This window comes from Leguminivora glycinivorella, chromosome 21 (genome assembly GCF_023078275.1).
Source record: "Leguminivora glycinivorella isolate SPB_JAAS2020 chromosome 21, LegGlyc_1.1, whole genome shotgun sequence".
Classification (NCBI taxonomy): domain Eukaryota; kingdom Metazoa; phylum Arthropoda; class Insecta; order Lepidoptera; family Tortricidae; genus Leguminivora; species Leguminivora glycinivorella.
Window position 1 is genome coordinate 15,911,505 of NC_062991.1, and position 576,716 is coordinate 16,488,220.

A 576,716-nucleotide genomic window follows, 5' to 3' on the forward strand; every position below is an offset into this window, starting at 1 on the left:
ACAAACTAATCCTCAATAAAAGCTCCCGTAAGTTTTATCTATGAAGCTTTTTCTTACATCACGCCATCTGTTGTCGAATAGTCAAACTACAAGACTAAGATCAATGGCACACAAGCGCCATCTTGGCAAGAAGTGGAAAGCTCTTAAGGGTTCGTGCAGACTTCAGCTGAAAATTTCTTCAGACATAATATCCGCTGTGTTTATAACTTTAGAATATATTTATGTTCCCGCGGAACCAACGTGAACTTGGCTCGCCCGAAATAGTCTAGTTTGACATATCTACGGTCGAAACATGTAGTTTTTATTTTGAATATCGTTCGCGAATTATTTCATGAATAGATAAATCGACGATCGATATGGATCCACGGTAAATATTGCCTTGCTCGTTTGTGTTTCGGCTTGCGTGTTGCAAATGCGAACTTTTGGTATTGTTTTGGTTTGACATAACCTCTTTTGCGACGTTTCTGCGGGAGATTTCATTGTTTTGTGAATGACTTGGAGTTCAGTTGGCAAGCTTGGTTACTGTAAACAATGTATAATTTATTGTTCTGATTATTAAAACTATTTCTGTTACATTTTTCAACGAAAAATGTCCATTTTTGTCAAATTTACGTGTAAAATTTTAGTTTGAATAGCTGATTTTCCTTTATTTATATTTTTCTTTAAGCGAAGTTTTCTATACCGTATTATACCTAGTTTAACTGATCCACTGGACTTTGTAAACCCTATAATTACCATTATTATAATCATTTAAGTGCATGATATGATATCCATACTTGCAAGGCTTGATCTTACTATCTAAGCTACAAAATTGACGTAGAATGATTTATTACCTCGCTTATTTTATTTAAAAAAAATCGTATCACATAACGTAAAAACTTCTGTCAAAAAAGGGCTTTCAAAGTCAAAGGTCGGACGAATAAGTGGACAGATGATGGACTTAATAGCCTTAGGACTTAGAAATAGACTGTTACCACACGAGTAGTAGCTGATTGTGGGTCCAAAAATCTAAAATAATGTATTTTATACATGTATACGTGTGTACTTGGTACGTTAGACAAGGTCATGGTTCGATTCCCAGACGCGCGCATTTTTATGTTATTATTATCGTGCCCGACGCTGCTATCAACACCTTCCCAAGGTTCACGTTCACCGACGTTTTTATGAACTTTCTAAACTTTGAGTTATGTTTCCTTCATTCTTGTGATTCTTTGGACTGAAATAGCAATAGCAATGTCATAAGAGATAAGGATGTTGAATATCGGAAATAATCGTTAAAAAAAAAACATTTTTCGATTAGGTCACTTCCTGTATTCTATTTAGTGTCCATTTGTCTAGGTGGTCCCATCTCTTGAATCTCCACTTGGGATGTTACATTATAGAATAGAATATATGTGAGTGTGTTTAGTAAAACGTCCCACTTTGTCGGTTACCATTAAGGCGAGTGACTTGTATCGTTATGTGAATAAACTGACAAAGCGGCTTTATAGCAATCGACAAAGTGGGAAGTTTTCCCGTGCACACTCATATACTCGTATTTATTCGTTACCACAAACACACAGAAAACCATTTGTTACAAATAAGAATCATATTATTAAATTAAAATGGGACTTAATCGCGTAAAACTTACGTTCGCGCGTAAATTTTACGCGATTAAGTCTCGTTTTAATTTAATAATATGAGTGAAGATCGTGTTAGTTTATATCAATACATATAAATAAGAATCATATCCGTACTATTTCCGCCGGCCGTAATTTTTACCAGACGCTCTAAAGTCTCTCTAACTTACCCTGATTTCTCAAGCTACGGCCGAGGGAAGCGGTCAGGAAATGATGAAATAAAAATTTATCAATTCTTAACATTATTTTCTAGCACATATAAAAATCAGTATAGAGAAATGAAGGAAAGTTAGTGTTTAAAAAAAAAACTAGCTAATATGCAGACATTTAACGTCGATATATAAAGTTTCATCCTTGAGAATACGAGGAAGATTTGGCGGCTCTGGGTTTTTAGTCTATTCTATTACATATGAGAGCATTTTCAGAATTTGGGATCCCCCAATTAGCGTAAGTTGTTAACAAAAATTTACTCACTGCCAGTTTTGTGACGATAATTAAGCATGAAATTTCAATAAAAATATTGTTTTTGTGTTAGTTGTGTATACTTTAAGCGATAATCTACATTCAGAATATGAAAAAAGTAAATTTTTAGACATATTTTATGCTTAATTGTCGCCACAAAACTCACAGCGAGTTAATTTTTGTTAACAAGCTAATTGGGGAGACCCAAATGAAAATGCCCATGCCTCAAACATGTCATGTAGGTAACTAAGTACAATATTTTCCGTTACAGAGGCAGCGACGATAGGCTGGGTGAGCAGCGCGACCCGCGTTGGTACATCGACTCCGCCTACGCCTCCTCTCTGAAGGTTTCCCTTCGACTGCCTACCAGCCAGCTTCTTGAAGGTAATATAGTAAAGACACTATAAATAAGTCTAATCAGTCGTCAATACTCCTACTAGGGCCATAATCTTGACTGAGCCTCCGAAATAAGATGAAAAAACTTCACTTTACATTTTAGCTACAGAAGTGGTAAGAAAATAATATCGCAAAACAATTTTTTAATTTGTAGTTCTTGGTACTGTCACTCGAAAATCTGTTAAAAACTTCAAATGCAATCCATTACACTTAACATAGTGGGTTTGACCACTCGTTTTCAATCTCATTAGTAGACTAGAAATGCTTAGTAGTGGCGATATAGACATAGAACAAAATACTCGTAGGTACAATCAGCTGCAGAGAAAAGTAGTTGCACACGAATTGTTTGCAAGGAGGTCTACTTTTCTCTGTACACGAAATTGAGCGGTCGAAATCTAAACATTTTAAATAAAACGATGTCTAGATTTACAGCTTTAATTCCATCCAATGCAGAAACATCGTCACTACTTTGAAAAAATCTCGTATCTCGCACTGCTCCTCAAAGTTAAAACGCAGTAAGTCTATATGCATTGCATACATACTTATTACATTTTTCTTTTCATTGACAGAAGAAGATACAAGTTTTTTAGGGTTCCGTAGTCAACTAGGAACCCTTATAGTTTCGCCATGTCTGTCTGTCCGTCCGTCCGTCCGCGGATAATCTCAGTGACCGTTAGCACTAGAAAGCTGAAATTTGGTACAATATCAATCACGCCGACAAAGTGCAAAAATAAAAAGTGGGAAAAAATGTTTTATTAGGGCACCCCCCCTACACATAAAGAGGGTGTTTTTTTTTATTTAAATCCTAACGTGTGATATATTGTTGGATAGGTATTTAAAAATGTATAAGGGTTTACTAAAATCGTTTTTTGATAATATTCATATTTTCTGAAATAATCGCTCCTAAAGGAAAAAAAAGTGTGTCGCCCCCTTCTAACTTTTGAACCACATGTTTAAAAAATATGAAAAAAATCACAAAACTAGAACTTTATAAAGACTTTCTAGGAAAATTGTTTTGAACTTGATAGGTTCAGTAGTTTTTGAGAAAAATACGGAAAACTACGGAACCCTATACTGAGCGTGGCCCGACACGCTCTTGGCCGGTTTTTTCAAAGTAGTGACGACATTCTTCCTTTCACTAGCTACACATGTTACAGACTTTTTCCAACCAAGTTTTCGGCAGCCAGACCTCAGGCGGTTTATAATGGGTATGTCCGTGTGACCCAATATATCCAGGTGTCCATGTCTTGTCTTGTTTATGTACGTTTTTTGTCCACATACCGCGTGCAACACAGATTTGTTTGTACAGTGAGCTGCTAAATTACATGGACAAATTATGAGTGAATTCATTGTTAAATTCGCCATGCACTTTTACAACTCACTGTACCTTGTGTCTATTTGTCCCTTCCTCGTCCGTGTGATTCAGCTATGTTGAAACTATGATAATCATATTATATTTTTGGGTTTTATACACACTAATTGTAATCAAGATGATGAGACTTTTCTTGACACTTTAGTGTTGTCCGTTTAAGCCTGCTCATCTTTCAAGGTTTTATTGTTCTCGTCAGTTTGTCCGCACAACTCCTACACATGAATAGGATAATAATTATGTTAAATTGATCTTTGTCATTTTAATGTAGCTTTTAGAATAAACATTAGAACTATTCGGCCTAGTTCTTCTTTAAAGTAATGTAACATCTAAATTATGATAGCACAACAAAGATTACTAAAGGCTACAATTTGTGGTTTTCTATTTAATTTATGTTATGATCATTTTGTTTTCCAAAATAGCGCCATCTGCCAGCTAGCGCCCGAACTAGCACGTTTCGTTGCAAACGTTAAAGGTTTGAGATGCGACTGCTTGCTAAATGTGTTGAAGCTTTGGCTTTACACCGCTAGATGGAGTTGAGACTTACGAAATCAAAACAGAGATGCTGTAAAGTGCATGAATTATGAAAATAAACTTTCAGTTACTTTATTTAATATAGGCTACGATAAATATTGTAATTAATTCAATAATTTCACTAGATTGAAACTGGACAATTTAGAATCTTCATAACGAATGTAAGCAGTTCCTAATCAAAAATCAAAATCAAAATCAAAAATTGTTATATTTGTTCAAAAAAAGTACAATTGTTATTGTTATCCTTTCATCAGTATCATCAGTTCATCACCATTCGTGTAAAGCTGTACACATGATACGAGTAGATTTAAATGATAAAAATATAATTATGTTTAGTAACCGTCATTAAATTTCGCTGTTATTATATCTAACATAACAAGTAAATATTCTTCGAACGGGCAGTTCTTTCCACTTCCTTTCTTATTAGTAAAATATTTAATAATCGTTTTATTCCTCTTATTCTAAGTTATAAGTTCTAGTCAACGATAAATGGCCAATCAAACTTCTAATTTTAAGGGGTGTGCCACATTGGTTATTCAAACAATAACGTCTCTTATCACATTGACATAATTATACGATCAAAATCGTACCTAGAGGTAATTTTTCAAATATTAAATTCTTTGAATCGAACCGGTGTTTATTTTGACAATACCGCGAAAAACAAAAATCTATAAGTTCCGAACGCGCAAGAGTTAGGGGAATTTTACCAAATATGTCAATCTTCCGTATACAAAGATAAAAATACCAGAAAGTAAACACCTGTAAGATAAAATCAAGAATAAATCAATAAAATTCGCCCTAAAACCATAAAACTCAAGGGCACTGTCCAAAAAATAATCTCATTTCTTCTTTACACTAAACGTCTTAAAGACCTATGACGCTTAAGAATTATACGTCTTCATTATTCTGAGCGGATTCACATATGTATATACATTCTTACTTTTCGCTGTTAAAAGGCTGATATGTTATGAAATTTGATGGTAGTTATGTCATTTTAGTTCTGAATTGTTCGCTGGAGTATGACGCATATGTTTTATGCCAGCAGGTGCTGAGATTTTAAATATAAATGCTGGTAAACTTGATAGATCTGGCTATTTGGCGGTGTCCCCTCATTTCTGGTCGTTGGCAGTGTTGCGGTTATTAAGATGTGTTCTGATGGTCGCCACGTCGTTTGTTTTGTACTGTCAACAGGCTATGACAGGCGAGAGCATTCTATGACTCATAGTCGTCTTGGACCTAAGACTAGATTCTACTGGAGGTCTACTGACCCTAGAAACATGATTTAGTTAGCTTGGTATGAAGTTTAGGGCCCTCGTATCCAAATCATTAAAATCGAGTCAATTTTTTTCTCTTTAGTGGAAAACACGCTTGACCTTAACTATTGACCTACAAGAGAAAACCTTTAACAGAAAATAATTTGTATTTATTTCAAAATATTAGGCTTTATACTTTCTGAGAAATAGGTAAGGCATGCCTTTTTCTCAAATAACTTCAAAACTAAAAGCCCTAAAATTATTTAAAATAAAATTGTGACACTTAATAACCAAAAATGAGAAGGTGGAAAGACGTGAAGAGAGCACGCACAAAGCTGTGACGAGTGGCGGACAATAAGCCACTAGACTCCGAATTTGGCACGATAAATGCAAGCCTTCTTGAGCTTACCGTGGGCCTCAGTCAATCTGTGTAACAATGTCCTATAATAATTATTTATTTATTATTTTAAATGATTGTGTTCTGTAGTATTTGACATAAAAAAACAATATTTATAGATTTTGGCTATTAAAAGTGTATGATGACTACGTATTTTCGATTAAAAATGTGTGCAATTATTTATTTATTTTGGCCACCGAAAACGCTGTCAGCGATGTAGTGACGTCATCGAATTCGAACCTTACTGCATGTCAAAACAATCACTGACATATTGAACTTTATGCCTTCATACTTAAAAAGTCAGAAAATGTTGTTTTCGAATAGAATGACCTGATGCGCAGATAATCTACAGATTAACATGACTGTGTTGTTTTCACCTGGTTACGTAAAAGTATACTTTAAAAATATTTTTTGGTCATAATAAAATATGGTAATATTTTATTTCGGTTAATTGGACAGTACTTAATCATATAAGACAGACTTTAAAAAAGGGTCAAGTAGCCTATTTGGAAGGCCTATGCTCTGCAGTGGGACACAATATCAATACCTCCTAATTATAAGCTTTAAAAAAAAAACTAAATTTTAGTCGAATTAGGCCAGCGGTATTGGGGAAACTAGGCTGTGACGTGACAAACAGGCAGAGCGCACGAGTGATCCTATAAGTGTTCCGATTCTTTCATTCTTAGGTACTGAACCCTAAAATCAGTTACTTTCTTATAAATATGACACATTTCAAAATTTTATTGAACCCTTGTAAATTATCTTCACACGTCTCTTATTGCTGGCATTATTTCACTGTTTAGCCATTTTATAAAACAAAAAATGAAATTCCATTGAGCGTGTACGCCAAGAGTATGCACCATTTGCTACCACTTCCGCTTCTCATTAACACAGTAAAAAATACAGTTTATGTAACACTCAGACACACTCTGTCATTTCCTCTGGATTGTCTTGTCTAGATTTTTGTGAGCTTTATTTTAAAGCTCCGCCACACATCCGCGTTTTGAGAGCGTGGCGTTAGCGGAGCGCAATGATAGCAGGGCGCCGGACGTTGGCGCTGCGTGCACCGGACGCCGGTGGGAACTAACGAGCGCGCATTCCGCTCCGCTAACGCTACATTATCAAAAAGCTTTATGTGTGGCGGAGGCTTAAACTTCACATTATAATATAAGTGGTTCCGCACTTCACGGAGATGTTTGAATTTCTTCACGGATGTATGCAGGTTTCCTTACGATGTTTTTCTTCACAAAACCCTAGTGGTAGAATAAATGTCATATTGTCTCACGGGTCTCATGTTCGGAAAAGTTATTGATGTAAGTCAGGATTTGAACTTGCTATCTCCGTGTTAAATGTAGGACTTCAGATAGGCTCGGCCATCTCTGCCGTGTGAAATCCGCAAACTACCTATAGAATTATTTATTAAGAAGTCTATTTTTTGTCTATTTAATGAATTAAGCAATTATCTTAAATAGCAGCCCTGTCAAATTATGATCTTTATTAACGCAGATACAGGATAGGAGAAACTTCAAGCCTTACATTTTTAATTTCTCGGTAGGTATTTTTTACAGTTTTCATTTAATTAACAAACTAAATCAGTCTTTGGTTTAACATTGGACAAAAATCTACAATGGAGTCCTCATAATTATAAAGAAACTAGCAAGCAAATTAAGTTCAGCCGCATACGCCGTTAGGAGAATCAGGCAACTGACTAATGTTGAGACAGCTCGCCTAGTGTATCATAGTTATTTTCACAGTGTAATGTCATACGGTATTCTGGTTTGGGGCAAAGCAGCTGACATACAGACTATCTTTGTATTACAAAAGAAAGCCATTCGTTCTATTTACAACTTAGGAACACGTGAATCAGTAAGAGAACTCTTCAAAGAAATTAATATCTTAACTGTAGCTTCCCAATACATTTATGATAGTATAATTTATGTTGTTAAGAATTTAGACTGTTTCACTAAGAATTCTGATATCCATAATTATAACACTAGAAACAAAAATAAGCTTGCCATAAAGAAGTTTCGTGTCCGTAAAGTACAGAAGTCATTTGTTGGGCAATGCATTCATTTTTATAATAAGTTACCTGGCACTGCTTTGAGATTACCCCTCCCAGCTCTTAAGAACTACTTAAAAAAAACATTGATGTTAAAGGCTTATTACAGAGTCGAGGACTATTTGACAGACAAACATGCATGGCCCGAACCAGAAACTACAAAAAACGAATAGCAATTAAAATAATTGTATTATGTATAGAGGACACAGTTCAGATAAGAAAGCACATCAAATATTTTATGTTGTGTAGGTAAATTACATATTTAATGATATTGAGATTCATATTATCTTTTTCTTCTGTGACAATTTGATATGTTTTCTCTGAAGAAGAACGACGTATTATTAAGCAATAATATAATTTATTGAAATTAATTTCCATAGAGTACCTAGTCTGTTCATATTCTTTGATGAATACTTTTGCATGTTAAATTGTATCTTGTTATTTAATGCATGTTAATTATAAGATGTAATGTTTTGAAAAGAAGTTGCCCGCCGAGTTTCTTGCCGGTCCCATAGTGGATACCCCCACCCAACTGAGGGGTATTTCATTTTCATTTTCATTTCATTTTCATTTTCAATCAGTCTTTAGTGTTCTTTACATATCCCGCACCTTTTTTGGTCTTCTCTGTTTGGCCTAAAGGTTGACTGGTAGAGAATGCCATGTAGCATTAAGTCCGCCTTTTTGTAACTATATTTTTACTGTGCAATAAAGTTTAAATAAATAAATAAACAGATGAAATGAAATCGTAAACGATGAAATCATCTGTGGATCGATATTTGAATTTCGAACGCACGAATTCGCCGTTCGAAAGTCTGTGGAAAACGACGTCATGCTATTTTTGAAAAAGGACGGCTAGTAATTTTAAAACTAGTGGTAATGACCACTCGTTTTGGATTCTGTTAGTAGAATTTAAATCGCTAGTAGTGGAGATCTTATTGAACGAATTTCACGAAATCGAATGGCCGAGATTGAAAAATCGGCCCCCTTTTACCCTGGCGATCCAAATCATTGTTTACCAACAACGCTGTTTTCCATAGGATAGGTCATTTAAAGATCGAAAGAAAGGTCAGAGATGTGACGATTCGTGTAAACAAATCATCGGCAAAAAACTCGGGCAAAACATTTTAGTGACAGTCCATTTTTAGCTCCGCCCGCGCATTTTACTTCATTGTGAAAATATATTGTGATTCACTCTCGGATTGCATTCGGACGCCATTTGCTTTTATGTTTACTGAATACTGACACAGGTAAGTAGAGCATAAAAAAGTATATTCACGGAATTCAAATTGTGTCTTACTAAAGGCTTGTGGGGAAGTAGATTTCATTTGATAAATGTATTTCTATTTGAGATGGTTTCAGACCGGGGCATCCAAAAAGATCACCTGGAACGGTACACGAAATCAACAGGGTAAAAATAAATAATAAAAACTTCAGTTCTTCAGTTTTCCGTGATCATGATGCATGTAAATGCGTCGTAATATCGGGAGCTCGACAAAAATCAAAAAGGTAATCACGGTCTATATCTCGGTCAATATAAGTCTAAAATATCTTGAGATGTTGCAGAGTCCATAGCAGGCTTGAAAGGTCTTTTTAAAAGTACTTATCTTTAGACGAATAACATATAAATACGAATTTAAAAAAACCATGAATTATTTATGCTTATGAGTATGAGCAATAAGCATGGTAAAACTTTCTATTAATTTAATTTGTATTACGAAAGTCATAAAAAAATATTCTAATCTACAGAAAATACGCCCGTTTTTCCGAACATTTTTGCGTCAATACGCATTTTGACGCCGACAGACGTTTTTTAAATTTATTACAAATGAACACTAGCTCGTCTTAATAAATTCGTCGCCACGCCGGATAAATAACCCTTAACGCATGTAAATAAATTGACAGACCGATAAAATGCCTCGTAAAGTACTTGAAGTATTTCGTCCGAAATGTCGCATGTCTGTGTCATGTGGGTGGGCCTTATAATTATTACATAGCTTGATTTACAGTTCTTTTTTTAATGTAACAGTAGCTGTATAGAAATAGAGGGATGGCTGCAAAAGGTTATGTTCCTTTTAGATAACTTGTCCAAAAATAAAATAGGTACTACTTGTGGAACTGTAAAATGATAATTTAATTTTTATAGAGGTAGAATAACTTAGGTACAGTATTTTTAAGTTAGCATAGCTCAAATCCCCATGTCAGTGTCATAAATTACGTATTTGTTCGAATCGAATAATTTCGTATTCATATCGTATCACGATCTAATATTTCTCACGTCTCAAAGCCCGAATCGTGCCGTTTAAAAACTGTCGCTAACCCAAACACGCCGTGCGCGTATAAAAATTATGAAATGTTGTCGATGGCGTCGTAAATGTCGTGCGCGGACGCACCTCGCGCTTGCGCGCTGACTCACCAACATGGCTGCATTAGTTTTATTAATGAACTTATTTTTGGAATTTTTTGCGACATTTTTTTAAGGTGTGTCATACATTTTATTAAAATTTGTGTCTGAACGAAAATGTTAAATTAGGTATTGGAACGGAGCAGAGCGGAGAGAGAGAGAGCTGTTTTTACTTGTATTTCTTACAAACCTCAAAATTTCTATATTTGTCATACTCAAAATTAATATTTAGTTTATTAATATTAATAGAGACTCTAATTTACTGAATGGATATAAAACACAGTATTTTTTTTTTAAGTTCTGGGTAACACCTTATTAAAAGTTCAAATCTGACGTTCGTAACATACAGGCAAGATAATGTTTACAAGTCATTAAAAACTCTGAGTAAGGGTACAGCTGTTGTGCATATTGAGTTTCAATCGAGGTCTTAATGGTCAAAATAGCATTTGGTAACGCGTAGTACACCAGCCAGCTGATAGCAGCCACAAATATATATTCAATCAAATTCAAAACTAAATAAACACATTCTAAATAGCAACTAGGGTCAAAATATCAGGAGAAAAGGTCGCCGAGGTCACTGCCTCAAAACATGTTTATCCAACATTACAATTTAGGAAACTTCGCTCATAACTGACAGTTGACTGTCGAACGCTCAAATGAAATTAATATATTCCTGGATAAAAATATAATTTTATTAAACTGGCCCGAGTAGTGCGTAGTCGGTCGCAGAGCGCAACGGCGCACGGACTATTCGAAAATTCCAAATTCAAATTTTGAAAGTGGCCAGTGAGTGAGTGCGATTTTTTTTAAACGGTTGGTGGAAACATGGCGGCAGTACGAATTTTCTTTTTTTTTTCTTTTTTACATTTACACTGCACAGATTAGGTTTTTGAGTTTGTTTTGTATGAATCGTTCCGGTAAGTTCGTTGCTACGCCGTAGCGCTACGCTTTCGTAGAACGGATTGGATGTGATTTATTTCAATTGAAGCAGTTTTCATATTCAATAAGGATTAGCATTTACATTAGGTACGCAAAAAAGCAAGTCTGTTTTTTACACTAAGAACAAATTAAATTATTTTCATAGAAAATATTTTAATTTTTAAGTAGTCACACTACTAGTTACACTGTTTTTTTTTACTATAACATTTTAAATTAATTTAATACATAAGTTTTTATTTCATAATAAAGATACTGTTTATACATATAAACTAATTTTACAAACGTGTTTTGTAAAACCTTTTTTCTGAGATTATTAAAAAATATTAATTAAATATTTAATAATTTAAATACACATTCCGGATGGGTCAATCGTATGTATAATTATGCGCCAGGAGTAAAAAAACTTGAATTAATCAATTTTTCCCCTCACTAGCTCAGAAACACGTGTTTTGTCCTTTAATACCAGCGGGTAAAAACGCATTTTATCCACTAGTGGGTAAAGTAATTTGACCTTGAATAAAGTCAAATTAACTGCTTTAAAATTGATAAAAGTAGGTGAATCTACTAATAAAGATCATTTACCACCTGTGGAACTACTGGAAGCAGTGATAAACACATTTTTTGCGTTGTAGTTTCCTCGCTATAGTGAGGGGAAAAGTTTTGTGTTACACTCGGGTGCAAATGTATTTTACTTCTCGTGTGTTAAAAAACTCGCAAGTTCAGGATTCTATTCTCGAACCACTCGCTTCGCTCGTGGTTCAACTATAGAATCCTTTCACTTGCTCGTTTTTCAATTCCACACTCGGCGTTAAAATACAACTTTGCCCCCTTGTATAACAAATAACTATAAAATTTAGACGAGAGTATTTTGTAAAATAGAAACGTGGGTTCTATTTATGGAGAAGTTTATTTTTAATGACTATTTTAATTTTATATTTTTTTTAGGTACGTATTAAAAAAATATCTTACGTTATGACAGAACATACAATACAACACATATAATATTATGTTTTCTCTAGTTCAGTAATTACAGTCTCAAAATCTATACTTAGATTCGAATCTCTAACCTAGATGTCCTAGACTCGAATCTTTTTTTTTTGTTTAGGAGGGGAAAAATGCATTACGCATACCACTCGGGTGCGGGGAAGGACCCGAGTGGTTATGTGGGACTCCTTGTTAAGGGCTAATGAGACCCCAAATCTACCCGCTAAACAACCCCCCCATCTGCCGCTATTGTTCTGTAATAGTCTAACCTAACTCCACTATAAACTTAGTAACTTGTTTATTATAATAATATTTATTAACACTTTTTAAAACTCGCTATAAAAACACATTGAGTACGTCTGAAGCATTTTTATGACTATTTATTGCATATATCACGTCGCGATGTTTTCAAAAACGGCCGCGCTATTTCCGGCGCGTGCGCACGTGTTATTGCGGTTTATATCATACGGGTTTAATTAGCTATAATTTTTAATGCGAAGTTATGAATGTTTGTGGTAGTCCAGAAAGTGATCATCAAAATGGAAAATTGTAATGGTACGTTTTAAAAATAAAATATTTTTTTTTTTTTTTGTAAATAAATATGGGAGCTGTGAATACCATCTCACTTGGTGGCTCGGTAAGGCACACGATAGCAGATGTCATGTAAGATATTGCAGGCTTCCATAGACTACGGTTACTGCTTATCTACCAGCAGCCATTAGGTGGGCCATATGCTTGTTTGACATTAATATAGTAAACTAGCTTTCGCCCGCGGCTTCGTTCGCGTTAGAAAGAGACAAAAAGTAGCCTATGTCACTCTTTATCCCTTCAACTATCTCCATTTGAAAAATCACGACAATTTGTCGCTCCGTTTTGCCGTGAAGGACGGACAAACAAACAGACACACACACTTTCCCATTTATAATATTAGTATGGATAAAATAAAGTAATTAAATTCACAAGACATGACATATTTTCAGTCTCAACTATAGGGCTAATTGCCTTTTTAGTTATCGCCTGTCACCATTATGTCTGTCGCATTCTCATATACGAAAGCGCTGCATGACACGATAGGCGATAAAAATTATACCATATAGTCATCATCAAAACATGTCATGTATTCAAACTAACTAGTTATTGTAGGCTACGATTTTAGAAATTGCTGGATCGTATCATTGAAATGCAAATAATCAGTATAATTTCCTAGGGTCGTATCAGCTCTTGTCTCATGAATCAACCACACAAACAAACATTTCAGCATAAACCAGCAATTCGCATTAAACACCATTAAAATGATGGACCGACGGTACAAAGTAAACTCGATAATTTATCCACATCTTAATGAAGATGTTATTTCTCGCTGTGCTCTAGAATTCTGGATATTTAGGTCTAATGCTCATATTTGAGGTAGCATGCGGACAGATCTACTATAATTCATACTTTCATACTAATATTATAAATGGGAAAGTGTGTGTGTCTGTTTGTTTGTCCGTCTTTCACGGCAAAACGGAGTCACGAATTGACGTAATTTTTTAAGAGGAGATAGTTGAAGGGACGGAGAGTGCATAGGCTACTTTTTGTCCCTCTCTAACAAAAGCTAGACACAATAAATAGTGTGACGATGTTACACAAATCTAAGTACTTAGAACTTAAACTCATTAGTAATATCCGCAAAAATATGTGATACTACTGATAGTCGATAAGCTGATAACAAATGTCCTTACCTATCTTCACATAGGGACTAAAGAATATATATCACTGCGATATGGTAACAATCTGTCTGTGCCAAAAGTGACGTTTATTCAAACAAAAACTTTTTGACGCTGCAATATCCGATCTATATTGTATATACGTCTTATGTTTCATGTTCTAATCGAGCCCAAAAACTTAAAGTTATCTTAAACCACATCAGGGCCTAGCACATGATGGCCGCGGGAGATTGATGGTCTTCTTCTAACTGTATTAATGATATAAAATCTCGCGGCGACACGGTCTTGCGTACAGGGGAGATTGTGGTCTAAAGTTTCGAAAAAATTATGGTTTTCGTTGGTGTAGCAAAATTTAGTGCTAATGTTGTGCCTTGAAATTCTCCTAAGTATTTTTGCTTTTTACCTGATAAAAACTAATTTGTATGTGTATGAATGAAATAAAACTAAATCATGAGATCGTAGAATCAGTGTTCGCAGGTAAATTGAAGCGGAGATAGACGGGGTTATATCTTACATCTGTTCCAGTTTCCAGAATTATAACCGCCAAATATATTTACGTATTTCATAATGATAATACGGGGTGGTCTAGTTATTGCTACTAATTTGATTTAATTGTCTAAAAAATATCTTTTTACAAGCTTTTATTTAACTTGCCTTGTTAGTATGTTAGTTTGGGTCAAAACGTAGAAGCTAAATTTGACCCACTTCCCGGTTTCTCATTGATCTGGAAATTTGCACACATATGTAAATCACGTGACAATGCAATATTATGGTATCATGGAGCAGAAAGGTGGTCATAGGAACTTTATTATCTATTATGAAACGTCGTATCCCCATCGAGTAAGGGGTTTTTAGAAACGCCTCGGAAAGCAGCAGATGACTGTTGAAAGAAAGGTACAGACGGCGATAAAAGCTTGTTCCAAAAATGAAATTTTTGCAAAAAAACTTATTCATTACTCCAACTTGTAAAGACTCTCATGATTCTTCGAAAACGGAAAGCATAATTTTTAAGAAAAAAAAAACCGCCGCCTTTGGGGTTCTGGTGAAAGCTACTTGCGAATGTTGGATTATGTAGAAATGTGTAGGTATTTTTTTTTAAACTGATTTTAATGCTTTAATCATTTGATGGTAATACAAATGAATATACGTATATCGTTAAGGTTTGAGGAGTTTCCTCAATTCCTCATGAAATTCATGAATCCGATTATAAGAATTCGAAGCTTGATAAAATTTGACTTGAAAACTCAATATTCTTAACATAACTAAATAAATGTCACTATTCTGAACTTAAATGCATACTATTCTTATAAAAATACCAAAGTCACTATAAGTATGCCCTTCAGATTTAAGGAGTTCCGTTCTGATCTTCATCAGCAGTTCCACTGCACCAAATGTCACTGTTCTGGACGTAAGTGCATGCTGTTCTTATAAAAATATCAAAATCACTATAAGTGTGCCGTTTAGATTTGAGGAGTTCGGTTCTGACCATCATCAGCCAGTTCCACTGCACCAAATGTCACTATTCTGGACGTAACTGCATGCTGTTCTTATAAAAATACCAAAGTCACTATAAGCGTGCCGTTCAGATTTGAGGACTTCCGTTCTGATCATCATCAGCAGTTCCACTGCACCAAGTGTCACTGTTCCGTACGTAAATGCATGCTGTTCCTTAAAAACACAAAAATCACCATATGTGTGCCTTTCAGATTTGAAGAGTTCCCTCGATTTCTCCAGGCATCATCAGAACTGGGTTCTGAGAAAAATGGGACCAATCTGTATGCATATACATTCAATAATAACCTAACCACAAAATTAAAATTTTGAAAAAACCCCCGACCCCATAGTGGAGACAGAGTGGACCGATTTTCATGAAACATGGCTAAGAACACTCCCGACTAACTCAGCTTTCAGACAAAAAAAACTAAATCTAAATCGGTTCATCCGTTCGGGAGCTACGATGCCAGACAGACAAACAGACAGACAGACAGAAAGACAGACAGACACGTCGAACTTATAACACGTCCCTTCGTTTTTGCGTCGGGGGTTAAAAATAAAAATTTCAAAATCGGTCCAGTAACGACGGAGATATCGTAGAACAAACATTAAAAAAAAAAACGAATTGAGAACCACCTTCCCTGAGAGAATTGAGGCGGCGGTTAAAAATTGCACTTTATCCACAAGAATGCAAAGTAATTTAATTTTAACTTGATGTCTTACACTGGCTGTTAGAATTTACTTACAAATGATGATTTTGAACGATGAATCCATACTAATATTATAAATGGGAAAGTGTGTGTGTCTGTTTGTTTGTCCGTCTTTCACGGCAAAACGGAGCGACGAATTGACGTGATTTTTTTACGAGTAGTCGAAGGGATGGAGAGTGAAGGAGAAAAAGTTAGTATTTCATAAATTGATGGATTTGATTTAGTTTGATATTTTACAGTTAAGTATTTTATTCGTGTTGATGTAGTGAAAAAAATGTGTTTCACTCGGTGTAAAAGTTGTGTTTATAATCTTTGTGCCTTGAAACCCTCGCAACGCTCAAGATTCCATTTCTCAAGTTAGTAAGTAGTTAAAAGTTCGCAATTCCTTGAGATTCCATTTACCCAGGTCTTGGCATGAGCTGGCGGCAGCTGCTCCGGAATTATAATTAAATGCGCTTATTTATTTTAATACGCGTTTACCTACCCGCGTGTTTTTATAGCGGCTGCCAATCGCGTAGATATACGTGTTGCTTCACGAGCGAAGATGCTGCGTACTACCGTAGATACGTTGTTTTAATTTTATGGAGAAAAATACTGCGTACTGCCGTATTTGATGTTGATAAACACGTCCCTAAATATCCTGAGTTTTTTTCGTTTAATAGTTACAACCTGGGACGGTAGGTACCAAGTTGATATTGCTAACGAGAGTATAAGCACATCTCGGACACTGGCGATCAAATATATGAAAGAGGCGCGTTCCTAGCACACAGTCTAAGCTCGTGTAGGTGAACGCGTACCATGCTTTTATGAGTGAGATATGACAGGTTGACTGTTCGCGTTTTTGACAGGCGGTAACTGTGAGGTAACCGAGAGGGGGTGGGCGGAACTATCAGCGGGGAGCGGGAGTGGCCATACTGTACGATAGTACTCTTTATTATACTGTGGTATAAGTGCACTGCGCTTTCACATTATCCGATCCGATATCAGAAGTAGGAAGGATTTCAAAAGTTTTTTTAGTTAGAAGGTTTTCATAAATGCCCAGGGCCGCGGCTTAGCAGGCAGGGTCACTACCGACTGAACCAGACCCGTCGTCAATGCACAAACGTTTACGCCGTGGCTTGCGTGGGCGACGGTCGCGCGATGTTCGCGCGACGGCGATGCGACGCATACGAAATCAAACCTTATCGATATGGAAGTATGAGACGCGACGGCGACGGTCGCGCGACGGTCGCGCGACCGTCGCCCACGCAAGACACGGCGTTCCGATATTATCGTGTTTGTAGCTAGTTATCTCTATCGCTCTTATCGCGTCAGCGCCACACCGTTTCGATTTCATGTGTTGGCAAGCCCGGCTGTCCAGAAATTCCGCGAAACACTGAAGTGTTGGACTTTCTTTCTTCACATCAATAGCATCAATTAGCATGAGTCATCTAAGTAATATTTTATTTCTGACAAGCGTCATCATAATTTTCAATATGGATGCTTTTTCATCTCACATTTTCACACGTGAAAATAAAACGAGCTTTGAATCTAATCCATCACAATAAAACTAAAACGGAAAATGCGCTATAAAAATATATCTTTGTGTATCTTGCATATACTATACCTACTGTTTTATATAAAGTCAGCCGTGAACTTGAAGCGACCCATGTAAACAACTGACGTATCACATAACTTTATTATATTTTTTCTACGCCCGTAGTATTATTCCATTATATACAGTGTCGTGCATAGATCTTTAAAACCCTACATAAAAGATGCCAGCCCCGGCCGGCGCCCCGCGCACCCACGCATACGTTATAGCCTTTAAAGCATTGTTAGGAAGCCTTTAATGTATATAGTGGGGGCGCGGGGCGCCGGGGGCTGGCGGCGGCGCGGGGGAGTGCGAGCGCCAGGGTGAGTGCAGGAACAGAGGGGAAGCCGACGCGTCCAAATACAGGAAACAGTGCAAATTTCACGAAAGTTATTCTATAAAATTATTTAATTCATTCATAATTTCTCCATGCAATTTTGCAGCTCACCGTACATTAAGATCGTATTTATAGCTTAAATTCCCGTAAGTGACTTGCAACTCTGCCGGCCTAGCCTAGTCGAAATCACAGTATTTTAGGGAAGTGTGAGGTTAGTTAGAAAGAGACAAAAATAGCCTGTCACTCTCCATCCCTTCAATTATCTCCACTTAAAATATCACGTCAATTCGTCGCTCCGTTTTGCCCTGAAAGACGGACAAACGAACAGACACACACACTTTCCCGTTTATAATATTAGTATGGATAAAAAAGATTAACAACTAAAGACAGCCGTCAGTGAATTAAACACATTGTATTTAAAACGTGTAAAACATTAACATACTTTGAGCATTATGCAATACAGCATAATATTACTTAGTCACAGCTTTGATCTCGACAATTTGGAACCATGTCACAGCTAAATCCCAGTATTTATGCGAAGCGGTTTGGGTGGCGACGCGCTACAGTTAATTTGACATGGTCCTAAAATACAGCGAATGAATTATTGCCACAATCATATATAAGGACAGTTGGAATAAACTTTTTTAGTGTAATAAATTCGGTAATTTGTGGTTATGTTTTTGATTGATGATGAGATTTATGATTTGGTTAAATTGGATACAAATTAAGGACGTACCGACACCGACTATTGATTTGGCCGACTAGGCCGACTACCGACTAGTCGGCGCTTTTGGTTGATTAGTCGGCCGACTAATAAAAACATAATTTTCGACTAAATTCACATTTTGAATGTCATTTTTGGTCTTTCGAACGCGCTTTTCATGATTTTTTACAAGCTCAAAGGTTCATGACAATATTTATGTACATTTTCCATTTTTGACAACCGGCTTAGTGATGATCCTGCCTATGAAGTTGATAATCCTAGGTAGGATATTTATTTCTGTGATAAATACAGATATTTGATATTTTGACAAAAAAAAGGAATTACGAATACATAGTTACATAATACAACCATAATTTTCACATTGGTAATTTAATTTTGTACTGTTTTTCTATCACTAATGAAGTGCCGACTAAGCGGCCCTTTTTGCCGACTAGTCGCCGACTAATCGCCGACTAAAAATGTGGCCGGATAGTCGGCTTTCCCAACTAGTCGGCGACTAGTCGGTACATCCCTAGTACAAATACATAAGTCAACATGACAGTAAAGGACATATCCTAACCACAAAATTAATTTATAATTTTGAAAAAAACCCACGACATAGTGGACCGATTTTCATGAAACATGGCTAAAAACACTCTCGAGTAATTCAGCTTTGAAACAAAAAAAATCTAAATCTAAATCGGTCCATACGATGCCACAGACAAACACACACGCAGATAGACAGACAGACACGTCAAACGTATAACACCCCGTCGTTTTTGCGTCGGGCCGCCGGGGGTTAAAAAGACTTTTTAACTAATCACTGCAGTGACTTTTTTAAGAAAAAGGGGGTAAATCTTTAATAAAAGAGTGTGTTTTCAATTCTGTCTTGGACGTCGACAATGCACTTACAACTTCTCTGGTGTTGAGAGTGTCTATGGGTGATAGTAATAGCTTACCATTCGACGACTAGTCTGTCCGTTTATTGCGTTAAACATTTGTTTTTGACCAGCGTTTATTTTCAAAACGACTATTTAGTAAGAATTATAATTATTACTAAATAGTCGTTTAAAAATAAACAGAACTTTTCATAAACCTATAGATCTCTACACCGCAGCTGTCCGCATTCTTTCTGTCAGTCTGCCCCGCTGTTCGTCATAATGTTAGCAACTAATATAACGTGGTTAATCGCCCATTCTGTTTGTGAGAAATAGTGATTGTTTCGTTTGATAAAGTGATAAATAAGTTAAAAAGCGTTTTATTTTTGGTAAGAATTTTGAAACAACACATTAAATATCAGCGAGCGCGTAGACAAGGTGACAATTAAATAAATAATAAATAAATAAATATTATAGGACATTCATTACACAGATTGACTGAGGTCTATGGTAAGCTCAAGAAGGCTTGTGTTGTGGGTAGTTGGGTACTCAGACAACGATATATATAATATATAAATACTTATATACATAGAAAACATCCATGACTCAGTAACAAATATCTGTGCTCATCTCATCACACAAATAAATGCCCTTACCGGGATTAGAACCTGGGACCGTGGCGTAAAGGCAGGGTCACTACCGACTGCGCCAGATCGGTCGTCAAATTAAACAATTCTCGCTAGACAATGCCAAACAAGTTTAAAGGGCAGAGTTAAGTACCATTGACCATCCTTCTGCATCTGACCCTTGATCCAACCACCTAGCGAGAGTCTTTCGAGATGTTGGTCGAGACTCTTCGATATGAGACCGTTCGCTGAAACGACTATCGGGACAATTGATCGTCGAATCAACATCCCACATGGCGGTTATCTCGTAAGCCAAGTCTAGGTACTTACTGGACTTGTCCTTCTCGGTTTTCACGAGATTCTCATCATGGGGGATGGTGATGTCGACGAGCACGGCCCGGCGTTGCGATCGATCTATTATGACAGTATCAGGCTTATTGGCTATAATAGTCCTGTCAGTGATAATAGATCGATCCCAATAGAGCGTAGCACGACCATTTTCGAGAACTGGCGCAGGTAAGTACTTGTAGTACGGTACTTCGCGGTCCACAAGGCCGTATTGAAGAGCAAGCTGCTGGTGAATGATCCTGATTATTATTATTATTATTATTTGGAGCCCATCGTGTCCCACTGCTGGACAAAGGCCTCCCCCCAATTTCTTCACTGACCATTGACCATACTAAATAATAAATATGGAATCCGAAAAGGTGTCCTTTAGCTACTATATCGCCACTCTGGAGAGATTTGGGACTATTGTAGACAATGTTCAACTTACGAAAACCTACTAAATGAAAAGAAACAATATATGTGAGGTTTTCGCGGTCAAGAAGAGAAATATTAGGGCTTGTAGAGAATAGTAATTAAGATACAGGTGCGGAAAAGAGGAAATTCGAGACCAGTGATGATAAAATAGATGATCTAAATCGTGGCAAATATGTACCTACCTACTTAATGTTTTTTTTTTTATAATTTGTAAATAATATTCTGTTGTTCTTTTCTGTACGTGTAACTTTATTTCTTTTGTCAATGTTATGCCATGAATAAAAATATTTCTATTTATATAAATTGCTAAATCGACCCGAGTTACGAATTCATTCTTCGCACGTATGTCGTACGATGTTTTGAAGTAAAATGTACTATTTTGCGAACTATTGAACTAGTGCGGAAAAAGCCCCATATGTAGGTACTGTAAATGCTCAATCCTATATCTCTTAATCGCTTTTTCGTAAGTACTAGTGCTATAAAAAGTATGTATTTCCATATACTACGAACCACGATTGGCTTCTCTACATATCCAGTTTTATTGTGGCTTTAAGTCTTATTTCACATTTAGTTTCTTCCAGTCGGGTTGCTCGTGAATTCCAGAGAATGATCTGACACTGGTGATGTTTAAAATAGTCGTTCATTTTGCATATAAAACCCGTGAACAAGTAGGCTGGTCGTAATCCTTAGATTTATGTTTATATTACTTCAGTAGTTATGTCTCATTCAACAAAGTGGACTAATGATTTTGGTCCGTGGTAGCTTAAAATAATTAATTTTTAAGCTGAAAAGACTAATTTATCCGGGCGTGATCTTGGGAGTGAATTAATATATGTACTAAAGTTACTAAATGTAATACAGTTTATTGTAATGTGTGTGTTCCTACCATCGATCTAAACTATGGAAGTTTAAATCGATGGTTCCTACATATACAATTCTGAGGTTGTGCAATAAAGTGAATTTGTATTGTATTAAAGTGTATCGTGGATTCTCGATTATGGGCATATATTTAATTTTCAAAAAAACCCGACATAGTGGACATTTCTAGGATGGCTAAGAACACTCCCGACTAATTCAGCCTTTCAAACAAAAAAAACAAGAAACCTAAATCGGTTCTTCCATTCGAAAGCTACGATGCCACAGGCAGACAGGCACGTCAAACTTATAACACCCCGTCGTTTTTACGTCTTTAAATTAGTTCCATACTTGAATTAATTTTAATATTGTAGATACAGGGTTCTATTTCTACTACACTACACTAGTATATTTTTTCACCAACCTTACTCAACCAGTGGCGTCAATCCAGTAGGATTTATAGGTTCTACATTCGTTCGATAATAACCTAACCACAAAATTAAAATTTTGAAAAACCCCTTGACTTAGTAGAACGATTCTCATTAAACATGGCTAAGGCTTCATTACCCCCGAGTAATTCAGCTTCCAAACAAAAAAAAACTAAATCTAAATCAGTTCATCCGTTCGCCGGCAGCAACGATGCAACAGACAGACACACATAGAGACAAACAGACAGACACGTCAAACTTAAAGCACCCGGTCGTTTTGCGTCGGGGGTTAAAAAGCTGCTCAGCATGACCTGTGGCCTATTTCACCAAAGTGACATTGACAATTCTGAGCCTACTTCTGGGTTGATAATGATATCTTATCTTATAATTATTTTTTCCCATCACTAGCTCGAAAACACGTGTTTTGTCCTTTAATACCAGCGGGTAAAAACGCATTTTATCCACTAGTGGGTAAAGTAATTTGACCTTGAATAAAGTCAAATTAACTGCTTTAAAATTGATAAAAGTAGGTGAATCTAGTAATCCACCTGCACTAAGCAGTGATAAACGCGTTTTTTGCGCGTATTTCCTCGCTATAGTGAGGGGAAAAGTTTTGTGTTACACTACTGTAAAAAACTTAAACTGACCACTCCTTCGCTTGTGGTTCAACGAATCCTTTTACAAATTCCACACTCGGCGTTAAAATACAACCCCGTGCCCCCTTGTATAACAAATAACTATTAAAATCGGGACTTAATCCTCGGATTAAGACCTCCAAAGCTTCAGGGACAGCGTTGTTCCCGTGGCCTCGGAGAAGACTGGCTTGAAATGACATCAACACCTTCTGACAGCCGCGCGAGTTTTTCGAACTTGATTCGATTTTAAAAATAATTATGTGTAATAATCGTGAAAGTTTAAATCAGTATCTTATCTTATCTTAAATCTGCGGGGGCCCTTACGGATACACTTCGCCCCATCGGGATCTTTTGTGCAATTACAATGGTTGGTATAAAGGTTGATATTAATGATAATTGATAAGTAACATTGTTCCTCAGCGTCAATAAATTTCCTTGTTGAACAGGCAATGTACAGCGATGTGTCACTGTTGGGCGACAATTGTCTCTGTGAAATGGACCACTGTATTTACGTCAAAACTTCAGAGCATGTCATAACAAATACCTAACATGACGCGCAATCGATTAATTAGAAATAAATTACATTTCGATCTAATTTCGACTTGATCTGCAGTTAATCTTTCTGTCAAAATGTCTATACGATCGAGTAATTTACGATAGAGTTCAGTTTGGGTTTGACTGGCGTCTGAAATCGTGTTATTGGATGCTGTTATAGAAATGGTGATTATGATGAAGATTATAGGTTTTGTAGCACAGACAATATTTATTATTATAATTTTCTTGCAATATTTCATATATCATTCCTACGTAACCTACTCATAGGCTCTAAGTTTATCCACCTCCACAACACAATATATTAAAAACTAGCTTTTGTCCGCGGCTTCGCTCGCGTTAGAAAGAGACAAAAAGTAGCCTATGTCACTCTCCATCCCTTCAACTATCTCCACTTAAAAAGGGCACTTATTTGTGTGATGAGCAAAGATATTTATTCATGAGTCATGGATGTTTTCTATGTATATAAGTATTTATATATTATATATATCGTTGTCTGAGTACTCACAACACAAGCCTTCTTGAGCTTACCGTGGGCCTCAGACCTATATTAATCGCTCCGTTTTGCCGTGAAAGACGGACAAACAAACAGACACACACACACTTTCCCATTTATAATATTAGTATGGATAAACAAAGTTGTTAAATTTATTAGGTCAAAAAAAATACATGTACAAAAATTACACTTCCAACCAATTAAACAAAGTTCATCCTCACTTCCTCGACACGTGGAAAACCAAGAACAAACGGGCCTCTCGCTCGTTTTTGACCAGAATGTTGAAGTTGTGGAATGAGCTACATTCTGAGGTGTTCCCCTTGCGCTATAATACGGGGTTCTTCAAGAAGCAGGTGTTTAGGGCTCTCAAAGGTCAGCAACGCATAAGTGGCTCCCCTGATGTTGCTTATGTCCATAGGCGGCGATGACTGCTTATCATCTACCGTCTCGTCTGCTCGTTTGTCGCGTCTATCATAAATAAAAAACAAGAAATCACTCCCTGCTGAGCATACAAAGCATATACCAACGATTAGATTCAAATAAAATATTACATTATCCCAAAAAGATTAATGTGTTAAAACAACTGACATTTGATTTATTACACCTATCTTTCTATCAAATATTTTCTCCATTTTTCTTTCCGAACAAGAATTAATATCCACGTCTTGTTATAATAGTTGGACATTTAGATTTGACATTTGTAAATCTTTTAATGTCTTCCAGTAATTTTCCTGATATTTTAATCGGGAACACGGCACGGGATTTTGTGCGTCAGAATCTGAAATGTCCAGTTTTTTAAATGCCGACTTGATATAGAAGACATGTTTTAAAAATACGACCTTATATGTAGCCAATGAAAAATATGTGGCATAATTACGATACAAGTGCGGAAAAAAGGAAGTTCGAAACGAGTGGCGATAAATTAAATCACTACCGAAGGGTTAGGTAGATAGATACGAGTCACGAATTTCCTTTTCGCACGTGTATCGTACGACGTTTTACAGTAGGTCCTGTACAGATGTTCCTCTGAAGTTTCAATTTGACAATAAATGAAACACTATGCTCACTAGTGCGGGAAAAAAGCACCATCTATACTGAAACGAGAATAGAATCCTGAACTTGCGAGTTTTTTAACACACGAGAAGTAAAATACATTTGCACCCGAGTGTAACACAAAACTTTTCCCCTCACTACAGCGAGAAAACTACAACGCAAAAAATGCGTTTATCGCTGCTTCCAGTAGTTACACAGGTGGTAAATCATCTTTATTACTAGATTCACCTACTTTTATCAATTTTAAAGCAGTTAATTTGACTTTATTCAAGGTCAAATTACTTTACCCACTAGTGGATAAAATGCGTTTTTACCCGCTGGTATTAAAGGACAAAACACGTGTTTCCGAGCTAGTGAGGGGAAAAAACTTAAACGGGCTTTTTTATACTAGGTAGGTACATTGACTTTCTTAACACTTGGATTGATGTAAGTTATTTTAGATCTTACATAAATCCAATTTTTTCTCAAAAGTTACATGATAAAATCAAATTTAAATTTTATCATCATTGTTTTAATCCCAAACACTACACGATACCTATCTCTCAACACGCATCGCATTCCATACAAATAAATCATACATCGAACAATTTTCAGCGGCCAAATACCCCACTAAAAATAATCTTTGTTTTGATCGAATCCAAATATTCTGTTGTCAAAACAAAATCGTTTGACGATCGAATTATAGCCGAATCGATTATCGCGTCGATATGAGTCATGATTGATATAGGCCAATACGTTGTTAATGAAAAATGTTTTGATAAAAGTTTTAATAGTCGGATTAGGATTTTACGCGTTTGAAATGTTGTTGCTCAATTAGACAACTATGTATATAATGAACACAAGTTTTTTTTACTAATTCGGTGGTTAGGCATACCGTCTGTCGATTATAAGCATTCACAGCGTAGCATGTGGTTGCCTACGACTCCAGAGGTGTCACATGCGCGTTGTCGACCACACACCGCACCTTCGTTGAGGTTGACCCTGACGGCTCAATGAGGCCGGCAGGAACACAACACTGATGCTACTGTTATTTGACTGCTGTTTTATGTAAGGAACTGCTTACATGTTTGGGCTCTGCTGTAGGTATCTGGTAAAACATCCGATGTGACTGCTCGTCCTCTTTTTGGACGGATATTATAAGGACATACCTACGTCCATTTGTACTAGTATTTTTACCTTAACCGCTTAAAATGTAAGAACTAAAGCGGAAAATAGTCTTAGACATTAGAAGATCTTTAAATGAATATCACTCCTCAGTTGAATCTACTACTTTAGCAAAAATGATGTATCAAATGCTCAAGCATCTCAAGATAACCTATATCTGTATTACAAAATCCGTCTCCAGAATATCCAGCCAACATCCGATGCAAGCGACCTTGATGTCTCTAATTAACTCTAAAACTATGTAATTAGTTCGTATTTTTGGCACAATCTCCAACCAAGGAATGAAGATTATTCATTGAAACTGCAGGAACTTGCAACGCGCAAAACACTTGAAATTAAATCACCTGTATGAAGATGTACTGTGACATTAAAGTGTTTAGAAGGATATATTATAGTAATTATGTATCTGATAAACGGGGATTGTTTTATGACAGTGGTAATTAGGCACTCGCTACTTTGTAACTGAATTTAAGGCAATGTCCGTACACAAATCATGATAGTGATTAATGTAATAAACTAAATGATTACAATGTAAATGTATAAAGTTTTGGAGATAGGGTTAGTAATAGCAATGATGAGGAATGAAATAATCGTTGTGAATGATGTGTCAAAACTGGGAACGGAGGGTAAAGGGAACACTCACAAAGGAGTAAAGCCAGTAGTTCAATATATAGAATTAAAGAAAAAATGTTCTATAAATTCCAGCCAAACTGATAAAAAAATCTTCCGGAAACATATTAATATTGACTGATATAATTGCAGAAGCAGGTCCGTACGTTAACTATAATAAAGAGCATGTTCTCCATTAAATTAACAAGCTCGTCCATATGTTCTGCAAAGACATCATGAAAGCAGAAAATAATCCGACGACGTAAACTATAAACTTCTCTTCGATGCAGAGGTCGCGATAAATATGTCGGCGGTGTGACGTAGTAATACCGCTAGCCAACTAATTATAAATATTATATTTAAAAATGTATTTCGATAATATTTTTATAAGCTGGAATGCGGCTTCAGTATGACTCGTAGTTTTCTGATCAAAGTGGATTGACCCATCTACAGCATTATATATATTTCCAAGATTGTCTTTATATTTAGTTGATTAATAATAATATGAATACGTGTCATTTCTATCTTAAATAAGCATTATTGACAACATAATTATGATAAGCAAGTGAATTACATTATAGTTTTCTCTTAACATTAAACATAAGATTATCTGTTTTTATTTTCACAATGACGGAACGATTTATACTATAGATTTAATAGCTGAGTACATATAACATAGTATCATTGATACCTTTTGAAAAACTCTTGATACTATTCTATAAGTACTTGTAACTGACGTAGCTTAGCTTTTGACTGATGACATAAAAGATAACGATGAAGAAATCGATAAACCTTTAACCGAACTAGTAAATTCAGATGTCAAACTCAACAATGAAGTAAACACACACACACTACACACACAAACACAAATTAATAAACCAAGTGCAGCTGAAAGCGTGATCAATGGCCTTTATGAGCGGGTTGTGGAACTCGATCGTCGGCGGGAACGATAAAGAGGTGACTTGGGAGGAGGTGTCTCAGTTCTACTTCGATAAAGGGAAGAAGTACTTCTCTGTGTCCGAGTGGGATAAGCAGGAGACGCCGGTGGTGTATGCAGAGGCGCATAAAATCACGTTCAATAAGGAGAGGCTTGGGTTCACGCCGTTGAACTTTGTGTCTATCTACAATATTGATACTAGGAAAGGTTTGTATCGATTTGACCCTACATTTTCACAGAACTTATGATGGGAGTATTTGGTGACTGCAGTTAATGTTCGTGACATTTACGAATCACGACACAGTATAAGGATGAATCTCTGGTCTGGTCTAAGGTGTCCATGAAATTTTATAACGATCGGTGAACAGGATCACTTGATCACGTTCAATAAAAAATGAAGTGTTGCCTCGGCCCGGACCCTTAAACAAGATTTAACTTTGATACCGAATGGCAGATGGCGTATTATTTGACATAGTAAAATCAACCGAAATCCCAGCAGATATTGTTAACACAAAATGCCCCAAAAGTACATATGTAGTACGAAAAGCTTTTCCTTCATATTTTTACCGGAAACGTGAGTATTTGTCGTGCTAGTTCAGACAGTGTCATTACGTTTTGTATGCTACTGGCTAAAATAATTCCTATTCATTTCCGTATAAATACGAAGCAAATTATTTTTGAACTACATCGGACCATTCTGTAGTATCATGGTTATGCACGAAAAATTTGCACAAATGAGTTTCAAAATATATCCTCTAAGGGCCAGTTGCATCAACCACATTTGACAGACACCTCATCGTCACACAGCAAACGTCTATGGAACTTCCCATACAATAAAATTTAACAAACGCTGACAGACGGTTTGATGCAGCCGGCCCTAAAAAGGCATGGGACAATACACCAGTTCATTAAACTTTGAGACTAATAGTAACATTGTTAATTTCAGCGGAAGTAAAGATGCCGAGTGGCCACGTGGACAAGCCAGCGATAGAGGACAACCGCGATGGCACCGTCAGCATCAAGTACGAGCCGAGAGAAGAGGGCGTACATGAATTGTTCGTCAAATACAACGGGGAGAATGTGCAAGGTATGTATTAAGATTGGCCAGATATTGCTCCAAACATTGACGGCTAGAAAAAGAGGGGGAGGCTTTTGCCCAGCAATGGGACACATTGGGCTCTAAATAATATTAATAAGTGCAACACCACCTCTCGACACCCATAAACCACTCACGCCGGTGTTGCGCCTGGCCGTCTTTACGATGGCAAATCAGGTGCCCATCTACCGAGTGGCGAGTCACCATCTGCCTCAAAAACTAGTGCCAACAGTGGCAGGTGTCTAATTTCTTTGCAATAGCCCAGTCTTTTTTTCACACAAACTTAAACCATAGACCAATACTCTATCCATATTATCTACAATAGCTTCCAATGCCTGTGGAAACCGATTCACGGGTATTTATGTACCTGTGAATGGGTTTTAGCAGGCGTTCTACATGACATCAGATATCTCCAAACGTGCGTCTTCGGCCTCTGCGTGTAGGATCTATATCCCCACGCACGCCTTATAAATAACCGGGCTCAAAAGATCCGAGAGTTTTAAAACGGAGAAACAAATAATAATAATAATTATGTATGTCTGTATGACTATCTGATGGCTGTGATGGTACAGTCAGTATTAAATACGAGCCAAGAGACGAAGTTAAGCTGGATGGCATGGCATGGTCGACATCAAATATGAATTTCGAGAAAGATGCGTACACGATCTGTATGTCAAATACAATGGGGAGAATTTAGTAAATTTAGCTTTTCACTCATTGGAAAACATGAAGAGAACAAGTACATAAAATTACTAGATTGGTTTTTTATCAAACATAACTAAGAATCAATGGAAGAAAACTTTATTTTATGTTAAAGCAACTGCATTGAAGTCAATAAGTATTTTGGAAAGCTAACATACAAGAGCATCAGCAATACAACACCTATTTTTTGCGTGCTTACAAGACGTTATCATTAACTTGATTATTTCAGAATAGTAAGATTAGTAAGTAAGGACCTTTGACCGTCTCTGTCGAATCTTACTGATGAACATACTGATCGTATTTCTCTAAATGAAATGAGAAAACTTAGGGCAAGGTGGCCTTGTTAACAATCACCTATAATAACATCAACACCATATCATAGATTTCTTTCAACTCTAACATGCTTTATTTCCGCTTCAGGTTCTCCCTACAAATTCCACGTGGACTCCATACCCTCGGGCTACGTCACAGCCTACGGTCAGGGTCTGGTGAGCGGCGTCAGCGGAGAGCCCAGCCAGTTCACAATCAGCACCAAGGGAGCTGGTGCTGGAGGGTTGTCTATGGCTGTGGAGGGTCCTAGCAAGGCTGAGGTATGTTTGATGATCCCGTCAGGGTCTGCTTAGCGGAGTCAGTAAAAGCTTAGCTAATTCACCATTAGCACCAATGGAGCTGGCGCTGGAGGGCTTTCCATGGCTGTGGAGGAACCTAGTAAGGCTGGGGTATGATTAGTCCACGTAGAATCTATACAATAAATACGACAAGGTTCTGATTAGCGGCGAGCCGAGCCAGTTCACCATCAGCACTAAAGGAGCTGGCTCTGGCGGGCTTTCCATGGCTGTGGAGGAACCTAGTAAGGCTGGGGTATGTTTGATAGTCCCCTTGGGCTACAGTTAGGGTCTGTACGTACGGGTACGGGTAGCATCAATAGAAGCCAGATCATTATCTGCACCAAGAGTGCTGGAGGACTATCCATGATTAAGAGGGACCTAGCAAGGTTGAGGTATGTTTGATAATTCTTTCTGTCTATAGCCAGGGTCCGGTGAGAGAATATCCACCAAGGGTGTTGGTGCCCGAGGGCTGTTCATCGCTAGCAAGACAGTGGTATGTTTGCTACATAGGGTAGAATCAGAATGCAATCAGGTTTTGGTGCGCGCCTCAGTAGAGGGTCCTGGTAAGTCCGAGATTTAAATAATCACTGTTGTCTTAGATGAACTTTTGATTAGTTATGCATTTCCTGCTTTTGGACTGTTTTTGTATGCCCAAAAAACTGCGGATAATCGACTATTTAAACAAGTCTGTACTGTTGTCTTATTAACAGCATCTTTGTGTTCTTTGATTATGTTATTTAGAATCTTTGTGTTTTCCAGATCACATGCCACGACAACAAAGACGGAACAGTTTCCGTCTCGTTCCTGCCCACCGCCCCCGGCGAGTACAAGGTCTCTGTCAGGTTCGGGGACAAGCATATCAAGGGTTCCCCCTTCACTGCCAAGGTAAGCCAAATACGATACGACAAAAGGTTTTAGAACTTCAGTAACATTGGTCCTCCTAAATATCTTTTCCCGATGCCTTCATGCCACGAGGTAAATATTATTCTAGGTTACCTGTCGTGTATTTTTACTTTTATTCATGCACAATGTGCAGTGTGCACCCTCGATGAGTTCTTACCGTGCGCAATACAACACTGAGAACTTCCCAAGTTGGGCTCTTTTCTAGTTAGATCTAGAGTGACAGTCTACATTGCAAAAAAATACGCCCCTTTCAAGCCAAGAGAAGAACGTTATAATATCAAAAGCAGCGCTATCCTCTAAACGTTGGTTTTGCATTAGAAAACTTATACTTGCATTTATTAGTGTGATGAGCACAGATATTTGTTCCTGAATCATGGATGTTTTCTATGTATATAAGTATTTATATATTATAGATATCGTTGTCTGAGTACCCACAACACAGGCCTTCTTGATCTTACCGTGGGCCTCAGTCAATCTGTGTAAGAATGTCCTATAATATTTATTTATTTATTTATACTTACGGATAATTTTATGTATTTTTCAGGTGACTGGGGAAGGTCGTAAAAGGAACCAGATCTCTGTGGGCAGCTGCAGCGAGGTCACGCTGCCAGGAAAGATCACTGACAACGACATCCGTAGTTTGAATGCTTCTATCCAGGTACCTATGGAAAAGATATTACAAATGTGGTAGATTTTTCTGAGAATAATATTATTTAATTCAATTCTTTTCTTGTTCATGCCTATGCATTTTTGGAATCTAACCATTTTAAATGTAAGTAAATTATTTAGTACTAATCCACATTACATTAGTATACGATCTTAGGCTGAGGCTTATGCTATTTTTCTGTTCGACGGAGCCGGAGACTTCGTTTATAGCGGGGGCCTGAAATGGGACTCTTTCCGACCGGATGACAGAAGGATCAATAAAAAATTGTCATATGAAACAAATGGTAGTGTCACTTTTCCATGAAAATGTCAACTCTCTATAACAATAGACGGTCAGTGTTTAATGAACATTTTCTTTTCCAGGCCCCATCAGGCTTAGAAGAGCCCTGCTTCCTCAAGCGCCTGCCATCTGGCAACATTGGCATCAGTTTCACTCCCCGTGAGTCTGGCCAGCACATCGTCTCCGTGAAGAAGATGGGAGTTCACATCCAGAACTCTCCTTTCAATATCACTGTACAGGATCAGGAGGTTGGAGATGCTAAGAAAGTCAAGGTAAGTTAGAAAAAAAATCTTTTCAAGCCCAATCAGGTCTTGCAGAACCATGTCTGCCATCGGAAAGCTTTGGCATCAGCTTCACTCCGCGAGTTTGGCCAGCACATTGTCTCCGTGAAGAAGATGATGGGTGTCCACATCCAAAAGTCGCCTTTTAACATCACTGTGCAGGATCAGGAGGTTGGAGATGCTAAGAAAGTCAAGGTACGGTAGCCACTCAATTGCTTTTGGTAGCTCTAGTTACCTGACAATAGAGGCCATTGAAAATATTAGAGCATTTGAGTGGTTAGAAAAAAATCTTTTTCAAGCTCCATCAGGCCAAAAAGAGCCAAAGAGTGATTTGTAACCTGTAGCAAACTTCTGGCTTTGAGAAATGAGTCACGGGAAGTTTGTTACAAGGTAAATCAAGTCATGCGTAAAATTTGAATGAATGAATGAATTAATGACTTTTATTGGGATAAAGATGCTACACATCAGGTGGTACATTACATCAGGCGTTGACGATTGGATTTGATGAGGATGGCTCAGTACCGTTTGAACGCTGACTTCCATCTAATCGTATAGTTTGAGGGGAACATGCTACTCTTCAACATCCAACACGTATTAAAACAATGCGTTAATATTAATACAATATTGTTTTACTGTTTTTCTTTTCTTTCAAGGTTTCTGGCACCGCTCTGAAAGAAGGCAAGACCCACGCTGAGAACACTTTCTCTGTGGACACAAAGAATGCTGGATACGGTGGTCTTTCACTCTCTATTGAGGGTTAGTAATCACATATTAAGAATAATCCAACATCTAAAATAGATTTAACTAACTATCTTACTATTTTGACTCAATAACCTGTCCCACTCCTCCGCAGCCTTTTACCGGTCACAATATATTTAAGAGAATATAATTTTACTGTTACCATCTTAGGGATACAATCTTGATCCTCATCGTCAATTTATTTATTCGTCGATTGCATATCATTTTAATTCTATATCTCTTCTACAAAATTATGTCGGCATTTTGGAAAGTCGAGTTTTGGTTGGACTGTTAGGACGTCTTCACTTTTTCCGATCCAATATGACATCCTTCCTATATCCGAAATCGGATCGGATAGTGTGAAAATGCACTTAGGGTTCATAGGTTTATTTATTTGATTACCTTCCTTTTTCAGGCCCCAGCAAAGCTGAGATTCAGTGCGCGGACAGCAAAGATGGCGTCCTCAACATCAGCTACAAACCCACTGAACCCGGTTACTATATCGTCAACCTGAAGTTCGCTGATCACCACGTGGAGGGTTCTCCTTTCACTGTCAAGGTCAGTTCACTAACTTATTGAATAACTCTTGACACATCAAGGCGGATACAAGAAAAATGGCGTGGCGTCCTGAACATCAGTTACAATCCCACTGAACCCGGTTGCTATATCGTCAACCTGAAGGTCGCTGATCATTATGTGGAGGGTTCACCTTTCACAGTCAAGGTTAGTTCACTAACTTATTGAATTACTCTTGACACAGCATGAAGGATACAACAAGATTGCATTCTGAACATTAACTACATTAATCTTAAGTTACTAATGTTTAGTGCTAGCCTTTCACTGTAATAAGTTAGCTAATCTGTTGAAGATTGGTTCGTTTAAGATCCCGAATAGGTCCGAAGCTCAAATCAGTGTCACACCTTCGCTGTCAAGGTATGTTACTGATGCTTGGTATTCTCAAAAGGTAGTTGAGAAGGTATGAATATGTATGCTTATCTGGCAACTTAACATTGTGGGATGAGACCCTGTAGCGTTTGTTACGGCTGGTCTGGTGCAGTCGGTAGTGACCCTGCTTGCTACGCCGCGGTCCCGGGTTCGAATCCCGCTAAGGGCATTTATTTGTGTGATGAGCACAGATATTTGTTCCTGAGTCATGGATGTTTTCTATGTATATAAGTATTTATATATTATATATATCGTTGTCTGAGTACCCACAACACAAGCCTTCTTGAGCTTACCGTGGGCCTTAGTCAATCTGTGTAAGAACATCCTATAATATTTATTATTATTTATTATTTATATATACGTAGCTGGCGCAATATTTATGACTTATTTACTGTTTTACTTACACAGGTTACCGGTGAGGGCAGCAACAGGCAGCGAGAGAAGATCCAGAGGCAGCGCGACCAGGCGCCGCTCACTGAAGTCGGCACAAACTGCAAACTTACCTTCAAGATGCCTGGTAAGAGGTCTTTTATTTCGTTGTCTATACATACCTTCTTGAATTTGTAAGACCCTAAATACATCATCACGTGACCCATGGTCATAAGTCTACAGTTTGGTAATTAGATAAAGGAAAGGAAAAGGAAAGAAAAACCAACATGTCAGCCTGTTACACAAGGTATAACGATGTTTCACATCAGTAAAAAAATGTTCTTCACATGTATAAAGAACCTTAAAAAACATTGCCATTTCGTTGCACTTTATTTCTTCTATGTTTTTGTTATTATAATATGCAAATTGTTGACAAATCTTACATAATACTTTCTCTTTCAGGCATCACTTCCTTCGACCTGGCTGCAACAGTCACTAGCCCTGGTGGCGTCTCCGAAGACGCTGAGATCCAGGAGGTAGAAGATGGATTGTATTCCGTCCTCTTCGTGCCCAAGGAGCTGGGAGTCCACACCGTCTCTGTCAAGTACAGGAGATCCATATCCCTGGTAAGTAACCTCATGGTGTCACCTTTGTCATTGATTGGCTGCCACTATCTAGCGTGCCAGTAGCTCCATTGGATGAAGTGTCTGAAAATGATGAGTTTCAGAAGTAGAAGATGGACTGTATTCCGTCCTCTTCGTGCCGAAAGAACTGGGAGTCCACACCGTTTCTGTCAAGTATAGGGAGATCCCTGCTAAGTAACTGTCTAATTTTTAGGGCCAGTTGCATCAAACCGTCTGTCACCGTCAAAGCATTCGTTAAATTTTATTGTATGGGAAGTTCCATAGACGACTGCTGCGTGACGATGATGTGTCTGTCAAATGTGGTTGATGCAACTGGCCCTAAGTCACTGTTTGACGTGTCACTAGCTCCACAGGACTGGTGGAGTGTCTGAATGTAATGAGATCCAGGAGGTGCCCAAGCATCTGGCCGTCCACATTGTCTCGGTCAAGTACAGGGACTATTCCTGGTGGGTAACTGAATTATCTCTCTTCTTCTTTGTCGTATCCTCATGGCTGAGGGACGTGACTAATGTGGACTCTTCATCAGTTGTCTCCACGCCACTCGATCCTGGGCCCGGTGCATGCTAGCCTCCAAAGTGGTCTTTGTTACAGACGTTATTCTGTCTGCCTATGCTTCCACTTCTTCGCTTCCTTGCCATGCGTCCCGTGATTGTGAGCTTCTCTAGACTACCTGGTGTGGTCTTGCTCAGATGGCCAAAGAAACCCAGCACACGTTGACTGAACTGAATTATACTTGTACACCCTGACATTCTGTGATCTTCTTCTGGAGACTTTGAGACTACCATGGAACGGCTATATTGCCCTGCTAATCCGAGTGGCGTTATCTCAAAACCAATTTTTGAAAATGGAACTGTCAGTTATAAATACTTAAGTACAAGTTAGCTACGGATTTTCGTTTGAGATAGCGCTTTTCGGTTTAGGAGGGCAGTATAACTGAGATAAGAAGCGTGCAGGAAGAAAGGATACCGGTCAGCAATGGGTGACACCGGTGACAGGGGGATACAATGATGATGACGACACTTCACTATGTACTATTCTTTGATTTTTTGGGGCGCATTCGCTTGTAATTTTTAAGTTATCTATTCCATAGATTAAGGGCCGGTTGCATCAAACCGTATGTCACCGTTAAAGCGTTCGTTAAATTTTATTGTATTGGAAGTTCCATAGTGGTCTGTTGCGTGACGATGATGTGTCTGTCAAATGTGGTTAATGCAACTGGCCCTAAATATAAGAAGATCATACCATCCCATACATTAAAATGCGACCGCCTAAGAACGCGCATACACTTCACCACACATAGATGGCGCCACAAAAAAATGCCTTGTGGCCATCGATTATTTGTAGATTGGCGTTGTGTCACTTTCGAGCCATAAATCTTCACGCCATCTACAAATATAATCAAAAGCTACAAGACATGTTTTTTTGTGGCACCATGTGGTGTAGTGTATGCGCGTTACAAATACAAATACAAATACAAATATTCTTTATTGTTCACCAATATAACAAGATTACATCGTGTTCTTAGGCGGTCGCATTTTAATGTATGGGATGGTATGATTTTCTTATATTTAATCTATGGTTATTCTCAATACCTAATTAGATATTGAATAATAAAATTAACCTTAAATCAACAGGCTCTCCCTTCCAATTCACCGTGGGCCCCCTCCGCGACTCCGGAGCCCACTTGGTCAAGGCCGGCGGCGTGGGCCTCGAGCGGGGCGAGGCCGGCCGCTTCAACGAGTTCAACGTGTGGACCCGCGAGGCGGGTGCTGGTCAACTAGCCATCTCACTCGAGGGACCCAGCAAGGCTGAGATCGACTTTAAGGACAGGAAGGATGGCTCGTGCGATGTGTCTTACAAAATTGATGAACCAGGTTAGTAAAATAAGTTCAACGTGTAAACCCGCGAGGCGGGTGATGGCCAACTGGCCATCTCACTAGAGGGGCCAAGCAAGGCCGAGATCGACTTCAAGGACAGGAAGGATGGGTCGTGCGATGTGTCTTACAAAGTTGATGAGCCTGATAAATAAAATAATTTCAACGTGTAAACCTGCGAGGCGGGTGATGGCCAACTGGCTATCTCCCTAGAGGGACCTAGCAAAGCTGAAGTCGACTTTAAGGACAGGAAGGATGGGTCGTGCGATGTGTCTTACAAAGTTGATGAGCCAGGTAATTGAAATGAGTTTAACGTGAGTTCAACGTTCACAGCACAGCGGATATCATCTTGCTCGAATCTAGTCACAGCACAGCGGATATCATCTCGCTCGAAGCTAGAGCAGAGCCCAACTGGGGTAGTACCTCCGCCTTACAGAAGACCGCAGCTAAATAGCACTAGACCCTACTCATAGTGTTGTGTTCCTGCCGGTGAGGGTGCGGTGTGCTGATGACGGGAGGACTTACGGAACTGACTTATTCCGTCTATTGTCCTTTGAGCCGTCGGCAACCCGAACCCTCCTTGGAACTTGTACACTCCTTTTTACTGTGTATTTAACACAGCAAAAGGTAATGTACAAGTTTCTAATGGGTTGGCAACTTGGCAACGCGCATGTGACATTCTTTGAGTTGCAGGCGTCCATAGGTTACGGTGACCGCTTTCCATCAGGCGGCCGTACGCTTGTTTGCCACCGACGTAGAATAAAAAAAAACGTGTGGACCCGCGAGGCGGGTGCTGGTTAACTGGCCATCGCCCTAGAGGGACTAAAGTTTAAATGATAATTTTAAGAGCTGTAAGATAAATTATCACTTGATCATTATACCGTAAGTTATAGTCAAGTCGTCGAGAATCAAGTTATTTAGATGTTCCACTCTACTACTTTTATAAGTTTGAATAAATTACAAAACAACTTATTACAATAAAAGTGTTTAGATATAAAAATTAAAAAAGGCAAGGTGCAAAGAATAAAATGTAGTACATTACATCAGAGGCAAAATGAGTTTCCGCAAATATATAGGGATACTCCGTTTTCACGCCGAAATATAAACTTTAAATAAAAAATGCTCTAAAGGACAATATTTTATAAATCCTTTACAGTCCTCTCGAGTTGTTGCGCCCAAAAAGCGATTATTTTAAGGAACGTAAAGACAATATTTCATTGCATGTTTGAGAAAAAATACTTTTGCACAAATAATTATGTGCATATCCGTTAATTATGTTCAATATAAATAAATAAATATATTATAGGACATTTTTTTTTACACAGATTGACTGAGCCCCACAGTAAGCTCAAGAAGGCTTGTATTGTGGGTACTCAGACAACGATATATATAATATACAAATACATATATACATAGGAAACATCCATGACTCAGGAACAAATATATCTGTGCTCATCACACAAATAAATGCCCTTACCGGGATTCGAACCCGGAACCGCGGCTTAGCGGGCAGGGTTACTACCCGCTAGGCCAGACCGGTCGTCAATATGGCCTTATTAAGCTACTTTAACAGTAAAAATAACGACAATTATTGTGAATAACCCTCTCAAATAAAAAGTATTCACAGAAAATACTTGATAAGTTATTTGGTACTTTATGGTTGAAGTCAAAAAATATTAGTACAAAAATATACCGACTGCTGCAGCTGCAGGCATGTAACAACAAGTGGCTTTCGAGAGCGATTTGTTGCATCACGTGACCCCCCCCTGGGGCCTGGGCCTTTACCACGTGACCCCCCCCTGGGCACGAAGCTGGATCCGCGCTTGGCGATTTGTTTCAAGATTTGTGGACTGAGTTAGGACGGACTGTACGATATAAAACTAGACGAGGCAAAGGTTTACATGTTTCAGCCGGACATATCACCACGGTAGTTCACTCAAATAACTCACAGTGTTTTATCGCCCACGCATCGCCATCACCAAGTCAAATGACCCCCTCCCCCGAGGTGCCATACGGGAGCGTGCACCAAAAAACACTCAAAATGCACTTCATAAATAAATCGATGTTCCTTATTCGAATCACAACCACGCCCCCGCCGCAAACGGCCAATCGCGACGCTTCGCGCCAACGCGGGAAAATTTACGGCGAACCGTTTTGACAGTTTGATTTTTTAAACTTTGTTTTCTTTTTTTTTCCAACCGGCCAGTACGTTTTTATACGTAATGGATGTCGCGATCTTGATGACCAGTGCCGGCCGGTATTTACGATATTTGTTTTTGCTAATGAAAGTCATAATTTCGAGCGTGCGTACATCTGGATTCTTGCGTTTTTGCCGCGTTGTGGTAATATTGCTCGGATATAAATTGGTTTTTAAAGTTTCCTTTGGTTTATACAAGAATTTGATACGCATTTATTATTTATAAGACAATATTTGAAGAAGCGGAGTTGACTACGTTTCTTACTCGTTTGTTTTCTTAAATAAATAAATGCCCCATAGAATTCATTTCGTAGCGGCGGCGGCTTTGACGTGCTTTTGATAGCATCCGAATTTTAAACATCTTTTTTCTTGTTTACGCAATAAAAAGAAGACAAGAAGGTTAAATAGCTGACTTTCTTTATAATTCCTTTGTAGTGAAGAAAAAACCGACGCACCGGTGGTTTAGAAATAACTGGAATTTGCGATTGTTTCGACTTTTGATTTCGTCAAAACTGAGCGACGAGGAAAAAATATGTGAAAAGTATTCTTTATTTATTTACCTTTTTTTCGGTTTTTTTAAATAATCCCGTTCTAAATTTTATCTTAATTACGTTTTCAATTGTGACAAGACAATAGACAGGTACTTAGAGTTACTTTTGCATTTAAAATGCCAATACCTAGGGATAAATATATTACTAACATTTGGATTTCAAAGTATGTACCCGTCTAAATATTAGTAATATGTTTTTTTCAAAATAGGTACCCAAATTGAATGTTTTTCCTACTCAGAATCACGAACCATCCAATCCTACTAGTTAAAAAAGCGTCCCAAATTTAATTTTTCCACTTCTTTACCTTTTTTCAAACACTTTGTACAGCGATTACAAGGAAAGTATGCAAAATAATAGAAATTTTGGGACCATTCTTTTGTCTCTTTATTTTTTTCCTGGATCGAAAGGGCTCGTGATTCTGAGTAGGAAAAACATTATAGCCATACTAATATTATAAATGGGAAAGTGTGTGAGTCTGTTTGTTTGTCCGTCTTTCACGGCAAAATGGAGCGTCTAATTGTCGTTATTTTTTAATGGAGATAGTTGAAGGGATGGAGAGTGACATAGGGTACTTTTTGTCTCTTTCTAACGCGAGCGACGCCGCGGGCAAAAGCTAGTGAGCCTAACTAAACCAAAATGCAGACTTGTTTACCTATAAAGTAAAAGTTTTCGTATCATTTCTCGTGAAAATGCCCATTATTGATTCATTACTTATCTGCTAAAATAACCAATCAACTACCAATTCGGCTAGCTGTTCCAAAACGCATCCATTTATGCAATCAAACTTCATTCGTCGTCCAAAAACCCGGTCCCGCATTCCGTCATAGCGCTTCGTCTGTCCCTTGAAGAATTTAAAAAACCTTTTTTACCAACGATTATTTTCAAGGCGGTCAATTAAAATGACTCCTAAACACCACGGGCCCAGGAATGCCCTGCTCCTGAATTTGTCTTCAACCATTGTATTCCGATTCGCAAAAAAGATGGCCGACAAAGGACGTTTTTCTGAATAAATGCTTCATAATGTTTGGGATTAGATGACGAATAATGACTTAAGTTTTGTATTAATTTGGAGGTGAGATTTCGTGATTGCTCGGTTTTTCGGTGCGTTATGGTTGTGGCGTAATCTGGGGGATAAAATTTAAGGAATCTATGGTTGGTGAAAGTTAGATTGTAGTTTGTTTTCCACTTTGTTCCTTTTTTTTCCTGTTGTGAAATTTTCGACGTTTTCTGGGCTGAAGTTATAAACATTGACACCTAGTATAGAAATAGAAATCGTTTATTTGATTTCAACCTATAAACTTTTGCCAAAATGGATATTATTCAGCATAATTGATGATTCATTTCATTCATTCATTCATTCATTTCTTTATTTCTTGAACAATATAAATTGTGTTAGAAAAACTTACGAGCTAAGAACATGCTTATGATGTAAGTAAAACTAATCAATGAGTGGACATGTCAGAAAATAAATATAGACTTACCATAACATAATACAATTAGCAATAAAATAGCAAGTAAAAAAAAATGCATATAAACTAACCAATGTCAAATATAACAGAAAAAAAAACTAGAAATATTTAATCACATGTCCATCCAAAAAAACAATACTTAACTAAAAAACAACAATTAACTACGATATTCCATAATGCTAATAAGTCATAATAATAGTCATAATAAATACATGTCAAATTAAATTGGTTCATTATTATACTGGAAGAACTCCTCAACTGAATAAAATCGAAAAATCGATTAACAGCAATTCCCGTTTAGTTTGTACATTTGGATCACGTCTCCGATTTGGATAAAAATTGGTAGGCTGATAGAGTCCATGATGCTGAGCAAGATCCACTAGGTTTCCCAAAATGTCCTAGGTTGATTGTATGAAACTTTCCTTTTTTGTTACCGAAAATGTATAGAAATCTGGTAACAAAAAAGGAAGGTTTCATACAAACTACATAGGACATTTTGGGAAACCTAGTGGATCTTGCTCATCATCACGGACTCTATCAGCATACCAATTTTTTAAGATACTTCATGCTCTCTAGAACAAGTAGAGAAAAAATATATTAAAATTATATATAATAATTATTATAAACAGAACTAAGTTGACTCATGGATTCTCCCACATATTTACTTTCTATTAAAAAAAAATCCAAAAATGACCTCCTCCCTACTATTTTTTTTTTATTTTGGTCTCAGAAATGCCTGGTTAACATTTCGGGGGTTTACTGGTGAAACCCGATAAATCGAGATAATTTGTCCTTGAAATAACAACATTGTGGAAATTGCACATAGTTCGAATTTCAGAAACCAGTTTGCCCAACTTTCACCAGTAAACCCTCGAATTGTGTCGGATTTCTCATATTATACATACATACATACAATCACGCCTGTATCCCATGAAGGGGTAGGCAGAGCACATGAAACTACTCAAGTTTCAGTGCCACTCTTGGCAAAAAAGCCAAAAAAATAATAATTTTCAAGCCAAAAAAGCTTGGTTTTTTCTCATATTATACCGTGTTTATTTTCAATACTCGGGGAATTATAAACAAATAATCACCCCATTAAACCGCCATTCTCATTACTCTGATTAGAAACAGTTCGTCAGCTGTCCGTAAGTGCGTTTTGAGTGCGCATTTGCATCATGCAGCGAGTCCCGTATTCATTAAGTAACGCTTGCTAATTCGACTTTGATGTCATAAAACTTTGGTTAATTTTTGAACGGTGTTACTGGGCATTTGGCATTAGAATATTGTATTTTTTGATACAACTTCTCTGCTTTGTCGTGGTTGACTGGCAGATAATGCTTTTTCTCATTAAGTTTGCCTATTGTACATTGTGTTTCTTTGTCTAAATTGAACAAAGATTAAATAAATAAATACGCCCCTATCTTAATGTATCTAGTTAATTTAACCCCTGACGAATACTTTCTTATAAAATAATTAAAAATCAATATAATGATACTAGTGCATTTTGTTGCAAACAGTTCGAATCGTAATGCTTATATGTCAACGCTCAAGCGAGGAAGCTGCCAGCTCTTTTGTCCCCCGTAGCATCAGTCAGCCGCTTTGTCTTTGTACAAAATCGAGTTAGGCCGGCAACAGATAGTTTTAAAATTCAGAATCTGAAAAAATAATTATTTTACAAAAATCAGATCGAGTGCATGGGGTTCCATACAATTTCGCGACTGTCCACACACACACACTCTTATTTTTTAAGATTATGAATTTTCAGATTGATCTGACAGATTGCGTACAAGTCTTTTTTTTAAGATTATGAATTTTAAGACTGTCTGTTGCCGGCCTTCAGATTTGCCTTATATGAGTTATATCAGCCAACAGAAGGAAACAACACAAATATGAATTCGATTAATTTGCTATGGCTCCGTACGCTTACCTGTTAAACAATCTAGACAAACTTTATCAGCTGGTGAGGTAAAAAAAGATTCCAACTTTCTGTAAACATCCAATAAACCACAATTTTTACCAAACAAAAACCGTAAATTTCACACTGACAACAAAGCTTTCCCACAAAAACCGGTACACCTGTTTTTATTATTAAAATCAGTTTTTTATTATCAAAAAACCTTAATAAGGAGCAGGAAAGGGGCACCGACCTGATGTCAATACTACTGTTTTGCATAGCCTACATCATTATTTGGACCATTGGGGAGGCCTGGTTGTACTGTAACTAACTGTGGGATTTAAGCCGTGCCTGCAGACTGTCGACTGCAGTGAAAAGCGGTAAACTTTCTTACTGAAATTGCAAGGAAAAAGCATGTGTATCCGTTCTAACTCCGTGCGTGATGACCAGTGATCGGGGAGTAAAACTTTAACAAAACTTACTAAGTGGACATTTTAGAGTACTTACAGCCATGAAAATATTAATATCCTTTTAGAAATCTTGGATTCAGGTATTAATCAAATTTAACACTGATTTGAAAATAATAATCTTGGTTTTATTTTAAATTTATGTCAGCTCTTAAGGTTTTGATAAGGTTTTACTCCCATAGTTCCGATCACTGGTGATGCACACTAGTGGATAAAATCTGTTCGCTGAATACGTTCAGTACTACAATACAACACTATGAATAAAACAATCGTTATTTAGATTATGGCAGGTTGTTTATATGTTGTTTGTTTTATCAACTGTCCATTGCTAAAAATCTAAAATACATATTTCAATATTTTTACCGACGTTATAATAGTATTAGCCGTATAATAGTAGCTAATATGGATTTGGAGCCGGATTCCTGCTGTGTTGTCGCTGAGGCGAAGATAGCAACAGACACGCATGAATCAACCAGCGTTGAATGGTTAGAATTTAGCGCTATAGCGGAGAAAATTTCAGCTGTATCTAATACCTGTTGACTGACTCACCAATCTCGTCCCATGTCGTCATTCACATTCACTCCATTTATAAACTGCAGTTATTGTACCCCAGTAAACCCACTATGTCACCAGCCCTGTCTAATTTGCTGAAACAAAACCAAATCCAAAAGAAACCCACTAAAAATAAGACATTTTTGTACAATCAGCAAAAACGTGGCCAAAAAACCAGCATTCGGATAAATAAATCTGCAAAACTGTATGACCACCAGCGCGAGCGTCGTTCCTACGAAAAAAAAAAACTTTCATATGTAAAAATTCAAATTCAGAGCTTGGGAAGACGTATAGTGTATCGTTATCCGTTATTCAGATTGACTGACGTTTTCTGGAGTTTTTAGACCAATTTAAATGTTTTTTGTGCAATTTCTCGGGTTTTTAGAGCGTGGTGGATTTATTAGTGTATTTGTCGGGGAGGGATTAGAATTTCAAAGTGCCGCTTAATTGAAGACAGGTGGTTAGATGCAGATGGGTGGAATGCTAACAGATTCAATGCACTATTCTATTGGAACTGACTTGTGTCAGACTAAAAAATATTCTAATTTCAATTTGAAAACTAAATGGGCCATTTTTTTTCAAAGTTGTCCACCCCACTTTTTTTGTAACATGGGTATTTTTTACGCGATTCATACTCAGAATGTCGAGGTCTTTCGATCCTAATAGAAGAAAAAAATGTCCCAAGATTTCCATATATTTTTTCAAACCTTCCATTCCGTTACCGCCATACAAATTGTATGAAAAAATGGTAACGGAATGGGAAAAAAAATCTTGGGACACTTTTTTTCTCCTATTAGGATTGAAAGAGCTCGCGATTCTGAGGTCTGAGTGGCCCTGTATAATAGGCTAGTTTCCTACTAGTCAAATCAGCTTCTTTTTATGGACTGTCAAAACGATTTGTTAGTATGGAATTACTATGAAATACTGAGGAGTGACGTCACGGTCAATTCTGTACTTTATATATTTCTCTTTGACTCATTAAATAGACATTATGTTTAAAAATAACTACTGTCCATATTTTTCTCCCAATTATGTGGTGCTTTATTTCGTGCACTACATTAAATATTTTATTTTAAGTGTAGGAAACTAGCTTATTATAATTAATTAATTGTAGATTATGTTAGAGTAAATGTATGTGTGTAGAGTAGATGTAGGTGTAGTTGTTTGTCAGGATGGTAGCAAATGGAAATCAGTGATCTCTGTCTACTTCTTTGGGATACAGGCGTGATTGTATGTATCGTCACTACTTTGAAAAAATCTCGTATCTGACGCTGCTCCTCAAAGTTAAAACGCAGTAAGTCTATATGCATTCCATACATACTTACTGCAATTTTCTTTTCATTGACAGAGGAAGATACAAGTTTTTTTAAAAGTAGTGACGGTATGTATGTAGATGTAGGTACGTTGTACGGCGTACAAGACAACCGCAAGTTCGTGTGATAATGACTTGACGAACTATTATAAACTTTGATACAAAACGCCAATGGGCATTTTCGCGAGAACAATCACCAGAAATATTTTTTCTAAGGTAGTTAAATTTTATGTTTTTCCTACTCAGAATCACGAGCCCTTTCGATCTAGGACAAAAAACAAGAGACAAAAAAATGCTCCCAAAATTTTCTATTATTTTGCATACCTATATGTACTTTCCACTTTGTAACCGGTGTACAAAGTGTTTGAAAATTGGTAACCAAATGGAAAAATTAAATTTGGTACGCTTTTTTTACCTAGTAGGATCGAAAGAGTTCGTGATTCTGAGTAGGAAAAACATTAAATTTACCTATTTTAGAAAAAAATGTTTTTGAATCTTTTTTCCGATAATGCCCCAATCGAAACGAATGCTTCCGGGGATGTTGATGATCATCCATAAATAATATTCGAAACTGATGCTTCAGATGATGATGATATTGATTATATTATAATATAATATTGTTTTCCCCTCACTAGCTCGGAAACACGTGTTTTGCCCTTTAATACCAGCGGGTAAAAACGCATTTTATCCACTAGTGGGTAAAGTAATTTGACCTTGAATGAAGTCAAATTAACTGATTTAAAATTGATAATAAAAGTAGGTGAATCTAGTAATAAAGATGATACCACCTGTGGAACTACTAGAAGTAGTGATAAACGCATTTTTTGCGTTGTAGTTTCCTCGCTATAGTGAGGGGAAAAGTTTTGTGTTACACTCGGGTGCAAATGTATTTTACTTCTCGTGTATTAAAAAACTCGCAAGTTCAGGATTTATTCTAGAAGCACTCGCTTCGCTCATGGTTCAACTATAGAATCCTTTCACTTGCTCGTTTTTCAATTCCACACTCGGCGTTAAAATACAACTTTGCCCCCTTGTATAACAAATAACTATTATCTCCAACAACACTCGTGTGTTGATGCCTCTCATTTAGCACAAGTCACATAAATAACTACATATTTTTTGTCTGGCGTATTGTATATTACTACTAGCTTTTGTTCGCGGCTTCGCTCGCGTTAAATTCGAAAATTGCGGAATTCTCTATACCAACTTCCACCCCCAATAAAAGGGAAGTGGGGGGTTGGAAAGAGACTAAAAGTAGCCTATGTCACTCTCCATCCCTTCAACTATTTCCACTTAAAAAATCACGACAATTCGTAGCTCCGTTTCGCTGTGAAAGGCGGACAAAAAAACAGACACACACACTTTCCCATTTATAATATTAGTATGGATTATAAGCTCAGCGGACAAAACCTTCAAGCCTTCTTTACCAACCACTTATCATCTCTAACCAACATAGATCTTAAATTTTTATTTTAGTTTTTTGTACTAACATCTTATGGATCAATGATGGATCTGAAATAAACGAATTTTATTTATTATTTATTATTTCCCCAGCCGAATACCGCATCGGCCTCAAGTTCAACGAGCAACACATCCCCGACTCCCCCTTCAAAGTGTACATCTCTCCCGCCATCGGCGACGCGCATCTTCTAGAAGTAGCCCAGTTCCCCGACGCAGCGCAAGTGGATAAACCAGCGCAGTTCTACATCAGGCTTAATGGGGCCAAGGGAGACTTGGACGCTAGGGTAAGTATCAACTGCTTTAAGTTCATCTTCTAGAATAGGCTAGTTTTTTGACTCAGCACAAGTGGATAAACCAGCTCGGACATTCAACTTAATGGAGCCAAGGGTGACCTGGTTGCTAGGGTAAGGACATTCCGTCATATTTGTTATAGATAGGTAATGTTCTAGAAGAAAACCAGTTTACTGACTCAGCACAAGCGCAGCGAGTTCTGGACACTAGGGTAAAATAAGTCTATAACCATCTTCTATAAGGATCCTCACGATAAATAATACATAAGATAAACGGGCAGCATATCCTTAAATATAAATACCTCTTCAAAGTGTAAATCTCTCCCGCTATCGGCGACGCGCATTTTCTAGAAGTAGCCCAGTTCCCCGACGCAGCGCAAGTGGATAAACCAGCGCAATTCTACATCAGGCTTAATGGGGCCAAGGGTGACCTGGACGCTAGGGTAAGAACCAACTGCTTTAAGTTCGTCTTCTAGAAGTAGCCCAGTTCCCCGACGCAGCGCAAGTGGATAAACCAGCGCAATTCTACATCAGGCTTAATGGGGCCAAGGGTGACCTGGACGCTAGGGTAAGAACCAACTGCTTTAAGTTCGTCTTCTAGAAGTAGCCCAGTTCCCCGACGCAGCGCAAGTGGATAAACCAGCGCAATTCTACATCAGGCTTAATGGGGCCAAGGGTGACCTGGACGCTAGGGTAAGAACCAACTGCTTTAAGTTCGTCTTCTAGAAGTAGCACAGTTCCCCGACGCAGCGCAAGTGGATAAACCAGCGCAGTTCTACATCAGGCTTAATGGGGCTAAATGAGACCTTGATGCTAGGGTAAGATCCTCAAGTTGTTACCATCTTCTTGAAGTAGCCCATTTCTCAGACTCAGTTTTACATCAGAATTAATGGAGCCAAGGGTGACCTGGACGCTAGCGTAAGTATCAACTGCTTTAACTTCATCTTCTAGAAGTAGGCTAGTTCTTTGACTAAGCAAAAGTGGATAAACCAGCTCAGGTCTACATCAGAATTAACGGAGCCAAGGGTGATCTGGACGCTAGGGTACGAACCTCAAGTTGTTACCATCTTCTAGAAGTAGCCCAAATCCCTGCAATTGAACAAGCTAGTGCAGTTCTAAGAAGACGATGATGATGATTACTCTTGAATGATTATAGAAGCCATAGTTTTTCATTAAAAAAAAACATACCTTGAAATATTGTTTTGCTCATTGCAAACAAGTAGATTTTTTTATAATTGATCGAATAGATCTAAAAATTATAATTAATGATAAATTATACTTATACAACGTGTTTCCGGTATCACTCAAAACCTCAGACACCCCAACAGATTTTTATTGCAAATTTCAACCCAACATTCAAAATGACAAGGTTGTAATTAGGTACGAGTTCAATTTGTTATGACTTATGATAAACATTAAGATTAAACTGACAAACAACGTCAAACTCGTAGCGGAAAAAGTATCGTCCAAGTAACCAGCCAGTATTAATACCCCTAAATACTGAAAAAGGTAAGCAACCTCTAGCAATGCGATATACACAATGTCGCATTACGAATACAATAGAATGGGCACGTAAAAAATAGCTAATAATACCAATTAAACAAAAAAATATTACCCCCATCAAGATATAGCTCAATCGATTCTACTCTCGATTCTGAACAAACTGTTTTCAGGTTTTTAGTGTTAAGTGAAACACGGTGTATAACCATTTGGACACTTGTAATTTCTATCCTATTATCGTATTTGGTAACTTAGCCCTAGTTTAAAACAAAATAGATCCGTTACAATACACCGTAAAACTACCCTAGAATATCAAATAAACTATCAATAATTGAGTGAACCCATGGACCGCCATATGCAAACCCCGGTTAAAGATTTACAACCGTTTGTGGATCATTGCGAGATTCGGCAGACAATATGTCTTCCAATAAAGGATGTACAGTCAGGCTGAATTTTTTTCCATGCTATTTATACTTTAATATTAAGAGCTTCAGGTGGTGGCCGGAATGGAAACACGTTTTACAGCTGGATTCGGTTTATTTTTAGCAATAAATTAGGTAAAACGTTGTTTGTCATTCTCCATTTTAAAAATCAAGAGCGTTTGACATAAGCGTTTTGTTGTTAACTACTTTCAAGAAGCGTTTTGCTGTAGGCTTTAATATAAATAATATATTATATTTAATAACAATGTTTAAAATAATAGAAAGTCATTAACATTAATAACAATATGATAAACTATAGGCACATTGCCGATCTACTCAAATGACAGAGAGCTATTATAATGTTTCTGTCTCACTCTACGACTTCGGACTGTAGGCTGTCAAACCTGCAACTACACCAATGTATAATACTAGTCCTATAACTTAGCAAATATCTAACAATATGTAATAGAATCGATGTTTAGAAGTATTTATGACACTTGATGACTCGTGCCTGCCAGAAGGACATATTTTTATAGGCAATAAAGTTGTACATATTATGTCTAAGTCTTAATTACTACTTACATTCAAATTGGTAAATAGTCATATTCAAATAATTAATGAATCTATGTACGGTTGTACTCACGTTATTATAATTATCGCTATTGCTGCGACATGTTTCGGGCTAATTCGGAGGCCCCTCTTCAGGCATATAGGAGTTCACGCGGTGATTCATTAATTATTTGAATATGTCTCACGAAAGTTTAACGGGTAGTCATATTTTTAAAAATAACTATTCTTAGAACTTTTTATCGCATACCGTGGTTCTAAAATACGTGGAGTCGCCATATGAAAAATTTTCGAAGTCAAGTTATTAGTTAAAATTAACTACATTTCATTTACCACCTAACCTAAACCTACTCTGTAAGCTGGTCGTATTTGTGTGTGGTCACAGTTCTAACCTAACCAAACCTACTTTAAAAGACGTTCATCGTTTTAGCATCGCAGTTCTAACCTAACCTAAACCTACTAATACAGGATTTAAGCCAAATGGTCATAGTTTAATTATGGACGTATGTGATGTGCCACGATAAAACCGACAATTTGAAGTAGTACGACAAATGAGAAAGTTTTGTAATAATACGTCAAATAAAGGAATTGCTATGTTTTGTAGTTCTGCTATTTGAAGTACTTTGAAACGAATCAGCGATGAAGAAATATTAGTTGAATAGTATTTATAATAACTAAGAAAAAATCAAATAAATAATAGTTGAAACAATATTACTCGAAACAATTTTACTCGAACTAAACTTCCGATGATTTGTTGTCGATGAAATGATATTCGATGAAAAGTTAAACCCCCCCAAGATACTATGCGTAGCTGAGTGTACGTCCTAGGGGTCAATATGATTTATCGTGTGAACATGACGGCCGACTGTACAGTACGCCGTGACGCGGATTTATGAGGGATGGCGGCGCCGGACGGTTCAAGGAGATAAAAGAAATTGAGGGAAACACGTCGCTTATAAAGGTTATGATTTGCTAGGTTAACTGGCAGCAAAATAAATCTAAGATTATACTGAAACATACATATTTAACAGTAAAAAAATGCATTATTAATTGTTACCTATGAAAACATTACGCCTACATTTATTTAAATTGCTGCCCATTTCGGTGAAGGAAAACATAGTGAGGAAACCGGACTAATTCCAATAAGGTCTAGTTACCCTTCGGGTTGGAAGGTCAGATGGCAGTCGCCTACGCCAACTCTTAGGATTAGTTGTCAAAGCGGACCCAGGCTCCCATGAGCCGTGGCAACTGCCGGGATAACGCAAGGAGGATGATGCTGCCCATTTCAACTGACCGATCTCTGTGCGTAAGTTTTTTTTTTTTATTCATAATAATTAACACAGCATGACAGATAAACCAAAGCACTGTGAAAATACATATATGATCCCTATATATACATAACGGGAAAAAGTTAATATACAATAAACACTAATATGGCACAGAAGAAGGACGTACATCCATCATCTCGCTGAACCTGAAGTTGTTATGCTTATGATTTTTTTTTAAAACCACGATTTACTTTTTATAGTTTGACAAGGAAAAAAAAATTAAAATGTTTATGACATAATTGTACTTAAGACAACTTTTTTCTAAATACAGGTTTCCGAAAAATAGGTAGGTATAATAAATTATGAGAAACTATGCAAATTCACAATGTGTCTCCATACTCCATAAATAAAAGGTGTGTTTATCAGTTTCAAAAACTTTTAAATTCCTAAAATTCTGCAAGTAAACTGACTAAAAAAACTTGAGTATAATGTTGATTCCACCTAATCACTTTTTATTCCAACTTTGTCCCAAAACTAAAGTTCGCGCCTGTTAGCCCACTCCCCCCCACTATCCCCCAACAGTAGCCACGTCGGAAAAAATGTAATAAAACCTACTGACCGCGCGTGAGGCGCCACACGAATAAATCTCGCCGCCTTTCATATTTTATAACCACGTAGACTTAGGAATACTGAAAGAATAGATAGAGATAATTTAGCATAAAATTATATAAAATACTAACTTTTGCTCGCTCCACCTCCAATGTCCACCCCCCATTTTAGGTAAAATGGGGCGTTAGAAACAGACAAAAAGTAGCCTACGTCACTGTCCATCCCTTCAACTATCTGCACATAAAAAAATACGTCAAATCGTCGCTCCGTCTTGCCCTGAAAGACGGACAAACAGAGATACACACACTTTCCCATTTATAATATTAGTATGGATAGTATCTATTTGATAAAAATAGTTTAGTATAGGTTAGCCCAAGACCGCTGTCCACAATCCCATGTATCATAATCCCATGTATGACACCTTTTTAACTCGTTCTAAGTAGAGTCCTCCATCGTCTACATTCGACGATGCGATCCTGGCCCGGGCGTAGTCAAGTGGCCAATCGCTATCGCTCCTTAGCGACCGAAACTGTCTTGGTTGTATCAATACGGAGAGAGAGAGAGAGAGAGAGATACATAACTACGATACGTATGATCGATTGGTCTCTTGTCTGAGTTCTGAGTCCAAATTTCTGCAAAAAATTTCTTTCTGCTATATTCCTAGCTCTGTGGCCCAACAACGGGATGAATACGGGAAGTTTGCACGATGCGATATAAAAATTAATATGGGACTACCCACAAAAGAAAAGTTGGGATTAAACTGCAGTACGGGAATAAATGTATGTTGGCTAATATGAAACTGATGTTATTGTGTAGCCTGTGGATCGCCACTTTGGCAGTTTGTTTTCGTAGATTAAAAAACGTTTTGCACACTTGCCCGGAACTTTTTTGCCTAAAAACAACTGCTTAAAAAGTGTATTTTTGGAGGACGCAATTTTTGGATGTCATTGTTATTGATACTTGTAAAATAGACTAAAAGTTATATAATTTCTTTGGAAATAATATTTAAGTAATACTCATAAGGGTAACTTTATAATGGAAAATTATTATCTGTTTTGTTGTATCTCCATATTCTGCATTAGGTAGGTACTTACCTGGAATCTCCGCGTAATCATTATCACTAAACGCATCAGTCTAGACATATGTTCTGCAAATTGTAGATTATTATTATTGGGAGCCTATTATGTCCCACTGCTGGGCAAAGGCCTCCCCCCGCTTTTTCCACTCTTCCCTGTGTTAAGCAGTCCTCGGCCATTCTTCCAAAAAGGAGTCTAGCTCGTTCCGCCATCGCATACGTGGTCTGCCGGGTCCCCGTTTTGGCCTGGGCTGCCACTCTGTGGTGATCTTGGCCCATATCTCATTCGGAAATTGGCAGACATGACCAGCCGAGTCCCACTTCAGCTTAGCCGCTTTCTGAACTACGTCGACTATTTTTGTTTTGGAGCGCAGCGTTATTAGAGCAGATACTAACTGAGAATTTGACGAATTAAATATATAATAAATAGAGAAACTAAATACAAATATAGAAAAGAGACACTTAAAAAAGCCATGTACCATGTCTTGATCTTAGTTTAAATTTTACAGCTTTTGTGACAAAATTTGTAATCTCCCCTTTCTTCCAGGTGATGTCCCCCTCAGGCAAAACCGACGACTGTTTCATCCAGAACATCGACGGAGACCAGTACAGCATCAGATTCATGCCGCGAGAGAACGGCGTTCACAACATCAATGTCAAGTTCAATGGAGTTCACATCCCCGCGTCTCCGCTGAGGATCAAAGTTGGAAAGGATGATGCTGATCCTGCGGCGGTTCATGCGCATGGACCTGGTCTAGGACAGGTTAAAACTGGTACGTAGGTATTATTAGACCAAGAAGCCACTAGAGAGAGTAGAGAACTATACAAACTTGGAACTGATCTTAAGCTAAAAATCCGATACCCAAAGGTAGGTAAGTACATCGTCAGATTGATGCCGCGATAGAATGGAGTTTATTACATCAATGTCAAGTTCAATGAAGTTTCCCGCATCTCCGCTGAGGATCAAAGTTGGAAAGGATGATGCTGGCAGGATGCTCATGGACCTGGTCTAGGACAGGTTAAAACTGGTAAGCATTTAAAATAACAGGTGCTGAATGATGAGAGAGAATGGCCGAATTGTTTTGCGTTTTTGCCAGAGTTTAGGGACTGTACTGAGTCGGAGAGCTTGAACATTAACGGGGTCTACATCCTCGTATATTTTCTCGGGATTAAAGTGGGGCAACATCACGTCGAATAAGCAGCTCATAGTTCTGGCTTAGAGAAACTGAAAACCGGTGCAGAAAAAAGCCTGAGTAACTGGACAGGATCATCTCCTTTCTAATTCTGTAACGATTTTATTCTCGTTAGCGTAAAAATCCTTGCGTTGTATGATATTATCTTCCTGCCAATATTGTCATCCTTGAACTCATCATCATCATCGTCATCATCATCAGTCCTTGATTGCCTACTGCTGAGCATTAAGCCTCTTCTAACACGCCACTTCTCCCGGTCTTAAGCTAGTCTTATCCAGTCCCATCCATGAACAGTTTAATAAGTTTTAGTCAGCTGATCTTGTTTTGTTTGTCTGAAGGAGTGAAGACCGACCTTATCATCGACACCTGCAATGCTGGCGCGGGCAACCTCGCCGTCAATATGGACGGGCCATCCAGAGTCGCCATGGACTGCACGGAAGTCGAGGAAGGCTACAAGGTTCGTATACATTGTAATAGTCTACCTACGTTTTTATCGTTCAGGTCAACCTGCAGGGCAATCATGGTCGCACGATAAATGATAGAACATCGGGCCGTCCATGTCGCACTTACAAATAGTACGATAGGGACGGCCTGATGTTTTATCATTTATCACGCGACCATAATTGCCTGCCTGGGCACAGTATAACAAAGAGTACTATCGTACAGTATGGCCACTCCCACTCCGCGCTGAAAGTGCCGCCCACCCCCTCTCGGTTACCTCACAGTTACCGCCTGTCAAAAACGCGAACAGTCGGGCTGTAGTAGTAGTAGTAGTAGTAGTAGTAATCACTTTATTGTGTACAACAGTTTATATACAATTTGTAGGAATAGAGATACAAAGGCGAACTTATCCCTATAAGGGATCTCTTCCAGCTGTCATATGTCACTCATACAAGCATAGTACGCGTTCAACCTACACGAGCTTAAACTGTGTGCTAGGAACGTGCCTCTTTCATATATTTGATCGCCAGTGTCCGAGGTGTGGCCTGGGCACCTTGCAATGTTAAAAATGGATCAGTAGGGCTTATCTCGAATACCACTTTCCATCAAGTGTGATCGTTGTCAAACGTCTAGCTATTCATCTGCTACAGAAACGTCTCCTAATGACTTGCTCCGGGATCCGACCGAAAGTCATGCTGCCAAAATTGGTGACCAATTCTAGGGTACACTAAAAAGTTTTAAATATCTACTACAGATCTAGGTTGTGTAGTATTTTCAATATACACTGGTTTTAGGTGCGTTACACTCCCCTGGCTCCTGGTTTCTACTACATGAGCATCAAGTATAACGGCCACCACATCGTCGGTTCCCCCTTCAAGATTGAAGCTACTGGTAAGTGGATTTCCTAGAAATTAAACTATTCATGCTCTGTAAAATTAAATATGTCTGTATAATCTTGAAAAAGAGTGTACCTCATGAGAATCCAGCTGAAGAGCATCATGCTATTAGAGTATAACAGGATAGGCACAATGTCGGCAATTATTTGAACGAATAAACGGACACATCTTTTCTCCTATATTATTTTTCATATCATTATTTTTAGCTCCTTAGTTAGCAGCTGCTTTAACTTACTCGTATACTAACAGGTGGAAACCTAGCCGAAGTCGGTGCCCAAGAAACGTCGTCCGTCTCCGTGGAAACCGTGCAGAAGGTAGCCAAGGTTGGTCAGAAGCAGGGTCCAGTGCTGCCACACTTCAAGTCAGATGCTTCCAAGGTCACCAGCAAGGGCATGGGCCTGAAGAAGGCGTATATGAACAAGCACAACCAGTTCACTGTCACGTGCACGGATGCTGGTAAGGATACTCGTATTTAGGTTTTCTTGCTTTCGTACGGCAAATTTTGTTATTGTTTTCATTACGGCTTTAAATTGAAACTGTGAACAGCATCAATAAATAACGAAATCTTGAATGTACAATACCGCAGAGACTGTAAAGATTTCCAAACGAATTCATAAACTCATTAGATAATCGAACCTGATGAAACACTTATTAGAAATGAAAAAATGTGAGTTTAATAAAAATGCATTTTTAACTCCCGACGCAAAAACGACGGGGTGTTATAAGTTCGACGTGTCTGTCTGTCTGTCTTTGGCATCGTAGCTCCCGAACGGATAAACCGATTTAGATTTAGTTTTTTTGTCTGAAAGCTGAGTTAGTCGGGAGTATTCTTAGCTATGTTTCATGAAAATCGGTCTGCTATGTCGCTGTCGGGGGTTTTTTCAAAATTTTAATTATGTGGTTAGGTTATAATAATTAAAGAAATGACTAGTCCTTACACCCTGGCGGGTGTTGCCTCTACGTGTGTCCCATGATACGGGCAAGGGCAACATCCGCTCGGTGTACCCCTTACATTTCATTAAAGTGTCGAAAGGGCCTCTACGCGTTGGCTTTGGCCCCGCGCACGCCTCCCAAAGGTCCGGAATACCATTGTTCCGTGATGGGAAAGACATACTAAGAAATGATTTTTTTTTTCAATTAAGAAATGAACATAGTAAATTCAAGGGTCTAAAAGGTTAAATTGTTCTACAAACAGTTTTCCTCATTCTCTTGGAACAATAAACTGCTAACTAACTAAATAACAGTTGTTTAGGTATAAAAGATACAGAAATTAAGCGCGATGCGACGCTTTTTAGTATCTGAAGCTTTTAAAAACACAAGGTTCCGAAAATTTACTTGGTTGCGTCTAGTTTTACTTCCTGTCAGCTTGCTATTAGGTCTAAGTCCAGTCTGGATCTAAGTTTTATGCTATTATTAGAATTTGTAAAGGCTGATCAGAAATATATGATTACTAGCTTCTGCCCGCGGCTTCGCTCGCGTTAAATCCAAAAAATCGGCAGGCTCTATACAAAATTCCACCCCCCGTGTTAGGGAAGTGGGGTGTTAGAAAGAGACAAAAAGTAGCCTATGTCACTCTCCATCCCTTCAACTATCTCCACTTAAAAAATCACGTGAATTCGTCGCTCCGTTTTGCCGTGAAAAACGGACAAACAAACAGACACACACACTTTCCCATTTATAATATTAGTATCGATTAGTACCTATCGATTGTCAGGAGGGCGCTGTTATTCTGATGTATGGACTGACAGTTCGGTTTAGCATGAAAAAAATTCCGCAACATTGCACGTAGTCATATATTTCTGGTCGGGCTTTATTACTCAGTCAGTCAGGTCAGGCTATTTACAGGCTTCGTATACTTACTCTTACTCCACAATATGTACATTCCTTAATACTTACCCTTCAGGCAACAACATCCTCTACGTCGGCATCTACGGCCCCAAGGGCCCGTGCGACGAAGTCCAGCTGAAGCACAAGGGCCGCCACAACTACGAGTGCTCGTACGTCGTCCGTGACCGCGGCGAGTACATCGTCATCGTCAAGTGGGGGGACGACCACATCCCTGGCTCCCCGTACAAGGTTGATGTTTAGGTTGTGAGGTTGGGGAGTGGGGGATTTATAGATGTATTCTGGAATCTGGATTTGAAGTCTAAATATCGACGATTTTTGTCATTCCGTCTGTATGATATTTAATGACGACTAGTTACGCTGTGGCTTGAGGGGACGACGGGCATGCGACGGCGATGCGGCACGATGAAATATTGATAATAGGCATTGCGATGCGACGGTCGCGCGATCGTCGTTCACGCAAGCCACGACGTTAGTGAGACTATTGAAAAATACTTTCTGCACCATGGTTCTCTTGAAATAATTCTTTAAGTGTTGTAAATTAAATGTGTCTCTTTAAAGCAGCTGTTTGGATACTTTCTGGAAAACCATATGCTGAGAGAGATGCGAAAAAATGTCATATGATTCAAGGTCATGTCGTTAATTGATTTTAGTAGTAGTCAGTAACAGTGCAAAAAAGACCTTAGAGAAGAGTTCTTGAATTTGAAAGTTTTCTAAGACACTATTCTATAAATCATGGAAAAGTATTAAAAAATGTTAGTGTTATGTATTCATTTATAAATCCCCCACCAACTTTATTTAAGTAACTTACGATAAGGAAAATATATAAAGGACGTTGTATTTTGCTCATGTTTTGGATTTCTACGCTCGGTTTAAAAAATCGATATCGGAAAGGTTTGAAAAACAGAAAAACGATCTCTTGAGTGTATCACAAAAAAATAGGAAACCTTTTCGGTATCTAGTTTTTGTACTTATTTATTTATAATTATTATAAAGTTTTCTCGTTCCTTCTTTGTTATCTTATTTTATATCATTTCCTGTATTTATAATATTGTGAAGTTCTAATCTAACATGTTCAAGCTTGAACAAATTATTTGTAAGTTTGTGTCAACCAGTGCTTTTGAGAAATTTTATATGTTTCTCGTTTAGTATATAGGGCGACTAAATGACAATACATATAAAGTATTACTTGAAGTATTCCCTACATATCTTAAGTCCTTTGAGGATTATTTAATTCTGGAATTCATATGCAAATTCGTTTTGTCTAGTCTTAAATGTTTCGTAAGCTTTTTTGTTTTAAAAAAGTTTTCTGAATGTTAATCTTCTTTACTTTTATCAACATAAAGATCAAAATACATATTATGTCATCAGATGAAAAGATTTGTAATGATTAGTCGTCGTAACACTCGTTACTTTCAAAATTATTATTCCTAGAAGTACTTAGTGCAAAAATTTGAATATAAGCTTTTGTGTTCTTTTTCTTTATATTGACTGAAGTATTTTGGAATTTGCATACGTATCTTAGATTAGACTTTTAAACAGATGACAGATTTTTTCGATCTCAACTCTCAAGTCACTAACAATATTGAGAAATCTGTCCTTTGCTTTCAGCCTTTTGATCTTCATTGGACCTTTTTTATTTTAAGTGATCATGTGGGCCGTCTTTTTTAAAGTTGTATATTACACTTTTTTTAATTAGAATATTTTATGCTATTTACCACTCGAAATCATGAGGACTTTCAGTCATAATAGGAGAATAAGTGTCAAAATTTTAAAATTTTACTGATTTACTCAATGGCATGAGGGCATCCGATAATGTATAGATTTTGAACTACCTGACCCGAAGTTCTCGCGATTTCGACTAGGTTGAGATTCGAGCTAGGTTTTATGAAAATTCTACATTTGAAATAAAGTGTAGTATATAATTTTAAATAAAATGGTCCATATGCTGCTTTGTAATACCGTATGATTTGTGCTGAATGAACTGTTTACCTACGTAGGTAGAATTACCCTGTACGTTGTAAATACCTATTTTAAGTATTTTAATATTTGCGACTGTTAACTAAATAAACGGTAAATCTCTAAAAGATGTTTAATTTAAAGGATTTTTTTATTACCTACGTTATTATTGGTTTCATGAAACTTGGTAGAAATTGACAAGTTTTTAATACTAAAAGTCAATTACAGATTCGATTTCGAAGGGCCCAGAAAAAAAGTATTGTCTGACCATTTCCACCAAATTTAAAAAAAGGGGTAATGAGGGTATAGGTTGAGATAAAAACAGTCAGTTGATCTTGGCATAGTTGTAATTTTAATCGATTTTAAGTAACAAAAAAGATTTCGTTCACTTTCATCTATGATCTGAACCTAAAACGCTAGACAAAGCGAAACTAACGTAAAACGAAATTACTTACAAAAATATTTATTTAATCTAAATAATAAGTGTACACTTAACTAAAAAAATCAAATACAATATCACATTTCTACTTACAATAGAGAGATATTGGCGATCTTTAACTTCTTCTATACCAAAGTAATTTGGATAAACTCTTGGCTTGTCATGATGAATATTATACATTTAATTCACGCACTAATATTGACATATAACACAACGATTGGGAAGATTCAAGTATTGCCGTACATGATATTCTAAAGAAACAAGAACCATTTGTACAAGAACTTAGACATTAGCAACTGTACAGGCGGCGACAGCGGCCTTGAGCGCTGATTTAGGGTTTCCTTGTGCAGGAAGGAATAGAGGCTAAATTCGAGGATCTAAAGCAGCCATCAACACTTGTGTCGCCGCGTGTATGTGCGCGGGCAGACCAACGCCCGCGCTAACCTAACCCGTGAAGAACAAAGTATTCCTCCAAAAATATTTCCTCGTCTTTCCCGATTTCTCCTATCACATATACTCTTTAACCGCACAAACGTGCAGAAAGACCAAATCAACAATTTTCGTATACTCCAAAACTTAGTCTAAATTAAGTTTCCAAATCAACAGAGTGAAATGTAATTTCGTAAGTACTGGACCCGCCGGCGCCGGCCGAGACCACGGCTAATATAATTGAGCACGAGCGTTAGACTAAAATAATAAAAAAACATGTCAATAAATTTCATGGTTTCAAAAAATTGGATTCGTATATACAAAATATGTACAAAAAGTGTCAATACCGAATCGTAAGCAAATTTGGCCACTCGAAAATTTCTATACAAAATGGAAATGCTTAAGTTATATTTAGAAAATATATTCGACCTTGAACGCTTCGGACACAAGGAAGACGACATTTTCCACAAGGATAATACTTAACAAATCGTGCCAACAGTAGACGATAAACTAAATGAATATGAACTAAGTAGGAACTGAGTGCGAAAGTGATGTGTACAGAGATCTGCGAGATACAACTAAAGTATACAAAATGCAATACAAACCGAACATAGTGATTTCAAGACCGTATACTGTCTCTAAGTATAATTTATCTGTCAGGAACTTTCATCTTTGTGTGTAACGCATACTGGGATATTGATAATTTAAAAGAATTAAATAAATACATTGTCCTATCTTTTGCTTTCATACCGAATATATTAACACCGAGTTTTAACTGGGATCGGAAGTTCGAAGATATATGTACAGAAAATAATATTATTGCTAAACTTATAGACGATTAGTTTTCTTTAAAGCAGTTTTAATTATATCTAGTTTTTGATTCGCAGTTGCAATGAGAGAATCAACCAAGCTTGCTCTATATTCCACCAGACATGGTTCCACTAACTCAGCTACGGACAAAAGAGGACCCGCTTCCAGAAAACTAATCAAAATCTCTATCAATGAATTCAAATCCTTGAAATCACATTTCATACCCAGTACATTTGTAATCTACTCACAAAAATTCAGAGTATTCAATACACGATATCAATTTTAGTCTAAAAACATGAATTTTTCATAAACGACAAAAACGTTCGTATTTCATACATTCATAATACCACTGTCTTCGAGAGCGAGATTCTAAATATTATATATTTCGTTAATTATACTAATAATACCATCGTAAGTACTAGAAGTTAGCTGCGAGTTACTGTTTGTCTTTGTGCGAGAGCGCATGCGGGAGGATGTGTTCGGCGGGCAGGAGGGCGGCCGAGGGCTGGTGCGCGTAGTTGCGGATCTGGTGCAGCGAGATCAGCTGGTTGGGGAAGCTGTTGGGCTGCTGCTTGCCCTGCTGGAAGTGCAGCGGGTCGTACAGGTACGGCCGCGCCGGCAGCGCGCTGTGGTGCGACAGCCCGTTCAGGTGCGGCGCCATCGAGTTGATCGGCGTGAACGCCGAGTTCGCCGCTGAAGACACCGGCGGCTGCAACGACCGCTCTTCTTGAGCTTCGTGTTGCGCGAACAGCGCTCGGTGCTGCTGCAGCTGCTGCTCGTGGTGCTCCTCCTCTCTCTGCTGATGATAACCACCGTCATCAGACATATGCGCCGCTGAATCCGGACTGACTTTAGGCCAGTACGGATGGTCGCCGAACGGAGTCGCCGTCGGCGCTGCCGCAGCCAAAGACCTATTCAAACCGCTCAGTCCTAAAGCGGATATCGGAGGCCGCTTATCAGCTCGCTCGGCATGCTTGTTCATGTGCTTACTTAGATAAGTTTCTTGGGTGTAGCTCTTGCCGCAATACTGGCAGATGTGAGTCTTCAAATGCTTGGACTCTTTGTGTTTGGGAATGTGTTCGAGCAGGTCTTTCTCGTGGGTGAAGCATTTGTAGCAGGAGTTGCACTTGAAGGGTTTGTCGGTCTGGTGGCAGCGGCTGTGGCTCTGGAGGTTGGAGAGTTGGGAGAAGGCCTTGGTGCAGCCTATTTGGGTGCACCGGTAGGGCTTGTCACCGGTGTGGGTGCGTATGTGCTGCTGGAGATGGGAGAGCTGGGTGAACTTGCGCTGGCAGATCTCGCAGCGGTAGGGTTTGATGCCGAGGTGGATGCGCGAGTGCTGCGCGAGGTAGGAGGAGTTGGCGAAGGCCTTGGGGCACTGCGTGCAGCGGTAGGGCTTGGCCTCGCGCAGGTGGATCTGCGTGTGCAGCTGCAGGTCCGCCTTCGAACCGAACACCTGGAAGAAAGAGAGATGGAACATTAATTTGGTTAAATTTCAGCTAATCTATTATTGGGGGAGTGTAAAAAAATTAATCGATGTTATTTTCTTTATACAGGTTTGTTACTGCAGTATTAAAAAAAAGTAAGTCCAATTGGTAATATTTCTGTCACTTTTATTTAATAATGAACTCCTTTATAAAAATAATCTCTTACTAGAAAGGTGTCCTTGTAAAATCAATGTCAATGATAGGCCTTTTTCATAGTCATGATACAATAGATAACTTGAAAAAATAGATATGATGGATTTTTTTGATTTAAAAAAGACAAGTGGGCCTGATAACATCTTGAAAGAGGTCGTCAGAGAATACATTATCATTTTGACATTTAGGTGTTAATAATACATGAGCAATTACACATGTACACTTATTGACATGCAACACAAATCACATTGAGACATACACAAATGAGGGACAAAGTAACAACAACAGTTTTTATATATGAAGGTAATTTAGCTACAAATGTAAATAAAAAAAACTTGTAATATATTATGGAAAAAGATGTTAATAACAATTATCCTTTGTGATTTTAAACATTTAAAAATGCACTTAATTATTTAATGTACCTACAGCGTTGTGGCCAAAGAACCTATTGACCTAGAAACTTGTTTAAAAAAAAATTGTAGTTAGTTTAGTAAAAATGGTTTTTCGGGCTTCATAAGTCCGAAGTTTTTACGTAATGATTCCAAACTGTTGCTATTTTTCAAATTATTGCGAATATTCATAACTTCTTAACCTATTTAATATTTCCTAATGTAAATTTACTTCAAATCGCAATCAACGGACCCATTATCGAGTCTTTTTCCTATTTTTATATTTTACAGACAACTGTTTGCTATTCTATCCCTTCCCTCTTCAACTTAAGGTTCAGACAGAAACGTAGCTGTTTAAAATTCATCATCAGAATCAGCAGAAAGTGAGTTTTGTCCTTGGACGACATCCGCAGCGGAACGAATGGCTGTTAGGCAAATAACTTCGCTTTTAGGGATCTTTAGGGGAACTTTGTGGAAACCTTTAGTTTTATTTTTATTTTTTATGAAATAGGCAGCAAACGAGCAGACGAGCCGCCTGATGGAAAGCAGTCATCGCCGCCCATGGACATAAGCAACATCAGGGGAGTCACCTATGCGTTGCCGACCTTTAAGAACCCTAAATACCTGCTTCTTGAAGAACCCCATGTCATAGCGCAAGGGGAACACCCCAGAAGGCAGTTTAACTGAGGTTTCATCAGTAGATAAACCGTTTTAAGAAGTTTCGATTTTAACCTGACTTTTCTAAAATGTAGAAAAATGTACGTGTCTTTGGCTTTATAAAAACCTTTTATTTAAATGTTTTAGTGTAATAATAGCAAAAAAGATTGTTCCTACAGTGCGTAGTTAAACAACACATACAGTCAATGCATTTACATCAACCGTCATTGCATGTACATACATATATACAATCACGCCTGTATCCCGTAAAGGGGTAGGCAGAGCACATGAAACTACTAAAGCTTCAGTGCCTCTCTTGGCAAAATAAGGGGTTGAAAGAAAACGAAACTCATTGCATGTAAGGTAACTTTAAATTGTATTTCTTAAGAAAAATAACACGTAGGTAGAAAAAGGACCGTAAAATAACGTAAAATCTCTAAATAATAATTTTATTTAGAACTATCTCAAATACGAGATTAAATTATTAGAATTTGAAAATTCTAAGTCTCACATTTTTAGAAATAAAAAAGAGATCGGACTAAAAAAAATAAACAATACTGGCTACAATGTTGAACTTCTGGATTTATCCAACTTTAGTTGGGTGTTGTAAGGCTGGTATGAAAAGTAATTTGTCCCTCCTTGCATGACTGCCCGTCACACTTAAACACCCAAAGGAGCAGGACGCAGCATCATCGCTGTGGTCATGACATTTTTCACGCCTCGAATCACTTCCTCCGATTACCCACATAATGATGATGAACTTAGAAACTGAGCAAGGTGAACCCAAGGTTTTGGGTACCTTAATAAAAGTAATTTTGTTGAATTGCAAGATAAGTAAGATACTAAATTACTTTTGGGAGACACTGAGAATAAAGTTACTGAACTTTATGATAAGTTATGATCATTACTTAAACTTAAACATTTGAAATAATGAAGTTTAAAGTTGCCTGAGTCATCGTTAATGTATTTGAGGAAACCTTTTAAAGCATATCGTTAGATTGATGCAAGATAGCTTTGTCATTTAAATATTTATACCTAATAGTAAATCTAAACACGAATCAAGTACACGTGCCGCAAGCGCCTTCACACATTCAAAAGACTGTTTCGGTATAGCATTGGTCTTTGTTACATCCCAAATTAGTTTCATGAAACCCGCCAGTCATCCCGCGCTGCCTCCACAATGCCGCCGACTATGCGAGCCACGACTCAATTTTAACGCAACAATCAAACCCTACCATCCCAACCTCAATTATAACCCAAATTACACAGGTAATAAAGCTCAAATCAACGCAATCGATGATGATGTAGCTAGAACCATTCTGGTTAACAATGAACGCGTTTTCAAAACTAAAATAAACGAAGTCAAACTTTAAATTAGAAGCGATAAAGCCGACGTTGGAGTAGAGGGAAGGAATCTGGATGTAGGATTCGGTAGCACGTCGGATGACTTGTCAGAAAATCTGAGACACGAACGCGATTGGTCACAGCCCAGAGATAATTAAAGTTTGGAGCTAATGGTATGAGGCTGCAATTCGAAGTGGTGGCTGACTTTTAATAGGCAAGGACCGATTCAGGAATCTACACGATAAATAACTTAACGTACCTAATTATAACAAAATCGAGACACGTATAGATGCAACAAAAACACGGATACTTGAGAGTGCGATAAGCGAGAAGACAATATAAATACAAATATTGCGGTGTCTAAACAAAAACTAAGGTATCTAGAACATGGCGACGACGATGAAGACAGTCTTGAAGGACGCTAGAACTATTTTTGGAAGCTAAAACTAGTTCCGACGAGTTATATAATATGCCGTAAAATTTTTCGATAATTCGAAACGTGTTTTCTGGCATAGTGAATGCGAGAGTGGTGTGAAGGACTATTCTTTATATTTTAATGAAAAAAAAAACTACACTCAAAACCACATTTACCGAACTTAGCGTCAGACCAGCAAGAAAAAAGCAATATAACTTAGCATGTAAATCGAATATATTGAAACTAGATTGATTATCGCGCATTCACTTACGATACAACAAAAAGAGCATGACAAACTAATAGTCGTATTGAATTCGAATTACATTCTATTCGAATCACCTAAAGTAAGATCCAAATTAAGTACTTCTTGTCCACTAAGGTCTTACTTTTCAAACATCAGATAAAATTACCTATCTGCCAGGTAAAGATGACACGCTCTCTTTTTTTCTTATCCAAGAAGGAAGGAGTATCTATAAAGTCTATCAGATAGTTCAAAAATCGGTCCCTAACATTAGTAGGTCTTCAAAACTGTCTCCAAGGTCCAATACCTCGTGATCCGAGGCCTCCAAAAGGCCCCAATGCGTGGGGTCGCCGGCGCCCCGAGGGGCCCCAAACTCGTCTGAAATGGTCTTTTTCCGCCCCCTTCTATCTCCACTGCTGGCCACCTGGTCAATTTGGGGCAATTTTGAATCATGTGTGCCAATTATGTAGCGGAATTGAAATTAGGAAAAATTACCGTGATAGAGAAATTGTAAGAAATAGATTTGAAGGAAGTAGGAGGAAGTCATAAAAGTCAGAATAACAAGAAAGATTGTAAAAATAGCAGTTAGACAGGAGAGGACACAAATATTAAATAAAACACATTACTATTTTTTACATTTTGAAATTGTTATTGTGAAAACATATCATTTTGGTGGTAGATTAAGGTGGACAAATAGAGTTAAACTAAATTGAATGTTAATGCTGACATGATTTTAAAATACTATGAGTATTCACGATTTTAATATTTCGATAAAATGTAGCTGTCTAATAAAAATCTTATGTAAGGTAGACGGTAGACGAAACACTTAAAGGGTCAAATAAATGTAACTAAATCATGTCAACCTGTTTAAGAACATACGCTTGTCAAATAGACACACAGGATTACTCAACCCTTGCCCTGCGGCGGAAAAATGCGGCAAATCTCCGAGAGGGTTAATCACCGCGTAATCTCAGGTCGACATCTGAGAGCCACGGGCAGTGGAGGGTTAAGTGGTGACCATTTTGCTTGTCAAGATATGCTGTCGCGAAAATCTCTTAAAAAATTACTTGGTCACACTTAAATGGGCAGTAGGCGTTATGTTTATGGAAATAAAGTTTAGGTTTATCTCAATAAGGGATATTGGGGTACATTGCAAAAAAAGGTTATTTTTCATATTCAATGTTTTGGATATATTAAATCATCTGCGCATGTCAAAACTGTAACACGAAAATGGGAAAAAATCTGTTTTAATATATTTTTATTTGATTCATAATAGATTAAACAGGCCACATCATAATAACGTAAAAATCAAGGAAAATCGATTATAATATCAACCTACTTATTAATCGAAACATAAATTACTGTATGTAGATTTAGTCTAAACTAATTTTGCATCGAATCGAATAAAACAGTGAGACACTGTTAAACTCCGCGCTTCTGTTAAAGTCGGTGTAAACTTAAGACTTGTAAAAACTATTCAATTCGTTTCAATTGTCACTTAATTGTTTACAATCCAAGAATCGGAAGTAAATTCTTCAATTCCTGATTGCTTTGTCCATCAAATGATAGGCAAACAAATCGATTTGCGACTCGATTGAGCATTATTCACGAATTATCCGTCAAATGGATTGTTAACCTTTCGTATGCGTCTGTCAAAAAATTGTCATTAATATATTAGTCATAATAACTACATGTTAAAGTTGAAACAATATGGAGCAGATCTGCTCCTAAGCATACGAGAGGTTAATTAATCGATGATTGATTGTTTATCGATTTTAGAGAATTAATCATAAAGTAATATCTTAATTTACGCTTGTCATTCATGATAAAATGATGGTATTAACTTCGCCTTCTGTACATTATGTTTGTCTTTTGTGGAATAAAATTTAAATAAATAAATATGAATCTTTTTGTAGCGCGAAAAATAATTTCACCAAGTAAATATCAATAAAATGAGTTATTTCTTATAAGCAGCAGGTTCCACTGCTAGGCAAAGGCCTCCTCCCTAGACTTCCAATCCTCACTAATAAATGGTCAGGAGGATTTGTTTTAAAACATTTTTTTTCTATCCATTGCGCACAAAAAAAAATGAAATTTTTTAATAAAAAATTCACAATATTTACTGAATTATTACTGTATTTTTTATATGAAATAAGCGCGAGTGGTGTAATAGAGTAGATACAATGACTTAAAAGGCAATTGTTTTTTTTATGTCAAATCGAAGCACCTTAATACTTGAATAATGTTAATAATCCACTTCACCCCTCTTTCCCCTTTAAACCTTTAATCTAAGTATCAGAAAATCCTTAAGCACACGATCTTAACATGTCAGATGCTGCCACGGTCAAATCTAGTCAGACTGACATGACAGGGTGATGTGGGTACATTTCAATGTGTTGGCCTTTTAATTACTAAATGAGTTAGGTTCAGTATGAGAAACATTAAATATATTAAGTCTTATAAATCTTGTAATAACATATCGGTTAAAACTATCGAGAAAACTTTATCAGTACCTATGAATATTTTTTTTTGTTTTCGTATGTTTTTCACCAAAATGTTAATAACTAGGTAATGTATAAACGTAGCAGCTTTTGAAGGATAAACTATAAAATGTAATATCTAGGTATAGAAATATTGTGTACTAATACTAAACTATAAGAAGATGTCTGAGTACCCACAACCCAAATCTTCTCGAGCTTACCGTTGACTCCGTCAATTTGAGTAAGAATGTCCTAATGTCCTATGATATTTATTTATTTATAACAAACTAAAAAAAATGTTAACTAAACTCAAGAGTACTTGAATATTGAAAACAATTATTTAACAATGTCAATGATACTTCAAAAAATTTATATGAAAAAAAAACAACTCAGCATCAATAACAAAGTTAAACATGCATAATTTCAAAACTAAACAAAACAATCGCGGGCGTGACAGTCCCTGCCCACCGAAATGACAGGACTTATTACCATAATCTACCCAATGTCAAAGCATTTGACATTTAAACAAAAATACCAAACGAGTGGAAAAAACTACGGGTCTTATTAAACCTTTAAACGACGCAAGTGCGGCTTTTCCTAATAAAACGTGGCCTTATAAAAGAAAACTTGCGAAAAGGGTCATAAGGGGAGTTCCTTTAGCCTTTGACATAAGACCTTATTAAGAAAACAGCCTAAAGTCAGCCCCTAGATAACTCGGGATGTATGGGAGCGATTAATAATAATTTTCGGGCAAAAACTGGCCGGTCCGTTTTTGCCGCGCCTCCCCTTTTTGCGACGGATTTTAAGAAAATTAGTTTACGCGGTGACGAATAAATCTTGGGGAGGCCGGGGACGGCAAACATGGCTTTGTTTGTGTATTATTTGTTTTATTTAGGTGTTCAATATTTATTGTCAACATTTATCTGAGCTAGCTTCTTTGCAGTAGTTTAATCTACAAATTTACTCCTTAGGCAATTGAACATAAATGCTGACTTTTTGAATGTGTTTATTTTATTTTTAACCGACTTCAAAAAAAAGGAGGAGGTTTTCAATTCGACTGAATTTTTATTTTTTATTCTATTTTGAATAGTGGAATCAAGCCTGTGTTAAAAATATATATAGCTAAATGAAAATGTCAGTTTTAATTTTAATAATATGTTAACATCAAAAGGTTTTTTAATTAGGTACAAAATATACGAAAATACTGTCACTGTCACCCATTACCAGTATGTTTATTTAATAATTAACCACTTATAAATAATGTATCATTACGCCCACAGAATAATAATCTTGCCTTACATATTTATACACACCTATAATTTATTTCAAATGTTACTTGATAGACTGAATGACAGTTCTTCCAAGTTACTTTTGAGAATTATGTCTTTTCAGTTCTTTTCTAAGTAAAAGTACCTACATATAAATAAATGGTCAACCAAATCTTGGTACTAAAAAAATGCGGCAAATTTGTAAAAATATGTAGGGCCCACCGGCCTATTGCCTTCACAAAGCGCGTGCCTTCCTAAACCTTGAAGATGGTGGAATCATCGACGAGACAATTAAAAATTGACAGAAAATGTAGGGGCGAATGTTTAATATACTATAGAAAATATGAATTTCTTGACATTTTTGCCAAGATTTAATTCGCCGTCTTCTTTAATATAAATATCAATGGATACGCAAGATGTCTATGTAACAAATCATCTTACAATCATCGCAATCTAGTAAAAACCAATCAACCTCATTGAAACGTCACAGTTTTTCTTTTTTTTTATGAACGTCACAGTTTTTTCTCAGCGACCTCTCAAAGATGGCGGCAAAAACCGTCACCGGACCAATGTCACCCGCGACCATGCGTTAAAGTTTGGCGCAACCGCGTAAACAGCGAGAAATCGTTGCCACATAGACAATTTCAATTGTAATCGGAATAATTAGAATGGACAGATGGATTATTGGTAAAATTAAATGAAGCACAAAATTGGCAGGTAGATTTTATGACGGCTAAAACTGAGACGAATTTAGTAAAACACGAATTTAGAAAGGTTTCATTTATTTACGAGTAAATAAGATTATCTAATTTGTTATTTAAGTATAAACACTTGGGTAGGTCATATCAAATCAACCTACCGATATCTATGTACACCGTGTTTTTTTTTGTTTTCCGTTAAATTCGACACGTAGCTAGGTTCATTATCAGGAAACATCCTGTATATTACTTTTAGTTAATTTTTTCATCATTTTCATACATAATAAATGAATTTATTAGACCCTTAAGAATAACATTCAAGTTAGTGTCAAGTGATTGACGGCACATGTCAAAACAAATAACATTAGGAATTGGTAAAGGCTGTCATATACGTGTTCAGTAATTATTTTTATTTTGAGAGGGATGATGTCAATAACTTCCGGCCCATTTCTATACTTCCAGCTATTTCAAAAATAATCGAAAAATTAATAAACACGCGACTTACTAATTATTTTAACAAATTTGAAATTTTATCTAAAAATCAGTTTGGGTTTCGACAAGGCAAATCTACGGAGGATGCGGTTATGACGTTAACGACGATGATAACGGAAACTGTTGATAAAAATCGTAAATGCTTAACTATTTTCCTTGATTTAAAAAAGGCATTTGACACCGTCTCTCTCCCCACTCTCGTTCGCAAGCTTGAGCTCATGGGAATCAGAGGAAAACCACTTGACCTATTAAATAGCTATCTCAATGGTCGTACCCAGAAAGTCAAGATTAGTCCTTACCTTAGTGATGAGAAGTCTATTTGTGACAATCCATCACAGAAAGGCCCTTATGGCAGGTATTGAGTTAGGCACAGATCCTAAATCTGCATTAAATAAGCTATCTAATACAAAAAAAATCATGGCCCTAGGCCACGTACTTTTTTTTTTAAAAATCATCAAGCATACACATGCTAAGTATTGCACTTTTGAGAAAACGTGAAAAGAAGTTTGAAACTCACTTTAAGGGTGTTCCCATTGGAAGTTACATAGATGACGATTGATTGTGTATCTCAAGGTACATTTCTTTGAGAATCAGTTGTGATTGTGTTTCATCGACTTCCAGATCATGAAAAATCGAGCTTTGATTAGGGCAAGTCGCTTATAAGAAAAAAATTAGGAAAACATATTTTTTTGGCTTTTCTTCTAATATGTTGCTATCTGAACTATAGTACATAGTTATATATGTTTCAACTTACATTTAAGGATAGAAATAAAATCCCATGGTTCATTAAATATGTATATTTTAATCAGAATATCATAATTAGAATATTTAACATCTGCTCCTATAATAATAATAATTTTCGTATAGAGACTTCTAAATTATATTTAATCAGTCTACACATTTATAACTAAAGTGTCAGAATTATTCTGCCTGTCTTATTTTTTTATTTATAAATTTTTAAAGTTACATAAAAATCACAAATTATTGACTCCCATACATTTGGGAAAAGGGCCCTTATGACCATCACAGATAAAAATTACTCATTGCTAATGTATTTTATTATTTTAGTTACTTATCTTGTATTATAACAGAATACCAAAGAAAAAATGTTATATGAAGTAAACTTAAAATCTTGATCATTAATCAGTAATTCTCATAAAACGTTTATTATAATTATTAATTCACACAGTACCTACCAGATCGATTTGTAATTCTTAATATTTGTTTTTTAATTATTTAAGACACTTAGTATATCGGAAGAAAACACATCTTACCACCGATAATGTCACCAATAAGGGACCATTCATAAACTACGTACCGTCAACTGCTGCAACATTGCCACGTGGCATCAACTGTGCCTATAATTGCATTTATAAATAAAGTGTTTGTTTCCTTAAGTTGAAGCCACGAGGCAATGTTGCAGCAGTTTACGGTAAGAATAAACTTTTTTATTTTAAAGTGACGACTAGGTACCTAAATCGGGTAATTTTTAAATTAGGTATCAAAGTACTTCATTGAATCGTACCTATATAACATAAACTAACTTATAAACAAAAGTTGTAAGTAATTACAACATTTTTTAACAACAGTTTTCATATTTTCGAACGCGCTCTGGCATAAGGGCCCTTTTCTACTAAACTTTGAGCTGAATTTTAATATAGAAATACTTAACGTACACTACTGAAACCAAGCTACAATTGCACGTCTATTCGTATGTTTTACTATTTTGCATAAATTCAAAAATCGATAATTTCGAACGATTTTACAAAAACGTCGATATCTCCGTAACTAGAAACCGCCATAAGGGCCCTTTTCTTATGGATTGTCACATTTCGTATGGAGTTCCTCAGGGAAGTGTTCTTGGTCCCACATTATTTTTGGCATACATCAATGACTTAACCAATCTTGAAATTGATGGAGGTAGCATAATCTCATATGCAGATGACACTGTTGTTGTTTTTAGTGGAGTCACTTGGGACACAGTGTATGCAAAGGCAGAAAAAGGACTACATAAGATAAATACTTGGCTAAGATCTAATTTACTTACACTAAATGAATCTAAAACGAAATATATGTGCTTCACTAAATACAATAACACGCAACCATCTAACAACTTAGTACTAAGAGTTCACGAATGTAACCTAACAGATACTCAACCTTGTCACTGTAATAGCATTGAAAAGGTTGAATCCATTAAATATCTTGGAGTTATTCTAGATCAGCGTCTCTCATGGTATGGCCACGTGGAATATGTTAACGGTAGAATAAGAAAATTAACCTGGTTATTTAAGAAATTAAAACAAATCGCGTCTCATAAATTATTAAAACAAATATATATTACTTTAGCAGAATCTATTATGACATACTGTATTACTACCTGGGGAGGTTCATGTAAAACTAAATTCATTAACGTCGAACGAGGACAAAGGTGTTTACTTAAAGTCATGTACTCAAAACCATACAGATTTCCCACTTCTGAGCTTTATCAAATATCAAATCTTCTTTCTATGCGCAAATTGTATATATTAAATACCATATTGAAATTACACAAATCTCTCAAATTCAAACCACCTAAAACAACACGTAGGAGAAAACCCAAAGTTGCCCCCATTCCTAAACTAAACTCGGTGTTCGCAAAGCGGCAATATATTGCACAAGCAGCTCACTTGTATAACGTAGTTGATGCCAAACTTTCTATCCATCCACTTACAACAGTGAAATGTAAAAAAATTGTTCGGGATTGGATACATAATTTAGACTATGAGCAAACAGAGTCATTATTAAATTGCTGTACTAGGTAATCATCATATATTTTGCTCTAAACTCAATCTGTATCGCATGAATGCACAAACACACATACATACAAACACACTCAAACACACTCAAACACACACACACACACACACACACACACACACACACACACACACACACACACACACACACACACACACACACACACACACACACACGCACACGCACACACACACACACACACACACACACACACACACACACACACACACACAAGCGCGCGCGCGCGCGCACGCACACATACACACACACATAATATATCTAATACACACTACTTATACACTTCTAATTTGTTCCTAATATTATATACACATGTAAATAGCCATTTTTGTTTTTCCTATGTTAAGTATTAGTTATTACCAACATGTAGTAAGAAAGTTATTTCGCCTAGACTTTAGACTGTCTCACTATTGAGAAATATTATACTTTTAACTTAATTTTTCTGTACCTAACGTAATTTAACGAGTTTTGTATTGGTTTGTAGACCCCTACCTTGCCGCTGGAAGAGCGGGGTCTCCTGCTACAAGTATTGATATACTTAATAGGAGGTCCCAACCCTTTCTTACCTTGTAACACAATATCTGTGACCAATAAACGATTTTTCATTTTTTTTTTTTTTTCATTTTTTTTAATGACTCGATAACGATTAAGACGCTAGATTTTTAGAGAAATTAACTGTATTTTACCTAAAAAAATCTTCCCTTGAAGTTAACGGAATTCAATAAAAACAGGTTGTATACGGAAAAATCTATTTTCAGTAGAAAAGGTACACGAATTCAAATAGGACCGTAAAGAAATACAATCCCTTGCCCCTAATATACATATTCTAAAGCCGACATTTTTCAGTGACTGAAGTACCTTGCCAAAATATTTTATGACATATTTACCATTTCATTGCATAATAGTTTTGAATTTCAAGATTACGGGCTGAAAAAAAAATACTGTTAATAAACAAATATCGTGTAACGAAACGCAAAAGCATTCAAATTTGGAACCAGCAGGGGGCAGGCGCGTGCCTAGCGAAAAGCGTTCAGTTATTGCTAAGCACCGTTCCTAAGACCAAGATTCCAAGTTTAAAATTCAAATGCCGAATTAAACTCTTTTCCATAGACATAAAAACCGGAAAGACGTATTTTTTGCCGTTTTTTGGTCTTTTGTCACCCATAGCGGCGGAAAAGATCGAAATCGTGCTCCTGAATATAAAATGTATGGCGCGAGCGGAGTTGATACAGATGGGTTCTGTATGCAGATTAGAAGAAGTTTGCAGTTAGCAATTAGGTGCAGATGCAGATATGTTCAGACAAAGTTAGGAGTTTACAATTGTATAATGGTACAAATTAGGTTAGTGTATTTATTTCTAAGTTTAAAAAGTTGATAGTTATTTAGCTATTTTACATATTAAGCATTATAATACCTATCCAATTAAATAATACTGTATTGATAAAGGAGCTTACGAGGTTCATACAAAATAATTTTCGTATAAAATGTAAAACAATATTTTTTGTGAAATAATAAAAGATTTTCAAACGTTATGTATGACGAGACGTTATAATTCGTTCAGTAGCAGATACGTAAGTTTAGTAACAATCCAAAGACTCTAAGATTGTGTCAGTGTATGTCACAACCTCAAGAAAAAGGTTCCCATAAAAAATCAAACCCTAAAATCAGTTAATATTGTCATTGAACGGTTGTCGCGGATTTGCCGTGAAAATTCGAAATTCGAATGATTCGGCGCGAGCCAACGCATTCCTATTGATCGATCAAACTGACTGTTCGAATTTTAAAAATGCCAGTTTAAGAAGACCTCGAGACTATAGTCTATGCTTAATCGGGAATCGTTCTTAAATACTGGTTGTAAGATTTCTTTCCGCTTGTACTTTATAAGTTGTTGGAATAATACTGGCATAGAATAAACGTCACGATCTGACGAAAAAAAATATATAAAACCGTCTTTTGTTGTGTTGATAGGTTGATACATTTCACGGTCTTGAATTAGGTGCTTGGATTTTCCAGATCTTTGCAGGACTGAAAATTAATAATTAAGAAGATAGAGTAGGTAACTTATTATCTACGTAGGAAACCTTTCCTGATGAACAACACTGACTTAATATTCAATCAATAAGATGAGAATAATTCCATAACATGCATCGTTGTGTTAGATTATATATCTTTATTGAAAAATCGTGGCATTTTTCTAACTTGATTCAGAATTTTTAATTATTAAGACACTATGAAATTACAGAAAGCTTGAAATGAAATGAAATGAATACTTGTAGAAAAATATCTTAGGACAAAAACTTGTTATAATAATCATTAAAATTGATTTTGCAAGAAGAAAAATCTATCAAATAGTCGATAAAAGCTTTATGTTTTAGTTAGAATTCATATTATTTATTATAATCTCAAAAAATTGCCCCTGTTACCTATTTGCTGAATAAATGTTTTCAGTTTTTTTTATGTTTATATTTTAGTTTACGCTTTAATTTTCAAGTAAAACTGGCAGCTACACATGTATGCTGTGTTTGACGTGCACCTGGCCGCTACCGTGCGACCCGCAGGCTTCGCAAATATGGCCGCGTAATGACATGCAGACGCACGAACCTACAGAACTGACGGAAATATACTCTTTATTGCACATTGGGGATACAGGAAATGAACACACACATATTCATACACAGTAATTTAAAATATAGAGGGGTTCTAACATTATCCACATAATTTCTATCAATATGGAAGGCAAATAGCAAAATATATTAAAAAAAAAAAAAAAATAGTGGTGAAATTCCACGTCACGTTAACCTCCTCAGTCTTCGTTACAATTTTTTGTACATATTCGAAATTTTATTTTGAATTATTATTGAGTAACAAAAGGTTCTAAATTCAAAAACAAAACGGCTTCCATGACTCGGAAGGTTGTGTTTAGTGTGTAATATTAATAACATAATATCTATTGATGACCGTATCAAAACCGTAGTAAATTTCAATTTAAAGATATGTACAAGTATTTGCTCCAAAATACATATTATTATTGACCAGGTTTTGTAAGTATTTTTTGGACAGACTTTTTCAGTAGTTCGAGACTTTTTACAGTGGTTGCAGTTATATGGTTTTGCCGCAGTATGATTTTAATTATAATTTCAAATCGTTTTCGCTTCACATGCTAAGAAAGCTTTAAATAAAAATTATATTCAAATATATTCTATGTAAAATATACACATATAACCTTTTGATTGACTAAGTACCTTTAAGGTTTTTAAGCCTGATTTAGACGGCGTGCGAACTCGCATGCGATTTTAGTTACATTGCGGGCTGTTGAGGTTACATACAATTTTGCACAGCCATCAAATACCGCAATGTAATAAAACTCGTATGCGAGTTCTCGTACCATCTAAATGGGCCTTTATTGTAATTATTTATACTAATTCCAAGAACGGAATAATAATTGATAATTAACTGTGAAGTACGTAGTTAATACGTATTACGTAACTAATGAGCACTAAAAATAAACCATTCTTAATTATTATGTTTTCGTCTTTTTTGTAATTATTGTATATTTAAACGTTAAATAATATTTGTGAGAAAATGCTTGGATAATTAACAAAATTTAAACATGTACTTACTTTGAGCAAAAAATGTCTTTTTAAATGATAAAATAATCGAAGACCAAAATACCCCACAAACATTTACATCTACACATTTAGGTACAGTCACCGGCATAAAAAAGTGATGATTTCTGTAGCTTGTCGCTTTTAATCGTTTGACAATTTCGTATGACATTTCGATACCTTTGGGTTCAATTGGCGTAAAGGACAAAATACTTTTTTGTTTTTTGACCTATATTTGTGACGTATATAGAAAAATATGTAAATTTTTAGTATCCTTAACCTAGTGTAGCATTTTATATATTAGATGGTTGTAAAGGACATGTCAAAATCCGTCCTTTACATTTTTTTGAAGAAATAATGTTTTTAAGTATCAAAACGTAGTTAATATGGCATAGAATAGCCACAATAGTGTTACAGTATTATTTTATATCCAGTTTTGCAATTTTGCTTAAAAACTATCTAGAATAAGTTACGCATTCAGTATTTAATTCGCAGGGAAACGCTTTCGTAGTTTAAAAATATAAAAACACTAATGTGAACTGACAAACAGTAGACTTCAGTTAAGTACCTATTTATAAACGCAAGTTAGGACGCGTATACAAACTGTGACCAACTAATAAATAATAAGATAAGATAAGAAAAATATTATCCCAACTATCGCATTTTTATTATTCGTTCCACATTTTTTTAAATGATAAAATAATCGAATACCAAAATACCCCACAGACATTTACATCTTCTACACATTTAGGTACAGTCACCGGCATAAAAAAGTGATGATTTCTGTAGCTTGTCGCTTTTAATCGTTTGACAATTTCGTATGACATTTCAAACAAGACGTTCATGCGACAAGGTATAGAAATCATCACTTATTGATGCCGGTGACTGTACGTGAACCCAAATACCTAAACATCACACCAATATTTATATGAGGATAAAAACTTGATCATGTTCAGAAATTATTGTTCACATAAATTTTACATTTAAATGAACTCAACTGTACACCCAATTCTAAAACTATCAAATATAAAAAAAAAGATGGTGACATTGATATTTAACTCTCCAATAACTTTGACAATTACAATCATCATGGCATTAACAAGCAATGAAATCAGCTATAAAAATCCTAATGATCTATAAAGCTCGAATGTAATCATTATTAACACTATGGATCGGATCGATGGATCCCATCGTTAGTAAGCCGAGGGATCCATTAAGATTTCCGCCCGCCGAGATGCGCGGGCGCAAGTTGAAGCTACAGACCAAAACGTCCTAAGTCACATACTTGAGACAGACTAAAAACTACCTTACGTATGTAAGCTGAGAGTTGATTTTTGATTAATATGAGTAATATTTACAGATATTGATTGTTGAATGTTTTTATGTTTAAAAACAAAGAAACTTAAGGTTCATTTTCAATTGAACCAGCTTAAAAATGCAGCGTAAATCGAGTGTGCTTTCATTCAATGCAATTTAAGTTGTGTTAGTATAGTTTTAGGGGATGTTTTTGGATGTATTTTGTAGATCGATTTGCGAAAAGTGATGTTGTTTGGTATCAGTCATTTTTATAGTGGTTTTAAGGTAATGGTATTGATTTACCACTGTACAAGGGTTGTGTGTAGCTTGTAGGTAACTGGTACAGTCGGATTTATTACTTGCCGGATACTAAATACTTGTACAGTGAGCTGCAAAATGAACGATGAACTACAGTATGGGGCTCTTCAAACAATGAGTGTACAAGTTTCTAATGGTTCGGCAACGCTCATGTGACACCCCTTGAGTTGCAGGCGTCCATAGGTTACGGTGACCGCTTTCCATCTGGCGGACCGTATACCTCTGTTTGCCACCGACGTGGTGCAAAAAATTGAATGAAGAAATTATGAATCAATACATTGATAAATTTGCCATTCACTTTTGCAGCTCACTGTCAATAAAACAACTCACGCATAGTATGTGTTAAAATGGGTAGGAGGAGCACATGAAACTGCTTTTTAGTGCAACTCCAAGCAATTAAAGGGTTGATAGAAAACAAAATCTTGGTATTGCAGTGACAGGTTGCCAATGCCAGCCCATTGCCCACACAATTGAATCCATATTCACAGTCGACTTCTACGACATGCACGGAATATGGATTCGACACCCACGGGAGGAAAAGGGGGTGGTGAAATTCTTAACCCGTCATCACACGGGTGACTAAATAATACTCTGTATGTCCGTTTTTTTGGTTTAGTTTATTGATGTTGAATATAATTGGTTTCTCTGAATTTTTCGGGATACGGAAACCTTCGAATACTTGAAAGATGACTAACACACAGAAAATGAATGGGTATAATTAAAATTTATGTTTTACTAGCTTTTGCCCGCGGCTTTTATACCCTATGTCACTTCCATCCCTTCAACTATCGCCACTTAAAAAATCACGTCAATTAGTCGCTCCGTTTGGCCGTGAAAGACGGACAAACAAACAGACACACACACTTTCCCATTTATAATATTATTTAGTATGGATTGGTATAGATTGTCTTAAAATGTGTGTTAAAAATATTCAATGAGTTGAGATATAAATTATATAATATAATTAACTAATTTTAAAAACTATGTTATAGCAATTTCTTTCTTCGTTTATTACTTAAATATGGAGCACCGTCATAAAAAAAGCCTTATGATCAATTTTTTTTGTTAATTTATTGAATCGAAATTCCAAAATATCTGATAGCGACCGTACTAAAGTCCAAAATTTAAGCTTTTTGCCTGACTGTACCATATTTATTGACAGCAACGCATTGACAACACCATTCTGTCAATTACTGTCAAATAAATCGACAATAATCTAGAATAGTCAGTCTAGACGTCTTTTGAATAGAAATAAGAACGCTACGTGCTCGGTCGAGAGGAAGTGTTGCGTCTCGTTCTAACGCGTAGATATAATATTGTTGTCTCTTTCTGCGGAACGTTTTGGCGATACATGTTTACAATTGTAAAACTACATGTAAAGTTTTACAATTTATTTTTTATTTTTATTTTTATTTTTATGAATAAAACTTGGGTTGTAAATTATTCCTTATATTAGACGCTTGTTGATATTTTGTAAATAGTTTTTAAAACAAAAAATTATAATATTGTTACTTATCCATCGACTTATATCAATGTTAAAGTCATTGTACAGTTCAACCTTGTTATCAAGAAAAACTATTTGTTTTGTTCTATGACATAATCCATGGGTTACTGTCTATTACCTATCCCGTCGGGAGGCTAGGGATTGTATATTATAAGCTGAAAATTCAGTTAAAAAAGTCTATGCCACTTTTGTGTCTTATATGGTTTCCAAACTGATTTCAAGCGTAGTTCTCAAAAGTTATAATAAATTGCAAACATTTATTTATAAAGCGTCAAAATTAAGTTTAAAACGTTGAATGAAGAAGTTACCTTGTCCAATAGATTCCATAATATAATAAACGTATAAAATAAAATATACAAGTAAGTAAACGGTCACACTAGTAGCTTTATTTGACGTTCATATGCGCATTGTAATATGCCTACTTGAAAAATAAATATTTCATTTTCATTTTCATTTCATTTTCATTTTCACTCCCCATTTAAAACCATGTTTACTAAAGTCCCTAACAAACACTATCAACCAATAATATATCTCAATATTCAGAATCTACCCGCTTTTCTCACACTCTTAAGATTATCCCCTAAATAGATGCACATATTCAAAATCACAATAAAATCTGAATGCCAATAAATCTAATATGTCACTGGCACAATACTTGCGCAACGGAAATCGCGATGTTTAGAAAAAAAAAAGTTTCCACAAATGCGTAAACTTTCGTTCCCACGGGGTCTATTAACTAAAAGTACACAAAACTATCTTTCAAAAACCAACCCTATTCGAAAAAGGAATACAGTCGGTTTTTAATACGGAGGGGAGAGGAGTAAACACCATATGTGACGTCACCTGCAGGGTCTTAAGATCGCAACATCCCTCTCAAATCGGGCATCCTGTTTGAAATTCGAATTTCAAACCTGTGCGTCCTGCTTTTAAACATAGAACGATTTGTGTCAACACGTTTCGATTTTGAAAACAATCATAGACAATATTCTTAATTTTTTTAAACGACTATCAACGTTGATTGTATCAGCCAGTTTTATTTTTACGTATTAAATAAATTATCCGTATGTTTTAATAGCTTGCTCGTAAAACCAGTATTTTTATAATACGAACACATGGCTAAATATTAACGCAGCGAAACATCTTTGGTGATTAAGATCCATATTGCCAAAAAGAAATGTCAAGTGTCTATAATAATTGGAAGTCATTAATATTTGATATTAGAAGTTTTTTTACTGTCATGCATGATCAACGGTTTATAATGAATTCAATCAATCACAATTAAATTAAATTATGCATCCGCAAAAATAATTTGTCTTTATCAAATCCAGAAAATGTTATGTATTATTCAGTGATTTTTGAATCTAAAGGCTATTGGTAATACGTACATAAGACTATATCTTTTCTAAGCGCTACTTTTAAGGCATAATGGTATAGTTAATCTGCAACCCAAGCACACTGGACACTCACAGACTTCCTTAACGAAACCAGATCCACCGAACTTATAGGACTTCCTAAATCAGGTCATATGGTCAGTGGGACCACCATAACTGCACAATTACATGGGAGAGTGCGTTAGGTTGGCACCAGTTGTGTACACAACACGGTTAGGTTGGCAGCAGTTGGCTGTCACCTGTAGCAGACTGGTTTGACAGTTGCTACGGTAATTATATGCATACTTATTTGTAAGGAGCTGGTTAAGAATAATGTAGGAACACGAATTTATGCACTCGACTTTTAAATAATCTTTGAAATACAGAAGGAAGTAACGCTTATAAACTAATTAATGATGTGGTTATTAGGATTTGATATGATTAGGTATCAACCTAATTAATAACATAATTGTAAACACATATTCAATTCATTAATAATCTAGGTATCAAATATCAATACATTTTAAATTGAACTTCAGTCGTTAAATCTAAAACCATGCTCATAAAATAATAATTGGTTTGCAACTTTGTTGTAATAATTGACTAAGTTGATTAAATACCAGTAACAACGAAAAACTTTAAAATAAACTATAATTTCACTTTTTGTAATAGAAAATAATTCATTTTTAGAATGGCTAACCAAAAAAATAAACAATCTAGAGAGGAGGTCCTTGAAAAGAAGAAACTTGCTGAGCGGAAACGAAAAAGGAGAATTATGAGTGATCCTGAGAAAGCAGCAGATTTGCGAAGAAAAGAAAGGGAACGGTATCATCGTTAAAAAGCCCAAGGTAAGATTTTACCTCTAAGCAGCATGCAGCCTCGTGAAAGACGAAGAAAAAGGAATAGACAGAATTTCAGAGCATATTATAAAAGAAAAAAAAGGAAGGCTTCGTAATGAGCACAAGTATTAGCACCAGCAAGTGGGATTCCCACTTCGCCCCTGCCTGGTCCTTCTACGCCACAAACTCCCTGTCTCAGTCGCTCTCGATCTCCGAGTCCTGAGCTTGACACAAACATCTCACGTCGGCTACACTCCCAAGCTGTCCATCGCAATGTGTCCAATAACCCATAGTTTCTGTGTTGTCAAATTCTTTATAGTCCATAATTTTATTTTTGCAGTTCAAACATTTTCGTTGCAAGTTACAGTAATGACCTCACAACACAAACTTTTCGTAATGTGACTAGTAGGTACTGCTTTTATTGATGATAATTTTCATTTTTAATGCGGATTCTAACAACTCCATGTTCGCATGTATTTGACATAGACAGGTGTAAAGATTAGTCAGTTCTGCTTTTACAACCCAAAAGGGTTTTATTCTAGCGAAAGTTACGTACCTAACTGACTGGAGGATAGCCTGATTTTAAATAACTTTGGTGTAATTTTTTTATTGACGCATTCAGATATCTTTTTTGTTTTTTTGAGTCTCTTTTTCTTTAGTCAAAGTCTTCTTCTTTCTCGCAGTGTATACATTTGTGATGCTTTAGTTCTTTGATACCTTCGAATTTTTTTTTATACTACGTTATAAAATGAAAAATATCATCAATAAAAGCAGTACCTACTATTCACATTACGAAAAGTTTGTGTTGTGAGGTCATTACTGTAACTTGCAACGAAAATGTTTGAACTGCAAAAATAAAATTATGGACTATAAAGAATTTGACAACACAGAAACTATGGGTTATTGGACACATTGCGATGGACAGCTTGGGAGTGTAGCCGACGTGAGATGTTTGTGTAAAGCTCAGGACTCGGAGAACGAGAGCGACTGAGACAAGGATTTTGTGGCGTAGAAGGACCAGGCAGGGGCGAAGTGGGAATCCCACTTGCTGGTGGTAATACTTGTGCTCATTACGAAGCCTTCCTTTTTTTTCTTTTATAATATGCTCTGAAATTCTGTCTATTCCTTTTTCTTCGTCTTTCACGAGGCTGCATGCTGCTTAGAGGTAAAATCTTACCTTGGGCTTTTTAACGATGTGATCGTTTTTCGATCGATGTAACGCTTTTCTTCGCAAATCTGCTGCTTTCTCGGGATTTAGCCATTCTAAAAGTGAGAGATCAATAAAACTAAATCATGTAGTTTGAATCATTTGTTTGGTTTAAGAACGAGATATTTAAAAAATATATATGTACAATCGCTTTTTTAACGTTGTCGTTAAAAAATCGACCAATAAAAAGTAGGCCCAAAGAAGTCTGTCCTTCTTATAGAAAATTTGAATATCGCACCAAATTTGACTGATGTGTTTCAGTACTTTCAGTCTTGAATAAGGTTTGGAGTTGGACTAAGATATTAGTTTAACCAAGCCATGTTTATAGTTACTACTAAATCCCTATTAAAAGCCATATAATGCAGGACAGGTACCACAATAAATTAGCAGTAAAATGCAAGATAAGCGTCTTGGCCGCCCAAATCTGTTATCTATGCTAATCAGCGGCTAATTTATCTGTGGCCGGTTTTGGCGGGAACTAATCGTTACTATTTTGTCTATGACGTGGGGTGCGGAGGTTGGCAGCAGTGGGAGAAATGGCGGCAGGAGTAATTGAGCGGACATGCGGTATATTTATTGTATTATGCTAGTTTATGTTAAATGTTATGAAGACTTCTATTTGTTCGGACCCACTTTATAATACTTAGGTACCTTAGAAATAAATGAAGTCAAATGTTTTAAATATTGAAATTAAAAATAAGTAAAATTTATAGAATAATTTAGATTTAGAACTACGAGTATTCCTCTATGTTCGATGTACATAATCACCAGAATGATTGTGACCAAACTTTTAATGTAGGCGTCCAAAATTTTTGTTGCGTTGAATTTCAAAAATATCTAAAAATAAAAAAATTACCCGTTTGACCTAAATTTTTTGCTACTAAATATTTATAATTATATTATTAATATGATTACCAATTAATAATATCCGTATGACACTTTGCATGACTAGCATGACTGGCGTTGCCATAACGACCACTTGACGCCTGTTCTTGTAGTTTCGTATTATTAATTACTTTGGGTTTAATGAGTAAGGGAACTATTGAGGTTAAAAATATGTAAAGGGTCGAAGGGCTACAATTTTGGTTAAATTTAAGGGCGTGATAAGCGGAATTGATATGTGTGGAGAAGGTTTAAATGACCTATGTAAAGGATGATTCATATAATCTGGCACGAATAAAATGGACGAAATTTTTATTGTGTAACACCAGTGGGCTATATCACCACAGTGACATTGACACTTGACACTGACAACTCTGTGCCTATGTCTGGGTTGGTAAGTAACATTGTTACTCAGCGTCAATATTTCCTTGTTGAACAGGCAATGAACGGCGAAGTGTCACTGTCGGGAGACAATTTTAATAATTTTATTGTCACTATTGTGAAATAGCCCACTGAGGTATACAGTCGCAAATGCTATTGTCCCGGAGCTGTAAGTTCACATTTATGACACATGACAGCGTCCACAAAACGTAAATTCGCGCGATCTAATGCAATTTTAAATAAAATCCTGTAATCATATTTAAAAAAAAAATCAAGTACTTTTAAACAATATATCGCTTACTTTAAACATAATCTAACACATGTTAAATTTTTGCGGATCTTCGTTAATGAGTATTTTACGATATAATTTTTATCACGCAGGATTTACTTATTATGTCACTTATCATTCATTTTTATTTTTAAACTGGTGCTGTGGCAGAGTCTGTCATTTCGATTCAAATGACATTTCAGTAAGTTGATAGAAATCGTATATTTGTTTAAGCGCTTCCTTGTAGTCCTTGTACATAGGGCTTAATCAATTCAACCAATTCGTAAATAATAGCTAGATTTGGCAAACGATACGTCTTAGTCACATCGCAACATACTTCAAAACAAATGTGTCAAAAATGTGAATCTACAGCTCAGGCACAATAAGAGCTACTATTTTATTAGTTAACGTGTCACACAAGTATTTTCATTCATTCATTCGTTCCAGCTCGTGTGACTTGACCTGTACAATATTAATCCTCCGGAGCATTTGTGAGTCCGAAAGGCATAAACTCGAACTCGTAGTGTCCTGTTTTTATAACACGTTGGTAGCAAACAAGTGTACATAAGTAGTATAAGATAAATACATATTAATACATAAATTTTGTATAAGATTTTGCATGCCATATTGTGGTAGACCATACATGCATGTATTAATAGCTACAATTATGTATCTATAATACCCCAATAACATGTGCCCATGACAACTGTGTATGTTCAGGCAAAATAAATGAATTGAATTGACATAAGAGTTTAAGTGAATCTTCACTAAAATCAAAAATTAATGATCTGTAAAACAACATTTAGGCAAGTAATTCGGCAAGTTATGATACCGGTTCAGTATCAAATCAAGAAGAGATAGGAAAGCTTAGACCCAGCCCCTGCCGGCCTAGTTGAAATTACAATCGTCGACGCCAGACGCCGCGCCGATCGAAACGGCTGTGTTGCGCCAATACGGGAGAGTGATAGAGATAGGTACCTACGAAACAGATATTATTGTGAGCGTTTGTGCATTTGGCTACGTACCCTGCGCGGACGCAGCCTCAAGGCCGCCTAAATGCGCGCGTGACGTCACCGGAGCTCATTACAGAGACGTCACAGAGCTTGTGGTCATTTTATTAGTGAGTTTTACCAAAGATGCAACCACGAAGTAAGTAAACACATTGATGTACAAAAGAAAAAAATGGCTACGATTGGCAAGGAACAAAATTAATTAGCACAAAGGAAAACTATTATTCCTTAGATTTGAGATCTTGACACACCTACAAAACGCTGTTACATGACAGAAGGGTTTCAATAAGCGACTCTCATTTCATTCATTAAATAATTTTGTTATGATGTCTTAGGGTCATGTTAAGTCAACATAATTATTTGTTTTGAACACTTTTTGATCCTAAAATCCTAATAAAAACTAATATCCCATGTGGTCTGATCAAGAAACCTTGTGAAAGTTGTGAACATCTTGTGAATCTATGAAAAGTTTATTAGTCGCTTTTAACAATTAAACATGATTTCTTGGATTTGATTGATCACTCAATCAATCAATCAAAAAATAACAAAAAGTATCAAGAAAATAATAACTTTAAATTCTAAACGGTAGAAAGAATAAAGCTATAAAAAAGGGATACAGTCTAATTTTAAAATGGAATTAACATTAATAGAATGCTTATTTACATTTTTATATTCAAGCAATATAATTAAATCAGAACTGATTTTAATGAAAACGTGTTTAAAGATAAAGTGTGAAATGTAGACAGAAGTATAACAGAAACAACCAAGATGATAATCAATTAATGAAAATGTTGATAAACAAATAAATGAAAAACGAATAGAAAAATGAATAGTGATGAATGATAATACTAAAATTGATCTGGCAATATTCATTCTGATTGATTTCTATGTTTCATTGAATGATAGATTGAAAATACCTATAATTACTTCACACCAGTTATTTTCATAAAAGAGGGTACTTAAGTAAAATATTGACGTTAAACTAGTTACGTTAGCAATGTGTAAAGTCATATAAAAAAATCAAAATTAATACGGATAATACTTATAAATAATTATGAAGTCAAGTAGGTATTATAGATATGAATAATATTGATATTCATCAAAGTTGTTTGAAGGCCCCTAATTGGCTCTTAGACAGGAACATTAATCTTATGCTTTAGATGTTTAAAGGTAATGTGACCTTTCTGTTACTTAAGTTTTTGGTTTATGACATCTATAGGTACTATGAGCTGCAAAAGTGCATGGAGAAATTATGAATGGATTCTTTGATAAATTCGCCATGCACTTTTGCAGCTGATAGTACATACAGATGTAGTGCATAATAGTTTACCTTTGTACATCTTCGTGAAACGAAAAAGCCTCAAATAAAGAATGAAAAAAAAAAAAAGTTTACCTTTGTATGATGTTTTCCGGATACGTTCGTATTTGTTATGATACTTCAGTCAACGTCTGTACTTTTTGAACTGTGACTGGTGAAATAATATGACACGTTCGTGCGTTTCCGTAAAAATACGATGGACAAACATTTTGCACTACACTTGTGAAAATATTTATTAGTAAATATAAAGTTACCGTAGATATAGTAGAATATTTTGCAAATATTTTGAATTAAAACTGTACCTACATTTATAGTTTTAGGTTTGAGGTCAGATTTACTAATTTTATTAAAAAGTGGGATTTTATAAATCGGGATTCGCTTATGTACCTATTCGCATCATGTTACAAAGGGTACCTACCTATATCTATTGACATTCAAATTGTAAGTGCCCACGATCATCTTTATTTTTGTTCTCCCTCGATAAAGAAATTCAATTTTAATCTGTCATGTCATATATTACTTTCTAGTATAATACTTGTTACAATGTGTATGATATCCAAACAATGCAGACCCTCCGACCACAACGTGTAATTCAATATAACATGTGACATTTCGGTTACCAACTCCACCCGATATACAACAACAACATAACATACAACATACAATCACGCCTGTATCCCATAAAGGGGTAGGCAGAGCACATGTAACTACTAAAGCTTCAGTGCCACTCTTGGCAAATAAGGGTTTGAAAGAAAACGAAACTGTGACATTGCAGTGACAGGTTGCCAGCCTCTCGCCTACGCCGCAATTTAACCCATATCCCACAGTCGCCTTCTACGACACCCACGGGAAGAAAGGGGGTGGTGAAATTCTTAACCCGTCACCACACAGGTTACCACCCGATATACTTGACAAGATATTCTGTATTCGAGTTATGTTGGGAATTTTGTTGTCTATGCTTTTTTTTTTAATTAAGTGTTGTATTGGGTGTGGATTCATAGCATAGTTTACAGACGACTTTGCTTAATTAAAAAAGTTCTACTTAGAATCAATTGATCCCAATAAGATTTTTCTAATTACTTATTTAAGTGCCCCAAATTTTCCAATGGTCCATCATTTCATTTCGTCCCCGTCGTAAAAAATGCCTTCAAAAATTTCAAAGCAATAATACACAATTTTTGAAATTCCATTTGCGATGTTTATCATAGCAACAGTTTTATTAACCTAGTGAAGTAAGTTGATTTAATGTATTATGTATTAGCAACAAAGTTGTTAATACCAGTATCAGTGGCAAATTAAAGCATCATGTTTCACATTCAATCGAGATATTATTGCTACTATCGCTTACGAATTACTTCCATAAAATCTCACACTAACTTAAACTTTATATCAATAGGCTTTCTAGTTCTGTTCTTTTAATACATGTTATAATACATCGATTATATTGTAACAAAGAACTCATCAATGTGGTATTAATATTGCTTTGTTTTAATTGTTTTGATCCCTTTCAAATGGACCTTCTGTTCCTATTGTTTTTATGTATAGTATTAATAATGTTTAAAAATAAATATAATTATATCGCTTGGTATTAAGAATCTACCTGTTCTTTTAAAGACAAATTTTCTGTTTTAGTTTAAATCCGATTAGTTACCCAAATAAAGCTTAGTATCAGGAAATAATAATATTTATCTAAAACTTCTAAACTACTAAACTAAGGAAGTTAAGTAGTAATCTTTTGGGGATTATAGATTCTTTAAAATATTCAAAGATTTAATTTATTATTTTATACATTTTTTTGATAACCAATTATGAAAACTAAATCTAAAAAATACACTCTAAAATAATAATATTACGGAAAACTTTAACACCACCAAAACTCAGCAACACAAAGTGAATCTTAACTCAAGGTTATAGAATAAATAATGGTGAACTCTAGAATAATGCAGTTAAGAAATCGTTACTGCTATTGTTTTAGAGTTCAATTTACTTTGATCTGAGAGTTAACTGGTTGGTTAAAGGTTTGAAGGAAGTAATACAAGATATGTGCTTATTATAAGTAACCAAGAGCTGAGAACGTGCTAGTGTAGGGTGACCATATTTTTGGTCACTACATAATAAAAAAACATTTATTACAAAGTAATTCACTGAAAAAATGTTCTAAAGTTTTCTTTTTAGTGTTTTTATTACAAGTAAAGTAGATACATATTTCGAGAGTTTACTAGTGAAACTCGATAAGTTGAGCGAACTGGTTTTTAAAATTTGAACTATGTGCAATTTCCACAATGTTCTTATTTCAAAGAAAAAAATATATTTCGATTTATCGGGTTTCACCAGTAAACCCTCGATTTATCTCTTAATAGTATAGTCCGTGGTACACAGCAGAAAACATTACAAAAAACATTAAAAAAATCTGTGAAAATTGTATAATATGTTTGAAAAACAAAACAAGAGGACAAACCAAATATGGATTAATGTCCCACTTGGGTCCTGCCACGAAACCGTTCGAAATCTGCTCAATTGATACAATTGGAGGATTTGGTGGATCAAGATCGACCAAAAAATATTTACACCTGTTGACAGACCATTTCACTAGGTATGCTTACATTATGACTTCAAGTACACAGAATGCAAATGATTTCATTAAGCTAGTGAAAAACTGTGCGGAGACTAACGGCAGCGACATTGGCATGATCCTGTCAGATCAATACCCCGGTATCAACTCTAGAGACTTCAAGGCATTTCTGGATGAAAAAAATATTCCAATTATTTTTACTGCTGTGGACTCAGCTTTCTCAAATGGTCTGAATGAGAGATTAAACCAAACATTAGTCAATAAAATCAGATGCAAAATAAACGAAAGTGACGCTAAAATAGCGTGGACAACCATAGCACAGAATTGTGTAAAAAGCTACAATGAAACAGAGCATACGGTCACCGGATTTGCTCCAAAGTATCTTCTAAATGGCACCGATGCTACAATTTTACCAAATGAGCTGAAACATCAAAAGACCAATTATGATTTGACTCAAGACAGAAAAAAAGCTTTGGAGAATACATTAAAATCACACAATTACAACAAGATGATTTATGATAAAAATCGAAGACATATAGATTTTCAAGTCGGTGATACTGTTTTCGTGGACAATGGAAATAAACTTAATAGGAAAAAGCTTGACGAATTGAGAATCGGACCCTATAATATCATTGGGAAAATATCAAACTCAATCTACGAGATAAACACGGACCATAGGAAATCAGAATCAAACTTTTTCCACGTCTCGAAACTAACTCCAGCCCCTAAGCTTGATATACCTGATGACTAAGCTTCTCTGGGAGGGGGAGATGTAAAGAAAAATATAATTTTCTTTCATTTTAATTATCCCGCGCGTCGGGAGTCATTGGCAGGTCGCAGCATACACAGATTGCATAGTCTGTGGTAGATTAAAAACCATAAAAGCTGTCATGTCATGTTGATGTCATAGCTCATAAGAAAGCAATAAATAATTAATACTTTATTAGCTGAAATAGCTGAATAGTGATTTGAGAATCGATATCGTGATTAATAACATTAAATGTCGTTTCTTTTCTTACAGGTAAAGTTTACTTTTGTTACTGTTCAACTCGTACTGTTGTGAATAACCTAAATACTTGTATAATGATACAATAAATCTTTTCTTACAGAGAAACTCAGTTGTGTTTGATTGATCGTGTCGTCCAAATCACGAATAGAAATAATATGTTATATATATATAAGTATTTATATATTATATATATCGTTGTCTGAGTACCCGCAACACAAGCCTTCTTGAGCTTACCGTGGGCCTCAGTCAATCTGTGTAAGAATATCCTATAATATTTATTTATTTATTTTATTTATAGTACGAGGGTTTTCAGTAATGTTGCGCTACATAAAACTTATTTTTGGAGATCTAAATAGTCTAAGACAACAAAAGAGATAAAAAGGTTGTTTTTGTAACACTTCGAGAAAGTAATGATACTTGCTCATGATAAATGTAGGTATAGATTTTTTTGAAGAACGTAAAAAACGAAGACAAGCTCTTAATAGTAACTTGACAGAATGAATCTTTGCATAAGATTCTCTGAGATTCTAGATAAATTCCACTAATACCTGGTACTATGGTCACCCTATGGAATGCCCATAGCCTCCGGCCAAATTATATCACCCGAGATAAAGATAGCCGAATCGCGTGTCGGCGCGAGCGCAGCTATTACGGCAATTTCGGTACTGACTTATACCATCACTCCCAAAACGACCTATTCATCATTAAATCCCTTCAGACTTAAGCCCTTTTAAAACTGAGAGGATACTTATATACATTTTTAATAAAAGGTCTTAAGTATCGTTTAAAGTGCACAGATACATGCCGTTTTAAAATTAATTGAATATACCTTAGCCTATTAACTTTGTACTAGTACATAAACAAAAGAGTGAAATAAGTGTTCCGGAGCGTTTGTGAGTCCGAAGGGCATAAACTCGAACTCGTAGTGTCCTGGTCACGCGATTGAAAGCACGTTTTTTTCCGTATAACACGTTATAGTTTCGCCATGTTCGTCTGTCCGTCCGTCCGTCCGTCCGTCCGCGGATAATCTCAGTAACCGTTAGCACTAGAGCAAACAAGCGTACATAGCGCATGAAACGCAGTCGTTACAGCCTATGGACACTTGCAAAAGCTTTACATGCCATTGTCGATTTTCGGTACATTTAGAAAGAAGATACAGTTTTCATTCAAATGGAACTGGTAGGTACTGTGGAAAATAAGTTCTTGTTTATATCTTTTCATATAAGGTACAGCGGGGCAATTCTCGACTGGGGGGGGCAAATGTAACTGGTCCATTTTTTTATGTTTTACATTGTTTGCATTATTAAATTAGAGTGTGCACCGGTTATACACGGTGTTTCCGGTATCACTCAAAACCTCAGACACCCCAACTGATTTTTATTTTGTTAAATTCATCTAGAGTATTCATCTTTTAATCTGATTGTTACTTTTTTTTAATTGAATTTTTAATTTTCTGTACAGCTCTACTTGACTTTTAGCTCTACACTCAATAAAATAATTGCTAACTACCATAATAAACCATAACACTATTTATTTGTGTACGTTACTGCAACGACATAAGGTTTACCAATAGACAGCTAAGATGTCACTGTAAAACACTTTAAAGCTTTGTCACAGTAAACTTCAAATTGGACAGGTAATCGCAGTAAGCAAATAAACTCAATATTCAAAATGACAAGGTTGTAATTAGGTACGAGTTCAATTTGTTATGACTTATGATAAACATTAAGATTAAACTGACAAACAACATCAAACTAGTAGCAGAAAAAATAATCGTCCAAGTAACCGGCCAGTATTAATACCCGTAAATACTGAAAAAAGGTAAACAACCTCTAGCAATTAGAGCTCCTGGTCGTGACCGTGTCGTAGCTACGTGTACACGGAGATACGTATCTTATTTATACGTAGATCGGATCCAGTCGTGACCGTGACGTTTAGTTAAGTGTAGATTTTATGCGTGTCACTAAGACCCCCGAATGTAATGAATGCAAGGGGCGAGTTTTTAATTTCAGTTTCCATATTTTTGCATTTTAAATAAAGTTTTAAGAGTGATCAAAAATAATAAGATGCAAATATTATCATCATCATCATCATCATATCAGCCGAAAGACGTCCACTGCTGGACATAGGCCTCCCCCAAAGATTGCCACAATGACCTGTCCTGCGCCACCCGCATCCAGCGGACTCCTGCGACCTTCACCAGGTCATCAGTCCACCTTGTTGGGGGCCTACCCACGCTTCGCCTTCCGGTACGCGGTCGCCACTCGAGAACCTTTCCGCCCCAACGGCCATCGGTTCTACGTGCAAATATTATTTTGGAGGCAAAAATAATAGACCAGTACAAATTGTAAAAGATGTGTATCAAAAGAATTCGCGTATAATCAACATATAAAAAAATAGGTAAAATTCTAATTTTCATTCACATGACACAGACTATAATTAATCAACTTTTTTTTAAATAATCTAACATGTACAGTCAGCGTCTTATAGTTGGTAGTATCCGAAGTAGTCAAATAGTTTGTTATTTTTGCTTTCACTTAACTTCACAAACAATAGGAACACATGGTACTTAATAACAGGTAAATCCCAAAGCCTTGAAGGTAATTATTATCAATGGCCCGCAAACTATTGTTTGTTATCTTTATCTGCACGTGCAACTATTTCTTAGTATTTTCACCGACGAAAGACGGTTGTCCAGCCAGTAATAATATTTATGAACAGTGTATATTATTATTTCACTTAAAATACTTTTAAATTGTTGCATTTGTCTACCTGTAGCATTTCTTACTAGGGAGTAAATATTAATTAGAGATATTAATATATTTATTTGGATGGACTTTCATATTCATCGACATCCCCAAGTAGGTACCTAGTACCTACCTGAGGTGCGATTTTTGATTCTCATCGGGTGGCTTATTTCGTACTAAATAGTCATCGGCTGCATACAAAGCAAGGCACCGGTGAGATTCAAAAATCCCACCAATACCACCTCTGGTTTTTTTTGTACAAACTCATAATGTCTGGTTATCAGAGAACAGAATAATACCAATATGTAATTACTTAAAAAAACATCTGGAATCAAATCAATGCAAAGACCACGAGTATAACACATAATGCGAAGGGTCCGTTCGACACTTACAAGCTCTCTTTCAACAACCGAGCGGAGCGGAGCCGAAGCCGAGATTCGCGGGAACGTAGCCGAATCCAGAAACGGATACGTATCTTTGACGTGACCGTGTAGTACGGGATCTTAGCACCGCCGGTACTAAGGCTACGTAGCTACGGTTCCGCGTGTAACACGTATATCACAAGCCCTACTAGCAATGCGATATACACAATGTTGTATTACGAGTACAATAGAATGGTAAATATATTACCCCCATCAAGATATAGTCAGGCGTGTTCAGTGGATACATGTAGAACTCAACATCATAGTGTAATAATGGAAAAAATTGATTAGTTACAATTGCCCCCCAGTCGAGATTAGTCCCGCTGTACCTTAGTATAAAGATGGTAGTTAGTAATTAAGCACTACACTATACAAGTGATAAAATCAAACTTAACTAGTTTTAAATTGATTATTGAAAATAGTATTCTTTATAAATTAATACATTTAAAAATACGATATATTTCGCCTCTCATTGTATTACTGAGCCTAAGCCACGCTGACATAGAACACAAAAAACGTAATAGCAACACCATGCCATTACCAACTTAACGAAAACGGTGGCAAGAGTAGCATGATCTATATCATAGTCGTGCTACCGTTTGCTAAGCCGGTTATGGTAAAAAATAAGTACTTCCAGCATGGAAATAAACTAATATTATTAACAAAAAAATATTTACTTAGTCATTTTGTTTGTCAGTCAGTTTGTAGTAGAATAAAAGCAGTGTGAAGTTTTACTGTCTTTAATTTAATTGTTACAATTTTTAAATAATTATGAAACGTATACGAGACACATTTTTAATGATATAACCTATATTTTATTCTTATTTAGTTTTTTTTTCATTATAAGTTTTTTTGTAACATACTTTCTTGTATATTATTTACGATTACCAGTTCAAACTAAAGTTACAGATAGTTGCTGCTTACTTGGCCCTTTGAATTTTCTCTTTCAACCAATGATATTGTTCTTGACATTCAAGGCGTATAGTATTCGTCTGCCTAAATCTTTGACATTGACTTTGAACGGCAACATGAAATTAACGTCAACGGGATGCATAGACTATCATTTTTATGTATCTATCTATGCTCATGCTAGCCACACGTATGTAGTTATAATCATGACGCAATACATACTCGTAATGGCCGGTGTCAATCAAAATTACACGCTAACAAAATTCAACCGCTCTTCCTAAAACCGCCGCAAGCGAAAACAGACTCTAAACGAAATTAAAATAAGAACCGCAATTATTTCACGTATTTCATTAGTCCTTGGGGGTTCTGAGAAGTCTAGCCGCTATAAATACATTTTCGTTAACGTTTTCGTAATTCAAATTTAAAGTTTTAATACGATAAACGTTGTTAATGGTTTTCGAATAAGGATGCGAAGTTGAAAGATTGGCGGAGATAACGATAATGTTTTTAAAAAGACCAGAGGCGAATTTGAGTCCGATATGCTTTATGAAAAATATGATAAAATATATGTTGTTAAAAAAGCGCCTATTGAATTGAACATGTCGGATTCATTCGAAATTTGTATAACTCACGATACAAGTTTGGAGGTTTGAAAACCAACACCCTATTTATTAAGGATTACCATGATAGTTCCACATAAAAGTAAGATAAATTTTAAATTTCTAAGTCAACACAATATAAATCACAAAGCAGATAATAAGAAACGTGATGAAAATAGACTGCCAATGACAGTTAAAATTAGTTAAAAACAGAACACTGCAAATGTTTAATAAATAGAAAGAAGAAACTATATCGTCAGGCAAACTAAAAAAAAATCGCAAAGAAACGAGGAACCAAAGAAAATACATCAGTCATCGCGCGTTCGCGCGACATTGACAATGGTAGCCGGAATGTGGCCTTGAATCGATTCGGACGCGTTTGCGCGGGATACTATCGATATTTCTAATCGATTATACGCACACGATTATGTTGGTAGCATTGTAATTGATAATTTTTATATGACCACCTCACAACCTATTTTAAAAATAAACCTTGCTTAAGGAAAGTTAAGGTTTCGTTTCCAGGAATTGGTCTCTTCAGTTTGTTGTCTTCGAAAATATACTGTATTTCAATTTCTATAAGGCTTGTTTTTAGGAATTTGAAGGAAGAGGAAGCTTTTGTGTTGTGAGCTTTTTGGTGCGAGTTGAAAATGAAATTTAGTTTCGTTTACTGAATAAGTTCTGGGTTGGATGAGTTTTGACTTATTATATGTAGTAGCTGTAAGTTATCGTAAATCAATCGCATGTCTTTTTCGACTATCTCATCATTTTTAAGTTTTTCGTATTTTTGTCAGTTTAAAGCTCGAATTGTGAACGTTGTTACGAGTAGATGTGCTGGTGTCTGGCCATTGTATTAAAGTTTGTATGCAGTGTGATTCTGAGCTGACTGTACCTACATTCAGACGGTTTTATAAGTGTCGATAAATATTTAAGATATTGTTGAGGCGACCCAATAAATCGGAAATTTAAATTCGGGAATTTTTTCGTGGCAAACTCGTCAGATTCAAATTTGTGATAATCCCATACGAAGATTTGAAGGTTAATGGTTTTGAAATTCAGATTTGGGGATAAAAGAAGCTGTTTTGGGTCAGACAGGGTGAGCAAACAGGCACGTAAAGTGACACTTTACATATGACCTTGATATTGGAACGCAAAAATCTTGGAACAACATGGAATAATTGAACGTATCGAATTGAAAAACTTTAAAGAAATCTTACGTAATGGTCTAAAGCATGTAGAAAACCTAAAATGTGAATTTAAATATTTTGGTATCACTTGGTGTGATACATATTTTATTAAGCTTTCTTCTATATAAAGACAAACGTAGACTGTTTGAGAAAATAATAAGTAGCGTACAATAGAGTAGTAAAGTAGCTAAAGAAAGAGGTTGTATTACATTGTACACCCTCATAGTTTACGCACACACATACACCCAGGTGTGAACGTTTGATTATAAAGTGTAGATACAAAGGGACTGAAATTAAAAATTATTGAGTCAATTAAAGAAATAGTAAGAACACTATTTATAAAAATTGAACAGTTAAGTGGTTTTCCTCACGTTGGATGACGTTAATATTCTTTCCGAACCACCAAATGTGGTTGAGACAGTTTCTAAAAATATCGATGTTACACTTAAAATACCTACTAAAAAGCTCCCATTTACATTAATATATGCGACCTTGGTAATCATTTCCTCGCTTCTGTAGATAGTGGATCGAATCAAGCGAATCGTATGTATTTTGTGTAAACATAGATATGTGATGCAATTGATAAGGCAATGGACGCACTCAGACATTGATAACACTTTTTACACTGTATTCGAGTTATCGAAAATGTAGGGAATGTTGGAAACGAAAAATTTAAAAACGCTGAAAAATCGAGAACTAAAGATGTACCTCTAAATAAATACGATACGGAAATGACTACTGTATACAATGAGTTAGGTCAGTACCTACGAATTATACTTGTGTATCATTATAAGAATGCAAAAAGCTAATAAGATATTACGGAAAATCCCAATAAGGCCATAGGTATCTAATGCAGACCACAAGTTTGAGCTCAGTTGATTAACTTGTATTGTATATTAAATAATGCGTATCGGTCTGTATATGTAGGTATGCTTGGACGGGCTTCTTTTGACGTACGAGAACAGGGAACAGATGTTGTACGCCTTTATGTTCGTGATAAAGCATCTGTCTACACTCTTACGCATTTGTGGACTTGTTAAGAGGGCATTTGCTTATCTATGATGCTATTGTCGCCACAGGTAGCTTTAAAAGCTTTAATCTGACTAATGTGTCATGAAGATTATCGAGGTGGTTATGCTCCTACTTTTAGTGTGACGATATTTCATGTGGTTTTGCATAGAAAACTTTGGTCTCTGACCAAAAATGAGCTTTTTGGTATTTTGGTCCGCGATTAAACAATGTTGAAAGAATAGGACATGATTAATAAGACGACGTTTGAAACTTAATGATCTTATCATTTCATATTCGACGATTTAGTAACATTGGTAAATGTCCATTTGATTTAAGATCCCTAAAATTTGCCGGTACAATCATTTTCTAAGTTCAATAGAGTCCTTGAAAAAAAAAACGCACGTGGAGACATGGCATTATATTCGCATATCAAAATACCCACCACCCGAGTTTATCGTAACACGAGGGGTCCTTATCAAGACCTTCGAATTCTACCGGGTCACGCTTATCAACTGTGTCGATTTCTTGGATATAAGTAGTAAGAAAGAAAAATTGAAAAGAGCAATGACTTATTATTACTACTAACATTATTTTCATGTTTGATATTGTGATCGGAAGTGCGTATGTGGTTACAATCACTTAAAGTTTAATTTGAATATTTTCTGTAGAACAGAATTTTATAAGTTAGTACCTAGTAAAACTCTGTACATACATAGGTACAATGAAATATTATCTCAACTCGTTGTTGTATAATTCACGCGTAATAACTATACATACGATTTAAAGACGCGTGAACGATAAAGTCAAGGTCATACTCCACAAGCGCATCAACTAGCCCCAAAACCCGAAATTAAATCAAAGATCCCTATCTCCCGGAACAAAATTCAAACAAAATTCATTAGCACTCGTTATCTATGTAATTGAATTTGTTAAAAAAACCCACAGACAATAGGTATATCGTCCTATACAACCTCTGCGCGACCCGGAGACCTTGGCTCGCTCAAGGCACATCCGTACTCATCAGACACTAATGACTGCCGTCACTCTAAGGCTTTCATTCCGACAATTGTCGAATTAAACAATTAGGGTGATTTGCTTTGTGGCGACGATGATTTTGGAGCTAATGAAGAAGCTTTAAAAGAAACATGTTTAGTCAACACAACTGAAGATAAATCATATCAGTCCAAACAGGTAGAAATTACCAAGTCCAGTGTGGTGAGTACACTAGTAGATAATACACAAGGAAAACATGGTATTAATTGCCTTAATGACAATTGTAGGCGTGGCCTTATTGTTACATAAGAGGATAAGGAAATTGATAAAATCAATGAAATAACAGAAATCGATGTGCTTGTGTGACGCAATAAAAAAATCCACTTCAATCGAAGCATTTATGAATAATGTATTAAACATAATTAAGCAGTACTTAGCAATACATCATTTGGTACATGAACGACTAATGTAAAACTTTGATTTATAATTAAAAGGAAGTCTTATAACCTTTAATAAGACTTATAAGAAACATCGGATAGTAAGAAAAAAGGACGTATCGTAATTTCCAACTGGACACTTAAATCTACTTTTAAGGGAAATAATTTTTTTTATCTACTTATGCTGATAAGATTCGCGTCACGGCTTTTTGAAGTTGAGAGGAAATAAATCTATGTAAAATGGTACTCGAATGAGAGACGCTTTTAAAAATTTACCGCATGAACAGGGAAGTGTCAAGAATTGCTACGCAAACATCTTATTGAATAGGCGTACTTAGAAACCCAAATACGTATTGAAGAATTTATTTATTTAAGAGCTCTCCAACCAGAATACGTTAAACTGCCCCTGCGCATGTTTAAGGCACTCTTGTCAGAATAAATAATTATATACAATTAAGATACAGAGCTACAGATAATACGCATGTTGATTTAGTTGAAAATCCGTATACGACTTAGCGTGGAAACAAAATTAGTGAGATAAAGTCGAGAGATCAAACCGCCAACGGCACGATAACTCAAATTAAAACTTAATTTGATGAGCGTAAGAATCATCTCGAGATTAATCACTACGCGGAACAACTCGTGCATCGTGATTCTTTATAATGATCCCCGAACAATGTGTTAAACCACCGAATATTACCAGGCGCCATGACGTCAGGTAGCGTTGAAGACTTCCGAAGCCTTCAAGGATGCTGATCCAATCGTTATAAAAGCAAAAACTCTGACCTTTTCCTCCTGGATACTATGTCCACCGTTTTCGGAGAGGGGGGTGGAGGGCGCGCTGTACCCCTTGGGCCCGTCGTCGTGCGGCGTCATCTGTCGCTGTACCTCGTTCTCCTGGTCGTTGTGTATCCTTATGTCTTGCAAACCACTTTTAAATTCGGATAGTCTTAATACGGACGGCTTGATTTCAGGCATTTCGTCGGGGTGTTCGTACCGCCTCAAGTCTGTGAGGTTGGTGGCGAGGTGGCGGTGCGGGTCCAAGGGCGGAGGGACCCCTATGGACCTGAGGTGTTCTATACTCCTGTGTATGTGGGAGTAGTTGTCTATGGGTATCTCGGCCATGAGCGGCGAGTTGTGGTAGTCCAGTCCGCCCCCGTCCGGCCTGTAGTCGATAGTCCTTCCTTCCATCATCTTGGCAATTAAAAATGTCTATCTAAATATACAGTATAATATCGTTCCGATCGTTCGATCGAGTGGTTATTTGGCACTATCTTACAAAAATATACGGTTTCTGTCTTCGTATTCTACGCTTTGTTTTGGGTGTCATGGAATATTTCGAGATCCTCCGTTGAGATTTGGCTGGAAGAACAATAAATCGAGATTTAAAAGAATGCTAATTGCTTGGTCTGAAATGTTGTCTTTTTGAATAAACGTACAATCGGGTATGAATTTATCAATTGGTTTAAGCTCGGTCATTTAAAACTAGATTTGACGAGTGAAAAAGCGGTTGTTTTTTTGTGTGGCAAGCAGGTGACGAGAGCCGGCGTGTAGGCTGTGTCAATGATCTAGCCCCTAGCCCACATGCCGCATCGAATAAGGCTTCGATAATCATGCGGCGTACAGGCGCGCTTACAATCTACAACGATTTATATCTCATCTGCTTTTAAAACCACCAACGCGTCTGAAATTTTAATTAATTCTGTCTCCGTGTTCAACTTTTTATTTTTATTGCAAAATGGATTATACTAATTGATATAAAATTAGCAGCACCTAACGAGATTTGTCAAGCTTTTTGTAACATAGAAGCTAAATCAGAAATTCTTAATGACCAAAAGTGAACAAAAGTTAAAACAGATAAAGACCACTTAGACGATTCAGTAGTAGTACATCTAATTACACTTGTGCCGGCAAGTGTACGTGTAGAGACCGGCATACACGGCTGTCAAAGATATAATTGCGCGTACAAAGAACAAGATCCATTTGCCGTTGTAGCTACCAATCTCCAAGCGAATGTCGTTCTTTTGGTTGAAGGTATAGAGTCTGATGGTGATGTTGGTGAAGTTAAATTTGTATAGGGCCCCACGGTTGATCGACTTCAAGATTCGTAATCATAATACTCGTTCGGGGCGCGGAAGTGGTTCGGGCAGTAATTAGGTTTTTGTTAACTATCCGAACTTGCCTGTCTAAGTCGCTTTAGAGTTTGGAGATGACAGTTTTGATGATGATGATTTTATTGATTTTTTTATGGGTTTAATTACAAGTGATATAGTTAGTCACGTCTTTAAAGACATTTCATTAGAAGAATAAATATTTTTTTAGTTTTTTTTTTGTCAATAAAAGTACAGTATTCAGATGTAATCAGCCAAGTAAAAAGTCCAACTTTTTAATGTCAATCATATAAAAATTACTTACGAAATATTTTATTTATAATTTAAATTAATAAAAATATAAATTGAGTTTTTGAGTGATATTTCAAACATTGACAGATCAATGCAACAGGTAATAATTCTTTGAATGGGGGCATTTTTTCAAATATTCTTGGTCGTGTCAAGAGCATTTTTTGTTTAAAAACTGTGTTCTACGCACTTTTTGTGCCGGTTGGTGACACTTCATAACTGGCTTACGATATTTCATCGCTAGTGGACCGTGCAATACAAGGTTAGGTGGCAAAAACTTTTGCCATGGTTCGATTAAGTTGCGTAAAAAAACTAATTCTCTATGGTCACTTTAAGATAAATTTGTAGAAGACAACATTTCAGACAAAAAATAAATATTTATAACATTTTTTTATGGGAGTGGATTCCTTGGTATTTTTCTTACAAAATAATAAAAAGTAAACGAAACATAAACAAAACAATCTTTCTCGCGATCATTAAGCTTCATACTGCAATAAAAGTTAATTTAAAAATAACATCTCGGCACACTGTCCAAAAATATTTCCGTATTTATAGTCGGGCATCCAAGGTCGTCTGCGAGCGAGGGATCTTACGTAAAGTTACCCTCTTACCCTCCCAGGGGGAGCGCAAGGAGTCCACCCCCGTTTAATTAAAAAAGAAAAAATCCATACCTGTCACTGTCCAAGTCTTCATACACCAATTATCACCATTTTAAAATCACAGTTTGTTCTTATCTAAATGTCACTTATTTTATATCACATAATAAAGGTAAACACTATGTCACAACACGGCAAGGCAGTCCCAGGTTTCGTCGCCAAAAATTCTCAAAAACACGAAAAACATTAAAATAAAAATTCGGAAAAAAATGCCGGCCGAAAAAACGCACCGTGCTCTTGACCCTGCGGCACAATTATGAATGCGGCGTCGTTACTAGGATCAAAATTACCAGATTTTTTGTGCTCAATATTTTAGTGTGCTATAGGTGTATAGTTGTCGACCACATGTGGTGAGGGCGTCCCTCTCGCACTCAGGGCTCGCGTGCGCCTCGGACATGTGCTTCGAGCTTGCTGTGCTGCAGGCCAGCGCTGACGAATGCAACTCGCCGCCTCAGACCAGCGCGGCAAAAACGAGACTGAAATTCAGATCTATAGTAGAAAAAGTGAACTACCGCGCGAGGGGTACACTAACACATAAAATGAAAAAAATCACACGGACGCTAACAACGAAAGACGCGAGCTTTAAAAAAATGGAGTGGGGATCGGCGGCGCCGCTCGGCGCGCTAGCGCCGTCCCGGTCGCGCGCGAGCCGCACGCACACAGCCGCGCCGCGGTTTAAGCGAAAAAAATGTGTACACATTTTTTTATTATTCACCATTTTTATGTGTGTAAGTGGGCCCAGAGTAAGAAGGACGGCGCGAGGCTCGCGGGGCGCGAGGCGTGAGTCGGAGCGAGACGGGGCGCACGCCACGTGCTCGTCCCCCGGTATTAAATAATAATTAAAATGGCTACAAGATACGAGATGCGTGGTAGACGATTTTTTGACCGAGCTTTTGGGGTTTTTTGCGGGTGTTTTTGCGAAATCGTAAATTGTTGAATAAACGATTGACACATATCGAAGTGCGCGAAGAGTTTCGCGCCGGGAAAAAAGGCGAAGGCCGCGAAAAAGAAGTTATTGATTAAAGTGGGGTGTCCGGCGCAAATGAGGGAGTCTAATTGTATGCAAGGGAACCGGTGCCGGGAATTTGCAAGTGAAATCGTCGTCTTTGGAGATCGAACCAATATCGACGACGAGTCACAAAAATACCGTTGGTTTTTATTTACTAGTTTTTTTTTATTAAAAAAAACTGAATGCATTTGAAAACGTTACCAATTTAGGTGCCACTCCTTCAAAATTTAGAACATTATTTTAAATACAATCAATAAGTACTCAGTATCCATAATTACTTAATAATTAAATAACAAAACCAATGAATATTACATGAAAATATTACCTCTCACTTAAAATGAATACATTTTTTTTGCCTCAATGTTTACATAATGAACAAAACGTCTGCATAAAATAATAACAAAAACTTTAAATACCTAATCAACCCATCAAAATCTCAGAACATGGGTACATTGTAACTCACTTAAATACTTATTTTAATTTAAAATTTTCTACGCTTACTTATTTCACAAATCACTTTTGAATTCTAATATTACTTTATTTATCAAACAAGCCCATACCGCATACTAAAAAAAATCTGGTAAAAAAAAACACGGTAATTTTAATACCATCACAAATAAACCAATTTAAATATTCATAGATATCATTAAACCCGCAATAGACGCTAATAAGGGCAGTGACACACGATCGATGTATTGTATGAATGTTTGTATGTATGTATGTATGAGGGAGCCGGCAGATGTTCACCCAGTGACCGTGGTCAGGGATCGCGCGGACATCGGAGATTATAGCCCTAAAAAGGGGATTTCGTATCGGCATATTTTATTTTGTTATTCATTTTTGTTGCATAATAAAATTATATACAAAAAAATACGAACCATTAACACATTTTTTAGTTCAAATCAAAATAAAAAAGGGAAAAATTCCTGTAAGATCCCAAAATAATAATCAGAGAAATAATATTAGACACTTATTTAAAATGCCTTTCTTAGAAAATACTACGAGCTGAGGATTAAAAAAACGCTTTTAATATAAGTTTATTTAATTCTAATTTATTTAATTAAAAACGTGTATAAGTAATAGGTAATTTTCATTTACTAAATTACCACGACTTACAAGACCATACGATAATAAGGATTTATATCGTTTCACTCCACATTTGAAACAATATCCCATTCAAACAATACTGGCAAGGAGTAATAAAATGAACTTCTAAAACACCGCCGTTCGTAGTCCCATACAAATCGGTTAATCAGTAAAGACAAAATACAAAAGAGGATAGCAACTTTTTATTGCACTTAGTAATAAAGTTTTATTATAAACTTTCGATTTTCGAAGCACAATGTGATAAAAAGATGCCTCCCAATTTTTTTTTTTTTTTTGTTATAACTACCTAATTTTATTTCTTCGTTTCTTTTAAAAACAAGAAGCTAATACAAACACTTGTTTGCAATATGTTTTTTGCTGTACGTTTTTAGACACTTTTGTTTTCTAAAATTGGGGTTGCGTCAAAATTGAATAAGAAATGGCCTTGAAGCTATGATTTTTTACTCTTTCAACATGTTAATGTTTTTTAGTCTGTGCAAGGGTTTGACAACAATTGAATGAAAAGGTTTTTTTGGTGGCAATTCACCTGCCTGGGGACGGAAGTCGGATGCTCGATAAGAATGTTTTATCAAATATAATTCATTATTTTTATTCAAATTGTACATCAAGTGTCCCCACAGGTGCTGTAGTATGACTTGATTTTATCTGATTTAAAAAAGAAATAAAAAATATTAAAAATGACAATTTTTTTTTAATTTTGTCGTTACAAATCTGCATTGAAGGTCTTAAAATCAGAAAGAATGTATATAGTCCTAATTTAAAGATACTTGTTCTTAATCTACATCTCATCTCGACTTAAAATATAAAACCAAAGCTACAAATCGTTATAACATGAGCTAGCAACTGACGTGTGCAACTAATTTCCTACGTGTTCCATCATCACAAAACCTGTATTTTGGGAGTCCGCCATTTTGATCTACACGATCTATAGCTCGTCACTATAATCATAATTTAAAATTTCCTTCAACGGTAAGAATCCCAACACCCGCAACCGTTGCTGGTTTTGAGAGTGAGGTGGTTAAGTTTGGTCTTGCAAAAGCATCAATGGGTAATGTGCATGGTAATATTGCTGGTTAAGTTATTTAGAGGGGGTGAAGTGGTAAGGGGGGAGGAGCGTGCGAGTAGCCGGTGATCCATCACGCAAATGTTCTGAACCGGATTCGGGACGGGTTCTACGGAGTAAGACGATTTTTCAAATTGTCTCTTGAGTTTAAGTTTTTCGCCGGTGAAGTCATGTTTGTTACCGTTTGTAATTAGTTTGCTGGTTTATTTTTAGGTTAAGACTGGTAGTCATGACAAGAAACCGGTGCATGATATGTGTATTTACTTATTCTAGCAGTTACGTAGTAAAAATATTACTTAAATTGTGGACATACATAGATAGCCTCTTTATTGAATGGTAGGTCCACTTGTTTTTTTCCAAGTAAGCCTGTAAGTAGAGATGGGTAGGGGTGAGTAAATACTGAGTATTTACCCGTAATTTACTCAAAGCACCGAGTAAATACTCGTATTTACTCATTTGGGTGAGTAGAAACTGTTACCTAAAAATAATTTAAAAAATGAGATTTAAGTACTTAGTCGTGTTTATTTTAACTGTGTGGACATGTATAAATGAGATTTATATTATTAGAAGCTTATGGGAGTCTTAGTTTGTCGAAAAAGAGGTAATCATTGTGAGAAAAAAATAGTGATAATGTTTAGTTAGCAGTTTTGTTTTAAAAAAGCAGGTATTTACAGTAAAAGTATGTGACTTGAATTAAATTGATGTTCTAGATAACGGCATGACGTTCGGAAGTGATTGTTAATGTGGCACTTACGACCTTTTATTAAGGGTTTTCTAAAGAAAACTCAAAAATGGCTCAGCTGATGACGTTTAAAGTACTAGTTTTGTGTTTTGTATTATATGGGCAATAATTTGACGGTTTCTGGATATTTTTCCAACAACGAATTCGAAAGTTATAAAGGTATAAACATTATTTCGGCCTTAATTATCGTTTTATTCCAAAACTGTTCATATTATTAAAAAACTTTTTTAGAAACATTCAATTAATTTTTAAAGACCTATCAGATGATGTATATATAATACACTGGTAATTTCTGAATTTTATTTTTGTGAAAAATAGTTACATGTATGGAGAGCACGTCCTTAAAATAAAATTCATATAAATTTGATTACTTAACTTAGTAGCCGATAACAAAATACACCAATATTTCTAATTTGTATTTCCATTTCAGCACGCTAAATAGTTTATACCCACCAATTTGAGTAAAAACGAGTAAATACGGGTATTTTGAGTAAATACTGAGTATTTACTCGATATTTACTCTTGAGTATTTACTCGATATTTACTCTTGAGTATTTACTCACTACCCATCTCTACCTGTAAGTATGTTTGACGTTATGAGTATCTTAACTTAATGTAGGTTGGGGACTTCCCCAGACCTTGGAAATTGTGTTTGCAATATTTATCGAAAAAAAAAGAACATATTGACATTTTGTACATAGTTAAGTATTTAAGGTCTAAACTAAAAATGTCCTTTAGCTCGAAACAAGAAGCTCATTGAGCCTAGCGGGAGTTCGAATTACTCCCGATAACTACCAGTCACCACCAAAACACTGATTCATAATAGTTTGGTGAAAGGTTGAAAATGTGGTGTAACATACATAGAATGTTGCCATATTTTTGGACCAATTTCACTTTAAAATATCTTGGAAGTCGCAAGATGCCTTGTTTTCTGTTTCATAAATACATTACGTTTTTTTTTAAATAATGATGTTACTTGTACAATTTTACAGGGTCTATAATATTTTATTAATAAAATAGCTACCCCTAATAAAACTTAAAACATAGCATAAGGAAGCCGAAATAATTTTATAACTCCTTTCTTAGCAAACAAAACAACAAACTTTCACTTTTAAAATTACACTTTTTTACAAAACTACAAAAAAGTCTTTTAGCTACCGACCAAAAAACATGGGTGGTCAAAAAACTCATTTTTTGCACTCAAAAGGGGTTTTCATACAACTTTTATTACTAGCCAAACAATAGTATGGCTAAAAAACAAAGCTTCTTGTCTATGCACCTGGTTTATTTTTTATTTTGAATCAACCTAATGTTTATTATAATCAAATAAGTTCCTTTTCCTGTCGGAAGATGTGGGCGCCTGTTTTTTTCTTAATTCTCATTTTATACACACTCAAAACTATACTTTATTATTAACTAGATATAAAGTTGAAAGTGTTGTTAGTATTTTTTAGGCTTTATTGTGGCAATGTGTTCCGATGAAGATCTTTTCGGCCAGTGTTTATTCAGAATAGATTGTTTTATGCAGATGTTTTTATTAAAATTTGACTGATTTCTTTTTAAAAAAATATGACAGGTTACAAAAACTGTACAATAAATACAGTTTTCATAGATTTCCTCATTTTCTGTTCACTTGATAGAAAAACAAATATTTATGTTAGAAATTTTGAAATAAATAGAGGTTGTGAAAATAGGTTGCCTATTTTTGTTCTCTTTTCTAGACACCTCAGTCTACTGCCAGTAATTAAGTTCCATCTTTATGAGTCACTGTTAAAACCTCCAGATATCTTCCCAAAAATCAATGCAACTGGTCATATCTAATTAACTGTCTCGTCATTTCTGAAATCTCGAGTAGAATCTAAAACTGCATCCGCCGCATCGGTTCCCAGCATGACGCCAACACCATCTTTTGTATCATAGACCCTTATTTTTTTTCAAAATGTTCAAATTTCTCTACCTGCCAACATCCCTTATCATCATCCTGTCCTATATCACTTTATACAAACAATTCATCTTCATCCTTATTGTTAAGTTCTTGAGTTTATTTTTCATTGTCGATAAAGCGACTTAGTTCGTTTTTCTCTGTATTCTCTAGAGCAACATCTTGACAAGCATCCCTTAAATCTTTATACTTAAAGTGCCATAATTGGTTAAACCATTTAAATTCCTTTGCCTTTCTGTTAAGATTGTCTTTTCCTTGACGTCTTCGGAGTTTATAGCAATCATTTTGTGATTAGGGACTCAAGAGAATTTTGCTATGGCGTATACGAAAAATGTGCGTTTCCCGTAGTTTTGGAATTTATTAGAATTAGTGATCCCGCGGCGCCGACCATAGTTTTAAAGATTTTAAGTTTAACAAAGGATGGTTAATGCAGTGCAGATGTTCGGAGATCAGGTTAAAATTTATGTCTTTGCACTGACTTTAATTTAAGTCTGTGTTTATTATTCGAAACATTACTACTATTACTAGTGCTGCACTTGCAAAATTGACTTAATACACAACTATTTTAAAGATATTTTTTTTATTTTAATAAGTTATGTCTTATTTAAAAACGTAGTTCTTTGAGTCCAGTATTAAAATTTTGGTGAAGATTTTCTAAGTGGCAAAAGCCTTTATTTACACATGTACATAAACTAACGCCTGTATTCGTACGGGACAGGACATAAAAAAAATTGCTTGACTTTCAGTCCCACTCTTGGTAATTAAGGGGTTTAAAGGAAACTAAATTTTGATATTGCTTTATTTAGTAAAATTTCAACATTTCAGTTTTATTGAATCAAAGCTCATTTTTACTGAGAATTAAATTAAACCAAACCGGACTTTGCCCTAATCAATTTAATGATTGCCACAAAAAATCATATAAATCATAAAGAACAAGTCATGGCAATTTCCTCCAACCATAATCATTTCAAGTGACGCAATTCCAAAAAATTGTATAGATTCATCCCGTGCCATATTTTATGGGCAAAATCTGAGCTATTCATGCGAGCCACCTGAGCCAGCACAAAGAAAAAACCTCCCCTTTTGGAGTAAAAAGAGAAGTTTTACAAAAAAAAGTCTCCCACGATGTAGTAATGCAGTTTTTTAGGGTTCGTTTTGGAACGGAAATATTGACAGTTGTAGATTATAAAGTGGCGAAATATGTAGTAGCAAAGATAAAACTACCACGTAGTACTCTGTTACAGTTTTGGAGACAAATTATAGCCATATCGGGATTTCATATATTTTGGCGTCCTAGATAACTATAGTAGGAGTTATATTGACCGGGATATAGACCGTGATTACCTTTTTGATTTTTGTCGAGCTCCCGATATTTCGACGCAGTTTGCATGCATCATGATCACGGTAAACTGACGAAGGCGGGTAGATGTCAAAGTTGCGTAGACAGCGCGCGATCTACCCTTCTTCACGCGCGTTGGCTGCGTTCAAAAATCATAAATCGGTCTATATCCCGGTCAATATGTCTAATGAAAATAACCGTGAATCGTTCAAAACTCTGATAGTAGGAGTTTCAATGCTTTTGAATTTTTATCAAAATCATTAAATGTACTCAAGTTTTTATTATGTAAGTACGGTATACAATTAATTAAAATGTAAAGTAATTTACTTACCAAGAACACTGGAAAGCGTTTATAAAAAAATATCTGTAATCTATACAGCGATTTTGTGCAAAAACGAAGAATAAAAATATGTACCTGCGGAATATAGTATTTTTTTTACATGTACTTACTTTAATTGCTAAAGCCAAAATTAATACAGAATTACATTCTGTACTTGTGACTAAAATTCCCGTTTTTTCATAAAATGAAGATAAAAGTCACCTGAAAACATCTTGGGCACATGCCCCTTGTTACAAAATTAGGGTACTTTTTCATACAAAAACTTTAAAAAACGTAGTACGCCCCTCATTGTCACGGAACCCCAGAGCCCACCTTGTTTCTTCAACATATCACCGATTGTCCGTCTGTCTGCAGTTTTATTGCACTGATCTACTTCATTGTGTGTTGCATTGTGCTAAGCTTTCAGATTTACCTTTTTGTCCAATTTTTTAACATTTTTACTAGGTTAAAGAATTTTGGAATCAATCGAATTGTCCTTTTTAAAATGTTTGATATGACGTATTTTTGTGATACAATAGCGTTTTGCTTTATTTCTAATCAATGCAATTTTATTGTTATTATCTACAGTGACATAATAGAAGTAAATCATCTTAAATCGTGGTGAATAAAATCAAAAAATATAATATAATAAATTGTATAAAATTAGGTAGTTTATTTTCTTGGAACATCTGTTGATATTTCTGAAGATGCATGCATTCTTTAACTTAACAATCTGAATTTGATTTGAAGTTACATGTTACAATAGCTACAGTACGTCAGGCCATGAGTTTGAGTATGTACCTAATATGTAATCACAAATGTTAAGAATAAATATATCTAAATAATGCTGTTAAATAGTTTGTTAACAATATCGATCAAATTTTGAAAAAATTTTCATAATGTAATTCATAATGTAAGATTATGTTCCACATATTGAATAATTTACATCAATTCCTCATACGTCTTAAAACCATAATTAGCCTTCAATCCTCCAATAAATTCAACCGTTCTTTGTCTTCACAAATTGCTTTATCAATCTCAAAAATGACAAATGGTCAAATTTTATCATTGCCACTCGTAATTACTTTAATTACGCCCTTAAAATAACACCTTACCATGGCCACTGATTTGACCAGTATAACCTCAAAATCAACCTTATTTATAAACGAAATACGGACTAGGAACAGTCAAGTGCGTCAGTACTTGTTGGCCTTGGTAGTATGATTCACTTTGTACTTAGTTTTTGCTTCCCATACATTATCAGTCGGCCTAGCCGAACTGACAATCGACGGAAAGTGACGATCGAAACAGTCTGTCTCTGTCGCACCATTACTGTCAGCCTAGCGAATGACAAATATGACGCTAGACCAAGACACCGATAGAAACAGTCTGGCTCCATCGCGTCAATACGGAAGAGCAGAGATATCTAGCTACTACAATATATTATCGCAAGCGTTTATTTATGCTTTTGGATACTTACCCAAAGAAGTAAAGAAAGCTAGCAACGAAGCTAAGTGATTGTTAAGTTGGCTAGGTACTTTGGCCGTCTGTTATTAGACGATACGATCTATTTGAAGCTTCCTTAAAAGGTTGGAATATTGGGCTAAATTGGGATGTATTGTTGTGCCAAAAAACTTAGATCTTATTCGCTAGAAGATGGTTGAAGAAACTTGTCTTCCGCTTGGATTACTTTGTGTCACTGTATTGGATCATTCCAAAAGAATAGTAGCCTATGAACCCTATGGTCCTGTAGGTACATCATGTTTTGGACAGTTGACTTAAATTTGTTTGTGGTTTGTGGATTTGGACGGGGCCTATTTTGTGACGCCTAAACTAAGTCGCCAGTGCCTGCCGAAAACACTTCAGACCGTTTAGACGACGACGATTTTTAAGGCCAGTTGCATCAACCACATTTGACAGGCACATCATCGTCACGCAGCAGACTTCTATGGAACTTCTCATACAATGAAATTTAACGAACGCTTTAACGATGACAGACGGTTAGATGCAACCGGCCCTTAGCCGCTTAAATCTCGCCAGCAAATTGACTTTTTCACTCCTAAATGGTGACTACTTACTCCTTCTACCTACTAAGATCCTGAGATATCGGTTGTGACTATGTATTTTAGATAAGCCCATGGGTCTAGTCTCGACTGCTGATTATTGAGAGTATTCAGGGCATAACCGCAAGATGATCTTTAGTTGTGACATTTAAAGTCATTTGCACCTCTAAAGTAATTTTAGATTTTTTTTTGTATTTGTACTTTTATATTTAGTGTAGTTCTTGGTTGTAATTCGACATTTAGAGACCTTCTACATCTCTAATTAATTGTATAATAGAGGTAACTTTAGTTAGAACTTAGAATTAGTATAACATAATAGTATCAATTGTAATTTCAATTCAATTTTAAATACATACATACATACAACATACATACATACAATCACGCCTGTATCCCATAAAGGGGTAGGCAGAAAACATGAAACTACTAAAGCTTCAGTGCCACTCTTGGCAAATAAGGGGTTGAAAGAAAACGAAACTGTGACATTGCAGTGACAGGTTGCCAGCCTCTCGCCTACGCTACAATTTAACCCATATCCCATAGTCGCCTTCTACGACACCCACGGGAAGAAAGGGGGTCAATTTTAAATATTTTGTAAATATGTACATGTGACGTGTAAAAGTGCCCCTGTGGCCTATTTGCTGAATAAATTATTTTGATTTTGATGTAAAGCTAGGCCCTCGTCAGCGATGGCAGTCCAATCTGGGCATATTAGCCAATATTACACTTGTCAACGTTCTGTATTGTAGTTCTCTCCGCTCTTCCGTATTGGTGGGAGGTTACGTCTTGTACCATTTGCCACGGAGTGTCAGCGATTGTGCCCTTGGCTAGCAACTCTGGACCATTGCATTGAAGGCTCAGATGGTTCCTTAGACGATTCCCGAGATATTTATAGTATTTTAAGGGAATACAAGTACCTTAAGTGGGTTAAATTGTGGCGTAGGCGAGAGGCTGGCAACCTGTCACTGCAATGTCACAGTTTCGTTTTCTTTCAACCCCTTATTTGCCAAGAGTGGCACTGAAGCTTTAGTAGTTTCATGTGTTCTGCCTACCCCTTTATGGGATACAGGCGTGATTGTATGTATGTATGTATATATGTACAAGTACCTTCCTGAGACATAGCAGTGTTATTAGCTCTCATGAGAGTCATGAGCCGTGGCTAACGGCCGGGATAACGCAAGGAGGATGAGTATTTTTACTGGTATGGAAATAATATTCTTCGAGTCCCAAGAAAGGTGTAGGATAGTTCTAACTAACATCATTCCTTAAGGAAGAGAAAGAGGGGGGGTTTAGTGTTAATATAACCCGGCAACCTTCAAATCAAGGGTGAACAGGCATCTTCTGGGCGAGCTCACTCCATAGTAGGCCATGTCTTTGCCTTTGGCTAGTCTGTGGTCAGGGGCCCGTTTTTTCGAAAGGTGTCTGTCAAATCGTATGGGTTATCATGGAAACACACTTGTAGAGGTAATACAAGGCTTGTACCTTTCGAGAAACGGGCCTCAGGAGTAAGCCCATTTATAATTTAAAAAAAATATATGAAAACGGGACGCGAACAAAATTCAACTATTTTAACAAAGTCAAGAGCAAACATGGAATCCAGGAGTTTATATATAATAAAAGAAGGATGTAGTATGCGCCGGAGCATTAGTCGGCCGCTAATACGCATGCGCGCTATTAGGCAATGACCGTGACTTTCGTGTGGCCGCGAAACGAGTTTGTCTGTGCCTCTCGATTGATATAATCTGTTCACAAGTTGGGGATACTGTGGTTATTCGTATTATCATGGCATCATTTCAGTTTCAGTTTCAGTTTCTTTATTGGTAAAAGTAAAACATTTTACAGGTCAAGGCAGGTTATCACAGAAATTATAGGTACTACATGTTAAAGGTACATGGTAAGATACTAAAATTACATTATCCATTAACTAATTATAAGAAAAATATTTAGGTCAAATTTACTTTTGTTCAACTCATAATTTTGCAAGCTATAATTACAATTACAATACATTCAAATACATTACTTCATAAATACATTATATATTATTCAATTACATTATTTCATAAAGTCCTCGACAGTGTAACATGCTTGATTTAGGAGTAGACATTTAAGTTTTTTTACAAATAATGAATCCTTACTTAAAGCTGTAATATCATGAGGAATTTTATTATATATTTTGGGCCCGATTACACTGAGAGACTTTCGAACTTTCGCGAGTTTTTGGATAGGAGCAACTAGCATGGGCAACCTACGGCTATTTTCGGAGCGAGTGCAAGTCTTTGTGTAGTTTACAAGGTTTGCTCTAACATATTTGCATGCTTCCAATATATAAACCGCGGGTAGTGTTAGTATCTTTTGGGAGATGAATAGTCCCTTGGCGGGGTGATCAAAAGGTTTGTGGGAGATTATCCGTAACGCTCGTTTTTGTATTTTGAACACCCTGTCATTATTATAACTACTTATGTACTTACTTGTATTATTTATATGGTACAGATGTAGTGCAAAAAGATTTGCTTTCGTATTGTTACGGAAACGTACGAACGTGTCATGCTATTTCAGTCAGTTTCAGTACAAGATGTACTGACATTGCCTGAACTAGCATGAAAATTACGAATGTTTCCGTAAAAATACGAAGGAAACCCTTTTCCTATTAGATATTATTCTCTGGCCTTGAGAGAAGTTTGTCTGCAGACTCCCTGTTATCTCCCCACCGAGGTTTGGAAAACTTGTTATCATCATCAACATCATATCAGCCCTTTATCGCCACTGCTGAGTATAGGCCTCCCTTCTAGTACCCCCCTTCTCCCGGTCCTGGGCTAATCTAAAACTTGTTATACAGAACCAGAAGTCTGCAGGTCGAACGTGAGGCTAAATGTTTAATGGCTTATCCGCATTTCTATCGCTATTGCAAATTCTAGCAATAAGTAGTAAGGCAAAAAGGCACAGCAGCTTCAATCAAGAACCTTTTGCGCGCCTAGCACCAACGAGTAATGCCGTGGCTTGCGTGAAAAGCGATGCGATGCGACGCAGCGCGACGAAATCAAACCTATGGAAGTGTTTTAAATGGGCACCGTCGATGAACTATGAGAGTATATATTAATTCGCATAATTTAATACTCCTAGTATGATTTGGCATAACGTATATTACGCATAACTGTAAAAACGCATATCATTATTTCTCATAACTGGATTCGCATATAACATGATAGGCGACGCGAGGCGACGCGAGACGGTCGCGCGATTGTCGTTCACGTAAGCCACGGCGTAATAGTTGCTCAATTCTTGTACCGCGTCACTCAAATCGCTTCGTACGACTCGTTACAGACATTACATTATATATAATGTTAATGTAACACTCGCCACCGCACTGGGTGTTATTCAAGTTATACAACGCCGCGATATGATAAGTCGTGTTTGTATGGGAGGCGTTGTACACATACGTGTTTATTTATGGTAACGCGGAAGATGGAGAATACAAAAGGTTACTAAGCAGTTGATTATTTGAAAACCTGTCAATATTTCATTTTTTTCGGACTATAAAGGGTGATACTTTTGATTTTCTGTCCGTTTTCTCCTTTACTGCATGCATACAAATTCTCATTAAAATTTGAGAGAAGGTTCATTAGTTGAATAGGTTTATTCTTTAGTTTCGTTTTAAGCGGCGACAGCTTGTTTAAATAGCCTTGCGGTAAATACGTGCCATCGCATGATTTGCATGGAAGTACTGGGTTCGAATCCAGGACTTTTTCTCTTTTTTTTTTTTAATACTACGTCGGTGGCAAACAAGCATACGGTCCGCCTGATGGAAAACGGTCACCGTAACCTATGGACGCCTGAAACTCGAAGAGTGTCGCTTGCGCGTTGCCGCCCCATTAGAAACTTGTACACTCCCCTTTGCTGCGTATGCACAGCAAAAAGGAGTGTACAAGTTCAAAGGAGCGTTTGGGTTGCCGACGACTCAAAGGACAATAGACGGAACAAATTAGTTCCGTAAGTCCTCCCGTCGTCAGCACCCCGCACCCTCGTTGAGCTCTGGCAGCCTTACTCACCGGCAGGAACACAACACTATGTGACACTATTTTTTGTTCGTCGAACTCAGAATTTCTAACATAATTATCCTAATCTGATATTTAAAAAAAAATCCAAAAAGTATAGATAAATTTTAGTTTCTAAACTACGATCCGAATGATTTTTTTTTCTAATTGTTTATTTTTGATGGAGCAAGGGTATTCAAATCGCTTTTGAAATCTTAAATTAGTAAATGAAAATGCAATAGTTAACTGAGTAACGTAATGCTTTAAAAACTCAAGTGGACTTTTTTTATCTAAGGAGTGATTTCGATAAAATATTATATTTAGCGAGGGTATTAAAAGTTGTGTTTTATATCTCAACTTAATAAATAGAAAATCATAATGACAATAAAAAAATCAATATGTTCTCTAAGACAAAATTGATACCTTCGGCTCTCCATTCTTGCTCAGTCAATAAAAAAAAACGAAATTTATATCCAAAAAAATACAAAAAGTTTATATAATCCTGGGAATCGAACACACCTTCACGGCGTGACAGACGATTGTTCCCCAACGACGCCATTACATAACACGCTGTTACCGACGAAATTGGGCTATACATATATAATTATTTAAATATAAATAATAATGTCAAATCCATACTAATATTACAAATGGGAAAGGGTGTGTGTCTGTTTGTTTGTCCGTCTTTCACGGCAAAACCGGAGCGACGAATTGACGTGATTATTTAAGGGGATTTAGTTGAAGGGATGGAGAGTGACATAGGCTACTTTTTGTCTCTTTCTTACGCAAGCGAAGCCGCGGTCAAAAGCTAGTTTATTATAAATGGGAAAAGCTGGTTACTCTATAATCTGAAGTGGAAGAATTCGTTGTTTCACCAAAGATAATTTGTGTTTGTTTGTTTGTCCGTCTTTCACGGCCAAACGGAGCGACGGATTGACATGTTTTTTAAGTGGAGATAGTTGAAGGGATGGAGAGTGACATATGCTACTTTTGTCTCTTTCTAACGCAAGCGAAGCCGCGGGCTAAAGCTAGTACAGCACGGGTAGCATGGTCGCGCGATAGACGATAAAATATCAGGCCGTCCCTGTCGCACTATTAGTAAGTGCGATTATAGGGACGGCCAGATGTTTTATCATTTATCGCGCGACCATAATTGCCTGCCTGGACCAGATTATATTGATGATAATTATTATTTGTAACCATTTAGTTAATATTGTCTTCAGTTACCGCGATAGTTACTAATGAAATAAAAACTATGAAAACGGATTAAATCGTGTATAATGAATTTACAATTTATCCCGACGTTTCGAACACTACAGCGTTCGTGGTCTCTGAGCTCAGCGGGTGACTGAGGAAAAATTACAATGTGCAAAAGCTACCCACATACCTACATACATATTCATATAGTGTAAACTCCATGTAACGTCACTCGATTTAACGGCACACTCTCTAAAGCGTCGAAACCAATTGACTTTGGTTGGTTTAGCTTGTCTACCATACAATGATACACTCTACATAGCATCACACCCACTCTCAATAACGGCAATAACGGCAACAATTAAGTAATAAAAAGTACCTTTAAAGTTGCTAAAATTAGTAAAAACTGCGCAGCTGTGTACGTTCTTTTGTCGCTTTGTTATCCTAGCCGGCAATAAACTCGACGTCGGCATCAAGCGTCCCGAACTTTCTAAAAAATTGGTTCTTTTGTTTACAAATTGGGATTGCTTCCATGTGTAGGCCGTTTTTGACCATGACTAACGTATATTACTACTAACACTATTCTGAAATAAACTTTTTCTTTTTCTAATTCCGATTTTTCTTCTCTCCACTTAACGGCAACTCTCTATAACGCCATAATATGCACAGTCCCTTCAGTGCCGTTATATAGCCTCCTAAGGCCCAAGGCGAAATTCGGCTACTAGTCATTGCGAACCACGGTCCTACCAGTAGTACTATTGTTTTATACTCATTCAGGCCCAAACATTAGGAATACATTTTTTAAATGTTATTGTACTTGTATGCCACCAACAGCTTTGGGGCATATTTATTATCAGTTTACGATGCCTTTTAGGATAATTTGATTTTAATTAAAAAAAGTCCTACAGGAAGGTCCATGGGCTTATAAAGAAACGTTATTTATATTACGAAATGAAAAAACTCACTTAAGATTTGTTTATTTTTTAGTTTTATAGAAAGAATGAGATAAAATAATAGTCTTATTAAAATAATACAATGCACCAATCACTTTTAAATCACTTAAAAATTAAGATTTTACGCTCTTCTTCGACGAATGTTATTCCACTGCGAGCGTGAGATCATCCTCTTGTAGGCGCTCCACGACGTCCTTCTGCAGAAGCTGCAAGGTGAAATATCGGGTCCTGCCGTGGATAGGCTTTGGAATTAGTTCTGACAGAGAAATATCGACATAGGAACTAGAGGAAGCATACCGGGATCTGGTTTGAACAAAATTTGTTTCTATAAGTTTTATGTGGCAAAAGTCTGTTTTTTCATCTTCAGTTTCTATTTCTGATTCCCTAAGAGCGAATTATGTTTCTTTGTCATTTAATCCTACAACAATAAAAGCAATATGTGTCAGTTTTTGCAACCACCACAAACATTATTATTACATTATGTAGTTGTATAAAACCGAGGTACTACTCATAGGACTTAATATTTTTCATCCCGTATTTCGTAAAATATAAGCAAAATCAATGAAATTATTACTTAACTTCGTAAAATAACTAATAAAAAAGAAGATTATTTACAAATTAGTAAGAAAGTACTCAAAATTACATGAATAAAATTGGATTTACTAACCTCTCCTTCACGGAATACCCATGTCGCCGTCTGTAACCTGTCAGTTTGACACTTTGTTTTTATTTTTCAAGCTTATGAGTGTGTTCACATTCAACCTGAAACACCCCTCTAGAAAATCGGATACGTCAGTTTAGATTGGCGCGAAATTTGAAATCAAAATGTCGGCTTTTATAATAAGTCCTACTGGTAGGACCGTGGTACGCTATGACTATATAGTCGTTGAAGAAGCTGGGCCTGAATGACCAACTTAATTATTACTATAGGAAGGACCTTGGGCCTTAGGAGGATAGAGTTTACACTGTATAACTATTTAGTTGTTGAAGAAAAACATTCACACAACAATAACATAGGTCAACTAGCTCAGTAAATGTAAGGAAGTCAGCACATTACTAAATTACTAATACTATGCCACACTATGACCTATGTACCTGACCTGACGTGTAATATTTTATTTTATCAACAAAGGCATAATAAAGATTGTAATGTATTTTTGTATGAAAATAAAAAATAGGAAAGAAATATAGTAAGAGTCTTTTTTAATAGAATATTTATTCTATTAAAAAATAAAAATAAAACTTAATAAATCCAAAAAAAGTTCAAATTATTAAAAAAGAGCCCGGAATCGAACTCGAGATCTCCTGTTTCATAGTCAATGCATTTGACCGAGACGCCATTTCGATTTACACTAGCAGTGTCGAAATACACGATATGTATCTTTATTGACAAAATGCGTCATTATTTCCGAGTCTGCTTGAGTTAAGTAAACCAATATCTTTAAATAATTACTTGTCAAGAGCCAAGTGTCACTGATGACAATGTCAACTAAAAATGCGCGAAATATGACGGCTCTGTGTCTGTACACAAAATTTGGCACACACATTTTCGTAAAATTAATAAAAAATTCACATGGATTTGTCCATGATTTCTGTATGAAACAATGTATTTCGTTCAATACTGCGACGATGGATAATGTATAGTAGATGTATGCGCATATTTTTATTTAGTTGTAGTGTGCGGTGACTAAATAAATGGTAGATGTTTTTTGTATGGAAAGCGAGCCACCTTAAGAAAAATTAAATATTCCAAATCTCGGATCGGAATAATAAGTCAGGAGTCAGATAAACCTGAACAAAATTTCCTATTAAGGCAAGAGAGTTACGGACTTCACAACATAAGGCTTTTACAGCTATTTTTGAGGCAACAGCGTTACATACCTCACATCATAACTAAAGGTCCAATGGGAAGGGTTTAAATTTAAGATCTCGGCTGTGGTTTGGAAGAAGTAACTACACCTAAACTTTATCTAAATCCATACTAATATTACCTCTATAAAGGGGAAAGTGCGTGTGTCTGTTTGTTTGTCCGTCTTTCACGGCGAAACGGAGCGACGAATTGACGTGATTTTTGAAGTGGAGATAGTTGAAGGGATGGAGAGTGACAAAGGCTACTTTTTGTCTCTTTCTAACTCCCCATTACCCTTTAGGGGAGGGGGGGTTTGTATGGAGTATTCCCTAATTATTGAATTTAACGCGAGCGAAGCCGTGGGCAAAGCTAGTAATTATATAATAGTTATTTGTTATACAAGGGGGCAAAGTTGTATTTTAACGCCGAGTGTGGAATTGAAAAACGAGCAAGTGAAAGGATTCTATAGTTGAACCACGAGCGAAGCGAGTGGTTCGAAAATAGAATCCTGAACTTGCGAGTGTTTTGACACACGAGAAGTAAAATACATTTGCACCCGAGTGTAACACAAAACTTTTCCCCTCACTACAGCGAGGAAACTACAACGCAAAAAATGCGTTTTTCACTGCTTCCAGTAGTTTCACAGGTGGTAAATCATCTTTATTACTAGATTCACCTACTTTTATCAATTTTAAAGCAGTTAATTTGACTTTATTCAAGGTCAAATTAATTTACCCACTAGTGGATAAAATGCGTTTTTACCCGCTGGTATTAAAGGACAAAACACGTGTTTCCGAGCTAGTGAGGGGAAAAAGAAGAAACTGACTGACTGACTGCCATGTATTGACATGGCAGTCAGTCAGTCAGTTTCTTCTTACAGACGCACAGACGAAACCGCTGATTCTAGAGATTCCATATTTGGCACGTAGGTTCCTTACAAGGTTTTTCAAAATTCACCTGCTAAGGGTCCAAAGTTGGAATTATTTTAGTACGCGGGCGAAGCCGCGGGAAATAGCTGGTTACATATACATTTCGAATTATCCATTACCTACGACAACAGTGGAGATCAGTTGGTAGTGTTCCAAACATCACATCATAAGGACACAAATAGAGACGGTCAAACAAATCTTGGCACTAAAAAGTTGTTCGAAATTCTTTATGGGAATTAAACCTTCGCCCCTAATTTTTCAATCAATGTGTGAAAATCGAAATAAAGCATATATTAAAGAAAATATGATGGACACCACCAGTGGCGAAGGCCGGATTCGAGCCAGCGTCTTTAGAAATCCGGGCTAACGCCATAAACCCCTAGGCCACCCCATAACAGTGCATGGAAGCCGTCAAAATTTCTCTTCTATATGCAATACCGTCGTTCTTGCGTCTTTTGACCGACTATAAGGGCAAGCCACAGACCAACCCCTATAGACATCTATTACAAGACGACTCGCGGTGGCCAGCCTTCCTAGTATTTGCACTGATATAAGCGCGGGCGCTCGCCGTGCCCGATCAGTATCGACCAAGTAACAGACCCGAAAGCAGCGCGTGTTTTTCGCACAAAAAAATTGGAAAACGGTATTTTGATGCCTTAAAGATGTCCACCTGTAGTGTGAAATGGTGTGGAAAGGTAACAAGAAGCTCAAATTTAAAAACAGACGGCATTACATTCCACAATTAAGTCATATTTATAATTTATTCAGAGCCGGCATAGGTCAACTTACATTGGCCACTTACGCGTCAGTAGAGGGACAGTCATACTTCTGTCCCTTTTCATCTGGCGCGACTGCCCGCCGTCCTTGAAACGGCCAATCACAGCGCGCTTAACACATTCCCCGCCCGCTCCTCGCACCCCAAACACTGGTGACTCGTATCGCGAACCAAATATACAAGACTGCCACTCTATAGGAGGTTCTCTGTGGGGCAAGCAGTACGTACTTGTACTTCCTATATGAAACATTTACAGGTTACAATACTCGTATAGCTATAGAGACTGGTGCTGCCATGGATGGCTCGTCGATGATTTCGCCAACGTCAATGTTTAGGAAGGCACGCGTTATATGAAGACAATTGGACAAGCCGTACATTTTTATAATTTGTCGCCTTTTTAGGGTTCCGTAGTCAACTAGGAACCCTTATAGTTTCGCCATGTCTGTCTGTCCGTCCGTCCGTCCGTCCGTCCGTCCGTCCGTCCGTCCGTCCGTCCGTCCGTCCGCGGATAATCTCAGTAACTGTAAGCACTAGAAAGCTGAAATTTGGTACGAATATGTATATCAATCACGCCGACAAAGTGCAAAAATAAAAAATGGAAAAAAATGTTTTATTAGGGTACCCCCCCTACATGTAAAGTGGGGGCTGATATTTTTTTTTATTCCAACCTCAACGTGTGATATATTGTTGGATAGGTATTTGAAAATGAATAAGGGTTTACTAAGATCATTTTTTGATAATATTAATATTTTCGGAAATAATCGCTCCTAAAGGAAAAAAAAGTGCGTCCCCCCCCCTCTAGCTTTTGAACCATATGGTTAAAAAATATGAAAAAAATCACAAAAGTAGAACTTTATAAAGACTTTCTAGGAAAATTGTTTTGAACTTGATAGGTTCAGTAGTTTTTGAGAAAAATACGGAAAACTACGGAACCCTACACTGAGCGTGGCCCGACACGCTCTTGGCCGGTTTTTATTTTAGTGGAGAAGATCGTTAACCCCCGACGCAGAAACGACGGGGTGTTATAAGTTTGACGTGTCTGTCTGTTTTGTCTGTCTGTCTCTGTGTGTGTCTGTCTGTGTCATCGTAGCTCCTGAATGGATGGACCGATTTAGATTTAGTTTTTTTTGTTTGAAAGCTTATTTAGTCGTGAGTATTCTTAGCCATGTTTCATGGAAATCGGTCCACTATGTCGGGGGTTTTTTCAAAATTTTAATTTTTACATACACCTAAACTTCTTTACCCACGAGGTAACAGTGTTTCGAAAATGAGTCGGTGCGGGCCCAGCACAGCTATGCGAAGGGTCTAAAATCTCGCAAGTCGCCACATTGTTGGCGATAAATCTCGCGCGCGTGTGTGCGTGCGCGGGAGTGCGGGCGGGCGCACCCTCGCGCGCTGCAACGGACTTGATACTTTCTGAAATCTGATTTTTAGTGTCCCACTGCTGGCCAAAGGCCTTCCTCGATTTTTCCGTTTGATTCTGTCGTCGGCGTTTTCCCACCATTTTGGGTAGGTAGTAGTTATTCCACCATCTCCATTTTAATTCAAAATATTCTTTGCTGAAGTAGGTGTATCAATAACAACTTTTGAAACTTGCTAAAAACTAAATCATAATCCAGATTACAAAATATTATTTATTTTAGTAGGTTTAGCATAACATTACTTTTTAATGGTTATGAAAACATCATTTTGGCGTTTGTTACCAAACTGACAATAATGTCGGAACATTGCTACGTATACATTGATCATTGTTTTACAGATAGAATAAAGTAATTATCTTCTTCTAAGTTTTTATTTTTATTTTATTTTTTATTTTATTTATTTGGGGCATCAACAGCAATACAAGAAAAACAAATGCTTATGTTAAAATTCAATACAGTAAGCCAATAAAAGATGTCCACAAGAATACAATTAATACTTAATACTAGGTGGAAGGAAAAGTGAATATAACAATATACAAGAGAAGCTAAAACCAGAAACTAACAACTAGCACGCGTAAAACGGTGAGAGTGTATTGAATGTGTGAGAGGTATTCGTGTGTCATGTGTTTAAAGTCGCCGTCAATGGAACTTCCAAACAATGTAAACAAACGGCATCACATGGTTTTATCACTGTTTCTCCTTGAATTCTCACACTACCTCATTAAACACCACTGAAACCATACATTACTGAAACGGTCCTATTATCGTAACATGCAAAACCTTATATTAATAACTTAATCTGGAGATTTCATTAAAAACTTGAAATGGTTAAAAGTTAGGTTATTATGACGAAATAATAATGACGTTATTGTTTCTTTTAAGTTCTACAACTGTCTATGATGGATAGGGCTGGGACTAAAGTTGCCGATATTGTAAAGCCAGCTACACGCTACCCAACTCACGCTCTATACCAAAACCACGTAGTGATTCAATACCCTTAGTACCAACTATCATTGTTTAGGTAGGTAAAAAAATAAAAAAATGACGGTACTGATGGTTTCAATATTATTTTACTCGTTAACTGCTTTTCTTGGCATGTACACATGCCGATGCCGCGAACGCGAGTGTGGACTCTTTCTGCATATCGAATATCGCGCGAGTGTGGAGAGCGCTTAATTGACGTTTGGACATTATTTGACAAAGTATTTTCGCATCACTCAGAAATTCATCATTCAGAGACAATTTCAAAATGGCGGTTTGTTTACATTGTTTAGAAGTTCCATTGACGGCGACTTTATGTGTGAGTGAGTGGATGAAGGGTGGGTAGATAAATGTGTAATACTGCATACATATATTAGTTCTTCCAGTTAAAGTATAATACTGTAGTAAATAAAAATACATATTGTCTTTTTAATTTAAGATTAGCAGTTAAGTTCATAAATGTATGTATGTTTCTTAGAAATGAACAGAAACCTCGTTGGGTATTTTAACTTAACCTCTATTTAAAATTGGGTAACTTTTTTCATAAATAAAAAAAAAAAAATCTGTATAACCAACCTAATCATCGTACCTGTTCTAAAATCACCAATTATATCCCTAACATTTAAAATACTCCAAGTATCAAAACCATAAATCCTAGACAAGCGTAGGCGCAAGGGTCGCCCGCCGCCATTTTTTCACCATCTCCAAACATTTTTTCTACCTGCGCCGTTTTTACCTGCCCTGAGCTGTGCGTCTGCGCACGATTTTAGAAAAAAGTCGAATCGCAAGTGAATGTTGCACTAGGGGTGGTTTTTCTGAGATTTTTTTGAATTTCACTTGCTTTTGGAAAGTTTTTTGGTGTTTACAGTTTTTACAGAGGTGCCAATTTGGTTTGGGGTTGACTTGTAAAGGGTTGTAGTCGTTTTGGTTTAGGACAAAAAAATGCATATGCATACGCAAATAACTATAAATAAATACAAAGGAAATCATATTATATATAGGTACATTACCTATTCTATTTTGCATAATAAACAAAACAGAATATTAAATTACAAAAATGTTACATTCACGACAGCAAAAAAAAAAAGAAGAAGGACGTTTTGTTTAAACAATTAATATAAATTGTTTATTATAAGAGCAGCAAGATCATAAAGGTCTAATTTGTATATGTATATACACATTTACGTATGCATTCATATTGGTTCAATATAACTTAATTATAGTTTTTGTACTTAGATGTCTAGATTTTGTCTTAGATGCCTGTGTGGTGACGGGTTAAGAATTTCACCATCCCCTTTCTTCCCGTGGGTGTCGTAGAAGGCGACTATGGGATATGGGTTAAATTGTGGTGTAGGCGAGAGGCTGGCAACCTGTCACTGCAATGCCACAGTTTCGTTTTCTTTTAACCCCTTATTTGCCAAGAGTGGCCCTGAAGCTTTATTAGTTTCATGTGCTCTGCCTACCCGTTTATGGGATACAGGCGTGATTGTATGTATGTATGTATGTACTTAGACGTGATGATTATTGATTAATGTCCTGTACAATTAATTAAGCAAAACACTAACCTAATGGTATGCTGAGAAACAAAAAAAAATCTACTGTTTAATATAAAACCACAAAACTAAAAATATAAATTCTTAAAGACTCATCTCGATCCTTGTAGAAAGAGCAAAAACGCCTAACGGGGTAACTTTCCGTTAAGGGTCAGAAATTCCTGGACAAGAAATCAAATAAAAACGTGAGCCTTGAGATAACACGAAAGCTACAGGTGATGTAAGTATGTATGGATAACTGTTTCTATTATGTAGGCGTATAGAATAACCTTTAGATAATTTAAATTATAATATGGCATACCATTATAAATATACCTACAAAAAATAAAGGTCTCGTCTCCAAAATTATATCTTTAAAAGTAATGTGAAGCATCTAGTTGTGCTTAAATATGTATATCGATTCTATTAGTTCTAAAGAAGTTCACATTACATCATCTGTAGACGGTCAACTAACTCTTGGCATTAATAAAAGGCAAATTTTCGATGGGGATTATACCTTCCCCCCTATATTTTCAATCAATTTTGAAGTGTTAAGCTCGTTGATGATTCCACCAACGTCAAGGTTTAGGAAAGGCACGCGCTTTATGAATACAATTGGTCGGTGAACCCTTAATTTTTCGCCGGCTTGTTTTAGGCACTGGTCCCACCGTGAGCTAGTAAGCTATGAGCTATCGTCTATAAAAACGAGCAAAAATAAGCACTCGCGTGCAAATAAAACATACACGGTGATTTTCATAGCTCACCGCTGGGCGAATAACTTTAACATCGCCGTGTCTCTTTTATTTACACGGGGGTGCTTATCTTTTGTACGTTTTTATAGCCGATAGCTCATAGCTTACTAGCACGCGGTGGTTACCAGTGCCTAAGTGCCAAGATTTTGTTAACCGTCTACGTATATTAAGCAATGTCAGCAGATTAAGATCTCTACTAAACACTAGTGTATTCATTTCTATAGTTGAACCAACATGAAATGTCGACGTTATTTCCAGAAATCCAGATCTACAAAAATACTGTAATGGATGTCTTAAAGGCAGGCCATAAACTGAACAGCTGAAACACTTCTGGTGCTACAGGAAGTAATTTATTTATTTATTTAAAAATTTATGCACAATTAAAAAAAAAAAAAATCGCTGACTTAATGCCTTAAGGCATTCTTTACCATAGAGTAAAACAGAAATTCGTTGTCTACCTATAGACGATGCTTGCTGAGCATCAGGCAATTCGTCTGCTCTTCGCTTACTATAGCATGAAACTGAGCTGGAAAGCATTTTTAAGCATGATACTTGAGTATGAGTTTGCCTTTAGTTGTAGTAATCGACCATTAATAGTATCATAGGGAGTATAGTAGGTCAATGCGTCCTGGGTCGTCGAACAAGAAAACTTATGAATGAACCTATGATTTACAAGATCTTCACCCCCAATAAAAACTCAATCAGACCTAAAAACAAACCAAATAAAAACCCCTCAATGACTCCACATTCCCCACAAAAACTAACGGGTTCCGTTATAAGGCCGAAAATTCTTTTTTTAAGGGGCAAAAAGACGAACAAAAAGTACAAAGTGTTGTTTTTGCAAATACTTTTTCTCACCGTTAGCACGCGTTACATTTTTTGTTTTCGTTGGGTTAGGTCGTCGATCGGATTTGCATTTTTCTAAAAATGGCCACCGTTTTTGTAGAACAATAAAATTGTGTGTCGTCATAAGTATGACCATGTGTTGATGATACTTGTGGCCTATATAATTGTTTTGATATTACTGTCTGATTCGACTAGATATGTTAAAATATTGGAAACGCTTTAATTTTTTTTTACAATGAGCAAATACAAATAGGAATGTAAGTACTCACATGTGCTAGACAAGAATTTTGATTGAAACTGATACCTTCACAATAAATTTAAAAAACTGCGTGAATTTATAATATATGAATGCACACAAATATTGAATCATCCATTATTTTGATTTATTTGTATTTAAAAAAATTACATTTAGAAAAAAATATCAATTTTTTTCAATAGAATATAGATACGACGCGACGCAGTGAGACTCTGTAACTATTGGTTAATGTATAAATTATTTCAATAACTAGCCGCCTTTTAACAAGTAATAATTATTTAAATATGGCGCAATAAAGCAATATTATTACTGTAATTATAAACTATCATATATAATTCAAATTGAGTTTTACCATTACGTTATTTCAATATAAGAAACATGTATGTATAGCTGTGAGTAAAAATAACCTCGCAGTTAATTTAAATTTTTCTAAATTATACAATTTAGACAGATACAGTATGTATGAAGTTTTTCTAGACTTACCAGTTCTGTTCTTTTTTTTTCTTCAGATTATTTATTATATCATTCCATTTCCATCGCACTTTATTCACATGAGTACACTATATTAAATAATGTATTTATTTTGTAACGACGTCTCAAATTATTAAAAACATCTGAAAGTTTAAAAAATCTTATCAAATTTTCTTAAAATCTCGCAATTATTGGCTCGTTTTGAACTTTAAGACACGCCAAATATAAACGCAGATACGATATGAATCGGACATGTTAGTATCAAAATTATAATTTTTTCAGACAAATTCCAAATGAATCGTGTTTTAAGTGTCTATAATAGTGCCTTACAATCAAAACGGTCTTACACTTGTTTTCCACCTTCATAGTACAAAAAATGCGCACACTAACTGCGCAATAGCACATAACATACCTACCTTAATCATAATTAAAACATACCCGCATGTATAATTAACGTGAAATGTAAATTTTGACAGATGGGCCGCCATCTTGCGCCCAAAATGGCGGTTGCCTAGCAACGGGTGCGTAGGCGCAATGTTCCTCATTCAAAAAAGGAACTATCTGACGGTTATTTGAACTAGGAAACGCCATTTTGTAAAATGGGGGCGTTAGGGAACAGGTGTTGCGAGATTTTTTTAATCTGAGGGGACGGCGATACGCTTTGAGGATCGATGGGAAGATTTTGAAAGATTAAGTTTTTTTTTGTGTATAATGTTGAGAAAATTTATGGGATCACGCTAATGTGGAAAAGGTAATTTTATAGCCATATCCCATCCGTGATTTTTAGTTTATAATTTCTATGGGGTCTATAATTTTATGCACGAATAGAACTGAACATATCTGTAATAGAACCACAGAATATAAATATTAGTGGCAGAACATACTACATATAATTATAATCTTAATAGTTGTACACTGTGTGGTATATTAATTTGAATGTTAATAAAGTTAGATGTTCAATTCGTCACGGCTCATGGGAGCCAGGAGTCCGCTTTGACAACTAGGGAAGCAGACACTAGTTTTATGAAGCATAAAGAAAATTCAAAAAGTGAATTCCTCTGACATGAAACGTGACCATTCAGCTCCCAAGGACACCAAAATAAACTATCCTGACATGTGCAAGATCAGTTACATCACAATGCTGATTAGTCATAGTCTCGTAGTAGTGCGGCTTAAGTTTGGTCCACATGTGCGCAACACTTGCTTGACATCCGTCCCTCGGTAATTCATTTATCGATCTGACGACACTAATGTGGACATAGCTTAGATTTAATTTTTAATTTTTTTTATACTACGTCGGTGGCAAACAAGCATACGGCCCTCCTGATAGAAAGCGGTCACCGTCACCTATGGACGCCTGCAACTCAAACAAAATGTCACATGCGCGTTGCCACCCCATTAGAAACTTGTACACTCCTTTTTGCTGTGTACACAGCAAAAAGGAGTGTACAAGTTCCAAGAAGGGTTCGGGTCGCCGATGACTCAAAGGACAATAGACGGAACAAGTTAGTTCCGTAAGTCCTTCCGTCATCAGCACACCGCACCCTCGTTGAGCTCTGGCAGCCTTACTCACCGGCAGGAACACAACACTATGAGTAGGGTCTAGTATTATTTGGCTGCGGTCTACTGTAAGGCGGTTAATATGAAAATATTAAGATTATTGGCGATCTCTTGTGTCGGAGGGGGAGATCCTTTTTGGGTCACTGAGCCAATGAAGTGGTAGTGTAGTAATACGTTATTATTTTTTCAGTAATCTGTGTGTTAGAATATGAACAGACGAAATAGAACAGAGATCACTAATTTTTGCAGTACAGTACACACGTATTAAGGTCGTCAACGCTCAAGAGTTCAACGATACTAGTAACATATATCTGGCGTCCATAGGCTAAGGTGACCGGTTACTGTACAACATTATGTTTAGTTGTTAGACACCAATACATGCTTATAAAATGATTTTTATGTAATTATATTACTAACAAATCCTTTCTTTAGGGTTAAAAAAATACAATAAAAAAAAAGTCAAGGTCATAACCAAACCCAAAAACCATACCAACAAAAATAGTTCGTGATCAGCAGCACAGGCTTCGTCAAGCGTCATTATATTACTACATATTAACATAGGAAACCTCTCATATTTTATTAGTGTTCGACGAGATATTATAATTTTTATTATTTTTAAAATCGGGACTTAATCGCGTATAACTACATATTAAACTGACCTCCAACGTTTCAAGGACGGCGTTGTCCCCGTGGTCTCGGAGAAGACTGGCTTGAAATGACATCAACACCTTCTGACAGCCGCGCGAGTTTTTCGAACTACCCGCACTTGGTTTTGATTATCAACTTGAACTGTTTGCGCACTAGGGATGTTACTCTGTCTGTTGACATACAACACTGACGATATTTGATTTAACGACTGTCGATATTATTTTCGGCTTACACTTATTAATGACAGGATTCCATGTGGATGAGATCCTAAAACCTTCGTCCCGATTGAAATTGCGATGTTTTTTTTATTTCAATGGCTTCACGCACTTTTCTACTGTAGAAATGGCGTTCCGATTTTAAAAATAATGATGTGTAATAATCGTGAAAGTTTAAATCATTATAATTTTTGTTACTTTTGTAAATAAACTGACCGAGAAAACCTCTTCATTCTTGGTTTTCTCTTGTGCCAGAAAAGTCAAAAGCTGAAGTTTTTCAGGTAGGTACTTACATTTGAAATTGAAGTGACATGAAATTGCTATAAGGCGTATCCTTAATATGATTTCTCTACGAGAATATGGCAGTGGTAAGTCAACACTCGAAATTGGTGGGTGTTAGAATCGCATGCCTTTACTTTTATTTGTTTTCTATAAAACTTCAAAGCATAATGATTTTTTTACTTCTGTTCTCTTTTACGAGTAGTGTCGCTTGATAAACTAGCAATAGATTTTATTTATATCCGTGAAATGATAGTAACTATCGAGCGTTATCGAAACAAAGTCAGACCAAGAGATCCGACTTGCTTTTGTCATAAGGATGAAGAACTACTGTCACCGTTGGACAGGAGTATTACCTGCACCATTCCTTAACCGAAAAGATAGTGGAAATACTAAACTATATTTCGTACATACATATTAAATAAGGTACAGCGGGGCAAATCTCGACTGGGGGGCAATTATAACTAATCCATTTTTTCCATTATTACACTATGATGTTGAGTTCTACATGTATCCACTGAACACGCCTACCATATATAACCGGTGGACACTTTTTAATAATGCAAGCATTGTAAAACATGGAAAAAATGGACCAGTTACATTTTGTACCTTACCGTAAAAGTCATTACGAGCCAAGATTCTGAACCCGCGACCTCCGGAATGGAAAGTCCAGTGTCATATCTCTCCCACCTGACTGCTTAACATAAAAAAATCTAGAGAAAGATTATCGATTGGCGCATTGACGTCCGTTTCTAGGAACTAAGGTAAATTGAAAGGATCTTTGAATATAAGGACGGGCACTTTACATAATATAATCGATTGGAACAATCACGCCGATTCTGTGAAAAGGTTAATGTAGGTGTATTATAGAAACCATTATTTATACAGAATTATAACCTGATTTTCCCACTGTCAATTGTTTGTTCTCACAGATACTTTGATATAATAGGAAAAAGGTCGTTAAGACGATACAGGAGGGTCAATTCTTCAAACAAACGCTCTAGACTATTTCCTCCCTGGTTTTTGAAGATAGATCAATGATTTTTTCAACACAGATAATTATTATTTTTATCTGTGTCGGACCGTTTTGATTTTTTTTGCTATTTTTATTTTAAAAGACGTTAGAGCCAATCAAAAATTTCTAAAAAACGGCCGTTTTCAATATGGCTCAAAAAAAGGTGTGATACTCAAGATCGGTAACAATTAGGCAAAAAATCTAAAGGGTTTAGATACACAGATTATTTCATTGTTATTCAGATTCTCATATTTCGTTCCGTTTGAATAAGTTCTGAAAGAGGAAGCAGTCGAGAGCGGAACCTCGATTTTAAAGATTTTTTCGCAATATCTTTTAACTGAGTTGTTCTTAATTGGCATTTTTTTTTTCGATAAATCTAGTTAATAATACTAGTATTTAACTGAAATTCCCAAATCGAAAGGGGGACTCCTTTCCATTTTAGCATTTTCGCTCCCGTAGCGTCTTAAAAATTCACGTCAATTAGTCGCTCCCTTCTGACGTGAAAGACAGACAAACAAACAGACACACACACTTTTCCATTTATAATTATGTATTAGTACCTATGGATTTATAGCAGCCGATGTGGGATCACTATTAGGATTTAATAAAATTGTTTTTTTGTACAGTGCCCTTAAGGTCAATAAAAGACTTTAACATATTCATCTAATTAGTTATTTCATACGATAATATAATGAAAACATAATTAGCTGTACATCTATTTCCCAGTACTTTTTCATCTGTGTTGCGGATACACACACACAATACAAAACAACACACAAACAAACATTGTTTTTGCGCGATGATGTAATGTTGCCGAATCTTGAATTATTGCTATTATGATTTAAATGCTCGAGGATTAACTTATGGAAATGTTCGTTAGGCCGTCTGTTACACCGACGCCTAATGTTGTAGTATGAGGTAGTGGAATCTTTGACTGAAGGTTTGTACCTTTGTTCCTTTTACAAGGAATTTAAGAGGACTACTTAAACTTCTTTGAGAAACATTTGACCATGTTTGAATACAAGTTACAACACCACAAATTCGGTTAGAATTTGATATTTCAATTCATATTTTTTGACGAGGCTAAAATAAGACTAATGAGGAATTATTTTTGAGGAATTATACTAAAATATTTAAATTTACTTGTATCTTCATACGCAAGAGAGTAGTTACAGTCAACCAATTGGAACCCTAGGCCACTCTACAACCATGTCAAAAATGAAAAGCGGTAAGAGATTTCTTACAATCTGATTTATAATGTCACTATGACATAGTTCTACAGTGGTCTAGGGTTCCAATTGGTTGACTGTATTTAGCTAGTAGGTATTATTATTCGGAGGACCATACGTTCAAGTTCTAGCCTCACAATACACATGACAAGAGGTTATAGCTTACATGACGGTGTGAGAGGAGGACGTAAGATGATGTTGACAGACGCATAGTTAGTAGGTATCTAGGTATTATTTAGAGGATCGTAAGTCCAAATTTTACTTAGTCTTATGATGTACAGTGAGCTGCAAAATTGCATAGAGAAATTATGAATGAATTCATTGACAAAATCGCCATGCACTTTTATAGCTCACCGTACAAGAGGTTAGCATTACGCGACGGTGTGATAAGCGGCCGTAAGATGATGTTGACAGGCACTTGGCTAGTAGGTAAGGATTCGGAGGATCGTGAGGTCAAGTTCGAGCCGTGTTTATTCAAACTTGCTGGTAGTCATGACATGTATGTGGGTAGAAGAAGTTAGAAGAGTATTTTTGTTTGTATTGTACCTACTTATAGAATAGTAGAATCAAGCCTGGGTTATCCATAAAATCTAATTATTTTTACTGCACCCACCTTGACGCATTTCTGATTCGCCCCATGGTTGACTGGTAGAGAATTCCTAAAGGCATTAAGTCCGCCTGTTGCACTTTATTAAGTCCAATAAAGTATAAAATTTAAAAAAAAAACTCAAAAATATGTGGTAAAATAATGCAATTTGTGTATAATACGGGTTACTACACACGTTACGATTTTATTTAGATTTACATAAATGTTTTTTAAAAATTATTAAAAAAATATAGCAATGTCCCAGCACCGAAAACTTTGAAACTGCAGATTAAAATATAGGAATACTATAATTCATACTATAAGAAACACTTAGGTATGCCCAAAATGCTTACTTACCTATTAAAGTCTTTAGGGTAGGTACATAAATAATCTGGGTTATTATTCAATAATTATACTTCGGTCCTTGAAATTTACCAAAAAGCAAATAGAGAAATGAAGTGGCATAAATTAGCAAGTAAATATATCAAAGATACCCGCAAAGAAAAAAAAACGTATTGTAATTTTTTACCACTTTTGCCAACACGTGTATGCTCTAATGATTGCGTAGTTTTTTTTTTTTTAGAAGCACAAAAACTCGTCGATACGACATTTGGCTTTAGAGGTGAAAAAGGGTTAATTATATAACAGTGATAATTAGTCATTTTTAACAATCATTTGTATTTTGTTAACGTTTTAGATGATGTCTATGTCAAATGGCTGGATAGGAATTTTTGGGTTTTTAAGTTTTTATATTGGTCGGTCCGATATCTGATGTCAGGTGGCGCTGCAAAGAAGAAAACATGATAATAATTGTCTTATTTACATTTACTTATGTCATATTTTTTAATTAGGAGTAATGCAAAAATAAAAAGCTAATGATGGCAAACGGCAAATTCTAAAATCCTATTGTTAAAAAAATCTAAATAAAAAAAAACACTTCGGTGAAACGGTTACCTGGTGTGTACTCACCCTAATATCTTTCAGTACCTTAGCAACAGCGTTTCGTCAGTTTCAATCTTAATAATAAAATAATCAATTTAATGATTTAGTACCTGTTCGTCAACCTATTTCAAAAGGACGTATCTCCTAAAGTAAAATAACGTCAGTTATGACATTTCTAAAATTTGTTTATTTGTATGAGCGAAGGCGTCAATCATGTACGGTGCAAAAAACTGGTCATAACATGTGAAGTCATGTAGCTAATGTATGTTTTAATCTGCCAATCTATGAGTAACTTGACGAAATTTTCTTGAGTACTTATTAATTATTAATTAAGAGAATAGTGGAAGACGGCTCCTCCTTACAAACGTACGTAATTTAAAAAAAAATTGATATGGGCATTTATGTAGTCTCTTGCAATAGTTGACGGGGTTGTCATAGCCATTTTCAGTAAATTAGTACTATCAGATAAGCCAACCCCAAAATTACGAAAAATCTCTTCCACAGAAAATGTCAAGCTCAGAATGTCATAAAAATGTAGTACTCGTATGAAACAGTAGAAAAAAGAAATTAAATATTATAGGACACACACTTACACAGATTGACCGAGTCCCACGGTAAGCTCAAGAAGGCTAGTATTGTGGCTTGAGGTTACTCAGACAACGATATATCTATATATACCTACATACGAGTAGAAAACATCCACTTAAAACTTAAATTCTGACATTTATTAGCAAGTTTAACTTTAGAACAAAAATCCACCTGGCTCGAGATCGACCCCTTCTTAAAAAGATTGTTAACGCATTTCTTAACATTATTGATTTTAGGATACCATTGTCTAAGTAATCACCCTTTGCTTTCCTCAGGTAGATGATATTTAGCGTTTTACGACTAATCCTAATTCTTTAAGACGGTTTACCCATCTTTAGCTCATAATCGGACTCCTTTATAATTGTAACATTTTAAGTCTTGATTTATGCACTGTAGAACCATATTAGTATTTAAAATCAAAATATTTGTTAAAATTATTTGATTTCTTCCCATAGTTGCCCATTAGTATTTTTAATGTTATTGGTTTGATATTTTTACACATAATAATGTTATTTATTTATAAAAAAATGGTATACCTATAGTACATACTTACAGCGAGAGTTTTTGGTCAATAATTTTTAGAGAGTGAGGGGAGATAGTCACCTTGGTAGAAAATAAAATAGTTTTTATTAACCATCATCATTATTTTACGCATTTATTATATTTAAATATTTATAAAAGCTTGTATATAATATTTAAAATCATAATACAACCGGAATAAATCGAACATTAATTCATCTATTCAAAGTTCATCTTTCTCAGTTTTAGGCATGAACTAAGATTAGGTATGAATTAGCCAAGTGGCCTTGAGATGAGCACAATCAATTCATCTTGTCACGACCTCTATGTAAGTTCGCTAAAATAAGTTAAGCTGTGTCCATACTATTGAGCGCACGAACACTAAAGAAGTTATCTTATATTATATCTATATGCCCGTGTGAAGACGGGTTAAGAATTTCACCACCCCCTGTCTTCTCGTGGGTGGCGTAGAAGTCGACTGTGGGATTTGGGTGAAACTGTGGCATAGGCGAGAGGCTACGGAGGATAATATATCTGCGGGGGTTACGGATACATTGCTACACAAGGATCTTTTGTGCAATGACCCCTCCCCGATCCTAAGATTCTTCAGCTATTCATGAACATGGTAGCTATGATAAGCTTCTCGACATATCCATAACTGTGTCTGATGATGAGGCCCATAGCTCTCTGAAGTCATTGGTTCCAGGTAACCTGATCCAAAGTTCTTCATTATTTGTCTGGCGAGGGCGTGACATTCAAGAAAGAAGTTAGTCGTATTTGGATAATTTCTTCAGATTCGTGGGTTACGCGAAATAATGGCTACAACATATTTTTTTTACAAACATACACCCTTCAATAGTAGGTATGTACCTACTTCTTGGCAGTTCTGCATCCGACATCATTGCAATCGAGTGACCCATAAATTTTATTAAAAGTTTTTGGCAATATAAAATTAAGCATTGCCATACTGTATTTGGTGCCAAATTTTTATATTGTTTTCTATGACCTGTATTAAATTAAACACTATGTCAACCCAAGTTTTTTTCAAGTCATATAACATATCACTACATTTAATATGTATCATAGGCACAACGAAAAACGAAAATTGTTTTGATGTGCATGAGAATGGAGATATTTCATACATATTTTAGCGGACCGCGTGCATGTGTAGACACAACTTTAGCGTCAGTTTGCATACAAGTCTTTATAGAAGCTTGACTGGATATAACTAGATATGTTTATAAATAATATGTAACCGGCGTTATTTAATACGTATACCGGTATTTTTGTTAGTATCCAGGATCTGATCAAGTGTTATTTTACTGTGAATTTAGCTGACCATATTTTGGCCCATTATGTTTGCCATTTATTGTATCTTTTCATTTACTTTACTCTTGTAAATTATGTGCAATATATGGCAAGATACAATAGAGAGTCTTAAATCAAATCAACGAGTAGATTGTGAAAGTTAATATTTATTAGAATTTGTATAGCTTGAGAAACCTTCCATATTAAGATACCCCCCTTAAGGCTTTTTTGACTTTTATGATACAGATAGACAAAACTAGTCGTATTTAGTTATAAATGTACAATAAATTATACTTAATATCTAATAACTGTTACTAACGAAGAACAGAACTGACCAATCCATAAACTACCAAAGAATCTAATATTTACAAAAAAAACCATAGGTCAAACCAAAGGTAGAGGATACGAAAGAAAAACTGATAACAATTATAAATACAAATGAACCATTACGTAAGGATACTAAAAAAGAAACAAAAGTAAAACCAAACGAAGTTAAAACTGACGCGAGTTTACATAAAACAGCAAAAAATCCGAATACATTAAAAGGTCAAGCTATCAAATGACATAATAAGGCCATAAACAGTTAGTTGACTCACGAATTTGAATAAAAATTGTCTCAGAACCTGTTAAAGGACAAATAAACACAATGACCCAGATTTCTTTTAACAAAAAACTATTATAAAAACGGACGTTCTAGCAAAAACGGTGTTTTTTGATACGCAGTGAACAAAAAAGGAATCATTGCGAGACCGAACATTATTGTTTTTGCTTGTGTGGATGATAATGAAAGTTTGCTTTTTGCTGTTATTGAGACAAAAAGTAAGCAGTGAAAGTAATTAATACTGGATATGACACTATAATCCATGTTAAGGATGTTCAGACTTCAGACCAAACTTCTTGAGATTGTTTTTCTCAAAAGACGACAATAAACTTCCAAAGAGCTGTTTGTCTCCTAGTTTTACCGGTCGTTCTTCCAAGACAGAGCTCACATAGTGATAGTAGGAATCTTCTTAGAACTAGAGATTATACTCACAAAGCGGAATCGGCAAATCTTGATTGAATTGAGTCCATCCTTGTATTGTAGTTAATACAATACCTAATGGTCAATTAGTCAATATTTAATGTTTGTGACTAATTGACTAATTATTAGACTCATAACTGACATTAATTTAACGCGAGAACTCAAAACAAAATTAAAAAATCTTTTAGAATCAGCCCAATGCAATGTCACAATTTGGATTTATTTTAACCCCTTTTTGCCAAGCGGCACTGAAACTTAGTAGTTCATGTGTTCTGCCTACCCATATGTATGTAATTGTAGAATCAACCCGTGCCTTGGACTGTTTAATCTCATCATCATTCTAGCGTTTGTCTTTGTTCTGTGTTGTGACAGGGTCCTCTTTTATCATTTTATTTCGCTCTACTTTGGATATCGTCTTCAGAGAACAGACTCTTTTTAAATCTTTGGCAATGACATTGCACGATCGCTGCCTTGGTTTGAGCTTAGCAACAAGAATTCATCAGCTTTAACGCCTTTAGGTGGCCTATTTACATGAACAAATCATTTTAGAACTTGTAGGAGATTGCTATACTTATATGTCGCCCAATTTCAACCTCATCCACTTTATATATTACATCCAGTCGTAAGATGAAATCCAATTCAAAATATACCCTAAACAAGTAAGTTTTCCTCAAATTACACTTGTATTCAATTATTCATCATATGCCTGATGCAAAAACCAACATTTTAACATATTACTTAGGTTTATATTCTTACTTAGTTTTGAATTTAACAAACAACATAGTAACAGCCATGCTTGAATTGAATGACGTATGTATGTATATCTTTATAGGCACTCATTCAATGTTATCTCTAAAGCAATACGTTTTGTTAGTCGTTTCTCAATTTTATTACCATCGCTTCAATTAAAGCGTGATATTTAATTTATTCATTATTAATTGAACTTTATATGAATATTTATATTCATGTTTGGACTAATAAATATCTTTTGGACCAGTTCTGTGACAAAACCTGTTAACAGTCATAAATTTTGTACATGCTTTTTATTTTCAACATTGTCATCATCAATATCATCATTCATCATATGTTTCGTATGTGTTCATCGTGTGGATTTGTTTTTAAATGTTTTTATAGTTTAAGCATAACATTGTATAGTGTAGGTATACTATGGTAAACCAATTTCAAAAATGCTTTAAGCTACCAGGCTCTTCTTTTTACAACTGATTCAAAGAGTGCCAATGTTCCTTCAATGTGTTTTACTTCAACAAAAAGTTTCTGGAAAATATCTATAGAAACTTTTAATTTTAAGGATGAGAATCAGCAAAATCAAATTTAAGGTGTTAAAAGAATGGTATTGGGCTGAACTTAAATGTACACATGTATGCATACATGTATATGCAAGAAACAATCGACAGTCCATATTAGGTTAGAAATATCACACGCTTCTACATTTTGTAGGCACTAGAAAGCGTACATAGACATTATTGAGCACCTTGACCATTCTGTCATATCTGAAGGCTGTACAAATTCAGAAACACGAGCCGGGCTTGAACATGCGACCACTGGTTCAATAGCCGCATGCATAACCGCGTGGTTACTATCACTTCTCTTTTTTTATAATTCGTTTTTTATTCGTGTTCTAACACGTGTAAGATTATATTGTATCATTGTCTATTGACGTTTATGTATCTCTGACTGTCAATTTCGCAACGATGATTATATGAAATCTCTGTAAGTAGGCAAGTACATTCTTTCTCGAATCACCTGATGACTCATTCTTAGAAAGATTAAAATTTTTATTCAAAATTACCAATTTCTGCATGAAAGGCTGGTTTGTTCACGGAAAAATGTAAAAACTCATATAACTTGAAAAACCAATGAGTTATGAACCATTGTTTACTGAACTTTAAAAATCGTTGCCAATGGCCCAAAAAATAATCTCTTTGAAGGAATAGGTCGAATTACCTTAATGTAGTTGGTTTGAAAACTTTTGTGTATGGCACAATCTTTACCAAAGACAAGATAATCAGTTCATTTTAGGTTAAACAAATTTAGGTTCTTTAGGTTTCAAATTTTTATAACTGTCATCATTAATTTGTTGATTCGACTTTTTTTTACAGCAGTTCCGTATACCAAAGGCGTTCAATAATTAAAGTCCATGTCTATCTAACACTTTACCCGCTTAAACTAACAGAATAAAATTAAACAATCCAAACAAAACCTAATTGAGTTTGAAGACAAACAGACTACCGCACTACCCGTAAAAAACCAAAACAAACAATAGAAAAGCGACACTCCCGCCGCGAAAAAGACCCGGAAAAACCGAACGTAGGTAGCTTCGCGAGCATGCGTCAGAGTTGACCGTTCACTTTTAAAAAAACTTATATGCCACCTAAAATGGTTACTCAAATTTGAATCTACATAGCTTAGAGTTATAGTTGATTTTGGAATGGTGAGGCGAATGAATTAGGGCATTATAAGATAGAGTGATGTAATACGTGCCCGCCTCAAGGTCAGCATAGAACGAAAATCAGGTTTGCCCCCCTCCCGCGCAGGCTGCGTGTGAGACGGTGTGCGTTTTGATGGTCGGGCTTGATAGGCTTTTTTATACTAAGTCGGTGGTGAACAAGCATACGGCTTGATTGATGGTAAGTAGTTTTCATAGTCTATGGACGATTTTAACTAAAGAGATGTTACGTGTGCGTCGCCAAATTTACTACTCCGCTCCGTTGTTGATCTCTTTTTACCGTAGACCTTAGTTTTCATTTTTGATGCCTACCTTTTTTTACAACTAAAAAATTTTCAGATGCAATTGGGAAGTTTGTACGCATAAAAATGAAGGATTGAAACTGTATATTCATATTAAATTTAAGCAGATGCAAACGGCGATCAACCGTATGAAGCGATTTTTTTGCGTCTAGAGTCAAAAAATCGCACGTGTTACCACACCTAGGACATCATGCATACACACTTGCTAATTACGAAATAATTCTACAACGAGACTAAACAAACACTCAAACGAAAACGAGACAAAAAACTTTACGTAAATTTTTTTTTCGTAGACACATTGCTCTATCCATTTGTAATAAAGATTGAGTGATAAATTATAATTATACACCTACGCTTTCTTTTATGAAATCTTGCTTAAAGACTGTATCGTTAAGTATGAAGACAACTTTGAGCAGCCGTAATTATTTGCTATTATTTTTTTTTTCTTCTAACAAGACATGGGCTTAATAAGGCACATAATAAGGTACACATTTTGTCCTAGAAACTCGACGTAAAGCATATGGTTTAGACAGTATTGACTTAATCCTCCCGAGTACCAATTACGATTCCGGACAAATGCTACTAGAAAATTCACAAAGTGCGTAAAAGACGATACGATTGTGAAAAAAAATTGTACGGTGCGAACCTCAACGACACATGATCCACAAAGCAGAATATCTGGACATAGTCTAGCCACTGTTATTTTAAAAATATAAAGTTCAGGATCTGTGTATGGCGGTCATTTAGAGAATGTGGCATGGTGCTTACTCTAACTCCGACTTTGATGTCGAATTTGACTATCATACACTGTTTATATCGATCTGGTTTAGGCACTGTTCAAACACCACGAATATCAATTAGACTTTGGCCTATGGCTAATTTGTTTATCCTGCTCTCATCAAAAATTTACGGCAATCCGGAACGTTGCTCAAAAATGCGTTTTTTTTTAATTATATAAATTCACCGCATTCATTCTGCAAGTACCCAATTGAAAAACCACGAAGAGGACTCTTAAAGAATATATTTTAGCAGCATATTAACCTTTGTTTGTTGAAATCGTACAAAGAGTCATTGAAATATTCTCAAATTAAGCCAGATAGGGGTTGTCCGAAATTTATTTGCTAGACCTTAATCAAAGTACCATAAAGTCCCTAAAATAAAAAAAATATCAGACCTTATATTAAATAGTGCTTACCAATACCTTCAGATCATACTCTCGGAACATAATAATACAAAATTATGCACGTCAACATTTAGACGAGGTTTGTTTTGTCCTTATACTTAACGATACAGTCCTTAATTAATACATACTATTATTTTTTCATAGGAGATATGTGGTAAGAAGCTTGTATATCTTAGAGCCTGGGGAACAAAGAGTAGCAGGTTAAGGACAGAAACACGGTTGCAATTAAATAAAAAAAATGTAATCAATTTGTTAAATTCGTAGATTTCTTCAGTTTAAAAAAAATACAGATCTACCTTTGCTACGCTAAACTTATGTTTCAATCTGTTTGAGTTTAGCCGATGACACTTACCATTTTTAGGTTTAATAATAGCCAAATGTAAGATGTTATCTCAAAAATTGACTTTTAAGAACCTCATCCGCCTAATATGTATGCTGTATGTACACAGCTAAAAAAAGTGAACCAAACGACTGTTTACTTCTTTAAGATCTGTAAAACCTACCCTTTTTTGCAAATATAATTATTATATATGTTTGTTTTTGTTTGTTTAACAATAAAATAATTCAAAATAATAGTTATTTGTTATACAAGGGGGCAAAGTTGTATTTTAACGCCGAGTGTGGAATTGAAAAACGAGCAAGTGAAAGGATTCTATAGTTGAACCACGAGCGAAGCGAGTGGTTCGAGAATATAATCCTGAACTTGCGAGTTTTTAAACACACGAGAAGTAAAATACATTTGCACCCGAGTGTAACGCAAAACTTTTCCCCTCAATATAGCGAGGAAACTACAACGCAAAAAAATGCGTTTATCACTGCTTCCAGTAGTTCCACAGTAGGCCTAGCACATGATGGCCGCGGGAGTATGTCGCCGCGAGATAGATCACACGTCTTCTTCTAACAGTATTAATGACATAAGGACGGGTAGTCTATCTCGCGGCGACATACTCTCGGGGCAATCATGTGCTAACCCTGCTGGTGGTAAATCATCTTAACTACTAGATTCACCTACTTTTATCAATTTTAAAGCAGTTAATTTGACTTTATTCAAGGTCAAATTACTTTACCCACTAGTGGATAAAATGCGTTTTTACCCACTGGTATTAAAGGACAAAACACGTGTTTCCGAGCTAGTGAGGGGAAAATAAATATAACACTACCAACTCCAACCACACTAACGCACACAAGTTCTATTTGGAATTCGTCAAAATACTCGACACCGAACTACCACATGGCTGGAGTCATTTTTCACCCGCGCGTGTGTGGGTGAACTTGACACACACACGTATGTGTGGGTGCTCTTGCGTCGCTCATTTTTTGTTAGATCCAAGTTTGCTCTTGAAAGTTTTGTTGCTGTTATGTAAATATGGATAATTTACTACTGGGTGTTTATTACAAGCTTTTATTGTGTTAGGTTAATTTAGTAACGTGCTATTTCATTAATATAGATCTATATAGTCGCACATTCATATTAGTAACTAAGCAACTACTGACTTACATTTCTTTAGTACTTAATAAAAATGTTCAAAATATCTATATTTAATATGAATCTTTAATACTTGAATAAAACGCTTCGCATCAAGCTCCTTTCCTGACGCTTACTGCACGATCGATAGATAGATCATCGGACTGGCATCGCCATCTATGCGAGTTGCGCTGAACTAAGCAAGTTCCACCCACGCATTGTAGATGGCGTGAGGACCTCGAATGAAGTTCAACGATGCAGTGCTTATTTTTATTTTGTATTGCATAAAATTATGTTACATAATTTTTTTTATGTTATTATCATAAATTTGAAACAGAATACAGTTGCCTTATGTGCTAATTTGCTTTTTTTAATTCTTAAAAGAAAATTGACATATTAAAGGTCACTAAAAAAATCTACCTAAAATTTAAACCACATTAATATTATAAATGGGAAAATGTGTGTGTCTGTTTGTTTGTCCGTGTTTCACGGCAAAACGGAGCAACAAATTGACGTGATTTTTTAAGTGGAGATAGTTGAAGGGATGGAGAGTGGCATAGGCTACCTTTTGTCTCTTTCTGGCCAACCAGGTACCCGGAGATGTTTTAATAAAAAAATAGGCACTTTAATTTATTCAAGCATTTTGGAATGGTAAACCATTACACATTTATTTTATACCAATAGTTTTTTTTTCATTAGTCAAATCAACAAATAAATAAATAAAAATAATCATTAACTAATTACCAATGTAATAGATTTTATATCCACGTTTTATTGATAAATAAAGTCCTTAATAACTATAAACTATATTTTTTAAACAAGGTGTGTTTACAAAATTGCAAATAGTACAGATAAGACCGTATCCTTATCAATTACGAAAACGTAATTATTAAAAAAAACACATGCTCAGTTAATTAAACCAACGGAAAATGTCTCGACGTGCACTTTAAGTACCCCAACCGTTTCGCAATGATAAACCTACATGCAACCAATTAATTACGATAAAAAACCCTAACGGTTAAATAAAATAAAAAACAACTTGATGGAACCCAGGAAGATTCCCACACTAGAACTATGGATAGCAACTGACACCATTTGCATATGATCCAATCGTTAATTTTTTAACTTGCCTATTCTCTTCCTGATACCCCACAAAAACCTGAAAAGATTCACTATAATGCGACGGTATTAAAATAAAAGATTAAGCGCTCGCGCATTTGCATACGCTCTGTGAGAAAGGAGTTCCGCAAGGAACTATCCTGGGTCCACGTCTCTAATGTATGCATGAGAGACAATGCCAAAATTGTTTTTATGTTTATCACTCTTTCATACAAGCGGTTTTTTCGCTATTTGTTTTTTACTTTTAACTTCGCACGAATATTTGCATATCCAGTTTGGATCCCTTTAAATTTGCGTACTGTTTTGCATATAAAAGTTCAAGACAGTCTTCTCGAGTATGTGTGTTTACTTAGAGCTTTATTTTAGAGACAGTGGAATTTTTAATTTCTTTAGAACGGTTGGGGTCAGGTTTTTTTTCTATAGGAATAATTGCGCGGGTATTGTCAGTGTCATTAGTGATGCTTTTGGTATCGTGTGAGCGTTTTTTGCCTTTTGTGCAAGGTGAATAATTAAATTTGGAAATACTGTCCCCGCAGTTTTTTATCTAAATTAAATCCAGTTCTGATGCGCCAGTCATCGTTCATTGTTTGATGAATATTTAGAAGTAGTTTTGTAAGGAATTTGATTCCGGGTGCTTTATTTTTTAAGGAACAAAACATCTGCTTGGTCGTAATTAAAAAAAAAACTGTGAGAACGTGGGGATGATGTCCGTATAAAATTAGCCGTATTGTTTGTGATCTACCGTTATACTGTAACCGTCATTTCGATGAATTAAATAATTAGACTTACCTTTAGTCATTTAATTTTCATCTTTTGGTTTTGGAGTATATTTAGTCGAAATTTTACACATATTATTTTTTAGACTAATTTGAGTTCCATTGTGATGATTTGTCATTGTAATTGATTGACAATAGCGGTCAAACCAATGACCCAAAACCAACCCCTGTCAGATTTTCATCATGCCGATTCCCAATCAAACGATTATGCCAACAATAACACAATTGCTCTTTTTAATAATCGGCACAACCCTTTCACAAATATTAAATTTCATCAAAGGGCTCGCGACAATCATAACTGTATCGATCACAATAGTCGATCGACGCGTGCGCCGATAAAGATCTATAGATCGATTTTGCTATGAAACTGGATATTTTTTGCGGTGACCACGAGTCGCAGTGATTGACAACCCGGTTCCTGTCGGGCCGTCATTTTAATGTTAATCGCTTCTTGTTTTTCTGGGTTTTCTTTTAACATATTGATTTGTGTTAATTTTTCTTTTGCGTTAATATTGATGGGTTTTCCGACGTTATCTGATGGATAGGATAATTTATTATCATGAGTCACGCTTTTATGAAATATTTATTCTTCCTTTATAAGATATTCTCCTACATTTAGGTTTTGTTATCACTCCTTAAATTTGAAGATTTTGTTATTTGTACCTACAATTTTCTTAAGTTTTTGACGTAACAGAAAATTTGTGTTGCATATGCTATTTTAGCTGATAAAGTGTGTGTCATATGCTATTTTACTTCAACAATACCTAAAATTATGGATATATTAAATCCCTATTTTAGACTTTAGGTACTATAATATATATCACTGGGTTCAATTTCTCAAAAGTATAATTTTTCTTAATAATTTTTACTTCAATACGTGTAATACCATTAATTGTTTCAATTTCACCAGCTGCTTGATCGGATTCGCTACCCTTCTCAATAGATGTTTTGTCTGTCCGTCCGTCTGGGGTTGCTACCCCTTAGCCTATTATAGGATTATTGAGTATTGATCTATTGTAGAGGGCGCGAAAGGGTTTAAGTACTTCTTGTTACCATTTTTTCTTTTCTCCTTTTTTAATCTTTAGTATTGCAGAGATGTGGTGAAGTATTGGGTGTATTGATTGTATTCATATTGAGATTTTGGATGGTATTGAATTGTGTTGGAAGGTAAATAAGGAATTGATGGATGGCTTGAAAGGTGTTGTCAGTAAAATTGTGTTTTGGTTTTAGGACACAATTTTTTTATTTTATATTTTGGTTATGATAAGTTTTAACTATGGCAATCTAGATCTATCTAAATCTGCAAAAACATTTTTTTTGTTTGACATAGTGACTACAAGTCATAATGTAATGATTGCCATATTATCATTAGTCATAATGCTGAATCGGTTAATTTTTTTACTGTCATTTATAGACAGTGTAGGTAGGTTAGGTTTGGTTTGTTTTATGGTAATCCTGAAAAGTTATACGTTTATGGGCACCAATAGATACCCATTTCAATATTTTGACATCATTTTCCATTAGATTTGCCGTTCTATTATACGCCTTGACAGTTTTTTTACGATTCTGATTCTTTTGAGACTATTATTTTCGTAAAATCCTGATATTACTTTACGCTATCCGTTATTTTACGTAAAATCTTGTTTTCTTCGCCCATGCAAGAATATTTCATTTGTTCTTCAGATACTAAAAATCGTCACTAAGCAAGAGTTTTTCGTAAAATCTTCCGCGCCACAAATTTCATACTCAGCGAATCTACTAGATCATTTATAACAATCCCAAATCTTCCGTTATCCGCTGTCATTAACAAAACCTCCCAGTTCCCATGAAAATACCCACTAGAACATGCAAATGATCCTAATCCACATTTCCATACATTTCTACTTCCTTATATTTGGCAATGACAAATTACAGCCAAGACGGTTCTCACATACTAACGCGCACCATCTGGTTAAGAGTTGATGTTTTATTCAGTAATTGACATCCATTTGGTTTATCATGCAAAAATAGTGCATTGTAATTGTGCATGTTGACATAATACCATCAATCTGGTGTTTGATTTATGGGTGGCGGTGTCGATAGATTTTTTATCGATAGTCGATAGATTTTGCGGAAAAATAGTCATAAATATTTGTTGCATGTTAAAGATTATTAAAATATGCAAATTAAGTTGAAGAAGAATGTTTTCAGTAGTGCCGATCAGGAAACAATTTCTTTAAAAGAAAACCTCTCATTTCTACTCTTGGAAGTAATGGTCATGAAATTAGAACATTAAGGCTGGCTGGCTGGCGGTGAGTAAGGCTGCCAGAGCTCAACGAGGGTGCGGTGTGCTGATGACGGGAGGACTTACGGAACTAACTTGTTCCGTTCCGTCTATTGTCCTTTGAGTCGTCGGCAACCCGAACCCTCCTTAGAACTTGTGCACTCCTTTTTGCTGCGTACTTAACACAGCAAAAGGGAATGTACAAGTTTTTAATAGGGTGGCAACGTGCATGTGACACTTTTTGAGTTGCAGGCGTCCATAGGTTACGGTGACCGCTTTACATCAGGCGGGCCGTATGCTTGTTTGCCACCGACGTAGTATTAAGCCATTTTTGAATATATTAGCGATGGTCTTAAAGCAATTATGTAGGTAGTTCAAATTTTATGTTATGTTAAATCCACCTGTAAGGGTCTGATGACATGTCAGTCTCATTACCTATTCCTTATTGTACTTATTAAAAAAAAAGGTTATGTTTCAGAATGGCTTAAACAAGCTTTAGTGCCTAATTGCTTAACTATTTTCAATGAAAAATTTTGTTTGTATTTTTTCTTGGATAAAACCTGTTATATTGTACATAATATTATGCGAAATGAAGAACTACGAATTAGTAAATTTAAAACATAACTCAGATATTTTAATCTAATGCTTCTGTAATAATTATGAAGCTCATTAAAACAAATTCAAAGGAAATTAGGTCTGGATAGAGTATTTCAACTGTGAATACAAGATTTCTCTTTGTTTTAAAATAAAAATGTGTCAAATATCAACGATCTTAAAAAAGTTCTTTGCTACTATCGATAGTTCCCGTAACTACAGCAGACAGTCTACCCATCCCTACCCTTTAAGTAATGACGGATTATCCTCAAGACGCGACAAAGGCGACCGCAGCGCTGCGCACACGCATTGTCATTGTAATGCACTGTTTAACCTGCGGGGTGCACTAATGCAGTAATCGCCAGTTTAGGATGCTGTGCAGAGTGTAGCGTGCGAATGACATGTATTTAAGTATAGGATACTTAAGGAACAGCTTTTTAGAGCTTATTACACAGTCTTCATTCTATATTCGGACTTTTAGACGTACCGCCGGTTTCCACCCTCACTTGATAGATATTCCACCAATACGCACGAAGCGCTTTGCTTATTCTTTTCTTATGCGCAGTGCGTACTTGCCAAGGTGTGGAATTCCTTGCCGGCGGCTATGTTTCCCAGCTCATATAACCCGGCCACCTTCAAATCAAGGATGAACGGGAAAATTCCGAACGATCTCACTCCATCGTAGGCCACGTCTTTGCTTTGGCCAGTCTGTAGGCACGAATCCCAATTATAGTTAAAAAATGATGCATTTCTGACACTGATAATACTACTCATCAGCTAATTTTAAATTCCTCAAAGTTTTTAAAAACTCGCTGGGGCTGTACAGACAGGCGGCAACCTAACTGCAACTTGTATGACGACTGCACGCCATACCAGGGGCGGCTCACTCCGCGATTCTATCGCCGCGCTACAAGTACATCCTGGCGGCCGCGAGTTCGCGGCCTAATCAGGGGTTGCGCGCGTTCTCACGGAATGCACGTTCGCATTTTCTATTGTTACTTTAGGTCGCGAGGTTTTTTTAAGCGATTTCCGAGTGTGGAATGGCTAAATAATACTTAGTTAAATAGACATATTGAATAAAATAAATACCATAAGACATTCTCACTCAGATCTACTACTGATTAAGTCCCACGGAAAAGTTCAATAAGGCTTGTGATGTTGGAACTTGAACAAAAGTATATAAATACAGTATATATACCTAGAAAGTACCCAAGACTTGAATATAATAGTATTAATAGTACACAATTTTATGTGAGTATTAATAAAATTCGTTTGGATCCATTGGTAACCCTATCACCGGACGCCGCGCACGTGCGGCTCGTTTCTTTGTAAGAATTTTGTAGGTATTTAAAAAGGCGGCATTTCGTGAACATCAAAGCAGTGAGCCTTCTGTACTTGTACTATTATATATTCTGTGGCCATACATTAAATTTAAGTCCGCATGTATGTGAGATTATGGGAATTGACTGGACAAAACCCTAGCCAAAGAGATACTTTTGCAGAAACGGCGCTGGATCGGACATGTTTTACGAAGGCCAAACAACCACCTGTCCAAGCAAGGGTTGACTTGGAATATTCACAGATCAAGGGGGAGAGGTCGCCCGCGAACTACCTGGAGGCGCACGGTGGAAAAGGAGGCCAGTGGGTCTCGGCTGGACGCGCCTGGAGGAGGCCGCGTCGGACCGGGAACAGTGGAAATCCTTTCTAACTATGCCCCTGATGAGGGACAACAGGATATAATCATCATCATCATCATCATGTACGTGTAAAGGCCTTTAAATGAAACATTCCTAAAATATCTGCGTCTCCCGATAGATAACCATAACATACTCTTATCTCAAACATTTTCATAAATATGTTTGTACTCGAAATGTTTTCAAGAAGTGCGGTTTGCGGCGACCACAAGAAGCTTACTGTTTGACGTCTTTACTCGTCTTTCGACTTACAGGAAAAAGTTGACGTATGAATTTCCAAAACATGTGGGCAAAGTACATATTATGTTCGTATTTATTTTCTTTAAAGAATGGGGAACGATTTTTATTTATTTATTTAAATTTTATTGCACAAAAGAACAACTTTACAAAAGGTGAAGTTAATGCCATGAGGCATTCTCTACCAATTAACCTTTGGGCAAAGCAGAGAAGATTGTAGGTAGTTGATTAAGTGTCCTTAAAAATGTAGGCCTCATTTCTTGACATACCTAATCGATTTTTTTTCTTTTTTGATATATTCCTATTTTAATTACGAAGTGAATTTTCTAAAAACTTCGATTATTATAGTGAGTAATACCTAAATCTTATCCATTCTATATTAATATTATAAATGGGAAATGTGTGTAGGTATCTGTTTATTTTTTCGTCTTTCACGGCAAAACGGGGCGACAAATTGACGTGATTTTTTAAGTGGAGATAGTTGAAGGGGTGGAGTGTGACATAGGCTACTTTTTGTTTCTTTGTGTGTATTTTCGAATTTAACGCGAGCGAAGCCGCTGGCAAAAGCTAGTAAGTAGCTTCATAAAAATACAGTCAATGATGAAGACACAGCCAACTAAGTACATTAAGTGTCTGACGTCGCGACCGGCAGTGTATCAGACCCTCGGAGGGAACTCGATTAATCTGTGTCACCGGCAGAGGGAAACTTTGTGTGGCGGCAGTAATGTTTAAAATTCACTTGTGAAGTTTGTGGATGATAATATAATAATAGGGATCAGTAGAGATGTGAAATAAATAATACTAACATAAAATAAAAACACGTAAAAGTTACGATTTTTTTTAATTATCGCCATTTATTACGAACTAGCTTTTGCCCGTGGCTTCGCTCGCGTTAAAAAGAGATAAAAAGTAGCCTTCAACTATTTCCACTTAAAAAATCACGACAATTCGTCGCTCCGTTTTGCCGTGAAGGACGGACAAACAAACAGACACACACACTTTCCCATTTATACTAATATTAGTATGGATTCCCTAATTTTTGCACTTGTTCTAATATGTAGGCAAATATAGTCGAAAAACAGAAAAGGCATAGTTCGTAACTTTTTACGTATTTTTATAAAATACAAGTGCGAAAAGTAGGAAATTCGTAACAAAGTGCGATAATAAAGTAAAACACGACCAAATGGTAACTGGGTAAAGTACTTTTACTTATCCTATATCTAAACTTTAACGACCATATGTACCTAATACCTATGGAGGGACCTAGTCTTCAACAGAATGACATGATGTCACGATCCACAGCATTGAGGGAACGACTAAAGAAGAAGAAGAAGAAGAAGTACCTACCTACGTTCGTGCGAATAGGTAATTCACAACTCGTGTGGAATTAAAACACTCCCTTCGGCCATGTTTTAAATTATCAGCGCTTCTTTCGTATTTCCTGTTCTCTTCTGTATTATATTGTACTAATTTACTTGATATTTTCCAAAGTAACTTTACCAAACACTTTCCAGGAAAGTCCCTGAAAATCTGACCCAAATATTGTCACATGTGGTTTCCAAGATGGCTGCCTTCATAAACGGACCGCAATCCGCTTGGGGACTTAAGGTGCTTACAGACGACGTAATATCTTTATTTTTCTTCAACCTTTGTGATATTGTCGTAAGCGACTTTTGGGTCTCATTTAACTTATAAAGATACTAACTTTTGCCCGCGGCTTCTTGGCTAGCATTCTTCCACCCCGCATTTTAGGGTAGTAGTTAGAAAGAGACAAAAAGTAGCCTATGTCACTCTCCATCCTTTCAACTATTTCCACTTAAAAAATCACGTCAATTCGTCGCTCCGTTTTGCCCAGAAAGAGGGACAAACAGACACACACACTTTCCCATTTACAATATTAGTTGGATTTTTACACGTTTTATTGAAGGGCGTTTTATTAAATGAACAAAATCGCTAATTAGGTAACAAAAAACCATACGGATGACTTAGAGAGATAGTAAGCAGTCTTCGTAGTCTATGGACGTCTGAAAATCAAGAGGTGATCATGCCCTTGTGACTACAATCTTGTTGAGTCAATGTATTTGCCATTAAATAATTATTACAGCAATTAGCTCTATTTTATGAAACTAAGACTAGTTATTAGAAAAATAATTATGTGGAGCAGCTTGTTATTAATTAAAACATTACATAGTTTACCTACCACAATCGCTCGCAGCTGTAAAAGTATACAATTATATTTTATACTTCTATAAAACTCACAAAGATTAGACACTTGCAATGCAACCATGTCACGCAATGCATATTTACATGCATAGTAAGTGTTAATCATAAAAAGTGCTAAACCGATTTGGACCCTAAACAGTCACTTTTAAAATTCCCATTTCTAAGACTCCCGTAAAACCATTAAAGATTTAAAGATAAAACGGTTAAAAAGCATTAACAATTAACTTAAATAAGCGTATAAACTATGACTAAGTCGTTATAATGTTTAAATAGATGGAAAATTGTCCACTTCCCGCTATCTTTTAAAAGGTCATAAGAGCCAATACTCTTTCTTAGAGTTGCGACTTTTAATACTTAGCTCATTGTGTAATGTGTATGCATCTTTTTTAAAAGAACGTAAGGCCGTTTTCACATTATCCGATCCGATATCGGATGTCGGAAGGATTTCAATAGAAAACATCCAAGATGGCACCTGTAATGTATGGGATATCGGTCCGACCGATATCGGATCGGATAATGTGAAAACGACTAAGGCTGTCCTTCTTTATACAATTTCGATTTCTGTATAGATAGCTAGTTTTATTTTTTATTTATTTAAACTTTATTGCACAATCAAAAAAATGGCGGACTTAATGCCTTTAGTTTTGAACGCAGATGTGATTTAAAAATGAAAAATCCACTCATTGTTTTAAAGTTAAGACTATTGTAACTAACTAACCACTTATCTCATCTTTTGAAAGGTCGTAAGAGCCACATATTTTTCTTAGTGTTATGACTTTTTACAGATAATTTTGAATGCATCCTTATGAAGTGCAGTTTTATGCATTCGTGTGCATACTAAATGCATAATTAGGGTTTAGGGTTCTTTTAGAGTAGATTGCAAGTTAAGTTTAGGGGCGTTTTTTATTAGTTTTTTAATGAGAGTTTGTCAGTCCATGTCTCTTTTTATAATGTTACTAGCATTTACCCGCGGCTTCGCCCGCGTAATAAAAGTATTCATTAAGATTTTCATTTGGATCCGTAGGGACCGTAGGTTTCTCTATAGGTATATTTATCTGCGATTATTTCGATTGCACATAATACTTTTGCTTGCAATGATTGTAGAAATATTACACATCGACCACAGCGTAGGTAATTCTATATACGCTGGGGAAACCTTTATAAACATCCCACATAGCCCGTATTTCGACACTATGATCGGTGGGTAAAAAGTACTTTTTTCTATTATCCCTTACAATTTTTTACATTTTGCTTATACTTATCGCAAACGTAATCTTCAAGCAAGCAAACAACGATCGTCTTAGAGCACATTGATTGTAAGAGACCGCCGACCGATTATCCGTATCCCTCTAACGATACCCATATTATCCGTATCCGTATCCGTATCCGTATCCGTATCCGTATCCGTATCCGTATCGCTAACGCTATCGCTATCGCTATCGCTATCGCTATCGCTATCGCTATCGCTATCGCTATTGCTATCGCTATCGCTATCGCTATCCCTATCGCTATCCCTATCGCTATCCCTATCGATATCCCTATCGCTATCCCTATCGCTTTCCCTATCGCTATCCCTATCCCTATCCCTATCCCTATCCCTTATCAAGATGTTTTAATGATATAACACTTTAAGTTCTCGCGCTTTGTACACATATTTAAAGTCACATACAGGTCGAACGCGATTAATTAACATTATTTTCACCTTTTTTCCCAACGTTTCGGCCAGGTTGCACTGGCCGTGGTCGCGGAAGACTGACGTCCCAGCAAAATGTCACCGGAGATGTAAACAACACAAAACTACCCGATATCCATCCATACTATCCATCCATACTAATATTATAAATGCGAAAGTAACTCTGTCTGTCTGTCTGTCTGTCTGTCTGTATGTTACGCTTTCCCGCTTAAACCACGCAGCCGATTTTGATGAAATTTGAAACAGACAATCTTTATACCCTGAGACAGAACATAGGCTACTTTTTATTTCGAAAAAAAGGGATGAAGGGGTTGAAAAAGAGGTTGAAAGTTTGTATGGGATTTCTTAATTTTAAAAATAAGAAATCATTAAACATATATTTAAAGTCACATACAGGTCGAACGCGATTAATTAACATTATTTTTACCTTTAAAATAAACATGGTGGGAAATAAACATTAACTAAAAGCGGGTAGATTATATTTATTTGTCTACCCCGAACATTTATATAAATTAATATCGGGTAGTTTTGTGTTGTTTACATCTCCGGTGACATTTTGCTGGGACGCCAGTCTTCCGCGACCACGGCCAGTGCAACCTGGCCGAAACGTTGGGAAAAAAGGTAAAAATAATGTTAATTAATCGCGTTCGACCTGTATGTGACTTTAAATATGTGTACAAAGCGCGAGAACTTAAAGTGTTATATCATTAAACATCTTGATAAGGGATAAGGATAGGAATAGAGATAGGGATAGCGATAGGGATAGCGATAGGGATAGCGATAGCGATAGGGATAGGGATAGCGATAGGGATAGCGATAGGGATAGCGATAGGGATAGCGATAGGGATAGCGATAGCGATAGCGATAGCGTTAGCGATAGCGATAGCGATAGCGATAGCGACAGCGTTAGCGTTAGCGATAGCGATAGCGATAGCGATAGCGATAGCGATAGGGATAGGGATACGGATACGGATACGGATACGGATACGGATAATATGGGTATCGTTAGAGGGATACGGATAATCGGTCGGCGGTCTCTTACAATCAATGTGCTCTAAGACGATCGTTGTTTGCTTGCTTGAAGATTACGTTTGTGATAAGTATAAGCAAAATGTAAAAAATTGTAAGGGATAATAGAAAAAAGTACTTTTTACCCACCGATCATAGTGTCGAAATACGGGCTATGTGGGATGTTTATAAAGGTTTCCCCAGCGTATATAGAATTACCTACGCTGTGGTCGATGTGTAATATTTCTACAATCATTGCAAGCAAAAGTATTATGTGCAATCGAAATAATCGCAGATAAATATACCTACAGAGAAACCTAAGGATCCAAATGAAAATCTTAATGAATACTTTTATTACGCGGGCGAAGCCGCGGGTAAAAGCTAGTTAATTTATATAAATGTTCGGGGTAGACAAATAAATATAATCTACCCGCTTTTAGTTAATGTTTATTTCCCACCATGTTTATTTTAAAGGTATAAAAATAATATTAATTAATCGCGTTCGACCTGTATGTGACTTTAAATATGTTTAATGATTTCTTATCAAGTGCTAAAATATAAAGTTTCATGGTTTTATCATTTAAAATTAAGAAATCCCATACAAACTTTCAACCTCTTTTTCAACCCCTTCATCCCTTTTTTTCGAAATAAAAAGTAGCCTATGTTCTGTCTCAGGGTCTAAAGATTGTCTGTTCCAAATTTCATCAAAATCGGTTGCGTGGTTTAAGCGGGAAAGCGTAACAGACAGACAGACAGACAGACAGACAGACAGACAGACAGAGTTACTTTCGCATTTATAATATTAGTATGGATTACGTACTTTAGATTTAATTTGAGTACCTAGTAAATAAAAGAAGAACATAAACCGAATCAAGAGAAATCAAACTCGATAGATTCTCTAAAATCATCATCCTCCTTGCGTTATCCCGGCATGTGCCACGGCTCATCGGAGCCTGGGGTCCGCTTTGACAACTAATCCCAAGATTTGGCGTAGGCACTAGTTTTACGAAAGCGACTGCCATCTGACCTTCCAATCCGAAGGGTAAACTAGACCTTATTGGATTTATTCCGGTTTTCTCACGATGTTTAATGTTTTCCTTCACCGAAAAGCGACTTATTTATTTATTTATTTTATTGGCGACTGGCTAATATCAAATGACATTTCGCACATACATAATTCATAATTCATAATAATTCATAATCTTTATTTGCTTTCTAAAAAGTGTTAACATAATAAGTGTTAACATATGTTCCGAAAAACTCATTGGTACAAGCCGGGGTTCGAACCCGCGACCTCCGGATCGAAAGTCGCACGCTCTTACCACTAGGCTACTAGCGCTTCGAAAGATTCTAAAATGTTTCTACAAATACAATTAAAAATCATTTATTCAACAATTAGGCCACATGGGCACTTTTACACGTCAATTAAAATTGAAAATAAAATTGAAATTGCAATTGCAATTGATCATAATATGTATTAATTCTTGCTGGATGGGTGCCGTAACTAAGAGTAAAATTGTACTAATCAATATTGTACAAAACATAAATAATTTGTCCCGAAAGAAAATCGACAACAAATAAAAAAGCTCCAATTACATCACTGACATACCCTCATGGTACTATAAGATACCTACTTACGAAAGAAGTAGTGGCAAACTAAATAGGTACCTAATACACCACAACGAAATATAAAAATCAACCACAGAAACGGTAAAAAAAGAAAAAAAAAACACTTTAAACGACACCCAGTATGTTCAATCGTCAATTGTTGATAGAGAAAGAAAAAACATGCTTCTACTCACGATTTCAGTTTCATCCTGTATATACAAGTATAATAATGATTAACATTAAAAAGTTCCGGTGAAACTTTAACACGTTGCAAAATTGCATGCATAAACTCTTTAATTTAGATAATAAATAATTGTTAAGCCAGTTGATAGGCGCTTAACCGTCGCTAAATGAAGATTGTTATAAAAATGCTAAATGGGTGCCCTTGCGCATCGCGTGCTATGCTGGGCCAGGAAATACGCGGGCAGCGGAGAGGTAGCGGGAGCGATTAACATGTGACTATATCCGCAACAAATTAAAATTGTTATAAAAGCTCTAAATGAGCGCCCGCGCCCTTGCTCATCGCGTGCTGTTGGGCCAGAAGAAGAGCGGGCGAGCTGAGATATAGCGGCCGCGATTAACATGCGTGACCTGTGACCGCAACGGTAGCAGTAAGGTAGATAGATATCTAATTTTGAATAGAAGCGCCTTCCGTCCGGTCTGATATGATTGTGAACGTTGTGTAGGTATGTAAATTGTCAATAGTACGTTACAAATAAGTTAGCGGATCTCGTTTATTATTTTATTAGCACTTACTTTCTCGTTCAAAATTAAATTAGGCCGCTACATTAAATAAACGATATTTTTCTTTGCAGTTTAACTCCCATTCGCGCCTTTTTTAGAAGTCAGTCTATGATTTACTTTGTGTAAAATGGTTTGAGTATTTATTTTATATACGTCGCTGATTTCGTGGCCACACATAATGCTCGGCGACAACTCATTCATAATTGCTCACCTGCCGCCCAACCGTCTAACTATACTAACTGTACTAACTAATTATAAAGTCTAATACTAAATACTAACTAACTTGACACTTAAATGTCTCACGTTGAGCTTTTCAATTTATTTATTTATTCGGTTTTTATGTTTGCATGCATGATTTTATGATAGACTTAATAGTAATGATTCTTGCATGTTGTGCTAATAATATATAATTACTAGCTTTTTGCCCGCGGCTTCGCTCGCGTTAGAAAGAGACAAAAAGTAGCCTTTATCACTCTCCATCCCTTCAACTATCTCCACTTAAAAAATCACGTCAATTCGTCGCTCCGTTTTGCCGTGAAGGACGGACAAACAAACAGACACACACACTTTCCCATTTATAATATTAGTATGGATGTTGTGTTTAAAGTACGGGTAAGTATAGTTGTTTCGATTGATGACTTGATTGATGGGATCATTTTATTTATCTATCTTTTTTAGAGTTCCGTAGTCAACTAGGAACCCTTATAGTTTCGCCATGTCTGTCTGTCCGTCCGTCCGTCCGTCCGTCCGTCCGTCCGTCCGTCCATCCGTCCGTCGTCCGATCCGTCTCAGTAATCTCAGTAACCGTTACTAGAAAGCTGAAATTTGGTACTAATATGTATATCAATCACGCCGACAAAGTGCAAAAATAAAAAATGGAAAAAAATGTTTTATTAGGGTACCCCCCCTACATGTAAAGTGGGGGCTGATATTTTTTTTCATTCCAACCCCAACGTGTGATATATTGTTGGATAGGTATTTAAAAATGAATAAGGGTTTACTAAGATCGTTTTTTGATAATATTAATATTATACACGTTAAACTTCCGTGAGACATATTCAACGGTTCCACTTGTAATGTCTCTCTATTACGCTATATACATTGGGTTGTTATAGAATTTAGACGAGGACGACGGAAAATGTATCTATACGAACTTTTTTGATTTCTGACACTAATAAGGATAAACCCAGCCAGAATATATTTGATATTCATGTCAGAAATGAACTCACGACATGTCAAACATCCATGAAAATATGCTCTTATTTTACTGAAAATGTTCATCCCCCACCTTGTGTCAATTGTTTCCATATCATAGAAAAACAAATGAATGTAGTCAAAATTGGAATTATGTAATTTCACTTTAATGAGTACTGCTACACGGACAAGTAAATAAAAGTTAAATCATGATACAAAAACATATCCATAATCATTACTTTTGGATCACCCCTCGTATACATATGAGTACAACATATTACCTACTGTAGAATGAGATCTATTATTGGTTATTAAATTAATATGAACATATTAAACAATAACTTTGTTGATTACTATTGTGTTTTAATTATTTAAATATCCCGTTTGCTGTAGGTCTGGCCTCGAGTGGCGGCTAGTACGTGTCCCTGCCTGCTAAAATGTGTGTGATAACTGATGAGCACAGATATTGATTTGATATTTGTTTTCAGTAATGGAAGTTTTCTATGTACATAAATCTAATATTGGAATCTTCCGTTTGTACCCTTCCTTTACAAGCGGAAGATTTCAATATTTAGTAGTACAAATATTTCTCACGGAATACGGAGAACGGATACGGTTTGCGGAGTCTAGCCGTCGCGTGAACTCCTATACGCCTGAAGAGGGGCCTCCGAATATTAATATTTTCGGAAATAATCGCTCCTAAAGGAAAAAAAAGTGCGTCCCCCCCCTCTAACTTTTGAACCATATGGTTAAAAAATATGAAAAAAATCACAAAAGTAGAACTTTATAAAGACTTTCTAGGAAAATTGTTTTGAACTTGATAGGTTCAGTAGTTTTTGAGAAAAATACGGAAAACTACGGAACCCTACACTGAGCGTGGCCCGACACGCTCTTGGCCGGTTTTTATTGCGTATATTTTCTAGAGTAACGACATTTTAAATGAATGAATTATTACTGCGAGTGCTAAATATTTCGGGTTTAAAATGTCGTGATGTCTCACGTTTTTGACGACCGGTCTAGCTCAGTCGGTAGTGACCCTGCCTGCTGAGCCGCGGTCCTGGGTTCGAACCCGGTAGGAGCATTTATTTTGTGATGAGTACAGATATTTCTTCCTGAGTCATGGATGTTTTCTATGTATATAAGTAGGTATGTATTTATTTATTTAAGTATGTATATAGTCGCTTAGCACCCATAGTACAAGCTTTGCTTAGTTTGGGGCTAAGTTGATCTGTGTAAGGTGTCCCAAAAAAAAAAAAAATCGCAAAATTAGTGTAATGCAAAGTCTTTAAAGTCATTAAAGAAATTAACAATTCGCATATCGCTCAGCAAGTTGACGACCCCTGCATCTAACGACGACATTAGCACCCCTGGCCGGGGATCGAATACAGGGTGCAATATTGAATGACACCCTTAATAACCGTTTTTATCCAAATGTATAGAATAAATAGAACATTTTAAGCGTTTGAGTTTGAATATTGTGTATTTTTCTACTAACAAATAGGCAAAATTTAGGTCGTCTATTTTTTTTAAATATTTCTTGAACACCGTGATTTTTTTATTTCTGTAAAATCGACAGGACCTTAAAATTACCGGAAATGAAAAAGACGCGGTGTAGGTACTAGGTACCTACGTATAAAGATTAAAAAAAAATTTAAGACTGATACCAAAATTTGCGCAATTTATTCTGAAACGTCAATATTAAGTCACGGGCATAATTTATTCTGAAATAAATCTAGCAAAGAATAAATAAGTATTCTTAACATAACCACAAAATTAAAATTTTGAAAAAAACCCTCGACCGCGATATAGTGGACCGATTTTCATGAAACATGGCTAAGAACACTCCCGACTAACTCAGCTTTCAAAAAAAAAACTAAATTTAAATCGGTTCATCCGTTCGGGAGCTACGATGCCACAGACAGACACACACACAGACAGACAGACAGACAGACACGTCAAACTGTCGGCGTTGCTGTCGTTGCGTTGTTGACGGCTGCCGGCGTCAAAAACCGGCGTTTTTGCGTCGGGGGTTAAAAATAGGGATACTCCTGGGTCTGAGACAACACATTAGGGCTCCACAAATCGCCATAATAAATACACCATAACCACGATGACCGGAAATCAGGCACATTTCACCCGAGAAAAATCGACTCCCATCAGCGTGACACCGCCTTAACACGCCTCACGCACAAAAATATACCTTAAGAGGCAACAGGAGCAAAAAGGCTAAAATTGAGAGGAGCCCCATTTAAAGGTTATTTTAGTAAAATGTACTCGTGTTATTAACTAGATTTAAAGAAAATTCTATTAAAGATAAGCCACTTAAAAGATAATGCGAAAAAAAAACTTTTAAATCGAGGTGCTGCTCTGGACTGTTTCCTCCTCCAAAATTAACCAATGGAAATAAAATTTGAGAATCTTTATAACAATAAAATAGTCTGTTTCCAACCGTTTAGTTTTTTTGGCACACCTTTTTTTGCGCCATAATATGACCGTTTTTGAAAATTTTTGATAGGCTCTAGCGTCTTTCAAATATCAAAAAATCAAAATGGACCGACGCCGATACAGATAAAATATGTAGTACATTTTCAGTACAGATACAGATGGTCCTCAGAAGATTCGACCTGGCATATAATGAACCACTTCTCGCACTAGTGCGTAAAAAAACACAGATCTGTACTAAAAATAATAACAATCTGTTAAAAAAAAAAATCATTGATGATTCAAAAACCAGGAAGGAAATAATCGAGAGCGTTTGTATGGAGAATTGACCCCTCCTGTTGCGTCTTAACAATACGGAACAGAACTGAATGGCGTTGACGGGACTACGGAAAAATTCTGAAGTGTCTTAGAAAATACCAAATTTAATATACAGTTAGATATACTCGTATTTATATAAACTTAGAGTTGGTTTTCCATTATATTGGTGAGGTTAATATAGTTGTGTGAGTGATAGGGTACTTATACATGATGGTGGAAATTTGTAAGAAGATTTTTTCGGTAATATTGCGTTTTTGTGGGGTTTCTTTTATTGAATGCAGTTTGGGGAAATGGTCTGTGATGTTGAATGTAAATTACCGCGATATTGCATTTGTAATCAATAAAGTAGGGTTTGCAGGATTTTTATAAACCAATTTGAAGGAGAAAGGAATCCATACTAATATTATAAAAAGGAAAGTGTGTATGCCTGTTTGTTTGTCCGTCTTTCACGGCAAAACGGAGCATCGAATTGACGTGATTTTTTAAGTGGACATAGTTGAAGGGATGGTGAGTAACATAGACTACTTTTTGTCTCTTTCTAACGCGAGCGAAGCAGCTGGCAAAAGCTAGTAATTAATAAAATAAAAATAACATTGCCTACTTACGTAAATAGATATCATTACGAGTTTTTGGTTTGAAAGGAATGGTGTCAGCAATCCATATTCATATTTTACTTAATGGGAAATGCTGTGTATCTGTTTGTTTATCCATCTTTCACGGCAAAACGGAGCGACGAATTGACGTGATTTTTTAAGTGAAGATAGTAGAAGGGATGGAGAGTGACATAGGCTACTTTTGTCACAATCTAACCCCTCATTTCCCTAAAAAGGGGAGGTGGAAGTTTCTATAGAGCATTCCGCAATTTTCGAATTTAAATTTAAATGACGCCGCTCTTTTCGCATCGCCTCTTTTCCGCACTTGTATCTTAATGTACTATTTCGCAGCCGGTTATGAAATATTGCCAATAAATGGATATATACAGAAAGTCCCGACACTGACAAACAGTCTGTGGCCGCCACTCATCAAAATTCACTTCAGTACGGTGCGCACAATAATTTGTACCAAAATTGTTTATTGTTTAAATAAATAAATAAATATTATAGGACATTCTTTTCAGATTGACTGAGCCCCACGGTAAGCTCAAGAAGGCTTGTGTTGTGGGTACTCAGACAACGATATATATAATATATAAATACTTATATACATAGAAAACATCCATGACTCAGGAACAAATATCTGTGCTCATCACACAAATAAATGCCCTTACCGGGATTCGAACCCGGGACCGCGGCGCAGCAGGCAGGGTCACTACTGACTGCGCCAGACCGGTCGTCAAACATAATTATCAAATGAACAGAAAAAGTGCTTGATAATAAGCAATTACAGACGCCTATGGACATTCGCAATAAAATACCACGCGTTATAAGTATTCTAGCAAAACTTGTCTGGAAGTCGCGCTAGATGCATGAACTTGCGCTCGAAGAAGCAAGTTGTGCTAGATTGCCAGAGGTTGTAAGTGCGTTGTTAGCGTTATACTCTTTATTTTATATTACGTAGGTTATGAAATATAGCCAATAAATGGATATATACAGAAAGTCCCGACAGTGATAAACAGTCGGTGGCCGCCACTAATCAAAATTCAGTTCAACTGAGGGGTACAGTGCGCAAACTCAATGATATCAAACGGTCAAAAATATGTATTATATATATTTTCTAATAATTATAGGTATAATCAACAAAAAAGCAGATAAGACTGATGAGCCCAACTGGGAAAGTACCCCCGTCTTACAGAATACCACAGCCAAATAGCACTATAGACCATACCTACTCATAATGTTGAGTTCCTGCCGATGAGTAAGGCTGCCAGAGCTCAACGAGGGTGCGGTATGCTGGTGACGGCGGAAGGATCTACGGAACTAATTTGTTCCGTCTATTGTCCTTTGAGTAAATGGCGGGATAACCATTCGAATCCTAGCTCGGGAAACTGGCTAGAAGAGGCACTCAGCGGCCTTGGGAGAAGAAATGCTTCCTAGATGATTGATAGGAGAGAAAGCTCTGAGAACAAACGAAGCGTGACGGCGCGCTTCAAAGCAGCAGCCCTGCTAGCCGTCTAGAGTACTATAGGCTAATAACCTGTATGCTCGAAATTAAAAACTTATTACTGAAACTCAAAGAAGAATACGGACCGATATAAAACAAATGACCTTTAGCACGAAATTTAGGACACTGATTGGCTGCTGGAATGTTCGTACTATGAGGGAAGAGAGTAGAGTACACCAGGTTCTCAAGTACATGAAGGACTACCGGCTAGACATACTAGGTATTTCTGAAACGCGATGGAAAGACTTTGGGGAGCGGCAGGTTGAAGACCACACTCTACTGTACTCAGGAAATACGTCTACGCATAAATATGGCGTGGGACTCCTGCTTAGCAAGAGAGCTTGCCGCAGCCTCCTAGAGTGGAAGCCAGTGTCGGACAGAATTATCACAGCTCGGTTTAAGTCCACAGTGAGAAACGTCACAGTGGTGCAATGCTACGCCCCGACTAATGCAGCAAACCTGGACGTGAAGGAGGCTTTCTACAACCAACTTACGAGTGTGCTGAGAGGAACGCGGAAAGGGGACATAGTTATCTGCATGGGGGATTACAACGCGCAAGTCGGAAGCAACAACCAAGGAATTGAACCCTGGGTAGGGAAACACGCTCTTGGCAATCGCAGTGAGAATGGTAACATGCTAGTTGATCTATGCTGCGAACAGGATCTGGTAATTGGTGGTTCAATTTTTCCTCACAAAAACTGCCACAAGGTTTCTTGGGTATCGCCGAACAGGCGCACCGAAAACCAGATTGACCACGTTATAATCAGCAGGAAATGGCGACATTCACTGCTCGATGTTCGGAATAGAAGAGGAGCCGACGTAAACAGTGACCATCACCTCATTGTTGCCAAAATCAGTCTGAAGATAGCAAAGGTGCAGAAAAAGGCGACCACATTATCTCGACGATTTGATGTATCCAGCTTACGGGATCAAGAGGTCAAGCAGAAACTTAGCGCGGAGTTGCATAAACTACACCATTCACGAACCCGCAAGCCCTCCCAAGACCCCTCGGTGGAAGAGGAATGGAGTGTTATTAAAGCTACATTCCAAGAGTGCTGCGCAAAGCATTTGGGCTACAAGAACAAAGAGCGCAAGGAGTGGATCTCCATGGAAACTTGGGACAAGATTTTGTATAGGAAAACCTTAAAGAGAAGTTAAACTGTGCAAAAGATCAAGACACCAAGGAAACTCTAGCTTACCAATACTTTGTTTGCGAGGGCAATGTAAAGCGCAGTGCTAGAAGAGATCGCAGGGTAAGGGCAGCGGAGATAGCCCAACGAGCAGAACATGCAGCTAAAACGGGAAATATACGGGAGCTATACCGTGCTGGTAAGGAGTTATGTAACAAGCCACCAACAAACCGGCCCATAGAGGACAAAACGGGGAAGCTCCTTACCACACAGGAAGACCAAATGCGTCGGTGGCATGAACATTTCGCCGAAGTCTTCCATAATGCAGTCGAAGGTGACGGCAGCGAGAACGCAGCTGACGAAGGCGTAGCGGCTGTTCTAGACGTTAGTGTCGAGATACCAAGCAAAGCCGAGATATCGAAGGCTATAAGAGCGCTCAGAAGTGGAAAAGCACCAGGTAACGACGGCATCCCAGTGGAAGCTTTGCAATCTAACGCTGAAGTTGTGGCTGATATATTATATCCCTTAGTCTCAGCTATATGGGAAGCTGAAGAAGTACCGGAAGAGTGGAAGGAAGGCTTACTAATAAAGCTGCCCAAAAAAGGTAACTTGTCCCAATGTTCCAATTGGAGAGGAATAAACCTGTTGCCCGTGTGTTCCAAGGTCCTCTGCAAGATACTGTTACACAGAATGATGGGTGCTGTCGATGGAACACTAAGAGACGAACAGAGTGGTTTTAGAGCAGGGCGGTCTTGCATCGACCAAATTAACGTTCTACGTATGATTTTGGAACAATGCAACGAAATGCGTAGCGAACTCTTCACTCTGTTTGTAGACTTCGAGAAAGCGTTCGACAGGGTCAAGTGGACAAGTATATGGCGCATACTTAGAAGAAGAGGTATACCAGACAAGATCATAACAATTATACACAATCTTTATAGGGGTTCCTCTTGTAGAGTGCTGCACAAAGGACAGCTGTCAGAACGTATACCTGTAACGGCCGGTGTGAAACAGGGATGTTTACTGTCTCCGTTGCTGTTCCTCATTGTTTTGGATGACGTGATGCGCAGAGTAACGAGCCAAGAGAGCAGAGGGCTGCCATGGGTCAATGGAAAAAGCCTCGAAGACATTGATTTTGCCGACGACCTATGTCTTTTCGCAACATCACGCGAACACCTTCAGTCCAAGACCGATGACCTTACCCGTTTCGCTGCAGAAGAAGGCTTACGCATAAATTGTTCGAAGACGAAGGACATGCGTCTTAATACCTTGGATGCAGCTCCAATAAATATAAGGGGTGAAGCAGTGGAACAGGTCAATCGTTTTACGTACCTAGGGAGCGTGGTCGATCCTTCAGGGGGAGCGGAGAGCGATGTTGAGACGCGCATCAACAAAGCGAGAGCAGCGTATGCCCAGCTGAAGCCTGTTTGGACGTCCACCGTAATAACTCGTGGTACTAAAATTAGAATGTTCAACTCTAACGTCAAGTCGGTCCTCTTGTACGGTTGCGAAACATGGCTTGTGAGGAAGGACATCACCAATCGGTTGCAGGTGTTTATTAACAAGTGTCTCCGGCGCATCTTGGGTATTTACTGGCCGACAACTATTTCAAACGCTAGATTGTGGCAGCTGACGGGACAAAAGCCCGTAGGCCAGGAAATACGCGCACGGAAGTGGCGATGGATAGGGCACGTGCTACGCAGAGCAGATAACCACCTGTCCAAACAGGGTCTCTGCTGGCAATCACCTGGCAGTAGACGGTCGGGACGGCCTTGTACCACGTGGAGGCGGTCAGTGGAAAAGGAGGCTGGCGCAAGTGGACTAGGCTGGAAGGATTTGGAAGCAGTCGCCCAGGATCGTGAAAAGTGGAAGATTCTTCTGAGAGCCCTATGTCCCTAGTGAGGGATAACAGGAATACATCATCATCATCATCATCATCATTGTCCTTTGAGTCTTCGGCAACCTAAACCCTCCTTAGAACTTGTACACTCTTTTTTGCTGTGTACTTAACGCAGCAAAAAGGAGTGTACAAGTTTGTAATGGGTTGGCAACGCGCACGTGACACTCCTTGAGTTGCAGGCATCCAGGATAGGTGAAATAACAAATTACCGCCGCCAATGGACATTTGCAATATCAAAGGTATTGTAAGTAGGTACTATCAGCTGCAAAAGTGCATGGCCAATTAATACAATGGATTCATTCATCATTTCTCCATGCACTTTTGCAGCTGATAGTACATTGCTGGCATTTACGGGTGGAATGCGCTCTATTCTTGAAGATTTGTAGGTCGTATCGTTACGTAAATACGCCAAGACTAATTGCGTTTTCACATTATCCCATCCGATATCGGATGTAGGACCGATATCCCATACATTACATGCGCCATCTTTGATTTTTTCCTTTGAAATCCTTCCTACTTTCGATATCCGATCAGATAATGTGAAAACGCACTAAGGCAGGTCAAAATTATAAGCAAAAAATTGCGTAAATCGTAGATAATATAATGTATGATTATGTTTTTTGATTTTAATCATTAAATTCGCAATTCATAATGTTAAATTTATGTATGAACTATACAGAGTTGAAACGTTTTATTTCACTTTTTTTACCTCATATTCAATTCATTTTAACAAAGGTTTGTAAACCAATTACATAAGACTTAAGTCACATGTAAATATTGTAAATTAAATGTCCGTTTTAAAAGAAAAAAAAAAATGTCAAGATTTTTATTATTTTTCTTATTTTGCAGACCTTACCTTCAACAATTAATTCGCTATCAGTTTTTACGACAGCGACATCTAACGCGCTTTAAACTGCACATACATTATCATATTTATTCTCTGACGAGGACGGAATGCCCATTCAACTCGACTCCTGCCGGCTTGCCTAATTTCAGTTACTCGTATTTCTCTTATTTATTTTATATTTGTATGTGCAATAAAGTATAATTATGTATACCTTATTGTGCAAAAAAGTATAATTATTACAAATGGTGGACTTAGTGCCTCAATATTGTCCATCACTAAAGTTCTATAAAGGTTTACTCAGCCATAGAAATATTTAAAGTCTATAACTAATTCGTCATGTGAGGAGGTACAGGAAACTTTTGGAGAAAGGCAAATTTTGCGGAACGCTCTTTTATTACAATATGTTTGACTATTAAATATGTAAATAATAAGGTATGCCGACAACGAAAGTATTGAGCATATAATGACAAACTAACTTTTAATTGAACTCAGGATTTCTAAAATGGCTTTTTCATTTACGCCTGAAAAAATAATAAAAGCAGTTGTGTAGTTATAAAAACATGAGCACGATTTTGTTTCTGACGACCGCTTAGCTCAAAAATTTCCCTCAAAAAATCTCCGAAAAAGCATTTACCGAAAGAATTTCTAACATTTCTTGCAAAAAAACGTCTTTCGTCCAACTATAATTTCTGTTTTGTTTTAATAAAAAAATGGGACCCACTCAAAAATGTTGACTATCCCTGGGGTATAAAATCCAAAATGGCGGTATCAAAGGATTTCGTCATCGTCAACCTTTCTAATCAAAACCGGGAGCTAAAGAATGTCATTACAAAAATTCTGGATGCCGACGGACGGACAGACGGATGGACAAAAAGTAGAATCGGTTAATACTTATTCGGTTTGTGTAAATTTCTGGATTCCGGGGCGGGTCGCTTTGCTTTCCGCCGGTGGGCAGGGGTCGGTAACATACTGGGAGATTTTATATTTAGAATAATAAATGTCTATGAATTGCTGAAAAAAAATTGTCGTTAGAGCATTATGGGTGCAATGTCCGTAAGACATCGCTTTTGGTGGCTAAACAGACCTATGCGAGAGCGACATACTCGTACTTTGCCCCATTGCTGACAAGGGAATTAAGCTTGCAACTGATTGCGACGTTTCGCTATGGTCAGCAAGAGCATAGATAAAGGAAATGACTGTACCTATGTAAATCAATTGGAACCCTAGACCACTCTACAACTATGTCAGAATGTCAAGCAGTAAGAGATTTCTTACAATCTGATCTATAATATCACTATGACATAGTTCTACAGTGGGCACAGTGGCCTATGGTTCCAATTGGTTGACTGTACCATATTTTTGTTATGTTACAAAACTCGAAAAATAAGACCGTTATTTTTCTCCACTATTAGGAAATGTCTAAAATGTTTTCTATGTATAATAATCGAACAAAACAAACTTGACTTTTTTATCGTCAGCTAATAGCAATAGTCTTGAATTATTTTATTGCAAATTAATATTGCTAAAAATAAACTTCGCTCGAAGATCTTGTTATTTAAAACAACGAGTTGCATCTGTCTTTAAAAGTGCACATTTAAACATATTTACGTAGAGAAAAGAACATTTAATATTATTTATAGAACTATTAGTAAGTATTGCGAATTTATGAAGATTAATAAAAACCGATATTTGGCATTAAATTTACTATTGCACTAAGTTTTTTTGCTTGAATAAATATAAGTAAAGTAACAATAACAATTACAAATAGGAACAACGGTCTATTTAACGTACAATCATCTGATTTATTAATTTAAATTACGAAACATATATATACGCCCCCTAAACTACAAAAAAAATACAAGAAGACGATAGAAAAAAAAGTCAAAACAAATGAAAATATAACGGATTGTTTTAGATACATAGATAAACCTCTGTTAAAGTTATGTGCTTAATTGTCTGTTATGATTTTTAGTCAGTATTAAAAAATATTTATATTGCTGGCAGCTTGGGCTCTGCCCCGCTGCTGGCGGCACCCTGAGTTAGGTTTTTTACAATATGTTTATATGTCTTGTAATGTTTTGTATTTTACTTTTATAATCATATTATAAATTGCCTAACTTAAGAAGTGAAATAAATAAAGGAAATATTTGTGTGGTATTGCACCTATAAATCTACGAATAAAAAAAAAGTATCTTTAAATCTTTTGTTGAATCATTGATAAATGAACACAAGTACCTGCCTTAGAAAACAATATGTATATATGTTTCGAAACCACTTTTAAAACTGATTTTTTTAGCGGGCTCTGACAGGCACTAGGCCTTTTAAGTCAGATACCATACACACAAGAAAAAAGATGGCGGCCAATGTATGCATGAAGTATTCCGTAATCTCTCCATCAATTTCTTATTAAAAATGGAACGTTCCAAAACCGGTTGCCGACACCTAGCTCCCGAGCGGTCCTTTTGCGTCGCGGCGACGCCAAAATATTTAACGGGACAAAAAGACGGGAAAGTGATAAGGACTGCTTAAGAATGTTGGCGGCAACTTGCTGTATTGTGGTATCAGTGCACTGGAAAAATTGCTATTTGTATCTAGTCTAATAGAGATGTTTAATCTTCACTAAATCTTCTGCGATGAGACGACAAGCGACTCGGTTGTCATTTGTCGTTTCATCAAAATGAAGTGCGTTTATTTTAATAAAGCTCGTTGATGTCTCTTGTTGATTGCTTTGATTTGGCTTACACATAATACTTATAGTTTGGTTCTATGAAGTCTTGATTGGTGGCACGAAAGTGATATAGGTGCTTAACAATGTTGGCGGTATTATTGTCAGTGTACTGGAAAATTCGCTATTATTATGGTCTAATATAGATGTTTAGTGAATATTGATCTTCATTAGTGGCTTCTTGGCTGTCAAAGACTTCATAAGAATGTTGGAGGTAACTAGCGTTATTGTGGTACCAGTGTACTGGAAAATTGCTATTGTATGGTATAATAGAGATGTTTAGTGAATATTGATCTTCATTAGTGACTAGGCCGTTATTTGTAGTGTAGTCAAAAATAATCAAAATGAAGTGCATTTTGGACTACAGCTCGTTGATGTCTTTTGTTCAAGGGTTTTGATTTGTCTAGCATATTCGGTTCTATGAAATTTTCATTGTGATTTCGTTAGCGTCGAAGTCGTTGAGGTGCTAAGAAATTCTCGCGATTTCTCAGTAAATGCTTCTATCCTACATTTTTAACTTGAAAGATTGATAAAGACTTTTTAAGAATGTTGGAGGTAACTTGCGTTATTGTGGTACCAGTGTACTGGAAAAATTGCTATTATATTGTCTAATAGAGATGTTTCGTGAATATTTAATATTCACATAGCGACTCGGTTGTCGATTCGATTCTCGTCTATTGAAACGAAATGCATTATTTAAATAATTAATGGTCGTTGATGTCTTTTATTCCATCGGCATCGCTTCAATTGGTTAATGCTTATAGTTAGAGTTAGTTAATTCTTGGTTATAATTGGCCAAGCACCTACTTTATTAAATTTGAGTGGATACATCAGATGTTAAACTGCTAAATATTCTATCTAAATATTAATACACTTTGAGTTTGTGTGAATTAAACCATTCTTGTATACCTAAACAACACTATATTATGATCGTTCATAAATTCAAATTTACATATTTATCCAAGACGGACAAATATGCAAAATCTAAATATATGTCACGAAACGAAGTGCATGCTTATTTATTCAACTCGTTGATGTCTTTTATATAACTGTTTTATTTGTCTTACATTCATAAAATAATTTTAACGTTACATTTTATTTTCGTTTTTCGAGTTAATTCTAATACTTAATTATCATTTAGGTACCTAGCTGTACTTTATTATTTTTTGTTTGACAAATCGATTGATTAATATTAGTGTCGCACCATTATGGTTTCTTTTGTACCTTTTTGATATGGAACCCTAACCTAAAACTTTTTTTGTATAACAAAGTTGCTTACGAAGACATAATATACACGTTAAACTTTCGTGAGACATATTCAAATAATTAAGGAATCTACGGTTGTACTAACGTTATTATATCGCTATTGCTGCGACATGTTTCGGGCCAATTCGGAGGCCCCTCTTCAGGCATATAGGAGTTCACGCGACAGTTAAACTCCGTAGACTAATAAGTATTATGTTTTTGTAAATAATCGATGTTAAAAACATGAATTTTATTAGTAAATAGACCACGTACCTGAGGGCACATCTTGCAGTGGTACTTTCTCGCGTGCGCGTGCAGGGGCTGCAATTTGGCGGGCCCCTTGCCCAGCGGCTGCGGGACCACGAGCAGCCCGCTGCCGTTGTTGCCCCCCACTGGGGAGGAGGAGGACGATCCTGGAACGGGAAGGGGGTTGTGAAGGCTTCTGGTAGAATATTGCTGACTTTGTAATAAGGTATAATCCCGACAGATATTTTCACATGCAAAAGGAACTAACCGCTCTCCGCTTCCACTTAGTGTGGTAGGACACAGCACAGCGGATATCGTCTCGCTCGAATCTAGAGCAGAGCCCAACTGGGGTAGTACCTCCGCCTTACAGAAGACCACAGCCAAATTAGCACTAGACCCTACTCATAGTGTTGTGTTCCTGCCGGTGAGTAAGGCTGCCAGAGCTCAACGAGGGTGCGGTGTGCTGATGACGGGAGGACTTACGGAACTGACTTATTCCGTCTATTGTCCTTTGAGTCGTCGGCAACCCGAACCCTCCTTGGAACTTGTGCACTCCTTTTTACTGTGTATTTAAACACAGCAAAATTCGTTTTTAATTTATTTGTTATTATTTAATTTTAAATTGATTTGATATGTTCCTATTGTTCCTACACTAATATTAGTCTTTAAGAAAAAAAAAATGTTACTAATACAAATATGGGTACAATACCTGAAATAAATAATTCAATTCAATTCAATTCAAAAAAGGGAATGTACAAGTTTCTAATGGGGTGGCAACGCGCATGTGACACTCTTTGAATTGCAGGCGTCTATAAGTTACGGTGACCGCTTTCCATCAGGCAGGCCGTACGCTTGTTTGCCACCGACGTAGTAAATATAAAAAAAACCGAAATGTTCGCCTACGAAAATCGCTTGTATAAACACCATCAATCAGCAGGCCTATTATGCTTCCAATTTTATCACTTATCTACGCGGATAAAGCATCCGTCAAGTACCGGCAATTATGTCAGTGTGAGAGTGATAGAAGTCTTATCATTGGTAGCATATAGCCCAGGCGGCCTATCATGCTTCCAATTTTATCACTTATCAACGTGGATAACACATTTGTCACTGAGATCTGCCTGCCGGCGTATTATGATTCCAATTTTATCATTTATCCACGTGGATAAAGCATCCGTCACGCTTTGGCAAGTATGTCAGTGTGAGAGTGCCAGTTGTCTTATCCACGTGGACAAGTGATAAAATTGGAAGCATGATACGCCGGCTGTGCGCGACGGATGCTTTATCCACGTCGATAAATGATAAAATTGGAAGCAAAATCTATGCAGTTTCATATACAGATTGACAAGGTATGGTGGCAGGTAATCAACAAAATATAGTTTAAGAACCTGTTTGTCCCGAACCCGATTCTGCATTAAAACAAGGGCATAAAGTCTACCGATGGTTAGCTAAGAGTGTTGCTGTAGGGCCTTCCTGTTTCCACCGATCCTTCTTACCTCGGTCCAGTATAGATCATTCGTAATTGACTCTCGATGGAGCATCACCAAGTGTGTACAGGGCACTAGGAGACACGTCATCCAGCAGAAAGCAATGGTTGCGTTATGTTATTTGTTTCTTTTCGAATAGTAATTATGTCCTATTCATCTTCCCACTGTGATTATAGTGTAAGACACAAACCTGATCGTCCCGGTCCCAAGCCTGCTCCATACAGCATTTGGCTCATGGACTGATGGTGTCCCAGTCGCTCGTCGGTTTTCTGGTGACCACCGACGGTGCCATCCCCCGTGCTCATTTTGGCCTGAAAAGAGGAAATCAGACTTGTAAAATGCAGGTCTAAGATGGCTTTATATTTTGCACCTGAAACGGGACTTAATCGCGTAACTTACGTAAGTTTTACGCGATCAAGTCCCGTTTTAATTTAATAATATGAGTGAATATCGTGTTAGTTTAAATCAATATATGGCTTTATATTATTTGTCACCATGTCTGTCGTTCTGACAAGTATGTACATGTACCTACGTGCGAAAGTGACGCATGATATGACAAGTGACAAAAACATAGAACGGCCACTGGGCACTGTAAGGACGATTTTTGAAAAAGGAATCATTTATGTAATTTGTTTAAATGACAAAAACAAAAAAAATAAAAATATAGGTACCTACCTTAATAGACTAGACAAAAACACTGAAATTAAATTTAGGACCAACAAAAATATTGGTAACATAGAAATGGCAAACTAAAAAACAGAAAATACTTAACGGTAGCACATACCAAAGCATAGCAAATTAATACAATATAATACAAGTTCTCTTTATTGCACAACACAGTATATATTATGAAACAATATACTATTTAAGTATAAATAAACAGCAACTTAGAAGAGGTAAAACAAGAGGCGATTAAAGTAAACGCATTTTTTAAATTCATTTTCAAGTTGTAACCATTATTTAGCTTCGGTTATTTTATATATAAGTATACGTACTCTACTAACTGTATGATTCAAAATATTATCATACTAACACAAGTATTTAATTAATGCGTCTAACAAATTACCCCATCTACTAAACAATACCAAAGAAACATATCCCACCCCCCGGCAAAGTGACGTAACTTAAAATAATGAATAACTAGGGTGCGCGGTCACTTAGCCGGCTGATAAGGATAAATCATTCAAGCGGACGTAATTTGGTTAAATTATGAGTTATGGACTTGGTCAAGAGTATGGTTTTTGTTTGTAGGATACGGGGATAGTTATGATAAAGAAATACAAGAGGGAATTGATCTAGGTTGGACAGATAGGTATTAAAAATAAAAAGTTATTTATATCATAAGGTATAAAAACACTTTCTACTAAAAAATACACACATCTACAATTAAATTACAAAATTTTGGGTTAATTCATGATTTTTTCGAGTTTGTTAGAAAAATAAAAGTATGGAAACGGATTATATCGCGTATAATGAATTTACAATTCATCATCAGGGAGAAATGAATTGTAAATCGGTTTCGGCTGTGTGTTGATATGTCAGTCAGTCAGTCAGTTTCTCCTTTTTAGGGTTTCTTAGTCAACTAGGAACCCTTAAATATAGTTTCGCCATGTCTGTCTGTCCGTCCGTCCGTCCGCGGATAATCTCAGTGACCGTTTGGACTAGAAAGCTGAAATTTGGTGGTTACGCCAATAAAGTGCAAAAGGAAAAGAGGGAAAAATGTTTTATTAGGAGTACCTACACGTAAAGTGGGGAGTGTCTTTTTTTTTCATTTCAACCCTAACGTGTGATATATTGTTGGATAAGTATTAAAAATGAATAGGGCGCGGGGCTAAAATCATTTTTTGATAAAGCTCATATTTTCGGAAGTAATCGCTCCTAAAGTAAAAAAAAAAATGATTCCCCCCTCTAACTTTTGAACCATAAGTTTAAAAAATATGAAAGTAGATCTTTATAGAAACTTTCTAGGCAAATTATTTTGAACTTGATAGGTTGAACTGATTTTGAAAAAAATACGGGAAACTACGGAACTCTACACTGAGCGAGGCCCGACATGTTCTTGGCCGGTTTTATATATTTAGATATACAATAACAAACTTTTTACTGGTTACTGAAAAATGAAATCATAAAACCTTAACTAGGATGACCAATGTGACCATTTTAGAACCCAGGACTGTCCCATTAGTCACGCGCGATTTGTCCCAAATGTCCTGCGTCCCGTACGGGGTCCTAAATTACTATTGTTTCAAACATTAAAATATTGGCGGTGCCCTGCCCTTTGACGGTAGTTTTGGTCCAGTTATGGATCAATATAGAGCTGTCAAGACGATATTTTTTATAGATTATTCATTCACATTTTTGTAATTGGCAGCAGCGATAGCGTAGGTCTACGGTTTGGTTTAACTCGGTTTGTGTTTTGTATATCCGGATGTTCTCTTCTATAGTCCAACATTCTAATGATTAATAAGATTAAGTATGTTTTTTGTCGAGCAAGTTTTTGTAAAATGCTTCAATTTAAAAATATTACTTAGTAGGGCGACAATTTCATAACCTGGGACAGTCTCATTAGTCCCCGCATAGGCCCCCGGGAAGGGGGATCAAGTGTTTCCGATCCCAAAAGGCCCTTCCGGGGCTGACAACACCCAATTGCAAATACACCTAAATTCCTTCGCAGATGTATGTATTATTCATTATATTTCAACAAACATAGCAATACACGATTTACCTCGATAAAAAAAATTGCGATGTCTTTCGTCATTAAACACTGAAACATTTACTAGTGGTAATATTAAAAACAAAAATATACATATATATTTTCGTTAAATAAAGTAGGTATTTGTCGTTTTGCGGGCAAAAGGATCAAAACACAATAATCTTAAAAAAAACAGACTTAAAGTTTTAAATTACTTTAAATCTAAAAATGGGAGTGATAACCACTCCATGTGATGTCTCAATATCGAAGATTGCACTGACCAAGGGGGTTGTTTTTGCTCCCTCGTCGAGGTTAAAGTGTCAATACACTTTGCTAAAGTTGTTCTAACTGTACTACACTCTGTATACATATATTATAATACACTAACTACTGCTCGCGGCTTCGCCCGCGTAAAATTCGGATATTGCGGAATGCTCTCTACAAACTTCTACCCGCCATTTTAGGGGAGTGAGGGAGTTAGAAAGAGTCCAAAAGTAGCCTATGTCACTGTCCATCCCTACACTGAGAGAAATTTGCATTGTGAATTTAACAAGTTCGACTTGTTGCGGGTTTATCTGTTTGAAACAAAAGTATTTTAGTAAACGGAATAAATCACAATGTTGATGATACAAGTCGAATTTTTTCGAACAACAAGGTCAAACTTGTTGTGAATCAGCCAAACATTATGTTTAAAACAATATACTGTGTCATGCTGCTTTTATAAAATCGACTTTTTCATTCGAATAATTGTTGATTCATATGACGAGTAACTTGTAGAATGTACTAGTTACACTTAACAAAATCTCACTTGTTATTTGAACCAAAGAACACGTAGGAGCTATTTTAACCAAAAAACTTGTTGACCGAACATGAGAACTGGTTGTTTTATTTGTCGGTGTAACTATGGATTCTGTAAATAAATATTCATGTTTTTCAGTATTGGCTTTCAGCTCCATGGGGAATGAAATTCGTCATTAAGGTTTTTTTAATGTGATATCTAAATTAAGAGCCCACACACAATGTTTAATTAGACTTGTAAAACAACAGTCAGTGATTTAAAGTAGTCTATTACAACATAAGTATTATTGTATAAAATATGAAAAATATAAAATAAATCCAAAATATTTTATGTCAGCTGGATTCCCTATCATGTTGAACCAATAATGGATAATATTGTCTTCGGTTACCGCGATAGTTACTCATGAAATAAAACTATGGAAACGGATTAAATCGCATAATTATAATGAATTATACAATTCAACCCGACGTTTCGAACACTTTACAGCGTTCGTGGTCAACGGGTGACTGAGGAAAAATTACAATGTGGAAATGCTACCCACATACAAGAAATATTAACGAACCATGACCATAAATAATATAGATTTCTAAGGCAGGTTCACACACTATAGCTTTATTTATAGTGTGTGAACCTGCCATATTTCATCAATAGAATATTTTTATTGGCACACCTCAGAAAAAAATACAGAAAAAAGATACAGTGGAGACAAAACAAATAAGTAAAGAAACAAATAATTATAAACAGAGGCAGACAACAGGCGGTTTTATCGCTAAAGCGATCTCTACCAGACAACCGAATAATGTCGCCCTACACTCCTAAACTTTTTAATTAAGAAACAATTTACACTACAAGCATGACTCTTAACCCTAAAACTGCCGGCGAAAATTAAATTTCCCACCGCATCGCCAGAGGGCGTTATCGCCAAAATTAATTTGACCCGTCGCAGAATAGGGTTTGATTTACGTACTACAAAACTATAATGTCAAGAAGGGCATAAGTGCCTAAAATATTGTATGGAGATAAGTCATTTTAAGGTTAAGTTTGAAATAGTTTTGGTGATTTATAATAAAGGTTTCAGAATTGTTTTGGACTGTGGTCAAATTGATGAATTGTGAGGTTAGATTTTGAAATAAATATTATTAAGGTAATGGCGCCTATTAACGTGGTACTTAAGCAGATTTCAAAAGATACCAAAAAATTAAGGGTATCAAAGCTCATTAACGACCACAAATATTTTTTTTATGGAAGAGTATTTATTGAACTATTAGTTTTGAAGAGTTTTAGGATCATTTTAGTTTATTATATGTCATAAAATGATTATTGAAGCCAACATACCTAAATTTTCTATTACCGTGGTAATGAACAGGTTGCAGTTCTATTAACGCGAATTGAGATTTCATTACCGAGGGTATGAATGACAGTGTTTTTCTGCCATCGGTAAATAGAAACCCATCTCAAAATTCGGAGCTTAATACCGACGGTTGAATATACAAATTATGACAAATACATATACCTAATATACTATCCTCCTTTATGAATACCCACAGAAGACTCAGTTTCACCTAAGAAATCTGTACTTACGGTACACTAAATGTCATATTTTGATACAAGACTAATATGTCGCTCGGTAATAGATACTTCTATAGGAACCCATTACCGACCCAAACAAATATTGCATGGATCGGTAATAGATTCTTATATATTCTATTACCGAGGGTTATCTGATCGTACCATCGGTAATAGGCATAAATTGGAGTATTATAAAATCTAATTCCGACCCATAAAAACAAAGTCATACAGATGTATTTTCATTACAAATCAAAATAAAATATTGCAACCTTATATTTAAACCAAGCTTACATAACTGGTAAGTAAGCATCAGACTTTATGTCAATGTTTAAAAAATTGACAAATTAACGGTTTTCATAGAAACTACGAAATCAGTCATGAAGTTTTTGCTAAAAATTAAGGTTTTGTTGAATAATTTTCATACCGCGTAAATAGTTCTTTGATAGCGTGAATAGATCAAGATTGAAACAACTGTAAGACATTATATAACTGATCACATATACTTAAAATAAAGCAAAAAGAACTAATATCACTACTTTAACTATTACCGTGGTATACCACAGTAATAGAATCTACTCACGAAATGGCGCCTTTCACCGCTGTCTTTTAATTTCCACTTTAAACACATTTCCAGGCTAAACAATACGTAAAAAGTACTCAGAAGTCATGTAGAAAACTATAAACAATAATTTGAAATGCATAACTTTCACCTGTTTGCCATAATTATTACGTAAACTACTAAATGAGATTGGAGTTCACTTAGGTTTAGCGTCACACGTCAGTATGACACAACCTCTTCTCGCGGCCCCGTGGCAAAAACTGTCAAATAGCGAGCGTCTTCTTTCATTCACACTCTCTATCGCCTATATGTGCGTTAGTCAACTAAACAGGCTTCCTTTGTGTGAGTAACTTTTTTTAAGAAATTGGTCGGTTTGCCTATAAAATGCGTATTTGCAAATGCGGCGGTAATGGACGTCGATTTCGATACCCGCGTTGATAGCCGCCGTTACCTTAACAATGGTTAAGTGTAAGTCTTCTCTGTTTGTCTGTCTGTTACCTCTTCAGGCTTATTAAACATGAACCTATTTTTTTAAATATCTCACCAAAGTGGAATAAATTAAAAATATAACTATTACTAACTACAGGGTGGGAAGGATCAATAGTTATTTGTTATACAAGGGGGCAAAGTTGTATTTTAACGCCGAGTGTGGAATTGAAAAACGAGCAAGTGAAAGGATTCTATAGTTGAACCACGAGCTAAGCGAGTGGTTCGAGAATAGAATCCTGAACTTGCGAGTTTTTTAACACACGAGAAGTAAAATACATTTGCACCCGAGTGTAACACAAAACTTTTCCCCTCACTCTAGCGAGGATACTACAACGCAAAAAATGCGTTTATCACTGCTTCCAGTAGTTCCACAGGTGGTAAATCATCTTTATTACTAGATTCACCTACTTTTATCAATTTTGAAGCAGTTAATTTGACTTTATTCAAGGTCAAATTACTTTACCCACTAGTGGATAAAATGCGTTTTTACCCGCTGGTATTAAAGGACAAAGCACGTTTTTCCGAGCTAGTGAGGGGAAAATATATTAAGTGACTTTTGATAAATTTCAGTAAAAAAATCGTTTTTTTCTGTATTCTGCATTTGGAAAGTTTTGTCTAGTTACATCAACCGCAATAAAAAAAATTGCTAATTACTTTACAATGATTATTTTGATACCTTCATTGTTGCCAAAAAGTGGCACTGAAACTTGATCAGTTTCATGTGCTCTGCCTACCCCGTTTGGGAACTAAGCCGTGTATAAATTTATGGTTCTGATTCTGACTGTCTAATGAAAAGTTTTCGGTAAGTTGGAAAATTAACCCACTTTTTCTTAAAACTAGTAGGATTCTTCCAGCACTATAATATCTCACACAAACTCATACATACCGCCATATATCTGCCCTAAATTTGGCCAACAACATCCCACTTTATGTGACTCCGTAAAACTGATAGAACCTTCCTAACTTCTCATCTCTACACTTACACCTTTATCTCCTACACATAAAATAGCTTTCGCAATAAAGAGGTTAACTTTATACGACTTTTCGACAGTTGGTTTATGATTAAAATATATATGCAGACAAGGTGCCAAAGATATGTATGCGCGACTTTATTGCTTACACTTTAACGTTGTGGATACATACTTTTGACACTTTTTCCGCATCTATATTTATTAACTTGACCGTATAAGAATGGCGCTGTGTTATATTCTCTAGTTTGGCGCCATCTATCGTCGGTTATGGGCAACTTTGACATTTGGCCTTCCTAATGCTGAACGCGACTCTAAAGTTAACCAGTATATGTATGGTATTGATGTCCTTATAAATTTTAAAGGAATGAGAGGTCAATTTAACTTGGTTATTATAAAGTATGGGAGTTATGGGTTAGTGATAGTAAATAAGATGTTTTTCGACCTAATTCGAAGTAATGGCAAAGAATGAACTGTGTATGGAATAAGAACTTCTTTCGAGAATAATAATGAGGTTATCACACTTGTGAGTTCAAAATGAGATTCATGAAACTACTCAAGTTTCAGTGCCACTTTTGGCAAACAAGGGGTTGACAGAAAACGAAACTGTGACATTGCAGTGACAGGTTGCCAGCCTCTCGCCTACGCCACAATTTAACCCATATCCCACAGTCGCCTTCTACGACACCCACGGGAAGAAAGGGGGTGGTAAAATTCTTAACCCGTCACCACACGGGCATCTAATACGGGCACGGGCAGATAAATCTTATTTATTGGTAATTTTATGCTATGGCAATTTACCTTACTGGCGTTTACAGGAATAACTTTATATTTTTTTTTCGTATCTTGGTAACTAAAATGATCTAAATTGTTGTATTTGTCGACTATCAAACTAATTTTCATTTTTATAATCGACTAGCTTTTGCCCGCGGCTTCGCTCGCGTTAGAAAGAGACAAATAGTACCCTATGTCACTCTCCATCCTTTCAACTATCTCCACTTAAAAAATCACGACAATTCGTCGCTCCGTTTTGCCGTGAAAGGCGGACAAACAGACAGACACACACACTTTCCCATTTATAATATTAGTATGGATTACAAGTTTTATACGTATAAGTACTATTTGACTAGGGCTTACTATAAGAGTTTTGAATGATTCACGGTTATTTTCATTAGACTTATATTGACCGGGATATAGACCGTGATTACCTTTTTGATTTTTGTCGAGCTCGACAAAAATCAAAAAGGTAATCACGGTCTATATCCCGGTCAATATAAGTCTAGGGCTTACTACTTTTGAAATTGTATAAATAAATGATTTAAGAAGTGCGAAATGTACTCTTTTCAATCTTTTTAACCACACATCCCAAAAATGGCGACACCCTCACGGGCCGTGGGCGTCACTTATCTCTGCGACGGACGTTGTCAAATGACGCGCTTTGTCACGGCGTCACCTTCTCATGACGCGGTGCAGCGTCAAAACTTAATGCTATATTATACTTGAGCTACAGCGATGAAATGACGCATCCTTGGTGCCTCCAGGACCTATTCAAGCTAACTACTAATAAGTTTAATGCTTACTGCGTTTTCACATTATCCAATCCGATATCGAATGTAGGACCGATATCCCATGCATTTAAGTCGCCATCTTTGATTTTTGCCTTTGAAATCCTTCCGACATCCGATATCGGATCGGATAATGTGAAAACGCACTTAGTCTTACTTTCTATAATGTAAATTTATTCTTATCCGTTATCTAATAGATATCTTCAATTCAAGTTTCAATTACAGAATGAAAAGTCTTAAAATAATACAATCTAAAAACTCTAAAAACTACTACACACACCAATCAAAACAGTACAACACCAATATATATCACAACAATCAATCAAACAAAACATTCAAACATTACAAAAATTTGTTCTTGTATGAAGGTAAATAAATGGATTATGTTAAAATCAGATCTCTTGATGTTCAAAGTTAATATTACCTAAATACTTAGGTAACCCTTTATTCATAAAAAAGTTACGTTGTTCCCTTCCTGTCACATTGACATAATTATGTATTTGTGAAAAAGGGACAAATATGGGACAAATCACTTAACTAATCAGTTCAGTAACTATTTTTATTAATAAGGGGATTAGTCTTTTGCACCTGTAAATGTCACTATCCGTTTTAAAACTTATGCCAAAACACAGCGCAACACCCCTAGGGCGTCACTTATGGCTGCAACGGACGTTGTCAAATGACGCGCTCTGTCGGGGTGCAAAGACGCGTCAAAACTTAGTGTGACGTGAGTGCTATATTAATATAGTGCAGATACATATAATACTTAGGTGCATACACAGAATCACGTCTGTATTCCACTATTTTTAATGAAACGTTCAGGTCACAGTGCCACTCCATACAGATATCTTCGCTATTAACCGTTTTTTAGTTGTCAACGCGATTTTATATTTCATTTTACTATTCAACGTTTCCGCCATTATACTGCATCAAAAAGACTGATGTCCCAGCAAAGTGTCACTGGAGATATAAACACCACGTAAGTATTCCATAATTGTTGTTGTTGGCAGAAAGCAATGAAACTACTCAGGTCACTGTATGTGACTTTAAATATCCATACAGATACTTAAATATTAACTGCAATTGTAATTGATATACAAATTATGCAATAGTAGAATAACTAGCTTGATATTTTATTCGTTGATATTAGCGTTTTATTTTTTTAGGACCACTTGTCACTTCCAAAATAGATGTAAGGAAATGTAAGCTGAATAAATAATTTTTAATAATACCGCGTAAAAACTATGAAATTTCATTCCTGCATACATACTATCAAAAACAATCTACTTACTTGAGAGTAAAAAAACTGCCAAATACAATTGACAAAAGACACACACACTATACTTACAATAAAATAAATTGTTACACTACACTAGACATTAATGATATTTTTTGTAACTATAATTTAATAAAAATTGCTAGGTACAAATAGCCAAAAAAAAATTTTTTTTTCAAGCCAATCTACAACAAATAAAATAAAAAGAGAAGATTTTTCTACATCTATAAGAAGGTATAATTTACTTCTAAACGAATAAAATACCACTACTACTACTATTTTTGACTACGTTAGAGTCACTACTACACAGACTATTTGAGGCCATGGCTCGCATACCTCGTAGCCTTGTTTGATGGCCATGACGCCTCGTGGCCGGGACCACGCGGCGTACTCCAGCCCATCCTTCTGTTGGCAGTGCTGTTGGACAAATATACCGTTATGTATATTAAAACTATGTACTCATTTATAAACTAAAAACCTAACCACAAAATTAAAATTTTGAAAAAGCCCCGACCGCGACATAGTACACTGATTTTCATGAAACATGGCTAAGAACACTTCCGACAAACTCAGCTTTCAGACGAAAACAAACTAAATCTAAATCGGTTCATCCGTTCGGGAGCTACGATGCCACAGACAGACACACACACAGACAGACAGACAGGCGTCAAACTTATAACACCCCGTCGTTTTTGCGTCGGGGGTTAAAACGGAATATTTTATGGCAAATAATTTTTGCGCAAGATTCTATCGCAACATGTTAGTTTCTTTCCATGTCAAATCATTCGGTTCGCAATGTAATGCAAACACACCCGCGTTAATAGCTCGTTGACAGTTGTCATAGACTGTCATAGAAACCATGTTTACAGTATATTGCCGCTGAGAAAAATGAAATAGGAAAGTAAGAGGTGAAAATTACGAGTACTAAGTAACTCAAAATTACCTCTTAATTTATTAATAATAACACTAATGAATTCCATATCTGGTTTAAATTTATCGCCCGTATATGGCTCATACCCGCTATAAGCTTTACGAGGAACATAAGATTATTTCCAGTTAATTCCATACTATTAATATTATAAATGGGAAAATGTGTGTGTCTGTTTGTTTGTCCGTCTTTCACGGCAAAACGGAGCGACGAATTGACGTTATTTTTTAAGTGGAGATAGTTGAAGGGACGGAGCACAGAACTTAATTTAGATAGAAGAAACAAATTCATATATTTGTATAGGGGCCGAGCGTGTCAAATTTTGTACTGAAGTTGATTCTTGCCTGTAATTTTAAATATGTCTCAGGCTCTTGATTGTTCATAATTTTTGTGTTGTTGCAATTGAATATCACGTAACGAGGCATTTTTTATGTTTTGGTTGACTTCAACTTACAAAAATTGACGCCCGAAAGCTGCAAGCTGCGAGTAAAGACGGACAACTCAGTGGATTTCACTGAGTTCATTTGACACGCTTAGTAGATACGTTTGGGACGGAGAGTGACATAGGCTACTTTTTAACCCCCGACGCAAAAACGACGGGATGTTATAAGTTTGACGTGTCTGTCTGTCTGTCTGTCTGTCTGTCTGTTTGTCTGTCTGTCTGTGTGTGTGTCTGTCTGTGGCATCGTAGCTCCCGAACGGATGAACCAATTTCGATTTAGTTTTTTTGTTCGAAAGCTGAGTTAGTCGGGAGTATTTTTAGACATGTTTCATGCTATCCACTATTATGTCGCGGTCGGGGGTTTTTTCAAAATTTTAAGTTTGTGGTTAGGTTATTGTCTCTTTCTAACGAAAGAGAAGCCGCGGGCAAAAGCTAGTAAGTTCTTATTTCCTACCTAGTGTTGTTTACATAATTATGAACACTCCATCCGCTCAAATATTACCGCCACATTATTCGCCCAACAAAGAACTTTATAATTGAAACAACAACACAATAATGTACTAAAACCTTCTACAATAGCAATAATTCTTTATTATTGGAGATTTTTCCACCGTAAAAGACATATACGTTTATATATGTAGGAAAAGCGATGTTTATATCCATGACCCGGCTAACATATAAAATGTTAGTCCGAAACTGATCTTCCGTCTCGCTCTAACGTTATGTGTGCGTGGGAGAAGGAATGTGTGTGACGCAGACGAGTGTGCATGTATGGGGATACGTGTAAAGGTAGGATAGGGAAGGAATGGAGACGGCTTTTATGACTTTATTATATTTTTTTTTCGGTAAACTTAACAGAAAAAATAATGGATAAGGGTTCATGAGAAGAAAATATAATTTGAAATTGTTCCTAATCTACTAATGCGCTTTTAAGGACCTACAATAAATGTAAAAGGTTTTAATCAGGTCTAATTTATGTTAAACCATCTAAAGCAAAAAGTGAAGTAACTAATACGCTTAAATATGTAGTTATTTATGATAGTTAATATTTAAAAGTTACGAGTAATATAGATAATAAGTAGATATAAGTTATACATTGCACGCCCATGCCGGGTAACTGTTGGGACTATACTATATACATCATACATACCTGCTATCTTTTGTACACAGTTTGTCAATAAAGTGTTTCTATTCTATTCTATTCTATTCTAAGGATGTAACGTCGCTTTCATAAAAAAACTAATGCCTACGCCAAATCTTGGGATAAGTTGTTAAAGCGGGATAACGCAAGGAGGATGAGGATGATGAGTTACATTAAGAATGAACAGGCCCAAAGAAACAGGTACACATAAAATAACTAAGGCAGTAAACTTTCAACACGTAACTGTCTTCTAACCAAGCTGTAAGACCAGGGGCCCAGTTTTCGACGCTACAAGTTACAATTTACAAGTGGTAGTCACTGTCTTATATGACATGTTGGGAAGAGACTTCCGCTTGTAACTTGTAACTTTCAGTTTTGAGAAATGGGCCCCAGCTATGTGTTAATTAATGCTTAATCTACAACTACATATCAAACTATGATATCGATAGAGTTTGGATTACAAAGAATGAGGGAAGCAAAATGATTTTTTAAAAAGGTTTATTTTCACAATTCACTTTTCCTGGGAAAATTACTTGTTTTGGTACAATGACAATGACAATGACAATGGCACTGTTTTTATTTTATGTGCCATATTCGTATCATACTAAAACAAAAATAAATAATGAAATTCACCTAACGCAACATGATGATTGACTTTTTATATCGACGACAGGTAATTAAATGATTGTAATCGCATTACATAGTAACATCTAACAACCGTCCATATGCTACGGTAACCTTACTACTAAGCCGGATACTTGTTCGCCGCCAAAACAAAAAAAAAAACAACTAAAAATATCTAACACCGTCTCCACGCCTCCCGTATTCCCAAGAAAAACCCAAGACACGAGTATTTTTCTTACCCTCGTATGTGTGTGTGCACACACGGGCGGCACACACACACGCACGCGTACGTCTCGGGTAGTAAAATATTATGCTGTCGGGTCTGAAATAACATTGTATAGATAATCAATAACTGGGTTTTATGCGTTTTAAAATTGTTAGAACTGCTTGTTAATGTCCGCTATAGTATAAGGACAAAGGTGCAGAAATATCTACACTTAGACTAAGGTAGCTTTGCACAAGTTGAGCCTTGGTTGGCTGATAGAGAATGCCATCTGTCTGGTATTAAGTCCGCTATTTGTACTTTTTATGTCATCATCATCCACCTTGCGTTATCCCGGCATTTGCCACGACTCATGGGAGCCTGGGGTCCGCTTTGACAACTAATCCCAAGATTTGGCGTAGGCACTAGTTTTACGAAAGCGAATGCCATCTGACCTTCCCCGAAGCGTAACTAGGCCTTATTGGAATTAGTCCGGTTTCCTCACGATGTTTTCCTTTATCGAAAAGCGACTGGCATATCAAATGACATTTTGCACATAAGTTCAGAAAAACTCACTGGTACGAGCCGGGTTCGAACCCGCGACCTCCGGATCGAAAGTCGCATGCTCTCCATCCATCAGAGCTTCCCATTGTATAAAGTTTTATGTATAAAGTTTAAATAAAAAAGCAGGCATCAGAAATGCATGTAAGTATACATATCCTTATAAACTCCACAATTAACGAAAACAGCGCGGATACAAATGGGATTCGAACCCAGGACCATCGGCTTAGCATGCAGGGTCACTACCGACTGCGGCAGGTCGCGTCGGTCACACAGGTGAACAGCCAAAGTTTATATCGTCACTACTTTTAAAAAAACTTGTATCTTTTTCTGTCAATGAAAAGAAAATTGTAGTAAGTATGTATGGAATGCATATAGACTTACTGCGTTTTAACTTTGAGGAACAGCGTGAGATACGAGATTTTTTAAAAGTAGTGACGATATACATGTACAGTGAGCTGCAAAATTGCATGGAGAAATTATGAATAAATAAATAAATAAATATTATAGAACATTCTTACACAGATTGACTGAGCCCCACGGTAAGCTCAAGAAGGCTTGTGTTGAGGGTACCCAGACAACGATATATATAATACACAAATACTTATATACATAAAAAACATCCATGACTCAGGAACAAATATCTGTGCTTATCACACAAATGCCCTTACCGGGATTCGAACCCGGGACCGCGGCGTAGCAGGCAGGGTCACTACCGACTGCGCCAGACCGGTCGTCAATGGAATGAATTCATTGATAAATTCGCTATGCACTTTTGCAGTCGATAGTACAGTCGCCGGCATAAATAAGCGATGATTTATGTACCTTGTCACTTTACAGTCGTTTGAAATGTCATACGAAATTGTCAAACCGATTAAAAGCGACAAGGTACAGAAATCATCACTTACTTATGCCGGTGATTGTAGGTAGGACTAAGAGTTCTTATTACAGTTTAAACCTTGTCAAGAGAGTTTGTTGCTTATAAATATGAAGGTAGTAATAAAACCTGCTACTCTGGCAGGAAGTTTATAGCATTTTTCAGGTTGATATTTTGAAGGTGGAAGGTGCATTCGGGTAATGCCGTTAATCGGATAATTCCAAAATTCAAATGATAATCACCCGTGATTCCATAGTAATAAGGGAATTTCGGAATTTACCGACGGTTTTTGAAGTTCGGAATTACCCGAGTACACCTTAATTTAAACTCTTTCGTTATGATTTGTAATGAAGAAAAAATGTAGGATACACACAAACATTCAATTATATCTACTTACATATTTAAGACCGAGACACAAAGAACTCAAAGGGAGATGTCTATTTTAAGACTGGCATAATTTTTTAGTTAAATAAAAATTCATAGCTTGCATAAAACCTCAGTTAGGCAGTCAGTCGTGACAAAACACACCAAAAACGAATTGTTTTCAGTCGAACTCATAAAATATACAATTCGTAAACATCTATACCTTTAAGTTGTTTATTTTAACATTCCAGTTAAATAAAAAATCAGAGCTTGCAAAAAATACCAGACTTTTGAGACTCGAGTCCTTTTCATTTAACCCTTATTTCGGAACTGACCTCAAAAAATATAAAATAATGTTTCTTTAATAACACATACTACAGAAAACTGATTTAAACTTTCACGATTATTACACATAATTATTTTTAAATCGGGACTTAATCGCGTATAACTACATATTACACAGCCCATTTTTTCCTTATTCTGTCAAAAAAATTGTCAAAAGTTGAAACTCAAAAGCTTTGTAGATTCAGATGTGACCACATTACAGAACGGAGTAATTCCGTATAATGACGCTAAGCCGGGGGCGCGGCGCCACTGGCGTTGACTGATGCCTCATTGGGGGCATTTTTTAGGACACATTTGAAAATCTTGAAGACAAACATTACTTAACTGAAATTGTAAAATTTAAGAAGTTTAATAATTAACACCCTGTTTTTATTGAATCCCGTTAACTTTAAGGGAAGGTTCTTTAGATCAAATACAATTATTTTCTCTAAGAAACTAGCGGCTTAACTCTTACGGTTATTATTTCATTTCATCCAGTTTAAATAATATACTCTGGCCATCCTATGCGCGTCAGACATATGCTTATTCCAGCCCGCAACATATTTCTGTTTCCTTCGTCTCGGTTCCACATAACTATGCTCTATATTATAGATGGTCCAAGAGCTGGCAGGATTTTGGAGTAGGTCCTTGAGGCAACCTGGAAAGGTGCTCAGATGCTTCTCTGATCATAGCCAACATCAGGTCTGCAAGTCTGGCAGCTGGGGAGCGGGGCTTTATCGAGCTATGAATTTTTAAAGATTTAATTTTTTGAGGCCCAAAAAAGGTGTTTGAGGCAACCTGGAATTATTAAAAAGTGAAAATAGAGTTCCTCAGAAGTCGCATAGTATTTATGCCAGATCATTTGGCTGGGTCCTTCACCGTGCCAGAACGGTACAAAGTGGTAAAAAAAAAAATTCCAAAAAAGGTTCTTGAGGCAGTCTGTCATTTTTACCAGTGAAAGATGAGGGTCTAAATAGCCATGGAAAAATAATGCCATGACATGAGGTGGGGTCCGTACCCTGCCATTCGATCTTGAAAGTCAATTTTTTAGTTTTTCGTAAATAACTCGTAAACGGTGGCCCACAGCAAAAAAATATGTTAAACAGAAAATATCTACATAAAATTTCCTACAAGAAAGGTTATGTACGTTTTTTCGATAGGATCAATATATAAATGGATAATTTAGTAAGAAAGTTTTTTTTAATCGATTACATGCTCCGTTTTTCGTCAATACCTCGTAAACGGTGGCCCACAGCAAAAAATTATGTTAAACAGAAAATATCTACATAAAATTTCCTATAAGAAAGGTTATATAACTTTTTTCGCTAGGATCAATTTTTTAGTTGGAAAGTATTTTTAAATAGATATTTGGGCCGTTTTTTGTTGATAACTCAAACACGGTGGCTCACAGCCAAAAATAATGTTAGACAGAATTAATCTACATAATATTTCCTACAAGAAAGTTTCTATACGTTTTTTCGCTAGAATCAATATTTTAGTTGAAAAGTATTTTTAAATACATTTCATGGGCAGTTTTTTGTTAATAACTCGAAATCGGTGGCCCACAGCCAAAAATAATGTTATACAGAATTAATCTACATAATATTTCCTACAAGAAACGTTCTATAACATTTTTCGCTAGAATCAATATTTTAGTTAGAAAGTATTTTTAAATAGATTACATGGGCCGTTTTTTGTTAATAACTCGAAATCGGTGGCTCACAGCCAAAACTAATGTTACACAAAATTAATCTACATAATATTTCATACAAGAAGGGTTCTATAACATTTTTCGCTATAATCAATATTTTAGTTGGAAATTATTTTTAAATAAATTTCATAGGCCGTTTTTTGTTAATAACTCGAAATCGGTGGCTCACAGCCAAAACTAATGTTACACAGAATTAATCTTCATAATATTTCCTACAAGAAAGGTTCTATAATATTTTTCGCTAGGATCAATATTTTAGTTGGGAAGTATTTTTAAATAGATTTCATGGGCCGTTTTTTGTAAATACCTCGTAAAAGGTGGCCTACAGCTAAATAAAATGTTCACGAGAAAAAAATCTACATAAGATTTCCTACAAGAAAGGTTCTAAGTATACGTTTTTTCGCTAGAATCAATATTTTAGTTGGAAAGTATTTTAAAATGGGCCGCTTTTTGTTGATAACTCAAAAACGGTGGCTCACAGCAAAAAATAACGATATACAGAATTAATCGTCATAATATTTCCTACAAGAAAGGTTCTATAAGATTTTTCGCTAGGATCAATATTTTAGTTGGAAAATATTTTTAAATAGATTTCGTTAGCCGTTTTTTGTAAATACCTCGTAAACGGTGGCCCACAGCTAAATAAAATGTCCACGAGAATAAAATCTACATAAAATTTCCTTTAAGAAAGGTTCTATACGTTTTTTCGCTAGGATCAATATTTTAGTTGGAAAGTACATATTTTGAAATAGATTACATGGGCCGCTTTTTGTTAATAACATCAAAAACGGTGCCCCATTACCAGAAATAATATTAAACAGAAATAATCTATATAATATTTGCTACAAGAAACGTTATGTAAGATTTTTCGTTAGGATCAATATTTTAGTAGGACAGTATTTTAAATAGATTACACGAGCCGTTTTTTGCAAATAACTCGAAAACGGTGGTCCACAGCTAAATCAATCTTCAACTGGAATAACAAACATAAAATTTGCTACAATAAAAGTTTTGTACGTTTTTTCGCTAGGATCAATAATATTTAAATAGATTTATTTATTTACACAAAGAAAATTACACAGTATGACAGTATACAAAACTAAAGCACCGTGAATTTTAAATAAACATTACAACAAGTAACACAAAATTAAATATTAAATAAACAGCAAAATCAAAACATGACGCTCGTATAGCCCGGTCTACTGCCACGAACCATATCTGTTTTTTTGATTACATGTTGGAAAAGATGGACTCGCACCACCAAGTAGATGCGATATACTTCGATTTCAAAAAGGCATTCGACTTGGTCGACAATGACGTACTACTGCAGAAAGGGCCTGGCCGGACTGCCATGGTAAAATCGCCCCTGGCTAAATATGAAATATTGATATGCAGGATTATTCGTATTGTTACTACATGTACTACTACTGAATATTATGCCTCAAACTATTTCCGTTTATGAAAAAAATTAAAAAAAAGAAATTTTGTTTTTTATTTTTTTCTTTAAAACCGCGTATCCGATTAACTTGTTCTTTGGATATTTTATAGATATATTAGGGATACATCAATTAAAAAAAAATGAACTTCCTGACTTTTTGTTAAGTACATTTTTTTTTAAATTTATGTTTAAAAATTTTTTTTTTTACCACATACGAGTTAGCGACACCTACTATATTCTCATATAATAATCGCGATTTTATACTCTATTACATATATTTTTATCAAAAATATTAGTTTGGATCAACAATGTCAAAATAAGTTATTTATGTATTATTACCCTTTAGTACTTAGTACGTTGCTCCTGGAAAGTGATGTATGAAAATTTTGGCATAATTAATGGAAGATTTTTTTTAAATTGGGATATGTACATTATAGGCCGAAGTTATTTTTCATCAACCCTCCCCACCCCTCCCCCCTCTGCGTCACCCATCTACCCCCCCTTAAAGAGCCGAAAATGCGATTTTTCTCGATTTCTGACAAAACCGATTAAGATACAGAAAAAGCGTGTAGGAACGAAGTAATCCTTAATAAATTTACTACAAATCTCTCATAAACACTTTAGTGCTAGCACTTATAGTTTTCGCGCAATCCGTCACGAAAGTTGCTCCTTTCTTCAATTTTCTTTAATGAATGAAAAGTTTTCTCCTTAAATGTTTACGAAATCATCGGTTTGATAGTACTAAAATATTATAAACTCAAGAATTAATTTCAGGGGAAAAAATCACTACCATGGGCGGGACTTGAACTCACGGCCTCTAGATTGATAGATATGATAGATAAATAACGCTAGAGGTACCATTGATTCATATAGTAGAAAGCTGAAAGATTCGCTAACTAGAGATGAGCTTTTGGTGGCTCAGTTGGTAGAGCCCTCGAGTTTCTATTCAGAAGCCGTGAGTTCAAGTCCCATCCATGGTAGTGATTTATCCCCTTAATTTAATTATAGTCATGAGTTTACAATATTTTAGTCGTATCAAACAAATTTCGACGATTTCGTAAGCATTTTGGGAGAACACTTTAATATTCTTTAAAGAAAATTGCAGCAAGGACCAACTTTCGTGACGGATCACGCGAAAATTATAAGAGCTAGCACTAAAGTGTTAATGAGAGATTTGTAGTAAATTTATTAAGGATTATTTCGTTGCTACACGTTTTTTCTGTATCTTCAACGGTTTTGTCAATAATTTAGAAAAACCGCATTTTGGGCTCTTTAAGGGAGGGTAAAGGGGTGACGCAGAGGGGGGAGGGGTAGGGAGGGTTGATGAAAAATAACTTCGGCCTATAATGTACATATCCCAATTTAAAAAAAATATTCCATTAATTATGCCAAAATTTTCATACATCACTTTCCAGGAGCAACGTACTAAGTACTAAAGGGTAATAATACATAAATAACTTATTTTGACATTGTTGATCCAAACTAATATTTTTGATAAAAATATATGTAATAGAGCATAAAATCGCGATTATTATATGAAAATATAGTAGGTGTCGCTAACTCGTATGGGGTAAAAAAAATTATTTAAAACATAAATTTAAAAAAAAAATGTGCTTAACAAAAAGTCAGGAAGTTCATTTTTTTTAATTGATGTATCCCTAATATATCTATAAAATATCCAAAGAACAAGTCAATCGGATACGCGGTTTTAAAGAAAAAATAAAAAACCAAATTTCTTTTTTTTTAATTTTTTTCATAAACGGAAATAGTTTGAGGCATAATATTCAGTAGTAGTACATGTAGTAATAATACGAATAATCCTGCATATCAATATTTCATATTTAGCCAGGGGCGATTTTACCATGGCAGTCCGGCCAGGCCCTTTGCAGCACTCGGTTTCACCCCAAAGCTCTTGTCGTTTTTTGCTAATTACTTGAAAGATCGTAGCCAATACGTGCAAATGTCGAACTTCCGGTCTAGAGAATATTATACGCGTTCGGGAGTTAGCCAGGGGAGCAACTTGGGTCCGACACAGTTTCTTATTATGGTAAACGACCTTTGCAGTAGTATTGTTGGGGCGCATTTTCTCCTCTTTGCTGACGATCTCAAGTTAATGTTGCCAATAGATAGTTCCTTGGACTGCGACTTTCTCCAGCAGATGGTGGATACAGTGTCACGGTGGAGCGCTAATAACAAGCTGGAGCTTAACGCTAAGAAATGTAAAGCCATCACATTTACTAGGTCAAAAAACCCGATCACAGCGAGCTACCATCTTTCTGGCGTTCCGCTGGAGCACGTTTCCGCCATCCAAGATCTTGGTATTGGGTTGGATACTAAGCTCAACATGCACGATCACATCATAAGCATTTGCAAGAAGGCTAACAAGACGTTAGATTTTATCATGAGAACAGCCGCACAATTCAGTGACGTGAAAATTGCCCTACTATTGTATAATGCGTATGTCAGAAGCAAATTAGAGTATAATGCGATATAAACGCGTATAAACGCCCATCTGCTCGCAAGAATATCAACATTAGGTGCCACGTCTAAAAACTCATTCACTATTTGCAGTGCACGAACTAGCGGTTACTTGCGGCAAAACACGGTTCGAGCGGCCGGCACCGCCAGTAGGGGTGCCTACATTCACGAAAAGCATATTTCGTCACAGAGAGAACAAATAGACGGACCAGCTGGGATACTAAAACCGGGCAATCTGACTCCCCCTTCAAAATACCACATGCAACAGACATCAGCACGACATTACGCCTAACTTCTAACGAGAAGAAACCCAACGTCCCCAAAAGGAATTTTGTTGGGTACAAGAATCGATAATACCCGTACATTTTTTTATAAAAGAAACGCAAAAATGTTTTTTGGACCTTTTCGAGCAGCAGGATGTAGGGCGCTTCATGGGGATTCCAAACGGCTGAGGCTGTCTCAAGCTTACTTCTCACCAGGGTGGCTAGCCGAATGGCACAATCGCTCACGAAACGCTCACGAAACGAAGCGCTAGTAGATATCTATCTCTATCGCGCTTGCGTATTGGCGCGACAGAGCCAGCGGCGTATCGCTTTCGTTTGGCGTCGGAGAAATGCCATTCGGCTACGGGGCCAGGGTAGTATAAAGAAGCTTTATGTCCCTGGGATTGTCAAATTCTTTGGCGTTGCGGACAACAAACCCAAGCCTGCGGTAACAGTCAGCAGCAAGCATTGTCATGTGCTCATGAAAGTTAAGGTGGGAATCTAAAACATAACCGCACAGTTGTCAACATTGAACTGAAGTTTGTTTACAAGACTCAATTCATAAACCCGATCAATATCACTTTGTAAAGATTGTAAGTCAGAATCTTCCTGGACCCTGTAAATTAGTTTCAAGTCGTCAGCATAGAGTAGGCATTGCGCATGCTTAGGCACCAAGGCAAGATCATTGACCATAACACCAAAGAGCAGAGGACCCAGAATAGAGCCCTGACTGACCCCGGAACGGGTGGGGTAGGCACTCGACACAAAGCATCTGTGCTGCACATATTGCCGTCTATCACGTAGATAATTAGCAAAAAGGCAAAGCAGTTTAGGCGAGAAACCAATGCTGCATAATTTGCTTAAGAGTACGTCGTTATCTTCGCGATCAAAGGCTTTTTTTTAAATCAAAGTACAGCACGTCCACCTGCATCCCTCTATCTAAGTAGCGCGAAACGGAATCAACCAAGGTTAAGAGGCCTTATTCCTAAAGAAGAGCGTTTTTTGCAAAATGTAACATTTTTCATTCAAAACTATAATGAAACTATACTTAAGTGATTATTAAAAAACTGATAATGTTTCTAAAAGAACATATCTTAAGCTAGTTAATCATAATATAATATTTTAAAATATGTTTTTTTATACTTAAAACAAATCAGTTTTTTCGGTAGACGTTTTCAAATTTCGTAGTGGGATCACTCGTTTAGAATCGTGATTGTGCTGTTAAATATGTTATTTGGGGTAATAAATGATCACAAATCACAATCCTATTTGTTATATCCAGCACGGGAAGCATGGTCGCGCGATAGACGAAAAAATATCAGGCCGTCCGGATATCGCACTTACAAATAGTGCGATGGACGGCCTGCTATTTTATCGTCTATCGCGCGACCATGCTCCCCGTGCTGTACGAGGTAATCATAGTTTGACATTTTAAGATTTATTTGAAATGGTGGATAAATAACCTTCCGTATCTTCCCCATTTTTTCGATAAAAAGAGGTTTACATTATGTATTTTTCCTGCGATTCCTGCATTTATTGTAACTCTTAAATAATATTATCCTAAACTAGAACTTCTTGTTGACATATAAGAAAAAAATTATACATATAGGACATACCTTTCTGTCGACAGACATTTTTTTAAAGCACCTAAAATTCGAATAAAATACACTGTTGATACGGGCCCGCTCAGTCTGCGCCGAGCGCTCGTAGACAACGGACTTGCGTTCGATCGTCCGGCGCTCCTTGCTTTCGTAAGTAGCTAGATAGTTCCGAGAAATGCTGTATACTGCGACTTAACAAATCTTGATCCCGTGGGTGGCAAACAGGCATACGGTCTTATATATAGCTGCAACCCCACTGCTTTCTAACCTCTCCCTATATCTGGAGAACGGCTAAACCGATTTCGACGGTCGAAGTGTCTTTGTATAGAGGGAGCGGGGAGACGTGTGGGAAAAATATGGAATTTGGTTTGCGACTCTTGGGTCAAAAAATGTTGGACGGCCTGGCTAAACGGGGGAGATATTGGGGGGGTGCTCGACCAAATGTCATAGAAGACCCTGGGTAGTTTTTGAAGCCGCCATTTTTTTTTTCAAAATGGCCGACTTTTTTTTGTCGACTTTTCAAGTTTATCCTAGAGTGCTCAGATTTTGGTCATAGAATCTCTCTAGGGTCTAGAATAAAATGATATAAAATTTTTTTGAAAAATGCTACAAATGTGAAAAAAAAATCCATTTTTTTTGTATGGCAACTTTTAAACCGTAAGAGATAGCCGGGGGGTGCTCGATCAAATGTCATACAGGAGCCCGAGTAGAAAAAAGTTGCATCAAAAAAATTCAAAATGGCCGACTTTTTTTTTCAAGTTGGTCCGAGCGCGCTGAAATTTTGCATGCGGAGAGGTATGGGCCCCTAGAATACAAATGTCAAAAATTTTTTATCGAAAATCCAAGATGGCCGCCGTTATGGCAAAATAAATTTTTCTAGTATTTTCGCGAGCCCGAAGGGCGAGCTTCAGGGTGGGAGGCCGAAGGCCGACCCCGCGGAGGGCCGCAGGAACGGAGCTCACCTTTAGGCTCCCACCCGGGCCAAATCCAAGTAATTTCACTGCGGGCATAAAGTGCTCCCATACAATTTCCTTACAAAAGTGTCTTAAACAAGCGTAACCGGCGGGCCGAAGGCCCGACGGTGGAGCTTCGGAGCCGAGCGAAGGCCGAAGGCCGAGCTCCGCGTAGGGCCTAAGGCCCGGAGCGTCCCTGGTCGACTCGCCGGCGGTCCGGGAAGTTGGAAAAATACTTTCCAACTAAAATATTGATCCTAGCGAAAAATATTATAGAATCTTTCTTGTAGGAAATATTATGAAGATTAATTCTGTGAGACATTAGTTTTGGCTGTAAGCCACCGATTTCGAGTTATTAACAAAAAACGGCCCATGAAATCTATTCAAAAATACTTTCCAACTAAAATATTGATCCTAGTGAAAAATCTTATAGAACCTTTCTTGTAGAAAATATTATGTAGATTAATTCTGTCTAACATTATTTTTGCCTGTGAGCCACCGTTTTTGAGTTATCAACAAAAAACGGCTCAAATATTTATTTAAAAATACTTTCCAACAAAAAAATTGATCCTATCGAAAAAAGTTATATAACCTTTCTTATAGGAAATTTTATATAAATATTTTCTGTTTAACATAATTTTTTGCTGTGGGCCACCGTTTACGAGGTATTGACGAAAAACGGAGCATGTAATCGATTAAAAAAAACTTTCTTACTAAATTATCCGTTTATATATTGATCCTATCGAAAAAACGTACATAACCTTTCTTGTAGGAAATTTTATGTAGATATTTTCTGTTTAACATATTTTTTTGCTGTGGGCCACCGTTTACGAGTTATTTACGAAAAACTAAAAAAATGACTTTCAAGATCGAATGGCAGGGTACGGACCCCACCTCATGTCATGGCATTATTTTTCCATGGCTATTTAGACCCTCATCTTTCACTGGTAAAAATGACAGACTGCCTCAAGAACCTTTTTTGGATTTTTTTTTTTACCACTTTGTACCGTTCTGGCACGGTGAAGGACCCGGCCAAATGATCTGGCATAAATACTATGCGACTTCTGAGGAACTCTATTTTCACTTTTTAATAATTCCAGGTTGCTTCAAACACCTTTTTTGGGCCTCAAAAAATTAAATCTTTAAAAATTCATAGCTCGATAAAGCCCCGCTCCCCAGCTGCCAGACTTGCAGACCTGATGTTGGCTATGATCAGAGAAGCATCTGAGCACCTTTCCAGGTTGCCTCAAGGACCTACTCCAAAATCCTGCCAGCTCTCCGTCTAAGAGTCTATGACTATACTCTATCGAGTTATTAAAAAAATAAAGATAATTACTGAACACGTGTGTGCCTTTACCAATTCCTAATGTTATTTGTTTTGACATGTGCCGTCAATCACTTGACACTGACTTGAATGTAATTTAACTAAAAGTTATATACAGAGCGGTTCCTGATAGTGAACCTAGCTACGTGTCGAATTTCACGGAAAACAAAAAAACACATACATACATACATACATACATACAATGACGCCTGTATCCCATAAAGGGGTAGGCAGAGCACATGAAACTACTAAAGCTTCAGTGCCACTCTTCACAGATAGAAAATATCTCTTCAACCAAAGAAACCTATTTGAACCAAGAGATATCCAGTTTCCCATATCAGGAAGATTTTAATTACTTGATATAAAACATAAAATGTCTCGATGTTTATTACTTGCACTAACCATTTTATATCTTAACATGATTAGCAAAACAATCTTTTTCTAAAAACTTAATCATTTATTCCAAGAGCGTAAACGTTTTGTTCAGTGATAATTATTACTCAGAAGCAAATCAGCAAGTTCTTAAAAACAAGTATAATATTTCTTGGTTCTAAGTAATAAAATTGTTGTATTAAGAGTTATGACGGTTTTCGGTTAAGAGTTATGCATAATTAAAGTAAAAGTTAATGTTTCTTGGGGTGAAACAATTAGTTACACCAAATATATACATTTTTCATTTTAAAAGTTCTGACGGTATTAGATGAAGATTTACATGTTTGAAGTTAGATTTAATGTTTCTTGGGGTGAAACAGTATCTTAAACCAAATATACTTACTTCTTGGATGTAATTTATCTTATTTCATTTAAAATATATAACTCTTGAAATGAAATTTTATATTTCTTAGATTGAGTAATTAATGTTTGTAGCGGGGGTGCGCGCGGGGAGAGAAGGGAAAGCCGAAATGACGTGAGAGGTGTGTATTATGTTCAATAACCCGTACGTTACAAGCTTATAACTCAGAACGAAGACGAGTTCCCCAGCCAGTTAGAGAGAGAGAGAGAACTGGAGCGGAAGCACGTTTAGGATAGTCCTCAATAATAGCGCGTAGTTCCCAGAGGGAAGCAGGGGGCTATTATGTCGGAATTTGTATTCCTATGATTCGATACATATCAAGTTCCAACCGGCGAGCCTAACCAAATCGGGAAAAATCTTAACACCGCGATGTACGAATTCTATGGGCTGGGGTCAGCGCCATCTAGCGGGTTTTTTGGTAACTAAACCGGTGTCGCCGCTCGGCGCGCGAACTAAATCTTGAAGCAAAACTTTATTATTTTTCGATCTAAACGTGTTGATTCTCAAATGGAACTTGTAGGCATTAAATCAAGAATTTGTGATATGAAGCCAAGAATGTAATAAATCTTGACCTAAGTCCGTGTTGATTTTTTATTTAAAACCTGCTCGAATTATGAATGAAGTCTATAAGCATCAAACCAAGAATTATTATAATCAAGCCAAGATTGTTCTAAATCTTGAAGTAAAACCTTGATATTTTTTGATTTGAACTTGTTGATTCTCAAATGGAGCTTGTAGACATTAAATCAAGAATTTGTGACACAAAGCCAAGAACTTAATAAATCTTGACATAAATCTGTGTTTATTTTTGTTTTAAGTTATTCTGGAACTTTGAATGGAGTTGCAAAGCATCAAATCAAGAACTATTAAAATCAAGCCAAGATTGAACTAAATCTTGACGTAAAACCGTGTATTTTTTTATTTAAACTTTTATGTCTTGACTGTAGAACGTAAAAGTTAAATTAAGAAATTATGATTTCCTATTAAAAACGCAGAATTCTTGTAGTTAAATTGTGGTGAATCTTCTTTTAACAGGTTTTTATTTTTGCTTTGATAAAGATTACTTGAACCAAAGACGTTTTTTAAGAACTAGCATATTCATACTAAAACGGTGTAATATTTTGTTGCAAATAAATACTTCTTTGATTCAAATCTGTCCTATTTGTACCAAATGTATATAAAGTTACGACTGAACAATTTTGATTCTTCTTTGAAAAAGGAATATCCCTTTAGGTTAAGACCATGTTATTAGATGAAGAATTATATTATTCCTTTTAAATAACAGTGTTTGAGAGAGTTTTCCGTCTTAAATTAAAATATCTTTTCTATCTGTGTTGGCAAGTAAGGGGTTGAAAGAAAATGAAACTGTGAAATTGCAGTGACAGGTTGCCAGCCTCTCGCCTACGCTACAATTTAACCCATATCCCACAGAAAAACACGGTGTATAAAATCCTTTAGAAAATATAATTTAGAAGAGTCTCGTTTAAAGAAATTGTACAATTATGCCTATTTTTATTTTCTTATCTGTTTCTTGGATTAAGTAAATATAAAATTATAATATTCTGATATTCGGATCTTTAAAAGCTCTGGAGTCCGGCAAGAATTTTAATTCTTCAAATTTAAATACAAACAACTCGAAAATATCAGATTCTGAGAAACGAAGTCTAGTAACGAAATAATTTGAAATGTTTTTTATCTTTACGAGAATGTAGCAGCATTTGTAGGTCTGATTAAATCTACTTATTGTAAGTTAAAAGGTATTAAATATATATAACCTAACCACAAAATTATAATTTTGAAAAACCCCCGACCGCGACATAGTGGACCTATTTTCATGAAACATGGCTAAGAACACTCCCGACTAACTCAGCTTTCAAACAAAAAAAAACTAAATCTAAATCGGTTCATCCGTTCGGGAGCTACGATGCCACAGACAGACACACAAACAGACAGACAGACAGACAGACAGACAAAGAGACAGACAGGCAAGTCAAACTTATAACACTCCTTCGTTTTTGCGTCGGGGGTTAAAAAAGGACAATGGCGGCATTGCGGCGATTATTTGAGTCTAGATAGCCCCCCTGTGCCTTACTCATATAAAAATACCATTTTTAGTATATTTAGAGATTAGATTGTTACCTTAACAATAATATGAATATAGCATAAGCCGGATCCCAGGGAGGTTCGCGAGTATTTCGACGAACTAGGTCAAGAGAGTGCCTAGGTAAGTCTGGGGCTATATAAACACATTAGTGGAGTGGCCTAGCGGTAAGAGCGTGCGACTTTCAATCCGGAGGTCGCAGGTTCGATACCCGACTCGTACCAATGAGCTTTTCGGATCTTATTGTGCGTAAAGTCATTGTTTTGCCAGTTGCTTTTCGGTGACGGAAAACATCGTGAGGAAACCGGACTAATCCCAATAAGGCCTAGTTACCCTTCGGGTTTGAAGGTCAGACGGCAGTCGCTTTAGTAAAACTAGTGTCTACGCCAAGTCTTGGGATTAGTTGTCAAAGAGGACCCCAAGTTCCTATAATCCGTGACAAATGCCGGACCTGATGACCTTACAACAAAAATATGAATATGGCAAGAGGTGGATCCCAGGGAGGTTCGCAAGTATTTCGATGAACTGGGTCAAGCGAGTGCCTAGGTGAGTCTGGGGCTATATAAACACATTAGTGGATTTTTCTGAATGCACTACCGAAACATAATATATCTAAGTAGGTACATCAGTTTACTTGTTCGAAGTCCGCAAAATATGTGAAGCATTGATATCTAGTTCTACAAATACATATGAATTGTCCCTGTCAGGTATTTTGGCGGTCTTTGTTATTTTTTTTTTTCTTTAACAATAAATAATTATGTTGGAAAAATGTTACAAACTAATACATGCAATTTTAAATTCTAAAATAAAAGCGGAACATGTCAATAATTAAGATTCAAAAAATAAAATAAAATTATAAATAAATCAGCTTAATCTGTACAAGTAAATATTTCATCAATGCTGTAGAAGCACCCCCTCAATAGGAACATTTTTAAATGCTTACCAAATTATATATTAGATATTATCTTTCAATATATATATTATTATCATCTTTTATAGATAATATCGCACCAGGAGCAATTTCGTCACAACTTCTTAAACGTTTAAGATTATCTCCACAGATTTTCCCCGATGAGACGTTTGAAAAGTGCGTGTATCGCACGCTTATCGTGACGTTGATAGATTCGTGTGAAGCATGCTTTATGAACGCGTGTTTAAAGACGGTGTGGACTACCCTTAGTACGTTTTCACATTATCCGATCCGATATCAGATGTCGGAAGGATTTCAAAGGCAAAATCAAAGATGGCGGCTTAAATGTATGGGATTATCGGTCCTACGTCCGATATCGGATCCAATAATGTGAAAACGCATTTAAAGTTATGCTAAGTGTTCTAGTCCAATATATTAGATATATTATTTTACGATTAAATAGCTTGTGTTTACAAGTATCACAAGAATTTCCTTACACTTATTTCCACCTCTATTTTGATGATTGAACCTACTCTTGTTTATCCCTCTAGTGCGTTTTTACACTATCCGATTCGATATCGGATGTCGGACCGATATCCCACAGATTACAGGCGCCATCTTGGTTTGTTTCCAATGAAATTCTTCCAACATCCGATATCGGATCGGATAATGTGAAAACGCACTTAGGGTTCCATCAAAATTAAAAAAAAAACCATAGAGGTATTTCACTTTTGGTTTTATATAGTTTATATAATAAGTTAAAGTAGCCCTAGCTTCGGAAAATCTAGTTACCTACCTACCTATAAAAACCTTATGGATATTCATGAAATAAAACTATGGAAACGGATTAAATTGTAATTTTTCCTCAGTCACCCGTGGACCACGAACTCTGTAAGTAAAGTGTTCAAAACGTCGGGATGAATTGTAAATTCATTATAAGCGATTTAATCCGTTTCCATAGTTTTATTTCATGAGTAATTATCGCGGTAACCGAAGACAATATTATAGATATTCTTACACTTCCTTAATGTACAGTATTTTCTTTATTCCTTCCTAAGGACGTTGCAATTCCTACAGAGACGCACGCAGCAAATTACCGTGATGGGCCGAGATGTCCTGTCGTCGCGAAAGATGGATTGCAGGGTCCTGCCGTCTCCTTACGCCGAATTTTTAACCCCCGACGCAAAAACGACGGAGTGTTATAAGTTTGACGTGTCTGTCTGTCTGTTTGTCTGTTTGTCTGTCTGTCTGTCTGTCTGCCTGTCTGTCTGTCTGTCTGTCTGTCTGTCTGTCTGTCTGTCTGTCTGTTTGGTGTCTGTCTGTGGCATCGTAGCTCCCGAACGAATGAACCGATTTAGATTTAGATTTTGTATTTTTTTTGTATTTTTGTATTTTTTGTATTTTCCTTTAATATAAAAATATTTTGTATTTTGTCTGAAAGCTGAGTTAGTTGGGAGTGTTCTTAGCCATGTTTCACGAAAATCGGTCTAGTATGTCGCGGTCAGGGTTTTCTTTTCAAAATTTTAATTTTGTGGTTAGGTTAGTTCTGTTTTCGGCCAAAGAAAATTGGCCAAATTCGTTGCATGACGCTGCCAGTGGTGCCACAATACAAGGCTTAGAACATGAACCGATGTTCGGTCGATGTCTAACAGGGTGTGTTTTAACAATATTACAGTAGCGGGTGATTCGTCCTTCTCATCTCATTTCTATACAGATTTTCATCAGCAAATAAAAATAAAGACACCGATTCGTCACAGCGAGGCGGCACTGAGGTATAATTAACAATATTACGGTAGCGGGTGATTCTTCCTTTTAATCGAACCAGCTTTGCATCGGCAATCCATACAAATGAACACATTGATTCGTCACAGCGAGGCGGCACTCAGGTATAATTAATAGTATGTAGGGATGTACCGACTATGGATTTGGCCGACTAGCCGACTAGCCGACTAGTCGGCGTTCAGGTGGCCGACTAGTCGGCCGACTAGTCGGCCTGGCCGATCATTGTAATCGGCAGAGTTCGGAAGCATTCGGATTATTCGGAACCATTCGAATCGCCCTGTTTATGGCGGTCGCGGTACCTACATGTCTTGCGTTCATATTTACGTATGACTTGTTTTGTCTACCTACGTTTTCGTGATTTATTAGTTGCGCTGTCATTTCATAGCAAAAACATCACATCGAATTGTAACTTAAATAAATATTGAGTGCTTTTTAATCGTACGAACAATGTCGAAACGGAGATCGCGAGTGTGGACTTTTTTTGACGATGCTGAAAGCGATGTAAATAAAGTGAGGTGCAACCAGTGTTCGATATTAATTTCCCGTGGTGGTCATGGCAAAGGCGCTAATACTACAAGTATGACCAATCATATAAAATATAGACACAGTCATCTGATTCCTCAACTGGCCGCTCCGATTAAGTCTAGCGATTCATCACCTCGTTCTGTTTCTCTGCCGCAACAGAAGCAACTGTCGTCGATACCATCACCGACACCTGCGCCAGCATCGAATCCAGTGGCCAGCCCGTCACAACGGCAACAGAATATTAAAGACCGTTTTGTTGTACAATGGCCAAGAGAAGATCCCAGGGCCCGAGAAATTAGCCTTTCTATTGGGGAAATGATTGCGCTCGACAACCAACCTTTGTCCATCGTTGAAAACATTGGATTTATTAAATTAATAAAAAAATTGAAACCAAAATACAATATGCCAAGCCGAAAATATTTTTCAGAAAATATAATCCCTTATCTATATGAAGAAACAAAATCTGAGATTAAAAAAGGAGTGCTCGCTGCCGAGGCGATTTCGGTAACCACTGACTTGTGGACAAACACAAACAATCAGCAAAGTTTTCTGAGTTTTACTGCACACTGGGCAGATGATAACTTTAATTACTATCACGCGGTGCTACAAATGAAACATTTCCCCGAGTCTCATACTGCTCATAATATAAAAGAATGTCTGGAAGAAATTCCAACCATGTGGGATAAAAATTATGAAAAAATTCATGCAATCGTGCGAGATAATGGAAGAAATGTAGTTAAGGCCATTGATGACTCTGCATTTACTGGAGTTCCGTGTTTTATTCACACATTACAATTGACTATAACAGCTACATTGAAAATGGACAGTGTAGCGGAAATTCTAAAAAAGTGACTCGTAGAGTTGATTTTGTGTTAACTTTGATTATAACTTTTAGTGTTAACTTTGATAATAAAAATGATTATAATAAATATTGGTACTTTTTTCCTCTTTTCCTGGAGATAAAGTAGTACCGACTAGTCGGCTAAATTTGCCGACTAGTCGCCGACTAGTCGCCGACTACAAATGTGGCCGGATAGTCGGCTTTCCCGACTAGTCGGCGACTAGTCGGTACATCCCTAATAGTATGTAATACGGTAGCCGCTGATCGGTTTCGTTATTTGTTTCGTCTCATTGATGGTTAACGGTGAAGACAGACTTACATACACTCATGTTTTAGGAGGAATGCGTTCCTAGACAGGTTGTTGTTTTATGATAATCGTATCAGGCATCAAGAAAAGGGTTTCGTCTATAAAGTACCTATATTAATGTATGTAATTATATAGAAAGAGACGAAAAGTAGCTTACATCACTCTCCATCCCTTTAACTATCTCCCTTAAAAAATCACGTCAATTTGTCGCTCAGTTTTGCCGTGAAAGACGGACAAACAAACAGACACACACTTTCCCATTTATAATATTAGTATGGATATTAAGAGAAACCTAATTAGTTACCTATAAATTACTGAAAAATTGTGTAATTCTGCTTCTAGTGTGGCGAAAAACACAAGGCTTCGATTCAACAAGACACTTGGATATCATTATTAAAAAAAATGAAATTCGCATCATGACTTTAACTGAAGATATAATTCATTATTTCATTAAGATTTATACTAAACTAGCTTTTTCCCGCGGCTTCGTTTTGCCGTGAAAGACGGACAAACAAACAGACTCACACACTTTCCCATTTATACAAGGTGCTCGCGAGGAACCCATATAACTTTAACAGCATATTCTTGGTCACATTTTAAGACGAAAATGTCATATAAACTTTTCTAGATTTCGTCTAGTTTCAGAGTTATTGCCAATTAAAATAAAAATTTCCGTATTGTTACTCAGTAGAAAAGGTCTTCATCAGTCTCACAGTCGTCATTGATAGATGTCAAAATGTGACAAGACAAACTTCCAAAAAATTTGGTTTTTAGAAAAATAAATTAAGAAACTCATTTTAATTGCCAACTTTATGGATAAAAATTACTTTTTATGTGAAAATACGTCTAAAAAAGTTTAAAAAAAAGACACAAAAAATTATTTTTTTTTGCGAAAAAATTTAAAATTCATAATTATAACATTTTTTCTTTCTTTTGGCCTCAGAAACGCGTGGTTCAAGTTATACGGGTTCCTCGCGAGCACCTTGTATATTAGTATGGATAATACGTTTTTAGTTTAAAATTGAAATTAAAACTCCGTGCCAGTTGCCCTATACTTGTATTCGTCGCAACGAGCCGGCACGTACATATAATTAACAGTATTACAGTAGCGGGCGATTGTTTCTTCTCATTGCTACTTAATGATTCAGACGGACGAACGGACACTCACACCGTAGAATCGTCATATTCTGCATTGGCATAAAATGTCCAAGCTTCAAGGTTAAACCGGATTCCTGTATTCGTCGCAACGAGCCGGCACGTACGTATAATTAACAGTATTACAGTAGCGGGCGATTGTTTCGTCTCATTGCTACTTAATGGTTCAGACGGACGAACGGACATGCCGTAGGGGAGAAACCGTAGACGTGTTACTCGTAGGAAAAGTACCTATTATTCACATTTAAGTATAATAACTTTAAAAATAAGGAGGTAAGTATACATTACCAATAGTTTATTTTAGCTTTAAAGATGCGTTAGTTATAATAAATTATACAATTATAAGTAAATTGGCTTGACCCTTTCCATTTGTTTGCAAAACCACTACAACGTTTTGCAAAATAGACTTTTAAAAAATATTTAAAAATTCATACCCAAAAGCAATAGATTCAATAGATACGTAGTAGCTAAATAAAATTAGATCTTCATTTTTTGTTTTAAAAAATTACATCCGCACAAACTATATTGCATTAAAGATTTTTGGGTTTTTAGATTTGCAGAAATTAACTACCTAACATTTCTTCGCAAAAAAAGATACGTAGTATAAAAACTTGCGCACAAACATTTTAAAGTATTTAATCCCCATCTTAATCCTTTTCTAATAACCATTGACTATTCAAGCACCAAAAAAAAAACTACAAAGACTCTTCTATAGTTTTTTTCTTAATCTAACAGTACGGTAGCTTAAAAAGACGATGACAAATATGGATAAAAAAAGAAGGTTATGAGCCGGCCCTTTCTGAGTTAAAATTATGTTGTCACCCGAGTTATAGGAATTAAATGATGGTCCTTACTGTGGACTGGTGTTGGTATAGTCGGAATGACTAGTTTTGATACTATGGATCTTTATTTTTTTATGAGCAAACAATTCAAACATAAATTTAACTTTTTGACGAGCAGAAACTTCTACAATCAATGCCAATAGGTTTAGAATAAATTTAAAAGTGGAAAAGTAGTGAGACTTGAACTCACGGCCCATGGATTGAATAAAAAAAACATTATATTTAATAGTGTACATAATATCTTCTTGCTGAAAATAGTTACTCTATGGAACTTCACGCGCTTGAATGAGATTTCGTAGTTTTATTAAGAATGTATTTATGTAAGCATATCATTATCCTCCTTGCGTTATCCCGGCATTTGCCGCGTGTCATGAGAGCCTGGTGTCCGCTGTGACAACTAATCCCAAGATTTGGCGTAGGCACTAGCATTCTATGTAAGCATATGCAAGTAAAAATTGTTTATGCTACTAAGATAGTAGATCCTGATGAAAAATACATGACCACGTGCCATGTTGCGGATTTTCATAAGAAATATTTTCTTCATACTATACTGTCACCAGATACATCAGAATAACATCGCAGGCTTTAGTACTAAACTACTAACATAATAGGCTAGAATAATTTTAAAGAACAGATAAGCGCAGTGGGGTAAACTCGCCTAATTCGGTTATACAAGCTTTGAAGCACTATTCTGAAAGACGATTTTTGCTTGTTTTACCGAATTAGGCATGTCACCGAATGAGGCGAGTTTACCCTAATAATAATGGTAAGATTGTCGAATCCTGTGCGCTGACTGTACTTAGACGCATTTGTTTGACTGTACTTTTGAAATCTAGTTTATGAAACATAGTGCTTACTAAAATAAAATAATGTATTTTTAGTCTTTTCTTATCAGCCTAAGACTATTTAAAGTTATTTATTAAAACTAAGTACAAACCATCCTATTCTCAAGACTTGTCTGAATTAACCCTCTTACAAACTCTCACCCTTCACCAAAAGTCTTAAGAACCACAACGTCACAAAGGCATTCCTCCCCTGAGCGGCGGACGGGTTAACTTAGGAGGGTTAATATTTACGACACCAATAATGCAGTGTTATGGACTCAATTGAAATTGTTTATGATTAAAATTATTTATTAAAATAGGCAATACAATAAGAATCTTCGCTCCTAGATGGTAAAGTTGTTTTTTTTAATTTATTTGTTCCGTTAAAATGCTGTTAATTTTGTCATTACTTTAACCGTCTATGGGTAGATGTTCGTAAGATTTTAAGACTTTATTGAAATAAGAACTAAAATGTTACAAAAATAAAATAAAATCAGCGACATTTTAATTCTTGATACTTGTCAGCGGTAAAATGTACAAAAAAATAGTACAATGACTAATTCAAAATATTGAAAAGAGACAATATTTATAGGCATTTTTTTTAAATTTATGATAGTAAATAGAATATGTTATAGTGGCTTTTAGGCAGTGTATTTTACACTTAGTTGAACTTACAAATAAATCGTCACGTTTGTAATTTACGAGGTAAATTTCATACAATTTAAAATGGCTTCCCTTGCTTAGATTTGGTTGACTACTCGATTTTAGTATTTTTTTATTTACTGACTTTAAAAGAAACTAAATTTAATGTTTTATACGTCGGTGGCAAACAAGCATACGGTCAGCCTGATGGAAAGCGGTCACCGTAACCTACGTAGGCCTGCAACTCAAGGAGTGTCACGAGCGCGTTGCCAACCCAAAACCACGCTCATACACATTTTTGGACTCACTATTTTACTTCTTTCACTATTTTACTACTTTAGATTCACTATTTTTTTTTAATTATTTCACATTTGCAACTAATATGAGCTTACTGGTGAAACTTCCTGCCTCGAACAACTAAACTATGAAATGAAGTGTCGGCTGTTGTATTTTCGTATCAATATCTACCATCTTCAATCCTTCAAAAAAGCGAACCTACAACCATCTTAAAGGCCGGCAACGCACCTCCAAATCCATAGGCAGGCTTACCATTTGGCACACCTCGGACACTGGCGATCAAATATATGAAAGAGGCGCGTCCCTAGCACACAGTCTAAAATCGCTGTCAGTAGAAATTGCCAACAATGTAAACAAACCATTATACAAAATATCAATATTTTAGCACAATTTTATTATTTCAAAGGTTGAGGATCACAATTTGATATGAATTGATTAAATAACACATGGATTTAGCCAGTATCTGATGAGTTAGAATGAAAATTAAAGACATTTTGACTACAAGGTTTGTTTACATTGTTCACAAATTCTATTGACGGCGACTTTAAGCTCGTGTAGGTGAACGCGTACTATGCTTGTCTGAGTGAAATATGACGAGTCGACTGTTCGCGTTTTTGACAGGCGGTAACTATGAGCAAAGACATATATAACTCCGTATTATTATAGACAGATAAAGTCTAAGAAAAAAACGTACATCAGTACCATACAGAAAAAGGTACGGTGACCTAGATGGCATTACACCTTTGGGGTACGCTCAGCTAGATGGCGCTAATATTAATATTTGACATTTTAACACATATCAAGCTAAAAATAACGGCCAAATTGTCAAAACGGAAGTTCAAAAGTTTTAAGCCTGATGTGTCAAGAGATGGCAGTCTATGCACTGTGATTACACATTTTACTTCGACAGTAACTCTCTATAATACTCTATTCTCTTTGCTATGAGGTAACCGAGAGGGGGTGGGCGGCACGTTCAGCGGGGAGCGGGAGTGGCCATACTGTACGATAGTACTCATTATTAAATTATACTGTGCATCAGGCGATCTGTCTCGTTTGCCTTCTAGCACAGTATAAGGATAAATCAGTAGTTAATCTCCGGCAGCGGCGACGCGGTCGTTACTACTGCGCAAGGTCACGCAGGGTTGTACCTGTGCTACTGTCCTACTCGTAGTAACTGTGTATGGCGCTATGCTAGTACCAACGCTCTTTCTACCTTTTTATCTAATAAAGATTCAAGTACGTGTTTGTTTCTTAAATACTGACGAAATCGTATTTACATAAAATGTTTGAATAGATGTTTGCACAATATTTAAGTAGGTACCAAACTTTCGAGCTAGATAGATCGCAGCATCTACCTAAATGTCGTTACAGATAAATCCTTATTGATTTTAATGTGTCATTCTAGCTTTGAATCTCACTTTTACGCCATTTACGTAAGCAATAATGTACCTAACACTGCAAAAATATAACAACCACTTACTTTTCTGGGTGTCTAGGAATTCTAAAGAACATTCTGACATTTCCGCATTTTGAGAACTGTTCTCCATACACCCATAAGCACTACAGTAACGAAAATATGTCTTCGGTGCTGACGTCATTTTCTCCCGAACTCAACACGTCAACACAGCGCGCGAACGCGGCCCCGACTGTCCAGCCCAATACTTACCAGTTTCGCATGTATTCGGTGCATATGGAGAGTAGTTTTCGACACACCGCGCGGAGTGAAGTTTGTTAGAAGAGTTATTACTGCTTTATACTGTGCTTCTAGTATCTTCAGTTATCTACTGAGCAGTCTAATAAAATTTTCCGAACAAAGTGACCCTTGTTAATTACTCTCAAGTGTATCCGCTGTGATCGATAAGTTTTGCTCTCTCGGGTTCCGTGACGAAAGTTGTCGCTGTAAACGAATAAAAACTTTTCTATTGCTGTTTATATTCTTTGCTTTCGTATATTTTGGTTGTGTTGACATGTGATTTGGTAAACATTACTTAATTCATGGGAATGCTTGAACTGCAGGGTTTAAAAAATAAAATGCAATGTGTGTAAAAAATCTAATTAAAATTAACTTACAATATGGCCCCGGCAAGGCCAGAGGTCGCAGGTTCGAGTCCTGCCGGAGGTGTGAATTTTTTCATTCTCCTTTAATTCAAAAATATGTAATGTCGCTCGCAGACGTTTCTGCATGATAAAAAAACAAATTTAACTTACAACACTTTTAATTTAAGTTTACTGCATTTGACAATTCCATTTTTTAAGATTAAGTCAAATGTATGATCATATACAGTATGTAAACTAACGAAAACCATTTACTGTAACCCGTAAATGTGCAGGTGATACTGAGAAACTTTTACTATGGGACCAACACCCAAAACGCGAAATAAAAATTTACTCTCCCATAGGAAATACTTACTATAAAATAAAACTACCTATGAAACTGTCAGAAGATATTTTCGTGATTTCGGGGTTGATCCCATAGTAAAAGTTTCTCAGTATCGCCTGGACATTTACGGGTTACAGTAAATGGTTTTCGTTAGTTTACATACTGTTGATACTGTATTATTACACGCATTTGATTATAGTTTGACATATTTAGCCGATTTGACCAATAGATAAAAAACTGTGACATATTTGGGTAAGAGGAATGTACTCGTATATTACCTACTTCTCGATTATCACTTGTAAGTATTCTCTATTTTGTAAATTAGGTATTACAATGTAGCAAATACTTTTAGTACTTCACTTTATCATCTGCTACTATTAGTACTGTACAGTCAGCGCGACAAAAAGTGCGAATTTATAAATTAATTTTATTATAACTTCTCCATGAAATTTCACAGCGCATTGTACAAGAAAGTGCAAGTAACTGTACAATAAATTGTGTTTTCCTACTTTTCATATCAGTAAATGAATTGCAAGTATTTTAAAATAACTGCACATTTCTACAAAGCCAACACAACCCCTGTCATCCACACTTACTCCAAATGAACTCCACACTAGGGCACCCAAAAACAAAAGGCACACTGAGACAATACACATATCTATCGTACGGTGGCCACAATTTTGACAGGCAGGAGACCGGTCCGCAAGATTAATGGAGGCTCATCGTGGTAATGACCTCTCCGAACGTTAATGACGTAGGGTGGCTGTGGTCGCGTTTTTCTGGATACCATCTTAAGATTTGCCGAAGGATAGGCGGTAGCTTTGAAGCGTGTGGTTTTACAATTTGGATATAAGTTTGTTGTATGTATGTTCAAGCTTATGTGTATTGTTTCTATAGGAAAATGTAGCTTTAGGAAATGGATAGCCTGTTTATACATTTGATGTTTTAAATAAATGTGATTTCAATGTTAATTGCTTAAATAAATAAGCGCTGGTGGCCTAGTGATAAGAGCGTGCAACTTTCGATCCGGAGGTCGCGGGTTCGAACCCCGGCTCGTACCAATGAGTTTTTCGGAACTTATGTGTGAAATGTCATCTGATATTTGCCAGTCGCTTTTCGGTGAAGGAAAACATCGTGAGCAAACCGGATTAATTCCAATAAGAACTAGTTACCCTTCGGGTTGGAAGGTCAGACGGCAGTCGCTTTCGTAAAACTACAGCCTACGCCAAATCTTGGGATTAGTTCTCAAAGCGGACCCCATGCTCCCATGACCCGTGGCAAATGCCGGGATAACGCAAGGAGGATGATGATGATGTTTAAATAAATATTATTTCAATGTTAGTGCTTTTACTCATGGTCACAGACTAGCTGAATCGATCGGTATATGACCGGGTGGCCGGTAAGATGAATTCGTTTGATTTATTATTTGTACTTATGTTGAAGTAATCGTGGATAATTAAACATTCATTAATTTAACTTTTTTTTTATACTGTAGAACCCACCTACCTAAGAAAACTCTCGGTTTCTATAAAATCTGGAACTTGGGTTTATTGAATTAATGAATTGAATATAATAAATAACGTCTAAATTACCTTATAATTATGGTTCAAAAATGTACAAAAACCCACTAAGCTTTGAAAATTACTTCTCCCATCATATTTTAAATAAAATATATGTACATAAAGTGAAGCCTATAACATATCTGTTCAACTAGTTTAAATAATACCTACACTAAAAAATACACTACGTATACGTCTAACTTTACTTTCCTCTAAAACCCCGCACCGTAATCGATCTGCCCGAATCCCAAAATCCACCAACTCATGGTCACCCCAATATCGCTTAATGTCTTCGCCGTAGAAAAAAAGCATGTTTATCTTGGTCGAGCGTCTCTGCGAATTGCTCCCTTGAATTTCGGCCGGCTAATCGATTTCGGCCGGGACTGTCCTAATTTGGCGGATTAATCGTGGACACCCTCGTTTTCGGCCAATTTCCTTGGTGCAATGATATTGCTAGTATTGTTTCGGGAATGATTTTGGGCCAATGATTGATGATGTTAATGATATCGCGTTGCGTTGGTAATTATATCAAGGACGTGTGAATTAATTTGGGATGAAATAAATGTGGTCGGGCTTCTTATCTTACTACAGAAGATTAGATGTATTATTTTTATTATGAATAGTCTGAGATAACCAGTGTGAATTTTATTGTTCACACATATTCCTAATACACAGGTACTAATCCACACTAATATTATAAATGGGAAAGTGTGTGTCTGTTTGTTTGTCCGTCTTTCACGGCAAAACGGAGCGACGAATTGACGTGATTTTTTAAGTGGAGATAGTTGAAGTCATGCATAGTGACATAGGCTACTTTTTGTCTCTTTCTAACGCGAGCGCAGCCGCGGGAAAAAGCTAGTACTATATAAATACGACAGTAACAATCGGTCTTTAGGTTTGTTACCTCTACAATCAATTACAGTTCTACATAGGTACTTAAATAGTTAAACCGTTTTAGATAAAATTAGTCAAGAAAATGAGGTTCAAACAAGGAAAAAAATATAATATTTTTATCAATCATTATCATCATCCATTAATCAATTAAAAAAAACATTTCGCGTAGACGAAGTCATGGACAGACTCTAGATAAATATAAAAATAACTTTTACTTGGATGAATGCATGAAGAGTACAGAAAAATCAAAGTGTATATTTTAGGATGGTACTAGTTATGTAAATCTTTCAAAATCAATTTGTTTACAAGTACATGTATTATATGTATTCCAATAACTAAACATATTAAGTAACTAAAAGAATAATAGTTATCCTACCTATTAAGGTATATCAAGACTTAAACAAATTCACAGTAACGAACAACGTTATTCTTAATTATTTTTCAAAATAAAGACATCATCCATTTCAAAATGCAAAAAAAAAGTTCACATGTTAACAAACAATATCGGAACAAATCGCTTACGGCTACCAGAAGTTCAAACAACCATGCATATTCAAAAACTATTACTCATATCGCACCTGGACGAATAAAGGAATAAAATAATAATTAAATGGGGAATAAATTATTCTTTAATCAAGCGGAAACTTGAGACAAATGACTTGAAGGAATATTTAATTGTAAAAGGTAATAAGTTGATAGGAATTGTATGGGGATAAGTTTCAGAAGAACGGAGAGGGGTGAACCGTTGATAAGGGGTAACATGAATGGATTAAAGATAGATTAAAATGTAATGTGATTGAGAACTAGCAGAGATAATGCTATATTCTTGTTTCTAAGTTCATCCATGTCAACAACATTATATGCTTAAGCGTGGAGGCCCGAATAAAAGTATTACTATGGTATGATTATTTTGTTTACGAAATAAAATCAAAAACCGGCCAAGAGCGTGTCGGGCCACGCTCAGTGTAGGGTTCCGTAGTTTTCCGTATTTTTCTCAAAAACTACGGAACCTATCAAGTTCAAAACAATTTTCCTAGAAAGTCTTTATAAAGTTCCACTTTTGTGATTTTTTTCATATTTTTTAAACATATGGTTCAAAAGTTAGAGGGGGGGGGGCGCACTTTTTTTTCCTTTAGGAGCGATTATTTCCGAAAATATTAATATTATCAAAAAACAATTTTAGTAAACCCTTATTCATTTTTAAATACCTATCCAAAAATATATCACACGTTGGGGTTGGAATGAAAAAAAATATCAGCCCCCACTTTACATGTAGGGGGGGTACCCTAATAAAACATTTTTTTTTCCATTTTTTATTTTTGCACTTTGTAGGCGTAATTGATATACATATTGTTACCAAATTTCAGCTTTCTAGTGCTAACGGTTACTGAGATTATCCGCGGACGGACGGACGGACGGACGGACAGACATACATGGCGAAACTATAAGGGTTCCTAGTTGACTACGGAACCCTAAAAACGTATTTAATTGATAATAAATTGAAGCAATAGAATAAATGGAATCACTCAAAATTAGGATACTCGTATATTCAAATCTCACAAATCTTCAAATTGTCCATCAAGTGTCACTGGCATATTTAGTTTAGGTTTTGTCAAAGTATTCAATATTAAAAAACATCTCACTAATATTTCGGTAGATAAATACAATACTATATTTAATTGTAACTGCGAAAGTTGTTTCGAAGTAGCGCTGAGAGCTCAGACAGATATGAAGTAAATAAATGCAATAGTAACATTATAAGCGGAAGTTTAGCGAAATCGAGCTGTTAACAACGTAATAAATATTGATATCGATTACACAAAAATACATATTTGATCGGTTATATCACGATTCACGTCTTATGTAATCGACGAATGTAACAACAAAGTTTACACTGTTATTATTTTATCGCTTTTATACATTTTCATTTATAAAGAGGTCATCATCTTCCTTGGCTCCCCAACTATTTAATTGCAAGATATATAAGACCTAGCGAAAGACTTTGGGCATCTAAACATTAGGAAAAACTATTAAGATAAGAGCTTATTTAGCGAGGCTTTCCGCGAAAAGCGATTGGTCCATGCCGGGTTTTGAAACCACAACTCTGCGCTTTTTATCCATTATAAATGGGAAAGTGTGTGCCTGTTTGTTTGTCCGTCCTTCACGGCAAAACGGAGCGACGAATTGACGTGATTTTTTAGGTGGAGATAGTTGAAGGGATGGAGAGTGACCTAGGCTACTTTTTGTCTCTTTCTAACGCGAGCGAAGCCGCGGGCAAAAGCTAGTTGTATATACGTATTGAAATCGAAGGTGTAGAAAAAATTAACATTATTTTTGTTTTACAATTTTAATGACCTCCTTTCTTCCCGTGAGTGTCTTAGAAGTCGACTATAGGGTACGGGTTAGAATGCGGCGTAGGCGAGAGCCTGGCAACCTGTCACTGCAATGTCACAATTTTCGTTTTCTTGCAGCCCCTAATTGGCCAAGAGTGGCACTGAAACTACAGTAGTTTCATGTGCTCTGCCCACCCCTTATGGAATACAGACGTAATTGTATGTATGTATGTAGTTTTAATTAATTTTTACCAACTTCTGAGACTTATAAACTTAAGATACACGTTTACTATAAACTACGAAACTTGGGTTAAATTGTGGCGTAGGCGAGAGGCTGGCAACCTGTCACTGCAATGCCACAGTTTCGTTTTCTTTCAACCCCTTATTTTGTCAAGAGTGGCACTGAAGCTTTAGTAGTTTCATGTGCTCTGCCTACCCCTTTACGGGATACCGGCGTGATTGTATGTATATTGTATGTATGTACGAAACCCTAAGAACAGAGCAGAGATAGGGTTGAACAACAAAAACCGTTCACAATTGACTTAATTCATTCATTCATTCAATCCATTTTGACATAATGTAATTAAGCCATGATCTCTTCCGTTCCATTTTTGACGGCTGACTGATTTGCCAATAAATCCTGTGTGATTTTTTTATCTGTGGGCTCGTTTGATTAATAATGATCTATGCGAAATAAATACATTATGCGTATTTGATTTTGTTTCGTCGTGAGAAAAGGTTTAAATTTGATTTTGGAGTTAAATTATATTCGGTTATTTCAAAATAGTACATTACGATACAAGTGCGTAAAAAAGGAAACTCCAAACGAGTGGCAATAAATTAAAACACGACCAAAGGGAGTGTTTTACATCGACACGAGTTACGAATTTCCTTTTCGCACGTGTATCGTACGACGTTTTTCAGTACAGGTGGCCCTCTAAAGTTTCGACCTGACATAATAATGAAATACTTCTCACACTAGTGCGTAAAAAAACACCATCTGTACTGAAAAATATAAAATACTAGCTGTTGCCCGCAGCTTCGCTTGCGTTAGAAAGAGACAAAAAGTAGCCTATGTCACTCTCCATCCCTTCAACTATCTCCACTTAAAAAATCACGACAATTCGTCGCTCCATTTTGCTGTGAAAGACGGACAAACAAACAGACACACACACTTTCCCATTTATAATATTAGTATGGATTAATATTAAAGTTTCCCACAAAGGATTTTTTATAAAAAAAATGTGCATTCATTTAATTATATGGAGTTATTTTGTGCATTTATTTGAAACGTATAGTTTGGCAAGCCATGTCCATTAGAAGAAATTAAAAAAATGTGTCTGCACGACCTAAAAATTTAATGTTTAGTTTTTTAATTTGTTTTTTTCAGTACTAATTTCTAAATTATATTTACAAAAAAAGATAGAAACATTATATCCGTGTTTTTCTGAAAAATGGGACTTAAGCAAAATGCTCCGTAAATGTGAAAAGTTTCTAATACTCGTGAAATTTTGAACATTTGCCAAAACTTATAAAGTTATTCTATTTAAAGTAAAGATTTCCTGAATATGGGATATAAAGGCTTGGAAGGCCGCTAGCAGTTATAATTACTTGCCAATGTTTTAATAGTACTTAATTAACATATGGGTTAGAAATTTTTGATAACGTGCATTTATATTTTGTATATTTTAATTATAATTCATACACAATGTTTCGGCATAAGAAAGCAAACCGAATAATTTCGCTAGACTCTCAATAAAAATGTCTACTGCTACATTGTATACCCAACTAAATTCCGTATAGTTATCGATTATCGATCATAAAATCATCTTAATTCATGTTTTCCTTTTAAAAGCCACATATAACGAAACAAGTTTATGAGCGGCTCGACGTTTCGATATCGATTTCTCGATAACGGCTCGTTTTCAAACAATGGCCTATTATGTAAATAACTAGAGTATTTGTGGCCGATTGATGCTAATTTAGCGTGGCCGGTTTTTATACTTCAGTGTTATGTACTTTTGATTGGAGATCATTTTGTTTTTATAAATTGATATACACGAAATACACGATATCATACACAAAAGAAAAAACAACATGGTGGCCGAGCCCGGATTCGAATCCTGGTCTTCGGCTTACGCGGCTTTCGGGTTCGATTCCCGGCTCGGCAACCAGTGGGCTTTGTTGTTTTTTCTTTCGTGTATGATATCTATTTAAATTTATAATTTAATACATAGTAGTGTGACTACTTGAAAAAGAACAAATCAAACAATATTCAATAATAGTTATTTGTTATACAAGGGGGCAAAGTTGTATTTTAACGTCGAGTGTGGAATTGAAAAACGAGCAAGTGAAAGGATTCTATAGTTGAACCACGAGCGAAGCGAGTGGTTCGTGAATAGAATCCTGAACTTGCGAGTTTTTTAACACACGAGAAGTAAAATAATACGTTTTTACCCGCTGGTATTAAAGGACAAAACACGTGTTTCCGAGCTAGTGAGGGGAAAAATAATTTTCACACCAGAGGGAGTTGTGGAAATCAAGAGGAGAGGCCGTTGCCCAGCAGTGGGACACTATTTATAACGGGCTAATAAAAAAAATTAAAAAATGGTTCCACAGTTGCCTTTTTTTACACTGTAATGTGATGGTAAATAAAGCCTTTCTACGTCTATTGTCTATTTTGACAATTATGTTAATTTAATTTAGGTATAACTGTGTTTAATGTCATATTACATATCATTCGTAGCTGGCGTCAATTTATCGCGACTTGTTCCAAATTTCCTCTTTTCCTCACTTGTATCATAATGTACTACTTTTATGCTTTTTCTTGATCGAATGTGAATTTTCAGGCAGCATTTTTATAACTTGTATATCCAACTAGAAATACCTAATACTAGAAAAATGTTTGCTATTGTGAATGTAACGTTAACTTAAATTATTTAATTCAAAATATAAAAAAATATTTTTTTAATTCAAAATATAAAAAAATATTTTTTTAATTCAAAATATAAATAAAAAATTTTTTTTAGGAAAACTTAGAAAGAAATGCCAGAAGGCTCCGTGCCCAATGTAGTATATTTATACAGAGTGGGGCCTGTAACAAAGGCAAAGAATTGAACTCTAGGCTATTCTCCTTATACTGATCAACATTTGTTCGGCGACTTTTAAAAATAACTTGTATTTTGATTTTTATCACCCTTGAAAGTTTTTTCTAAGAGGTAATGTATTGCGAATTCTGTTAAGTCTAAAGTGTGACAGACAACGTCAATGACAACAATAATGGCGTACATTGAAGCTAATATTTATTTTGTATGAAAAAATAAAAATTTAAAGACTTCATAATTTTTAAAAGTCACTGAACAAATGTTGATCATAGAAGTTCAATTTTTCGCCTTTGTTACAGGCCCCACTCTGTATAGTATGTTTGTATTTTTAATAAGTATGTACAAGAACCGCACGCAGGTGTCCCCAATAATTATTTATTTTTTTCTTTGTATATGACATTTATTTCAATTTAAAGATTAATAGTAATGTGACTACTAAAAATACAAATTAAAATAGTTTTTTTTTAATTATAAATGGGCTTATTCTTGGCTACAGACTAGCAAAAGGCAAAGACGAGGTCTACGACAGATTTGTAGGGTAGGTTGTAGTGTCTATGAAAATAATTTAAGACGTATGTAGTTCTTTTTTGATTACTAATCAATTGCATTGCAACCTTGCAGTTGCTTCACAGGCTCCCTTTTTATCCCGTATCGTATCATTCCATTACCCAGCCCACGGCAGTCATCAAAACATCGTTAGGGTCATCACAAAATATATTGCCAATTTTTTTGTCGTAAAAAAATAAAAAAGTGACTTTTGTCGGCGTTCCTTCTCTTTATTGTATTTTGATATGTCAATGTGGTATTGTTAGTTTTTGTTTGTTTTTTGTCTATCGAAGTGCGAATGTCTCGAGGGTAAGAAATGAAATTAATTTTGTGTTAGTTTTTTGCTTCTCAAAGATATCATTGTTGGATGTGAGTTGAAAGACAAGACATGATGAATTCTCTATTTAATTTTTTAAGCAATGGTTTGGATGTGGATAAATACGTTTTGCTCTGTCATGATGTGTCTTTTGAATTTATATTCATTTTTTTAATGTGTAAAACCATACAAGTTATCCTTATAAAAAGTTGCTTATTATGGTAATAGTATTTTTCTTAAGTTTTCTCAACGATCTTAATTCAATTAATGTTGTTTTAAAAAAAAGCATACAATGTTATTTGAAATTGTTAAAAATCATTATATTTCATAAAAGTTAATTTCATTTTTTTAGGGTTCCGTACCTCAAAAAGGAAAAATGGAACCCTTATAGGATCACTCGTTTGTCTGTCTGTCCGTCTATCACAGCCATTTTTCCGAAACTACCGAACCGATTAACTTGAAATTTGGCACACATATGTAAACCTGTGACCCAAAAACGGATCTCTTCTTCTTGACATCCTGTTACCCTCTGCTGGGGTGTAGGGCTCGAATCATATTTCTCCATTTACTCCGGTCTTGAGCAGTTTGGCAACCTCCTCCCACCCCATGCCTAGCACCCTGAGCTCTTGCTGGACTGAACGACGCCAGGTCGATTTAGGGCGGCATGGTTTTCGCTTGCCGGGTATATTCCAGGTGAGGGCCATTTTGGATAGGTGGGTAAAGACGGATATGTAATTTAAATCAAAAAAATCAATTATAGGGGCCACTTTTGGAGGGTAAAAGTGAAAATTAAAAATCAAAGTTTCTAGAACTATATTGTGTTACATATCAAATGAAATAGCTTTTTATAAGTATTAAAAAAAATTTAGTAGAGTATTTTTCAAGTAATTTAAGAAAATAAGCAAAAAATTACCATTCCCCCGGGGCCCTTATCTCCGAAACTACTAAGCGTAAAATTTTCAAAAAAATACATGAGATAGTTTTCAATCTATAGATTACAGGAAAACCTATTAGAAATGTACAGTAAAGCGTAAGTCGGACTTAAAAGAAAAAAAACTCAAATTACGAATTTCACTCACTGCCGCTGCAAGGAGTTACCAAATCTCTTGAAATTGTGTGAGCGCGTTTGAATACTACATATAAACTCATTTCGGTTTCGTTTTGTTCAAAATATCGATTATTCGCAAAAATGACTTAAGTTCCTACTAAAAAGGAGGCGCTTAAGCCGTTCTTGTGGTGTACGGAACCCTTGCAAATCTTGCAATGCGAGTACAACTCGCACTTGCCCCGTTTTTTTTTTCATTCATGCCAAAACTAATTTTGGGTTATCGCGCCAGCCACTAAGTAAGTAATTTCAGGGAATGCGTGGACCTTAACCCGTCGTCTGTTTCTGTCAAACAATTGTCATAAAATAATTAACTTTGGTATATTTTTTTTAGTCCAACGCCTTATGTTAGGATCCTTATCAAACACAGACGAAGGGTTAACAGTAATTTGTTAAAAACATTCTTTTTTTGTCTAATATCTTGGTACTGACAAAAAATTAACTTATTATTTACTACTCGTATCTAACTAGTGTGGCAATTGACTATAAATTATGCATTTAATAACCGTTGTTTAATAAAAAGCTTAAGTACATCAAGCAAAAACTAGCCACTTTTTATATCTCTTTATGTTCATTTATTGAATTATTTCAATAATTAGTATAATAAAGATAATCACGACTGCTCCAATTGAGCTTGAGTACACGATTAACATGCAAGTGTATTCATAATACAGGGTGTTTTATATCACGTGCAATAATTAACAGTTTAGATAATGTAAAAATATATCTAGATATTGCACGGTAGAGTTTTTAAGCGGTTTATTTTATTTGCTGTTTACGCTAACTTTTTATTTATTTTCCCCTCACTAGCTCGGAAACACGTGTTTTGTCCTTTAATACCAGCGGGTAAAAACTCATTTTATCCACTAGTGGGTAAAGTAATTTGACCTTGAATAAAGTCAAATTAACTCCTTTAAAATTGATAAAGGTAGGTGAATCTAGTAATAAAGATGATTCACCACCTGTGAAACTACTGGAAGCAGTGATAAACGCATTTTTTGCGTTGTGGTTTCCTCGCTATAGTGAGGGGAAAAGTTTTGTGTTACACTCGGGTGCAAATGTATTTTACTTCTCGTGTGTCTTTGCCCCCTTGTATAACAAATAATTAATAATATTTGGGCAAAGCAGAAAAGTTATTATTTTTAGTACTTTATATTATAATATGTAGTATTTACTATTCAAGCCAAATTATTTCATAATCCTAGTTTTATTTCTTTATAATTAAAAATGCCTGTGTGGTAACGGGTTAAGAATTTCACCACCCCCTTTCTTCCCGTGGGTGTCGTAGAAGGCGACTATGGGATATGGGTTAAATTGTGGCGTAGGCGAGAGGCTGGCAACCTGTCACTGCAATGTCACAGTTTCGTTTTCTTTCAACCCCTTATTTGCCAAGAGTGGCACTGAAGCTTTAGTAGTTTCATGTGTTCTGCCTACCCCTTTATGGGATACTGGCGTGATTGTATGTATGTATGTATGTATGTATAATTAAAAATCGATAGGTGAAATGATGACAGATGTAAAGTTTTTAGAATTCCAAAATTTTTTTATACCGTAAAAAACCGTTGATTTTTTTCTCACGTCGCCCAATTTGCATACTCTGGGAGCATCCAGATAATTTTTTAACATTAAAAAAAAATCGCGCACCGTATACTAAATAGACAAAACCTGTTTAGTAATTCTAAACGCATCATTACTACTCACAAACCACTTTAAATTTACAGCAAAATATTGTAACTTTCATCCTTATTACTTAACATTCAGGGGTACTTTTAATATTCGAGCGATGGATAGATTTTTGTCACCCTTTTATTTTCGCAAAGTACTTGATTCAATGAATTTCGTCACCCGCGGCGTCGAAAAAGTATGCAAAATAGTTTGTGGACAGCCCTAGCTTTCACACTGCACACTTGAATTTTATTTTTGATACTAATGGTTTAAAGTGTATTTTGGCCTGTATTAATAATAGAAAGGGTAGTACTTAAAGTTTCAGTCTTACGAATAAAAATATAAGGTAGTTTTTACAAAGAAGTTTTAAGAAGAATTGAAGTATGACGGATTAGGTAAATGTATCGACATACTTGAAAGCATTAAGGAGATACTTTGATTAATCATTTCCTATATTTAATAGGGCAAATGGAAGTATTTAGGTCTGTTCTTGGGTATTTGAAAGGGTATGCAGATTTGGTCATTAAAAGTGCATTTTTTATTAAAAATAGAACATGTGATTAGAAATTCGTGAGAAAAAAGATGGAATATTCTAGTATTTTAATAACGCCTAACGCTTATACACATTACAAATGAAGCGCTGGTGGCGTAGCGGTAAGAACGTGCGACTTTCAATCCGGAGGTCGCGTGTTCGAATCGAACCCTTTTTGAGTCTCACTGTCACTAAAATACCGGTTGAAAACGATGAATTGCCTATTATTTTCAGTGACAATTTTCTGAATTCGAACGCGTGAGACTCAAAAATCGGTCCCCAGCTCGTATCAATGAGTTTTGCGGAACTATGTGCGAAATATCATTTGATATTTGCCAGGCGCTTTTCGGTGACGGAAAAGATCGTGAGGAAACTGGACTAACCCCAATAAGGCCTATTTACCCTTCGGGTTGGAAGGTCAGATGGCAGACGCTTTCGTAAAACCTAACAAAGTTTCGTAAAGCCGTGGCAAATGCCGGAAAAATGCAAGGAGGATGATGATGATGATGACATATTACAAATGACTATTGGCAAAAGGCTTGTTCTTTGGATGAATTGTGGCATTTTTGACAAAAATCTATTTAATATTACTTACCTAAAAGTAATTTCTCCTTTATTTTCAAAAGGAGTAGGACATGAAACTGCTTTCATAGCCGCTCTCAGCAATTTAGTTGAAAGAAATCGAAATCGTGATAAAATACTCATTATTACAGTGACAGGTTGCCAGCCCATCAGAATTGAACCCATATCCCACAGTCGACTTCTACAACACCTTCCGGAGGAAAGGAGGTGGTAAAATTAACCCGTCACAAGGGATTTTTTATTAATCATCATCATTATCCTAACTAAATTAGTCACGGGCTACTGAGTTAACTTAATAAGCTACAAGTATTCCACAAAATTACAAAAAAAAAAAACTATACAATCCAAACAAACATAGCGAACATACAGTACGTTCCACGAAAAGTAAATTTAATTAAACAAGCATTTTCACAGATGACTGAAATAGATCGCGCAAGCAAAAAGCACCACAAAAACGGAATTCTTCATGTCAGCCAGGCGGGACTTCTCACTACCCTATAAGGAATTAGAAACACATATCACGACATTTATAATTAACTAAGACATATCTTTATGCGGTGATAATGGTTTTTAAGTGTTTTTTTTTAAGATAATAGGCGAAAGAAAGAATGATTTATAGTTTTTGCGGCGTTTATAGGCGCGAATGTTGTAAAAAAGTAATCGTTTGTCGTAACAATGATAGTCGTTTCAGCGAACGGTCTCATAGCGAAGAGTCTCGACCAACGTCTTGAGAGACACTTAGAATAAATTAAATTAACTATTTTCATAGAAAAAATTTTAAGAGGCTCCACGCGGTTTTTATCGATTTTTGACAAGTTTTGTTTGAGTCAAAACTACTGAATTATAAGACCAACGGGCATCGGTTCTTCAGTCTTTAATCTCTATTCGTAACAGCCATATTTAGAATAAAATAAAAAATACATACATACATATAATCATGCCTGTATCCCATAAAGGGGTAGGCAGAGCACATGAACTACTAAGTTTCAGTGCCACTCTTGGCAAAAAGGGGTTGAAAGTAATCCAAATTGTGACATTGCAGAAAAAATAATAGGTACCTATTTTTATGAATTTTTAAAACATGGACTAAAAAACACTTTTATCGAAATTTTATTTTAGTGAAGGGTGTTGCATACATGAAATCGACATGCTTCGATTCATCTTTGATTTTTCTAAAATTTCAAGAGAGATTTTAATTTCAAACCAATTAAAACAAAAGTTATGACCAAAAAACCAGTTTTTGAACCTAAAATTGTTCAACTTTGATGACAAATATCACAGAAACAATGAGCTGTGAAGGAATTATGAGATATTATTTTGTTTAAATACGTTGCTGTTAATATGATAAGCTTTAGAAACTATCATAATGTAACGGATTCAAATCGAATGTCATTGCACAGGGAACGCCCTTAATGTGAAAATTTCGACCTTTGCTACCGTGACCGAATGGCCATGTGATTCAGGCATCCGTGGCTATAACGACGGACGCAGGTACGAATCTTGACATTTATTTCAGTTTATCTTGAAACTCTTGCTTGGTGGCTTGATCAAGGGTCAGATGCAGAAGGCGGTGATCTTGGCCAGGGCGCGGATAGTCCGGCAGTTCCTCTGTCTGCGGCCCTAACCACCGGCAGCTTGGGCCCTGCTCTGTTGTTTTTTATATTGTGTCTATTGTATTTTTGTATTTTTTTGTGTTATATTATTTTATACATAGTAGTAAGGATGATCTTCAATGCCTACTTTTAATTCTTCACGTAAGTATAGCTCGACATATATTAGATATAGTATACTCGTTTAATTTTTGTGAATTAGTCGAGGTAAAGTGTGAGCTGTAGAAAAAAATAAAGAGTTCCATAATAGCTCTATTATGACATAATGGTTACAATGTTTTCACCTGCGTGATAATGATAAGAGTTTCTTATCAGTAGTTGGAAAGCGCATACTTGTCGATAAAAACCTAATGTCTCTAATATGTTTATCTCACACGGATATAAGCACGTCAACTCACGCCTGTCCCCGTAGCCGAATGGCATTTCTGGGCATTTTCAAAAATTGGAATTTAAAATTAGTGAAAGTTGTTAAAAAACGGAACCATAAAAATATATCGCGGTCAGCAAATATTAACGAATTAAACTACACACCTGTATCAACTGCAAATACTCTTAGCATTAAAGGGTTAAAAAAATTGTGATATTGCATGACAGGATGCTAGCCCATATCCCACAAAAATACCAACGGAGGGAAAGGGGTGGTGAAATTCTTCAAAAAAAATTGTAACGCCGATGGATAATTTTAATGATAAGCAGGGAAATATCGGTATGTTAAAATTGTCGATAAGGAACGCTGAAATTACCGTGATACCCGGCGTTATTTCATGAAAATTACTTTATTTACACTTGTACGAATAACACTGACCACGCCCGTCTTCCACGGTAATGCAACAAGAAATACAGTAGGAAAAATCCACAGAATTAGATTTAGATAGAAGAAACAAGTTCATCTATTTGTATGGCGGCCGAGCGTGTCAAATTTTGTACTGAACTTGATACTTGCCTGTGATTTTAAATATGTCTCAGGCCCTTGAGTGTTCATAATTTTTGTGTTGTTGCAATTAAATATCACGTAACGAGGCATATTTAATGTTTTTGTTGACTTCAACTTACAAAAATCGACGCCCGAAAGCTGCAAGCTGCGATTAGAGGCGGACAACTCAGTGGATTTCACTGAGTTCATTTGACACGCTAAGTAGATACGTTTGCCTGATCTATGGTATATATGACATCTGTGGAAAAGTCAGTGGTCATCTCTTTAAAAACTATTTAAATAATTTCTATTCCTACAGGTGACCTTATGATTGGCACGACCGTGGGACCGATTTTTGAATCTCGAATGAATGAATTCAGCGTTCGAAAGTCGTAGCATTACGTCGTTTTCCACAGACTTTCGAACGGCGAATTGATGCGTTCAAGATTCAAAAATCGGTCCCACAGTATCTCGCGATAAACAGCTTGGCAAAAACAGTACAAATTGAACTATTCACGGAGAAAAAAGTCTCGTCCATGATACCTGAATAGTGTAATCTGAACGAGAAAATCTAGTAAATTCTGGGACAATTGTTCACATAGTATAAATAACTAAACTAGTCTGTTTAAATGCGTTGAGCTTAGTGAACTAGTTATCTTGTAATTGCTAACACATTAAAATAGCGTGTATTACTAGAATATTTAGTAATCATAACACGTGGACCGTACAAATAAATAATATTTTCTTGCAGAGCTTAATAAATGAAATGTGACCTTGACAATATATTCTTGTAAAGGTAATATATACATTACGTATCATAAAATAAAAATATTGTAAGGGTCACACAGTCAAATTGTGTGTATTACTAGATTATTCAGTATTTATAACAAATGGAGTGTCTAAATAAACAAAATAATGTAAACTCCACAAGAAATTCTTGTAAAGGTTATAAAACTTTAGTTAGGCCAATAATAGGTATCGTTAAGAATACAAGTCATCTGATATATATTACATTCTCTTCATTTATGTAAACTTCATTAAATGGTTAATAGAACAAGAAAGTTAGTTACAGCAACTGCATTTATGGTACTCTCTAATAAATATACAATTGCGTTAACGTGTTATATTTTTATCGGTACCTATGAATTTGTCTGTGCACTGTATAGACAACTAACATTTCTTGTAAATGTAAAAAAAGGTTTGTTGTCTATACAAGGTGGTTCAGTAGGATTAAAGGCCGAGCCACGCCAGATACGTGTACGTAGACGTGTGCGTGGCGTGCGCGCTGTAAAGTACGAATCTTCAAAAGAGATGATACACCGTTAGACACACACGGGAAACACGTCACACAAGCGGTGTAATCTCTAATGAGGATTCGTCATTTACACCGCGTACGCTACATGCACGTCTACGTACACGTTTCTGGCGTGGCTCAGCCTTTAATCCTACTGTACCACCTTGTATAGACAACAAACCTTTTCTTACATTTACAAGAAATGTTAGTTGTCTATACAGTGCACACACAAATTCATAGGTACCTACCGATAAAAATGCAGGTTGCTAGGACCAGTTCCAAGAGACAGAAGCCTAGAGTTGAAACTGGGATCCGGAAACCTGGGTCACCCAGCATATGGAATGGATGCTATGAGCGGTGAAAATTGGTGAATCTGAAAGTAAATAAAATAATTATATAATTTGTTAAAAAATATATTTCAACGATCCTTAGTGCAAGACTTTATTCATATATTCGTCAGTGTTAATAGAACCGTCCTTCATTTCGTCCAAAATTTATATTTTGCAGAATTTTTCCACTTTTGTTCCACAGTATGGCATGGGTCACAGGAAACTTGCAACCATTGTAAATCATCTGAAAAAGACATTAAAATTTCTATGAATAAATTTTACAATAAGTAATATTCTACGTCCACTTCAGATATATATAAAGACTGTCCACGATAAAAAGTGGTCATATATAACATGGTAAATCTTTTGATACAATGAGAATTTATAAGCAGCATGTTTGTCAAATAATTTGTAGATATCAAACTACATTATAAAAATACAAACAAATTATAAACTTTAGGTGGCCTATGAATTTTAGCAGTATGTATCTCATGATAACAATATTTTTTTGTACAGTGTCTTCTTGCAGTCTTTAAGTACAACAGTTTTAATGACAAAAATATTTTTTTAATGTTTAATTATAATAGCCAAAATATACCCTATTACATACTGATTTTACGATAGTAATCATTTTTCTGATTGTAATCAGATTAAGAAAGTACTGAGATTTTCTAACTTTGCTGAATTCGACTTTTTGACACTTTTTGGCTCTCCATACAAAAACAACTGTCAGTGCTTGGAGTAGAAAGTCTTCCTGACTCCCAAAAGTCGAAATGAGTTTCAAAAAGTATTTTTTTGTCTGCTAAGATGTCATTCTAATGTGTGTAAAACAGCTTATAAAAATATAAGTATTTATAAAATTGTGCCAGGAAGCGTGTGAAGTTTGTTAAAAAACACTGTACAAGAAATGAAATGCTTGATGGTATACATTCGGCGAAACCTCAGACACACTAAAGAATTATAAGGAATAGCTTTAATTATTATATAGTTTTATGTATACAGATTTATCAAAATATAATATTGCTTCAAAATGTGCATTCAGGAAGAAAGATTTATCATGTTATGTATGACCACTTTTTATCGTGGATAGTCCTTATTAGTTCAGTATTTAGATTTTGCCCACGTAATGTCGTATGAATTTGTATGCAATGTAAAATGAATACAACATTAAATGCCTTTTTACTAAGTTCTAATTATCTACTAAGTTCTACATGTACGGTACATGACTCACCTGCTTTTGCCAACTCTGCCATCTCCCATCCTTGCAAGAGTTTTTGCACCTCTTCATCCATTTCCTAAAATGGAAACTACCAAACGAATGGATAATACGTAGTGAGTACGTTTAACGATAAATAATATAACCTATTGCGATCCGCGTCCACGCGTGATCTCTCATGATACGTAAATGGCCGCCGACCACGCCGCGAGTGCTTTGACATTGCGTTTCGTTACACAAGCAAAACATTTATTTATGCGGACAATATTTTTGTTATAACAATTATTTTTCGGTGTATATTACGAGAATATCATTGTTATTTTTTTACAAGAGGCGCAAAGTAAAATCAACTATACTGCTATAGCATTCACTAAGATATACAATGGTACTTAAACATGGCGTTTCGTTACAAAAACGAAACACATATTTATACTAACTAAATACTTTTTCAACAGAACTTATTTGGGCTATATAAGCTGGCTGCTGGCCTAATGCACAGAGAACATCCCATAATATATTGTATGCAGGTTTTCCCAATATGTGTTTTCTTTTATTGAAAAGCGACCGGAAAGTAATACCCGCGAACTTTACTTAATCGTCTTTCATAATACTGATATTTTCATTTGTCTGTATTTCTATATGTGTGTTTCTAACACCGTAGATTTTAACTATCCTAGTCGATTAGAATATCCTTTCCTATAAGTTTTTTGCAGCACCTTTCAGACTTTCAATTTCATAGCATTTTTATCACTGACTGAATCAACAGTTAACCGCGCCTACTGTACCTCTATCAGTTACATCGTATCAGTCCCGCTTATCAGTGACCGCACGCGAGCCACGCACGAACGCGTAGAAAGCTGACGGCTTGTCTGTCTGACAGCCGTTTGACCAAATTTGACAGTTCGCGTTGACAGGAGACTTAGGCATTTTTGAGTTTACCAAATTTGACAGTTCGTGTGATTGCTTATGCTTAGGCATTTATGGATTCGATTATTGCTACAAAGTCGCGGTATAATTGCTATGTTTGACATTGATAAGTGGCATTGTGACAAAGTGTTGCATGATTGTAAATTTGACGTTACAGATGTGCAAGCGGCGGATAGTTACTAGTTTGATGGAAAGAAGCAAAATACTGAGGAATAAGTCAAGGGAAATTGGACGTAGTTACGCAATAACGTTCCAATCCATCTGAAATTGTCATTGAAATGAAAGACTTGTTTTTCATACAAGGTCTAAAACTTAATGACAATTTCGTGTGGATTGGTACGTTATTGCGTAACTACGTCCAATTGAGGAAATGTTAACTCTAGAAACGAATAATTCAGATCCTGGTCCCATAGCCGAATGGCACAAACGCTCACGAAACGCTCGTAGATATCTATCTCTATCGCTCCTGCGCATTGGCGAGACAGAGCCAGACTACCTTCGCGGCGTTTCGTTTTCGTTTCGCGTCGCAGAAATGCCATTCGGCTACGGCACCTGATACTGGATATTTATTATCAACCTTAGATATTGGTTGATATTATTGGCATGAAGTTGATATTATCAACCTTACCTTCAAGGTCGTATCAAAATAATCTCAAACCCGAAACAAGTTGTTAATCTGAATTGAGCTCCTTTGATTCTTAGAGTTGGAGACAATCCTCATTGGCTTATAAGAGTTGGACTCAGAAAATCATCAGCATCATCATCATCATCATCATCATATCAGCCCTTTATCTCCCACTGCTGAGCATAGGCCTCTCTTGTAGTACGCCACTTGTCCCGGTCCTGAGCTAGTCAAGAATCATAACATACTCAAAGCTAATATTCAATTTGATTCTTATATAATTCCACAAAATGAAATAAATAATAATAATTTTCGTCTTCTAGATGTAGATAATCGAATTATTATCCCTATAAATAACCAAATTCGAATTATAGTTACAGCTACAGATGTTATCCATTCTTGGGAAATAAAAACTAACTAATCTAGTTAGGTATTTAGATAATCTTATTGCGTTGATTCTTATTAGCTTAGTCCTTGTTGTTGGATTAGCTTTAATTTATTTGAAATACAATGTTATCAGATATTTTATCTAACTGGAACATACGAGGGCGAGACTGATAGTTTTAAAAACTAACCACTTGTAAAGAGTATAATTAAAAAATAAGTTTACATTTTCAAAATATAACTATTTGCCAATATAATTGTATGTGCACTTCATTCGTTTATCATTTGTTTTACGATTTGGCGGCAAAATCGAAATTGTATGTGTCACTTCAGTATGTATTTCACGAGAGAATTTTTTTGTAAAATTATTTTATATGACTTTCGATGTCATTTCAGTCAACAAAAGAGTTTAAATAAAATAGACTTCGTTTGGCCTTGCAAAATGAAGCTCCATCTTGTGGCACTGTTTACAACCAGTTTAGTAAAATTAAACGTAGTCGCACTAATTTCACCGATGATCAACTGGATACCTAATAATTTGACAGAGACCTAAAAACTACCCCTAAAGACGAGTGGGCAAAGTGCTTTTCTCAGTGGTTCCATCGTATGCAGCGATGTATTGACGTGAAGGAATACTATTTTAAAAAGATATGTATAATACAACTATTAACTTGCTAGTTTTCTTATTTTTTGATTTTCCAAGAACTTTCAGTTTGGCCTTCGTAACAATTTTATTCTTATACCTGGAATAATGTTAATGCAGTAAAGTTTTGTTACAATCCTACGAAAAGTGACCTGTTTCTCTATACGTTATTATATTTAGAGACACTCTTAAATTGACGCTTCTAGGCTTACCTTGTCGCATATTTGGCTGAGTCATGTCATTATCAGCTCCTAGAATTTCTGTATGCAAACCAGATTTTTATAAAAATAAATTAGTAAAATGTTCAGTACTCACATCGACCCCGCCATTGTTCCACGGTGGCAGCGCGTAATGGGAGGGGTCGTGGTGCCCCCCTCCCATGTGCTCGGCCATCACCGACATCCAGTGCACTAGACCCTGCGCCCCGCCGCCGCCTGACGTGCCTGAAATAAACACAAATTAGAATCCTGTAGAGATAATCGGTGGATTCTTCGTAAACTTGGAAAGCCATGAGTTTCTTAACATCTAGGTAAAAATAACACTTTTGTATAGTTTTTGCTTCTATGACTTTTAACCTGAAACTGCCTTAGACAATAACGCTCTTGATATATCAGGTGGATTCTTGATGGACTTCAAAATACAGGAGTTCCTCAGCCTTTTGGTACAAAATCACCATCATTAGTATTTTTCGAAGCTTTACTCTACCTAAAATAAGAAAATTCTACGGAACAGAAGTCTAACGCACTGGACTACAGTGGTAGAGCAATGGGAGGGATCGTGGTGCCTCCCTCCCATGTGCTCGGCCATCATCGACATCCAGTGCACTAGGTCCTGCGCCCCGCCGCCTCCTGACATGCCTAAACGGAGCACAAACATGCGTTTCTTAATATATATATGTGAAGAAAACCACTGTTGTACTATTTTTACTACTATGACTTTTAGTCTGAAACTGCCATAGGCTGTAAACTTCTGTAGATATTCATTTTGTAGGGTTTTAGATTGGATTTGGAAAGAGTTTTATTTGTGATTTAGTAACTCAAGGGGAAGAAAGTAAGTTACCAGTAGGCACGGCGGCGGGTTGTGAAGCGGCCTTTTTTGCCCTCTGCCGCTCCAGACTACTGGGTAAGTAGCGTAAGTAAGTGCGGTAAGTAAGTTACTCACCAGTAGGCACGGCGGCGGGCTGGGGAGCTGCCTGTTCCTGCCCTCCGCCGCTCCAGACTGCTGGGTAAGTAGGGTAAGTAAGTGCGGCGGCGGGCTGTGGAGCGGCCTGTTCCTGCCCTCCGCCGCTCCAGACTACCGGGTAAGTAGGGTAAGTAAGTGGGGTAAGTGAGTTACTCACCAGTAGGCACGGCGGCGGGCTGGGGAGCTGCCTGTTCCTGCCCCCCGCCGCTCCAGACTGCTGGGTAAGTAGGGTAAGTAAGTGGGGTAAGTAAGTACGGCGGCGGGCTGTGGAGCGGCCTGTTCCTGCCCTCCGTCGCTCCAGACTACCGGGTAAGTAGGGTAAGTAAGTGGGGTAAGTGAGTTACTCACCAGTAGGCACGGCGGCGGGCTGGGGAGCTGCCTGTTCCTGCCCTCCGCCGCTCCAGACTACCGGGTAAGTAGGGTAAGTAAGTGGGGTAAGTGAGTTACTCACCAGTAGGCACGGCGGCGGGCTGGGGAGCTGCCTGTTCCTGCCCTCCGCCGCTCCAGACGAACGCGGACGAGGCGCCTGCCTTCTGAAACAAATGGGCATGAATTAAGATCACCATCCATACTGATTAATATTATATACGGGAAAGTGTGTGTGTCTGTTTGTTTGTCCGTCTTTCACGGCAAAACGGGGTGACGAAACCACAAAATTAAAATTTTGAAAAACTCTCCGACATAGTGGACCGATTTCATGAAACATGGCTAAGAATAAGAACACTAGACTATTAGCTTTCAAACAAAAAAAAAAAACTTAATCTAAATCGGTTCATACGTTCGGGAGCTACGATGCCACAGACAGACACACACACAGACAGACAGACAAACAAGTCATTTTTGAGTCGAGGGTTAAAAGTACAGAACGTATTAAATGTTACGATGATGAACTATAACCCTATACAAAAAAACACGATTATTTGAATTCAGCCGCCCGTATCATTCGCGGGGACTGGAATCAGAAGTTACAGGATTTAAAAAAAAAAAAAAAAAACCCTATACAAAAGTAGTCCTATTTATTGAAAGATTTTATCACAAACAGGGCTGTTTAAACATTCATTCGTCCGCCCACTCGGCTGCCAAGAAAATCTGTTAAGTCACCGTCTTTTAAAACGCACTCGCAGCCAATAACTAGTTCCACTTAACTGCCGTTTGCCTAGTTTTATGCAAAAAAACTGCATAAGCAGATAATGCGTTTTGTGAAATATAAGATTTGCAAGAAGGAATTTTTATGATATTGGCAGCTTGTTTGCCACCGACGTAGTATAAAAAAAAGGCAGCAAAAGAGCAGATGAGCCACCTGATGGGAAGTAGTCATCGCCGCCCATTGGCATAAGCAACATCACTTGGACGGTGTTATGGAATAGCGAACTAAGCGCCAAAATCCGAAAAAAAAGTTATGAATGCAGTTCGGATATAAATGTGATAATCTATAGTATTGACTATTTCATTGTTGAAAAATCATGCTTACAGCCTTATTTTAAGGGGTAGAATCAAGCGACACGTTAAAATTTGTATGGCCCTGTGTACTAAGTCGTTACGTAAAAACGAATTGAACGCCAAATTTACTTTTACAAATTATAATAAGCGTTTATTCTAAATCGCAAAATCGAGTTAAACGCCATAAAGATGTTATTAATTCGTTTTGGTTTAAAGTTTTGATGATTTATAAACGCAATATCGATTTAACCGCCCTATTGGTGTCGTTTAATTCGTTGTTACATATTTGAAATTGCAGGATATTTCGCTTAATGAGAACTAAGTATCAAGAGGTTTTGTTATATCATAATATCTTATGTGTGTAATCCTGGCTAGTACTAATGAATTATTATTAGTTACAATGCCAATTTTGCCATATATGCTGATTTTTAAGACATTTATTAAAAAAAGTTGATTGCAGAACAAAACTAAATTGTTAGACGGATTAGTCCTAATCATTGTGGAGGAAAACATTGCTGTTAATTTATTTACAATAGCACTATTTACTCAAATATATGGAATTTTATTTTATTCCAGTATTCACTTTACCTCTAAAAATTTGCATTAAGGTGGCTCGCCTAGGTTACCCGAAGCTCAGGCTGCGTTAGATGGCGTTAATCTGCAAATTACCGGTCTTATTTTTTTTGTGGAGTCGTACAGGTATTTATATACTTTCAATTATGCTTCGCGAACATTTAATATTAAAATTGACGTATTACAACATACATTCAACTTCTCATTGTAACGTTAATCCCCTTAATGTAGATAAATTTACTATTTTACACTATTTTTAAGTACCACTCACACATACAAACAGTGTTTTTCTATTCCTTCTAGTCGATAATTTCACGCGGCGACAGCTTGTTTAAATAGCCTTGCGGTAAATACCGTGTTATCGCATGATTTGCATGGAAGTACTGGGTTCGAATCCAGGACTTTTTCTCTTTTTTTTTTTAATACTAAGTCGGTGGCAAACAAGCATACGGTCCGCCTGATGGAAAGCGGTCACCGTAACCTATGGACGCCTGCAACTCAAAGAGTGTCGCATGCGCGTTGCCGCCCCATTAGAAACTTGTACACTCCCCTTTGCTGTGTGTGCACAGCAAAAAGGAGTGTACAAGTTCAAAGGAGGGTTTGGGTTGCCGACGACTCAAAGGACAATAGACGGAACAAATTAGTTCCGTAAGTCCTCCCGTCGTCAGCACCCCGCACCCTCGTTGAGCTCTGGCAGCCTTACTCATCGGCAGGAACACAACACTATGAGACACTATTTTTTTTTATTATTATCCATAAATGTATATGTACTGGTACAGTAGTTACTGAGCGTTTTCCACAAAAAAGATTAAAAACCTATTCTCTTACATGGTAATAATTTTTGGGTTCGTCGAACTACGATTCGAATGATTTTTTTTTCTAATTGTTTTTTTTTCGATGGAGAAAGGGTATTCAAATCGCTTTTGAAATCTTAAATTAGTAAATGAAAATGCAATAGTTAACTTAGTATCGTAGTGCTTTAAAAACTCAAGTGGACTTTTTTTATCTGAGGAGTAATTTCGAGAATATATTATATTTAGCGAGGGTATTAAAAGTTGTGTTTTATATCTCAACTTAATAAATAGAAAATCAAAATGACAATAAAAAAATCAATATGTTCTCTAAGATAAAATTGATACCTTCGGCTCTCCATTCTTGCTCGGTCAATAAAAAATACGAAATTTATATAAAAAAAAAAATACAAAAAGTTTATAGAATCCCGGGATTCGAACGCAGTTTCACGGCGTGACAGGCGACTGTTCACCAACGACGCCATTACATAACACGCTGTTATCGACGAAATTAGGCTATACGTATATAATTATTTAAATATAAATAATAATGTCAAATCCATACTAAAATTACAAATAAGAAAGGGTGTGTGTGTCTGTTTGTTTGTCCGTCTTTCACGGCAAAACCGGAGCGACGAATTGACGTGATTATTTAAGGGGATTTAGTTGAAGGGATGGAGAGTGACATAGGCTACCTTTTGTCTCTTTCTTACGCGAGCGAAGCCGCGGTCAAAACCTAGTTTATTATAAATGGGAAAAGCTGGTTACTTAATTGCTGGCTAAAGAATTGTTTCACCAAAGATAATGTGTGTTTGTTTGTTTGTTTGTCCGTCTTTCACGGCCAAACGGAGCGACGGATTGACATGTTTTTTAAGTGGAGATAGTTGAAGGGATGGAGAGTGACATAGACTACTTTTGTCTCTTTCTAACGCAAGCGAAGCCGCGGGCAAAAGCTAGTACAGCACGGGTAGCATGGTCGCGCGATAGACGATAAAATATCAGGCCGTCCCTGTCGCACTATTAGTAAGTGCGATTATAGGGACGGCCAGATGTTTTATCATTTATCGCGCGACCATAATTGCCTGCCTGGACCAGATTATATTGATGATAATTATTATTTGTAACCATTTAGTTAATATTGTCTTCAGTTACCGCGATAGTTACTCATGAGATAAAAACTATGAAAACGGATTAAATCGTGTATAATGACTTTACAATTCATCCCGACGTTTCGAACACTACAGCGTTCGTGGTCTCTGAGCTCAACGGGTGACTGAGGAAAAATTACAATGTGCAAAAGCTACCCACGTACCTACATACATATTCATATAAGTATATAACTATTTAGTTGTTGAAGAAAAACATTCACACAACAATAACATAGGTCAACTAGCTCAGTAAATGTAAGGAAGTCAGCACATTACTAATACTATGCCCACACTATGACCTATGTACCTGACCTGACGTGTAATATTTTATTTTATCAACAAAGGCATAATAAAGATTGTATTGTATTTTTGTATGAAAATAAAAAATAGGAAGAAATATAGTAAGAGTCTTTTTTAATAGAATATTTATTCTATTAAAAAATATAAAAAAAAACTTAATAAATCCAAAAAAAGTTCAAATGATTAAAAAAGACTCCGGAATGGAACTCGAGATCTCGTGCTTCATAGTCAATGCGTTTGACCGAGACGCCATTCCGATTTACACTAGCAGTGTCGAAATACACGATATGTATCTTTATTGACAAAATGCGTCATTATTTCTGAGTCTGCTTGAGTTAAGTAAACCAATATCTTTAAATAATTACTTGTCAAGAGCCAAGTGTCACTGATGACAATGTCAACTAAAAATGCGCGAAATATGATGGCTCTGTGTCTGTACACAAAATTTGGCACGCACATTTTCGTAAAATTAATAAAAAATTCACATGGATTTGTCCATGATTTCTGTATGAAACAATGTATTTCGTTCAATACTGCGACGATGGCTAATGTATAGTAGATGTGTGCGCATATTTTTATTTAGTTGTAGTGTGCGGTGACTAAATAAATGGTAGATGTTTTTTGTATGGAAAGCGAGCCACCTTAAAGAATCAAGCGACAAAATATGTCTCATAGTACGCTACGGCGAAATAAATTAACCTCATCGCAGTATTAGTTCAATAAAGAATCAAGCGGAAAAACGTTAATAACTTCGAAACTTGAATAGGTATGGTGTTATTTTTTTTATCAATTTAAATTATGAACACTGTTATAGGTTTAATGTCAAAATTAACTTTTTTGCTTTATAAATGAACTTACAACAACTGATTCAAATTTCAAATCTTTCTAGCTCATTTTCTCGATTTCAACTAACCGTCGCTTGATCGCTTATTCCATAACACTGTCCACTTATGCGTTGCCGACTTTTGAGAACCCTATGATATATAGAGTATAGTATGAATTTTCTGAGATGAACTTTTCGCTTTAGCCGTAATCTGTTAAACAAAGGCCTTTTTGTCTATTGTTTACGGCAGCTAGCTCCCGTTTAAAGTTTAAACGGCACGTGCTATAGTCTCAGTGTAGTTAAAAAGCAACTATCATGATAGTAATAAGGTTCAAATCCATAAAAAGCCCTTTCGGACATAACAACCTAGATATTAAGTCTATACTAACAAGTTCTATGGATTTTTAATTGGTCCGAAATAAACAATTTTTATTTTTATTTTTTTTTATAACACGTTTTGTCATCTTCAAAAAAAGTTATACCTGCATACTGTAAACTGTTTAATAAATTTGAACCTTATTGCTATCATGATAGTTGCTTTTTAACTACACTGAGACTTTAGCACGTGCTGTGGAAACGGGAGCTAGCCGCCGTGAACAATAGAAACAATAGAAACAGACAAACAAGCATTTAGAATTGTAGTATTCACAGCACATAAAAACACTTCTGTTACTCTAGAGTATAATAATATAAATTCTAGAAAAACTGGCAGCAAAAAAATAAGCGATAATTTCTAGAAAGGGCATCCATCTTGCGGCCGGTCAATGATCTATGCGCGGTGCAGTAAATTCTCATTGCTAGGTACAGTGGGTATGAACGCATTTTTTATTATATTTTACTTCAGTTTTTACTGTTTTAAAGTTAATTTTTACGTTATTTCAGCTTCAATAATAGCATGGATGTAAAATTAATCTATTCATTGGTGAGAGGCTTGATTGTAAAGAAACAGTATGTAGTTGTATGTTTTAAAAGTTCTAAAATTGAATCTAAAGCCTGACCAGAAATATATGACTACGCGCCATCTTGCGGAATTTCATTAGGACTATTTTCTTCATACTATACTGAACTGTCACCGCATACATCAGTATAACAGCGCCCTCTTGATAATCCATACTAATATTATAAATGGGAAAGTGTGTGTGTCTGTTTGTTTGTCCATCCTTCACGGCAAAAAACGGAGCGACGAATTGTCGTGATTTTTTAAGTGGAGATAGTTGAAGGGAAGGAGAGTGACATAGGCTACTTTTTGTCTCTTTCTAACGCGAGCGAAGCCGCGAGCAAAAGCTAGTAGTCATATAATTCTGGTCAGGCTTTATGTTCATCTCAAAGTGGACAGTATCCTTAGATAATTCCATGGCCCTAATGTATGTGAGTACTTATTATAGTTGTTGCTTAATATTAACTTAATTTTATAGAAATAGGTCCCCTTTTTATTTATTTCTAAAGTAGTAGGATCTTACTAGTCTTATTAGTAATTCTTGTATGTACTTCAATTAGGAATTCCAAATATAGACTGTAAAATTTCCAATAAGCTGAAATTTATGAAATAACATTAAATGATCTATACCTGTAAAAGAACCCTGTCTACAGATTTTTGACAGTAGTTGAATTCCTGTTGGTCAATTGAAAGAAAACGACAAAAATGAGGGAATAAACCATAACAGACTATGGATCAAGATACCTCATCAGGAGACTCCGTCGTTCTGTCCACATTATTCTCATCATCTGACACCTCCAGGCCAAATCCGTTCGAAAACAGCATGTTCCTCTGGTACAAGGAATAACATTCTGCCACGTTTCTCCTCCTCTTCCCAAGACTCGCCAAGAAATTCTTATAAAGCTGCGTCGGCAGCAAAAACGGAGAACGAGCGTTTTGGAAGCCATCTTTAAAAGTAAAATTCTGATTCCGGAAAGGATTCGCAAAGTCAAAATCGGGTAGGAACTCTTTTTTGATAAAATCTGCGACCGGGTGAAGAGCAAACGCGTTCTCAGTAAAATCTAAAGCAACGTTATTGCTCTCTTCATTAGGACCATTGTTTTCTAAATCACTTGATTCTGAATTCGCATCGCTTGAGTTATTATCCATCTGATCCATTTTAGCGTTGTCTTCACCGTTATATTCTTCAAACTCCGTCTTCATCGGTAGACTCATTGAGCTTTTTATAAACACGTTTGAATTCGAAACTGTCACGGACATTATTTTCTTCGGTCGCTTTTTGTTGAACACTTATTCTAATATATTTATCACTTTACACTACTTTTATATATATCGAAGGAAAAATAATTATATCTTCATAATTAAAGTAGGTATTTTTAGGAACTATCGTTGGGTTAGGAGATTCTGGACCAAAACTGCAAAAAGAAATGTTTGGATTGTTGACATCTTTGCGAATTTCATTATAATTATTTATAAACTTTACCCGTCCCGATTTTGTAAGTTATATTTTTGACTGTGGATTCATGAGTTATTAGAAAAGTAATATTTTTATTTTTATTAGCGTGGACTTAAGCATTGTAATGCCCTGGTTCTGTTATTTATTTTCTTTTAGTTCTGACCAAATCTGTCGTAACTTATGATTTTCCGTCATTATTTTATAGCTATAAGCATAGTTTAAATCTAATTCTTATTCCTTATTGGAATATTGACATAGATGAGTTATCAGACAATATTTTAAAATCTCGTTATTACAACTTACATATACCTTTATTTTAATAGTATGTTCCATTCTGCCTACTTTGGCAACTATAATATGAAGTATGACCTATAAAGCTATGTTTCTACCGACCTTCCGATTCCATTTTGAATTCAAGACACCAGGGCTGATAAAATTGAAATCGATAATGTAGACGAGTATTCTGGATCTAGGTCGGCGGAGTAAAAATATTTTTGTGGACACATTCATCGCGGTATAGTCGGGCGGAGAAGCGGGAAATACTTTGTGCAAAAGGTCAAAAGGTATGACATTTAAAAAATATTTCCACTCAAGGGCTTTCGTGTGCTGATAATAAAACTGATAAGTCCAACAACAACGAAATTCTTATAAGAGTTTTGATAACAAGAGCAGACTTTTTGAGGTGCATGTGAACAACTGGAGAAGTGTTTCATAATTTTGATTGCTTTCCAAAGACGATATAATCCAATTAGTGTTCCGTGCAGTAGTTGTGTATATTTATTATTAAATCTATCGCTATTGTAACTGACTGTACTTGGCAGTTGATGTAACCGTGTATAACGTCATAAAAGATGCATGTCAGTATGCACCCATAAATACACAACTTAATAAGTATTTTTGTATTTGATATAGTTTTTTTAACTGATATATTTATCCAAATAATGTTTTCTGCCTATTATTATTTGTATGTCTTTCCCATCACGGAACAATGGCAACGCGTAGAGGCCCTTTCGATACTTTAATGAAATGTAAGGGGTACACCGAGCGGATGTTGCCCTTGCCCGTATCATGGGACTCACGCAGAGGCAACACCCGCCAGGGTGTAAGGACTATTTGAGAGTTAATGGAATCTAAAATGAACTGGTCTATTTTGATGAAAGTGTGGACTAAATCAGTATTTAGTCCATCACTTAGCCCAGTGGCTATGGATAAAAAACCGGACGCCTGCCTAATAAAACGGTATCCAATTTTATTTCCGGCAGACGGTGACTCGTCCCCACAAGATGGGCCCCCACAAAAAGCGACATCCAAGATGGCTCAAGGGCATCACCGGTGTGAGAACTCAAGGGTGTCGAGAGGTGTACACCGCTTTCTGCCCAGTGGCTGTTAAGCCACTGTACCAACTCGCGTCTTATGCAAATTTTCACTTCCACCCCTGGGGCATGTAGCCCTAACGACCCCACTCTGGACGGCCAGCCAAGGCAAGCCAGAGGTAGAGAGTACTGTCCCACCCACCCGCCTTACAGGTAACAGAACTCCCCAGGAGCACTCGGGTACGTGGGGTCGCTGTTCCCCAACAGCTCGCCACAAGCTGCCCTGCGTTGACTGATTGCACTGGTAAAACCAATGGGCGATGGGGTCGTCACATCCCTACGCCATTTATTATTATTATTATGAGCCTATTGTGTCCCACTGCTGGGCAAAGGCCTCCCCCCTCTTTTTCCATTCCTCTCGGTTTTGTGCGACAACTGACCAGTCTCTCAAAAAGGAGTCTAAGTTATCCCGCCATCGCCGACGAGGTCTGCCGGATCCTCTGAATATACATTATGTAACTCCGTATTACTTTCTGCCTAACTAAAATAAAAAACAGCTCTTAAAAAATAATTTGCCTAACTACTGATTGAAAGAATAACTAAAAATTTAATTGATTTGAAAGTGGTTAAAAACTAATTTTGTAATTAGTAACACATGGTGCCTACGCTAATTCAATTTTATTGTGAATTTTATTGTAATAAAATATTTTTGTTACTGTTAATCTTTACCATACATTTCTTTCAGTAGGACCATTCTTTTCAAAATTGCCTACCCCACTTTCTTTGGATTTGGAAAATTTTATGTGGTTTTCACTCAGAATCGCGAGCTCTTTTAATCCTAATAGGGGAAAAAAGTGTCTCAAGGTTTTTTTTCCGATTCTCTTACATTTTTTTTTATACAGTTAGTATGGCGGTAACGGAATGTAAGGTTTGAAAAAATGTGGAAATCTTGGGACATTGTTTTTCTCCTATTTATCAGGATCGAAAAACCTCGCGATTCTGAGTATGAATCACGTAAAAAATACCCATGTTGCAAAAAAATTTAGGTATCAAACTTTGAAAAAAATGGCCCAGTAAACTCTATTGCTTCAATGAAATTATTGATTTATCTGTAAAGAGAAGCAAGCAATTCATTTATTTTCGGTAAGTTATTACTAAATATAACGCTAACTGCTTCCTCATGAAAGAAACAATAAAGTTCAGCATTCATGGACGATTGAAAACTTGCGACACTTCGGAAACAAACAGACAAGTGTCGGGCCAAAGGGAGCTAACAGACTTCCGAAATATTAGCTTGATTTGATACTGAAATACCTTATTAGTATATTCAAAGAAGATAGAGTATTAATAGAGAGTTACTGTCAAAGTAAAATCTGTAATTACAGTCTGTAAAGACACATCTCTCGACACAAGCTCAAAATTTTTGAACCTCAGTTTTGACAATTTGGCCCTTATTGCTGGCTTGATATGTGTTAAAATGTCAAATATTAATATTAGCGCCATCTATCCAAGCGTTCCCCAAAGGTGTAACGCCATCTAGGCCACCGTACCTTTTTCTATAGGGCTTTGAGGTACATTCCTTAGACTTTATCCGTCTATACGGAGTTACATATGTCTTTGGTATATGTATTAGATTAAAATATAAATTCTTCCAATTCAGCATGATTTGATACTGTTTAAAGATCCTTTCAGTGCATGTCGCTGTTTGTATTTTCATAGACATCTTGGTAATATCTGGCACAAATAAACATGCAAATATTTATATCTATTTTTTAAAAGTCATATGTCAGATGGTTTTGCGCGTTTCGCTTTGTATGGTATTAATTACAGGCGACCAATAAATTTTTGTATTCCGTTAAATTCATGTTCAAGTGTCACAAGAGGTTCATCATCAGGAACCACCCCCCTGTACATCGGTTTTTGTTAAATTCGAAAAAAAATGCATAATAAATGGATTAATTAGTGTGAGCCGAGGACCTTAATCATAATATTAAAGTCATTGTCAAGTGGTTGACGGCACATGTCAAAACAAATAACATTAAGAAGTCGTAAGCGATGATGCCACACGTATTCAGTATTTTTTTTTTTAATAATTCGATAACCGTAAAAATAAAGCGGCTAGTTTCTAAGAGAAATTAATTGTATTTGAACTAAAGAAATTAAATTCATTGTATTTGAATTCAATAAAAACAGGGTGTATAGGTCACATTAGCATAAAATTTGGTTACCAGGGCCAGGTCACGCCAAACGATTTATTTCTAATTAGATTTATATAGACAGTGATTACAGTTCGAAACTCCATCCATGCAACTGCCTCGAAATATCGGGAGCTCGACAAAAATTAAAAAGTTAATCACAGTCTATATCCCGGTCTATATAAGTCTAATGAAACTAACCGTAAATCATTCAAAACTCTTATTGTAATTCTAATCTTAGTGTTTGTGTATCTAAGCAAGTGTTTGAGTTGGCCCGAATGAGTTTTCAAATAAAAATATCAAATCAATATAAGATTCTGAAGTCGGAAAACGTTTCTAAATTGAGCTGAATGTCGGACAAAGTTTCTTGAGAGGAAGTATTTAGTTCCGAGCAGTTTTTCTTCGAATGCCTTCAGTTTAGATATTGCATATTCTGCATTTTGAATGTAGCATAATCCATAATTAAGATAATTATCTGCGTAACGGTATTTATGCGTGTACGTTTTAAGTATTGCTTTTTTTAATTTTGTGAAATTTTAAATAACGAGTACTTATGTATTAAATTGAAAAGGAATTAAAGTCAGGCAAGACTAATTTTGCACCGTTTTCGTTAACACAAAGGCAAGTGTTATTTCTAAAGTCATAATTTCATAGAAATTTCTTTTTCTAAAAAAAGACAAAAATAAATTTTGAAATTTTTTGTAGTAGTATTAGTTCAGTTTTAAGTATATTGATTTTATGTTACATTTCATATTTCAGCTAAGTGTCATATAAGCAAAAATGTTTCTAAGAATTTAATTCCATTTTAATCCAATTAGCCATTGTCTTCACGACTAAATATAAAGTTGCTACTTAAGACGATAAGATCATTAATTTAACAACAATTAACACCAATTTTCCGTCCGATCGAAATTTTAATTAATAAACCAATTAACCGAAAACGATCAAATATCATTTCACTTTTATCGAAGCAAAATCTAAACGTTTTAATAAGCGCAAAATGATATCACGCCAAGGTAGCACGCACAGAGACATACACTCACACAGCGGAACACTCATTAACACATTTACATCACTAATGTAACACCACCACGTGTCTCGCTCAACTCATTTAACTTAAAACAAACTAACTTTCAATTACTCGAAACTAAACGCTTTTGGCGCTTTTTTTTCGCTTTCGCGCGTTTCATTCTTTTTTAATCTCCGTTATCGGGACGGGTGAAGAATTTTCGAATTTGGAACGTCAGCGCGACGGATCGATTTAGCTTTTTTTCAATTAGGTTTTTTATGGACGCGTTTCGGGTTTCAAATTTGGTATTTTAGTTTTTAGTCGTCTAGATGTCTTTACCGCGAGGTATTCGCTATGAAACTCTTCCCAAGAGCTTGCTGCAAGGAAAAGCATTCACAACACATTGAAGGTTTTCTTCAGTTTTGTTTTAGTGTGAGTGTTCACGTGTATATCCACACGTGACGGTGTGTCGCGACGGGGGCTGCGCGGCGCATGTGTGTGTATAATGTTTGTCTGTGTGAGTATTTTATGACTCTGAGTGCATCCCTTTCGAGCTGCATGCGATTTATATGTGTGCACTTATTTTTTTTCTAAACGGCGCTATTCTGTGTGTACGTTCGCGAAATTTTCGTGTATGGGTGCACTGTTTTTTTAAATAGTGCACTAGATTTTAAGCCTTATTAGATGGTTGGTAGTGGGGAGTTTTGCGTGTGGGGTCGAAATGTATTTTTCAGTTTTATATCGGCGATATGAGAATCGCGGATAGCAAAGAAAACGTAAGAGGAATAAAAAAATGCATGCATCGTACGTTTTCAGGTAGACACATTTTTCTTTAACCCCTTTATAGGTGTTTTGTGTGTGTGCGTGTGTGCATTGGGGGTTAGGGGGTTGGAAGGTGGGGGGTGGGGGACATATAAAAATGATAACGCATCGCAAGACGGCAGCTTTTATGGTTTTTCTTTATTTTTTAAAGGTTTTTTTTATGGGGCGAAGTAAAATTTCTTGAAAGAATGGTCTATGTTTTCTTACGAATAGTCGTTGAATTTACTTGGAATATTGTTTAAAACGAGATGATTTATTCATTTAAGATCTAGGATTGATTTTTCTTAAATACCAAAAACACTTTTAATCAACATTCCAACAATTATTTTTTTTTATTTCAAAGTTATAATTCCCATGCAATGCACCTTTACACAAATAGGTACTTAGACTCTCCAATTGCAAGCATTCATAACTAAAATGTTTACTTAATACCAAGTGGTCCATACTCTTGTTTGTCATCATGTAAATTGAAAAAAAAAAAACATAAATATTGTTTTGCCTGTCACACCAACATTGATATGACGTATGTAGTATCAACTCGATAAAAACATTTAGTTACCTACTTACATTTCTGTTACGTATGTTCTTATCATTTAAAAACGTTGATAAAAAATAACTAAAATATCCCAAATATTTTATCTCTTTGTGTTACGTATTACACGATGCCTAAGGTCAAGTTATGTCCAAAAGTATTACATGAAATTAGACTCTAGACACATACACAAATGGTTTAATTTTCATCAACAAAGTTGGCGAGGAGAGGCAAACTTGAACGCGGCTGCATTTTTAAAACACAAAAAGATATGCCCCAGGTGAGGATCGAACTCACGACCTTAAGATTATGAGACTTACGCGCTGCCTACTGCGCCACTGAGACTGTGAGTCGACTTGACAAATTAACGACTACTTAGTACTTACTTTTGAAACTTTTTAAGACTTGAGAGATATAGGTTAAGAGCTAGCGCAAAATTAAGTTAGTAGTAAGGCGGCGGAATTGAAAAAAGTCGTCTAGTTTTGAAGTTGATGTGACTGGAGAGTATACTGCTGACAAGTGGTATCGTTGTGATCGGTAGACTTTACTGAGTACGAAATAATGACTTGTCGCTTTCTCAGACTGTGGGGGGGTTAACTATGACGTCACAAAGATCGCGGTCCCGGGTTTCAATTTTTTGCCAATTTGTCTAGAACCCCTTATCCAATTTTGAAAAATGAGGTGTCGATTGAAAGCGTATAACATGCTGATTAAGATTTATTATATGTGAAAAGTATAGTTTTGTTAGTTATTTTTTAATTAACAATAATGCAAAAAATACTTAATATTTTTTAATTAAAAAATAACTAACAAAACTATACTTTTCACATATAATAAATCTTAATCAGCATGTTATACGCTTTCAATCCACACCTCATTTTTCAAAATTGGATAAGGGGTTCTAGACAAATTGGCAAAAAATTGAAACCCGGGACCGCGATCTTTGTGACGTCGTAGTTAACCCCCCCACAGTCTGAGAATGCGACAAGTCATTATTTCGTACTCAGTAAAGTCTACCGATCACAACGATACCACTTGTCAGCAGTATACTCTCCAGTCACATCAACTTTTTCCGAGACCCTCTCGCCGCTCTACTATAGACATAAACAAATAAAAGTGATTGTCTGATGGGTTTTAGTATACTCCAATTACTTTAAATTTCTTTTTTTTTCAACTCTGGTCATCAGGTTCTTCGGTTATAATACTTATGATTTTATACATTTTTCAACTATATATTATGCTTGTTTTCTTACTTTTCCATTCGATATATGTACTTATACACCCTGTTTTTATTGAATTCCGTTAACTTTAAGGGAAGGTTCTTTAGATCAAATACAATTAATTTCTCTAAGAAACTAGCGTCTTAAATCTGACGGTTAACGAGTTATTAAAAAAATAAACATAATTATTGAACACATGTGTGACAGCCTTTACCAATTTCTAATGTTATTTGTTTTGATATGTGCCGACAATCACTTGACACTAACTTGAATGTTATTCTTAAGGGCGATTATGGTGAAAAAATTTTTTTTGACAAGTTAACTAAAACTAATACAACCACTTATGGTGGTTCCTGATAATGAACCTAGCTACCTGTCGAATTTAACAGAAAACAAAAAAAAACTCAGTGTATTAGATTTTGATTGAGATTTTCTGCAGAGTTAGTTAGGTCCAAGACAGACGGACTGTAAACGAACTGCACCTTGTTGATCTTGTATAAGAATTGCACGCTAATGTCGTATGTGGCCCTTAGAATTTGCAGTATCGGCCCTTACAAGTGTATGAAAATATTGTAATGTGCAATTCAGATTCAGATTCAGATATTTATTTATAAACATTCAATAAAGTTTACATGTCAGATATCTTATAACTAAAACGTGTTATTTTACAGAAATATATTTTATATACAGGTACATATAGGCATATTCAAACTACTCAGTACACGATTTCAGTGAGTGCAACGACCCCTATTCAGAAATTCGTTTATATTGTAGCATGCTAATTCAATAAGCATGTTTTTAAGTTTTTTAGTAAAGATAGCATCACTCGGAGCATTCTTAATGTCAGTGGGTACACAGTTATATAGGTTAGGTCCGACAACACGAGCATCTTGCGAGCCTTTGCTAGTCTGCGTCGCGGTGGTACTAGGAGGTTGTCTGCGTGACAATCTTTGACTTGCTTCACCGTATGTTTTGTAGTCATTTAGGTTAGACCGGACATATTCGTATTTGCAAGCTGATAGAATAAAGATACAGGGCAAAGTCAGCACTTTGTGTTTCATAAATAGGTCCTGAGCCGGGTGATCTGTAGGTTTTCGGTCTATAATGCGTAAAGCTTTTTTTTGTAAAATGAGCAGCCTGTCCCGGCCAGCGGATGCCGCCCAGAGATCTACACCTTGTATCAAAATGGAGTGAAAATAGCCAAAATAGGCTTTCTTTAAGTTTTCAGTTGATAACGTTGGTGCCAGTCTCGAGAGGGCATAGCATGCCGAGGACAGCCTGCCGCACGCGTAGTCAATGTGGGGAGACCACGTCAGCCCGGCGTCGACCACAAAGCCCAGGTACCTGGTTGCGTCAACCTGAGGGACGGTACAACTATTTACTACTATGTTTAGTGGAATGTTACTTTTTCTTAACCTGAAATGTACTATATTAGTCTTTTCAACATTAAGCAGCATCCCGTTTGTCGAAAACCACTTAGTAATCTGGCCCATTACATGCCCTAGCTTCAATTTCAAGGCGTCAATACTAGCCGCGTTCACTATGAGACAAGTGTCGTCGGCGAACATCACAAACTCAGGGTCACCACAGGCAGTAGTAATATCATTTACCAATAATAAGAATAGGTTATTTCCCATTACCGAGCCCTGTGGTACTGCACAACTTCCTATCTGCTCAAGGTCAGACTTAGTGTCGAGGACATAATTATGTGCTTTGTTTGCGGCCACTCAGGAAGGAGGCGATGACGTCATGGAAACTTCCCGAAATGCCATAAAGAGAGAGTTTAGCAAGGAGAAGCTCGTGGTCAATCATCTTGAAGGCGCGCGATAGATCACAGAAGATGGCGGCGACCTGTCGCCCGCCCTCGAGGTGCGCCATCACTCGCGTCACGACGTCGCGCGCCGCGTCCACGGTGGACCGTCCCGGCTGGTACGCATATTGCTGACTATTTAGGAGACCATTTGATGTAATGTGTTTCATTAGTCGGTAACTTAGTAAACATTCAAAGATTTTAGATACAACCGGTATAAGTGAAATAGGACGGTAGTGCTTGGGTAAATGCATTTCACCCTTCCCCTTGTATATAGGCTGCACTTTTATTTGTTTAAAAACGTCTGGATAAATCCCATAGTGTACACATTTATTAAATAACATGAGAAGTAGTGAGATCACAGTCGGAGGCAAATAATCGATAATGCGGGTCGACATGTCATTGATGTCCTTGGATTCCTTACGCTTTATTTTCTTGCATGCGACCGTCATCTCATCCAGCCAATGTCTTATGAATTTCCTTTCAACGCTCCGACTGTATCATGAACCGACTGTATCGGTGACTATAACAAGAGTGAATCATCCAAACAATTTGATGGTACCATAATATTGTAATGTCAACCAAGTTAAATTTAATACCTAATATGTATACCAAAGTATGTATTCACAGCTTCATTGGAACAGAGAAATGGGTCAAATTTCAACAGAGGATATACAAAGTTAGGTCGGATACTTACATACTTTTTTTAACTTGAAATGTAAGAACTGATAAGAACAGTCAGCTGCACAGAAAAGTACACAAATTTGTATGGCAGGGGGGCTCCTTTTCTCAGCAGCTGACTGTACAACAGATGGAAAGCAACCCAAGTGTATATGAAAACTACACTGCGAAATTAAATAGAATAAACGTGTAAAAAATATTTGTTGCGTTTCCTAGTCATACGTATATAGTTGTAAGAAAAATGACAAGTTGATTCCAATTCTAAGTATATAAAAATAAAACAGATTATGATTTTGAGTGTATTTGGGATGAGTAACATTAGCTAATAACCACAAAATATAAATTTTGAAAAAACCCCCGACACAGTGGACCGATTTTCATGAAACATGGCTAAGAACACTCCCGTTAATTCAGCTTTTAAACAAAAAAAAAAACTACAACTAAATCGGTTCATCCATTCGGGAGCTACGATGCCACACACACATACAGATAGACAGACAAACAGACACGTCAAACTTATAACACCCTGTCGTTTTTGCGTCGGGGGTTAAAAATAACTTTTTTTTTATATAACCTACGAGTATAATGTGTCCCACTGCTGGACAAAGGCCTCCGCCACAAATAACTAATAAGAAATTTATTAGATATAGATCCACAAATAACTAATAAGAAATTTATTAGATACGTCATTTTTTCGTAGTAGGAAGGAGCGAGCCCCTTGAAAAAAACATATCTGTGGCTGTTCGACGTACATTGCTGGTTTTTGTTCGTTTCATAGGGATACCATACTTTAGTTTGATATACATTGCTACTGCCAAAATTTGGTTGACAGGCTATACGTCATTTTTTCGTAGTTATTGTTACAAATACAAAACCATCCCCTAGCCAAGGAACTTGCTAATAATTTTACCAGTCATAATTCTAAAATTTGAACCCACGACTTCCAGAGGATAAAGAGGTTGAAAATAAGACTAGAAAATATTTTTACCAAAATTACCACTCAAGACATATTATTTTAAAAAATATCTCACAATTTCGCAAGCTACCTTTACAATACCCACCTCAATTTTCTAGACGGATAAAAAACTACAGCGAACGCAAGCAAAAAGTATATATGTAGTGAAATATAGGAAAAATATAAAATACGGGTAAAAAATAATATGGGAGCAACAAAAATAATTCTCAAGACGACGCTCACAGGTGTGAGTGGGTGTGCTGGTGTGAGGGACAGGGCATGGAGTGGAGACGCGTTTGTTTGCTAAGATTTTGAGTGGATGATGTTTTCTTTGTTAATGTCATAATAATATGCTACTATGGTTAATTCTCTAAAAAAAATGGAAAATTCTCAATTTTGGCGATGGAAGCGTCGCAAGTTCGAGTCCTGTGGGAAGTGTAAATTTTTAAACTTTTCCTTTGATTTAAAAATATGTATGTACTAGTAGTATCGCTCGCAGACGTTTTTGAATGATAAAAAAACAAGGTAAGAAATATTTCAAATAAAGCTGATAATATTAACTCCATTACCCAAAGGTTGTCTGGAAGATATCGCTCTTAAGCGATAAGACCGCCTGTTGTTACCTCTGTTTAATTTGTTTTTGTTTCTTGTGCATTACTTGTAAACTGTGTGAGGTGTGCAATAAAGAGTATTGTATTGTACAGGAGATTGTCATAAAAGAGTAAAAACAATAGTGTATAAAAGAGGCTCTTGCGATCCGCAGTTTCGGAATGGATACTACGATTTGCCTCAAAAGCTTCCAATATAATTTTAAAATGACTTTCATGACAATCTCCGGTAATCGAGTTTTTTGTTTTCACTTTTAAATTTGAGGACATTAATAATTATTATTCACATGGGAATCTTACACTTTTATCTATTTTATTTCTTAAGAAACAAACAGTCTCATATTATGACAATTATTACAGTGTAAATTACTAATATTGTAGACTTACAGTTTCCTTATTACTTTTCAATGGTCACTATGTTCATTTCATTGAATTAATTTTAATATGTCTATTTATAAATTATTACTTACTTTTTTATTATAGGTATTAAAATTATATTATGTATGTGTGCAATAATAATATGTAATATATCGTATTACTTTGATCAATAACTTAAATATAAAATTATGGAAATTGTTAATTTATACACATTTATAATTATATCTGCATATATCTAAATTGACTGTTATTTTGAATTTTGCATAATAAGACAACAAAATTAAATACCTAAGAATGGCCACTCCACGGTTTTCCTTCTAGCTATTCCTAGACCGAGGACGCATGTGTGAGGCACCTCCGAGCATAGACCACCGATATCAGAAGAGAGCACTAGCTAGATGTGACTCGGGAAGACTCGTATTGACTACGCTCAGCTGAGAGATGTGACTCAATATGACTACGCTCAGATCCGCATTTTCTATACTTTATTTATTTAGTTATTTATACGGTCAAAGCGGACCCCAGGCCCCCATGAGCCATGGCAAATGCCGGGATAATGCAAGGAGGGTGATGATGATGATGATTTAGTTATTTATACAAGGAATTCCAACAGCTATGAATAGCAATACAGAGCCAATATACATTTTGAATAGCAATACAGAGCCAATTATAAGAACTCACAAATATAAATTATACTCTTTTCCTTCTGTTTACTTTCTCATTGATTGTATTGCATCCCTTTCACACAAATTTATAACCCTTCACATAAGTCAATTTGACAAATAATAAATCGATAATATAAAGTTCTTGACGGACAGCATCGCACCATGAGGATTCTTTTTACACCGTTTGTAAAAACGAAAGATTATTATCTAATTCAGATTTGCGCTTATGAATAACGGCATAAGTCTCTTCTATATTTTTCTCGCTTTCTATTTACTCATTCCTATCTTCATCAGCGACCCTCGTGATCTCACTCAGTACTTAAATTCCATGCTTTAGCCACGTCTGACTTACTTACTTACTGTCCGCGCACGATAACCCAAAATGAGTTTTGGCCTCCAACACAAGAGCACGCCATTTGACTCGGTCTTGAGCGGTACAGTCGAGTGTAAAAATATGGGTGTACACATCTTACTCAAAAATATGTCCTATAGCATAGTCCGGTGTAATAAGAGCGTAATACCATATTTATGAGACGATTATTTCGATACGTATTTTTGCACTTGACTGCATCGCGCCAGCTTGCGCCACATCTAGCGATACTCTATATCCACGTCGGCGCACACACGCGGACCTCAGTGTATGTTACGGCAAACCGAACTCATATCGTACTTACGCCCTTTTACTGCCAAACCTGACTGTACACTGCCTGCCAAAATAAATAGCGGTAAGAAAACAACAATTTTGATATAATTTTTAGTAGAAGATATTTTATATAACTTTATAAAACAGTGCTCAAGAGTAAGACATATAAATCTCAATTATTTAATTTTTAAACACAGATATATACTTACCTATACCAGCAATTACCAACTATTATGTCGGGAGGCCGAATAAGCCTTACCGCACAAAGGCAAGACATCCAGCAAAATCCTCACTGATACTGAAGAGCACAATAAAAAAAATACGAACTAGTCATTTTTTGGATTTAATTATGATTAATCATTTGTTTTTAATGTGGTGATGAGTTTTAAAACAGGTCAATGCCATGTTTCATGAAAATCGGTCCACAAGGTCGCGGTCGGGGGTTTTTTCAAAATTTTAATTTTTATTTTGATAACTGTGGATGGACTATATCGATTAAGAATATACAATCTGTTCTTAAACTCCACATTGTTGATTAAATCAAAAGTAGGTATGTAAATATATAAATAATGCTTAAGTAAAATTAAAGAGGATCCATACTAATATTATAAATGGGAAAGTCTGTGTGTCTGTCTGTTTGTTTGTCCGTCTTTCATGACAAAACGGAGCGACGAATTGACGTGATTTTTTAAGTGGAGATAGTTGAAGGGATGGACAGTGACATAGGCTACTTTTGTCTCGGTCTAACGCGAGCGAAGCCGCGGGCAAAAGCTAGTATGAAATAAATGGGACGTATTTGTGGATAAAATATTTGATATTTTAAATTTTAAAATAATTTTAATATAGGCAACTTTTTTTGTCCTGGAGTGGCCAAGAAAAGCGTTGTAGCGTCAGAAATTTCATAGAATATTTTATGAATTTATTTGAAAGATTTTCTCCGCGACCACTATATAAGAAGTTCATTTATTGCTTTATGAACTCCTTATACTGCTTTATATTCTAATGTTTACCTTACTTTGTATAACTATTTACTTTATTTTAATATATTTCCATATTTCTTCAGGAGGATTGGAAATCTAGTCTCAGTGGGACACATTATAGGCTACTAAAAAAATAGTATGTTAAAATATAACTTTAAATAACATCTAACGGATATCTTTTTATTTGTGAAATAATAAGAGGGACAAATAAATTTGATAATTATTGATATTATTTCATAGTCAAGTGGTCAACAAAGTAACATTTTAATTATTTTATTGGCCTGTTCCATGTTTTTGGATTAGATTTCTTTTATTAGGATGAAAGAATAGGTACTGTATTTGTAGTATAGATTTTTTAACTAGAGCGTTGGCAGATAAAAACATACTGTATGTATATGTATTTTAATTGTATACAACAACCAGATAATTAATCCATACAAATCCATACTATAATATTAGAAATGGGAAAGTGTGTGTGTCTGTTTGTTTGTCCGTCTTTCACGGCAAAACGGAGCGACGAATTGTCGTGATTTTTTTAGTGGAGATAGTTGAAGGGATGGAGAGTGACATAGGCTACTCTTTGTCTCTTTCTAACCCGAGCGAAGCCGCGAGCAAAAGGTCAATTATAGATGGAGTAAATTATTTTGTACTATCTACGACTGCTAAGACAATTAGTTTCTCAGCTAATGATAATATTGATCAGAAAGTAGATTTATTTTGACTTAAATAATATGTTATAAAATTGATCTATAATTTTTTAACCCCCGACGTAAAAACGAAGGGGTGTTATAAGTTTGACGTGTCTGTCTGTCTGTCTGTCTGTCTGTCTGTCTGTCTGTCTGTGTGTGTGTGTCTGTCTGTGGCATCGTAGCTCCCGAACGGATGAACCGATTTCGATTTCGTTTTTTTTATTGGCAGGGTGCAGAGCGGGTGGAGGGGGTAGCTAAAACGATCACAGCGCTCACTACGGCCAAAATTGACATCTTAGTCGCCGACTTGCGCTGTCAAATCCATATTGCAGTAAACATTTTCATGTCGTTTTTGAGATAAATTTAATACGGGCCCAGTAAAATTTGTTATGGCGAATTGTAATAACTCCAAGAAAAGTAGCGACTAAATTCTAGCTATTTCCAAGACCGTGGTGGAAACGAAACCACCGTTTAAGTGAATAGTTGCCGTAAGAAGAAAAGTGTCGTCCAATCTCTGAAGTTTTACTTAAAGTGCGTAATCATTTGATACAAGTATTGAATTGAATTTACGGTGAATTTATAGTGCAAATTTTATTGGAGGTAGAAAAGCCGACGTGGAAGCCAATCCCAGTTATGTTCGAAAATCATTTTATTTGTTTCCTCATCTGTGCTCCTGTTTACAAATCGAAACGGATTGACGAAAATGCGTAAATATCGAGGTTTCAATGGGAAGAAGGAGCACGAGAACAATATAAGCAGAAGCAGTCCATCCACTGAAGGCTTATCACATTTTAAATAAAATTCCTGAGAACTTATTTCATCGCATTCATGATTGTATTTGATGTGATATCTGGTAAACCTCCAATATTTTCAAGTAAATGAAACAAGTTTTTGTAATGTATATTATAATTAAACGTTATTATAGCTAGTTTGTTTTTATTTTACAATAAACCCTGTACCCTGCAATGATATTTATAATACCTATAGTTAGCCTATGAAAATGACAGGATAGCAGTGAACTGATCAACTATTTCAAAAGCCAATTATTTATTTATACTTTATTGCACATAGGTATATATGGTGGAATAATGTCTTCAATCTGTAGAAAATGCCCAGCTAGCACCAATTTATTGCCTTTATTCATCGTCTCAGGTTGGAAAATGATTTCGTGAGCGATGGCACGAAACCCCGTTTTAGTCACCAGTTTGTTAATTTCTCACTGAAAACAACGATTTTAATGTTATTGGCGATAAGGTTGTAACCACCATCGTCCAAAATTGTCTAATGTAGTAAAATAGCACAAGATTTCATTAATTTTTTTCACAATGTTTACTTACTTCTCGCTCGGCAGCGGTTACAATATTGTCACTGTCACGTGGCGTTGTCGTCGCGCACGGTCCCAATAGTTAATCACAATTGAGTGGATCAAGTAATTAGTACAATGTACAGTTTTTGCTGGCACTGACGGTCGGCGGCAATTTCGGAGGAATATTGACCGAAAAACGACCAAATCGCAGGATGCAGCAGGGCGTCGCTTGGCCGTGGGAGAGGTGCGATCGAGAAGGAACCAGCAAATAAATCCACACTATACTCCAAACGCTAATTCAAATCCAAAAAAACTACGACAGATACGTCAATGTCACTTAGCTGTCTTAGCTGCCAATGTCACTTATGTCACTGTCAAAATACTATTCAGAATTCGTCAACCTTTTAAATTAAATAAATACATTCTTTACAGCATATAAGAAACCCAAAATACAAAATTATACGTATGATCAAATTCGGGACTGGTGATGCAGGTGATGGTGGTGATGCGTGGTTAATGTTTTTTTCCCGTGTTGTGTGTGTTGTTTTTTGTTTGAAAACTTATCAGTATAATTAGTGGCAACGTCGGCCACAAATTATGAATTTTGGTCATTGGTATTTAGATTAGGGGTATTTGTGACAATGCCTTACTCCTTCATGCACGTTTCCAATTAACTTACTTACACCTAAGACAATGAATAAATAAATCATAAATTTATGCACTAAATGCAATTTCTGCACATGTGTTATTAAATTAGTCACACGATATCTCAACAGGAAACAAAAAATTGACAAAAAACAAATACTCAACCAGGCAGAAATCACCACGGAGCACAATAAAATAATCAAGAATGAATTAAAGTTGATGAAAGTGACAAACCATGGTGTCATGGCCGCCTCCGAAAAAAATTGCGGCCATGACAACCATAAAACGTGATGTACACAATTTCGTTCATAATTCAAGTACAGTACAGTATATAAAAAAAATATATCACAATGTCTGAGGTTTTCTTTACCGTAAAATAATGTACCAAATGTTATTAACACCTGAAGTGATACAAGCGCAAACCAACTTTGCAACCAAAAATCATAGAAAATATTTTTTTATATTCGGACGTCCTAGTATTTATGTAAATAAGTAAATACTTTTAATTATTTAAATCAAAGGTTTGAAATTATCAATAAATAAATTATCTTTGCGTGTGCTTTTATAAAAAAAGATCATACTATTCTACAAACATTTTCTTGCAGTGGCAACATCGTAGTAGATTTTTTGGACTTGAATTAGCGTTTGGAGATTAATATTATAAGTGGGAAAGTGTGTGTGTCTGTTTGTTTGTCCGTCTGTCACGGCAAAACGTAGCGACGTGATTTTATAAGTGGAGATAGTTGAAAGGATGGACAGCGATATAGGCTACTTTTTTTCTCTTTCTAACGCGTACGAAGGCAAGGGTAAAAGCTAGTTTATTATAAAAGTGTTAATCGTTTTTTCTCAAATTACTGCTTAGAAATTTCATGAATAACTGCTATTAAACATGTTTTTCTGCTAAAGGTTTATTGACTGGTAGAAAATGTCCACTTTTTGTTCAATTGTATTTCTTAAGATTATAATTACTGAAAGTAAACAGAGTTCTAATACATACATAATACATACATCTTGGAAAGTATTAATACATACATACATACAATCACGCCTGTATCCCATAAAGGGGTAGGCAGAGCACATAAAACTACTAAAGCTTTAGTGCCACTCTTGGCAAATAAGGGGTTGAAGGAAAACGAAACTGTGACATTGCAGTGACAGGTTGCCAGCCTCTCGCCTACACAATTTAACCCAAAAGTAAAAGAGTATTAATAATGGAGAAATTAGTTAAAAAAGGCACATTAAATTTATCAAGATTAATATTTTGATTATAAGCGGTTATGATTATAATCGTGATTATGACTATAATTACGAATATAATAAGATTGAATATTAAAACAATAACAATTATTTTAATTACGGAATTTCTTTAAATCAGAATCTTGTTTTCATTGTTCTTGAAAGAATAGGCTTTTGATTTACGAGATATAATTGATATTATAAATTGTTGAAAAGTAACAGTAACTGGTGCATTGTGGATTACTATCTATAGTATTTTGATGATATTCAAGGATAATAATGATAAGGTGATTTAATTATGTAATTTGGGAATTTAATCAGTGAATTTAGATAGACCACTTCTCGGTGAACGAAGCTTAGCAATATAAGGAGGAAAACAACACACAAATCCTGATAAAGCCAAGTGTATCCTTGGCTTTATACCGGAAGATCAGACACTACCCGCCCCTCACAGCTAAAGCTGGAATTTCCACCTACAGTAATATCGAACCCAATTGACCTTTACTTACTATGAGGCCGTCTGCCTGTTTGTCTTCTATCTCATAGTAAAAAAAGAAGATGCAGTCTACTTTGATAACATAACGGTATCCGAATCAAAGACCATGCTCCCATAAGTCATGGCAAAAACACTAGGATAAAACAGATGATGCTTCATCCTAGACTGATTTTCTAATAATTTAGTTTCTGCTAATAATAAAACATAGACAATAGGTCAAACCATGCTGCATTCTGCATGACGCGGTCCGCGTAACCATGGCGTAACCGGTGAGCGGCGGTAAACGTTTAATATCGCGTATTGAAAGTTAAGTGCCGCTATTAGGCGCGCCCGAGCGGCCTCTTCCGTCTCATCCTGATGTTTGCTTTGACACATCATCATCATCATCCTCCTTACGTTATCCTGGCATTTGCCACTGCTCATGGGAGCCTGGGGTCCGCTTTGACAATAATCCCAAGATTAGGCGTTAGGCACTAGTTTTACAAAAGCGACTGCCATCTGACCTTCCAAACCTGAAGGGTAACTAGGCCTTATTGGAATTAGTCCGTTTTCCTCACGATGTTTTCCTTCACCGAAAAGCGACTGGCAAATATCAAATGAAATTTCGCACATAAGTTCCGAAAAACTCATTGGTACGAGCGGGGGTTTGAACCCGCGACCTCCGGATCGAAAGTCGCACGCTCTTACCGCTAGACCACCAGCGCTTCATCATCAGCCTATCGCAATCCACTGCTGGACATAGGCCTCCCCAATTTCACGCCACCGTGTTCCATTTCGGTCCTGTCAGCCATCCTGCGCAAATCGTCACTCCACCTTGCCTGAAGGCGTCCTACACTACGGTTGCTTTGACACATGTCTTCAAAAATATCAACTTTAGGCAGTGATCCGAGTGTGAGAGATGTGGTTCATTTGTTTCAGAATGTAGGAGCATAATTGGTTATAAAAAATAAAAACACGCAAAATGAAAAATATTATTTTTGCCACTTCCAGGCTATGAAACACATCTATTTTTTTATCGAAACATCTTTTTTTGTAGAGCCTTGGGTCTGCAAGTGCCCAACTTCTAGTAAGTAGTTGATTTATTAATAAGGTCCCATCGATTACGGTTCGTAGTTAAATGTCTAAAATTACAAAAACACCAATTTTCAGCCCATTAAGGCCAACGTCATTTTGGCATTTTGATGTAAATTTCAGCTCAATCGGAAACCATGAAATGGATAATTTATGTATATTTAACTTGAAAGATTTGATAATGATAACAGACCAACAGACAGACAGACGACAGGACCAGACAGACAGGAGAAACTAAATAAAAGCTGAAAAGCAAACATGAATAAATCGCACATTAAAAAAACCAAAACCAAACGATTGGGTAAGTAAAGTTTTTTGAAGATAGGCAAATAATATATTTTTCTGATAGAATAGGTACTTTATAACGATTACAGAAAGGTGGCTCTTTCATTTCTATTTTCTATTATTTATTAATTATCTTTTTTTAGTGAAAGAAATGACGTTCGTGAAATTTAATGGGGAATGAGGTGAGGAGTAATATTTTCAGTCTTTCCCTCAGTGATGTCTTTAGTTAAGATTTTGCCTTTATAAAAAGAACGCGTTCTTAACTGAATAATGAGACAGGAACTATTTTTAAAATTTGTCTTCGGTTACCGCGATAATTACTCATGAAATAAAACTATGGAAACGGATTATATCGTGTATAATTAATTTACAATTCATCCCGTTTCGAACACTTTACAGCATTTGTGTTACTTGTTGACCACGAATGCTGTGAAGTGTCCGAAACGTCGGGATAAATTGTAAATTAATTATATGAGATATAATCCGTTTCCATAGTTTTATTTTATAGGTACGAAATTAGAAAAAAAAACACCAATGACAGCTAAGTGACACTGACAGTGTTGATATCGCTTTTTTCTAATTTCATTAATTTTTGCACGCACAAAGGTATTTCTTAAAAAAACGAAATAAAAATAAAAGAGCCACCTTTCTGTGATAAGGTATAAAATATTCTATCAGAAAAATATATTTGTCCATCTTCAAAAACCTTTTCCTACCCAATTGTAAAGAACAAATGTCGGTAAGCATCTTGCATCAAACGGAAGTCCCTCTTAATCCAAACCAAATCAACCAAATTACAGCTAGAAACAACATAATCAGAAACTAAAACAAATGGACCTAATAAAGACGGAATGAGACCAACTATAAGAAACTTTAATGAACACCGATTCGTTCCGTCCAGCTTCCGTTACAAGATTCAAATTTTTTCCATATTTTTTTGGGTTAATGGTTTTTAGGGTTCAGTAACACAAAAGGAAAGGATCATAACATTCATAAGGCATCTCGTGCCTCTGTCTGACACAGTTACAGCCAAGATTTTCCAAAACACTTACCCGATTTGGCTATACTTTGTACACACATGAAAGTACGATCAGGTGTCACAAAAATGAGAGAAGTAAAAATTGGGGTAACTTTTTTAAGGTAAGCAATTTTAAAATTAAATGGATAGTTTCCAAACCATTTCATGTGACGACACTTTTTAACCATCAAATTAGAATGAATGACTTAATTAATATATAATTATGCAATTAGAGAGTTTAACAGTAGTTTAAAAAATATAGTATTTCGGAGTTTCTTAAGCCTAAATTTGTAAAATAAATTCAGAAAATGTTTCTAGTTGTGTAAATTATATGAAATCATAAAATAATTATGTACCAATGTAAGTTGGACTTCAGAAAAAACAACTTAAAATTGTGCAATATACGGAACCCTCAGACCGCGAGTCTGACTCGCTCTTCACCTTTATTTTTTGCTCTTATACTTATTGTTTTCGGGGCGTCTGATGTTTAATGATGCCGGTGTAATACGGGAGGTAATGAAGAGGGCTCGCGAAATCAGCTCCGAGATTAAGTGAGGTAAATAATTTATGGATGTGGGTTTAACTTTTGAATATTCTATTGAAATTTAATTTAATAAAAATCAAAAATAAGCAAACGACTATTATATAGGATAAAAACGCACAAAAAAAAAAACAAATTAAAGGAATGGTTACATAAAATTGCTTCAATTTTTGCGTTTGTTATTTTCTTCCGTGTTAATAATTTCACCACTCTTTTTTCTCCCGTGGAAGTTAACTGTGGGATATGGGTTCCATTATGGTGCTAGTAAGTGACCTGTCAATGTAATATAAAGTTTCGATTTCATTCAATACCTTTAATGCTAATAGTGCCACAGAAACTAAGGCAGTTTCATGTGCTCAGCCTACTCTATTTAGGAATACATGATTCCAAGATATTACATTTCTTCATCAAAAATCGCAATTCAGTGAAGGGCGGACAAACAAACAGACACACACACTTTCCCATTTATAATATTAGTATGGATATCTGGAGTACAATCGATAGCAAAGTAGCCTTTTTTTTTTGAGGTCCATTCTACAGTTTCCTCTTAAATCACGGCAACGAGCACCCTGATTGCCGTGATCGTGCATCCGGCTGCGGTCGCGACCGCAACGATATTGGTTTACTCCTGTAATTCCACGGATGGGATCACTCTGATGACTTTCGGCTTGACGAACGCTCCGACTTAATACTTAGTCGCCCTGCTTGCTTCGCCGATGCTGTTACGTCCGAATCCTGTTGAGGACATTTATTTGTTTACTCCTGTACCACGGATGGAATTACTCTGATGACTTTCGGCTTAACAAACGCTCCGACTTAATAGTCGCCCTGCTTGCTTCGCCGATGGTGTTAGGTTCGAATCCTGTTGAAGACATTTATTTGTTTACTCCTGTACCACGGATGGAATTACTCTGATGACTTTCGGCTTAACAAACGCTCCGACTTAATAGTCGCCCTGCTTGCTTCACCGATGGTGTTAGGTTCGAATCCTGTTAAGGACATTTATTTCGACGGGTATCTCGGCGGTCGAGGTGGTGTAACGGTTTAGCACGTCAGCCGCGATAGCTGGAGACCCGGGTTCGATTCCCGGCTTCACCACCAGTGGGCTTGATCGCTTTTTCTTTAGTGTATGGTATCTATTTCAGTTTATAATTTATATATAGTAGTATTACTGCCTACATATATAAAAAAATATATCATATATATTTAAAAAAAAAATTTTGATTTGTTTTTTACATCGACATTTATTTGTTTACTACCACGTATGGAATCACTCTGATGACTTTCGGCTTGACAAACGCTCCGACTTAATAGTCACCCTGCTTCGCCGGTGGTGCTGGGTTTGAATCCTGTTGAGGACATTTATTTGTGTATTCCTGTAACTCCACGGATCAAAGCACTATTATGACTTTTGGCTTGACAAACGCTCCGACTTAAAAGTGACCCTGCTTGCTTCGCCGATGGTGTTGGGTTCGAATCTTGTTGAGGGCATTTATTTGTATGATGTTATACTACCTTAAAATTGAACCCATATCCGAAAGGGGGTGGTGACGAACGCTCTAGCTTAAAAGTGACCCTGCTTTGTGTCTGGGTTCCTGGGTTCAAATCGCAGTAAGGGAATTTATTTGTCAGATGTAACTCTACCCTACTATTGAACCAACAGCCTAAACCGTCGACGTCTACGGCACCCACAAAAAGGTGACCTCAAGCAGAGTCACAACTGATTTGGAGCGTTTGTCAAACCGAAAGTCATCAGTGAAATTTCTAACTCGTCACACACTGGGAAAGGACAAAAGGTGTTAACGTCTATGTCAAATGATAAATTTCCTCAAAAACGGCAGAAAAACAAAGCGAACTTACACCAAACGCTTTAAAATACAAGTTAACCAACCATTAAAGGTGCAATGTTAACTTGAAGCCTAATAAAAAGCACAAAGGCGAACATATCATAAACGTCAGTTGAAGAAACATCGCGAAATCATCTCTCGCCATAACTCACGGCTAAAGCATATACTATTTGTTTAAAATGTAAAGGTGCGAGCCCTTAACCAGAAGGATAGATTGTTCGGGTATTGGTATTATTGATAATGCTTAACAAGATAATGTCTCAAATTCGAAATAAAAGGAAAATTCGATAAGATAAGAACGAAGTGTTTTTTTCCTGTTTTTTATTATAAATGGGCTTACTCTTGGCCACAGACTAGCTAAAGGCAAAGGCAAATGTGAGCTCGCCCAGAAGATGCCTGTTCACCCTAGCTTAGCTTTTTTTTTCTTTTCTTTTCTTTTTATAGGACATTCTTACACAGATTGACTGAGGCCCACGGTAAGCTCAAGAAGGCATGTGTTGTGGGTACTCAGACAACGATAGATATAATATATAAATACTTATATACGTAGAAAACATCCATGACTCAGGAACAAATATCTGTGCTCATCACACAAATAAATGCCCTTACCGGGATTCGAACCCCGCTTGAGCTTGATCTTAATCAGAAGTTTTGAGTTTAATCAGTCCCTGTGCTGAAAGGACTTTTTTAAATAACTGACAGCCAATTTACTCTCTCAATGTTGCAATGACACGTGATTGAGCAAATTCATTTATTAAAGTGTTTAATAATGAAGTTATTATAATCGAGTCGGGAACCTATAGGACAAAAGTGTGCCAATAAAGGTATACTATGGCTTATTATTTATTTAAACTTTATTGCACATAAATAAAAAAAATTACAAATGGTGGACTTAATGCCTAATGGCATTCTCTACCAGTCAACCATCGGGCCAAACAGAGACAAGTAAAAATGGTGCAAAGATAATTATTATCAACCTTTACATATAATAATTGGAAGAAACGTCTGATTCAGGTGGTCTCTAGTCCTTAACTCGCTTCACCCCAGAATCCCATGGGGGTTACGACGTTTTTCATTGGGTAGGCATAAGCTGTCAAAATGATGGTGACGGTTTTACGATACTAACGAGGCTTGGGAACGGGTACTGGGATGTGAGAGAATGGCGAGTTATTGTTTGGAGTAATTTTTATTTAATATTACTTATTATGTACAGCAACATTTTTATCGTCATAGAATTTGAAGATAATTACAATAAGGAGTAGATTTTTTGACACATTTCGTAATTTTAATAAGTAATACATATTTATATTTAAAAAAAAATCAAGTATGGTCTGATAAAGATTCCTGTAGACAGTAGAGAAAAAAATCAAAATGTTTTATGCAATAAAATAACTTTTGCGATATTGTATCAAAACTATAGCAGAAAAACTAGCTTTTATCAAATAATTGTAATTTTACTTATTGCCATTTTTTATACCACGTCGGTGGCATTTTGGCTTGCAGTAGTATTAGTGAACACTTTATTGCACAGAACAAATTATATGAAGTACAGTGAATAATTATAATGGTTATGTACAAAGGCGAGCTTATCCCTTTAAGGGGTCTCTTCCAGCTAACCTTAGAAACTTGTTAAGAAGTCGACCGCACATAGCTGCTGTAGGCACACTCGTACAGTCATGATTCTCATGATATGATTTAAAGCAAGTGTCCAGTATAGCCTGTAGAGGGCGGCACCCATAAACTGGGGGTATAAAAACTTTGTTTACGACGCGTAAAATGAACCTCGTTATAAAGGCGATTTGTTGGATAGTTTACTTTGTGATTTCGATGGTTAACCCTTAGTAGGGCAGGGGGCATGTATAGATTTTAACTATAAAACTCCCGTGAGACTCAAACATATTTAAAAATATTAACACGTGTGAGTAACCCGCTTAAAATATCATGAAATAGGTATGTATAGATATTTATTTACCACCATGTTTTTTTAGGGTTCCGTAGTCAACTAGGAACCCTTATAGTTTCGCCATGTCTGTCTGTCCGTCCGTCCGTCCGTCCGTCCGTCCGTCCGTCCGTCCGCGGATAATCTCAGTAACTGTAAGCACTAGAAAGCTGAAATTTGGTACCAATATGTATATCAATCACGCCAACAAAGTGCAAAAATAAAAAATGGAAAAAAATGTTTTATTAGGGTAGCCCCCCTACATGTAAAGTGGGGGCTGATTTTTTTTTTCATTCCAACCCTAACGTGTGATATATTGTTGGATAGGTATTTAAAAATGAATAAGGGTTTACTAAGATCGTTTTTGATAATACTAATATTTTCGGAAATAATCGCTCCTAAAGGAAAAAAAAGTGCGTCCCCCCCCTCTAACTTTTGAACCATATGTTTAAAAAATATGAAAAAAATCACAAAAGTAGAACTTTATAAAGACTTTCTAGGAAAATTATTTTGAACTTGATAAGTTCAGTAGTTTTTGAGAAAAACACGGAAAACTACGGAACCCTACACTGAGCGTGGCCCGACACGCTCTTGGCCGGTTTTTAGGGTTCCGTAGTCAACTAGGAACCCTTATAGTTTCGCCATGTCTGTCTGTCCGTCCGTCCGTCCGTCCGTCCATCCGCGGATAATCTCAGTAACCGTTAGCACTAGAAAGCTGAAATTTGGAACCAATATGTGTATCAATCACGCCAACAAAGTGCAAAAATAAAAAATGGAAAAAATGTTTTATTAGGGTACCCCCCGTACATGTAAAGTGGGGGCTGATTTTTTTTTTCATTCCAACCCCAACGTGTGATATATTGTTGGATAGGTATTTAAAAATGAATAAGGGTTTTGAAAGATCATTTTTTGATAATATTAATATTTTTGGAAATAATCGCTCCTAAAGGAAAAAAAAGTCCCCCCCCCCCCTCTAACTTTTGAACCATATGTTTAAAAATATGAAAAAAATCACAAAAGTAGAACTTTATAAAGACTTTTTAGGAAAATTGTTTTGAACTTGATAGGTTCAGTAGTTTTTGAGAAAAATACGGAAAACTACGGAACCCTACACTGAGCGTGGCCCGACAACACGCTCTTGGCCGGTTTTTACTTGTTAAATTCATGCTCTCCAACTTACTTAGGTTCAAAATTTACTCAATTATCATGTACTATGCGTACCCCTATTGGAAATATAAGCGTGAGTATGTTATAATAATCTTAAAAAGTACAAAAGAAAACATATCAAACAAACGGTGAATTAACTGCGTAAAGGCAGTAATACAAAAATGTAATCTAAATATTTTCAAAATTCCCTCAAGATTTTCCTGCAAATGAAACATTAGGTACTCACCATCAGATATATCTAAGCGGCCGGGGCGTGCAAATATATCTGAACACGCCTTATCGCCTTGACAATAGAGGTGTGTTCAGATATTTGTGAACACCTTGACCGCTCTGATATTTCTGATGGCGACTGTACTACCCACAATGGAAACTTTTCAAAATCTTCGTCAGTCTAGACTAGATAAACAAAATCACTTAATTTACTACTCATAATTTTACTATTAAACTAATATCGACAACCTACCACAAACCAATAATTAAAAATATTATACAATAAATAAAATCCTTTTTTTTATTTGTAAATAATTACCATAGGTAATCAATGAGGCAACGCGCAGCAATAGTTATCTGTTTTACAAGGGGGCAAAGTAGTTGTTTAACCGCACGTGCCAATATTGATACCCGAGCAAGTGAAAGATTCCAATATTGAACCGCCAGCGTAGCGAGTGGTTCAAAAAATGGAATCTTGAGCGTTGCGAGGGTTTCAAGGCACGAAGGTTAAACAAACTTTGCCACCGAGTGAAACAAAAAATTTTTCACCACACTAACACAAAGAAAACACTGACTACAAAATATCAAACTAAATCAAATCCATCGATTTATTCAATATTTATGATTCAAAATCATCATTTATAGGTAAATTCTATCAGCTAGCTTAAGAAATCAAGTTAAAATTTGTATGAAATTACTTTGCACTCTTGTGGGTAAAATGCAATTTTGCTATCTGTTTTCGAATAGCAAAGTAAGCCTTTACCCGTTGGTGTGGTGAAAAGATATTTATTACTAAGAATCGCGTTCCATCAGTACATATTAGTATTAGATTACAACAATTGAAGCAATAGTTTATAATTCTACTAATTAAAAGAGCCTATTACAATTTTATATATCATTAATGTAATGATATTTATAAATAAGATAATAAATAAATGAAATGAGTTTAATTATTTTTAATCAACTGTTGCACGCAAAGAATCTTTACACATACCTGTTCATTTTCACCCCAAATTGCTAAAAATCCTGTTCATACTCCGTTTCCCTCCAAAAATATGACACTCCACGCACCATAGTCACAACATAACCTAGTGCACGTCAAAACACCAAATAATCACTCAGAAAACACAAAAATCCAGCAAAAACAATGGTTTCCAAGCCAAATCGGGCAAAAGACGGGCTTCGCCAGCAGGACGCAGGCAAATTAAGTCGATACGATAATTAAAACCCTCGCACACACACAAAGAACCGACATAAAAATGGTCCAGCGAAAAAAAAGTATAGGTTTAAAATTTGCCCGGTATAAATTTGTGTTTTTTTCCCCAGACTACTTATGTATGGAGACATGCGCAGTAAAGGGTTAAGGAGTATAATACTACAAAATTAAAAAGCCGCTTTTCTTCTGTACCCACCGAACTTATACTTCTTTTAAATTTAGCAGGTTTTTCGTAATAAAAAAGTTCCAGAATAATCCGTGGCGCTGCGATAGCTGTCAATACAGAATGGCTTGTGTTTACATCGAGACGTATTTTAATTCTTAATTCGAAATTTAAATATACTAGACGGTTTTATGCATGTTTTTTGAATGAAATTTCAATTGGGATCAGTAGAATCGGTTTTTCTTGTTGTGATAAAACATAACCTAAATGTTGATGTTTTGTGTTTTTACTTGAGTGTTACTTACAATGGTTTCATTATTTTATCGGTAAGACTGTCAGTTCAGTACCCATAGTCAGTTTTAGTATAGGGTTTTTACAAATTTTATCGTAAAAGAATCAAGAAATAGGCATTGAAAAAAAAAGTGTGGTATGTTCTATAATTGTCAATTCCTTTTAAAATTTAACAACTTTTCTTTATTTTATACTCAAAAGTGTCCGAACTAAACTATCAATATTTACTCATATTTTTGTTGAAACCATAACTTTTTAAACTTTAATATTATATTTGATGTTCTTACCCAGTTTTTCAATAAGGTAAATGGTAAATAGATCCCATTACATTTAATTATGTATACAGTGAGTAGATCTATAATAGGCATAACAGCATTGTTAAATGAGGTTTCTCTCACTTTCAGAGTCAAAAGATAATAAAAAGATTCATTACTCCCTTTTACGGGCACACTGTGATTTCAAAAAATAAATAAACGCATGGGCGGCTTACTGTACTTAGTTCATTTCTATTGACAATTAAATTCCATTTCAGTTTTTGTATTTAGTATTGTTCCAACTTATAAATTATAACTTTCTATGGCAAACGCAATACGAGGAAAAAATGTAGAAAAAATATTTTCTAGTAAAAAATGTACTTTTTGGAAATAAAAAGATTTCAATACAACGTAGCAATATTATATACTTAGCATAAATAGGCACGACCTTCAAATCTTCAAGAAAAGAGCGTACACCCATCTTAAAGGCCGGCAACGCACCTCCAACACCTCTGGTGTTTCGGGTGTCCATGGGCGGCGGTGATCGCTTACCATCAGGCGACCTGTCTGCTCGTTTGCCACCTATCCCATAAAAAAAAAAAAACATATATAGCATAAATAGGTAAAAAATTTTGGCAATAAAAAAAAGTGTTATGGATTTCAGTGAGAAATAATTTCAATGTAATATTTGTGACATTAATGCATTGCGCGAGTATTTAAACTTGCTTATCTCGTATAATAGGTATAATTTGTAATAACTTGTTTATATTTCCAACAATAGATTTGTGGAACCTTTTAAGTTATTTTGTGAATGTATGTATATTAAAGCATGTTTTTATGTAAAAGTAGCATTTATTTCATAAAATTTATATTATATAAAGTATAAATAAACTATAAATTAAAGAAACGAAGAAGAAGAAGAGAATTGAAGAAGAAGAATGAAATTCATTGAATAATGTTCCTCACAAAACATAATTTCTTCCCACCTGTGTACAGCGCCATCTATCTCACGGTGGCTGCAACAGTTTTTTACCGGGCGTTTTTCAGGTTTGGTCTAGGGGTGGAAAACTGGGAGAGGGCGCTAAAGGGGTTGACACGGCTAGAGTGGGGGCGCTGTATTCGTTATTTAGCTTATAAAATCCTCTGTGCATTTGTATAGGGTTTACTTTACCAAATAATATACAATGGGATACAGTAGATAATGTACTGTTTATTCTACACATCAAAAATAATAAAACAGAAAGGAAAACACGAAGAGATGTAAAGATGAACATCTGCCTAAGAAAGCATCAAGAAATTTCTAGTACTGTATTGAACTCTTTTTTACCTTTTTGCATATATAATGCAAGTAAAAAACATTGTGTGTAACTCGTGAATATTACTAACTCGATTCTTTAAATCGCATTCGCGATTTAACTTACTCTCGTTAGTAATATTCAACTTCCTCCCCTTGTTGCACAATGTACTATTAATCGTTTAATTAAGATTTTTTTTTATTTAAACTTTACTGCACAAAATATACACAATGTACAAATGCCTTCATGCCAAAAGACATTATCTCTTCTACTCTTTTATAACTACCTATTTTATCTAATTTATGTACCCAAATTCTAACAATCAACTTTGAAAAACAAAAGACTAACTACACTGTACTCACTTTCTGACTTAAAGTTAAAACTTTTAATCATCAGTTTCTTTTTCTGTCATCGAATAATCAATCAATCGTTTATTTGCGAGAATAGAGCAATTATAAATCAATTGATGTACAGAAGTCGCAAAAAGTCATCGTTCCGTACTAATTATGGACGGTCTTTGACTCGACACGATAATAATTCCCTAATTATTTAATTGACAGTGGTTGTCAAAACTGGTTCATAAACCTATCCATAAATTATTTTTGAGAGGCAGACCTAATTCGCGCTCACTGTCTAATTGTTTACGAGTAAATGAGATAGCACTTTTTTTCTCATTCTCTTCCTCAAGCCCAGTCAATACTTATGTGGTACTTACAGATGTAATGCGAAAAACTTATCCTTCGTATTTTTCCGGAAACGTTCGTATTTGTTATACTAGATCAAAGGGTTTAAGTACGTCTTGCACTGAAAATAGCATGACACGTTCATCCGTTTTCGTAAAAATAAGAATTCTAAAACTATTGAAATTATAAAAGGTGATTTGAACTCTTCTAGTCATTTTACCAGGCTGATAATCGTTCAATCATAAATGGAGAAAAGTTTTCTTATTTAAAATATAATTCGTATTAACTTGACATAGATAAAAATTATAAATGGGCTTACTCTTGGCCACAAACTAGCTAAACGCAAAGACGTGGCTTACGATGGAGTGAGCTCGCCCTGAAGATGCCTGTTCACTCATGATTTGAAGGTTGCCGAGTTATATGAGCTCGGAAATATAGCCGCTGCCACGGAATTCAACTCCTTGGCGCACAAGAAGAAGCAAAGTGCTTCGTTCGTACGAATTCGTGGAATATCTCAGCAGTTCTCGAAAAGTTTGTACAAAAATTAAGGAAAAAGTTAAATTTGTTTTTATTAGTTCCTATTTTGTTACCAAGATTTAGTTGATGAATTGAGATTTTATTAAGTTTTATTTCGTCATTAAGGTTCTCTAGTATCTATATTTTCTTAATTATAACAATTATCCTGTATATATCTTACGAAAGTCGACTTATATTACTAAACGTTGGTAACAAAATAGGATCAATTAAAATTTGCTTACGGGGCTATGTACAAAGTTGACGGGAACTGCTGATCTACCAAGTCAAGTAAGGATGGAGACCGGCCGTGCGATTGAGAGCCCGATGGTACCTATAGATAATGTACCTGTACCTACACTCAGTTAAAACTGCTGAGTCATTATTTATCTGAGCTTTTTAAGTAGAATCCAATAAACCCAGCATCTTATTAACCTAAACCCTCGGATTGAGCCACACGACAGTGATCCATCGTTTTTCTGTTACGCCCATGTTAAATAATGGCAAAATAGGTCATTGGCTCATTGGGGTATTTTTTTTATAAAGGAGGCAAACGAGCAGAGGACTCGCATATTAGACGACTGAAGACTCCGTAGGTACGTAAAATCATAATTTCTGACAAACTTTTAAACACAATTTTCATTGCATATCGTCACCTAGCATAGTACAAGCTTTGCTTAGTTTGGGGCTAGATTGATCAGCGTAAGGTATCCCCCAATATTTATTTATTTATTGGTAAAGTGCAGCTAACGTTCGCTTTTTAACAGACTTCAAAAAAAGTAGGAGGTTCTCAATTCGACTGAATGTTTTTTTTGTATGTAAGTTACCTGATATCTCCAAGAATTGTGAACCGATTTTCATCCGTACCGACTACAAAACAAATTGATTTGTTTATAATTTAGATGTTTAAATTATTGCAATCCGATAAAAAATCTGAATTCAAATGTTTACTTTTTTTTGCTTTTTAGTTTCTTCGTGTTTTATAATGCGCTTATTTTTGAAGCCGGTTTTTTTTAGAATCATCAATTTGATCATCATAGTAGACAAGTATAATGAACAATATTTGAGACAGATGTAGGTTTTTATCAGACGAGGGTCATTGTTGTGTTGTACAGTCAAGGTTATAATTATGGGTACAAAGTTTAAAAATATGTATCTTAGGTACACTGACACGGACATTTATTTATTGCTTATAGATTAAAGGTGTGGATACACATATTTGGCACTTTGCCAAAGTACTATCAGCTGCAAAAATGCATGGAGAAATTATGATTATTACTTTAGATTAAAAAGTCTTGTGAAAAAAGTATGGAACACTACAAATTATTCTAGAGGTAAGTAAGTAAGTTTATTTGCGAAGAATAAGTAGGTACATTAGTGTCTTAGGTATATTGTACGGTCGATTACACAAAGATCTTTACAAGCCAACATGCCAAAAATCTATTTACACGTATTTATGACAAAATGGCAATAAGGTCGTGTATACATATTCTGGTATCCCAATAAATGGCGGTGCGCTTGCAACACTCAGTTGCTGGCAAGTGCGATTGCGATTGGACGACGACGCCGAATACAGAAATAGTTGTTTTATTTATTACAAAAGTTCCTCGTTGATATAATATATCAAAGAGGGACAGCACACATATATTTGAAATGTTGGTTTGTAAAGGTCTTTGTGAACTCGACGTACGCAACTACATCTGAAACAAAATTTGTCCTCCAAATTTTCCAAAAGTCAACCGGATAAGCGTTTCCCGCAGAATCCGCAGTTTTCCCGAAACATGAGCGACGTCTAACGATGCGTCGGAGACGCGGCGTGACGTCATTAATCAGGATAGCCACACACGGGGGCGCTGCTGTGCACTATAACATGGTAACTGATTTTCTGAAAACGGGGAATAGCCAGCCTTGTGAAGGTGATACGAGATACGAGAACGAAATATTATCCTCCGGTCAAAGTCCGGTCTGAAGAAGGTACCGATGATGCACGAAGTCTAGAGATACCTGTGTGACTTATACAAGCGATTGAACGACCTCAGTGCATGTCGTCAAAAGCACAGAATATACAACAGTTAAGGGCCGTCAATCAAACCGTTTACATGTTCGTTAAATTTTATTGTATGGGAAGTTCCATAGACGTCTGCTGCGTGACGATGATGTGTCTGTCAAAGGGATAAGCTAAGAAAAATTGCCCCCAGCGTTTTTGGGTCGACACTATAATCAAATGATGCCTTTTGAAGAGGTAATATCCTGCACAAAGTTTCATCCCCCTGTTACCCCCTGGGGGTGAAAAATACCCGATTAACCCCATTTTAAAAGATTTCATAATTTTTAAAAGTCGCTAAACAAATGTTGGTCAATTTAAGACGTAATAGTCTACAGTTTAATTTTTTGATTTTGTTATACTATAGGGCCCACCCGGTATAATGCAAGTCTCTATGTAGGTGTTTGTTAGAAGGATGATTAAAAAATTTGTTCAATTTTTTTTAAAAATTTTTATGGTTAGAATGGTCATATTTTTTTACACATAGCTTTTAGTGGCATTAATGTTTGTACAAAATTTGGAATTCGTAACTTTTGTAGTTTCGGAGAAAATAAATAAAACAGTTTTGGGGTTAATCGGGTATTTTTCACCCCCAGGGGGTAACAGGGGGATGAAACTTTGTGCAGGGTATTAACTCTTCAAAAGGCATCATTTGATTATAGTGTCGACCCAAAAACGCTGGGGGCAATTTTTCTTAGCTTATCCTGCTATACCCTTTGGTTGATTCAATTGGCCCTAAGCCAAAAACAATTGTACTGTTGAAGCTGATTGATTTTTGGCAACCCTAAATGGCTGAAAGGAATAATGCAACTGTGCGTCGCATTTCCCTGAACCGCCATCAAACTTCGAGTTTGTAGGAAGTGTCGTTTCTGTACGGCAATACAGTAAAGAAAAAATATTGGTGTGCACGTTTGCTTAAAAATATACCCCATAGCTCTGAAGTCGAGGAACAATAGCTATCTATAGTATCTAAGATGCGACATATTTTTAGAAACTTTTGATGTTCTAAAAATATGTGTAACTAATTAACCGATAAGAAACGACTGAATAAGACAATTGTGCGACTTTTACGACGTGCTAATGTTTATTAAACAGGTACAAATCGCTTCCTATTCCCTATAATGATCTAATTATAGTTACCCTTCACTAATCCTTTGTCTATTTATGATCCTTTGTCACACAATCTAGGTATTATTATTTATTTTCTCTTTAGTTTCGTCACATCTGTAGCACAGTATAATAAAGAATACTATCGCACAGTATGGCCACTCCCGCTCTCCATTGATAGTGCCGCCCACCCCCTCTCGGTTACCTCACAGTTACCACCTGTCAAAAACGCGAACAGTCGACCTGTCATATCTCACTCATACAAGCATGGTACGCGTTCACCTACACGAGCTTAGAATGTGTGCTAGGAACGCATATATTTCATCGCCAGTGTCCGAGATGTGTCTGTAGTATCGTTGAGCTCATAAACATCTTTACAAGCCAACATGTTAATAATATGTGTACACAATACAATACAATACAAATCCACTTTATTGCACAACCTCAGAAGTGTACATAGGAACACACACATTACAATAAATACACACACACACACACACACGTACATGTTTATTTATAAAGAAATGAGTACATAATTATATGCTTAAAGTTGCCGTTGAAAATAATTAAAAATAATCAATAAGAAAAGCCACAAACATGAGGGCGGCACCAATGTATCTAGTGGCAGTAGCAGTAGTAACAATATGGAAAAATAAATAGCCGGGGTAGCTTTATTTGACGTTCATTATTTTTTTGTAACATGTCTACTTCTAAAAAATCTTCTGAAAAAACTATTCTTTAATGTTTTAACTTTTATATTTTAAAGACAAATTAAACAATAGAACATGAAAGTTTTCATACATACAGTACATATAATATGTACACAAGTCTAATAAAAACTTTCATGTATGTACACAAGTGTAATAAAAACTTTCATGTTCTAATAAAAACCTAAAACGTAATCACGGTCTATATCCCGGTCAATATAAGTCCAATTTAACATGCTCCATCCTAGACTGTCAAACACTTTTCTTCCTTCCAAAGAAACAAAATAAAAATGTCACGTACGTGGTTGTAATTTTGTCAAAGTAAGCACATCAAGATAAACGCTGGGAATGATTTGACAGATCACCACCGGGCGGGACTCCGATAAATTGTCTTCCCTTAAAAATGGCGACACATGACTAACGACTGTTTGTTTCTGGCGAGGATAATCAGGGGAAAACGCATTTAGCCCTGTGACATTTTCTTTTGTAACTTCTATCTGCTTTAGATGCCTATGAAAATGACTGTGATGGTGATTACAATAGATACATTGAACACACCTCCTCGCTTTACTCGTTGTCGTAACCTAATCACATAACCTATTTCCCTGTAAAAATATCTATATGAGATTACGTAGCTGCGAAAAAATTTCCATCTTCATTCTCATTTGAAACATTACTCAAATCAAAATTGTAATTAACTTGGCCATATCTGGATGGCTAGAAACTTGGTCAGGTAAGATAATGACTGTGTGATCATACGTTGAACACACCACCTCGCTTCACTCATTGTCGTAATCTAACAAAAGTAATAACATAGTAGGAAATACAATCGAATTATTAGTAGCCCTCTATAGCCCTGGCCTGTAAAGATATAAAGATTTGATCACAAGACACTGAACACTCATCCTCGCTCCACTCGTTGTCATAGCCTGACGATGACTGTAAGCTGGGTTTATTAATTGATAGATAACTAAGCTGAACCTAGATTTCCAGACCAAATGAGTGAAATTAAGGGAAAAAACTGAGAAAAGTGTCAAAAATCCTGTATCGTGTAGGAAAATGCGGTAAAATACCTATAGTAAGTGTGTGAAAATAACGGCAAATTTCAAAAAAGTTAAGATTCATGTTATAAATTTTCATATACAATATACGTAAATAATAATGTCAAGTTTCATGTGGATTGGATGAGCAGTTCCCGGCAACTTTGTACATAGCCACGTCAGCAAATTTTAATTGATCCTAATTTGTTACCAACATTTAGTAATATAAGTCGACTTTCGTAAGATATATACAAGTTAATTGTTAAAATTAAGAAAATAAAGATACCTTAATGACGAAATAAAACTTAATAAAATCTCAATGCATCAACAAAATCTTGGTAACAAAATAGGAATTAATAGAAACAAATTTAACTTTTTAACAAATTAAACAAATTTACCTTAATTTTTGTACAAACTTTTCGAGAACTGCTGGGACTGGGATAAAGGTAATAAAAACTACTCTTTGGCGGCAGGTTCGGGAATTCGTATATGGATAATGTTCAGATAATTTTGACCACCTCTGCCGTTTAAGTCTGACGACCGTTATCTAATCCCTCCCTCTGACGAGAGATATAAATCGTGCAAGATGACGGACTCGGCAAAAAACTGCCGAAACGATCTTTACTCGAGGCGTCCCTCGGGGGATGATTTGGTTTTGATTTTGGGGTCAAGGTATTGATTACTTGGATATGTGGAGTAATATCCTTGATAGCCATCTATCCTAAAAAGTACTGGTTGTAATACTGATAACTTGATAAGACAGTATTAAATTTAACATACGTAATATAGTCTCCGGAAAGGATAATTTATAGCTCCGTATATAAAATAAGTTTTTTTGCAAAAAAAAACCTAACTTAACTTCATGTTGGGTCAATCACTGACAAATGAACATACTTTTCAGAAAGTTTTGTGTTGAATTCGGCAAACGATTTTATCGCCGACTGTACTTTTATTTCAACAGTCATCTACTGCTCTCCGAGACATTTCTAAAAACCCCTTACTCGATGGGGATACGACGTTACATAACAAAGTTCCTATGACCACCTTTCTGCTCCATCATCAGATCAGCTCCATGATACCATAATATTGCATTGTCACGTGATTTGCTTATGTGTCCAAAATTTCAACTCAATCGGAAACCGGGAAGTGGCTCAAATTTAGCTTCTACGTTTTGACGCACACTAACATACTAACAAGGCAAGTTGAAAGCTTGTAAAAAAGTACCTCGGTTAAATCAATAAAAAAATAAGCTTTCTAGATGGCGCCACACCTTTGGTTGATTTAATATTTGGCGGGATGGTGACACTGGTTAATAAATAACACGTGTCAGAAGGTATAATATCCTTTTTTATGTGAAAAATTGTCAAAACTAGGGTTCTAATAGTATTTTATGCTAATCTTAAATTGGTCAAAAAAGACGAGTTGAACAATTGATTGATTGATTGATTGATTGATTGATTGATTGATTGATATTGTTGCATACAATTACGACCATGCACTTAGTTTTTAATAGTTTTCTTGAAAAACTTTCGTGACACACTGTTTCTTCTATTTTCACTCAAAGGTTTGCACTGTCAGCTCGGCTGCCCAAAGCCTTCCCGCGCACGCCCGCAGTGTCGTTATTGCCATGGTTACAGAGCCAAACCATGCGTTTTCAATACTGCGCGCATGTCAGACGCTGGCTTTGGGGTAACCTTTTGTAGGGTTTTAAAGATATGTGCACGACCCTGTAAATGACGAATAACAGTTCTAAAAAATGTTTTAACCCTGTGCCGATTCACTGTGATTTCTTACTGAGCCATTTTTTCTACATTTTTGTGATCTACTGCACATCTTAATTTTTAATCAGGCAGAATCATTTCGTTTTAAATAGTTTTTCTGTAAAAGAAAACATCGCAAGGTAACTAAGGTACAGCGGGACAAATCTCGACTGGGGGGCAATTGTAACTGATCCATTTTGTCCATTATTACACTATGATGTTGAGTTCTACATGTATCCACTGAACACGCCTACCATATATAACCGGTGGACACTCTATTTAATAATGCAACCATTGTAAAACATGGAAAAAATTGAAAAAAATGGACCAGTTAAATTTGCCCCCCAGTCGAGATTTGCTTCGCTGTACCTTACAGAAAATAATTATTAGGTGTACCTAGTAAAAACTCTAATAAATCAATTCCGCAATGCAAGTTTTAGACAAGTTATTTTGTGAAAAGGTTTCTAGGTATTTCAATTTACAGATAATTAAGTGATCGATTACTTCACACAGCTCCCGAACAATTTTAATCAATTCGTCATAATCCGAGATTGCCTTAGCGGTACCACACAATGGCGGGTGACAAAAACTTTAAAAATCTCAAGTGCAACGTAAAATTCATTCACTATCAATCTAGGTACGGTTATCAAACATCCGTCCCCGTGCTGGCCATTAACAAAGATTTTAAAAAAAAGTAAAAAAGTTTAAAAAACAACCTGTTTGGTTTATTCTTCGAGTGTCACGCACGATCGCTCGCTTCTCTATGGTTTGGCGTCGCGCGCTTTTTACTTTTTTATTTTATTTTTTTTAATCTACGGAGGCTGCGGTCGGCACGTTTATGGTACGTGGGTAATCATCTAGTTAACTTCTGATCCACCTGTTTGCTCATTCATGGAGGATGAATGGGTGCTTCTGCTGTGATAGGTAAAAATAATGGAATATATAGGCTTGCTGTCAAAGTAAGATTAATAGTTCAGTTACTTTGACTGGCATCTCTCGACACATGATTAAAACTTTTAGAACCTCAGGTTTGACAATTCGACCCCATATCCTGTGCCTATTGCTGAGCAATTCTGTGCCTATTTCTGGGTTGAAAATTAACATTGTCACTCAGTGTCGATATTTCCTTGTTGGACAGGCAATGACAGCGAAGTGTGACTTTCGTGAGACAATTGTCACTTTTGTGAAATAGACCACTGATATGTGTTGAAATTATTTTATACTACCTTTTGCCCGCGGCTTCGCTCGCGTTAGAAAGAGACAAAAAGTAGCCTATGTCACTCTCCATCCCCTCAACTATCTCCACTTAAAAAATCACGTGTCGATTCGTCGCTCCGTTTTGCCGTGAAAGACGGACCAACAAACATACACACACACACTTTCCCATTTATAATATTAGTATGGATTAATTTTATCGCACTGTAACCAACCGAGCATCAAACAAAGATGTGGCGCCATCTATACAAGCATACACTTTTTTATAATAGGCGAACTTAATGCCATAAGGCATTCTCTACCAGTCAACCGAGTTTATCGTTCCGAGGCACTTTTTTCTCAGTCAGTATTTGTCTTTACTTTAACGGAGTTACAATGTCTGTGGTAAATAACCTATTTTATATTACATATACATACATTTAATCACGCCTGTATCCCACAAAGGGGTAGGCAGAGCACATGAACTACTAAGTTTCAGTGCCACTCTTGGCAAAAAGGGGTTGAAAGAAATCCAAATTGTGACATTGCTGTGACAGGTTGCCAGCCTCTCGCCTACGCCTCAATTTAACCCATATCCCACAGTCTACTTCTACGACACCCACGGGAAGAAAGGGGGTATTTTATATTAAATACAAAATAGGTATGTTTCACTGGTGAAATAAAGACGTCTTCGCCATTATCTCCCGCGTGCGGTTGAAACAGCATTAGTCTTTCAAATTAATTGTCCCATACGAGGGGAGGCCACTTGACGCAAGGAAAGGAACTAAGGAGCTTTGTTGGTATAAAAGAGAATAGATTAATGTCAAAGTAAAATTTTCCTCAATAAAATCTTTTAGGACATGAGTAAAAAAAAATAAAAAAAAAATAAACTAAAACTTTTTAAAAAGTAAAACTTTTAGAAAATCAGTTTTGACAATTTGACACAGTTATTCTACCTACTGATAAAATAGTGTTAAAATCCATACTAATATTATAAATGGGAGAGTGTGTGTGTCTGTTTGTTTGTCCGACTTTCACGGCAAAACGAAGCGACGAATTGACGTGATTTTTTGGGTGGAGATAGTTGAAGGGATGGAGAGTGACATAGGCTACATTTTGTCTCTTTCTAACGCGAGCAAAGCCGCGGGCAAAAGCTAGTTTTATCATAAGGTGTCGCCATTGTGATGAGTATAAACCGTAGTTAGTGTCAACTAAAAGATTGAAAGACATACGGTGCGTTCCAAAATTAAAGAATAAGTTAAGATACGTCAAACTACTTTTAGATACGATTTGAATCGGATATGGCAATGTAAAAATTTACGTCAATCCGTTCTAGCCAACTGAGCATAGCACCGGCAATGGAGTAGGTTGTAGGTTCAAGTCCTGTCGGAGGTGCGAATTTTTCATTATGTTATATTTTTACTACGTTTATAAATAAGGGGTTGAAAGAAAATGAAACTGTGACATTGCAGTGACAGGTTGCCAGCCTCTCGCATACGCCACAATTTTACCCATATCCCACAGTCGATTTCTATGACACCCACGTACGGGACACGGCTAGTACCACAGAATTAGATATAGATAGAAGAAACAAGTTCATCTATTTGTGTAGTTGTTACTTGCCTGTGATTTTAAATATGTCTCAGGCTATTGAGTGTTCATCATTTTTGTGTTGTTGCAATTAAATATCACGTAACGAGGCATTTTTTATGTTTTTGTTGACTTCAACTTACAAAAATTGACGCCCGAAAGCTGCAAGCTGCGATTAAAGACGGACAACTCAATGGATTTTACCGAGTTCATTTGACATGCTCAGTAGATACGTTTGCTTGATTGACGTTTATGTATGCATATGATAAAACATTCGTTTGCGTCTATACAGTTTATTGATTGATATTGATTGTACAATTAAGGCATAATTATAAAGTTAAACAGCTCACCGCTCGACTGCATTCAACCCGGAAACGATTACAATCATCAAATGCAAATCAATGGTAATCCAGCCATTATATCTGTTTTCCTGCTTCCATTGACAGCTGATTATAAATAATAAGTATGATTGTTTTAGACATTATTTACGACTGAAGCGCAATGTCTAAGATGCATCCATACCTGGGACAATGGCGAACAAATATATGAAAGAAGCACGTTCCTACACACTCATTCTAAGCAACGCGTACCATGATTGTATGAGTGAGATAAGACAGGGCGACTGGTCGCGTACAGTCACGGACTTTAATTGTTGAGCCATTTAGAGGCCACAATAATTTTGTTTTTCATAGTTAAGCTATGATGTGCCCAGTATAAAATGGGCTAGAAGTGGATCAACAATTAAAGTCCGTGACTGTACTTGACAGGCGGTAACTGTTATGTAATCGAGAGCGGTATCTGTGGTAGCGTACGCAAACGGACGTCAAGTTGCACCAACTTGCTACGTAGCAATGAGAGCCGAACACAGCCGGATTCACCCGAACGGGTCTGCGTCCCACCATTGCCGCACTGCTGTAAATGAGGATCAACGCAACAAGTTATTAAGCTGGTCGCAATTTACTTCAGAATTTGGAGATTGATTTTGATTTGATGTTTTTTTAATAATAAAATAATAAATAAAATATAAAAATCCGTGTGGGGTACGATCGACAACAAAGAGATGTATACACTTTTTCACCTTATTGCATTGTAATATTTAGGTGAAAAAATGGATACATCTCTTTAATCTAGTCGACTGTACCTACAACAGTACCCGCGATTTAATGATAATAATAAACAGTATATAGTAGTATGCAATATTAAAAAATGTGTCATCTTCATAAGCGGGGCATAATCGACCGCTATAGCGCCCTCTGTCTCAATTCACCCCAGTTTACTCTGAATATTGCTATTGACAATGCATTGTTCTGCACTAGAACTTTTAAATTGATGTCTAAAATGACCCCTATTTTAGTAATTATTTAACAATTACTCAAGAATATTTAGTACCTTTAGATAAATCTGGTTTATTTTTTTTTAATCAATCAATCAATATCTTTATTGCTTACTTTTACATAAAAGCATAACACAACAAATTGGTATTAGACTATTACACTTAATTTTACCACATGCTGTTAATAATCAATAATGTGGCATTTTTTTACAAAAAAAAACCATTGTTTTTTAGGCCAATAGCACTTAAAAAATTGAAGCATAAAATCAATAAAAATTACTTAAAATACTAAGATTATATTAGTTAAATTAGTTATATTCATCTAGACTTACATTGACCGGGATATAGACCGTGATTACCTTTTTGATTTTGATCGGGCTCCCGGTCTTTATTCCGGTCAATATAACGTCTATGGTCGCGCGACGGCGAAACGCATAAAATCAAGCCTTATCGATATGAATCGCGATTTTAAAAATCATTCAAAAACTCTCATATTCATCTATTCGGATAATGCATTAGAAGCGTGCTCTAATATTCAACTGTTCACCTGGAGGGCGATTTTTGAATCTTGCATACCGTCAACTGGGGTGACTTTAGGAAAAGTCGGGGTTACTTTTATGGTATTAGAGCAGCTTTAAAATTAACATTATTCGTCATTTACTGAAACTGTTCATGTAACTAGTTAGATCAGTACATATTCTTGTACATATACCATAGAAAATCGCGAACTTACAGTATGACTTTAAAACTAGATTTTCAAAGTCGCCCCTGCGTTTTAAAGCCACTCCGGTTAACGGTATGGGATTTTGTCACTAAAATACCAGTTAAAAACGGTGACTTGCTTATTATTTTCAGTCACAATTTTCTGAATTCGAACGCGTGAGACTCAAAAATCGGCCCGCTGACCCGGTAGTATCGGGCATTCAAACGTGCAAAACAAGCTCTTAGATCAAGTAGACTGTAACTTGACCTTACATTCACCAGTGCACTTGACGTTCAGGCGCGCTAAGCGTGCTCTTTCATGGACCAGTACACTTCACTCTGTAGCGTCGGGATCTTACATGGAACAGTATGCTTTACCCTGTAGAGTCGGGCGCAGCCCGACATTCAAGAACACGAATTAGAAAAGAAAGAGTCGTACCTTAATAGGTGGGGCGTAATCGACCGCCATCATGCAGTCGCTATTCACCCCGGCTTCAGTCTTGATCATCGGCGGGCCATGGTGGTACATGCCCACCTGGTGGTGCACGCCCCCGTCCCCCCGGTACCACGTGGTGTACATATCCCAGTCACGACAAGAGCTCATCTATACTGCCGTCGACGTTCAAACATGTTCAAACACTCTGTTCAATGTTCACACTACACTGTTTCTTCAAAATCCATTGTTCACGTTTCACTGTTCATTTTTTACTTCAAAGTGCATTGTCTGTTTGAACGTTCATCATAAGTTATTTAACATTTTTAGGTTTGAATTATTTGAACGGAATTTTTAACGGAATTTTAGATTAATTGTGAAGTCCGACACATGTTGAGATTTCAAAAAGTAATCACAAAAATATAAAACATTTTACACATTTAAACTTAACAGCAAAGCACCAGTAAACTAAGTTTGAGTATCAAAAGATTTTTAAATAACAATCGCTTAATTTAGTATTGCACTATTTATAAAAAAAATTGCCGTGGGCTTGGATGTCTTCTCAGCATCTGAAAGAAAAAAATCATGAATTAGACTTTGTTAAATAAAGCTTCCAAAACAGGCCTACCTTGTAATCCATTTATCTCTAATAAATCAGACTGCTACTTCTAATGTTGGTGTCACTCAACTCCAACTCTTTCTAAGACATCAATACATACTTTGCTATGCTTCTAATTTATTAGTAGCAAATCCATACTTCATATTATAAATGGGAAAGTATGTGCGTCTGTTTGTTTATCAGTTTTTCACGGCAAAACGGAGCGACGAATTGACATGCTTTTTTAAGTGGAGATAGTTGAAGGGATGGAGAGTGACATAGGCTACTTTTTGTCTCTTTCTAGCCCCCCACTTCCCTAAAATGGTAGAAGTTTGTATGGAGCATTCCGCAATTTTTTAATTTAACGCGAACGAAGCTGCGGGCAAAAGCTAGTATGTAATGTTTGCTCTTTTCATAATGACCCCGGTTTTAAAGTTATACAAACTCACCCCGCTTTCTCCACACATGAGCTCCAAGAAATTATCAGGGCCTTGTATAGGCCCACGGTCGCCATCAGATATATCGAAGCGGTCAAGGTGCTCACAAATATCTGAACACGCATTCTATTCCACTGGTAGTAGTAATGAGTGGTAAATAAAACACTTTAATGCACAAAATAAATTACATAAAGTACATAGAATAAAATGTACAAAATGACAAACTTATCCCTTTAAGGGATCACTTCCAGCTAACCTACTCAAGGCGATCAGGCGTGTTCAGATATTTTTGTGCGCCCTGGCCGCCCAGATAATATGTCTGATGGAAAGAGTGTGCGTTGCTGAATTCACAAACGCCACACAAACGCTCACGATAATATCTCTTTCGTTACTTTCGTAGCTATCTATCTCTATCGCTCTTGCGTGTAGGCGCGACCAAGCCAGATTGCATTTCTGCGGCTTTTGGCGTCGAAGAAATGCCATTCGGCTACGGGGCTTGTACTGCAACCCTACTGCCTTCTTTGGAAACTCTGCGTCGCAGTTCCTACGCAGCTTTAGGCTTTAGTTGAAGTAAGTATTTAAATATACCTTTTAGGTAACTGATGAAAATGTTCACCGTCACATCTTTAATACACATTGCTCCGATTTTACGAAAAATATTTTCTGTGTGAAACTGATTTTTAGTAACTATTGCCATTATTAATTATAGCTAAACCTACTTTTAGCGTAAAAGTATATTTATTATATAATTTTCATAAAATTCAAAATTGTAGACACAGAGATTCAAAAATTCTGTTAATCACACTGTTTACCGTTATGTCAAATTATGTCAAAGCCGTCAAGGGATATGAGATCGAAACATGATCAAAAAGGTTTTTCTAGAATATTGTAAAAAAATCATCATTAAATCAACTGCATTTTGAATAATACATCCGAAGCACATTTCTAAGTTTTTTTTATGGATTTCTATTAAAATATTTAGAAAACGCAGGTGTTTTATACAATACAAGTCTTGTCGTTTATACTTGCTTTAAAAATAAAAAGCAATTGACATTTTTTAAGACATTAAATTGACAGTTTAATATGGGTTTCAGAAACGCACGTTACGTACACAGCGTACACTCAATGTTTAAAACGTTGATTTCTGTTTCAAATACATAACTATTACCTTATTTATGAGTGAAGTGAATTACGATTGGGAAAGATTTGAAACTATCGACACAGAATACAAATTAGTCTATGGATAATAACCATAAGACAGTAGAGTGACCGTTGTTTGAGTGCGTTTAATTTTCATTTTCTTAGTGCATCCGCGAATCGATTCGATTGTGCTTAGTAATCATTCTTTGATATTTTATATTTATTTCTTATCACAAGTTTAAGGGTCCACTGAAAATCAGCGTCGTGGCACTATGTGCTCCGACACATGCTGAGTGGCACCCTCTTTGGAACAAGGATCTGTACATTTACCACTGATGTAACTGCCAAGATGTAATGTGTTGTTTCGAATAAATTTTATCTCATTTCATTTACTCTTTTGCCAGAGCTTTGAGCTAGTGTCTTGCGGACTGGGGATCACTTTGTTGACTTTGCTAGTTTGCTAATTTCGCTGTTTGGCGATATACCTACAGATTCTCTCCATTCTGGTGGTAAAGCAAAACACTAAATAAAATATGTGGTAGTCAAGATACTTAAGTGATGAACGTTGCATATAGTTTCATGTGTCTGTATATTTATTGTGAATCTTTCATACGTTTATTGTGAATACCTTTGTGTGCATATGGACGTGATGGCAGATTCTGCAGATTAAGGTAATTTCCTGAGCATTACTTAGTTCAGTAGTCAAAGAATCTTTAGTCACGGATTATTAATAAGTTACCTACTAAATAACAACAGATCCTTCACTTGCCCGCAAAACGACAAATACCTACGTTTTATTTAACTAATACCAATAAAATAAAACTATGAAAACTGATTATATCGCGTATAATGAATTTACAATTATTTTGTGGTCATATGGTTCATTCATATTTCTCGTATGTGTAACATACTACATATACTACTTTTGCGCATTGTAATTTTTCCTCTGTCACCCGTTGACCACGAATGCTGTAAGGTCAGTGTGGGGAAGACCGTCTACCCGGAAAGACCGTCTATTGACAATAACTTTTGTGTTAATATATCTACGCCTCTCACAGCACCGAAGGTATACCGGTTTTTCATCCTTAAGCCATTGGTCTTGAATACATACCCCTAGGACGAACACTAGTTAACAATAAACTTGATTCGTGTTTCGAACTCGAGCATCGAGTTCAACATGGTTCCGCAAAAAATTAAAATAAAATAGAAGCAGTCGGAATATTTGTATATCATGTATGTAACGTAGTCATTTCATAACCGTTCTTTCTGGCTAGTACTATTAATCCACTCAAAACGCGTTCAATTTCTTGTTTTATGTTCTGAAATATGTAACTTAGAAATTGTGCCTACTCAGAAAGTCCGGCATAAAAGAGAAAGGCAAGACCGGCATACGATAAACAAGGAGTTGCCAACCTTTTTAGGGTTCCGTAGCCAAAATGGCAAAAACGGAACCCTTATAGTTTCGTCATGTCCGTCTGTCCGTCTGTCCGTCTGTCCGTCTGTCCGTCTGTCACAGCCGATTTACTCGGAAACTATAAGTACTACAGTGATGAAATTTGATGGGAATATGTGTTGTATGAACCGCTACAAAATTATGACACTAAATAGTAAAAAAAAAAAGAATTGGGGTGGGGCCCCCATACATGTAACTGAGGGATGAAAATTTTTTTTTCGATGTACATACCCGTGTGGGGTATCAATGGAAAGGTCTTTTAAAATGATATAAAGTTTTCTAAAAAACATTTTTCTTAAAGTGAACGGTTTTTGAGATATCAGCTCTCAAAGTCGTAAAAAGTATGTCCCCCCCCCTCTATTTTTATAACTACGGGGTATAAAATTCTAAAAAAAATAGAGGTGATGCATGCTAATTAACTCTTTCAACGATTTTTGGTTTGATCAAAGTATCTCTTATAGTTTTTGAGATAGGTTGATTTAACTGTAATTTTGGTTAAGTTATTGGTTTATTATATTTGCTGCTACGGAACCCTTTGTGCGCGAGCCCGACTCGCACTTGGCCGGTTTTTTTTTAGGCTTTATTGGAAATAAGTCGAGTGTAAACAATATCAATATATAAGTACGTTTTTGGCTTATGATAGTTGTACCGTTTTTGATTTTAACTTCGAAATACAGTTTTGGTAATGATTCGTATGGTGTTACTAATATCATTCGAAAGTATTAAATAAAAATGACATAGTTGTGAAGAATGGTGTGAACAGAACTAAGCCTACTTACACTGCATTACTCATCATCATATTTAAGTTGGTAGTTTTGTATAGATTGTGCAATATGCGGCGACAAATATTTCAAAAGAGAGTTATGTATTTTAGAAATAAAAGTAAGCATTTTGAATCCAATTATTTATTTAAACAGAAAACATAATATTTGCGCACCCTTGACAAAACATATTTGATAAAGGTTGTTCGTCAGACGGCAGAAACTGAACCCTGGAGGCACAGAGGGTCACATCGAAACTATGACTAGTGGCACAAACTGTGCACTTCTCAAGCAAAATCATTTCGTCTTCCTCGTGATATATACGCTGGCGTTAGGAAGTGCATCAAAAAAAGATTCTATCAATACATTCTTCGGAAGATGTAAAGACATGACTTGTATATTGTTTGCTATTTTTAATAACTGAAACAAATATTTATGTATTAAGTATACAAATATTTATGTAAATATTTATGTATTAATGACATCTGAATCTCTACTATGAGTTTTTGAAGTCGTAATCGAGCAAAATGGGGCAAAGGGTGTTTATTGAATCCTGAACGAAGTAAAGGAATCTCTAATCTCGCTACGCTCGGGATCCAAAACTAGAATCCTGAGCGTAGTGAGGGATTCAAGTATTAACGCTCAAGGTGGAAATAATTTTGCTACCATGTGACATATACAATTTTTCACGTCACCTATGAGGAAATTATCAAAATATTAATAATGAATATACCTACTGCAAATCAGTAGTACGAACTTAATCTACAACAATTTATAAACGATCATGAAATATAATGACAAAACTCTTTTCATTGAATTAATTTAATATGTTATACTGGCAAAAGAACCACTCAGCTCCTCCAAGACTCGAGTTTGTAATATTCATACTCCCCGAGTTACACACAATGTTTTTCATCACACTTGCAACATAAAAATATGTAAAAAGATAAAAAAAATTGAATACGGTACTAGAAATTTCATAACTCCCTTGGGAGAACGATTTTTCTATAACTCACGCTCCGCCTGCGTGTAAAATCACATTTAGTGTGCGAGTGTGATGTAAAAAATTTCGCATTCATTCATACTGTAGTGACTATAGCAAAACCAAGCATTGCTAAGAAATGTTACCAAACTAATTCACGTATCTTAATATCCTATTACGTTTTCTTAATTAACATAGTTTACATACTTAAAAACAGATAAGTAGTTGGATTTATATGAGCCTGTAATATCGTGACTAAATTGTATTCGCAGGTGTTCGTTGGAAAAACAGTATTATGCAATATCTGGACCTGAAAAGAAAAGGTTATGAACCCCATCTACGGGACATATGCCGGTCTTGCCTTATAAATAGAAAAATGCTTAATATGTTCAAAATTTCAACGTTATTTTAATAGTTATCTAGCACATTCTGCCCCGTTATTACGTAAAATAACAATGATCATGATTTTGGAACCTAGTCTCATATGAAATTACGCGACAACAAGCACTAGACGGTCTTTCCGTGCTCATCGCGGGAGGACGGTCAACCCGCCGAGCCTTAAAAAAAGTGATTTTTATCACTTAAAAGTACCTTACTTCACCAAAATACTGTAAAAGCTTTGTAAAATATAATATTTGCTATCCCATAGGACCATGCGCATTACGCCAGACTGCATTAATTATAGAGTTTTATCCACTCAAACTTTATTTCAAATAAACTATGCCGGTCTTGCCCGCACTGACCTTAATGTGTTAGAATCGTCGGGATGAATTGTAAATTAATTATACGCGATATAATCCGTTTCCATAGTTTTATTTCATGAGTAACTATAGCGGTAACCGATGGCAATACTAATAAGTTACTACGTAAAACTCAAAAGAATAGTAGGTACGTGCCACGTGACTACACAGGCGGGCGCGTGGCGCCCCTCGGCCACTTGTTCATTCGAATGAACGGCCAGTGTGTAGGTACAGTCAACCAATTGGAACCCTAGGCTACTGTACAACCATGTCAGAATGACAAGCAGTAAGATATTTCTTACAATCTGATGTATAACGTCAGTGTGACAGAGTTCTACAGTGGCCTAGGGTTCCAATCGGTTGACTGTAGTTAACGCGCGACCGCGAGCGAGTGACGTAGGCCTGCTTTAGTGCCATTGTCTGTCGTGAGTACCTATAGGGAGCGAGAACGCCAATTGAAAAAAAAAAACTGTCGTGCGAGTCGGATTTGCCGACCAATGGAGTATAAACTTGGATTATTGACCGGAGAAGCTTAGGTCTACGGTTTAATCGATTTGTTTTTTGCATGTTAATTTCAAATTTCAGTTCTCCTATTATATACAGGGTGCCATTCTCAACCGCACCTCGTAAATTTCTACGACCAGATTCTTTGTCTCTTTTCCGATACAGTTTTTGGAATAATTCTAAAATCCGAAAGTGTCTATGGCGCTTAAGAATCTTGACTTGGTGGAAGAAGTAGGTACTTAAGGGTTTTTCACTTACCCTGTACCTACCTCGTGTATACTTGGTCGGAGATGTATCATATTCAAGGGCATAACTACTAGTATGTATACGTACTCAGTTATTTCTAGTTATTCATGAAATCTTTTACCTACCAAAGATATGAAATTGACCACCCTTGAATACTCTTTTTAACTTCAAAATATAGTTTTTTGGCATAAATTATTGTGCCTATATCCTGCGCAGCACTGATCGCCTAGCGGTAAGAGCGTGCGACTTTCAATAAAATTCGGAGGTCGCAGGTTCGATCCCCGGCTCTTATTAATGAGTTTTTCGGTCCTTATGTGCGAAATGTCATTTGTTAAGTATTTGCCAGTCGCTTTTCCATGAAGAAAAACATCGATAGGAAACCGGACTAATCCCAGTAAGGTCAAGTCACCCTTCGGGTTGAGTTCCAAATGGCAGTCACTTTCGTAAAACTAGTGCCTACGCCAAATCTTGGGATTAGCTGTCAAAGCGGACCCCAGCCTCATAACGCAAGGATAATGATTCTGCCTATATCCAGTTAGGCAAATGCATAAGTAGGAGCAAAGACTTATATAACTCCGTATAGACCGATAAAGTCTAAAACCATACAGAAAAAGGTACGGTGACCTAGATGGCGATACACCTTTGGGGTACGCTCGGCTAGATGGCGCTAATATTAATATTTGACATTTTAACACATATCAAGCTAAGAATATGAGCCAAATTGTCGGTAGGAGTTATAAACAAACATCTCAATCTACACATCCCACATATAGAGAATATCAAACACAGACCTCTACCACAAACATCTACATACCATAGAATTGCAAATGACGGCTATATATAGTATATATGCCCGTCGGGTCAACGGACGCTGACCACGCCCCCTCACCACGCCCCGCCCCGCCCACCTGGCATGACGTCACGGCTGATCATTGAGAATCGTATGTTTGGGTTGAGACTTGTTATAAATTATAGGTGTTTATAATAAGTATAACTACTTCTCTTATAATAGGGATGACGACTACATAAAAAATGGCATTCTGTTTAGTCCGTCAGTTAGATCTCCCAAAAGTACTGAACACATATTTTTCGCTTTTTCTAATTAATGAAAAAATACAGATATAGAGCATCAAAGTTCTGGAGTGGGGGCTTGTGACGTCACTTCTAAGTAAAAATTTAATTCATTTATTGGGTACAAAATTATAAATAAAAACAATAATACTAATCATAATTTAAACCTTAATCTAAAAATAAATACCTAACTAAACTAAAAATATTAAAAACTAGGGGAACTCCTTAGGCATGGTGCCGTAGACACTGGCAGCATTTCCTCGCTGAATCGCTAGGCTTATTCTTTGGGCGAGGAAGCTGCCAGCCCTACGGTCACCGCTGACCTCTGACAGTTTTTTGGATAGTTCCTTAAATAAATTTAAGGCGTTCGGACCCCACGGGCCAAGGGTCTCAACGCCAAAAGGTACGAAATTGTATTCGGCGCCAAGACCCTTGTATTTCGTTTTCTTTAATTTTTCGGCCGCTTCAGCCGCTGCGCCGACCTTAAAAGATGTGCCGTGGAGATGAGATGGGGCTAGGGTGTCTACACATGTGGCGTCCCACACCAGTACCCGTCCCAGCTTCCACGGAATTAGTGTCATTCCGTCCGGTCTCTTACCATCATCTCTTAAAATACCGGGGGCTCGAGAAGAGCAGGCACATTGACACTGGCAAGAGACCGGCGGAGGATATCATTGACAGCGGCGTGTCTGGAGAAACGGCCTGCGCTCCTTTGGCAGGAAAGCCCGTGGTGTCCGAAGGCGTCGACGTCAGTGCCACAGGGGCACCTATGTGGAGCACAGACCCGAACGCCGAGTCGCAGGCAGGTAGCAACGCGGAGGGTGTGTGGTTCAAGAAAGGTTCCAGTATTTACCGACGGGAAAGCGTGAAGCCAGGCGCCGGATTCCCTGGCACTTGCAGCTAAAAGTCTCGCGCGTGCTGAACCTGTGCTGCGGCCCAAAAGAGAGTCGTAAATAATTTTGCATTGGATGTCATCCCAGGCCCTTTGTGAATTTAGACTTTCCGGAAAATCCTTACCCGGGCAGGCAATGGCCCAGGCGTTTTTAGACTCCGTTAAAGCAGCAATCTCGTAGTTTGTAGGGCATGCCCTTAGGATTTTACCTACGAGGGTTGCTGAGCTATGAACGGAAGATAAAAACGCCGGGGTAGAGACACTTGAAATTTTGCGGATCCCTAACCCACCGTGGCGAATGGGAAGGGATGCCTGGATCCAGGACTCTTCGCTGAACTGCAGATTTAAAATAGATTCCAAATTAAGTTTGATTAAGTCGTCCAGTGGTGTTAATAAATTTAGAAATTTTGAAAAAGGGCTGCAGCGAAGTACATACATTAATTTTGGAACGAAAAGACAGAATTTAATTATAGCCAAAGCGAAATGCGGACTTATTTCTAGCAGACGACTTTCATAATTTTGAAAATTAGTACTTGTTTCGGAAATGAAATTTGAATAGGATTCTTCAAAGATGGGGGACCCAAGGAGACAAAGTGAGCTTTTGTCTATTATTTTAATATTTGGCGTAAACAAATCAAATTTTGGTTTTATATCCGGAAAATTTAAATCGGTGTTGTTAATAAAAAGTTCGCATTTACTATAGTTTAACTCCAAACCAATTGCTTGAAATTTTAAATTTATTGTCGATAGGTCTGAAAGAACGGTTTCGAGGTCGCCTCCCAGGGTTCCATCATCCAGGTACCAAACGTTAAATTCTGATTTCAAATTTTGTATAATTGGATTGATGGCCAAACTGAAAATTGCCGGCCCGAGAGGATCGCCTTGCTGACAGCCGACTTCAGAAGACAGAACATTTTCGCGGTAAATTAATTTGGAAGGGTCAGCATAGCAATGTAAAAGATAGTTATAAATTTCCGGTACGTTATTCTTTACTTCTGTCAGCAGGGTGTCCCTGTTCACTGAGTTAAAAGCGTTTCGAACGTCAATTTTAACCAGCACGTCACAGGATGAATTTGTGAGGTATGTTCGTAAGGCATGGACGGCTGCCTCACAACCTCCTTTAATGCCAAAACCGACCTGTACAGGTTCGAATAGAGGTTTTAATTTAGAGAAAACATACCTAACTGCAATTTTGGAGGCGAGACGTCTTAATGTAAAGCCGACGGCAATCGGTCTCACCCCTCCGTCCTTTTTGGTGAGGGCGATGAGATTTGCTCCGTAAAGAATAGGGACTATTTCCGGGTTCACATTGCCTGTATACATAAGATTAATTAACTTTGTGATAGAGTCAACGAGACGCTCCCCAGCATCGCCCACGGAGTGAGAGGTCAGATCTCGTAAATGTTGGGGTGAGAGCCCGTCCAAGCCTGCTGCAGAACCGATTTTGAATGAACAGATACCTTCAATGACGTCTCTGTTTTTTATTTGTAAGCAGGCCTGGTTTGCCGTTGGTGGGTCCAAAAAGTGCGGAATGGTGGGACCTGGGGGATGTTTTGTCTGTAAAGCCAGAAGAGTCTCGGGGGTATCCGGCGATAGCACGTCGCTACTGAAGAGGAGGCGAGCGGCACCTTTAAGGTCGCCATCGCTAATTTTGCTCTCAATGTGTCTTTTTTGGTTAAATATTTTATTTGTTTTGTTTTCAAAAGTGGGTGGCGAGGGATTGTCGATACAATTGTTTTTTATTTTCTGTGTAAGAGTTATGGCGGAATCATCTTTGACATGTAGAGTGTTGTATGAGAAAAGCAGGAGCTGGTGCCAATCCGAGGTTGTGTTTGATTCGATACATTTGTTTATGATATCGGTGAGGTGTGAGGCTACGGTTATTCGGGCCCCACGGGGTATTCTTTTGATTATAGATGCGTTATTTTTGAGATGGCTTAAATGGATATGAAAAGATGTCGAGGGGTGGGGTGGACTGGCTATGGGAGAGGAAGAAGGTGGATTGACTGAACTATTGTGAATAGATGGGATATTTTGTGTGAGGCAGCGTCTGTGGACTTTAGTTATATGCACATTAAGCCCTTTAGTATTTTTAAATGACTTCTGGCATATTTGGCATGTGTACGACGTGCTATTGCCGGCAGGCTGCGAAGCGGGCTGCATTAACACTTAATAATTATTAGAAAGCAAAATACTACTTATAAACATAAATAACTTATATCATAAATTCACTAGCAAATACAATAAGAAACTTGCAAAATAATACGCGTGGAGCACATTGAAATGAATAGAAAACAATGTAGCACAATAATTTTACTGTCCTCAGGCCTGTTCAGCATAGAAAATGAGTATCAAACGACTTCTTCATCACTACTCTTATGTGACGCTTTTACACTAGCAACATGCACTGGCGCTGCGCTGTCGGAGAATAAACACAAACATGTACATGTTTTTGATAAATTCACTGAAATTATCTGAAAAACTTATTGTTTACAACGTTTTATGTTTTGACAAACATCTGTCAGTCAAACAGCCCAGAGTTTTTATTCATGTATAGAGGCTGAGGTGGGCTGAGGTCTCCGCGCGGAGGCTTCGCCGGGATTTCCGCACTGTGGAGAATCCTATTTGAGCTGTGTGATAAGTGAAAGACTCACAAATCTGCTAAAACATTGTTAAAACGTTTGCAGTAGCGTATTAGAACGTGTTTATCCGTTGCCCGTAAAAATTGTACCTAGGCGTGACGTCACGCGAAACTTCAACGCACTCAACGCACTGTACCGTCGTCATTTTTCGCTTACGAGAAAAAAGAAAAAATACGTGTCTAAAATTCTTTGAGAATCTAACTGATGGACTAAGTAGTTTTTTTAGTTTAGTTCTGAAGATAGATTCTTAGAGGGTCTATTTATTTAAATCTGCGTACGGAGGATTTTGAGTTACGTTCTTTTTTTAACGTTTTAGCAGACAAATACAACATTTTATTAAAACTAAACTAAGCTTTACCTTTTAACTTTTTTTTTTTTCTTTTTGTGATTTTATGTATGTAAATAATTCTCTGTTGTTGATATGTATTTGTGTGTGTCTTTTTTTGTATTATTTTGCCATGAATAAAAAAATATTTCTATTTCTTTTGCTTTGGCTTTGCTCACGTTCAATTCGAAAACTGCGGAATACTCCATACAAACTCCCCCCCTCCATTTTACGGAAGTGGGGGGGTTTGAAAGAGACAATAATAGCCTATGTCACTCTCCATCCCATCAACTATGTCTACTTAAAAAATCACGTCAATTCGTCACTCAATTTTGCCGGGAAAGACAGACAAATAGACACACACACTTTCCCATTTATATAATTAGTGTAGATTGTTACATAAGTAGAAAAAACATCCTGTAACATACGTTTTCTAATAAATATTACTTTTAATTTGTAGAGGTTAACAATCAATGTCCATAACTGTTCCAAATATCAAATCGATAGCATATTTAGTTCTTGAGATATTTAGGAATATGACAGACGGACCGACAGGTAAACGGACAGAGCGGCACCATAAGGGTTCCTTTTGTACCTTTTGGTACGGAACCCTAATTACAGGATTAATCATCATGAATTGCTTACAGATGTCATGCTCTCTAGATTATTTTTCTCACTGCACCCACATTCGTGAATTTCTGTTTTGCCCTATGGTTGACTGGTAAATAATGCTTTATGGCATGAAGTCCGCCATTTATACTATTTATTGTGCATTCAAGTACTAAATAAATGTATAAAATCAAGCACATAAAGTATGGCTCACATTAAGACGGTCCGGCACGGGCCGGGCCAACTAAAATTTTATTTTGGAGAAGAGGAAACCACTAAGCGACCATTTTTTTTCGTTTCCATTCAGTTTAGCCTGCCACCTAATCTATATATTGTTATATTTGTTATGCTAAACTATGCCGATGCTCACCTTGGCATTCGCATGTATAATCAATGAACTAAAACAGAAGTAGGTACTTTGTACCTAATGACTCCTCGTATCTGATTACATTTTTAAAAATCTGAAATTTTGTATTTTGTGGTTTTCTGTCATACTCTGGGAAAAGAAGTGTGTATTTTTATGGCGGACTTAGGGCTATCTGCATCAACCACAGTTAACAGACGCAGAAGTCTATATAGTACGACTTCTTAACCAGATCTACAGTTCGGTCTGTCAGAAAGCATGAAACTTGGCATGTATAGGTATCTATAGTTTATAGGGTTATAAGAAAAAATAAAAGTATAAACACGCCGAGGTGTCAATGTTTCCCCTCCTTCCCCCACTTTTGTATCCCTGATTTCAGTTTTCTTTTATAATTCCATGAAAACCGGGAAAGATACCATCACGATGGGTAGGAGAAGTATATCACTACATAGTATAAAACAAAGTCGCTTTTTCTGTCCCTATGTCCCTATGTATGCTTAAATCTTTAAAACTACGCAACGGATTTTGATGCGGTTTTTTTTAATAGATAGAGTGATTGTAGAGGAAGGTTTACATGTAGGTATAGTACCCGTGCGAAGCCGGGGCGGGTCGCTAATTCTCCATAAAATTCTTTACAATATTGTCTTTGGAAGTATATAGCTAGAACTTATAATTTTCAAACTATGCTCATTTCAATAATCCTCGCAGTCATAAAAAAAATTGCGAATGCTATTTACTTATAAATTCGGTAACAGTGCAACTGATCTTTAATGCTTTTTTTTAACTATTGCTATGGTAAAATATGCCGATGATCACCTTGGCATTGGCACGCATGACTCAACAGACTATATGTGGTAAATAAAAACGTGTCTGCACTGTTTTGCATATGCAAGCGAATGCAATTATAATGCATTTCGTGGTAATAGGCGATTTGCGGTTGAAAAGGTTATGTTATAACCGTTTGCACTATAAAGCAAATAACAAGGGTCAGTTTGCATAGAATTATCCATAGTTAGTGATCCGTTTTCATTGCTAGCGACTGTACAATATTTTAGAGGTGACTAGTGTAAAAATAATACATACATACAATCACGCCTGTATCCCAAACAGGAGTAGGCAGAGCACATGAAACTACTCAAATTATAGTGCCACTATTGGCAATTAAGGGGTTGAAAGAAAACGGAATTGTGACATTGCAGTGAAAGGTTGCCAGCCTCTCATACGCCAGAATTTAACCCATATTTAACCAATATCCTACAGTCGACTTCTACGACGCCTAGGGGAAGGGGGTGGTAAAATTCTTAACCCCTCATCACACGAGCTAAAATTATAAAACTAATACGTTAACGGGGCAAAAAATATAGGAGTACGTTATGTTAAAAGTTGTTTCAAGAGATAATAGTTATTTGTTATACAAGGGGGCAAAGTTGTATTTTAACGCCGAGTGTGGAATTGAAAAACGAGCAAGTGAAAGGATTCTATAGTTGAACCACGAGCGAAGCGAGTGGTTCGAGAATAGAATCCCGAACTTGCGAGTTTTCTAACACACGAGAAGTAAAATACATTTGCACCCGTGTGTAACACAAAACTTTTCCCCTCGCTATAGCGAGGAAACTACAGCGCAAATAACGCGTTTATCACTGCTTCCAGTAGTTCCACAGGTGGTAAATCATCTTTATTACTAGATTCACCTACTTTTATCAATTTTAAAGCAGTTAATTTGACTTTATTCAAGGTCAAATTACTTTACTCACTAGTGGATAAAATGCGTTTTTACCCGCTGGTATTAAAGGACAAAACACGTGTTTCCGAGCTAGTGAGGGGAAAATAAACAAGACCATGTGTAATTTTCATTACATACATACATATATACAATCACGCCTGTATCCCATAAAGGGGTAGGCAGAACACATGAAACTACTAAAGCTTCAGTGCCACTCTTGGCAAATATGGGGTTGAAAGAAAACGAAACTGTGACATTTTCATTGATTTTCAGTATCTTGTACACTTCAGTAGATCATATATTCATGATTAAAGCAATGTGCATGCAAGCATGATTAAAGTAATAAATAGTTAAAGAGCCTAGGAATAGGACAAGCAAAACAAGTTTTTTCATTTCAGATGGTGTTTTTTTTAAGCACTAGGGCGAGAAGTGGTTCATTATATACCAGGTCGAAACTTCGGAGGGCCATCTGTACTGAAAAACGTTGTGCGATACACGTGCGAAAAGGAAATTCATAACTCGATTTAAAAGCATTTCCTTCGGTCGTGTTTTTATTTATCGCCACTCGTTTCGAAATTCCTTTTTTACGCACTTGTGTCGTAATGTACTAGTTTATTGTAAACGCGATTAGTTTAGGCTCCCCACAGTAATTTTAATTTCATGACTTTATCAAGTTCATATATTTTGGACGTTTTGGTAATTACCTTCTAATACATATGTAACTCCGTATAGACAGCTACAGTGTAGGAAAAGAACGTCGCTCAGAACCATATAGAAATGATACGGTGGCCTAGATGGTGTTACACCTTTGGGGGACGCTCAGCTAGATGGCGCTAATTATTAATATTTAACATTTTAACACATATAAAGCTAAGAATATGAACCAAATTGTCAAAAACTGAGGTTTAAAAGCTTGTGTCGAGAGATGGCAGTATATGCACTGTAATTACATATTTTACTTTGACAGTAAGGGCCCATTTAGACGGTACGAGAACTCGCATACGAGTTTTATTACATTGCGGTATTTGATGGCTGCAAAATTGTATGTAACCTCAACAGCCCGCAATGTAACTAAAATCGAGCTCGCACGCCGTCTAAATCAGGCCTAACTCTCTATAATACTTGATCCTCTTTGCTATCTCGTCTTAAAGCCTTATAATTATTTTTAGTTAAAATTATCGCCTAGCTCTCAGTGCAGGTTAAATGCAAGCAAAGATATCCTATTAGTCAAAGAGACCGGGTTGAAAGGTATTAAAAATGAAATTATTAAATTTATTCTGGCTCAGTCGGTAGTGACCCTGCTTGCTAAGCCGCGGTCCTGGCACAGTATAAAGAGTACTATCGTACAGTATGGTCACTCCCGCTCCCCGCTGAAAGTGCCGCCCACTTCCTTTCGCTTACCTCACAGTTACCGCCTGTCAAAAACGCGAACAGTCGACCTGTCATATTTCACTCATACAAGCATGGTACGCGTTCGCCTACACGAGCTTAGACTGTGTGCTAGGAACGCGCCTCTTTCATATATTTGATCGCCAGTGTCCGAGGTGTGGTCCTGGGTTCGAATCCCGGTAAGGGCATTTATTTGTGTGATGAGCACAGATATTTGTTCCTGAGTCATGGATGTTTTCTATGTATATAAGTATGTATTTATCTATTTAAGTATGTATATCGTCGCTTAGCACTCGTAGTACAAGCTGTGCTTAGTTTGGGGCTAAGTTGATCTGTGTAAGGTGTCCCCAATATTTATTTATTTATTTATTCATGCACCTGGAGAATGGGTTACATTATTTGCCACTCTAGTAGTCTCATCAAATTTCTGGCGCAAATTTCGCGCTTAATTTTTACCTTCTCATTTCCTGGCAAGATTAAACATTTTGGATTGCCTTTCAGCTGTTTATAAATACATACATCGTGTACGTGAGCGAGAGGTTAAAACTGACAGTAAGGTCGGGAAAAATGCGGGCTGCTTGTTTATCACACAGATAATAATATCATAGTAATATGGGTGATTTAATTATTATCATTAGCTGTTGACAATGCTTCTATGCATACATTTGAATAGAAAATAAACATGGTTTACCAACTACAATTATTTTTTATAATACATATTTAATCAACAGAAAGATCATATCAAAAAAATTTGATGTACGATATACATCCGCAAGGGTGGGTAAATTGAAAGTAAAAATCTGAAAAGTTTTTTGTGAATTAAAAAAAGTATTTAAAATACAAACACGATTATATTTTTCCTGTAATATATAGCATAAAACCAATGTTTACTAAAATTTTCATAATTTTTCGTTGGTAAACTTCGGAGATAAGGGGGAACGGTATTTTTTTTTACATTTTCCTTCAAAATTCTTTTTTTTTCCACAACAAAAAAATTATAAAAAATAGCTTATTTACGTTCAATTTGAGCTCTTTCCAACGATACCCCACTTGACCTAGTAACTTGAAATTTGCAGTTTGCCCCCCTTTCATTTTAGCCATTTTCTACAATTAAAATTAATATATTTAAAAAAATTATACTTTCTATTTGTAGAGGTTTACAATGTTCACAACTATTCCAAATTTCAAGTTGATAGCATTAGTAGTTCTCGAGATATTTAGGAATGTGACAGACGGACAGACAGACGGACAGAGTCGCACCATAAGGGTTCCTGTTGTACCTTTTTGGTACGGAACCCTAAAAAGTAGCTGTATAATTATTTATAAGTATGTTAAGATGCTACAGGAGCGAAACTGCTAAAATGGAATGGAGCAGCCCCCCGTTCAATTTGGGAATTTTAGTTAAATATACTAGAGTTATTAATTAGATTTATCGAAAAAAAAACTGTCCATTCAGATTAACTCAGTTAAAAGATATTGCGAAAAAAATCTTTAAAATCGAGGTTCCACTCTCGACTGTTTCCTCCTTCAAAACTTAATCAATCGTAACGAAATTTGAGAATCTGAATAACAATGAAATAATTTGTGTCGCAGCTTTAGTTTTTTTTTTGGTTAGTTGTTACCAATTTTGAATACACCTTTTTTGCGCCATAATCAAAAAGGCCGGTTTTGGAAATTTTTGAGGGGCGTCTTTAAAAATAAGAATATAAAAAAAATCAAAACAGTCAGACACAGATAAAAATATACTATATTGTATTGTCACCCACTTTACCCATAACATACCAGTAGAGTATTTTATGGTACTGAGTTTTATATTAAATAAATAGTGTTCATAAGTTAAAACGAAAGGTGAATAGGTATTCCAAAACTGATGAAATATCTTTCAGTATAAAATTGACACGCTGTATAACGATAAATAACTATATCTAATTTAATTATTATACAAATTATCACTGATATTGGAAATATAACTATTACTGATATTGGAAACTGGTCTCCAAATAATGATCACTTATTATAAAGAATAGCGTGGTGCAAGTCATAAGCGTTCGCGATTGCTGTAAATTAAGGGTCCCCTTTTTGTGACGTCTGTCAGTGACTGTCAGTTTCCAGTTTTATGAAAGTTTAAAGCTTTTATAAACAGCTTGAAATCAGTTAAGTATAAAAACAATTGAACGTAGGCATGGATGGAGGTCATGATTAAAATAACCGAATTTATATTCCAATCATGTCAAAAAATAAAACGAAAAAAGCTCAGCTATGATTTAAATCAATCGAATTGTGTAATAATATATGCGACCGTATTGATACAATAACAAAATGTAGTCGTCGTGTGCACTCGTTACGGTAACAAAATGTGTACGAATTTGTGGCTGTCAATGTCACTGTCAGAATGACTTTTAACGACACTTTATTAGTCGACGTTTGCACACATAACGGTAACGACATGTGGACGAATTTGTGGCTGTCATTGTCACTGTCAGAACGGTTTCTGACAGTGACATTGACAGAATTTGTACACACATGTGTAGGTCTGATTACCGAACTGCTCCTAAACCACTGTATCCGCAAATGACAATCTGAAATACGAAGGTTTCTCAAACTGTCTTGTGAAGTTGTGGACTGGTTGCTTTGAATCATTTAAATATGAGCGAATTAAATAATAATATAGAAATGTGGGAAAGTTAAGAAAAGTGCAGAATGATAATACAAATAGATAAGCACTTTATAGTTACTTAATGTATTAAATATATAATTTTTAATTCTTATTCATAAAAATGAAGTGTAGTGTTGCTTTACACAATAAAAGTAGGAATCAAATGAAATAGAGTATTTACTGTGATATTAATAGAATTTCTGTTGCGCAATGATAGTTTTTTTCAGTACAGATGCTGCTTTTTTTAACGCAGTAGTGCGAGCAAATCAAGCAATGATTATTTTCTTGTCTGGTCGAAACTCTTAGCTTAGATTTAGGTACTGAAAATCGTCGTACGATACACGTGCGAAAAGGACATTCACAACTCGTGTCGATTTAAAACACTCCCTTCGTTCGTGTATTAATTTATCGCTACTCGTATCGATTTTCCTCTTTTCCGCACTCGTATCTACAAGTATTTTGTTTGGGTTACAAAAAAACACATTATTTACTCTACTACGTTTTATTTATGTCTCTTTAACATTACAAATTTGTAGACACTTATCTATACAAAAATCTTGACAAAAGAAGTACAGATCGCTGAAATTAATGTTGATAGTAATATTAATGACGACTACTTCAACAAGTGTCAATTGTGAAATGCCGCAAAATACTAGTTGCTCTATAGAAGACCATAATAATATGATCCCCGATCCTTTACAACCCAGCAGCTCGGTACGCACGTTACAATTTTTTTTAATCTTCTTTAGTGAGGGCAACTGAGTACGACGGCATATTTAATTGTTTATAAAGTTTGAGGATACCTGGAAAAAATTAATACAAGAAGCCATTTTGCTTTCGGTCACGCGTGTACGCTGCGACCATTTTGCGACCGTTTGTCGACCGTTTGGTGACCGTTTGGCGACTGTTTTTTACATGGAATATTACCGTCTTAATCCATATTTTAACAACTTTATTGGTTTTCTAGGCATTATTTTTATTATTTCAGTATAGTATATGCACCGGAGCACTAAAACTTCACCAATCAATATACATAACACGCAAACACCGAGTAGTCAATAATATTATTACTGGTTAAACTGAGGTAAATTGATGGCGCGTTGATAAATTTAGACTTATTTTATGAAATCACTCGAGCAATTTAATTGGCCATGGTAATTAGCCCACATTATATTACAAATGGTAACAATATTTTATCTTTAACAAATTCTTATGCCATTACATTTTAATGTCAAATGATTTTATTTCTTTTTTACTTTGACGTCTCTGACAGTCGCCATTTGAAAAGAATGAAATGAACGAATGATTTTGGGAAAGTAGTCGCCAAACGGTAACAATGTGTGCACGCGTAGTGCACACTTCTGTCACTTCTGTGACCATTTGTGCCTGTTACCAATCGTCCCCATTTGGGTCGCCGCGACTAAACGTCGACCGTACTGCGACTAAGCATTGAGATCCGAAGACCTGTGTGTACACAAAATAGGAGGATTTGCGTAGGAACGGCGACCGATTATGGTTATATGGGACATTTACATGGTGGCCATTCTGTATAGTACACTTATATAATAGTAACAGAGTACAAAATGTTCAATATATAAACATTACAACTTAATATACAGTCAAGTGTAAAAATATAGTACACATCTTACTCAAAAATATATCCTATAGCATCTTAGTCCGGTGTAATAAGAGCGTAGTACCATATTTATGAGACGATTATTTGGATACGTATTTTTGCACTTGACTGTACAACAGAGGACTTCCTTTTATCCATTTATAACGCGATGTCTCTTAACTTGGACCACAAGCCCTCGTAGCTGTAGCGCCAGGGCTATTATTTGAAATTTACTCGCTCACTGTCAAATTACCGTGAACTTTACGATTATTAATCACGACCCGTCGTTAATCTGATTAATTGATTGAAATTATATTTTATTCTGTATTTTCATTAAGGCCGGTAAGAAAAATGGTACCTAGGGGAAATAGCTTAAGATCTACATAGGTAGGTACTAGGTTAACCTACTAAAAATTGGTGAAAATAAAATAGTAGAGTGTACCATGAAATTATACAGGACATCTAGCCCAAAAATAATATCTTAGTAAGAAAAAAAAATGCCAAAAACTTTACACGTTTTTTTTTTATTTACAAAAAGGTTTTTAATAAACATTTGGAAAGACAAGTTGGAAAGAGACTTCCGCTTGTAACTTCCAGTCTTGAGCAATGGGCCAATTGCCTACCACTTGTGAATTGTAACTTGTAGTTTCGAGAAATGGGGCTCAGTCATACCCATATTTATAATGCACTAGCTTTTGCCCGCGGCTTCGCTCGCGTTAGAAAGAGACAAAAAGTAGCCTATGTCACTCTCCATCCCTTCAACTATCTCCACTTAAAAAAATCACGACAATTTTTCGCTCCGTTTTGCCGTGAAGGACGGTCAAACAAACAGACACACACACTTTCCCATTTATAATATTAGTATGGATTTTAATTTGTATTTGTGCTACATTTTAGTTTTTATTTCTGTCACTCTAATATCATTTGTATAATTATTTAACGAAAGTTTCGTACCCAGCTCACCTTGTTAGCAACACTGTATAATTGTATAATCCAGCAATAAATCACTAATGAATGAACGCTTACCGACGATTACCAGAACCTCTCATTCTGCGGCATAATCGGTTCGTAGACGCATAATTTGACAGCGAGTCCATTGGAATAAGCAATTACAATTAGAGAGTACAGTTTGACGCATTTTTACAATAATAGTCGCTTAATTATCATCATTATTCGCCTTTAGTAGCTCACAGCTATATTTTTTTTTTAATATTATAGGACATTCTTACACAGATTGACTGAGGCCCACGGTAAGCTCAAGAAGGCTTGTGTTGTGGGTACTCAGACAACGATATATATAATATATAAATACTTATATACATAGAAAACATCCATGCCTCAGGAACAAATATCTGTGCTCATCACACAAATAAATGCCCATACCGGAATTCGAACCCGGGACCGCGGCGTAGCAGGCAGGGTCACTACCGACTGCGCCAGACCGGTCGTCGATATATGTGTGTTCTATCTCCTGTACCATTGTACCAGCCGGTTGTGTTCTGAAGAACTGTTTGACATGATGCCAACGTCCACTTTTCATCATCGCACCGCTCGCCATCGACAGGGCGCTCATCCACACACCTTGTAACCTAAATGGTCGCGCACCGTGCGGTTTCAGAGGAATTTCCTCCCGCGGACGCTCCGGCTGTGGAATGAGCTCCCATGACAAGGTATTTCCCATGAACTACAGTATGGAGTTCTTCAAAAAAGGAGTGTATACGTTTCTAACGGGTCGGCAACGCGCATGTGACGCCCCTTGAGTTGCAGGCGTCCATTACGGTGACAGCTTTCCATCAGGCAGAATGTATACCTGTTTGCACCGACGTGGTATAAAAAATATAGGCCTCTTTTCATGACGTCTCGTGACCTGCCAGTTTAGCTGCACGGGAAGCATGGTAGCGCGATAGACGATAAAATAGCAGGCCGTCCCTATCGCACTATTCGTAAGTGCGATAGGGACGGCCTGATATTTTATCGTCTATCGCGCGACCATGCTTCCCGTGCAAAGTCACAATCGTGGACGTATATAAAAGCTATAGTGAGAGCACAACAGACTTAGGAAGAATAGGAAATGTAAGTGATTGTGATTTTGTCTAGGTCACCACAGAATACATATTAGTACAAGTAAGGTCATTCTGGTCCTAGACTATTCTCAGCCAGAAGGTCCTTGCGATTCTAATATCACTCACTCAATCACACAACGATTAAGAAGACGTTGTTGTTCAGGCAATTGTTTTGTTAGAAATCACCCACCTAGGGTTGTAAAAAAACGGTTTTTTTTCTGGCTTGAAAAAAAACATGAAAAAAAAACAGTTTTTTTTCTGGAGTATGTTTTTTTTCTAAAGTACGAAATTTCAAAATTTTAAAAGTAGTTAATACTTTTCATACGGTTTTTAGACTTAATGTTAACTATTAAACGAATTTAATCAAATAACTTTAATTTCTGGTCTTATAAAAGTAACATTTACGAAATCTGTAGTTTGTAGTTATCACTATTTACTGTTGGCAACACCACCGCCTCTCCACGCTGCCCGCCGCATCGGGGATTCCCCTATAAACGTTTGTATACTGAATTAAAATGTATCTTATTGTTATTGAAACACGTTACAACTCACGAAAAACCGTTATTGTCGTATTATTTGTTCATCTGAAAAAAAACCATATTTAGAAAAAAAACCAAGGTGCTCGGTTTTTTTTCATGTTTTTTTTTTTCATAATTCTGAAAAAAAAAACATTTGTTTTTTTTTTCTATTTACAACCCTACACCCACCTATCCGTCATTTTGGTCCACCTGCCATCACTTTGTACAGTCATCATTCTTTTCATAATCAATAATTTGTTTTAAATATTGATTAACTTTGCTCTCGCTTTGATGATGATGATGATGAGGCATTTTCTCTTACTACTTAATAAAAAATGGTGGAAAATATTTACTATTGTAATGGTACTCTTTACCAAGTATTGGAAAATGATGGGAAAATCAATAATTGAACAGGCATCTTATGAACGAGCTCACTTCATCGTAGGCCACGTCTTTGGCTTTAGCTAGTCTTGGGCCAAGAGTACCTAAGCCCATTTATAATCTAAAATTTTTTTTTTAATTTACTTCAAATTAATATACAAACTTAAATCGTCGGCAAAGTGCATAAGTTAATGTCAAAATATGAGAATTGTGTGAGGTAAGGATCGCAAGTATAAATAAAATTGGCTTTACGTGTGATGGGCGGTATGATTATTTGCTACCATTATATTTCTTTATACCACGTCGATGGCAAACAGTAGATTTTGTTCATTTTAATTGGTAGAAACTGAGAAGTTTCCTATAAAATCTATATATTTCTTAAATGTTGACCTAAAAATTACATTATTTTATCAACATCAAACATTCAATGCATATAAATGCAAGAAAACTTGCGAATTATCTATAAATAAACGAGTTACGTAACTTTTTGTAAATTGGCGGGAATCGAACCTACGACCCGGCTTTTTTACATAAAACACATACTTTCGCATATTTCTCACTCGAATAACGTAAAAACCATTTCAAAATAGTTGCACCACATTTTGAAATCCTTAAATTACGTACCGTCGGGAATTTTCTATATGTTACATATAGCTATATCTATTTACTTACAAAAAGTAATCAAAACATCAAAAATTACCTTCACAACAATCAAAAACACATCACAAATCACAACACAGAACACACAGTCAAACGCGGCACAGCACAACCGAAAAACCGACCGTTGAAATTTGAAAAAAGAACCGGATTTTTTTTTCAAACCGTTTTTGCGCGCTGCACGCGCTCCGATGTCTTGGCGACAACTAAAAAGTGGTTGCCTGAAATCGCGTAGGCGGTGTGCGGGGGAGTGGGACACAACTACAAAGCTTCTTAGGCTAGAAAGAGATGGATAAAAGCGTTGTAGGCGTGTAAGGAGGGAGTGGTTAGCATAAGCTAAGCTGCATACGGCCCTGTTTCCTGTGGCCATTTCGGGTTATATTTTATGTGCGTTTTTTTGCGTCGAGTGCATTGTCTGTTGTTTTTTTTTTTGGTTTGAACTTTACTATGAAGCGTGGTGGTATTAATTTATTTCATTGTGATAGGTTAGGGTTTGATTTGACTAGTCGGCTTTTTATGCAGTTTTCAGTGTGTAGGAAAATGAATGACGGTTTTCTTTGTCATGTTTGATGGATTTGTAGGTTTAGAAGTTGGTTTTTGCGGTTTTCCGTGAATACCGCTACCCATGGACACCTATAACAGAAGAGCAGTGGGTAATACAATACAATAGAGATTTTAACCTAGGTAATAGGTAGGTGCTAGTTATTTTTGACCGACTTACATTTTAATGCAAGGTAGAATATAACAGATTGTATTGGAATGTATGCAACAGCCAATATTTTTTTCTCATTTTCAGCATTATTTTCGCAATACAAGTTGTTTATTATGACCTCAAAAGTTACTGTGCAAAGTATGGTTGTTTTTTAGGGCTCCGTAGTCAACTAGGAACCCTTATAGTTTCGCCATGTCTGTCTGTCCGTCCGTCCGTCCGTCCGTCCGTCCGTCCGTCCGTCCGTCCGTCCGTCCGTCCGTCCGTCCGTCCGTCCGTCCGTCCGTCCGTCCGTCCGTCCGTCCGCGGATAATCTCAGTGACCGTTAGCACTAGAAAGCTGAAATTTGGTACCAATATGTATATCAATCACGCCGACAAAGTGCAGAAATAAAAAGTGGAAAAAAATGTTTTATTAGGGTACCCCCCCTACACATAAAGTGGGGAGTGATTTTTTTTTTCATTGCAATCCTAACGTGTGATATATTTTTGGATAGGTATTTAAAAATGAATAAGGGTTTACTAAGATCGTTTTTTGATAATATTCATATTTTCGGAAATAATCGCTCCTAAAGGAAAACAAAGTGTGTGTCCCCCCTCTAACTTTTGAACCATATGTTTAAAAAATATGAAAAAAATCACATAAGTAGAACTTTATAAAGACTTTCTGGGAAAATTATTTCGAACTTGATAGGTTCAGTAGTTTTTGAGAAAAATACGGAAAACTACGGAACCCTACACTGAGCGTGGCCCGACACGCTCTTGGCCAGTTTTTTTTTATTTCACCCAATATATCGCGTATAATGAACTAGCTTTTACCCACAGTTTCGCTTGCGATAAATTCAAAAATTTCAGAATGTTCCATGCAAACTTCCACCCCCCCTCTTCAGGAATTAGGGGGATTAGAAAGAGACTGTAGGTACCCATTTATTTCACGTAACGCGTGACCAGCCACGAGATCCTGATGCGGATTAGAGACTTTATACATGCCAATAGTGTATGTTACTAATATTGAACTTCTTATTATAAAAACACAAAATAGCGATTTCTAATACTAACAATATAATATAAATGGATTGTTTTTTTCAATCTCAGAAGTCGTTGGTATGAAAATTATAATTTTACTATTTGAGGCCATAACCCTGCATAACTCGGGAACCTTAAGTTGCCCGAATTGTCTTTTTCATACGCGCCTATATTGTAAATTTCACCGACATCGCAATAGTCGTTTAAAAAAAATGAAATAAATATGCAAATTTGTACGGTCAGCCAAGAAAGTTCACCACTTTTCAACTCTATTTATAAACTTTATAAGGTTTGAAAAGTGGTAAACCACTTTTTTAGCTGACTGTACGAAAAATATGATAGATTATTTTCCGCTACTGTATGTAAATGTTGCGTGGTTCCATTTGTAGCGTTGAAATGTCCGTCAAAAAATGACGAATGAATTATTATCAATTTTTGTTTAGGTTTCCGCTGACAAACACTTATTTTTAACCCCCGACGCAAAAACGATAAGTTTGACGTGTCTGTCTGTGTGTCTGTCTGTCTATCCATCTGTGTATGTCTGTCTGTGGCATCGTAGGTCCCGAACGGATGAACCGAATTTAGATTTGTTTTTTTTTTGTCTGAAAGCTGAGTTAATCGGGAGTGTTCTTAGCCATGTTTCATGAAAATCAGTCCACTATGTCGCGGTCGGGGGCTTTTTCAAAATTTTAATTTTGTGGTTAGGTCATTAACCGACTTCCATTCTGCTTGTATTACGCTTTGAAGTTATTAGGTACAAAAAATAAAATGTCTATTTTCAAATAATTTATATTAGGTACAGTTTTTAAGCCTAACTGATAGTTTATGATATTGTCTTTGGTTAGCGCGATAGAGACTCATGAAATAAAACCATTACTTACCCGTTGACCTGTAAAGTGTTCGAAACGTCGGGATATATTATACGCGATATAATCCGTTTCCATTCCATAGTTTTATTTCTAATGAAAGTTTGTCTTGCTCTATCTTTAATTTAAAATTTAGACAAAATAGTTCAGTTAGATACAACTCTATTTAAAAGACTTGAATTTCTAACTAAGGATTCCGGCAACAGAACTTCTATCATAAGTGTTTTACATTTTAAAATGTTACTCGATAATTTTAAAATCTCAAATGACATTCATTGTTTCGGGTGTCCATGGGCGGCGGTGATCGCTTACCATCAGGCGACCTGCCTGCTCGTTTGCCTCCTATCCCATAAAAATAAAATCAAATAAAAATCATTGTATGGAGATAGTCAACAGCGCCCCAAACGGTTTCTAACAAGAACTAAAAATTGAATACTTTTTTCGTGACGCTAACGACTGTACTCAATTCTCAATCACAAAAATCCCAAGATTCGAACCCAGGGCTGTGCAGGAAAGGTGACTATTACTCACTTGGCTAGGCCAGTTATCAAAATATTTTAAATACAGTACATATACTTGCTTGAATTTGACCAATTGCCAAAGCGTCTCGCTATAAGTGCTTGAATTAGACCAATTGCCAAAGCGTCTTGCTTTAAATGCTTGAATTTGACCAATTGCCAAAGCCTCTTGCTTTAAATGCTTGAATTTGACCATTTGACAAAGCGTCTCGCTTTAAATGCTTGAATTTAACCAATTGCCAAAGCGTCTTACTTTAAACGCTTGAATTTGACCAATTGCAAAAGCCTCTTGCTTAATAAATGCTTGAATTTGACCAATTGCCAAATCGTCTCGCTTTAAATGCTTGAATTTGACCAATTGCCAAAGCGTCTTTGCTTTTGGCTAGTCTGTGGTCAAGAGTAAGCCCATTCATAATAAAAAAAATGCTTGAATTTGACCAATTGTCAAAGCCTCCGCTCTGTCATGCCGCGCGGCGGCAAGTTGCCAGGATAACACTATCTATACCTCCATTCAAAGTGACCCGTTTCCGTTTCCTCAAGTGTATTAGTTTTAAATACCCCTTTTTGCAGTGTTAATTTGCATGTCCCGCCTTCTGCTCGTCACACTCGCGTCGTAAACTTTTATTTCGTACTTCGTTCCGCTCAGTTTACCTGGAAGAGAATATTGTGATTAGATCGCCTCTGGCATTTATTTTTATAATTCATTAACATGCTCTTATGGGTCTTGTTAAATTAGATACAGTCGGTGTTAAAAATACTTTATGCAGAGTTTGCGATAAAATGAAAATACTTTAGATTTTGTGTTAGAACTACCTTCCATTAAAACTATCTACTAACACGAGACTGGCAATAAAATAGGACATTACGATACAAGTGCGTAAAACAGGAAGTGGCGATAAATTAAAACACGACCGAAGGGAGTGTTTTAAATCGACTATTTCTTTTCGCACGTAACGTTTTTCACAGATGAGCCTCGCACCTGGCATATAATGAACCACTTCTCGCACTAGTGCGTAAAAAAAACACCATTATTATGTACGTCTTCTTTAAGATCACTATTGTCCCGGATTTGTAAGTTCACATTTTTGACACATTTGTTTTGAAGTATGTTGCGATGTGGCTAAGATGTGCCAAATCTAGCGATTATTTACGAATTGGTTGAATCGATTAAGCCCTATGTACAAGGAGGCGCTTAAACAAATATACCTACGATTTCTATCAACTTACTGAAATGTCATTTGTATCAAAATGGCAGACTGCCACAGTAAATGACATAATAAGTCAATGCTAGGTGATAAATTAATATCGTAAAATACTCACTAAAGAAGATCCGCCAAAATGTAACATGTGTTAGATTATTTTTAAAGTAAGCGAAATATTTTTTTAGTACTTGATTTTTTTTTAAATATTATTACAGGATTTTATTTAAAATGTCATTAGGTCGCGCGAGTTTACGTTTTATGGACGCTGCCATGTGTCACAAAAGAGGAACTTACAGCTCCGAGACAATAGAATAAAGCTAAGGTACCGCGGGACGATTTTGACTGGGGGGCAAATGCAACTGATCCATTTTTCCATGTTCTATAATGTTTGCATTATGAATTAGAGTGTCCACTGGTTATATATAGCACGCGTGTTCAGTGGATTCATGTGGAACTCAACTTAATAGCGTAGTAATGGAAAAAATGGATCAGTTACAATTGCCCCCAAGTCGGGATTTGTCCCGCTGTACCTTATCCTTAAAGTTTTAGTAGAAGTAAATTTTAATTTCACGAAATTTTAAAAATACTTACATTTTCTTATGCTATACTAACCACCGTTAAGAGGCTCGCCGGTATTAGCCTTTACACACTGTATCTGTCCGCAATTCAGCGTGAAGGAGTTTACTATGCTGACTGTACCTATATTTTATTATACTATTACTTTTTAATGTACTATGTGAGTAAGTTATTAAAATATAATGCTTACTGCACCGTTGACTAAACTATTCCCTACCTCATAAAAAAAAACGAAAACTATTTTAGAAAACTATTTTAGATGCCTGAAGAGGGGCCTCCGAATTGGCCCGAAACATGTCGCAGCAATAGCGATAATAACGTGAGTACAACCGTATTTTAATTAATTATTTGAATATGTCTCACGAAAGTTTAACGTGTATACTATTTTAGAACATTAATTTAATAGTTATTTGTTTTAAAAATTAAAATTTTGAAAAAACCCCCGACCGCGACATTGTGGACCGATTTTCATGAAACATGGCTAAGAACACTCCCGACTAACTCAGCTATCAAACAAAAAAAACTAAATCTAAATCGGTTCATCCGTTCGGGAGCTACGATGCCACAGACAGACACACACACAGACAGACAGACAAACAGACAGACAGACACGTCAAACTTATAACACCCCTTCGTTTTTGCGTCGGGGGTTAAAAATGGGGCAAAGTTTTTTAACCACATGGAAAAAGGCTGTCTTAATATTTCGAAAACAGATGAGTTAGTAACGTTTTATCTACGAGAGTGCAAAGTAATTAAATAAAAATTTTAATTTATGACCGACGTAGGATGGTAAAATTGACCTTTGAATGATGATTTGTAATCATAAATGTTAAAAAACTGAAATAGATACCATACAACACAACTAATAAATTAATGATACTCGTTTATTTAGTAAGTAAGTAAGTAAGTAAGTAAATTTATTAATTAAATAAAAACACAAAGTTTTACACGCAGGCATTATCCGGTGGACTGCAAACTAGGCTAGGCCTGTATCTTGCAACCCACCGTGTGTTACATTTACAGTTGTTAATTAATTAAAAGTAATTAAGATAATGACTAATTAACATTTTTATATTTAACACTAAAGAAACTCATTTAACATGACAACGCTAAACATATCTCCCATATCCAGTCGTTCATTGATATCATAAGCAAACTATAACCACAAAATTAAAATTTTGAAAAAACCCCCGACCGCGACCTTGTGGACCGATTTTCATGAAACATGGCTAAGAACACTCCCGACTAACACAGCTTTAAAAAAAAAACTAAATTTAAAAGTGGAAAATGTCTGCCTTGGGTGAGACTTGAACTCACGGCCTTTGGATACACCCAAGTCAATTCAAGTCTCACCCAAGGCAGACATTTTCCACTTTTAAATTTATTCTAAGCCTAGTGGCATCGATTGCAGACGTTTCTGCTAATCAGAAGTTAAAAAAAACTAAATCGAAATCGGTTCATCCATTCAGGAGCTACGATGCCACAGACAGACATACACACACAGACAGACAAACAGACAGACAGACAGACAGACAGACAGACAGACAGACAGACAGACGGACAGACAGACAGACAGACAGACAGACAAGTCAAACTTATAACACCCCGTCGTTTTTTCGTCGGGGGTTAAAAATAACTGACTAAAATAATATACTGACTTTGTCGCTTTTCTTTTCATTATCCAAAGGCTAATAGTAGCGCTAAAAACAAGAGTTATAGTTACTTTGTATTGTTTATATAATACTAAAGTTTTCATATAACGTAGTTTAATTTTTACACAGTAAAAAGACAATTTTATGGAAATAGCTACACCTAACTGAGGTTTTAAGCTACAGAAAAGAACTCTGGTTTCAATTTCAATTACAGTAGTCAAGTCAAACAGGGGCCAATTTTTAATTTCAAGCTCATAAATTTTATCATCGTCAGTAATTTTCTACTCTAAAATTTGTTCTAAACCTAATACCACCTATTGCGGGCGTTTATGTTTGTCAGAAGTCGAAAATAAATGTATTAAAGACAGCTTAAGCTAAGAGTATTTCTTAAGTATTATTTTTATTAGCTTAAGTATCTTCCATGAAAACGATCAAATGCATTAATTAAACATTTTCAAGCTTCCCTAATTAAGTATATCAATTTTTAAGTGTTCAACACGCTAAAGTGCTACTACAGTTTTAATTACATATTTTTACTCTTTCTACTCCTAAGGAATACCTACTTCATAAATGTAAGTACTAGATGTTTAAACATGGCATGAACACCTAATACCGTAATTATTTTTTTTCCTATGCAGAATTTTATGATTTTTAGGAAGCTTTGAGGCTTAAATCGTGTCTAAAGTTGTAAATATTTTATTTTTATTTCATGGCGGACTTAATACCCAATACCATTAAAACATTTTAAAAATATAAAGTAACAACGAGTGATCCTATAAGGGTTCAGTTTTCCTCTTTGAGGTACGGACCCCTAAAAAAATCGTTTTCCCTACATTCTTCGGTCAGGATTTTATTAAAATCTATAAGGTACAGCACAAGAAAAAGCGGGCCTCAAAAATGTAGATGGTCCGGGGACCTGACAGGGACGGGTGGAAGGGCGTGGATGACTGTGGCAAGAGACAGGAACCAGTGGCGGACTTTGGAGGAGACCTTCGTCAAAGGACGAGTTGGAGTTGCCGATGTAAATGAGTAAAAAAATGTAGTTAAATGAAACTTCAATAATAAAGGCTATTTTTATTTTATTTATTTATATATTTCAAATATCGATCGTCTCGTAGCTAATTCTTAGATTTGAACTTTATTTAAACTATCTTCGTAACTTTAAAATAAATCGAAAACAGTATTTTTGCCATTATTCTCCGGTCTGTAAGCACAATAAGTCTAATTTTCAAATATCGAACGTCTCAGAGACAATTTTCAGATTTGAACAAGTGGAACGTCAAAAATATCAGAAAGAATACGCAGAATTCTCCAGCCACTATTTTATGCAAGTCTAAATTAAAAATATCAAACGTCTCGGAGCTAATTTCCAGATTTAAACTTGGAACGTTAAAAAATATCTCCGTAATTTTGAAGAAAAAAAATAAGCAGAACTCTCCAGCCAGTATTTTATGCAAGTCTAAATTTCAAATATCGAAGTCTTGGAGGCAATTTTCAGATTTGAACTTGGAACGTCCAGCCGATGATGCGCAAAAACTTACCGCGCAATGCTGGCCGTCATCTGCCCGCACAGCGAGGGTCGTGGAGATGCCGTTTTTGCTGGACATTGATATAAATATTAATAGTAGAATTTTATTAACTTTTCTAACATTTTATTTGATAAACCTGTGTTATATTGGTATATACATATATATGTATGTGTGTTTCTATTTATTTTTGTTCCGGCACTGCCTGCTAGTTTTTGTTTCTGTTCCGTTTTTTACAGCTATCCAAAGGTTGTCTGGGAGACATTGTTTTTTAGCGATAAGACCGCCTTGTGTTACCTAGTTATACTCACTTAATATTCTGTACAATTTTACATGTAAAATGGTGCAGGAAATAATACTTACTTAAATTCTTAGTTTAATAAACACAAATGACGGATAGGTTTGATATTATATCCGCAACGCAGGCTTCGTCAGGTGACTCTAAATACAACTTCGTCCAAAAGCAAAACAATGGAAAATCTGCAGCATTGTCAATAAACAAAATTGCAGATTCTAAGAGACTACTAACTTTTGGAATTAAGTCTGAACTGAATGAATAATCTAAAAGGCCAGGCCAATCAACTTTCACGATCCAACCTCTGGTGTTAAAATTAATTGGTGACAGTAATTGTTTTCAAGTATGCTGTTTATTTGCCTCATGTATCTTAAAAAATGGAAATGCGAATTTAGCGTTCATTCTTTTCAGGCTCTACCAACATTGCTTTTAAACAATAAGGAATAACTAATTAATTCATAAAAATAAAATAACTGGGATTTTATAAATTGCGAAAAAGTCAGAAAGTGTAAAAAAGTTTTTTTAATATGTGTACCTACGATATTTTTAATTTAAAATATGCCTTGACTTTAATGTAGGTAATTATTATTTACTATAAATTAATCAATCCATGAAAAGTCTCGTCACTTGTTGTCTAAGTAGATCAAAATATTTTCTTCTACGATTTAGTTTATTTTAAGCTTAATATATTTTTACCCTCGAATATTTTACAAATTGTTCGAAATATGAAAAAAAATATATCATTAAAATATATTTTGAGCAACCTTTTCTGTCAATATCTACTCCACAGCGCTCTTGTGCTCAGAAATATGCCGCCTAGCTGGGCAGACTATGCGCAAAAAGAGCGTCCGCTGTGCGCATGCGTGCGAGCGGGACGGCATCAGCGGGAAATTCTAACTACAGCATAATATATCGCACTTTTGAGACCTTATTATAGTCTGGCGAGCTACTGGAGCATTTTGAACTCTAAGATTCATCGATTCATTTAGTGGCACTTTTATTCTACGTTATTCTTAAATATTGTTTATTTTCTGTGTGTTTATGAATAAAACTGTTTCTATTCTATTCTAAGATTATAGGATACGTCAAATATTAGTTCTAGGCACAATATAATGTCAAAAGTGATTTTTGTTTGAATAAATTTACTCGGCTCATCTTTTAATATAAAAAAAATATTTTTTTTTGTATTCTCTAAATTTAGTAATTGAATAATCAAACAAAGAAATAGCAAATAGGCCACATGGGCACTTTTACATGTCAATATTTAGTTACAATAGATTGAAATAGTACATTACGATACAAGTGCGTAAAAAAAGGAAGTTCGAAACGAGTGGCGATAAATTATAACACGACCGAAGGGAGTGTTTTTATTCGACACGAGTTGCGAATTTTCTTTACGCACGTGTATCGTACGACGTTTTTCAGTACAGGTGCCTTCCGAAGTTTCAACCTGACATATTTATCGGTCGCCTTTTAATTTATCGCCACTGGTTTCGAACTTCCTTTTTTACGCACTTGTATCGGAATGTACTATTTTTAAAAAAATAATCCTTAGTAGTTGTTACAAAGTTTTCTTTTAGTTCAGTTTAATATTCAGATTTGCCTTACTATTTTAAAATTAAATTTGTCGTATATTTATCTAGAAAAAAATCTAATGAAATTATTACAGTTTTAAATACAAAGCAAATTATATATATATATTTTTTTTTATGTGATAGGAGGCAAACGAGCAGACAGGTCGCCTGATGGTAAGCGATCACCGCTGCCCATGGACACCCGAAACACCAGAGGTGTTGGATATTTGATTAATTGAGGAATTATCATTGATTGCTTGATTAGTTATGCCAGGTGAGCAATATAATGTGAACAGTAACAGGCAATTTTCTTGTAATAGTATGCAGAATTTCATTATTGACTGAATTCAAGCTATCTTATGGCTGACCTTTTGAGTCGAGTAAATTGTGGAAGTATTTTTATTTATTTTTATGGGATATGGGTTAAATTGTGGCGTAGGCGAGAGGCTGGCAACCTGTCACTGCAATGTCACAGTTTCGTTTTCTTTCAACCCTTTATTTGCCAAGAGTGGCACTGAAACCTGAGTAGTTTCATGTGCTCTGCCTACCCCTTCATGGGACACAGGCGTGATTGTATGTATGTATGTATTTTTATTTATTTAAAAATGATAAATAAACAATTTCCGTTTTCTTTCAACCCCTTAATTGCCAAGAGTGGCACTGAGACTTAGTTTCATGTGCGCTGGCCCCTTTATGGAATGCAGGCGTGATCGTATGTATGTATGTAAATAAACAAACAAAAAAAAATAGTTGATAATATTTATATGCCTCTTAAGCCCCCTTACACCAACCACTTAACTCAGGGTTAGTGGACTGTCATCTGTCAAATTCCATATAAAATCCATTTTCGTTGGTGCAAGAGGCCCTTAAAGTGATAAGTATGATTTTTTGGTGCATTATATTTATGAAACTTTTGAAAAAAAAATCTTACGGAAACAAGACACACTTAATAAAGTGATAAGTCATTGGTGCTGATAGCACCAGTGCATCTTCAAACCCTGGACGCTCGGACTAAAACCGGTCGTCCATCCAAGGCCGCGCCCGCGCCGCGCGCCGTGCGCCCCGGAGCCCGCGCCCCGCGCCCCCGGGCAGGACATTCTCGCACCGACCGCGCTACACGAAACACGACGGCCCGCGTCCGTCCCGCTCGCGATATAGACTGTACGCGCCGCGCTCTGATTTGATTGTAACGGTCAATTTATTGTTATTAATATATTTTTATAAAAGTTATACAGTCCGCTCATTTATCTCCAGTAGCTAGACCAACATATGGTCCTTAAACGCCGTTGAAATTGACAGTGGACCGTTACAAGCGCGATTTAAAATATCACCGTTATATCGCGCCCGTCGTACTGCAACTTATAACGACGGATCTACGAGTGAAGGTCGCAGCTCATCGTGAAAAGTACATCTTCAATTCGTCATCTACAACCGCCCGTCTTAAGTTGTCTTCGTGATTGCTACACAAAACTGAGGTCTTCGCCGTGTTCATCATAACTTCGAAGTGCACGGCCCCTGCAGCGCAGCATTATCTACGAACTACGTGCAATAAAAACAACAACACCGGGTGTACATCGAATGCAAATATACATACATCAATCATCAAGAGAAATCGTCGGGATTGGAGCTCACTACCTACCGGCCTACATTTACGGATAGCATAACTGTGAGATCATTCCATTATTCCCCTTACTTTGGTTTGCATTCCCATAGTAATTAAATTAACATTTAAAATCATTCCAGTAAAGTTACTATCAAAATAGTCTATTTAAAATTGCTTCTATCATATTTGCATATCTAAAGTTATCGTTTTCAATCTTACAAAGCTTTATTTCGTGTTTAAATCTTAATTATCTTCATTTAATAAAAGTCAATTTCATTAAAGAGTAAAATTAAATCATAAATAAATTTCATAGCAATAAGTGGGTTGGTCGAGATAAGCGTTTTAGTGCCACGAATTTTTTCATAGCAATATCACAATTTCCTAAACGTAGTATAAATTTTAGCGCCTGCAAAAAGTTAATAACAAAGTTGAGTTTAGCGTTGCTATTTAAAATTCTTTGGCAACATAATTAATGCTTAGTACATTCATACTTAGTAAAATTTTAGTCTTGAATTGCGTTTTTTTTTCTTTTTTAATTTTTTTTTCAAACATTAATAGCAAAATGGCTACAGAAGCGCGCATTAAAGAATTAATTAAAAAACGTGGAACGCTTAAAGCTAAGCTTACGCAATTTTCTGCATATTTGGCTACGGCAAAATCTTGTAATCAATTAAGTGAGCCACAATTGGTCGAATTAGACCTACGCATAAATAAAATAGATGCTTTATATGAGCCATATGACACGTTTCAGAGCGAGTTGGAGCAGCTAGTGGAGGACCCGAGCGAGCTGTATACCGATCGAGAGCAGTTTGAAGGGACTTACTACCACGAGCTCGCCACCGCGCGCGAACTTTTGGAGCGTCATCGTAGTCAGCGCGCTAAGGATAACGCCAGCGCCAGGTCAGAGGTAGGTTCCGATGAGTGCCCTACTGTCATAACTTGCAAGCCAGGTAACGTACGCTTGCCAAAAATAAATCTGCCACATTTTAGCGGCGGCTGTCAAAATTGGTTGGAATTTAAAGATATTTACGTCTCATTAATACATACAGAGAAATCCATAGATGATATCAATAAATTCCACTACCTACGTGCTTCTCTTCATGGAAGTGCAGCCATAGTAATCCGTAGCTTAGATTTTAGAGCAGAAAATTATAACGCAGCATGGAAATTGCTTTGCGATAGGTATGACAACAAACAATTATTGGTAAATAACCATGTTCAAGCTCTTTTTAACATAGACCCTCTTCATCGAGAGTCTTGCCATGGTCTCCGAACAATAGTTGATACTGCAAATAAAAATCTTCGAGCACTGGCTACCCTTGATCAGCCAGTTAATCATTGGGATACTTTAGTGATTCATATAATGTCGTCAAAGTTAGACAACATTACGAGTAGGAAATGGGAGGAGCATAGAAACTCATTGTCGGAGCCTCCATCACTTGACAATTTCCTTACATTTTTGAGCAACAGGTGTAATCTTCTTGAAACATTAGAGGAATCGAAAAATAGCAAGTCTAAGGCAGACTCATCATCATCATCGGCCAGTAAGCCGAAAAGTTTCCTAGCCAATTCAAGTCAACATGACAGTATAAAAAATCATATTAAACCTTGTCCCTTATGTAACAAGACCCATTATATCTTCAATTGCGACACCTTCAGAGCGTTGCCGGTTGACCAACGTTGGACTAAGGCCAAGGAGTGTAAGGTATGCCTTAACTGCCTGCGCCCTGGCCATCATGAGTCAAAATGCAGTCTTAGTCATTGCAAATATTGCAAAGTCAGGCACAATACGTTGTTGCACACACATAATGACACAAATACACCCTCGGAACACGTATCCTTGTCTGCGAACAATCATGTCATGGGTAACGTAACACCACATGTTTTCCTTTCCACAGCTCTGGTGAAGGTCAGTGATAGCAAGGGTCAATTCCACACAGTTAGGATCATGCTTGATAATTGCAGCACTGCAAATTACATTTCGCAGAGTTTGGCTAGTGAACTGTCATTGACAACACGCCCTGTAATTTCTAATACTTCTGGCTTAGAAGACCAAGAGACAAAAAGTGTCCAAGCTTGCTCTCTTCATATGGAGTCTCGCGATGGAACTTTTAAGACAGACATTGATTGTTACATATTATCTAAGGTCACACGACCTATACCTGATCAATTTTTGAACGTTCAGGAAGTACCTATACCTTCAGGACTTTGTTTAGCTGACCCCTCTTATTATGAACCGTCTTCAATTAACCTTCTGGTAGGTGCCCCAGTCTTTTGGGCTGTTATTGGTTCAGGGCGTATAGATCTTGGTAAACAAAATCCACTTCTTGCTGAAACCAAACTCGGCTGGCTCGTCGTGGGCTCTTTGCATCAGCCAACCCGTAACAAACCTCATAATCCTGTTTGTTTCTTTCTTAATGACCAACAAACAGGCATAGATCTATCTCCATTTTGGGAGCTTGACACAATACCTTCGAAACATAATCTCACCGTAGACGAAAATACATGTGAGCAAATCTTCACTACTACAACAAAACGCGATGAAGAGGGACGCTTTGTAGTCACGTTGCCGTTGAAGGAGTCTCCAGACGTATTGGGGAGCTCATTTGAACTGGCTAGACGCAGGTTCCTTTCCTTAGAGCGAAAGTTTGATCGGGATCCCTTATTCAGAGACCGATACATTGACTTTATGACTGAATATGAAACATTAGGTCACATGAGTGAAAGCTTTCATGACACTTCGCGACAATCATACTTCTTGCCACATCATGGCATATTGAGAGATAGCACCACTACCAAGCTAAGGGCGGTTTTTGACGCGTCTGCTGCCACTACGTCTGGAAAGTCCTTGAACGACATCCAGCTGGTTGGACCTAGGATCCAAGATGATTTATTCGCTATCCTACTTAGATTCCGTCAACATAAGTTTGTAGTGTCTGCGGACATAGAAAAGATGTACCGACAAATTCTGGTCGACGAAGATCAACGGTCTCTTCAAAAAATTCTTTGGCGGTCTAGCCCCTCGCAACCTATAAAAATTTACACGCTTAATACAGTGACCTATGGTACAGCGTCAGCGCCTTATCTGAGCACACGCTGTCTTCTCCAATTGGCACAGGACTCTTTAGATAAGCAAACGCAGGATGCAATATCAAAGGACTTTTACGTAGATGACTTCTTGTCAGGGTCACAGTCAATTGCTGATACCGTGTCTTTATGTCAAAAGGTCATAGACACTCTTCGCTCAGCGAAATTCAATCTTCGTAAGTGGCAATCAAATAACGAAAATATTTTGAAGCAAATCAATAATAATGAGACTTCTCTCAATCATACCGTTAACTTAAGTGAAAAAGAATTGTCAAAAACACTTGGCATTAACTGGCATAGTGCCCTGGATACGTTGACCTTTAAAATAAACATTACAGTTCCGTCAGTAGTTACCAAACGCACTATATTGTCAGCCATAGCGCAGGTGTTTGACCCTCTTGGTTTAGTTACACCTTGCATTGTAGAAGCTAAAATTTTGATGCAAAAATTATGGGTAGACAAAATTAATTGGGATCAGCCTCTTTCGGGTAGACTACTTACAGCATGGAATAATTTTGCTAAAACACTACCTAGCCTAAATGGTGTAAATATACCAAGATGGATATTAGGTGATTCAGCTACTTTGATTGAATTTCACGTGTTTACGGACGCTTCAGAAAAGGCATATGGAGCTTGCCTTTACGTCCGCTCCGTGGCTGGGGATGGCTCTGTGTGTGTGCGTCTTCTGGCCTCCAAGAGCAAAATTGCACCTATCAAGGCCACGACTATTCCTCGACTCGAACTTTGTGCAGCATTGTTAGGGGTAAGACTGTGTGCAAAGGTCCTGGAGTCGCTGACCTTGAAACCAGAACGTTGCACATTTTGGTGCGACTCCATGATTGTTCTTGGATGGTTAAAATCTTCTCCGGCTCTTCTACGACCGTTCGTAAAAAACCGTATCTCCGAAATACAAGACAGCTTTCAAGCAGAATGTTGGCGTTACGTGCCTTCTAAGGATAATTCTGCTGATCTCGTGTCTCGGGGTCTTGATGCAGAACTTATACAAACTTCTTCTTTGTGGTGGTCAGGGCCATCATTTCTATCCTCTGATTCTTCACAGTGGCCGACCGCACCTGGTTATGAAAGTGAAATCCCATTACCAGAGACTATAACACAAAATAAATCATTCGTCATCACTTCCCACAATTCAGATGACGCCAATGTCATTCAGACATTGATCAATAATCGCTCAGATTATGCAAAAATACAGCGGGTAATTGCCTACATACAACGATTCACTTACAATTGTCGTAATACTAGTAATAAAAGACAAGGTTACCTTACCACCTCTGAATTATCTGCTGCGTCAACTTTAATCCTTCGAGTGTCTCAGCAAACTGCATTTCCTGAAGACTATGAACTGCTAAAATTGGGGAAGGAGTTACCTAAGCAAAGCAGACTAAAATCATTGTCTCCATTTTACGACGCTGGCCTTATCAGGGTCGGTGGTCGACTTCTTAATTCATTTTACGATTACGGTGTTAAGCACCCAATAATTGTTTGTTGTAAACAACCTATAATTAAGATTCTTGTTAGAATGTTGCATCTTCGCGCCCTCCATGCAGGTCCTCAATTACTTATGTCCATATTACGTCAAAATTACTGGACACTTGGGGGTCGCAACTTAGTAAAGCATACAGTGCGAAAATGTATCCGCTGCATTCGACTCAAGGCAGAAACCATTCAACCTGTAATGGGAAACTTACCAAAGGAGCGGTTACATCTAGAATTTCCATTCATAGAAACAGGTACTGACTACGCAGGACCTATTTTGATAGCCGATCGCAAGGGTAGAGGCTGCAGACTTATAAAGGCATACATCTGCATTTTCGTTTGCTTAGCAACACGGGCACTTCATTTGGAGCTTGTCTCTGACCTTACTAAGGAAGCTTTTATTGCAGCACTCGATCGGTTTATAGCTCGTCGAGGGAAGCCGAGAACCATATTTTCGGATAATGGCACTACCTTTGTTGGCGCCGCCAACGAGCTCACTCATGTGCTAAACCAAGATTTAGCCAAGGATAGGGCTGCTGAGGGTATTAACTTTTCATTTATTCCCGCGTATACCCCCCATTTTGGCGGCTTATGGGAGTCTGCCGTCAAATCCGTAAAGCATCATTTACGTCGAGTGTTAGGCCTTACGCATCTTACCTTCGAAGAAATGACCACATGCCTTAGCCAGGTCGAAGCAATTTTAAATTCACGGCCGCTTACACCTCTTTCCGACGATCCATCTGACCTTACACCCCTCACTCCATCACATTTCCTTATTGGGAGATCTCTCACGTCCGTGCCACATCGACAAGTCTCCAGCCAGAATATCTCAAGTCTCCAAAGGTTCCAACGGATCGAGATTCTCAGACAGCATTTTTGGAATCGTTTCTCAACCGAGTATATCGTCAACCTTCAACAGAGGACCAAGTGGCGTAGTTCCAGAGGAAGACTTGAAGTAGGAACCATGGTGGTAGTGAAAGAGAACAACCAGCCGCCTCTTATGTGGCTAATGGGCCGTATCGTCAATGTGCTACCTGGGAAAGATGGAGTCGCCAGAGTAGCAGACATCAAAACAAAGAAGGGAATCATACGTCGTGCCTTTAATACGATATGCCCTCTTCCAATCCACAGTCTTGAAGACAATGGGTCTTCAACGCCGGGAGTATATGGTGCTGATAGCACCAGTGCATCTTCAAACCCTGGACGCTCGGACTAAAACCGGTCGTCCATCCAAGGCCGCGCCCGCGCCGCGCGCCGTGCGCCCCGGAGCCCGCGCCCCGCGCCCCCGGGCAGGACATTCTCGCACCGACCGCGCTACACGAAACACGACGGCCCGCGTCCGTCCCGCTCGCGATATAGACTGTACGCGCCGCGCTCTGATTTGATTGTAACGGTCAATTTATTGTTATTAATATATTTTTATAAAAGTTATACAGTCCGCTCATTTATCTCCAGTAGCTAGACCAACAGTCATAGGTACATTAAACATTTTCTATCATTATTTCAGATTTGTATTTTATAAGTGACATGTTTAATTTTATTATTTTTTTATAAGTGTCATTAGAGCCTATTTATATTAAGCTTTAATAAAAGTTTTTTTTTTCGCTTTCCTTAACACTTTCGCTACCAAGAACCCGACTGTCGGGTACACCGCTCGTAGAAGCGTAGCCGATTACATGGGTTTCCCCGTATGTAGCGAAAATGTCGTAGCGCCGCGTAGAGCCCGGTTTCGAAAGTGTTAAAAAATAAATTATTTTTAGCTTTTATATATTATGCAAACCTAATGATGTTAACCTTTTAAATAGAGTAAACAGGAATTCAGCATTTGTGTTCATTATAAACAAAAAAAAAACAAACACAAAACAAACTTACTTGTTAAAAACGTAAACTAAAAAGGAAAATTGCCTTTTTAATTGATAGCTAATACGTAAATAGAAAAGCAGTTGAAGTAAGACAAGTTTTTAATTTATCGTACAAAGGTATTCCTTAATTAAAATACTAACGTTTTTAAATAAACACACGACTTCATTTTATCTCTTGAATGTAGAGTAAAGACGATGAGAGCGACCACTTTTTCAGACAAATATGGTTTCCATTTTCCTCTATGTAGATTTTATGGAACAATATTTATTAATATATTACTTAATCACACGCCTGTGCCTCCTGATGTTTATGAGTGCAGAGCTTTTAAAATATTCCCTAAAAACATCAAATTATTTTCATAGAATATATTTTAATTAGAGCCACTAACATGTCGTATGTACGCTCCGGCTGTGGAATGAGCTCCCTGTCGAGGTATTCCCGGATGAACTACAGTATGGGGTCCTTCAAAAAAGGAGTGTACAACATAATTTTAGAACAAAACGGGACTTAATCGCGTAAACACTTACATTTATATCAATATAGGAGTGTACAAGTTTCTAAGGGGTCGGAAACGCGCGCGTGACACCCCTTGAGTTGCGGGCGTCCATAGGTTACGGTGACCGCTTTCCATCAGGCGGGCCGTATACCTGTTTGCCACCGACGTGGTATATATATATATATATATATATATATATATATATATATATATATAATATATATATATATATATATATATATATATATATATATATATATATATATATATATATATATATATATATATATATATATATATTTAAAAAAATATGGAAGATTGAGTTGCAGGCGTCAGGCAGGCGCTTTCCACCAGGCGAACCGTATGCTTGCTTGCCACCGACGTAGTATAAAAATACATTTTGACATCTTACACAGGTCAACCCAAGCAACGCAAAGCTTGCACTATGGGAACTAGTCGACAATAAGTTTAGTATACTTACAACAACCTTTTCGAAACATTGTGATAATAAAAAACTATATTATTAATAGCCTACATGGTGTCCCACTGCTGGGCAAAGGCCTCCCCCATGGATCTCCATCCGTCACGGTCTTGAGCAATCTCCGGCCAGTCACTAAGATATGCGTCCAGGTCATCCCGCCATCTCCGCCTAGGTCTGCCAGATCCTCGCCCGTCTTGCGGCACCCAGACCGTGGCAATTTTTGCCCACCTCTGTGGGTGCATGCGACAGACATGGCCGGCCCAGTCCCATTTCAACTTGGCAGTCTTAACTCCAACATCAGTAATGCCTGTTTTGGAGCGCAGCGTAGAGTTACGGATTCTGTCAATCCGTTTTACTCCTAGCATACTGCGCTCCATGGCTCTTTGGCAAACCTTCAATTTGGTCTTTTGCGCCTCGGTAAGTGACCACGTTTGAGCGCCATAGGTTAATAAAAAACTAATAAATAAAATAAACCCGCTCTTGTTACTTCAAATAAATAAACATACAACATACATACAATCACGCCTGTATCCCATAAAGGGGTAGGCAGAGCACATGAAACTACTAAAGCTTCAGTGCAACTCTTGGCAAGTAAGGGGTTGAAAGAAAACGAAACTGTGACATTGCAGTGACAGGTTGCCAGCCTCTCGCCTACGCCACAATTTAACCCATATCCCACAGTCGCCTTTTACGACACCCACGGGAAGAAAGAGGGTGGTGAAATTCTTAACCCGTCACCAGCACACAGGCAAATAAATAAAATTGTGTAGAAATAAAATGTTCTATAATGTTCAATTTATTCCATTTAAGTAGAGAGGAAAATCAGGTCTACGTTAGTACGAAAAAGCGAGTCCTCTTCCCTCTTAACTTAGTCGTTGTTACTGGTTCACAACAGCCTTTTTTGATCACATATTTTATGTTTTTCCTACATTTTTACATGTCAGTATGTCATTCTTCATTTTACGTGTATTTATTGAAATAAACTGCACATCGTTTATTCTGTCAGATAGTCAACACTTCAACAGCAGTTATTGATCTGAATAAAAAGAGACAACAAATAATAGAAAATTACGATACAAGTGCGTAAAAAAGGAAGTTCGAAACGAATGGCAATAAATGAAAACACGACCGAAGGGAGTGTTTTAAATCGACACGAGTTACGAATTTCCTTTTCGCACGTGTATCGTACGACGTTTTTCAGTACAGATGACCCTTAGAAGTTTTGACCTGGCATATAATGAACCACTTCTCGCACTAGTGCGTAAAAAAATAGCATCTGTACTGAAATAGTACATTACGATACAAGTGCGTAAAAAAGGAAGTTCGAAACGAGTGGCGATAAATTAAAACACGACCGTAGGGAGTGTTTTAAATCGACACGAGTTACGAATTTCCTTTTCGCACGTGTATCATACGACGTTTTTCAGTACAGATAAGCCTCCGAAGTTTCGACCTGGCATATAATGAACCACTTCTCGCACTAGTGCGTTAAAAAAACACCATCTGTACTGAAAAATATGTTTTTTTTTTCATGCGGAAGTGTCTGCGAGTGATACCACATATTTTTAAATTAAAGGAAAAATGGAAAAATTCGTCACTTTGGCAGGACTTGAACCTGAGACTTACGTACTCTGGAAGAGCTCTTGGAGAGCTCAAATCTTATCATAACTTACTAAACATTTTTTTTTCAATATAGATAATATTTATTTGCAAAAAGATAGTTACAAATATTACAAATATTACTTACTAAACATAGCTCATTTTATAGGCCTATATTTATCACATCTTCAACTTATACACAATAATAGGGGTTTTACTCGAATATTACTTAATTATAATTCTAATAGGACATTTTTTACATATATTGACTAAGTCCCACAGTAAGCTCAAGATGGCTTATGTTGTGGGTACTCTGACAACGATATGCATAAAATTATACATACAAAACATCCATGAGTCAGGAACGAATATCTCTGCTCATCACACAAATAAATACCCTTGTTTATGTAGTGTGAGACATCACATTAAAATAACGCTATCTTAGAAATTTAACACCACAATCATAAAAGAAAATTGCACCCTTTCTTTCACAAAACAATCATAAAGAAAGCAAAAAGAACCAATAAAATTACATCAAAGACAATATACCATGAGCATGGTATTTAACGCGAAAAAACTTACACGCACAGACAGACAGACTGACAAAAACTGATGTGTAATCTAGGCATGATTAGATAATTATGAAGTATAGTCAACTTTATAATTTTAAATTATTTTTATACAACACGTATCGCATTTTCATATTATTTCAATGAATTAATGTGTTTATATTAATGCTTCATAGGAATTTTCGATTGAGGTTATAATAAATCATTGATTTGTGAGGTATCGTTATTGATTTATTCATGATTGAAGACATTATTCATTTTTTATTATTCATATGGTCATTAGCTTTAAGTATTCAATTCGTTCTGTATGTGTTTTCTATTATTGGCACTACCTGTCTAATTCATCAAGTTTGGTATAAATATTTCATTGCAATAATAAATATTTGATTGAAAAAGAATTATCGTTTGTAACATTTTGAAATCTACTCGTACTTCTAAAATGTATGATTGTTATGATTAAGAGAGACTTTAGGATGAATAAAACTTCTTGAATTATTTTTTAAGAAATATTTCAAACAATATCAATCAACTTTGAGTGTCATACAAGGCAAGAATGGTTCTCTTTTAAAATTAATTACATCGATCATATCATTTCTGCTTGTTAATAATTTAGTTTTATGTTTTCTTGGTTTAAATAACTACTACCTAGTACCTAACATTAGCGTTCAACTCTGGTGTCAAACATGACACGACAAGAGTCACAACTATTTTAGATAGATTAAATAACGCACGATTTTTGTCAACGATTGACTTACGGTCTTTTGGCAAATACCACTGGAAGAATCAAGTAAGGAGAAAACTGCGTTCGGGATGGCATGAAAGAGCTTCTACCAGTTCAAGGTCATGCCTTTTGGCCTTATAAACGCGTCACAGACGCAACTGCGACTAAGGGATCGTTTATTTCAGTGTGACTATGTCCTCAATGGGACCTATTTTGTTCTAGATATTTAATTCTCATGTAATATTCTTCACACGTATGTTTCTGCTATATTTCTTTGTTATAAAACGATAAAAATAAATTAATAACTGCATCTGAGTGTACCTATGTAACTAGGTTGACAATAGAACATTCGTTATATACGTTATATAAACCGATGGGACGTATAGGGAAAGTCGGGTGGCGTGGGAACTGTTTTTGCCAGCCCGTGAGAAGAGCACGCTTATAGAATCTCTGTAGAAAAGAAAGAAAAGTGTGTAAACATACCTACTATTAAACAACATGCGTATTATCAATATTTCGTGACACTCCGGAATAGTTCCATTTATTTCTAGAATACATGATCAAATAGGCATTTGGATTTTTAAGCGATTTTACGATTCATTTTTGTTTTTGAAATATCACTTTCTCGACACGTGGCAAACCAAGAACAAACGGGCCTCCCGCTCGTTTTTGCCTAGAACGTGCAAGTTGTGGAATGAGCTACCTTCTGAGGTGTTCCCCTTGCGCTATGACATGGGGTTCTTCAAGAAGCAGGTATTTAGGGTTCTCAAAGGTCGGCAACGCATAAGTGGCTCCCATGATGTTGCTTATGTCCATGGGCGGCGATGACTGCTTACCATCAGGCGGCTCGTCTGTTCGTTTGCTGCCTATTTCATAAAAAAAAAAAAAACACGGTCAGAAAATGATTTTTGGCTTTTATTTTGATTTTGAAAGCAGGCATTAACGACTCTAATTATTAGAATTCATCTAAGGTTGCGTTTAATTCCGTCAATCATATTTTTCATGGAAATTTCAAAATGTACAATATTTCATTGACACGTTCATGGTTTATAATAAAAGATATTCTCAAAGAAGTACAATCTATCAAAAAAGACTAGAAATTAAAAAGAGACGTGACCTGTGCACACTCATTGTATTTTCTCTATGTCTTGTGTGGTTTGTTTTGTGCAATAAAGTGTTTTCTTCTGTTTTTTCACATTACATTGATTTGATAGGGACACCACTACAATATTGCCACCGTCTACTGTGTTTAATGTTTTTATCAGACTATACTATAGTCTACTTTTCTAACCACCCTTGTGCGTATAATTTACTAGTTCCAACAAAAACGTTAGGCAAAGTCAAGAACTTCATTGATCGATTGATTTCACAAAACTAGTTATTATAGTGCCTGTTTACGGCCCAGGAAATCGAGCCCATTGAGTCACCCTGTATAAAAAGACCTAAGTGCAACTAGTGAGGTATTGTCTTAAGATTTTTTACGTGAGTGTAATGAGTTGATGGTTGGTGGAAAAATGGCGTATTGATGTTATGTGTTACAGGGTGAAATTTCAAATGTGATCAGAATAAAAAACAATTGTTTATTTTCCTATTTGTGAAAACTTTATTGCATAAATCGGACGATAATGTATAGTAAATGGCGGACGGCAAATATCATTGACTATCAGTCAACCGTTGATACGTTTGCAATAAAAAGATAATATAAATTTAAATACGTAAGTATTTAAATGTTTTTACTTCGCCGGCTTAACACAACCCAAACAAGGCACTGGCCTCAAACACTACCTGTCTCATTTATTAATCTTATGACATTTAGCCACATGCAAATAACACTGTCGATCTTTTAATATCTTTCTCAGTACTTTTAGAACCTAATACTGAAGCTCCTTAAGAATACCTCTATAGGAAATACAATCCTACAACTGAAGTTTTTGATGGTTGTTACCTAACACAGTAGTAACCATTGACTATTCAGGTTCTAGCATAAGATAATTCAATGAATACCTTGCCGACGGTTAGCTGTGCAATGAAACAAAACAGTCATGTAAAATAAGTTTGCGACAAAACATATTAAACATCACTGTATAACAAATCGGGGGTAATTTTACGTGAGTTACCCGATTTTACATGTTTAATATGTCAGTGTCTCTCGGTAGTTTTATTATTAAATTTGCTACAAAACACTTAAAAAATATTAGTAATGTCTCCTAATTCACCCTGTATAAACTGAAGTCCAACTACTCCGCTTATCAGTTGGCACGCTCCACTGAGCATAATGTTTATTAAAAGCAGTTATGTCAAGTCCATATTAAGACTTGTGATAGGAAAACGGCAGTATTTATATTTCAACGTGAAAGGTCTGCCTTATTTAGAACTAGTCGTTATCATGGTAATTTTTATAGCCTTTAATGGTGTCCCACTTCTGGGCAAAGACCCCTTGACTTCCATGACTCCTGGTTTAGTGTCTCATCTAGTCAGTCAGTTTGAAGATGTCTCACCATCAGACGACCGGTCTGACCTAGCGCGTAGTGACCCTGCCTGCTCAGCTAAGCCTCGGTCCTGGGTTCGAATATTTGTTCCTGAATTAATTGATGTTTTTTTTTTTTAAATATGATAAGTCTTTATTTATTTTACAATCAAATTAAACAATACATGTAAATATACACAACAAAAAAAATTGACGCTAAAACTAAATATAAAAAATCTCACCTAGAGAACCGACCTCTGGAAGTGAACCCAGGATGCTGGCGGCGTTGCCCCTTTGCACCGCTAGACTTGTTTTTGGGCAAAGAAAGACCCTGCCCTGTAGTCCCCCGAGACACCTATTAGTCTGACCGACACTTCTTTTATAAAATGTTTAGTGTCGGTCGACCACGGGCCCAGCGTTTCGATGGCAAGCGCCGCAAATTCGTAGCGATTTGTTAAAAACGCATATTTGCGCCGTTTCAACAATTGGGCCTGTTCTGCGGCAGTCCCGGGCTTCCGGGCCGATGTTTTCTATATATTTGTATATTATGTATATCGTTGTCTGAGTACCCACAACACAAACCTTCTTGAGCTTACCGTGGGGCTCAGTTAGTCTGTAAGAATGTCCTAAAATCACGTTATTTATTTCAGTCTGGTAGTCCTCTCGCCGACGTCGGCAATACGAGTTTTTGCTCCCAACGAGGTGTTCCGGTTGCAATCGATCCTCTTCACGTCTAGTCTAGAATGTAATCATTATTATAAACTGAAAAATGTAATGCTTCAAACAAAAGACGTTGTGGGGGCACAGTGTAGCTCCCATGAATTCAAAATTTGTGCAGAATAAGCTTCTCATGTCGAAAGTGCCGAGTACTCTTTTATTACTCTTTTATTATTAGACGACCGGTCTGGCGCAGTCGGTAGTGACCCTGCCTGCTACGCCGCGGTCCCGGGTTCGAATCCCGGTAAGGGCATTTATTTGTGTGATGAGCACAGATATTTGTTCCTGAGTCATGGATGTTTTCTATGTATTTAATCTATCTAAGTATGTATATCGTCGCTTAGCACCCATAGTACAAGCTATGCTTAGTTTGGGGCTAAGTTGGTCTGTGTAAGGTGTCCCCAATATTTATATATAATTGTTTTTATATATATATTAAGAACTAGCTTTTGCCCGTGGCTTCCCTCACATTAGAAAGAGACAAACTGTAACCTATGTCACTCTCCATCCCTTCAACTATCTCCACTTAAAAAAATCACGTCAATTCGTCGATCCGTTTTGCCATGAAAGACGGACAAACAAACAGACACACACACACTTTCCCATTTATAATATTAGTATGTATTCTGAAAAAACTGATTACTGTCGATGTCGGCGATAAGTGTATTTTTGGAGCATCAGGCGTCCGTGGAACAAGGTTACCGCTTACCATGACGTGGACCATTAAGCTTGTTTGCTGTCCTAATGTAATCCATACTAATATTATAAATTGGAAAGTGTGTGTGTCTGTTTGTCTGTCCGTCTTTCACGGCAAAACGGAGTGACTAATTGACGTGATTTTTTAAGTGGCGATAGTTGAATGGATGGAGAGTGACATAGGCTACTTTTTGTCTCTTTCTAACGCGAGCAAAGCCTCGGGCAAAAGCTAGTAATTTATAAAAATGATTCGATAATCCAATACCGTTACAAGTTAAAAATAATTCCCCCTTTATTCTTTATAAACCAACCCCCATTTATCTATCTAAGTCAGAGTAAGGTGTGGCGCGCGCGCAATTAAGTCTAGCGTGTTCGGGATCTAGCGTTATGAACCGTGGATCATTCTAGAACAGAAAACTGTGGAGCTGCTTGTATTCTACTTATATAACACCTGCACTTGTGTCTGGGATACCAAACCTACTCAAAGTGTTAAATTAAGTAACATAGCAACCATGATGGGATAAAAAAAATAATCCTTTATTTAGGAAGTTATTACAACATAAAACTGCCATTTTTTTAATAATTAGATAAACGTTAATTTGGCTAAGCCATGGGTCCCAAATCAGATAAGATATTTACACGTCACAAAAAAAAATAATCCTTTTAAATAAAATTCAGTATAAAGGTGCTTTTCTAAACAAAATTTTTAACAAGGTACCTTTATTCAGAATTTTATTAAAAAGGATTATTTTTTACGACAGACTCGACAATGTCTCGAAAAACTAAAGTTATAAATTAACGATAAAAAGTAACTGTGCAATAGCTATTTGTATTGGGGCAAAGGGGCAAAGTTGTATTTTAACGTCGAGTGTGGAATTGAAAAACGAGCAAGTGAAAGGATTCTATAGTTGAACCACGAGCGAAGCGACTGGTTCGAGAATAGAATCCTGAACTTGCAAGTTTTTTAACACACGAGAAGTAAAATACATTTGCACCCGAGTGTAACACAAAACTTTTCCCCTCACTATAGCGAGGAAACTACAACGCAAAAAATGCGTTTATCACTGCTTCCAGTAGTTTCACAGGTGGTAAATCATCTTCATTACTAGATTCACGTACTTTTATCAATTTGAAAGCAGTTAATTTGACTTTATTCAAGGTTAAATTACTTTACCTACTAGTGGATAAAATGCGTTTTTACCCGCTGGTATTAAAGGACAAAACACGTGTTTCCGAGCTAGCGAGGGGAAAAATACTTAGACATCTCAATATCCCCCATATTTGTTACATTGTTCTCCATATTTGTTACATTTTTGACCATACAAGTAGTCACGGCGACCTGATTTTGATAATTATTCTTGTCCTGACGATATAATTTCTTACCCACCCATTCATGTTACTAACCGATTACCACAAAACCCATAATCAGCAATAAATTTACATTAATTCGCAATATAAAATGAACGACTCCATTCCCTTATCGCACAAGCGGAAACGGCGACATTTTCCTCGGCGGTCACGGGTTCGAGTCCCGGCAGGTGCTCAAAGGTCAGCGCAACGGCTCTTCTAATTATTACGCCGTAAGACTTGTATGGAGAATGTGAAAACAGCGTAAGTAGATAGACAATAAATGTTGAGATATACTGTTTTTTGTTAAGGTGTAATAGAGAAAGCAATTGATAGATCGGTGTAGGTTTGGTGCAATGAACTAGAATAATAGTAGTAAATACTACTGGAGATCAAAATGTATCCCAAAGTGTATTGTAAGTACTTACCACAAACTGTATGGTTACAAAATTTGAATCATTGGCGTGTACTGTGAGAAGGTTCTATAGTGACCTAGGAATCAAATTGGTCATCAGTATACTCGTATTGTACCTTGAAAAGTAACACTACAAATCTGCAACGACATTTATTCGTATACAAACCAGAAAATCGTCAATACTTTGAAAAAATCTCGTATCTCACGCTGCTGCTCAAAGTTAAAACGCAGTACTCGTAAGTCTATATGCATTCCATACATACTTACTACAATTTTCTTTTCATTGACAGACGAAGATACAATATTTTAGTTGATGAAAAATATTATTTTTGATAATTTTTTTTTTGTATATGACGATCCTATTAATATTATTCCTGTTATGCCTAAGTTTTTAATTTTCTGACGATCATGATGGGAATTCTTATATTTTTGTACAGAAATGCAAACTTATATTGTAATTTTTTTCGTGAAATAAATCATCTAATCTAATCTAATCTACTGTTACTGTTACCGACTTGTAAAATAGATATATCTTATACCTACATATCGGCGATAGAAATTATTGTTTATCTAATCTTTCATGAATAGGTACTTATTCATATAAAACTATGTACACACATCATTTACTTGATCTCTTGAAGAGTTTCCCAATCAGTTTTCCATCACCGAACAATGACATCAACTGTAGAAGGCGGTAATTATAAATATTCATAATAAAGCCGATGGTTTCGAACAATAGGCTTATATGAGAGAATCGGCTTTCTAAGAACGGATAATGATGCAGAAACTCAGAGAGGTAAACTTAACAGAGAGTTACAGATTCAAATAAACTGCATGTGATTGTACTATCAGCTGCAAAAGTGCATGGCAAATTTATCAATGAGTTCATTCATAAGTTCTCCATGCAATTTTGCAGGTCACTGTACCTACTATATCTCAAAACACATTTTCATTTCAAACCATTATCTATACCTACTGTTCATTTAAGTTTTCATATAATATATTTTTTCTTGGCTTATCTAAATAGCTTAAGATTTGTGGTTAATAATAATAGAGCTTCATTCAATTTCCAGGTAGAATTCTACTTGACATTAATAAATAGCATATTTTATATCTCAGCATCCTCCTTGCATTATCCCGGCATTTGCCACGGCTCATGGGAGTCTAGGGTCCGCTTTGACAACCGATCCCAAGATTTGGCGTAGGTAGTTTTATGAAAGTGACTGCCGTAGGTAGTTTTACGAAAGTGACCCGAAGGGTAACTAGGCCTTATTGGGATTAGTCCGGTTTCCTCACGATGTTCTCCTTCACCAAAAAGCGACTGGCAAATATCGAATGACATTGCGAAAGTCGCACGCTCTTACCGCTAGGCCACCAGCGCTTATATTTTATATCTTTTGAATAAAAAATAAACTACAACAGTCTACAAGTACCCTCAGAGATAAAGTTTGCCTTTGTACTACTTATTATATTCTTCTTCCTTTGATAACTAATGTTATCTATTTCGTTTTGGTGGCACTTAGTGACTCTGGAAAGCGTAGCCTCCCCCCGAAATTGTTAGGACATGTTAGTATTAGGAGGTAGGGCATAGCGAATGATATTCCGCTTTGTGTGGTAGGGCACAGCACAGCGGATATCATCTCGCTCGAATCTAGAGCAGAGCCCAACAGGGGAAGTACCTCCGCCTTACAGAAGACCACAGCCAAATAGAACTAGACCCTACTCATAGTGTTGTGTTCCTGCCGGTGAGTAAGGCTGCCAGATCTCAACGAGAGTGCGGTGTGCTGGTGACGTAAGGACCTACAGAACTAATTTGTTCCATCTATTGTCCTTTGAGTCGTCAGCAAGCTGAACCCTCCTTGGAACTTGTACACTCCCTTTTGCTGTGTCCTTAACACAACGTAGCGCAACGCGCACTTGACACTCTTTGAGTTGCAGGCGTCCATAGATTACGGTGACAGCTTTCCATAGGTGGACCGTAGCTTGTTTGCCACCGACGTAGTATATAAAAAAACTGAATTTGGCAACATGCATAAAGGAGTCATGAGAGTGGCAGCCCGTTCGAATCAATCAATCGTTCAATTTGACTTCATATAAAAGCCTACAAGAGGGCAGCACTAGTAATGTACCTAGTGAATTAAACTGTTACTCTGTTACCTTTACTTGTCCATGGCAGTGTTCTATTTACGCGATTATGTGCAATCGTAGACAATAGGTTTCCGGGCCCCCCCACTATTGGAAGTAGCTCTGCGGTGCTTGAAATAATTAGTCTTTTCGTGTCCTTAAAACTCAAGCAAGCCGCGTATATCCTTAAGTGCGTTTTTACATCATCCAATCCGATATCGGATATGGGACCGGTATCCCAAACAAGCCGCCATGTTTGATTTTTACCTTTGAAATCCTTTCATCCGATATCGGATTAGATAATGTGAAAACGCACTAACGGCTCAGCCACGACAATGGTCTAAGCGCGACAGCGGTGAGCGGCGTCCATACATTAGAGCGAGACACAGCGATGGGACTTTTCATTCGCACGTATGGCTGCCGCTCACCGCTGTCGCGCTTAAACCAATGTCGTGGCTGGGCCGTAAGGGATCCGGGAGTGGTTCCATACAAATATAGAGATCTCGCGATCATTCTCTATACGACGACCGATCTGGATTAGTTGATAGTGACCTTGCCTGCTGCTAAGCCGCGGTCCCGGGTTCGAATCCCGGTAAGGGCATTTATTTGTGTGATGAGCACAGATATTTGTTCCTGAGTCATGGATGTTGTCTATGTATATAAGTATGTATTTATCTATTTAAGTATGTATATCGTCGCTTAGCACCTATAGTATAAGCTTTGCTTAGTTTGGGGCTAAGTAAAGTTGATCTGTGTAAGGTGTCCCCCAATATTTATTTATTTATAACTAGCAAAAAACTAATGCAGTAACTTATTTTTTTAATGGAAAATTTCACATTTTGTTTTCAAATAAACGTTTTTAGGGGATTTTGAGAAATTTTACTGTCGGTCTTTAATCAATTATTAATATTTATTTATAAGTAGGCATATATGGACGTCAAATAAAGCTACGCCGGCTCTAACCCTACACCTCAGCCTCGAGAAGATTTCATTTACATTGTTAGCCGCGTAAGCTGAAGACCCGGGTTCAATAGGCTACTTGACCCTTTTTTAAAGTCTGTTTTATATGATTAAGCACTGTCCAATTAACCGAAATAAAATATTACCATATTTTATTATGAATTAAAACAGCAAAAAATATTTTTAAAGTATACTTTAACGTAATCAAGCGAAAACATGTTAATCTATAGATTATCTATTCTGTCATCAGGTCATTCTATTCGAAAAAAACATTTTCTGAATTTTGAAGTATGAAGGCATAAAGTTCAATATGTCAGTGATTGTTTTGACATGCAGTAAGGTTCGAATTCGATGACGTCACTTCATCGCTGACAGCGTTTTCCGTGGCCAAAATAAATAAAAAATTACACACATTTTTAATCGAAAATACGTAGTCAAAATACACTTTTTATACCCAAAATCTATAAATATTGTTTTTTTTTTATGTCAAATACTACAAAATACAATCATTTACTGTGCCAAATTCGATAAGAGTCTAGTAGCCTATTCCCGGTTCGGCCATCACCAGGGCCTTGTCGTTTCTTTTCTTTCGTGTATGAATATCTATTTCAATTTATAATTGGACTTTTATTTATAAACAACATATAAAATAATACAATAAACACTTAAATTAAAACTTACAATAAAACTTATAAATAAAATATTTGGCCCAGGGTGGCTAGCCGAATGGCACAATCGCTCACGAAACGCTCACGAAACGAAGCGCTAGTAGATATCTATCTCTATCGCGCTTGCGTATTGGCGCGACAGAGCCAGCGGCGTATCGCTTTCGTTTGGCGTCGGAGAAATGCCATTCGGCTACGGGGCCTGGCCGCTGGCTCTGTCGCGCCAATACGCAAGCGCGATAGAGATAGATATCTACTAGCGCTTCGTTTCGTGAGCGATTGTGCCATTCGGCTAGCCACCCAGGTCTTGCTCTTTGGGTAAGGTGCCCAGAAGGCTGACCGCATTGCCCCGCTGGATAGCAATGCTGATCCGCTGAGCAAGGTATTGGCCAGCCCTCTGGTCACCAAAAGCGTCTATAAGGCGCTTAGATAGCTCCTTGTAGAGGCAACGCGCACTTGGCCCCCACGGCCCCATGGTTTCGACCCCAAACGCCGCATATATGTAACTACTAATTTATAATTTAAATATAGTAATGTGACTACTTGAAAAGGACAATTTAAAAATATTCAATACAATTATTTGATTTGTTCCCTAGTCGTATGTATTTTAGACATGCACAGTCAAAGAAAGCGAAGCGTGCTAAGTGCATAAATACAGTAATTATTATTATGCTAAACACCGTTGTCGGTGGGACCATCCAAACTTAATTACAGTTTATATTATAATGCGCACTTATTACTCATTCGCTTGATTATAGGGTGCGTGTTTGTCACGCTAACTTTTAAATATTTTTCCCCTCACTAGCTCGGAAACACGTGTTTTGTTAATACCAGCGGGTAAAAACACATTTTATCCACTAGTGGGTAAAGTAATTTGACCTTGAATAAAGTCAAATTAACAGCTTTAAAATTGATAAAAGTGGGTGAATCTAGTAATTAAGACGATTTACCACCTGTGGAACTACTGGAAGCAGTGATAAAAACGCATTTTTTGCGTTGTAGTTTCCTCGCTATAGTGAGGGGAAAAGTTTTGTGTTACACTCGGTTGCAAATGTATTTTTCCCCTCACTAGCTCGGAAACACGTGTTTTGTCCTTTAATACCAGCGGGTAAAAACGCATTTTATCCACTAGTGGGTAAAGTAATTTGACCTTGAATAAAGTCACATTAACTGCTTTAAAATTGATAAATGTAGGTGAATCTAGTAATAAAGATGATTTACCACCTGTGGAACTACTGGAAGCAGCGATAAACGCATTTTTTTGCGTTGTAGTTTCCTCGCTGTAGTGAGGGGAAAAGTTTTGTGTTACACTCGGGTGCAAATGTATTTTACTTCTCGTGTGTTAAAAAACTCGCAAGTTCAGGATTCTATTCTGGAACCACTCGCTTCGCTCGTGGTTCAACTATAGAATCCTTTCACTTGCTCGTTTTTCAATTTCACACTCGGCGTTAAAATACAACTTTGCCCTCTTATATAACAAATAACTATTATTTTAAATAATGTTTTAAGATAGGCGGCGTTTAGACGCAGCGCTCAACGCATGTGATAACGGAATATATAAAAAAAAAACTAAAGCGCTTTTCCGTTGCGTTCTTGTGTAAAATAATACACTGTTTTCTTTGTAATGTGTATTATGTATTATTTGTAGGTAATTTATTTTATTTCAATTTCCAGTAATAATATGTATCGCATAAAACGCCTTTTCAGCAACGAAAATTGATTCACATTAAATAAATGTCATATACAAAGAAAAAGTGACCAAGGCCTCCAAGTGTTCCGAACTGGAATCGGAGTACCTAAGTACGATGGTTCGATTCCAGCTCGGAACACTTAGAGGCCTTGGTCACTTTTTCTTTGTATATGACATTTATTTAATGTTTATAACATAATAGTAGTGACTACTTAAAAATACAAGTTAAAATATTTTCTATGAAAATTATTTAATTTGTTCTTAGAACACTGATTCAAATTCATATTCTATATTTTATTAACAGTAAAACGTTCTGAGTACTAAAACGATTGGAGTTATATATAAACTTAAAAGACTAGTTCTTTCTTACCAATACGAGCAAATCTAGCCTTGTAAAACTTACCTCATCATTACCCATTGCTGTAAACTTCAATGCACAAAATTACCTTACATTGTAATGGACATCAACTCAATCAAAAACACGCCTTACTTCCATACTAGAAGATTTTTTTCGCATTGTGTGTTTAAATCATAATTTTCCATAGTTAGACGTTTATAGACTTTTAATTTGGCTGTTAAAATGTCAGTCTCTTTAATCGACACAGACTTTGATATCTATATAATTATTGTATCCGTTAATTACTTTTCAAACCTATTATTTTATTGCCATTCTCATAACCAACTTTATATGTAAAGATATATAGTCTTAAACAGAATGAATATATGTTTAATAGTTTTTCCGACGATGCTAACAGGAAATATGTAGTTTTAAAAGAGCGGAAGTATCATAAGATATCATTTATTTTATGCCTTTTCATGATGATATTTTGCTCCAGTTTTTTTATTTAATGTAATTATGAAGATAGTCGGTACAACTAGGTCTATTCATGCGATGTAGGCATTATATGAGACTGATCAAAATACTAATTATAAATAATAGAACATATATCTATCTTTAGTTGTGAAAAACATTCTTCCCCAAATCCCCACTCTCCGCACAAATGCATATTGCATAATCCATATTGATTTTTTTTTATACTACGTCGGTGGCAAACAAGTATACGGTCCGCCTGATGTAAAGCGGTCACCGTAACCTATGGACGCCTGCAACTCAAACAGTGTCACATGCGCGTTGCCACCCCATTAGAAACTTGATATTTTTTATACCCCCAACGCAACAACGACGGGGTGTTATAAGTTTGACGTGTCTGTCTGTCAGTGTGTCTGTCTGTGGCATCGTAGCTTCCGAACGGATGAACCGATTTCGATTTCGTTTTTTTTGTTTGAAAGCTGAGTTAGTCGGGAGTGTTCTTAGCCATGTTTCATGAAAATCGGTCCACTATGCGGCGGTCGGGGGTTTTTTCAAAATTTTAATTTATGTTTGTACATATAATATTTGTATTTATAATATGCACTATTATTTGGTGGATGTAGAATGTTCTCATATAAGCAGGAAGTACAGACAGACAAACGTATGCATTGGGAGATATCAGTGGCGCCGCCAGATCGGTGATAATAATATAATATCGACGCTGGAAAGGCTAATTGACTAACGTGCATTTTGCAAACTTTACAGGAGAGCCAATATAAACTTTTTTTTTTGGAAAAAAAATCATAACTTTTTATTTATTTATTATACAATAAAATGACGTACTACGAAGTTGGAGGTATTTGTGTTGTTTATTTGATCAATATGATTGTATTCCGATATATGTACGTATTTACGAAATAAAGTCCACGTTAGACAATTGTCATTTTTTCAAAGTCAGGATAAAGGTCTATCCACCATATTCATAGTTTCTTAGGGAACGGATACTTAACTTATGCGACTATTAGCTTTAAAACCCAACCCAAAAGAACATATAATAAGACGTTTCAAACAAAACTAGAATCGAAGAAAATGCATAACAGCCACTAGCTAACATTATGAAACACTGGTATAACAGCTTAAAAGGCACTTCACCAAAAACTAACACCTGTTTTTAGATGAGATGTCATACTGAAAACTATTGTATTTCTCATGAAAGAATCTTTAATTAGGTTAAACTTATTTGTGCAGGCAACAGCAAAAGTAAGTGATCATTATTCGATTGTAGACCTTATTATATTATGGAAAGGAAGATGGTCAACACTTACTTTTGCTGTTGATTGTACGAAAATAGACATAGGTTTCTACTGTTGCACCTTCGACGCTCTGCCGTCACCATGTAGTGAAAAAGGCGTAAAAATGTGTGTATGTGAGTATGTATATATTTTAAATATTCTGGGGGCAATCTGATACAAATCAACAAAGCCCCAAACTAAGCAAGGCTTGTATTATGGTGTGATGGGCAACGATATATATATAGGTACTTACTAATGTAGATAAATGTAGGTAAATACGGTACCTACTTATATACATACAAATAAACGCCCTCACCGGGATTCGATTCCGGGACCTCCAACTTGGTAGGCAAAGTCACTAGTCAAGGTCAACTAGGTCAACAAGGTAACCGTATTCACTACAAGTAGTACAACATTGAATCTCAAGATCTCCATACTATCTGACCCGTTTCCTTTGACCAGTGAGTTATACACGGGACAGTATAAAAACAAACTTATAGGTACTTTCAAAATAAACAATAGAAAGGTACTCGTAAATATTATTAGTAAGCTTAGCGTTTGTGTTAAAAAGAGAAAAGAACATAAATAAAACGACTTATTACTTAAATATAGGTTCGAGTATCATTATTACTTTATACAATTAAAATTACGTATAATAATAATTAAGGAATACACAAAATAAAGACTTGAAAATGAAAATGAATTATTTATTTTTCAAGTAGGCATATTACAATGCGCATAATTATGAACGTCAAATAAATCTACGCCGGCTCTAACCCTACGCCTCAGCCTCGAGAAGATTTCAGTCCCCCCTCAGTTGGGAGGGGGGAATCCACTATGGGACCGGCAAGAAACTCGGCGGGCCACTTCTTTTCAATACATTACATCTTATAATTAACATGCATTAAATAACAAGATAAAATTTAACATGCAAAAGTATTCATCAAAAAAAAAATTTACAGACTAGGTAGGTACTGTATGGAAATTAATTTCAATAAATTATATTGTAGTTTAATAATACGTCGTTCTTCTTAAGAGAAAACATATCAAATTGTCACAGAAGAAAAAGATAGGTAATATAAATCTCAATATCATTAAATATGTACAAATTCAAATTCAAATTCAAAATATATTTATTCATGTAGGCCTAGTTACAAGCTCTTATGAATAGTTCATTACATATATATTATGATCTTACAAAACATAAAATATTTTATGTGCTTTCTTATCTGAACTGTGTCCTCTACACATAATACAATTATTTTAATTGCTATTTGTTTTTTGCAGTTTCTGGTTCGGGCCATGCATGTTTATATTGTTTATCTATCAAATAGTCCTCGACTCTGTAATAAGCCTTTAATATCAATGATTTTTTAAGTAGTTCTTAAGAGCTGGGAGGGGTAATCTCAAAACAGTGTCAGGTAACTTATTATAAAAATTAATGCATTCATTGCCCAACAAATGATTTCTGTACTTTGCGGACACGAAACTTCTTTATGGCAAGCTTATTTATGTTTCTAGTGTTATAATTATGGATATCAGAATTCTTAGTGAAACAGTCTAAATTCTTAACAACATAAATGATACTATCATAGATGTTTTGGAAAGCTACAGTTAAGATATTAATTTCTTTGAAAAGTTCGCTTACTGATTTACGTGTTCCTAAGTTGTAAATAGAACGAATGGCTCTCTTTTGTAATACAAAAATAGTCTGTATGTCAGCTACTTTGCCCTAAACCAGAATACCATATGAGTATGACATTAAACTGTGAAAATAACTATGATACACTAGGCGAGCTGTCTCAACATTAGTCAGTTGCCTGATTCTCCTAACGGCGTATGCGGCTGAATTTAATTTGTTTGCTAGTTTTCTTATATGAAGAGTCCATTGTAGATTTTTGTCCAATGTTACCTCTACTTACCTCTACACACTCCGAAATGAATGATCGCCACAATTACGCACGATAGCTGTCACGTCTTAACTCGAGTAGCACTAAGCGTTGACTAAAGAGTCGCCCGTCCCTTTCCCCCTTGTAAAATGTTTACGCTCAAGGTCAGTTTTTGGTTTTAAAATACCTAATACGCATTACGCTATGACTGAAGAGTTCATTTAAATTCACTAACGTAAATTAAAATATAATTATTCGGTCAGGATATTTGACTATTAAATGTAATTTTTATTTACCAGAGACAAGTAAAATGGATTAAAGGAGAATGTTGTGTTATTAATTTCTAGGATATTTGCTTAAACCACCTAAGCCACTATTTCGCCGGTTGGGATAAACGACTAACGTGCAGTTTTTGACTGCCGCGGTTCTGGATAAACGGCTAACGTGCAGTTCTTTACTACCGCGGTTCTAGATAAATGGTTAACGTGCAATCATAACATTTTTTCATTCTGGTAAAATGACTTATAAACTAAAACATATAAAATTACATTAAACGAAATTGACTAACATCCAAACAAGTGTTTTTGGCGTTAACATATAGCCAGTATCTCAATAATTTGTAAAAAAAAGTGGCTTGTTAGAGAAAATGTTTTTAGTAAATTGCCTTTTTCCAAATTGCTAACAAGCCAAAAAAGTCTTCAGATCGTTTTGAAACCTGGCTCGTTAGACGCAGAAAAAATCGCTGATTCCAATGATGTATATAACTCAATATGCCCAAAAATGGTCTGTTAGTCAATTAGCCTTGCCAGCGTCGATATAAAGTTAAGGGGCCTTTCTTTACAAAGTTACCTTATGTTTTTTTTTTTATATTTAACCTACAAACTATCAAGTAGTATAATTTGTAACATTAACAAGTAACTAGCCTAACCAGAAAATTAAAATTTTGAAAAACCCCCGACCGCGACATAGTGGACCGATTTTCATAAAACATGGCTAAGAACACTCCCGACTAACTCGGCTTTCAAACAAAAAAAACTAAATCGAAATCGATTCATCCGTTCGGGAGCTACGATGCCACAGACATACACACACACAGACAGACAGACACACACAGATAGACACGTCAAACTTATAACACCCCGTCGTTTTTGCGTCGGGGGTTAAAAACAATCAAATTTTGAATACTAGCTAAGCAAAATTAGTCTAAAAAATCTTTGTTTTTAACCCCCGACGCAAAAACGAAGGGGTGTTATAAGTTTGACGTGTCTGTCTGTGTGTATGTCTGTCTGTTTGTCTGTCTGTCTGTCTGTGTGTTTGTCTGTCTGTGGCATCGTAGCTCTCGAACGGATGAACCGATTTTGATTTAGTTTTTTTTGGCTGAAAGCTGAGTTAGTCGGGAGTGTTCGTAGCCATGTTTCATGAAAATCGGTCCACTAGGTCGCGGTCGGAGGTTTTTTCAAAATTTTAATTTTGTGGTTAGGTTATTAAACAATAAACAGGCAAATACAGATGTAGTGCAAAAAGATTTTCCTTCGTATTCTTACGGATGCGTACAGTCAACCAATTGGAACCCTAGGCCACTGTAGAACTATGTCATAGTGACGTTATATATCAGATTGTAAGAAATCTCTTACTGCTAGTCATTTTGACATGGTTATAGAGTGGCCTAGGGTTCCAATTGGTTGACTGTACCTACGAACATGTCATGCTATCACTAACACTGTCTAGCATGACAAATACGAACATCATCATCCTCCTTGCGTTATCCCGACATTTGCCACGGCTCGTGAGAGCCTGAGGTCCGCTTTGACAACTAATCCCAAGATTTGGCTTAGGCACTACTTTTATGAAAGCGACTGCCATCTGACCTTCCAAACCGAAGGGTTACTAGACCTTATTGGAATTAGTCCGGTTTCCTCACGATGTTTTCCTTCACCGAAAAGCGACTGGCAAATATCAAATGACATTTCGCACATAAGTTCTGAAAAACTCATTGGTGCGAGCCGGGGTTCGAACCCGCGACCTCCGGAAAGAAAGTCGCACGCACTTACCGCACGGCTACCAGCGGTTGCCAGTACCAGCATGACAAATACGAACGTTTCCGTAAAAATTCGAAGGAAAAGCTTTTCGTAACCGTTTACGAGCATTTCTTTTTTTTTGCCAATAAAAAAATGTTTATTGTTTTAGGGAATTTTGGGTCAATTGTACTCAGAAACGCGAGTACTTTCAATCTCACTGGGAGATAAAAAGTGTCCCAGAATTTCCATACATTTTTGTTACTTTCCTCTTTTGTTACCCCATACAACATGTACGGAAAATGGTAATAAAATAAGAAAAAATCGTATGGGACAATTCTTTAACTACTAGGATTGAAAAAGCTAGTAATTCTGAGTAGAAGAAATAGCATATTTTTTTTTTAAATATCACGTTTCATAAAAGTGGCAAAAAAAAAGAAATGCTCTTACGTAATTTTTGATGTGAAAATTTATTTTATTATAATTGAAAGGCCCCTTAAACAAAAGTGCTCACATTGTTGCGAGCAAAATTAACAAATAATCACATTGTAGATAATATGTGTAGATATAAATGAAACTGTTCACAGTAACAGCGACAAGTTAGAACAGTTGCACGAACAAATTATATCTATGGCAACAAAATGATGATAAGATGCTCCAAATAAGCTCGCTTTTAAGAAATCAGTACGTTCTTTCTTTGCTGGTAGAATGAAGGATTCCTAGTTGTTTTTATATATGTATGTATGTATGTATTTTTGGAAATATATATTTAGGTTTATGTATATTTATTATGTAACTTCTTATGTAGGTAACTATGTAAAGTTTTAGTAATATCACCGCCCATAATAATTATCTCTGTTTTGCCTAAAGGTTGACTGGTAGAGAATGCTGTCTGGCATTAAGTCCGCCTTTTGTACTATAAGTTTTTCTTTCTTTGTGTACAATAAAGATTAAATAAATAAATAAATAAAATGGTTGCTGAATATTTAAAGTTTCCTTTTCGCACGTGTATCGTATGCGTACGACGGGTTTCAGGGTGGCTAGCCGAATGGCACAATCGCTCACGAAACGCTCACGAAACGAAGCGCTAGTAGATATCTATCTCTATCGCGCTTGCGTATTGGCGCGACAGAGCCAGCGGCGTATCGCTTTCGTTTGGCGTCGGAGAAATGCCATTCGGCTACGGGGCCTGTACCCGTTCCCAAGCCTCGTTAGTATCGTAAAACCAAAATGAACCACTCTTGCGGGAAAAATGCACCGGTCACCTGTAATAAGGCTTTTTCAGTACATATTATGGTATTATGGACGACCGGTCTGGCTCAGTCGGTAGTGACCCTGCCTGCTAAGCCGCGGTCCTGGGTTCGAATCCCGGTAAGGGCATTTATTTGTGTGATGAGCACAGATATTTGTTCCTGAGTCATGGATGTTATCTATGTAGGTATATAAGTATGTATTTATCTATTTAAGTATGTATATCGTCGCTTAGCACTCATAGTACAAGCTTTGTTTAGTTTGGGGCTAAGTTGATCTGTGTAAGGTGTCCCCAATATTTATTTATTATTTATTATATTGCCGCACTAGTCCGAAATGGGATTTTAGCAATAGTCCCATAGTAACAGTTGTTCATACTGACTTCAGTACATCACGGTATAAGTGCAAATAAAGGAAATTCGAAACGAGTGGCGATAAATTAAAACACGACCGAGGAGAGTGTTTTAAATCGCCACGACTGACGAATTTCTTTTTTGCAAGTGTATCGTACGGCGTTTTTTTTTCAGTACACATGGCCCTCCGAAGTTTCGACCTGAAAAAAATGAACCACTTCTCGCACTAGTGCGTAAAAAAACACCATCTGTACTGAAAAAGTCAATAAGTAAAATTTGTCTAGTTTTTAAAATACACTGGGTGCTAACAAGATATTAATTGAATATGTTTAAAGGAAAAATTCACACCTCCGGCAGGAATCGAACCTGCGATTTACTGCCTACTGGATTGCCGGTGCAGCCTCCGTGGCTCAGTTGTTGGAGAGAGCGCCTGGACCGGCAGGTCGAGTCCTGTTGGAGGTTTTTCCGTATTTCCTTTAATTTAAAAATAATATATAGTATCGCTCGCAGGTGTTTCTGCATGATAAATAACCTGACCACACAATTAAAATTTTGAATAAAAACCCAGAACATACTGGACCGATTTCCATGAAACGTGGTTTAGAAGTAGAACACTACCGACTAACTCAGCTTTCAAACAAAAAGAAACTAAATCTAAATCGGTTCATCCGTTCGGGAGCTATGATGCCACAGGCACACACAGACAGACAAAAAGACAGATAGACAGACAGATAGATAGACAGACACACACGTCAAACACAAAAAGAAAACTTATAACACCCCGTCATTTTTGCGTCGTGGGTTAAATAATTATAAGTTAAGATATTAATTGAAGTTTTAAACTTAAAGTTCAAACTTCTAAATCCGTGTGAAAATGTCAGTTATAATGCACCAGAAACGCACCATGGATTACATGCAGCTTGCCTCCTTATCTGATAACACACGCAACCGAAAACCACCTGCAAACAGACCTTAACTCAAACCAATAAAGTTCATCAACGGTTACAAACTTTATCAACAATCGTGTAGCCAAGGTTTTTTAATATGGATACGGACAAAGCGCCAAAATAAGTATACGCTATAGAAATAAGGTCGGGTATACATATATTTGGTACTTGGTCCGTGCCTATATTTATGGCCCTTGCTTATGTTTCTAATCTCACTTTTTTTTTATTATAAATGGGCTTGCTCTTGGCCACAGACTAGCCAAAGGCAAAGACGTGGCCACTCATTTTTGAATTTTATATCGTTGATATAAAGTTCAAAATTGGTAGGTCCATTTAAAGGGTTCTTGGGTTCTTTGGTTGATATTAATGTGACATTCAGTGTGTAGTTAAATTGCGATATTATGAAGTGCATTCGCGATAAAATGGACGGTTACGGTTATTAATTAGTTTTGATGAAGTTGGCGCGGTGTTTATTTGGTGTAAAGACTTCGTTTTTTCGAAGAATGAGATTATTAAACTGAAATGTACTAGACCGTTACATCACCTCGACCGCCGAGGTACCCGTCGAAATTTCTCTAGTGTATGTTATCTCTGAAGGCTAGGCGCCTTTGACCAACTGTAAGGCCGTTTTCACATTATCCGATCCGATATCGGATGTAGGAAGGATGTAAAATGTAAGATTTATGCGCTTCCAGGTCTTCATTTATGTATTTAATAGATCATTATTACTAAAAAACGATATAAAACGCAAAAATTGCGGATTTAATGCCGATGGCACTCTCCTACAACAGTTTTTGTCCGAGGCACCATGGAACTGCCGATATCGGCAGGACGCTTCCGACATTTTTTGGCATGCCGGACCCCCCGTCAGTTGTCGGCCGATAATATTTGTTTGTGTGCGTATATAATGTATGTATACGTTTGTAGTAGTGTGCGTGATAAAAATGGCGTCTATTAAACCACTCGAAATTCAAATTAGTTGACAATTTCCATTGAAAAAAAAGGTTGTAATGCATCGGTCCGAATTGCGGATACTAGTTTTTTCATCTTTTTGTAGATATAGTTGAATGTAAAATTATTTATTTTGCCTGACACCCTGAGTATTTTTTATGCTCGTTATTTAAATATTTTTTGACACAAAATCATACTTCATTGATTTGGAACAATGCGTTTTATCGGACCGACATCCGACACTATCGGAAGCGTTTATCGGATGTAGGATTTCGGATCGGATAATGTGAAAACGGCCTAAGGGCGAGCGATTGTGTTTGCACCTCCAAGTTATATGAATCCTTTTTTGAATGGCAGTACATCGAATAAGATTATTATTATCCAACATATTTTGACATAAGCTTTTTTTTAACTTTTAATTTAGAATCAATAAAGATCTTAATTTTTTGATTTTTTTTTGGTAATTTAAAAAAAATACTTATAAACAGGACATCTTTAAGGAAAGACGATTACCAGGCAATCCTTTCCTTCATCTACTGTTTTTACTTTTTTTGGAAAACCCAAGTAACAATTTCTGGTCCTATAGTAGTAGTCGAGAAATCGTCGTGAGGAAACCGGACTAATTCCAATAAGGTCTAGTTTACCCTTCGGGTTGGAAGGTCAGATGGCAGTCGCTTTAGTAAAAACTAGTGCCTACGCCAAATCTTGGGATTAGTTGTCAAAGCGGACCCCAGGCTCCTACGAGCCGTGGCAAATGCCGGGATAACGCAAGGAGGATAATGATAATGATAGTAGTCGAGAGAACGTATCTTAAACCACACTAAATGGTCCTATAATAGCCTAAATAGGTTCTATAAAGCCGATTTGGCGCATTTATTCATCCATTTAGTTATACGATACCTACAATTTTCTCCAACTTATTTTAACTTTCCTTATAAAAATTATAGAGAAATATAATAACGACAGATCATAAATAATTCTAATAGAAATTCTCAATCTATATAATTGGCTATTATTACTCACATTTTAAATTCCTCAAATCGCTATTTCTTATAATTAACCTCTATTGCTTGCTAATCAACTAAAAAAAAGTCTTAAGTTACACTTTCACTAAAAAATAAAAAGAGTTCTATTTCTTTTGTATTAGACTTGTTCTTCGCTTGGTAGTTTTTTATATAATTATGGTGAAGATTTTCATAGACGATGGTAGCTCTTATTTGTTAGAGAACCACCGACCGTGGAGGAACTGTCAGGTTGAAATGGAAAAGGCAGGTGTGGTGAACCTTTAGTTTTTGCACACAAAAAAAACATTTTAAGGGAAGAATTGCCTTTGGTAGACTGTGACAGCTTTTATAAATGTCATACTTTTTGACGCTTTCATGCTAAGTTAAAAGGCTGCGTTTCGTTCAAATATTCATTGCAAGGGATTTGTTTTTATAATTAAACTAATAGAATAACCAAGGAAAACAAACGAAGTCATTATGCAGGTATAAAAACTTTTTGTTTAAAAATTAGAAACAAAATAAATAGGCACGCAAACCGCGTAAACTGTGTAATAAACCATGAAATACAGTCGATTTTTCCAGCAACACATTTTAAATACGTCCTTACATTAATGAATAAAATTATTACTAAATGAATTCAAAATTTATAAATTGTATAACCATACTAACACAATAATATGATAACAATATTATATTACAAAACAATAACATCGAAAAAACATCAATTTCTCTACGAATTCAAAAATACCTGCATACCTAAACGTAACACCCCACCTGCTTCGTGATTAGTATGCGAGTCGAGCGAGGTGAGGTATGCAATCGAGTCGAGGCTAGAAATGTCACTGCACTATAGATAATATCATGTCATAGCGATATTAGCAATTAAATATAAATAATATATGGTTTTGCAGATAAATGGGCAAAAAGTTCAAGTAATATACATCTGCTACTGTACTTCCTAATCATTTGATAGCGTCGTAACTAATGAATAATAATTATAAATATAATAACAATGGAACACCGGTCCAATAGCTAACCAAGTAAGCTATCAAAACTCACCAGAAACGAGTAAAATTTACAATCTTTTCTGGGTTAATTTCACGAAAAAAGAAATACTAAGCACACGGAAAATATTTTCTTACAGTGAAAGCATAAACATTTGCTTTTGTTCCATTTTACTAGCACATAGTTTATTCGAATGGTTTTTGCATAATAAAAAATGTGCAAAAATACACAAGAAAAGTAACGGAATCATTTATTTTACAATCAATCCAATTATTGACACTTTCCATTATTTAAAATCAATCAAATACAATCACAAAATCAATAAGTGGTTTTTACACCTTTTTGCCACCATGTAACACTGTTGGTGTAATTATTTTCTTATATAAAAGAAAGTATATCACATTAACACGTAAACAAAAGTGGACAAAAAGTTGATACAGACGTTTATCCTCGTACTGTTCAAGTACGAGGAAACTAGTGATGTGACAAGGGGGTAGGATAATTATCGATAAATATCTTGATGACGAAAATTATCGACATGTCTAAAAACTATGAATCTTTTTTATTTTATACTATTTATCGTCATATATCTTTATCGCTCAGTGCTAAACATGGGCTTCTTTTTCTATTGTGTATCGCAAAATTTCAAATTTCTAAAAATCGTCCACCCAGCAATGGACGCCAGGCGTTTTTTTTTGCACTCAAATTTGACTACCTTTTGGTTAGTATTTTGACTTTGCTAGAGAGGTTAGGATAAAGATAGTACATTAATTTATAATATTTGATGAATCATTCGTAAAATATATTTATAAAAAAAATAACCTTAATATATATAATTTGCTATGTTTTATTTAAAGTTACGGATTTTGTCTTTTTATAGCCTGCACTCACTACTGTTTCTATTTAGCCTGCACCCACTACTGTTTTTATTTATTTGAATTGTTGGTTGACTGGTAGAGAATGCCTTTAGACCGGTCATTCTCAAGATGTAAGGGCGAATTCTAATTACTGCGACTCACTTGTTTTCAGTGGAATTTCAGTTCTAATTCTAATTTATCAGAATTCAAATTCCACTGAAAATAGAAGCGTCGCGGCAGCGAGGAATATGGACTAGACGATTGAGAATTACCGGGGCATTTGTGCCTACTTTATTTTTTATATTGTGCAATAAAGTTTCAATAAATACAGAAACAAAACCTCATAATTTTACACCGGGTGATATTCACTTAGCCATTTACGTTACGTTCGATCTTCATTTCAAATCACGAGCACTCCCAAATTTCACACCGTCACAGACTGTTTAACAAATATAACCAACACCACTTTACTAATGCCAATACTATTGTAACAAAGTTGTAATTATTAATGTCAACATTCCTCGCAATTAAAACCGTATTACATTTCCGTATAAACCTAACACGTAACAAACGAAATAACGAACTGAAACAGCGCATTAGCGCAACACTAGTCTAAAAACCCGCGATTTAGCAACAATAGAGCCACTAATTAAGAGCTAACCTAAAAACCGGACCATTTATCGAAAAACTGGAATAAAAAACGTAAACAACGCATAGAACGCATCGCGAGCGAAAAAAGTGTCAAAAAAATATTATAAAAAAGTCAAGTGGTGCGCCCCTGACTTGAAAAAGTGTGCGGAATGGAAATTATACGGTGATGTGAAAAACGGGGGGAAGAAACTGGCGGGCTGTGGGATGCGCGCACGCAAGGCGGCGCGCGGCTACTATAAAAGCGACTTCTGTTTTTTATGCATTATATATTAAGAACAAGTTAAAAAATATTCAATAAAATAATTTGATTTTAACTAGGGAACAAATCAAATTATGTTATTGAATAGTTTTTAACTTGTTGCCATCTGGCAGCACCATCACTCTCGCTATACCTTCTGTAAAAGATTCGTATAAGAGCTGCAAGCACAAATTGCTCGCCCTTAGAGTTAGTCAAAAGGCGCCTAGCCTTATCACTCTTATCAGAGAATATACACTTGAAAAATTTCGTCGGTTACCACGGCGGGCGGGTGGTCTAGTGGTAATGACGTTAGCCGCGTAAGCTGAAGACCCGGGTTCGATTCTCGGTTCGGCCACCAGTGGGCCTTGTCGTTTTTTTAGTGTATGATATCTATTTCAATTTATCATTCTATATTTATTAGCTGAAGTGGCCTAGCAGTAAGAGCGTGCGACTTTCGATCCGGAGGGCGCGGGTTCGAACCCCGGCTCGTACCAATGAGTTTTTCGGAACTTATGTGCGAAATATCATTTGATATTTGCCAGTCGCTTTTCGGTGAAGGAAAACATCATGAAGAAACCGGATTAATTCCAATAAGGCCTAGTTACCCTTCGGGTTGGAAGGTTCATAGCAGTCGCTTTCGTAAAACTAGTGCCTACGCCAAATCTTGGGATTAGTTGTCAAAAGCGGACCCCAGGCTCCCATGAGCCGTGGCGAATGCGATAACGCAAGGAGGATGATGATGATTTTATTAGTAGACTGCAGGCTTATGATCCGTTACTGACTATTTATTCTGTGGCCTATTTCACAGTGACATTGACACTAATATATTTCAAAGTTACTAATATATTTCAAGAACGATTCCAACTTTATTTTCTAAAAAATACACTTCACTCCACTCTACTTTAAAGTGGAAATCTAACAATGTATTCCAATACAATACTCTTTATTGTACACCTCACGTAGTTGACAAGTAATCCACAAGAAACAAAAAACAATATTTTCTACATTTAAATGAAATAGGGCAAAATCGGTAGATTCGTTTTCTAAATAGGTAATCGTAACATTTAATGTCACGGGCCATAAAGCTAATTAATATTTAATAAATAAATAAATATTATAGGACATTCTTACACAGGTAAGCTCAAGCTATATTTCTCAAGCACAACGATATATTTAATATACAAATACTTATATACATAGAAAACATCCATGACAGGAACAAATTTGTGCTTATCACACAAATAAATGCCCTTACCGGGATTCGAATTCGGGACCGCGGCTTAGCAGGCGGGGTCACTACCCGCTAGGCCAGACCGGTCGTCAAAAATATTTATAATAATATTTAAGTAAAAATGTCACATATTATATTATTATTAAATTTCTGGCGACTTTCTCTCACATTATACAGTGTGGAAAAATCGAATGCCACATGGATGGCAACGGGTGCGTATCGATCGATATAACTTTTTTTGATATATTTTTAGTCGTAATAACGATCATTTGATATAATTATTGAATCATATAACAACAAATAATATACTAACAAATTGTATAATTCTTATTTAATATAATGATAATTTATTCGAATAACAATTATTATAACATACTTTGAGTATAATGCTTATTTCCGACAACAAATAAATTGTATATAACACAAATTTTGTCTAAAGCACAGTTAGAATAAAAAAAAATTGTACAACAAATTAGATCCATCATTTATCAGAAAAGTAGATTAGGTTAGAACTGTGACCTCTACACACAACGCGCTGCTACCAGAAAAATAGGTTAGGTTAGGTTAGATCTGTGACCCTTAAACATATGTACTGCTATCAAAAAAATAGGTTAGGTTAGGTTAGAACTGTGATCCCTTCAAAAAAGAATAAAATTAATTTACGAAATGTTTTATACTGTTTGCTTGTTATATTATACCTACTAGTCGTATATGAATAGATAGTTATACCATATAACGGTTATTTTAAATAAGTGTTATACGAAATTATTATTATACAAAATATAAGTAGATATTTTGTGGTAATACCAAATGTTAATTATGTCAAATGAGTTATTATATCCTTTAAATATATACCAAATGTTGTTATATCAAATGATACTATACCAAAAAACCCGATGGCAACTACCTTAAATATTGTAAATAGCACATTTTGTGTAAGGGAGACTTTCTTTTGTTTTTAGTTGTTTTTGTTTGTTTCAGTCGGGACTCGAACCGGTCAAATGTGATAAAAAATAACGTGCCGTATTTTATGATGCAGATTGAAAGGGTTACTGGTAAGGTTCATTTTTCTCGAAATAACAAATACAATCAGAATAACGGAAGGCCATGAAAACTAACAACTACCTTTTAAATTTGATCTCACCCGTCACGTGAAAAGCAAATTTATTGTTTTTAAAAACAAAGGAAAGTCTCCCTTACAAAAAATGTGCTATTTACAATATTTAAGGTAGTTTCCATCCATATGGCATCCGATTTTTCCACACTGTATATTGTATCTCACACAATATAAAGTCGCCATCAATTCAGAAACCAGAAGGTTTCACATGTCACATGTGTCCATGGGCTATGGTAATCGATTACCAACGTGCGATTCGTCAACTTCATTCTTCATAAGTCACATCACAACGAAAATCACAATGAAGTCATTTTGCTACACGTTCACCTGAAGCCGTTTCCATAGCAACCGACCCTGCGCCCGCGCGGCCCCGCCCGGCGCATCTCGATCATTGCATTACCGACGCACTTGCACTTCATGGTACGCGATATATAAACTATAATACCTGCCATTTAAAATAAAAAGGAGTGTACAAGTTTCTAATGGGTCGGCAACGCGCACGTGACACCCCTTGAGTTGCGGGCGTCCATTTATTTATTTATTTATTTATTTATTTAGTTACAAGAACGGTTTACCAATTACACTTGTACATACATTAACTCCGATAAAACATATAACACATATAAACATAAAAACATCAAACATAACGTAACATAAGTTATACAGTTAACACACATACTTCACGCTGTCTCGGAATAAGTAAGGCATTTGGATGTCAGTTTAGACCAGCTGTCGTTGAAGATATCCACATGAGGATCGGATCGCAAGAGCCCGTTCAGCGAGATGAGCATGTCGCATAGTGGGGAGTGACGGCGGGCAGCTGTCGCTCGTGGGCCCGACCCGTCCGACATCTGCAGGTACGGTCGTCGGCGTGACTTGTTCGCAGGGACAATGATGCAGTTAAGGGCGTTGTGCAGTTCCGTGCTGTTGATCTTGTTTCGGAGCACCTTGCACGCTGTTATTAACCGCTCATTGCTCCTGCGAACTTCAAGAGAGTTGAACCCTAGGACACCAAGTAAGAACTTTGTCGGGTACATGTATGGATAGTATCCAAATAGCTTTTTGTACAAAGAGCGTAGAAACGCTTTTTGTACCTTCTCTAATATGAGCTTGTACTTGGCCTCGCTCGGGCTCCAGACGCAAGCACTCGACTCCAATTTGCTCCGCACAAGGGACGTGTACAGGAGTTTAATGACACCGGGGTTATATATAGGTTACGGTGACCGCTTTCCATCAGGCGGGCCGTATACCTGTTTGCCACCGACGTGGTATAAAAAAAAAAAAGAAGCCATATTGAAGAAAATATTTACGCTTCAACCGTAAGGCCGGATTCGAACTAGCACGTTGTTCTCAAAATTGCGTTTACACAAGTAATCCCCTTTTCACATCACCCTTTCGGAAAGGGTACTTTTCTTCCTTGTTAGGAGGGAGCAAAGTGGCACTTTTCTGTACTTATACAAGGTATTTTCCGATAAACTACAGTATGGGGTCCTTCAAAAAAGGAGTGTAGTAGTCTCTAATGGATCGGCAACGAGCACGTGACACCCCTCGAGTTGCAGGTGTCCATAGGTTAAGGTGACCGGTTTCCATCAGGCGGACCGTATACCTGTTTGCCACCGACGTGGTATATAAAAAAGGAATTTAATGTTGCCAGTGTAAAATGTTACAAAAAGAGCTTTATTACATAATATCTACGAGTATAAAGAAATGACTGTGTCGGTTTAATGCGGAATATATTTACAACGGCGATATTCCTATTTTGGGATTTCCTGATGTCACATGGTAAAAAAAATATTCCCAAAAAAATCCTTCACTAAGCTTAGGATTCTATTTTTAACCCCCGACGCAAAAACGGAGGGGTGTTATAAGTTTGACGTGTCTGTCTGTGTGTCTGTCTGTGGCATCGTAGCTCCCGAACGGATGAACCGATTTAGATTTAGTTTTTTTGTCTGAAAGCTGAGTTAGTCGGGAGTGTTCTTAGCCATGTTTCATGAAAATCGGTCTACTATGTCGCAGTCGAGGGTTTTTTCTAAATTTTAATTTTGTGGTTAGGTTATATAATCCCTCGATACGCTCAGGATTCCATTTTAGAATCCTTCGCTTCAGGATTCAATTTACGCTCTCGCTGTGAATATGTATTTTTTTATACTAAGTCGTTGGCAAACAAGCAAACGGTCCACCTGATGGAAAGCGGATGGATTCTGCTTCCTTGTAACACAATCTACTAAATATGTTTACTTTTTACCTAACCTTATTTTTTGTCCCACTGTGGGCAAAGGCCTCGTTGGCAAATCATTGAGTGGCAGAAGAAAGCTTCTGCCACTCAACGATTTGCCAGTCGCTGCTGCAAAACGCGTCGAGATCATCCCGCTATCTCTTCTTTAGTTTGCCTTTGCTCCAGCCAATCGGCGGTGTCAAATCCTAAATCAGAATAATTTACTCGATATCATTAACCTCACCGAAACTGACATTCATTTTATGAAGAACTAGCTTATGCCCGCGGTTTCACTCGCGTTAAATTCGAAAATTGCATTACAGAATGCTACATACAACCCCTTCTCATCTCTCTCTCAGACTCATCTTCTGACTTAGAAGAAACATCAGCGTTCCATGAGCTTATTAAAGAGTACTCTGCCTTAGCTGCAATAAAAGTCGATGTGGGTTTGTAGGTATCAGCAGCGGCTGGTCCGTACAAGCCGATTCCCACCGGCTTGCCTAAAATTGATTAGGTACTAGTAAAGTACATAATGTTAAGATAGGTTTCTTTTTGCTTTGGTGTTGCCTAGCAGAAATTTTCACCAGCCGCCACTAGTAGGTATTAGGTACCTGCAGAAATGACAACCTACCATCTCATCCGTTTTTAAAGAATCATTGCGTCTTTACATTACCAGTTGGTGCGGTGAAAAATATATATTTTTTTAGTCATGGTCAATCCCTTTCCGAAAATTCCGAAGTAATTCCCAAAGTCGCAAAAATCACCATTATTTCCATCATATCAAGATTCCCCTTTCGAAATTACCCGAGCATTTATGTAATTCAGAATTACCCTAATTCACCTTACCTACAATGCCAATGTGTCTGGAAAAAGTGTCAGGTGTCCTTCACTTCCATTAAAAGTTACAATGATAATTAATTATATCAAGATTTAATTATATTCTTTACGATTATTGTGTAAACCGAGAAACCTTTTTAAATAACAATATTTTTAATACATAATGTAATGTGCTAAATGTCGAATGACAGAGACATCTACAAAACGCATTCATAACGATTGAGCAAAATAAAACTCAAACTGTACCAAGATAAGCGCCATCTAACTATGATATTCCAAACTAAGTACTCCCCAAGAGCGCAATGTGCAGCTCAGTCTGTCGCGCTTATATTAAAGCCCAGTAGTTTGTAATACTGTTACTAGGTGGCGCTGCAACTTGGCTACCTGAGTACCACTAATCATGTTGTCAGTCTATTCTACTAGATGGCATTGTTGACTACTAACAAATTGCAAGTAATTTATTTATTAAAATGTTATTACAACTTGTTGATTAATCTAAGTTTAAATAGTAATCATTCCACTCAAGTTTTATTAAAAATTAGGTCAGTACACCTAATTTATTTCGTTGATGTTTGACATGTGTAATCATAGTTAAAATATTTAAAATATTTTAAATATTGATTAATAGAAATCACTGTTCATTAGTTACTTGTAATTGATAAACACGCTTATTTAAATATAATAATGATGCTACCTCAAACTAATCGTGACGTTTGCAAACTAGGTTTACACGCGTGATTTAACTACTCGTCCATAGATGGCGCTACTTGGACATAGTCTTATTAGTTTCTTTGAGTCTAGGTACATAAAACTTTCCAATTGGATTTTTCTTTTTGTAAATTGAACAATAAATCATCGGATTTCAATGTACTTACATACAACATAGTATATATACTAGTATTTTCAGTAGTTTGGTACTTACTTAATAAATCTCGTTCCTTTCTCCCCATTCCCTTTCTGAATTAGTCCATTTTTGAGATCTAGCTTTTAGAGGTTAGGTAATAAAAACACTCGGTTGGATTTTGGTGTATCATTTAGCTTCAAACTCAGAATCCCACATACTAAAACGGTCGGCTTGTATTAGCAAAGACATTTATATGTAACTCCGTACTCGAAATATTCCATCCTCTTTGGTACCTATTAGCAAAGAGGATCGAGTATTATAGAGAATGACTGTCAAAGTAAAATGTGTTATCACAGTGCATAGACTGCCATCTCTCGACACAAGCTTAAAACTTTGAACCTCAGTTTTGACAATTTGGCCCATATTCTTAGCTTGATATGTTTTAAAATGTCAAATATTAATATTAGCGCCATCTAGCCGAGCGTACCCCAAAGGTGTATCGCCATCTAGCTCACCGTACCATTTTCTGTATGGTTTTGGGGTACGTTTTTTTCTTAGACTATCGGTCTTTACAAAGTTATATAGGTCTTTGCTATTAGGTAATATTTACCCTCATATTCACCTATCAAAATCGCAATGTCAATATGTTTGACTAATCTGACTAATTTTAAGTTTTTATATGTACGCACCAAATTATTTTAAATCAGGGGGCCGATTTTCTCACTGTCACTTAAATACCGGTTAAAAACGGTGAATTGCCTATTATTTTCAGGGACAATTTTCTGAATTCGAACGCCGTGAGACTCAAAAATCGGCCCCCAGACTTTGAATAGGTACTCGTATATGAATTCGTTTGTGTCGGACTTTTACAATAGTTTAATAAACTATTCAAATCATCCATTCGGAGAGGGTAGGTAAATAGGTACCTACCTACTTTTCTTCCCTGTTAAGACGGAGCAAAGTGACACTTTTCTGTTCAAGGACTTTATATTGCCAGTAAAAGAGTTTACCTACATATCTTCAAAAAATTGTGTCGATTAATTGCGTAATATACTTATTTACAACATCGACAATTCATATATTTTTGGATTTCCTCATCTCGGACACTGGCGATCAAATATATGAAAGAGGCGCGTTCCTAGCACACAATCTAAGCTCGTGTAGGTGAACGCGTACCATGCTTGTATGAGTGAAATATGACAGGTCGACTGTTTGCATTTTTGACAGGCGGTAACTGTGAGGTAACCGAGAGAGGGTGGGCGACATTTTCATCGGGGAGCGGGAGTTTCCATACTCTACGATAGTACTCTTTATTATACTGTGTCATAATGATGTGAAAAGCAGAATGTGTCACACGGTAAAAATAATAGTTATTTGCTCCCTTGTAACACAACCTACTATTTTTCATATTATTATTTTCTAAATTACCTACCATACCTAGAGTTGCAGGATATACCTACGGTTAGCGCTTACCATCACTCGAGCCATCTCCTTTGTTTACCACCGTCGCTATAAAAAAGGTGCACTTAAAAGGTAAAAACAAACTCCAATATGAATCATCCTTTTTATTTTTTAAAATAATTATAGCTAACCGTCTCGGCAATAATAGTTACTATTATCAATTCAATGACACAATAAGCATTTTCCGTTGTTAAAAATAATAATTCCACAATAAAAATAATATAAAGGGTTAGTTTGTTCATAAAGGTAATTATTTGTTTAAAAATATAAGCTTAACATAAGTCAACACTAAACTTAACTAAATACATAGCAGTTCGTTATTGACTAAACGAGTACAAAATACAAAAAAATAACTTTTATAAAAAATATAATTCAATAAACACGTTACATTTCAACGCTACATATAACTAACTAAAAAAAACATGGCATCGTTTTTTATATTAAATATGAACTTAAAATACGCTATACATCAAAATACAATTAAAAACAACTCTGTCGCGATGAGTCTAATCGAATTGTATGTATGTATGTATGTTCGCCTAAACACCGATAAGGTACAATTATAGTATCATCACATCACATCCCTAATGTTATTTACAATTCTTTTTTTAATTTTAACATGCCAAATACGAATTTTGACGTCTACATTTTAATTCTAAACTCTAAGCAAATGGGAATTTTACAATACGCCGAAATACCTTTTAATTTTGACCATTTACATTCAGCATTTCCAATAACCAATAATCGATCACTATACAATTTTTATTATCCAAATACTGTACCATATATTTCATGATACTAATAATTTTTGTTAGTTTCCAAAAGAGTTTCATATTTTTTATTTTGCAATCACGACATTTTAAATTACAGTCCAACGTGACTCAAAGCTGCCATTTTGAATTTTACTATTTTGACAACTGTATAACTGTCATGGAAATGACAGCGAAAATGAAATAGAATAACGTTGGATGTACTGTAATAATTAATAAAATTTTAGCCCCGCTTATTTTAACAATAAAAGTAAACGGGACCTCAAGAAATAAAGACTAGAATTCACCAATTGAAAGGGTAAATACAATAACTTTGTTGTAACTACAAAAATTGGTTGTAAATACAATTGTAAATAACAAAGTTGTACAACGTTGAATGCCTGTTGTGGCATTGATCGGCTAGTGTTACAGACGAAATATGCGCTGTCAGTTATTTTAGAACACTCCAAATTCGAAATTCAAATATTTCGATTGTAAATTTGGCTGTTACAACGGTTGTAACATTCATCAGCATTATATTCTAAATATTGTCAAAATTGTGTTTTTCGTACTGTTTAATAGTAATTTTTACCTAAAAAATGGATATGACGCAGGTCCGGTGCTTATAGAAAACACCAATACAGAGTACATTAACTATTATGACATGTAAGCACATTGAAGTACACAGATTTTTTTGTATTTATGTTTTTTTTTATTCGTTGTTCACTACTCTCAAACACATAACATAGAGTAAGCATTTATTCTTTAATTTGTCTCGGACTTACTCTATGCTATACAGCGGGCCCATTTATAAAAGATATTTCATAGCCAATTTAAATATATCTTTATAAATAAGCCCTTGAATTACATTACATTAATTACGCTAACTTACAATATAAGGTAATAACTATTATGTGACTTTAAATTGAAAACCTGGCTATCCTGTCTATATCTTAAAAATACGATTAATAATTGTATATTTGGCTAAATATTTTAAAACAAGCTCAAATACTAAACGTAAACGACGAAGCTTTAAATTAAGAACTTTAACAGTCAATAAGGATGTGTAAGTTAAAACAACAGCAATCCATAGAGAAAACTCAACAACTAATATTTTCAATCGCGCAAATAAATATTTTTTTGCGCAATTGATAATATTTTTCTTAATACGAAATAAAAAATGTAATGTAATCGCTGGATGTAGTTGCGATTCAGTCGAATTTATAATTAAAAGCCGCATTCTCGTGAAACTGCCGATTGAGAAGGTTTATAAAACTTCTCAGTGTATTCATTTTTTATGGCAATTTTAAACCATAAAGGAAACGCTAGCTTTAAAATTATCAACGAATTTTCCTAGTAACATAACAATAACATAATATTTAATAGCCAATAAAACTAGAACATTTAGGCGTCTTATCCATTTTTCTATAAAAATTGAACCAACAGCGCATTTAGTGAATCAAACAGGCGGAGTTACTTGCTTGCATCAAGGTTCACATCAAACAAAACCAGGTCTATTGACACTAAAAGACGACGCCGTGCAGAAATCGACTAATTAAAATTCAATTGATTCAGAAAAGGAATTCAATTGCTGGAAAAAATCAATTGATTTACCGCACGACCCCGTCCAGCGACGCAAGTTAATCGCTCATTTAGGCTTTATTATTAGTATTAAATGTACACAGCTTAACTATGGAAATTTGTCTGTAAAATAAATGTAGAAAAAAAATTCACTCCATATTTTTTCAATTTCAACATTAAAAAATTTCTTCGTCGATAACTTAAAACAAGTTGCAGCCACGATCTGATATAACTATTCCTTCGATGATCACAGATTGAAGCCCGGACCCCGCGCGATTCTTCCAGACACTAATCCGAAAACTTACGTTAAAACTTCAGTAGATTAGAAAATACATGCGTATATTTTTACACAAATATTTTTACAATAATCGCACGGGATCGCGGGCTATACGTTTGAACACTTTCATGGAAACGTAACTTTTGATATAATATTCTAAATGTAGGATTCACGGTCCGTGCTTACGTAGTCCGTATGTTTGTACAACTCGCGTTCAGTTCCCTAACACGATGGTTTATTAATTATAACTTTAAAAATACCCAAACGTCCATAAATTTTTCCTTCTACTACGATCTAAATTTAAAACAATACCTTTTATACATTATTCATAGGAACTTCATTTGTTGTTATATTAAATTTATTTTATATATTAATTTATGAGAACATTTTTACATAAATAGCGATCCGTTCACGATTTTTTTTAAATTGTATCTCTCGAAAAAATGTTCAGTTGCTTTTTGTATCAGTCGAAATTGTTTTTTTTATTAATTGTTTATTCACGTTTCCTAGAAAATTGATTATTCCGGTAACCGCTCGTCTCGATGTAACTGGCCATATCTTCCCAAAAAATACTTGAAAAATGTGCCGAAAAGTGTTGTATTCAAAATAAATAAAATACTTAATGAAACAAATAGTTCAATTAAAAACTTCTCATCCACCAAACAAATGTCACGACAAAAATTATAAACGATTTTTTGGGCTATTGCATTGTGTTTTTGTTCACTATTTACATTGATACTCCGGTTGGTGGCGCCGCACGGCGGTGTGCGACTACCCACATCGGACATACCAATATTAATTCAAGAATGAAATAATTACGTACGTTAAAATCAGCTTACTATACCTTACCTATGTTACGATTATACGTAGATAAACGATTCTGTGTGAACAAATTCGATAAGCTCCAATTTGTACGCACAAAATGTTACTTATTTATAATACATGATGATAATATTAAAAGAATTATATTCGGCAACACTTGACATTCTCATGGTCGGGCCGGGACCTGATCGCTTATCAATTGGATTCGAAATTGGTTTTTCTTTTTGAATTGAATTGAAAAGTGGTCAGTTCCGGGTCCGGTTTGATTCTAAATCTACTGCAGCGACAACATGGAGCAACTAGATGCTTCGGGTTATTGTGGTGAAGCTGACGCTTCGAAAAGTATTGTTTATTGTTAAAATGATTCACTGGGCTATTGTGATTCATTTAAATGTGTGAAAAGTAAAATTAAAAATGTAAATAATGGGCTCATACTTCAACATCCGGTGTTGATAAGAATGTCTCGTGTCTTTGTCTTTTTAAAGTTTTATCGAAGAAAATTGATATAAAATCTTCGACCGTCTGTTCAGTTAAATCTGTCAAATCGACAGTTCCTCTATTCAGTGAAAAATCGCTATTTTTTTCTATTCGTACAATTTCCTTTTAATTAAGTATTTACAAAAAAAAGAATAAGTAACGGCAGTCTTTGAAAAATAATAGTTGGTATTTTTATTTACAATTCTACAAAATAATTTGTAAATAATTATATTTTTTGTTCAAATAATAATCGATTTAATAAAAATAAAATATTACTTTTTAGAAACGAAAGACGTAACTTGGCTATAGTATGTACATTATTATATCTAATATGGCATTTAATAATAATAAAATTAACATTTCACGCCGAAGTAAGACAGTTTCAAGTGATTTGAAAATAGTAAAATAAATTCTCCAATTTCATATAGATCTTTTGTGCGTTCAAAACGTGACTAGCATAGCAATATTGCGTGAAAAGACAAGAATAATAATTATAACAAATTTCAATATCACCTAAATAATATATTTGTAAAAATATCTTAATATGGAAAACTTTAAACGAAAACTAATTATTGCATAGTCGCTAAATGCGATAAACGTGCGAAAATAGTTTGGCACATCCCAAAGTTTGTACTAAGCTAAGAAACACCGCTCCGTGCTAAAGCTAATAAAAATAAATATATCATTTAAATAATAACGCGTAAAACAAATAAATATTGAAGATTGCACAGAATATTATTTCTCGTATCTCGCGTAAAACAAATAAATATTGAAGATTGCACAGAATATTATTTCTCGTATCTCTATTTCTAATTTTATTTCTTGCAGCGAGTGTGTGTTCCATTCCATATTTGTTCAATCATTTTCATTTAGTTTATTTACATTAACATCGCTAGTTCCCTATTTACAACAGTAGTTCTATCTAGGCTTACGTACCATTATTGTTACGCGACTTCTTTATAACTAATGTATAATTTGTAATCGGAACCGAACAAACAATTTTAACGTCGCAAAATGAACTAATCAGAAGCGATGACGCTCCGAAACCGAAAATGTAAACGATTAATTTTAACTAGAACGAAATCGCCTCAGATTAGTAGTAGGTGAATTTTCATGGCTGAGGGTTCTGCTGGAGGTGGACAGCCTGCTGCGCCGCCTGCTGGGCGGCCTGCGCTTGCGCCTGCGCCTGTGCTTGCGCCTGCTGCTGCATCTGCTGCTGCTGGACGGCTTGCTGCGCCGCTTGTTGAGCCGCCTGTGCCGCCTGAGCCACTTGTTGAGCGGCCTGCTGGGCGGCCGCTTGCTGGGCGGCTACCGCCTGCTGCGCGGCCTGTTGCGCGGCGGCCTGCTGGGCGGCCGCCTGCTGCGCCGCCACCTGCTGCGCGGCCTGCTGAGCCACCGCCGGCGAAGGCAAATTGAACCCTAGCATCCTCGGATCGTGCAACCGGAGCGCCTGCTCTAATCTCTGCTCCTGCGCAATTCTGAAAGCCTCTACTAGCTCCGGCGACAGTTGTCCACTGGCGTCGTTAGGCGGAGTGATCTGCGGAGGGAAGCCTCCGTTGTGTCTTAACGGACTCGGGGCTTCGTTTCCATGAGCCGCCGCGGCTTGTGATACTGCGAGTCTTAGCGCTTCCGCTTGACTTCTAAGTAGCGCTTCAGCCTGTTGGATTCGTAAAGCGGCTTCATTAGGTGCTGGGGGGGTTTCTGCTGGCGGTTGCGAGGGTGGTTCTCTGGCTAGTTGCTGTCTCATGGCGGAGACTAGATTGGCGGCGGCTACTTGTACGGCGTTGGCGCCTTCTCCAGGTTGGGCCATCATGTTGGCGGCGGCGGCGGCGATGGCGGCGACGCGCTCGTCGCCGTAGGCCTGGTGGCCATTGCTGGCGGAGCGGAGGAGGTCGGTGAGCTTGTTGACGGCGGCGCCGGTGTCGGATCCGGCGGAGGAGGAGAGGCGCCCGTTGGAGGAGGAGTCGGAGTGCGCGGGGGAGGGCGGGGCGAGGTTGAGCAGCCCGGAGCCGCCGGCGGAGGAGACGGCGGCGAGGAGGTCGCGCTCGCGCCGCTCGGCCGCCGCGCGGGACAGCACGTATTGCGCCGCGAACTGGTGCTTTGGCTCCATCCGCATATGCTCCATGTGGGACAGGAGACCTGGAACATACAGGGTTGTGTAAGATCACTGTAATACAGGACCACTAGGCGGTTTAGCACAACTTGCGTTCTGACGCGCCAGAACTCGCGGGCAAGAGTGCAAGTTGTCAAACCGCCAGTCTGAATGTTTTGTGGCAATACCTCTAAAGTAGTTACTTTTGAATGTTTTTTTTTTTTGTATCGGTATTTTCTGTATAGGTGTTGTATTTAGATGGTTTTAGTTAATCATAACATTTATAACTACTTATTGTAAGATGATGTAAAGGATGTTTATTTTTATTAAGTTTGGATACAATAAATTTATTATAATAGGTAATAGTTCAAAAATGTATACTGCAAATTATTTTGGCAGTCGCTTTCGTAAAACTAATGCCAAATCGTGGGATTAGTTGTCAAAGCGGACCCCAGGCTCCCATGAGCCGTGGCACATGCCGGGATAATGCAAGGGGGGTGATGATGACTGCAAATTATTTTAAGGTTGATATTCAAATATGAGCTGAATGAGAACAATAAAAGTAATCCATACTTCCATCCATACTAATATTATAAATGGGAGAGTGTGTGTGTCTGTTTGTTTGTCCGTCTTTCACGGCAAAACGGCGATGAATCGACGTGATTTTTTAAGTGGAGATAGTTGAAGGGATGGAGAGTGACATAGGCTACTTTTTAGGGTTCCGTAGTCAACTAGGAACCCTTATAGTTTCGCCATGTCTGTCTGTCCGTCCGTCCGTCCGTCCGTCCGTCCGTCCGTCCGTCCGTCCGTCCGTCCGTCCGTCCGTCCGCGGATAATCTCAGTAACCGTTAGCACTAGAAAGCTGAAATTTGGTACCAATATGTATATCAATCACGCCAACAAAGTGCAAAAATAAAAAATGGAAAAAATGTTTTATTAGGGTACCCCCCCTACATGTAATGTGGGGGCTGATATTTTTTTTCATTCTAACCCCAACGTGTGATATATTGTTGGATAGGTATTTAAAAATTAATAAGGGTTTACTAAGATCGTTTTTTGATAATATTAATATTTTCGGAAATAATCGCTCCTAAAGGAAAAAAAAGTGCGTCCCCCCCCTCTAACTTTTGAACCATATGTTTAAAAAATATGAAAAAAATCACAAATGTAGAACTTTATAAAGGAATAATAGGAAAATTGTTTTGAACTTGATAGGTTCAGTAGTTTTTGGGAAAAATACGGAAAACTACGGAACCCTACACTGAGCGTGGCCCGACACGCTCTTGGCCGGTTTTTTGTCTCTTTCTAACGCGTGCGAAGCCGCGGGCAGAAGCTAGTTTGTTTATATTTGTAATATTCAATATTAAATTATCATTAAAACAAAACATCAGTGTCCAAATAGGGAAGTCGAGAATAAAATAACACGTAGTAACAAAATGTAATTTACCCACAAAAATGTTTATTGGAGGTTTATAAAGTAGGAAGTCACTGTTGCCATTACTATTTATAAATTATGACACAATCCGAAATAACCATACATCATGTTAAAGCCAATTAAAATGTTAAATAAATGCGCAATTAAAATGTGTTTCAAATGACTTTAGGTATTCATTTGTAAGTTTATTTAATTACCGTGATTTATCGCGCCTTGCTAGTTGTATTATGTATATACATAAGAAGATCTTGACAATTCATTTAATTTACTGATTTTATGTTAGAAGATATTGTAAATTTTTCTCTTTCTGTTAACGATAAGGCACTCATTGTTTCCGTTCCGCTCAAGTTCAGAAAAACTAAAAAGTTTTGTCTCAGTCAGACTTTATCCCGGTAGCTAGTGCGAAAAGATTTGCCTTCGTATTGTTACGGAAACGTACGAACGTGTCATGCTATTTCAGTCAGCCTCAGTACGAGATGTACTGACATTGACTGAACTAGCATGACAAATACGAACGTTTCCATAAAAATACGAAGGAAACCCTTTTCGCCCTACATCTGTACATATTCTTCCACTTTCCACAGTCTCTTGCAACCTATTTAGTAAGACAAATTGCAGACTTTAAATGGCACTTACCACTCTCGTGGGTGAACACGGCCTGGCAAACAGAACACGGCCACATCCTCAAACTGCTGGTGAGCTGTGTCTCCGGATGGCACGCCAGGTGCTTCCGCAGCGAACCCTCGTTCACGTAGTGCTTCCCACAGACCGGGCACGGGTGGTTCGCCGTCCGCCGCTTGGCTACATAAGGATCAGTTGGTTTAGCTTGCGCAGGGTACGGTGACGTGGCAGGGGGGCCTGCGCGTCACCAGGATGGGTAGGTGGGTTAGTGGGAGGGTTAGGAGAGAAAAAAAATCGTGGTTAGTCAATGTTAGTTTATGCGGTGACGGTGGGGGCCGTCCGAAACTTAAGATTAGGGGAATGCTGTGAAGAGAAGCTTCTGAAGATCTAGCTGTGCTGTTTAATGATTTTAAGTGTGGTAAAACTGTTTTAATTGAGTGAAAAGTCGATGAGATAAATGATGAACTAATTGAAAAGTAAATGCTTGTTTTTAGATTTGCTGTTACTGTTGTGAATGGAAAAGATGAAAGTATAACGCCAACCTTTCAAAAGCCTTCTCCATTAGCGATACAGAACGATAACAAAAGACGTGACGACAAAACGAGGAAAATGTAGCTATTAGAAACGTAAACAAACATGTTATGACAATAGACCGCCATCCGAAGAATTCGCAAACCAAACTGTTTGCAAAACACCGCCACGCTTAACATAACAACATATTCCTCGTCCGCACTTATACTAAAATTACTATTAAATTATCTAATGGAAACGATACTTGTTCGTGTGATTTTTAAACCAACACCCCTGCTGGCTTCCCGCCAGTTGGAAGCTTTTATATCAATAAATGTTTTATTGCAAAATATTTACACAACCATTACGTTGTAGAACTGAAACTGAGCAAACTTCCAACGGCGAATCTTAAAACTAAACACGCATCCGTTCCGCGTTTAGAGTCCGGACAGATTCAAAAATGGAATGCAAATCTAAACTTGTCTCGTAACGGATGCGTTCTTAATTTAAATTTAAATCTAACACCCGCTGTCCAAAAACCAGGAGTCTCAGGAACTTACTCGCAACGCCGGACGCGTTGGGGTCCTTGTGGGTGTTCTTCATGTGTTCGACTAAAGCTTCGCCCCCGAACACCACCTTGTGGCAGATGGGGCAAGGCGTGGCGGTGGCGCCCCCTATCATGAGGGCGGCGTGTTGCTGCAAAACACCAAGGTGCAGCTGAAGCTCCTATCGGCGCCCCAGCATAGGTATATTAGGTAAAGTTCGTAAAACACACGTCAAAAGGGAATTTAGAAATTATAAATACGTCGAAATTGAATTTTGAGAACGGGCCTAAAAGAGATTTTTGGGAAATAATAGTAACGGCCAAAAAGAGAATTTTGATTTAAAGTCAAATCAAAGAGAAAATAATGAAAGGAAACATGTCGTTCCTATAAGTAACTTTAAAGTTAAAACAAACTTTTCAAAATAAAAATTGCCAAATATATTTTTGCATGATTATACCAAGTTTCAAAAACAATATGGATGTATTTGATTTAACTTAAACACTAGAAATTTGCGCAGCAATAAATATATCCAACTAGTAAGCAAAAACCTTTTGTGAAATTATTTAAAGCAAAAGAAAATGTTTAAGCGGTTACTTAATATTTTCAAGGATTATCAAGAAGTACCTAAGCAAAATAAAACAAGGCTGTTTATTATTTGCAATATAAACGAATTATAATTATAATATTTACTCTAAAAACATACTGGCTTTAAAAAAATGTGGCACTTTGCCAATATAATTCGGAATGAACTTGAAATTTCACAAAGCTTCCTGTTATTAATAATTACTCATTTTAGCAACGCACAAAACGACTGGCAATGATAATTTCAAATTATAATTGCAACATGACTGCTTTTGCATTAAAATTGAAAATTTGCTGTGTACTGAGATTAAGAATTCAAAATTCCAATCAAATTTAAGGGTGCATTATTCAACCCGAATGTCATTCAATAAAATTCAAAATGTCCTTACACCTTGCATCTGAAGCAAGTACATATTCCAATTGCTGGCTTCTACTCGCAATTTGTTCTATGCATCAGAACATTTTTCTGCGTACCTAGAGATTTTCTCATAAAATACATCATAGAATGATTAAAAAATGTATTCGCAAGTGATATAAAAATACGGTCAAAGACCATGACACTAACCTTAGCGGTATGCGTTCTAAGACTGCTCTCCGTGGCGAACCCTTGCCGCAGATGTTGCAGTGGAAAGGCCTGTTCTTGGCCCGCTCCACCTGGGCGTCGTGGTTGCGCAGGTGCTGCTGCAGGTTGGACAGCTGGATGAAGGCGCGACCACAGTCCGGGAGATGGCATTTGTAGGGGCGTTCGCCTGGAGAGAAAATATATGTTAGGGTATTTTTGCGAGAAGAATTACCAAAAATATTTTACCTAAGAAAGCTACATTTTATGTTTTTCCTACTCAGAATCACGCCTTTCGATCTAGGTCAAAAAACAAGAGACAGACAACAAAATTTTCTATTATTTTGCATACTTTTCACTTTGTAACCCACTGTACAGTGTTTGAAAAATGGTAACGAAGTGGAAAAATTAAATTTGGGACACTGTTTTTCACCTAGTAGGATAGAAAGGGCTCGTGATTCTGAGTAGAGAAAACATGAAATTTACATATTTTAGAAAAAAAATATTGAATTATATTGTTCACGAAAATGCCCGTTAGCATGTTGGTATTATAAATGTTTACGAGAACAGCTTAGAAAAGGGACGCAGCCCCGATGAGATAATGAGAGTTGTTATACGTCACCAGTTGACAAATATAAATTGTTTTTAGGCATATTACTCAATTTTTGCAAAACTCTAGTCTGCATTGAACATGGTCTATAGTTTTAGAGCTTAAATACAAAAGACATAAATCTTTTCAGTATCATAAACATAATGTTGTATGCAAATTTGTACCCATTCAAGACTGTAATACATTGTATTATCGAAACAAAGTCTATAAAGTAGATTTTAAATATCAAACAAGTCAATGTTCTACTATGTAAAGGGGCCTATATTTTTTATAACAGTGTAAATTTAAATAAAAAAAGTTATTTTAAAACTTTTGTTTTACGGAAAACTGATTTTCTCTAGTTAAGTCATATCAAAACCATGTTTTACCAGTAACATATATTGCAATATAATAGGGTCTAATAAAATTTGATAGGATATTTTACTAGACTGGGTCATAGCTCCCAAGTTCTAAAATAAATCAACATATCAGTATTGGAAAATAGTTGATGCCAATTTTATAACTGCAATAGTATTAATAGATGAAGTAAATTGGCTGAGAATCAGCTTTCTAGTCTGGATCGTAATATATTTTTAAAAGTTTGCGGTGGTCGCGATGTCTATAGTACCCAATACAATTTGTACTGCAACAACTGGTAGACTTAGTGCCTTAAGGCATTCTCTACTAGTTAACCAGACAATGTGCCTGTCTCAAGAACCGTCATAATAGCTCATGTGACACGTTAAGTACTCGCAGATGATAACTGCTTACTACCAGGAGGAATACACGTTTATGTGCCACTAAGCGTAGTTCAAAAGAAGTCCCTTAAAAAGTCATACAAGAGCGATGTATCTCCCAACGGCCGTTCCGTTGCAAAAAAAAAAACAAAACACGAGCGCGGATCCCGTTCGAATTTGGAACGTTACGCAACCCGAGTTCAACGGTCAGCGACCTCCGAGTCCGAATAACCCAAATCGGGACCCGACCTAACCCAACAGCGCCCGCCGTTTTTAAAAATAAGACCATAATAAAACCAACGCATACTTTTAGCCGGTACCGGCAAGCAAATGCATAGGTCATTGACTGCACACCGACACACCGCACACACACAAAAGCTACTTTTATAATGCGTACACGCCAATATAGGGTATCTTTTAGTCCTGGAGTTGTGTTAGTGATTTTGCATGTCTGAGAAGAATGTACGCATTGCGCGTGCAAGATATTGTAGAATTATTTCCTAGATGTTAGATAGATATATGATGGGGCCTGACATAGGCAATGGTAGGAAATATGGCGGGCCGGCAATACTAATCTGGCCCTAACGGTCCTATTGCCATATTTATGGTTAGTAAATTTTATAACCGACTGGGTTTTATTGGGTCGCTTTTGCAGATAAAAGTTTGGTTTAAAATATTGCGTTACATAAGTTTACATTTATTGGGTAGTTTATGGGTCGTTGGCGAGTGATTAAGTGTTTATGGCTGTAAATGGATTAGAAAGCATATTGGATATCGTTTTGTAATTCAATTTTAGATAAAAGCTTAGATTAATATTAAATCGTTCACAGCCTGATAGGTCCTAGATATGTTATCTATATTTTTATGAATATCGAATTACAAATCAGGCATTGTACTATACTCTCAATGTGGTCAAGATTCTGTCATTTTTATTGTTGGGTATTAGGTATATTTTTTTTAATCAATAAGTATATCTCATTTTAATCCTTATACTGAAACATGTTTTCCTTCTTGTAGAAATATTCTATTTTTTAGCAGAAGTCTCCTTTAAACAAAATTACATTGAAATCAGTCGTAGGCTTATAGGAAGTAATTTTTTGAAGTCATAATTAGATTAATCCCAATCTTGTGCTGTATCTACCCACTGTTTACTTTTTTTCTTAAAATCAAAAAACAAAATGGCGATTAACTTGATAATTAAATCGATAACCTTCGCTCTGAGATTCTATCTCAAAACAATGGTAATAAATCGCATTGCACATTATTATAATTCGGTACGCGGGATCAAATCCGCAAGTACAAGATTTACTTAACACTCAGCTCGGTGACTCACGCGCAAGTCAATAGTGTTGCACGTTTTAAAAACAAATACAAGACAGTACAAGAATATGAGACATACTCTAAGAACAAATTAAATTATTTTTAAAGAAATATTTTAATTTATATAATATTGTCTTCGGTTACCGCGATAGTTACTCATGAAATAAAACTATGGAAACGGATTAAATCGCGTATAATGAATTTAAAATACATCCCGTTATCGAATCGAATCGTTATCGTTATCGAATTTAATCCGTTTCCATAGTTTTATTTTAATTTATATTTTTAGTAGTGACCGAATGGTGGAGCGGTACAGGCATCCGTCCGGTAAACGGAGGACGCTGGTTCGAATCCAGCTTTGGACACTTAGAGGGCTTGGTAATTTTTTCTTTCTTCGTAATCCATGCAAACTTTTTAGATTTAGAATTTGATATTTTCACTTATCTCTATAAAGTTCAAATTCGAAAATAATTTGTACTTGTACAAGTACACCAGGACTTACGAGGTAGCAATTCTTATTTGAAATTATCATTTCGTCATCTTTTAAGAAAAAGGCTAAAACAGGAAATATTTAAAGTTTGGCAAATATATTTTGTTTATATGTATATATAAGTATGTAATAAAGTAATTTTAGAAAAGACGTTATTAGAAACATGTTTTATTTTAATTACCGTTTATGCTTTTAATCCAAGTTATTTTGTACAAGGGGTAACGGTAGTGTAGTGTTAAGTATAATTTTAGATGTTTCTAATACCCATGTAACACGTAACAAAGAAAAGGCTATAATCTATTACATAGACTAGGAAGTCTATCCAAGTAACAGCCAATAAAAAAAAATTCGTTGCGAAACAATAAGAAACATATTTCCAGATTTCCACTTACACAATCCAAGATAACGGCTATTAAAAAACAAGCGACCATAAATAAAATATTATCCGTCTTCCGGGTACACTATACTGAACTATCCATTGTACTTATTTTTCAACCAGTACAACCTACGCGCAAAGTTGCCCAGTCTAACCTGGCCTTCTGCGTTGCTTACTGTACCAGGCATTTTACGCGTGGCATCGGTTTTTCGTACATATGGCGGGCCAAAGTATACTGGGAATTGTCTATGGGTATTTTTGTTATTTCTCTATGAATAAATGGAAGGGAAAGGCGCTCGCCTTAGCACAGTTAGGACGATGTACGATGGCCTAAAGGATGGTATCTCAGATTGTGGTATTTACATTTTTGAATGTACATGGGTATTTGCGTGGTCTTTGTTATTAATGTGTCGGTATTTTAATGTATTTTTGTGGTATTAGAACTCAACAAATATTTAACTAAGTTATACATATGGCTCTGCGATCCAAAATGAGAGCACGCTACTTATCCGGATATTTCGACCAAATATTCACAAGAAGTAAATTTTTATTTTTTTAAAGAGATATTTGTTAAGTACCTACTCAAAACATTAGCTTTAGACTTTTGAAATGGTATAAATTACTTAGGTCATGTAAGAGAACACACATACTTTTGGTAAACGCACTTTCCTAATAAGAAGATGGTGTATTTAAAAAAAAATTGTGCAAAGACGGCAAAGGCTAGAATTCTTATAGAATCATTTTACGCTTTAATTTTTTTAGTAACAAAGTGCGTATCTCTTTGTATAGTTTTTTTTAACTCCCGGGCAGTAGAGACAGTATAAAGTCTTCATTCAATGTTTTTCTTGCCTAATCATTTTCATTACAGAGCATTAGAAATGAAATGAAATGGAAAATTACGAATTTGGCAATCGAAATTCAGTTTAGCATGTCATAGAAAAAAAATAACAGTTACTACGAAAGTGCCCTTATTAATTTTCTCCCATTTATACCATATAACCTTTTTCAAAAACCATAGACAAGAATCTTAATGAAGGAAAACTCTGTTCGTTTGCGCGCGCGCAGCCTACGCAGGCATTTACATACAAAAGTACTTCCTAGCAGCCGCGCGTAGGCATAAAGCATTCTAGGCTCGCCAGAAAAACGGTTATTTCCAAGCTGAATGCAAAAATGCTAATTTTATGGATGTAAAAGTTTGTGCTGACTTGCTGAGTTGTTTCAAATATTATGTCAGTCTAGATGGTATATTTGTAATGTAAGTCTTGAGAATTAAAGAAAATTATTGTCTTGCTACATTGTAATTATGTATTTGAAAGAGCCAGACCAAACTAACTTCACTAAATGGTGAACATAATTAAGTATGTGTAAAAACTCAGTACAGAGTTAGCCCAGAGAAAATCTAATAAGACTTATTAGAACTTCTTATTTAAGTACCTTAAGTAATACAAAATTATGTGGAACATTTTTTTAAACATAGGTACAATTTTTATTTCAATAAAATAGTTAAAACGAACCTAACAAGAACAGGCCACAACTGCAACCGTTATTTTAAATTTGATCGAAAACAAACGAACTACTGGCCACAAGCAAATTCGAAACGAATTCGAATTTCGAAAATAATAAATTGCTCTCGGTATGCTTCGCGTCGATTTTAAAACCGAACGGCGCGTGTAGCGAATTTATTTTTGAATTTAGAACGCAGACTTACGCGCCATTTTGACTCGTATTCGAATGAATCTTGCGCGTTTTCATGATATTTGAAATTTTTGATGTAGGTACTATGACCTGAAAAATGTCACAGATTTCTACAGAAAGTGCATTTTGTTAAAAATAAACAACAGAATAAATAATCCAAATATCCATAGAACTGTAGAAATTATACTGCTTAATCAAAAGTTTAGTTAGGTAGTCAAATTGAAAACCTGTAAGTATTGAAGATAATTTTGTTAACATGTCATTTGCTTTAGTATAATAATTTAATATTTACTACCTGATTTAATATTAACTTTATGATTATTAACATAAAACAATGTAAAGATACTAAAAATACCGTTTAGAATAATACTATGTCTCAAGCAAAAAAACTAGCACATCCTCTTTGTGTGTATAAAAAACAGTAAAGTATTCAAGACACACGAATAAAGATACCTAGACCGAAACTTACTTCCAGTAAATAATGTACGCGATCGTAATTAAACCATACATAATTTACGATTGGGCGAAAATTTAAATTATTAGGCATAAAATGCGTGCACACATGGAAGTGCAGCCCCCCCCTCCCCCACGCCCCCACAGGAGGGGGGGAGGCCCCACCCCAACTATTCGGGGTGGGCAGTGGGCACGGAAAAAATTAACACCTGCGCGCGGGTGAATTTTGTTCGTATTGACATTTTCAATGAATATGCCCGCCATTTTGTATCGTATAAATAATTCGATGGGTGGGGTTTACCGGATACGTGGAAATGTAGTTTTTTAAAATATTTAAATAAAGTTCTTTGATGGTAGGATTTATTTAAAACAATACTGAAATAAAGAAACTATCCGCTACTATGTATCATAGAAAGTCATTTAAGTAAAATGTAACTAGCTTAGTCATTAAAGTTTTTCACACGAACAGTGAATATTAAGAAGATGATAAATAAATCATTTAAAAAATACACAAAGAATGAAATAGAAACAGTTATCATGTTTATTCACATGGCTTGCAAAATACTTAATATCAAAGTAAATAAAACAATTCCAAAGACAAACAATACAATCCTATCAATACCCACACTTAAAACAACAGAATTGAAATCGAATCAACAACTCTTCTTAACTTGTTTCAAACAAACCCACGTTGAAGGGAAACTCGAAGGTTTTTTTATCTTTTTTTTTTAATTTTCGCCGCCGCTATCTCGGCAATGCTTCAGTGGTCAAATAAAAACTTGAGGAGTTCAGAACAGAGATAATGTTGGAGACTTCCGCGTTGGAAATTTTCGTAGGCATTTTCTTAATATTTTTTGGACGAAATTAATTTTTTTGTACACTTAAACTAGTAGACAGCTTGTCAAATTTATTGATTTATTAGTTGCTTTTACTGTGTTTAATTTCACTTTTGTATGAAAAGATGAATTGTCAATCAAATAAAATTTAGAAAGAATTACACAACATCAGAGATCATTAAACTAAGACTCACACTAACACACTAACACACACACACTAGTCATAGACTATAATATTAGTTTCCTGGAGTACCAAATTGACCAAACAAGAAAATGAAATTAAAACGTCCATTTAACACAACCATAATCCAATAACAGACAAAAAATCATTTGTAATAAAAATAAGAAAAAACACGTCTTTTAATAACACAAGAAATTCATAGAAGCAAATATTTGAAAGAGCACTCCATTCCTTTCCGCCAGGCAGTCAAGTTAAGAAAGATAGCCAGCCAACTTCTGAAAAGGGTACAACGTTTCCAGAGGATTCCTCGGAAAAGCGAATAAAAAATAAAACGGTTTTGCACAAGAGAAAAATGCAAAAAGAACAAAACTCGATCTTGGCAAGTTTTGCTAAAGTTGTACCGTCGGGGAGGGCTGGCAGCTTCTTTTTATTAGGAAACGTTTTTGAGATATTTCATTTTGTATCTATGAAACGGAATTAATTCACACGTAGGTTTTGCAAGGTTTGTAAGGCGTTTTCTGGAGTTTGATCAAATTGACAAAAGAGTGACTTTATCTTATTATTTTGTACTTATTTAACTTATGATACATTTTTGAATTCTTAGCACCTAATCATAATTACCGTAATGGCTCACACAGCCATGAAAAACGTTGTCGCTTCACTTGACACTACTTGAATAGTTTGTTATAGACTTAGGCCACTATGACTGAATGAATGATAATAATAGTACATACTTTGTTTTCATTACTTTCACGATTACATTAGCAAACTACGGGTATACCTAGCTTTCTTATGACTAACCCTATTTAAGCAAACTGTCGTTTTCAACTTCGAGACTTTTGTCATCAGTTTTTAGTTTATTGTAGCCGATAACTGCTGACTAACGGGCACACTTGATTGCTACTCAATACTTATCCCGGTCCTAAGCTAGTCTGATCTAAAAAAAGCCCCATGAATCCCATAATCATCCGAAAGTTCTATGCAACGAGTGAAAGGACGCGCATCTATTTTCAAATCGTAAAATTTTGGATCCTCGAATGATTATAGACGAAAATCCTAGACGCAGGCCGCGACAACCCTGGCACAGACTAAGATCGTGTGAACAGCGAGAGGTTGGCATCAGTCTCCGATTTTTTTTATTCATCCCCTCCCTAGCTTAACTTTTTAAATGTGTCGCTCCGGCTTCCAAATTTAAAAATTCTGCTGCAGTCCGTTGAATTGGGAATTGGAAAGTTTAAAATGTTTCCGCTAGTTTTTAACGTTTGAATTATAATTGCGAATTTTAAATTTGGAATGAGCTTTTTCGTGCTCTGACTGTTAGTTGGGAAATGAATTTAAGTTTTTACACGAGAGAGATTAGCTTTTTTTGTTGTATATACCTACTGTCATGACATTTGACGTGCATGTTTTATCATATTATTTGTTCTTTGTATTTTTAATTAAGTACTTCAGTTCATTCTCGTTTCTGTGTGTAGTAGATTTTGCTCAAGCGAAGGATTTATGTATAATGTCAGTCATTTTGTTCGATTCTACATATTTGCAATTTGATTGAAGTAAAAAGAAAAAAAATATAATCTCTATTTTAGTTTTTAATCTTGATCGTTGACAATAAAATGAACTGTTATACTGTAACACAATACTTATTTATAAATCATTGCAGCGACCCTTTGGATCATTTTTTGTTTCTATTATTTCAACCCTTTGATTACCTGGCATTGTTTTTTTTAAGTCCAAGGGGGTTAAGTCCGGTGCGTCAATCTGTATTTAGTTCATTATTATTATTTTATTAATTTGATGAGTAAGATTTGTTTAATAATTTTGATAAGCACTAGCTTAGTGATACTTAATTATTTTGATAAATAATAACGTATTTAAATAGCCATGGCTAGTGAAAAAATACTAGAATCAGACATTTCAATTAGCAATGTGAATTTAGGTAAAGAATAACAATGGCATTAAATTTGCCATTTAAGGACCCAATGTGTGTATTTACAATGAGACAAAACAATTGAAGCTGGATATAGTTTCGCTTATGAACATTGTAGTGTGAATATTGCTTACTAAGTAGATATTAGAAAATAATATTACTCTTCTAGATTCATCCAAATCATAATAATTAAATATGTAAGCACACGACCTCCAACGACCCGACACGGACAGACAGACAAAAAACATCCCCCTGTCTTCCGCATACAAACTATTGTAAAGGGTGACCTTTGACAAAAGTGCACAAAAGTGCATCATTCCGATGGACAATGATGCAGCTGGCCGGTGGCCGAAATAATACATTATTATTCCACTATTATTATGCTAATTCTGTATTAAAGCTATTATTTTCACAGGTAACCCTATGTTTACCAGTTTTTTTTGACCGACGTGACCAATTTGAATAATGCATAAAACGTCACGCTTCTGCAATATTGTAGTTTTTGATACTAAAATTACCCATCCAAAAAATTCTAAATTCAAGAAACGAATTTTCAATTTATCAATTCTAAAATAATGAGCCGCATTTCAAAATCACCGGAAGTCAATTATTCCTCAAAGCCCAACCCTAAACGATTAAAAAATAACTCGGCATAGACAAACGAGCGAATTAACGAAATTGCCGCCAAAATTATTCATCCAATTAAAATGCACCGCGTCATCCTAACCTCTTACACATTCGATTGTTCCAAAATTGAATTTTAATCACCGATTCTTTGCTCACAATGGCGTCTTCAAAAAATTGAAGAATTTTCGCCGAAAATGGGTTCGATTGAAAAGGCCCGAAGAGTAATTATCTCAAGTATCTGTTCAGTTTAAATTAAGTGAAAAAACTTGAGTTTTCGCGGAGGTTGAAGGGGATGGAGTAATGGATTTGGAATTGGACACCTGGGTCGATTCATTCGTGATTTTTTTTTCACAATACCTAAAGATGTAAAATCTTACTAAAATTTTCATGTTGAAATTGATGAACAATAAAATAAACCTCACTTCTAGATATTTAGTGTCAGAGAAAACTAATTTGACAAGTAGGTGACCTATCAAAATCATTGTCAACATAGCTTAGCCTGACATTAGATGGCATATTCCAGAACCAAAATAAAAAAAACCTAATGCCACCGCGGCGGCAGATGCTAGGCGTGATTATTTCGTTTCGAGACATTAGTAGGTATTTAAGTTTCGATTATCGTTTTATACCTAATAAAAGTTTTCATTTTGGCTATAGGCACATAAGTTTTTTGAAATTTTGTACAAAGCTCAGAACGCAAGGTCATTTAAATTATCAATTTATCGCCCGATTAGTCGATCAACCGCCGTTCTAATAAAGACCTAAAACAAAACAAATTAAGCGTTTGGCCATCGAACACATACGCGAAGCAAACTGGTTTGCCCGTACTATACCGTTAGCTGGCAACATTTTGATGCCTATAATAACATAATGGTGCACTTAGGGCTACCCTGCCTCGTCCGTCTAAAACGGCTTATGTTCCTTCGAAAAAGGGGCGGTTACGTCGTTTTTGAAGTGGGGTAGAGTAGATGTGAGCGCTTATTTTAACTGTTTACACGGCTACGAAATTTGCTAAATCGGGCAAAGGTTTTTGTCAATAATTGACAGTAATGTTGCTTGAGCTTTATGAGAATCGGGTATTATAAGACAGTGTTATATGTATATTATGTATGCTAGTTTTGTAACTGAATAACTGTTTTAAGTTTTTGGTTTCACACGGAAACAAAATACAATATCATAATGGTAATTAGTACGTCAAAATAATCACTAATAGCCCCTATTGTCTATTCGTAATTAAATCATAAAAATAAAAGCGCCATTCTTTCCTAATTATAAAAGAAACGGCTTTGGCTGAATGAAAGAACACTTAAGTAGCAAGTTGCGAAAAAAACAAAAGGACGCCACAGGGATTTAAAAACAGAAAGAGCGAGTTTTCGTGTTGTTTGTGGTATTCCATTTTTGAATTAGAATTCGCGTAGTGTCGCTTTTGTTTCTTTTTCGTTTTTGTTTCTAGCCAGCAATGTTGTAACTTTAGCAAGCTCTCAACTCTTCACTTCTTATTTTAAATTGTAATATCAGGTATCAAAGTCGTTTTTGAAACTGCACTTTTTGTAGCGAGATAAAGGAAGTTATCTTCCGTAATGTGTTTATAATTACTTTTGCTTTAAACGATTTTTATTATTTAAAAGTACGCTCTGCATCTGTTGTGCTCAGATGTTACCAAAAATCTCGGTAAAAAATCGGTAAAGTTATTGATGGTCGAGTTCCGCTTTTTTGCTTAAGACGATACTTATGACCGGATTGGTACCACCTGTTTTCTACCGGCTTTTGGTTTATTTTGGATGTTTTATTAGCATGTAATTATGGGTATTAAAATTTACATTATGATTTTGTTAGTTTAAAGTTTGATAGTGGTTATTTCGTTTTCATCACAGTGGCCATGAAAGGGAACTTTTTGGACACATTTTTTTTCCATTTAGGATAAAAAAATATGATGTTTTGCGAATTTTCATTTATTTGTTGCCATTATGTTACATTATATAAAAAAAAAACAACATGGAGCCTAAAACAGGATTAATAAAAATCGGTATTCTTAGTCGTAATAAATACATATAAATTCACATTGAAACGTAAGTTAGAATATATTAATAAGTATTATGCACTTAAGATAAGCAACCTTACTCTTATCATACCAAGGACTATTTTGCTATGAATCATTATAAACGTGAGACGAAACAATAATGGACTTAATAAAGAAATGAAACGCAAATGTTTTTCTCAAGTATGTCATTTAAAAGCAGGAAACCTGTTTTTCTCCGCCATATTGTCTCTCTAGTCTATGGCTGATTGTGATGTAAAGCGCCATCTTTGTTTTACAAATGGCGACCTCGATTTGTAATGCGAGTGGTCTATGGTTTTTGTTAGGAAAAAGTTTATTGTATTGCAATTAGCGATGGTTGGAGAAAATATTCATGTGCTATTTCCAATGTCTATATATTTTACTTTTGTTTAAGGAATACACGTTTAACTGCTTCTTATCATAGATCTGTATCGCATGAATTTAATTACTCAAAGAAGTAACTTGTCCCAATGTAATTAAAAAAGTAGGTAAAGTTCATACCAAATTTTGTCCAACACAGTATTTAAACCAAAAATGTTTACGTCATACCATAAAAATTGTATTGAAAATAGTTGGGAAATTATGTTCACTTACAGCCCTAATCAATTTTTTTCACGCATAATATACAGAGATCCCAAACTACAAAAAAGAGGAAATCACGTGTAATATAATGATAGTTTAACCCGAATCAGAACATAATGTTAGTACAACAAAATTCATTGAATCGCCATTATCAAGAAACTAATTACACACATCAAGGAACTAACAAAACTTGAGAACAACCCTTCCTCTGCACAAAAACTTAACCCTAAACTGCCATATGGTAACAATAGAGGTAAAAACAAAAAAGGTTACAATTAATATCAGTAATTAATAATTCTTTGTAAAAGTAATAAAGGCTAATTGGTGAGACTTTTTGTTTCTTTTGACGCATCGTCGCGTTCTTTCGTTTTGTTTTTTTCTTTGATTAGCTTTTTACTTCACACTTCGTTTGAATTAATTTAATTAAACTTGAGTAATCTCCTTTTATTAACGGAATTTGTTAGGTGTTTATATTTTTTATAATACCTGTCGTTTTTAGAAAAATTACGTGTTTGTTGGTAATAGTACATTACGATACAAGTACGTAAAAAAGGAAGTTCGAAACGAGTGGCGATAAATTAAAACACGACCGAAGGGAGTGTTTTAAATCGACACGAGTTGCGAATTTCCTTTTCGCACGTGTATCGTACGACGTTTTTCAGTACAGATGAGCTTCCGAAGTTTCGACCTGTTATATAATGAACCACTTCTCGCACTAGTGCGTAAAAAAAACACCATCTGTACTGAAAAAGTATTTTAAATTTGAGTCTCACGGGAGTTTTATAGTTAAAATTGCACCAAAAATCGTATTTCTAAAATTCTAAAATCACAATCATTCATCGCTACGTCATTTTGTCATACCGTAGAAAAAAACAGCTATTTTACACGGCGCCTATCAAATTAAAAACCATAGATGTAACTGAAAATCACGTTCCCCATTCCGCACAGTGGTCTCTTAATTTATTCCAGACAAATATAATAAGACTATTAAGGAGAAAGCGCACTAAGCCCAGTTTAATAAGCAATCGCCTAAAAAAGAGAATGTCCCTAATGTAATTGGGCAAAAAAGAAAATGTCCTCCCCAATATAATTTCCTAATCGCTGGGCCGAACGTCCTGTTCCGTAAAAAACTCAAATACGACCTTCCGAGCGTCTTCTCGGGAACGATATGGACATGACTTTTCTTTCTTACATTTTATCTTTTTAAATGTGTGCATTTGCTAAGTGATGTTTTAGTTAGAACGACTAATTATGTAGTTGCACAATCAAAAGAGTTCTTATTATCGCGGTTACCACCAGTAAGGTGTCATAATGCTTTAGTCTGTAACTTTTATTATTTATATTTACTTTAAACTCGACATAATAACAGATATGTGATTGATACGACATAATTGATTTTATAATAACAAAAAAGGTGCTTGGAAGCTGTATTTATGGTTTTAAAATATGGATAAAATAAAATTGTATCAGACAACACTAATCCCACAATTTTAGTTTTGGATTCTTTACTACGTCTAAATGTAATCAAAATGCAATTAAAACTGATCGTATCATATCGTAAACACAATAAAAAAAAGTGAAATATGGAATAGTACTATCCTGTTACTTTTGCATTATATTTAATTCTAGCTTTTGCCTGCGGCTTCGCACGCGTTAGATAGAGACAAAAGTAGTTTATGTTACTCTCCATCCTTTCAACTATCTCCACTTAAAAAATCACGACAATTCGTGGCTCCGTTTTGCCGTGAAAGGCGGACAAACAAAGAGACACACACACTTTCCCATTTATAATATTACTATGGATATGGATGTATCTGTTATGGAAAACAGCATGGTACTGGTAAGTTGCTGGTAAAATGTTCAACAAACAACTGAAAAACAACAAAAAATCCAGTCGTATCCACACTTCGCCAGCGCATGATGTCAATATTTACCCAGGGAAAAGAAGGCGGCAAAAAATAAATTAGGCGAAAGCTCATTTCGCCCAAAAATCGCACGACATCTGCGCCCCGGGGCGATGGAGGGGGGGGGGGGGGATTCCTTTCCCATTACTATTTGAGTGGATGTGGGATCGCGAATGCAAGATGGCGGACGGGGGTGATTTTTGATGATTTATGTACGATTCTTTCAGATGCTGTTATTACAATATACAATAAAGCAACATTATTTAATTCACCAAAAATAAAGTTGTTGATAAGATAAATTGGTCAAAAATTACCGACTACTTGAACAAATGAACATATTTGTTTATGCACGTAAAGATATAGATGAAATGGAGGTGCTTTTGCAAGCAGGAACCAATTAAGTTATCAAAAATTTCGAAAATCTAACTTTTTTTAAACATGAAGTAAACATGTCAATAAAGATTCCATGTGGGTTGGTTCTCATTTATAAAAGTACTACGGCCGAATTATAAGTTACTTATAATAAGATAAAGGGTTTGCCCTTGAGATGTTTTTTCTTATAATTTAATAAAGGGGAAGTTATATTTCTTTCAAACCAAGGGTTGACTTAGTTTACTTTAAATTTAGAATTTGAACCATCACTTAACTCTGCACTCTGTTTAAATATTTTTGCGTTTTGAAGAAATCTTCAAAATTTTGTAGCTTTTGTATCTTTAGCCGTTGTAACAGTATTATCTTCGGTGCTATTGTCAAGAAGTCTATTTGGATCAGATTCTTAGTTATTATTCAGAGATTTCACTACCTGCATTTATCTTAACAACTAGCAGATATTTTTAATATAATCACAATAGCTCCAACCTTTACTAAGTTTTTTACTCCTACACAAAGTTCCGAGTTTTCTTCAGTTGTATTTCGTTCATTAAAATTACAACGATTATTGTTGAATGAAATTTGTAGTATTTGCTGTTGTTTGTGAAGAATTGTATTTCCGAGTGGGATGACGATGTATGAACGAGTATTTCATGTACATATTTATAAAGTATACAGACAATACTTGGACAACAATTTGCTATGACTAAAATTTGAGAGCGTCATCAAGATCAAGTCTATGAATGGTGTAAAACTTTGATATAGGTACAGTCGCCATCAAGATATATCGAAACTGCCAAAGCTGTCACAAATATCGAAATATGCATTCTAGTCTATAATAGAGGCATGTTCCGATATTTGTGAGAGATTCAGCAGCTCCGATATACATATATGACGCGACTGTACACGTACATATTCAGATTATATTAGTCATTTTCAAGAAATCTTTTTCGGTAAGTATTCAAAATTAATTTGATAAAAGCAACTTTACGCTTTGAGTTTTTTTTTCGTTCTTTCTTATGCCTTAGTTATTTGGTAGTAACGAAGAAAATACTTTTGATATTACTGTACGATAGCTTCCTAGATATATGTATTTAATATATAAGAAAATGTGTCTGTCCATTCCATTCAGATGACACTTATAATAAAATTTTTGCCGTCTAGTTGAGAACAAATGCGGCCAAGAATTCAAATAAAACACAATATTTTAAAGGTATTCGAAGTTAGGAACGAAAATGTAAACAAAAAAGACGAATCGAAGGAGCCCGGCGCTAATTTAGACGCAAACATTGGAAAAATCAAATAAAACCCGATCGCACGGAACAACCTTTTTTCCATCTCGTTCTGTAAATAAATACACTTCACTTTGGGCTCGAGACGTTTTGATACTTTTCGTAAAGATATACTTACTATTGTCCCGGATCTGTAAGTTCACATTTTTGACACATTTGTTTTGAAGTATGTTGCGATGTGGCTAAGACGTATCGTCTGCCAAATTTAACGATTAATTTCGAATTGGTTGAATCGATTAGGCCCTATGTACAAGGAGGCGCTTAAACAAATATACGATTTCTGTCAACTTATTGAAATGTCATTTGAATCAAAATGACAGACTCTGCCACAGCACTAGTTTAAAAATAATAATGAATGATAAATGACATAATAAGTAAATCCTGTGTGATAAATTAATATCGTAAAATACTCACTAACATATGTTAGATTACGTTTAAAGTAAGCGAAATATTGTTTTTAAGTATTGGTTTTTTTTAATATTATTACAGGATTTTATTTAAAATGTCAGTAGGTTGCGCGAGTTTTACGTTTTGTAGACGCTGTCATGTGTCAAAAAGAGGTTCTTACAGCTCTGGGACAATAGCCAGTGCTATGGTTGTTTTAATGGTTTGAAACAAACTTTTTTTTTAAATAACAAGCACTCTCCAATCCTCAAAAAATGCCTTACTATTATTTTTTTCGGAATAATGTGAAGTCAATGATGATTTTGTACATTTTACATTCCTTGTTGATATTCAGTAATTTATAAATAAGGTCCAAGGGACTATTTTGTGAAATTTTGAACAAACATTTTACATTTTATTACACACTATTTTTTTCTATGAAACAGTATGATTATTTCTTTACTCTGCATTCTAACTGCTAATTTCAGACAGGCATCTAGGTAGTTGGAAAAGAATGTCAACATTAAATTTCTATCCGTCATATAAATAATTTAATAGCTTATGTGGTCACGGGACTGATCTTTCATCATTCAAAATTTATGACATAGTCAAAGTCGTAGCAAAGTAGCAAATGTACAATGATGTGCCAAAACGACTACGTTATTCAATGAATATTTTATATTGCTACAATCTTAGTAATTTGTAAACTTCCTTCTTCAAATACTGTGGAAAATTTAATAAAACATTTAGTATGAAAATTGTTATTGTTACTACGGTGAGTTATACATACAGAAACATGCATACTTTAAAACGAGTTTTATTAAAATACATAATTTTATTACATTCCGTTTATACAAAGAATTATGTAGACACGGTATCATCTATAAATAGTCTTACTAGATAGATCTATGTCCTTCTTCTAAAGCTCAGTCATATAAAAATCTCCATTATTATCTTACGATAGTAGAACCAAATAGCGAAGGAAATTATGTTGATTATTCTACATTTGAATATGGTTTTAATGGAAATTATGTTGTTTTTTCTACTTTTGAATATGATTTTCATATAAAAAGAAAGGAAAGCAATGATCATGAAATTGAATAATAACTATAAGTAGGACCTTGTAGAAGAGTGAACAAAGCAATAGTAAAGTAAAGTATCAAGAACCACGTTCCACTCACTTTATGCCCTCTTTTCTGGAGGGTGGCACAAAGACGTGATGGAAAATGAAAAAAAGCGACAGAAAAAGATAACAGATTCCCTCTCAGTTAGTCCAATGATGGAAATTACGCTTGTTTCGTATTGGTCGCCGTTCGCTTTGTTTTTTCTTCAATTTATTTTACGGGTTTTAAATTTTATTGTGAATTTTTATTTGGGTGTCTTTTTTTGTTTCATACGCGGTGGAATATAATTTCAATATGGTTTGATAGTTAAGTAAATACCTATGCATGGTCATACATGGTATACCGATACGACCTTCAAATCTTCAAGGAAAGAGCGTACACCCATCTTAAAGGCCGGCAACGCACCTCAAACACCTCTGGTGTTTCGGGTGTCCATGGGCGGCGGTGATCGCTTACCATCAGGCGACCTGTCTGCTCGTTTGCCTCCTATCCCATAAAAAAAAATGGTCATTTGGATTCCGAAAATTTATTCATTTTGTAATTAACAATCGAATATTTATAATAAGTGGCCCTATATTAATAGGTTTATAAGGTAGTGTAAGGTTTAAATAAAGGCTTAATAGGTTAAATAAATAAATATCATATTATATTCTGCAAAGAGATAAAGACAAACAACAAGATGACACAACATGAGTAACAAGATGAGTTTTAGTTTCCTATTTTTACAAAACTTGATTTACAAATATATAATATTTATATATCAGAAACATAATCATCGTGCCCATAAAATCTGCATCAGTATTATGTAGCCAAAATATTTTAATAGTATATATCTACCTACCAACTTCTTGGTACTTTCAAAAAAAAATTTTTTTTTTTTTTTTTAATGTTGACGTTCAAAAATATTTCTACAATTTTAGATCTTATTCCTTTAAAAAAATAAGGATGTTTTTTTTTTCAAAGTAACCATGTAGAATATTTTTTAGATTAACTTCTTGTAGCAAAATACATAGGGCCCCAATTCCCAGTGGGCTAAACCTACCAACTTCTTACTTCGATTTTTTCACCTTATTCGGACAAATTTTTCCATTATAACATTTCTAAAAATGATAAGATGGATTACTTGCTCCCAGCGGCGCGGGGGACTTATCCCTTTCTCGTGGTTTCTGAATTTTAATATAGTGGCAGGTTTTTAAGATGGCGGGATGTATACCTACGGGTATTAAAAGTGTTTTTAAAATTCAGAACTAGATTTTTATGCTTTGGTAATGGTTTGTTGAAAAATCTAGATGATAGCTATTATATAATATTTTTTCATCAGTTATATTTACTAAGTATTATTTGAAAATACAAATGACCAGATTAATGCTGTAAAGAATTTTCTACCGCTCAGTCAATGGTCATATCAATTACGAATTCAGCAAGTTTTATTTTACATGAAAAAATAAATTTCATCTTAAAGGCCGGCAACGCTCTTCCAACACTGCTGGTGTTTCGGGTGTCCATGGACGGCAGTGATTGCTTACCATCAGGCGACTTGTCTGCTTGTTTGCCTCCTATCTCATAAAAAACGTAAGGCGTAATCGGCTTATTTTAATATTTACACATTTTATTTGCAAAAAAAGAAAAAACTTAAATTTTACGAGTAAATATTTGTAAGCGCTCTAATAGCCACAAATGTCACAAAATGTAATTATTTACACAGTTAAAACAAACCCTAATTACCAAATAAAAATAACCAACCACAAACAAAACCTTTTGCCGATTCAATGCATTAGTTATATTTAAAGGAAATGCATTTCACCGACCGCAACATTGCGGTCGCAACATAGAGAATTTATAATATTGCATGCTTCCTACATTTTAATGTTTGCTAAAATATAGGTTTATGCTTACCGAAGCGTATGGATGGATTAATACTAGTTTCCTAAAAATTTTGGCGATAATTTTTAACGAATGGACCAGTGGGTATAAAAAGTTGTGTCACTTTTTTTTTTTTAGATTTTTAGAGCATATTATAAACAATAATGTTCCTCATTTTTAAAATTTTCAGTAATTTAATAATACATTAAACACGAAACTTTGTATATATTATGAAAAAAGGTATCACTAGAAAGCATTGCTTGAAAAGCAGATAATAAAAAAATTAAGAATGTTTTTCGAAACTTCGTCTATACCACAAAATCTTAACCGAATAGCCATACTGCTTTAAATTGCGATGACTTATTGAATGATTTGTATAGTCTACCTTTAACAATGTTTTCAGTTCACTTTATTCAAATTTATCCCAATATTTCACATCTCCAAACACAACAGCCGTTCTAGGTATCCTAGGATTTGTGTTTGCTGGCTACCCCTCAGTTGATATACATGAATTAGTATGGCGGGGTCACGGGAGGTCGTCCCAATACCGCTAGCAAGCCCTATAAGGGACGACTAACAATCTATGTATGAAACGAGTTTACATGACAAAAGGGCATGGATGCTGATGAAATATACCAAAATATTTTAAATACAAAGGCTGATGAAGCTGGATGCTATTATCAGCTTCATCAGATATCTATATATCAATTTTTTATAGATCCTCATCGTATAAAAATTGAAATCGATTTGGTATTTATCGTCGGAAGTAGAAGATAGCCGTGTTTAAATACTTCTAATATAGCCCATGAAAATTATAATGATGTGAGACGAGAAAGAATAAAATCTTGTCCGTGGCAAGACAGTCTAAAACTCAAGTTTTATGCACTTTTGAAACAAATTATAATTAATTTTAGGTGTGCTAGTTATTTTGTGATCATTTTGTCTTAATTGCTAGATATATTTCGTTTCTATCGTAGACTCTCTATGTGGTTCTTACAATTGAATGTTGGATATCGTCATCATCATCAGTACCTTATAATGTGTCTGTTTTCTATTACATATATTATTTTATAATATGATGTTTATTTGAAGTTTTTCGTTTACTTTCTCATTCTGTTCTGTTTTTTTTATCAACAATTCCATCATTCTCATCATTGTTGCTATACATGTAATTGTTGTTTTACTCCTTGCTTTGTCATTTACGTTTTAGTTTTAGTGACTATACTTTATGTTTACTTTTACTTATAAATAAATACTAGTCATTGATTTTGATGTTGACCGTGTTCTTTTCAAGATTTAAATTTTTATCTACTTTTCGTTGTCTTATCCCTAACTTTTTTTTGTGCTCACCGTTGTTTCAACATTAATCATTACGCGTCCTTTTGAATGATTGCTTTCAACAATTATAATTCTTACAGCTTCTTGTATATGTAGTTAATAATCATTTTTTTAAGTTTTTCGTGTTGTTTTCTTTGTCCTTTTCCCAAATTTTCTTTGTGCTCGTTGTTTCAACAGTTTCAACATAATCATCACGCGACCGTTTTTCAGCGCGGTCATCGGGCAGAGTCGCAATGATTCTATTGATTTCCACCCCCCACCCCCACCCTCGCGGGAGGCAGTATATATACGTGTAAATAAATGGGGGGGCCGAAAAGAGCAATTATGTTGAGGTAGGCTGAAACTATGTAATTTATCTCGTGCGTTATTGATTTTGGGAATATATTATTATTCGTGGGGATTTAATCGAGTACAGTGGAGTGGAATATCTTTAGTGTCTTGTGAAAATTTGGTTTTAATTGATCTTCTTGTTGTGCAACAATGAAAAATGGTTGTGAAATCAGTGGAGGATAATATAAAAGTTGGGAAGGACACCTTTTAAAATGATGGTGGGCAAATTGTTGACCAGTTGAATGCTCATATAAATGCATGTTGATTTGACATATTTTATAAATTAATCCTTATAATCGAGTACATATGTATAGGATGTTTCATATTAGGTATTAAAAAAAATGCAAGGAATAACGGGATTCAGAACACAATTTTTTTAATCCTGCTGCTATTATGTACCTAGATACTACTATAATACCTGCTGTTGCCACATATCAGAGCTTTAAAATAAAATTAGGAAAATTTTAAACAATTAATATTTCAGTACATACTTTTCAAACTCTAAATCAGAAACAACGGAAACTTCTTCTTAATAAAAAAACTTCGTTCTCCGTAAAAAGGGATAATTATTAAAATATTTCCTTGCCTTTGTTCCTTTCCTTGGATTTTTCACCTTGGACTTTTCATTATGATATAAAGTTTCGGTAACTTTCGGCGAAGCGAGATTCTATTACGCTTGATTTTTAAACTACCATTTTAAGTTGATCCCCCGACGTTATATAAAGTCTTTGCCAACGAGTATCAATGTAAATTGGTAGAACTGCTTGGATGGTGATATGAATGTATGGCCAGGTGTTCTTTTCTACTTCACTCTTTAAAAATGTCCTTTTTGTATTAGATTTTAAAGGCGCTTGAGACCTTTTGAGTGAAAGACAGTTTTTCCATTGAGTTTTCTCGGATACTGGATAATTTTATGGAGGTTATTGCTTTTATTTGAATTTGCTGTATTTTAGATACTTTAATTTATTCTTAAGAATAGTTAAAATCGAGCATGTTACTCCTAACTTTAAAATATGTTGAAAATTATATACCTATAACAACCACGTCCATGGGCAGCAGTGATCGCTTCCCATCAGGCGACCTGTCTGCTCGTTTGCCTGCTATCTCATAAAAAAATAACAGAGATAAAGCAGATCACGCTTTATCACTGTAGAACTATGTCATAGTGACGTTATAAATCAGATTGTAAGAAATCTCTTACTGCTTGTCATTTTGACATGGTTGTAGAGTGGCCTAGGGTTCCAATTGACAACGTTTCAAAATTTTCAATGTCCCTAAATCGAAAACCATTTCGAGATATACGCTTGTAGATCACATAAATCATTTTTTTAATTTTTTTTTTCGCATTTTTAGTATAAAAAATCTTAAAAATAGTTTAAAGGGGAAGTGACGTCAAATAGCTGATTTAGAGCTGCCACTATATCAAAAAAAAATTCCAGTTGGGATGTCGCTTGAGTTTGACAGTGAAACTTGTCACAGTTCGTAGCAAAGATATTAAAAAATCCATGGCTTAGTCTATGATTCGTAGTCATTCACTAGTGGTTGACAGTGATACTTGACAGTCAGACATACCGGACTGTTTAAGCTGACTCTTAAAACTTTTTTTTAGGAATGATTTTGTCGTTTTCTTAGGTGTATGAAACAACACATGTGACGTCACGAAGCTGTGTCTTGACGTTTGTAACTTACGCTCTTTCTGCTCGAAGTAGTAATAAAAAGGGAATTTCTCATTAAAATAGCAGTTTTTGGAAAAATAAAAAAATACGTGTATCTTTTAGTATTGAGTTCTTTCAAACCAAACAATAAAAAGTAGTACTCAAAAATATGAAATGTTGTCAATTGGTTGAATGTACATCGAAAGTTTATTAACAGAACTAGGCAAAGATGCAAATCTGTGTCATTTGAACACTTTTAATCTAATTTAAGAGTGACCTAAGGACCGTTACCATGGCAACGAGTGCCAAGATAAAATTGACTCCCCCATATAAAACTTCTGTTTCACCCGACTCTACATGACAATAGGACAAAAGAAACAAAGAAGGCCTTTTTGCAGTAATTTATGTAAAAACGTTTGCGAAGTTTTGTTTCTTTTTATGTCATTATTGTCATTAGAATAATTTGTTTGATTTTGTTGGGAGTCTTAGTTTTGTTTTTGGATTTATATTTGAACATAGTGACGCAGAAACGTTCCAATCCATCTGAAATTGTCATTGAAATGAAAGACTTTTGTTTTTCATACAAGGTCTAAAACTTAATGACAATTTCATGTGGAATGGAACGTTTCTGCCTAACTACGTCCATTTGAAAGTTGTATCTATACAAAGTTAAGTTTGCCTTAATATTTAAATGCTTAAATGCGTTATTATTATCATAACCAAAGACTACGCATTCTTTATTAGAAACTAGCTTTTGCCCGCGGCTTCGTTCACGTGAAATTCTAAAATTGCGGAATGCTCCATACAAACGTGGGGGGGGGGGGGGGGGGTGGGGAAACTTAAAAAGAAAAAATAGCGTATGTCACTCTCCATCCGTTCAACTTCCATAAAAAATCACGTCAATACGTCGCTCCGTTTTGCCGTGAAGGACGTACTCAGACACACACTTTTCCATTTATAATATTAAGTATAGACAACCGAAGACTATTCTTTATTCGAAATGGCGAAGGGTTATAGACTAATGGCGGAAAATTACACAGCGGCGGTGAAACGGCCAAGTGTCGAAGATTTTCATGCAATTTCAGATCGCTTACATGGTGGTACGTCATTTACTGAAGAGGGTGCATTTTTAAATAACTCAAGTTTATGCTTAAAGCTTTTGACTATTTATCAATATAGAAATTACTTAAGAAAAATTTATGATCACTCAATTTTCACCAAATTTTACGCTAGTAACTCATTATTACGTTTCATAATCAAATTCAATATCTATATTTAGAACCAGTTCCTATAACTATAAAAAATAATTTTAATTCTAAATAAAATAATAATACAACTAGGGAACAAATCAAATTATTTTATTGAATATTTCGTCGGGTACCACGGCGGGCGGGTGGTCTAGTGGTGAAGACGTTAGCCGCGTAAGCTGAAGACCCGGGTTCGATTCCCGGCTCGGCCACCAGTGGGCCTTGTCATTTTTTCTTTCGTGTATGATATCTATTTAAATTTTTAAAATAATTATGTTATTATTTCATTTTATCTGTGTTGTCTATTTTTTAGCTACGCAATAAAAGGATTGTAAATACATAAATAAGGAAATTAATAAATAATTAATGTGATCTAATGCTAGAATATGTACTTAGTGGTCGTATTTTACTTTAAAACTAGTGGAATGTAAAACTGTTAAAACCATTTAAAAAACATCAATTCTAATAACACCCACACAGAAAAACACTCATTTGTTCACGTGTGCAAACAAACAATTAACAAATTATCACTTCCGGCTGAAAACAATACTGTCATGACCGCAACGTGGAATTAAAAAAGAAAAAAGTCATTATCACTGGCAGCCAATAATCATCGCTTGGGGAGTATTCCGTCTGCTTACAAAGCGCGAGTGAAAAATATACTTCTAACAAAAAAAATAGTGTCTGTTTAACAGACACAGATGATTTGACTAGTGCCAGTTCCGGTATTTTTTTATATCTTTTATGATAAATATTCAGTAGGTACTTAATTTAAAAAAAAGGACTAAGAAAACATCTAAAATATGTACTTGATAATTGATATTTTTCGTTTTGACCCCAAAAACTTTTTAATATAAGATTGTCCATTTTTACCTAAATCTGGAAAAAGTAGCCTCTTAGAATTGCGACATTAAAATATGCCAATAAAGAAAGATTTATTTATTAAAAATAAATTCAGTTGAGCAAACACGTTTTTTTTGTATGTTTGAAACATCTCATTAATATTTTGTTAATTTATATTTAGTCATAACCATTTAGACAAACGTTTGCAAATAAAGATCTTGAAACTTACTGGTGTATGGAATAGGTACGTTAAAAATATGAGAGTTCATCTTACATTGGTTTTGTGTGAAAATTTCTGCAAGCGTTGTTAATAACATCAATGGCTGTTTTAATTGCTGGCTGCCAACTTGTCTGTGACTTCGGAACGTGCGAAAAAAACGTGTAGGAAAAGAACGGGCGTTCCAAATTTGAATAGTTTGGTTTGAATTTGGAATCGGTTAACCGATTTTGTGTAGGAATTTTATTTTAAGTGTATTGACACCTATGGATGTTAGAGTGACATAATTTTACATTGATTTCGTAAGAGATTGTATTTTTATAATGAGGGAATATAATATTAATTGGTAATTGGCAAAAAATTCTGTCATAAAATGTCCATATAGACAATTTTTGACAACTGATTGCGCGCATCTTAAAATTGTCAAAAATATCGTTACCTACCTCACCTCATTTTACATAGCAGATAGGTTTTAATGCAAATTTGTTTAAGATAGGTTTTTTTTATCATTATCCACGTGGATAAGACATCTGTCACTCTCACACTGACATACTTGCTAAAGCGTGACGAATGCTTTATCCACGTGGATAAGTGATAAAATTGGCAGCATTATACGCCGGCTGAACACAACTAAGTCCTACTTATGTTATCAAGATTACAAGAAGTTGTACACTTGTACAGACGATATTAAAAATATCGCCCAGTAAGCAACCTACCGCTGTTGCCGATGCTAACTGTACTAACATAAAATTTTATACTATATACTACAAACATATCCTAACTCAAACAAATATTTCCGGAATGTAATTAATGCATTGTTTGTAAACTATCCCACCTAACTAACATTTAATATCATCACAAATCAAACACGCAAACTAAATTAACGAACGCTAAAAATTCCCACATAAAATAAATGGTTGAATTCATAATGTGCATACGAATAGAGCGGCCGCCCGCCATTGGTTACTTGAACGTGGAAAAACACGTGAATTTTTTTTCTAAACCACGTAGAATGTACGTTGCGTCGCGAGGCGCGCTCCCATTGGTCGGCCGGCGCTCGGCCGCCGGTCATTGGACAATTTTTTCCCGCTTTTCACGTATACGCCGCGTTTTTTTCCTCGAATCCGTGGCCAATCGGGCGCTGTTTAGTTTTTAATTATAAAAGTTGCTAGCGGCCAGTATTTTAGTTATCGAATGCGAGTTTAAATTTAGAATGTTGTCTGTTGCGTTTCGTTTTATGACTTCGGCGTCCGTTATAGATTCTCAAATGTATAACATGCTTTTATACGTTTTCTTGGTGTAGAATTATATTGAAAGTTTGAATATATAATTATGCGGTAGATATAATATGATATATCGAATGATTACATGCTCTGTCCGTGGCTATAAAGCCTTAGCATTAAGAAAAATGACAAAGCGTGTTAACGTTGGTATTTACATAATGATATCTAATTTGGTTTTCCTTTCAATGGAGCACATGAGTCTATCATGTTAAAAGGTATTATTAGTTATTGAAATGTTGAATTATATACTGATAGTTACCAGATGGTTAATGGTACTGAAGTTTTTGTCTGTAATAATGGTAAAACTAACCTCTTTTCAGTTTTGCATGGCGTTGATCATGACAAAATGATCATGGTAAAAGCACTTGGGCAAAGACCTTTATAGGGCTCCCCCGTATGGACTATGGACCCTGATATGCTGGACCAGCTGTTTGGAACTGTAGCTAAAAGACTAACCTTAGTATGTGCACATGACTGAGCTGGTTCAACCGCCGATCACAATACAAGCACTTATACAGCTTCTTCCATCCCTAATATGCTGGGCCAACTGCTGGTTGCAGCTCTTAAGAGTAGACTGACCTGTATGTAGCCTAGTATGCTGCTGCACACGACTAAGGTGCTTGAACCGCCTGTCACATTACAAGCACTTAAACAGCTTTTTCCAACCCTAATATTCTGGGCCAACTGCTGGTTGCAGCTCTTAAGAGTAGACTGACCTGTATGTAGCCTAGTATGCTGCTGCACATGACTGAGCTGCTTGAACCGCCGGTCGCAATACGAGCACTTGTACGGCTTCTCCCCCGTATGGACCCTGATGTGCTGGACGAGCTGGTGGTTCGAGCTGAAGCTCTTCAAGCACTGCTGGCATTGGTGGGGCTTCACCTCCCCCCCTAGGCCCCGCTGGAGCTCCCGTGCGTGCATTTGCATGGCGTTCTTGTGCATGAAGATCTGGAACAACAGGTATGTTGAAGGAACTGTTTTCTTATCTTATCTTTTAAGGTAAATGGTCAGGTAAGAGCAAGTATGACAATGTCTTTGACTGAAGGCTTCTGGAGACTGGTTTTCAAATTCTACAAAACTGTTTTGGTGATATTTTTACATTTGTGAAAAAACGTCTTGTCATCGTGATAATGATAGTAATTACTAGTAAATTTTTAAAGTCTAAAATACAGTCAATACCACGGTTAACTAAAAAAAAATACGGGAAAATTGTTGAAAACATCAACTGAGGCCCCTTCACGTATAAATAGTCAGTTTCTTAGTTATATATAAATTTTAAATTGGTGATTTTTTATTTTTTATTTAGTTTATTATCCTTCTGATTATTAAAATTCCCCAATTGAAAAAAAAAACATGTTTTGTCAGACGTCGCATCATACAACAATAGAGGAAAATATATTATAATAAAAATACCTAATTTATTTATAGTTTCTATATTCAGGAACGATCAGGTGGATTAATAGCGAGTGTATGTACAATCCTATTTATATCGTCATAATTATATGATAGGTAACACTTTCTACTTAAATATACGTACAATTTTAATCTCTTTAAACTGGTTTACGTAACTGTTAAAAAATGAAACGCATAAAAATACGATTTTTTGTTATACTACGTCGGTGGCAAACAAGCATACGATCCGCCTGATGGAAAGCGGTCACCGTAACCTACGGACGCCTGCAACTCAAGGAGTGTCACATGCGCGTTGCCAACCCATTAGAAACTTATAAACTCCCTTTTGCTATGTTAAGTACACAGCAAAAAGGAGTGTACAAGTTCCAAGGAGTGTTCGTGTTGCCGACGACTCAAAGGACAATAGACGGAACAAATTAGTTCCGTCGGTCCTTCTGTCACCAGCACACCGCACCCTCATTGAGCTCTGGCAGCCTTACTCACCGGCAGGAACACAACACTTTAGTCAAATTCCAGTGTCAAATCCCGCGTTTGTTCTGATATCTACTAGTGTTCAGTAACACATATGTCTATGTAGATAATATTTGTTTTTGTTGGTAACCATTGTTTAATATACTATGTTGTAAAACCTGATTTGATATGAAACATGAAATAAGTAGTTCTATTATAAAGGCGCATTAAACGTACATTTTCGAAACTAGCCATAAAACCGTTATAAAATAATCCTGCCTTTTCGTTCGCACAAAGCGTTGCATGACGCAAGGCACAATAAATAATATTAAGTCCCTATAATTCCGTTTATCAGACTTAGAGCTGGAAAGCAATTTCTTTGAGCTAAATTATAGGACGGCGCGTGAAATCTAACGCCGAGTATGTGTAATGTACACGGTTTACATGTGTGTGTGATATACTAGGTTTTTAAGAAGTATGTCGCTTTCTATGTGTGTTGGAGCGAAATTTCGGTTTCAGCCACCAATAGTAATAATAATCAGATCAGGCAAATACATTCTGTAGCGAATGGATACTTATACCAGAAAAGTAATTGCAAGGGATTTTCTAGCAAGTTTGGAAGGTCCAAAAATACCGCGGACAACCGAAATATGCAGTTTATTTAAATTGTAACCAGACTCCAACGATTTATTATTATTATCGATTTATTATTATGCTATTTTTTAAAGCTACAGGAATTATGAATTAGGTGATATTGACCACTCGTTTTTAATTTGTACTAGAATTAAGACACCTAGTAGTTATCAATAAATACACGCAAAAATTTTGAAAAGATTTTGAAGAAAAGCGCTTTTTTAGTATTGCTAACCATCTATGACACAATTTGGATATATGTCACAATTTGGATTTCTTTCAACCCCTTTATGCCAAGAGTGGCACTGAAACTTAGTAGTTCATCTGCTCTGCCTACCCTTTTATGGGATACAGGCGTGACTATATGTATGTATGTATGTGTATCTATGAAGATGGAAAAATCGCGTAGAGCAATGGCCGCAAGAAGCATACCGAAATTGAATAACGAAAAACTACAAAAAAGCGGTAAGTGAGCGAACTGTGTCAAAGTTTAGTCGATACTGTTGTCATGTATAGTTATCTCGCGAATCTGGCTTGCTTTATATGCATGTATATTTATTGAAAACCCTTTGCGGTGCGATTGCAAAGAAACTGCTTTGAGCACGCGATACACTTTAGGACAAATTAAGGGTGTACTTCTTACTCCTCTTAAAGGTGTTTATTATGTACCTATAAGCAATTAAAACTTTGTATCTTAGACAGAAGCAGACGACAAAGAGGTAAAATAGTAAATTAGTAATCTAAAAATGTTATCATAATATAATACTCGTATATATGTGAGTGTGTTTAGTACAACGTCTCTCTTTGTCGGTTACCGTACAGGCGAGATTTACTGACAAAGCGGCTTTATAGCAATCGAAAAAGTGGGACTTTTCCCGTGCACACTCACATAATTATGTTCAATAAAAACACTAATTTAATAACGCTAGGTTTATTCCAAAATTTCCCGAACACTATCGATTGTCAAAAGATGAACGCCAACAAATAATTATAGTAAAATGAATAAAAAAGTACTTATTCACCCATGATTAATTCAAGCACTGAAATTTTACATTAAGCAATAACATACCTATTTGTTTTAATCTTTAGAAAAATCATTACCTCGGGTAACAACTGCATATGGCGAAACGCTTCAAAGTCCAACATTGTGACTGAATTTTGTAACTATCCAAACAAAATATGAAAAAAAAAAAAACATAGAACGTGTTGTCCTGTTTAACTCAGAATTAATTATAACAATTCTAAAACTGAACGTGAGAAGGAAAATGTAATTAAAATTAAAACCAACCACGAAAAAATATTTTATTCAAATTATCTCATTTCAACAGACAAAACAGGAAAATATTTTACGTACCAATTAATTTATTTCAGTTATAACTTTTGACATTTTTGTTTTGGTTTTATTTTAGAGTTTTTCGTTTACCGGTTACTGAATTCTAGGAATGATGTATAATACGAGTAAAACGCGGAAAAATAGAAACTTCTATTATTACGGGACACTATGAGGAATAAATAAGCCGATTATTTAATATCATGGCTCTACAGTTAAATAAACACTCATAAACGTTTTTGTAAAGAAACGTGTACTTTTATTTTATTTTCGTGTTAACTTCAATAGACAAAATTAAAATTACCTCTCAATTGCCGAAAGTAGCACTGAAAAAATTATCAGTTTCATGTGTACTGATTACCCCGTTTGGGAATAAAAGCGCGTTTATGTGTGATTGTATGTACCTATAATTATTTATTTATTTAATTCAGACATCAAATGGTCCAAGAAATGTGTTAGTTAAGTCGCTTATTGTCTATGTTAGTAACAAAATTTAATAATTAATAATTAAAAGTGACTTCGTCCTCTGCTCTGACTCATAGCCCATAACAGCGGACAATCTAGCTTATTTGCTATCATGTATGTAAAATTCATGTCTCATCAGTCGCCTCCTTTAAGAAATCGTGGTATTTCTTATTGAAGAAAATGTGCTGTTTTTCATAAAATTTTGTTTGCCCTATAAAGGGTTAAATGTGTACCGATTTCATTGTCCCACAGTGTAGCCCTCGCACGCGTGTTAGAAAGTGGATCCCGCCGCCGGTATCACGCAACTAAGAAATGGTAAAGAATTTATGCCTTGATACGATATGATAGAGGTTCAATTCCCGGGTGAGGCACGGTGATTTATCGCGATGTTGGGGAAATAGTTTTTTGTAATGAGAATAGAATTTTTTTTTTTTGGGTAAGTTGATATTTTTTACAATCATTAAGTCTTGCATTCATAAGTGTAAATTGGTTTAGATACCTTATTAAAACTTCAAAAATTTTTTTTACATATTTATTAGAAAATAAATAATATTTATGTTTTCACAACCAACTCAAATAACTGATTTATTTGGTTCATTGGTGATGTTGTGATAATGCGTGTGTAGTAGACCTAAAAACACATCATGAGGATAAGTCAAATTATTGTAAAATAACAACAAAAATTGTAAAAAAAAAACTTTTTATACTTTTTAATTCATATGACTACATCAATGTTACACCAAATTTCCGGTCCATAAGGATGTCGCTGTCAATTTTTTGGAAACTTTTTCCGACAAAAATGACATCGTAAAACACGACGTCCCTAATGAATGCTAAGTGACTGAAACCTTAAAAAAAAAGAATAACCGTTATTCCTTGACCTCTCCAGTTTAAGCCAAAATAAGAGACGAGAGTTCCAACTTATACTAGTATTTTGTTCCATTGAAATGGTCTAGTATAACTTGATACCTACATTGGTAGAAGTTATAAGTGATCGGAGGTCAGTCACTTTTGGTTGACTTCAGTTTGAGTTGGGAATAACTGTGAAAAATCTCCCGTCGAGAATGAGGAGTAAAAAAGCGTGTCCGTCACAGCGGCAGTGGCAGCCATTTTATAAATTTTCAGCGATAGAAACGATATTTTGGTTTGTATGCGATTATTTATTTCTGAAAACACAAGAAAAAATAAAATTCATTATTATGTACCGAAATATTTATACATGTAATTAAAAAAACAACAAAGAAAGTTAAGACAAAGTACTACCTAAGGATACGTCGCCATTATCACTTCTGCTTTGCCCTAGAATTTATTGCGTTATAAATAAATAGTTATTTAATTACCCCGCTGAATACAAGCCCAATACAATAGTTAATTATCAAACAAAATGATGTCCAAGCTAATTATTTACTAATACGCAATATAAGTTATTTGTGTTTGTCGATAACATTACCGTTGGGATGTTTACCTATTGCCTATTACACGCGGGTATGACTGTTAATTTACTATTGGTAATTAATAATTAGTATAGTCTGTATTTTTAATACATAATTGTCGTTAAATATACTAGATACAATTGAATTTTTTGTTTGAAATTGGCTACATGCTACATTGTATTTTACATTTATTTGAATACCTTACTATAATAAAATCTAAAATGGTTAAAAATTTTGAATTAACTGGAAATTATTTCATTATTATTTACTGGCAAATATTTAATTAAATTTATTTCGTATTCATAAAATATGTGGTAAATTATTATTGGGGATAAGCAAAATACAGTTTTAGGTATTTTATAGCCCCTTTTTAGATAACAAATCATAAAACTGTAGAATAAAGTTGTTATTAAGAATAATACATTTACCTAAATTGTATGCGTTTATTTACTTATTTTTCAAATTATAAATATGATAAAAAACTGTTTTTAAAACGCCTCAAAATAAAATATGAAAGTGCTCTTGCCATCTTAACGGAGACGCTCGGACACCCCCTTAGAACGTAATTGAGGCTATAAAAAATGGAGCTTTCCATAAAAAAGGAGTGAAATATACCCGCCGCGCGAATCACCCCGTATTATGGCCTATTAAGAAAAATTACTTAAGCCTTTGCTTTTAACTACATTTTTAACGTTTCCGAACGTGATTTTTGTTATAATTTTTGGGTGTTAAAGTAGATGTTTTTCTGAGTATAGAAAATAACAACAACATTTACAGCTGTAAAAGTATTGAGTACTAATGGGAAATTAATTCTGTCTAATACATACATTTACATTAAAATAGGTGAACTAATTTACACGTTTGTCTAGTTTAAATAATATAAATTATTAAATATTATTGAAACTAGATAAACGTGTAAATGTAAAATTGTACAGCACGGACGCAGTCGTGGGTAGAAGTAGAAGATAATTTAACCAACGAAAAAAGACAAAAAAAACTGACGTATGAAAACAGTTGACATAATTAACTTGTAATTACCTAATCTTTTCATTTAAATAAGATACACACAACGTAAATAATGCAATAACATACCTATAAAATAGAAGGAAAGGACAATAATTTTTAATTCTTTTGCGGTTTTTCTCCGGTTAGAACGAATTTATATTTAGACACATTTGATGATTTTTACCGTATTAATACTAATAAATATACACGGATTTGTATTGTTACCAATCCAAAGTTCGTTATAATTAATTATCAATAATGTTTTATAAAACAACGTTAAATGTTAAATTATACAGGGTGGCCCATTCAAATCAGTCAGTATGAGAAAGTCTGAAACTATAAGACATACGCAAAGATTTGTTCTTGGGTGCCATGTCACGATTTTGATAAAAAGAAAAACTGCATTCATACAATTAAAAAAAAAAATGTACCCAGCTGGGAATCGAACCCGGTTGTTTTGAAAAAATAAACTTACACTATTTCTATTCAGATATCGTTTGTGTAGGTCTTAAGCAGTAAATATCTCTAAGAAACATAATGTCTAAAATGAATAAAATGCATTTTTTTCACATACTTTAATTTATCATAGTAGGTGTTCAAAGTGACCACCGTATTTTTCAATACAATATTCAACACGTCTAGGTAACGAAATCTGCGTTAAAGTTGACTCTATGGCTACTTTTAGGTCTTCAACGGTGTTATAGCTATTTTTGTACACTGTTGTAAAGATAAAGTGAACTTGCTGAATATTGTAACGGTGGTCACTTTTAACACCTACTATGATAAATTAAAGTATGTGAAAAAAATGCATTTTATTCATTTTAGACATTATGTTTCTTAGAGATATTTACTGCTTAAGACCTACACAAACGATATCTGAATAAAATAGTGTAAGTTTATTTTTCAAAACAACCGGGTTCGATTCCCCCGCGGCTCAGCAGAATGCAGTTTTTCTTTTTATCAAAATCGACATGAGCCAGACCGAAATCGTCAATGTTTCGTTCGTTTCGATCGTTAAGATTATATACCTCATGTTTTTATTTTTACTTTCGGTCTATGGCTGATTTGACGGCAGAAAAAAAGTGGAAAGAAAATAAAAAAAATGGTAGTTAGTAAAAGTTATACATGTACATTATAATATATTGTATAGTGGTAATATATTTATAATTGAACCCCTGGAACTTTTAATTTTTTTTTCATGTTTACATCAATTTCGAAAAAAGCAAATATAAAAAAAACTATTTTGAAAGCTTTTCATCCTAATAATTTTAAAGACAAACTTTCTCAACTCCACCGCTGCAATAAAATTGCATCGAAGTGTGCTGCAGTTAAAAATACTCGGCCCAAAAAAAACGGAGTCAAGTTCAAAAAAGCGCGTCAGCGCACAAAGAAGTGAGTCAGGCAAGGCCGGGTATTTCAGGAGATCCTGCCGTAAAACACGGTAAAGAAGTTCGCAGTTTTACTCAGTTACTGTATTTAAGTATTTATTTTAACTTTTTTTTTCTCAATACATAAAAAAACGAAAAAGCTTACATTCAGTCCTAGCCAAACTAAACAACATTCTCTTCCAGTCGACCATGGGCATGTCAGGAGAAAAGACGGAATTCTCCATACAAACTATTACAAACTTAGTTCAAAATTTTATATGTAAGTAAGTATTTTATCTCTCTCATGTGCTTGTGTACGGTGTTTGTTTTAATTATTATAAGAAAAAAATCACAAAAGTAAAAAATCCGTTTTATAGGTAATTTGAATATAAAAACAAAAAAATGGACCATAATATTCATAAGCTATGACTACAATTGATCAAATTGTGTAATAGTATTTCCATCAATAATAATAATATCAATAGGGAGAAAAATTAGGACTTATTACGAATAAAAAATGGATTAAGAGAAGTGATAACATACCTACAGAGACAGAAAAACTTACTTTTATTTATAAAATTACTGGGTAAAGTATTTAAGACAAAAGGAAACGCTAGAATTAAGTAAAACGAGACGAACATTCAAGGTAAATTAATAGCATTTTAATTGCGATAGTATTAGTTTACATTTGTAAACGTTTTATTTATAAGACTTTGCAATAGCATTCCGAACTGAAGATTAGGTAGTAACTGACAAGATGCTTGCGCTAAAGTAGTTAGTTACTGCACTTTCGTATAAAACCTTTATAAAACTGCATTTCATAGAATTCTCAAATAAGAGAATTATTAGGAAATTAGGAGTATATTAATGTTCAACTTGCGGACGATAATCTCTAGATCTTATTTTAGTTGTAAATACTGCAAGGGAGTCGAATTTGTCTTATTACAGAAAAGGTAGACTTCATGTATTAGATTTTTTTACTAATTATTTAGGAACATATAATGTACGACAGAGTTGTTTTTATTTACCAACTAAATTGCTACAGTTATAAAATAAACGGTATATGATTATTAACACTCTAACAATATCATATATTTGTATTAAGTGATTGACGTCAAACATAGTTTATAGTTTCAACTTTATTTTAAACGACTAAGGTGTATAATGTACGTATCCAAATTGTCAAGGATAGCATGTATGTACAAAGTTGCATAAAAATGACTAGAAATTGCTCTAATTGTCATATTGTCAATAAACTGCTCTATTAGGCAAACGGAAGTTACAATAAAAAAAACCTAGTTGACTCCTAACTAGCTTTTTTAATTACTGCAAAATATGTCGTTTCTCACGCGAGTAAATGACAATTACGAAAAAAGCGACAACGCGACAGGTGTAAACGTGACAATTAGCGACTTGTCGCTTCCCGTGTTTTTACGTGACAAACTTTTGTTTAAAAAAACATAACTTTTTAAAAAGTAACTTTGATAACGACCCTATAAAGTTTACTATCTACTGTAGTGTATTCAGAAGTTATGACTTTATAAAATAAGTGGTTTTTTTCGGTCAAACGGGGGAAACATTATAGTTTTTTTCCTTAAGTGATTTATAACACGTGTAGTCGTGTAATTTTATCGCGATCTAACATTTATGATATTAACAGGTTAATTAGTTAAATTGTTAGGTTTAAAACGGTGTCAGCAATTAATTTACATACTAATAATTCTGTTTTCCCGTGAATGATTGAAAAGAAGAATATATCTGCAATAACTACTTGTAAAAAACTAAATAATAAAAAAAACAACTAAAAAAATCTTACGAACAAACGCTACAAAGCGGTATTTTAGACATGAAATATTATTATAGTAAATAAAATCATAAGTACTTATTTAATTCCATTGAAATTTTATTATATGCCATCGAATTTGATATAAGGAATTTTTAAATCACATCTTAATTATGTTATAAAATATTTGACGACCGGTCTGGCGCAGTCGGTAGTGACCCTGCCTGCTGCGCCGCGGTCCCGGGTTCGAATCCCGGTAAGGGCATTTATTAGTGTGATGAGCACAGATATTTGTTCCTGAGTCATGGACGTTTTCTATGTATATAAGTATTTATATATTATATATATCGTTGTCTGAGTACCCACAACACGAGCCTTCTTGAGCTTACCGTGGGCCTCAGTCAATCTGTGTAAGAATGTCCTATAATATTTATTTATTTATTTATTATTTAATTGGTAACCCCTTTCTGCTATTGTGTTTAATTGCCCAAAAATTGCAAAAATCGAAGTTCGAACTTTGTCTTTTTCTATTGTTTTAATGTTATTTGCCGACCCTTTCCCCTTGTTACCTTTTTCTGTTTTTATTTCTGAAAGATACGCAATAAAAAGTATCTTGCTCAGTATTATTAAGTCAAGGCTAAAAAGCTCATTGTGTATAAATGAGTCAGGGGCAGGATGTTGACTTTCTTTCGCGATCCTGACCTGTGACTGCAAGAAAGTGTAAACAATGCCATTTTTATATTCTGGGCGCCATTTTTTTAAATATCCGATTTAAATACTTTAAATAATATGTATTTACTGTTTTTTTTAATTAATTTTAAATGAGCAAAAAATATCAATAGACATACCAGGTGTTAAGGCTTTATATGTTACAATATCAGCTAACAATAAGATGGTATCTTGATTATCAACGTAGTATAAAATTATGGTAAGGTTTTGGAAAACAAATAGACCTGGTGAACAGGAAATGCATCAAAGTAAAAAAATGCAATGCTCTTCTTGATGGAGGAGACGCGAATTTTTGCTAAATCTCTACCAAGTCTTAACTCTTTACGTATGACATATTTGTGATGTTTATTTTTCAATTTGCACTAATTGTATGTTTATCTTTAGTTATTTACGTAGCTTCCATTTCCAACGTACATTTCAATGTTGCATATAATTCTTCGTACTAGTCTTTAATGCGTTATAAAATCAATGGAATCACCGATTGAATGTGTGGGATGTAGGTTTGTTTTTCTCGTGTAGGCGGTTGGCGACGTGCCCGAATTTCTGGTGCTACTCGTATATTGTAGTGAAAAGTTTTTGTGCAAGACGGTAGTCACTAATGTTTTACTTGAGCTGGGTAAAATTAAAAATGTATATTTTCGAAGTAATACGTAAGTAAGTAAACTCTTTATTGTACCACCAGAAATAATATACAATACATCAAATCGATGTAGGGAACAAATCAAATTATTTTATGATTTTTTTTTTTTTTTTTTTTGTTCCCTACATCGATAGATGGCAGCACCATCTCTCTCGCTATATCGTAATCCTGCAAAAGGATTCATATAGGAGGTGCAAGCACTAATTGCTCGCCCTTAGAGTTGGTCAAAGGCGCCTAGCCTTCAGAGATAACATACACTAGAGAAATTTCGACGGGTACCTCGGCGGTCGGGGTGGTGTAGCGGTCGAACACGTCAGCCGCGTTAGCTGGAGACCCGGGTTCGATTCCCGGCTTCGCCACCAGTGGGCTTGATCGCTTTTTCTTTAGTGTATGGTATCTATTTCAGTTTATAATACATCAAATATAAAATAACGAAGGAGGAAGTACAAAGGCGAACTTATCCCTGATAGGGATCTCTTACAGTTAACCTAATAAAGATAAGTAATACTATGACTTGTCAGCGATACTATTGCTATTGTAAGAGGACGGCCTAGGAGATCGTGGTCTATTGCAGGCCTTTTCTATAAGTATCTATCTCAAATTAGAAAACATTTTTTTATTTCATAAAAATATTTAAAAATATATATTTTTTAATATTGTTTTATTGTTGTGAAACAGAAAAAAAAAACGTTGTTACAAAATTGCGCCGACGTACTGTCACGTCAACACATGTTGCAATGGATGTCAGTAAAAACTGTCATTTATACATGACGTAGACCGCCCCCGTAATACACGGCTATTACGTGAAGGCAGGATGATGACGAGTTATGATTTTAGGGGTCTGTGAAAAAAAAAACAATATGAAATGCAGTTACTGCTTAAATGCACATTGTATAATAAAAATGTTAAATAAAAAAATGTATTTTATAAAATAATAGTCAGTGTCAATGAACTAGATACAGTCAAAGCAAAGAACTTATAGTCAATTGACATCCAATAATTATTATCTAACAACTTTTAAAAATAAGAGTAAGTAATAAGTACTTATTTTGATAAAAACATGGTTTAACTACACTTTCATTTAGTTACATATACTTAAGCAAAAAATGTGAACACATTTCTAACGAGCATAAAGGCGTGTTTAGATATTTCTGTCCATCTAAGTGTGTAGATATAACTGACGGCGACAGTCTAGCGCTTCCTTTAAAAGGCCTAATAAAAATGGTCACAAATACGAGAGCGACACTGACCTATGTCAACATCGCGCGTGTGTGCGTGTGTAGCGTACGCACGACAAGCCGAGGAAATATTTATAAAACATACATACATCTTCAGTCTTGTTATATCCGACAAAGCTATGTTTACCTACAGTATACCACCAGATATTTTTATTTGGTAATTAAGATACAAAAAAAAAACTGTATAAGGTGTATCAGTTAGATACCGCAGAGGGAGTTAATGATGACCTTATTACCTAACCAACGAAGTATTATGCTTATTATTAGAAATAAATGATTTTATAGAAATGTTGCTATTTATTTTTGCCTGAATTTAAGATTTTTTTTTAAATTTTGCCCTGTATTTCGTGATTATATGAGACAACTATCGCATTGCCAAAAATTTTGTACATTTTTATATTACTAATATTTTCCTTTTTACAAATAACTAAGTCACAAAATAATCTTTCTACCCAACGGTTCTCACTTTATTCCATTTTGATAACCTCAGGTTTTAACGATGGAACTTGGCAGCCATTAGATTGATGTAGAAAGGCAACCAGGTTTCAACCTAGAAATATAAAAACTGATGCGCTGTCGGTGCTATAGGCCGCAGACAATGACATGCGCATTCAGATAACCTCATTTCTTTCCGCGATAGCACACACACAGACGCGCAAGCTCGTTTCTGAAAGCGTAAAAGGTGAGCGTATTTATGGTGCACAATGAGCGTTGAAATTCTTTTGTTTGGTGAAAAAGTATTTTTTTTATAGATAATTTTAGCTTTTATCTGAATTTTTAAGACCTTGAGTTTGCTAGTATTTTGAAAAAAAAAGTAAACTGTATATTTTTAACTGTATAGATTGAGTTTTGGCTGTTTTATGTACCTCTGTAAAAAATAAACGAAAAATCTTTTACTCTCATTTCATTACAATGAACTGACAGGCAAAAATTTACTCGCAAAATTTAGAAAATGATTGTAGTTAAAAACAAACATATAAACTCTGTTCCGCTCTTTAGAAACCATTAAATGATATATGTAAAATATAATATATGCCAGTGACAAATATTAATAAATAAAATATTATAGGACATTCTTACACAGATTGACTGAGTCCCACGGTAAGCTTATTTTAAGAAGGTATATGTTTACATAATATGTATCATCAAATACTTATCCTTTTTATTTTATATACCATTAACATATAAGTTGTCTAATTAATAAGTTAACACGACATATATCTACAATTAGCTACCCTCCACCCGACAAAAACTATGCAAAGACAAGACGTCCTACGTCCGTGCAAAAAGTAGTAAGTGCTCAATTGTCTTGATGCTGTAAGTGTTAATAAAAACGTTTTTTGCGTGTGTGCGTGATCAATATGGCCGCGTACGGTGATGCAATGGCTAATCGTGGTTGTAGACGCTTACTGCATTTTTATACTGTTATGTAATTTGATGACACGTTTAGCGTCTGACGTCGGTTTTTGCGTTGTTTTTTCCTTTAACTTGTTGAGAAGATGTAGTTTTATAGAAAAAAGATAAAATGTTTAGATGTATAACATGTAATGCTACTGGTAACTGGCTAACATGTAATGTTAAATAATCCGTAAAAGTGACTGTAAGATTTTTATCCCAAATTTTCAGGTATTTGATGTCTGTGTCAACTGTCAAATAGGTAAAGTATTTCAATCAACATTATGTCATAATAACATATAAAATACCCTAAACAGTAAAATTTAAAATTTCTTATTTTTTATAAGAAAAGAATATGATGCAAATGACATTATTATAAAGAGTCCATAAAAAGGTTGAAGGTAAAAGAAGCTCAGCCTTGTGAAAAAAAGATATTAAAGAGTTAGTCCTTAAGGTGAATGTACCCTCAGGGCTGTTGATAAGAAAAACAAAGGACACTATCATAAGAGTAGGTATCTAACGGAGCCAGTGAACTTTAAGGGCCTTGATTTTATCTTTTTTATAAAGATATCTTTATTAGTTTAAGAATGCGTAAGGTTCTTGCAATGTTGAGGTAGGTAAGGAACCGTTATCAACTACATTTTTCTTTTAAAAATATAAACGTGTAGAAAGTAAAACTTAGTTTAAGTACATACCGGATGTACTTAAACGTAGTTTTACTTCCTACACGTTTATATTTTTTATAAAAATGTCAAGAAAAATGTACACACGTTCTGCCAATAAAGGCCCTCTTTTTTAGGGTTGATATAGTTATGATAAGTTCTGTTCCAAACTTACAAACGATAGAAAAATGAATAAAATAAAACTAGATAAGTACCAAAGAATACACCATAACTTATATTTATTTAAAAGAACCAGCAGGTACCTATGTAAATTCTTCTACATTATTATTTTACAAAACCATTCTTAAAAAGTTTTCAACAAAGTGACGTTCTTTTAATCCATTTTTCATAATTTTGCTATCCTACTGTAAAAGTGTCGACTCTACGCACGTATTGTGGCTGGTCACTCCACTCAGTTAATCAAAGGTCGTATCTCCATATGAGTTACGATGTCACTTACGACGTTTTGCAAAATATGCACAATTCATGCCTTATTCATACAGGTCACGATCAGGGACAACGAACCTGAATTTTTACATCGATTACACCACAATAGTAATCGAGTCCATTTTTAATCGATTATTTTTAAGCGGAAATTAAATTTGATTGTGTGGTAATGTGTTAATGAATTGCTTTCAGACTTTCAACTTCGTACTTTGGTTTATAGAAATAAGTGAAAATAAGTCTTTGTGCGTTTCAACTTGAAACTTGTAATGGTATTACTTTTTATTAAAAATAATTTTTATTAATAAAATATAAATGTAAAAAAAAGTTTATTTTTCCTTTACACATAGTAATACTTATTACGATCGTTACCTCAGTAAAAAAAATATACATATGTATATAAAAGCGAAAAAAAAGTCTTTGTGTCTTGAAACTAAAAATAACTAAGTTTTTATACATAACAAATATAGTTTGTTTCTACACATAATATATATTATCTCATTTTATAGTTATTTTAAAGTTTTAAGTAAAGGAATCAGTAAATCGCACTATGTCGTAATTAAAAAAAAAAACCAAAATAAACGTCTCTTGTGCTAGAAAAAAAAAGTGAACTAAGGCAAAAAACGTTTTCAGCAATAAATAAAAATCCGAAAAAAAGTCGCACACGCAGCAGGAAGGTATCACAGTAAAATAGCAATATCCACCACGTGCCACAATAAAAATAAACGGAGAGCGCGGGGTCGCTCACCTCCCTAACCTAAGACAAGCACGCACACACGCGCGCCACGCCCACAGGCGCAGCGGAAGGATTTTTGAGCGGGTTTCGCGACTGTAGTTTTTTTTAGTTTTTTTTTTTTACTTTCTAAGAACGATTGTAATATGTTGAGTTTGAGTGGGTTATGCTGCGTTTTTATGTTGTTTTTTTTTCTTATTTGTATTTTGCAAGTAAAATTAAAATGTGATGATTTATTTAGTTATGAAATTATTGAAATTATATTTTAAGAATTTTGTTAAGTATATTTCGTCATCCTTTGTCGCATTAGTCATTTATAGATCACATGTTATGTTCATAATGAAAACAGTGAACTTGTTAAATAGAAAAAAAAATAACGGATTGTGCAGTTGTAGGTATATGAGTATAATAAAAAAAAATTACAAAAATAAACCTTAACTTAAGTGATTATAATTATTAGGTAATAACCTAATAACAATTGTTTATGCAGATTTATGAATCATTTATTTTTGTGCTACATACAATTCGAAGCTAACCAATAAAATACCGTAAAACTATATAATTTCAAATGTCACTTACGTCATTTATGATTATCATCAGATATATTGCGGTAGGTCAAAAAGCAACAAACAATAATCAGCATTCCGAGTAAAAACAGTGGCCTACTTTAACCGCCGTAATTGCAATTACGCTATTTTATCATTATACTTGTCCACTACAATTATATCACAATTTATAAAAAGTCTATATTCCATATCTTGCTCATATTCACTTACGCCTTACTTATATTAAGGAACTCAGTACGATCAGTTGTTAAAAGACGTAAGAGTCATTTAATAAAGCGTTAGTTACGACGTTTTTGCATATTACTGACGCAGATATTGAAAAACGATATCGTATTCTGCGTACGTTGCTCTCTGTTAAAAATGTATTTATGTGTGCGTGTCTTGACCTACGACAAGAATGTGTGTGTGTGAACGATGAATCGTATTGGTCGGAATTTTAGTTCAAGTGTCAAGTTTTTAAATTGATGTTGTATCAGGTTTCAAATGTACCGTAAATAGATTGTTAAATTAAAACTTTGTGTTTTATTGCAGTTTATGTACTTACCTATACTTTCGTAACATAAGTATTCTAGATGAGATTAATGTATTGTTGAAAAATAGTATATTAAACATGATGAGGTCAAATACGATACAGTTGCATAGTACGTATTGTAAAGCATAGCGTCGTTTAGTCACTTACGGTAACCGTCTTAAAAACGCATATCTCCAAAACTTTAGTGAAAAAAATTGAAAAAAAAAAAAACTCAGATATGACGCGATAAATAATACCTTCAAAGCAAAAGTATTGGAAATTGGTGCCTTAAAAAAACATTTTTTCCACTTTTTATTTTAGCACTTTGTCAGCGTGATTGATATACATATTGATACCAAATTTCAGCTTTCTAGTGCTAACGTAACGTCACTGAGATTATCCGCAGACGGACAGACATGGCGAAACTATAAGGGTTCCTAGTTTACTACGGAACCCTAAAAATGAACAAAAATAATAAATTTCACATACCAACTTACGAGATGACGAAAAATACTAGGTCTTAATTATTTTTTACTTAATTTCTCTCTCAATCTCTGCTTCGTCTGAAGATTGGGTAGTTGAGAATGTCTTAACGGCATTTAGCCCTTTTTAGGGTTCCGTAGTCAACTAGGAACCCTTATAGTTTCGCCATGTCTGTCTGTCCGTCCGTCCGTCCGTCCGCGGATAATCTCAGTAACTGTAAGCACTAGAAAGCTGAAATTTGGTACCAATATGTATATCAATCACGCCAACAAAGTGCAAAAATAAAAAATGGAAAAAAATGTTTTATTAGGGTAGCCCCCCTACATGTAAAGTGGGGGCTGATTCTTTTTTTTCATTCCAACCCTAACGTGTGATATATTGTTAGATATGTATTTAAAAATGAATAAGGGTTTACTAAGATCGTTTTTTGATAATACTAATATTTTCGGAAATAATCGCTCCTAAAGGAAAAAAAAAGTGCGTCCCCCCCCTCTAACTTTTGAACCATATGTTTAAAAAATATGAAAAAAATCACAAAAGTAGAATTTTATAAAGACTTTCTAGGAAAATTGTTTTGAACTTGATAGGTTCAGTAGTTTTTGAGAAAAATACGGAAAACTACGGAACCCTACACTGAGCGTGGCCCGACACGCTCTTGGCCGGTTTTTTATTCATTTTTTTGCAAATTTCTCTGCACATAGTTTTTTTCACATCAATCTAAATTATCTCTAATCTAAAACGAACTAAACAAAACACAATTAACCCTAACTTGGTTTGATTGGAAAAGGCTCTCAAATAAATTAGATCGTTAACTGGCGAAAGGTCGCGTTGGCATTTACACTAGGACACTATTTTTAAAGCTTTCGACATCTTTTAAAATGTCTCTTACATTACAGACGACATGAGATAGAAGGTGTAATAAAAATAGGAAAATTCGAAGAATAAGTACATTTCGATACACGTGCGGAAGAAATTCGACACAATTTGCGATTAATTTTTTACTCGAGTATTGTACGGCGTTTTTCAGTATATATGGTCCTTTGAAGTTTCGATGTATGTATAACAAGAAATATATCATGTACGTAAGTACAGTCAAGTGTAAAAATACGTATCGATTTTATCCGCTCAAAAATATGTACCGAGACCTTATTCCGCCGACATAAAGTGCTATGGGACATATATATTTTTGATAAGTTGTACGCACCCATATTTTTACACTTGACTGTACTTCGAGCACAATGCGGGAACAATAGCACCATATGTACTGAAAAATATTTTGTAGCGTGTTTGTGAATGTAAGGAAAGAGTGGATTTATTTTACGAAAAGTCTAAACATTTTTTCGTTAAACCTTATTAAAATTTAAAATCAGAACACAATACCAAATCTGGTCCTAGACGGATCCTTTTTTTCTTACACTCCGTGTATCCAATAGGCAATGAGCATATGTTATAGTAAAAGTATTTTTTTAAACATATTAAACATGGAATAATCAATTGTAATGTTATTTACACTAAATATTTCTCATAGAATACTTTGTATACAGTCCTATAACAGGATAAATAATTGGTAATAAAAATAGAACGATATAGGCAAATAGAGCATATTTTTATGGCTCATTAGTTTATTAAAAACAGGAAACACCGCTTATTATCGGGATATTAACCGCAAAAAAGGTAATTAAAAATAATGTAAAACCATCCATAATGAACCACGATGTAAATGAAGTAGGAAAAATTTATTTTTGAAATAAATATATAAATACCAACTTTTGCCGCGGCTTCGCTCGCGTTAGAAAGAGACCAAAAAGTAGCCTATGCCACTCTCCATCCCTTCAACTATCTCCACTTAAAAATCACGTCAATTCGTTTCTCCGTTTTGCCGTGAAAGACGGACAAACAAACAGACACACACACTTTCCCATTTATAATATTAGTGTGGATTAAATAGGACATTCTTACACATATTAACCGAGTCCCACAGTAAGCTCAAGAAAGCTTGAAATATTTTTTTTCCATCGGTGATAGGACGAATATTTATATTAATATGAATATTTTTAAACAGTGTAATATTAAGAGTTAATTATATGAATAAAGAAATGTCTTGTCAAACAGAGACTTGTTTTTTCTCTGAAATCTATTAAAAAAGTAAACAACTTGAATATTATAAGAATATAATAAAATAATTCAACGTAAACATTTATGAAACAAATAACAACAAAGCATTTTTGTATACAACTTTATCGATGAACTAGAAATCTCCGAAACCGAATATATACATATGTTTTATAATAATCTGACTAATTTAAGCATAATAATAGGATATATAATTATTTTCAAAAGAAACCCGAAGCATTTTTTCATTTGCTTCCTATTACCTCTTATAATTCTTATAAATTTAATTATTACTTAGTCTGCACCATAAGGAACATAGTAAAATAGCATAATTACTTGCAAATCTCTACAGTATGTAATTTATTTTAATTGAAATGTCACTATAAAGTTCAAATAGAAAGGATAAACCGTTTTTATCTAGTCCACACTATTTTTAGGTTAGGTCACTTTCCCCATTGAAACGTCATTGCGCAGTTTCTAAAATCAGGTTTTTACAACATTCTTTAAAACCTCACCACATCTACTTAAAACTGTTTAGAAACTATAAAAAAATTCGTCGCTATGGCAACGATGGTCAAAACAACTAAAACTGCTTGACAGAGACAAAATGGAATCGAAAAATACAATGTACTATTGTTTAGTAAATAAATATTAATTAAAGTTATTAACTTATAAGTTATAAACTGAAATATAGTTATAAAAAATACGGAAGCGTATAAAAGTTGGTGATAACAAATAAAAAAAATACCTGCATGGATAATCTCCTAAACAATATCCTCGAACTTTTCTAAAAGTACTCATCACAAAAAATCCAACTGAAAAACACAACACTATCACAAAAACAATCGAAATTCAAATTCAGAATAGACAATGCTCTAAACTTTTTTTTCAGCGCGAAAGGTGTGCGTTTTCGCCAAAATGCATTTTTCAAATGTCAAGTCGCGCAAAAAATCGCATGAGCGCAGCGGAGCCGTAGGCGTTGTGTGTATACGCTCTATAGTTGTATCGTAATGCACTTATGTGTACTTGCTAAGTTTTTTATTATAGTCAGTTATACCGCGGTTTGCTTTGAACGCTGTTGCGATGTCTTGATACTTGGTTACGTAATACATTTCTTTATGGAGCTGGTTTTTGCTAGGAAAAAGTGGACGGTTACATTGTTTCCTTTATTACATCAAACGGTATGCTAATATGGCCAACTTTGCCTGATAGGTTTTTTTGCGAACAATGTTTGATAAATAGTAACAGAAACAAAGAATGTTAATAAAAATTAATTAATTTTTTTTCGAGACACTCACTGTACTCACTATACAAAGTTGGTTCAAAAAATGCGGGTATTAAAATCGTTTTAAGCAGTATAAAATATAGTCTTTAAAATTTGATGCCAACTTAATTTTATTTTTGTGAAATATTTTTTAAGCATTTTATATAAATGTAATATCGTTGTCATGTTTTTCACCACTCCAATTTATTTCTAACCTTTTAGCAGTCCGAATTTTACAAAACGGGCTGTATTTGCCTTGTAGTTCCGTCGTAAAATTATATACGAAAATATTTATAAAGGCGGTTAACTTTACTACCGAATCCACCCTATAATAAAACTTATTAATATTTAGATCTCGATTTTCGTTGAATGGAGACCACCAAGAATGTCTCTATAGCACTTTTCTCAAAGGCACTTTTTTAACATTCGCAAAAGTATCAACCCCGCTCATTCCACGCGCGACAGGGACAACGCGCTGCACTTTTTTCTCCGTCCCACTCTCTCGGTTTTTTCTCTCAGCTTTTTACAACGAACCTTATTCGCTTTCTTTATCAGATTTTTTAACACGTCTCGTAGGTGGTCGGAAGAAAAACTTTTACGAGTGTTTTTATTTTTAAATTGACATCGCGAGATATGAAGTGCCATCATTGTAAAATTGTGTGATAAAAAGGCCACAGATAAAGGTTTAAACGGTACAAGGTTTTAAGATTGTTTACTTTTATGCGTGTTAGATTTTTTTATGGTTATGCACTTTTTTATAGCGGCTGATTTTTATTTTGATTGGTATGGAATCCTTGGTTTGATTCCAAGTAAAATCTTGAGAGTTCTCGTGTTACAAATAAGATTAAGTCCTCGGTAAGTTGCAAATTAAAGCTGTGGTCGCAAACGTGTAATATTAAATAAAGTAGTAATAATTTATTAAACGCTCACGAATTTAATAATAAGGTGAAATTTATGACTGCGGTATTTATATAATCATAGGTATATATCTAATGGGGTAGGTAATTTTTGCATACATTTTTTATTCAAAACTTAAAATTTCCTTTATACATATATATTAAGTTTAACACCTATGCAGGATTTATATTCTTAACCAAGTTGTTACTACATTCTAAAATCTTCTAAGTCCTTTAGGAATGTAATAAGTAAATTTTTAACTTGTCAAGTTAATCAAAATAAAAATATTTCCCCAGCAAGTTTGGCTTTCAGCGTTACTGCTATGAGGTATTTTCTACTATGTAACCTTACACCAGTTTAAAATATTCTTACATCAAAAAAAAAATCCCGCAAAAACGGTTAAAAAAATTAAAGGACCCTTTGCCAATTAAGTAAACTAATAACCATAAAATGAGTTAATAAGACGGCTTTAGAAAAATATCTAGACGCTAAGGGCTCGTTCGGTGGTTAGGAGCCATCGGACCGGCAAACATACGTTTAGGCTAATTGGGCTTGTTAAACTATTGTACACTACTTGATACTTGCCAATTATAAAAAGTCATTGCAAATGACTTAAGTGTTGTTAATGAGGTATGGGGACTTGGATCTTAAGGGTATTGTGTTAAGGTTGGTTGTTGAAATAGAGAGAGAATGGAGATATGTGGTTGTTAAGGTGTCTAATATATTGTCAAGTTATTGTAAAGGATGTTTGAGTAATTGCAAAAAAAAGAAAATATTTTTTTGTTTTGTTTTTATTGTCTTCGATTGAGAGCGTTCCCAACTCTGTATTACGATAAATATGTCATACGTATATGTTACATTAATCGTATTTATAGTTGAATTAATTAAAAATAATATAATTACATTAAATTGGTGTATTATAAAGTGTGCCAGAAGTATTTCCTTGAACACATTTTAAACAAAAATATAACAATTTAAAGTCACTTCTCTATCTAAATTAGGTGTCTAAAATTAAAATTGTAATTAAAATATTTCTAAAATATCTCATTTAAAAATTCATGCAACTTTTTTCACTGCAAAATTAAAGTGGATTCAAATCGAGCAAATAAGGCATGAATTAGTACGAAGACGCCGAGGCAAGGAGGCGAGCGAGGGAGGCAAGAATGGCGTTCGTTAGCCTCTTTTAATTTCAACTAATTTTTATCTCCTACCGTCTTTTTTACTCTAGCATGGACCATTAGCTCTGAATCACAGGGATGGACAAGTCTTGATACTTCGAATGAGTTCTAAAACATATTTTTTTAAATACAGTTTTAAAAGCTTCGAAAATACGTATTGAGCTTTTTGATAGTTCCAATACTAGTGTTTTTTCGCACTGTATATTATTTCTTCTTCTTATACTACTTTGGTGACAAACAAGCATACGGCCCTTATGGCACAGTATAATAAAGAGTACTATCGTACAGTATGGCCACTCCCGCTCCCCGCTGAAAGCGCCGCCCACCCCCTCTCGGTTACCTCACAGTTACCGCATGACAAAAACGCGAACAGTCAACCTGTCATATCTCACTCATTCAAGCATGGTACGCGTTCACCTACACGAGCTTAGAATGTGTGCCAGGCCAGGAACGCGCCGTAAGCAGTCACTGCAACCTATGGACGTCTGCATCTCCAGATGTGTAACCTGCGAGTCGTAGGCCCTTTATGAAAATGTATATAGTATGAATTTTTTGAAACGAACGTTTCTAAACAAAGGTATTGTTCCTTTTGTGTTGAGCGGGAGCTTCTGTATTTGCACGCGCTAAGACAACAAGAAGCAACTGTATCCTGATAATTGTAAGGTTCAAATCTGTACAGCAGCAAATTTGAGATAGATTATTTTGGAAATGTGAAGCGATAGACCACACCGCTATAGGTGCGAAAATACAGCGTTTCTAATACTTTGATACTTGGTGGTGGTGCTGTAAGTAATGAAACACGTATATTATCACTGTTATTTTTTATTAATGATTTTGTTAACAATCAACAATTGTATATAGCAATATATAAATAGTAATTACATAAATATTAGGTACAAGTCTTGATAAATAAAATAACATAAATAACTAAACAAACCGTAAACCGTATTTATAACAAAACATAACAATGGCGGTCAGATTGAAAAACCTTATCAGTGTTTATTGTCACTTTGCGATGACACCTTAAGGTGCCAGGTGCTTATCAACCTTTTAATCGTAGTTTCGCTGTTTAAACGTGTTATTTTTATTATACAGACTGACATATTACCGATGATTATTATAACTATATGTACTATACTTACACCATCAAGTATCAAAGTATTAGAAGCGCTGTATTTTCGCACCTATAGCGGTGTGGTCTATCGCTTCACATTTCCAAAATAATCTATCTCAAATTTGCTGCTGTACAGATTTGAACCTTACAATTATCAGGATACAGTTGCTTCTTGTTGTCTTAGCGCGTGCAAATACAGAAGCTCCCGCTCAACACAAAAGGAACAATACCTTTGTTTAGAAACGTTCGTTTCAAAAAATTCATACTATACACCCCTTTTTTGAAGACCAAACTCATGTGATTGAATTATTGGGTTGGTAAGAAAGTAATGAGCGAATCATAACCAATATTGTAATTTTTATTTAATTTATTATTTTAATCATTTATCAAAAATATAACGGCCTTCGTTATCTACTACTTGTCTCCATCGTTCTGGTAAAGAATGAATAGCATCGGCGAAGAAGTTCTTAGGTTTAGATTCAAAAAACTCAGCTATGTACTGTCGTAGATGGGCTTGATCATCGAACTTTTTTCATTCAAGGCATTGCTTAGCGATCTGAACAATGCGTAATCCGTAGGTGCCAAGTCTGGAGAGTACGGTGGATGAGGTATCACTTTCCAACCTAGCTCCAATAGCTTTAGCCGAGTCACTTTTGCAATGTATGGGCGAGCATTGTCGTGTAAGAAAAAAACTTTAGCATGCTGTGGACGATTCTGACAGATTTTTTGGTTTAAATTTTCAAGCTGATTACAGTATACTGATACAGTAACAGTCATTCCACTTGGTAGGAGTTCCCAGTGAATAATACCATGAATATCCCACCAAACGGACAGCATAACTTTTTTCGGGTGAGGCTCTGTTTTTGGTGCCTCTATTCCTTTTTCGTTTGGAGCTAGCCACTGACGTTTGCGTGTGTGATTTATATATAAGACCCAATTTCCATCTCCAGTGATAAGATGGTCCAACCAGTTGAATGTGCGGCGAAAAGACAGAAGTTGTATGCAGATATCGGCACGGCGGTTTAGTTGATCTCTATCAAGTTCGTGCGGTATCCAAACACTGTATTTGTAGTTTTTTCCCAACTCGTGTAAATGTGTTTCTATGGTGACATGAGAGCAGCCTAACTCGGTAGCAAGAGTACGACTCGTTAGCCTCGGATCTCCTTCAATTAAGGTTTTTAATTTGGCTACATCAATCTTCACCGGTCGACCAGACTTAGGTTGATCTGATAATGAAAAGTCGCCACTACGAAACCGCTGGAACCATCGTTTCGCCGTGGCCTCAGACACAACTTCAGGAGCAACACGCTGACATATATTACGCACTGCTTCGGCGGCTGAATGGCCAGACTGAAATTCATATAGTAAGCAATGCCTTACATGCACTTTTAATTCGTCCATTTTCTTCCTTATATTAACTCGGTGACAGCTAGTGAATGACTGACGAGAAACTGTGCGATTCGCCCTTTATATACTTTCGACCATAGAAGATTCTAGAACTCTCTCAAAAATTTTATGTGGAATTCAATCGATCGCTCATTACTTTCTTACCAACCCAATATATTGCAGCTTTTATTCATCATCCTGTATGTGAGCTAAAGGTTTAAAATGTCTAATGTCAAATTATTGAAAATGGCTTTAATATAGTGTCTAAGATAAACGTTTGTAAGATCGATTTAGTTAAATTGTGAACTACTATTATAAGTACCTACATATTTATGTGGACGCTGTGAATAACGTGATTTATCTTTAGCGATACGAAGCATACCTACAAAAAATATCCGTTTTATAAATTACTAGCGACCCGCCCCAGCTTCGAAACAGGCGTGATTGTACCTATGTAAACCTTCCTGTATGTCATGTATTTATGTGGACCGCATCAAAACGTTGCGTATTTGTGTTTAAGCATATCAGGGAACATACCTACAGAAAAGCGATCCGTTTTATAAATTATTTCTTGTAAAATTTATTAAAGTAACGTTGTAGTAAACAAAATAATAGATGTATTTCTTGTATTTTCACAGATCTACTCCATATTTTTCAAATTATTAATTTCAAAGAGTTCTGACACTCAAACTTAAAAAGTATTTCAACTTTTTCATATCCAGAGCAAATAAAACATCTGACATTCATTTAAGTGGACTATATTTGAAAAGCTTTTCCGTGTAGTTTTGTTCTATCTAGACTTTATTTACCGTTATTTTTGGAATAAATATTTCTCAGCAATATTTTTTGACGTTGAAGTTAATTAATCCGACTTTTAAAGCAATCAAATTTAGAAAAATATATTTTTTTTGCGCTCAAAATATATTTTTCGTGACAAAAGCTTTTAACAATTTTAAAGATAAAACTTTGATTGCTTTAGTAGTTCGATTCGCCAGTGTGAGTTTTTATTATTATTGTATTAATGAAAAAGTGGACAACATTTTATTCCAAATATATGCAATGTGTAGAAATAAAAATATTTTTTAAATAAAATTCATGTTATTTACTATTTATTATTAAAAGTATTGAAGAAACTTATTTGCCTACATATTTTTCTCTGGAAGTCAACACACATAATATGTGTGTTGACTTTCAGCAAGCCAAGCAAATAAAAGGCCTAAAAACTGAGCAACTCAGTAGTCAGTACCACTTATGGCGTTTTTCCTAGACGGTGCAAGTATCAAGAATCGTAGTCGGTGCACAGAGAAATCTAATTTTTGTCCAGTTTTTCTCCTATTTTCTCGCTCGCAATTTTCGTGTGTTTGTTGGAACTAATGAAGTGTTTTGGCTCCCGTCGGGATTTTTAGTCTAAAGTTGCGATCTAATTACACGAATAATGAGGTTTCATGTAAAATATTACTATGATTTGAAGGAAAATATAATAAAACTGCTTTTACATACCTTTATATTCTTCATTCATCTTTATGTTAAACTTTATATTAAACATTGATTGTTTTTACTTTTAAAATGTGTTTTTTTTTTATTTATTACTTTATATAAAAAAAAAACATCGTGTTTTATATACCTAGTTGGTTTATTTTCTGATATTTTTCATAAAATAACCCTTTTAACGGTCATTTGGTAGCGAATACTTATTACTAGGTAACTACTTCCAGATTAAAAAAATCATATTAAATATATTGTAGTATTGTAATAAATAATTCAGAAAATGTACAGGTGTCTAAAAAACAACATTTTTACGAGCAATGAAAAAGTTTTCTTATAACGTCGCGGGCTAAAGTGCCTTAACCGCTAATTGCGAAATAAATTAACAAGTTTGCGCAAAAAACGTAAAGTATGAGTTATGGGGTGGCGACGGTTTTTTTTCTTGTCATGGAACGAGGTTTTTTTTAATTAGGTCAAGTGATGGGTGTAAAACATGATTAAGGTAATATGTTAATTATTTTATGTAGTTAAATGCTTATTCAGTTTTGTGTTTAGCCGCATTTGGATCTCAACTCCACCATTGTTGAGGTTTTCGTCACTTTTCTTTGGTCTAATAATTATTATTGTGTTAAAGTAAATTGGTAGATAAATAATTATCCAATAAATTGATTATAATCTTTTTCATAGACATTTAGATATACATTATGTACATTTACAGGCTTCACGGTGTGCTATACATATTACATATCATTACTTGAAAACGATTTGTACGAACGATTTGTTGTGTGTGAATGTATTTCTTCTAATTATGTACCTATATATGTAATAAGTATGTAAAACAGCTTCCAAAAAGAAGCAAAGTCATATTTTTAAGTAAAACAACACTTTTTAATCAAAATAAGAACACCATTTTACCTTCTACTTAAGCAGTAAGCACCTACGTTTAAAAAATGCAATCTAATTTCACAAAAAAATACGTCGTCGCAAAAACATAAGTGTCTCAATATTAATCATATTTTAAGCATTTAAAGGGTTGAAGATTGCCGCCGACAAAAAATGGGGAAGGATGCCCTCTTTTACACTTTCCATTTTAAAATGGACTTAAGTAGCACATAATTTTGTGGCATTTATGACGTTTTTCCTTGATTTAGTTATTTTTTAGGAAACGAGATAGCGAAGAATAAATCTTTTCCAAATGCTTTATTTTCAAAGAACGTTTAGGCTTCTGAGGTGTGGTTGAATAATGTGAAGATATTTTGATATTTTGTAAAAATACCTACTTGTTTTTTAATGATCATTTAGGATAATATATCTTTATATTAAGTATTTGGAGTATGTTAAACTATTTAGAAAAGACACAAAATTGATGTGGTTATCGATACCTTCGAAAATTCTAATGTTAACATACCAACAAAATTAAATTTTGAAAAAACCCTTGACAGCGACACATGGCTAGATTGCATAGCTACCATGGCTAGACCGATTTTCGTGAAACATTGCTAGGAACACTCCCGACTAACTCAGCTTTCAGAAAAAAAAACTATTTCTAAATCTGTTCATCCGTTCGGGAGCTACGATGCCACAGACAGACACACATACACACACGGACAGACAGACAGACAGACACGTCAAACTTATAACACCCCGTCGTTTTTGCGTCGAGGGTTACCAAAACTGAGGCTTTAATTCACCTCCAAACAAACTATAGGTATAGGTAATAGCTTGTACTATATAGTTTTTCAAGTGAAATCTGAACAAAACACAAACTAGAAAAGTCAAATCAATTTGATGTCATTTCAACATCAATTACCTGTACAAGTAATATTCGTAATCATCATTAACATCAAAATACCTGTTAAAAATTCTAAGTTTTAATAGCGTTCCCAAAGTTTCTAACTATACGTGACTCCATTTTTAAACTCCCAGTACTTAGCAGAAACGTTTTAAAAATCGCGAACCTTCCACACCCATTAACTTTCGCTCGTTACACCAATTTTTTTAAATGCCACCCTCTTGGACACTTTCTGAAATTACCACCCCTAGTCCGAGTTTTATTAAAAAAACAATCTCGTTGTCTCTGGCTCGCTTAAAAGTTTTTAAAGCTGGCAACTTTTTTATTGTAATTTTGTTTTAAAATGATAGGTGAGTTTTGATATTCTTTTAGCGTTTAGAAATTGTTTCTTTCTTTCTGTTATTTGATTGTTTAAAAAAATCTATACTTTTTATACTTCTATTGGTTTCCATAAATTATGCGAAGTCTTTATCTTTAAATAAGGTACAGTGTTAAATTTAAAACATTGTAATTTAAGTAAAAGTTGTTAGTGTTTTGTTCATTAAAATTTATCTTAGTCTTAAAGGTGTACTCATGTATTGAAACAAATAAAGTTATTCGCATACATAATTTTAAAGAACAGATACTTAATATAGATCGTTCGCATAAACCATCACATCCCGAACATCATTAACAACGTTTTTAAACAATACACACAACAGAGACGCCGACACGACAAAAAACGAACTCCGAATTGATTTACAATACCATAAAAAAGGTTAAAAAGTTAAAAATCTCCAAAAGGAAAAAAATATAAAACACATGTCGGTACGGATGTCAAAATCGTCTCAATTTCGAACGGAAAAAACAATCGAAATTTGAATTTCAGATTCGGGACGCGGTCATATTCGATTTTTTTCGGAAAGACGCTTATAATAAATCTACTGGCAATAACTATAAATTCATTGCGATCGACATGCAAATGTTGAGGTGTTTTTTTCGGAAACATGCTTCGTGTACTTTTGGGGTCGGGTGGGATGGAGTGGCCGTTGGTTTAAGATTTTTTGGGGGATTAAGTGAATTTTAAATACTGCAATATTACCTACACTGTTTTGTTTTCTACATAGTACATAATTAAACAAGGAATAGTGACTATTACTTAGTATTAACACGTCATTTTTCCATATTAAATGTAAGCGTAATACATAAAAGTATCAAAGCTAAATCAAATTTTCAAAGAAATTTAATTTCTGTCCATACATATTTTCTCGTTAACTAGGTGATTTTTATTAGATAAAAATATGCATTTTTGGCCATATTTTAACCGTTAGTCATAAATATTATTATAATTTGTAATAAAATTGAAGATAGCGTAGCGTTCAGAATTGAATGTTAAATAATGTTTTAGGTATAAAGATTTTAACACATCAACGCCCTAAAGGATTTCCACGGAGGCTGTGTTGCAAATTTGTAAATGAACCATAGGAGTGTGAGTGTTCATCAATAGTATTAGTCGTAACATTGATACTACTCGTAGTCTAGAAAAAAAAAAAATTCGACTCCAGCGTCCCTGTCCTGTCTGTAAGATCAAGCGCCGCGAGTACTTTTTGCCCGACATCGCAGATCCCTTTTTTCAACCACCTGTGCTTTTTTGTTACTTTTTTACCGTACTTCAAGTACCGTGGAGAAATTTAAAAAGACCGCCTATCCGTACTTACATTGTATTATTTATGTACGAGTGTTCGATTTAAAACGTTTCGCAGGGATAATGTATTTTGGTTGAGCTTTGTCATGTTTTTCAGGAATGCTGTAGCGAAAATAAAAGAAATCAGTGTGTATTAAAAACGTGTTTTAGGATAAATTGACATTTGTATTATTTTTTAAATAATAATGCAAGTTTAGGTCACGCTCTTTTAAAAATGATGAATCAATTTGCATTTTGTTCTGTACTTAGGTAGGTACCAAAAATGTATGATATTAAAAATTGGTTTCTTTTCACACTAATCAAGTTTGTAACGTAATGTGTAAGCGATATTTACAATTTTAGCATTATTTTTAAGTTCTTACTTATTCTGTTATTAGTTATTACGATAAGAGGTGTATCATTTACTTACTACAATCAATGTGCCAACTTTATACAGATACACATATCAATCTGATGAATACACTTAACGGATTTCCGAATTTATTACTCGCAACCCTAACCGCGCAAACAGAACAAGTGCTCACTTCCTGGCATACAGCACCTTGACTGCAGATGGCCAGTGCCTCAAAAAAAAAAAAAAAAAAAAAAAAACAAAGTTTGAATAAATTGTTAACGCCTCCAGCGCTTAATCGTAGCTTTATCTAGATCGATTCTATGCGAAAATGTTAATGAGTGTGCAATCGAGCCTAGATATTTTATAGTTCCTGGCTGTTGCCTGTTTCCTTTGCCACCCGCTGAGAGATTGCATCTTGACGTAAGAAATGGGGTGTAAGTAAAAGTTAAAAACTCACCTTAAAACTAATGAGTCATTGGTTTGACCAATACCCTTAGGGGATTTCGCTTTGGCCGCTGTGTTTCGTTATATAAAACTTCTCTTTACAAATTCTTTAAAAAACTTTACTTATACATTAATCCTTCGCCCAAGGAACACTTTTTAATTCAAAATTTAGATGTAAACTGCCGTATTCGAACTATTCTTTTAAGATTTAAGTAAGAGTCACTTCAATATATATTAATAATATTGATTTTAATCAATTAATAACGTTAATTTCGACACTGATATGATTATTAATTTTTGTATGCTTGCAACCCCTTGTTTGCCAAGAGTGGTGCTGGAACTTGAGTAGTTTCATGTGCTCTGCCTACCCCTTTATAGGAAACAGGCGTGATTGTATTTATGTATGTACATGATTATACATATGCGATGTCAAGATCAAATATTTAACGTACTAAAGATTTAATATAATGTACATTATAGTTCGAATCGGGCCGAAAGAGTATCAAAACTGCTTAAGCGTCTAAAGGGCAAAATAACTTTTATTTGTTACAAATAGGCAAAGTAGTATAAAAAAAATTTTTGTTTTATCAGAAAGAAAACCAATCAACCGTCAATAAGAAAAAGTATCAAAATTTAGAGTTCCATAATTCAAAATCGGAACATCGTAGAGTTTCACAATTCATAATTCGAATTTAGAACGTGACACAGCGACCGCCGCGCCCCCTACTTGGAAGATAACAATACGCATTGGAAGAGGTGCCAACTCACTCGCTGTAGCGTCGACCAGCACTCCTCGAGGGTTCGCTCGCTGATGCTCTGCCCCGAGCGCTGTTGCTGCAAAGTGAGAAGACTGTGAGTTTGCGTAGTAGCGCTGGGAGAAGCGTTTTAGTAGACTTAGACTTTTTAGGATTTTGTAAGTATTGAATATGATATCGAACGAGCCAATTTTGTTAAATTAGATTTTAGAGCTGATCAAGAGGTTAAAAAGCAAGTGTTGGTATACAGTGTGTAAACCTCATACGGATGATGAGTTAAAACAAACATGTAATTCATTAGTGTTATCATTAATTAATAGGTTTTTTTTTACCGTTACATAATGATGGAAAGTGGTCACCGTAACCTATGGATGCCTGCAACTCAAGGGGTGCCACGTGCGCGTTGCCGACCCAATAGAAACTTGTACACTCCTTTTTTGAAGATCCCCATACTGTAGTAGATCGGAAACACCAGGGGCCCGTTTCTCCAAAGGTGCAAGCCATGTATTTACAAGTGTGTTTCCATGACAACCCATACGATTTGACAGTTCGCGCACTTGTAATACAAGGCTTGTACCTTTCGAGAAACGGGCCCCAGGTGTTTCCAAAATCACAGATAGTCGATGATAAATGTCAAAGGACAATTAACGCGATTGTGTTTGCATTGCATTGCGGGTTAAAATATTTGTGGATACAATTTATATTTAAATTTTAAATAAAAGTTATCTAATTACATTTCTCATGTCACTCACCACTGTTTGCCCGTATTAGCTTTACGCACTGTATGTTAGAAATATTGTCTTAATTGATGATTTTTTTAATTGTTAAATTGCATGCAAAAGGAAGATTTTTAATTTAGTTAAGAATGAGATGATAGAATGCAATAGAAGGCTAGACGGAAACTCACGATATTTTGCGACATGCGTAGTATAACTTTAGTAAATTATGTACATTTTACTAGTGATTATGTGGAAAACAGATTTCTCTTTAGATCACAGATTTTGAAGAGATCACTTTTGAGAGATAAGATTTTAACCATAATGTATACGGGTCAAACAGATTTTAATGTATGGGTAATTGGTTATATCTCTCCTGTGGACATTACAAAAGTTAAGAAAATCTAGTACTAATTTTTAGACGACATTTTTTTATAAACTGAAATAAATGTCATATACAAAGAAAAAATGACCAAGGCCTCCAAGTGTCCGATGCTGGATTCGAACCAGCGTACTCCGTTATAGCCACGGATGCCTCAAACCACTCGGCCAACCGGTCACGGCGGTCGGCGGCGGGGGGTTATTTCCTATGAAATAATTTAATTTGGTCTTAGAGTGGACATTTTTTTAGTTCTTGACACTCAAATACGAAAAACGGGATACGAATGTACCAGAGTCGTTAACTTTTATAATAGGTATTGTCCACAGAAGTGACGTTTTTACTAAATCTTCTTGACCCATACTTTAAAGATATGCAGGTAGGTGGGCATTTCTAAGTATTTAAAGTTGTACCCCCGAGTTTTCGCATGTCCCCTTACATTTTTTGCGATTTACTCTTAAGATTGAAGTTTTAACTGGGTAAATGTTGGTTTTTATTGAAATATATTAAGTAGACGCATCATTTATCAAGTAAAATGCATAATAAATCAATTTTTTATACTTACAATTAAGTTTTAAAATATGGTAAAATGTGGCTGTAGTACTGTCCCCTTCCACGATTCGAAGTTTTGTTGGACTTTTACACAATTTTTTTCTATGATAGTAACATTAAGTAATGCATTTCTACCATAGTTTAAGTAGTAGAAAACGTATTTTTGACGAAAAAGAACTTTAAAATCAACAGTAATAGGGTATAATTTCGATAAAAACGTTGTCCCCTCGAAATGTCCAGTTTCGAGATCGTCCGTTTGGTTACGCAGTTTTAACTAAGTAGCAAAATATTTTTTACCAACATTTAAGGTTTATTTTAATCCTGGCAAACCTGTGACCATAGACAAACCTTGTCTAACTTCACTTTGGTTAATAAAACAGCCAAACCGCGACCGACAAGGAGTGCTGGCATGTGACAGGTAAGTTTACCACTATGTTTGGTCCGTTTTGTTCTAATTTTTACGTAACTAAACTGTTAGGTAAGTAAAGAACTGTTGATGTTAAATGAATCAATGCCTCATACAGTTATTTCTCAAGTAAATAAGTTAAATATTGCTGTTAGTTTTGTATTATTTTCAATCGATTTAATTCTGGTCTAGACAAATCGTTACGTCCGTTTGGAAACAATTTGCAGCGTAACATATTGCCGGACAGTCAAATGTAACCAAACTGACACGGTAAAGTTGCGTGCACATTGAGAATAGCTAGTTTTTTGCCGTGACTTTGTCCATGCTTATTTTTTGGTAATATTCATACTAGTTTGCAGATCTCATGGACACAAAATATGACCTTATATAATAATAAGATAATTTTTGTTACTAAATAGAAGATATTTCCCATTACTTAAGAAAATACTCCGTTTAATGTGTTTTCTACTTACTAAGAGAGTTAAAACTAAAATATACTATTACTTAAATTCATTTTGATAAGAAATATTAATTTTAATATTATTATTTCTAACTGTGATTAATACGCATTTGATACCACAGATGTTTAGTAGAACTAAACTCTACCCAAAGTGAGATTAGATATTAGGTATATTTCATAAAAAGCCATTATAATAGTGATATATATTTTTAATAAGTATTGATATTATAAGTTCTGATATTTCAAGTACCTACGTACTGTGTTTTTTTACTGAGCAAGCATTTGAGTGAAATGTTTGCTTATTGTGATCTCGTCCTTACTTTGTCCGTTAAGTTACATAGGTGTCCATTTGGAAATTGTCCCCTTGTTAAAAAAGTGTTTTTTATTGTTTAATTAAAGTATATAAGCTATAAATCTTATGTTTTAATGCTAATAATTACAAGTTTCGTTAATTCTATTGATTGTTATTCATTATATGTCAATAATGTCCGTAGTTACTTAATAAAACTAAAAATAAGGTACGGTTTGGGACCATGCCGTAACCAAACCACCTAAAATACGGTTTTATAAAAAAAGTTTCATTAGTATTATTAAATGATGATTGTTTTTACTTTGTTTAATACGAATTATATCTATTAAACATTAAAACCTTTGGTTCAAGTATGTCTTTTATTTCCTACACTAAAAAACATTTGTAACCAAACGGACCACAAAAAACCTCTCCCATCATAATAAAAATTCATTTTAACTAGTTTATCCTAAAAATATTGCGATTCTCTTCAGTGTTTCGTAAACTAGAATATATTTTCTAACAGAATAACATGACAAAATACCAAATAATGCCAATTTTATTTTCAACTTCTCAAATGAGTCATGGTACAAGTTTAAATAGAAATGCCCACGTAGGTTAGGTAGCTTTTTGTAGGTATATTAAAGTTTTGATACTCTTGATCCATAAAGTTGTTTTGCCAAAAAAAATCCTGTTAGACAATGCCGTGTAGCATTGAGTTTTTTTATCTTTATAACCATAATTAGTTTTTTCCCGCGGCTTCGTTCGCGTTAGAAAGAGACAAAAAGTAGCTTTAGTCACTTTCCATCCCTTCAACTACCTCCACTTAAAAATCACGTCAATTCGTATCTCCGTTTTGCCGTGAAACGACGGACAAACAAACAGACACACACTTTCCCATTTATAATATTAGTGTGGATATTTTTTTGAAACTACGAAAGTGACTGAAGCCTGCAACGAAAGTGTCTTCTCAGGATCGCAAATGGAAATCCGTGATCTTTGTCCACCCCTCTGGGAGACAGGCGTGAGTATATTTATGTATTTTTATTTCCGCGAAATAGTAGTAAACGTTTTGCAAAATGAAATTTTAAACTTTCAAAATGAAATTTAAAATATCGTTTAATATAATAATATCATGAGTTTCCGCAAGCTAATAGTGAAGTGAAAAAGAAAATAATTACATCGATATTGAGGTTATTCAGGAAATTTACCAAAGCGAAGGGTAACATGCTCCTGTCACCCAGTGGCGCGTCGCCCGTTGGCGACTGCTGCTGCGGCTGCAAAACGGACCTTATTAGTATACGGGTAAGGTTCACAGATTATGCGATTCTAAGCGATTATATGTAAAAATCTAAAATGTGAAATAAAATATAATTTAAGAATGTTGTAGTAGACAAAAGTGTTATTAAAAATGAAATTTAATAAATTTGTGTATTTTTGTTAATAGTCAAATTAAAAGACATTGCATTTCGTTTTCTTTCAACCCCTTATTTGCCAGGAGTTTTATTTTTTGTGTGTGTCAGATAGATTGTAGCGTAAATTAAAGCCGAGGTCAAAGATTTTATTTTGTGTGTGTCAAATATGCAAAAATATGTTATCGCCTAGACAATATATTATCGCCTAGACGTGTTCAAATATTTCTGAGCGCATTAACCGTTTCGATATACCTATTATGTCTGGTGGCGACTGTACAACTATAAGAAGTAAAATATAATTTAAAATGTCTACGACAACAAAACTGTATACAAAAGTATTATTAAAAATAAAATTTTATAAATGTTCTATTTTTAATAGTCGAAAATAATCAAATTAAAAAAGAGTTTACTAATTTGAACTTGTAATTTGTTTATAACTTATACAAAGGATTAAAAGAAGTTAATATTGATAGGTTAATTAATATAATAAAATGGAATGAATTGCTAAGTAAAACTATGGAGGTTAAATCTACATGTTTGATGAAAACGACGCAACGAAAAAGCAATATCAAAGCAAAAATAAATAAAATTAGTAAAAACTTACCCACAAATGAAACAAACACAACACTCACATGCGATTAAACGGAAATAAATCGCAGGTTAAATAAAAATGCAAATTAAAAGTTTAGCGTAAATGAAATTTAGTTAAAACGGAATGTATTTAAACGTTATGATTAAAATGTAAGTGTAAATAAAATTTAAATTAAAAATCTCGAAAAAATGGACATTACAAGGTATGTAAAACGTAAAGTATAAATGACACAAATGTTTAAAATTTAAACAAACACGCATCATACTTAAAGAAAAACATACTCTTGCAAAATTGCAAAACTTGCAAAATGAAATTTAAAACTTGCAAAATGAAATTTAAAACTCAAATCCACACGTAATGTTAAAAATGTTATTTACATCGACGTTATTGAGGTTTGACAGTAAATTTACCAGCGCAAACGGCACGAGCGACCGCTCGCTCATAGTGGAGTCCGCCGAGGGCGATTGCTGCTGCTGTCCCATTCGCACGTATGCGAAGGATGGCGTGAAAAAGAGAGATGGCATCATCAGTTTTTGATTAAATTTTGTTTGGCTTTAGCAGTTTTTTGACACTTATTGAATCTTAAACCGATTGTGAAGTTTAAATACCTACTAATAATATCTATAGTGCTATCAATACCTATGATTTTTCAACGATGATGTGATGTCAATTACTAAACTATCAATATCAATAACGGTTAGTTTATACATATTACCTATCTATTAGGAACTTTTTATTATTTTATCGTCATATGGCACTACACAAAATATAATATTGACTACACAATTAAATCCACTCATTTGAATTTTATTTTACCTTTTCAGGTTATTAGGTACCTACTAACGTGTACGTTTAAAACGAATGCGCTTTTAGCTTGACAGTTAGCCTACCTAACGATATAAACAAAGCTTCACGTGTTCAAATACATCTACTTCCCGTGATAAAAAACAACAGATTCCCATTCATCAATTGAATTATTTTGATTGTAACCTCTTAACTCAACGACGCGTTACAAAAATATGAATAAATCAAATTTTAATTAACCGTCGCCAAAAAAAACTGAAACCACAAAAGCGCAACCACTTCCAAGCGACGAACCGTTAAATCTCAATTTACGAAAAAAACTCATTCAAACGAACAGGATATCAAAACCGGTTCATATTCTAAAAACAAAAAAACTTGAAACTCGAACAAATTCGCAGCAACAAATAACTGTCAACACCCCTTCGTGAAACAAAACGCAAAAAATTAAAAAACGAAATCACAATGAGCCCCTAATCCGGTCGTGGGAATAGACATCAGGCCGAAAACAAATTTAAAAAGTAATTCCACCTTCCATTTTTAAAATTTGGTAAACGGAACGTTAACGAATGCAATTTTCCTTCGTTTATTCAAATGGCTTTCTCACCGGCCAGCGCGGAGAAAAAAACAAAATGACGAGCGGCGGAAACGTTGAGCAAACATTCCATAATCAAAATATCGGTTGGTCGGCCATATGACGCCGTAAAAAATGAACCGAAGACATGTTGATCAGTAGCTAATATCGGAAATAATAGAATTATCACGGATTATTGTAATTTACATGTTCCTTTATGGAACCGGATGCGGCAGAAGGACAAAAACGATTTAATAATAAGTTTCTTAACCCTTTCTTGACAAAGGTATTACAATATGTTGTTTTTTAGGAAGGGGTTTGTATTTGGAACGGGTACGAGACCTCAATCTTGAGGTCAGTCGACCAACTTTGGTTGCGGCGGGTAGACGCTGGGTCAAATTTGAATACAACTTTGTGTTTGCTTAAAATTAAAACGGGAAACATACGGCACGTTTTAGACGAAAATACATACGTTCGGTAATTTTATTTTAAAAGTGTAAAAGAGTGAAGTGATTTTTGAAATATAAATACAATTTAAAATTCGTCATAAATAATTCAAAATTATTTTAGTTAAAATGGTGAAATATAATTAAAAACTATCGCGCTTCTAAATATTCCCCGACGGCCGACGTAGCATACAAGTGATTTCATTTGAAGTTGAATCTAACTTGAAATTTCAAATATTTTAATTTCATTTTATATATTAATTACAGCACTTCATTTTAAAACAGATATTTCGGTAACCATACATTTTTTAATTTTTTCTATTGTTTTTATTTTTTTAGCACAAAACTAGTCACTTTAAAACACTGTTCTTGTTCTCACCGAAAAAATCTTAATATTTTGTAAAAACCCTAAATGGGATGAATCACTGAATTTATAACAATCGTTAAATAACTCGTATTTTTAAATACTAATGTCAAAGAACCTTAGATAGTAATTATGCAAAACCTAGTCAAAAACTTTGAGGCGGCTGAAAATTTTTATTGTTGTCTAAAAACTAACAGCGACTTGTTTGCAAGCTTTTGAAAAAACACTTTTTCGCCAAAAAAAAATCTTATTTTAGGTTAAGATATTTAGAAAACATGTAAAAAAAATTCAGTTGAAATTATGTTTTTATAATACAACAACAAAAATACAACTGACTGAATTCGAATCATCATATCCTGCAAAACTTGTCAAACCCAAAAGCTTGCAATACTTGCCGCAATTCCTCAAGAAAACTAAAGAGTCGACTCACCTGAATCTCATTGACGAGTTTCTCGGTGATGATCTTGTGGTCGGGCGTGGGGGGCGGCTGCGGCGTGGGCGCCGGGCCCGGCAGCTCGGGCTCCGCGGCCGGCGTGCCGGGCCGGCTGCCCCTCCAGAACTCCTGCATCTTGAACCGCTGCTCCGACTGCTGGATCGCAGGAATGTGCAGCGACAGCGGTGCCGCCCGCAGGTCTAAAGCGCTTCCACCTGCCGATGCTTCACTGTTCTCCGCCGCCGTCATCTTAAAAGAGTTCTGGAGCCAAGACGCCACGAAGTTGTCCTCGTCTTTCGGCTGCTCCAGGAGGCGCGGGAACGGCGGCGCGGCGCTCGCCTCGAACGCGCCTTCGCCGCCGACCTGGTCCCCTTCTTCAGCTATTTTCGGTACTTTCGCCTCCCTCGGGGACCCCTCCTCTACTTCCGTCTTCCGATAATCATGGAGGTCCCTATACCTCTCCTGGAGCGCTAGGCTAATGTTTTCATTGAAGTATTTCAACATGAATTCCAGTTTCGGTCGTATCGTCACAAAGTCATGCGCGCGGTCTTCGCACCTGAAAAAGCGTCAAGTTTGAGTTCGCGCGGGAAATGGGAAATCGCGGAAGCGGGACCTCCTTGAGACGCGGTCGGACGCCGACTAACTTCTTGGTGGAAAAGTTGAGCGTCGCGGCGCTTTCTTGCGGGGTGGGGCGGACGGCCGCGCAAGGCGAAGACGGCGCTGCAACTAGCAAGACGCGCCGCCCCCGCCGCCTTAGACGCCGCTAAGAACATCCCCACCGAGTTGGGCGCAGGCGCCCTCGTTTTTTCCGAGGAAAAATGCGTCCGGTCAAGGAAAAGACGCGCGGTCGGCGGGCGCTCGCGGCCGTGTGCCGCCCCGCGCCCCGCCGCGCCGGCTCTACCGAAATAACAACTATTTAAAAGGGCGCGAAGTACCCCGAAGGGTTGCTCTCTCGCTCGCCCGACCTCCGTATGCTTCCCTATGCGTTAGAAAAGGACGACGCTACAATTTTTTTCTAATGAAAAGAATGGATTTCTTTGTAATTTTTTCTTGGCGTCGCTCCCTCTCGCACGCGCGAGGGGTGAGTATATTCATTTCACGTGCATTTTTAAATTTCTTTTAGTTACGCCTCTTCGTATTTTTTTCGGTCAGGCGGGGCTTAGGCCGAGGGGTTCCGGCCAACGGTGTTTTAAGTGGTTCGCTTTTTTCCGGATTCGTTTACCTAAACTTTTTTCCGTAAACGTGCCTACTTTTCGTACTTTCCTACTTCTACTCCACACCTTACAAACTTCAGAGAAAAGCAACTTTCGGATGAAAAATTCATTGGAAAAAATGTTTTATGACTTTCAAATTATGATTTACGACATTTAAGAACTAAGTTGCACTTAATTAACACGCTTTTTTCCTAATATTTTAACTAATAATAAAACTACAACAATGAATGGTTCTTATCTAAGTAACTTCAGGTTCTAATAGATGCAAAGCTTAGACTTTCTTAACTTGGTTATGTTCCGCTACCCCCCGATAGATGGCGTGATGCGTCGCGGAAAAGAAAATCTTAAGAAAACGTTCGAGAGATGGTGGGACGTTGATACTGAGATATGAATTAAATATAAAATCAACTATTTAGACAAATAAAAGTTATAGTGGAATGTTTTTAATTTACTAAAACTTTGTATATTTTCCTTCAGGAAGATACGGATGTTTTTAGCAAATTACGTGAAATTGAAATAAGGCAACTTTTTTCCTGTTTTAAACACTTCACAGAAATTAATACATAAAAACCGATAACAGTAGTTCAATGTTCTTATTTATATTATACGTGAATTTGTGATACGTAAATAATTCCGGCGTTAGTCAGTATCTTACCTAGGTACTTATTCAAAACCATGATAATTTATCATACAAATTAATCAAATTATGTATTACAAAAAGGTAAAAAATTGTTATTAATGGAATTTGTAAGATGCAGTATTGCAATATTATGTATTTTGCAACTTTCATATTAAATTTATATAAATGTTTCTAATGTTTGAAGACTAGGCATATTAATGCCAACAGATGGCGTTGATTTGCCTGAAATCACGTTTCAGCATAGATATTATACGTTTTTGAGAATATTTACATAGTAAAAATAGTAAAACTATGGAAACGGATTAAATCGCGTATATACTTAATGAATTTACAATCCAAACTTTAATAGAGAAAATGGCTTTACTTTACCACCAGCTTGGGATCCAGTAGTACATCTGATAATGTTATGGAATAAGCACGACGAAGGCTGTGAAGCATTTGTGTTGCATGGTGTTGGACATTGCAGTTTGTTTTAATCAATTTTGTGTAGATTAATTGATTCATTGTTTTTTGACATAGCAATGGTATTTTTATTGAATATTGTACGACTAGCTTTATTAATAGTGTGTGAACCTGCCTTAAAAATCTATATTATTTATTGTCATGGTTCGTTAATATTTCTTGTATGTGGGTAGTTTTTGCACATTGTAATTTTTCCTCAGTCATCCGTTGAACACGAACGCTGTAAAGTCTTCGAAACGTAGGGATGAATTGTAAAATCATTATACGCAATTTAATCCGTTTCAATAGTTTTATTTCATGAGTAACTATCGCGGTAACCAAAGACAATATTATATATAGTAAAATAACATTGTCTTCGGTTCAGTTAAATAATAGTTCAATTAAAATACCTATAAAATTATAATTAAAAAAAAAAAACCCTACGACATAGTGGATCGATTTCCATTAAACATGGCCAAGAACTAACTAACTTTGAAACTGTAATGTAATGCATGATCTCAATTAGACCTAACTCAATTAGAATCTAAATAATAATAGATTAAGAGTTTTGTTTGTAAAATTCTATAAAAAATGACTGAAATAAACAGTTTAAAATTTTAATTTCTTTAAAGAACATTCCCGACTAATTCAGCTTTTAATCAAATAAAAACAAATTTAAATCGGTTCACCCATTCGGGAGCTCCTATGCCACAGACAGACAGACACATCAAAATGATAACACCCGTCATATTTTAAGTCGGGGGTTAATAACCTAACAACAAAATTAAAATTTTCATAAACGCCCGAGTCCCGAAATAGTGGACCGATTTTCATGAAACATGGCTAACAACAGTAACAACACTCCCGATGTCCCGACTAACAGCTTTCAAACAAAAAAAAAAACTAAATATAAATAGGTTCAACCGTTCGGGAGCTACGATGCCACCGACAGACACACACACACACACACACACACACACACACGTCAAACTTATAACACCCCGTCATATTGGCGTCGGGGTTAAAAAATGTATTTCCTTATTTTGATATACAGAGTGTAACAAAAATGGTGGTGATCCGTTTAAGGGCGTATTCAGTATCGTATTCTCATCAGGAAAAAGTAGGATAAAAATTTTTTTTCGGCAAAAATTTTTTTATCTTTAAATGGAGATTCGACCGATTCGCGCGGCCCGGCTCATACAAAAGTGAAAATTTTTTTAGCGAAAAAAAATTTTCTTCTACTTTTTCCTGATAATAATACGATACTGAGTACGCCCTTAAACGGATCACCACCATTTTTGTTACACTCTGTATTGCAAATAATAATAAGTACCTATATACAGTGAATGCATTATCTTTAATAATCTAAATTTAAAGTGTCAGAAATTATTTCAAACTGTCTAAAATTAACTCTGGCCTACAGACCATCTTCAAACTAGAATTTCAAATGATATGTCATGAGTCGCCTATAAGCCGTGTAGAATGGAGCCTCTGAATCATTCACCTTCGACAACATCATTTAATTAGTCATTTACTAGATTTGCGGGTAGAAACAAACCTAAGTATATAAAGGAAGCTATGCAATCTGTCAAAATGACAGTTTTTGACAGGTATACTTATGTCTTTAAGTCCGATTTAATGAACTTGTCTACATCATCAATTCTTAGTCATTATTGTACGACCATTAGTTTATATACCTATTATATGAATATAGGTGCGCCGCGAGTTATAAGCGTAAGCGATTTGGTCATACAAAGAAGCTAGAAAACGTAATTGGATTACATCGTATATTTTAATCAAATTAATGAATTCGTACCGCCAAGTTTCAAACCTTTTATAAGAACTACAAATCATTTTGGGTGCAGTAATGTTTTATTCCTTAATAAATATAAAAATATAATTATATTGTTTTATGATATATTTTACCTACAAATTGTATATACTATGTTAATTACTTACTACTACTACTTAACTTTACTTTAGCTTAAGTTCATACATAATTGTATTTGATATTTGTTTCAAAGATTATGTTCGGTTACTACTTAATATAAAACCTTGTAGTTAGTAGCGGAGTCAAGTCACAAGTATTTATCATACTTATTAGGAGATTCTTAGCAAAACTTATTGTAAATTGTATAAAATGTTGTAACCAAAATAAAAATAAAATAAATAAATAAATATTGGGGACACCTTACACAGATCAACTTAGCCCCAAACTAAGCAAAGCTTGTACTATGGGTGCTAAGCGACGATATACATACTTAAATAGATAAATACATACTTATATACATAGAAAACAGCCATGACAAAATAAACAATATTCATTTTCATTTTATACCCGTAGCGTTAGAAATCAACGAAAACGTTGTGCCTCGCAAAGTAGCCTAGCTTGTAGCTCCCCCTTTCGCTCTTTTGGGTAGTAGGTACGTATTGCGACAGAGCCAAACTGATTTTCAATCGCCATATAGCGGCAACGATTGTTACGAGTAGTTCGGTCACCTGTGCGTAGCCGAATGCCAAAACGCTTCGCGATTCGCTCACGATTCGCTCACGATTCGCTCACGATTCGCTCACGATTCGTGAGTGTTTCGTCAAACGTTTGCGCATTCGGCTACGCACACTGGCCAGTTCAACATCCGAATCGAAGCATAATTTATGTAGCAGCGTAGCACCGAACGCGCTGCGCTTGGCGGTTTACTTATACCGTTAAACAAAGTTTCGTTGGCTATAATATTATGTTCAATGTGTGTGGGTCCTGAGTTGAATAGTTCTATCACAGCCTTGGTCAATTTTTAATCCACAAGTGTCACGACTCTAAAAATTCCTTTCACTAAAATACTAAGCTCTACTTATAGACCCGCTACCTCTTACAACTTAAACTAAATAAAACTTTACCTTTATTATACCTAGCCAAGATGAATGGTGCTATCTCAAAACCGAATGATTTTGAAAATGGAACTGTAAGCTATACATACTAAAGTATAAGTTGGCTAACTTATAAATCAATCGGACATCTATACTAATATTATAAATGAGAAAGTGTGTGTCTGTTTGTTTGTCCGTCTTTCACGGCAAAGCGGAGCGACGAATTGAAATGATATTTTAAGTGGAGATAGTTGAAAGGATGGAGAGTGACATAGACAACTTTATGTCTCTTTCTAACCCTTCACTTCTTAACCGACTTCAAAAAAGGAGGAGGTTCTCAATTCGACTGAATGTTTTTTTTTTTATTTTTTTTTGTATGTATGTTACTCGATATCTCCGAGAATCGTGGACCGATTTTCAAAATTTTTTTTTTGATCGAACCGGTATAACCCCGAGATGGTCCCATTGGCACCAAGTCAGGGTCTGATGATGGGATCCTGGAGAAATCGAGGGAACTCTTCAAATGTTATAGGCACATGTAATGTTTTTAGTCTATTTTTCAAAGGTACACCAGTATTTACGTCTGATGGTAATAATTTTATGTGGCTGAGCTGATGATGGAAGGTCAACTCCTCAATGGTTAGGAGTTAAAGGACAATTCTTTCACTACTGTACATGTATTCGGACTGATACATATAATATCACTAGGAACCACTAAAAATCAACAAATAAATAAACTTTTTAACAAAAAATAAAACCGCCTTCAAAAATAAGCGCGTTACAAAACACGGAGACACTAAAAAGCCAAAAATAATAAACCTTTCAATTCAGATTTCTTATCGTATTGCAATAAGCTAAACATCCAAATTATAAACAAATCAATTATTTTTGGAGTCGGTACCAGCCTGTGTATGGTTGGGTGGGGCAAACAGGCAATAGCAAGGCGACGAATAGGTCTGGTACCGACTACAAAAATAATTGATTTGTTTATAATTTGGATGTTTAGCTTATTGCAATACGATAAGAAATCTGAATTGAAAGGTTTATTATTTTTGGCTTTTTAGTTTCTCCGTGTTTTGTAACGCGCTTATTTTTGAAGGCGGTTTTATTTTTTGTTATTGAAATGGGGGTTGGAAGTTTACATGTATGGAGCTATTCGTAGTTCGCGGGCAAAAGCTAGTCTTAAGAATAAATCCATAGAGAATTGATTTTAGCTTAGCATATTTTTTTGCCCGCTTCCGCCTATGAAACCGCTACCTCTCATAACTTAAACAATCTAGGTAAAGCTAATCAACAGGCGTGGTCTGGGAGGGTCTTCTTTTCCACGCTGAGTGAGCACCAAGACATGAACATACGTGTATGTATGTCTGTGTGTATGTGTGAATGCTATTATACTTTTTACAAGGGTTTCAACGATAGGTTCTCATGGTTATGGATGTTATCTATGAATTTTGCAACATTAGTAGTTATTTAACTTATTTATATGTATATTGTATAGTGCTCTATGTAATAATGTAGAACTTTGTCATAAACATGTACAGTGAGCTGCAAAATTCTATGGAGAACATGAATAAATTCATTGATAAATTCGCCATGCACTTTTGCAGCAGATAGTACATTAAATCATCATTGCATTACGAAATCAGATAGTTCAGATTCTTTTTAGGGTTCCGTAGTCAACTAGGAACCCTTATAGTTTCGCCATGTCTGTCTATCCGTCCGTCCGTCCGTCCGTCCGTCCATCCGCGGATAATCTCAGTAACCGTTAGCACTAGAAAGCTGAAATTTGGTCCCAATATGTATATCAATCACGCCAACAAAGTGCAAAAATAAAAAATGGAAAAAAATGTTTTATTAGGGTACCCCCCCAACATGTGATATATTGTTGGATAGGTATTTGAAAATGAATAAGGGTTTACTAAGATTGTTTTGTGATAATACTAATATTTTCGGAAATAATCGCTCCTAAAGGAAAAAAAAGTGCGTCCCCCCCCTCTAACTTTTGAACCATATGTTTAAAAAATATGAAAAAAATCACAAAAGTAGAACCTTATAAAGACTTTCTAGGAAAATTGTTTTGAACTTTATAGGTTCAGTAGTTTTTGAGAAAAATACGGAAAACTACGGAACCCTACACTGAGCGTGGCCCGACACGCTCTTGGCCGGTTTTTTACAAAAGCCACGTGTGATGACGGGTTAAGAATTTCACCACCCACTTTCCTCCTGTGGGTGTCGTAGAAGTCGACTTTGTGATGTGGGTTTCATTGAAGTGTATGGTGCAACATCTGAATTTTGATTTATTTATTCCAACCCCTTAATTGCCGAAAAAGCACAGAAAATTGAGCCGTTTTATATGTTCTGTCTACCCCGTTTGGGAATACATGCGGGATTTATGTATGTGTATGTGTGTATGCACTTGATCGCTGTCTTCTTAATGGAACTTCACTTAGAGAAATTAATCGGAATATAAGTTCTTTCTTAAATAGTAGTCTACCTAAAAATATTTGTCCCTTAGTTCTTCTATAAATTATATTTTTAAATGTTAATTCTCATAAAACTAATCAAATTGGACACACATTGAACCCGCCCCTTTACCGAAATAGCCGCACGGACAGACAGACGGACGGACAGGATATTGTGTAATAAAGCCAGCGCGTGCGCAGCTGGCGCGGCCACCCCTTTGTTAGCGCGGGATGGGAGCTAGTGGACTAACATTGAGAGTTCGAGTCACCACATATCTATAATTTATTTATTTATTTACTTATTTACACAAAGAAAATTACACAGTATGACAGTATACAAAACTAAAGCACCGTGAATTTTAAATAAACATTACAACAAGCAACACAAAATTAAATATTAAATAAACAGCAAAATTAAACATAACATCACACACACTAAATAACAGATGAGGCCCAAGCATCCAATCTCACACAAAACCGTCACGTATAAATGCCCATCTGCTCGCAAGAATATCAACATTAGGTGCCACGTAAGGTAATAAGTATACAAGAATGTAGCGTCTCACCAAAGAAGGGATACTATATGTGGAAAAAGGACAATTTTATCAAATTTTTGTTGAATTTGTTTTTTACCAAACTAAAAATTAAAAATTTTGAAAAAGAACTTCAACAAAAATTTTGACCAATTTTCATGAAATATGGCTAAGAACACTCCCGACTAACACAGCTTTCAAAAAAAAACGAAATCTAAATCTGTTCATCCGTTCGGGAGCTACGATGAGACAGACAGACACGCACACAGACAGACAGACACGTCAAACTTATAACACCCCCTCGTTTTTGCGTCGGGGGTTAAAAATGGAGTTGGGCGCGACATTTTGCTATTCAGAGTGATGGCAGGTGGACTAAAATGTTAACGAAATGGTGTGATAGGATGTAGAAAGGCCGGGTCCTAGGCCCAACTGGATGAAACTATATTTAAGTCACACACAGGTCGAACGCGATCAATGAACATTATTTTAGCTGGGACGTCAGTTTTCCGCGACCACAGCCAGTGCAACCTAGCCGAAACGTTGAAAAAAAGGTAAAATAATGTTAATTAATCGCGTTCGACTTGTGTGTGACTTTAAATATGTCTACAAAGCGCGAGAACTTAAACTGGATAAGACTAGCTCAGGACTAGAAGAAAGGCCTATGCTCAGCAGTGGGTGATAAAGGGCTGATATGATGATGATGATGCTATTAAAGCATAAGAACACTTCTGTGTGTAAAGCCACAAATATTTACAAATTACACACCAGAATTTGAACCCAGTGCCTATACTTGGAAGGCTGAGAGAATTCCAACTGGGCTTCGTCCATTAAAAATCTGTACTTTAACCCCCTTATTCATAAACGTACTCTTTATCAAGCTGATAAAGTTCGTTTGTCCCTTTCCAACGTATTGGTGTGATAGAAAGGGACAAACGAACTTTATCGGCTTGATAACTTAATATTTAGTGATCATTTATGATCAAGGGGCTAAAACTGTAACTTTGCATTACCTACCTAAACATTAAAAATACTGATATTCAAAATTTTATCTTGTTTTCTTATTTTTACTCGTTTTTCTAATATATGATGACTCTTTTACTAGCAGGTAAAGCAATTGTATATTTATTAGCATAATCTTCTAAACACGGATAACATTAGCTTTACCCCAAAGGCACTTGCCATATTCTAATCCACAATATCCAAGCACATAATACCTATATCATAAAGACATCATGAGTTTAATAGCAACATGAAGGAGCGGGTATCCAATCAATTAGCTTTATTTGATAAATTAATACTTGATCGATTCCGACGACCTGTACATTTGGGTGTTGAACATGAGAATACGATTAAAAATACTTATTTTGATTACTATAGGAATAAGTTGTTGTTTGGTTGCTCACAATGAAACTAATCCAAAAGGTAAAGGTGTCAATTAACGAAATATATTTTAAGAAAGACGAAAATTATTAGTAAAAATAAAAAACACATGTAACATAATCTAAAGGCCGCTGTACACACATGGCCAACAGCTCCACCAACCCCCTTGGCCATGTGTGTAGAGGGCTACTTGGCCGTAAGTTGGCAGTTGGCGCTAGCGCTTGCCGGCCAACCGATTCGTGTCGGTTTTTTGTCCACACATCAAAGGATCTTGGCGCCAATGGCCAACTGCGTTTACACATTGGCGCTTCATTCAGTTGGTCGTCAGCCGTCAGAGAGGACGGTAGTGAAATATTTACGAAAATAATAAGTTTATCTATGTCAATAATAGTGTAGATTTTAGGAAATAAAATAACCTTGCAAATGTTTAATGTATTTCCTAAAAAAGATAAATGTTCTTATCATAATATTAAAAAAATTGTTAATATTTCAAATAATTTAATTTTACTACGGGGTTATTATTTTTTAATCAAATTTTTCTGTCAATGTCTATGATCTAGAATTTCCTAGATTTTTCCATTCCACGTCCATCTTTCATGAAGAGCCAATGCCAAGTGATTGGTTCGCCAATGTGTAAACAGCGGCTCTAATCTTGGCCAAGGGCTTTCACAAAGGGTTGGTGGAGCTGTTGGCCATGTGTGTACAGGGGCCATAACAAAATGAAACACCTTTAAAGAACCAATTTCAAAACCATTTGACCCTTCCGCATATGCAAATTTGAGAACACAAGGGCACTAATATTGTCACCGTTTTTTGTTTTTGCCTTTTGAATTTGGAACGAAACCGGTTGGGTGTTTTTTGGTCGCGCAAACTATTATTCTTCTATTGTTTGAGTATGGGAACGAAGACAAGATTGCTTGATAAAATACCTTTTGTTTTGAGATGTGGATATTTTTATTGTTTTTTTTTAATGGGAAGGATGGGGATTTGGCAGTTCCCAGGTGTTTGAATGATGGCAGAAATTAAAAAGTAAGTTGAATGGTGTAAGGGTGATATGACAAGGTACTTCAACTACGTCTCATTATTTAATGTGTTTTTAATTTTTAATATTCTGTATCATCGATATTACTTAACCAAAACAGTAAGCTTGATTACTTACGACACACATAAGGTAGAACTGAATCATGTAGCTTGTAATGAAGGTAAATTTAATTAAAAAAAAATAAGCGGTCAGATCATTGCTATTAACGAGTTTTCTATTTTCATATTTTTCCATTATTCTCAATTTTAATGTAATTTTTGTGAAAATTTGATAATTTCGACTTTCACGAAATTTGAACAATATTTATTTTAAATCTCCGATGAGTATATTGAGTATAATGTAGATTAGGAAGATATTATTTTATTGGAGATTTTTTTAATTACACAACCACCAAAAACAAGATTCATTATTAGTGGTTGTCAATACTAACATGGTTAAAGCAAACCAATGCTTACAGTAACCTACTTACCAATTAAGGTGCATTAGGGTAATTCCGAAAGTCGTCTAATTACGAAAGTCGAATAAAAATCACCATTGTTTCCATCATATCAAGATTCCCCTTTTGGAATTATCCGAGCATTTTTGTCATTCGGAATTACCCTAATGCACCGTACATATTATAAGCTAAGTAAATCAATCATTTTAAATAAGCTACAGTAATTTACTTCTAGAATATTCGTCGAGCATGTTAGAACCTACGTAAGTTTATTAACTATGAAGTTCGTATGTGCACCATTATAAACTCTACTGGTTGAATAGAATCGTCTTCTAGACAATGTCACACAATGTAAACATGTCATTTTGGTTCAGTTCGTTTGCCTGTGCGGTCGGCACAAATATACATTGGAAAACTATCTAGTATTTTATTTACTGTGTCCACGGATATTTCCAACTTGGTAGCAGAGCGTGCAGTAAATTTGCTACGATAGTATTAATTTTCCGAAGTGTTCGCGAGAAATTTCATCAAATTATTTTCAAAAATTTTCGCAACAAAAACAAAAGATGGCATCTGCCAGTCAGAATGGTTTCATCGAAAAACTGTCTGGAATACAGAATTATTCATCTTGGAAGTTTATGATGCGGATGGTGCTTATCCACGATGATCTTTGGGAATGTATAAGCACGCCTGAAAATAAAAATGAAGACGCGAAGAAGCAGGAGAAGGCGCTCGCGAAAATCGCCTTAAACGTACAGCCTTGTGTGTTTCCACAAATTAGAAATGCCAAGACGGCTCGCGAAGTGTGGAGCAACCTGCAAAAGGCATACGAGGACCGAGGCTTGTCACGACGGCTCGGACTGCTACGCACATTGTTCGCCATCAAACTGAGCGAATGTGGTAGCATGGAGGTTTACGTCAACAAGGTCATGGATATATCGCAACAGCTGAGCGACATCGGGAAGGCATTGGAAGATGACTTCGTGGCCGTGATTTTACTCAGTGGCTTGACAAGCGATTACGACCCGTTGATAATGGCTCTAGAAAATTCGAACACGTCACTGTCAAGCGAAAATGTCAAAGCCAAATTGCTTCTAGAAAATTCAAGACGCAATGAGAAAAGTGAAGATGCTACGGCTTTTGCAACTCGAAAAGCACGCAATCCAATTAAATGCTTCAGATGCAAAAAGAGTGGACACACCAAGAAGGATTGTCCAGAAAACTCTGACGGCAAGAAGAGTGGCATGAAAAGCCAGACAATGCTTACTGCATTGGCCGCAGGAGCGAACCGTGACGTTTGGTACGTCGACAGTGGTGCGGCACAGCATTTCTGCAACGATCGCAGCTTTTTATCAGATTTTACTACTGATAAACCAAAGAAGGTATACATCGCGAATGGTGAAGCCTTATTGACAGCTGGGAAAGGAACTGCTCAAGCTTTGTTAAAGGACAATAGTGTGAGATCTATAAGTAATGTATACTTAGTACCTAAATTGTCTGCAAATTTATTATCTGTTAGTGCTATGGACAGGAAAGGTTACGAAATTGTGTTTCGTTCTGGCGTGTGTAAAGTTTTAGACAAAGGGCAGGTTTTAGCTACAGCTACTTTAAGGGATGGTATTTATCAACTCGATGCCATCGAAACTCTTTCTGCTGTGTGTAGCGAGCCATCTTCGCAGGCTATGTCTTTGTCTTTGGGTACAGGTGACAGCGTAGCGGTGCCGACTGCTGCCGTGAGCGTGAAGCAAGCGCCACAGATCCCTGCTACTGGAAGCCAGTCAACACAACAAGTTTGGCATCGACGTCTATCTCATCTGAACGCCCGCAGTATGGAGTTACTGAGAAAAGGTATGGTTACTGGTATTTCTTATGACAACAATAATTTTGAGTCGTGTGTTTCCTGTATTTTAGGTAAACAGACTAAGTTGCCATTTCCGAAGAAATCTGAGACCAGGGCTAAGGAAATCCTTGGGTTAGTTCATAGTGACGTCATGGGACCACTACCGTGTCCGTCCATAGGTGGGAAAAGATATTTCCTGTTGTTCATTGATGACTTGTCAAGAAAAACATTTGTTTATTTTCTTAGGCGGAAGGATGAGGTTTTTGAGATGTTTAAAGAATTCAAAGCTCTCGTGGAAAACCAAACCAATAAGAAAATAAAAGTTCTTCGTAGTGACAATGGTGGTGAATATGTCAATTCTAAGAAAATAAAAGTTCTTCGTAGTGACAATGGTGGTGAATATGTCAATTCTAAATTTCAGAAGTTCCTGAAGGCGCATGGAATTCGACATCAGACCACGGTTCCAAGGTCATCAGCTCAGAACGGAGTCGCGGAGCGCGCGATAAGAAGCGTTACGGAGAAAGCCAGGTGTATGCTTCAGGAAGCAGGCTTGAAGAAGGAATTCTGGGCAGAAGCGGTCAACACCGCCGTCTACTTTAAGAATCGCTCTCCGACTAAGGCTGTGATGGGCAGTACACCAGAAGAAAAGTGGACAGGTAAAAAGGAGAATCTTAGCTACCTGCACATTTTTGGCTGTCAAGCTTATGCCCTTCAGCACAAACGGGACAAACTGGATCCCAAAAGTAAGAAGTATATTTTTGCCGGATACTGTGACGACACCAAAGGTTACAGATTGATAGATCCGGAGAACCCGAAGACTGTCATAAAAGCTAGAAACGTGATTTTTCTAGAACATGCTTTTTGGAATGACACTTCATCAGATGAGTATGACAGTTCACGTTACACTCAGATTAGTTTGACGAACAATGTAACTGTCACTGATAATACTCAGGTGCAACCCGCTTTACCCGTTTTACCCCAAGAGCCCGCAGAAATATCTGATGAAAACGCTCAAGATAACAGCGTCATTACAACAGATGATTCTGAGAGCAGCAGTGAGACCCCAGATGACCCTGCGGATGAGACGTATGTCCCAGGAGATTCAACACTAGAAGACTTTGAAAACTCTACGGATGGAACGAGTGAGTTTGAGTCTGCTAATATAGCAAACACTGTATGCAGTGACACAGGGGACCCTCAAACAGTTCGCGAGGCACTGAGTGGCCCGGATGCGAGTAAGTGGAAAGCCGCGATGGCAGAAGAGTATAAATCCTTCATCGATAACAAGTGTTGGACTCTGACTGACCGCGATGCGAAGCAACGGCCTGTCAAATGCAAGTGGATCTTTAAAAGAAAGCTTGGCCTCGATGGGGAAATACTGAGATACAAAGCGCGCCTTGTTGCAAAAGGTTATACCCAGAAATACGGTATTGATTACGAGGAAACGTTTTCTCGTGTAGTAAGATATTCCACTATACGTACGTTACTAGCTTTAGCAACGGAACATAACATGAATATCGAGCATCTTGATGTAAAAACGGCGTTTTTGAATGGAGATTTAAAAGAAACCGTTTTTATGGAGCAGCCAGAAGGCTATAAGATTAAGGGCCAAGAAGATAAAGTTTACAAGTTGAATAAGGCCATATACGGACTGAAGCAAGCTTCGAAGTCTTGGTATGAGAAAATAAATGGCGTTTTGACAAACAAAATGAAGTTCAAACGTTCATCTTCCGAACCTTGTGTTTATGTCAAGTCGAGCGGGAAATCCATTATTATAATTGCGCTCTATGTTGATGACATAATGTTGTTTTCTTCAGCTGATTGCCGAGATACGGCTGGAATCAAAGAAGAATTAAAGAAGGCCTTTGAAATCAAAGACTTAGGGCCAGCTCATCACATTCTTGGAATGAGGCTTTGCAGACAGAATGACGAGATTACTCTAGACCAGTCAAGCTATATTAAGAAGGTGCTAGAACGATTTCATATGTCGGACTGCAAACCTGCACGAACACCTATGGAAACAGGTCTGAAGCTCGTGAAATCTACAAAGAAAGATTGTACGCACGACTACAGAGGCCTGATAGGATGTCTAATGTACATAGCGGTATGTACGCGACCAGATATTGCGCATGCTGTCAGCTCACTCAGCCAGTTCAACGACACGTACAACGAGACTCACTGGAAGGCGGCGAAACGCGTTCTTTGCTATCTGAAAGGTACGCTTAATCATTGTTTAACTTTTCAGAAGTCAGGTTTAGACATCGTCGCATATGCTGATGCTGATTTTGCGTCAAATGAGGTCGATCGCCGATCTTATACCGGTTTTGTGTTCAAAATCGGAAATTCTACTATCTCATGGGAGAGTAGGAGACAAAAGACAGTCGCTCTTTCAAGCACGGAGAGTGAGTACATGTGTCTGTCAGATGCTTGTAAAGAGGCTCTCTTTCTACGCAAGTTTCTGTTCGAAATTTACGGGGTACAGTATAGGATTACTTTGTTTAATGACAATCAGTCTGCACTGAAATTGTGTGCTAATTCTATGTACCACGCCAGAACGAAGCACATTGATGTACGGCATCACTTCATCAGGGAAATCGTTGAGGAAGGTACTATCGTTTTGAAATACCTATCAACTGATGAAATGGTGGCCGATGTTTTAACGAAACCGTTAGCAAAAGAAAAACATGATAAGTTTGTTAGTCATTTATTTGTATCATTAAATAAGTGACTTGGCTCTAAGCAATATACTATATATTTGTGAAGGTATAGTTTGTTTTAGATCCGTTTCATGTATGTTTTGACTATTTGTAGTTTTATATGTTACGGATACTTTACGAAATTTACTGATACCTTTGCTATGCCTATTTTTGTGTTGTAGGTAATGTTTTGTTTTTAGACAGCGGATGTGTCTAATGTATTTGCTTAGATTACTATGTGTTTAATGTATGTGATGTACATGAGTTTATATTGGTTCAAGGGCCAATGTTAGAACCTACGTAAGTTTATTAACTATGAAGTTCGTATGTGCACCATTATAAACTCTACTGGTTGAATAGAATCGTCTTCTAGACAATGTCACACAATGTAAACATGTCATTTTGGTTCAGTTCGTTTGCCTGTGCGGTCGGCACAAATATACATTGGAAAACTATCTAGTATTTTATTTACTGTGTCCACGGATATTTCCAACTGAGCAGCCCAAATAGGCAGTAATATAAAACTTGTTCGGGGCCGCGCGGCCTATTTTTAATCATTTTTGGAAGCACGTGAAGGGTTGTGGTAGGATGATATGGAAAGAGACTTGTCATTTGATAGGTCGTCGGTTTTAAAATCAAGATTAGGTACTTTTTATCGGGCAAAAATTATAAATGTTTGTATGTACGAGTAATAATTTAATTCAACAAAAATAAATCATGATTTTTTTTATATATAGCGTCTTATTTCGAAAAAAAATTGAAATTTACTAAAAACGACCTTTTTAAAATTTTATCTAGTTTTTATACTTGCTTTAATTTTACAACAACAATTTTACAAAACATAAAATCTCTGTTTCCATTCCAAGCCTTATTATACAGAGTGGGGCCTGTAACAAAGGCGAAGAATTGAACTCTAGGCTATTCTCCTTATACTGATCAACATTTGTTCGGCGACTTTTAAAAATAACTTGTATTTTGATTTTTATCACCCTTGAAAGTTTTTCTAAGAGGTAATGTATTGCGAATTCTGTTAACACTTTCGAAACCGGGCTCTACGCGGCGCTACGACATTTTCGCTACATACGGGGAAACCCATGTAATCGGCTACGCTTCTACGAGCGGTGTGCCCGACAGTCGGGTTCTTGGTAGCGAAAGTGTTAAGTCTAAAGTGTGACAGACAACGTCAATGACAACAATAATGGCGTACATTGAAGCTAATATTTATTTTGTATGAAAAATTAAAAATTTAAAGACTTCATAATTTTTAAAAGTCACTGAACAAATGTTGATCAGTATAAGGAGAATAGCCTACAGTTCAATTTTTCGCCTTTGTTACAGGCCCCACTCTGTATAAATCAATCATTTTGAATACCTACAATGATTTACTTCTAGAATATTCGTCGAGCAGCCCAAATAGGCAGCAATATAAAACTTGTTCGGGGCCGCGCGGCCTATTTTTAATCATTTTTGGAAGCACGTGAAGGGTTGTGGTAGGATGACATGGAAAGAGACTTGTCATTTGATAGGTCGTCGGTTTTAAAATCAAGATTAGGTACTTGTCGGGTAAAAATTATAAATTATTGTACGTACGAGTCGTAGTTTAATTCCACAAAAATAAATCTTTATTTTTCTTTGATATATAGCGTCTTATTTTGAAAAAAAAATTTAGATTTACTAATAACGACCTTAAATTTTAAAATGTAATCTAATTTCTATACTTGCTTTAATTTTACAACAACAACAATTTTACAAAACATAAAATCTCTGTTTCCAAGCCTTATGTTACGGTTGATAGTTTATAACACTTTTTAGCTTTTAAGTCTGCCTTTTGTATGAAAGTTTTCTTTTGTGCAATAAAGACTAAATATCGCCCTTCTGGTGTTTCAGGTGTCCAGGGGCGGCAGTGATCGCTTACCAACAGGCGACCTGTCTGCTAGTCTGCCTTTATTATTTTCTGTAGTTTTTTCTGTCAATCAATCTTATTTTGTAAACCCTTTTAAAAAAAGATTGGGTTTTATTTAGAAGTATTAATATTTATCTCTAATTAATAACACAATTTTCATATTTTTAAAAGGTTAATTAAATTTAAGTTTTCGAATGTTTGTGTTACTTTTTAGCAAAGACATATGTAACTCCGTATAGACAGCTACAGTCTAAGAAAAAAACGTAGCTCAGAACCATATAGAAAAAGGTACGGTGGCCTAGATGGCGTTACATCTTTGGGGGACGCTCGGCTAGATGGCGCTAATATTAATACTTGACATTTTAACACATATCAATCTAAGAATATGGGCCAAATTGTCAAAACGGAGGTTTAAAAGTTTTAAGCTTGTGTCGAGAGATGGCAGTCTATGCACTGTGATTACATATTTTACTTTTATAGTAACTCTCGATAATACTTGATTCTCTTTGCTTTTTAGTAAAAGAGTCCGCCTCCATCCGCCGCATCCCCGTTGATACAAAACAATATTGATGGCACTATGCCGTGACAAGTGATACGCACAAAGGGCCAGGTCGATAACTACTAAACTATTTAAAAACTAAGCTTTTACAAACACGAAAATAGACAGAAAGAGAAATTGACTACTCCCTCACTTACTAAACCTCGTATCTCAAATCCGCTTTTATATACAGTTACGTCTTTTCGTAAGTTATTTCTCTAAGTAGATCAGCAAGGGTTATAAAAACATTGTTTATAAGCTTGAACTATGGAATTAAGGTTGAATATTGTGTGTTATAGGTGTAATGGTCTATAATTGATATTTATTTGTGTGAGGAAAATTAATTACTAGTTAGTTTCTATGGTAACGCAAGTGTCATTAATGGAAAATTTAGTTTTACCTAAGTTTTAGTTTAGTTCATTTATGATATATAAACCAGAATTAATAAAAATGTAATTCAAACCTTTGATTTTAGTGTTGATTAAAAAGTCATCATCACCAAAAACAAAATCTACTGCTTTTAGATAAAGTTTGACCAGAAATATATGACTACATTGACTACGCGCCATCTTGCGGAATTCCATTAGAACTATTTTCTTCATACTAAATTAAGCTGTCACGTCATACCTCAGAATAACAGCGCCCTCCTGACAATAATCATATATTTCTAAATAATATAATCAGAGACTTCGTAGAGACTCGAGTCTTTTACAGAAAACTTTAAGACGATACTGTAGGGGTCAATTCTCCATACAAACGCTCTCGACTATTTCCTCCCTGGTTTTTGAAGATAGAGCAATGATTTTTTCAACACAGATTGTTATTATTTTTATCTGTGTTGGACCGTTTTGATTTTTTTGATATTCTGCTTTTTAAAAACTCTAGAGCCAATACAAAAATTTGCAAAAACGGCCTTTTTCATTGTGGCGCAAAAAAGGTGTGATATTCAAGATTGGTAACAATTAACCAAAAAAGCTAAACGGTCCGACATAGATTATTTCATTGTTATTCAGATTCTCATATTTCGTTCCGATTGATTAAGTTTTGAAGTAGGAAAGAGTCGAGAGCGGAACCTCGATTTTAAAGATTTTTTTGAAATATCTTTTGACTGAGTTGTTCTTAATGGACAATTTTTTTTCGATAACTCTAGTTAATAACACTTACATGTATATTTAACTAAAATTCCCAAGTTGAAAGGGGGGCTCCTTTCCATTTTAGCATTTTCGCTACCGTATCCTCTTAAATGTATTCAGAGAATAATTTACTATTTGTAAAATTTATAGGTTAGATTATAGTCGTAAGCTATTTAATTACAACTAAACACCTAGTAAAATTATTTCGCCCTCATAATACTTTATTAACCTGAACACAAAGTATCTAAAAATAGTGATAAAAAGCACCCTCTTACATTAAACAAACGAATTCTCTAAACCGACAAAAGAAAAACCAAAAAAAAAACAATTACACATAATAACAACCCAGAACCAAAAAAACCGACCCCAAGCAAGCAACCGTTAAAACGACTTCCGAAAAAAGAATTCCAAATTCAAACTCGCGATCTAAAAAAGTGTTAACCTTGACACATTGGTGTTAAGCCGACAAAACGAGAAAAAACGCCCCTACGCGCTAAACCAATAAAAAAGGCTGAAAAAAATATGTTTGACTAAAAAAAACCTAATTGGTTCGCGTGCCGCCCTTTCTTTTTTTTCTATTTAGTTTTTTTTACTAGGGTCGTGCTTGCTTCTAGCCGTGGGGTGCATTTTTTGTGACAATTAGGGGTTATTACTTTTTAAACGGTGTTGTGGGTATTGTAGCGTAATTTGTTGAATTTATGAGGCTATAATTTATGTTTTTTGTTGCAGGTAGCAAAGTCCGGTTACGAATTAAATAACAGCTTTTAATGTAGTACTGTTTTATTGTTTAATTTTTATAAATGTTTTGTTTTAACTGCATTTGCATTTGTATTTTCTTGAAAATCTTACTCATTGATAAGAATGTTTGTTTAAAGGTGTTACTTACTAAAGAAATACTTTAGTAAGTAAATATTATTCAACGATTTTTTTGCTCTAATTATGTAAATTACAGTTTTACAAAACAACACGGAGATGAATATGTACAAAATATATCATGTTGTTACGACATGGACCCTTTTGTAAATGAAAGCCACATTGAAAGCTATGTTCGACCCTCAAGTTGAATGAATAACTATTATTTATGATTAGTTGATTACAACCTACATCCTGATACATACATGTTTGTATAAACATACTGTAAAGGAGACTCAATCCTATTTTTTTGTCTAAAAATTGTAATGTTAAAACTAATAAACTCTTTAATTTTTCATCTGTGTACATTTGAATATTTTGTTAATGAATTCAAAATATTCTTATTAGAATCCAGCACTAACGACATCTGTTGGAGGGTAGTGTAAGTTTTCAATAATTAAGAAAAAAATCAATGAACAAAAAAGTGAGGTTAGGCTTTAACACATGGTTATTAATATTAAAGTGTAGTGAATGATTTAGATTAAGTATAGTAGTTTAGTCAAATAAACACAATACATTCTTAATTTATTGTTTTTTACTAAATCCTGTTTATTTTAGAGTAAAAACTGATTCAATTTCTCACAACCTTACACGCCTTAGCCACGTATAAAATAAGTGCGCATTCATAGATAAATGTAAACGTAAGATAATTTTTATTACGCAACATTTGCAAAAAAAACCTCTCTAGCTTGTACCTTAAAATATTCCGACCAAAATATATCGTGACCGGTTCGTGAACTTATAAATAATGCACTTTAAATTTGAAAAAAAAAATATCTCTTAGACTTACCGACAATGGGCTTAGCAAAATTGAGAATACACTCCAATGCTAAATCTGGCACAAAATATTCAAAATTTCCAATGAAAAAAAGATATTACATAACAGTGGAAAATTTCAAGCAAAATGTATGAAAAAACAACCGCCCGGAGCCGCGCCGACTTATAAAATTTCCATTAAAACGAGCTGCATTATTATCTTTTTTATAACGAAAAAATGCATTTTTACTTATATGTAATGCCTTAAATTCTTAATTATGTCAGTCGAAACTGAACTTAATTTATTTCTTTGTATTATGTATTTTGCAATATGCTGAATTGTGTTTTAAGACGTTAAGGAATTGGGGTGAACTCCTTGGTCTACTTTATTGGTTCATAGTGAGGAGACATCGAATCTAATAAGATTTCTTATTAGATTTGTATAAATTGGACATTTATATTAGTTTTGTTAAATATATGTATAACATATAAATTTCCGGTTTTATAATTTTATAAATACTCTTCCGGCCTTTATTCACGTTTAATTGTATTACGTGTTATTTTATTAAAGCTTAAATTGTAATTAATTTATCTTATATTTAGGGTCAGTTGCGTCCAACCGTCTGTCACCGAAAGCGTTCGTTAAAGTTTATTGCATGGGAAGTTCCATAGTCGTCTACTGCGTGACGATAATGTGTCTGTCAAATGTGGTTGATGCAACTGGCCCTTAATAGAACAAATATAGCTGTATGTACTATGTAAACTGTGGTAACCCAATTAACTTTCCTTTTTCCTTCATTATAATATTCATAATGTAATTTATTTAAGTATTATTATACATTAGTCACGAGCATGTAAATCGCTGGTATATGTAAATCTACGAGTATACACGCAGCGAGCAAGACGTACACACAAATTATATCAAAATCACATCATTTCAATGTTGAAACAAATTCAAATCTGCCACTAACATTGCTCATTGCACATACTTAGCATTTTATAAGAAAAACAAACATATTTAACAAACTGGTTATGCGCGTATTTTTCCATTACAAATAAGACTATAAAATAACCATGTACATTGTCACTTCAAATGACAATAACCATAGCTTAAGTGAATACATTAGAATAGTCACGACTTTTATTTGTATTTATTTGCATTAGAAAAATGTTTTGTATGGGACGCGTGTCTAAAGAAAAACAATTTAACCCACTTAGTATTAAAGGTTTACAAGCCTCAGTTAGTTAATTTATGATAGTACTTACAATCAATACAGTGATAATCGCTTTTTGAGGCAATTAACGATGTATGAATAGGGACATCAAATGCAACCATAATTAAATAGAAATTATCGTCCCATTACTGCAAATACCGACTATGTGCAAAAAAGTGATTTTGAGATAATGCGATTTTAATGTTTGAAGGTACGATTTCATATGAAAACATGAAAAAAAATACTATTTGTATACATTATTCTACAGCCCGTATTGTCTTGTTTAATACTTAATCGTAAAAAATGTCCAGGCTGTATTTGATTGCCGATAAAACTACGATTTAAAAAAAATAGTAGCAAACTTAGTTGGTTTTTCCTGTAGAAATAAAAATTTGTATATTTCTCTTATTAATACATATAAAGCAGTGTTTCCCTTTGATTAAGCTTTGCTTTTCATACAATTTACTTATGATTTGCAAAAAAAGAAAAAATATACAAAAGTTTTGAACTTATTTCAAAATCTATTAAATATTCTCAATGACATAGGCGGTTTTAGCTGCAGGAAATATAGCTGCTCTAATTTTATGTTACAAAACTTCACTTATCATTGTTAATTAAAGTGGTACATTCGTAACAAAAAGTTTTTTAACATTACTAACCATTAATAATACTTTACTTGAGGTTTTGAAGGGTTATTCTCAAAAAAAAAATTTGAAAAAAATCCTCTTCTATCGGTTTTAGGAGATTTTTCACAAAATACTTTAACCGATTTCAGTAAAATTTAACAAGAAGTAACGCAATAGCATTCTCTTGAAATAACAAAAAGAATTTTACAAATCGGTTAATGCGTTTTTGGGTAATAGCATAATATGCATAGGTACTTACTACATACTAGTTCACTGTCTGGGCAATCTGAAGTCCGCCATAATTTATGTCCAAAATTTCACTATCTACACTTTTACATTTAATATAGGTAAATAGTTTTTGTACGCTCAATAACCTGAATTAATAGTTTATTTAAAGTTTTGTAGTAATCATTTACGCCAAAGTCACTAAAATATAGGCGTAGATGAGGTAATAAGTAAGAAAAAGTAATGTGTAACGGTAATTACATAGGTTTCTGGGGCGATTTAAAGCAATCATGTTTGCAATATTCTTACGCCCCCAGTTACACGCATTGTTTTTCATCACACTTGCAATAAAAAGATAAAAAAGTATTTATGGTAGTCCAAAATACAAATTTAAACACTTTAAACAAAAGTTTTTTCTTTTACTTCTGATACGCCTGCGTGTTGCACACTTACTGCGCAAGAGTGATAAAAAGTTATTAAACAAAATCTTCATCGCTGGTGGAATTCGATACAAACACATCCGTAACACGGCTGACAATGCTAGACTAACTAGGTATTAAGTGATTGGAAGCACTCATGGTACTATTTAATTATGATACCTTTGTCAAAGTTAGCTAGTTGTTTATCGAGCTTTAGACCAAGATAGAAATATGGTATGATACGTTAAGAGGTTTGAGGTGGTTCTATTGAACTGGAGTTCAATTTGTGGCGTTGATTTCCTTGCCTTGTGCTAAATCTAGATTTCGACATGACTTAAGCCTGGTGCCCACTAAGCTGGCCGAGTCGAATCTCATTAATTTGCCTTCTGCATTTCTTATGAAACTACGTCCATTAGCGACGCGTCGAATCGGATTCATCGTTCATTGTAAATGTATGCAGGGCTCGATTCGACGCTGCTCGACTCCACCTAAGTGTCCTCAAGGCTTTATGCAGCCTTTGTGACAGAGATTTCATACCTAAAGAGTACTATGGGTGGTTTTAATCACTTACGCCGTGTCTTGCGTGGGCGACGGTCGCGCGACCGTCGCCGTCGCGTCTCATCGCATCGTCTACTTCCATATCGATAAGGTTTGATTTCGTATGCATCGCATCGCCGTCGCGCGACCATCGCGCGACCGTCGCCCACGCAAGCCACGGCGTTAATACTGCAGTTGGTGAAGTAGTACACAGTTGTGACATCTGAAGTCTACTCGTATAAATTGGATTCCTTCAGCTTAAACCGTTTGTGTTATTGTATTTTTAACCGATTTCAAAAAAAGGAGGAGGTTCTCAACGCACTTTTTGCTAATCAAGAGAACATCATATGAAAAACGAAGCTTAATTTAAGACAAACAATGGTTTATATGTATAAAGAAGAGAAATATGCAAACATTTATTTCTACAGGAAAAACCAACTAAGTAGGTATTCGACTGTTTCATTAAATCGTATTTGATCGCCAACTAAACACATTCTGAATATATATACGACAAAGTAGTAAACAAAAAAATATAGGTTTTAAAATGCCATACACATAACGTACATTTCTTCATGTTTTTATATAAAACGTGCCTTCAAACTTTAAAACCGCATTATCTCAAAATCGCCTATTTACACATAGTCGGTATTTGCAGTAATAGACCGTTATCCTTTCCTTCGTCACATCACATGCAAAACCAATTATAGTCCCTATACAACTTTTTGGTAGAATGACATTGCTGATGTTTGTAAACAAACATCTTCTGGAAAAACATCTTAAAGACATTTGGTGTGTTTAGCCTGACTTAAAATAAAGAATTTTGTTGATAGTTTTATTTGCAAGAATCAAATATGTACACATTAAACTTTTTTGTAGAACATAAGATGGCTACTTTAACAAAATGTTTAAATGCAAAAAAACACTATACACCATTAAAAGGTTCTACTTGGCGGATAAAGCATAAAAGTTTATATTAAATATTCATATCACATTCTGGCAGTTTATAATGCAACAAATTGACCATTAAGTAACTTTATGCGAAAGCTATCTTTTGAATGCAGCGTCGTATCAATACATGGGTTTTAACATATTGTAGCCCTTGAAAACCTTATTCTATAGGTGCTAAAAACTCGATTTCGTCAAAAAGTCACTTAGTCGGTATTTGCATTAATGGGACGTTATATAAAAAGTTGCGAATTTTAAGTTTTTGTTTATTGTATTATTTTTCCATACTTTAATGCAGGCTGTCTTCTATAATTGATAAGGTGTATGTAGTAGAGAAGGTCTTATGGTTATGGTTATGGTTATGGGCTCCGGTTTCCGCACTTAGCCTCAAAGATAGAGGCCATTGTGCGTGCTGTATTTGCCAGCTAGGGGTCTAGCCAGCCTAACTCCGCCCAGAAGCGCAGGATCCTCCTGGTGTCTCCACAGGCTTCTCGGAGTGACCTCGTCGTTTTGAGGATTTGAGCCCGTTGTGTGTTCACTCCCTCGCACTCCAGGATGACGTGGGCGACCGTTTCTTCGGCCGACAGGCATCCTCGGCATAGAGGGCTGTCGGTCTTACCTATAACATGTAAATGTTTGTTAAGTGGGCAGTGTCCAGTAATGTTGCCTACGATTATTCGTAGCGATGCTCTATTCAGAGTTAGTAGGCGCTTTGTTAAGCGCGCATCCGGGTGTGGCACTACTTCCCGGGAATGTCTACAGGTACTGGTGTTTGCCCATTGCTCAGCGTGTTGTGTTCTGGTTTTTTGACGCATCCATGACCTGAGTTGACCAAACGGTAAGGGAAGCATCGGGATTGGCCCAGTCGCTTTCTGGTCCGAACCTTTCCTGGCCAGCTCGTCTGCTGCGTCGTTCCTTAGAGAGCCGCTGTGCCCCTTTATCCATTGTAGCGTGACTAGGTTGTTTGACCCTATCACCTCCAATGCTCGGTGGCACTCTAGTATGAGCCCGGACTGAATGGTCTTGCTATCTAGGGCTCGCAGTACTGCAGCGCTGTCAGACACGATGCGTATCTCTTGGTTTGTGATACGTCGCTTAGCTACTGCGTTGGCAGCCTGTATAATGGCGAAGCATTCACATTGGTAGATGGAGCTATACTCGCCTAAGGCTGTTGAGATATGCGTGTTTATTTCGGGAGAGTACACGCCCGCACCCGACCCTGTCTTGGTTTTAGAACCGTCGGTGTATATGCGTAGTTCGTGTATTCTCGACCAATCGTTTTCCTCCTCAACAAGTTGTATGTTGTATTTTATGTTGAAGATGTATACTTTGGGTACCCTGTCGTTAGGAGCCATCATTAGTGGTTGGTATTCAATGGCGTTCCTAAGGATCATGGTGTGAGCCCCGTTCGATGCACCCCAGAGGTTGAGTGATTTAAGCCTCACCGCCGCGGAGGCCGCCTCTTGCTGTATGAATAGGTCCAAGGGCGGTAGTCCTAAAAGGACCTCCAGGGCCTCTGAGGGTGTAGTTCGCATGCAGCCCGTGGTAGCAATGCTTGCTAACCTTTGGAAACGCTGCAGTTTATTCCTCGCTGTGGTGAGTTTGGTTCTAGGCCACCAAACCACAGCGCCGTATGCAATAATAGGCCGTATCACTGCAGTATATAACCACATGGTAATTCTTGGGTGAAGGCCCCAGGTCTTACCCAGAAGTCTCTTGCACTGCCAGAATGTGATGCGGGAGAAGGTCTTGTTAATAAGTCAGTTTTTTCTTGTTTTTACATTTTTTATTGTTTCCCGGCTAACTTAATTTTGTATAATCTGAAATTAATATTTATCATGAAGTATATATTTTTTAATATTTAGAATGTATTTACTGTGAAATATTTTAAGAAAAAATAAATTCTTCACATGTAATCTAATCACAGTCATTCAAAAAGCAAAAACAAGGCTATCCTAATACGCACTTTATTTAGATAAACAAGAGTTAATAATTAATGAACCAATCATCAAAATAAAATAAAAATTTCTTTAAAAATCTACAATGAGAAACAGGAAATGAAAGATTACTTTTCTGTGTAAGTCGATTATGCTGCCGACTAAATCGAGACATTCGCTCGATTACGATTTCGCAAGAAGCGCCCACATCCCTAGTCGCGTGTGTGCGTGTGGTGCGCATGTGTGTGTAGATAAAATTTTGAAAAATTCTTAACTTTTCCGCGATAACCCCGGCGCGCGCGCAGGAAAAAAGCTCGGGCGCCGTATCTATAGTCGAGTCTGCACAACGTGAGTGTTGTACTTTCAAGTTGAAAGTTTCAACTGTGTACTTATATGATGGGCGGTTAGCAAGAGTCACAAAATTGACGTCGACGGTGAATAAATTCCAAATCAAAATCCTTTTAAGTTTCATTAGGAAAGCAAGTAAAAAGGAAATGCCAGTGTAATATACGATTAAGTGACAGTCAATGCAAACCAAATTATTTTTGTTCTTCTTCTTCGAAACTTCAGATATAGTATATATTTACCATACTGATAAAAGACACAAGAGAAGGTCTAAATAATGTAATCTAATTGGGCCTGTTTTTGTTAGAATTGTTTGGATGAGTCAGGTGAGTATCACTATCAAAGCATTAGAAAGAAAAAGTCTGGTGTAAAAAAATGTCAGCCTTCAGTAAATAAGATACTTGTTTAGTATGGTGTAGTCTATGAATACGACTCGTCTTATAAATAAACTGTGTGGCCAGTATTTGTTTGTTATACGTTATCATCTCTCCCTAGTGTGCGTGTACACAGACACACACGCAAATAGATAAGACCAACTAGTGCTCTGTTTCTGATAAGGCCTAGACTTGGCCCAACGTCTTAGGTATTTATCTATTGCAATTATAATTTATCGAGGCTTCTGATAGGGTAATTTTTGTTAGGCACTATTTGGTTGAGTTAGAAGTGAATTTCAGCCAAAACGAGCGATTTGAAAAGTTAACAACCATCAAAAAGTTTTCTGAAGAATTGCTTTTATAAACGGACACTAAATTAAATTTCTGTATTTTACCAATATTTGTGTTGATATTTTTACAATTATTATTGTATATTTATAGGTAGTTCATTTAAAATATTATTGAGAGCAAAAAATCTAAATATATTTTTTACTTTTTTAAATAATTAATTACGGTCCAATATTTATATATTTCACAGAAATATCAGAATATAAATAATTTATTAAAACCCAGGGTGAAATGTATAAAATATTTTGAAGTTTATAAAACTCATTTTCAATAACTTCATTGTATTAAAACTTATAACTACTTACCTTTTATTGTAATATTTAACTTAGATTTTATTATTTAATTCGAATAGGAATTCACGAATTATTTTATATTTTTCAGGAGAAAGGAACTTCTATTGAAGAAAATAAATAATTAAATACGCTTCTGCACCGGTAAGCAATAGGCATAACTCTTCTCTTGTTATTTTATACCTAGATCCATAATGTAACTTCAAATATACATAATCTCCTTTTTTATGATATTAAATTATTTTTTTTGTAGTCTTTTTAACATTTTTCATATATTATTTAAATTTATTTAATTATTTTTCCATTTTATTTAGTTATAATTGGGTTATAAATCCCTCTATCTATTTAACTCCAAGACACACAAATCTTACTATCAAGCCTTATTAGGTACTAAGCGACTAAATACGTAGATTTGTATGTAAGATTGTTCTATAGTAATTATCATTAAACCAAGCATTTCATTAACCCTGACGTGACCTGTCAATACAAACCTTTTAATGAGAAAAATACTAATTAGGAGAACAAAGTTCACAAATCTCCGGCAACCTATAAAGAAAGTTGCGGACTGATTTATCCTGAGGCATAGACACTGACCACCTCAACTAGAAGGAGCATTCAAGCCGACTCAGTCATTCATCATTCACTAAACTTGCCTATTTCATCATTATGTTGAGTCGGCACTGTAGATAGTAGAGGAAAATGCAGAAATAAAATCAATACATTTATTTATAGAAAATATGTGACCACATTGATCTAGTTCATATCGAGAAGTGAATGAAGGTAATATGACAGAACAAAAGAATATAAAAATAGACAGTTGTAAAAACGTGTTACAGAGTTTTCGAAATTTCTAACTTAGAACCATCTATTTTTCTTGATGGTTCTAACTTAGAATCATCAAGCAAAATGGATGGTCGTCTAGGTAAATGGAACTGCAGCCTACAGCGATATTAGATAGCGCTAGTATTAATATTTGACAATTTAAAAATATATCAAGTTAAAAATATGGGTTAAACTGTCAAAACTGAGGTTCAATTGTTTTAATCCTATGTCGAAATGGCAGTCTCTGGCTGGAACCAGTAATTCTCTTTATACTCAGTCCTCTTTGATTTTTGTAAATGCTTTAAAATGCGGTGTCTAATGTAGTCTTTGGTCCTAGGCCTAGGTTTGAGTTCTGCTAATGGGAAGTTAGAATGGAGCCTATTTTCCGTCGATCAGCTTTGTGTAGGGCCCGTAATAAATGCGTGCAGGTCGGGTAGTGATGTAGCATTTGTCGATATTTTTTTACGTTATTTGTTGAGAGATAAAATGTTCATGCAAGCACCAGCACAAAAGAGAAGGTTGATTAATACAATTTTTACCAAAAAACATATCCCTAAATGATTACCTTCTAACTTTAGAAGTCAAGGAGTCTGTTGTAGGTACATGTTTTTCGGTTTAAAATCTTTTTAAAATTAGGTGATTTAATTGAATCCTTTATGACCCTTGATGTAGGTGCAAATACATACATACAAATAATCACGCCTGTATCCAATAAAGAGATAGGCAGAGCACAGGAACTACTAAATTTCAGTGCCACTCTTTTTCTTTTCTTATTTTAAAAATCAGAATATTTTGTCGCTCCCGTGTATTTAACTATTTACATATTTAATGCCTGCATATTTGTGTATCAGTATGGCCATCTCTTCCAGCAAGTCAAGGAAGTTTATCGAAATTCTGTACGTCCACAATATCGGAACAAATTGTATATACCTCCAACAAAGCTGTCACTCGTAGCAAAGAATGCATTTATTATGTGTATAAAAATTTATAATCAAGTACCGGACGAGATTAAGGATTTACCATTCAATCGATTCAAAAAAGAATTAAAGAAATGGCTTGTGGATAAATGCTTTTATAATATAAACGAATTTCTCAACTATAAATAAGCTAGGTAATTGAATAGATTAGAATGTAAGTACATTATGCATGCCTGTAAGGTAGTTTTACTGATACCCCTGAAGTACACACTTGTATTCCTAGATATATATGTCCACCATTCTGTACCTAAAACTGTGCGTAATAAATAATTTCATTTCATTTCATTTCATTTCAAAGGGGTTGAAATAAATCCAAAATTGTGACATTGCAGTGACAGGTTGCCAGCCTCTCGCCTATCTAAACGTGAATAAAAAAAAACCTATCGTATAAAATAAAACTACCTGTGTATAGTGTGTAGGCGTTATTTTATATCATAATTAGTTATTCTTATCGGTCTTTTCTCACTTTCAGGTGTTGGAGCAACAAAGAAGTTCTACTTAATCGACGACGTTCGACCTCTGTATCCAAGAGTATCTAACAAAACTGGACAGAGCTACTTACTAAATTAACTCCGAGAAATGTAAAAAACTTTATAAGTACATTATTTATCAAGTTTTCAAGAGAATTTTATAGGTAAATAAAAAATAAATCCACAACGTAGGCTTCATCATAGTATATAATGTCAAGTGGATCAGAAATATACTTACATCAAAGTCAAATCATAATAATGATGCTTCGAAAATCATAATGATGATCCGGAATATCCTATGGTTTCTTTGATGGGACAGTCATAAAATGCTTTCAAGATTACATGCAAAACTTCCAAACAAATCCATTCCTTTCTAATCTGCAACTTATTAGAAAGCGCCATCTATCAGCGCGACTGCAACATTAATCTATATCGAATCCAATTAGAAGAATACCGTGAAGCATTAAGATAAATTTTATCGATATCGATATACTAATTAGCCCTCACTATGCTAACGGCGTCCAGGGTTGCCACTTAAGGATTACATTGTATTCGCAACTTATAGGGACAATAGTCAATTTGTGTAATAATGTCCTTATAATATTTATTTTTTAGAGATATTTTATATTCTATTACAAATTGAAGGAATTACGAAATATCTACATAATAATATAAACACAGGTCTTTTTATTAATGAATTTTGATCTTAAATTTAACTGTATAAAAATAATTGTTTTGATTTTTGTAGTAGTCATATTTAATTAAAATGCCTGAACATATATTTGCTAATGTTTGTGATGGTTGCAATATTATATTTGCTTCGTTGTCATTACTCGGTATAATTTTGATTTTTTTACTTATGTGAAAAAAATTCTGAGTTAAATTGAAAAGAATAAGTATGTAGCCCTGAATAATGTATTTTTCATAATGTATTGTTTCAAAATAAATGTGTTTGGTCACATTATTGGTCTTCGGAAATACATACATATTTATTATTTATGAAGTTTTGTAATGATTTAGGCTTAAATAAATAATTATGTTTTTTTTTTAATTAAAGCAAAAACGAGTGAAAAATTAACCAAAGCAGATCATATATTTTTTAATTATAAATTTTAAATAATTTATTTCCACTCTGGCCACCCCGCATTGTGTCTGCGCGGCCCTTGCGCGCGCGCAGCAGATAAATCTTTTTACTGGGCACTTTGATTAGAAAATTCCTTTATTAATCGACCGCCTTAATTAAACCGATTTTGTTCCTTGTTGCAAACTTTACGTCTAGGGCGCATATATAATTAAGATATAAAACGATAAAAATGTAGATATTCACTACATACAATTATATCATAAGTACTAAACTTTTTAGGCGCTAATTAATAATTATTTGAATATCTTATCCAATACATTATGATGTCTTAATTTTTTTCTGTAAAATTTAATTGTTGATTATGTACTTCAATTATTATTAATAAATATTGCAATAATATAATCAATATATATTAGTACAGAAAAGCTCTTTAAAAATATACCTAAAAATTCAATATTCACTAAGTATGTCTACTTTATAACCATGCTAAATCATAGGTATCAATCATACTAAAATACCTACTTCACTAAAAACATCGCCAACAGTAAAACTAGCCCACCAATAAACCAGCATTAGACGCACACATAAATTCACCCACGCGCGCACACAGACAAAAAAAGCTAGAGCAAAAAAAACGATGCGAATACCCGAAGGCAACGACCTACGAAAAATAAGACGAAAGGAGCGCGAGCGCATGTGCGTCCGCCATTTTTTTCTTGCTATCCCTTTTTAGAGCCAAAAAAGGTGCGGGAATGTGCGCGTGCGAGAGGGACGGGTGGAAAGAAAGCGGTCGTTCGCGCCCTTTTTAGTTCCGTGCGTTGCCGCGCGCTGTTAGGAAAGTTCTTCCTGTATCGTTTTGTTTTTTTTTTGAGCGGTTTTTGCTGTATGAGTTTATGCGATGTTATTTGTGTATTAATATTTAATTATACGATAAGATGTAAATATGAAATACCTCTAGATAATGTAATTCGGATGTTACGTAGGAAGGCCCGAAGAGTAATGTCCTCGGGATTTTTTACATTTCTCTTGTCAGAAGTATTTAGAATTTGCTAGGTCCTTAATAACGTTTACAGCGCGTAAACGTAATAAGGGCGATAAATGAAACCAGGCGTATAATTCAATATTGTTATCATTAATTAAGAGGTGTTTTTGATTTACTCTTAATTTTCACCCTATAATGAATTTTTGAAAAAAATCTCAGCAGCAATGTACTGTAAACGTGGTTGCGATGACAATCAATGACAACTGTCAACGAGAGTTTAACGGGAGTGTGTTTGCATTACGTTGCGGGCCGAATTAATTTGTATGGATAAAAAAAATATTTCAATTTTAAGTAAAAGTTATCTAATTACATTTTATACGTCCTATACTCACCACCGTTAAGAGGTTCGCCCGTATTAGGTTTACACCCTGTATATGTGTGTGATCCCTTTCTTCCCATGGGTGTCGTAGAAGGCGACTGTGGGATATGAGTTAAATTGTGGCGTAATAAAAATAATGTATATCTACATATATTATTATTTATATCATTTATCTTTTTTTTGTGGTGACAATGGAATACCAATAACTAATTAAGGAATACATTATAAGGAATAAGTGAACATACTGTGCGTTTTCACGTTATCCGATCTGGTATCGGATATCGGACCGATGTGCCATACATTACAGGCGCCATCTTGGATTTTTTCTATTGAAATCCTTCCGACATCCGATATCGGATCGGATAGTGTGAAAACGGTTTATGATGGCTTTATCTTTTTATATAAAGAAAGGGTTTGTTCAGTAACAGATTTTGAGAATTTGTTTTTTTTTTAATTATTATTGTAGTTTATATTTTATAACATTTTGCAAAATATATGTGTTAGAATAATGTATCTAAATTTTTTTATCAACATGTTTTTGTTACATTTCCCAATTTTTTTATTTTATTTAATAATTAGTCTTAGACTAGTTAAGTTTAAATAGGTTCACGAGAAAATGCAAATAGCTGGCTAATGTTTAAAATGTGAGCATAGCTTTAACTAATCAAAGTTCATCAAATGTGTAAAATATTTAAAAGTCAATATCCAGGAGGGAAAATATGGTATGAAAGAGGAAGACTTGCTGTGCTGACTCCGAATGAATGAGATAAGAGTAAGAGAATGATTTCATGGAGTGAAATGAGCTAAAAGTTTGAATGGAGACTAGTTTCCTATTCTAATTGAAACAAGTTAAATTATCTTCTAATGAAAATATTTAACATGTGTAACATTTGCTATTTTAAAGTAGTCACACTACTATATATATAAGTGTATACATTAAAACTGAAATAAATAACACATTTGAAAGAAGAAGTGACCAAGGCCTCCAGTGCCTGAGGCTGGAAATGAACTAGCGGACACTACAATCGCGGTAGATGCCTGTATCCTCTCGGCCACCCAGGTCACAGTTGCTTAAATTATCTCCCATGAGTAGTCTACTGCACAAGGATATGTGGCGCCCTCTGTGGTTTCTTATCCTCTTAAAGTAGGATACTTAATTACTAGGTACCAAAGAGGATCGAGTATAGAGAGTTACTGTCAAAGTAAAATATGTAATCACAGTGCATAGACTGTCATCTCTCGACACAAGCTTAAAACTTATAAACCTCAGTTTTGACAATTTGGCTCATATTCTTAGCTTGATATGTATTAAAATGTCAAAATATTAATGTTAGCACCATCTAGCCGAGCGTCCCCCAAAGGTGTAATGCCATCTGGGCCACCGTACCTATTTCTATATGGTTCTGAGGTACGTTTTTTTCTTAGACTGTAGTTGTCTATACGGAGTTACATATGTCTTTGCTAGGTACAGTGGGCCAAAAAAGTGGTCTACCAGTTTTGTCAAAAGTTTCTGTGCGCTCTAACGATAGCTAAGGCTGACTTGACACATCGCATGACGTAAATATCATATATAGACAGAGCAATTGTCACTGACATAATATTGTTGCAAGCGGAAATCGACCTTGTTGTCTCATGACGATGACGTTCAAACGAACCTCAACCGTAGGGTGGTAAACTGGTAAACCACATTTTTGGTGGACTGTACATATAGTATGTAAGTAAGTAGTATGTATGTAAGTATATTATAGTACAGGCCTATCTCCAGCGCGGCCATAAAGATGTCGAGAAAAAGCATCAATTAAAAACCTTACACCTCTAAATCAAGGCCCGACAGATTCATTAGACTGCCACCACGCCATCTAAACCTATCACTATACTTATAAGGTGTGGTGTTGAGTGAAAACAGAGGTTTAGTTATAAGGAAGCGATCGTTTTAATAGAAGTAGAAAATTGTCTGGTTTTATTTTAGAAATGCCGGGCTAGTGGTAGTTTTATTATACATGTGATGTAATGAGATATTGTAAAAGTGGAATAATATAAATGTCATCATCCTCCTTGCGTTATCCCGGCTTTTGCCACGGCTCATGGGAGCCTGGGGTCCGCTTTGACAACTAATCCCAAGATTTGGCGTAGGCACTAGTTTTTACGAAAGCGACTGCCATCTGACCTTCCAACCCGAAGGGTAAACTAGACCTTATTGGAATTAGTCCGGTTTCCTCACGATGTTTTCCTTCACCGGAAAGCTACTGGCAAATATCAAATGACATTTCGCACATAAATTTCGAAAAACTCATTGGTGCGAGCCGGGGTTCGAACCCGCGACCTCCGGAACGAAAGTCGCACGTACTTACCGCTAGGCTACCAGCTATTTAAATGTAAATGGTAAATAAATGTATAAGGACTTTTTAACACAGTTTGATTAAGTGCTACGATAAGCTTAAGAAGGCGAAATATAAAAAATACCTAAATAAATATTATAGGATATTCTTACACAGATTTACTGTATGAGTCCCACGGTAAGCTCAAGAAGGCTTGTGTTGTGGGTACTCAAACAACGATATATATAATATATAAATACTTATATACATAGAAAACATCCATGACTCAGGAATAAATATTTGTGCTCATCACACAAACAAATGGCCTTACCGGGATTCGAACCCGGGACCGCGGCTTAGCAGGCAGGGTCACTACCCGCTAGGCCAGACCGGTCGTCAAATACAATATTTATGTATGTATGTATGTATGTATAAGCTTTATTGTACATAAAGGAAACAAAAGAGACACAGTTACAGAGTCAGTAATATACAATGTAGGCGGACTTATCCCTTAATGGGATTTATTACGTAGTAAGAAAAAAAAACATGCATATATTGCGTATATTTGTTAACCACAAAATTAAAATTTTGAAAAACCCCCGACCGCGACCTAGTGGACCGATTTTCATGAAACATGGCTAAGAACACTCCCGACTAACACAGTTTTCAAATAAAAAAAACTAAATCGAAATCGGTTCATCCGTTCGGGAGCTACGATGCCACAGACAGACACACACACAGACGGACAAACAGACAGACAGACAGACAGACAGACACGTCAAACTTATAACACCCCGTCGTTTTTGCGTCGGGGGTTAAAAAAAAGGTGACCCACAGTGGCTGAATGTCTCAGGCTCTTGCCGCGATAGCAGTCGAGTCAGGTTTGATTTCTGCTTTGGACAACTGGAGGCCTTGATCACATTTTTCTAAGTACCATCATCCTCCTTGCATTATGCCGGCATTTGCCACGGCTCATGGGAGCCTGAGGTCCGTTTTGACAAGATTTGGCGTAGGCACTAGTTTTTAAAAAGCGACTGTCATCTGACCTTCCAACCCGAAGGGTAAACTTGACCTTATTGGAATTAGTCCGGTTTCCTCACGATGTTTTCCTTCACCGAAAAGCGACTGGCAAATATCAAATGACATTTCGCATATAAATTCCGAAAAATTCATTGGTGCGAGCCGGGGTTCGAGCCCGCGACCTCTGGAACGAAAGTCGCAAGTACTTACCGGTAGGCTACCAGCGTTTCACATTATCTAAGTATATTACATTTACATCGGTATGTCATTTATATAATAATGTTTCAGCTATTATCTTCTAAAAATAATTTAAAATTGAAAAAATGCGATCTGCCGATAAAAATATTATATTTGAATGTAGGTAGTGATAGTATAGTGTGTTTCAGCTTTCTTCTAAAAATAATTTAAAATTGAAAAAATGCGATCTGCCGATAAGAATATTATATTTGAATGTAGGTACCTAGTACTGTTTTTAACCCCCGACGCAAAAACGACGGGGTGTTATAAGTTTGACGTGTCTGTCTGTCTGTCTGTCTGTTTGTCTGTTTGTCTGTTCGTCTGTCTATCTGTCTGTCTGTCTGTATGTCTGTCTGTCTGTTTGTCTGTCTGTGGCATCGTAGCTCCCGTACGGATGAACCGATTTCGATTTAGTTTTCTTTGTTTGAAAGCTGAGTTAGTCGGGAGTGTTCTTAGCCATGTTTCATGAAAATCGGTCCACTATGTCGCGGTCGGAATTTTTTTCAAAATTTAAATTTTGTGGTTACGTTATATAAATCTACATTATAAAATAAAAGTTATACGTTGACCCTATTATAACTGAGTAGCTTCGTAAGCTAAGCCTAGCACATTATAAAAGCTCTAGGCTTTACATTTTTGTCATAGACTCTTGACATTTAGACAACGCGTTATTTTTAACTACCTAAAGTTATGAATACCAAAGGTATAAGTAATAATATAATATGCATTTAATACTAATATTGTGGGGACACCTTACACAGATCAAACCAGCCCCAAATCTTAGCAAAGCTTGTGCAAATGGGTGCTAAGACTGCCAAGCGACATTATACATACTTACATTGAAAACATCAATAACTCAAAAACAAAAATCCGTGTGGGCATTTATTTGTGTGATGAACAAATAAATACTAAAATAGATGTTATTTATACCGACTATTCCAAAGCATTCGATAAGATCTCGCATTCCATGCTTATTCAAAAATTACAAACTTTTGGAATACACGGCAATCTGTTGAGATGGCTTACTTCATACCTACGCGACAGAACACAAGCAGTGGCTATAAAGGGACACATTTCTAGTTTTGTTCCAGTTTATTCCGGCGTCCCTCAGGGATCCCATTTGGGCCCGCTATTGTTTAATATTTATATTAATGACGTTGTCGATTGCTTCAAATTTTCTAATTTATTGTTATATGCCGACGATACTAAAATCTATTCTATTATAAAATCAAGAGATGACTGTAATAAACTACAAGCTGATCTGGACAGACTGAGTGCATACTGTAATATGAATGAATTGTATTTAAATCTAGATAAGTGCTGTGCTATTTCATTTTCGAGAAAACGCAATAAGATAAGTTATGATTATTCTTTAAACAAAAAAAATTTAAGGGTTGTATCCCAAGTAAAAGATCTGGGGTTACTTCTCGATAACGAACTACAGTTTATTTCTCATATTGACAACATTTCAGCGAAAGCTTATAGAATGATGGGATTTATTTTCCGGCAAAGCAAAGATTTTACGGACCCTAAAACTTTACAACTATTATATAACGCATTTGTTAGGTCGAACTTAGAATACGCTACTACAGTCTGGAATCCTCACTTCAATGTTCACATTAATACAATTGAAAAAATTCAAAATAAATTTATCAGGAGAATGAAATATAAATTTAAATCTTTTCGCACTGATGATTTAGAGTCCCTACAAACACGTCGTGAAATTCGTGATCAGATGTTCTTATACAAAGTTCTACATGGCCTTATTGATTCACCTGATCTTTTATCTAAAATTTCTATTCGATGTCCCGATAGGCGAACACGCTCCACTAACCTCTTTTCTATTAATTTTGGGCGTACTACATATGCAAGAAATAGATTCTTAGCTAGAGCTTGCAGTACTTATAATGAGAAATTTTCTGATATTGATATTTTCCATTTATCGTTACCACAGTTTGTTTCTGCAATAAAACGTAAAGTTAAAAATTAAAATTATGTCTTTAGTAAGTACTTATTTCCTAAGTTAACAATATAATTTTCTATAATTTTGTTGTAGATACTTGAGTTTTGCATGTGCTAAATTTAAATTGTTACAATGTCAAATTCTGAGCAACATAACTGTTATTATTCATTAGTGGAAACTGTGTGGCTTGTGAATGTGTAATCTGATTTTACTAGATGTATTGTTTTGCCTGTTTGTTTCCCAAAGGTTTAAATAAATAAATAAATAAATAAATACCCTTACCGATATTCGGACCTAGGACCATCCGATTCGGCTTAGCTAGCAGGGTCACTACCATGTAGACCAGACCAGTTGTCAAAAATTAAATGAAATCGTCGTCTGGTATTATTTACAGGGAGAATATAAGCTTATGGAATTATTTACAGTGAGAATCATTTTGTGCTTTTTGCCTACGCGAGTCTATGATTATCGTTAGATGTTGGTCTGGTGACTAGATTTTATTTGACTTTCCTTATAATATTTGAAATTATTTTATACTAGCTTTTGCCCGCGCCTTCGCTCGCGTTAGAAAGAGACAAAAAGTAGCCTATGTCACTCTCCATCCTTTCAACTATCTTCACTTAAAAAATCACGTCAATTCGTCGCTCCGTTTTGCCTTGAAAGACGGACAAACAAACAGACACACACACTTTCCCATTTATAATATTAGTATGGATTTCAAAACCCTCTTCTTCTTTTCTCTTCTTGCATAGAAATCTTGGTTAACACTGAATTTTTGGGTTTTCGAGGACAAGAACAAATATTTTGGAATTTGTAAATTTTGAAATCGAAAATTTGTAGTAAACGTTTTATAATAAGTACAAGTAGGTGAATATTTTTCAAACATGAACAGTAGAAAATATCTTCGGTTACCGCACGTTACCGCTATAGTTACTGATGAAATAAAACTTTGGAGGAACGCTGTAAAGTGTACAAAACGTCGGGAATGTCAGGATGAAGTGTAAATTCATTATAAGCGATAAAATCCGTTTCCATAGTTTTGTTTCATGAACAGTAGAAATTGGGAATCTTATATCGACCAGCCGTTTGTAATTATAGTAGAATTTAGAAGCCTAGGAGAGGGGGGATATTGAACAAAATACACGAACGGTCAAAAATTAAAATAAAACGGTTTCTGTTCTCCTTTTTGCATTTTTTCTTGCTTGTATTACCTATATTTATATAAGCGCTGGTAGCTTAGCGGTAACGCCGTGGCTTGCGTGGGCGACGGTCGCGCGATGGTCGCGCGACGGCGATGCGATGCATACGAAATCAAACCTTATCGATATGGGAAGTATGAGACGCGACGGCGACGGTCGCGCGACCGTCGCCCACGCAAGACACGGCGTAAGAGCGTGCGACCCTCGATCCGGAGGTCGCGGGTTCAAACCAAGCTCGTACCACTGCGTTTTTCTGAACTTATGTGCGAAATGTCATTTGACATTTGCCAGTCGCTTTTCGGTGAAGGAAAACATCGTGAGGAAACCGGACTAATTCCAATAAGGTCTAGTTTACCCTTCGGGTTGGAAGGTCAATGGCAGTCGCTTTCGTAAAACTAGTGCCTACGCCAAATCTTGGGATTAGTTGTCAATGCGGACCCCAGGCTCCCATGAGCCGTGGCAGATGCCGGGATAATGCAAGGAGGATGAGGATTACCTATATTTAATTATTTGTGTTCTTTTGCAGAACTTTCCTTTTGCTGTAATCATGTCTTTTTATTTGTGTAATAAGATAAAGTAAATTCAATACTAAAATCGATTTTACTACATATCCGAACGATTTTTTGCTTTACTCAGTGATTGCACCAAAAACGACAGTTTCTGTTCCCGATTCCCGAGCCCATGTATTCCCATAAACGTACCTATAAGTATAAAGCAGCTATTCGTTAACAAGTGACACACTAGCTTCGTAATACGATAGTTAAAAGAAAAAACAGGTCGCGGAGCCGGCGGCCTCGTGTCGAGTTGCATAATATTCTTTGTTGCGAGAAGGGATACTAGAAAAACGGACTTATATTACTTATACGCCGTGGTATGTTCAGAAGGACAAAACAAATAAATTAAATTAATAGGTACAATAATAGTCAACAAGAAAAACACAAAAACAAATGTCATAAAATCTAAATAGGTATGTACCTAATTTCAGAGGTGTTATAAGATTTGAGGACAAATCTAGATAAAGGCGAGTTGCATGACTTTCTTTGTTGCGAGAAGCAATAGAAAACGCAACGGACTGGATAGAGTGGATAGACGGACTTATACATCGTGGTATGGCATGTGAAAATTGACAAAATTAATCTTTCATTTCTGTTACGAGAAGCCAAGAAGGAATAAAAAACCGGCCAAGTGCGAGTCGGGCTCGCGCACAAAGGGTTCCGTAGCAGCAAATAAAAATTACAGTTAAATCAACCTATCTCAAAAACTATAAGAGATACTTTGATCAAACCAAAAATCGTTGAAAGAGTTAATTAGCATGCATCACCTCTATTTTTTTTAGAATTTTATACCCCGTAGTTATAAAAATAGAGGACATACTTTTTACGACTTTGAGAGCTGATATCTCAAAAACCGTTCACTTTAAGAAAAATGTTTTTTAGAAAACTTTATATCATTTTAAAAGACCTTTCCATTGATACCCCACACGGGTATGTACATCGAAAAAAAAATTTTCATCCCTCAGTTACATGTATGGGGGCCCCACCCCCAATTCTTTTTTTTTTTTTTTACTATTTAGTATCATAATTTTGTAGCGGTTCATACAACACATATTCCCATCAAATTTCATCACTGTAGTACTTATAGTTTCCGAGTAAATCGGCTGTGACAGACGGACAGACGGACAGACGGACAGACGGACAGACGGACATGACGAAACTATAAGGGTTCCGTTTTTGCCATTTTGGCTACGGAACCCTAAAAACGGACCGGATGTCTATACATACCTACAAGTTATTGCCTTTTTTATTTTTGTCGCGATCTATCTTTGTGTGATCTATCGCGCGCTGGCTACACAACTTTGAAATCCACGTATGACTCGCCTTCTTCAGTTTTCCGTGATAATGATGCATGTAAAACTGCAACGAAATATCGAGAGCTCGACCAAAATCAAAAAGGTAATCACGGTCTATATCCCGGTCAATATAAGTCTTGTGTATTAAAAGTTACAGTGACGTCACAGTATAATAAAGAGTACTATCGTACAGTATGGCCACTCCTGCTCCTCGCTGAAAGTGCCGCCCATCCCCTCTCGGTTACCTCACAGTTACCGCCTGTCAAAAACGCGAACAGTCGACCTGTCATATTTCACTCATACAAGCATAGTACGCGTTCACCTACACGAACTTAGACTGTGTGCTAGGAACACGCCTCTTTCATATATTTGATTGCCAGTGTCCGAGGTGTGGTGACGTATCCTAAACTTCAATTCCACTTCCTAGTTTTAAGAAAACACCCAAGAACTCCTAGCCTTTCAACGTTTACAAGAAAACTTCACAAGTTTACACGATGCATTAACGCACACATTCGCACGCACACACGCCAATAACATCTCCACACCATTCTCCTTACTGCAAATACATAAGGTTGAAAGATGTGTAGATATTAATGGCGTGAGAGAGAGCTGGTGAATATCATCATGTTTATTTCGACTGGCTGAAAGAAGGCAATCTGGTGTTCGTTAGGTATCGGACAGGGTGCGCGGGCGGCGGTATTTATACATAAAAATGTATGGTTGATAGGTTTTAGGATAAGGTTGTGGATGTATGAAAAGAGGGTTTTAAAATGCGATACAGGAGGTTATTGTGGTATGATTGTGTGGTTTTTCGGCGGTTCCGGGGCAACCTGCCGAATCCTACACCGGGGCAAACGACGCAACGGAGCCACGCTGTTACGTCATCGCCCACATCAATTGTTTAGTTCTAATACTTTTTTTTTTTTTTTTTTCATGTTCTTATTTAAGTACTGTTTTTTTTATTTAAGTTTCATGATGCATTGGATTTATCTGTAATGTCATTGAAATATGTTTTCAAATAAATAAATGATTATGTAATGGGAAGTGATGTCAGTCTGTGTAGGGGGCCGATATTTGAGTCTCACGGCGTTCTAATTCAGAAAATTGTCACTGTAATTGTATTTTAGTGAAAGTGAGACTCAAAAATCGGCCCCTAGGTAAAAGCATGTTAAAGATGAATGTTGAGCGATGGAGCGGGAGGAGTAACGATGGATGGATCGTGTAGAAGAGCAAATGAGAAAGAAGTGAGTGCTGAGATGACGAAAGATAGAGGAGAATGGAAGAGAAAGACAAGTTGTACCGACCCCACATAACGTGGACAAGGGTAGGAAGAAGAAGAGGAGGTTAACAACATACGAATGCCTGATTTTTTTTTTAAAGTTTGAATAGGTAGATTATGCGGTCTACGGTGGAGCACGCTTACCTATGAGATACTTATTTACTCTTGCTTTAAAGAAACCTGGATTGTACTCATGCGGAAACACAAACTCAGGCAGGGCATTCCACTCTTTGGCGGTTTGCAAAAGAAATGTTGAAGCGAAACACTTAGTGCGTATTTTCGGTGCTGGTTAAATAGTGCACCTGTGGACCATTCAGTCGGTTTGTAGGATATATGTATAGACTGACACCAATCGCTGAGAAGATGAATAAAATAAGGCTCTCGTAAAACAATGACTTCTGTTTGGGTTACCACCTACCTCATATCATATCCTACCTTATCTTTGAATATTTTGTCATTTTAACGAAGTTATTCACATGTCAGTTTCAAGATTTATTGTTCTCAAGTTTTTTTTTTTTTTTTTTTAATTTATTGAAAAAAGAAAAACCTTAAAGTCTAAAGTTACAAATTATCGCCAAACTGTATAACAGTTTGTTGGCGGTACGCTCTTGTATATGTATCTATTATATTTCACTATAAGTATTATGCTATAGTATAAGTAAAAGTAAACACAATACAATAGGTTAACGGATATCAATAACTTTATAAGCGTTTAACTCGCCCCGCTACCTCTTGTACTATGCAGCATCCCTAACTAGCGAATTCTATTTTTAATGTTTAGATCGGTAATGCGCTGCAGTTTTATGCACAAAACGCCGGCCGGACGGCCCGCCATTTTAAAATTTTAAATTTAGAACTGAAATCGCAGGAAGCCCGTCTATTTGCGAGTTTTATTCAGCTAGCCATGTGTGTGTGCCAAATTCATATGAGTGTTTTTTGTTTTGATCTGATGGTGGGCGGGCTCTAGGTATTTGCAAAAATGTTGATCAATTGGATATAGAAATAACTTACAGAAACATGTCAGCTTTCGGACGCGTCATTCTTTGAATTGATTACGTTTTAAAGAATAGTAAGTCATGGCACGTTAAGTACTCCGTCTGTTGTTTAGTCCGTTTCCGCAGTTATATTTCACCTCTTACGCTTAGTCCTATTTGCAAGAACAAGAAGTTCAATTTGTTTTGTACCATTCGGTGAAATCAAGCATGTGACTTAAGTATTTAGGTACATCTCTATTTTTTCCTTGAAAACTCGCATTTTGAAGATCTTTTAGCCTAGATGGACGCATAAACGTTGTGCATGTAAATTCTTTTTCTTCGCCCCAACGATTTCCTTCCTGAAAGTTTAGTAGTGTTGAACCTACCTGTTGTCTCATTCGTGTCTTCACGCCAAAAACTCTGAATTAGATCAATGATCATGGGGATAGGTTTAACTTCTTACGATCTTTTTGTGAATTTGTGTTATTTTAATTTAAAATATCATGTAATTTTCAATAAGAAATAAAGAAAAAAAAATTTATTATCAGTAATCATTATCATCATTTAACGCAAACAAATGACCAAGAAGAAGCTTATAAATTCGTAATCTATAAACTGAAAGAAAAATGAAAATGAAATATTTTATTATTAAATTAAAACGTGACTTAATTGCGTAAAATTTACGTTTTATATTTAACCCGACGTTGTCATGTCCGAAACGTCGGGTTAAATATAAAACGTAAGTTTTACGCGATTAAGTCCCGTTTTAATTTAATAATATGAGTGACGATCGTGTTAGTTTAAATCAATATATGAAATATTTTATTTTTCAAGAAGGCATATTATATGAACGTCAAATAAAGCTATTTACACCGGCTCTAACTCTATACGCCTCAGCCTCGAGAAGATTTCGAAGAAACGTCAAACACGTCAAATAATGGAGTCTGGATTCGAACCAGCAACGAGCATCTTTAGCAATCTGAGTTAACGTTTTGATCGCGTGGGTCATCAGATTTTAAGATCTTCATTTCTCAGACCAAACATTCATTGTCATATTTTCTTCAAAATCAATGAATTCCAAAATCCGTATATTTCTCAAAATCCAGACACCGCGGAGACAAAGTGCAAGACGCGCAGGATGGCGCGCGCGCAGCGTTATTTTTGCGGCGACCTTGAATTTTAGCGGGTATTTTTGTATTGCACTTGGCAGCCGCTGCAATCTTTGCTTTTTTATACGTAAATAAGTGCAGCTTTCTGGCTTGCTGATATACAAAATGGAATTTAAAATCCAATTATAATCTACTATTGTCCTTATGTTTCAATACGTAGATTTCTAAATATCAAAAATTAAAAAGAAACATTATTATTTGGTCTGTATGAGTAACTTTTTCTCATTAACAAAAATATTTTACCATTTCAAATCTGTGTACCTGTTTAATATACATGGACGGTGTTTACGTACTCCATTTTTCCAATACGTAGCATCCATTTTTGACATGTTTGTCCGAAATATTTCCGAAAAAAATAATTTAAAACTAAATTTTGAATATGAAACTTTAAATTTAGACAATTATGTTATAACTAGCTTTTACCCGCGGCTTCGCCCGCGTAATAAAAGTATTCTTATTGAAACGTTTACAAAAAATAAGATTTTCATTTGGATCCGTAGGTTTCTTTGTAGGTACATCTGTCCGCGATTATTTCGATTAAGGTAAAGCGGGGCAATTCTCGACTGGAGGGCCATTGTAACTGATCTATTTGCTGTACGGTCCGGTTTTGGCTGACTGTACCTTACACATATTAATATTGTTTTAAAAGAAATTCTTGCAATGATTGTAGAATTGTTACACAGCGACCACAGCGTAGGTGCGAATATGTATGTATTTTACCTATATAAATATTTATACTGGGGAAACTTCATACAACCCACATAGCCAGTATCTCGACGCTATGGTCGGTAGGGTAAAAAGTACTTCCTTGCATTATCGCTTACAATTTTTTCCATTTTGCTTATACTTATTGCAAACGTAAACATATAAAAGGCAAGCAAACAACGATCTTCTTACAGCACATTGAATGTAATAGTTTACGGATGCAGGATACTCGCCGATGCCTACTTACTAATACCTTCCCACTGGGCCACCTGCATTTTACACTGCCTAAATATCGATTGCCGACCGATTATTCCGACCCCAATCCCTATTCTTATCCCCGTCCCTATCTCTATCTTTGTCCCCGTCCCCGTTCCGTCCCTGTCCCCGTCCCTCCCCTATCCCTATCCCCGTCCCCGTCCCCTTTTTTTATCCCTATTTCTATCCCTATCCCGATCCCGATCCCGATCCCTATCCCTATCCCCACCCCTACCCCTACCCCTACCACTACCCCTACCCCTACCCCTACCCCTACCCCTATCCTTATCCCAATCCCTATCCCTATCCATATCCCTATCCATATCCCTATCCCTATCCCAATCCCAATCCCTATCCCTATCCCTATCTCTATCCCTATACCTATTCCTATCCCAATCCCAATCCCAATGCCTATCCCTATCCATATCCCTATCCCAATTCCAATCCCTATCCCTATCCCTATCCCTAACCCTATCCCTATCCCAATCCCAATGCCTATGCCTATCCCTATCCATATCCATATCCCTATCCCAATCCCTATCCCTATCCCTATCCCTATCCCTAACCCTATCCCGTTCCCGTCCCTGTCCCTGTCCCTGACCCTGTCCCTGTCTCTGTCCCTGTCCCTGTCCCTGTCCCTGTCCCTGTCCCTGTCCCTGGCCCTGTCCCTGTCCTTGCCCCTGTCAAATTATCATGCTAGGAGGTGAACTTTGAAAAATCCTTTCTTAGTGCTCCTCTAAGGAACTTCCGTGTCAATTTGAAATCTCTTGAACCAGAAGTAAAGATAAAAACTGAAGCTATACTTATGGCTATTTTGGATATTTTAACCCCATTGCACAATAACAGGGGAGAAAATTTCTTTTCCACCTCATTAAATTTAAAAATCGTTGTATTTATCGTGATCAGCGACCCGATAAACCATAAAAACGATACCCATATTGTGTTTTTGACTTTACCCCCTTTGCACCCCTTTAGGGGTCAAATTTTCAAAAAACCTGAAACATGTATTTAGTCATATGTCTTTAGGAATCCTCCTGTGAAGTTTCGAATAAAATAGTCAAACTAATCTTGTTTCCCCATACAAACTTTGAATTTCACCCTTTTAAGAGGAGGATTTTGAAAAATCCTTTCTTAGTGCTCCTCTACGCCATATAAGGAACCTATGTGCCAAATTTGAAATCTCTAGGACCAGCGGTTTCGGCTGTGTGTTGATATGTCAATCAGTCAGTCAATATCTTCTTTTATATATTTAAACCCCATTGCACCACAACAGGGGAGAAGGTATTTCACTTCCGCCTCGTTAGATTTTAAAAAACGTTGTATTTATCGTGATCAGCGACCCGATAAACCATAAAAACGATACCCATATTGATTTTTTGACTTTATCACCCCCTTTTCACCCTTTTAGGGGTTAAATTTTCAAAAAACCTGAAACACGTATTCAGTCATATGTCTTAAGGAATCTTCCTGTGAAGTTTCGAATAAAATAATCAAACTAATCTTGTTTCCCCATACAAACTTTGAACCCCCATTTGACCTCCTTAGGAGGTGAATTTTGGAAAATCCTTTCTTAGTGCTCCTCTACACTATATAAGGAACCTACGTGCCAAATTTGAAATCTCTAGGACCAGCGGTTTCGGCTGTGTGTTGATATGTCAGTCAGTCAGTCAATATCTTCTTTTATATATTTTTTTGATATTTAAACCCCATTGCACCACAACAGGGGAGAAGGTATTTCACTTCCGCCTCGTTAGATTTTAAAAACGTTGTATTTATCGTGATCAGCGACCCGATAAACCATAAAAACGATACCCATATTGATTTTTTGACTTTATCACCCCCTTTTCACCCTTTTAGGGGTTAAATTTTCAAAAAACCTGAAACACGTATTCAGTCATATGTCTTAAGGAATCTTCCTGTGAAGTTTCGAATAAAATAGTCAAACTAATCTTGTTTCCCCATACAAACTTTGAACCCCCATTTGACCCCCTTAGGAGATGAATTTTGGAAAATCCTTTCTTAGTGCTCCTCTACACTATATAAGGAACCTACGTGCCAAATTTGAAATCTCTAGGACCAGCGGTTTCGGCTGTGCGTTGATATGTCAGTCAGTCAGCTTCTTCTTTTATATATTTAGATAGAAGTACCTATAGATTGCATTAATTATTTTTTTTATAATATAAGGATTTTCTTCAATAACATAAATCATAACAGGAGTACTAAATCAAATATATCGATTGCAATGACGTTTCAAAATACAATATATGACGTTTTTATTACTTACGCCACGCGCTACGCATACCTTCGTGCTTAGGAAAATCAACTATCATTACCATCACGCTCAAAATCACTGCATCGCCCGCCATATTTTTTCGGCGCATAGATAATAGCGACGCCTACGCACGCACACACGCGCACCGCGGCCCTGATTGGCCCGCCGTTTCCAAATATTAGAGCGTCCATTTTTCGACTGTCTATTTTTGCTGTAAAGTTTTTTACGCGGCTGGAACGGTTTTGAAACTTTTTAGGGCGTCGTTGTCGTGTGCGACTACTGAAAATGATCTTTGTTTACGATCTTATGACAAAGAGGTATTGTTAAATAAAATATGTATTTTTTAAATCGTTATTTGGTAACATATTTTTTTTGTATTATAAACTGGCCAGTGATCTGCTCTTAATTTACCTACTGTTTCTTTTCACGTTCGTACGAACGTTTTTCGCCAAATAGTTTTGCATTAATCATAAATGAAGTCGTACACGTATTATAAACATAAATATGTTCTGTCTTATTGATATTTCTATCTTTGTAAGCTTGTCAGTTAATAAAAGAAAAACTGGTTTAATTTTATACGGTACCAACTAATTATATATTCTATACATACAATAAAATTTACATAACTACTAGTAAATTTGTTTTTTTTTACTAAGAATTGTTGTTGCCAATGTTACCTTGATACTGCATCAGTTGTGATATTTAATATCCAAAAAGTGGGTCGAAATGAACAGCAATTCGTGGAAATCAAAGTGTTTATTGTGTTTTCATGCTTTGGCACATTGTCGTTGCGTTAGATAAGTAATGTACACTTAATAGGATGTTACGAAACAATCTAAGATAAATATTTTTATTACTAGAATTATATTATACGAGAATGTTTTCTTAAAAAATAGACATAGTTTGCAGGTTTTAATATCTATTTTTCATTTAAATCTGCCTGGACAAATTGTTTTAATATTGTAAAATATACTTAATGAAATATTTAACAAGCTTTATCCCAAAAAACCGCAATAAACAAAGCACTACCTACTATAAATTCTTCTTTTACATTTGACCCAGAAAAAACAGCATAGAAAAGAACAGGGAAAGTACCAAGACCTTTCATCTCCAGAGCTCCGTTGTTTTTGGCAGCGGCGCCAAACACTGGTTTATGCGATGCGCGCGCGCATTGATCGAGAGTTTTACATTTAAACGTCGGTCCATCGAGTCTGACGGCCGTTAAGCCTAGATTACTGGACCTTGACAAGATTTGGTTTAGATGTTTTTATAATTTTACAAAAAGAATAATAAAAAATGTTTTTTTTTTTTCACAAAAATAATAAATAAAATTTTACAATTTTACACAAATTATCCTATGATTCATTTTAAAAATGACAGCCGAGTTGTTGGCGACAGCTAAGCTCCTTCCGAACGAAAGTTCAGTGAATAGTAGGTAATAGGAAATATCTTCTGAGAAAAGATATTCTTAGTAGTACTTAAATGCATTTTTATTGATACAGTAGGCAACGTAGTGAACAATAATTATCCCCTAATGACTTAAGCAACTCCATACAGGTCATAAAATCTTCATAAGCGTTTACGTTTTTTTAACAAGCTTCGAGTGATATGAATATCCTGAAGATCATTAAGGTGGTTTATCAAAATTTAAATCTGTAATATCTCAAATCTGGCAAGACAATATGAATATAATCGTGTTTTTAAAGCGTTTATGAATCAATTCTCGTGCCCGCTCCACATGACACACATTAAAACCACCTGGCCAACTCTAAACAGCACAAATTTTCTTCAAACCTATTTCTGACATTTCGAAAACATCTGCTCGAAACAATGAGTGTTATGACAAGAACCACTATTACCACTATTACTGGAAAAACCTAACAATAGAGCGACATCTAGTTTGTAAACTGTGGTACTAGTCATGTTCCTAGCAACTCATGTTTGGAGTTGTCGTCAAGTGTCAAGTAGTTTTTTGGGTTCCCACGTTCTAGCGAGTAAACGGACGTGTCAGATTGTTTTTTTTTTGTTTAACTTTTTATTTGACGCCTTGAAATGAGTGTTTTGGAAAAAAGAGGATAGGACATTTTAATAAAATTGTTAGCAGAAAATAAATAATAAACAAAGATAGAAGGAAACAAATACAGGCAATTTATCTACAGGCAAATGTTATTTGTGTGTGTATTTTTATGTTAGAAGGTTTTAGATATAGCGAAACTAAAATGCAATTTATTAAAAAAAATCATGAAGATATGGAGTAAAGTTGAGCCTAAAATATAACCTGATATCATCAATATCAGGAAAATATAGGTGCCGGGAATAATCTCATAAATACAGTCAATAAAAAAGCGTAATAAATAAAACTTATTTCCACGGACCAGTCCGTCCCGTTCAGACCAGTTTAAAAAAGCATTTGCATACTAGCTGCTAACTGTACCATCGATCCTCATCGGTACAGTTAGAAAAATAGATGGACGCTTCAAAATGTGGAGTCGATCAACCAGGGAACTACTTGGTGCTGGCTTAGTATAGACGGTTTAAAGAATCTTACAATGGTATGTACATAATAAGTTCTGGTTTTTGGTTGACAAACGAGCCTCTAGTTTAAATAACATACATTTAATCTTGCCTGTATTCCCATGAAGGGCAGAGCACATGAAACTACTCAAGATTCAGTGCCACTCTTGGCAACTAAGGGTCGCCTACTCCACAATTTAACCTATATCCCCCAGTCGACTTTTACGACACCCACGGGAAGAAAGGGGCGGTGGTGAAATTCTCAACCCGTCACCACACGGGGAATGGCTATAGTTTTAAATTTTGTTCCGATAACTGTGTTTCCAAAACGTTTTCAAATTCCATACCTTCTTCAAGCGTCACTCAAGTTTTTGTGATTGTGATCAGTAATTACCTTTTGAGAATTAATTTTTAAGCGCTGCTGAAATTATTAGTAAAGTATGTTCTGCGGGCCGATTTTTGAGTCTCACCCCGTTCGAATTCAGAAAATTGTCACTGAAAATAATAAGCAAGTCACCGTTTTCAACCGGTACTTTAGTGACAAAATCCCGTATGCGAGATTCAAAAATCGCCCCCTGCTTAGTTGTTAGTTTTATGAAAATTTAATTTACTTACCAGTTTTTTTTTAATTTTGCAGGACTAAAAGACAATAGCAAGGTTAGCATATATTATAACATAGCATTCTATTGGTTGATTGCCGCAAGTCTTTATCTAGGCTTTTACCTACTTGAAAACACTTTTTGTTTCTTTTCCCACATCAGTATTTAGTGAATATCGTCAAAAGAGCTCTCGACCTGCCGGAGAAGAAGAGAAGCAAGGACGCCCTCCGTCAATATGGTGGACCAGCATGGCCAAGCTCTTTAAAAATAATAATGTACTTAACCCGAAAAGCCTTGGCAAAATGTCGTGGCGCACAATAATTAGGAGAGCGGACCCCAAGTGGGAAGGAGCAAGGAAGATTTAGTCAATATCGATAATTACAATTTTGGTTATATTCTCCTTCGAAAATGGAAGTCTTAAGATGACGTCAGGAATCAAATTGCTGTAGCATAATGGTTACCGCGATAGTTACTCATGAAATAAAACTATGGAAACGGATTAAATTGCGAATAATGAATTTACAATTCATCCCGACGTTTCGAACACTTTACAGCATTCGTGGTCAACGGGTGACTGAGGAAAAGTTACACATTATTATAACTAATGAATTGCTGTAGCATGCCAATTTTTTTGATAAAATGCATCTGTAGCTATCAGGACATCACCTAAATCAGGTTGAGCAGGAAACTTCAGCGCCGGACCGGTCGGCGGTATCGAGAAATCTTCGTCTAATTCTCGGTAGCATTATAGAATTTTTCCGCCGTCGCTAGTTTTATTGAAATGTATGTAAATTATGTGCGAGCAGGGCTAGGTTGGGGACGCGTGTCCGTTGTCTCACGGGATCAGGACGGTAAAAATGTTGGTCCAATATAAACATTGTTATCGAATTCATAGTAACTTCTTTTCACAACTTCTGTATTTACTAACTAATCATCAATAGTATCACACTGCTGTTATTCTACTTAAAATATTAGGTTTTCCCCAATCCTATTGACGCTGTAACGACTATAGCCGACCAAAAATCGCTCGTTGGTATGAAGAAGTTTACGCGTCGTCGTTGCTGAGCGCATCCGTACGCATGCCGCATCAAGTTAGGCATCCTTTTATTGGAATTTTATTTGAATGCTTGTATTTTTAACCCCCGACGCAAAGACGAAGGGGTGTTATAAGTTTGACGTGTCTATCTGTATGTATGTCTGTCTGTCTGTCTGTCTGTCTGTTTGTCTGTCTGTCTGTATGTGTGTGTGTCTGACTGTGGCATCGTAGCTCTCGAACGGATGAACCGATTTTGATTTAGTTGTTTTTGTCTGAAAGCTGAGTTAGTCGGGAGTGTTCTTAGCCGTGTTTCATGAAAATCGGTCCACTAGGTCGCGGTCGGGGTTTTTTTTTTCAAAATTTTAATTATTTATTCTTTACATAATTGTAACAATGTTTGACAGTATATGATTAGTACCAATAAATGTATCTATCTATTTATCTCTCATGTTGACACCTATTCGGCATCGATATGTTTGGGTAGACCCTTACAGGTTTAAGTATGTCGCATTTTTGGATTCCTGAGTTAAAAAAAAACGTATTTAGGGTGCTAGCCAAACAAGAGGCAAAATAGTGGTAACAAATGTATTTAGATCTATTTCTAAGTTGGTTTCTGCAATGGACACGCGCAGAGATGTCCACGCAAACGGGTTGTTTTAAAACTGCGTTACATAACGCGCGGCGCGGGCGCATGCGCTCGCGTGGGGCCGTTAATTTTTACATAAAATCGCCGAAGGAAACCTCGAGTTTCTCTCGGCAAACTGTCAATTTATTATAACGCTTGAATATACTACAAAGTCTTTGAGTCTAATAGATGGTAGAACTCGATTTACGATGGACTTAGAATATTTCTAAGCAGGCTCTTTACCGGTATTTTAAAACAGCCCAAAATAGACCAAAATTTTGAATTACTTTGTATGAACGACAGAATCATGAATTTACGTAATGGCAGTTACTTATCACATTGTCCCTTTAAAAAGTTTGTAAATAATAAAATTAGGAACTAAAATAATAAAATAAATAAGTTTTTTTAATGGAGTAAATTATACCGGTTTTCGAAACCTATTTCTAAGTTATTTTATGGAGGAATTGTTTTCCCGTGTGGTGAAGGGCAAAAAATTTCACCATTATCTTTTCTCCCGTGGGTGTCCCAAAAGTTGAAGGACATAATATATAGCAATAGGTATGTCACTTCAATTTCACGATTTTATTTCTTTCGACCCCCGAAAGGTACTGACAGTTCCATGTGCTCTGCGTAACCCTGTATTCCCAAAAGCGAAACAGGAAACGACTCAAACTTCAGTTCCACTTTTTGTAATTAAAAGGTTTAAAAAAACGAAATGTGATTGACATGTTACCAACCCATATCCCATAGACAACTATTCTACAACACCCACAGGAAGAAAGGGGGTGGTGGGATTTTTCACATTGTGTGTGTTTATTTGATCAAGTTACAAAAGCACATATATTATTACTATGTGAGGTGTGCAATAAAGAGTATTGTATTGTATTGTATTGTATTGTATTATTATGTTTACAGGCAATTTAAATTGTCCACATCGATTATTTTTTATTGGACTATTTTTAATATAGTTTTTATGTGGCTACTTAATGGCAATAAGAATAAATCGGTAAAAAAAAAATTATCTTCAACCATAATTATGGTGGGATTGGGCGACACACGTCTGTCGGATGCAGCCGGGGAGATGGGCCATGGTAGCGAGCATAAGGTAGCGAGCAAGGTAGCGACCGAATGGGCGCCACAAATTACCAGAGGCCGAGGTAGATGGCGGAAAGACCTGGGGGGTTACCATGACGTACTAAAGACGTTCAGTTTAGGTTGAGAGAAAGGGACACAGCTATAGCAGTTACATAGCTCCGTCCCTCTCTCTCAACCTAAACTGAACGGCTTTAGCACGTCATGGTAACCCCCCTGGACTCATTTTGTGGCGGCTGCCGTGACGAGTGGCGGAAAACAGGGGAGGCCTTTGCCCAGCAGTGGGACACATTATAGGCTATTAAAAAGAACATAATTATTAAAATGCTAGTATAGGTACATGTATTTGTATATTTATTTAGTCTCAGATACTTGAGCTTAGTTACTTGAGTAATTGTAGTTTTAAATTAATGCGTATTTATAAATATAAATCATAAGACAAAATAATAACACTGGTTGCCAGTACATGCATCAGTCTCCCATGTGTGGCCCAAATAGCACAAGTATAAATCTAATTGTAAATTCAGTTGACATTTTAATTATTTTTTCATTTATCTCGTTTCAATTTTACATCTAATCTAAATTGATTTAACATTTCATTTTATTTGTTTGAATTATATGTTGTATTTTAATTTGGGCTCAAGGTCTGAAATAAATGATATTTTATTTATTTATAAGTAAATATTGTAAAGAGGCACTGAAACTAGAGGGGGTCTCATATGCTTTTCCTACTCCTTATGGAAATACTGGCGTGAGTATATAAATAGAGATAGATAGAGATAGAGATATTTATTTTGCTTCCAAGTACACAAAATAACATTATAATGGTAACATGGACCCTAGTAGGGTATTGCAAAATCAGTTTCAAACTTAAAACTAGGTTACAGTGAAAATACTAGCCTTACTAGGTTTATTTAATACTAAAACATTAGATCATAACATATATACATACATAATTACATTATGTACTCGTATCATAGGATATTCTTACACAGATTAACAGTCCCACGGTAAGCTTGTGGTTCAAGATGATATATTGTTAGCACAAAATATTTTGAAACTTTTTAACTACTATAATAAATCGATGTAGGGAACAAATCAAATTATTTTATTAAATATTTTTGATTTGTTTTTTTAAGTAGGGCGGTCGGGGTGGTGTAGCGGTCGAACACGTCAGCCGCGATAGCTGGAGACCCGGGTTCGATTCCCGGTTTCGCCACCAGTGGGCTTGATCGCTTTTTCTTTAGTGTATATGGTATCTATTTCAGTTTATTACTTTAATAAAAATAAAGATCTCAGACATATTACTATTCTAGAATAGGTACATTATTTTCTCATTCAAAAGCTCTGGTTTTCATTAGAGCGTTCTGTACGTATGTAAGTATAATATCTCTAGGTGTTTAATAAGTACTAGCTTTTGCCCGCGGCTCCACTCGCGTTAGAAATGAAAGAGAGAGAGTCAAAAAGAAGCCTATGCCACTCTCCATCTCTTCAATTATCTCCACTTAAAAAACCACGGTCAATTCGTCGCTCCATTTTGCCGTGAAAGACGGACAAACAAACAGACACACACACTTTCCCATTTATAACATTATAAGTAAAAGTATGGACATTTAAATGTTGAGAAAACTACCTTTTAAACGGATACATAGAGGTATACCTAAATAAATGTAATTTTATTAGTTTAGTCACATTTTAACTATTTTTGGTTACCTTCATCTATTTTAAGCCATTTTAAAACTTTTCTTAAGGAGATTAAATTTTAGTTTTCTATGGCTGGGTTTATAAGACCCGTTTTTTCTTTCACTGCACATAATTTTAAATTATGCCAAGTGCTCGTTGACATCACCATCCCCCATGATGAGAATCTCGTGAAAGCCGAGAAGGACAAGTCCAGTAAGTACCTAGACTTGGCTCACGAGATAACCGCCATGTGGGATGTTGAATCAACGATCATTGTTAAACCTGATAGTCGTTTCAGCGAACGGTCTCATAGCGAAGAGTCTCGACCAACATCTTAAAAGACTTGTCTAGGTGGCAGGATCAAGGGCCAGATGCAGAAGGCGGTGATCTTGGACACGGCGCGGATAGTCCGACGGTTTGCTAAAGTCTTATTAGCCATACTAACCACCGGCAGGTTAGGCATTGTATTTAAATGCTATAAGACTCTAACGTTATTTTCTTATAATGTGTTTATATGTGTTTTATATTGTTTTGTATGTGTTTTTGTATTTTACTTTTATATTCATATTATAAACAGCCTAGCCTAAGAAAGAAAATAAATAAAGAGAATAATTATGCCAAATTAAGTGTTCAACTATAATCTTTCAATTTGTTAGTTTCTTGTTTTATTAAAAAAATGGTTACCTATCAAAAACAGTGAAAATTAAATGTTCCAGAAAATACCACATTACAAGTTACGATATAACCGTTAGGTTTAATACGGAATCTCACATTCCATGACATTTGTAATCAAATTAGTTAAAAAATGTACTAGTTTGCTATATGAAGTAGTAGATTATAGAGTATATAGAGTAGGTAACTCAAGGTTTCGAAAGTTTAAGTTTATTTCAAATATTATTAATAATTTAGTTGCTACCTACACATCTTAAGAAAAACTCTTTTTATAGCCAAATTCATCTACTTTGCTAATCTATGGCTCTCTTTTATCGCAATTTTATTGGATACTAAACCTTTTCCGCACGCATTTCACCATCAATATATTTATGAACCCTCTAAATTAGGCCGCTCTTTGAAACTACGGTAATTTATATAATCATTAGAAAAATTACAGCAAAACTTCTAAACAGGCGAGAATAAAGTTTAAGTGTCCCATAAATATCGGCAATTGCGAAATTTTTGCCAACTCGAATGCTGCAACGAACCGGCGAAACACAAGGACGAATAGTCTCTTATAAAAAACACACAAGAAATAGAAAGTCTAGGCTATTGCAATAAAAAATAAATAAATAATAAAAAAACACAACAAACCTTTGTCTTCCGCTTTGATCCGACACTTTTAAAGTTTTTAATTCACTTTTAAATTTTAAAAATGTATTATCCCCAAAAGTTCACAGAAAAAAAACAGTCTACACATTAAAAAGGGAAAATCCTTATCGCAAACACTAAATTTTGCCAAGCGTTGCGAAACTTTAAAAATCTTTTTATCAATTTCACGCAGCTGTATTTAAATTACAATTTTTATTTGTCGAGATAAAAAAAATAACCGCCGCGAAAAAACACGTTTTAAATTTTTTTTGTAGTTACATTTTCGCGCGTTCAAATCGGTGCGCGTTCGAAAAATAAAATTACCGGTTCGCGCCACGTCATCGTCTGTAGTTGCTAATGTTCGATTTTCGAAATTTAGTTTTGAATACGGTTTGTTTTCATTGTCGAGCGAGCGGCGCACATGCTGTTTCTACACATTATGATCTAACACTGGCCAGCTCTCGATTGCAGAACATACTTATTCTAAGTCAACTTACATTCGTTCATATTTGCCTGCAGGCGTAGGGTTGAACTAGCGTTAGAAGCTAGGCCTATGACCTGCCTCTTTTGTGCTTACGCTACACTTCCTTGTTCCTTATAAAGTTCAGTTACCGAAATGTTTTTTAAGTATTATCATTTTGGGCATTGTACCTTTTCTTCCAAAAAGGTAAAAAAAGAAGAAAAACCACATCTAGGATAATTTAATACATAAATAGGTACATATATTGAAGGTTTTTTGTTTAAAATAGACCCGAAAAGCATAATTCTATATTAACCGTAAACTCACAATATCACATTTCACTAAAAATCCTACTATTTAAATACAGATGATTTTCTAATAGAGAAAAGTGTGAAATATGTCGGCAACCCTAATTTTCGCGTAGTACAAGAAACGTCTTGCATATAATAATATGTTTTAGCCTATATTGAGCGCTTACAGGCACCGTCTCTGCGCGAGAGTCGGGGAGCCGTTAACCGACGCGAAACGGTATTTTATTGGAACTTCTTAAAATAACGAAACGTTACTTCGGAAATCGAAAACGGTAATTTATTTATTATTTATTAATTTATTTATTAGGCAGGATATTAATGTTGTTTCTTTGTTATGTAAGTTATAGAAAGGAAAAATCGTCCCCTTACTGCAAATACCGACTATGTGCAAAAAAGTGATTTTGAGATAATGCGATTTTAATGTTTGAAGGTACGATTTCATATGAAAACATGAAAAAAATTACTATTTGTATACAGAATTCTACAGCCCGAATTGTTTTGTTTAATACTTAATCGTAAAAAATATCCAGGCTGTATTTGATTGCAAAAAAATAGTAGCAAACTTAGTTGGTTTTTCCTGTAGAAATAAAAAATTGTATATTTCTCTTATTAATACATTATAAAGCAGTGTTTCCCTTTGATTAAGCTTTGCTTTTCATACACTTTACTTATGATTTACAAAAAAAGAAAAAATATACAAAAGTTTTGAACTTATTTCAAAATATATTAAATATTCTCAATAACATAGGCGGTTTTAGCTGCAGGAAATATAGCTGCTCTAATTTTATGTTACAAAACTTCACTTATCATTGTTAATTGAAGTGGTACGTTTGTAATAAAAAGTTTTTTAACATTACTAACCATTAATAATAATTTATTTGAGGTTTTGAAGGGTTTTTCTCAAAAAAATTTTTTTGAAAAAAATCCTCTTCAACCGGTTTTAGGAGATTTTTCACAAAATACTTTAACCGATTTCAGTAAAATTTAACAAGAAGTAACGCAATAGCATTGTCTTGAAATCACAAAAAGAATTTTACAAATCGGTTGATGCGTTTTTGGGTAATACCATAATATGCATAGGTACTTACTACATACTAGTTCACTGTCTCAGCAATCCGAAGTCCGCCATAATTTATGTTCAAAATATCACTATCTACACTGTTACATTTAATATAGGTAAATAGTTTTTGTACGCTCAATAACCTGAAGTAATAGTTTATTTAAAGTTTTGTAGTAATCATTTACGCCAAAGTCACTAAAATGTAGGCGTAGATGAGGTAATAAGTAAGAAAAAGTAATGTGTAACGGTAATTACATAGGTTTCTGGGGCGATTTAAAGCAATCATGTTTGCAATATTCTTACGCCCCCAGTTACACGCAGTGTTTTTCATCACACTTGCAATAAAAAGATAAAAAAGTATTTATGGTAGTCCAAAATACAAATTTAAACACTCCCTTGGGACAAAGTTTTTTCTTTTACTCCTGAAGTCCTGATACGCCTGCGTGCGATTGCACACTTACTGCGCAAGAGTGATAAAAAGTTATTAAACAACATCTTCATCGCTGGTGGAATTCGATACAAACACATCCGTAAAACGGCTGACAATGCTAGACTAACTAGGTATTAAGTGATTGGAAGCACTCATGTTACTATTTAGTTATGATACCTTTGTCAAAAAGTCGGCGTAAGTCCATTTTCTTGAACGCAGAGATAGCTAGTTGTTTATCGAGCTTTAGACCGAGATAGAAATAATTGGTATGATACGTTAAGAGGTTTGAGGTGGTTCTATTGAACTGGAGTTCAATTTCTGGCGTTGATTTCCTTGCCTTGTGCTACATCCAGATCTCGACATGAGCTTGCACTAAGCTTGCCGAGTCGAATCTCATTAATTCGCCTTCTGCATTTCTTATGAAACTACGTCCATTAGCGACGCGTCGAATCGGATTCATCGTTCATTGTAAATGTATGCTGGGCTCAATTCGACGCGGCTCGACTCCAACTAAGTGTCTTCAAGGCTTTATGCAGCCTTTGTCACAGAGATTTCATACCTAAAGAGTACCATGGGTGGTTTCAATCACTTAATACTGCTGTTGGTGAAGTGGTACACAGTTGTGACATCTGAAGTCTACTTGTACCGTAGGTAAGTAAAGTAAAGTAAAGTTAAGTTTATTCATTGTTAACTGTGTACATAAGATGGTATGATATACAGGAAATACAGTATCAACAGTTGCCAATTTTGAACGTACAATATTCTTAAAAACTATTGACTATATTAGCTTACTGGCTAACTTATAATTATTACCCGGGATATTTCAGAAAAAACTCATTTAGGTTGTAGAAAACATTTTCTATAAACCAATTTTTTAACTTAAGCTTATATCTATTACCCTCCTCAACTGGTAAGGCGTTAAAAATAGATGCTAGATGTCGCTGTATGGGAATCAGCAGCGATGAAGATGACGTTTAATAACTTTATCACTACTTTACGTCTACAATACAGTGACTTTGGCGCAGTGAATTTAGTTTCGTAGGCCAATTCCACTTCGAGTTGTTAAAACAACGATACATGTTATGCGATTACTCACAGACGTCTGAACCGATTTGTATTATTTATCGTAATTCAAAGGTTAATTTAAGGTTTTTTGCCAACCAACTTAGGTTACCAAATTAAAATTAGTATGAAATAACTTTGCACTAATGCAATCCACAAGATTTTATGGATAAAATGCAACTCTCTCGTCCGTTTTCGAAGAACTAAGAGAGCCTTTGCCAGTCGGTGAAGTGTAAAATAAGATTTGATTTAAATGTAACACTGTAATTAGTAACGGTCATCGAAGTTATGAAACATAAAATTACACTAAATTCGATTCCTTCAGCTTAAACCGTTTATGTTATTGTATTTTTAACCGATTTCAAAAAAGGAGGAGGTTCTCAACGCACTTTTTGCTAATCACGAGAACATCATATGAAAAACGAAGCTTTATTTAAGACAAACAATGGGTTATATGTATAAAGAAGAGAAATATGCAAACATTTATTTCTACAGGAAAAACCAACTAAGTAGGTATTCGACTGTTTCATTAAATCGTATTTGATCGTCAACTAAATACATTCTGAATATATATACGACAAAGTAGTAAACAAAAAAATATAGGTTTTAAAATGCCATACACATAACGTACATTTCTTCATGTTTTCATACAAAACATGCCTTCAAACTTTAAAACCGCATTATCTCAAAATCGCCTATTTACACATAGTCGGTATTTGCAGTAATAGACCGTTATCCTTTCCTTCGTCACATCACATGCAAAACCAATTATAGTCCCTATACAACTTTTTGGTAGAATGACATTGCTGATGTTTGTAAACTAACATCTTCTGGAAGAACATCTTAAAGACTTTTGGTGTATTTATCCTGGCTTAAAATAAAGAATTTTGTTGATAGTTTTATTTGCAAAAATCAAATATGTACACATTAAACTTTTTTGTAGAACATAAGATGGCTACTTTAACAAAATGTTTAAATGCAAAAAAACACTATACGTCGTATCAATACATGGGTTTTAACATATTGTAGCCCTTGAAAACCTTATTCTATAGGTACTAAAAACTCGATTTCGTCAAAAAGTCACTTAGTCGGTATTTGCATTAATGGGACGAAATAGTCCTTACAAAAACTATTGCCCCGCTTTGAATAGTCGGGTAAAATCTGACGATATTTTTAGAAATGGAATGTTTATATTTTATTATTTTAGAAAAACTATTCTTTTTTGATATGTTAAACTATAAAACAGTTTATACTAAAAAGATCCATTAACGCATCTAAACGTAAAATATTTAAATCTGGACAACTTCAACAATTTTTATATTAAAGGAAAAAATGAACCCGCATCATTTGCAATCCGTGCAAGGCTCTTAACCAATTGAGCTACGGATTTTTTCCTTTAATATAAAAATGTTTAGAATCGTTAGCAGACGTTTCTGCTTGTTAAAAATAAACTTCAACAATATCTATAAGTCGAATGTAAATAAGCGATAGACCTTGATGATTCTTTTAAGGTTATATATTAGATCAAGTCTAAATTTTCAAACAATTTTGGTGGAGCATGGTAGAAATAAAGAAATTCATACAAACGTGTTAAAGGTAGATGATCAATTAAGGTTCATATTAGTGTTATTAATCCTAATTTACTATTCTAGCTAGATTCGGACACTTGTATTGTATGTCTTTAGCGCGACAGTGCTGCACCAAAATTACTAAAAAATTTACGATGTCTGCTCATTACGAATATTCCCTAACAGTTAACATTTAGTCACTCAGTAGTCATGGATTCTGTAATTTTTTTTTCAGGAAAATGTAGATACACACTGACTAAAAAAAGTCTCTTGTTAGAGTAGAATAGAATAGAACAGAATAATGTTTATTCAGACAACATCACTATATTACAAAAACATAAAGCACAAACAAACAATTATTAAGATCTGGAAGAAGAAAATAAAACACACGGATGAAAAAAATATGAAGCTGAAATGATCTCCACGCAGCAAAGCAATGTTAGCCCGACTCCTTTCACCTTCTGTGTCACTAAATATGCATGGATCAATTTTAGTTTTTGTACCTACAACCTACACATATCGAGTTTTAAAAAGTTTTATGTCCTGTAAAAATTTCAAAAAAAAAATTAAACCTTCAATTTCCTTCCCCAAAACATGAGTGGAAAGTTTGGTAGACAATTCTAACAGAAGATCATTTATTTGTTTGAATCATTTGTTATTAATGATAACGTTTTCATTCGTTATAACTTGTTACCAACAGTACCATAACCGTTACACCATCTCAAAACGGACTCGTCCATCACTAGTTAGTTGTATGCATCGTGCATTGGCCTGTTCCAGCCGATAGACACCACCCAAAGTGTCTTAACCACTTTCTTTACACACTATAATAAACTATATCTCAACGTGGAAAGAGTGGGTTTTAGGGTGAGGCGAGAGTGAAGATATATGATATAGGTGTGAACACTTTTCAAGCAAGTTCTTATACTTATTTCACTATGAAATTTAGCTAGGTATAGTTGTAGAAAGAAATGGGTATCTGTAGGCGTACGTTGTTTCTAGGACACAGAATGTTAGAAATCTTTGAGATATATTGTGGTATAATTGTAGTTAGACGGCATTTGTGTGGGAATCGGTCGGGGAACTAGTTTTGGGAATTCTTTAGCGTAAGATTTATGCTGTACTTAAATTCTTTAGGTTAGTTTAACTGATTTAAATAAGGTATTTTGATACCGGATTTGCTGAGATATTTGCAGGTAATGCGTCTATTGTATTTGAATTAACTAGATAATTTTGTTTAGCTTAAGGCTATTTTGGTATATCTTTGGTCGCTTTAATAATTTCAAGTTGGTTTTAACTCCTAGTTAAAATGAAATACAAGGTAGAGACTATTCATATCGATAACTAGCTTCGGCCCGTGACTTTGTGTGATGATTATGATGATGATGATTGTTGAAACCTGGATGTCTAGACAAGGGACCATCGCTTGCGATTCGATATCGAAACGCTTTGTCTCTCACTTTTCCATATTCGTGCGACAGAGACAATTGCATTTCCTAGGGAGCGTGAACGGTTGCTAAGCTGGCTAGCTCGGCAGTTCAGCGGTTTCAGTTGAAGAGGTAATATGATTAAATAAAGATAAAAGTATTTAAAATGTCACCAGTTAAATTTTTGGTCTCAGCAAATCTCAGAACATATTCCTTGATGTATACTTTATTTTAAAATAAGGTACCTACAGCTGGTCAAATCTCGACTGGGGAGAAATTTGTGACTGATTCAATTTTTTCCATTACTACGATGTTGAGTTCTACATGTATCCACTGAACACGCCTATCATATAAATAATAACCGGTGGACACTCTATTTAATAATGCAAACATACATGGAAAAAATAGACCAGTTACATTTGCCCCCCAGTCGAAATATGCCTCGCTGTACATTACGCGAATAGAACATTTTAATAAAAGGTAACTTAAAATAAATATTTACATATAAACTAGGTAACTATTAAACCCCGCTCCTTATCGTTTCTGGTGCAAAAGTACCCATAATTACGCGAATAATAACAATAATAAATAAAATTTTGATGATCCTTAAGTTTTAATATTACGGCCGATGGTAGATTTATGTACTAGTGACAAATATATCGGTATTTTAGTTTCCCTAAATGCCCTTCAGATTCCCTTAAGCAACGCGTGGAAAAGGATCGTGTGAAAGGGCACGATCGACTCCTACGCAGCGTTGCAACAGATGATCTGGCGCGGCTGTTAACTGAATATATTTTAATACTTCATCTATTTAGATTATGAGATTTATGAGTTAGAAAAGATTTCTTAATGTGATTTTTTAACTGCAACTTATACGTTTAAATGAATCAGTTACGTAATTTTGTTTGCATATTACCATTTTGGAATCGAGATTTGTCATGTCACCCATTCGGAAAGGGTACTTTTCTTACCTGTTAGGAGGGAGCACAGTGGCACTTTTCTGTTCAAGGACTTTTGTTGTCAGTATAACATATTGAAACAAAACAAAAAGACAAAAAGAGTTTTCATATATACATGCAAGAATTATTTAGATAGGATTTACGATTACATACTTCATACTAAGAATCGTACCTCGATATTTTAGCGCCACCTAATTAAATACTATCATAACTACACTGATGGTGCCTCCAAATTTTTTTTTCAAAATGTGTATTGATGTGATATCATAATTTCAAAATAAAGAAATATGTCATTTGTTCTTATAAAGAATAAAAGCACTCAATAATATTTGAGGAAAATATGATTTTGGCCACTTTCAGGCTGCAAAACTGCGCCATCTAGTTTTAAGCCTAAAAGGCCCATGCATTTCAGCGGGTCGCTTTTTTGTCGCTTTGTCAGTCCAGGCAGGTAATTATGGTCGCGCGATAAATGATAAAACATCAGGCTGTCCCTATCGTACTATTTGTAAGTGCGATAAGGACGGCCCGATGTTTTATCATTTATCGCGCGACCATGATTGCCCTGCAGTATTCTGTTCGTTCTTGATACATGTAATATAATTAATCAAAAAATATTGTGTCGATTAAGTTTACTTTATTACCGGCCGTATTAAATCGATAATCTAAATAGATAGATAGAATTTCCAATACAAATCCACCTTCCGCATCTTCCTTCATTGTACGGAACCAACCACACATCACGACATCGTGCCTCACACGCAAAACATCGCAGAACACGACTGCAACACCAACTGACTCATAATAACCCTTATTATATTACAGTAAGGTTGGTCGTAAGAGAACAGTTGCATAATGTAATAAGACGCATTTTTCTTTGACAAAAAGTTGATGGCGTTAGAAAATTGACGCGACGCGTGCGCAAGAATGTTGCTCTGCTAGTTGTTTATGCATATATGTGGCAATCTTTTAAGTGACTATTATGCTTTTGTTGGTTATTATGGTATGTTGAATACAATCTGTTAGCGTTTTCAATACATTTAGTAGTCTTCGTTAAAATGATACATAAATATTTTTTGTACGCGGCAATATTTTTTTTCGGAAATATTTAGGGATTTATTATATAAAACCTATTGAAGTTGGACTACGTATCGCCATCAACTCAAGTTTAGCAAAGTACCCCACTTTAAATAATATAGATAAGTTAAGGTAGGAAGCCTTCTGCGGAGTAGGCTATCACAATTTTTTTTTTATTATTATAGGACATTCTTACACAGATTGACTGAGGCCCACGGTAAGCTCAAGAAGGCTTGTGTTGTGGGTACTCAGACAACGATATATATAATATATATAAGTACTTATATACAAATATAGAAAACATCCATGACTCAGGAACAAATATCTGTGCCCATCACACAAATAAATGCCCTTACCGGGATTCGAACCCGGGACCGCGGCGTAGCAGGCAGGGTCACTACCGACTGCGCCAGACCGGTCGTCAATTGTCAATTGACAATTGTCTGAAACGGCGGCCTGCAAGGACAACGCTGCCGCTGGCGGGGTATCGGAAGCCTACAGCCGAGTGCCCGAGACCCTGCGCAAAAAACGAGCGTTGGAACACGCCAGTGGGTTTAGTCCGTGGGAGTCGGACATACCCACTGGCTCTCCCGGGCCAGTGGCATTCATAATGGATTCCCCCTGGGTAAAAAAAAAAGGAATAGGAACCCATTTTTACGTCGCAATGTTTTCTTTAAATGGCTGAATGCCTTTCTTGTACTCAATTTTGGAGTTAAATGAATTTCTATTTTATAATAGATAAGTTAATTAGACCAAAGATGAGATGGCGGAAAGACCTGGACTCATTTTGTGGCGGCTGGCGAGAGCATGCACAGAGCCGTGACGAGTGGCGGAAAACAGGGGAGGCCTTTGCCCAGCAGTGGGACACACTATAGGCTATAAAAAAAAAATAAAAAAAAAGTTAATTATGATAAGACTAGAGAAATACAGCCATTAATGAAGGTACAGCGGGGTAAATATCGACTGGGGGACAATTTTAACTGATCCATTTTTAACATTATTATAATACACTATTGAGTTCCACGTGTATCCACTAAACACGTGTGCCATATATAACCGGTGGACACTCAATTTAATAATGCAAACGATGTACAACACGGAAAAAATTGACAAGTTACATTTGCCCCCAGCCGATATTTGTCCCGCTGTACCTTACTCTTTAGTTTAATGAACTTTCAGCAAAAGAAGACGTTTGGTAGTAAGTAAGAACGGACATAGCAGTATCTATTACAAAATCAAGTAGAGCCACCTACCATCCCTGGTGCTCATCGTTTTTACCGAGCAGACATTCTTCAATAACATACCGATGGCGACACTCGCCGCGATTGTATGTGCTCGTTTGAGGGTTAATCGATTTACGAAATATTCTGTAAATAGTGTCTTAGAATCGTTTTATTTATTCAAAGTCCAAGTCTTAGAAAGTTTCCAAAGAGTGGCTAAAGTTGTCAGTAATTTTAGAAAAAAATCACGGCAAAACAAAAGAATAGCCTTAGAACTGTCTGATATGTTTTTTTAAATTGGTGGTTGGAATATTTTCCGACGGCTCAGACTTATTGTGTGTTTATCTTATCATCGTACACATGGCATTGTATTTATAAGTTTAAGATACTGGCGATATTTCTTCAAAACCATATCAATAATTTCGCAAAACGAGGATTTTAAGTATAACCTGAAATAACGTGAATAATCTTGGAAAATAAAAATAACATCAATATATAACATGTATATCACTTACGAGTATTCCTAAAGTCTGTCCAAAGTTATGAAGGAGAAAAAATAATTATATATGAAAAAAGTATTGATATGCCGTGCGAAATTTATCATAATTTTGTATTACTTATGTGGAATGAGAAACTTTTGATTTTGTTTTGTAAATTTTCCTATAATTAAAAAAAAACCTTCAGTGTTTTGTTAACTTTCTGTAGCTACACGTGTTTTTATGGAATGACGTACTCATTCGAATTTCAATGTGAAAGAGTTATCAATTCATTTTTATGAACATCTAAACCAACGTAGAAATATAATCCTGACAAGAATTCAAATAACTCTTACTAAATTCCACAAATCAAAGAAACTGGATAGAGCTGTTGCTTTTATTTATTATTATTGAGCTTTTTATATCACCTCCGCGGCAACTGTCATTTAGAATCACATTAACCGTAATGCCAGTAATCCGTCAAGTGGACTTGCCGCAAAAACGCACACATTCTCCAGGCGAGTAGTGTGAACGAGTCGTGCCTAGTTTTAACCGATTTCATTGTAGAAAGGAGATTCTCAATTTCAGGAAAAAAAAAGAAAAAAAGTGAAAAGTACCTATTTTCTCATTCGCAGTAGTTTTTATAATGATGCTTGTTAAATGGAGTAACTTCAATTCCAATTTTAGAAAGTATTTTTATGTTTTAAGCGATTATTTTCATCGACGTTTCAAGTCATACACTTGAAATAGTGACATTTAATTTGGCTGTAGATAATAGACAGAAGGAAAGTTTTGCGGACTTTGTTTTAGTTAAGTACCTAACCACACCTGTTGAAGGTCGCAAGAGTCCGCTGAATGCGGGTGGCGCAGGACAGATCATTCTGGCAATCTTTGGGGGAGGCCTATGTCCAGCAGTGGACGTCATTCGGCTGATATGATGATGATGACCTAACCACAACCTTTGAAGTGTTAGATGCTAAATCCAGTCAATGCCAGTAATCCGTCAAGTGGACTTGCCGCAAAAACGCACACATTCTCAAGGCGAGTAGTGTGAACTAGTCTTTTTTTATACTACGTCGGTGACAAACAAGCATACGGTCCGCCTGATGGAAAGCGGTCACCGTAACCTATGGACGCCTGCAACTCAAGGAGTGTCACGTGCGCGTTTCCAACCCATTAGAAACTTGTACACTTCCTGTGTTAAGTATACAATACACAGCAAAAAGGAGTGTATACAATTTCGGGGGCGTATATCCATTTATTTTTTATCACACTTGCACACTAAAATAATAAATATGTCCTTTTGCACTTGGAATCGTATAAGAATGGTTTTCCCCTGGGAATTATGAAGTAAATAGTAAATACTGAAAAATCAGGTCTATGTACTTACTTATCAGTAGGTATCTTTATTGCTTCCATAGTATAGATACCCTTTTTCTGAGAGTACCTAAGGTCGACTTGCACCATACATTTAACTCGGGGTTAGTGGGCTGTCATCTGTCAAATTCTATATAAAACTGTGGGTTAACCCGAGGGTTAACCCTCCATTTTCGTTGGTTAACTAGTTATAATACAAGATAAGAATTGTAAGCATAACGTTAGCATACCGAAAAACCATTTTAGACTTGAATCATTATATTTTTTCGTACGAAATTCTACGTCAAGTATCGAGCTTATCTTCTTTTTTTAGGATCCTCATTAGTGGGCATCATGATCACTTACTTTGCTTTTTGTGCTGTGCTTTGTGTGTGCTTCGTGTTTTGTCTCAAACGGTCTCACTTAATCTACCGGATCTTATAGGTACCTATGCATCCTTACTGTCGACTTTGTGAAAAGTTCAAGTGGTTAGATCAAGAACTCGACTCGCCATCTCGCCAGTAACTTGACTACGCACTTGTCAAGTAGTTAGTGCAAGTAATTAGTCGAGTAGGATTGCCTGCTTTTTATACGCGGTCCTTATGATCGTTTCAAACTTCTTGGTAACGGTTATGAATTTGTGGTGATGGTTTTTAATGGAATAAAAAAAAATAAGATGAATATTTTAATTCTGTTTGCGTAGGCTCAACTTTTACTGCGTCATCTTTTCGCGGGCTATTCCTGAATACTCCCCTATAGCATTGTCTATCATCATTATCCTCATCATCATCCTCCTTGCGTTATCCCGGCATTTGCCACGGCTCGGCTCATAGGAGCCTGGGGTCCGCTTTGACAACTAATCACAAGATTTGGCGTAGGCACTAGTTTTACGAAAGCGCCATCTGACCTTCCAACCCGAAGGGTAACTAGGCCTTATTGGAATTAGTCCGGTTTCCTCACGATGTTTTCCTTCACCGAAAAGCGACTGGCAAATATCAAATGACATTTCACACATAAGTTTCGAAAAACTCATTGGTACGGGCCGGGGTTCGAATCCGCGACCACCGGGTGTTACCGCTAGGCCACCAGCGCTTTTCATCATGCCTGATTTATGCCTATTCATAATTATCATAATTTCAGCCGTTAAGGGGCTACTAAAGGAGCGACTGACAGCTCATAGGCCACGCTTGTCAATTACCTCAGCCCCCGCAAGCACGCACACATAGAAGCGCCGAAATGCGTTCCGCGGAGCAATAGCCCAGCTAAAGCTCCATCTAGCTTCATAAATGTAAACTACAACTATCGGCAGTCAGCCAAAGAAAAATATTTCGGCAAAATGACATTGACAATTTCACGCTTCACAGATGGCGTTGTAACTAATATTGTATTCAATTCATTCGCCCAATGTCAAATAACAAAACGAATGGTTCTTAATGTTTATATCAAAGCTACTATACGTTACTATAGCTTATGGAGTTTTTTCTACACTCCATATTATGCGCCTTAGGAGATTTATAGAGACAGCTATAATATCTATATTAACGAATTATTCTTGGGTATAGGTTTAAGTAGTTTATTTAACCCCTCTTACAAATAACATTTCCTTGCTACCTAGGTATCTAAATCGCGTTGTATTTTTTTTATTGTTTTGCAATACTTACTTTACTTACCCTTTGGAATATACCATACGTTCTGCAACACTGCTAGCCCCGTGATGTAGGTAAGTGCGTTTTCACATTATCCTATCCGATATCACATGTAGGACCGATATCCCATATATTTACGCCGTCATCTTTAAATTTTTCCTTGTACTTCTTTCCTACATATATCCGATGTCAGATTGGATAATGTGAAAACACACTACGTACCTACAGCGAGTCACTAGCCCCGCAATTCCCGTTTAGTTTGTACATTTGGATCACGTCTCTGATTTGGATAAAAATTGGTAGGCTGATAGTCCATGATGCTGAGCAAGATTCACTAGGTTTCCCAAAATGTCCTAGATTGATTGTATGAAACTTTCCTTTTTTGTTACCGAAAATGCATAGAAATCTGGTAACAACAAAGGAAGGTTCTTGCTCAGCATCATGGACTCTATCAGCCTACCAATTTTTATCCAAATCGGAGACGTCATCCAACTGTACAAACTTAATGGGAATTGCACAGCCGGCCTCTTCACCATTTTTTAGTTCTATTTTTCACACCCGTGGCGCAGCAGCTACCAGATCTTGCTATGCCACTATGCGAATACAGGTGATGCTATACGGAAACGGTCTAAGGAAACCTCTAGATTTGGAATTAATGAAAATTGGCGTAATTTACAGATTTTGCAAGAAAAAACACTTCATTTTAATAACTGTCAAAATTAATTTTCTGAACTTTTTGCTGATACGGAATTACAGTGAAACCTGGTTAAGTGGGACCTGAATAAGTGAGAAACCTCTTTAGTTGGGACCCAAGGTGTGGTCCCGACACTTTCGCACCGATTTACCTCTATTAGTGACACAAAACAGACCTCTATAAGTGAGATTAGCCTTTCCGATTTTATAGTCACATTTCCCTCTATTAGTGAGACAGAGTGTGTATTTTACCTCTGTTACTGAGACTATATTTGAAATGTATATGAACTTAATTGTTTGTTAAGAATTTTATAAAAATTTACCTCTGTATCTGAGACACAGTCAATCTATGACCTCTGTAACTTGGACTTCATTGAAAATCTACTTCCATATTTTTAATAATTCTTAGCCTATCTTTAAATTACGCGATTGATCCTTTTTTTGTTCAGATGAGTTTAAGGGTTTTCTTGGTTATTTACAGTAATTAAAACTAAAATCTCGATAATTTACATAAAAATATTTAAAAAAAAATACTTTCATAATATACCTATAAAAGTTTTAAGACACAATGACGTTAAGTCTTACATTTTATTTAAATACAAGGCTTATTTACCTTTTCTTTTAAGTAGTATGCAACTAATAATAACTATATGCAAAACACCTTATTTATCACCTCTATAACTGGCATACCCTCTATTCTGGCCTCTATTAGTGATACCCTCTGTAAATGAGACAAACATTTTATTATGCCTGTCTAACTGAAACCCTGAATAAGTGGAATACCTCTTTAAGTGAGATAAATTTTGTCGTCCCTTGAAGTCTCACTTATCCAGGTTTCACTGTAATATGAAATTGAGTCTCACTCAATTGTTCTAAAATGATCAATGGACTCTATTGTCAAATTAAAGGTGACAGCTAGTAACTAGAGTTGCCAAAAGCAACTGAGTAGCTACTGACGCCACGGCCATCTCATTTATTTACTTTACATATTTTTATCAGACTTAATAAAATTTTAATTCAAAATGTTCATGTTTCTCGAACAGTTGTCCCTTATGTTTTATTTCTGAATGGTATACTATGTACCTACATTACGATACAAGTGCAGAAACTCGTGTCGAATTTTTGACAGCTTGTTTAGGATTTCCTCTTCGCACGTGTATCGTACGATGTTTTTCAGTGCCTACCCTACATATGACCTTTTGAAATTTCGACCTGACAGAAATAGCCTGGTATGCGAACTTGTTCTGAAAAACACCATACATCTAAGAACTGAAATAGTAGGTACATTATTAACATTTGGCATTTTCGCGAGAATAATCACCAAAAATATTTTTTCTAAGGTAGGTAAAATTTATGGTTTTCCTACTCAGAATCACGAGCCCTTTCGATCTGGGGCAAAAAACAAGAAATAAAAAAATGGTCCCGAAATTTTCTATTATTTCGCATACTTTTCACTTTGTAACCGCAGCACAAAGTGTTTGAAAAATGGTAACGAAGTGGGAAAAATTAAGTTTTTTTGCAAATTCAACAAGCTGCAAATTCCACTTCATGCCAATTGAAATTTAAGAAAATTCATCTTTAGGTATCTAAGAATTTGCATTCGTCATTTTAACACAACATGCTGCAAATACTTTTTTTTTTTGCAAATGCAACATTTCAGAAATTCAACTTCTGGCTGGACACCACCTCAACTCACTGGCACCTCAGATACTACGCGAAGACCAATCAACATAGACTTACATTAGATTATAATTATATTGTCTTCGGTTAGGACGATAGTTATTTATTACTCATGAAATAAAACTAGCTTTTAATGTCGTCGTCGGAAAACATCAGGATATATTTATAAGTAAATTAATTATACGCGATTTAATCTCTTTTCATTCTTAGAAAGAACGTTGAGTTTGCGGTCCCTTCATTGTTACACGGATCCGAATTAGGGTCCATGTAATGAACGTCCGTGTACCCGTGTTACGTCGTATGTCCAAATTCATGGAATTTAATTTTGAAATGAATATTGCTAATCACAACAATAAATTGCTGTAATATTAAAAAAAAAAAGATGATAATTGCTTATTATTAACAACTAGCTTTTACCCGCGGCTTCGCCCGCGTAATAAAAGTATTCATTAAGATTTTCATTTGGATCCTTAGGTTTCTCTGGTATATTTATCTGCGATTATTTCGATTGCACATAATACTTTTGCTTGCAATGATTGTAGAAATATTACACATCGACCACAGCGTAGGTAATTCTATATACGCTGGGGAAACCTTTATAAACATCCCACATAGCCCGTATTTCGACACTATATGATCGGTGGGTAAAAAGTACTTTTTTCTATTATCCCTTACAATTTTTTACATTTTGCTTATACTTATCGCAAACGTAATCTTCAAGCAAGCAAACAACGATCGTCTTAGAGCACTTTGATTGTAAGAGACCGCCGACCGATTATCCGTATCCCTCTAACGATACCCATATTATCCGTATCCGTATCCGTTTCCGTATCCGTATCCGTATCCCTATCCGTATCCCTATCTCTATCCCTATCGCTATCGCTATTGCTATCGCTAACGCTATGGCTATCGCTATCCCTATCGCTATCCCTATCGCTATCCCTATCCCTTATCAAGATAACACTAAGTTCTCGCGCTTTGTACACATATTTAAAGTCACATACAGGTCGAAAGCGATTAATTAACATTATTTTTACCTTTTTTCCCAACGTTTCGGCTAGGTTGCACTGGCCGTGGTCGCGGAAGACTGACGTCCCAGCAAAATGTCACCGGAGATGTAAACAACACAAAACTACCCGATATTAATTTATATAAATGTTCGGGGTAGACAAATAAATATAATCTACCCGCATGTAATTATTTACGACATCACATTAGAAACCTCAAAAATAACAGTACTTCTCCACTATTTAATGGATGTTATTATACATATAAACCTTCCTCTTGAATCACTCTATCTATTAAAAAAAACCGCATCAAAATCCGTTGCGTAGTTTCAAAGATTTAAGCATACAAAGGGACATAGGGACATAGGGACAGAAAAAGTGACTTTGTTTTATACTATGTAGTGATAAATATGGCAGGGATGGAACTTGGCAGGAAGAAGAAGTAATAGCTTGTATAATTAATTAATTATGCAATCATGCGCTTATTGTTATGATTTTTTAATGTAAGGTACAGCGGGACAAATCTCGACTGGGGGCAAATGTAACTGGTCCATTTTTTTCATGTTTTCTGGGGGCGATACGGGATTTTGTCACTAAAATACCGGTTGAAAATAAGAATTTTCTGAATTCGAACGCGTGAGACTCAAAAGCCGGCCCGCTTATATATGGTAGGCGTGTGCAGTGGATCTATGTAGAACTCATCATCATGTATGTAATAAATAAACGTTTCTTAGAAATAAACATATTTTTTTTATCATAATACAAAATGGATCAGTTACAATTTCCCCCCAGTCAAGATTTGCCTCTCTGTACCTTACCTGGTACTATGATTATAACAGATATACCCATTTTAGACTAGCAGTCCCGTATGGTATCACTTAAATTCATTTAATTGAATTGATTGAAGTTTGTGTGTCTTGTAATTCGATAAAAGCTACTAACATTACGTACACTTTGTTTTATTGTAAATTATTAATTTTCTGTATTTACATTACAATTAGGGAACAAATCAAATTATTTTATTGAATATTTTTCGATTTGTTTTTTTTTTTTTTTTTTCAAGTAGTCACACTAGTTCACACTACTATATTAATTATAAATTTAAATAGATATCATACACGAAAGAAAAAACGACAGGGCCCACCAGGGGCCACTGGTGGCTGAGCCGGGAATCGAACCCGGGTCTTCAGCTTACGCGGCTAACGTCCTTACCACTAGACCACTCGCCCGCCCCCGGGTGGCGCCCCCGGGTATATTTAAATTTTATTTAAATTTATAATTTCTTTATTTACATTAATTATCGCCTAGCCAACTTACTCCGAAAATGGGGTAAGTTAACTAAGAGTCTGGAGTTTAGAAAATCGAATAGATACGTGTTATAATTGCAAATAAATACTTGCGTCAAAAATAAAGGGTTTAGAGACCCGAATAGTTCTTCTATCTGTAACAACAATTATTTTCATTAAATTGATTCAAACATCAAAGATATATGAGCTGAAGCCAAAAGTTAGTCAACTATCCCCGGTCTCCCCTAACCTATTACTTTTTAGGGTTCCGTAGTCAACTAGGAACCCTTATAGTTTCGCCATGTCTGTCTGTCCGTCCGTCCGTCCGTCCGTCCGCGGATAATCTCAGTAACCGTTAGCACTAGAAAGCTGAAATTTGGTACCAATATGTATATCAATCACGCCAACAAAGTGCAAAAATAAAAAATGGAAAAAAATGTTTTATTAGGGTACCCCTCCTACATGTAAAGTGGGGGCTGATATTTTTTTTCATTCCAACCCCAACGTGTGATATATTGTTGGATAGGTATTTAAAAATAAATTAGGGTTTACTAAGATCGTTTTTTGATAATATTAATATTTTCGGAAATAATCGCTCCTAAAGGAAAAAAAAAGTGCGTCCCCCCCCCCTCTAACTTTTGAACCATATGTTTAAAAAATATGAAAAAAATCACAAAAGTACAACTTTATAAAGACTTTCTAGGAAAATTATTTTAAACTTGATAGGTTCAGTAGTTTTTGAGAAAAATACGAAAAACTACGGAACCCTACACTGAGCGTGGCCCGACACGCTCTTGGCCGGTTTTTATTAAATGTAGTCTAACATGTCTACCTATTACATATTATTATGTTGAAAAGGTCTGTTTGTTAATAAATACTTATAACAGATTTTTATAGTATTTTCTTACTTTTACCAGGGGCGGCTCACTCCGCGCTTTTATTGCCGCGCTACAAGTACATGTCGGCGGCCGCGAATTCGCGGCCCATTCAGTGGTGACGACTTTCGCGCCGCGCAATAAAATTCAATGTCGCCTGCTCGCGTGCGGTCCGTTTGTTAATGTAGGTAAAAAATTAGAATGGCGGAATTTTGTGGACATCAAAGGAGTGAGCCTTCTGTACTTGTACTATTATATATTCTGTGCTTTTACCTCTGTGCGAGGCTAGCGGTCTCATATGGTACCAGCAATCATTCCAAAAACCGAAGGTCACACATTTTTTTACTCAAATATTGTTACCTTTAGTCAAATAAACCATAGATATATTTAAAGAACTACAAACATTGGATTTAACAAAAAACACTCACTCAATGGGGCTAAGTATCTTGATTGTGTACACTTATGAGGACACCGTGAATCAATATACATTTTAAATAAAGAATAACGATTAAATGGCGGTATGGTCTCAGTCGTTGGAGGTATACATACAATACAATACAATACAAATACTCTTTATTGCACACCTCAATACACGAAACAACATAGCAAGTATAAACAACAACTCAAGAGGTAAAACAAGAGGTACATACAGTACCTGTACAAGATAAAATATACTACTGTGTATAATGTATAATACAAACTATGCCAAGCATAACCAAATAAGGATGTAATTCTGAAAATAAGTGATTGAAATAAACAATTTGGTAGTTATGTTGTTTTATTTTATATGTATTCAAGGAGATGAAGAATACAGGTATGCTATGTGCAAATTTCTTTTTTGATGATTTTTAATTGCAAGAATCCATTTGACCTCAATGGTCTGGAATCCAATTAAAATCGTAGGCAAGCTCGGGTGCCAAGTAAATGATATTATAAGATTAGGAATAATAGGAATGCATCCTTAAAATTAACGTAACTAAGAAAACACCGTGTAGAATATTCATATGTCTTGAGAGAATCTGTATCTCTCTTAGTTTTTCTCACTCAGAAGGTGGATCTTCAACACGTCTCGGGTAGTCCGGCGGTTCCTCTTTCTGCAGCCAAGATGAAAGCGAAACCTTGTCCTGATTGTTGACATTTAACTGAAAGTTTAAAGAAATTTAGTAGGTAGTAAAATCACGTTTTTAAAACAAAGATGTCAAATCAGGTAAACAGCTGAACATAAAAAAATATCTTTAATCGAACTGAAAGAGAGAGAGGCTTTATAACAACAAAAATAGGGTGTGAAATTATTGAAGAATTCGATACGACTGGACGATAATTTCAAGAACAGAGAGGATTGAGGCCCAAATTAATAAGTAGTTATGACTTATGAATGCTAATTGTTACCAGAACTGGTTTCAGACAATACGTATGTTGTCCCATAAACATAGTAAAAAATCTAGGTATTAGGAACCCTTTTACTCAAAAACTGTCCGTAGTAAGTCCAATCCATCAGAAAGGTATTAATTTTATTTATTATTTTAAGCCAAGCTCAGTTTAGTCAAGACTAATTTAAAACTGTAAATTAAACATAAACGCACTGGCTAGCTCAAACTAACGTACAAGGTAAATCAACTGATGATTATTTTATTTTACATTTTGTCAGAGTTTCGTTTCCTTTCAACCCCTTATTTGCCAAGTCTGGCATAGAAACATGAGTAGTTTCATGCGCTCTGCCTACCTCTTTATGGGATACAGGCTGATTGTATGTATATTTGTAAATATTATTTTATGTAAACTTTATTGCACAATTCATTAAAAAAGTACAAAATTCGAACTTATTTACTGACAAGTTTTATGTGATGGATCAGTAAAAAACCTGAAGCTGTAAAAACAACCTAACAAAACCATCATATTTAGAATAAAACTGATGTAATATAAAACAAAATTAAAGTTTTTGAAATATAGAACGTTAACTAAGGTTTTTTTAGCAAAGTTATTTTTTAATCTTTAGTATAGTATGATTTAGGGGAGTGTACAAGTTTGTAATGGGGTGGCAACGCGCATGTGACACTCTTTGAGTTGCAGGCGTCCATAGGTTACGGTAACCGCTTTCCATCAGGCGGATCGTATGCTTGTTTGCCACCGACATAGTATAAAAAAATAAATAAAAAAAACCTAAATTATTTAGTTAAATTGATAACCAAGGTACAAATTTTGTTTAGTTTTTTTTTATATTGTGAGATGTGTATCATAACCTAGAGGAACTACACTGTTCAGTTTTATAAATAGTGGCTAAAAATTAGTGGAAATTAATATATGAAATAAAAGTTTATCATAATACAGACTTAGGTATATACCTACGCTTACTTTGTACCTTATGCTTGTTTAGCATGTCGTGTACTGGATATAATGAACTAATAAATATTATGCATTATTTGTATAAAATCCTTTAACTGATGGTATCTGAAATAAAAACTTAGGTACACAGTAAATATAGACTAACTTAAAAATAACCAAATAATCCACCAAAATGAATTCCCACGGGAAGTACGAGTAATTAGTCAACTATGCCTATTACATCAATATTACTCGCTAAATTCTTTGGCCAAGGAATGGACCAAGCCTAGGGTTTCCTATTACTATCGAAGAGGACCTTCTTTATATATTATCTGAAGTAACTCTCTAACTTCACCATACCAGTCCAGTCTACTACATATTAGTAATGATCAATCCTTCTAAGTAGTACTAGTACCTATCAAATACCAGAAGCGATGTTATGCCTTATCGTATACTCCTTATGCTAAGAAATGATGATGGTTACACGTCGTCCTGTAGAAACAAACCCATTCGTTGTTTGTGAAATTTCTTAAAAATATTTATTAACATGTAAATATTTGTCTCTTAACTATTTAAAAACGCACTATAGAATAAATAGCTTTTTGGTTTTTTACCGGGAAAGTTGCCCAGAGATTCCTTGTACTTACTTACTTTTACAGACATGATTTATGTTTTAGTTATGAAGATAGGTTAATGCAGTACAAGGATATTTTCCATACCATCTTCGATTCCTATTTCTATATACCTCTATATAGAAAAAAATGGAGTAGGTATATATAATTGGTCGCTTATCTACCTAACAAATAAATAAAAAGTGGTAACGGTTCGGGAATCAGCAGATATCACATACGTCAGTATACCACATGTCGATATTCGAGTCTCTACACTTTTTATTGCATTTTTCTAAACACTCTCTCATCCGTCACTATCCGATGACATCACGGCGCTTTTTAGTGGCAAGGACGAACCTGTTTAGTCGGACCTGATTACAGTCTTCTAATCACATGTAAAAGCTACCACATAAGTACCATTCTTTAACACATGAGCTTCTTCTACTCCATGCTTTTAACATTGTGCTTAAAACTATAAACTTAAAACTATACATACATACACACAACATACATACAATCACGCCTGTATCCCATGAAGGGGTAGGCAGAGCACATAAAACTACTCAACTTCTCTACTTAAAACTATGTGTATATTAAAAGACGTAGTACCTTGAAGTTTCTGGGCCTTATAGTATTGTTCGAAAATAAATGAATATTCTATTTCGGAACACCTGAACCTTGCAAAAAAAATTTACCGGATTATCAAATGAAAGTAAGAAAACTAATTAACGTTTGCCTCCTAGATAGTTATGATTACCAAGACCTGTTCTCTGTCAAAAGAAAAAGGTACCCGTTCTAAATGTCTGCTTGTGTATTCGTGTAGTCCCGGCAGTGCTAAGTTGCCGAGGTACCGAACCCGTCCTTTACAGAATGATTTACATTCCTCACTGTTATAAAATTAAAAACGCATCCATTCTACTGTACGTAGAAAGCAAACTGGACTGTACTTAGAATCCGTGAATCCGGACATATTAAACTTGGGTACCCGGACCTTGATAACACGGACCTAGCCACAAATCCGGATTTATATAACACTACATAAAAGCGAGCCAGGCACCTCATACACGAAACGCACATGCGACTGCGATCGATACTGAAGAAATAATAAACTTTAATGTTTAGAGACACATGAAATGATGACGACCGGTCTGGCCTAGCGCGTAGTGACCCTGCTACGCCGCGGTCCCGGATTCGAATCCCGATAAGGGCATTTATTTGTGTAATGAACACAGATATTTGTTCCTGAGTCATGGATGTTTTCTATGTATATATTTATATAATTAAGTATATCGTCGTCGCCTAGCACCCATAGTACAAGCTTTGCTTAGTTTGGGGCCAGGTTGATCTGTGTAAGGTATCCCCCAATATTTATTATTTATTTATTTATTTACATACACACAAACGCATAAATGAGCAAATCCCTAACATGAGCTATGTGCTATGTGTCACTGAAGGGCTCCTAATCGGATCATCATCAGCAGTTCTTTCATCAATCTCTTAACACGAGCTATGCGTTTTTGAGGAGTTCCGTTCTGATCATCATCAGTTCCACTTCGTCAAATGTAAGTCCTTATCCTTATTCATAATCCAAAACATTAGAGAGACTTTGGTGATAATACAAAAGTCACTACAAGTGTGCCGTTCAAATTTGAGAAGTTCCCTTGATCTTTCATGGATTGGTATCCAAAGGAGATCACCAAAACTCCAGCATGATCGAAATCTGACTTGAAACCTCAAAGTGCTTAAAAAACTTAACTCGTTAAATTCGTCGTTGAAGAGTTCCGCTCTGATCATCATAAACTGTTCCACTTCACCATATGTGACTGTTTTGAATGGAAATGCATGATGTTCTAATAAAACACAAAAATCACTATATATTATGCGCCTTTCAGACTTTAGGAGTTTTCTCGATTTCTCCAGAATCCAATTATCAGAACTGGCTTTCAATAATATGTACATACACTAAAAAAAAATCGAAACCTGTCTACTTAGTAACAAACATCAAACATTACACACGAATTGATAAATGATAACCTCCTCGAAATTTGGAAGTTGGTTAAAAACACAAGTTTTTAAAATTGATAATTGAAACTAGGTACCTTATATTATTTAAATTACCTTTTACAATTTTTTTTTTATACCACGTCGGCGGCAGGTAAGAGGAAAAGAGGTCACCGGAAACTTTGGACACCTGCAACTCAAGGGGTGTCACATGCGCGTTGCCGACCCATTAGAAACTAAGTACACTCCTTTTTTGAAGAATCCATACTGTAGTTCATCGGAAATACCAAAACTATGCTTTATTTCGTGCTACCCTAATAAGGAATTCTGGTAGTGATCGCATACATCGATAAGACCGCCTGTTGCTGCCTTTATTTTCAATGTAATTCTGTTATTAAATTTGTAAACCTGTTATCTTTGTGGGGCAATAAAGAAGATTAACTTATTTACTTACTTAAAAAGTAAAGTAGTGTGTAAGTGCGTTTTTACATTATCCGATCCGATATCGGATGTAGGAAAGATTTCAAAATAAAAAAATCAAAGATGGTGGCGTAAATATACGGGACATGGGATGGGTCCGACATCCGATATCGGAACGGATGATGTGAAAACGCACTACTAAGAGAAACTATGTAAGAGACATAGAGTCATCGAGTATTTTGCCGAACACGCAGAAAATAGACGGGCCGAACCGCACCAGAAAGGTTCCTTTTGTGCCTATGTTTGGTATGAAACCCTAAAAAAGAGAAAGCCAATTCTTAGGTTTATTTTACAGTTCTGGATTAAGCTTGAGTTTAGCTATATATAAACAATAATAATAACATTTGTCGGACACTATCACGGCGAGTCACTCGGGCACATTGCACAGACATGACCTCATAACTAGGATAATTCACCAGCAGTTAGTATTTTCCATACAATCTTGTGGACCGCGAAGTACCGTACTACAAGTAGGTACTTACCTGCGCCAGTTCTCGAAAATGGTCGAGATACTTGGTTGATTCGACGATCATCGTCGTTTCGGCGAACGATCTCATAGGCAAAAGTGAGCTCGCTAGGGGTGAGATGCAGAAGGCGGTACTCCTGTACACGGCGCGTAGGTCGATCACCTTGGGCCTTGCCTGCCCCGCTGCTGGATGTATTTAAAAAATAACCATGTACCTGGAGTCTGTCTTTTCCCTTTCTTATACCATTGTTTTTGTATCTTTTGTATTTTTAGCATAAGCTACAGAAAATATTTTGACATACCAACGTCAACGAGTTTTAATCACAGACAACCGCAGAACAGAAAGATCACTGCACAGACCATACAGGTTGTTTGATAGCGAAGTACGTACTAAGTAGAAAATATCAAAGAATTATAGCAGAGAACGACATAATTACTTATGTTTTAATAGCCAAGCCGAAACGGCAGATTTAACATTTTAAAATTGTACTGAAACACATCCAACTTATCAGTACGTATAAAACCAAGAGTCGTTTATGTAAATGGCCTTGGAGATGATGAAATGAGAAAATGAGCCAAATAAATATCTGTCAAGTACTCCTCACAGTAATAAATACCCTTGGCGGGATTCGAACAAGGGACATCAGCTTTAGCAGGCCGGCAGGGCCAGTCCAATCCAATATGTACAAGGATTTCACTCCAGAGTTGTGGGTTCAAATCCCGTTGCGTGGCCAACCAACTTAACCCATTAACGGCTAGCGGTGCCATACGGCATCGCTTTTCCTGTGCTTAGTATTTCGCTGTCTAAGGTTACAATTATTGAAAAACTAAACAGATTTTTGATGAATTAGATACCTAAGGGTACCAGTTATCACTATAACCACATATATTGTAGCAATTTGGATTATATCTACTAATTTCGAGTACCCAAAAATATAGCATCTAAAAATGGGCAAATTCTTCATGTTCGGTCTGAGGAAAATGGTCAAAAATGGTTTTATTTCTAGTAAAGTATAATTTAAATGCATTTTATTCTATTTTGGTATATATTATTGATCCGATGGTACTCAAAAACTATTAAATTTTAATTTCACTTTCCGTGTATAGCACGGCAAAATTTGCCGATGCCGTACGGCATCAGTAGCCGAGTATGTTGTCTTTTCAAATGATATAATATTACGTGTATTATGTTTTAATTCCTCTTATGTTTTAGCGTTTTGATTAGTTTTAGACTATTATTGTCCTATTTCAACATATCTAGTGAAATTGCTTCAAGAAAAGTAAGGTTTTGAGTTATAACATCTATGTTGGTCCTCTTTCCCATACAGTATATCAAGGTTTAACCCACTTGGTTATAAATTAATTTCTAACAACACTGGTTGAGATTAAGATAGGATGATGGCGTGGTAGGATGATGCTTTTTACAGCTAAGAAATCTCAATACCGGTATCAATTTAATTAAAAGCTTCATATAGTATAACCTTACACCGGAGCTTCATATACCTCGTTTTTAGCCATTATAGAACAATTAGGATGTCAATGCTACATTGTGATGAAGATTTTGGTCACTTAGTGGTTACTAATAATATACAGATATATTCAGACTGTTTCACAAACGGTTTAGAACAAAATTAGTGCGATCAATATAAAGCAGTTGGCTATGTCTGGAATCTACCTAAACAATCAGTCATTCTCTGGTACCATGCGCTGAGGGTGTACCTCCTAGATGGGTCTTATAATAGTGTAAAAAACAATCCAGATAACGTAGTTGCCAGTACGATTTAGGCCTTTATCCTTAATGTACGTAAAACTTACAAGTTACATAAATATTTAAAAAATAACAACTTGTAATTGTTGACACGGTACAAGGCTAGAGGTGCCATACGGCATCAGTATTTTTCTCCAAAACTATTGGTCCGATTTAAATTTTAACTTTCGGTCTCTGATCCTGGAGAGAAATATAGTAATATATTTAAAAATTATCAAAATCGGCGACATGAAAAAAAATCAGCCGTTAATGGGTTAAACATTGTATTTTTTTTTATTGCAATATCTATTCTTATTTTTCAATGAATGTATTTTTTTATTTTTGTTTTATTTTATTTCACTTATAATTGTGTAAATTATGTACCTACAACACACAAAACAACATTGTATACATTAGGTTAGGCTCCCTCAGAAAAGGTTTTCTTCTTTTGAAGATGAATTAATATTAATTTCTTTATTTTATAATTTATTTGGTATAATAAGAAAGAAAAAAAAAACAAAAAGTAGAAATTTCGAAATAAAATGGAAAAAAATCACCTAGAAGTTAGCATATTTAGCTGATGGCTGGTACCACAGGGCCACGGACACATTATCATTCCTGTCGAAATTTCATAGCATCTTGTAACTCAAATAGTATAGAGTTTGACGTAGCTTTGGCAATACGCACACATGCGTATATATAATAAATATACAAAATGAACGTAGTTTATGGAAAAGGATCTAACCCACAAACATTGCCAATAGAATTTAAACTTTCTGACAATAACAATAGTCATTCATTTCAATGGCAATTTTATGGAGATAAATCCTTTTCGCTAAACTACGTCCAAATTTTCGTAATTATAAATTGTCAAAACGCTGCGCGATTTGACATAGGTCTTGCCTCCTCGAGGCCCGCCGGCCGTCTGACATTTTTGACAATAAGGACACATGTATACGATTGACGTATGAAAGAAAGAGAAACGAAACCGCATAAAATGGCCGTTTTCTGTTGAATTCATGATATCGTAAATGATGATAAATCTTTGTATATACGATAATAAAAAATATTTCCTTCTACGAGAGACTAGATAATTTGGAAACCTTCACTTTAAAGTAGGTTAGACTGATTAAAGTTGCATATTTTTTTCACAATGTTAGTTAAACGAAAAATTAAGGCCTTACTTTGGATTAAATTTCTATCGAGAAAATTGTAAGCATTCGTGTTTCGAGCTGTACAAAAATTTCAATCATATAGTCAAGATATACATATCCAAAAATCAGATCTCTAGGTTTCCGGGGCTAAGCACACCAGTGAATCTAAAATCCTAATATTTATCGATGCATGGCCTTAATCGCCCACTAATGAGCACAGACATTGCAGTGACAGGTTGCCAGCCTCTCGCCTACGCCACAATTTAACCCATATCCCACAGTCGATTTTCGGTTTATTTCAACCCCTTTTTGCCAAGAGTGGCACTGAAACTTGAGTGGTTCATGTGCTCTGCCTACCCCTTTATGGGATACAGGCGTGATTGTATGTTGTGTATGTTGTTGTAATGAGCATAGGCCTCCCTTCGTGTACGCCACTTAACCTGGTCCTTGGCTAAATAGTCTCATCCAGAGGTGCCCCGCAGTTTTTCGAATGTCGTCCACCTAACGAACCAACGGATTTATGCCTACAGAAAGTTAAGTCTTACTTAGTTCATGTCTTCATACCACCATCCCTCAATAGTCCAAGATTCTGTGATTTATTCAACATTGTCAACAGTTTTTACTAATACCTACTCAGATGTTTTCCGTTTTTATTTTTATTTTTGGTTAAGATTAAGTCAAACCACGTAACTGAGAATAGCATCTGAAAATGTGAGCTTGTCAAAATTCTATGAAGAAATGCGACTGCTCACTGATTATACAACAATGGGTCTCATAGACCAGTCCGGGTTCTTCATGTTTTATTTCACCGAAAGTGGTTGACGATCAAATATTATTTCGTACATAAGTTCCGGAGAACTCATCACTGGTACTACGAAACGGAGGTTTGAACCCTTTACCTCTGGTTAGAATCTCGCGCCCTTAACGCTAACCTAACAGCTAGCGCTCCTCTTTACCTAGAATACCTTATAACATTTATAACATGCATGGATGCAGGTACGACTGCAATATATGCAGCATTATTCAAAATCAATTCGAAATATTCCAGTACCACCCGCCATGAAAATTCATCAAGGATATCCAAAATAACCGCCATTTTATAACCGCCCCCCCCCCCCCCTCATAAATTCCGTGCTCTCGATAGAATTTAATACAAAATCCCCAATACGCCATATTGATGTATATTTTTTTCACCCCCACACCCCCACCCTGCATAATTGAGCGTTGTGAAAACTATCGCGCTGCTAAATGACTCCCCCTCCAGTTTTCAACATGGCGGCGATCAATAATTTGACTGGGCAATGACTGCGATGACTTGCACATGCGCAGAGGCCCCAAGCCGAGTCATCGGCAAAACCTGAACTTGACTTGGCGAAACCGAAAGTTGTGGCGAATGTTTCTGTAGCATTCTTGGCGTTTACAGACGTCAGAGGAACACGTGTCTTTTGAAGTACACATGCTTAGAAAAATAACGATGACGTTCGTGATGATTTAGATCAAGAAATTCATTTTAAAGACAATGACGAATTTAAAGAAGCTATTAATTGAGAAAAAGATAATCCTAATGAAGTCATTGAAGACATAGTTGAAAGATTGGTTAATTTTTATACAAGCAAAACACACAAAAGTCACGAAAGCGAGAGAGAGGCGAATAGTGCTTGTACGCGTTTCGGTCAGTTTTACCTACATAGATAACATGATAGCTAAAGTTATAGTTCGGTAACGCGTGAAAGGGGGATATGTGGAACGTGATGATGAAATTTCCGACGCAATTTGTATTCAAATTGCAGATGTACTCAATCTGGAGGTCTCACTTCCGAACTTACATTTTAGACAAATTGAAGTATGTCTTAAGCAAACGGTAGCATTTAAACATTTTGTTTTTGCAAACATTGCAAATATAAAACAGAAGAATATTACAATTTTATATGTTCCAGGACTTACTTGATGTAATCCTTGCTGGAGAGCGCGCAGTTTTCGGTCTGGATAGCAATTGGAAGATGTGTTGAAATTTCTTCTTTTCTCTTTTTTTCTTCTTTCTTAATAAATTCTTGATTGTTAACAGTATTGTGTATATTATTTGTACGGATGTCTATAGTATTGTCTATGTTGTTATTTGTATAGCCCGTTAAATTTTATAAGTACTCATATAAAACGTTACAGGTATCGAAATAACACAATAATTTAACTAATTCTTAATGTTAATTTTATCTTAATTTTGTACTATTAAAGAAATCTAGAAGTCGATTCAACGAGTAGGTAAACTTGGTAAATTTGAATTTTTTTAATATTTGAATTTGTTGGCGTAATTTTATCTTACCCTTTTACTAATTTAAGGCCGAATCAAGGCACGAGTTTTTGTTTCTTAATTTGTCTTCATCCCCTGCAGTCTGATTGAAGATGAACTTGGTCGAAATATTCCAAAACTTATTTGCCAAATGTTCAAATATCACTTAGCCTTAAACTTTAGTCCAGAGTCTTTCACTAAATTTATTCACTAGATAATATATATAGAGAGTCTTGCGTATAAAACTCAAAGTAAATCAATCGAAAAGTTCCAAAATTAACCAGTGTTGTTTAAATGTAATTAAAGAACTCAAATTCTTAAATCTTCTTTTCTATTGTTTCCTTGTAATAACGGTTGATATAAACGTAAAACTTGTTCTATTGCGAAAAAACGTGTTTCTTTATCGTCAAATGGCGATAGTTGTTATTCTTTGTTGGCTAGATTCCCCTTTGCTACGAAATCTTGCTCTTCTTTAGCCTCTTCCGCATTTAACTTATTGGTGGTTGCTTCTAGAAGACGTCCATGGTATTCTTCTGCGGCCCATGGGTCTCTTGGATGTTGTTCTTCTTATTTTGGAAGGTCTTCCCGGATGGTCGCTGATGTGAGCCCGCACGACGGATCCGAGCCGATCTGCCTCTAGTTGCTCTTAACACTAACTTGTAGAAACGAAAACTGGTTGTTAGTCTATTGTGAGTTCAAGTGTTGCTGAATACTGTATATTAGTCACTTAAAACTATCTGATTATGTGGATACTAATAAAGTCTATTGCATAAAAACTATTTCCGTGAATGTGAAAGGCGGCTGCTTCAACGCATGCGTTGGGAAATTCAAAAAATTTTGGAACCAAATATTGGTTTATTATTTTTGGATTTGTTTAGGCCGTTTTTTTTTTTAATTTTTGTTTCGAAAGTTTTTTTCTATATTTTTGATGGTTTTTTGTTTTTTTGGGTGTTTTTTTCGCGATGCGTAGTTGGTAAAGCACGCGTAGTCAGCAGCCCTGCCCGGCACACTGAGGCTTGCACTCGCTGCTGCATCCCCGGTCTCCCCGATGACGGTGGGATGAGGTCCCCACCCACCCCGACCTACCCGCTCATCCTCCGCGCCGCCGAATCATCAAATAATGATTTTGCGTGTTTATTATAAAACTCGCCACGGTCGAACACACCCACCTAAATTTGGAATATGGAATCTAATGCATCTAAACCTGCAACCAATTCTATTAGATCCGAATTCCATATTTATGTACCTATATAAAAAAATGTCGTTATTGTATATTGATTTAAATACATAAAAACTCGTTGCCACCCCAGGGATATACATACGTATCTGTCAAACCTAGTTAGCGACGAACAATGTATTGTTTAATTTCGCGTTGGACATAACTGTATGTATGTATGGTTGTATGTACTGCCTGCGTATTGGTGATTGAGCAATTTTTTACTGCATCGAATCAATCCGAGTCTCTTTTACATTCGAGCGTTTTTCTGACGCATTCATTTAATTTAGTTGATCGTGTAGTTTTGATGGTGTAAGGAAAGATTATCAAAGCACGCCTAACGAGTACTTCAAATAAATCATCATCAAAGTGACTACTTGATGATAAAATCGAGTAGAAATTGTAATTTTGTCTTTGGAAGAGACCTTCCGGTGATCATATTTCATTATTGCTAAATTCATGCAAGTGACTTTTGATCCGAGGATATCGGGTTCAAATCAAAAGCACTATTAATGATTTTTCTTGTAACTGTCATCATTCTATTGAAACATCCTAATAAAGTTAGGAATAGTTGCCTAGTTTTCCCTCTAGGTCGGAAGGTCAGGTGGCCGTCACTTTCGTTACCAACACTTTCGTAACCAATACCAACAAGAAACCTAATTTAATTTTTGACGACCGGTCTGGCCTAGCGGGTAGTGACCCTGCCTGCTAAGCCGCGGTCCCGGGTTCGAATCCCGGTAAGGGCATTCATTTGTGTGATGAGCACAGATATTTGTTCCTGAGTCATGGATGTTTTCTATGCATATGAGTATTTGTATATTAAATATATCGTTGTCTGAGTAACATAAGCCTTCTTGAGCTTTCTGTGGGACTCAGTAGATCTGTGTAAGAATGTCCTATAATATTTATTTATTTATATTAATTTTACTTATTTTGACGACCGGTGTAACCTAGCGGGAAGTAAGCGTTACTACGCCGATGGTTCCAGGTTCGAAACCCGGTATGGGCATTTATTTGTGTGATGATCACTGATATATTGTGTACCTGAGTCATGGGTGTTTTTTATGTACATCAGTATATGTATGTCTATTCTTAGGTCCCATGGAAACGTGACTTTTCATGCGTTTTCCTTTCGCATAGAACTTCGGGCGAAGCTCGGTCGTCCAGGTACCTTATTTATAAATAGCTAACCAACAAATAACCTGATACTACTCTTTAGCTTTTTCAAATAAAGCTAAACATCAATTTAGTTGATCATTTGAAGACCGCAGCCAAATAGCACTAGATCCTACTCATAGTGTTGTGTTCATGCCGGTGAGTAAGGCTGCCAGAGCTCAACAAGGGTGCGGTGTGCTGGTGACGGAAGGACCTACGGAACTAAATTTGTAACGTCTATTGTCCTTTGAGTCGTCGGCAACCCGAACCCTCCTTGGAACTTGTACACTCCTTTTTGCTGTGTACTTAACACAGCAAAAGGGAGTGTACAAGTTGCTAAGGGTTGGCAATGCGCATGTGACACTGTTTGAGTTGCAGGCGTCCATAGGTTACGGTGACCGCTTTCCATCAGGCGGACCGTATGCTTGTTTTCCACCGACGTAGTATAAAAAAACCGGCCAAGTGCGAGTCGGGCTCGCGCACAAAGGGTTCCGTAGCAGCAAATATAATAAACCAATAACTTAACCAAAATTACAGTTAAATCAACCTATCTCAAAAACTATAAGAGATACTTTGATCAAACCAAAAATCGTTGAAAGAGTTAATTAGCATGCATCACCTCTATTTTTTTTAGAATTTTATACCCCGTAGTTATAAAAATAGAGGGGGGGGGGACATACTTTTTACGACTTTGAGAGCTGATATCTCAAAAACCGTTCACTTTAAGAAAAAGGTTTTTTAGAAAACTTTATATCATTTTAAAAGACCTTTCCATTGATACCCCACACGGGTATGTACATCGAAAAAAAAATTTTCATCCCTCAGTTACATGTATGGGGGCCCCACCCCCAATTCTTTTTTTTTTACTATTTAGTGTCATAATTTTGTAGCGGTTCATACAACACATATTCCCATCAAATTTCATCACTGTAGTACTTATAGTTTCCGAGTAAATCGGCTGTGACAGACGGACAGACGGACAGACGGACAGACGGACAGACGGACATGACGAAACTATAAGGGTTCCGTTTTTGCCATTTTGGCTACGGAACCCTAAAAAGGCATGCAGGCACACAATTCAAAGACCAATATTTTTGGAAAAAAATTGAAAAATAAGTTCGTCACTTAATAAAATTATGCTGTTTTTGTAAAAGTTGGTTAGTTATGTTCTTTTTATAAGAAAATAAAACAAGTTTCTATAGAAATTATGTTTTTTGTTATATGAGAGAGGTACAGGTTTAGCTTAGTTAGATAACTAGTGGATTTATTTTAATCCTCACATGGGTATATTTGGGTCGGCAACGCGCATGTGACACCCCTTGAGTTGCAGGCGTCCATAGGTTACGGTGGCCGCTTTCCATCAGGCGGACCGTATACCTGTTTGCCACCGACATGGTATTTAAAAAACCGGCCAAGTGCGAGTCGGGCTCGCGCACAAAGGGTTCCGTAGCAGCAAATATTTAACCAAAATTACAGTTAAATCAACCTATCTCAAAAACTATAAGAGATACTTTGATCAAACCAAAAATCGTTGAAAGAGTTAATTAGCATGCATCACCTCTATTTTTTTTAGAATTTTATACCCCGTAGTTATAAAAATAGAGGGGGGGGGACATACTTTTTACGACTTTGAGAGCTGATATCTCAAAAACCGTTCACTTTAAGAAAAATGTTTTTTAGAAAACTTTATATCATTTTAAAAGACCTTTCCATTGATACCCCACACGGGTATGTACATCGAAAAAAAAATTTTCATCCCTCAGTTACATGTATGGGGGGCCCCACCCCCAATTCTTTTTTTTACTATTTAGTGTCATAATTTTGTAGCGGTTCATACAACACATATTCCCATCAAATTTCATCACTGTAGTACTTATAGTTTCCGAGTAAATCGGCTGTGACAGACGGACAGACGGACAGACGGACAGACGGACAGACGGACATGACGAAACTATAAGGGTTCCGTTTTTGCCATTTTGGCTACGGAACCCTAAAAAAATGGGGTTTGATTTTGCAATTGGGGTCATTTTTGGACACTTTCTTTTGCTCTACTTGCAGATCTTGCTTAGACGAATGCTGTGATACAAATATCTCAAAATCGCAAAAAAATTTAGTTATGTTGTTTTTGTAAACATGCTTTCATTTGAATACATAAGGAGGCCTAGTTTGTGACGTATTGTGACGTCATGTACATAACAGTGTTGACGTAGCGACGCCTTAGGACACGATCAAAGGCCTATTTTGGTTACCTACATGCAATTACTAAACTATGTAGATCACAGAACTATATTTAGAGATGAGTTAGTCTATTTGTATAGAGGCCGATAATATACACGGTGTAACATTAAGAACCCGGAAGGTTTTAACCACGCATTTATAAGCCAGGCAAGAAATTTTATATACGAGTAAAGTTAAGCAAAAACCGGTTTTTCCAATGTGACGCCATGTACATACCTGTAAAGCAAATGTTATACGTGAAATGAATCACATTGTTTTTCTTGAAACTTTCTTTTTGCAACGTGTTTCTTGACCATTTTGGACACCTACATATCGTCACTACTTTAAAAAAAACTTGTATCTTCGTTTGTCAATGAAAAGAAAATCGTAGTAAGTATGTATGGAATGGATATGGACTTACTGCGTTTTAACTTTGAGGAACAGCGTGAGATACGAGATTTTTTAAAAGTAGTGACGATATGTATCAATAAAGTCCGTTACATTTTGCCCCGTAAAGGCATCCTCGCCATGACAAAATGTTTTCTTCTTATAATGAATTGTTTATTATATACTAGCTTTTGCCCGCGGCTTCGCTTGCGTTAAATTCAAAATTTTTGAATGCTCCATACAAACGTGCCCCCTCCCATTTTAGGGAATTGGAGGGTTGAAAAGAGATAAAAAGTAGCATATAAATATTCTGATTCTGATATGTCCCTCTCCATCCCTTCAACAATCTCCACTTAAAAATCATGTCACTTTGTCGCTCCGATTAGCCGTGAAAGACGGACGAACAGACACACACACTTTCCCATTCATAATATTAGTATGGATAATGGTAATAACTCTGAACCCTGGTAAATCCAGAAATAAATCTATAGATGTCAAAATTATTCAGTTTCGTCATTTTCCACCGTGTATAGTATTTTAACCAGACTATATTACAACAAAGGAAATCAACAAAGAGAGACATATCTTCCATAGTTATGTGCTACATAACGCACGCACATAGTTTTACGGCAATCGGAGTATATAAATAAAATATGAGACCCGTTTGTCCGTGTGACGCGGATTACAGGCTTGTCATTATTGGTGTACGGTCAGCAGAAACACCGCCAAAAATATTCTGCTAATTACTCTGGAATAAATACATAAACACACGCCTGTATTAGTTAAAAGTAGGCACAGCATATATGCTCTGAAACTACTTGAAACTGCTTGATATTGAAAAAGAAATTGTGTTATAAATAGTAGAGTCACTATAGCTCTTAGTGGCAGAGCGGAAGATCTTCAGAAAGATTTTAGGCCCTACGAGACGAGAGGATGGCTCTTGGAGAGTCAGGAAGAACTTGGAGGTGGAAGAGCTAGTGGGGGTCAGCCCAACGTCATCGGCGAGAGCAAGGCTTCTCGTCTGCGATGGCTCGGCCATGTGGAGAGGATGGGAGAGGATCGTGTGGCCAAAAAAGCTCACCTGTGGCGATATACTGAAAAACGGTCGGTCGGAAGGCTCAGGTATCGATGGATCATAACGTCCAGAAAGAGCTGTGGGAAGTGACCGAGTGGCATCAGATCGCACAGGATAGGAGCGAGTGGCGGAATCTAGTGTCGGAGGTCAAGATCCATTTCGGGTCGCTGAGCCATTGCAGTAAGTAAATAAGTGACTGGTTGCTAATACTTCGTCCACACTCTTATTATAAATATCCCACATTCGACGTCTAAGACACCCACAGGAGTGTAGGGTTTGGTGAAATTCTTAACCCACCACCACTAGGAATGCATTCGTAAATACAGGATGGGGACTGTAACAAAAGCAAAAACCTAAGCTGTACGCTATAGTCCTTATACTGCCCAACATTAATTGAACTTGGACGGCTTCCAAATCAATTGTCTGACCAAGTTAAAACCTAAAATACATAGGTACCTACTTTTTAAGTAAAATCTAGAGCTAATCTCACGTAAGCGAGCTCCACCTTAGACCGCATCATCACACCATCAGGATGTGATCGAGGTCAAACGTCTACCTATTTAAACTTAAAAAAACAGTAGTACACTGAGAGAAAATACAACCAGTTTTCATGTTCGTTCAACAAGTTTTTTGGTTAAAATAGCGCCTACGTGCTCTTTGGTTCAAACAACAAGCTACTTGCCATTTGAATCGGCAATATATTTGAATCAACAAAACAACCTGACACATATTGTTTTAAACATACGTTTGGCTGATTCAAACGGATAAACCGCAACAAGTCGAACTTGTTAAATTCACAATGCAAATTTCTCTCAGTGTAGGAGGACTGTAAAGCAATGAATGAAAAAATCTTATGTTCTTCTAGATTACTCTTCTAAACTGTGGTTTTTATTAAAAAAAAAATATGTTTAGTTAAAATTCTGTTCATTTTCTATCAAATGAAAAAAAAACAGAATTTAAAAAACCGACTCTAGTGATGAAACGACCTGCGTTGCAGGCGGTACTTTTTTGGCGAATTAACCTTCCCAATTGGCGCGTGTAACGTCAGCAACAATATTACCGTGAAAGCTCATTTTGTAGACGTTTCCAATAAATATTTGTTGCCAGAATTTATCGATTTCCAGCCTCTTTTGTGTGTATCCGTCCAGACTTCAGTACCTGCCTCAAAATAGTACATTACGATACAAGTGCGTAAAAAAGGAAGTTCGAAACGAGTGGCGATAAATTAAAACACGACCGAAGGGAGTGTTTTAAATCGACACGAGTTACGAATTTCCTTTTCGCACTGTATCGTACGACGTTTTTCAGTACAGATGAGCCTTCAAAGTTTCGACTTGGCATTATAATTAACCACTTCTCGCACTAGTGCGTAAAAAAAACACCATCTGTACTGAAAATTACATTTTTAATACAGTTGCTCAAAAAGTGCCCGTTTTTTGGCTGTTTAGCGTGCGAGAAGTTGTATTTTACGAACTAGTGCGTAAAAAGTATATACGTTCCATTTTACGACTACTTACCGAGCTGTTTTCATATTAGTCTAGTTTACTAAGACAGAATAAAACTATAAACATACTATTAAGTGATTAGTATTTAAAACGTTAATATTTCATATGTAATTGTTTACTTTTAGTCATACTAAACATAATTTATAAAATGGTTTATACTTTGAAAAATCGGTCATAATGAGTCGTGTAAACAGAACATGATTGGAACGAAACGCGTCTTCTACTGTCAAAGTAGAGGCGTCTACCATGTTTTAACTTAATGCACGTTCAAAAAACCTCAATATGTTACGCGATTTGTCATAATTATTTTACGTTATTTGCAATACGTCCGGGCATAAATGGATCGATTAAATTAAAATGTAGTTGTACATTAAACAATCGTCCCAAATCGTAAATGTTTATGTTTTTTCAGTACAGATGGTCTTTTTTTTACACACTAGTGCGAAAAGTGGTTCATTATATGTCATGTCGAAACTTCGGAGGGCCATCTGTACTGAAAAACGTCGTACGATACTCGTGCGAAAAGGAAATTCGTAACTCGTGTCGATTTAAAACACTCCCTTCGGTCGTGTTTTAATTTATCGCCACTCGTATCGAACTTCCTTTTTTACGCACTTGTATCGTAATGTACTATTATGGCACCCAATGAAATAAATTATGTTAGATGAATAGCAAACTCGAAAATATGCACGCAAGTTTAAAAGCTTCAAAAATACGCCTTTGAATTGTCGAATAATCCGTCAATGTCCATGGGAAAATTGATAGTTCGGATGTGGTTCGGATTGTTTTATTTCGTTGTAAGTAAGTAGTAGTGTTTTTTCGCAACTGTATTAAAAAACGTCGTTCGTCACACGTGCGAGAATGTCATTCTTCACTCGTCCCGGAGGCTCATCTGTACTGAAAAACGTCGTACGATACACGTACGAAAAGGAAATTCGTAACTCGTGTCGATTTAAAACACTCCCTTCGGTCGTGTTTTAATTTATCGCCACTCGTTTCGGACTTCCTTTTTTACGCACTTGTATCGTAATGTACTATTCTGTCCTGCTACCGGAAAGCATTAAATTTCAGATCGAACAGTCCCACCTTGGTCTACTGACCACTAATAAGAAAACCTATAGAAAGATTATTTACTAATAAGAAAACCTCAGACCACATGTTTGTTGCCCTTGGCGGTTTCAGTACCCCTGGAATGTATGGGCCCTTTAGGCTTAAAACTAGATGGTGCTGTTTCGCAGCCTGGAAGTGCCCAAAATCATATTTTCCCCAAATATTTTTGCGTGTTTTTATTTTTATAAGAACAAATGACATGCTCCTTTATTTTAGTATCACGATATCACGTCAATATACATTTTGAAAGAATTAAATTTGTAGGCATCACCAGTGTAGTTATAATAGTATTTAATAGGTGGCGCTAAAAATGGAGGTACGATTCTTAGTATGAAGATATTGAAGATTGTAAATCCTATATAAATTATCCTTGGTTTCAGGTATCGAGTTTTTTATGGGATAGAAGGCAAACGAGCAGACAGGTTGCCTGATGGTAAGCGATCACTGCCGAATAGACACCCGAATCACCAGAAGGGTTGGAAGTTCTTTTTTTGAAGGTTTGAAGGTCGTATCGTTCGAGTATCGTATCTAAAATAAGAGTTTTAAATGATTCACGGTTAGTTTCATTAGACTTATATTGACCCGATATTTCGACGCAATTGCATTCATCGTGCTCACGGAAACATCGGGAAAACATCGAAATATCGGGACCTCAATAAGAATATCACGGTCTTATATCCCGGTCAATATAAGTCTAAGTGTTCTAAAATGCCTGAAATCATACTAGTCTAAAAACGTTAGCTGAAGACGCCGGTTCGATTCTCGCCTCAACTACCTTATTTTTCTTTACACATCTTACATGTATTTTCAGTGTTCAATCTTACAATACAATCACAACAGTACAAGGCCGGGATATGGGCCCAAACATGCAGACACGAAATATCGAAGTATGCCAAATACGCAGGCAAAGGTTGCTGCGTTAACCGATGGATTAGGAATCTGGCACAGAGTATGAAGAGGCAGATCAGTCAGACAGTTAGGTTTAACTGCTATTCCACCGAAGAGAAGTTTCTTAAATTGCGAATGTACTCATGAAGAGTTTTCGTTCTTGTTATTTGCACAGTTATTCAATTTCTGCGGCATTTGATAAGTTGATAATAAACGCCAGTGAATCGATTACGGTTCGTTACAAAAAAAATATAATACCATGTTCTTAGAATGTCGCAATTTTAAAACGGATTAGTGGTAAAATGTCTAAAATTACAAAAATACCAATTTTCAGTCCATCAAAATGCCAAAATGACATTGGCCTATTACATCCAATATCCGAAATAGTGACACTTTGTTAGAATACCTAAAATTTTATTTACAGTGTGCATTATATTCCTTGCACTGTGTTTTACTATTAACTTTAGTATTCATTTAGTTAATTAATGCTTACTATTTGTAAAAATACTGTTTTTATGGATGCTGCATTTTAGGCATGTGAAAAACTGTAAAAATACAGTTTTCATGGATACTGCACTTTAGGCATTTTGAGAAAGTAATGTTTTCGTTAATTTGACTTTTAGACATTTTGGGAATACGGTAATTGGAGAAGTAGGTTTAAGTCATTTCAAGTCATCGATGTTTCAAGTTTTAGACATTATGAGACTAATCTGTTTTGGCATTGCGACATTTTAGGAATATGGTATTATAAAATTTGGTTGTAAAGAACCGTAACCATAACCACTCAAACATCAAATGAAGCGGTCATCGTAAGTACGAAGAAGCAGATGGGTCAAATAGATAAGCTTCGATCCTTTTCGAGAAAGGAAATTCTCTGAACAACATCCCAATGTTGTTGTCCGTAACAGTGACACGTGTCTGCTCTTGACCAGTGTTTGATATGGACATGGCAGAAAAATTGTTAAAAAAAAATACATAATTATAGGATTCTTACACAGGTAGACAGCCCCACGGTAATCTTAAGAAAGCTTGTGTTGTGGGTAGGTATCTACACAGAACGGTATACATAAAAAATACTTAAATACATAGAAAATATGACCCACCAACAAATATCTGTGAGGGATAATTATTTATAAAATCGGGACTTAATCGCGTATGACTACATATTAAACTGACCTCCAACGTTTCAGGGACAGCGTTGTCCCCCGTGGTCAAGACTTATGAAGCTTAGAGACTTAAACCTTAAAAATAATTATTTGTAATAATCTTGAATGTTTAAATCAGTGATCTGTGAGGGAATTCTCATTCAGGTACCACGAGAATATACTATTTCTTTTATTCTAGTCGTACGTAAAATATTAAACATGTTTTTGAATACTGAAACTAAACGCAATCATTGTTTTATTGAAAAAACTATAAAATGAGTAGGTAGGTATTCAGAATTAGCCACATTGACTTTAGGCATATTTGTAATGTAATCATGAACGTCAAATAAAGCTGCATCACCTCTATTCCTAGCCTGGAGGAGATTTCAATCCCCCCTCAATTGGAGAAGAGTATATCCATGCACGTTCATGGTATATCCACTACAGGACCGAGAAGAAACTTAATTATTCGTTGACCAGGGGCCAAAGTCATTACTTGACCCCTCGGGATGAAATTGACACTCGAGCAAGCGGAAGATTTCAAATTGAAATCGTAACGAGGACATTAGGAATATGTATCCTATGTTCTGGAACAGACTACATAATCATTATGTAATCTGGAAGAGAGAGAGAGACGATTTTTTTCCAAATTCCAATGAAATCAGAAAGTTTAAATGATTCATCATCCTCCTTGCGTTATCCCGGCATTTGCCACGGCTCACGGGAGCCTGGGCAAAGATTTGGCATAGGCGTAGTTTTTTCATAAATAGAAAGGTTTTACGAAAGCAACTGCCATCTGACCTTCCAACCCGAAGGGTAACTAGGCCGTACGAGTATTGGAATTAGTCCGGTTTCCTCCCGATGTTTTCTTTCACCGAAAAGCGACTGGCAAATGTCAAATGGCATTTTGCACATAAGTTCCGAAAAACTCATTTGTACGAGCCGGGGTTTGAACCCGCGACCTCCAGTCGGCGGAAGTCGCACGCTCTTACCGCTAGGCCACCAGCGCTTGCTATAATTTAAAACAGTTACTCATCATTAAAACTTTATGACCTGAATGAATGCCAAAGCTTACAGGCAAAAACTAAAGACTTGTATCTTCAAACGTGAATCAGGAACAAAATAAATATCTGAGCTCATCACACAAATAAATGCCTTTAAAGAGATTCGAACCCAGGACCGTCGCCTTTGTAGGCAGGGTCATCCACTTGGTCAGACCGGTCGTCAAAACACTTCATACAAAAAACTTGTTCAGTACAGATGGTGTTTTGTTTTTACGCACTAGTGCGAGAAGTGGTTTATTTAAATATTGTCAGGTCGAAACTCGGAGGGCCATCGGTACTGAAAAACGTCGTACTAAACACGTGCAAAAAGGAAATTCGTAAATCGTGTCGATTTAAAACACTCCCTACGGTCGTGTTTTAATTTATCGCCACTCGTTTCTAACTTCCTCTTTTCCGCACTTGTATCGTAATGTATTACATCATAGGCACAAACTATCTTACTTCTGACATTATTACAAATATTTTAAAACTAAATGCAATAAGCCTTACCTATCCTTTAACACATGTTATAAATTTGTCTTTTAATCAAGGTATCTTCCCAGAACAATTAAAGTTATCGATTATTAAACCTTTATTTAAAAAGGGCAATCGTAAAGATCCCAACAACTATAGACCGATAACTTTAGTTCCAGTATTATCAAAATTATTTGAAAAAGCCATGTATAAAAGGTTAACAAGCTATTTCGAAAAGAAAAATATATTGAAACCAAATCAGTTTGGTTTTAGGAAAGGTCAATCAACAGAATTGGCTTGCTTTCACTTCATCAAGCATATATCAGAAGCCATAAACGATAAATTACCAATAACATCGGTTTTTCTTGACTTAAGTAAAGCCTTTGATACGGTTAATCACACTATTCTATTGAGAAAACTTGAAACATATGGAGTTAGAGGTTTTGTGCTTACTTGGCTAAAAAGCTACTTAGCAGACAGAAAACAGTGTACAGAAATTCAAAGATTCGTCAGTCAGGGGAAAAGTATTGAGAAACAAAGGTTCCGGTCTGAATTTCGTGAAAATAGATGGGGAGTTCCTCAGGGCAGTAATTTGGGCCCGTTGTTGTTTCTGATCTATGTTAATGATCTTCCCCAAGCTACAACACAAAAGTGCATATTATTTGCGGACGATACTACACTAATGATTAAGGGGGAGAACGCTTTAACATATGAATCTGAAATAAATAAAGCCTTGGCTGATATCAGTACATGGACCAGCAATAATAATTTAAATATCAACCTGACAAAAACTGTATATACACAATTTCATTCTTATCAAACTGATCCTGGCCAACTTGACATCAAATATAATGACATCGTAACAGAAAAATTGGATAATGTGAAATTTTTAGGATTAAATATTGACAAAAACTTAAACTGGAAACGACACGTCGAAGTAGTTTGTTCCAAACTTGACGGATTCGTATTTGCTCTAAGGAAAATTAGGAATACGGTATCTATAGAGGCTGCAACAACTGCCTACCATGGATATGTAGCGTCTGTACTTAATTATGGCCTATTACTGTGGGGTAATTCAGTCGACATTGAGAAAGCGTTCGTTCGGCAGAAAAAATGCATTCGTGCGATAGCCAATGCCTGGATCATGGACACCTGTAAGCCACTGTTTGAAAAATTTAATATTTTGCCTTTACCTTGTATGTATATAAGAAAAGCGTGTCTATTTGTAAAAAAACATCCAGAACTTTTTAGAAAGAGGTGTGATGTATTGCCAGGAAATCAGAGAGCGCAATATAAAGACTTATTATATCAGCCTCCCTCACATTCCACTATATACCACAGGAATGCATATAACATGTGTATAGTTTTATTTAACAGCCTTCCTGATGAACTCAAAAAAATTGATTGTAAACAATTTAATAATAAAATTACCAAATGGCTGTCCGAAAATTGCTTTTATAGTGTAAGGGAATTTTTGGAACATAAATTATTAAACAAGTAGTATATTTCACATTGTGTACGTTTCTTGACATTTAACTTTTATAATTCTTAATTATTAATTCATGACTTCCATTTTGCATATTTTTTAATTTTAACGACTAGTATTAATAACGTTTTGACAGTTGCATTTTTTTTTTTATAAGTGGATGCCTTTTTATTATGTAAAAAACCCACCAACCATATTATCTTGTTTTAATTTAAGTTTGGTATTATTGTTGTAAAGTTTTAATATTGTAATATTGTCAATTATTTGCATGTCGTGTTTTCGACTGAATACTGATACTTTAAAAACCTGTTATCATCCTGTACCATACGTATTCTGGCAAATAAAGAAATTCTATTCTATTCTATTCTATTCTATTATATTCTGTGTTCTCATCTCCACTGAGAATAGGACTTAGCTTGCCAAATTAATATTCACTCTACGCCCTTGTGTTAAGGCTCTTTAGTCACCAAAGCCTGTTGGGACAAGGCTGCCGAAAATGAGAAAAACTAATGAAGGGGTCAATGACTTCTATTGCACATTTTATCATCAATTTTGTAAAATTTCGAAATTGCGAAATAATACATTACGATACAAGTGCGAAAAAAAGAAAGCTCGAAACGAGTGGCGATCGTAGGGAGTGTTGTTAGTCGACACGAGTTTCCTTTTTGCACGTGTATCGTACGACGTTTTTCAGTACAGATGGCCCTCCGAAGTTTCGACCTGACAAGAAACTTCTCGCACTAGTGCGTACAAAAAAAACTCCATCTGTACTGAAAAGCTTTCATAAAATATCTTTTACGAAAACTTGTATTCATTATAAGCAAAAATATTAATTAAATGTCTAGATTAGGACGTAGATGGAAAGTTGACAAAACATGCAAACTTAACAATTTCCTTCCTAATTAAAAAAAAATACAAAAGACGCTTCTTTTGTTTTTCTTCTCATTGTTATAGTTTTCTTCTTTTCAGGTGTACAATAAAGATAATTTTATACCTTTTTGTATTGTAAAAACGGAAGAAAATAACGCCTTTTTCGGCATCGTAACAATCATCAACCCTTTTAGATACTTCACCTTCGACTCAAATCATCATTACTGTCCCACTATTGGGCAATGATCTCCGCTTTATGTATGTACCAGTGAAATACTTCAATTCATTTCATTCATCTCAAAATTTCTACAGATATTCCAATCCTACATGTGTTATTTTCTAGCTCAATTGATGGTACGAAATAGTAGGCTACATTATTTTGTCAGCCAACAAATTTGCATAACGCAATGATGATCAAATTGATCAAAATCACTCTAAAATAAAACCCAAATTTTCCGACCAATCGCTTTCTTCCATGCAAGCAGCAACCCGTAATGACACGTAATTCCGAACGAAATCACTAGTATTAAATCATGTCTATAGTAATTCGGGGGGAAGGTAGACTGCTCTGTCCCACTCTAGCACTGCGCAGACTCGTCATCGTCATCAGCCCCCGGTGGGTGGACCCCCATACACACCTATACTATACAAACGCATAACAAATACATGCATTTTGAACAGTCCACGCACACAGCGACGCTTTTATACAAAATTGAGGAGATAATTACATTAACAGTATATACGCTCGGTATATAAATCGGTGTTCGGAAAATGGTTATTTTCGAAGGATTTTTTGTCAGTTTAATCCTCGTCTGCGTTTCACGGTATTGAATTTTTATTTTGCAACTTTAGTGATTGGTTTTCGCTGATAGGTTTGGCTATCGGCTATTGAAAATCATTTTCTGTTTGAGAGCGATTTTGGATAAGGTTCTAAGGATCTACTCGTTGTGAGTGCTTGTATAAATTTTACTGCAGTTATACTTCTATACAATATCAGTACAATCTAATAACATTGACCCTAAGTATTTGAACAAAACAAAGTATTACCTACTTCTAAAATACTTGTTAAAAAAGAGTAGTTCAATGCGACCACAATGATGTTACTGCTGATTCCTAATTCAACGTCTTAAGACCTAAAGAAAGAAAAACGCGCAATAAAATGATAAATAGTCACAATAGACCGCTTCCGGAGTATCTTCCAGTTATAAACTGCTTCCTTTACTTAGTGGTTAGCACACATTTGGCTGCAGTCGATCGGGCACGGCATAGTCCGGTGTTCCAAGAAATCTAACAAAACACACCTACGGACAAGCAATCCTGGTGTGTATTGGACAAGGACGTTTCATAGATTTGCTTTAAGTTTATGTACGTATTTGTACTAAATTTGGTTTTGCAAGTCACGCTCGTGCCCACGCACGTAAAAGGTACCTAAATACCTACACACTTTCTTTATATAATAGTACATTGTGCAACAAGGGGAGGAAGTTGAATATTACTAACGAGAGTAAGTTAAACCGCGACGGCTTGCCGGAGCGATTTAAAGACTCGAGTTAGTAATTTATTTCAACCCTTCTGAAACTTAAAATTTTAATAATTAATTAATCTACGGTTGTACTCACGTTATTATATCGCTATTGCTGCGACGGAGACGGAGTTTAGCCGTCGCGTGAACTCCTATATGCCTGAAGAGGGGCCTCCGAATTGGCCCGAAACATGTCGCAGCAATAGCGATATAATAACGTGAGTACAACCGTAGATTCATTAATTATTTGAATATGTCTCACGAAAGTTTAACGTTTAAATTTTTAAGTTTAATTTTTCTTCTTACGGGTGAATTAAACTTTGGATACCCCAGCAACGACATAAGTTTGTATACAGGGTGAAATAAAAATACCGTTCAAACTATTTGGCTGTTCCACAGAAATGAGCGGCATCATGCAAACAGCCAAATTTTTTTTCACGATTTCAGCTTTGGTCCCATAATAAAAGGTGTTCATTAGGACCTCAAAAGTCACTACGCAAAGTTTGAATGGTCCTTTTTATTTCACCCTGTATATATTTATATAGTGTACTACATATGTTATATACATAGAAAATATTTGTGGATTCATGGACTCAGGAACAAATATCTGTGTTTATCACACAAATAAAAACCCTTACCGGGATTAGAACTCAGGAGTCTCAGGATCATCATCGGCTTAGCAGGCAGGGTAATTTCGCCAGAGCGGTCGTCAAATACTAAATATCATAAAAATACTTCAGCCTAAGCGAATACTTCAAAAATTCACGATAAAAGTAGGTAATTACTGACGTGAATCCGTCCTACATCACAGCCTATTAAGTGGTACTGTTGCAGTTGTGATCGGTCCGACTAAGCGTCGACAAACATCCCCTTTATGGCTATTTTCGACGCTTCCAAATGTGTTCGACGATTTTGACATCATCTCTGAAAGCTTGTCGTTTTTACCCGATTATGGTTTAGCGGGGGTTAGAATTTTAGTTGCGGATTTCCGGGTGAATTTCAAAATGGAGAAGACATCATTTGTAAAACTGCATTGGGACTTAATCATGTATCGGGATATTTCGAACCTTAGGTGATAGTTGCGTACTACAGCTTTTTGAGCTTTCCGCGTTTTTGTTAGGTAATCTTTCACTAGCTAGACTATAAAGATATAAAACTAGTATGTTACTAAACCCATTTATTATACCTATCAAACAACGTAATAGTTCGAGTACATACACTTTTCAGCACACTTTATTTTTTTTTTTTTATATACTACGTCGGTGGCAAACAAGCATACGGCCCGCCTGATGTAAAGCGGTCACCGTAACCTATGGACGCCTGCAACTCAAACAGTGTCACATGCGCGTTGCCACCCCATTAGAAACTTGTACATTCCCTTTTGCTGTGTTAAATACACACACACACAGGGTTTATGAAAGCATTTTTCAAAAGAAAAAGAGAATGGTTAAGATGGTTAAGATCATAATATATATGTAATGAACTATTCATAAGAGCTTGTAACTAGGCCTACATGAATAAAGATATTTTGAATTGAATTGAATTGAGTTTAACAAACTTTTGAACCCAGCGTTTTGTGTGTGAGGTACCTAACATTGCCCTCATCTCATGACACCTCGGAGAAAGATTCGTTGTGCTTGTGATTCTAGGTTTAAAACCCTAAACTAAAACCTTAAACCTAAATCTATTACCAATGCCCACACTCCATGGCTACCGTCAACCATTATAAAACTCAAACGTCAATTAAATTTCATCGGACAGGTAACCGAACCCGCTACTCGCTGTCCAAGTGTCCACACAGTTGCACAATCGCCTCTCAATAATGCAGGCACTGCATTTTGGCATCCACGCATTTACCCTGAGCCACCTTATGAACGTTTTGTTTCAAAGGAATTTTCTTAGTATCAGAAGTGGGATAGAGTTGAAAATTGATTTATTTAAATTGGCGACGTAAGTTCTTTTTACTTCGCGAGCTATCTTTATAGATCGTTTAAGTGAAATTGGATGTTGATTTTGAAGAGTTAGAGTTTATTTTTGATCGGGGAGGTGATGTTTAAGTATTAATAATGTGGATTGGGATTCAAAAAGGTTCGGAGGTGAAATATTTGGCGAGTGCGTCTTGTACTAACATTTGTACTATTAACTGATTCACTCTGAACCTTATTATGTAAATTTTAAGGTATGGGTATGGTCAGTTACTGTTAGTTTTGCGAATTAGTGCTGACAGTTTTCACTCTGAGTTTCTAGATGGGGCTGATGTGACGTGTATCGTAGCTCGACTCTATTTTATATTGAGTTTTAGTTTAAAGAAGCAAAATGTTCCGTTCCATTAATTCCGTTTTTAATTCCATATAGTTTAAGGCTTAAAAGTTAATCTTATGTGATTTAAAAACAAGCGGACCGTATACCTGTTTGCCGCCGACGTGATATAAAAATAAATTACTAGAACTTGTGGCACCCTCTAATAAATAAATACAACGTAAATATCATAAGTTATAGTATTTTTATTTCAATTTGAGTTAATAAGAATTGACCTATTTAAAGTATTCCTTGAGCCACGTCTTGATTTGCCCATCACCGGGCACGCGCCCGCAGCCGTATCCAAACGATGAAAAGCCATTAAAAACCTATTAAAACTGACATAAATTACACATATATGACAGAAAGTAACCAAGGTCTCCAGTGCCAGGCAGGAATCGAACCAGCGTACTCTGCAATCGCGTCAGATGCCTGTATCCTCTCGGCCGCCCAGGTCACAAGGTCGAAATCATCTCCCATATAACTAATTTACTATACAAGGACTTGTGGCACCCTTTAAAAATAAATAAAAGCTAAATGTCATAAGTTATAATATTTTTATTTGAACTTGAGTCAATAAGAATTGTTATAAACCTATTTATAGCCTGGCCAGAAATATATGACTATGAGGAGGCACACTGACATTTTATCCTGCCAGGCGGTGCCTGTGCAAGTGTCTAAGGCATGTCACTGTCATTCATATATTGTGAGAGAGAGAAAAAACATATCATCCTAGAATAGAATAAAATAGAATATTTTTTATTTAACATCAGTTTGGACAAATATAACAGAGATAAATATAATACAATCTAGATATTAAATTGGGAGCCCACTCAGCATATTGCCACGGCATGCCGAAGCGCTGATTTTCAGTGGGTCCCGGTCTTCTCGCTCTCACGTATGGACTAATAGGGTGGCGCCATCTGTCATAACCTTTGAGTGTGCCTCCTCATTGTCAGGAGGGCGCTGTTACTTTGATGTTATGGGTTGACAGTTCAGTTTAGTATGAAGAAAAAAAATCGACTGATATTGCGCAACATGGCGCGTAGATATATAGTTCTGGTGGGGCTTTAAAGTCTTCCCAGTGACATGAAGCGTTATGCAGACGTTATAACATGGTTCTTGAGCCACCTCTTGATCTTCCCGTCGGACACGTTGACGTAGACGCCAGGCACGCGCCCGCAGCCGTAGCCGAAGGAGGAGATGCCGACGAGGCGCCCGAAGGACACTGCTGGGCCGCCGCTGTCTCCCTGCAAATAATATAATGAAGCAGTTGTTTACTGTTTTCATCAATAATATCACCATTAAAAATGTTTAAAAAATAATTACACTAAGAATTCGTCTACTGACTTCTTGCAAACTCCGAGAAACATACTAACGGATCGGTGAACCTCACTAGATACATATAAGAAACCCTGGGTGGCTAGCCGAATGGCACAATCGCTGACGAAACGCTCACGAAACGAAGCGCTAGTAGATATCTATCTCTATCGCGCTTGCGTATTGGCGCGACAGAGCCAGCGGCGTATCGCTTTCGTTTGGCGTCGGAGAAATGCCATTCGGCTACGGGGCCTGTTCACGGAAAAAAAATATTTTAACAATACTACCAGAACGTTTAGTAAAATAGATTTATCGTAACTGATACTACAATCTCGTAATAAAAACAACTGTATTGTTACGTTTACTATATTTTGAATTCAATAGAACTAAGCAAACATTAATATGCACTAAACAGTTCTGTTTGAATTACATATACGAGAACTCTAGTTTTATTTACAACTAATAGAATAAAGGTTACGATAATTCTATTAACAAGAAGCTTCTTGTAATGCCAAAAAAATAAAAATTATCTTTACAATCTTAATCTTAGCGGTTACTATCACAGTATACTTCCTGTAACTTTTTTATACGTTGCCATTACTTTGTAGTTCTCGTAAAGAAATAAAAAGAATATTCTTGTAATGTAAACTCAACGAAGAGTTATATTTAAAAATATTAAGTTTGTATAAATATGTACGCATCGCTGTCAACTCTATTATTTGTATCGTAGCGAATGCCATCGCAGTATAGTTGATATGACTGTTTTATAAGTTGGTATTACTTTGCAGCTCTTGTAAATAATGACAATAATATTCTGGTAATGTATACTGGTGAACAAATAGTTCTGTTGAAAAAGTATTTAGTTAGTATAAATATGTGTTTCGTTTTTGTAACGAAACGCCATGTTTAAGTACCATTGTATATCTTAGTGAATGCTATAGCAGTATAGTTGATTTTACTTTGCGCCTCTTGTAAAAAATAACAATGATATTCTCGTAATATACACCGAAAAATAATTGTTATAACAAAAATATTGTCCGCATAAATAAATGTTTTGCTTGTGTAACGAAACGCAATGTTTTGCGGCGTGGTCGGCGGCCATTTACGTGTCATGAGAGATCACGCGTGGACGCGGATCGCAATAGGTTATATTATTTATCGTTAAACGTACTCACTACGTATTATCCATTCGTTTGGTAGTTTCCATTTTAGGAAATGGATGAAGAGGTGCAAAAACTCTTGCAAGGATGGGAGATGGCAGAGTTGGCAAAAGCAGGTGAGTCACATACCGAACATCATGTAGAACTTAGTAGATAATTAGAATGGTGAGTAAAAAGGCATTTAATGTTGTATTCATTTTACATTGCATACAAATTCATACGACATTACGTGGGCAAAATCTAAATACTGAACTAATAAGGACTGTCCACGATAAAAAGTGGTCATACATAACATGATAAATCTTTCTTCCTGAATGCACATTTTGAAGCAATATTATATTTTGATAAATCTGTATACATAAAACTATATAATAATTAAAGCTATTCCTTATAATGCTTTAGTGTGTCTGAGGTTTCGCCGAATGTATACCATCAAGCATTTCATTTCTTGTACAGTGTTTTTTAACAAACTTCACACGCTTCCTGGCACAATTTTATAAATACTTATATTTTTATAAGCTGTTTTACACACATTAGAATGACATCTTAGCAGACAAAAAAATACTTTTTGAAACTCATTTCGACTTTTGGTAGTCAGGAAGACTTTCTACTCCAAGCACTGACAGTTGTATTTGTATGGAGAGCCAAAAAGTGTCAAAAATTCGAATTCAGCAAAGTTAGAAAATCTCAGTACTTTCTTAATCTGATTACAATCAGAAAAATTATTACTATCGTAAAATCAGTATGTAATAGGGTATATTTTGGCTATTATAATTAAACATTAAAAAAATATTTTTGTCATTAAAACTGTTGTACTTAAAGACTGCAAGAAGACACTGTACAAAAAAATATTGTTATCATGAGATACATACTGCTAAAATTCATAGGCCACCTAAAGTTTATAATTTGTTTGTATTTTTATAATGTAGTTTAATATCTACAAATTATTTGACAATTGCTGCTTATAAGTTCTCATTATTCTCAAGATTTACCATGTTATATATGACCACTTTTTATCGTGGACAGTCTTTATATATATCTGAAGTGGACGTAGAATATTACTTAATGTAAAATTTATTCATAGAAATTTTAATGTCTTTTTCAGATGATTTACAATGGTTGCAAGTTTCCTGTGACCCATGCCATACTATGGAACAAAAGTGGAAAAATTCTGCAAAATATAAATTTTGGACGAAATGAAGGACGGTTCTATTAACACTGACGAATATATGAACAAAGTCTTGCACTAAGGATCGTTGAAATATATTTTTTAACAAATTATATAATTATTTTATTTACTTTCAGATTCACCAATTTTCACCGCTCATAGCATCCATTCCATATGCTGGGTGACCCAGGTTTCCGGATCCCAGTTTCAACTCTAGGCTTCTGTCTCTTGGAACTGGTCCTAGCAACCTGCATTTTTATCGGTAGGTACCTATGAATTTGTCTGTGCACTGTATAGACAACTAACATTTCTTGTAAATGTAAGAAAAGGTTTGTTGTCTATACAAGGTGGTACAGTAGGATTAAAGGCTGAGCCACGCCAGATACGTGTACGTAGACGTGCGCGTAGCGTACGCGGTGTAAATGACGAATCCTCATTAGAGATTACACCGCTTGTGTGACGTGTTTCCCGTGTGTGTCTAGCGGTGTATCATCTCTTTTGAAGATTCGTACTTTACAGCGCGCACGCCACGCACACGTCTACGTACACGTATCTGGCGTGGCTCGGCCTTTAATCCTACTGAACCACCTTGTATAGACAACAAACCTTTTTTTACATTTACAAGAAATGTTAGTTGTCTATACAGTGCACAGACAAATTCATAGGTACCGATAAAAATATAACACGTTAACGCAATTGTATATTTATTAGAGAGTACCATAAATGCAGTTGCTGTAACTAACTTTCTTGTTCTATCAACCATTTAATGAAGTTTACATAAATGAAGAGAATGTAATATATATCAGATGACTTGTATTCTTAACGATACCTATTATTGGCCTAACTAAAGTTTTATAACCTTTACAAGGATTTCTTGTGGAGTTTACATTATTTTGTTTATTTAGACACTCCATTTGTTATAAATACTGAATAATCTAGTAATACACACAATTTGACTGTGTGACCCTTACAATATTTTTATTTTATGATACGTAATGTATATATTACCTTTACAAGAATATATTGTCAAGGTCACATTTCATTTATTAAGCTCTGCAAGAAAATATTATTTATTTGTACGATCCACGTGTTATGATTACTAAATATTCTAGTAATACACGCTATTTTAATGTGTAGCAATTACAAGATAACTAGTTCACTAAGCTCAACGCATTTAAACAGACTAGTTTAGTTATTTATACTATGTGAACAATTGTCCCAGAATTTACTAGATTTTCTCGTTCAGATTACACTATTCAGGTATCATGGACGAGACTTTTTTCTCCGTGTTCTAGAATAACCACGATACAAAATTTATATTTTGAGAAAACCCCTGACATAGTGGATCGATTTTCATCAAACATGGCTAAGGACACCCCCGACTAATTATTCTCCTTTCAAACAAAACACGGTTCATCCGTTCGAAAGCTACAATGCTACAGACACACACATAGACAGACAGACACGTCAAACTTATAAATATCACCCCGTAATTTTTTTGTCGGGAGTTAAAAAAGAAATGAGATTTTGACCCACCTGACAAGCATCTTCCCCTTCCCCCTCAGCGCAAAACATCCTCGCAGTGAGGCTGTGGTTGTACCAGGGCTGTGGGACTGTCTGGCACTCTGACTTTGGCACTATTTGTACTTGCGCCCGGTGGAGGATTTCGTTGAAGGTACCCTGAAAATAGATCAGAAACATATAGAGGGACAAGATTTAGAAGCGCTGGAGGCTTGGAAAATATGACTGTATAGACTTTAATCATCATTGGCCTTGAAGTCTGTTACACTATTAAAACAGTATCTTGTCAAGTAGCAGAGCGGAAGAGTTTTTCATGGCTGTGTAAGCCAATACGGGAGCAGCAAACACGACCACAACCTTTAGATTAGATTGTACAAAGTGAACACTTGTTTCCTTTCTTCGAAGATGCATTTAGAGAAAATGCCAACTCTCGTCACTTGGAATTTGTCAAGTATAAATAGTCCATAAGAAGTTTAGTTGTTAACAAAACAGGTAATACATACCTGTACTCACTTTTTCTTTAGTGAACCCCCAGCCAGTCACAAACATGTAGACCCCATATTCTCCATCGCTGATCTCGATCGGACGAACAAAGCTGCTGAACCTCAGTTTTCTGAACTTAAGCAACTGGACGTCGAAGTCAAACTCATGTCTTTGGCCAAATTTTGGATGGACTAGGTGTGAAATGATGTTGATTTTGCGGGATTTCTGGTGGTACATGCTTCCAACTCTTATGAAGGTTTCTTCTGTTCTGAAATACATAAACTATTGAATAGTTTTAGATTACATTTTATTATTGACTAGTTTATGACGGTCTCCCGCTACTGGGAAAAGGCTCTTTGATTTCGTACTCTTCTTTTGGCAACCACTTGGTAGCTACACTAACCCATCTCTCTGGATGCGGCAGATTTTACAAACCGAAATTCTATTTGAGCCTCATGTCACCGACGTAGGCAATGTAGATATCGAATTTTTGAAGTATTATAAGTAGGTACCTATGTCTTTTGTATGTTCTCCAACTTTTTTGTGTCCCTAGTGTGAGGAAGCCCTAAAAAACCTGTCCGCACTCGGTGTATGTACCCCACTCGTCGGAGTCCAAGATCCTTTTTGGGTCGCTGAGCTAGTAAAGTAAGTAAAGCGTGACCAGAAGAAATATATGACTAATTGTCAAGATGGCGTCGTTAATTTGATGTACGAGGTGACAGTTCAGTTTAGTATGAAGAAAATAGTTGTAATGAAATTCCGCAAGATGGCGCGTAGTCATATATTTCTGGTCAGGTTTCAAGTATGTTTTTTGTATGTGTTTTTAACCCCCGACGCAAAAACGAAGGGGTGTTATAAGTTTGACGTGTCTGTCTGTCCGTCTGTCTGTCTGTCTGTCTGTCTGTCTGTCTGTCTGTCTGTCTGTCTGTTTGTCTGTCTGTGTGTGTGTCTGTCTGTGGCATCGTAGCTCCCGAACGGATGAACCGATTTCGATTTAGTTTTTTTTATTTGAAAGCTGTGTTAGTCGGGAGTGTTCTTAGCAATGTTTCATGAAAATCGGTCCACTAGGTCGCGGTCGGGGGATTTTTAAAATTTTAATTTTTGTAGGTAGCTTACCCGCAGTGGGCGGTGGTCAAAGCCCATTGCCTGTGTATGAGCACTCCGCCGCAAATGTCCCCGTAGTTGACCTGGTAGGGCGCCTGCTGTATGCTGATCTCTTCGCCTCCTAAAATTCTATGCAACCGCTATATCATTAAAGCTAGTAACGTGATACTATTTAATGCATCTAGAAGTAGTTCCTAATTTAATCGCATTTCCCTTATTTATCAAATTAATCTGTGGATGAAAATGAAAATATTTTATTTTTTGAAAATTAAAATGAAAAATATTTAGGATGGTGGCTGGATCGATTAATAAGTGAAACACATAAGTTTTTATAATTATTTGACGACTTACCCACGCACTAAAATATACTGCGAATGGATGCACGTGAAGCATACGACTAAAACCAAATACATATTTACAACGTATTCGATTATTGATTTCTATTTAACGGCTGAAAATACCGATAAGCAGCCATTGCGCTGACTTCTGGTACTTTGTTTGAATGTATATATTTTTGGAAGTCAGCATTTTTAACTTCGCTGGCGTTCGTGATGCAGATATTGATAAATAGCTACAGGCCTATTTTTTTAGTGGTAGTAAATAGTTTACAGAAATCGCCAATAAATAAAACGGTTTAATGCATGGTCATGATTATTTTTAACCGACTTCTTTACCCAGAAGGAGGAGGTTCTGTATTCGTATTATTTCGTATGCGGCTATTTATTTTTCTATTTTGTTCTACTATGTTAATCTTATAAAATGTTACCTGTCGATAAACAATCATAATAACTACGGTGGTAGTTCATGAACAATTTTCAAAATATCACTTGCAGCAGTAAGCACAAGCGGATACATCTCGGGAGTAAATTTAAAATGAAGTCACATTTTTTTTATTTAATACTAGCTTTTACCCGCGGCTTCGCCCGCGTAATAAAAGTATTCTTATTGAAACGTTTACAAAAAATAAGATTTTCATTTGGATCCGTAGGTTTCTTTGTAGGTACCTACATCTGTCCGCGATTACTTCGATTAAGGTAAAGCGGGGCAATTCTCGACTGGGGGGCCATTGTAACTGATCTATTTGCTGTACGGTCAGCCAAGAAAGTGGTTTACCACTTTTCGACTCTATTGATCGAAAAGTGGTAAACCACTTTTTTGGCTGACTGTAGTACTTACACATATTACTATTGTTTTAAAAGAAATTCTTGCAATGATTGTAGAATTGTTACACAGCGACCACAGCGTAGGTAGTAGGTACGAATATGTTTGTATTTTACCTATATAAATATTTATACTGGGGAAACTTCATACAACCCACATAGCCAGTATCTCGACGCTATTGTCGGTAGGGTAAAAAGTACTTCCTTGCATTATCGCTTACAATTTTTTCCATTTTGCTTATACTTATTGCAAACGTAAACATATAAAAGGCAAGCAAACAACGATCTTCTTACAGCACATTAAATGTAATAGTTATTACGGATGCAGGATACTCGCCGATGCCTACTTACTAATCCCTTCGCACTGAGCCACCTGCATTTTACACTGCCTAGATATCGATTGCCGACCGATTAGTCCGACCCCAATCCCTATTCTTATCCCCGTCCCTATCTCTATCCTTGTCCCCGTCCCCGTCCCATCCCTGTCCCCGTCCCTCCCCTATCCCTATCCCTATCCCTATCCCTATCCCTAATTCTATCCCTATCCCTATCCCCTATCCCTATCCCTATCCCTATCCCTATACTTTCCCTATCCCTATCCCTATCCCTTCCCTATCCCTATCCCTATCCCTATCCCTATCCCTAACCCTATCCCGTTCCTGTCCCTGTACCTGTCCCTGTCAAATTATCATGCTAGGAGATGAACTTTGAAAAATCCTTTCTTAGTGGTCCTCTAAGGAACATCCGTGTCAATTTGAAATCTCTTGAACCAGAAGTAAATATAAAAACTAAACCTATACTTATGGCTATTTTGGATATTTTAACCCCATTGCACAACAACAGGGGAGAAAATTTCTTTTCCACCTCATTAGATTTTAAAATCGTTGTATTTATCGTGTTCAGCGAAACGAAATAAACCATAAAAACGATACCCATATTGTGTTTTTGACTTTACCCCCTTTGCATCCCTTTAGGGGTCAAATTTTCAAAAAACCTGAAACATGTATTTAGTCTCATGTCTTTAGGAATCCTTCTATGAAGTTTCGAATAAAATAGTCAAACTAATCTTGTTTCCCCATACAAACTTTGAACCCCCATTTCACCCTTTTAAGAGGAGAATTTTGAATAATCCTTTCTTAGTGCTCCTCTACGCCATATAAGGAACCTATGTGCCAAATTTGAAATCTCTAGGACCAGCGGTTTCGGCTGTGTTGATATATTATGTCAGTTAGTCAGTCAGTCAGTTTCTTCTTTTATATATTTTTTGATATTTAAACCCCCATTGAACTACAACAGGGGAGAAGGTATTTCACTTCCGCCTCGTTAGATTTTAAAAACGTTGTATTTATCGTGATCAGCGACCCAATAAACCGTAAAAACGATACCCATATTAGTTTTTTGACTTTATCACCCCCTTTTCACCCTTTTAGGGGTTAAATTTTCAAAAAACGTGAAACACGTATTCAGTCATATGTCTTAAGGAATCTTCCTGTGAAGTTTCGAATAAAATAGTCAAACTAATCTTGTTTCCCCATACAAACTTTGAACCCCCATTTGACCCCCTTAGGAGGTGAATTTTGGAAAATCCTTTCTTAGTGCTCCTCTACACAATATAAGGAACCTACGTGCCAAATTTGATATCTCTAGGACCAGCGGCTTCGGCTGTGCGTTGATATGATAGTCAGTCAGTCAATATCTTCTTTTATATATTTTTTTGATATTGAAACCCCATTGCACCACAACAGGGGAGAAGGTATTTCACTTCCGCCTCATTAGATTTTAAAAACGTTGTATTTATCGTGATCAGCGACCCGATAAACCATAAAAACGATACCCATATTGATTTTTTGACTTTATCACCCCCTTTTCACCCTTTTAGGGGTTAAATTTTCAAAAAACCTGAAACACGTATTCAGTCATATGTCTTAAGGAATCTTCCTGTGAAGTTTCGAATAAAATAGTCAAAATAATCTTGTTTCCCCATACAAACTTTGAACCCCCATTTGACCCCCTTAGGAGGTGAATTTTGGAAAATTCTTTCTTAGTGCTCCTCTACACTATATAAGGAACCTACATGCCAAATTTGAAATCTCTAGGACCAGCGGTTTCGGCTGTGCGTTGATATGTCAGTCAGTCAGTCAGTCAGTCAGTCAGTCAGTCAGTCAGTCAGCTTCTTCTTTTATATATTTAGATATATAGTAGTAGTAGTAGAAGTGTTCAAGGTATGCTTCTGGTATTTTGCTTCAGATGTCTTGGACTTACATTATCAAAAAAGAAAAGCTTTACAAAAACAGCTGATTTAAATAAAGTTGTCGTTAAGGACGAGGAAAAGGAAGAAATATCTAACTACTTTATTCAAGGAGCCGTTCTAATCGAGGACGAGTCCAGTGATGCTTGTGATCCAGTTTCTGACCTTGGCGACCTTGCCATAGACGTTACTAATAATTCAGATTACAATAAAGTTACTTTTCATTATAAGGAAAGGGATAAAATATCCAACAACTTTATTAAACTCGAAGCCGTTCTAGTTAAGAGTGAGTCGGGTAATGCTCTTAATCCTGTCTTTGAAAGGTGATGGCAAAAAAGTTACTTTTCAGGAAAAGGATAAAATATATAAGAACTTTATTAAATTTGGAGCCGTTCTAGTCAAGAGTGAGTCGGGCGATGCTCTTAATCCTGTCTCTGACCTTGACAACGTTGCTGTAGACTTTACAAATAATTCTGATTGCAATAAAGTTACTTTTCAGGAGAAGAAAAAGGGTAAAATATCTAAGAACTTTATTAAAGTTGGAGCGATTCTAATCGAGAACGAGTCCTGTTATGCTTCTGATCCAGTCCCTGACCTTGGCAACCTTGCTGTAGACTCCGTAAGAACCTGGCGTGGCGCAGCCGTAGCCAAAGGACACCATGCCAAGCAGACGGTCGTAGGATACCGCTGGACCTCCGGAGTCACCCTGGAAACATTTGAGAAAGTTGTAATACTTTATGTAGTGATGGGGAAAGAATTTAACCACCCTCCAGTTACTTAAATTAAATGCACCATAAGGCCACAGTCACGATCTGCCTTATCCAGATCTCTTTTGACACATTCACTGCAATAATGGGTCAAAATAACTCTTACAAAATATGGAAAGTATTTGTGATTTTCTAAAAGAGTAGTCAATATTTTGGCAGAGAGAAAAAGTCATTATTTTGACAGACTCGTAGATTCTACTACATACATTGACTGCGGATTGAAGCTAAAAATATACTACATCTTTATCTCAAGTCTGGGTAGTATGGTTTTGTTATATGTATCTTCAGATGTCTAGCTGGGTCCTCAATTACGCATTTTAGAATTAGCAGTCTACAAGAAGACATAAAGCCTGGCCAGAAATATATGACGATTATCAAGAGGGCGCTGTTATTCTAATGTACGCTGTAGTATGAAAAAAAATAGTTCTTATGAAACTCTGCAACATGGTGCGTAGTTATACATTTCTGATCAGGTTTTACCTCAGAAGAATGGCCCGGAAAGTAAGAGAAATGGGATGGGAGGACATGTCCTATCCCTTACTTTAAGATTATTTCTTTAGAAGATTACTTTATCACTTTCATACCTGACAAGCGTCTTTCTTCCCCTCTCTGTAGCCGGCGCAGAACATTCTAGGAGTGAGTGCGCCCCGGAAGTAGGGGAAGGGCACTTTTTGGCAGTTGTCCTTGCCGATTATTGGCACGGACACCGCTTTTAGGACGCTGGAGTACGGACCCTGGAAATATACAGTTTATTCTGATGCATGAAGTTTCGTAAATCGTATAACTTTGAATGACAAATCATAATATTCAATATTTTTTATTTTATTTCATTTATGTATTTTAAGGAGCATTTATGTATTTTACACAAAGCTCAAAAATCTTTAGAAATGAATGTTTTTTGTTGCACTACACACCTAAGATTATTTTGGAAATTAAAAATAAATTATATATCGGGCAGTCTTTGCACATAAGACTAATCATTTAATCAATCAACGCCACATCATGTATTTTACTAAGTTTTCCAAATTCCATCATTCATGCATAAAGGCAAAGGCTAGTACTCGTAACCGAGATAAAATGTGCGCTAGGAGCAAATACAATGGTTCGTGATTTTTGTTGTTTTTTTTGCTTTTTTTTAAATTTCGGTGCTGTTAAATACTGAGAATTCTATACTTTTCACCACCCATTCTGTGGTTTGATGTAAAACTTTACAAATATACAAAAATAACAAAAAATATAACGCCATGTCCACTTCAATAAAAGCCTTCAGGCTCACTCTTCAACACTTTGCAAAAGCAATTTTAGTTTATCAAAATGAAAATTAAAGTATATAATAAAATTGAATCGGGAGTATTTTATGTCTCTGGGTAGCTAGTGTATATAACACTGAGCCGTAACCAGCTACGTTAAGCATTAGTGCAACTAATTAATATGAAAGTAAAGTACCACCGAACACGGCCGCTAATTTCCGTCCATTGGCTACGCCTCCGAGCATGGCGTCATTAGCTTCAGCTGTTGTTTTAAGACTAGCTCCGCCTCTGGCACGGGCCTTTTCATTATCTTCGTCATAGTTATTGTTTACAAGTATCTATTAACTTTGCAGCGTAGTTAGTAAACGAAACTTAATTATATACTTATTTATTTATTGAGTAACTCCTTTGTTTTTGTGACTGCTTGTTTGAAACTACTCTTTTTAAATTTCACGTGATACCACGAATGTATGTCTTAAATCGGATCAAGTATTGGCCAAAAAGTGTGTCCAAGAGACGGCAAAGTTTGGCCTGGTGTCAACTCAACTTCTACTATTACGCAGTCTATCTTTGTCACATTGACACCACTACTACGCTAGCTAGCTACGGATTGCTTACGAAGCAAAAGATTGAGACGATTGCGACGTTTGTCAGCTACCCAGTTGAATGTTCTACTTCCATTAATTCACCCCGTGACGGTGATCGCTTTTCCAACACTTATATCCTCCTGTGTATCTCAAGCCAATGAGCTGGCCATCCTCCCAATACTTACATTCTCGTATTTCCCCACGCCATGACGGTGATCAGCTTCCCAACTACCATATCCTCGATGTGTGCCACCTTGATCAGCTGCGTGTTATCTATTTACATTCCCTTGTATAGCTCCACTAGCGGTAACTATCTTCCAACTTACATTCTCCTGTGTATTTCCCCACCCGGTAACGGTGATCATTTTCCCCACCACCATGTCTTCGATGTGCGCCAGCTTGATCGGCTGCGTGTTCTCGTCGAATGTCAGCTCCTGATTCAGTTCTAGGACCTGAAAGTTTCCTCATTAGGAAAGGGAGCATACATTCCTGATTGTCCTCTTTGGATACAGATAGTATTAAAAACACACTATTTTGTTAATTGTTAGTAGTGAATATTGGCAAATCGTTTTTACAGTTCTAAAATAGGAACTCATTTGATTAGTATTAAGTATGATATAATGATATTAATTTTTGCAAGTTCATATTTCTAAAATAAATACTCTGTCTTAATGGGAGTGGCCCATGTCTGCAAAGTTCTGGGGTCGAATCATGGTGGAAGTCTAAACGACATTATCAAACTGTTCGACCTAAAGAGTTTCGTTTGAAATTTTAATATAAATTTGTCTTTGTTCCAGAAAAATTATAAGGAACCTATACCCATAGATGGCTTTTATGAGAATGATGAGAATAAGAGAAAGAATGAGTATATCGGAGGAAGCCCGAAAGTCGCACCGATAGTAGAAAAAGAAAGAGCGATTCGACTAGCGTGGTATGGACATGTAATACCACTTTCCATCAGGCGGGCCGTATACCCTGTTTGCCACCGACGTAGTATAAAAAAAAATGTAATACGGAGGGATGTAAGGTATGTGACGACAAACATATTACGGATGAATGTAGAAGGAAGTAAGGAGAGAGAAAAACCGGCGAAGGGGTGGATGGACTGTGAGACATGATATGAAACGAAATCAAGTTAATGATAAGGTGACGGATGATAGAGATGTGTGGAAGAGGAAGATATGCTGCACCGAACCCAAGTGACTGGGATAAGAGCAAGAGAATGATGACCCATACATGTCCTTTTTCTTTATTACCTGGAAGTCGTAGTCAAACGGATGGTCCTTGCTCTTCGCCGACCACATGGGGTGGATGTGGTTATTCATGACCTGGGTTCGTTTCCCGCGGTTCAGGAACTTCGAGCCGGACCTTATGTACTCCTTCTTGCTTTGAAGGAAAGAAGAAATAAAGAGGAATCGTTAGTTCGTAATTTTTGAGATCAAACTAGGAAATAAAATATTTTGTATTTTTTTCTACTTGTTTTCAGGTTACTAAAACACTAAAGTTAGATATTCTAATTATAGGTACTAATGAAAAAGAGACCAAGTAGTCCTCCCGGGTTTACGGCTAACGCGGCGAACCGTTACCTCATTACCTCTACATAGTTTTAAAATTATTAATCTATTTTTCATCACTAGGTTGTCAGTTTCATTAACTGTCTTCTAAGAGGGTGTCTTAATTAATCTTGAGTATAAGACTCTTTCGCTATTTGCTAGTTGTACTAATATTTTAAGATTTTCATCGAATTAGTATCTTAGGTCACCAACATTTTCAAGAAATAGTTAAAAAAATAGTTAATTATTTTAATCCCACCTTTTCATAAACCATCATCTTTTTCCTTTGAGTCTTCTTTCAAGTTAAATCCACTTTTATTTTTACAAACAACTTACCCACAATGTCCAGCAGTCAGCACCCATTTGGATCCAATAATCGCTCCTCCACAATTCGTACCATACCCAACATGGTACGGATACATATTGATATCCACTTCCGTACCACCAACGATCCTGTTCTCAGCATCATAGTCATCGTCGGCGTTATACGATCCTCCTATGTTATCTAGTGGGTTATCATCTCTGTCTAGATTAAGTCCATCAAAATTATCTACATCAGGCGCTTCAGTAGGTTGTTCTACGTCTTCTATATCGAGTCTGGCACCAACGTGGTTCTCTATGGCCAACCCTCGTGGTAGGAGGAACACTTCTATAGCTTTCTTGCGGACTGAGTTTGAGAGCGGAACTACGAGCACGTCGTATTCTGAAACATGTTTGGTGTTAGCACGTGTCTTTGTGGCACGTTAATGCTTCTACGCAGTTAGGTTGATAGTGAGCAGGTAGGTAATGTAGCAATATTTCGTTTAAATTCTAACGAGTAGCGATAGATTCTTGTAAAATGTATGCATAATTATTAACTTTAATTCTCCGATATTATTGTTACAGTGGTTATATTACTAATTGTTAAAGTCAAATATTTTTTCACATTCAATCTTTTTTAACTTTTTAGTCACGAATCGCTGTCACAATTTAAGACTTTCCACAGACCCCTGTTAAAACCTTTTAGGAAAAGGTTGAGATTATGTCAGTAACTGAGGAACATTTTATGGACTTATCTTTATGAAACCCTGCTTTAAATGCAGGTATTTAGCAACCCACTTGACCCAGAGAAATGTGTCACATTTCACATTTCGACATCCCTTTCAAGATGTGCGTGAACTCGGCAACTGGTAATTTTATAGTTGTCAACGCGCAAGTAAAAAATTATATTTTTATATGTCCGTCCGTGGACTACAGTGACTGCTTCCCATCAGGCGGCCCATATGCCTGTTCGCCACCTTGCTGTACCTATTTTTTTGACATTTTTTAAAGTTCTAACCGCGACTTAACCTGTCCTTGAAACTTGTAAACTTTTTTATTTTAAAGTAAAAAAAAAAACTTTTGTTTAATTTTTAAAAAAACTTACTTTCCGGGTCGACCGGAGCAGTCCACAAAGCAATGACTAAAAGTAAAAAATGTCCTTTCATTGTTATTTTTTACTTTTAAATCATCACGTCACAAGCGAAGTGATGCAATGATGTTTTTGCAATGACGGACTTATAAATCTAAAATCGCTCCGTGACCATTTCTAATTTCCCACGAAATTAATAATGTTTTCATCATGCTCATTTCTGATAGGTACATGGTGGGTGTTGTCGTCAGGAAATTAATTTGTTTGAAAACATAGCGTTTTTTTAAACTCTGATTTAAACTTTCACGATTATTACTTTTAAATCGGAACACGGTGACAACGCCGTCCCTGAAACGATTGGTTATATTAAAATGTTATAAAAGTTGCCCCCCGAACTCTTTTTGGATTTGGAAATGATTAGGTGGTTTCCAATCAGAATCGCGAGCTCTTTCAATCCTAATAGGAGAAAAAAACGTGTCCCAAGTTTTTTTCCCATTCCGTTACCATTTTTTCACACGTATTTACATGTATGGCGGTAACGGAATGGAAGGTTTGAAAAATGTATGGAAGTTTTGAAACATTGTTTTTCTCTCATCGCGATCGAAAGACCTCGCGATTCTGAGTATGAATCGCGTAAAAAATACCCATGTCACAAAAAAAGTGGGATGGACAAATTTGAAAAAAAAAAAATGGCCCGAATACGCGATTAAGTCCCGATTTAAAAGTTATTATTAACGTTTTTTATGTCATCGACGATTTTATAGTGAGTTGTCTAATAATAAAGTCTTGTTATAAAGAAAGATTGCAGGTATGTAATATAAAGAAATTTGATTAAATTCTAAATAGAATCTAAGTGTAAAGTCAAGCTAGACAAGGTAACCCTTAAACGAAAAAAAATGTAAGAATGGTTTTAGTAACGGTCTCCCTTTTCTTATTAACATAATTTCAACAGAGTTGTTTTAGCCTACTGCTGCCATCTAGGTCACACTATCATAACTACTTAAAGTTTCCACACTTCCGCCATCTATCGAGTTTTGAGTAAAGTAGTGGTACCTACTAACAAACTATCTTATAAAAACTACAGACATTCAGTATGTATAAAAATAAGTGATCGTTACAAAAATAACTTATTTATAACTAACATAACTTATTTATTCAATGTATCTATTTCTCTAAAAATTGTGTTCCAATCCAATGACTAATTATCAAAACAAATAAAGCATAATTACATACGTTTATTGCTTTTTAAAATTACAACACTTTTATGCATAGAATTCTTTTGAAAAATAGTTAAAATAGTTTACAAATACAAACACTGAAGTCAAGCTTTTATTCTTCCAAGTTTGATCTCGATTGCGCCGCTTAGCCAGCGCCATCTGTTGTCGAATAGCAGAAGCTTATTACAACGTTCTTCCTAGTGAATTGGTTGCCGTGTTATTTACGAGAACGAGACATAGTTAGTTAATAATATTATCTGTTTGAATGTTTTCAGCACAAGAGAAGTCAAAAAAAGTATATTATGAAATTAACTTCCCTATTTATGGTCTTATTGGATTTTTTTAAGGGCCGTAATCATCGCAAAGGGTCTAGTTGATGTAAACGGTAACCGACGAGCGCAACGGCTGAGCATTGCAATACATCGTGGAAATCCTGCCAGCATCCACAGTACAAGCTTTCAAAGGCGGGGCGCACTATATGTGTAAAATAACCATTATTTTAAAGGTCGAACCGCTACGTAAGCAGATAAAAACGTAGAAATCGCTTCTTATAAGTACCTACGATAGATGTAAGAACTTGAAAGAAAGAAAGAAAATATTCTTATTCAGGACGTTAACAACATTCCTTACGTCTATGATACACATTAATACCTACATTACATCAGAGGCATGGAAAATGAAGATTTCCGGCCAAGTGGGTATATACGGCCGAGCGAGCGTGCGAACCCCGGCTCGCACCAATGAGTTTTTCAGAGTTTATGTGCGAAATGTCATTTAATATTTGCCAGTCGCTTTTCGGTGAATAAAAAAATCGTCAGGAAACCGGACTAATTCCAGTAAGGTCTAGTTTACCCTTCGGGTTGGACGGTCAGATGGCAGTTGCATTCGTAAAAACTAGTGTCTACGCCAAATCTTGGGATTAGTTGTCAAAGCGGACCCCAGGGTCCCATGAGCCGTGGCAAATGCCGGGATAACGCAAGGATGATGATGACTGTGTTTTTGTTATTAATTGGACGTAGTTACGCAGAAACGTTCCAATCCACATTAAATTGTCATTAAGTTTTAGACCTTGTATGAAAAACAAAAGTCTTTCATTTCAATGACAATTTCAGATGGATTGGAACGTTTCTGCGTAACTACGTCCAATTGTACAATAAAGAGTTTCCTAATACTATTACTGAACAGTACGTACGTACACTGTGTATACACAGTGTACGTACATACCTACATCTGCAAAGTCATTGTATTCCTCCAGAGCGCAGGGGTAAATAAGCCTTATAAAATATAATTCAGCTCCTGCCCGTTCATCAGCGATGGAAAGACGCAAGAAATGGAAATTTTCCTTCCCTCCTTTTTCCTGTAGCCTCCCCCCACCCGCGGGGAGGTTGGACAACTCCCACTCTTAGCTGGACAAATATGGAAAGAATACTTTATTACGTACTAGCTTTTGCTCGCGGCTTCGTTCGCGTTAGAAAGAGACAAAAAGTAGCCTATGTCACTTTCCATTCCTTCAACTATATCCACTTAAAAAATCACGTCAATTCGTCGCTCCGTTTTGCCGTGAAAGACGGACAAACAAACAGACACACAGACTTTCCCATTTATAATATTAGTATGGATGTATTTTGAAAATGATATATAATTATTAGATATGATATTATTTTTAAAACAGACCTGTTATCAATATGGTCATGCACTATTAATTGCCTGTTTTCTAAATATTTGCACGCCTGCATGCAGACTGAAAGCACGGATTTATTTAACCATTTTGTAAAATAAATTATTTTTCACCTCACTAGCTCGGAAACACGTGTTTTATCCTTTAATGCGTTTTTATCCTTTATTGTTTCATCCACTAGTGGGTAAAGTGATTTAAATAAATATTTTTTTAAATATTTAAATAAATAAATAAATATTATTATTATAAATATTATAGGACATTCTTACACAGATTGACTGAGTCCCACGGTAAGCTCAAGAAGGCCTGTGTTGCAGGTACTCAGACAACGATATATATAATATATAAATACTTATATACATAGAAAACATCCATGACTCAGGAACAAATATCTGTGCTCATCACACAAATAAATGCCCTTACCGGGATTCGAACCCGGGACCGCGGCGCAGCAGGCAGGGTCACTACCGACTGCGCCAGACCGGTCGTCAAATTTGTCCTTGAATATAGCCACATTTTCTATTTTAAAATTGATAAAAGCGGGTGAATTTAGTGATGAAGATGATTTACTGTGTTGAAAAACTCGCCAAGTTCAAGATTGTATTCTGGAACCACTTATGGGATCATTACACTTGCTCGATTATCAATTCCACACTCGGCGTTAAAATACAACTTTGCACCCTTGTATAACAAATCTTGAATCTCTGATTCAATGCGGTACCTAATTTTTTTTTACTGGACCCAGTTTCTCTAATATCTGTTACCTACTTACGTAACTTATGTATAAGTAAATATATATTTTCACTAAGAAGTTTCCTTACTCATATCTCCAGCAGGCGTAGCACACTAGATAAAGACTAACGCGTCGTTTCCTTTTTGCACTTACATATAGAAGTTTCGAAAGGGACGCACCGGTGCGATAAGCTATATCACACTAGCATACTAGTCTCGCAGTAATAAGTGTTCTTAGAACAGAAGCCTACTCCATACGTCCGCGCCACTCCGCCTGCAGCCGCCGAATGCAAATTTTATCACACCGCCCGCTTTCTTATAGGCATTGTCGTAAACCCGGCCCGGTCATTCTCTTAGCTTAAACTTAGTATATAAATAATATATAACGAGTATATAGCAAGGAGTAAGGAAGGAACAAGAGAGGGGAGAAGATGAGTATAAGAATTCGATATTTAAGGCATTTGTGGACGTCTATATACTTTTAAGTATGTATAGTATTTGTGAACGGGATATACTGGGATGATTGGATTGGTTTTCTTATTCATATTGGAACATAAGAATGGAATAGTAGACGACTTCTTATAAGACTTGTCGTTAAATTGCCTGGATAATTCTCATATAAGATTTATAACATTGCAACTTTGGCATCATTGAGGTGACTTAAATGACTACCTATAATATGTATAATGTGATATGCAAAATGCGGTACATAATTAATTAAAAGTACATAAGACACACATCGCTCCAGTTCGTAACTGGCAACATTTTTGCTACAGATAAGTGTAAATTACGTATAATTTTCTACACATTAGAACAATCACCGTCAAACATATACCTAATACCTACCTCTTTTCGCATCCGCCGGAGTAAACAAAAAGCCAAAAGCGCACATCACCGTTCAGTTCGTAGCTGGCAACATTTTTGCCGCAGATAAGTGTAATAAAAGTTGGCCTAATGCGAAAACTTCGTAATGCTATCGGATACGTGATCTCACCGGCTTTTCGAGCGCGGCGTTACTCACGGGTTTCGAAGTTGGCCGACAAAAAGTAAGGTTAGTTTTAAAACTTTTAAATGGGTAGAAAAAACGCGGAGATAGAAAAACGTTGGAATAGTTTTTAGTTTTAAATTAAATCTATAAAAACGGATTACGAAGTACGAACGGTTCGACGAAAAGTAAGGGTTCGTTTTAAAACTTTTAAATGGGTAGGAAAAACGCGGAGCAATTTTATGAAGCGCTATTGGAAAACATTCGGATAGTTTTTAGTTTTAAGCAGAATCTATAAAAACGGTTTTCGAAGTAAGAATGGTTCAACAGAAAATAAGGGTTAATCTAACGGAATCTATAAAAACACGGAGTAGTTTAATGAAAACGCTATTGACAAACGTTGGGATAATTTTTAGTTTTTAGCGGACTCTATAAAAACGGTTTTCGAAGGAAGAACGGTTCGACAAAAACTAAGGGTTAGTTTGAAATGATCGGAAAAACGCGTAGCAGATTAATAAAACGGTATTGGAAAACGTTGGGATAGTTTTGAATTAGAATTTAGATGAGATAATAAATGATTCTACTAAGAACAATAAAGAATCCTACTACATGACATACATGCATAATGGTTAGGTTCCCAAAAGGAGTAGGCAAATCACATCGAACTGCTTAAATTTCAGTGCCATTCTTAGCAATTAATCGGTTCAGTTAAATTCTTTGAACTGAAAGTGAGATATTGCAGTATGTTTGCTAGTTGTACCCGTAGTAACGCAGGCAGGATTCTTTCGCCCATTACTCTCGAGTTATAATCGACTTCCACGCTCACGTAGCCTTTGTTACAAGTTTTTATAGCAACTCTGGTAATACGGATTATATTTACATACGAACTTTGTTCGGTGCAATTTTTGGTCTTAAGCTACCTACACATCTTTACACATGGTGGTCTTGCCACAGATGAAGATAAGTATACATACATACATACATACATACAATCACGCCTGTATCCCACGAAGGGGTAGGCAGAGCACATGAAACTACTGAAGTATCAGTGCCACTCTTGGCAAATAAGGGGTTGACAGAAAACGAAACTGTGACATTGCAGTGACAGGTTGCCAGTCTCTCGCCTACGCCACAATTAGTATACAATCGAAAAACATCAAAATAATACATGTATGTAGTTATGTGCTTAATTTTTTGATGTCATCTTGTTATATCGGTGAGCAATCCATACTAATATTATAAATGGGAAAGTGTGTGTGTCTGTTTGTTTGTCCGTCTTTCACGGCAAAACGGAGCGACGAATTGACGTAATTTTTAAGTGGAGTTTGTTGAAGGGATGGAGAGTGACATAGGCTACTTTTTGTCTCTTTCTAACCCTCCACTTCCCTTTTTTTTTAGTATGAATAGGTAGACGTTTGACCACGATCACACCTGATGGTAAGTGATGATGCGGTCTACGGTGGGGCACGCTTAACCATGAGATACCTATTTACTCTTGCTTTAAAGAGACCTGGATTGTACTCATGTGGAAACACAGACTCAGGCAGGACATTCCACTCCTTGGCGGGCATTCCACTCCCTAAAATGAAGATTGTATGGAGCACAGATGTCATATATACCATAGATCAAGCAAACGTATCTACTTAGCGTGTCAAATGAACTCAGTGAAATCCACTGAGTTGTCCGTCTTTACTCGCAGCTTGCAGCTTTCGGGCGTCAATTTTTGTAAGTTGAAGTCAATCAAAACATAAAAAATGCCTCGTTACGTGATATTCAATTGCAACAACACAAAAATTATGAACAATCAAGAGCCTGAGACATATTTAAAATTACAGGCAAGAATCAACTTCAGTACAAAATTTGACACGCTCGGCCCCTATACAAATATATGAATTTGTTTCTTCTATCTAAATTAAGTTCTGTGGTGTGGAGTATACCACAATTTTCGAATTTAACGCAAGCGAAGTCGCGGGCAAAAGCTAGTAAAGAATATTTGTATTGTATTATGTTTGTTACCTACCTAATGCTACGAACAGTTTGATTGTCAATTTTTTTTTCAATTAACAACTGTCTTGATGAATAAGCCCATTGAAACCTATGTAAATATAAATAGATTATTATATGTAGGTACCTAGGTGCTACTGACCTTAGCGTATATTTCAGACGTTTTAAGGTGCAATGTCCGAGAGACATCGCTTTTGATGACTAAAGAGACCTATGCGAGAGCGACACATTTTGCCACATAGCTGACAAGGGAAGCTTGCAACCAATAGCGACGTTTCGCTATGGTCCATATCTTCTTTCCCTTTTGTCAGCAAGTGCCGCAAACCAGGTCTCATGAAATGAAATGAAATGAAATGAAATGAAATGAAATGAAATGAAATGAAATGAAATGAAATGAAATATTTATTTTCCAAGTAGGCATATTACAATGCGCTTATGAACGTCAAATAAAACTACGCCGGCTCTAACCCTACGCCTCAGCCTCGAGAAGTTTTCAGTCTCCCCTCAGTTGGAGGAGGGTATCCACTATGGGACCGGCAAGAAACTCGGCGGGCCACTTCTTTTCAAAACATTACATCTTATAATTAACATGCATTATAAAAAAACAAGATACAATTTAATAAGCAAAAGTATTCATAAAAAAAATATTAACACAAGAAATTATACAAAGTACAAAGCTATTATGATTATTAATAAGAGATGTTAGAGATGTATAGAGTCTCTAAGTGTCAAAGTACATCTAAAAAAATTAAACATGAAGAAAAAAAAACGAATAACTAAAATAACTTTAGAGTTGTAAAAGACTCTTGTTGTCTTAAGCAAAGGAAAAAAAAAATCATCATATCATCGACGAACTTGCGACCATCTCCAACGCACTTTCGCCACTTCGGAAGGTACCTAGGTAGTCATTAAAATAAAACAAGATTTATATTAGATGATATTTTATTTACCAAATCAGAATTATATTATATAATTTTAACTGCAGTACCGTGCTGAAATCTGAAACAAACAAAAATATGTGTTACTAAAAAGTTAATTATTTTTATTGTAAGTACACTATCATTTCTATATGATCATAGGTCTGTATGCCTCCCTTTTTCTCCAACGTGAAGAAAAAGGACGGCAAATGATCATATTTCTATGATAGTGTAATATCGGCCGTAATCGATAAATGCATCAAAAATAATCACAGTCGTTTTCCTGCATGTTTCATAAAAAAATCTTCTTTAAAACTGTAACAAGATAATAACACCTTATGTATATACCCAGACAACATAAGCTTATCTCATTATGTGAACTCCCTAACCTACCTCCTTTTAAAAAGAGCGAGTTTTCATTAAGTCGCTCTTCGGATGGCAGATTAACCCGCGACGATTTGCATAGAAATTAAAATTTACCTGGTCGCCGTCGCTAGTGGACCCGGGCGGAATGCCTCTACTATTTCAAAGTTCCAATTTTGAACGAAGCGTTCGGCATTTGTTTTCAAAGATGGCCGACGCTTTCCGTTAATCGTTGGCGAGAAAGCTTTTTGTCAATAGCTATATTGACTGTATTAAGGTTTAATTTTTCGGGTTTTTAACTTGATAATTAAGTACTCTTTTGTCGAGTAAATTATTTTCATAAACATATCCGTAGCGGATATGAGTGGAATGCCTCTACTTTTTCAAAGTTCCAATTCTGAACGAAGCGTTCGGCACTTGTTTTCAAAGATGGCCGTCGCTTTCCGTTAATCGGTAGAAGGTTATTCCAATAGTACATTACATCAGAGGCCGGGAAAATGAGGATTTCCGGCCAAGTGGGTATATACGGCCGAGCGAGCGTGCGAGCGAGGCCGGATAGGGATACGAGGCCGGGAATCCGTTTTCACGCCGAGGCATGTATAGTGCTTTTCTCAAACATACAAAGAAATAAAAAAAAATGCTCTAAAGGACAATATTTTATAAAAAAAAGTTACTTTGCAGGCCTAGGCCTAAAAAATAATATGAAATCCATTTACAGTCCTCTCGAGTTGTTGCGCCCAAAAAGCGATACTTCCCAGCCCATTTTAAGGAACGTAAAGACAATATTTCATTGCATGTTTGAGAAAAATCTTTTTCTTTATAAAGCTTCTTTTATATATATTTTTTTAATTGCTGGTTGGTTTTTTTATTGGTTTAATTGGTTGGTTGTTTTTACTTTTATTTAATGTTTCCTATATTTTTATGATAAATTCATACACTTTTAAAGTACTATTGTACCTTTACAACCTAAGGAAGAGCGGTGGCTCCCAACACAGGCAACATTGCTTACCGGGAGTCATCATCCTTGTATATCACGAAATTTGTGTTTTTTATGAATAAACTATTTTGTATTTTTGTATTTTTTTGTATAGGCTAGATTAGGTAGGTACTCTAATGTGTTGGGTAAATGTTTCTCATTTTTCACGAGTGGGCTTGAGTGGAATGCCTTCTATTATTTCAAGGTTCCAATTTTGAAAGCGTTCGGCATTTGTTTTCAAAGATGGCCGACGTTTTCCGTTAATCGGTTTGCATCTAGTATATTAAGCTGTCACTTCTTTATTTATGCCAGAGGATTTTTTTCTTAATTTAAAACTGAAATAAATAGTTAAAATATACTACTATATTCAGTTTACCATTTCCTCAAAAATGTACTTATCAACTTATTAGTTTCTAAATCAACTCATTTAAAAATCTCTTTGTGCCGCGGTATCACGACATGGCCAGAGCAAAAGGATTTTATTATTTTCCCCGTTTAGAAAATTTTATTACGGGTAGGTAAGTAGCCTAGAATACTTTATTTAAATATGATATTTCTAATAGTTATAGTAGTTAAAGTACAAAACTGTCTACATCTACAGACGAACCCAAACTCCGCACTCAAACAGCTATCAAAAACGGCGCACGATCAAAATTTTACACCTCTCGCGAATTATACCAAAACTTCCCAAGAAACGATAAGGTATTTGGCAGAATTAAAATAACACTTCGCCGAGAAAAGTGGTTCCACCCCCCTCCCCAGGGGTGTGGGGACGGGGAGGCAAGATGGCTTCTTTTAAACGGGGTGGACGGGGGCCAGCCCCACAAGAATAAAAGTGTGCCGTGCCTTCCGTAGATATCGCGGGGGGATAAGATTTCGCGCGCTTTTGTGAGTTCGATTGCGTTCCGAATTTAAATTGAGTTTTGAATTTCGAATTTGGAATAGGCGTTGTTCGTGAGATGGTGTTTTATTTTTGTGGTTGATGGAATTGGATGTTGATGATTATGTACATACCTACCTGCGGTAATCATCGAAACTGAACCGCGAAGTGTATTAAGTGATAAAATTGATAAAATGTGTGTGGAATAGAGTTTCTAAACACACGGCGTACTTAGTTAAAAATGAAAATGAAATATTTATTTTTCAAGTAGGCATATTACAATGCGCATATGAACGTCAAATAAAGCTACGCCGGCTCTAACCCTACGCCTCAGCCTCGAGAAGATTTCAGTCTCCCCTCAGTTGGGAGGGGGGTATCCACTATGGGACCGGCAAGAAACTCGGCGGGCAACTTCTTTTCAAAACATTACATCTTATAATTAACATGCATTAAATAACAAGATACAATTTAACATGCAAAAGTATTCATCAAAGAATATGAACAGACTAGGTACTCCATGGAAATTAATTTCAATAAATTATATTATTGCTTAATAATACGTCGTTCTTCTTCAGAGAAAACATATCAAATTGTCACAGAAGAAAAAGATAATATGAATCTCAATGTCATTAAATATGTAATTTACACAACATAAAATATAAAATATTTGATGTGCTTTCTTATCTGAACTGTGTCCTCTATACATAAGACAATTATTTAAGAATAAAAATCCACCTCACTAATGAATTTTTGAACTGAGTTAGGTAAAGATCTCCATTTCAGTTAAGACGAAGATTTATTAGACCTAGGTAGGTATGTTAGCTAGAGTCTCGACTTACAAATTCACATTTCAATCGATTCTTATAAGACTTTGCGAGCAGCTTGTCTATGATCTATAACTGATATGCTGTAGTATCTATTTGTATTTATACCTGTGAACTTATTTATACCATGCTATTAAATAAATAAACTTGGGAATCATAGGTATTTACTAGGTCTACGGTCATAGATACATATTTTTTTATAATACAAAATTAAAATTTTGAAAAAACCCCTGACCGCGACATAGTCGACCGATTTTCATGAAACATGGCTAAGAACACTCCCGACTAACTCAGCTTTCAGACAAAAAGTGGCAGTGGTCTAGTGGAATGACGTGTAATGACGTTAGCCGCGTAAGCTGAAGACCCGAGTTCGATTCCCGGCTCGGCTACCAGTGGGCCTTGTCGTTTTTAACCCCCGACGCAAAAACGACGGGGTGTTATACGTTTGACGTGTCTGTCTGTTTGTCTGTCTGTCTATCTGTCTGTCTGTCTGTCTGTGTCTGTCTGTCTGTCTGTCTGCCTATCTGTCTCTGTGTGTGTGTGTCTGTCTGTGGCCTCGTAGCTCCCGAACGGATGAACCGATTTAGTTTTTTTTTGTTTGAAAGCTGAATTTAGATTTTTTTGTTCGAAAGCTGAATTTAGTTTTTTTTGTTTGAAAGCTGAGTTTGTAGCCATGTCATGAAAATCGGTCCACTATATCGCGGTCGGAGTTTTTTTTCAAAATTTTAATTTTGTGGTTAGGTTATTTCTTTCGTGTATGGTACCTATTTCAATTTAAAAAAAAGAATATGCGTTGTTTGATTTACTGCCCTGAAAGAACTTAGCTCGCTAAACTTTGAGCTGACATTTAAATTACCCTATATCGCTAACAATTATAAATAGCAACCTCTCTCCGCCAAGTTTGAACCTTATTCCATACACATTACGGACGCGTGGTCGTGTGTGCGTGTGAAGGTCATCAACCTTCATGTGTGTTTTGATTTGAGAATTTGGGTCAACGGTTCGGGTCGGGTTTAAGATGGCGGGAAAAATACAAGGACAGTTATATGAGCTACTAATGCAAGAAAAAAAACAAAAATACTGAAAAAATAATTAGCTGGACTATTTAACTTGTTAGTAGGTTAGCATATACACCCTGTTTTTATTGAATTCCGTTAACTTTAAGGGAAGATTCTTTAGTTCAAATACAATCAATTTCTCTAAGAAACTATCCTCTTAACTCTTACGGTTATCGAAATATTAAAACAAATAATTTAATTACCGAACACGTGTGTGGCATCCCTTACCACTTCCTAATGTCATGTCAATTACTTGACAATGACTTTAATGTTATGATTAAGGTCCTCCCATACTAATTAATCCATTTATTATGTACGGAAACGAACAAAAAAATTTTTTTTCGAATTTAACAAAAAGCGATGTACAGAGTGGTTCCTGATGATGAACCTAACTGCGTGTCGAAATTAACGGAAAACAAAAAAAAACACGGTGTATATATTTCACATATTCAACTGTTGTAGGTATATTATTCAAACAATTCTTCCAAAGTGTACCTATACGTTTAGAGAGTTTTCACATTATCAGATCTGATATCGGATGAGAGACTGATATCCTATATGTTACTCAAAGTAAATACCTACTAAGGTAACGGACCCAATCATGGACAGTTTAAAAAAAAATTTCGCCTGTTTTTGATATTTCACTGATATTGTATTGTATTTCACTGATAAATGTAAAAAAATTCTACCGCTAAGCGTGTTAAATCTTGAATGTCTCCTATTGATTTCTTCATAGTTAACAAATGAAAACTAGGTGTTTTTTTCTCCAATTATGGACGGCAGTTCTCCAGTAATGGATCCCCCATTATGGACAGTGAAATAAGTTTAAAATTTTACTTTTAAAGCCAACTGATACTCAATGAGTCAATTTCATATACCATAAATAAAATTAGTTTGGGTTATTCTAACATAGGATTGTTTCTTGTAAATTTTGGTTTTGTAAATTGTTCCTTGTCCATCATAGGAGGTACGCAGTTTTTCGGTTCCAGTAATGGACACTCGCAAAATAACTCTATTTCTTTATATCTTTTGAGCAACAAACTAGTATGTTTTATATCTTATCTCATGCTTAATGCAGTAAGTAAAACTCATTCAAGTTTACACCGAGTATTATTTTTTTATTATTTTATACATGAACTCAACTCTCTTACGCCGTGTCTTGCGTGGGCGAACTCAACTCTCTTAGCAACATTACTAACAATTAGGCTTGATATTTTTTTCAGTAAACTGGTGAATTTTATCTTGTCGCCAAATCCTTCAGAAATAACCGAATTAATGAAACAGCTCTACAACTCTAGTTTTGGTAGATTACCGTCAGTTTTTAGAAACAAATTTTAGATAAGTACTTATTTTTAAGGATTTGTGTTTTTTGTCCATAATGGCGTCACCGTCCATTATAGGGTAGAATTATAAGTCATTTAAAAAGCGGCGCATTTATCTAAATTTTAACTATAACTTTAGCCGAAGAAGCATATTTGTAAAATCAGCATGAAGTAATCACCAAGCTTTGTAAAGCAAAAGATATATTGTACTTACATTGGGTATTTTAGGTCGCACAAAGAACGTTTCTTTAATGTTTGAATAAAATCATCGTTTGCTACATTCCTCCTTCGTCGACCTGCTAACAACATCCAAAATTGTATCTGTGCCTTTCGACCATAAAGTACCCAATCATCGATTCTTTTTTTATCAAATCGTGCATTATTGATTATGATTATATTGTAAACGAATATTTATTGCGTAACAACTATTACAATAAAACTGTTTTTTTAAAGCCTAATAAAAACTAGTGCCAAGTAACTAAGTAATATCCCAAAACTGTCCCGTAACCATCTAAAAACTCCATTATTTTTCTCCCCTCTCAAATAAGGGTTGCATTAAAAACCCCCATCGGAAAGCATAATGAATCGTCCTCCTTAATTGAAACCCCCTTCTGAGAAAAACTTCCCTTTCTTATTTTTCCCTCCCACGCGGAGACTATAAATCCTTGCCGGAGACAGTGGGGAGATAGCTTTACAATCATGTGCATTTACTGTAACTCTACCAGCCTAACCACAACCTTAGCTTTATAAACATAAAGATGATAATATTGGAGTGGTGTGAGAGTAACGGTAAATGTAAGTTGGTGGTGGTGGAACAAGAAAAACCGGCCGCGATTCGTCATTCGAATTCCGCGGGCGTTCCATTTTGTTTAGTTTTAAATATTGAATCTATTTATTTTAATTTTTTTGACAAAAATACCGTTATTTATTCATAAATATACGTTATACGTAAATAACGATTAAGTATTCTTATTTAACTATGTAAATAAGATACAGGGGGGTCAGTCCCAAATAATAATTTTAGTGTAAAAATTTTAAGAACAATTTTATAAGTAATAAAAAGTCTAACAAATGCATGTTTAAAGTTTTAGTTAGTTTGTCTTTTCATTACATAGTAGGTAAGGTACTTCCATGTTGAAATTGTTAGGTGTAGGTAACATAATATATACGTTATTTCGATATTTTTTTTAATTTCTCGCCTCAGTGTTCATTCGAATTTATATGTTTTTATTTATTTCCAAATGCTATACAAATAATATATATTTTTATAACAGTAAATGAAAATTATCGGGTTCTATAAATATTAGAAATAAAATAATAATATAAGATTTGTCTATTATGCTCAAACTACTCGTATTAGTTTTAAACGTACGGACACCGTAAGTACCTAAGTCATTCTAAGACGTACTCAGGGTTATATTTTTTCTCTGAAAATTACCTATTTGGCGCGCACCTAAGCGTAAAAAAAAAACACAACGAATCTAATCTAAACTATAGTTCAAATTTTAAACTATAGTTTGGATTAGATTCGTTTTGAACTTCAAAAGTTCATCCCGTAAGCACGAATACGTTGCCAAGTAGGATGCATAGTTCTTGTTTGGTTATGTTTTAACTGGAACTTTCTTCATGTTTTCAAATAATTTACCACAAAACGCATTCCAAAATTCAACCAATAACCACTTCTAAATGAAGATATTCGAGTGAGCTGTAGCAGTCTGTAAAACATAACAACGCAACATGTTCTGCCGCGCCTACAAAACGACGCAAAAAAGTAATAACATTACAATTTTCTCCGCCGCTTCCTTGATTTAAGAAGGGTAACTTTTTAGGGGACGCTCCCCCCAGGGGTCGGCAGCCATCTTAAAATGGCCCCCGTCCGCACGGACTTACCCTGGCTTTTCTTAAAGATGGGCGCCCAAAAAACGCTGGCTCCTTTTGGGGGGAAAGAAGGAATAAATGAAGGCCCCTGTTTTAAATTGCTAAGACGAGGGGGTTGTGTTGTTCTTTAATTTTGTTTAGGTATTACGTTTTTACTTGTGTGCGGGGCGGGGGCGGGAAATTAATATTTCCTTAATTGACGTGCACGGTGTACGGTGAGGTGGCTGCGGTCTTGGTCCAACGATTAAATGTATTGTCTTGTGTTTTGGTTACTTTAAGTTATTAGATGAGAAACTTTTTGGATATGTAACGTTTGTATAATTATAGCTGAGTGTCTAAACATTAAACAAGATCGCAAATAAGCTATAGATGAAAGCGTAGAAGTTAAAAATGAGCGCTATCTCGCCAAAAAACTGCAATACAGATTGGCGAGAAACATAAGTGTGTAATAATATAATGTACTTAAATATGTCTTAAATATTTTTTTTAAAGCTAAGTTATCCTCTGGACGATGAGTGGACGAAATATTTGTTTAAATAAAAATGATTCAATTGATTATATTATTACTAACATAGATGATAACATCGAAATTTTAACAATTATGTGGAATTTAATTTTATTTAGAGATTTATTATATCTTTTTTTGTTTACATGAACAAATTTACATATATAAACTAAAATATAGAAGATATTTGTAAGATTACTTACCATTTTACTTATTAAGTCAACTAAGACATTGTAAAATTTTCTTTTATGTTTCATTAATTGTACAAAGAAAATCCTAAAGGTTGACAAACTTATTTATTATTCGTAGCGACAGTATTGAGTGAAGACCTCATAAATACCATGTATAAAATTACCAATTTAATTTATTTATTTAATCTTTATTGCACAAAAGAAAATCGTGCAGTACAAAAGGCGGACTTAATGCTTTAAGGCATTCTCTACCAGTCAACCTCAATTTGACGGAAAATACCTACGTATTATGTTGTAAGTATTCGTATTAGAACTAATTTGACGATATGAGTTTTATCATTGCGAAACCTACAGACAAAAGGCATGACCCAGTCGCGCAAATAATGAAAAACTTTCGGAGGTAGAGATACCTCCTTCGTACCCGTAAGTTTTTTGATAACTTGTAACTTTTTTGCTTTCGGTATAAACCGTTTCGTCAAAAACCGGGGCAATTCTTTATCTCATTTTAAATTATAAATAGTACTTCATTATTCAAGTTGCTATAAAATATCATCAAAGCAATACTGTGACGAGCAGACATTTTTAAATCACCCTTTCTTACCCCCCCGAGCCCCGGCACATAACAAAATGTAAAGAGGGTGAAAAATCCCCGCCATCGGTAAAAGATATAATTAAGGAGCCCTCCCTGAAGTCCCGGAGGGAAAGCGTCTTCTTTTGACATTTTAAAGGGGACTTCTTAACCCTCGACAGATTGCTAGAATTGGAGGTATTAAATATTTAGGTTTTTGTAGTTTCGTTTGTGGAAAATAACTGCTAATTCTTCTTTATCAAAACCACAATATTTACTATAAGCAAAATAGCTGTTATATATTTCAAAAACAATAGAGATTCCATCTTAATGAATTTTATATCCAAAAACTCCAATATTTTTTTGTAAAAATTTCCATTTTTGAGGTTTCAGTCTTATCTCTGAATCCTTTAATATTGAAAGTACAGCCTCTAAGGTATTGTACATATCAGTTAATTTTTTATTACACATATATATGTTTTCCATAAAAGCAATCAATTGCGTGTTTATGTTGTCAGTCAGGTTTTGTGAAACTGGATCCAACGGTGCTAGTAAGTAGGCTTCTTTAAAATCTAGCTCACAGTAGTATACACTACTTTCAAGGGTCTGAAATATGCTATAAATATTTTCTAACAGCGTATCAATTTCATTTTTTTCTTGTTCCCTGAACTTATTTTTAATTCCTTGCACTGGATCACAAGTTTCATTCACCTTCTGATCACATATCTTATTTTCTAACTCTAGAGGCCACCGCCCAAAAGCCATTAACCAGCTTCTACCTAAAATAGTGGGTTTATCATTGCCCACGACATAGACATCAACCTGTTTTGTCATTTCATTCCAACAAACATTAACATTTTTTACCATACCCACTGGTTGTGATAAACTTTGGTCAAAGTTTTTAAATGTAACATTACTTCTCTCACAAGGTTTTCCTGGAAATAATGTATTATGTGTCTCAATTGTTATTGTGCTAACCTCAGAACCAGTATCTAACTCTAATTGAACAGGCTGTCCTTCAACAAATAAGGTAACATACTGTGGAGGCACTTTCTTATCATCAAAATTATTAAAAGAATACATACAGTACATCTCCCTGTCATCCTCAGCTTTAAACAATTTTTGTATGTCCTCGCCGATGTTGTCCTCACCAACCACTTCTACAGTTTTTGTTTGCCGCACACTACACACTCTAAAAATATGGCCCTGTTTACCGCACTCAGAGCAGAACTTATTTTTTAATGAACACTCAGACCTCACATGATTATCTTTACCACAAACAAAACATCTTATACCATTCTTCATAGCTGCATCTGCTTGTGTTGGCCTACTCCAACCATGCCTTTGTTTCGTTGATTGCACTTTGGATGTAGAAGTAGCATTCTGCTGACTAGCATAAAACATATCTTTCACTCCATGTGATAATTCGACGTGTTCATGTTCCACCTTTGACTGTTTTAAGGCGGCTTCTACCGTTCTAGCCAATACAATTAATTTCTCTAAAGAAACATCACCATTCTTCATAAGTTCAAATTTGATCAAAGGTTTGTTGACCCCATCAATAAACTTTTCTTTAACTTGGTCATCTATATCTTTGAACTCACAGCGTTTAGCTAATTTCTTTAACTCAATAACATAGTCTTCTATAGATTCATCTTTAGTTTGATTCCGTGAGCGAAATGCCGCTCTGTCCAAAATCTTGCATGTTGATTTGGCATATCTGTTCTCCAATAAGTTAATCAAATCCTTGTATGACTTATTTATGGGCTTATCAGGCGCGCATAAATGATTGAGGGTTTGTAAAACCTTCGTAGTTAAATTTGTAATCAGTAATGGTGTCTGTTTCGTAGCCTCGATATCATTTAACGTAATAACACATTCTAATTGTTGTTCAAATAATTCAAAATTATCTCCATTGAATAATTCTATTCTCCCTATAAAATTATTCATTTTGACCGGTACTTTAATTGGGATTCTCCTAAGCGATTCAAACTTTTCAGTATCGTCTTCTTTCGAGTCCAAAATTGTCCGTAATTTTCCACTTTTGGTCAACTCACGAAGCGATTGTCTAAGTGATTCCACAGTTTCTTGATCAATATCCGATATTCCAATATCCTGAAATAAAATGACTAGCTCTTCCTTTTGTAATTGTTGTATCCAGCTAGTTTTATTTTGATTAATTTGCTCAATGAATTGCTGAACCACCATTTGAAAGTTTTCGCAATGACATTATTTTCAAACAAATGTGTCAAAGATGTCAACAATGAACGAACAGAATGAATGAATTTTATGATGAATGAATGAGAAACTGTCAATTCCAAGTAAATTCTGATTGATTTTGTTATCCAATCTGTGGTTCACCGTGCTCTTCCCGGGATATTCAAATAATCAGATTTATGATGGCTGTCAATTTTTTTCACAAAGCTATGCAATTTTGATAACGCGTTTTATAAATTTTCCGGTTTTCTCGTCGCCAAATTGTTGTATATCCGGGTGCCTCAGGAGGATGGCAATTAATTAATACACAAATCACTTCTGAGAAACACACCAATATATTTTATATTAATTAATATAAAATATTACATTTCACTAGTTGTACAAAACTTGACAGAAGAGAGCATGTCAGCTAGAGAATATTCATACCGCGCAAGCGTGAACATTTAAATTAGGAAACTCAATATACTACAGTTTGTAAGGCGAAACTCTGTTGAAAATGTATGTACTTTTTATGGCATCTTCACACTTGTATTGTATTTTTTAATGATAATTAATTAACTTAAAAAAAACCTACCTACCTGTTCATTTTTCAACGCAGTAGCTTAACGATCCCGCGAACCGTATTAGATGCCTTTCGATTGGAGTAATTTTTTTGATTAATTTTAGATAATGAATAGTTTTTAAATTTCTGGTTACCGCATGTGATGAAGAAATTTGAATATCTACTTCAGGCCGTTCTTAAAAATAATGATCATAATAAGTAAACACGAGATTTTGATTGCAGCATCATCTTATTAACACTTTACATACTCAATTTTACATACATATTATTATTTATCTCACATTTATTGCAAAATTCATGTGTAAGTACAGTTAAATGTGTAGGTATTAGTGATTTCAGAAGACGTATCTATATTTTCCAAGGCACCCTTCAACGTCGTTTATGAGGAAAATCGTCTATAATTGCCCTGCGCTTTTCTGCGCTCAAGGCTATTACGAGCGTCATTAAGTATACATATATATTATATAATATACAGGATAATATATGTATTGTTTTATATGTATTTTATTGTTTTGTTCTATTGATATTTATCATCTTACATTTTTTCTTTATGCTATTAAAGTACCTATAAAACGAAGTTTATGATAAAGAAAATTTCAAAGCTTTTGTTATGACTAAAGTTACCAAAAAATATTTGACTACAATGTATAAATATAATTATACTAAGCATTATACTGGACATACTTATTATTCAAACGAGCGATATATTAAAATTAATCAAAAAATAACTGGAAAAGAAGATTATTTTATATGTATAAAAAGGCGATAGGTAGAAAAAAATTATTATGAAAACTTAAAATATTTCATAATACCTACATAATTCATGTAAGATATTATAATTATGTTTCTTACACATGTAGGAGCATACTCAAAACGCGACGTCTAAAAGAAAAACAGACATACATAAATTACCTACAATATAAAAATCTGTACTCATTTACATCCATCCCTCCGAAAAGAAAATTAATAAATTCACAACCAACCTCCGTCACCCGTTTGTCTTTTAAAATTCCCGTCGAAAAAACCGGTTACACCGAGAAAAAGGAGGGAAAAAGGAGGAAAAAGGAAAAACCGGTATTATCCTTGTTAATTCCCGAGTAATTTAATTCTCGCCTAATTCTATTTGCGAGCGGGGTGATAATTGGGGACAGTTTTTTGCGAAAAAAGGGTTTTTTTAACGCGTTAAGTGTTTCCTTTTTTGAGGCGTGGGAACTTGGGCGGATGAAGGAGTTTTTGGCTTAGATGGATATTTGGGTAATGTAAGTACTACCTACCTACATTCGTTTTGACATGATGTTTTTAATTCTGTAGCTTTTTATATTATCATTTTGACTATGGTTTTGATATTTTTTTTATGAGAATTTAAAACGCTCGTCAACCGCAAGGACAATTATGGTCAGTCAAGATGATTTCAAAACCATAAGAAATTGGTAATTAAGAATCGACTTCTAGAATAATGTAACTAGGTAATTAGAAACGAAGTTTAGTAATTAATAATTATGCAGAATATTA

The 576,716-nt window shown here is 35.9% G+C and overlaps 7 protein-coding genes and 1 non-coding gene across 10 annotated transcripts; 2 read left to right on the forward strand and 6 right to left on the reverse strand.

Moving 5' to 3' along the window:
- The first annotated feature begins 229 nt into the window (after positions 1–229).
- LOC125237436 (filamin-A-like) lies at positions 230–59,145 on the forward strand. The gene is given in 20 exon segments (XM_048144504.1): positions 230–367; positions 2,353–2,465; positions 3,635–3,685; positions 28,881–29,021; positions 30,153–30,322; positions 31,100–31,225; positions 31,788–31,901; positions 32,273–32,461; positions 33,124–33,226; positions 33,624–33,766; positions 34,562–34,670; positions 34,985–35,128; positions 35,131–35,148; positions 36,801–37,040; positions 47,037–47,227; positions 53,222–53,447; positions 54,206–54,324; positions 55,103–55,199; positions 55,454–55,660; positions 57,108–59,145. Coding segments are annotated over 20 exon segments (2,697 nt in total). The 5' UTR covers positions 230–356; the 3' UTR covers positions 57,293–59,145.
- A 192-nt stretch (positions 59,146–59,337) lies between these two features.
- On the reverse strand, positions 59,338–283,016 carry LOC125237439 (zinc finger protein rotund-like). Of its 3 annotated transcripts, XM_048144505.1 has the most exons (7): positions 282,920–283,016; positions 233,311–233,389; positions 231,993–232,120; positions 182,811–182,891; positions 172,748–172,868; positions 171,098–171,237; positions 59,338–62,139 (listed from the first exon to the last, which is right to left on the reverse strand). In XM_048144505.1, the coding sequence occupies exons 1-7, from the start codon at positions 283,007–283,009 to the stop codon at positions 61,123–61,125; spliced, it is 1,656 nt and encodes a 551-aa protein (XP_048000462.1). In that variant the 5' UTR covers positions 283,010–283,016; the 3' UTR covers positions 59,338–61,122. The 3 variants fall into 3 exon arrangements, with proteins under 3 accessions (XP_048000462.1, XP_048000464.1, XP_048000463.1); XM_048144507.1 differs by lacking the exons at positions 171,098–171,237; positions 172,748–172,868; positions 182,811–182,891; ... (1 more) ...; positions 233,311–233,389; positions 282,920–283,016 and adding exons at positions 99,792–100,199; positions 102,076–102,340; XM_048144506.1 differs by lacking the exons at positions 171,098–171,237; positions 172,748–172,868; positions 182,811–182,891; ... (1 more) ...; positions 233,311–233,389; positions 282,920–283,016 and adding exons at positions 99,792–100,367; positions 102,076–102,340.
- LOC125237440 lies at positions 89,487–90,863 on the forward strand. The gene is made up of 2 exons (XM_048144508.1): positions 89,487–90,712; positions 90,801–90,863. The coding sequence occupies exon 1, from the start codon at positions 89,591–89,593 to the stop codon at positions 90,440–90,442; it is 852 nt and encodes a 283-aa protein (XP_048000465.1). The 5' UTR covers positions 89,487–89,590; the 3' UTR covers positions 90,443–90,712; positions 90,801–90,863.
- Positions 246,471–246,543, reverse strand: Trnam-cau. The gene has a single exon. It is a non-coding gene; the product is annotated as a tRNA-Met (tRNA).
- Positions 283,017–360,697: 77,681 nt separating the features above from the next.
- On the reverse strand, positions 360,698–436,064 carry LOC125237525 (zinc finger protein 628-like). The gene is given in 10 exon segments (XM_048144648.1): positions 360,698–366,630; positions 368,655–368,876; positions 369,710–369,875; positions 370,842–370,885; positions 370,888–371,025; positions 397,273–397,504; positions 428,295–428,360; positions 432,295–432,360; positions 433,501–433,563; positions 435,706–436,064. Coding segments are annotated over 10 exon segments (2,277 nt in total). The 5' UTR covers positions 435,958–436,064; the 3' UTR covers positions 360,698–365,602.
- A 24,826-nt stretch (positions 436,065–460,890) lies between these two features.
- On the reverse strand, positions 460,891–462,138 carry LOC125237341. Its single transcript, XM_048144334.1, has one exon. The coding sequence runs from the start codon at positions 462,136–462,138 to the stop codon at positions 460,891–460,893; it is 1,248 nt and encodes a 415-aa protein (XP_048000291.1).
- A 79,165-nt stretch (positions 462,139–541,303) lies between these two features.
- On the reverse strand, positions 541,304–547,841 carry LOC125237604 (trypsin-7-like). The gene is made up of 5 exons (XM_048144757.1): positions 547,724–547,841; positions 547,385–547,501; positions 546,299–546,536; positions 545,801–545,944; positions 541,304–541,866 (listed from the first exon to the last, which is right to left on the reverse strand). Exons 1-5 carry the CDS (start codon positions 547,783–547,785, stop codon positions 541,714–541,716), a joined length of 714 nt encoding a protein of 237 aa, XP_048000714.1. The 5' UTR covers positions 547,786–547,841; the 3' UTR covers positions 541,304–541,713.
- Positions 547,842–551,295: 3,454 nt separating this feature from the next.
- On the reverse strand, positions 551,296–556,463 carry LOC125237522 (trypsin-1-like). The gene is made up of 6 exons (XM_048144644.1): positions 556,343–556,463; positions 555,274–555,640; positions 554,641–554,770; positions 553,711–553,836; positions 552,132–552,281; positions 551,296–551,486 (listed from the first exon to the last, which is right to left on the reverse strand). The coding sequence occupies exons 1-6, from the start codon at positions 556,401–556,403 to the stop codon at positions 551,331–551,333; spliced, it is 990 nt and encodes a 329-aa protein (XP_048000601.1). The 5' UTR covers positions 556,404–556,463; the 3' UTR covers positions 551,296–551,330.
- Positions 556,464–576,716: the final 20,253 nt, after the last annotated feature.

Excerpts from the sequence above, each read along its gene's own strand:
- LOC125237440 (XM_048144508.1), top strand. The coding sequence starts at position 89,591 with ATGTCCCACTTGGGTCCTGCCACGAAACCGTTCGAAATCTGCTCAATT.
- LOC125237522 (XM_048144644.1), bottom strand. The coding sequence starts at position 556,403 with ATGAAAGGACATTTTTTACTTTTAGTCATTGCTTTGTGGACTGCTCCG. Across the intron at positions 555,641-556,342 it reads TGCTCCGGTCGACCCGGAAA|AATACGACGTGCTCGTAGTT; the intron begins GTAAGTTTTTTT and ends AACATGTTTCAG. Across the intron at positions 554,771-555,273 it reads CTGACTGCTGGACATTGTGG|CAAGAAGGAGTACATAAGGT; the intron begins GTAAGTTGTTTG and ends TTTCCTTCAAAG.
- LOC125237439 (XM_048144505.1), bottom strand. The coding sequence starts at position 283,009 with ATGTACCACCATGGCCCGCCGATGATCAAGACTGAAGCCGGGGTGAAT. Across the intron at positions 232,121-233,310 it reads GCCCGCCGCCGTGCCTACTG|GCACGTCAGGCGGCGGCGGG; the intron begins GTGAGTAACTCA and ends TGTTTATTTCAG. Across the intron at positions 172,869-182,810 it reads CCATCAAACAAGGCTACGAG|GCCAAAATGAGCACGGGGGA; the intron begins GTATGCGAGCCA and ends TCCTCTTTTCAG.
- LOC125237341 (XM_048144334.1), bottom strand. The coding sequence starts at position 462,138 with ATGTGGTTATATACTGCAGTGATACGGCCTATTATTGCATACGGCGCT.
- LOC125237604 (XM_048144757.1), bottom strand. The coding sequence starts at position 547,785 with ATGTATTTGGTTTTAGTCGTATGCTTCACGTGCATCCATTCGCAGTAT. Across the intron at positions 547,502-547,723 it reads CAGTATATTTTAGTGCGTGG|AATTTTAGGAGGCGAAGAGA; the intron begins GTAAGTCGTCAA and ends GCGGTTGCATAG. Across the intron at positions 545,945-546,298 it reads GGGGGTTCACTAAAGAAAAA|GGTACCTTCAACGAAATCCT; the intron begins GTGAGTACAGGT and ends ATCTATTTTCAG.